Source organism: Crocodylus siamensis, chromosome 5, assembly GCF_052110815.1.
Source record: "Crocodylus siamensis isolate JL-2025a chromosome 5, ASM5211081v1, whole genome shotgun sequence".
Lineage (NCBI taxonomy): Eukaryota > Metazoa > Chordata > Crocodylia > Crocodylidae > Crocodylus > Crocodylus siamensis.
In genome coordinates this window covers 158,441,334-159,018,049 of record NC_143399.1, presented here as the reverse complement: position 1 = coordinate 159,018,049, position 576,716 = coordinate 158,441,334, and the positions used below count along the sequence as shown (strand labels likewise).

At 43.1% G+C, this 576,716-nt stretch overlaps 5 protein-coding genes, 2 long non-coding RNA genes and 1 pseudogene across 26 annotated transcripts; 2 read left to right on the top strand and 6 right to left on the bottom strand.

The window, feature by feature from the left end:
• Positions 1-27,199: 27,199 nt before the first annotated feature.
• Positions 27,200-84,703, bottom strand: LOC149864825 (uncharacterized). The gene is made up of 4 exons (XR_016442288.1): positions 84,583-84,703; positions 36,849-36,920; positions 31,960-32,028; positions 27,200-27,364 (listed from the first exon to the last, which is right to left on the bottom strand). It is a non-coding gene; the product is annotated as an uncharacterized LOC149864825 (long non-coding RNA).
• Positions 37,635-37,755, bottom strand: LOC149864826 (U2 spliceosomal RNA; annotated as a pseudogene).
• Positions 84,704-105,138: 20,435 nt separating the features above from the next.
• CRPPA (CDP-L-ribitol pyrophosphorylase A) lies at positions 105,139-344,540 on the bottom strand. Of its 15 annotated transcripts, none has more exons than XR_016442294.1 (11): positions 344,202-344,533; positions 333,225-333,489; positions 298,769-298,918; positions 266,411-266,515; positions 252,762-252,807; positions 234,334-234,431; positions 221,757-221,849; positions 221,049-221,141; positions 202,919-203,050; positions 157,793-157,874; positions 105,139-119,762 (listed from the first exon to the last, which is right to left on the bottom strand). XR_016442294.1 is itself a non-coding variant. In XM_090046863.1 (11 exons), exons 1-10 carry the CDS (start codon positions 344,378-344,380, stop codon positions 182,463-182,465), a joined length of 1,182 nt encoding a protein of 393 aa, XP_089902989.1. In that variant the 5' UTR covers positions 344,381-344,533; the 3' UTR covers positions 105,139-119,762; positions 182,421-182,462. The 15 variants fall into 15 exon arrangements, 14 of the variants coding, with proteins under 14 accessions (XP_089902989.1, XP_089902985.1, XP_089902986.1 ...); XM_090046863.1 differs by lacking the exon at positions 157,793-157,874 and adding an exon at positions 182,421-182,483; XM_090046859.1 differs by lacking the exon at positions 157,793-157,874.
• A 20,198-nt stretch (positions 344,541-364,738) lies between these two features.
• Positions 364,739-369,062, bottom strand: SOSTDC1 (sclerostin domain containing 1). The gene is made up of 2 exons (XM_090046855.1): positions 368,586-369,062; positions 364,739-366,018 (listed from the first exon to the last, which is right to left on the bottom strand). The coding sequence occupies exons 1-2, from the start codon at positions 368,782-368,784 to the stop codon at positions 365,603-365,605; spliced, it is 615 nt and encodes a 204-aa protein (XP_089902981.1). The 5' UTR covers positions 368,785-369,062; the 3' UTR covers positions 364,739-365,602.
• Positions 369,063-375,709: 6,647 nt separating this feature from the next.
• LOC149864822 (uncharacterized) lies at positions 375,710-418,576 on the bottom strand. The gene is made up of 4 exons (XR_016442293.1): positions 418,507-418,576; positions 407,450-407,572; positions 383,148-383,287; positions 375,710-378,997 (listed from the first exon to the last, which is right to left on the bottom strand). It is a non-coding gene; the product is annotated as an uncharacterized LOC149864822 (long non-coding RNA).
• On the top strand, positions 417,282-452,029 carry LRRC72 (leucine rich repeat containing 72). Of its 2 annotated transcripts, none has more exons than XM_090046854.1 (9): positions 417,282-421,758; positions 423,565-423,638; positions 428,203-428,270; positions 433,247-433,328; positions 435,227-435,340; positions 442,754-442,843; positions 447,677-447,841; positions 449,911-449,938; positions 451,658-452,029. In XM_090046854.1, the coding sequence occupies exons 2-9, from the start codon at positions 423,605-423,607 to the stop codon at positions 451,821-451,823; spliced, it is 747 nt and encodes a 248-aa protein (XP_089902980.1). In that variant the 5' UTR covers positions 417,282-421,758; positions 423,565-423,604; the 3' UTR covers positions 451,824-452,029. The 2 variants fall into 2 exon arrangements, with proteins under 2 accessions (XP_089902980.1, XP_089902979.1); XM_090046853.1 differs by having other exon boundaries at positions 417,285-421,662; positions 428,201-428,270.
• A 5,161-nt stretch (positions 452,030-457,190) lies between these two features.
• Positions 457,191-485,766, bottom strand: ANKMY2 (ankyrin repeat and MYND domain containing 2). The gene is made up of 10 exons (XM_090046847.1): positions 485,616-485,766; positions 481,867-481,931; positions 471,781-471,919; positions 469,363-469,461; positions 466,008-466,168; positions 464,526-464,740; positions 463,718-463,853; positions 460,029-460,157; positions 459,465-459,606; positions 457,191-458,076 (listed from the first exon to the last, which is right to left on the bottom strand). Exons 1-10 carry the CDS (start codon positions 485,758-485,760, stop codon positions 457,859-457,861), a joined length of 1,449 nt encoding a protein of 482 aa, XP_089902973.1. The 5' UTR covers positions 485,761-485,766; the 3' UTR covers positions 457,191-457,858.
• Positions 485,767-485,816: 50 nt separating this feature from the next.
• Positions 485,817-572,080, top strand: BZW2 (basic leucine zipper and W2 domains 2). Of its 5 annotated transcripts, none has more exons than XM_090046851.1 (12): positions 485,817-485,974; positions 524,629-524,693; positions 531,868-532,044; positions 532,993-533,096; positions 534,179-534,244; positions 543,892-544,027; positions 550,785-550,894; positions 555,015-555,185; positions 555,768-555,914; positions 560,888-561,026; positions 569,117-569,239; positions 571,625-572,080. In XM_090046851.1, exons 2-12 carry the CDS (start codon positions 524,636-524,638, stop codon positions 571,651-571,653), a joined length of 1,260 nt encoding a protein of 419 aa, XP_089902977.1. In that variant the 5' UTR covers positions 485,817-485,974; positions 524,629-524,635; the 3' UTR covers positions 571,654-572,080. The 5 variants fall into 5 exon arrangements, with proteins under 5 accessions (XP_089902977.1, XP_089902975.1, XP_089902976.1 ...); XM_090046848.1 differs by having other exon boundaries at positions 485,857-485,943; XM_090046852.1 differs by lacking the exon at positions 485,817-485,974 and adding an exon at positions 486,104-486,125.
• The last annotated feature ends 4,636 nt before the right edge of the window (positions 572,081-576,716 follow it).

Sequence of the window (576,716 nt, the reverse complement as noted above, 5' to 3'; positions counted from 1 at the left end):
ATATTTATATTTTGAAATATTTTTTGCACACATATGTTTTGCATATTCACTGGCACAAATTCTTTAGTATTTATTAGATTTTACTAGCGTCTGAAATGAAGATACCCATTCTCTTGAAACAAGTTGAAAATTCAGTGTTTTTGAAGTGATCTGTGTTTTATAAAACATTCTCTATGGCATATCAATTTTAATGCTGCCCCACAGTTTGAATATGAAAGTTAACTGTAGAGATAGAGTGACATACTGAAAATATGCACTCCAATTTTAGAAGTATTCCAGGTTTCAGATATAATCCCTACACTGCAATTATTACTGTAATCCTAGCAATATCTCTAGACCTGCAGTGAGTTTCTAAAGTGAGCCACTATTTTCTCATTAAAACTGATTTTCAGGAAGAGAGAGTGTTTATGTCTTTTTCATGCTCTGCTTGATTAGAGTGCAAAATTGGAATAGCTAGCTAATTGCCTAACTAGCAATTCATGTGCACACACCCACTAGCACATGTGTGTGCATATGTGAAGTTTTCACAACTGTACAGAGCCTGCAGTGTGCTTAATGCAGAGTGAGACCAAATGTCAGATGAATATCTGTGGCAGTGGTAGTTGCAAGAGGAGGGCTAGAAACAGAGGTCACCTGACAAAGCCAGTCAGCTGTGCCACAACATGTCCCAAGGATAGCTGATCCATTTCATTGGGCAAAACACATGGCACCTGTTGTTTCACCCATTGATGTTACAGAGCAATAGGTGACATTTTCCAGGGCTTGAGGGCCCCAGTTCTGTGTACTCTGGGGTATTGGATAAGACCCCCTCAAACGTTGAGATCACCGTCAGGCTTTCTCCACTTATAGACACGTGTCCCCAGGATCTTCAGGGATGCATCTGGGTTAGTGGGAAAACTCCAATTTTCCCTGCTTACCTGGACATGCTCTTGGAGACCCCAGGGGCATGTTTGGGTAAATGGAAAAAGCCAAGCAAGTGCTCCCAAGATTTGAGGGGCCCAATCCTGCCAAAGAAATCCTGGGGCTCAAAGGTCTCAGCCTCTCAAGCCTTCAAAGCCTCTGCCTGGGGCAGCTGGAGAGTGTGGGCAGGTCTGGGATGCCAGCACTCTCCTGCCATAAACAAACAGACTTCCACCACAATAAAATAGTACAATTTGTAACTATCTTTTGTTATGACCACAAATTTGGTCCAACAAAGAGTCTGGATGTCCATTTACTTTTGCTTTGTGCCACCATAGAGATTTTTATAGTAGCATAAAACCAACAAAAGGTGACGTGTTTCTACCCTAATATTCCCGATCCCTTCAGTCGTTGGTCCGGATAGCAAACAGCACATGCCCACGTTCTCCACGTGGGATTCTTCTAATACAAGAGTTTTTCCACCTTTAGTTTTAGGTTCAGTCTTTAGGCTAGTAGCTATATCCTATGTTTACAGTGACTAATATATACTGGTATAGACCAATGTTCCCTCTAAGGAGTAGCGGTCTGTGCGTGCGCCACTTCAGTCCATGAGCATGCTGCTTCAGTCCATGAGTACACCACTTCGGTCCCGCCTCCCCCTTTCAGCGCGGTGCGGTCCACCGGTAAGTATCCCAAAGTAAGTGTCCAGGTGGGAGTGGGCAGGGTTTGGCCACCACCCTTCTCCATGCTAACTGCTGCCCAGAGCAGTAAAGTGGAGTGCTGTGACCCAGCCATGGGCCAGACACAATCAATTGATAGAACTGAAAGAGAGGCACCGGAGCCAGCATGGGACGCTTACCTAAGGTAAGCTTCTCACTCCTCATGCAGGACAGGCAGCGGTTCCTCCTCAAGGCGAGGTGGGGGTGAGGGTGGGGACAGGGACAGGGACGGGGGGCTGGCACAGGCTCCATTGGCTCAGGGGAACTGCTCCACAGGCTCTGCCAGCTCTGGGGAACTGATTCGCTCCCTCGCATTGCCTCAGGGAGCAAGGAGGCACATGGTGTCAGGGCTGGGGAGTGGAGAAGTTCCCTGGAGCCAGCAGAGAACTGCTTCTCAGGTTCCACCGGCTCCAGGGAACTACTCCACTCCGCAGCCCTGATGCCATGTGCCTCCTTGCTCTCCAGGGTGATGTGGGAGAGTGAAGCAGTTCCCCAGAGCCGATGGAGCCCATGCCAGCCCCCAGCCCCAGCCCTAGCATCCAGCCTCATTCCCTTCTGCATCCCGACTCACCTCGCCTCACTTCAGGGAGGAGCCACTACCTGCCCTGCTTGAGAAGTGAGGAGCTTACCTTTGGTAAGTGGGTAAGTGTCCCACACCGGCCCAGGTGCCTCCCCTGCACTCTGCGCCCAGCTCCTCTCTGGGCGGGTGCGCAGCCTTAAAAAGTTTGTGCATGACAAGGATTTTATTTGTGCGTGGCTGTGCATGCACGCAGCTTAGCGGGAACACTGGTATAGACTCTAATAATTTCTCTTCTTGCATCCAGGCAGCTTTTGTCTCTTTGTTTGAATGAGCCATCAGAACACAAAGAGAGAAGACCAGACATGCTGGCTTGGGGTTATACTTCTCTCTCATTGTTGGTTTGCCATATGCCAGGCAGCTGCAGTCCCCAGGCAGCAAACCAAGAGCTGCCCCCTTCCACCTTGGTACAGCACCAGACTGCAGGGGGGAGCCGGAGCTCTCTCTGCAGCAGAGAGCACCCACAGAAAGCAGCCACCTCCCCCACCCCTCCCAAATGGAGCAGATTGACTATGGGGAGCCAGGAGCCTTCTATTTGACTTCATATTAGAAGTAATATGAAGCATGCAGCATGGTATAAGCTGTGCCTTCCCTCAAACTGATATGGCACCAGCCACCCCTTCTTCTCCTCAAAATTGCAGTAGCACCAGCCCTAGAGAGCTATCCACATACTCCATTCCACAGTGGGACAAGAGCATCTTTCTAATTTAGTGGTCTTTCTAATTTAGTGGCAGACTGAACATGACTTTGCTCACTCTGTCATTTGTGACAAGGTGATCAACCAGTTTGCCTCTGCTAAAACTTGAGAGCCACAATAATTTTTCCTTTTGCTCCTCTCTTTGAGCCTCCTGTCTTTTCCATCTCATATACCATCCAATTCAGTCTCTAAGCTGGTTTTAACTTCTGAGAAATGGATTTGTCCATCATTCCTTGTACCTTAATTTCTGAAAAGCCAATTAAACTTTTACTTCTTCCAATAGGACATATAAGTAACATAATGCAGATTTTCCTGGGACTGCTGTATATTGGTTGAATGTTCTATTATAAACACATTTTTTTTAACATTTAAAGCACATTATTTTGTATGCTCTAGTGTTAAGTGTCAATGTAGTCAAGCATGTGTGCTGAGGTATGAGTGATTTTTTTTTTACCTGATAGAATGGAGAGGAGGGTGCTCAAAAGCGTCTCCACCCTTGGCACCAAAATTGTTAGTTATGCCTCTGCCAGTCCTTTGCTTGATTTTATCAGCACTGAAAAAACAAGATGGTTTTAACTTTTTGGAGAAATGGATAGGTTGTTTTTGAGAAGCACTCGACTCACTGGACACCTTGCATGAACTGGTGATAGTCAGGCCTAAATCTCCATCTAAGCCATGTAATTTAGGATTACATGAATTAGAATTTCCACTTATATTCCAAGGTTCTACAATTTAGATGTTATTTAAGCCCCTTAATACAAATACTGTAATATTATATATAAGAAGAATATATTTTATTTGGGCTAAAAAAACAAAATATATTCTTGATAAATTTACTTCAAACAAGCACAAAACTTTTGAATTATTATTCAGACTAACACTTCAAGCCGTCTTACCTTGATCCTTTATGCATGTAGATTCACACATCTATGATCTATGTATGTACATTTCCATATTATCATTTGACTGCAAACTGTTAGTAAGTTTGTTGTTTTTTCTCATTTCTGATTGGCTGAACTATCATACCGTCATGAGTCCTCAATAGCATTTCAATAATGCTTAGAGTAAAAATAGATAAAAATTCACAAAAACATGTTTACCAGCTCTTGGCTAAAATGGTATCACATAATCAGCAAAAAAAAATCTCATGGAACAATGATAAACTGAAACAAGGAAGCACAAAGTAAAATGAGTAATTACCTGTATACTGTTGAGCCTCTCAGTAGCAGAATCTTATCTTCACTGCTGAGACCAAGAGGGTCACCAGCTTTTACATAAGCCAATATATTTCAACAGCAAAATATGAGTAGGGGCAGACATTATTCTAAATAGAAAAATTTATGGGCACAGAAATACTTTTTATGTAACGGATGTTCTTTCTCTAAGTACAGTATAGAGGATATTGCTGCCTATTCAAATTTAAATGCTTTAAGAAGAAAAACCAACACTCAAATGACAAATCTTGGGCAGGAACATAGAAAATCCTTGTCATGGATATCACATTTCAGCTAAGTAAAATGGACATCTATGCAAGAAGTTCAGGTTGCAAATGAAATGGCGGTTTGGCATACTTAGGTATTTTCAGCCTTCACGCAGAAAAATTGTTTCAGAACTCATAAGCTTTGAAAAAAAAGAGAGACAGAAAACGTTTCCTGTCATTCTGAGTTCATGTTTCCCGCATAAAGTTAAACTATTTTTTTCTTACTGGGCACACCTACACAAGACACTTAATGCCTGCTAATGCTGCACAGTAGCGTGCCAGACAAAAACCGTGTTAATATGCTACTACATGGTAGGATTTGGCTACTGCGGATTAAATATCACAAAAAAAAACCCATGCACTACCGCTACTGCACAGTAACTGTAGTCACTGTGCATTTAGTTTAGTTTAATACTTGCATTAAGCAAGTATTAAACATTTAGTATTAAACTACATGTTCAGTAACTACTCCACATTAATGAACATGTAGACATGCCCACTGAATATTTTGGGGGTTTTAATTGTAATTTTTCCAGTTAATCAACTTATACCAACAAGTACGTGAAGAGAGATTGATATCATATTTGAGATTGGCTTCCTGGAGAGAGGGAAACATTGTGGAAGAAAAAAATATCAGGAGAAAGCGGAAGAAAAAATATTGCTATTTTAAAAGTACTGTATATTAGGGTGAATTGAAGCCAATGTTCAGTTATAATCTGGTCTACTGAATTTTGAACTTCTGAGTGTTAAGTACTTTAAGAGACTGGAAGCAAAAGACTAAATTGGGGTGAATTAAGTGTCTAGAAATAAAAAAATCCACTGGTAGAAATGAGGATATCAGGCAAAAGAAAGGAGGTAAATAGGACCGGGTAGTATCAGGGGGAAATTTCTACCGGAAACTTCGAAAGGAAAGTTCTGATCAAACTTTGTTTCAAATTTTGGATGTCTTTTTTTCAAGATGAAGTATGTCTCTCTGTTTTCCTCCAGCACAAAAACATATGCATTACTTTCAAGCTACTGAATAAATGTAACCAATTCCTTTTTCCACAGGAACTGTTGCTATATACCTATCCTGCCTTGAAAGGTTTTGTTTTACATTTACTCTTCTCAAATCTACATACTCATAAGACTGTTGAGTCCACAAACTAGCTAATTTTACCTTTCAATTTCCAGAATTCTTTCCTAATACAAGACGTATTTTACTAACTAAAATAGTCAGAACTATAGACACGAACAGATTTTCTGCCCTCATTTTTCCCATGTTTATCAGATACCACACTATATCATACACAAATACTGACTCACAAGCTACTTCCCACAAACCTATCACCTCACAAAAGAGAATTGTTAAAAGAGCTAGCAAAATATATTGCATACATGACACATGGCTGGAGACTGAGAAGTAAAACAAACAGCTATCCTAAATATTTCTCTGGTGTTTTTTACATCAAAAGAACAAACCCTTCATTTATCATAAGATTTAAAGGCCGAGATGTTTGGGCAGGTGATGATGTCTACAACTGTGTGGATATTAACATTGTGCTAAAACTATGCAAAATATCAGAAGGACATACTTCAAATGATTGTATATTGAGGGATAAAGGAAGGAAGGAAGAAGAAATCTCCCCAGTCTTTCTGCCACATATACAATAGAACTCATTGAAAAGCTTCTCAGTGTTTTGCAGTACTGGACAGTAAATCAATGTAATCTGCATTTCGGCAGTAGCAGGAAACTTTTCAAATGATCAGTATAAATGGAGCACTTGTTTTACACATAGGTTACTATTTTTTGGCAGTTCATCAAATCCCTTTCATCTGTAGACAGGGAAGTTTTGTCCAGTGAGCAGGGCAGAGACCTAGATTCCCTTTTGTGCTGAGATACAATCCAGGCAGGGTAGGGGGATCCAGTTATGATCCTACAATTTTTTGTTGGAACCAGTGGCATCCAGGGCCCTGGCATAAGTTATGTAAATTAAGGGGTTCTAGGCTGCTCTATTTTTTGTTAGCAAACTGTGCTATATCTATTAGATATATTAGTTAGGAGTCATTTGAGCACAGGCACATTCCATCCTACTCCTAATATACTTCCATTGCCCTCTTACAGGATGAAGTTCAGTGAGGACAAATGCAAAGTGCTATATCTTGGACAGGTTAATCAAAAACACACATGTAAAATGGGTGGCACCTGGCTGGATGGCTGTACTATGGAAAAGTCTTAGGAGATCACAGACTCAGTATGAGTCTGCAGTGTGATGCAGCCACCCAAAAGGCAAATCCAATTTTGGGGTGCATCAATAGAAGCATTAGGTGCAAGACATGAGAGAAAGTGTCTCTCTACTCAGCACTGGTTAGGCCTCACCTGCAGTAGTGTGTGCAATTCTCAGTTCTGCATTTTAAAAATGATGTGGAGAAGTTCGAGAGGGTGCAGACGTGAGCAGCAATGATGCTAAGGGTATTGGCAAGCAAATCATACAAGGACAGGCTGCAAGGGGTAGGCATGTTCATTTTCCAGAAAAAGCACTTCAGAGGGAACATGATAGCAGTCTTCAAATACTTGAAGGGCTGCCATAAAGAAGAAGAAAAGCACCTTTTCCATCTCACTGCATGGACCAATGGCTTGAAGTTGCAGCAAAGTAAGTTTAGATTGGGTATTGGGAAAAACTTCTTCACTGTTAGAACTGAGAAAGTAGAATAGGTTGCCTAGGGAAGTTGTAGACTCTTCATTAGTGGAGGTGCTCAAGAAGAAGTTGGACAGCCACTGGCATGGGTGTCTGGTGCCTCGTGAATCAGGGGGCGCATGTACCCCTCTGACACCAGTCAGCGACCGGGGGGGGCATCCCTTGACACCCAATCCTGTGGGCCGGGATGGGGAGTCCCCCAGCAGCCAATTCCACTGGCTAGGAGTAGGGGTCCCCCAGTGGGAGATCCCACTGACCGGGGAAGGGAGGGGATCTCCTGCAGTCGATCTCACTCACCATAAAAGCGGAAGTGTCAGGGCCGCTTTTGCTGGTGGCCCCGCTTCCCGGCTGGCGCTCGCAAGTGGGGGACTGGTGCTCCCACCTGCCCCCCTCCCCACTGGCTAAACAGGGGGCATGGCTGACAGGGGGTGCACCAACACTTTCAGGGGTTGCACATGCACCCCCTACACGTCACCCTTGGCCATTGGTTAGGGATGATCTAGGTGTAGATCTACTGTGGGTATTTCCCATGCTTCTGGGTTTTGCTGGTTGCCCTGCCCCCCCCCCTTCTGCTGCATGTGTCAAGGTGTTCAGAGGCATCAGGTGTTGCCACAGCTTTAACTGGAGTGTACCAATGCTCCTGTTGGGATCCAAGCTAGAGGTTCTTGGCTAGAGGGTCTTGCCCCTCTACTCAGGGTCAGACTGATCACCACATTTGGGATCAGGAACTAATTTTACTCCCTAGTCAGATTGGTATGGACTCTGGTGGTTTTTGCTTTCATATATAGCAGGTGGCTGGGCCCTCTACCCAGGATCTCTTTAGCATATATGGACAACATTTCATAGAAACAAGACATTGGTTGTCATGGTTCCCGTTTTACCTGTGGTAACTTAAGCTGTGAGGGTTGTTGTGTCAGAGTTGTCAGTAGTCTTATGCAGAGTTCAGATTATGGATTGTATAAAATAGTTTGGATAGGAATGATCCTGCCTCAGGCAGGGGATTGAACTAGATGAACTCTGGAGTTTCCACCCAGCCCTGCTTCTCTATTATGTTATGATTAATTCAAGATACCACAATGGCTTTTGAGCTTGGACAAAGTTGAAGTTAATGATGACCAAGACCACATACTGAGAACCCATCACCCACATATTCTCTACAGTGATTTCTCATCACAGGCGAGGTCAAATTCAAGATTTGGATCTTAATCTTCTAACCCCTGTTGCAGGCTTATGTGTAGCTTTGACTATAATGCTTGTATAAAAGGTGTATTTTGAAGAGAACAATTCTATTTGTCCACATTGAACTTTGGGAGAATACACTGTAAAAGTGAGCATCCATTTTCTGACTCCTATAGATCTTAAATTCACTCTAGTGAATACTAGATAGAAGGAAAACTCTTTTGGCAAAGGGCATTACAAATATTTAACTTACCTGCTAAGAGCTCAGTGTAAAGTCATCTTTTCACTCTGAAATTCATTATTTTTGTGGCATGTTTATAAAATACACTTTCATTAGCCCATCATCAAAGCATTTAGACCCTAAAATTCCTCTGCTGTTCAGAGTGACACATTTCAGCTCAGGAATAAGGCTTGTAGATGTGTCTGGCTGCTGAACATGAAAGTATGGGTGCTGCTGACTGGTTGGCAGCTGGCCCAGCATTTAACCCTGCTGTTTTAGAATGTCGTAAAATAAGCACAATTTAATCTTTTGAAACCTTTTGGTCAGTGACTGTGATTTCCGCAAAAAATGACTTCAAAGGAAAGACAGGCACCTTTGTTGATGCCTTTTTAAGCAGTCATGAGTTCCAAATTATTTTTAAAAAGGGAGGTAGAAACCTCAAAGTATATCACACCTCCTTAGGATTAGATGCTGAAGCTTTATGTAAACTGGGCTGTAAAATAAAATAAAAAAATCAATCCTTGACTAGTGATGTAGTGATAGAGTGATATAATTAAAAATACCATCAGTAGCAAAGAACTTCATTATACAATAATGGGCTCCTCCTACCACATACACGCCAAGGCCAAAGACTTCTTTTTATAAGAAATAATACCAGAAGCCAAAATATTTTTTCAAAGCACGATGCATTAAAAACATCCATTTCAAGTTGCTGTTGTTCTATTTTGCCAAGTCGCTGGTGTAGAAATAACACCTGATTTGCAACATTTTACAGTGGAATAGTTAGACTCACTGTATCACTGAATGCTGGGTGCATTGACTATTAAAAAAACAGCCTGTCAATAAATACACTGTTCCTAGAAAATACTGAGTTTCATTAATAAGCTGCACTTGTAAAAGCAGCTGAATATTTTCTATCTGAGCTTCACTACATGAGCAACTTTCAGTCATTTAATCACTTGATACTTAATCTAAGCTAGTAGAGGGACCATGGAAGTTCCCAGGTATCAGTCTGCTTCAGCATAAAATTACGGTCACTTCCAATAACATGTCAAATAAGAACATATTAATTAACCAACAGTGGACTTTATTCCGCTTTTCTGTCAACTATCAGTTGGCCAGTCATAGCAAAACAAAGCAATATTAACTAGGGATATAGAGAACTGTAACCTTTTTTCCAACACCACACAGAACTTTTTGTATCTCTCCATAGGAAAGGGGGGTTTTTTAAATTTTTTTCCAAACTGTGATCTGCCTCTGGGTCTATGATTCCACTCACTTTGAGCATCTATAACATATGCCTTTAAATTATATCCTCTCTCCTTCTGTTGATGACACTGTTGACAATGACGGACACAGAAAAGTATAGAACATTTAAGCCACATGGCTACTTGAAGAAGCCACCAGGAGGCAGCGTTGGCATAAGTCTCATACAAAAGTGAAATGGGGTTAGCCATGCAGGATAAGTATTTACATCATATTCTGGAGATACAACGTTCACAGATGTAGTTTTACAGAGCAGCTGTGTAAACTGGCATAGCTCCACTGAAATCAATAGATGTATGTCTCTGTGCCAACTGACATTTTGCCTGCCATTTTTAAAAACTTTTCTAATCTTAGAGAAAATGATACCAACAATATCACTCAGATGATAGGTGGTATGTGACCCCTGGGCTGCTGGTAAGCTTTATCCCAGGTTGTGATGAATTATCAGCCACAGGCTGAGTTACCTATTCCTCAATTTTAGAAACAGTTACCCTAAGAGAAGCTGCAGTAAAGGTCTTGTTATTGTAGAAGAGGGTTGATTAATTTGGAAACCTCTCACCCTTCACAAAAAGTGAGCTCAAATAAAGGATTGGGGCACCTATCATGCAGATGTTTTCATTTATAACTTTTAGGTGCTTGGGATCCCAAGTGAAGTCAGAATCCTGCATGAGGCATGTTAGGGACTTCAGAAGGAGACCCAAAGCAGCCAGCAGGCTGAGAAAGGAGCTACCTATCAGGAAATGCTAGGTGCATGCAAGTGTTCAGATGAACTAGTCTGTGCTGTAAGATTTTGTCTGAGTGGTCTAAACCCCTATCAACAGGGCAATGCAAGCATTTGACATTTGGGGGAAGATGTGTGCAGGCAGCCTGCACTGGTGAGCCAGCAGATGCGGGGAGCCCTTGGCACATTCTCCAGTATGCCCTGCAGGCTCCTAGGGCTAGAGTTTGCCAAGCTCAGCTGAACATGCAGGCCAGGGAACATCCACACTCCCCCAGGGAACTCCTGTGACAGTGACCCTCCTCCCTCCGGCCCTGCCCAGAGGCTTCCAAAAGAGATCCAGAGTAAGTCTTCACACTTGCCAGTTGCAAGTGCATCAGTTTCTCTTCCCAGAACCTGCCACAAAGCCCTACCCTCCTACCCTTCACGTACAAGCCCACAGATCCAGGACCTGTAGTGGATCCTTTTTGTCACTTTATCTGATTCTTGCTGGAAGCTGTGGGACACTACACATCCTATCTGCCTAGGACATGCCTTTCTGCCTAGGACCTAGGAGCCTAGTCTGTCACACAGGGCCACTTACCAAATCCTAATACCACCAAGCATCCTGGAATCAGTTGACTACTTCCATCATTGACTCTGAGGTACTGTGGGAGCACCTCCAGATTGTCAAGTAGCAGATTGGGGCCTGTGAGACTAGCAGCAGCAGGTAGGAGCAGATTGTCCTGGGTACCTGGGATGATGAACACCAGCTGCATAATGTCCACATGTGCTGAGTCACCTTTGGACACTGATGTTGAATGGCAGGATATTAGCATAAGGCCGCACACCGAACAGCAGAATAAGACCACTCCTGATTCTAGAGAAACAAACTGTCATTACCACCTGGAAGCTTGCCACCCCCAACAGCCTTGACTCCAACTCCAACCAGTTGGCATGGACAAGTCCAGGGAACAACTAACAACAGGTTGCACAGAATGTTGGAACTGAAGGGTGGCATTGTTTATGATTCCTGCTATAGTTGGGTGAGTGGGGTATAGGAAGGGCCATAGTTCCTGCTAAAGTGGATGGGATGGTGGGGTGGATGTTCTTCCAGCATTTAGGGAAAAATTGGTCAGTTCTTCCCAGAAACAAAAGAAAGTCTTGGGGGATACTCAGGGTTATGCCAGTTTACAGTAACACTTATTGACTGACAGGATGGGAAATGCCCAAGGTCATATATTGGGCCCCTGTGGTCCATCAGAGGAAAGGGAAGAAGTGGAAGTATGATCTGCCCAGTGTTGTGTGAATACTTGAGCAATAGTTCTCTGAGCCAAATACTTTTGTCAGTCAAGCTGGAGGCATAATACTGCCCCCCGCCCCACCTCTCTAAATGCACCTAGTCATTCTATTTGGAGGTTTGTGTTACAGCAGGTAGAAACTCAGTAGTGACCACTTACCACCATGGGAAGGAAGGGGGAAAGGACACCAGAAGCACCTTCAGTTGTCAATCTTGAATGATGTGCTATGGCCAGTGGTGGGTGTAGACCACACTCCAGGTCTGCAGTGGAGGGAGGTGTTCTTCTGCACCTGGGTCCCCATCAAGTCCATGCAGTACAGCATTTAGCCTTATTTTCCCATGCAGTGGGCTCTGCCTCAGGACTTTCAAGATCAGTACCAGGAACGAGACAAGGGATGGACACTAGGGGTGGGCAAAATGGGCCATATTTGATTCAGATTCGGTCTGAACTGGGGATAGTGATTCGATTCATTGATTCGGATCACTGTCCTGATTCGATTCAGTCATATCCAGACCTGAAGTTCTGATGCTGATTCAGAGACACAGCTTTAAATGTTTTTTCTACATACGTCAAGGTACCAGGCACAGCTCATGAATGCTGCGATGCTGGGATGGATGGAGCATCCCACAGGAGCGCAGGGGGGATTGGGAGGAGCTCCCCGTGTGCTCAGTGACAAACCCAGAAATGTACTGCAAGTACTCCCAGTCCACTTCTGGGTCTGCCACCAAGAGCAGAGGGGCCATACGCCCCCACACCCTCCTTGGCTCAGTGATCAGCCACGGGGGGGACCCCGGGTGCTGCCCAAACCCAAGAGGCCAACACTCACCAAGCTGCGGGGGCACAGAGGTGCGCCCCAGTGTGCTCCCCAGCAGACATGGAAGTGGACCACAAGTCTGCTGCTGAGCACACTGGAAATGTGCCCTCCTCCCCCGCCCCATGGGATGCTCCATCAACTCCACCATCTTAATATTCATGAGCCACCTGGTACCTTGAGGTATGTAGAAATAACATTTAAAGCTGGGTCTATGTCTGAATTTCTCCAAGTCAATTCGGAGGGTTCTGATTCGATTTGGAGAGATTAAAGGGTCACCTGATTCAATTTGGATTCAGAGATTTGGCCCCTGAATTGGGCCAAATCTCTGTGAATCAAATAAGTGACTGAATGCTTCACACAGCCGTAATGGACACTGTTAAGGACTGTGAGTTCTTCAGGCCTCAATGCTGGGACCAGGAGTGGGAGTGGGTGCTCTTCAGCTCCCTGCTCCTAGACCAGGAGAACTAGTAAGTGGTCTCTGTGTCAATGGCCAGGGCTCTAAGGGTCTGTCAGAGTAAAGGGACTGGAACACCCTTAGCCCCAACATGGGAAATGGGGTCTCTGGGCATGTGGTTTCCCCATGGATTTAGAGTGGTCAAGATCACTGGAGATCAGATGCTTCTCCTGGAACTACTTGCAATGCTGACAGTATTGTATTTGGGACTACATCCTGTTTTTCAATCACTGTGCTTTCAGAGTTGTCCCTCAAGTCCTGGCCATCAGTGTCTAGGGCCTCACTTCCCTGGAAGAGGTCAAGCTGTAATAAAACGCCAGCTGCATCTTTGTCATGGAAGAACCACACCTGTGCACACAGTCCTTCTGTCTCCCCAGAGTCCTCTTGCAACTCCTGCTGCTGGGGTCCTCCTACCACTGGCTGCAACTCTGGGCAATCAGCATGGGTTCATCAAAGACAGGTCCTGCCTGACCAACCTGATTGCCTTTTATGACCAGGTGACTAAATCCTTGGATGATGGTGTCACCGTGGACGTAGTCTTTCTAGACTTTAAGAAGGCCTTTGACACTGTCGCTCACCCCATCCTCATCAATAAATTAAGCGACTGTGGCATTGATGCCTGCACAGTTGGATGGGTAAAAAATTGGCTGATGGGGCACATCCAGGGAGTAGTGGTGGATGAGTTGTACTCAACCTGGTGAGATGTGAGCAGTGGGATGCCCCAGGGCTCAGTCCTCAGGCCTGCACTGTTTAACATCTTCATCAGCGACTTGGACGAGGAGTTGGAAAGCACGCTGTCCAGGTTTGCTGATAACACTAAGATGTGGGGCAAGGTGAACACATTTGAAGGGAGAGAGAGGCTGCAAATTGATTTAGACAGACTACAAAAGTGGGCAGATGAGACTAGGATGGGGTTCAACATAGACAAATGCAGGGTGCTGCACCTTGGGAGAAGGAATCCACAGCATACATACAGGCTGGGGAGTTCCCCTCTTGAAAGCACAGAGGTAGAAAGGGATCTTGGAATCATTATTGACTCCAAGATGAACATGAGCTGCCAATCCCAGACCACAGCCAGCAAGACCAGCCATACCTTGTCAGGTATCCAAAGATGCATCTCAGGCCAGCCCAGAGAGGTGATACCCCCCTCTGTCCAACACTGGTCAGGCCACAGTTGGAGTACTGCGTCCAGTACTGGGCACTGCACTTCAAAAAGGATGTGGCCAGCCTGGAGAGGGTTCAGAGGAAGACCACCCACTTGGTGAGAGGGCAGCAGGACAGGCCCTATGAGGAGAGACTGAAGGACCTGAACCTAGGCTTAGGTTAGAGACCAGAGGGCAATATTTTACAGTTAGGGTGGCCAAAATTTGGAACCAACTTCCCAGGGAAGCGGTCCTCGCCCCTACCTTGGGCAAATTCAAGAGGAGATTGGATGATCACCTGTCTGGGGTCTTGTGAACCCAGTATTCATTCCTGCCTGTGGCAGGGGGTCAGGCTGAATGATCTGTTCAGTTCCCTGCTGACCCTAGCTACTATGAAACTCCTCCCCAGTGGTGAACTAAGTGCACAGGGTAGCAACACCCCTATTGCTTGAAAGGAAGCAGGAGAATCCCACATAGAAGAACATGGTATGCCTCATGCCCGCAGAGATTTAGTTGGTGGTCATAGAGGTCACAGAGAAAAAGGGCTGGAAGAGCCCTCCAGAGGTCATCTAGTTCAACTCCCTGTCCATATCCAAACCATCTCATACAACCATAATATGAACTCTATATAAGACTACCCTTAACCTTGACACAACATAGGCCTAACGTCCTAAAGTGTTGAGAGTCCATTTGAATTGTGTTTTTAGCCATGTTCTGGTTATGGATCTTCACTCATCTCTTTTGCAATCTGCTGGAACACCTCCTTGTTGTGGTGTGCACTGCAGAGCTGCTCATTCACACCCCAGTTCCCTTATTTCCTAAATGGCCCACTTCTGTCTCCAGTTGTTGGTAGTGGAGGAAGATAGGCCAGGCTCTACCATGGTGTTGGGTGACACCCCTCAGATCTGTCCATGGGTAGATCTGGATTTCATTGAATGGATGAGGATCTGGTCACAAGGGCATAGGTGGGGCATGGGGATCTTGGCAGATGGTTCTCACTCATTCAGATGGAGTTTGGGTCTGCTCAGGTGTGTCACCCACTCCAGAGTGAACCCAGCTTTCCCTCCCCCCCACACACAAACATTCCAGGGACATTTACTTAACAGCACTAACTTGGCTGGCCATGCTCCCACAAGTCGTAAACTCTTCAGGACATCCACCTGCCGCAACACCCAACCATGCCACAAACTCCCACACCTCAGGTATCTGCCAACACTTGCTGGTCTGACCATGCCCCTCAAGCCCTAAATTTGGTGGGATCATCTGCCAGCCCATTCCCATTCATATCCATCCACCCTTCCGTCCTAAAACCAAAATGCCAGTACCAGCTTCTGCAAGCTGTGGGCAGGTCCATGACAGGGTCTGGGAATGAGGAGTTTGGTCTGGATCTTTGGTTGTGGGGTTCCTGGATCTTTGTGTCTGTGTCTGAGCCTTCAGGATCTTTTGGTCTGTGTGCTTGAGTCTTTGTATAGGTCTTGGGATGCTTTCGGATGAGGATACCAAGGGATAGCAGGAATGCTAGTGGACAACAGGATAACTTTGATCAATAGGGTAACTGAACAAGTGTTTGTTAAACTAGTCTAACCCCTATCAGCACAGAGTTAGGATGAGGTCTATCTTTAAACCATATGCATCATTTTAGACTAGATTAAGCACTGTGAACACTTGCACACCTAACATTTCTACCATGCTAAACCAAGTTCTTTCAATCTGAATTGAAAGTACAATGGTACACCTGAAAATCCTGTTATAGGAATACAGGATTCTTCCTCCCAGCTGTGTAGCCACATTGCCAGGCAACAAGAGACAGCCTTGTCCTATGAGAGAAATGATCCTGCTCTGAGCAGGGAGTTGGGCTAGATGGCTTCTTAAGGTCCTTTCCAACCCTGTTTTTTTCTATTATTCTTTGAATTTGAATGTTGGCGGCCCAGTGGCATAGTTTAACAGCAGGAGTTGGTGATGCCCCCTACATGGTCTAATGTATGAACCAATTATTACAGACACCAGTGATGGCAAGCACCTTAGCCACTCAGCTGTTATACAAAAGTCACCAAAACCAAAACATTTTTTAAAAGAAAAAATAAAAGAGGTTTCCAAGTTGAATTTGGTAAGAAACCTTATTCTGTGGATGTTCTCAGAGCCTGCCTAACACACACCTACTAAGAAGGTGATATAGAGGACCTTGGTTTCTGGATCTTCCTCTTTCCTGCACCCCAATCAAGCTTAAAGAGGAAACAATTGCTGAGCTGGTCAGACTGGGGCTGCTTTGGGCACACATACAAGTCATCCTCTAGGTGCCTAGAGAGTTTAAAATTCAAACAGAGGGGCTCATAGTGAGCTCAGGTGTCTTCAGAATTAGGCAGCATCTAACTGGCCTCAGCATCCAGGTGGACTCAGTTCCCCCTAAGTCCTGGTTTAGGCACCTAAGCCCTTTGTTGGATTTAGCCCTTAAGACCCAATCCAATTGCCAATAAAGTCAAGAGAGGGATTTACATTAATTAACATGGGTTAGATCAGGTTAAAAAATGAGAACCATGTGTTCATCTTTATGCAGAACTTGGTCACTAATGTTATTTGCATGGACTTCCAGTAACGGTTCATCATTAGCACCACAATTCCCCAAGTAATATAAAAAATGAAGTTCCACAGAATAACTTCAAGTCCTCAATCTGTAAACTAACTCTCCAAGTAGGAAACTCACCCTGTACGATGGGTCGGTCACACTTACTCCTAATTGTAATCACCTGGAAAGTCAGATTTATTTTGTGAGCTGAAGGGAAAGACAACATAGTAAATTAAAAAAGAAATAGGAACATATACAGTGGAAGGGGGGCTACTGAGGCTTAGCCTCTCCAAATGCCAGGGCAGCCTGGCTGTAGGTTCCTGCAGTGGGGATAGAGGGGAGGGGGGTACACTTAGATATTCTGCACAGGCAGGATCAAAAGCTGGGCCAGCAGGTAGGTAAGTTTCTTTCAACCTACTTTCTTTATGACTGCCCGGACTTGGGGGAGGGGGCAGATAGAGACCACCACAGTGCAGGAAGAAAGTGGGGCATAATTCACACCTGCTCCTGCTGCACTCCCTCCTGAACTGTGGGGATTGTTCCATGACCCATCCCAGCAGGGACAGCCCAGGACCTCGCCCAGAGGTGCAGTGCGGGGCAGCCAGGGGGGGCACATTGCCCCCCCCCCCACTGTGTGAACAGGGTAAGGGTGGGCTGCAGCTATGGGCTGGGCTCTGCTCCCTGCCTCCACACCTTGCTGCCACCATTTCAAAAGTGGCGCAGCATGGTGCCATGTGTGTCCCACCGCTGGGCAAGCAGGGCAGTGTGGTGGGCCAGTCCCAGTGCCACTGTTGCCTGCCCACAGCATGGCCACCCCTTCAGCAACAGCCCCAGCCCATCGTGGCAGCCTGCCCTACCCCATGCTGATCTGGGAGCACATGCCCCCCGTGCCTCTCAGGATGCATTTAATGGCAAGAATTGTCACCCTTCCTTGCACCCCCTGGATGAGCCATGGCTTTGTCCCATGCCCCACTCCAGCTGTGCAGGGCTTGGCAGGTGGGGGCATGGGGGTCCCAGAAGCTCCATCCCCCTGGCTTGGTAGTACAGCCAAGGCTGGCCCTGCTCTGGCCCCTGGCTCCAGGACCCCCTGGGCAGTGTGGAGCCAATGCTGGGGCCAGTGCAGAAAGGGAACTGGGGTTGGTGTGGGGCTGGGGGGTGGTGTATTCATTGCTGTGGGGGGCGCCAGTGCTGGGCAATGACCCTGGGCATGGGAGGCCAGATGGGTGCAGTGGGGCCCAACTCCACTCCACTCCTTCCCAATCCCTGCCCAGCCCCAGCCCAGCTCCCTCCCCCTTTCCCATCCCCCACAGACTTTCCCACCAGGGGGGCGTGGGTGCTCATCCCCCGCCAAATATTTTCTCCCTCTGACAATCAGTAGGAAAGCTAATTAATTAAGAGAATATATTCAGTAGGGTTCTGACAATATTTTTTTTCTCATTCAGTTGAGTTCTGTTGCCATGAACAAAAACAACTGTAATTTTCATTTCACACCTAGGTAACTAATTTCTAAATTTTACTAATAAGCTTTTATAAGTATGATTCAGAAGCAGGGTTGAATAGCAATTTGCTACTGGTTAGAAATCCCTAGCTGATTATATAATTCTCAAAAATATGACAGTGTAGGTATTCTTCCCCTTTCTTTCCTCTTTCTGTTTTACAAAGCAACTACTCTTTATACTAAAAAATGCTGAAATATTCTATATTAACAATGGAAGTTTTACCATCGAGTAGAGGGCCAGTACTGTCGGATTTTGTTTCAAAGTAAATACAATTACTTGTAAACATTTGGACTAGGTAACACATCAGGAAGCACTGATGATGTCAGATAGGCTGATCGCCTCTCTCCCCATGAGAGACTGCTACAGCTGCAGCTGGATCCTCTTCACCATTAAAGGGAGGGGAGAAGCTGGCAAGGCCTCCTCTGTGAGGGCTTTGGGACTCTGGAACTCATCCTCCCTCTCTCCTGCTTCATTCAAAATAGCCTGAATTTGGTGATATGATCATGCTGCAAAAATAAGTTTGCAGGAGTTTCTGGAGAGGGCTGTGGGTGTGCTTCCTGCAGTGATAAAGGGGAGGAAAGGAGTTTATGATGGAACAGTTATTTCAGGTGTTGTTTGGATTTCATTAGATTACATAATTAGTGGAAGCTTGGGGGCACCTAAGGTGTATCTACACTGTGGAAGCAGGCAGCTCACTACTGAGACTCACCCATTCTGCAAATGTCAACCCCAGAAATGAGGCAGTGAGGACATGCAAAGACAGCAGCGGGCAAAATCTGGCCCACCAGGCAATGTCATCCATCCACAATGAATTGTACCCCATCCTGCCCACATGCCTTACGCCCACCCTCATATGCACAAGGGCCTAACCCAACCAGCAGGCAGCTTCTACATGAGGGTGCTGCTGCCACTGCTGCAGCTACAAGGGGACCTGCTCAGCTTCCCCAGCATCCAATGGCTCCTCCTCATCTCCCCACTGCAGCACTTGCTCCAGGCAACAGATAGGAAATTGGCTGGGGTCAGGGGAGAGAGAGCTGTAGCTGAGCAGGGGTGTGGAGCTGGGGCTGGTGAAAGTGTGGAGCCTGCACCCATGGGGGTGGCAGGACCACAGAGCTTTGGTGGGCAGGGTGTGGGGTATGAGGGGGGAATCCCCCCCATACACACTTCCCCCTTATGGTGCACAGCCTCCAGTTCCACCAGCACCAGGCCCTTGGGGCACTCATGGCTCACACAGGCACTTCCACCTGGTGGCACATGGCTCCAGACAGCACTGCACATGGGGGCAAGGAGTGCAGCCAGGCTGGGCTGCCTCTATTGCACAGGGCTCCCCACAACACACGTGCAACTCCTGGGCATGACCCCAGAGGAAGCCCTATGCACTGCAGCCAGCTGCCTTCCCCACCCCCTGCTGCTATGTGCAGGTCCCAGGACTATACTGGAAGTGGAGGGAAGCCCCACCCCCTGCTTCCTGGCGGAGTCCCAGGACCTGCACAGCAGGGGACAGGGAAGGCAGCTGCCTCCAGCACATGGGGCTTCCTCCGGTGGTGCACCCAGGAGCTGTACGTGCACTGCAGGGAGCCCCATGCAATAGGCAGGCTGGCCTGGCTGTGTTTCTTACCACAATGTGCAGCGCTGCCCAGAGCTGTGTGCCAATGACCACGAGCAGCCTGCTGCTGCTGCCAGTGACTCAGGCTGCATGCCATGTGGGGGAGAGGTATAGGGGTTCCCATAGTCCTCCACCCTCCCTCACACCCAACAAACCCCACATACCCATATCCTGCTCCCATGGCCCCTGACATATACACCCCACAAAATGCCCTTACACAGCCACGCCCCCTCAAATGACACATGCACATACCCCCCAAATCCCACCATACACACTTCCACCCACAACAATATACAAGAGTAAGACTTTATTTTTGAGTTATTAGGCAGTCATCTCTACCCACATCACAAACATAAATCATGACAAAAATCTTTTTTGTAATAAAATTAAAATGTTACAGTAGGTCTTTGACGTTTAGTGTATGGTTTGGTTTGTTCTGGTTCCAAGATGGCAACCCCCACCTCCCAAAAGAAGTACTCCTGGGGGAAAGGGGAGGGACTTTCAGTGGCAAAGGTCAGGGTTTAGGACAGGGACTTCAGGTCCCAAGATGGTGACGAGGGGGCAAGGCTACCCTTGGGGCTCTCAACAGCTCACCAAAATTCATTGCATGGCCCTGCAGCCAAAATAATTGCCCACCCCTGCCCTATTGGCTAAGACCCATTCTTATGTACTCTAGCAACCCAAGTCTTGAGCATGCTGTCTGCACCTGCACTACCTCCTTTCTAGGAGTGATGAACATACAGCAAGAGTGGGTAGATGAGCCTTATTGCCTTGGTGTTAAGATTGAGCTCTCTGCTCCCACAGTGTATATATAGCTTCCAAACCTTGATAGAAGCCTTCACAGCTTTAAAACTAAATAACTTTTTAAAAATTAGTCCTAGAGCAGAGGCATTTTGGCCCAATCACTAGAGTAATGGATTGCAACTCAGGCGATTTCTGCCTTTAAACACTTGTCTTCTGGCCTCGGGGAATTCTGCTCCCCTCTCTGGGCTTCATATTCCTAATCTGCAAAATGGGATCATTAATCCTGATTTTATAAACAGATTGGGAAAAGGGATTTGAGTACTGTGAACAGAGATGTAAAAGAACTGGGTAGGAATCAGTTTGCCTAGCTCACAAATGTTTTCCTGTCCAAATAGAGATTAAAATCTCCAAGAAATTTCACACACAAACAAAACACACCCTAAAAAAAAAACTTTTCTAGGCTTTGATAGGGAGGGTTAGTCTTGCCAACTTTTAGTCCTCCATTTAAGGCCATATTTTATCTTATTTTTTCAAAACAAAAATGAGTTTTGAATTCAAAAGCAGCCTCAGCCATCTCAAAAGGGTGGAAAGAAAATTCTGACAATTTTAAAAATACTGCTTCCAAAGAATTTGCAAATCAAATGATTCATCAAACCCCTTTCCTGTGAGGAGTTCTCTTTTCAATGAATTAGCATTTTGATGGATATCATTGAGAAACTCCGAGTTAGCACTAGTAAAGATTATTATTAAACACACAATGCCAATTCCATCTTGGCCTAAAGTCTGATGTACTGAAGTCAATTAAAAAACAAACACACCTCATTCATTTCAATGGGCTTACGATCAGTTCCCTGTTGATAAATACAGTGGCATAGTTCTGCACCATAATTTGTCCACTTGAATTTAGACCAAGGACAGTCCCTTTGGTTAGGCCACTTTAATTTTTAAAACGTTTCTCCTTTATTTTCATGGTAAAAGGTATTTTCAGTATTTTACAAGAAAATACTGAATGCTCTTGCTAGCTTTAGGCCATAAATGCCACAAAACAGATTTAAAAACTGGACTACGACCAACATAAATGCTTACTATTGGTGAATATAAGGGCACACAAAACTGGGTAGTAAAGTCACCATACAATATCAGGAAAACCATTAAAAAAAAATCTGGAAAAGCATCAAAATGGCTGGCCTCTTTGTAGTTTCAACACAAAAATTGAGCCTCATTTCGAAATATTTTCCCTAGTGGGAAATAACAGTTTGAAAATAATCCCAGATGTATTCATTTGTGTAGCATTTTGCTGCTTGCAGCATATAGGCATGGAAAAATTATTTAAGGTTTCAGTTCTGGACTTGTATTTTAAAAATGTCAAGCTTTTGAAAAACAGCATCATTTTTCCTTAAAAGCTATTCATTTACCTGGAATGTTGGCCAGCAGGCCTGCATTATGGACCTGTTTTAGTTAAGACTGAAAAATTACCCAAAGGTAAAAGAGAAGGAGGCAATTTTTGTGGATCAAGCTAAATGCTAACACAAAATGCAGCTGAATAGATTTTTGCACCAGGATATAAAAAGACTCCCATGGGTACAGGAGTTTATAGGAATGACCATACGCTACTTGATCTTTTTTAATGGGTGAAAGGGTGGTTCATTTCTCTTGTCTTATTTAAAATAAAAACCTCCCTTCAGATACAATTAACAAGCTTTATTGAAAGGGGCACTAGGGACAATACAAAGAAAACAATAAGTGCTTATAACATCAATGTGAGAGCTTTTAAAGAGGATCAGATGAAAATATGTCCCTATTTTCTTTAGCAAGTAATACATTTCTTTTTTACATTTCAAATGGTTTGAAAATGCAAGAAAAAAATGCAAAAAGCTGCAGGAAGTTGTCTTGGTAAAGGAATTATATTTTTCATTTGTATCAGGCAATCTGGACTGTGGGGTTGAAAAGCTATTTGGCTGTATGATATTTACAGTTCAGCATTTTCCATGACTCATTTTCTGTGATATACAGTAAGTGGTCTTATCACAATATAGACTATTATAAATCACTTTAACAGGATGGACCTATCAGTTCTTTCCTGCTATGCATGTGAAGTCTTTTCTTTTTTTTTCCTCCTTGCCAAGGGTCCTCACATGCAGAGTCTTTTTAAAAAACATACTATTTAGAGAGTTAGGGACAAATTCTGTCTTCAGGAGCCAGGGGCTTGGAAGGGTAGGCAGCAGCTGTAGTAGCTAAGCTTACACTTGGCAATCCTAAAGGGCACAAAAAGAGTGTGTGCAGCAGTGGCCTTTTCAACTCATTAAGGCCCTGTTTCAGCAGAGCATTTAAGCATGCATTTTTAAATTCATCCCTGTTCAGCAAAGCAAATAGGCTTAACTTTACAGTTATGTTTAATACCTACTGAAGTTATCCACTGAGCTGGTGACCTGTATCTTGAGTCTGCCCCTACTCAGTGCTAAAGCTTCCACTGACTTCAACTAGAGCCTTTAAAAATGCAGTGTGCTTTTTCTTCTGTTTGTCTACCAGGCACGGGGGCAAAATGGCTCTCCCCCGTGGTAGACAGCCATGTTCCCTGTGGGATGGTAATGAGTGTTGTCTCCACTGAAAAGCTTCTCCCAGTTCACTCAAAGAACTAGCACAGGCCTGGGCCCTGAATCAGTTATGAAGAGGGCTCACAGGGGCTAATTACTCCCAGAGTGAGCTAATAGCCACATTCTGCTCCCCCATTATATTACAATATGTAATCTGTGTATGCATGGATTAACAGCTGGGTGTGTACAAAATGACTCCCTGTCTTGTCTGCCCCACAGCATACCTATGCAGAATAGTAACAATTCTCTCTAAGGTTTTTCAAACTGTTTCAGAATTCTTCATGCCCTATGATCTTTGGCTAGCAGAGGGTTGAATACTATAACACTTGCACAGGTGCTTAAAGACGGAAGAAAGGAAGATGGCTTTTTGGTAGAGAAAGTGGAAAGATTGCCTCTAGGGACAATTTTACCTAGTGATCCTGGGTCTGGTGGAATGTCCGACTAGGAAGTTTTTCTCTTTATGCTAAACTATTTCCTCTGCTGATTGGAAGCATCTCCCTCCAACTATCAAGAATAAAATATGATAGCTTCTTTGCTGCTGACCTACTCTGACGGGCTACATTCAATGGGGAAAAGTAACAAGATGAGGTAGAAAATAAGGGCTTGATTTAGTATCCACTGAAGCCAACAAAAAGATTCCTGCTGCCTTCAGTGGGCATTGATCATGCTACAGAACAATCCCTCCCCCCCCCAAATAAATGTGTCGGACTGTAATTAAAAAAAATGGAACTGATATATAAAATATCGTTTTTCAGCTGTCAAACAGTTGCAGATGCCCTGCACTTGCAGGTCAGTTTCTTGGTATAAGAGAAAGTTATTACATAGCATACAGTGAGGTTACAAGTGTATTTTGTTTTACTTGCACATGCACACAAGTCCTGAGACAGGGATGGTGAGACAGCATGCAGGAGATCCTTCTTTCAGGAATCTCAGCTCAGTACTAATACTTTGATTGTAAGGAGCAGTACCAGTCAGAAATTAAGGTAGATAGCAAGCTCTTCTGTGAACACAACTCTATCTGCTCAGAAGCATATATAATCAAAAATAAAAACAAACACACATCCTCCTAAGACTGAATATTTGTACATATTCTAAAAAAGAGAATCAGGAAGTATGCAAGAACATGAACTGGTGACACTTGGTATAACAATAGACATGGCTACACACCAGTGTGAATGTATTTCCACTTGACTTCACGTTGAGTTACTCATGCATGAGATACATTCCCTAACAGAAGAACCTTGGTTAGTTCAGCAGTGTTTTCATCCTGTTAGATTTACTTGCCATGAAAATAGTGAAGATAGTGTGGAATATTCTGCAGATTCGGACTTGATTTAAAAATTACAAGCATAAACAAAGTTATACATGAGACTTACCTTGCTCTAATTTACAGTTCAGTTTAGACCATTGAGTGTGCAAGTGAAATTTATGGGAGAAGAGCAATAAATTAGAATTGGATAGAAACATAATTTCAGTCCTCTGGTTGCTTGTACAGTCAGATTTAACACATAAAAAATGGAGTATAATACTAACTTGTTAATAAAATGAGCAGAGTGCTGACATGTAAAATAGTTTTATAATTGGTTGGTCCAGTCCGTTAGCCTTGTTGACAACACTAAATTTTCAAAATCCTACATTGGTAACATTGAGCTAGCATTATATACAGAAAGCTCATAAATGCATACAACAGAAATTCGTTTGGTCTTTGATTTTTTTTTTTTTTTTGGTGTCTTTAAAGTGAAAACTGTAAAATTACCACATAATAAAAGCCAGTGCACTGAACACTAATTGCCCATTTATAAAAAAGCTCTTTTCCTACACTCATGTAGGTGTGAGGCATAAACTTCTTGGTTTTACGGAGCTGCAATTTATATTTTCAGCTCTCCTTCTCTCTATTGCATTTCATCTTAAGCTTATAAAAGAAGAACTTGATTTTATTAATCTGCATCAGCATTCATTGCACATTAAAGCTATGAAGATCCCTACAGGGCTTTAATTGTAACTGATTTGCCAACAATAATTGGGCCTCCTACTAACCACTGAGACCAGCCCACCCTGACTGCTGGGCACAAATGCTAGTTTTAAAAAGCTAAACCCAGTCACGATAGCCCACTTTGTCAGCTGCCTGAAGGGAAGTTGTCAAGTCTGGGACCCTGCTGCTTTATTCCTATAACTATGTTTTAGAAACACCTCACAAGTGGAATTGTGGTTGCCTCATCCAGAAAATGTGGAATGGATTAATGTGGCATGTAAAACAAATCACTCCTGAGCTCAGCTGAGAAAGTGGGTATTAAAAGCACTCCAGTCAAAAGAGTTTTAGTGAAAGGGTCATGGTGATATACAGTCAGCACATGTTGGGCTGGTAAAACTGCAGGGTGTTTGGAAATGGTAATGGTCCATGGGTGTAAATTCTTTCAAGACCTCTTAAAGGCACATGTGTTTCTTGAGCATGTTCTCCAAACAAGGACCTGTTATAGGTTAAATTCACTGGAGCTTTTAAACTTTATTGATTGGTTTGTGGTATTCCAGGTTCACTTACTGGATTTTTAATGTTGTTGATAAACACAGAAAAGATCCTGGTTTAATCTGAATCTTTTAAATCTATAAACTATGTGGTATGCACCCTTATTGTAACACAGCTCAGCATGTGTTATCTCTTTTCTTTGTGCCAATAATCATTAGCTTCACTAGAATTAAGGTTCTATCAAAGTTTCTTTTATGCAAGCAGGTTGACTGAAGCTTCTTTGCTTTTCAGATGGAAAAAAGAATCGGACCTTAACTTAACATTTAACATTTTAGTGCGTCTTTATATGTGTTTGTAAAACATAATATTTCCTAAATTTATTACAGAGATGTTTTGTGACTCCTTTTTTGAGGTACAGTTTTATTTAATTAATTGTACTATTATCTTGAAAAACTCTGATATTTCTCATTTATTTCTTTAGAACAAATTTCATCATCATGATTTTAAAAAGAATGTCAATAGTATAGAGCTATTCTTTGGGAGGATTTTTTTCCTCCCAAAGAATCCAATATTCATGGTGGGCATGACTCTGAAAAGTACTAAGCAACAGCAGCGCCATTGATTTCTTTGGAATTGTGGGGTTCAATAATTCTATGCATTAGATTCTATGGGTGGAGATCACTTTACCCAAAATTGGAATAGCCATTTCTGAGAATGCCTGTGTCTCATATTTAACAGAGTACAGCAACAGTTTTGTATAGAATGGTTGAAGTGGATGGGAAAAAGAATGAAACATCTAGTTGTTGCGATATTTCCTGTTACATAATGGAATTTACTAGTAACAGCTCTCAACATCTACCATTTATTTAGTGCTGAAAACACATCCTTGTTATAACTGGCCAAACTCTGATTGCATTGATGTCTGAGCTTTGGCAAAGACTTCAAGGGGTTCGGGATGTGGCGTGCAATGTACAGCTTTCGGTCAGCACATTACAGACTGATTTTTTAAGCTTGTCTGAGTCAGTTGTACTGTGTCCATGTCTACATAGTGCACATGATAATATGAGCATGGTTTAATTAACCAGCTAAATAACTAACATCTACATCAAGAAAAATCCTAGGAAACTTGAATTCTTGGGCATGGGCTGCTGTTATATGATGTGTTAGGCCAAAATACTCACTTTGAATAACTGTATTCCATTGAAACTCTACTTAAAAATCATTGATAGGTTGTTTTCCCATAAACCCCAAGGACTGTCATGCATAGAGGCCACGGTTAAATGATCAAAAACCTACTTAGTCAAGTTAAAACAAACAAATAAAATAATGTGTGAACTTTTAAAAGTTTGGCTTCTCCTTAGGTTCTGGTTCAGTTCCTCAGACTTTGGCTCCAGCTACAACCATGACTACAAATATTTTTTCACAAGCTTCAGAATGACACCATTTGTTACCTTTGCTTTACAACAGTGCTGGTATAAGTCGAGATCAATCATTCTTCTGCAACATTTCCATCATGCATTGAAATTTAGCCATAAAGCAAAGAGACACATGGTAGGTATGATGTCACTCTCTGGCATTTATTTAAGAATCATAAACCACTGGAAATGCTGTATTTCAGAATTGAACTTCCTGCCTTTTTCCCCACCAGGAAGATAGGCTACAGACACAGCAGCATTCTATATTGTAATACATATTCTATAACTACCCAGGTAATTGGCAAAGCCAAAATACAATTCAGTGGATTGCAGTGGAGATCTGTCGATGCAGTGGCTGCAAAAGATAAGTGGAAGATTAATAACAGATGTGTTTGGTTATAACAATATTGTTCCACTTCTAAATAATATACAGGATGCTGGACAACGCTGTCTTCTGTAAACCAAATTATTGGTTTTCAGCCCAAGCATTTAAAACCCAAGCACCTGCTAAGACAGCCAGATACGCTAAGCAGAAGTCCAGTGCTTCCATTGTTCTTTCTCTAAAGTTAACTCCCTTAGTTTCATATTGTTTCCATTGTTTAATTGTCCAAACGATACTGCCACTTTCAGGCCCCTCTTGTGCTAAAAGGTAAAAAGGAGTCATAAGGACCAGATCCTATTCCATCTATTGGGCATCTAAGTGGATGTAAGTGCCCAAGTGTGAATCTATTATACTGTATTCAAGTCCCTGAAAATCCATGAATACTCCTACTTTTGTAACACACCATCATCTGACCCTAAAAACTCAGCCACAAAAAACAGCAAGGAGGAGGAAGAGAACTCACCTTTGCTTTTAACAGTTTTTCAGTTACTCAATAGGAACAGCATCATACTTCAGTATCTAAGTCTATTTATGTACCTGATTGGTGGTATCTAGCTCTAGAAAGATGAAGTTTACAGTTTTAATATCTAATAGCAGTCAGTGAAATGACTGACCCTTCGGCTGGAAATGAAACACAGGTACATAGGTCTCATTTTTCTCGGAAGTTTTAAGAAATAGATTAATTGTGGCACCATAAATGCAGAGGCCCAAGGGCAGTGTTGAGTGGGGGAGAACTCATGGGGCCCTGTGTGGAGATGGCTTTTAGGGAGACAAATGAAATGCCCTGTTGGACCTGGTCCTGGCCACAGGCGATGACCTGGTAAGGGGCCTCCAGGTTCTTGACCACCTGGGCGATAGCGATCATCACTTGCTGGAATTCACCATCCAGTGCAGGGTGACAAAGGCCTGCAGCAAGATGGTAGCCCTAGACTTTAGGAGCGCCAGCTTCAACAAGTTGAGGAGACTAGTGCGGGAGGCGCTGGGGTCCTTGAGGGCAGGGGAACTCAGTGTCCAGGACAAGTGGTCGTTCCTTAAGGAAATGATACTCAGGGCCCAAGGGGAGTCCATCCCAACAAGATGCAAGGAGGGAAAGAGTGCCCGAAAGCCCCCCTGGCTCACCAAGAACATCCAGGAATGCCTGCTTGCCAAAAAGACGGCATACACCCAGTGGAAGGGGGGTGCTGCCTCCAAAGAGGAGTATACCTCCTCTGCTCAGGCCTGTAGGGGGGCTGTCAGGAAAGCTAAGGCGGACACAGAGCTAGGACTAGCGTCCAAGATCAAGGATAATAAAAAGTCCTTTTTCAAATACATAAGGAGGATGAAGAAGGCACTGGGTAATGTGGGGCCCCTGCAAAGTATGCTGGGCAATCTGGTGGTTGCGCCAGAGGAGAAAGCAGAACTCTTTAACCAATTCTTCATGTCTGTTTTCTTGTGCAGGGGCCAGGACTTCCCCACTGTGATGCCAGATAGACTTGAGGGGAACGCCTCCAGACCTCAGGTTGGGGAGGACCAGGTTAGACAGCTTCTGGAGGGGCTGGACGTGTTCAAGTCAGCGGGTCCAGATGCTCTCCACCCCAGGGTGTTGAGGGAGCTAGCTGGGGTTATTGCAGGGTCCTTGGCATGGCTTTATGAGCGCTCATGATGCTCGAGCCAGGTGCTGGATGACTGGAAGATAGCCAACGTGGTCCCCATCTTCAAAAAAGGGAAGAGAGAGGACCCGGGCAACTATAGGCCCGTCGGTCTTACCTCTATCCTTGGGAAACTCTTTGAGAAGATCCTCAAGGAGCACATCTGTGATGGGCCGGCTTCAAGGATGATGCTCAAGGGCAACCAGCACAGTTTCATTAGGGGCAGATCACGTCAGACCAACCTGATTGCCTTTTATGATCACGTCACAAAGGCAATGGATGCAGGTGTTGCCGTTGACGTAGTCTTTCTAGACTTCAGCAAGGCCTTTGACATCGCCTCCCACCCCATTCTCATTCAAAAACTAGGCGACTGTGGCATTGATGCCTACACAGTCAGATGGATTGCAGATTGACTGAAGGGTCATACTCAGAGGGTGGTGGTGGACGGGTCATATTCAACCTGGGGAGAAGTGGGCAGCGGGTCCTGGGGCCTGCGCTGTTCAATTTCTTCATCAGCGATTTGGACAACGGGGTGAACTGCAACCTGTTTAAATTCACTGATGATACCAAAATTTGGGGTGAGGTGAGCACGCTAGTAGGGAGAGAAAGACTGCAACAAGACCTGGATAGGTTACAGGAGTGGGCTGACATAAACAGTATGCGTTTCAATACTGACAAGTGCAGGTGCTGCACTTAGGCAGTAGAAACCAGCAGCACACTTATAGAATGGGAATCTCCCTTCTTGAGAGCACGGAGGCAGAAAGGGATCTTGGAGTCATTACTGACTCCAAGATGAACATGGGCCGACAATGCGGGGTCTCGGTTGGTAGGGCTAACCGCACCTTGTCATGCATCCACAGGTGCGTCTCAAGTAGAGCCAGGGAGGTGATCCTCCCCCTCTATGCAACACTGGTCAGGCCACAGCTGGAGTACTGTGTCCAGTTCTGTGCGCCCCATTTCAGTAGGGATGTGAACAACATTGAAAGGGTCCAGAGGAGGGCCACCCGCATGATCCGGGGACTACAGGGCAGACCCTACATTGAAAGACTGCGGGACCTAAACCTGTTCAGCCTTCACAAGAGAAGGCTGAGGGGGGACCTGGTGACTGTCTATAAACTCACTAGGGGGAACCAGAAGGGTTTAGGGGAGACACCGTTTCCCCTAGCGCCCCCTGGCATGACAAGGAACAACGGACACAAGCTATTGGAGAGTAGATTTAGATTAGACATCCGCAAGAACTACTTCACAGTTAGGGCGGCTAGGAGCTGGAACCGACTTCCTAGGGAAGTGGTGCTGGTTCCTACCCTGGGGATCTTTAAGAAGAGGCTTGATGACTACCTGGCTGGACTCATTTGAGTCCAGTCTTTTCTCCCGCCCAGGCGGGGGGTTGGACTTGAAGATCTACAAAGTCCCTTCCGACCCTACTTCTATGATTCTATGAGTCCATGACTATAGACAGAATAGGCTGAAAATACAATTCAAGTTAAAAAAAAAAAAATGTTTTAGTTGATCAGAGAGAAAAGGAAAAGAAGTAGGATCATAGGAATGATCCTGGAATATATATATTCAAAATGAAACATTTTGAATTTATATAGCATACATACATATGTCAACAGTGCATTGTGCATTAATTCCAGCTGCTGTAGCAGATTTGGCATATATCTTCTATAGATATAGATAGTGGGCACCTGTCGATACTTGGATCATAGTGTACACATAAGAGGTCTAGTCAGGTGCCTGATGAATCCACTTGTACAGAGTCCTGCAACCATCATATCATCAATACCCTTGACATGTGCCTAGGCAAGAATATGGAAGAGTAGAGGCTACCCAAGACCTACCACCCCCTTTTTAGACCAGTGAGACAGAATCCAAAGGACAGACTAAGTCTAGACATTCAGTGTCTCAATGATTGTAGCTTCTGCCAGACAGCAACAGATAAGAACTGCTTCTGACTACCTTATGCCTCGGGAAGGGCACATTTCTGTTGGGGGGATGTCCCTTAGCCTTTCTCCAGCCAGAAGTACCCACAAGACAGTGGGGGCTATTGTTTTGAGATGACCTATACTCACCTTACTCTGGAAGTTGCAATGTTGTGGTATTTTTATAGGAGCTACCCCACCATGAGTAGTCCCACCACATTGTGACCTAGCTCTCCAGTGGGTTGCAGTTTATGGTCATACTCAGGACCATATATTTACAAAGCTTTTTTTTATTTATTTATGTATATACACACATACTATGTATTATTTACAAAGCTAAAATTACAAAGCTACATGTGTACGTGCTGTGGCAGGTTTTCTTTTTCTCTGCCATCACATGTACAGTGCTGCCACTACCTACCCACTCTGAACATTTTTACTTGCCACTGCTTTTGCAGCATTCTGCTTACACACGGTTCCCTTCATTTCTTTGCAACAAATGTCTCACAAAAGATATGATCAACATAATTTAATAAAATAAATCACAATTTTACTTGCTTTTCTGTTCTCTCTTGTGACAATGCTGCTCTCTCATTCTTCATACTACCTGATTCTGTATTTGCCTTACAAATCCAAGGTCTCAACAGTCCCAAATGAACAAGACAGATTCAGGGCTAATCTATTTATCATAGCAGTAGGATAATGGGTAGATACTTGGATTGTGATTATTCTGTCTCAATTTTCCATTCTCTACGTTTCATTAGTTATAGAGTTCCCCAATATAAGGCTAAGAAATCATTGAAAACTGAAGGCTCCATCAGGGTCAAAGCAGCAGACAAAAAGGATTGTCTGCTACATAAGGAATTGCTGTCTAAAATGAATAAATCAATTATTTGTAACGTGCAAAGTCACAATTCTTATTCTGCCACTGCTACTCTGATAACTACTTATTGTGGGTAACCCAAATATTAGATCAGTTCTTCAAGGGCAAAACAGTAACTTAATTTAACCAGTTTACCTGACATTATTTGGTCAACTGTATTGTTCTCTCCATATTTCAAAAGCTGCAGTATCAATTCGCAGAAACCTGGTAAGTGTAATTGAAATAAAATGTGATACTTGTACACCTGTACAGCAGATGACCAAGTTAAAAGTGATTAAACAGAAATAGGCACTTAGTTCAGTTTCTTTTGGCTTTGAATCTTACTCCTTTATAGTTTTGCTAGAAAACCAATTTATCAATTTACATATCAATTTACATCAGCTAAAGGCCTAGACCTCAATTTTAAAATTTAGCACAGATAACCATTAAACTCTAAAGAATGCATTTACATTCATAACTGTCAGCATCTTTCAGTTTGTCTAAACAAGATACACAGTGAAAATAATTTTTATAGTTAATATTTAAGTTGCATCCCAATGCAAATTGTGTGGAGGAATGTAAATATCAGTATTAAATGTATACTGAAAATTGAGACTGAATCAGGTTTATAGCCTAGAGGCAAGTTGTGAATCCCATAAAGCATTGTTTAAGGGACCTGGTTAGTGTTCTGTACACCTGCTTAATGCTTTTTTTCATAGTCACAAATGTCAGACTGCTCAGTAACGCGTTTGGCTTTGAATGACAGCCATGCACTAGAGCAGCAGTTATGTTTTTTCACTACCAAATTGGACTATAAATGATGAAAAAGAGGTCAGAAAGGAAGTATGGAAGCATACAAATTTGAAAGGGGAAACTGCTAATAGCCATAAACCCTTTGCAATCAAAGGACTGGCAAGTCATTACGAATTACCTGCCCCATGAATTACTGATCTAACTGCATTATGATATGGAATTTTCTAACTCCTTTCATCTGTGGGGCATGCTTCCTAACAGCTCTCAGATCAAAAGCAAACCTCTGCAGTGAAGCTTTGAAAAAAAAACCTAGTGAGGGACATGAGATCCCTTATTTGTAAAGCTTTTTTAGTATGCAGGATTGATTATTTATTGGTTTGTTGATTGGATGTAATGTAAATACTTATCAATGTTGGGGTTTATCAGTATTGTTGAAATGACAGACAAGAACACTGGTGTTTCATCTACATGAGTCAAAAAATCCCATTTATGCAATATAAGCACCAATGATTTCAATAGCTTCACAAGTGGGAATTGCAAAATAAGCTTTTCGCAATCCAAGTCATTCAAAATATTTAACAAATAAAATCTGGATTGGTAGTTTTACCTTGTAGAAAAAGTTAATGAATCACCATGTGGTGAGTAACAGCTCTGACAGAGTCACTCTTCTTTGGATATATATACAAGATTACAAGACTATTGACTTTCTAGGTGAAGAACATATGCCACTGAAATCAGATGCTGGTCTATAGTTTTGATGGAGCAGCCTTTATATTACTGTTAAATTGAGGGCAGAAAAATGTTGACTCAGGCAACAAAACTTTTAACAGGATTTTTCACCTGGACATAGCATCAGGAAAATCTTTCTGAATGTACACAAAACAGTTAAAAAAAAAGAAAAGAAAAGAAATTCTTACCACCAGCAAAATACTTGATAAAGCTGGTTTTGTGGATTTGTGAAACAAGCTTTATTCTTGCCTCCAGACTTCTGCAAAAAAATTAAGTAGGTCACTTATAAAAGAAATGGAGAAATTCTGTTTGGGAGAAGTTCGTGCTTATGCTCAGAGGTGGAACAGGGAGACTATTTTGTCCCAGTGGCGGTGTGAACAGTTAATATCTGCTTCACTATATCTGTCACACAAAAATAAACAGGTTTCAATGTTTGCTAGTGTAAATAAGGAATATTTTGCCTTAGATGAAACTTGAAAAATATCTGGTACACAACCAGGCACAAAGCGAAGACATAATATCACAGAATCAGTAGAGCTGGTCTAAAAATGGAATCTTCCTCCTATGGAAAATTTCAAATGCTTGAAAACATTTCATTTAAAACTATCCAAAAAATGTAAAGGATTTAATTTTTTATGGAAGGAAAAATTATGTCTAGGAAGAACCACATTTTTCAGCTTACTCCTGGCAGTTCAGTTTCCTGGGTAGCTGCCTCCCAGAGCTACCTGACTCCAGCTTGGGTCTGCTTTGGGTCTCAGAAAGCTGTTGGAAGCAGCTGCCTGAAGGGAGGAGTGGAGCCAGGGCTGGCATGAAATCAGGAAGGCAGACACTCTGGCCAGCATGCCTGCCTGGTTTCTGCTGAAACTTTCAATGGAATCAACATGTTCCTCTGAAACACTTCAATTCCATCAAATCATCATTTTCCAACAGAAAAGTGTTCCATCGGAACATTTTCAACCAGCTCTAATAACCAGCGTATCTTGAGCTTCCCCTGGGCAGTCCACAGAGGTGGAGCTGAAGCACGTAAATGTAAACTTCAATTTGAAAGACAGCGAGCCAAGTTCTCTGCTTCATACTCCATTCCACAGAGATGGGCTGTGTCTAAGAATTTGGGATACTAAGGCTAGGTCTATACAATAAGCTTACTATCCCTGGCTAGGATGCCCTCCCAGTGCACCCTACCCAGGTGAGAAGCCTCCTCCCCCGCAAGCAGTATTGCTTTGAACAGTGCTAACTGGCCCACCCAACACCCTAGCCAGAAGTGACAACACTGCTTCCAGTTTCAATGGCAGTCTGCCTGGAGCAGCAGATGCTTGTGAAACTCTCACCAAGGACACTAGACTTACTGGACAGACACAGAAGGTATCTATCTAGTCAGTCTGAAAAGGAAGGAAGGAACTTTGGTCCTTTTGATACACAGAGTCTTATGAACTGCAGGAAATAGAAATTAATGATATTATGAAAGGAAAGAGAAGAACTCCTGCTTTACTAGCCTTGCTGACTTAGGAAATATAAAGCTTCAAAAATCAAACCCTGCTGAATATCCTCTTGTCCTACTCACTCCCCCTTCAGTTCCATCTTGAAGTTAATGGTAGAACCAATGCTGTGCATTGATTCAAAATATTTATCCTGTTCCAGATGGATTAAAGTATTCATTTTTGTCTGAAATAGTTCAATAATATTGACTACTAGAATTAAAGGAAGGAGACTGACTGCCCCAATTTAAAATCTAATTTCAAGACAGAGGCATCATCTGGCTCCAAAGTCATGCTGACATCAAGCATTTCCCACTTGTGAGAGGCAAAGACCTCCAAGAATGGCCATCATGCCCTGCAGTGGTCACCCTGCTCTTATTGTGCTCCAGTCCCATAGGGCATGTGTAGATGAAACGAGGAGCACGTGTGCACAACACCTTAAAGCGGGTTAAATGCTTTTGCACTGCTTTAATTGTATTTGTGTTTGCACATGTTACCAGCATATTGCACATAAATTCCAGCTGCTGTAGCACACTTGGTGGCATAATGTGCCTTAAATGACTTTGGGGTGCAGGCAACTAAAACACCTCAGAGGAGTTTTAGTTTGCTGCCCTACAATTGCAGAGTGAAGCACTGGGTTCCATGTTGCTCAGGGGCTCTGCAGGCAACCTGGCAGCAGCCCAGGAAGTCAGACTCCACCAAAAATAAAATAAAAAAAAGACAGCAAGCCTGATTCCCGCCTACCCCCCTGGATCTTGCCTGCATGAGCTGCATGGGAACCAGTCCTTCTCTTCGTGACTGCACCATCCTCCCAGGACTGCCCGAGCTGGGTGCCTGCAGGTCGGTGGCACCTGGGAAGGGGAGACGCTGCTGCGGTGGAGGGAAGCACCAGTCCCCCTTCAGCCCCCCTCCCCAGCCCAGGGACCACTCCACCCACCGGCAGCTCGCCCTCCCCTCCCTGCCACCGGAGAGGCAGTTAAGACATGGGTGTACATGACATAGGGGTTTACTTCACCCTAAACTGAAGCAGTGTGTTTAAAAACCCATCACATCAGTTAAGGGTCCCCGTTTCATCTACACCTGCCCTTAGGCACTCTCCTGTTCTCCTCGCCTACCAGGCTTTGTTGTAAATAAGTATTTAGAAAGGGAGGCTACATTTAGGATCGCTGAGCAAGAACTCACATACTTGCTTCATTCTTCTGCTACTTCCCTAGCTTCTGAACAAGCCCTCCTTCTTCCTATTATCACAGCGGATAAGTGCTCCGTGGTCCCTAGGTGATAGCCTTCCTAATTAAGGACCAATGAGAAGCTCCTGCCCCATCTTCTGTCTCCTGCTGTTTGCTGGTCCTGCAGCAATTAAGTGTCCGATCCTGTTTTGTAGCAGGAGCCTCTGGCTCCCTAGTTACCCTACTTATGCACTCAAGAGTGCAACCCACTTAACTACTTTGAGACACTGCAATTCTGCATCAGCATGAAAACAGGAACTCTTTACCATGCACTAACATATGCACCTGGAACACAAATGATCTGGGAGCAGGAGTTATATTCATGGGGAAAATGGCAAAGGAACACAATCAAATTTAAAAAAAAAAAAAAAAAATCACACAAAATGTTTAACAGGGCACCCGTTGGGTAAGTAGAAATAATGGCCACAAACTGGAAGAGAGCAAATTCAGATCGGACATCAGGAAAAAATTCTTTATGGTGAGGGTTGCCAAAATATGGAATAAGCTTCCAAGGGAGGTGGTGCTGTCCCCTTCCTTGGAGGTGTTCAAAAGGAGATTGGACAGACACCTGGCTGGGGTCATTTGACCCCAGTACTCATTCCTGCCCAGGGCAGGGGGTTGGACTTGATGATCTAATAGGTCCCTTCCAACCCTAACATCTATGAAACACCTCTCTGAATTACAGCCATTATTGTGACCAATGTCATCTAGGGTTACTATGCCTGATATAGATTACAAAGAAAAACTCATTTTCCAGTTTGTTTTCTTTGTGCATCTGAGGATTTTTAGACTTAATACTATTTCACCTGACACAGCTAAATGGCCTGCACACTGCCATGTAACTGTAGTTTTAACTACTTACCCACAGTTTGTAATTAAGTTTGGTGAATATGCAAGCGTGGATGTACTTGGAGCCCCTCTTGAACTTTACGCCCTGGACAGGAGAGAGAGAGAGAGAGAGAGAGTGAGCGAGTGAGCGAGTGAGCGAGTGTGTTGGTGGGGGCGGGGCAAAGGAAGCAAACCAGAAGGTGTGTGGCTCTTTAAGATGGATACTGTCCTGGATGGAAAGAACACTTGGGTTTTAGCCTGGACCCTTGGTCTCAATAGGACAGAAATGTTTTTGCTGCTCTCTATCCATTTTTTCTAATAATCTCTGCAGGGAACAGTAGACTGATAGACTCAAATATAGGCCCACTTCACATGTGCTTTTGCCCAACTACAATTTCAGGACTCATGTGCCCACCTGAGTGAGTGTACATCACCTAGCCAGAGTTTCCAGTGAAATAGTATTTAATCTTGTGCATTTGTCTGGTTTGCTTATTTTTTTCTCTTCTATGTATCAGTTTTCACACAAAAGACAATTAAAAACATTCTACTATATTTACTTGAATATAAGATAACATTTTTTCCTCAGTCAGCTTGAGGAAAAAAAATCTTGTTTTATATTAGCATACAGGAAAACCTCATTAAATACACTGTCCATCATTAAACTGCTGCCAAAAGCAACAGGTGCTCAGTAAGGGAAACCAGCTATGAAGTTGATTAAACGTAGGGAACATTGAGCATGACTAAAAAAATACATGGCCCATAATGGACAAACATGGTGGCAACCTCTTTTTTTTGGCCCTTCAGGGTATTCCCTCCACAGGGAAATGGCACCAAACCTGTAGGTACTGCAATACCAGGCCAACACTGGAAAAGCCAGAGCCAGCCCTGACTCCCCTTGGTGCCAAAAATGCTTGATCTTAGCCAAAAGGCCAAGATGCCGTTCGGAACCTTATTTTTATTATTATTATTGTTGTTATTAAACTCAACATTTTATTAAAGAAAAACCTCACAAATATTTACAAAAATCAAACATTATATTATCCAACAAAGCCTCATAACATGTTAACTCCTCCTTATCTCAGTTTACAATATTATCTCATCCCACAATTAGCCTCTCTCGCATCCCACTATCTCCGGCACTCCTCAAGTGAAGATATACTTCCATTTATCTTTCCTCCACATCTCCTTCTTACTCTCATCTTTCTCCTCATCATCCCTTTGCATGTAATATTTGAGGTCAAACAAGGATCGCTGTAAATATCCCATCATAGTAAAATCTATTCCCCTCATGATCAGCAAATTCCTTACTTTCCACAGGGCTGAATTAATACAGATCACCTATGCCCATCTCTTCCCTTCTTCCTATCCTTTCTTAACCAACCCATGCATCATGGTCTCAAAGTGTATCTTATCATTCATTTATAAAATTTGTAAAAATCTCTGTGCCCTCCTCCAAATCTCCTGTGCAAAACTGCATTCCCAAGATGAATGTACCACTGATCCCCCCCTCCCCCACAACAATCTGTTCCATTTTAGCACCCCAGAAGAACATACAACTCAGTCTCTGGATTTTGCTCCTTTGAATCCATGAAGAAGGATATACTACACCTACAACCACCACAACGGGTAGCAACACCTGTTTCACTAGCTTCATGTTTGCTACATATAATAAATCACTTACACTCCAAAACCTTCAAAAATATTCCAAACCCATGACCCTATCTCCTACCATGCTTTTTCCCCTTTCCCTTCTATATAAAGAAGTACCCCCGATATTTTTATCTGATTCTTAACCACCCATATGCCAAACTCCCATAGATCTCCCCAATTTCCAATCCCCAACACCTCGTAACATGCTCTTAGCGTTGTTTACTTTCGCCCCTGCAGCTTCCCCATAGTCTCCCACGTGTTTCAGGATTCTCTCTAATGAGAATATCTCGCACCATCACGTTAATCTCACCCCCCGCCACGCTCAGGAATATTAACTCCACTGATTATTTTGTCTCCCCTTCTCCTCTGTGCCAGAAGTTCCATGGCGCATACAAAGGTCCCCGGTGACAAAGGGCACCCTTGCCTCACCCGTTTGTATCTGAAAAGCCCGATTCAAGTTTCTGTTCACCAAGACCTGACTCGGCCATACAACAATTCCACCCAGCCTACCAACATTTCTGAGAATCCCATTTGCAGCAGCACCTCAAATAAAAACTCACGCTTTACCCTGTCATACTTTCTCAAGAGCAAAATCTCCTAGCACCATATTTCATTTTCTAATTTTCATGTACACCAGCATGTCTCTCAACACCTAGCATGCTTGTGCAACTCTTCTCCTTTCCACTGCATACATTTGGTCCTCTTACATGACCTGATCCAGAACACTTTCATTCGTACCACTATGACTTCCACTAGGATTTTATAATCTGTATTCAATAATGTGATCGGCTTCCTGTTCTTGAGGCATTTTCAGTCTCCCTTCTTATACAGTAGCACCACTACTCCATCTGCAAAGCCCTCCCCAATCTTTCTTTCTTCTGTTATCTCTCTGAAGACTTCCACTAAATCCTTTCCCACCCAAAGCGCAAATTTCATGTAAAATTCGGCTAGGAGTCCATCCTTTCCTGGTGACTTGTTTCCTTTAAAAGTTCTCAAATATTCTTCTACCTCTGTTATCCTTATACTCCTCTCCTGCAACTCATCCTGCCTTTTATCCTCCACCTTCTCCTTGACGTTCACCAATAACCCCCTTCTTCCGCTCACTATCAATTTCCCACTTTCTGTACAAGTCCTCATACAAGTCTGCCACAGCGTTCAGTAACTCCTGGCCTTCCACAGCCTCCATTCTCCTTGTTCATTCTTTCCACCTCTCCCTTTGCTTGTCTGATTTTTGCTATGAAGTATGAGTTTGAGACTTCTCCTTCTGCCACACAAGATGCTTTTGCTAGGAATATCTTTTCAGCAGCTCTCTCTTTAAACCATTCCTCCACCTCCAACTTTGCATCTTCCAGTTTATTCTTCACCTCTCTCCCCCTTCCTGCTTCCATAATCGAATGCTGCACCCTCTCCTGCCTCCTTTTCGGCTCCCTCATCTTGTCCCTCGCCCTTCTCTTCCCAGCACTCATGAAAAATGTGCTTGTCCTTCTCTTAATCATACACCATTTCCACCTGCTTTTATAAACATTCTTTAATGTTCTCCATTCCTTATACTCCTCCATAAACTCCTTACACACTTTTTCTTTGCAAAGCAGCCTAATGTTCAATTTCCAGAGGCCTTCCGCTTTCCTGTTCTGTTCCCCCATTCCCATTTCCACCTGTAGCACTCGATGGTCACTAAAACCTACATCTTGTATCTTTTTCCTGTGCACCACCACTCCTGAACAAAATCAATCCTTGAAGTTTTCCTTCCTCCTGGCTCCACTATCATACTTTCCCTCCTGCCCACACATGCTTGCAACCTTCTTCCTTGATAACTTTCTTTAACATCTTTGAGGAACTGTCTCCCTGCCTCTTTTCTCAATTATGCAGTTGAAGCTGCCAACTATGACTCTGTGTTTCCTCCCACCACGTACATTTCCAATTTCTGAAATAAAGCCACTGCCCGCTTTGTTTCCACAAGTATGTATACGTTAAACAATTCTACCTCCATTTCTTTCATTTCCAATAAGACCTTCTGCATTCTTCCTTCATCGACTTTAACCCCCGGGTTTTTAAGTAAAACCGCCACCCCCTGTGCTGCCTTGTTCACATTTGTTCCCGCTCACCATGACCGTCCCAAACCCCGTCTCTTCTTCAGATATTTATATTCATCTCCACACGGTATTCTATACTCTTATAGACATATCACATCCAGTTCAATAGACCTTAAAGTTGCTGCCATTTGGTCCCACCTCTTCCTTGTCAAAAAACTTATCACATTTAAAGTTGCAACACATAACACTGTGATAAAGAAAAAGTGGAATCCACTGGTCTTCATCTTTCTGGTTTTATCAGTCATCCACATCACTGCTGATGATCAGTGACACTGTCCCTCCCATCTTCCTCATCCCTGTTGCTCTCACTAGGTTCTCCAATGCTTCTATATTGAGAAAGGCTCCTGCTGACCCCTCCCCCCCGACTACTTCCTTCCAGCTCAGCAGACACTTCCATCTCCATTTCTGCCATATTCTCCCCCTTTTCTGTCTTCCCCTGTTTTCTTCTTCAGTGACTGCGGTGGCCTTTGTTCCTTCCTTTTTCCTACCCATAGCTCTGCTCATTTCCCTTTCTCTAAAGAAGAACTTTCTTCTTGGTCAGTCTCCAGGATTTCTTTCTCTACTTCTGTTTCCATGTTTGTGCTTCCACATCCCCACTCCTCCTCCTTTTCCTCTAGTTGTTGTGCTGCTACCACAACACTCAATGTTTCTTCCACCAGGGTTTCCTCCTCCAAATCCATTCCAACCTCTCCCACCTCTTCCTCCTCCTCACTCATCTGACTGAAGTCATCCCCCCTTTTACGTCATGCTCTGTTGGAGAAAGAATCTGAGCATCTGTTTTCCATGTGCCCTTCCTTGTGATATATCCCATATTTCAGCACTTCCTGGAATGCATGGGCTCTGTGTCCTCTCCCACCACACCACAAATGGTTACGCTACAATATGACACCAAATGGCCTTTCTGCCTGCATTTGCCACACTGATGGAACTGCCTGTGGTATATGATGTAGCCCCGGTGCCCTCCTACATGAATAACTGGCGGCAGGTGTTGCACCTCTCCCAGGCTCCCCTCCTCGTCCCTTAGAATCACTTATCCCCAAAATGCCTCAGTCCACATATTATAGTTGTCTCCCAGTTTTTCAGAAACAGTATTCTCTGTACACTCCCCTCCAACCATCTCTCCACATCCATTACCCCAAGGATGTCTGAATACAGTTTGACAATGATCACTAACTCCCTAGACTTTTGTTCAGTGGCAAAAAAATCATTCCTTGCAGTTATTTCTTCTCCTCCATTTCCTTGTCATTTCCCCAGAACTGCTTATAGAATCCTCTGTGCCAGAAAGCAAAATCCCATGACCTCCAATTTGGGTAGGCCATCATGCATTGTAAATACTTGGGGTTCACTTTCAAAATATCAGTCAAAATCTGATCAAAAAAAGTCATCTGTCTCCATGGTCCATCTCTCCTGCGTCTTCTCTCCAGTCATTGTCATGCATAGCCTGAGCCTGAAAGTCTCTCTGGACTCCTTATCCCCATCATCCCAGCTTCGCTCGCCTTCCTCTTTCAGATTCCACAATCTGGCTCCTCCTCTCTGTTCTTCTTAAGCGCTCTAGTTTCTGCTGCTGCTTTCCCCAGTCTGGCTGCTCTCTGTCTTCTTCCCATCGCTCTTCTTCTGACTTACTCTTCCTTGTGCAGTTTCAGCTGCTTTCACTTTCACCTTCACGCAACGCTGCACCAGCTACCAATCAGATCCCAGCTCTCAGTCTGAATCTATATTTGTGACTTCACCCCATCTGGTCTCTTCTCTCTTTCTCTGATCTTTGCTTCTCTCCTCTCAGCGTTCATGGCCACCAGCGTCATGTCACTCTCTGCTCCTGCCTCTCAGGTCATCAACAAAGGCTGCAGAGCAGCAACCAGACTTCTGCCCAGCAACCACACTTGATCTCAGCCCACAAGAGGCCAAATAACAATATGCTGATGGGAACCTTTTTTTTTTTCTTTTTTTTCTTTTGTTTTGGTAACATTTTATTAGAAAACAGGCAATATCAAACAGATTTAAAAAGGACCCCACCTGAGGCCTCACAAAGGGAATACAAATACAATTTCAAGAAATTACATAACACTCACATGATAAACAACGTCTCATTCACTTTGCTTAAAACGCCAGTGTTATTCAGTGAACATTTTTACCCTTGCTTCTTATATAACTACAGGTTCATGCATTGATACTTAACAGAAAGGTACTGACAAAGCCCCCACCCACCCTTTCTGACAACAAAAGCTGTCCCTTAGTCTATCCTATACCTATACAGGGCTGAAACAACCCCCTGAAATCCAGCCCTTGCCAGAGCGCTGTATCCCCTCCTTCCGTTCCATGCTTTTCTCTGCCTCTATAGAAGTGCAGCTCGTGCATTGCTAACTGCAAACACTCTGATGTTGAAAAGCACGAGCCCTTTAGTGCCAACAGGGAACGCACTTTCCATAGCGCTACTTTGGTACATGTAATAAGGACCCTCACACCCCATGACCCATCCATCCCTTCTGTTAACCCATAGAGAACATTTTCGATAGTGATCCCTGTTCCCCTTCCTGTCTCCTTCAAATAGGTGGCTACCTTCTCCCACACCTTTTGTGCATAAAAACAGTCCCACAAGGCATGTGCCACCGACTTGGGCTCAGCACAGATTTCTCTTGGGTACTTGGGGGACCATGAGAGTCTCCACTGATCAGCACCTGTTGCACTGGCAGTGCATTTCGCATGGCCCTCCACACCAGCTCCTCGTGCTCCCTTTTCCATTCCTTCCCCACCAGCCCTTTCCACACCCTTCTGACTTTCTCCGTTCTCAAATCCCTGACATCTGACATCCTCTGCTTCCCCCTCATGAACTTAAGGACTTTTCTGGCATCCACCAGCCCTTCGATCCCTAATCCTGCCAAGCCTTCCCTCACAACAAAGGATCCAAGGCGCGCATAAGGGAGTGACATTTGCCAAGCCCACACTCCCTGCCACCCGCTGCTGAACAGTCCCAGCCTTTGTAGGAGTCTTCCCCTCCAGAAAATAGAAAGTTGGAAACCATTCCCGGTGCACCCCTCACTTCCCTCACAACCATCTTCAAAAAGTGCGCATAAACAAAGACCTCTATGTTGGGGAGACCCCATTCTTATATAACTCTGTCCTGGCCACCTTCTCTGTCTTCCCTCCCCCAAAAGAAGAGGCATAATGCCCACTGGACCTGCTGGGCCTGTAGCCAGGATGGGGGATACACCCTCGCCATGTACAAGTTCATCGGCAACAGGCACTGTTTGATCACTTGCACCTTACCCCATGTGCTCCACAACCCCACCGTCTGGTTTACTCTCCCCTCTAACACTTCCCAAGCCCATTTCCCTTTCCCCTGGGTATCCATCCACAAGCCCAGTATTTTCAGTTCCTCCCTTTCCACCTTCAATCCAAATTTCCCCAAATCCCCCCAATTCCCAACCACCAGGACTACACTCTTGTCCACGTTTACTCTTGCTCCAGATACCTCCCCAAACTCACCTACCACAAGAATAGGTTAGTGTAGCCCATCTGAATAAGATATATGGTAGTGCCCATTATGCTCAGTTCCCCTCATTACTGAGGCACTACACTGAATTTAATTCAACTATTGACTCCCACAGATAAGCTGTGCCTTTCTTTCCCATTTCCAATGAGTCTTATTTCTTCATGGGCCTTAAATGTATGGCAAACATCACTAAACAGGGCTCCAAACAATTCACCCAGAATCCCTGTGCTGTCCTCTCTCTCAGCCTGCTGCATAGTGTGGCTCTACCCTCCATGAGGAAGACCAGGTTGCCCTGCACCTCATCTGCATGTACATTTTTGGATTATCCCAGGACTCATGACAAGAATGCCTGGTTCCAGTCATGAGTAGTGGTGGGGTCTAATTAGGGCATGGATCCACTGGGTGGGGGAAGGGCAGTGTAGCTGGAGTAGAAACATATAATGAGCAGTGCTGGGCTGTGAAGTTACCATGGCTATAAATGCTGTTGATTCTTCTGTGGCCCAGCCCAATGAACAAAATTTTAAATCATGAGCCTTTTGCCTTTAGACTAATGTTATGCATAGTCTATACTATATGTGTAGGTACAGAAGTGCTGCCTACAAGTATGTTTATGGAGTAACTGTGTTAAAACTTGCAGCAGTTTTAAAAGAAGGTGAAATGCATCTGAATGAACCAAGCTTATAGGTACCCATTGTACAAACTCAGTGTTTTCAAATTTTACCCTCACTTTCATGTGCTCAAGAAAAGCAGAATCTGATACTGGGGGCAGGGGGAAGAGGTTGTAGGAGGAAGAAGTTGGGGGAGCAGAAGGCAAGGGGGCAACATGACCCCCCCCCGATTTATTTTCCCTGCTATAGCAGTGGGAAGAGGATAAATTCAAAGCAAACCTCCAAAAACTCAATTCTATACCTGAAAAATTATAACAAACTTACAAATTTTCCATACATGAATCTAATCGTCAGGATCGTTTTATATTTAGGATTGTTTTGTATTCAAGTAAATACAGTATTAAAATATAAGACACTGATTATAAGACTGTAAAGGGAAAGATTTTGGAAAAGAGCTACAAGAATCTTCTGCAAAATATACTTTACTGCCAAAAATTTAACAAGAGAGATGTAGAGAAGAAGCTGATTTTATTTCATTTGTTCAAGAGAAGGTAAAGAGGTGGCTGGATCATGACGTACAAGTTCCTACTTGGGGAAGATATGTCTGAGGGTAGATGCTTCTTTAACTGATTTAATGGATATAAGAATAGTCAATGATTGGAAACTGAAGCTAAACAGATTATAAGTAAGGTCTAAGTGTTCTTCAGTGAAGGTATCACTGGAACATCTTACATGGATGTTGTGGATCTTCTATCCTTTGCAATATATAAATGAAAGCTATTAATCTTTCCAAAAGATATACTATAACTCTAACAGAGTATCTGGGATTGATATAAAATTACTGAGGGAAAGCCATTTGGCTAGTGTCAGCCAGGAAATTGAAATGTTTGATCCTAATGGTCCCTTGTGGTCTTATAATCTATTTATGTCTTTTTTATACTTCAAACTGATGGCTTCCTTCTAACTTCTTGGAAACTATTGAGGTTTCTCATAATCAACATTCAGTAATAACAACAAGTAACTTACTTCATAGGTTCTTTCAATTTCTAATACAAAGATGCTTTCAGGGGAACTGCCCATGGAGTAAATTAAGAGAAAAAATGAACAAGCAGGAGTGTGTTAAATTATTCCTTCAATGTTTCTGTTTATTGCATAGTTAATAAAGGCCAACTTACCTACTGTAGACTGAGAACCAATATTTTATGCATCATCATTACAGAATTACCCTTAATTCAGTGATATTCAACTGGGATGCCACAACACACTGGGGTGCCTTGAAATCCTTTCAAGAGTGCTGCAGGTTGCCACACTATTAGCACTGTAAGGTCCGTAAGCATGATTTACAGACCTAATAGCTGTGGTCTTTCCGAGTTATTTGCAACAGAAGAATTGCTCCATTATTTTTTGTAGTAAAAAAGACTGAAAACTAAGAACTAAACTTTTCTGAGAGATGCTTCAAGTCTGTCTAAGGGTTCCTCATGTCTAAAAAGGTTGAGAACCACTGCCCTAAACAGATGGATGCAGTAAACAGTCTACTAAGAGCTGAAATTCAGTGTCTAAATCTAAGCCATTTCCATAGTCTCCAAAGAATACATTTAGACAAACCCTACTGCTCAGATTCTTCTGCAGCTATGATCACCTACACTCTCAGCCCATTCAGTGGTTGATAACCTGGATGAAGGGAGGAAGGTCTGGTCAGTGACCAGAACATGTAACATATAACTATGACCCTCCCTACATGTGGCTGAAATCAGAGAATGGAGAAAAAACTACCACAAAAAAGATAGATAAATGGAGAGACTGAGGAAAGGAAGAGGAAAAAAATAATGAAAAAAAGGACTGAAGAGAAAGGAACAGGTAGACATAATGAGAGGAAACAGAAAACACCAGTGTAGAAAGACAAAGAACAGAGCACAATCTGTATAATCACAAAGCTGCCTCAACATTGTCTGAAAGACAGATACAGAACTATAGCAGATAACCCTCTCCATCATTACAGGATCGAGGGACTGGCCTGAAACAAAACCACACATTCCCAATGTGTAATATTTGGGGAAGCTGGATCTGGATCTGCAGTTTCCATATGGCACTGCTCTCTAGCAGACTGAGCCAAAACCCCAGATGCAAATACTCTGAAGCTTCATGGCTTAGGACCACTATTGGCAAGAGCACTGGGTGCCTGGCTCACCTCCAATCTATTGCCAGGTCTTCCAAGTGCTTCTCACGCTAAAGAAAAGGATTCTCTTATTTGTTTCATACCATATACATGTGGATATGTATGAGCATGTGCATGTATGCATGTGAGGAAGAAATATTTGAAGTCACACAGTCTGTACTACACGTGTTTTGAAAACATTTTAACACCAAAAAGTCTGTAATACAGCTTAGAATCTTGGTTTCTTTTTTTAATCTGTTTTTTGTCCATCTTCACTTGCCTTTTCTATTTCCTTTTAGTTTACGTCCCTATTCCCCCTCCCCTCTGATTAAATGTTTCTTTCCCACACTTCCATCACTACATTTTAGCTATTTAATTTGTCACTCAAAAATTATTCTACTAAATAGTTTCCCAATAAATATATACAAAATAGATATATGCTGGTAGGACCAAAGAAGAGATCCACAAATATGCGCACACACAAAAAATGAGAAAAAGTGGAAAAATGTGTTTGTCAAGTAAGTCATATTCTCCTTTTTGATTAGAAGTATGTGTAGCTACTTCTTGAGCAAATATTACATTATACACATGTACACTCATGCTATATCTGTATATATATCTAGGTACACGTGTATCTTTCTAGAGGCTTGGTTGTCAGTGAAACAGTCACCTGCAGGGTTAACAATTATTTTCTATATATCAAAAGTTCGCAGGGAAATCATTCTACCATTACACAAAAAAGACTTGTGACAATTTATCCTATTAAATGCATTTTTTATTCAAACATATACAAATTCAAAATGAGCCATCAAGAGAAGGATCTTTTGTAAGGATCTATTTATATTAAGGAACAACAGAAAAACACGGACACTCCTAGAATTAAAAATACATATATAAGAAATTGGCTCCATAAAAAAAAAAATCCACCTGTCAAAAAACATATCCAACTGGAACAGCTCAAGGGAACTGAGAAAGTTACCACCCACCATGCAGAAAGCTGAAGGAACCAAGATGAACTCATCAAAACAGACCTCACCCTGACCTCCCCACCCTAACACTCCCTTTGGCAAACTCCATTTTCACCTGTTTACTAGCTTTCATGCACTTAATTCTCCAAGAGGTCCCCCAAGTATGGTCTCATCAGCTAAATTCCACTTACACAAGCAAAAATTACAGAATAAATATCAGGTGTTATGTTCAAGATTCAGCAGCAAAACAGTCACTCATTTGCATGACTGTTTAATATTTCTTTTATTTAAATCAAAGGCTCTTGAACAAGAATGATGGGCATCTAAGCCCCAGTCCTATTTGCAGCTGCACTGCTCGACATCTTCCTCCATAAAGATAAACCAAGTTTACAACCTTGTGAGTGAGAATGACCAAAATCAAAATTTGTTCCTGCTACGCACAGGATCAAAGTCATTACGACACATTCCAACTGAAAAAAACCTGTGCAGATAAACAAATGGAAATTTTGCACAGTCCTGTAGTCACCACCAACAGTATACACGTGTCTTCTTCATGAGCTAGTAGGTACTAACAAGCTTTGTTTCACTTCAAGTTGAGCCACCCAGTTGCATACAGCTATGTCATCAGTAGAAACCCAGAAAAAGGAAAATCAGAGCAATGAAATTCATATGCTTTGTTTTCAAGCTTATGAAAGTGTTTTCTCACTGCATGCATCACCTAATCAGTTTGTAAGAACAAATCTATTATCTACGTTTTCTTAATTCAAAACATTTTCCACCTGAGAACAGACATAAAACCATTTTTAAAAAGGGGATGCAATAATCAGTGTTCAAAATTTTACCTTAAATTCCAAACAGAACCTGAAATAAATCTTGGGCTAAGTCAGGGGCGGGCAATTATTTTGGGTGGAGGGCCGTTTACCCAGTTTTGGCGAGGTGTCAAGGGCCACATGGGTAGGCCCGCACCTCAACAGGTGCCCCAGCCCTTGACAGGTGCCCCGCCCCCTGGTCACCATCTTGGGACGAATGTCCCAATGTCTTGGGACCAATATCTCAGCACCAGTGGGGTCTAGAGCAGGGGGCAAGCTGGCAGGGGTCTGTGGAGCCAGGCTGGGCTGCACCAGCAGCAAGGGGGGAGCTGGCCAGGCTCCACAGAGTCCCTGCTAGCCAGGACCCTGTACTCCTGCCGCCCTGCTCTAGGCCCTGCCAGTGCTGGCCCGGGACACCAGTGTGGGTTCCACACTCCCGCTCACTCCCAGTGCCCTCCAGCCCTGGAGTACAGGTGGGGCACAGTGTGCAGCCCTGACCCCCTGCTCCCAGCAGGGAATGAGTTGGTGCTGAGTGTGGGGAAAATCAGCCCCTCCCCCACCCTGTGGCCAGTGCTCCCTGCTGCAGCCACTCACAGCCCATGCAGGGCTCTCCTGAGCAGGTCCAGGCAGCCCCACGTGGGCTGTGAGCAGCTGCACTGCAGTGTGCTGGCCACAGGGCAGGCAAGGGACTGCTTTTCCTGTGCTCAGCACCAGCTTGTAACCCGCCCCCACTGCCAGCCTGGGCCCTGTGCTGGCTCCAGGCTCGCCCATCATTTGCCACTCTGGGCAGTGTTTGCCACCACCGCCTCTGTGCTGCCCAGCATGCAAGCTCCAGGTAGGCAGCAGCAGCAGCAAACACTTCCCAGCATAGCAGCTGCTGTGGTGTAGCCCTGATGGGCAAGCCCAGAACTGGCACAGGGCCCAGGCCGGTTACAAGCTGGTGCAGGGAAAAGTGGCCCCTTGCCTGCCCCAGGGCTGGCGCTCCATGCTGCATCTACTTGCAGCCTGCACAGGGCTGCCTGTGCCTGCTCAGGACAGCCCTGCGCAGGCTGCAAGTGGCTAGAGCAGCGAGCGCCAGCCACAGGGTGGGAGAAGGGCCGCTCTTCCCCGGGCTCAGCTTTTCCCTGGGCTCCTTCCCTGCCCAGGGTCCCCCCCACCAACTCTTTACCTGAGTTTCCAGTTACATGGTCCCAGGCTAGAAGCCCTGGCTGGGGCTTCAGGCTGGGGGGGTAGGGCCGGGCGAATGCCTACCAGTCTTCCCCTGGGTCCTACTGCCCCTGGTTCCTGTCATTTTTTACAGGAATCAGAGACATATAAATATTAATTTTCTAAATTTTTTATATCCACATATGGATAGAATGGCCTCTGGGCCAAATCCAGCCCACAAGCTGTATTATGTCCACCCCTGTACTAAGTAATGTGCACCTGCTGCTACCTAAACCAGCCAATGAATGGCACCATTGCCTCATATAAATGCCATAGAAACTAGTTTGTTGGGGGCCGGGGGGCTGTAGAAACAACTATAAGACTAGTAGTTTAATACTGAACTGGATTTGAAAGAAACAAACAAGTTACTTCTTAACTTTCCATTCTCTTCAGATTTATTTAATTTACTTATCTGGAAAAGAAAGCCCATGGGCAGTGGTACTGACCATGCCTCTTGACCATCCCATATTTTTAAGGATGTCATCACTTTAGTCCCAAAATTACCTGTGTTAAAACTGTGTAGAAATATCTGATGTAGTATTCAATGAAAAAGTGCATGTTTAAGCACTATAGCATTATTATTGAACCACTCTGCCTGGGCTAATCAGCCCTTCAGGGAAGCTGTGATATATTAGCATAGTACTAAGACAGTTATATTGCTTCCAGGACCCTAGCTGGCTTTAGTCAGAGTTAGCTTGGCAGTTCATTTTTACCTTGGTGATCACTCATCCTTGATTTTTTTTTGAAATTCAGAAATACAGAATCATTTACACTAAAAGGAAGAAGTCTCATAACTGATTATGTTTCCTACAGGATTATGGTCAACCGTTGCATTTATAACTTGTGCTCAGCAGAGTAAGATATGTACTTATGCCAGAGAAGCACTTAAGGGTAAAAGAAAAAAGAAAAGTTACTTGGTAGAGTGCTACTTTTGGTGTTCCACCTCTGTATATTACCACTTTTGGGGTTCACTCCATACCTTGTCCCTGCTGATCTTTGGGAACCTTCAAGACAAACATGCCCACTCATTCACAAATGTTCTAGAGGTATTTTTCTGATTCCCAGTTAACTCAGCCAATAGTTCTTAAGGGAGAAGATCTCCCATAGTAAGAAGAGGGCATGCAGCTAGTGTAAAAAGAAGAATGGGAAAAATCTTTGAAAAACCATGAATACTTGTGAGCAATTGATCTTCTTTGAATTAGCCTTTGTATAGTCCCATTTGTGGGAGTTTAGCCAGCTGTAGAGGTCTAGCTGGCAATATAATCCCAAAGGTTTGGGAGAGAAGTTCTTATTAAAACAATCTCTTGCATGTAGCAGAGTGGGGCATGTCAAATGTATTTCCAATTCTAATTTTAGACCCTGATCCAGAAAACTCATTTAAGCATGCACTTAACTTTAAGCATGCCATTAGTTCCAAACAAGTTGTGCAAATACTCTCTGTGCATTGCTGAGTTGGAACTTTAAGGCTAATCTACCTAGTGTTATACCTAGTTTAAACAAAACAGCAGAAAAATGATAAGAGAAACATTTTGCTTATCTTAGGTATTCTATGAAAACATCTACACAAGCATTTGATCCAGAATCAGTTTACTTATGAGTAAATGCTCTCGCACAGGCATCTACACATGCTTCCATTAGCAGCAAATCTGCTCCTGCTTCCTGGGACCCTGCAATGGGCCCCTGCTGCCACCAGAGGAAGCTCCCCTTGGGTGCTATCCATCTCCTGGCCAGAGCTGGGACATTATACCCTGCCCCAGGGGGCTGCCTGCTGCCAGGGTGGGATGAGGACAATATGGGGAGCTCTGGGCAGGGACTTGGAAAGAGCTGCAGGGGAGGGACAGGTCTCATCCCCCTTCCCTGATGCACCAGTGGGGCAACTAGCAGCTAGTTCACTGATAGCTGCCCCATTGGGCAAATCAGCAGCGGCCTGGGACCTACCCCATCCAAGCAGCTCTTTCCATGCCCCATCACCTAATTGGAGCACAGGGTTAGGACTTGCCTCTGTCCAGAGCAGTTCCCAGCACCTGCCCCACATATGGGGCAGAGGCTGGGGCTTGTTCGCCACTCAGCTCTGCAAGCATGACTCTGTATGGGAAACAGGCTGGGAAGCCTGGGAACAAGCTCCCCAGCTTGTTCCTTGCCCAGCTCCATGGTCACAGAGCTAAGTGGGGAACAAGCTCCCCAGCCTCCATCAGCAGGGAGCTCCCAGTGCCATCTCCACACTGCGAAGCCAGTACTGCGAGACACTCATCTCCCAGCACTGCCTCCACAACCATGGGGCTGATGCTGGGAGATGAGGATCTCCCAGCTCTTGCTCCCCAATCATAGTCTTGGACCAGAAGGCTTGGAGCTCTCTGCTTCTGGGCCAGGGGGACATAGTACCCACCCGGGCTCTGGTGGTGGAGCCCACCCTGGTAGCAGGCAGCTCCCAGGGGCAGGAAGCAATCTCCAGCCCCTGGTGGATAGCTAACCAGGAGCAGTCATCTACACAAGTGCTAATGTGCTGTTACTAATTGAAAGTACGTTTGCTACTTGCATTTGCAGCTAGCAAATTTACTCATGATTAGTGAGATTTATTGCACAGTAAGCTTGTGGATGTGTAGACATACAAGCTTACTCCTCAATAAACCTAGCCTTGGTTATGTTGCTTATGTTAAAATTAAAGTTGTGCAAGCTATATAGTGTTCAAACCAGTAGGTTTGAGAAGGTCTGAACTTTTGAACTATGTCTCATTTAAGACTTTGAGCATGCCCAGTTGGTGCACAGATGCCAAACAGGTTCTGATGCCAAAATTGCACAAGACCCAAGATTCACCTCCTGAGGTGATTAACATCATGATAGGATTAAGGGGTTTGAAAGGTGTATACATGTGTATCGAGGGAATGATTAACAAAATGTACCCATTGGTTGAAGGAATGATTGGCATAAACCCTAAGAGGATGATTGGTACAGAAAAGTGGTGTGATTAGGGGCTATAAAAGAGCCTGGGTCAAAGGTTTAAACTTGATAAGAGTAGGCTCCTCCACCACTTTCCTTTGCTGGGTGAGTGAGTTAACTAGCTAATTTTCATATCCACAGTCAACACAACACTCCTGTGCAGTTAATTGTCTCTTGTAGACATGTCCTCTATGTCTGTCACTATAAAAATATTCTTACAAAAGGAACAGCATTGCCCCAGACCAGTTTGAGCTCAAGGTGTGTATAAATACATGAATAACCTTATTTGTGATTGATTCTTTTAGACTGAAAACAAGCTACTTAGGAAATAAATGGATGAACAGCTCATCTCATTTATATTCATGATAATTTAAATTAACTTCATGACCATCACCAGAGTTATTGTCCCTGTGTAGCTATGCTATGCCTCCGAGTGTTGTGAAGTTTCTCTGAGCATGTATTCCTTTCATGCTAGACCTGTACTTTTCCAAGCAGAAACCTGAAACTCCTTGAAACTGGGTGCTTTTGCTTCAGTGCTACATTTTCTTGCTGACAGTTCTCCAGAAAGCCCAAAATAACTGAAACCCCTCATTTAAACTTCATCCATTTGGAGCTATGCAAGCAAAAGATGCTTACAGTGACTCAAGACTGCCTTTTCAAACAAGAAGGCTGTTATTAGCCAACTGGAATACAGTATTTTAACAGCCTAGTTTGAAACAGAAAAGCAAAGCTCACATGCACACCTACAGTGGAAACAGGACTTGCCTGTCTCATACAACACACTCGGCATTTCCTATCAAAGCACTGACCACACAACATAGAAGTATAGAATCATAGACAATTACGGTTGGAAGAGACCTCAGGAGGTCAACTAGTCCAACCCCCTTCTCAAAGCAGGACCAGCCCCAAATAGATCATTCCAGCTGGGGCTGGTAAAGCTGGGCCTTAAAAATCTCCAAGGATGCAGATTCCATTACCTCTCTGGGTAACCTGTTCCAGGGTTCACCACTATCTTAGTGAGAAAGTTTTTCATAATACCCAACCTAAACCTGGCTTGCTGAAACTTGAAACGATTGCTCATTGGTCTTTCATCTGCCACCACTGAGAACAGTTTAGCTTCATCCTCTTTGGAATCACCCACTTTTCAGGTTGTTAAAGGCTGCTATCAAATTCCCCCCCGCAGTTTTCTCTTCTGCAGACTAAATAAGACCAGTTCCCTCAGCCTCTCCTCAGAAGTCATGTGCACCAGCCCCTCAACCATTTTTGTTGCCCTCCACTGGACTCTCTCCAGCTCGTATACATTCTTTCTGTGGGGGCCCAAAACCAGCCACAGTACTTCAGATGTGGCCTCGCCAGTGCTGAATAGAGGGGAAGAATCACTTTCCTTGATCTGGGGGCAATGCTCCCTACTAATGCAGCCCAGGATGCTGTTAGCCTTCTTGGCAACAAGGGCACCCTGGTGACCCATATCCAGCTTATTGTCCACTGCAACCCTCAAGGCATTTTCTCCAGAGCTGCTGCTTAGCCAGTTGGTCCCCAGCCTGTACCAGTGACTGGGATTGCAGGACTTTCCACTTGTCCTTGTTGAAACTCACAAGATTTCTTGTGGCCCAATTCTCCACTTTGTCTAGGTCACTCTGAATCCTAGCCTTATCTTCCAGTGTATCTACTACACCCCTCAGCTTGATGTCATCCATGAACTTGCTTGGGGTACAATCCATCTCATCTTCCAGATCATTAATGAAGACATTGAACAAAACCAGTCTCAGGACCAACTCCTGGGGCACTCCACTTGATATTAGCTGCAGCTAGACCAAACCACTGATCATTACCCATTAAGACCAACAATCCAGCCAGCTTTCTATCTACTTTTCAGTCCATATCAATATCCAACCCATATTTCTTCAGCTTACTTGCAAGAATGCTGTGGGAGGCCATATCAAAAGCCTTGCTAAAGTCAAGTATCTAGGTTGTAGCTGTATTAAAGTATCTAGGTTGTAGCACAATTAAAGAAAAATTTTTTACAAAAATCTTGTTGGTCTAATAAAAGATCTCTACTACAAGCCCTCATTGCCTTTTGCTGAAGTGAAGTATTTCACATGTGTCCAGCCACCTCAGCACTTGGTTTCAGACCCACCGTTTTCAAATGTTATGCCTCCCTGTCTGGTGATTGCTATCTGGTACTATCTGGTGATTGTTTGTCCATTGTAGCTCTGAGGTAACTTCATTCTTATACTGTCCTTGATAGAGAATTCAAGGCCTTCTAAATTTTCCTGTTTGAAGTACTCAGTTTCTGGTTTGAGGAAAGGAGTAAAATACTCCTGCCTCAGTGGATAGGCAAGAAAACTAAATGGAGAAACTAAGTTACACTTGTCATAACACTAATGCAAAACTATCCCCTATCGGTGCAGTCCCCAACATTGGAAGCCTTCAAGAGGAGCCTGGACAGACACCATGCTGGGATCATTTGATCTCATTAGTGTTTCTGCCCAGAGCAGGGGTGTTCAGCTCAATCTTTCAAGGTCCCTTCCACCCTTTAATTTCTATGATTCTCCATAGCTTGCAAAAATCAGTACTGAAAATTTTTCACTTTTTGTGCTGTAATTTAGCTAATTATTTTTCATGTGGATCATTATTGAATTTAGGTAACCAAAATATATATTCCAAAAATGTATCTGTTCCTTTAATTTAGTTATCTTGATTATTCTGAAAATATTTATTTCAAAACCCCAGTGAACTGCTTATGCAATTGCCTCAGTGCATGATATGCAAGTAATTTGCATGTATGACTCAGTTACAGTGCAGATTAGAAAGCAAATTTCCATATGTGCATAGCATTGATATCATCAGAACAGGCACCGATTTTACAGTTTCAATAGTGAGGACAAAGACAGAATGTTTTAGAAATGACTGAAGAGTCAAGTTCAAACAGTGAGAATTTGGGGTCAGAAAAGTACACTGAACCTATAAAGCATTGTTTCCACTACATTTCATCATGAGCTCTCCACAAACATAAAGAGTTAACAGGCAGGGCTCAGATTATGACTTAGTATTGATATGATATATGACATATCACTATGGAAGACTCTTTTCAGCTGCTTATAATTTTGCCAAACTGCAAAAATCTGGGCTGAAATTTTCCATTCTGGGTGTCAAAAAAAGTACCTTTTGCCCAAGAGCTTCTTTAAAATCTCTTCCAACTATATAGTTGGTCCAATAAAAAAAATCATCCCCAAAAAATCCTTGCCTCTAACAAAAAAGCAGTTATTTCTGAGAATAAGGCTAGGAGGGATTTGGGGACTTTATGTTTTATCCATGTTCTAATATTCTGCTGACCTTTTATTTTATTTTTTTGAGAAACTCTATTACTCGCGTGTTTTGAAATTTGCCCTGGGAACAGCCAGGATATGTCAAGGATGTGTCTTGGTGCCCCAAGCCTTTGAAACCTTGCCATTTGCACATGCTCAGTAGAGACTTCTTATATTTTAGCAAGTGAATTCTGCAAGGATTTGTTTGACTCTTATCATGCTCCAGCCGGCAGATTAGTAAAACTTTATCTTCAATTGCAATTCTAGGATACTGGGAGTCAGCGCCCTATCCAGATGCAGTTCCAGATGTAGCCTCATGAGCTAAGAGTTGAGAGCCAACCCCCACCAACCAATGCTGGCCCCAGACAGTGTGGAAAAGGAAGCAGGGAGAACAAGAGCCAGCACTGTGAAGGGATAAGACTGGAACAGGAAACTGGGAGAAAGGAACTGAAACTGGGAGTTGGGGGGAAGGGGGAGGGAGATTAGGACTGGCTAGCAAAAAAGACAGACTAAGAACCAAGAACCAGCGTAGTGCTAGGAAGGAGAGACCCATCTGACGATGCCAGGATATGAGGGCCCTGTGACTGGATAATAATTATGGTGAGGGAAAATGGCAGCTAGTGCAGATGGAGAAGAAAGATGCAGAGGGTGTGGAGCCAATAAGTAGGGGACAGGGAATGGCTGGCCTGAGGAAGCCAGCGAACGATGCATCTTTGCAGGGAATTAGACTAGATGACCCTTGAAGTCTCTCCTAACTTTATGGTTCAGTAGCAACAATAAAGAAAATTGGCAATATTTTCCCCTTCCATTATCTTTACAATGAAAATGGACATATAAGGAGCCATTTTACACATCTTAGACAATCTGTTTTTGGGATATGTCCCTTACAATTAGACCTTTACACATTACACCCTATGGAAGACCCTGACCTTTTCAATTTACTGTATTTTGACTGGCTAGACATTTTCAGTCCTTTTCCTAAGCCAGCAATTAAAGTCTCATTTGCAGCTGTGTTAGTGAAGCTGAAGCTTCTATTTTATCATTTTAAAAGCACACAATTTATTTGATCTCTGGAACTGTAAAATTCTACTTTGGAATATATAAAAAAAAAACTCGTTTACTTTTTAAAAATATAAGACATAATTACTATCCTTGGACAGAAGCTGTTGCGCCATGTTGTGATGTTGAATGCAATCAGCAAACTTACATGAAGAAAGGAGAAGCCACAGCTATTTACCCTTCTCTGGAAGGTTTGGCACTTTGGCTCTGAGTGCACAGAACAAGTTGCAGGGGAAAACGAAACTAGAGAAAATATAAAGCTGGGAGATGAGATCATCCCCCAGCAACAATCCTTCAAATTCATAGACACTCCTGGATTCATGAGGTGAGAATAACCAGCACTGAGGGCTGTAAAATTCATTTGTAGCTTTTGAATTTGTTAACATACGTTTGCAAGCTGTCTCCCTTTTCAGAAGGGGAGTGTGAGTTGCTCTGAAAAACAAGGAGTGAGAAAAGTAACCATTTAAAAGGTACTTCTTAAAATGAGCTGGACAATAGCTCATATCCAGGCGGCCCCTTTACTAAAAATGCACCCCAGGCAAGGCAACTGTTATAGTTATAAAGTTTTCACTAGTGTATTGTTTTGTATAGGCCTGATTTTGCAAATGGTTATTCCCATATGAGCAGTTATTCACACATGGAGCGCAGTAAAGACCATGAAATCCAGTGCACCAACAGCCATGCACAGGGCTGAGCCCTGAAATTGCTTCTGCACGTGACTAGGAAGATGCACAAATAAGTTGCTTTTGTTACACAATCACAGATCATTTTGTTCACAAAGCAGAAACTGAAGCAGGACAATACCAATATGCCCATATAGAACTCCCTCAGTTTTGAAAGGGTAAAATCCAATCCCAGAGCAAGACTGAAATTTTGCAAACAAGCTCTTTTTATCATCACCAAAAAAATCCCACCTATTTAAAATTTCAGTCTGAATTTTATAGGTTGATCTCATGCAAACCAAATGCACAACAGGGAAAGGTTCACTACTATAATCTGTAGTGTTCATCTGCAAAAATCTATCATCACACAAACCAACTCCAAGTTTTCAAAACTAAGAGATGTTGACTACCTTAATTTTGGTATCCCAAAATGTAACACATTTAAATTGCCTGATTATCAGAGGGTGGACACGCTGAGTATTCTTAAAAAACAAACAAACAAAAAACCCAGAGCCCTTAAGGAAATCACTGCATATACATCCAGAAGTGGATAATCAGCATCCGTAATCACTAGACACTTCTGAAAAATCTTGCCCTACACAATATTTACATAAAATGTACACAAACAATGGAGCTGATGCCAGCCATTCTTAAAAGAAGAAAAGGGCAAACAACTCCCCTTTTACCACACCCCAAAAACAGAAAACAAAACACCAAATGCAGTCCCAGATAACAAACTGATTTGAACAGAAAAATATGTCTCAAGCCTAAAATAGGTGTATTCTGTGCACATGAAAAACAGGGAGAATGTTTCATAGACGGAACCAATGTGCTAAAAAATCCTCTCCTTGTTTATATCAACTGGAATTACAGGATCAAAAGTTCAGATAATTAACCCAGTTATTCACCTTTGAAAAACAGGGGAGGGAATTGTTTAAGAGCACTTTGGATGTTGTATCAATCACTTACTGAAGACAATTTCAGATACTTTTGTGGTTTAATCTCTTGTTTTCATAAAATAACATTTTAGTTAACATAAACAGCATCTCTAAAATATTCAAAACGTTATTCTTGTTAATTACCAAACATAAAACCAGTTTCTCTAATCAGACTGAACTGTGTTTTCCTGCATGATTTAAGGCAGAGGAGGAAGTGAGGAAAGGAGGAGAAAGGTGGCTTTACCTCAGCTTTTTGTCTTTAATCCTAGGGCTGGCCAGGGGACCATTTTGACTCCTTGAGCAACTCAAGATAGGCCAGGATTGCACAGTGTTGTGCCTGACTGCCTACAGCCCCAAGGAACTGTTCCAGCAGCTGAGTACTTCAGACATGTACTGTACCCTATAGAAATGCAGCTCTAGGTCCTCTTTTTCTCTGAAGCTACCTCTCAAAAGGTTTCTCTGTATGCTGCACAAGTCTTAAATAGGTTGGATAAACCTTTTAAATGGTTCCTTTGTATTATCAGAATACAATTGTCAAAGAATTAATTAAGATGTAGTCATTTGCAGCAGCTCAGTAGTCTGTTTTTCTTCCGTATACTAAGTTGGATCAACACTAAATAGCAAAAAGGTGGAGACCAAGAGTTTTATCCAGAGTCTATGGCACTATGTACAGACAGTCAAAAAGCCTAATGCAGAATTAATTCAGTCTTTTCAGGTTAGTCTAAACTGCGGACATTAAACTGAGAAACAACTGGACTGACATTCACTTTTGATTCAGGAAATGCAGTCACATACCTTCAATGGCTCAGAACAGAAGTTGGGAAGCACTAGAGCACAACTCTCTGGCATGTAGCCAGCATGGGCTGCATGTTCACTTCCTCTTCCTACTGCCCCTGAGGTCTCTAGGATTCACAGTCCAGAATCACAGCAGCAGGATATTGCAAGTTTGCTCATTACTTCCTCATTCAGCTTCCAGATACCTCTGGGATCTGTAGTTCACAGTCATAACCAGCAGTAAGTGTTTAGCAGGGCAGAGCAGCTCCTTGAGGGACAGGAAGTTTAACCTCCCTCCCTGGCTCAGGACCTCAGGTGGGGTTTGCCTGTGGGGGACAGTCCCCACTTCCCCCCACCCATAACCCTTCTCTGCTGGAACAAGACAGCACAGCCCAGCACACAGCTGTAAAGCATGTTGGGAGATTGTGATTTAACTTGAATCAGGAATGAGGTCTGAGACAGAAGTTTCATAAACTGGATTGACTCAAATCGTATGATACCACATTTAACCAGATTTATCTTAAACAAGTTTCAGCCATTTTGAAACTGGTTTATGTGCACTGAATTTCTGTTCTGTTTAAATAGGTTTAAACCCATTTCTGATGCCTTAAACCAATTTATGTGTAACTTCTGTCCCCAGCCTTAAAGTTTAACGAGTCTTCCCAGTGACTTCAAAAGAACTTGAAATCTCAACTGGCTTGTAGCCTTCCCTCTGATACTTCAGTAACCCTTAGCCTTCCTTCCTCTGTTTAAAATTGCTAATATTTCTCTGCTTCAAGGGCAGGGTTAAATTTTGGAGTTATGTTGATTTATATTCTGAGGATTTTGGCTTCATATTCTAAAACAGCATTTCAGACAATACACGAATAATGTGAGCATTATCAATAACCTGTTTCCTTTTCAACAAACACATTGATTAAATATAAGGAAATAAATATGTACTGGGAAATGAAGGGGTATTATCTTTGTCATCTATTATACCTGTGGTATAATTTTGCAAGCAAAAATTCAGGCTTTATCTTTGTCTGCAGTCATGATAAAGTATAAAAGAATGCTGTTTGTGGAACCTCTGAATTCATTCCTATACTGATTGCAGAAGGCTATGTCTACTCAGAAGGTGTGCACTGTATGAGGGAGGGGTTTGTTTGGTTTTATTTTGAAACAAAATCTAAATAGACTTTAATAGAGCAGAATTTGCTTTTACATTTTGGCATTATGCCTACAACTGTTTATAAATCATGCAAGGAAGTAATCTATCTTAACCAATGTGGGCAGGCATATTTTCAATGTTAATTAGATTTGTTTGGTCTTACATTTCAATGACAGTCCTTCATTTTAATCAACTGAGGGATGGTTCTTTAGCTTACACAATGCAGGTATAAGCCCCGCTGAGAGTGACTGTAACAAGTCTGGAAATTATAAAATTGCAGGCACTTGTTCCCTGAGCCCAAGAGAATTAAGATGCTGACTTTCACAAGGAGCTTTTACTTGTAATAAAACACTGGAATTCTACGGAGTAATTATCACTAAATTATAATTGCAATAATGGATGTGCTAGTCACTTTAGCAAGACCAGTCTCCAACATATAATCACCTAAAAAGGATATACAGTTATTTTTGCTATGACCCAGTGGAAATCTTCAAAAATTCTCTGTGATTTTTTAAAACTGTTATATATGCAGTTTTTAGTACTTTACAGGGCACTGATGGTTAACCCTGGAATAACCAACCACTGATTATTCTGTATACACTTGGCATACAGCTACATAGCTCTGTTCACTGTATTCTCAACTCTAAAGTTCTTGGCTGCCTGGTGATCAGATGCACAAAGGTTTTTTGAAAACATATTTTTGGAAATAAATTCCTCAGCATGATGACAGCTGTTCTAAAACATGTTGTGATAAAAATAACCAGGCATAATGCATTTTTAATAAGTTTTCCAGGCAGCGTGGATAAGGCCGAAGTGATGCCTTTTAGACTAGCTGATTTCACATTGTTTAAAAATGTCAGTGTACATTCAAATTTCCCCAGTTCTCATGCACGTTCTAATTCAGTGGAAATTTAAACTTCATAGACTCAAATTAGTAAAAATGATCCTTTGAGCAGTATGCAATGGCATATTCAATTCAGCGGCTGAAACAAATCTTGAAGGCCACTGATATCTATATACACTAGTATATTATTAAATGATGTGCTATCTCAAGTACCCTCCATGTGGAAACCTGGATTGTTTCTCATCCAGCAGTCACTGACTAGGAAGTGTCATCCTGAAATGCTTCCTTCCATGTGTACACTTCTCCTGATCTTTTCAAGGAGGCTGACCGTCAGGCACAACAGTCTTAAAGTAAAAAGTATCATTTAAATTGGAATATATAAAAAATATATTGAGAGAGGAGGAAGAAAAGGAGCTGTTCTCACACCATTCCAGACAGAAAGAGATTGTTTCTGGTTCTTCACATCTTTGTCTGACTCCCTTGACTTTAATTGCTTGCTTCTATTACTTTTACTTCCTTTATTGCTAATTTATACTAGTGCAAGTCAAAAACAGCCAGTGAGGCAGAACATTGTAACCAAGGGTAGAAAGCCCTTCAAACAGATGGGAAAATGATCCTCCTTGGCAAGAGGCAATGTTTTATACTTAAAAGAAGGAAAAAGCTTTTGGATCTGGGCCACCAAATTCAGTCCCCAGTCTGTGGCTGCCCAGAGTAATTCCCAGAGCTAAAAAATATATTACACTGCTGTGGATCATCCATTAAACTGTCTATTGAATAGGTACAATACTAAGCAGACTAAAGAGAGTTTATCATTCAAATGAATGCAGCTCAGGCTCAGTCCTCCTTCCCCGCAAAAAATGGTTTCCATAGGCTGGGCAACCTTGATGATGAATAAGTTTGTTTGCTTTAAGAGCCAAGATCTAAGAGCACCAGAAGCCCAAGGCTATTTCTGAGGGACTGAGTAACACCATAAGTATGGAAACAAAGTAAACAGTAGGAAACAAAGAAAACTACATGAATTTGCATTGCCAAAAATAATACCTTGGCAACAAGATAAAAAGCTGTTGGAAACTTCAACAAGATTCCTGTTCTGGAGAGAATTGCTGCTGAAGTAATAACCATGTATTCCAATCAGTGAGCACCTAAGGTGCAATGAATTCTGTTTGTACAACTCCTTCTGTGCTTGTAAGAAACCTATCATGGGAGTTCACCACCAGAATAAGTCACAGCTGACAAACATGTTACAAGTGTTGCCATTAGATAAACATGTTTGGGATATTTGTGGAAGTATAGGTGCATTTACTAACATTATGTTATTATTAAGATCATGAAAATGACTTGATAGTAGTTCTTAAAGCATCCGTTTGCCTTTCAATATGGAATCTATTAATTTAATAATGGAACTAATGTGTAAATATTAATTCCTAAATTAACCAATGTATTTCTAGATTTTGCATAACTATTCTATCCTCAAGAATAAAACTTGTCATTTTGAAGAGGACACCATATGCTGCACATGGACTGGAGTGATTGATACTCTTCAATCACTATCGGTGCTCTCAGAATAGCACTCCAAAGTCCTGTTGGACTTCACTGTGCACCTGACTTGTAGAACCTAACTGTAATTAGTGTAGTAAGATGCTGAAATGTGGATCTCAAAAAGTTCTACCTATTTTTGTGTGACAGGCTACAAGCCAACATTTGCAATGTTTGTTCTTTGAAGAACAACAAGGAAAAGACTCATGGGACCCTTAGGGTGCATCCGCGTGAGCATGCACATGCCTCTTGCCCCGTCTCAAACCCCTATAAGGCAGGGCAACAGGCATGTGTGGGAACAAAAAAATATTCCCCGCGCTGCAAACTTGCAGCATGGGAAGAAAATTAGATCCCTGGGATCTAAAAAAAATAAGTATAAAAAAGTGGGGCAGGGCAACCAGAGGTTGGGTCCTCCAAAGACATGCTCTGGCTGCCAGAGCGTCTCTATGGTTGCCCTTCACCCTGGTGCTGAAACACACAGCTGGCTAAGCCCCTGCCAGCCCCACCCGAGGCCCCCAAACCCTGCTGGGGATGGCCCGCCCCTCCCCCCACCAGCCCCACTGAGGCCCCTGACCCCTGCCAGGACAGGCCCCTCCCTCTACCAGCCTCCCCTCCCCCTGCCAGGGATGGCCCTTCCCCCTGCCAGCCCTGCTATGCCCCCATCCCCTGCCCTGTCCAGCCCCAGCCCCACAAGCCTCCCCATGCCTGCCCCCCCACCCCATACTTAAAAACTCTCCAAAACTCCAGTACTTATTGGCAATTGAAGCTGCAGCTGGTCTGTGGCTGCCTGGGGCCCCACCCGCACAGTGAGGGCCAGGCTGACAGCCCCAACGGCCCCAGCCCAGGCCCTGCTTCCCCTACGCTGTCCTGTGCTGCCATGGGGGCTCTGCCAGGAGGCTCTGGAGCGCCCCTCCCCCCCCCCCCCCCCCCCGCCCATCCCTGCTTCTCAGGTAAGCAGAGGCTTTTTTTCCTTTTTTTTTTTTTTTTTTTTCTTTTTCTGGGGGGGTTAAGTGATGGTGCCTGGGGTTGTAGGGGTAGCCTTGGGGACCTGGGGGTGCAAGTTGGGGGGTAGGGCTGGGTGGGGAAGCCATTGGGGAGCTGCAACAGCTGGTGGGGGATGGGGCCAGGTGGGATAGCAATCGGGGGGCTGGGGTGGGGCATGTGGGCCTTGCTGAGGGAATGGTAGTCCCTGTGGTGGCCATTTGGCCCCTGTTGGGGGGTTGTACATCTTGTGTGGGGGATGAACCCCCTGTTGGGGGGCCATAACCCTTGTGAGAGTGCTGAACCCCCTGTTGGGGGTCTGAAGCCCCTTTGGGGGGGCTGAACCCTTTGTGTGGGGGATGACTTCCCTTTTGGGAGGCTGAACTTCTGTTTGGGGGTGTAGCCCTTGTGTGGGGGCTGAACCCTCTGTTGGGGGGCTGAACCCCTTGTGTGGGGGCTTAACCCCATGTTGGGGGGGGCCATAGCCCTTGTGTGGGGGCCATCGCCCTGTGAGAGGGCAGCAAAATATGTATTTGTGAATTCATGAACCCTGTATTTAGAGTTCACTTTATTATTATAAGAAACTTGCTTTAACACTGTAGATATATCAATAAAACATTGTCCAACTAATTGCTGTCTCTGTCTCACTTTCCCTCTGTCTCTTTATAGTGGTCTTTTGTTTTACTTGTGGAGGAACATGGATTTGGGGGTATTTTAGAGAGTGATTTTGGGATTTTTTTTTTTATCAGGGATTTTTCAGTTTTCCAATAGGGAACACCAGAATTCCTACTAGGAAGGCCAGTGGCAGGACTCTGCCTGCCCAGAGCTGGCACCTTGGACCCATCTGGCTGTGGCTGACCTCCTGGCCATCTGGGGCCAGGAGGACATGCTTTGACAGTTCAAAGCAGGCCACCACACTGGGAACATCTTCTGAGTGATAGCTGCCCAGATGGCTGGGCAGGGGGCACAAATGGCAGTAGTGCCACACAAAGGCCAACCCTGCAACCGCAGTCCACTGGCAGCTGGCCCAGAGAGGCAGATGCCTCTACTGGCTCTGCAGTCCCCATCCGAGTCTGGCAGGTGTACAGCAGGTCACAGCCAGGCAGCAGTCCCCACTGCCAGACTGCTGCAGTGTGTAAAGGGTACAGGGAACTCTCAGGGCTGCTTCAGCAGTCTAGTTGGCACAAGGAGTAGTGTCCACAGGTACCAATTGGCTGGGCCCCAGAAGCTCCTGAGAGCTAGTTGACCTGAGCTACTTGCCACGGTGTCTTTTTATACTGCTGGGGCCTTGTAAGGGCAGCTTTTTATTCTGCTGGGGACAGCACAGGTGCTAGCCCCGGGCTCTAGCTCCCCCTGGCTGAAGATTCGGGAAAAGCCAGGCAGGGTTATTTTGCCCCTAGTGGCACAATTTGCTCCACAACAAAGTGCATGTCCCAGCACGTGCACTGAGGCAAAAAGCCCCAGCTCAGATTTGCACCACTTCTATTTGAGCTGTTGCAAGTGCACATGCTTGCATGTGTGGGTGTGCCCTAAGATTGCACAAGTTTGTTGCTTATATCACTTGCTAGTATTTTAGAAAGGTAGCTGGACATGGGCATATGTGGTAGTTTAATTAGTCTCATTGAATGTTTTGATTTTCCTACCACTCTAGTACAAACTAAGTTAGCTGCGTGATTAAAAGTGTATGTACAGTGGGGAGCTTAATTCTGTTTCCTCTTGTGTACCCCCTGTAGTTGCATCCTTGAATGTTTCAGCACTTACCGTAACATTGTGGACATGTACCCATGTGTATGTAGGCTGAGCAGGCACACTGGCCAGGTACTTACATATGTCCCTGAGTGAAAATGATAGAGGCAGGAGAGAGGACCATATTTTAGCCCTAATAGCTAAACGGTTATGGCATTCACACAGGAAGTGGGAGATCTGGATTATCAGACAGAGTTTGAATCTATGTTTTTCTGACTTCCCAGCACAGTAATCTAACTACAAGGCCACAGATAAGTAATATTCAGGCCTGACTTTAGCCATCCTTTTGAAACTATCCTCCTAGGCAACCAAAACAGGGAGGTATGTGGAGCAAAGAGGAAAAGAGCAAATTACAGATTATGTGGCTGCTGCCCTAGCTAGGTGAGGGTTCTAGCCTGGGCCTTTGCTTCTAACAAGGCAGAAACTTCTGCACTGATGCTGCCTCTTTTTTTGACTCTTAAATGCCGGGGGCAGTAGTTCAGCCTCAAAAGGGGAGGGGCCTGGGTAACACCTAAGCTGCGGCCTGTTGTCAGAGAAATTTAGGTTTAAACACCCTCTGAGCAAGGGGGAGGGGGTGTAGAACTTGGCTCTTCTGCTTCCTGGGCTTTTGAGGTCACTCAGCTATTGAGGTTAAAGAAGATAGGGTTGTCTTCCTCCTCCACCTAATGCTCAGTCATAGGCTTCTAGCTAACTACATTTTTATGACTTCAAAAGCATTTATATATCCATAGTGAGTGTTCATATACCTTACTTGTACCCACCTGGCCTCCCTGTAGCCTGCTGGACACCCTGCTATCTATGCACACTTGCTTCTGTGTCCAGGGTAGTAGAGTCATAACATGTGCATAAAGCCCCACTTACACAGCCAAAAGACTGCCAATTCAGCTCACAGAAGGAAAAAGAATTGTGCCCTAACTAAGAATTCTGCGCCTAAGGAATCTATACTGTTTCAGCTGCATTCTCCAGCTGTCAAATTTTTCCTTTACAAACTGGAATTGTGGTTCAGGTAACAATTGTTTTTACTGGAAGTGTTCAGACAATGAGAAAAACTTGCACCCCTGCCCTGCTAAAATAGTAAAAATAGACAGACACGGACTTAAGCAGCAGCAACCAGTATTGGAGGTTCACTGTTGAGGTTAGCTATCAAACATGAAGTATAGCTACAGACTATTTTTATGACATATGTCCTTTACTATCATCAAAATCAAAAAGTCTTGGTCAAGTTGCAGAGCAATTTGTTTTAAATTGCAGCTAAACTAGAGAAATCAAGCTTAAAGCATTACATTAAAAATAGAAAGAAAAGGCCCTGCATGTGTGATTTGCAGATTTAGAATAGTGAGGGGTAAACATACAGGCCATTTCTCAACCAGCATATGGAATCACTTATCTGAGGTTCAGTCATCTACTGGAATTGGAAAGCACTATCCCTGCAGTTTCTGAATTACACCCCAACAACAAAAGCATGTGCCCAGAGGAAATGAATGGACAGCAGCAACACTATACCTGCTCCTCTTTCAACACTTTTACATTTACACCTACACCTCCAGCAAAACATAAAGCTTCCACAGTTACACGTCCACACCAGAGATTTAGGTGTTGGAGTAGGAAACACCTACCCACAGTTGTCTCTACATTAGGAAGCAGTAATGAAAAGTGGCCCATTTCTTGTGATGGGCAAAATAGCAAGACATTTAGCAGTCATTTTCTTTTACCTAGCAGTTTTGCTACCAGGCACCTTCTGTCACACTATAATCTTATTGCCTAGTGATAATTTCAGTTGCACTGAGTTCCCAATCATTCAGGATAGTTTGTAAAAATAAGGAGGCCAGTCTTTCACTGGTGGTTTAAAATGGGTTTGTTCTACAACCAACATTAATGTAGAAAAATATTAATATATATGCCTCATGGGTATAGAGTAGGTTCAGGCTAGATACTAGGAGGCACTACTTCACAGTTGAGGTGGCTAGGATCTGGAACCAACCAAGGGAAGTGGTGCTCACTCCTACCTTGGGGGTCTTCAAAAGGAAGCTAGAGAATCGCCTAGCTGGGATCATTTGATCCCAGCATTCATTCCTGCCCATGGCAGGGGGTCAGACTTGATGATCTGCTCAGGTCCCTTCCGACTTTAACAACTATGAAACAACTATTGCTGTTCTTAAATAACAAACTATTTGAAACGTGTCTGGGCTCTAAAGAAAAGTAAGGAAGGATTCACTTCCTTTTGGGAAAAGATATGAATAAAAATACATATTTGAATATGTCTAAGAAGAGAGAATCCATGCTGTTCAGTGTGTACTGTGTAGCCCTGCTATTATGCCTGATCTTTGATTCTCTCATATATGTATATACATGGTAGTGAATGCACAGCCTTTTCTTCTCATGATGCTCTGTCTTAAGATTCTTCCTTATGCAAATTTCTAGATTCTCCTCACAACTTTATTAAAACAAACTTTGCACTTGTAACTCACTAGATTTAGTGTATTCCCTAATAGGCTATTCCAAATAATAAGATAGGTGCCTTTTAATACTTGCAGCTAATCACATTACTACTTTAATTCTAACAGTAGAAGCTTTTCTTCTCAGTGCAAGTTTCAGGATTCCACCTCCACTGATGGAAACACATGCAGCCACATGTACCATCCCACTTTTTATAGACCATTTTTTTTTTTTTTTAGATACTGGGATTTCCCAGTATCCAATTTTGGCTCTGTGCTGCAAATATGCAGTGGAGAGAACCTTTTCACATGTGCCACGTGAGTTTTGCGGCATCTTGCAGGCACTGCAAAGCACGCATGTGCACTCATCTTGACATGCCCATTGTGTCAGAGACACAGTTGAACCAAGAGAAACAATGAAGTTGCAGCTTTCCTCAAAAGCCACTCAAAAAGGATGTCACTTGTTTGAGACTAACACTGCTGATTCAAAAGCACCTACTGTTAAATAGATATATCTTCCTATAAGACCTCTTAAGCACTAAGCAGGCTTTGTTGGGATGCCAACAATGCAATACAAGGAAAAGAAATTAAATGGATTATTTGTTTCCTGAGACCTTTAGTTGAAGCAAGCAGGAAGCCTCAGGCAATTTTAACTTATGCCAAGAGTCTGTGAGGTTAGGACAGTGGAACAATTCTAAAGCAGAATCATATGCCAAGAACTAGTCTCTATAAAATGCATGGTGCTTTAAGCAGAACCCCACCTGGACTTTGACTGTATATTTGAAGGCCAAGTGTTACATGACAGCCATGCTGCCTGACCCCATTGTTTACAAATTTTGCCTTAACCCGTGGGTCTTTTAACATGTCACACAAGGCTAGGACCATAATGGGAGAGTAAATCAGAATAATAAACAAGAACTGTTACAAGTGTTGGTTTGTTTGGGGGGGTTGTTTTTTAAACACCAGCAAGAGCCAAGTAAAACCTATTCTAACCATTTAGAATGATTTATCTATCCTATACTGATAATTAGAATCACAGCAAATTAGAGTTGAAAGGGATCGCAGGACATCTAGTCCAACCTCCTGCTCAAAGCAGGACCATCCCCAACTAGATCATCCCAGCCAAGACTTTGTCTAGCTGGGTCTTCAAAACCATCAAGGATGGAGATTCCACAACCTCTCTGGGTAATTTGCTCCAAGGCTTTTTTACCCTTCTCATGAAAAAAGTCTTGCCTAATAGCTAACCTAAACTTCCCTTGCTGCTACTTGAGACCATTGCTCCTTGTCTGTCATCTGACACTGTTGAGAACAGTTAAGCACCACCCTCTTTGGAACCAACTTTCAGATAGTTGAAGGCTGCTATTAAATCCCCCCTTGGTCTTCTCTTCTCTAGACTAAATTAGCCCAGTTCCCTCAGTCTCAAACCATTTTTGTTGCTCACTGCTGGACTCTCTCCAATTTGTCTGCACCCTTTCTTTAGTGGGCAGCTGTGCCAGGCTGCATGGTGAGCCTGCCACTTGAAGTAGATAGGCAGCTTGGAAAGCACCCTGTAGGTATGACAGGGGGGTGATTACTGAGTCTCCTGACTGAGAGAGGGCTTGGCTTAGCCAGGAGATAATTCTAGATCCCAACTGAGTCAGGCAGTGTAGCCTTGACTGCCAAGAGGTGAGGAGTTTCTGGGAGCAGGGCTGCATCAAAGCTATGCACACCAAGCAAGTTGGGGTAAGTGGTAGAGATCCCAAGAACAGGGCAGAGAATGGGAAAGCAATAGGCCAGGAAGAAGAGGGCTTTGGCATGCACTGGCCTAGGAAGGCCAGGCTCTGCAACAGATGGGCCTGGGGGAGGCCAGGACTTGGAAGCAACAAGGCTGGGGATAGAAGCCAGAGGGCCATAGCCCAGTAGGGGCTGAGAACATAACGTAAGAAGAACAATGAGTGATGACTCCCATGAGACATGGGGCATGGTGTAGGGGGCAGACAACCACACACAGTTGGAACCACACAATTAGGCCATATGGTGAGACCCACAAACACCTGGTGGTTATGATGAGAACAGATTGGAAAGCCCTGCAGTGCCCTCCTTTATATAAATAACAAAAATGTCAAGGCATGGCAGATGAGATGGAAAGGATGCTGCCCAAACTAAGCAGAGGGAGCCAGGGCCAAAGGGACTCCAGGGGCTTCACATCCACCCCTGAAGGTGGAACCTGTTGCAGCAGCCCAAAACTAAACACAGTACTCCAGATCTGGCCTCACCAGTGCCAAATAGAGAAGAATAATCACTTCCCTTGATCTGCTGACAACACTCCTACCAAAGCAGCCCAGTATGTTATTAGCCTTCTTGGCAACAAGGGCATGCTGTTGGCTAATTGTCCAGTGTAACCCCTAGGGGCTGTTGCTAATCACCGTCTTCTCTACCAAGTGTTTAGAAATGGATTTCTTGAGGACCGGCTTCATGTTTTTTCCTGGGACTGATATAAGGCCGACTACTCTGTAATTCCCCAGAGCCTCCTTCTTCCCTTTCTTGAAGATGGGCACTTCATTTGCCTTTTTTCAATCATCCAGGACCTCTCCCAATAACCACAAGTTTTCAAAGATAATGGCCAGTCTGTCTGCAGTCACATCAGCCAACTGCCTTCAGCACCCTAGAGTACATCACATCTGCCCCATAGACTTGTACACATTGAGCTTTTCTAAATAGTCCCTACTCTCTTTGCCATAGTATTGCCTCTTCATTCGGTCACAATGACATTAGATTATAAGTATTCCAAAAAGCTTATGCCCAAAACAATTTCAGATGCTGTAAAATTAAAAGTTAACTGCTTTTACTTTTGTTGTTCAGTTTAACTATTGGTGAATTGATGTCTTTTGTGACTGTTTATTGTACATGTTAGCTGTCATTAGCTTCACTATTTGCTGAGTAGTAACGCTAATTTAATGGTTATTTTTGTGATATGGACTAGTAACTGGAATCATTCCATCACATCAGCCACTGAACAGCAATCAGAGAGTAATGACTTCTGGCTGCTGTTCTTCTGAATTGGTGATGTGGAGGAGAAATGGCTTTGTATCTAGTGCCAATCTCTGAGTCATCAAATTCCCCGCAACTAAAATTTTCATCTAATTTTCCAAAACAAGGACTGTCCTTCCAAATACAATTTCATATTTGCACAATCAGTGTCACAGGACATGCTTCTACTACTAACACAAGCTCTGTGGACAGGCTCAGACAATCCCAAAGAAGAAATCAAAGTTTCATCCTCATGGAGAATTCTCATTTGATCTTAATTGAATATTAATAATTAGTTTAATTTTTGCTATGCATCTTTAAGAAGGAGACAGAGGCTCCCCACTACTTTAAGGGAACCCCAGCAATAGGGAGAGCTCCAGGTGGGGTAGTCTGCCCATTTAAGAGTAGCAGAAGAACAAACTGCCTGGGTACTTTAGGCTGGGACTGCATTCAGAGGTTGCTGGCCTGCAGTACTAGTCCCAAGAAGCAGGGCCATAGGTCCTAGCCCAGCAGCTGTAAACTGGTCTAGAGGTCAGCCACACCTGTGTTATAGAGATCACCACAACAGTGGTGGCTGGGGAGAAGTCACAAGACCCAGAGGGGCTGGACTGAGGCAGCATGTAAGCTCAGGGCTTGAGCCCAGGAGATAGTAGGTCTTTTTCAGGCTGCCAGGGATAAAGTTCCTCCATGATGACTGTGGCTGAGAGACTGCCTGGGGGATCCCAACTACCAAGCAGGCTACGAGTAAAAGGCAGGAGAATTGTGAAAGAGATAAAGGCTGTGATGCAGCCAGAGGACTTTAAATTTCAGTTACCACCTGAGGGCTCACCTGGACTGGGTATGGCTAGCAAAGGAATGATGAGGAAGATGTGGTGGGGTGCCTGACAGGTACACTGCAGTTTAGTGCCAGTGGGGCACATGAAGTCTGGAGGATGCAAGTGGGCAATGGCCAGCCTGAGGTCAAGAAAGCCAAAGCACAAACAAAAGAGGGCTGAGAACCACGGCCAGGTGCCTGAAGCCCAAGAGGTGCTATAATCCTGAGAGTGGCAAAACCAGAGCACAAGCGGTCAAGACTGTGGTTAGAACCTATAAGCCAGGTCCAGGGTAGTGGACCTAGGCAAAAAGGCCCAGCTAGAGAACTGGGGCAGAGGCTGAGAAGGTCATGGGCATAAAAGCCTGAAGTGGCCTAGAACTGTCTTGGGGCAAAGTGCCCCACGTGAGCAGTAACACCTGTGAGGCAAATGCATGGCTGTAAGGGAAGTCAGAGACAATCAATAGCCATTAAGGTGATTAGTGTCCTAGAAGGCATGGATGGGCCAGGGAGGTCAGGCTTAGTGTCTGAGGGCAGGATACAGACAGGTGGGGTTCATAAGGAGCCCATAGAGTAGAAGATGAAGGCTTACTCTGGGATCCTCTTTACTCTCCCAAGCATATGATAATAGCAAGGCATGGCACGCAAGAGTGAGAAAATGGGAGGGAGGCGATGCTTGGAGAACAACAGTAAGGCAAAAGTCCTGAGGCCACCAGGGGTATTTCATTTATCTTCCTCTGTTTTGGGTCCTCAACTGTAAAATGGGAAAATTAGTTCCTTGGGCAACTACAGTATGGGGGGGGGGGGGGAAGGCCACCAGTGATTGTAGGACACACACATCTCAGGGCCATACATGAGTAACTAGATGGATGTATGGGAATGCTCATGTGCCTAAATGCTGTACTGGAGTGAGACTAGAGTGCTTGTTATCCAGAAAGATCAAGTTCTTGGACTTCTTACAAATGATTAAAAGCTTCCCTAAAGGCAGGTAATTAGCTCTTTAAGCCTCTGATTCTGTCTGTCTTTATGTAACTGGATTTCTGTTGAATATTTGCTTCCTTCTGAGTACAACTCATACTCTTCATGTGCTGCAGGTGACTGCCCAGAGGAAGGACAACAGTAAGAGAGAGACAAGGGAGCTCTCTAAACTCCATCCAGAAGAGCCTGACCCCACATTTCTAATCTCTGTGCGTCTTCTCTCTTAGCCTTGCAACATTTCTTCTTCACATGTACTTCTTTAAAGAGTGAAACAGAGAGAACAATGATTCTGCCTCATACAGGAAAGTAGATTTATAAAAACTGTAAAGCTATTTGTACAAGGAAAGTTTCCTGTGATAAAATGATGGCTTTTTCCCTTCAATATTATGTCAAGATATTTTCAGACTTGCTGGATTTTTAAAAAATACAATCATCCTTTTGGGCAGAAGTTACAAAATTAAAGGCCCTCCATAGCTTTGGCAAGTCACGGTGAATAACAGGGGCAGGGAAGGTCCAGCCCCTGGGGCTGGATCAGACCCACAGTGGACTCCATTTCCCAGCAGCCCCTGCCTGCGTCACTGTGGCCAGTTATCATGGAGACTGGAGACCCCAGGAGCAACAGGGCTGTGACAGAGTAGTGCCAGGGTTTTCATGGAGACAGGCCAAGCAGCACTGGTGGGAGCATGTGGCTGGGTGGGGAGCTGCTATGGGGCCAGGGCCAGAATCTTATAGTGGTGACAGCACAGGCCAGAGTCAGGGCAGGGCTGCAATCCACTGCCTGCAGGGACCGGGGCAGAGCTGCGATTTGTGCAGGTAGCAGATTGTGTCTCTGCCCCAGCGGGGTGTGCAGGCAGTGGATCATAGCTCTGCCCTGGCTCTGGACCACACTGTTACAGCTGCAAAATCCCAGCCACATGTCCTACCAGTGCTACTTGTGCTGGTCTCCATGGAAACCTTGGTCCCATGTCATCATGGCCCTGCTGCTCCTGGGGTCTCCATGGAAACTGGCCGTAGCAACGTGGGTAGGGGTTCTGGGAAATGGAATCTGGCTGTTGGCCCACCCCGATCTAAAAGGAGGAGGATCTAGACTAGAGCCAGCATAGACATGTTTTGCAAGAAGCCTAAATCATAATGACAGTCACTATGTATTATGGGAGAAGGAAGTAAATACTGAAGTACATATGTATATAAGTTCCTGCATACAAAGACACAGGCTTCTCCATGATTCTCTGCTCTTTGAAAAAGGGTATTCTACTCCACTGGAAGAGATAAGAAGGAACAGGAAGGAAGGTCCAAGGAAAGTCCAAGGCCTCTAGAATCATGGTTTAAATTCAGCAGGTGTTTTGACTGGCATGTCACTACGAGTGGATTAAAAGCTTCCACTAATGGGACCAGTTGGTGACCAGAAACTAGTTCCTTTAAGTAGAACATAAATGTGGTTGCTCAGAAGGTGAAAGAAATTCCATTGCCATCCTCTGGATAGTGGTATCTGGGGGGCGACCAATGGATTAAGCAGTTTTATTGCCAGTACACAGTATTTCTGGGCCAATAACATCCTCTACCTGAATGATGTTTCCCAAACCCCTATTGGACAGGCTTGAGTAACTAGCAGGATTCTTAAACACCAGCAGAAATTCTCTCGTGACTCCTACTGGCTTGCTTAGCATGAATTCCATGTTACTGACTCTAATGAAAAATATTTACAAGCTAGGAGGTAGGAGGCACCTGGGTGAAATGAAATTCATAGTGGGAATAAAAGACTAAAGCTTAGTTCAGTGAAAAGCTTTTATCCAAAAGGTACAAATGATAAGCCATTCATAGAAACTGTGCTCATGAGATTCCTTCCAGAAGTCTGATACTATAGCAAGGAAATAACATATGTAATGCCAACTGGCAATTGCACAGAAAAACAAAAATCAGTGGGGTATTAGGAATTGATTTTGGAAAAATACTGTATCCAGGTATGAAATATTAGATGAGATTCCTGCCCCTGCTCCAAATCCTTTTTGCCAAGTAAAAGGTCAGAATAGTTTTAAGGAACACAAAAAGCCCAGGTACGACTGTAAAATGTCCTATCCCTCCCTGCCCCCTACCTCCCATGCAGGCACTGCAGTAAAAGCCTCAGGCCGTCCTTCTAAAAAGCCCTTGCAAGCACAGACATAAGGGACATGTAGAAGAGGAAGGGGACTACAGTGGAGTGTTATCTGGAGGCCATCACACCTAGCGTTGCACAGATACTGCGCAATCCAATATCCACCATGGCAAACGGGCCCAGAGCTGTGTAAATTAGACTGAGTACTGCTTTAGTCCTTGAAGTATTCTGGAACTAGGAGGGTGCACAAGTGGATTAAAATTGTGTTAATTATTCTCCCCTGGGCTGTGAGTTTACCTTGCTCATTACTTATTTGTGATAAAGACAAGGACCATCTCTAATTAGACACAATCTGTAGAGCATGTCCTTTACAAATAAATGATATTCTCTTTATGGAAATACTGTGGAAGGTGGTGAGGTTCTTAATGGAGGGCCAGAGTGAAATGCCTTTCCTAAGTGACATACGCTTCAATCATACGCACAGTAATTCCTCTAGATATTAAGGCCTTTGAGGATTTTATGGTTTTCCTTTGGCCCTCAAATAAGAATCAATTTTGCCGAAATGTACATTTTAGACAGAAAAAAGCTTAATGTTCCTTCTGATATCCACAAAATTGTAAAGTTTAAGCCTGCTGGGGAAGAGAAACTCACAAGGAAGAACATTTTTATTCTCTTCTAAATCTAAATACTGACACTTGATAGCACCAATATAATTTTTTGCTCCTACACATGGGCTGCATCCAGACAAGCATGGCTGTGCAATACGCGGTCCCGCAGACATGTCTGTGACACCACATCCTGCACATTCAGCTGTTCTCTGTGCCACAAGGGAGCAGCATGGAGGGGAATATCCGGGGTCAAAAATGCACACACACACAAAAAAGTGGAGTTGCAGGGGCAGCACATGCCACTCAAAACCGGAGCCTGGCTGCCATGCCCCAGCTGCCAGCCAGGCTCAGAGAGGCAGAATTGCTGCTGCTCCAGCCCCAGAAGGCCCCCAGAACCCCTGATAGGCCTGCTGGGGCCAGCCCAGTGCTGGTCCCAGCCTCTCCTACTCCACTTGGGGTAACCTGCCACATGTAAGAGGACACATAGCACAGGTGTTCCCTGGGGACAATTAGTGGCATCACAAAGTGTCCTGCTGCTAGTTGTCTCCAGGGAATCAAATGGCCATGCTCATGCGGACATGGCCATAATGTTAAAAATATTTGGGGAGATGCATTCAGAGGTTTACAAAGCAGAGTTGTAAAAGAGCAGTAAAATTATCGAAGTACAGTATCCAGGTATAAGTCACCTGCCTATTGAATGGCACAAGTTTTACATATAATTATAATTCTGAAAACATTTCTATGTACTCCATTACTAGTCATCACCTATTGTCATCTAGATAGGTCAGTAAATGTCAGACACAAAACTCCACATTGAATGACTTCAGATTTCTATGACAAAAAGCTTTACTCAGAGGTTGCATATCAGTTTGTCCACCATGCATCCATGCCGGTTTCTTTTTACTCTACTTATGCATTTATTACAGTTGTGAGAGGAAGGGAGGTTTGTTTTAAATTACTCTGGTTTCCACAGTCCAGACTCTAGCTAGTACAAGGGAGGCTGCTTCATCAATATGTAAGTAATCTAAGCCAATTTATTCCCCATACTGTGAGGACCAGAGAATTTTTTTCAAAGTGTTACTAGACTAAGGAGAAGCATTTAATTCAGAATGCCCATTTAGCTAAGAATTGCCCATCATGTAACAGTTTTTGCAAGATCCGGTGTGCTATAGTTAGCAAAGTCATAATTCTGATTAACAGCTGGGAAAGATATTTGGATACATTATATAGATTTCTGGATATTACTTACCAACATGAAGAGGGAATGTGTTAGGGACAACAAAAGATAGCTTGTAGGGAGGACAACAAATACTCAGAAGGCTGTTTTATAAATGATTTAGTGATGTAAAGCAGGCCGATAGATAACACTGGGTGAGAACAGAATTTGTAGACTATCATTTTAGAAGCTCTTTGCACATTTTTGCAAGGCATATGTTGTTGGCCTCTGTGGGAACAGCAGTTGTCCTGGAACAGTTAGCTATTGGCTGATTCATAACAGAGCAGCAGTCTGTCAGCCTTAGCCTCCTTGTAGAAAGAGAGGATGACTTTGGGTCAAGCAACACAGTGATATGCCAGCATGTGATGGATGGATCCATGGATAGTTCATAAGAGCAAAATGTCTAAACTGACATTGTATGTTCTCTCAGAGGCTATTTTTTTCTTAATATTTATGGTCATTTTGACCTCTATGAAGAAAGACAATTAGAGAAGATGAATGTGAGGTATGCCACAGAACCAGGTTAGCAGTAGGTAGAAATCTACGATTACAAAGGAGTAAAGGTTGATTAAAAATGGAACAGTTGGTCAGAGCCCTTCAGGAGGCTTTGGATCAGACTTTGAAAAGGTGAGTTCAAGGAACCTGCATGAGAGAGGATATTATCTGCATTATTAATTACTAATTGAATTATTATGGAACCCGGAAGTTCCCATTGATATAAAGGCCTTGTTGTGCTAGGTGCTGTAAAAGATATATGAAGAGATGTGTCCTGCCCTGAAAAATTTAAAATATAACAAAGGAAAGCAAGACCAACTTTAGCTTTGTCTGGTGGTGGCAAAGAGATTTAACTCTTTAATCTCTCGAACAAATGCATATGTAAATTGTTTACCTTTTCATCTAGATATGTTACATTTGGTGCTGGTATAACTTTTTCATATAAGCTAAACCAGCCAATCATATTGAAGAGCAGAGACAAGCAAGTAACATGTGCCAACAGATTGCTCCAGTGATAATCATTACCACATCCACAATATTGTTTATCCTGTGAAGAAAAGCAGATGTCCTCCAGAGTATTTTGTAGGGTTAGTATCACACATAATAAGTACTATAAACTTTATGGATACTGAACTAAGAGAAACATTTTGCAACCTTCAGATTCCAAATTTACTGTTACTATAGTGATCTTGTTTCTCTCAAGTTATCATGTAGTGTGAATATATTGTATTAGCAGTAAGACTGATCTGATTTGATGGGTTCTTGCATTTTGTTGGCTTGGACTTTTTTCCATTCATTTTGTAGAACAGGCTTTGCAACTATTTCATAATAAAAGCACCTTTCCGGTTTCTACAGTTGCAACAGTGTCTCAGACAAAGACCTACAGGACTAAAATAAAAATAGTGAAGGGTTCAAGATGACATAATGTTTTATGCACACGAGACGTGACCACAAATAACCTACAATAACCTTTAAAATTAGTTTTTTCCTGACTTCATAAAACAATATTTTATTTGGCAGGCCCTTATTGGCAAGCACTTTGAACAGTTCTATTTGTTTTCTGTAACCAGGAAGACACAACCAGTGTTTTCACATAGGCTTCCTTCAGCACTGTGGTTTTGCCATTTTCTGCCTCTTTATTACTGCCTGCTGCTGTTGAATATTTTTCTTTGGGATGTTTATTAAGAATAAGGATATGAATAAAAAAATATCCATTCCTATCACAATACCTGAAGGTTCCTCCTGGTATAATATCACTGTACCAAAACACAGGAATGTATCATAGTATCTAGAATGATCTGGTTGCTTTAAGTCTGAAGTTATATAACAACATACAGAGGAGTCCATGTATATTATGAAAAACTGAAGAAAACTGACAGATATATCCTTTGATGCATTAACCAAAACCAAAATTTAGAAATCCACTGTAACTTACAGTAAAAACTAAAATGAGTGAAAGGGTGAGAGAGAACCACTGAACAAAAAAGCAAATGAATTAGAAGGTGAGTTCTATAATTAGGATGCCACAGATGGCATAAAACATGGTTAGTTGTTAATATATTTCATTTTGCAATTAGTTAATATTCTGTATTACCATGAGAAGTTGTCTTTGTAATGAGAACCACAGTTTGAAGGCAGCATGTTGAGTAATGTCTTTTACTAATAAGCAGGAGTGCATGGCATAGAGAGTCTCTGAATTTCATTATTATGAGCTCTGCTGTATCAAGGCTGGGAAGTATTTTACAACTATTTGAAGAAGTTGTCTCATTTCTGTTAGTAGGCTGGGTATTTTCTTCCTTTGTTTCCTTTGTTTTTTCTTTTAATTTTACATACATTGTACTTTACATTTTATTTTTAATTTTAGCTCTGAGGTATAAAATAATCATCCTTTTTCAGGCTGTATTTCATAGCACAGGAAATATTTTCTGCACATTGTACAATATATGAAAAGAGGTGGTATATTCAAGAAAGACAAAAAATAAATATAATAAAATCAGCTACTGTACACACTTCTGACTTCCCAGTATTTATTCTTTCTTATGTACAATATGTTGCTTGACTGTATAAAGAAAGTTCCAATAATTAAACTTGCTCTATTGACCTAACCAAAATTAACTGGTTATACAACAATGTAGCTGTCCATGTAAAAACAGGAAGTCAGATTTCCCCAAGTAACCCTTATTCACCATGAGAAAAACAGCTGGTGCTCTCCCTTTATATGCAAGTCTGTGGGGCATGGATAAAAAATGTATACTTCTGATATCCTCTCTTTTAAAAGGGTGTGTTTTTTTCCAATGGAAGTTTTCCAACAATCAGTTCCTGAGAGGTAGGGCCCCAAGACAGTCTCGTCAAAATAGCTAGAATTGTATCTTTGTAAGGAGAAGGCTGTGTAAATGAACAAAAAAGTCACATTAGGATAAAATGAATTATCCTCTCCGACCTCCAAAAAGAAAAATAATAAAGAGAGCATGCGCTTTTTTTCCCTTAAGAAGGATTAATAAGAAAAATACCTCCTTACAACAATAATAACACCGTTTCAGAATCAGAGCTTTTGTGTCACTGTTTTTCAGTAGTTACGCTACATTTCCCCTAGTGCACTGCTGGGATTTTGTATTTTTTATTTTGCTACGCATGCTCGCACATCTGCTCCACATGTGTGATCAGCAACTGGATTTTCTGAGCTGAATGTCCTGTTAAATGGACAGAGTGGGCAGATCATTCCTGTGAGAGCAGAGAATCTGCCTCTGGTGGATTGCTGCCAAATGCAATGGGGTAATAAAGAAAAGAAAGCTGCTCAATCGAATGGCTCTGAAATGAACTGTGTCCTCCCCTAAAATACCATATGGTTATGATCCCTGGAGACCAGGTCCATAACACCTAGGTCTGGCAGTCTATATTGGATGGTTGTAAATGTCTCTGTGCAGTCAGGTTGCAGGGAAGGCAAGATAATTACAAGAGAATCAGAAGTAAAACAATTGCACTCTCCTTCCTTTAACCAATCTCACGGATTATAGAGGAGACTGTGTTTTGTTGTAGCTGACCACTGATCTTTAAAATAACTGCTGCAAACACTGCACTACAAAATGCTATCTTAGGCCGGATACAGCATTCAGAAAAGTGATGCTGGTTGTACCAGTTAAAGATCTGGCCCTTTGTATTTAAAGCAGCAGCAGTAGGAGGTACTATTTTGCAAAAACATATATAGAAGACTCGAGTGCACCGTATGGCACATGAAAGACCAAATACAGCTTCCAAAATCAAACCACATAAAGGGCTGATAACATATGTACAGAGTAATGGGATAAATTAACAGGCACTTCTCAGTTTTGGCCATCATCACCATTGATTATTATTTCATGTGGTCCACAGGAAATGCTAATGTCTCTACTACAGATGAAGTTGATTACTTTCTATTTTTGATTAAATTAAGGATGCAGTAGCATGACACTATATCTGTCTGACCAACAACACAAAAAGCCCATTTTGGGGAGAACTGGAATGCTGCTACTGGCAGGAATGGAAAGGGGAAAACACATAGGATATGTACAGACCTTCAGGCAGGTTAGGGAGAGGTTAGTCTGCATTAAAAATGGCCAGCTGGTCTAACTTAGTTCACCCATGTGTGCAACTTATATTGTTCCTAGATAGGTCCATCTAAGTGCAAACTGTACAGAATTTCCAAGACGATTAGACTGGTCAAAAAATGGCTGACCTGAGCTAAGTTAAATATATCTCAGAGATACAATAAATTAGATCAGGTACAGGTAAACCAATCTAACTGAACTTCTGTACATTTTTGAGCACAGCCCAGAGGCTGGGAAAGCTCAGCCACAAGGTCCGGCCCTGGGGCTGCACTTTTCCTACCCACCCTGACACTATTTATGGACACTGATTCCCTCCCGACCCACTTGCCCTCCCCCTCCCAAGACTTATCTTAGCACAGGCTCCCAGCATCTATCTAATTACTAAGTTAAATTGGGGAGACATTTTTAAAGAGATCTAACCCCCATAGCTTCTAGCTGTAATAGCTGCATGCAGCCCTAAGGGGAAAACTAAATAATTGGTTTCATAAACAAAAAATATAACATTTATATCAATCACATTAAACCAACAGTCATCTCTCAATATTAATCTTAAAATTCAAATGTCAATAGTACTGGTAAAGTCACAAACATCACTACTCAATTCTCTATTACCCTAGCACTTTAGTTTTCCTTTTAAGCCTTCTGATGGGAGACACTGTTTTGGCTTGATATAGACTCTGAAACAGCTATCCTGGTAGTTTCAGATAAAAATTTATTTCCTCTGCTTTGGAAGGCACCTAGCAAAATGTTTTACCTTCAGCAAAATGGAATGCTTCAGAGATGAATCATTTTGTCAAAAACGTTTCCAGCAGCTCTAAATATAATAGGTGATTCCAGTTTCACAAATAGAAAAGAGAGGGTCTGCGAGCTATCCAGAGCCAAATACAATATTATAGTTCAGAGTCTTCAGACTCCAGCAGCACATTTCTACCTGGCTTTGACCTATCATGATAATATTCATACTACTTTGTATTCTTTACGTTGGCTGTCTGGCAAGTTTCAGATTCCGTTTAAATTGAGTGTTACAAAGCTCTGAAGCTATATTCAATACCTTCAACTTGAGTCTCCGTTTGACAGGATTTTGTGCTTACATCCTGTTCTTTATTTAAGGGGCCTGCCATTTTGCCTCAAGTCGATAGACAGTCAATAGACCTGGCTATAGCTATTCTGGCCTGCATGATGTGGAAGGCCAGGCTCATGAAATCTGGCTCATATCATCCCTCTCCAATTTTAAAATGCACCTACAATCTCATTTGTTTCATACGCATTGTTAAATGGTTACCAAAGCTATTGCTTTGTTTATTTCTATTGTTCTTATTTACCCATCTGTTTGCAATTGTTTTGCGGTTAGAGTAATTCTTTAAATTAATGGGGATTTTTTTTTTTTGGGTTCCTATTCAGCATCCTGAGCAGAGCTAACTAGGATGGAGACTTTCTGTTTTATAAGAATTTTTTTTTAATGTTTGGTTTCAGTCTGGGAAAGAAAAAAAAAATTTTTTTTGTTGAATTAAAGAGATGACAGGATAAACGTGGGGCTCATTGAATCAGCACTTCCTAGCAAAAACTGTCTCATAAAACCACCTGACTGGCTGTAACCCTGATTGCTTTTGTGAGGTAAAGGGGAGGAGTTGATTTATAAAAAGATATTGCGGATGCATCAGATCATGCAGATAGATGTAGAGAACTAGATCAGGTCTCTAACAAAATCCTGTTCCTCAGACTTTTTTATAGAGCTTTTAAAATCTGGGATATTTTTTACATTCATTTCTAGTGAACTGAAAACAGGCTGATCCAAGAGACCTAAACCAAATCATTCCAGTGCTTTCAATGGGTTTTAGATCATGCCAAGATGGGACAGGACTGACTTCTAGATGCATAGCGGTGAAACAATGCTCATTCTTCCTGGCTTCAAAGGAGAATGTGCACATTGGTAATCCTATTAGTAAATGAGCTGGGTATGGTACCGTATATTCTCACATACCACATGACCCCAAACATACACCTTGCTTTGGGAACGCAGAATGAAAAGAAAATATTTTCTAGTGTCATGAATTATGACTGCAGGATATCCTGACCACATGGCTGAATCCCAACTAGCGCTGTTCAGGGAAGAGCTAAAATTCCATCCTTACAACCATGGGTGAGTTGGAGGCAGCTGCTCAGCCAGAAGCTACTACCAGTTCCTCTAAACCCAAAAGGTGAACTCCCCTGAGGATGGCAGGAGCAGGGGAATGGATACAATGTTACCATGCTTCCATTCCTCCATTCCAGTATAAAAAATCAGCTTTCCTGCTTAAGAAATGCACTCCAATTTTGGAAAGCTGATTTTTGGGGCTAAAAAAAAGCAAGTATGCATGTGGTATGCAAGTTAACATGGTAAATATGGCTAATATGAGGAACTCTGAAGAAAACATTTTCAATCTTCATTTGAATCATTATTTTGTTAATTAAACTGTAACTGGGAAATAAGCAGTGATGAGCAAGAGAATCAAAGAATTGCTTCAACTCTAAACTTTCCATTTTAATTAAATGTTTTTTGAAATTCAAATAAGTTCTGTTAATGCTTTCTATTATTTTCTGGTTTTCCTTCTCGCACTTCTGGAGTCCAACTCACACTCAGCCAGCTCAACTATTCTGTACTGAGTACATTTCTGTCACTTAAGAAACAGACTTGTCATTGGAGCTTGTTGTTGACTGGCACATTCTTGGTTTCTGCTGTTATAGGGTATGTCTATGTTGCACAATACTGTGCTATACGGTGACAGCCAAGGTAGTTCTAAATGAGAACAGTGCTCTTCCTAGGTTCCCTCCTTCTTAGCCTGGGAGAAGTGCCACACTAATGTGCCTATGCTGCTTCCAGTCTCTACCCTCTAAAGAGTAGAGAGGGAATTACAAAAACATTTTTCATTTCAAGCTGGGGTACTAGAATATGTTGTTATTTCAGGCAGAAGTATTCTTGCATCTGGATTTCCCAATTTAACACATCATAGTTCGCACTAGGCATGTCTGATCATATCAGTCCATGATGCCAGTAATACAACCCTACCTGACATTTTCAATTCAATAGGAAAAAAGCAAAAATTACTAGAAACCTACAGAGAAAATTTTGCTCATCTCTTTAAGGGTAAGCAGTCTCACAGCTAAAAACTAAATACCATCTCTCCCATCCATTAGTCTGACCTAGTGAACATAAAAAATGATGGCTCCTTCCATCTGCTCAAATGGACAATTGTATTGGACCTCATATTTCAGAGTTTGGGGGCTTACATAGCAGATAGATAAAGCTATGTGCCCCAAACAATCTCTGTTTTTCTATTTCTTGTTCAATACATTTAAAAATGAATATTTAGCCTAGACATGGTACTTCTCATCTTTAGATCTCTCAGTACTTTGCAAACATGATAAAAATAAAAGTTTTCATTTCACAACTGGGAAAACTCAAGAAACTCAAGAACACATGTCCGCTGACTTGATTCTTCTATTGAATTTTACTGTCTTTACATTCTTGTGTAAAGACAAGGCCATGCTGCATAGAGTTTTAAAAAACAAAGGGAACCCAACCCCCAAATATTTTTTTTAACTACCCGGCACATTCTGTACTGGTAAACGATAGTACTTTGACACACCTGGGGAATGAAGTCTTCTGTTCATTCACACTGCTCTAAGTTCCATCTGCAGAGTTACTCTGTCTTGAACTCGGGATCACTTCTTTGAGAAGACTTGGACTCCAAATCTTCTGGATCTTGGCCTCTTTACGTTTGTTCTTGTCTCTCTGAACTCTTGTGTCTGCTCTTTCATGTTCCACATCTGGTTTAATCAGACTTAGGCATTCATTATAGCTTTGAACAGGTCTAGTGAAGCTGTCTCTTTTATTGCTTACCTGAAACCTGGATTTAATGGTTAGTTTTTCATAGCCAGTTTTTACATAGCTGTTTTTTATCCCCCCCAAACAATATGCATATAAAAATACACTATACTTATATACATACTGTAGAGAGATACATACTGTAGTTGTCGATTCCAATATTCCTCTATTTTTACTGGTTTCTACTAATTTATCTATAACTTAAGCTAATACTCAGGATGTTTATCTGGCAACACAGAGGTAGCCCAGACACTCAGAACACCATGTAATACAGACTCTTTCCACATGGATGCTGTAAGTAAGCTGCACCTGACAGATGGTGGAGAGGGAACATACAACAAAGAAAAGAAGTGTCCTTGATATGTCAGCATTGGAGGGAGAAAACTGTGGGGATGCAGATGGCATTGAGAGAGGATCTGGGCACACTATTATTACTGGAATGGATGAGAACTTGGGTTCAAAGAAGCCCATAAATACGAGTAAAGGATGAGAAAGAGTGTTAATGTGGGAAAGAAGATCTGAAACTAGGCAAGGCATTGATGGGAAGAGAACCGTGTCTCTCTGAAATGAGAGGTGCAGGGAAATTTCACAGCTGGAATGACACAAAAGGGTGTGGGTGAGGGAAAAAACATAGGGAAGTATGTAAAACTGAAAGAATATTTGAAAATAGGATCAGCTGACTCATATGCATTGCAGAAGACTTAGATGGTCTTTTCAGTAGACAGCCTCAGTACTGATCTCTCCACTTGTTATCTCTGATTGATCCCAAGTCTTGCCAACACCTGCCCTTTGTAACTCATACTCTATTTTCTCACCTCTGATCTGTGAGCCTGTATACACCAGGGTGGTGGGTGGAATCATAATAGTCTCTAATCCTTCTTTGCCCAGAAATCAGCCCATTCTTCCCTGCTCACACAACCCAGTGCCCCGTTTATTTAGCCAGCAAGAGTGCCCAAAGGCTTTCTCTAGACTTTTCTTAAGATTGTGCTACCAGTTGCTTGTTCAGGGTGTGCCTCCCTTTCTATTCCTTTCTGTTGCCTCTGCTTGTTTTGCTCTCTCTCTCATGTCCTCCACTCCCCCAGTTCAAACAATGCATAGCAAAGCCCTCCACCCTAATAGGTCAAATTCATGAGTGGCCTTGGAAGTGCCTTTGTGTTGGTTTCAAGTCCACTATCACCTCATAAATAAGCTTAACTGTTTCTGCTGTTTTAAAGACAGGCTGTGGTTATACCCACCAGTTTTAACCATAACAATTGGAAATTAACAAAATAAGTTTAGCAATAATTGATTCTTTCTGTAAACACCAAGCACAAAAGGACATGTATGCTGTGCACTGCTAAACCAATTAAATCTGGAGTAACTCCACTGTCAACACAAGAGAAGTCTATACTACAGACTGTATGAAACTATCTAAGCTAGGTTTAAACTAGCTAATGCAGGTACTTAAACCAACCTAGCTATGGCAGTCTACTAGAATTCTGGGTGAGCTAAGTTGCCCTTTGGTTAGACTACTTCTGGAACCAAACTGGTTTCTTTAGTTCCCCCACTAACTCTGGATTTACAGTTTGGATTACAACCTGGTTCTGGATGTTTAAATGTTGACCATTTCTAGTCTAGTTAAGCCAAGGAAGTTAGACTAGTACAAAACCAGCCTATAATCATCACCTCATACCCATGAAAGATAGATGCCAAGCCATTAAAGATGTCTACCACTGCTCCTTTACCTAGCCCAGGTAAAGAGCTATTAAAATCAGATTTTTCTTTTTCATCTGTCTTCAAAATAAGGTTAACTATTACTTCATGAATGTCTGTAAAATGCCTTGGGATCATCAGATGAGGAGCATTACATAAAAACAGTTGATAATTAGATTTATGTGTTTGCTTAAGTCAATGGTAACTGTAAAACTGCAATTTCAGTGTCCCAGAAAGGTCAGTATAACTGGAAAGGGAGGACAGTCTGGATAAAATCAGTGAAATATGATAAAAGTTGTCTGAACAACTGTTGTGCCTCTTGAGGAATGGGTAAGGAGAAGAAATCTTTCTTAGTGTTAGGATATATATTTCTATTTCCCTATAAATGTAAACTGATCAAATAAGAACATGTTCAGTATGATACTGTAAAGCTTACTGACAGTCTTGAGTACCTGTCCAATTTGGCCATCTGACCCAGCCTCAAAATGGCATTTACACATCCACACATACATTTTTTATAAGCAGGGATCCTGTTTTTTTCTGATTTCAAAAATCCCCAATTTTTTAACATCAGTTAAAAAAAAAACCCAAATCCACATTTTTCTGTGATTAAAATGAAACATATATGTGTGTGTGTGTATAATATGTATATTCATAGCATTTCATTTTTAAATATGGAGAAAAGTGGATTACTTTTTTAAAAACAAAAAAAGTTAATTACTTTTTTTTAGGTTACTTTTTTAAAACCAAAAACTGGGGATTTTTTTTTAAATTGGAGAAAACCAGAACCCCTGCTTAAAAGTGCCCATGGAGCACCTTTACCATCCATACGGCTGACTTGATATTCTGTCAGGGCTCCTTCTGAATGTAAATGAGGAATAATTTATTATTAAGGTAATTATAATTTATTTTGCTAACAGTTCCATTTAAAACAAGAGCTAGTTGTAATAACAAACAATTGATGGGAAGAGGGAGAAAAGATATGGACAACAAGATAATGTGAAGCCACAAGCCAGCAATGTGTATACCTTTAGGATCAAGACACTACTTAGAACTGAGAGAGATGTATACATGTTCAATACCTCACACTCAAGTGATGGGGAAACTATCATGGGTCCATGATTCACTGGCTTGCTCAAAAAGTGTTCAGGAAGCTCATACCAAGGCAATCCCCCATGGTGGAAACACAACCAGTTTCTGATCACTTTGTGCTGCCTGAGTAGTGAAAAAAAGGAGGTGAAAACCCATGCCATTAACATACATTGCATTACCCTAACCTTCATGTTATAAAAATAATCTAATTACAGATTGCCTTAACAGTGAGTGGCCTTACTTCTGCAGCCTTCAAGCTGCTGTTTTAAACATCAAGTCTATTGCCACTTACCAGTAAATTCTTTCATTAGAAATACCAATTGGGTACAATTTTAGGACCCTAAATCCTGGATAAAGCTTCACAATTGGACCTGCCTTTATTTCCCCTATCCCTTCCAACAAAATTTAATAAAATATCCTAATTTAATATCATGTGCTCTTTGTAGTCTGAGTTTAACTTCATTAGCTAACTTTCATTAGCTATATACACACATTATAGGCGCACACATTCATACATACATACATACATACATGCACTATAATTTAATTATGTTGTTAAGTGATTTGATAAGATGAAGAAAAGTGAAATAATGTGTGCTAGAGAGATAAATAGAGACTAAAAGGAATATAGTATAAAACATCTTCTGGAGCCCAAAGCTTTTAGGTAGCTAGATTCCTCTTTCAAAGCTGCATCTGCCCTGTATGGATCATTTATAATGTTATACTCCCTCTTCTGTTCAAGGAAGAAATTGAAGTAGGCTTACCAATTGGGAACAGTGATTTTAGATTTTTAATCCTTTCTTTTTCTCTTAAACATTTAAAATGAACAAAGCTGGGACCTACGGCTGCCTAATTGCCAAAGGCAGACATATCGGTAATCCATAAAAGCTGATATTAAAAAAGCTATTCCCTGGAATTTTGTGTTTTTACAATTTCTTCAATCCCTCCATCACACACATTTTCCTCCCTTTCACTGCATTACTCTCTTTTTCTAGTTCTGTCCAGTCCCAAATGCACCATTCCTCGGCTCTGTTTCCTGGTTCAGTGACTGTTCCCACTCTGTTCCCAGCATCAGAATTCGCCATGTCTGTGTGCCTGTCTCCAGGGACACCTTTCTTTGCCCTCTTGCCACCTAGCCAGAACCCTCTAGGAACAGGAACTTCCTTTTTACAGAAAACTCTGACATGTAAACAATAGCTTCCATCCCCAAATAACATGAAAATATAACATTCCGAATTGTATCTGAAAAAAAATTATGAAAAATTTTGAACTAAAAATGTAAAATTTCAATTTGGAAGTGTTAATTTAAAAAAGGGGGGGAAAGGGCAATCATAGTGCCCATATTTAAGAAAGGAAAAAAAGAGGATCCAGGGAACTACAGACCAGTCAGCCTCACCTCAGTCCCTGGAAAAATCATGGAGCAGATCCTCAAAGAATCCATTTCTATGCACTTGGAGAAGAAGGTGATTAGGAACAATCAGCATGTGTTCACCGAGAACAAGTCATGCCTGACCAACCTGATTGTCTTCTATGATGAGGTGAATGGCTCTGTGGATGCAGAAGACCAATGGATGTGGTACACCTTGATTTTAACAAGGTGTCCTGGGGATAGTGAGAAGTGGGATCGGGAAGCCCTGCTCGCAGAACTTGGCATGGTAAGCAACACCAAAATAGAGAAAGAAAGGCAAAACATTTACTTACCTACAGGAGGAGCAATGCCAGAACGCTGAAGGGAAAAGCCCACATGGTTTACAAGCCATGCCTTTATGCAATTAAGGCCAGCAGGTGACATCACAAGGACACACCAGCCAGCAAAGATAAAAGCGGCCGCTGGCAGTAGGGAGGGGAAGGCGAGTGAGGAGGCGGAGGCTCTCTGAGCCGGCAACAGATGAAGCCAGCGTGATCAGGGATTGCCCGGATGGTGAGCAGCAGCAGAGGCTGCAAAGGATCTCCCCACCCAGGGTACTGAGACTGAGCCCCAAAAGCCCCAAACGTGACCTACTCCTAAAACTGCTGGGGAAGCATGATGGTGGAGTTGTCAAACAACAGCACGACGGGTGCAGTGACTCAGAGGGAAAGGGTGAAGCTGACCCTGAGAGAACAGGAGTTTCCCTGCACGGTCGCTCCCAGGTACCAGGTCGGAGAGCCAGGCTGGGGGCAGAAAGAAAAAGGACCAGCATCAAAGCAGCACTGCCAAGCACAGGCAGGAGGGCTTGGAGTGCCAGCCAGTTGGACTGGAAGGCCTTTTGGGCTTTCTCCTATTTTTTTTCCCCTTCTCATCTTCATTTTATTTTCTTTACCCCTGCGCAACAGGGGCACCCCTGCTGGCTCTAGGAATAGAATCGACCCGCTCAAAGGTGTTCCAGACCTAGGGCCCGAGGTGACTGACCATCCTTCGCCAAGGAGAAGGAGGAATATTGCCTAAGGCACTATAAGCGATGATACTACAGAGCATGTGAGAGGAACATCCACACCGGAGGGGTGGCTGTTTCAAGACCAGGCGTCCCACCAGAGGATGGTGTAAGGTTGGGATGTAGGGGAGGTGGAGCCCCATAAACATCCCGCAAGCAGAGTGGTCATCCCTGAGGGGAACTTTGAGGCTGAACCCCACACTGACTTAACATTCAAAGACATGGCAGGAAAGTTCAGGGAAGGCCAGAGGGACAACCGAAGCCCACCTCAGGGAACCCACAAAGCCAGAGAGCATACATCCTCTACTGTCCATGCCAAGGCAGCACACAAGTGGGCATTTGAAACCAGGCGGACGCACAAGGCTTTTGACACGGTCTCCCACAGCACTCTCACAGGCAAGCTAAGGAAGTACGGGCTAGATGAATGGACTGTAAGGCGGACAGGAAACTGCCCAAGCCACACTATTATAGTGTAATATTAGTACAGCTCAAACTGGAAGTCCGGAGTCCCTTATACTTACAATATAATTCCCAACAATATAATTAGTATCAATAATAAACATAAGTTTTCAGTTCAATTTATATTGCTAAGGCAGAATACAAAGGAACTAACTACACCCATTGCATTATACAGTTATGTAAAGAAAGTAAAGAAAAGAAAAAATCTAGAAGCCAAAGCCTGTCAAACAAAGGTACACTACAGAATCATTTCCAGTATCAGGTTTGGCCATCTTCAACTCCTTAGCCCAAAATGACCAAATACCCATTTAAACCTTGGTCAGCTATGGTCTTCGGAATGAGTCCAAAGTGAGGCTCAAACTCTCTCCTTAGATATGTAATAAGAGTCCTTACCTGCTCTGCTGCTGCATTCCAACACCTGAAAGTGCTGGCAAATGTATTCTGTTGACAGGTAAAACACTTTCCTTCCTTGTGGTAAAGCAAGAGCTGTTCTGTTGGGGTGGTTTTCCAAGCTATTGCTTTGTCCTACCACTTTATCCCAGCTTGAAATTCACATTGATAACTAGGACACAATGGCATGAGTCTTTACTCTAAAATGAGAGACAGCCCATGTGATTTATATATAGATCAAACCATAATCCATACCATATATTTTTTGTGGGTTAAAAACAACTATTAAAAAAAGACTAGGGTAACAAAAGAAAGTTAACATCAAGCTTATAGTCTTTGCAATGGCAAAGTTCTGAGGACTGCCTGGATAGGTGGTGGAAGTCTGGGGCTAACCCCTCCCTCATGCAATGGTGGTTCAGATTTTTTTTTTTTTTTGATGTGGTCTGCAGCCATGCTCTTGTGTTTGGTCATGGCTATAGACCAGATCAGGCAAAAACTGTCAATTCTGTCTATGCCCTTAGATCTCCTAGCTCTGTTCTGAACTGGACCATGCTTCCTTGCTTTGGGACAGAAAAATTGCACTTTGCTAGTCCAAGCAGAGAGACCAAATCACTCTGTCAGTGTGCAACAGTGGAGGCTGACTAGTCACTAACTCAATTTTTTTCCAAGGCTTTACACTCTGCCATCCATTAATTTGTTATGCACCATGCTTTATTGATACTATTGCAGACAGAAAGAATGTCTGTTAGTGAAGTCTCTTGCTTCTGTTTCTTGACATGGGTCCTTTTCAGGGCTCCTCCTCCCCTACACACTGGTCCAACACTTACCCAGGTGGCATACTTATGAATCATTGTTCAACTATGAAGAGTTACCTAGATGATTTGTTCTTCGCTCCAATCTCTCAATCTTTCACAGTGTCTATTTCTGGTCAGGTCTGGGTCATTTAAATCACAGTAACAGCTTAAGCACCAAGATAAATGAGCCTCTGTGAGTTGTCTCACCCCTCCTGGCCCAATATCAGTCAGTATTAGGTTCTCTTATATCCCAGATTGCCCTCGTCAAATAACTTCTCACCTCCCAGCCAATCTAGCTCCTACAGTTTCACTTAATACATGTCACATCTTAAGAGACTCCCCTGTCCCGTTTATACCTAGGCTTCCAGTTAATTACAGGAAACCCTTACACCACATAGCACATCTGCACTTCAGTCAGTTTCCTTTGGGTTTTTGTGTTCTATTCTCACTAAAGCTCACAGCCATGCTCAACATGGTCCTGGCTCTGTTTAGGCAATTTCCTCTTCTGATTTGGTCTCACAGTTTTCAAGCTCAGACTTTTCTTGACCTGGTTAAGACTTGCGTCCTGCACCAAGCTGCCCTTCTCAGGCCTTATTTATCCCCAGTCTCCCAGTGCACTATGCCCAGGCTAGGCATCCAACCCTTGCCAGTTCACTCTCTCTTTTCTCTCTTTTGGTTCTGTTTTCCTGCTCCAGAACTCACCGGCCCTCTGTCAAGAAAAATGGTACCCCTTTTGTTTTCTTTAATGAAGTGGCAATATCCCTACTGGCTCACTGAGGTTGGAAGTGGTAGAGATCGTGCGCAACACCTTCTGTCACTTCCAGCCATTGGGAACCACCGTACAACAACCACCAACAGCTCATCTGCACCTTCGTGCTAACTCCAGGTGAGTCTCCTGGCTTTCCCCCTTTCCAGGAGAAGGGAACCACCCTCCTGCTCCCAGAACCTCTTGGGAGAATGTCTCAGCCGTGCTGTGCTACAGCATGGGGAGTTTAACTGTTCTGTTGCTTTCCCAGAGTTCCTCCAGGGCCAGGTTCCCATTTCAGGCTTGCCAAGAGGGGTGAGCATATCATGGCTTGATGTAGACCCCCTGCTACACAGTGGGCCCAGTGTTTGTGGTATGGACTCAAATAATCTATTTTCAGTTTATGGTGCTGTTACTGGCTTACTAGATAATTCCCTTCTTTGTGGCTGTTTCCACCTCCATTTAGATACCAAATCTAGGCAGCTAGGGCATTCTCTTACCCTATGCTTGCTAACCCAGGAGGTGCACAGCCCCACCAGGGGGGACGCCTTGTTGGACCTAGTGCTGGCCACGGGTGATGACCTGGTGAGGGGGCTGCGAGTGCTCAACCACTTGGGCAACAGCGATCATCGCCTGCTGGAATTCACCATCCAGTGCAAGGTGACAAAGGCATGCAGTAAGGCAGCGGCCCTAGATTTTAGGAGGGCAAACTTCAACAAGCTAAGGAGGATAGTTGGAGAAGCTCTGAGGTCCAGGGGGGGAGGGGAGGCAGGTGTCCAAGGAGAGTGGTCGCTTCTTAAGGAGACGATCCTCCAAGCCCAAAGGAAGGTAATCCCAACGAGGATCAAAGGGAGCAGGAGAGCACACAAGCCTCTGTGGCTCACCAAAAGAATCCGGGAATGTCTCCTTGCTAAAAAGGAGGCTTATACCCATTGGAAAGAAGGGGTCATCACCAGGGAGGGCTATTCTGTAGTTGCTTGGGGATGTAGGGGGGCATTTAGGAAGGCCAAGGCAGAGATGGAACTGGGACTAGCTTCCCAGATTAAGGACAATAAGAAGTCTTTTTTTAAATACGTAGGGAGTAAATAGAAGATCCTGGGTAATGTGGGGCCCTTGCAGGACGACATGGGTAACTTGGTCGTCACACCAGATGGCAAAGCTAACATGTTTAACGATTTCTTTGTCTCTGTCTTCTTAAGTAGGGACCAGAACAGCCACCGCCCTGCTGGGCCCCCCTCAGGCCCCGGGGGAGGCACACCTGGGCCACGGGTTAGTGAGGATTTAGTTAGGGAGCTTCTGGAGGGGTTGGACGTATTCAAGTCAGCCGGCCCAGATGATCTCCACCCTAGAGTTCTAAAGGAACTGGCCAGGGTCATTGCAAGTCCCCTGGCACAACTTTATGAGCACTCGTGGTGCTCTGGTGAGGTACCGGAGGACTTGAAGAGGGCCAACGTGGTCCCCATCTTCAAAAAAGGCAGGAAGGAGGACCCGGAAAACTGTAGGCCAGTTAGTCTCACCTCGATCCTAGGCGTTCAAGAAAATTATGCTAGCACACATCCAGGAGGGGCCAGCAGGAGACTGCATGCTTAGGGGCAACCAACATGGGTTCATCAGTGGCAGGTCCTGTCAGACCAACCTGGTGGCCTTTTACGATCAGATCACCTAATCGTTAGACACAGGAGTAGCAGTGGATATAATCTTCCTGGACTTCCGGAAGGCTTTTGACACTGTCTCTCACCCTGTTCTCATTAAGAAACTGGGGGGCTGTGGTGTAGACACCCACACAGTCAAATGGGTCACCAACTGGCTGGAGGGCCGGACCCAGAGGGTGGTAGTAGATGGGTCCTTCTCAACCTGGAAGGACATGGGCAGTGGGGTTCCGCAGGGCTCGGTCCTCGGGCCTGCACTGTTCAACATCTTCATCAGCGATTTGGGTAAGGGGGTAAAAAGCACCCTGTTCAAATTTGCTGATGACACTAAGATGTGGGGGGACGTGGGTACATTGGAAGGATGCAACAGGCTGCAATCAGACCTCGACAGGTTACAAGGGTGGGTGGATGAGAATAGGATGGGTTTCAACACAGACAAGTGCAAGGTGATGCACCTCGGGAGGAATAACCGGCTCCATACCTACAGGTTGGGGAACTCCCCTCTTATCAGCATGGAGGCGGAAAGGGATCTGGGGGTCATCATTGACTCCAAGATGAACATGGGCCGGCAGTGTGGAGAGGCAGTCAGGAAGGCCAACCGCACCTTGGCATGCATCCACAGATGCATCTTGAGCAGGTCCAAGGAGGTGATCCTCCTCCTCTATGCGGCACTGGTCAGGCCGCAGCTGGAGTATTGTGTCCAATTCTGGGCGCCGCACTTCAAGAGGGATGTCGACAGCATGGAGAGGGTCCAGAGGAGGGCCACTCGTATGATCAGGGGACAACAGGGCAGGCCCTATGAGGAGAGGCTGCAGAACCTGAACCTGTTCAGCCTCCAAAAGAGAAGGCTGAGGGGGGATCTTGTGGCCTATTATAAACTAGTCAGGGGGGATCAGCAGGCATTGAGGATGTCACTGTTTCCTCGAGCACCGCCAGGAGTGACCAAGAATAACGGTCACAAGCTGGCAGAGGGTAGATTTAGGTTAGATATCAGGAGGCGCTACTTCACAGTCAGAGTGGCTAGGGTCTGGAACCAGCTTCCAAGAGAAGTGGTGCAGGCTCCTACCCTGGGGGTGTTTAAGAGGAGGTTAGATGAACATCTTGCTGGGGTCATTTGACCCCAGTATTCTTTCCTGCCATGGCAGGGGGTCAGACTAGATGATCTGCTCAGGTCCCTTCCGACCCTACAAACTATGAAACTATGAAACGATGAGTGCCTGGCAGAGTGGGGTTCTGGTCTTGGTTAAGGCCTTCAAACATTACTATAATGCTCATTCTCATAACTTTAACATTTAGTGCTTCAGAGCAGTACCTTGTTCTGGGCATTGAACATATACCTGTAAGAGGCCTAGCTCCAGAAAGCGTCTTTTTCTATCTAAACAAGACTGGCAAAAGGGATAGAAAACCCTGTTGTTATTTCCATTTTGCACATAGGGAGCTGAGGCACAGAAAAACTAAGAATCCAGCTACAGTAACACTGGAAGTCTGTGATAGTCAAGAACTAAGCCCCAGTCTTCCAAAGGTCAATTCAGTTCTTAACTCAGCTCGTTACCATCTTGTCTTCACACTTAACAAATCACTATTTTTGTTTCTAATTTTCTTGGACTTTCTGGGCTAAAAACTTCCTTCATAATCTAACTGTCCATGTCTCTATGGTTTCTTCTTCCTATACAATTGGTGCTCTTGCTGGTCTGATTTGCCATTCATCCATAGAAGGCAATCTAAACCCATTTCCAACAAAGTATTCAAATCCTTTTCTGGATCAGGGCTATAAGAACAGATTTACAACCAATATTTTCACTTGTTGTTCTAGAAGATAATTCTTTCAAGTAAGCCATGATCTTTTAAGCTGCTAAAATGAATAATTCAAGATTTTCCTCCTAATGTAAATTAATTTAGGTTACAATATGAACACAGATCAGGGCTGTCCATCTTCTCAGTGGCTAGGGGCTGCATGCTGCAGGGGGGGCACGTCTATGTAGGCCACATGCTCACCTGACCACACAACGTGCAGGCTCCCCAACCATCTCCACCCCCACCCCACATACACAGGCTCCCCCTGCCACCATCTCGTCAACCCCACATTCTCCCTCTCAAGCTGCTATCATGTGTGCTACCCTGTCCACCATGCCCTCCTGCCCCATGTAGGCTCCCCTGCTGCCATGTAGTCTCCCTGTGCTCCTGCCACCATGCACCCTCCATGGGTTGAGTTGGAACAGGAAGAACAAGCCAGAGGAGGAAGAGGGAGCCTGAAGGGTCAGGCAGCAGGAGCAGCTGGAATGGTGTGGGGGGAATGACACCTGAGAACCCAGGGACTGCAGTTTAGCCCCTCATGGGTTGTCCATGGCTCACAGATCATTGGTTGGACAATCCTGACACAGATGATTCTTGGATTTGTCTAAGCTTTGTGAGATATAGCTGAAGCTGATTCATGTTTTTAAACTGTACACAATTATATCACCCTGGTCACCCGCCTACTTATTTTAAAGTAGTTCAGACATAGTTGTGTATATACAAAGACACAATTTCCTGCCTGAAAATCTTAACTGGAACACAGATAACTATATGTGTGTGTCACAGGAGCACCAAGGTGTCCTGTGCCTTGGAAGCAAAACAAACTGAGCTGCCAATCAGCCGGGCAGTTCAGGTGCCGGTTGCCAGGGCAACCAGGCGGGTCAGGTGGCCAGAAGGGGGCAGGGCCGGGCCTTTATAAACAGCCCAGGCCGGAGCCTGACTAGCAGTTCTCCCCTGGCTGCTGCAAGAGCGGCTGGAGTCAGTGGTTGCTGCCTTGTGCTGGCTGGCTGGCTGCGATAATGCGAGGAACCACTATACTCTAAAGTGAGGTAGGGTTACAAGCCCCAGACGGGCTTGGAGTTTGTTATGAGCAGGAGGCTCTATTGTTTGGGTTGCAGCCATTGGGCTTGAGTTTATGTTACAGTTAAATCGGAGGACCGGGTGAGGCTGTAGGGGAGTGAGGAGGCCTCATGGGAGCTCCCCAGCAGCTTGGGGGGGTTCCCGGTGCCCAGCAGGGGCACAGTGCCAGTGGGGCACAACTGTTTGTGCCGGAGTGGTGCAGTGTATGGGGTTTGGACCCCAGCCCATGAGGGCGACAGTTTGCCCAGTGGGGCAAACGACCCAAGAAAGGGTCAAGGGGCCAGGCACGGCTACAGCCACCTGAGCCCCAAGCGCAGGAAACACGAAGCGCAAGGAGTGCGGTATAGGCCCCAGTGGGCAAGGCCCCAGAGCGGGGCAGAGAGAGCACGAGGCGCACAGTGTTGGCCCCAGAGAGGGCAAGGCCCCAGAGTGGGGCAGAGAAAGAGAGAGGGCGAGCCAGGCCCAAGGGGCGCCGGTAACAGGCGGCGGCGGCGAGCCAGGCCCAAGGGGCGCCGGTAACAGGCGGCGGCGGCGAGCCAGGCCCAAGGGGCGCCGGTAGCGGGCCGGGGGGTAGGAGCCCAGTCCAGGGGCACCAGGCGGGCAATGAGCCCAGGGTGCCCGAGAGAGAGGGAGCACCAGAGGGGTGAGGGACTGCACAACATCCCACGGAACAGCTGCAAGGCTTGGGGTGTGCTGAAGGGGAGGTTTGGAGGCACGCATAGCCCTTAAGGTGGGGTGCATAGAGACTCCCCATTTCGGAGTAGGGGCAGGAACATCGGTACCGTTGACTAAGGGAACAGAGGCAGCCTCCCATACAACTTATTTGTCATCAAAGTCGTGGTGGGCGAGATTCTGAGGGTGCTGAATCCACCCTAACGTGACGGTAGGGGGCGCTAGGGAGTTCACAGCTGCTCCTAGGCCCCACTCCCTCACAGTGTGCAACACAAAGATATTAGATTAGATATGAAATTTCAGTCCTCTGGACTACTTCTAGGAACATAATACTACTTACAGAAACATAATATTCTTTTTCTGTCCTACAGCATTGTTTGTCAGCAGTAGATACGAGTAATATGCCACAATGTAACCAAGAGGCAACAAAATGATGTGACCAACTGCATTTATTCCTCTAATGTCTGGATACTGAACTGAGAAAATAAATAATATTAGCCAGAAAAACACATATTATAGGTTGATTGCACAACTACAAAAATGCTGCAACTGCAGAGGGCATGAAAGAGCTACTTAAATATTGCAGTTACTTAAATAACATTTTTTCAAATGTAGCTGCTTCAACTTGGTACTTGAAATAAGTGTGATTTTCTTCTGTGCTGTGTAATTAACATGTTATATAAGGAAAATCAACCTACCTAATTCTCTGTGCTTGTTTGGGGGTGTAATGAGACCAGATCAGAGCCTTGGGCCAAGCCAGTCCTACTCAGGGATTGGGACAATTCATTCCCTCAAGCTGCAGGGAAATAGGTGCCAGCTGCAGCTAAGCTGGATCAGTGGTTTGGGCCCAGCTGGTCCTAACAGGGCAATCAGGTTTACCCCAGCTTTTGGTTCACCTCAGCTCCAGCTCCCTGGGAACACACCCTTGAACTTTGCCTCATTTTAGGTGATCCATATTGCAAATACGGGGGAAGGAGAAAGAGAAAATACGAAAAATATGAGCCTAAAGAACATAAAGTACCAGGTTTATACAGTCATATTCCAAAAAGTGATTTCTTACTGATGGCAATAGCTAATAATATTATTGCATACATTCTCATCAATGCTTCCAGTCAAAGGTAAAGTCTTGGCTAGAAGCAGATCCATCTTAGAGATCAACACGTGGCTGCAGAGATGGGGTTACAACAATGGCTTTGGCTTCTTCAACAGTGAGGTTGTCTTCCAAGCAGAAGGACTACCAGAAAGATATGGGGTGCACCTGATAAACACAGGGAGTAGTGTCTTCGTTTACAGGCTTGCTAACCTAGTGAGGAGGGATTTAAACTAGGTTCAGTGGAGGTTGAAGACAAAAACACCTTCAAGAGTAAATTGGATGCTTATCTTGCTGGGATCCTATGACCCCAGCTGACCTCCTGCCCTTTGGGCAGGGGGATGGACTCGATGATCTCCCGAGGTCCCTTCCAGCCCTAATGTCTATGAAATCTATCAAAACTGGGAAGTAAGTAAAGAGCCTGTGAACCTGGGTAAAAATTTGGTTAAGGGAAGCAGCAGTGCAAGCTTTAGCAATGTTCTCAGGGTAAAGATAGGACAGTCAATTAGAGACCTGTTTATTATAGTGATGTGAGAATAATGGGGAATAAACAGGAAGAATTGGTGCTTCTAATACAATCAAGGAATTATTATGTAATTGGGATTAAAAAAATATATTGGGATAGCTCACATGACTGGAGTACTGTAATGAATGGAAATAGCTGTAATGAATGAGAGAGGATGGGCAAGGGAAAAAAAGAGGAGGTGTTACCCTATGAAGGACATGCATACTATGATTTACAGTATGAAGTAGAAAGTAGGCCAGTTGAAAGTCTCTGGGTAATGGTCAGAAGGGAAAGCAACATAGGGGTGATGTCATATGGGGCATATACTATAGGCCACCAAGAGAAGGAGGTGGACAAGCCCTTCTTTAAACAACTGATGAAAGCTTTGCTGCTGGACTGCAGGACTTGTTGCTCATGGTGGAATTTAATTATCAGGACATCTGATAGGAGGGAAACACAGCAGTGCATCAGCAGTCCAGCTAATTCTTCAAATGTGTTAAAGATATGTTTCTGATACAGGTACAATAACTTTTTGATACAGTACAGGAACCAACTAGGAGGAAGCTTCTCTTGATTTCCTATTCACAGACAAGGAGGAATTGGTTGGAATGTGAAGGTGGAAGGTACTTTGGGTGGCAGTGATCACAAAATGAAGATCCTAAAGGGAGGCAGGAAGGAGAGCAGCTGAATAAAGACACTGGACTTCAGGAAAGCAGACTTAACAAACTCAGGGACCTGGACGCAGGCCTGAGGGAATAGGAGTCTAGGAGAACCGGCTGTACTTTAAGAAACCCCTCTTAAGGGAGCAGGAACAAGCTATTCTAATGCAATGAAAAAATGAGAAGTGAAACAGGAGACTAGCCTGGCTAGACAGCAATCTAAGTGCAATGGTCATTTGCTATGATTTCCATCCTAAGTGGAACCTTGATCATATTACTAGGGAAGAGTATAGGAGTATTGCATGGGCATATAAAGAGTAAATTAGGAAGGCCAAGGCATGACTTCAGATACAGCTGGCAAGGGATATAAAAGGAATTCTACAAGTATGTCCAGAGTAAAAGGAAGACCAAACAAACTGTAGGCCCCTCATAGAATGCAGAAGGCAATCTAGTTACAGAAGAGGCAGAGAAGGCTGTACTACTGAATGCCTTTTCCAGAGGTACAGCAGTCCCAGAGGAGCTGTGGCCAGGGCAGCTGAAACATGGGGCAATGGCAACTGCAGGTTGCTGCAGTGCCACTAGCACGATCACATGGCTGTGGCAGCAGTATTTTTGTCTGCCTCCTCCATCAAGTTGGTGTCCAGAGCAATCCCACTTGCCCTACGTTAGTTATGCTACTGGCCTTTTTTTACTTCAGTCTTCACAAACAGGGTCAGCTACCAAATGATCAATGCAGTTGGCAGCAAACATAGGGAAGAAAATAATAAAACAGCCCAGAGTAGTTGCAGATCAGGTTAGGGATTATTTAGAAAAAAGAGATGCTTTCAAGTCATCGGGGCCAGATGTGATGAACCCTAGGGTACTTCTTGATACAGATGGTAGAGAGGCCTGAAAGAGTTGCTGGAAGTGATTTCAGAGATACTGGCCATGCCTACGGTAGTGTTGCATGGCAGCAAGCATGATGTGACAGTACTGCACAGTAGTCTTGGGCTACTGCACAGTCAGTTTCACAAAAAAGCCATTTGATGACACTACTGTACAGTAACTTGTTACTGCGCTCTCAGTGTTTTGTGTAGATGTGGCCATTAATGGCAAATTGAAATTCACCGATTTCCAGTAACCTGTAATGTCATTTATAGCATACAGTGCTCCACAGTTTAGCTGTTTTTCTAATGCTTTTCTGCTGCTCAAACTTTTCAGTGAACTTGGGTTCAAATTTAAGAATCCCAGGCTGATTTTTGCATGAACTGCTATTTTAAGGTATGGAATATGAGCCCAATTATGAGTCGGGCATTGTTTGGGCATTTTGGCCAGGTTTGGGAATTTGTTTAAGCCCGCAGCATGTAATATGCAAGACACAAACTCACAAAAACCAGGAGTCTGCATGAAAATGTGAATTGCAGAGAATCTAACTCAAAGCATATACTTGTCAGCAAGGTTACTCCATTGTATCATAGCAAATGACCATTGCACTTATGTCCATCCTCATGGATGGTTTATCAGCTGCAGCTTGTTCCCAGAAAGTGGCCTAGTAATGCTGATAAGCTAATGTTCCATCCTCCTTTGTACGCAAGGATCTCCATTAATTATTGTATTTTTCTTTTTTCATAATTAGTTACTGAAGATTAATTGACCAAGTTGCAGCCTAAAAGATATGCAAGTGTTTAGCAAAGAAAGCTAGGCTGGGATATTTGTTGGGGGTCCTCTTTTATACTGATGTTCAAGTTTCCCTTCTAAACTTTGTTCTCTTGCTCATTCTTTTGTTTTATAAATTATGTCCTCTTTTGTAAACTACTCTGAGCCTTTGTTGGGAAAATCAAATAAAATACATACATACATCCCACCTCTCAGTATTTTCAGGTTTCACAGATTCAGACTTGATCTTCTTGCTTATATCAGTACCCCTATTTCTCACTAACCAGCTGTTAGAGATTGGAAATCAATTAAGTTTGAAATGAAAACAGTTTCTTAGCAGGATTTGTCTTTGAATTGACCTCAGATAGGAATTTTTAAGAAGTCCATCAGGCACCACCAGATGGTGCTTTGCTGCCACTGGAGTTTGTACTCTTAACAGCAGGAAGCAATCATGCCCAGGTATTGTGAAGCTCTGAATAAATCCTGCATCTTCAGTTTCTGTGTAGCTGCTAACACAAAGATGAACATTAAAAAAAGTGGGATTAAATAAGGAAAGCAGTTCTCATTTAAACAAGGAGAGGTAAAATGGCTTTTGTATTGTGCACTCAAGGCATTATGAAGCTTTTGTTTAAATACCCATCATAATAGGACTACTTTGATCTGGTGCTAAGCAGCCACTCCCAAAATGTCTTAGACATTTAGTTTCCTTCCTGCCTTTTCTTTCCCTGATTTACTGTATTTAAATGTAGTTCAGTCTCTGGGCAGTTTTAGAAAGATCTTTTTCACAGAGGCTTATATTTCAGTGCACACAAGGACCTAGGTCATTTTAGTGCATAAGCTATAAACATTGCACATGTTAGGTAAGCTGGAGTTCTGGAGAACTTTTATAATGTATAAGCTTCTTTTCCTTTACTTATGCACATAGCTAGTTCTGAAGAAGGTCTGTATCAGTGTCAGAAATAGTCTTATGCATCAAGTGCCTCCCCACTCAACACTCCAATATTTGTGGTTATAAGCAAACAGCTCAAGATGCAGCACAGTTAACAATATCAATAACATGGTTATATGTAGTGGTAACTAAATGTAGCAGGAGAGCACAGAAGCAATGTATACTTGAGGACCCTGTAAGCAACTTATTCTGTTGATCGTGGTGGGTTTTGGATCAGGCCCTAAATGTGGTTTTGCTTTGGAGTACTGCACTGTGGGGTTCTGTGTGTATTGTCTCTGAATGACTGGCTGTATGCAAGTCAAAACATTTTTTTCCAATCCCCAAAACTGCCTATTTTACCTGAATTCTGAACGTGCTTATGTCCACTCGCCTTTGAAAATCCGTTTATTTAGTCACTGAGATTTACATAAGGCTGAATATTTTAGCCAATCTGACCTAGAAGGAGATTGTGTCCCAGGCAAAGTGGGGCTCCTGATTGAGGCTTCACTCAGTTAATTAGTGATGTTCAGTATTGGTCCCAACAGCTGTCCATGGAGGAGGTCTGTCCCCTCAGGCAGCTGCTACTCATCTGTGTTCAGCTGGCAACGGAAGTGACATCTGCTCTCAGCCCCAGCTGTGAGGAGCACAGAGATGCCAAAGACCAAATGCCTTAGTTCTTGATCCAGGAGCCAAGGAAGGCTTACTTATGCTAGACCACAGCCTGGTTTTGAAGAGAGAGTTGTCTCTTTCAACAATGGTGGGCTGGGAGGACAAGAAGAGTGACAAACAAGGAGAGAAAGAAGTATTAGAGACAGAGAAGTGATGGAGAGAATAGAGGGAGAAACAGAGTGGTAGAGGGAAAGAAAAGAGTGGAAAACTGGTAATAGAGGAAAAGAAAGGAGACTTGAAATGAGTGATTACCAGAGGGATGAAAATCAGGTGATATGAGAGAGTGAAGGAGGACATGTTAAGAAAGAGGAAGGGACTCAGGGTGGTAAAGAAAGGAGACTAACCACCAGACCTACACACCTTGCACAGCTCTACTGAACTAGGTAACTACCCACAACTGCCAGCATATTATAGTCAAACTAAGGCAAAGGCTGAAAAAATTCAACATGAATTAATATTCAAGGGCCTCCACCCCTGCAGCATCTGCCATCTGAAAAAGTTTACTTGTACCTGTCTTACTGCCTTGCCCTCATTTCAAATGTCATAACATTTTGCTTCTTTTTCTTTGTAGTGGATTTAATACTGCAAAGTGTCTTAATGTACTGCATACCTGAAAGAATAAGAGAAAGGTGATGTTTAAGGTAAAGTTGTACTATGTAATTTAATCTACATGGAGATTAATTGTATTACAGAGTACCATGCTATCTGAGGCTGGCACAACTTTATGAACAAGGACCCTATTCAGCCCTGGCACAGAATTGTCAATTCATTTACTATTGTTATTAATTCATGCTTAATATTTATATTGCAGTAGCACCTAGAAGCCAAGCAGGTCAAAATACTGCTAGGCACCATACAAATCTGTTGGAAACAGTACTCCCTGCTTTGAAGACCTCAAACAGTACTTCCTGCTTTGAAGTCTGATAGATAAGGCAGAATAGGTAGATGAGATAAATAAGCAGGATGTGATATGGATTGGGGGGAAATGGGATAAGAGAAAGCTACAAGATGGCAGTTGAATGAACAGTCAATCATTTTCATCGTTGTTGGTCCCTGGATATGTGGTATTAAGTCAGTCCATCTAGGCATCTTGCCCGGAGAGATACTGATCAAATAATTTTAAGCAACATAATGAACACGCATGTCTCACTAGGCAATTTGCATAAAAAAACTTCAGTTACATTCCTTGGCAAAGCCACCTGCAATGCCGAGGCAGATGTCAAGTTGCTTATGTATAACACTGTCTGTGAACTGCAAATTAAAAAAAACTCAAGTCAATTTCTTAATTTCATGTGAAATTCTACTCGTATTGTAGGTGTTAACATTGATGGAAGAAAGCCACTTGAATTTTTTCGGTCACTTGTTAGCATTAATTTCACTCTTTCATTCTTCACTATTCTAGATTTACCATTTTACAGCCTGGTTTAATAGCTCTTCTTTCATAATTGTTACTTTCTACATGCTAGATCTCTAAGGGTCATTTCACCTATTGACATCTAAGTGGAATGCTGTCCAGTGTTGAAAAATCTCTGAATGCATATATTCTTGCAACACACTTCAATCTTTCCATTAAAACCCAGTCAGAAATAAGCAGGAAGGAAGATGAGGATCTGCTCACTTCTTGAATTAACTGTTTCTCAGGGACTCAAGCAGTATTGATCTTATGCACAGAAGTCTATTTATGTATTTAAAAGGTGGAATAGAACTTGGCCTAGGTGTTTAATGGATTGCTTTAAAAGATTATTACAAAGAAAGAACAGCAATCATATAGTGAATTAACAGCACATAGGTGAAGTCTGTTATTTATCCTTTTTTTTTTTTTAGTTTAAATAACTATTCAACCTATACTAATAACTTGAAACTTCATTTATTTTGTGTATGTTTCTTTTTTAAGAGATGTTCCTAACAGCCTGTGTTTAAAAAAAAACAAAACAAAAAAACAAACAAACAACCTCATTTTCCATTATAGCAATTTATTGCATGAGGTATTTTCACTTGCATCAAAACCTGCTTAAATAAGAGTTCAATGAAAAAATACAACTGACTAAACCAGGAGAGGAAACCGGTTTGGTTTTATTATGCAAACAAAAATTATTTTTTGTTCATGAGAGTCAGCTTGTTGACTCCAGGACTGTAATTGAAGGAACATGGATGTAAATACTGTAGAATAAAACAAGATTTTTATTTTCTCCCACATCTGTCTCCGGAGAAACTCATCATGGATTTTGCTTTAGCATTTTTTTTAAATCTTAAAACAGGAACATTCAATTTCTGGACAGTGAGGGACTGCACATCATGTAGGTTGCAGACCCTCGGAGCTGCATACTGCACAGGCCACAAATCCCAGTTCCTCTCTGCCAAGTCATCAGCCAGGATCTCCTTTACCCCCTACTCCCTACCATGCAGGCAGAGCAAGCAGCTCGGGTGTTCTGACCTTGTGTGAAGCATGAGCAGTATAACCTCATAGGTGGATGCGCAGCCTGGACATCCTGGCCTGTCTCTTGCTGGGGGGAAGGGATAGAGGGGGGCATCCTGGCTCTCCCTCCTGTCATGCATAGATGGTGCCTTCCCGCTGACCTGCCCCAGCAAAGCAGGGGAAGGAACCAGAAGGCAGAGGAGGAAGGGGGGAGCCTGGAGACCCTAGCTACCACAGCAGCATGAGCTATGGGGGTGTGGTGGCTCGGCAGGATCCTAGGGGCTACACGGTAACCCCGTAGCAGGCTAAATGCAGCCTATGAGCTGCTAGTTGGCAGCTGCTTTCCGTTAAGGCAGAGCTGTCCAAATAAGAAAAAAAAAAGATCTAACCAGTAACTTTCATGATATCTTTTACAAGCCTAGGAGATAAAATACGGTACTACTCAATTTACTAATGCCAGTAAAATTCAAGAAGCTTATTCATAAGCTACTCTCTTAAAAAAAATAAATAAATAAATTCAAGATAAGGTCCTCAGTTTCTCATTTGTTTGATTAGTCTGCATGTTTTTAGGTGTAAGAGAGGGTCTCTGCTCGGGGCCACTTTCCCTGCAGCCTGCCCACCTGTTCCTGGGCTAACCACCCACGTTCTCACCCACCACACCTTTGTTGTTATTTAGTTAAATAGATGTTAATAAGTGGGAGGCTGCTCATTTTCTACCCCAATGCCAGAGGGCGCTATCTGCGGCTCCTTTCCTCCCCTACACCACAGCCCAAGCCTTGCAGATGGCACCTAGCTATTATCATAATCACCAGCCCCCACACTGGGCCCCAGAATCCTCCTACTGAACCCCACCTGGATTTCTCCCTGCAGGCGGCCTCTTCTACCATCATACCAGGCAGCAGGGCTCCCTGAGTTGGTTCCCCTTCAGGTGTGGTCCCCTCACTGAGACCTTTGGCTACTAGCCCTGGCCCACCTCCAGGCCAATCGGGGACCCCAGGCCCTCAGCTCTTGGGTGTCCCTCACGGTGGGCCCCTGGCCTTTTGACCCTTCCGGTCCTGGACCCAGCATGGGCCAGTCAGGGGAAACTCAGACAGGGCTGCGTCTATGGTCCTTTTCTCTCTCCAAGGATCCATTCTCTGGGTCCTCCAAAATAAGGGTAACCCACCTGGTTGTGGGGGCTAGGGGTTAAGGTGCCCCGACCCACCTTTCACTGGGGTAGTAACTGGCCTGGCATTTCCTGGGGGCTCCCGCACCGCTGAGAACCCCACCAAGACACCCACTCCCAGCCGAGTGCAGTTTTAGGCCGTACCCAGAACCAGGAGTCTCCTATCCATCCCCTACAGCTCCTCCCTTACCTCCACATGATACTAGCAGCCCTCTGGTCAGGCGATGTTGTTGCCTGGCCTCTAGCAGCCAAACTGCCCTGTTTATATGGACAGCCCCTGATTTGAAAATGGCCGCCCTCGTCGGGCACCTGGCGGCTGCCAGCTCCAGGCCCTTAAAGTGGCAGGCACAAACAGTGCCCTGCCACAGTAGGCATATACAGAACAAATGTATATTGAAGGTACAATATTATTAATATATAATACATTATTGATATTTTAATATATTGTTATTACTATGTGATAACTTGAGAGGAGAGAGAAGCAAAGGAAACATAGCATTGACTGAACAAGCGCAGTTAGTCATATTGAGAAGATAATACCTGCACTGAAAGAAAATGTTTTGGATTTACGACAGGCTGTTCATAATTCATTTTGGTAACTTGTAATAGTAGAAATCATGGAATCAACATCTTGAAATAGATATGTATTTCATCCTGTATCTTAAGAGCATCTCCTCACAGACCAAACTCAAAGAGCAAAGATAGAAAATATAAATAGGCAGAAAAGAGAAACAAAAGGTAAAGCAGGAGAGGAAGCGGGAAGAAACCAGGGGAAAAAAGGCCCGAGGGAAAGATTACAGAGGTAATAATACAGGGTAAAAAAGAGGCTCTCCATGAAGAATGAAATACTAGGAAATCAGGGAGATAAAGGGCAGCGTGGTGGCGACTAGCCCCCACAGGTTTTTCAAAGGGGCAGAGGCGAGCTCCACGGGTCCCAAAACCTGGAAACAGACCCCCTGTGGGGAAAACTTACCTCCTGCCGGCCCAGCAGAGCAGGAACTGGCACCGGGGCCACAGCCATGCAAGCTGGTGTTACCTTGGCTCTTTAATCAGCTATTTCCCATGTGGGATGCCACGCAGAAGTTTAAAAGCCCCGACAGACCCTGCAACAGGGTGGGGGGAGCCAGAGAAAGAGAGAGGAGGTGGGCAGCACATCAGATGTGCTGAGGCTCCTGTGGGGAAGAGGAGTGGCACAGCCAGAGCAGCACCGCTGAGCAGGGCAGGGGAAATCTTTGAGCCCCCTACTGGAGACAGAGCAGGGGAAACACTTTGGGCCCCTACAGGAGGCAGAGCAGGGGAAGCACTGCAACTCCCTGCAGAAGACAGACAAGGGGGAGCATTCAAGCTCCCTGTAGGAGGCTGGGGAAAAAGAGGAGGCTCCATGTCCCTCTCCTCCCCAAGAGAATATTTCTTCTAAAGAAAAGAAAAGAAAAGAAAAAAAATATCAAAGAGGCAGAGAGAGAAGGTTGAGGCATCAAGGTCAGAAGAACAAGAGCTGACTAAGCCAACTCGGATGTGAGTTCCCCCACCTGAAGCAGGCGGCGAGCAAGCCCGTGGGGACGAAACCACCATCGCACCATCACCTATCTGGTTGGCGAGTGGATGGGGTGTAGGGGAGGCGGAGCCCCGTGGAACACTGCACCGCATAATTGTGAGTACTGCCATTGTCGGGAAGCCCTCCCAAGAAGATCTCCACTGAACCCCCTCTCTTGATAGCTTAACATCAAAGTCATGGCAGGCGAGTTGAGGGGCGGGACTACATACCCGACAGGCCGTGCTAACCATAAGGCCCCCCAGAGATCACAGGGAGAAAAGTAAGGAGGGAAGAAAAGGTGGGGGGAAAGAAGAATGTAAGAGGTCATGCAAGGCATAGGCACCTGCGTGAATCAGACATCAGGCAGGTTGTAATGTGTCATAAAACTAATGTCTATATTGAGTCCATGAATTTTTGTATCTGGTAGATTTATTAAGTGAAGTTTGTAGGCTCGTCTATGGAAGGTGACTGACTGTCCTGTGAGAAGTGTGCCCCCACAGGTAGCTGGGTATTCTTGTCTTTGATAGATTTTCAGTGTGCATTCATTCTGGTGCACAGTTGTTGTTTGGTTTCTCCAATGTATTTTCCATCAGGGCATTTGGTGCACTGGATGAGATATATAACATTTCCGGAGGTGCAGGTGTAGAATCTAGGAATTGTGATGGTTCTGTTCTGGGGTGTAGTTATAGTGGGGGTGGTTGAGATGTGTTGGCAGGTTTTGCATTTCTTGTGCTGCTGGTATAGTCCGGATTCATTCAATGTGGTTTGGGTCATACAGAGTTTGCTTCTGGTGATGAGGTTAGCAAGGTTCGGTGCTTGTTTGAAGGCTAGGATGGGTGGTTCTGGGAAGATCTCTTTAACAGAGGGGTCTTCTTCCAGTTGTGACGGAATGCCAGGCTTGCAATTCCAGTACCGCTTGGGGAGCCGTGGGCTTTGCAGAGCAGGCGAGCGTGCGGCTTGTGGGGCGGGATTGGAGGTAGTTTTATAGCCGCCCTCGAGGTTCGCTGAGCTGGCACGAGTAGACGACTTAGAGTAAGTTGTTAGTTTCTTTGTAATAAGTCTATAGGATGTCCGTTCGTTCACGAGGTTCTGGAGCTAGCCCTTGCGTTCCAACACTGGAACCAGTCTAATACTTGGTGCGGCTGCCGGCTCCTTAAGTCTCAGAACTGGTCAACGGCTCATTGAGATGCGATGTTAGTAGTAGAAGTTATTACAGAGCAGATATAAGGTAAAACAAAAGGTTTTATTCACTCACCTGGCCTCACTCTTATGAATAAGAGGGGAGACCGGCTGGAATGAAGTTGCAGTAAATATAAGTACAGAAAGCGTAGGTATGCTGTCTAAGCTACGATGAGAGGCAGTCGAGAAGCGGAGTCTCCGATGTTTCTTCAGTTACAGTATGCCGGATACAAAGGGGGGTCTGTTGGTTCACGGGGCTCCAGAGCAAGCCCTTGCATTCCAACACTGGAACTAGTCCAATGCTAGGTGTGGCTGCCTGCTCCTTAAGTCCCAGAACTAGTCAACAGCTCATAAATGGGATGTAAGAATACAAACTGTAATGCGGTGAGTCAATTGTCGATTGTCGGCTTTTCGAGGCCTTTGTTTTCGCTGGGATACGCCCAGACGGGGAGGCTAAGAATTGGTCTGCAGGGTGATCAGGCCTACAGAGTTTTCCAGTTGTCGTCTCTGCTGTTTCCTGCTTCTTTTGCCTTTTTATAGATGTTGGTTGGACTGCCTCTATGACACTAACTATGATATAAGCTAAGCATACAGGGATAGGATAGTTTCTTTTACATAGTAGTTACTAGGCAGATTTTTCTACATAAGTTTCGTTTCTGCAGAACTGACACCTTTAGATAAGAAGTGAAATTTACAGAGTACAGATGTGTGGCTCAGTGCCAGCGGAGAGCAGTACCAGGCACTTATTTTGATTAACGGTTAAGACTTCAAGGTTACGTAAACCTGAGAGTGCCGCGCGGCAGTTATACAGAGAGAAAAAAAAAATAAAACAGTTACATGCTCTCGTGCCGTGGGGCAGTAGAACATTTAAGTAGTGGTTTCATTTATGAATAGGTTAATAGTGAACAGCTCTTTTTCTTCATTGGGTTTGCTGGGAGGTTCAGTGTTACTCTTTTCATTAAGTTCATAAACGACCGGCAAGTGAGTGTATACAAAAGTAGAAAGTGTAGTTATGCGGTTTTTGATTACGTTAAAAAGACAAGAAAAAATGCATACTACTATTATTACCAAAATGAAAGTACCTAGAATAGGTACAAGTATGGGGAAAAACCATTTAGAAATGTCAACGCCGAACCAGTCGAATAAGTTGTCTAACCAACTCTCCTTCTTTGTGGTCATGTCTCGAAGTTGGGTGGAGAGCGTTTCAAGATTATTTAAAACTTGGGTCAAATTACCTCCATCTTGAGGAGTGAATTCAAGGCAACGATGTGAGTCATTTTTAAACATAGCGCATAAGCCTCCGTGCTCCAGTAAAAGGTAATCTAAGCCTAATTGATTATAATATACTGCTGCTTGAATTTTTTGAATGACTCATCAATATTTCAGAATCCTTTGGTAACTAGGTTGGTGAGGTTAGCAACCATTTCAGTTAAAAGGACAATTTTCAACGTATTCATTTTTGACCCATACGTCTAGGGAAAATAGTTGCCTACTTTGTCCTAAGAGTCCATTAAAGTCCAGGCATAATCGACTTGTTCGTGTGTGAGGGAGGCTCATTTCGTATGAAAGAGACTAGACTTTTTATCAACAGCGGTGGTGGGTTTTTTTTCGACCTACCTGGAGTCCTTTTAGGCTCCATAAGGAGTTTACTGGGGTTAGAGTTTCACTAGAAGTAAGAACGGGGTATATACTGGTAACATTGGTTTTGAGGTTAAACCAAACCCAACCGGGGGGTAAGAGTCCATTTGGCACTGGGTAATTACAAGAGGGTGAATCTTTTTTGCTGCTTGCTTTACTGAAATTGTTGGAGTTTCTAAAGTTGCTCCAAAGACAAAGGACGGCTAGGTCTGTATAAAGAACTCCTGGCCGTGGGGCAGGAAACGGACAAGGTTTAGGTTTAAAGCGCTTACATTCACTGTCACGACGTTGGGCATACTTAAGGTGACTTGGTGTCATTAGCCAAATTGGGGTCGAGCTGTTAGTCTTACGACAGTTGGGACTGCTCTTCTCTTTGGGATTTAGTGGGTTATAGGTAGGACATTGAGGCCATAATGCGTGAAGAATACTACATAACATGCGTATATTGTGTTGCATTTTCGGCTCTGCTAGGAAAACTTTTAGACCGGTGGTCCAGTTAGCTTGGAGACGAAAAATACAATTTCCAATTTGAGATGGGAAAGTATTGGTTAGAGTAACGCCAAGCATCTCGAGAACTGTTATTATGGGGGTGGAGCAGTTAATGGTGTTAGCAGGACAATGTGGTCCAATGCAGATGTATGGCCATTTAAGCGTGGGGACAAAGATAGAAGCGCTAATAGTAAAAGGTAACCCTGAAACATCTGCTGAAGGAAAATTACAACGGGAAAGATTAAGATAGTGAGATATATTAAAACTAGACAATGGTCATCTAAGATGGGTGATAATGCCAGTGTCTGTTGTTGCCATGCGTTTTGGGAAGCAGAGTCGGTAGTCTATTGCTGAGTTTTCAGTCTCTTCAAAGTAGTGACACTCTGTGGTAGAAATAGCTAATAGTGTTAAAAATGAGTTTTGTCGAGATATGCTCGAGACGAAACATAGGACACAACATATGACAAGAGTTACAATGGGATTTAGATAAATCATGGTGGATATTAGTTTAGGATTGTAGTTGTTATAAGTGTTCTTTAGGTGGCAGATGGTTTAGTGCAGCGGTTGTGCTGATTATACGCAGGGACAGTGCTGGTAGAGTGATGAACAGGCTCGCTGATGTATCGCGTTGCTAGAGAATATGGCCACTTTTTCGGACAGGTTGTCCTTGTGGAGTTGAGGCGCTTATACGAGGTGGGCGATGTGCTTTTTCCGAACGGCTGTCTCATGTAACACTCACCTGTGGAGGAAATGAGATAGTTAAAGAAAAATATAAAGGCTATATACAATAAAATAGCTAGTCTTTTGTCTCAGAGCGATGACTCAGCTAATTGTGATGGGCTAGTAATGTCTTGTTGGGTACATCGGTTTTAATGTGGTAGGTGTTCGGATATGTTCCTGAAGATTGTATTATTCCTTGGTATAGTAGCTGTTTCCTTTCAATAGGTCCTGGTATGGCTACCCAGATAAGATCTTCCAGCTGGAATCGGGGCTTCCACGGTTCTGATGTTTCTTGCTTTCTGTCAGTCCATAATGTTTTCTTGCTTTCTGTCAGTCTTCATTTAGTTGAATTAGAATTTGTGGCAGACGGCTTGTTCAAATTAGATATGTGCCGTTTCCTATTAGACGGAGCTTTTCCTTGAGGATGCCTATGGAGTGTTCAACGACACCATTTGACTGTGGGTGATATGGGATGTGGGTGTGCCAGATGATGTTGTAGGTACTGCAAAAGGTTGCTAGGGCTTTTGACGTGAAGGGTGGTCTTCCGTCAGGTTGGATCTCATTTGGTACTTGCCAGAGGCTCATGGCCTGGAGCAGCGCAGAGCAGATGGCTTTGGCGGTAGTCTTTGTAAGAGGAATGCATTGTAATTGTCTGGTGCCTAGATCGACAAGGACTAACGCCTTGGCCTGACGTTTGACTCCAGGGAGTGGTCCCATGAGGTCGACTTGCCACGTCTTTCCTGGGGGAAAGTACTTTGGGTCAAATGCTTGTTTGGCTGATGCGGTTGGCGTAGCCTTGACTTTGTTACATATATAACAGGTTTGACTCCGTGCTTTCCAATCTTGAAGTGTGATGGTAAACAGTGGTGTCTCGGCGGTTATTTGTTTCCATTTGAGATGGGCCTTGTTGGGGCTGGGGTGGCTCCAGAATTCATGTAGCCATTGTACTAAGTGCTGGTTATTGACATCTGTCTTAGTGAGGATGGCTGCTGTAACTTGTTGTGGTCGGTTTGCTGTTTTCTTGATGGCTTCTGCATGCTTCTCTGGGTCTTGTAGCATGGCGTCAGTCAATGTGGGCGTGGACTGGGTCAGTATCCGGTCGGTGAGAGCAGGTGTGTTGTAGCAGAGGTATGGTTTTAAATTGAGGCAATATAGTGAAAATTGTATTCCAAAGGGGTTGGTTTTCTGTGGCTTGTGCCTGTCCGGTTAATATTTTGTAGATGTATTGAGAGTCAATAGCTATTATAGGGACAGGTTCACGGACATTATGGGCATCTAAGCAGTGTTGGAGGGCTCCTTTGAATGCGAGGAGTTTTTCGAGTTGTGCATTTGGAGGTGGGGCTGCAGGCTCTACTTCAATGTATTGGCACGGGTTACAGAAGAATCTATGTGCTCCGCCATGGGCTCTACTTCCATCTGATGCTATCCAGGCAGGTAGAATAGTGCTATACATTAGTGAAGGGTTTTGATGATGAAGGGAAGGCATTGAACGTGCTGGCGCCTCTTTCGTCTTCCAATGGTGGAAGTGAAAATGAAAGACTTGTACTAATTCTTGCCAGGTGGTACATAGGCCGTGAAAGGTTGGGTCCAGTCGGTCAGGAGTGAGAAGTGGGAGTAGTGTGACGCCTGATCCGATGAGAGTTCCGGTAGTTGTAGAAATGTTGGGATAGGCAGTTGTGGCAAGCTGGGATGCTAGTAAAAGGATTCCCGTGACTCCATACCGAAATTGGGACGGTTGCATAGCCTTGTAGGTTGAGAATACTAGTTTGTTGGTGCTGGTAGTGCCAGTTGCCCAGAGTATTTGACTCGTATGTCCAAGGGTAACAGTTATGGACTCGTTGGGGCTGATACTGTGGAGGACTGTAGCTGAGGTGGCTTTTAAGAGTTCTTGTAACTTATCATAGTCGTGGATGGGGTCCCATATGCTTCGGGTGTTAGCTTTAGTGCGTAGTTGCTGATGTAGACATGCAATGACTTCTAGATGACTCATTGGGACATGAGCTCTATGCCAATTAAGTTGGCCCAGAAGTTGTTGAATTTCTTTTCTCGTTGGGGTAACACCTTTGACCCAGGGGATGGTTGGAGTTGTGTGCGTTGTCGCTTTGTGAGTTTCATGATCGAATACTTCACCAAGGAAGGAAATGTGTGGCTTTACTGTGAGTTGAGATTTTTGCATATTTACAGTCCATCCATGGGCTTGTAAGTGATGTATTAGTTTTTCTCTAGTTTGGGTTACTGCTTCTGGAGTCCTGCCCATGATAGCGATGTCGTCTACATAACTCCAGATTTGGATGTCACCAGGTGTAGTGAAGGCCTCAGGGGTGCTGTTGATGGCTGCTGTCGCTACTGCTGGTGAATTGCAGTATCCCTGGGGGCAGACGGTCCATTTGAACATTTGTCCATTTACACACGTTGAGTATTCCGACGTCATCAATGATGGGAATGGAAAAGAACATGTTTTTGAGATCTAGGGTACTTCCAAACCAGGGAGTCACCTGATAGGCTATCATCTCACTTAAAGTCTGTGGTAGTGTCTTGGGGCTAGGCTGTGATAGAGGTTCTACTTGTTTGTTGGCACGGCGATAGTCGACCATGAGTCGGGCTTCATTAGGGTCTCTGAGTTTCGCAATACCCCATGCGGGTGACAAAAACTTAGCATGTGAAATTTTAGAAATGCGGCCTGCTGCTTGTAATTCATCGAGAAGTTTCTGAAGCGAGTCCTGGAGATGTGGTTTTGTAGAGATGGGTGTGTAACGCCACGACAGGTGACTGACGATCTTCGGCGTGTGAGGCGTGATGCTTGGTGCTTTGCAGGGGCTAATCAGAAATGCTTGTAAGAGCATGAGTTTGAGGTTGAATTTGAGAATTTCGGGAACGCCAAGTAGATTAACATCTCCCATTGCGGCGGTGAACGATTTTCCTGTTGAATGATGTACACAACGGGCTGTGGAGACGTTGGCGGTGGAGTTTAGGCCTTGTACATGAATTTTGCCGTTGAGTAGAATATGGGGTGTAGACGGTCGAATGACAGAAATTTGTGCATTTGTATCTAGTAAAAACTTGATTTCTTTTGCTTTAGTTGGTGAAGATGGGTCTCTTATGGGTAAGGTGACATAGGGACGCGGATCTTGGAATTGTTGAAGGTTGCCACCGAAGCTCACCGCCTCAGCGGCTGCTACTCATTTTTTGGCTTTGGTTGGCGGTTTGGGGTCCCATCCAAGCTTGATGGCATGGGTTAACTGTTCTTCTTCTGAGAGCTTTCGGAGGGTGCCCTTGTCAAGTCCAGATCGCCCTAATAAAAATCCAAATCTTGTTCGTTCTAGAGGAGTTCAGGTGGGTGGCCCTTGAGCTGGTAGTTGCTGCTGTGCGTCAGGTGGTGCTCATTGTTTTTGGGTTACAAGGACTTGAGAATTTGTATGGTCAAGGGGTACTTCAACTGGAAATGTTTGATAGTCGGTTTCTTGATCTGATGGTGATCTAAATTGTCGTTGCAGGTTTAATGCAGTGCTACTAGGCTTTCCGGCCAAGGCAATCATGATGAGACGTGCTGCTTGTCCAAATGCTGTTCCATATACTTGATATGCTTCTTCTACTCCTTCAAGGGTGATGGGCACTTTACCAGGGTCTACCAAGTGCTTATGTGGCTATTTTTCATCTGGATTTTCAAGTTTGACTCCATCGATGGGGTCTTTCCGGGGGTTCTATTGTAAGAAGGAACAACCAACCATTGCGTAGACTAACTGTAGTGCTCGCGGCTTTCTGAGATTGGTTGGATCCCCTTCGTGTGCTCTGTACGCGCAGTGCAAAATTCCTACCGCTGCTAAAGATGCAGGGGGGAATAGGGGTAATTCTCCTTCATCATTGAGCAGACTTGTATTGACACAGATTCCCCCACTCCATGCGGATTGTAACATTAGGTAGTGCGCCTCTGCTTTGTCTAGGGTCTCTGCTCCGTGCTCTAGGACGAGTCTGCTGAGCCAAATAATGGGTGTTTCCTTCGAGTGTCTTTTGGTGTCTACATAAAGATCCCTTAACTCACTTCGATTTCATGTTTGAAAGACTATGGTGGTCTTTTCAACCTTTTCTACTGTCTTTTGGTTGTCTTCTCCTTCCCCCTCTTCCATAGTAACTTTGCGGGTAGTGACAGGTAAAAAATTTGATGGCGGAGTTACTGGAGGCAATGAAGGATAAATTGCTGATGGCGGTGCGGTGACGACAGCTGGGGGGTTGGGCTTCATGGTGGTGATGATAGCTGGAGGGTTGGGCTCCGAATAAGGGGGTGGTTCTTTTTCTTTGCATTCGGTGGGTGTGTATTCTGGAGCGGTTGGGAGGAGGCATGGACATGACTCTGCCTCCTTTAAGTACTCGGGGCTCTCTTCCGGGTTGGTTAGTATGCTCGATGCCTTCGCTGCTGCTAGTTCTGTGGCTTTGCGGCACACTGTGCGGAGCTGCGACTCCAAGTCTCCTACAGCTCCCACAGCATTTATGAAGTGTCACAACAAAACTTCTACTGCTTTACCGGGTGCAACTTCAGTTTTACTAAAGAGTCTTTTCTTAGTTCCCCTCTCGGTTTCTAGTTCGCAGCGGCAGCGGACTAGACTATCATAGGCTTTTCCGGTTTCGGGTATTTGCTGGGGATTGATTTGGCCAGAGGGGTGTCTTCCTATGAATAGAGGCTTGTTCGTCGCTGGCCGGCAACGCATCTCCTTTAGAAGGAAGAACGCCAGCGAGGGCTCCGTTTCCCCCTGCATTTACTGGGGAAAACATAACTTTGGGGGCGGCCATTATACACCCCAGGGCAGCAGCAGCTAGCGAGCATGTCCAGATTTTACTTTCTGGCTCGTTCACCCAAATGTGACCGGAGATGTGCGTTTTGGGGTCGCTATTGCCTGCCGCATGGTAGGCGAGATGATTCCAAAGATCATCAGAGGTCTGTGGGGGCGAATGGTGTCCCAGTAGCCAGGGACACATGCAGACTAGCATGGCCTGGTCGTCTACTTGGGATCCTGTTCGTGACGCCATGTGGCAGAATGCCGGGCTTGTGATTCTGGCACCGCTTGGGGAGCCGCGGGCTTTGCGGAGCGGGCGAGCGCACAGCTTGTGGGGCGGGATTGGAGGTAGCTTTATAGCCGCCCTCGAAGTTCGCTGAGCTGGCACGAGTAGATGACTTAGAGTAAGTTGTTAGTTTCTTTGTAATAAGTCTATAGGATGTCCGTTGGTTCACGAGGTTCCAGAGCTAGCCCTTGCGTTCCAACACTGGAACCAGCCCAATGCTAGGTGCGGCTGCCGGCTCCTTAAGTCTCAGAACTGGTCAACGGCTCATTGAGATGGGATGTTAGTAGTAGAAGTTATTACAGAACAGATATAAGGTAAAACAAAAGGTTTTATTCACTCACCTGGCCTCACTCTCTTACGAATAAGAGGGGAGACCAGCTGGAACAAAGTTGCAGTAAATATAAGTACAGAAAGCGTAGGTATGCTGGTATGCTGCCTAAGCTACGATGAGAGGCAGTCGAGAAGCGGAGTCTCCGATGTTTCTTCAGTTACAGTATGCCGGATACAAAGGGGGGTCTGTTGGTTCACAGGGTTCCAGAGCAAGCCCTTGCGTTCCAACACTGGAACTAGTCCAATGCTAGGTGCGGCTGCCTGCTCCTTAAGTCCCAGAACTGGTCAACAGCTCATAAATGGGATGTAGAATACAAACTGTAACGTGGTGAGTCAATTGTCGGCTTTTCGAGGCCTTTGTTTTCGCTGGGATACGCCCAGACGGGGAGGCTAAGAACTGGTCTCCAGGGTGATCAGGCCTACAGAGTTTTCCAGTTGTCGTCTCTGCTGTTTCTTGCTTCTTTTGCCTCTTTATAGATGTTGGTTGGAAAGCCTCTTTGACACTAACTATGATATAAGCTAAGCATACAGGGATAGGATAGTTTCTTTTACATAGTAGTTACTAGGCAGATTTTTCTACATAAGTTTCGTTTCTGCAGAACTGACACCTTTAGATAAGAAGTGAAATTTACAGAGTACGGATGTGTGGCTCAGTGCCAGCGGAGAGCAGTACCAGGTGCTTATTTTGATTAACGGTTAAGACTTCAAGGTTACATAAACGTGAGTGCCGCGCGGCAGTTATACAGAGAGAAAAAAAAAAAACAGTTACACCAGTACGGGTTGCAATTGTTTGAGGATTTTTTGTGTAGATTCCAGGGAAGAGTGATATGTCATAACTAATCGTGTGTCGTTTGGGGGGGGGGGGGTTTGTACTGCAGCAAATCTTCATGCGGTATCAAGGTGGCTTGTTCAAAAGTGTGATCTCTCTCTGTGGAGGAGTGTCCTTGTTGGCTGAAGGCCCTTTTGAGATTTGTGAGGTGGCAGTCACAGGTATTCTCCTCACTGCAAATGCAGTGGTATTGGAGAGCTTGGCTGTATATTACAGCTTTGTTGGTGTGTTTAGGGCGATTGCTGGTTCTCTGTAGATATGTATGTTGCTCCATGGGTTTCTTATATATAGTGATTTGAATTTTATCATCTTGGGTATTGATCATGGTGTCCAAAAAGAAAATGCTGGTGTTAGAGTATTCAAGCGATGGTCTGATGGACGGGTGATGAACGTTGAATTTTTGGTGGAAATCAAAGACTACATCCTCTCACACTTTGAGCTTCTCTCATTTCTGTTCTCCTGATCTCCAATTATTCTTTTTCACTGAAAGCCTCTCTTTTCCACCTTGTATTCTATCATGTAATATCCCCCTTTACCCCTTTTTCCCCCCTGCTCTCTTTCCCCTCCCCTACTTTACCTTTTTGTTTTTCTAACTTCTACCTATTTACATTCTCAGTGACATCTTGCCACACTTTGAGCTTCTCTCATTTCTTGGAGTCTCTGAACAGCAGAGACTCCCCATGCCTGATGACGCGTGAATGCGCCCAAAACCTTGCTAAGAACTTTTTTCCAATTACTCAGTTGGTCTAATAAAAGATATCACATCTACTCAAATAACCTTGCCTGGGTAAAATATACTAATTTTCATGTAGAGATCAAGAGCTGTGCTTTAAGATCATATTCACTGACAGAAAACTTTATTAATGCAGGTCTTAAAGCACAACATATACATTATCTAGTCAAAGAAAAACTTGTACTTTGTTTGAATGCTTAGGTGACCCATGTGTACTTTCTGAAACTTTAGAATCTTGCAGGTACCTCAAAACACTATGTCAAAATATAACGCTCAGTATACCACACACAACTTCTGTTTCCTTAAAATGCATTTCTAACATTGAAAATTTAAACTACCAAAATTATGCTGATAATTAATAAAGAAAAGTCTGTTAGCAAACTTTCTATGTCCACTGTTTCATCATGAATAATGTGTTTTGAGAATTTTTGTTAATGCATAATAAAATAGAAATACTTCCAACAGCTACATAGGTTTTATGTATTCATGCTACCAACAACTGGCCCATCAGCTCAGGGTTTCTGTCCTTTATTAATGCAGAGATAATGGTAGCAGCAGAATTTACAGTCTCCTGAAGCTGTGGATCATCCTGAAATAAAAAAGGAAAAACATGTGAGCAAATTTGAAAAAAAACCAAAAACCTATGCTAATCCATTTTTAACAAAACACAATTATATTATGATGTCTGACACAATGGAAGCTATATTGTTTTACTAATACCAAAGCTTTCAGAAAAATCCATGCTTTTTAGAATAGAATTTTCCATACCAGTATAAAACTCCCAATCCATTCAAAACAAAAAACTGTAGGCAGAAACAGAATTTAAGAAATAGATGTGGAATACATTTTAATTATTTCAAGGTACTGACACTGAATACCCTCATTTCAGAAATGACCAAAGCAAAACCCTGTCTTATAACAGAGTCATTCCACTCGCACTGTATTTGAAATCTGAATACCAGTCCAGATCCTACAAGGGGTTTCATAACAAGCAGAATCAAAATCTATGATCTTTACACCCTCAAACTGGCTTTGAGAAATCTGGATTAAAATGTAAGCTGCTCTAAAGGAAAACATTTAAGCATGTATTAATCAAATGTATAAATCCATCCATAGTCAGCAAAGAACTTAGATCAGTTAGACTTCAATGGGCTTTATGTATTAGAGTATTTTACACAAAGACTGGCCCACACCACTAAACAGCAGGTGTACTCTTGCTAGAGAAGTAAAAAAGCCAATTACAGATAAGATATGGTACAAGCTGGTACAATATAAGCATCTTAATGGGCAATTCAGATCAGATTTTCCAAAGGACTGCATGTGAGCTTTTCAATTTCCAGAATGACATGCACATATAAACAAATACTATCTGTGCTATTCATTTTGTTCTGGGAGAGTTGCCACAATCCCAGGAGAAAACGCACATGTACAGATGTAGAGACAACATAGGTGTACAGAGTTTCTACTGGGAAAGCAAATGTTTGTACATGCTGTGGCTTCTCTCAGAAGAGAACATAGTCCTTCAGCATCTCCCCCGGTGCTGGGGACAGACATTCAAAAAACCTAAGCCTGAACTGATTCAATCTTTGCAGGTTAGTCTAACCTAGCTAGGCTGAATCACTTTGAAACTGCACAGACATCCCAGAAATGAGGCACATGTCTACAGTGGCTCAGGCTAGAAGCTGGGGGGTGCTAGAGCACCCCTCCCTTCCCTTGCACAGGTCTGAGCTGAGGGGGCGTGGCCAGGCTCCAGCAGGATTAGGGAGGGGTCCCTCCACCTCCTTGATAACAGAGCATTTATCAGCTCTGTTATCAGCATTTATTATCCCATCAGAAAACAAACAGCTTCTCTCACTGATTCAAACTCTTCTTAAACAAGGAATGAGGGACATTATTAGCTGAACTTTTATTAGCTCCAAAAAGCCCTAAACTGACACTGCTGCCTGCCACAGCATGGACCGTAGTAGACAGTATGTGGTTTGCTAGCTAATGCTGAGCTGTCTGTGTAAGGCAGAGGGGATGCGGGGGCATCCCTGCTTAGTAGGGAGTGGGGAGAGGAGGGGAAAAGCAGGAGGAAACCAGGCAGACATTGCTGTGTTTGCAAGTCTCTGCTGGAGCTGCAGCCAGAGAGCAGAGGGGACAGGCCATCCCTGCTCTGCAGCAGAGAGCCCTGCCCAGCCCAGAGAGCATGCCGGGATGCTGGGGGACTCTGGTTTATCTTAAACCAGCAACGGGTCTGAGACAGACACTGCATAAACCGGTTTGAGCCAAATCAGTTAAGTCCATCCAACCAGGTTTATCTCAAATCAGTTTCAGCCATTTTCAAACCAGTTTATGTGCACCGAACATCTGTTCTGCTACAGGTTTAACCCAGTTTCTGATCATTAAACTACTTTGTGTGTAATGTCTGTCCCTAGCCTGGGAGTCAGTGTGTCACTCACTGGACTCTGCTCCTCCAGTGTGAAGCAGAATTCACCCCTCTCACAATCCCCATATTGTGCTGCAGGAAAACATGGGATGACCATGGGCCCCTAACTGCAGTGTCAGCACTGCAAGCCCTCCACTCTTCAGGGCCTCAATTCTGTACATACAGCAGAGTAAAGGCAAGATTCTTTACCGAGAGAAAAAACTTGAGAGAATTCCCTCAGATTATCTGAATGTGTTTATGTGGCTTCTGCCTCCGCATAGGGTAGATGTTGATAGATACAGCCAGGCACAATTATTTAGTAGGAGCAATTTCTGTGAAGTAACAGAAGAACACTCAGATATGCAAGGCTCCTAATAAGAATCAAAAGAGCAGATGCTGACTGTAAATGTCTAATTAAAGGAACAAATATAGGAGTAAAGGGCAATGTAAAATTTAGTTAAAGATGAAGGTAACATCAAATGTATAAGGAGAAAGCCTACAATCTGGAGTAGAAATAAAGGAGTGAGAGGTTAGGTGCCAGCCTGAGTAATGATGGGGAAAAAATAAGTTATTAGATAAGCAGTGGAGAAGCTTACTAACTTTCTCCTTTAAGAAAATAATGGTAGAGGAGGAGAGGAGCAGAGGAGGTTGGTGCAAATGGAACAGAAGGTTAAAGTATGCTGTTTATGCCCAACCCATTAGTTGTTTTGGAAATACAGATGATTAGATCTAAAATATGCCCTAAAATTCCATTTATGGAGGAACAGTGAGAGCATATACCAAGCAAGCCCTTAGTCATTTTAGGTATTTTTGATATGGAGGAAGATTAGTCAATGGTATTTATTTGTAGCTTGTCTAACATTATAAAGAACAAAGACAATTAACGTATGGTGATTAATGCTTAATTGGTGATTAACACTACTCTTGAAATCCCACAGCAGCAACTTCCCCTCTCCACTGACCACTCTCATTTAATTTGGGGCAGCTGTGTTGAGAAGTCTTTCACAACTACAGATGTTATGTTTTCCAAATGGGCTTCTAGCCATATATGAAGTTGGCTGAAGCTGTATATTTTTTTTCTTCCTTTCAAAAAAAGAAAAAAAAAAGGGGCGAGGGGGAAAAAAAATCCACCTGGCCAGGAATGCTCTTACTGTTTCTCCTAATAAATCTTTCCACATCATTTATACACATTCCTGTGTAGTAATAAATTCTTCAAGTTTTTAAACATGAAAGGAAGCAACACAAGGAAATTTAGCTTCTACTGTTTTAAAGGAAGAGATTTAAAGTGACTCTGTGGGATTCAAATAAGTTGAAAAGTCAGCTTTAGTAAAAAGTTTTCACCAAACCAATTATAAGATTTTAATGATTATTTTCAAATTGTCAAAGAGACTTTTCCAAAAACAAAACCAAAAAACTCTCTGTTACACTACACACACTCTCTCTTATATTTGCTATCCACACATGCTATGGCACTATGCTGAGCAGAGGTTGATAAAATAAAAACTGATTAGAAACTGGCTTGTCTGTTTTCATTTGTCCAAGAGAAGATAAATACAAATAAGTATAATACAGCGTACAGTATAATACATATCGGTATTTAATGTATACATTATGTGTACTTAGGACAGAACAATCCCATGAACCAGTACAGGCTGGGGGCTGACTGGCTGGGCAGCAGCTCTGCAGAGAAGGACCCAGGAGTTACAGTGGACAAAAAGCTGAGTATGAACCAACAATGTGCCCTTGCCACCAAGAAGGCTAACAGCATACTGGGCTGCATTAGTAGAAGTGCTGCCAGCAGATCAAGGGAAGTGATTATTCCTGTCTATTCAGGACTGGTGACTCCACATCTGGAGTACTGTGTTCAGTTGTGGGGCCCCCACTACAGAAAGGATGTGGATAAGTTGGAGAGAGTCTCATGGAGGGCAAGAAAAATGGTTAGGGGGCTGGGGCACATGACCCTTGAAGAGAGGCAGTGGGAACTGGGCTAATTTAGTCCAGAGAAGAGAAGACTTAACAGGGAATTTAATAGCAACCTTCAACTACCTGAAGCGTGGCTCCAAAAAGGATGGAGCTAGACTGTTCTCACTGGTGGCAGACGACAGAACAAGGAACAATGGTCTCAAGTTGCAAAGGAACTGCTTCAAAAGCAAGGGAAGCAAGAGATATTTAGGCTACATATTAGGAAAAACTCTCTCACTGGGAAGGTAATAAAGCACTGGAACAGGTTACGCAGAGCGGTTGTGGAATCTCTGTCCTTTGAGGTTTTTGAGACCCAGCTAGACAAAACCTTGGCTGGGATGATGTAGTGGGGGATGCTCCTGCTTTGATAGATAACCTCCTGAGGTCCCTTCCAACCCTAACTTTCTACAATTCTGTGATACAAATAAAGTTGTCAGTTAATTTATCTTTCTTTTTTTTTTAACTTCTAATAACTTAAACTGTAATTGTTGAGGAAATCTACTGAATCTTTCTAGTATGACATTAGCCTGTTGTCTGGTTTTTTTTTTAAATTACTCTTTAAGGATGACAGGAACAATGATCTGCCATCAGAACATCAGTCTGTCTAGTCTGGTATCCTGTCTTTGACCATAACTAGCTGCATATTTTTTTAAATAACACGTAAGAAATATATTACAGGAAACAGTTATCATTGTTATGGGGAATTTTATTCTAAACCTCAAGAAGTTGATGGTTATCTAGATGGAGCATGTAGTCTGATGTACCTCATAAATATCTGTCTTGTTAAAGGTCACATTACTCATATTGTTGTCCCTTCTTTTGCTGATGGGGTCCCATTTTTATATCTGTGCCTCTTCTCTGTTGAATAATGTATCAAATATCCCAGGCCTTGCAAGTTAGCCACCCTTTTGTGAAGAAAACATTAACACAGACTGCAAAATTTAAATGACAAAAACCTGAAGACCTTCAGAGCCCACCCAATTCTTATATCAGTAAGGGTGGAAACATACTTCATCTAATGTCTCATTTGTGCCAGTATAAAAATGTTTATGGTGACACAGATGCTAAGCAACTAGATGTTGATACCCTTTGTTGCACCACACGAAAGGAAACTCAGTGGTGCAACAAAAGCTGGTAATAGATTCTGCTGCTTTCTTGCAGTGGATGTCTATTATCTTTGTAGCCGGACAGTACAAATAGCTTGAGCTGCTTGCACTCTCCCACCGCCACAGGGAGGTGCTTTGGGAACCCAAGGAGCATCAGTTAAAGTGCCCCCTTCCCTCCCCCATGTGTAAAAATGCCTTAAATGAATAGCTGAAAATCTCAAGTGTACCCTGACAGCACTCATTCTTCTGCTGCTGCAGTGTCATTTCTGGCAGTAATGGTGAATAAAACTGCAAGTGCATACAGAGAGACAGCAGCAAGGATGCCAGGGCCTAGCTAAACTACCTGACACATAAACCCACCCCGTGCTGTCATTAAGTATCCTTTATATTCAATGGAATAGTACTAAATCTTTCAAAAATATCATTATTAGTTGCAGGAAGCCAAATAATCAAGTGGAGCCATGTCTTCACATGCTTAGTTGCTTGAGAAGTTTTTTGGCTTACTGTAGTCACGGTACAAAACAGGGTGTGGGAACAGACTGATTAATAGAGATTCTGAATGCAGCCCCCAACAATTATATTATTGCCCACTCATTATTCAGTCTAGTAAAATCAAAGAAGAAAATGTCTTGTAGCATACTGCTGCTTATGGATTAACACTGGTTCTTTTACCTGTCAGCAAAACCCTTAAAGACAGAGACTGAACTGTCAGATTCAGAGGCAGCAGTGTCTTTTATGGATTAATATGTTCAACATTCCCCAAATTCACCTGAAGTGGTATCACCTAAAAAAGACCTTTTCTTATTCATATTCTATTCATGTCAACCAGTTGAGTTAAATAACCTCTTGTAAAAACCCATTTCTTGGCTATTACTAATAGGATTTTTCTTCTTTAAACAGATGATTAACTACATTTATATACCCAGAACAAAACTTTTACTGCTTTGTATTTATGTACATTGGAAAAGAAAGTACTTAGAAGCATTGCCAATATCATAAATCATAAATCCACATAACAGCATTTGGATTCAAAAATAAAATGTCCGCTCTGTCTGTAATTAAATAATAAAAATATTCAACATAGCATAACCGTATGACGATTTTAGCTCCTATTCACAAAATGCATGTTGTAGAGATTTTTGATAGAAATGTTTTTCTGATCTACAGGCTCAGACTGTGAATAGATGTAGAACAGAGTTATAGCATTTGGAATATACAATATGATCTCTCACAATGGTGTATTATGTAAAAAAAATCTGGGAGGATAGCTGAATATTTATTACATTCTTTGAACTGTTCGTTTCTTTAGTATGTTTTTCCAACTGGAATATTCTCCGATATATAGTTATGTCAACGTTAATATTAAACTAGCTTAATTTACAGATAGTTTAAGGATAATTTATGAAAATTTAAACTACAGTCACTTGCTTGACAACTAAGCCTATTACCCCTAGTTAAAAAAACCCTGTACAAGTGGTCTTTGATTTGTAGACCCACATCCCTTTATATTCAAAGAAAGAAAAACATCACTTATTTTGCAGTTTGCTTAACTATAGCATTTTGTCAATCAACTTTCTAATTAAACAGACTCTTTAAAATATATTTTGCATTCGTATTTTTAAATCCTGCAACTGTGGCACTAGCATTAGCTTTAAGGTCGATAAGGAAGATATAACCTTGTAATCCCAAGATGAGATTGTACCAATTTAAGATGGCTTCAGTATTAATTCCATGTGAAGGAGGTACTGGTGCCCTTTTGCTGAACCACTTAAAAACAAAGGCAAAGTGAATACAGAAAATCTGCTGTGGAGTTAATGGCAGAAATACTGGGTGAATCTACACAAGACACTTTACTGCACAGTAGAGCTAATTACTGCATAGTAAGCATCACTGTCTACATAGATTCATAGATGTTAGGGTTGGAAGGGACCTCAATAGATCATCAAGTCTGAACCCCTGCATAGACAAGAAAGAGTGCTGGGTTCAGATGCCTATCCAACCTCCTCTTGAAGACCCCCAGGGTAGGGGAGAGCACCAACCTCCTTGGGAGCTCATTCCAGACCTTGGCCACTCTAACTGTGAAGAAGTTCCTCCTAATGTCCAGTCTGAATCTGCTGTCTGCTAGCTTATGGCCATTATTTCTTGTGACCCCCAGGGGCGCCTTGGTATGTAGAGCCTCACCAATTCCCTTCTGTGTCCCCATGATGAATTTATAGGCAGTCACAAGGTCGTCTCTCAACTTCTCATTTGTGGAGGCTGAAGAGGTCCAGGTGCCTTAGTCTCTCCTTGCAGTGCTTGGCCTGCAAGCCCTTAACCATATGAGTGGCCCTTCTCTGGACCCTCTCCAGGTTATCCACATCCCTCTTGAAGTGTAGTGCCCAAAACTGCACATGACATTCCAACTGTGGTCTGACCAGTGCCCGATAGAGGGGAAGTATCACCTCCTTGGTTCTGTTTGTCATGCATCTGCTAATGCATGATAAAGTGCAGTTAGCTTTTCTGATGACTTCGTCACACTGATGACTCATGTTCATCTTGGAGTCTGCTAGGACTCCAAAATCCCTTTCTGCTTCCATGCTACCAAGCAAGTCATTTCCTAGGCAGTAGGTGTGCTGGACATTTTTCCTCCCTAGGTGCAGCACTTTGCATTTCTCTTTGTTAAATTGCATTCTATTGTTTTCTGGTGACCCAAATGCAAGTAGCAAATTAACTACTTAACAACTACTGCTGAATAATTACTGTGTAGCATGGCATTTGTAGATGGCAGACCAGGAGCATCAAATTTGGTCCCAGTCAGCCGGGCAGCAGGGGGTGGGAGATTACTCCCTGCCCTCAGGAGCTGCCTGCTGCCAGGGCAGGCTCCACCACTGGAGTCCTGGTAGGGACAATGTCCCCTACCCCAGCAGCGGGGAGCTCCCATCCCCTACTCTGTCACTGCAGGAAAGTCTGAACACGCAGCCTGGACATGGCTGGGGACTGTTCTGTTTCGGGTAGTCCCCAGCTAGCTCTGGGCTGCATGTGCAGATTTCCCTGTGCAGCCCGGGGCTGGCTGGGAACTGTCCTAGTCAGGGGCAGGTCCAAGCCCATGTCCATGCCCCAGCTGGGTGATCAAGGCATGTGGCTTGGAAAGAGCTGCAGGGAAGGGGCAGGTCTCAGCCCCCTGCCCCAATCCGCTGGTGGGGCAGCTAGCAGTGGGCCCCTGGCTGGGCAGGGAATCCCAAACCGGAATCCCCACCCTGCCAGGGGATCACTGCTAAAGCCCTACTGGCTGACCTGCCCCTCCCCTGCAGCTAGTTCCAAGCTCCTGCTTCAAGGGCAGGTGGATATTGTCCTTGCCCAGGATCTGGTGGTGGAACCTACCCTGGCAACAGGCAGCTCCCAGGGGCAGAAAGCAATCTCCCAGCCCCCACCAGGAGACTGCTGTCTTCTGAACCTGTGCTCCCTGCCAGCCCCTGGGCTAGCACCCAGGAAAGCCTACAGCTCCCACCCCCCAAAGTGAGTTTATTCTAGAGTAAACCCACCCTGCAGCTTTTGCATGTGTAGATATGCCTACTTTATCTCTTGTATCTCTGAAAAATGGCAGCAAAGGTGTTTTAACTAAACCTCATTTACTGAACAACCTTTAGTTAAAGCACCCCACCACCATTTTTCAGCATAGGGATGCCACGTTCCGAGCTGTTTAATTACAGCAGCTCTTGAGCCACTCTAATTAAAGCCCCCCACCACACACACACACTCCTGGAGCACGTATATAAGCACCCTTAGATACCGCAGACAACACAGTGAATTAAGCACAAGCAGCCAATGCAGCAAAGAGGGACTGACCTAAATTAATCAAGAGGAAATGTTAAGGGTAAGAATGCATTTTAAATCTTACTTATCTGGGGCTTAGGCATCTTACTCAGTGCTATTTGGAGACAACTCTCTCCACAGCCCAGAACGCTGTCCTGAATGTAGACACTTAAACCCTTTTCTTCAAAAGTCATCCTTTTCTTTCAAAGTGGGGAGGAAATATCGCTGTGTACCCCCTTTATAAAACAGTTCAGTAGTTAAAGCAAACAACTAGGATGTGGGAGACCTGAGTTCTAGTCCTTCATGTGAGGGGGAGGATTCAACACCCACCTGCATTCCCCCTTTCCCCACCCCTGGGTCTCTCAGAACAGGAACCTAACTACGATTGTATAGGCTATTCTTCAGTAGGGGGTAACCTCATTTCTTTTTGTTGAAGGTAGTTTCACTTTACACTGAATTTTAAAAGACTGTAGGGTCAGAAAATAAAAGTATACATACAAGTAAACATATCTCTAGCTTAGTAGGCAAATTACTTACCAGGCTGGGTGAAGACTTGACTTCTACACACTGCACAAGGACTATTTCAGCATATGTCCAATAACTGTTCAATTAAAAATACAGAACAGCCCTTGGAGCAAATGTGAGGCAAGTAGCTCAGCACTATCAAGACTTTGGTACTTCTGAGCAGTCAGAACAGAGGAACTTTCCACAAACTTTAAAGTTGAAAACTTATAGGGAAGGTTAGGAGACTCTGAAGACCTAACTTTTGGATTTAGGTGAACCACTTTTGAGTAAGGCCCCATTCAAGTGCCTAAGACCTTTCTGGATCTCAGCTTGCCTGATTTCCCTACTGTTGCTTCCATATTTTTACACTTCTTATAAAAAAAGAAAAATGTTCTGGTATTTCCTATAATCAATAAAAGATTTTTGACAAAAAAACCTTCAACCACACTATAATGCATGTTCTCATACTCCCCAGACTTTGTTGTTTAGGCACAGGTACCGGGAGTCAGTAGACGTGGGTGTTTTCATTGCTCATATGTACTGCCCTGCAACGTTACACTTCTGGCTAAAATGCCTGTGCTAGCAGTTATCCCCAAAACATCTACTGATAGCCCTCCACTATAAAACTGTTCAATAAAGCTACCTTATGCCTGAATTGGAAGCCAATTCTGCCACCTGCATGAGACTAATATAAAAATACTGGCAAAAATCCATTGCTTAATACTATCGGTGGTTACCTATTAAAGGTGGAGAAATTTTGTGCATAGTACATTTGAGGATTCTTTGGGGTGGTCTCTTGGTACTGTAATTGCCTAAAAAGAGCAGTAGATTCCTAAAAGCATTATGGTAGCACATACAAGCCACATCCCCAGATCAGAGTCTCTGTCGCAGGCACTGTAAAACACACTGTAGGCTTTTGGGGGTCAAGCATTGTTTCTTACGAGAAAAACAGACAAGACAGAGGCTGGGAGAAAGGAAGTATTCCTAGGGCACAGGAGATTAGTTTTCTTCTCCTCATGAGGTGTAAATGTTATTTCAGCAGGACATCAAATCTCTAAGCTCTGGAACTAGGCCAAAGTTCACTGAAGTCAGTGGAGTTTTTTCCACTGACTTCAGCAGGCTTTGGATCTGGACTATAACCACTGACAAATTCGCAGGGGATTTGTATACGGGTCTCCCACAGAGAAGTACATAGCTGAAATTCTGTGTATGTGTATGTGGTGGATCTTTTGCTGCCTGTTGTACTACATAGTCTGTAAATAATTTGAATGACTCGAGTGTTAGGTTTTTCCAGGAGGCTGGGAATGCCTAACAGACCCACCACATACACATATACCACATTCAGAGAAACCTGCAAGGCATTCCTAGCCTCCTACAATACATAACACCCCAGTCATCCAAATCATTTACAGGCTATTGCTGTGCAACTGGCACCAAGAGAAGACTGAATAACTTTAGTCTGGCTCATGTGCAAATGTACTTGCTAGAAGCAGAGAAAACGCTGCTTAGCACAGTAAAAGGCACTTTCTTTCCTTGCATAGAGAAACCCAAGTGTATAGTGCACCAGTGCTTAGTGTTACGGATAATATGGGAATATGCAGGGGTGCATGCGGGTGTCCCTCTATGCAGGCGTGTGGGTGAGTCCATGTGCATGAATACAATGAGTGGGAAGGCAAGATTACCAGAGAAAAAGAATTGGGGAGTAATGAGTGCAGTGCTAACACTGTGTTTCTCAAATATTTTTTATAAAAGGTAAGCAAACCTGTGTTTTGATAGCCTAATAGATTAACTTATCGTTTCCTGCTAACTAACCTAAGGCAATTCTGGACAAAGAAATAGTGCCTGAAGACTGGAAGAAGGTGCTTATCTTCAAGACGGAGGAAAGTGGATCTGGCAAACTATAGGGCCATCAGCCTGACTTCCATCCTGGGGAAGATCTTAGAAAAGTTTATTAAAGAGGTCATCCTTAAGGGACTGGCTGACACCAACATCCTGAGGGATAGCTAGCACAGGCTTGTTGCGGGTACGTCTTGCTTGATCTCATTTCCTTCTATGACCAGGTGACCTATCACCTGGATGAGGGAGAAGAGATTGATGTTGTATATCTTGACTTCAAAAAAGCCTTCAATCTGGCATCACGACTTGGTAAAACTGGCCAACTGTGGACTTGGGTTCACCACGATCCACTGGCTGGGAAATTGGCTCTGTAGTTGGACACAGAGGGTGGTAATTGATGGAAGTCAATTGTCATGGTGCCTTGTGACCAGTGGGGTCCCCCAAGGCTCAGTCCTTGGACCCATATTTTTCAACATCTTCGTTAATGATGTGGACATTCGAGTCAGAAGCAGACTGGCCAAGTTTGCCAATAACACCAAACTCTGGGGCAAAGCATCCACACCTGAGGACAGGAGGGCGATCCAGGTTGACCTTGACAGGCTCAGCAAATGGGCAGACGAGAACCTGATGGTGTTTAATACTGAAAAATGCAAGGTTCTCCACCTTGGGAGGAAAAACCTGCAGCATCCTTATAGGCTCGGCAGTGCTACGCTGGCTAGCACTACGAAAGAAAGAGACTTGGGGGTCATGATTAACCACAAGATGAACATGAGCCTGCAATGTGATGCTGTGGCTAGTACAGCGAGCAAAACGTTGGCTTGCATCCATAGATGCTTCCCAAGCAGATCCCAGGACATCATTCTCCCCTTGTACTTGGCTTTAGTGAGGCCACAGCTGGAGTACTGCGTCCAGTTTTGGGCTCCACAATTCAATAAGGATGTGGAGAAGCTTGAGAGAGTCCAGAGAAGAGCCACAAGCATGATCAGAGGTCAGGAAAACAGACCTTATGATAACAGGCTGAGAGCTACAGGGCTCTTTAGCCTGGAAAAGCGCAGGTTTAGGGGTGATCTGATGGTCACCTATAAGTTTATCAGGGGTGACCACCAGGATCTGGGGAAACGTTTGTTCACCAGAGCGCCCCAAGGGATGACGAGGTCGAACGGTTATAAACTTCTGCAAGACCGTTTCAGGCTGGACATAAGGAAGAATTTCTTTACTGTCTGAGCCCCCAAGGTCTAGAATAGTCTACCATCAGAGGTGGTTCAAGCACCTACATTGAGAAATGTACCTACATTGAGAACACCTTCAAGAGAAATTTGGATGTTTATCTTGCTGGGATCCTATGACCTCAGCTGACTTCCTGCCCTTTGGGCGGGGGGCTGAACTCGATGATCTTCCGAGGTCCCTTCCAGCCCTAATGTCTATGAAATCTATTAAATGAAATCTACGAAATTTTCTTCCTACATATTTTCCAATGCACACGATACTGGTTTCCATGCTTTTTAAATTACATCTGGAAACTGCTGTAGGCAACTGCCAAGCTACCCCATATATATTTTCTAACAGACAATTCAATTTTATATTCACGATCTTTTAGCCTAAAAGATTTACTCCTAAACAATTATTCCTGCTACCAAGACAAAGGAAATACAGATATTATGGTAGTGAGAAGCATCCTCCAGTAACAGAATACTGATGTAAAAGGAATAAAAAGACATATTTCTTAAAAAGCACTGTTCCTGTGGTATCTACTGTAGCACCTTTGGATTTCTTGGGATGCATAGATATTATAACCAGAAGGAACCATTAGTTTACTTAGCCTGACCTGCCTGCATTATATCAAGTGCAATTACTTTAGTTTCTGGCCAAAGCTCTGTCTTCAAAAAAATAAATATCTGCAATGGAGAGTCCAAGTCAATCTGCAATGGCAAAGAACAAAGGAGGTGCAAAATGCCTCAATGATGTTAGTAGGAGGACCATACCAGACTCCACAGAGGAAGGTGAAAAACCCCAAGGTTCCTACCAAACTCTCACCCAGGGAAAATCTTTTTCACACCTCCTGATAAACAGTTTAACTGTGAAGCATATGAACAAAGATATGCCAGCCAGGCACCTGAGAATATTCTCTGTACCTCCCAAGAGCACCAGCCTGCTCGGCTCACAACCCTGTCTATAGCCAGGAGCCACTTCATGCTGGAAGGTACCTAAAGAAGTAAATTTATTCAATGTATATTCATTGTAACATGGAATATCTGCTTTACGGCAGGTTTTAATATATCAAAATTGGATATTTCTTTTCTGTGTTCATACAACCACTGAAAATGTGGGTTATTCTGTTATCTGTTTCAAGGAAAGTTTAATCATTATGAATAGCTAACATATGATCAGGTTGCAACAAATTTTTTAGTTGTCACGGACAATTGAATTTGGCATATAAATAAACAAAGTCCGTTTTATAATGAAATGTGACAGATGCTTGTTTTGTGATTTATATGGTATATGTTCTGTGTAGAAAGTCTGAGCGATATTTAATTACTGTTATTGTAACAAAATGGAAAGGTCTTAGTGGAGAGTGAGCGATGCACTAGATTCTCCTGTGGGACACTGAAAAACAGGGCAGAGGAAGTGTGACTATTTCTTTCCATTCCTTCAGTCCAAAGTACACTTTTCTGGTTTCCTGTGTGTACTAAATTCATGCAAAATAATCTAAATGTTCTACTAGACTCCCCTGCTCCCAAGAATTAGAAAAGAAGACCTGGCTTACAAAACTTTTATTCATTTAAATTATGTTTGATGTCATTAAAATCTTCATTAAACACAACTCCTACAGACTGTGAATAATTTGAAATACTACTATAAGGCGGCCATAATTAATAGTTTGCAAACATTCCCTGTGATAAAGATAATTTGTTTGAAATGGTTTCTAGGAAATGCTATACAGTAAAAAACAAAATGAAAAATGTCTCCAAGGGAGAATAATATCAGATCACAAGAATCTATGAAGGCCAAAAACACATGCACGTTAGACAAGGAGTCACTGATCTTTTAGCAGGGGCAGGCCAAATTAATGGAACTTAGTCTAAGGCAGGTCTGCAACCTTGCCACTTCTGTCACTGGCCTCTGATTTATCTTGAGTGTTCCTGTTGTCCTTACTTTGCAGGCCTGATACAGTCTCTTTCTGGGTTGAATCTAGCCTGCAGCCTGTGAGTTGCTGACTCCTGTGCTAGACTAGAAATTCTCTGTTATACTTCCCAAATTTTTAGCCCAATAGCACTAGTATGGTATGTTAAATAGCACCAGTGGGTGCATCTACACACACAATTAATGTGACATGATGACCTCCAGTGCAGTTTGCATGGGAGTCAGCTGTTCCTGGGCACAGCATCTGCACATGTGCCCAGGACTGTAGCACTTTGAGCCAGGGTGGAGCAGTCCTGGGCTGGCAGAGGCTCCTGGGGATCAGCTCCGAGCTCTGGACAGTGGCATCGGGGGGTGGACGGGCTGCCTAAGGCATGGGGGGGGGTGCTAAAATTCAGGGCTAGGTGGCACCTTAGAACCCTCATGCCCCAGCCAGCCACTGTCACCATCTACACATGTGTTTCAGCAGAGTATATGGTCTGGGGCTGCACTGAGACTTGGGAAAGATTTCCTCAGCAAGAATCAGTTAGTTCAGCAGAATTCCATCAAGGATCTTCCCAGCAATAGAGACAAGGGCAATACCTCAATAATTTCCACAGTCAGAATTACTTCCCTTTTCAAAAACGGTGACAAGATTGGCATTCCTCAGGTCAGTGGGAATTTTCTCAGTGTTCCAGATTTTGAGAAGGCATGTGGAGCTTGTTGGACAGTTTCCCCACAAAATATGAAGACCTCAGTTGGTATGCCATCAGGGCCAGATGCTTTGTGGTTCTTTATCTGTCATATCACTTGGTGGACTTCTTCAGAGGTTGGTAGACTGGCAAGTGCTTCCCTTTCTGGATGCTGCAGGGTGAATTCAATTTTTTCATCAGTCACTGGCAATTCTCAGTTCAGGAGCTTTTGGTAGTGTTGCTCCTAGCGGTGTTGGATAGATTCATCTTTAAGGAGTGTACTGCCATGTTCAGTTCTAAGTGGGGTAAGTCTGCAAGAGCTTAGTCCATACACAGCCTTGATTGCACTGAAGAAGCTCCACATGTCATTATTGCCCATACATTGTTGGATTTTCTTTTGCTTTCTCTTCCCACCACTTGTTTTTGATTTCTCAGGTCTTCTTCTGGTCTTCAGCATTAAGTTACTGAAAAGTTCCCTGCTTGTGACTGGACATAGGATGGTTTTGCCAGCCACAGAAAGCTTTTCTCTTCCAATCAACAAGGGCTTTGATCTCAGTGTTATTTTTCTCAAACCAGCCCTGATGGCACTGAGTGATAAAACAAATTGATTCTAAGCAAAACTCATGGATAGTCTCCTTTAGAGTTTGCCAATCTTCCTCAACATAAGCATTATCACTTTCAATCCCAAGATTCTGCCTGTGAACATGAACCTTCAGGTAAGGGCTCCACTGGGCTAGGGCTGGGGCTAGGGCCAGGGCCTCCCACTGGAGGAAAGGGGCCAGGAGTGAGGAGAGCCATGTGCTGGGCTGGCCTTGCACAATGAAGGAGCACAGGAGCTGTGTGCTATGGGGTTGGGTTGGACTGTCCCCACACACTGCCACCACCTGTGGCCAGGGACTGGGGTGGGAACAAGAAGTGCTGTGGGCCGGGTGGGGCTGGCCCTGATTGCTGCCACCACATGCAGCTCCAGGGACTTGCACACTCCAGGGACTCCAAGGACCCACCCACACCACACACTCAAACACACCCATGCCATCCCACAGCCCCCACATGTACTCTCACTCCCCCATGCCCACATACACACCCTCACACACAATCCAACCACATACCCTTCCCTCACATCCTGCAGCATCCAGAAAGGGAAACACTTGCCAGTCTACCAACCTCTGAAGAAGTCCACCAAGTGATGCAGCCCAAAATGACAGTTGCCTTTTGTGCAGCTGCATCACACTGCAGATGTATATTGAACACTGAGGTGGTCTGTCAAGGCTCCCAGATCATTGTCCGTTTTGCTGCCATCGAGCCAAATGTCCAGCCAGACATTTTGTGGGGGGGGTTTTCTTCCTGAGATGTAGCACCTTGCACTAAACTTCATCCTGTTAGCTCTAGCCCAGTTTTCCAATCTGTCAAAATCATCCTGAATTGCCCTCCTGTCTTCCAATGTGTCTGTGATCTTTCCTGTTTTTGTTCCAACTGTAAACTTGCTCAAGAAGCTCTAAATTCCAACATCCAAGTCGTTAATAAGCATATTGAACAGTACTGGGCTAAAGACACACCTTTGTGGAATTTCACTCGAAACTTCCTACCATTCTGACACGGACCACTTAAAATTACCTTTTGCCTGCAGCTACTGAGCCATTTGTCTATGCACCTTATAGTAGTTTTGCTTAATTCACATTTCTTCAATTGTTTACAAGATCACACGGAATTTTGTCAAAACCCTTGCTCAAGTCCAGTAGTACACTTGATATCCACACCATTCATTTAATCTACCTGTGATAGCAAGAAGCCCCCACAGGCTTTCGAAGGGGATGGGGCAGACCCCATGGGCCCCAAGTCCTATAAGCAGCCCCCGCTCCTGGGGAAACTTATCTCCGGGAGCACAGTTGGAGCCAGAGCAGGAGTTTAATCAGCTGTTCCTGCGGCGGGGAAAAGCAAAGCGAATCACAGTGGCCAGAGCAGCTGCTGCAGGAAGATTTAAAAGCCCCACCAGAACCTGGAAAGTGGGGATAGAAGGAGCATGTCGGCACACAGCATGCCAGGTGTGGTGAGGCTCAGTGCCAGCATCTAGAGCAAGGGAGGGGAACAGAGCTCCTGAGCAAGGCATGGAGGGAGAAGCCAGTCCACTCCCCCCGCTTCCCTTTTGTCCAGCTGCATATATTACAGCAGATCATTGGAGGTGTCTCACCCAGAGGCAGCAAGGAAGACACCAGCCACTGAGAGCCTCATTCATCAGCACCCGCGCCGAAAGCGCTAGTTGCTGTAACAGCCAAGCTAGTGCACCAGTGCCTGCATCAACGCTGGTCCCCTAGAGAAAGGGGTCTGCAGGGCACGGCAGAACAATGCAGGCTACACCATTGGCTGGTGTGTGGGCGGCATGTAGGGGGGTGGAGCCCCGTGGAACATCATGTCAAGACTGTGAATACTATCATCCCTGGGGTCCCCCAGGAAGAGGATCTCCACTGAACCCCTCCTTTCATTCAATAACTAAATCATGGCAGAAGAGTTGAGGGGAGGGGCCCAACACCAGACAGATGGAACAGTACCCAACATACCTCCCCACCTTAGATGCTTCAACACTACCCAAACAGTTACTGTGTCAAAAGATATCACATTTTTTTGGCATGATGTGTTCTTATTAAATCCTTGCTGGCTGGTTGTCCTTCAGATCAGGAGTGGACGGGCCAAGTTCGCCGATGACACCAAACTTTGGGGCAAAGCATCCACGCCAGAAGATAGGCGGGTGATCCAGGCTGACCTGGACAAGCTCAGCAAATGGGCAGATGAGAACCTGATGGTGTTTAATACTGAAAAATGCAAGGTTCTCCATCTTGGGAGGAAAAACCTGCAGCATCCTTATAGGCTCGGCAGTGCTACGTTGGATAGCACTACAGAAGAAAGAGACTTGGGGGTCATCATTGACCACAAGATGAACATGAGCCTGCAATGCGATGCTGCAGCTAATAAAGCGACCAAAACGCTGGCTTGCATCCATAGGTGCTACTCAAGCAAATCCCGGGACGTCATTCTCCCCTTGTACTCGGCCTTGGTGAGGCTGCAGCTGGAGTGCTGCATCCAGTTTTGGGCTCCGCAATTCAAAAAGGATGTGGAGAAGCTTGAGAGAGTCCAGAGGAGAGCCACGCACATGATCAGAGGTCAGGAAAACAGATCTTGGGGGTCAGTGGGCACAACCATTGGAGGCCTCAAATGCCTCTACACGAATGCTCGAAGTATGGGGAAGAAGCAGGAGGAACTCGCCCTCCTCCTAGCTGTCACCAGCCCTGACATAGTGGGGATCACAGAAACGTGGTGGGACTCATCGCATGACTGGGCGGTGAGTGTCAAGGGCTATAGGCTATACAGGAGGGACAGGATAGGAAGGAAAGGTGGAGGAGTAGCACTCTACATCAAGGAGGAATATACTTCCTCGTCAATTAGCAAGGGGGTAGAGGGGGGGCACTCTGAGGTGCTCTGGGTTAGAGTAAAAGGCAGTCCAGGGGATAGAGACTTAACGGTGGGAGTCTACTATAGACCTCCCAACCAGGGAGAAGAGCTCGACCATGAATTCTTAGGTCAGCTCACAGAGGCAGTGAAGGCTAAGGATGTGGTCATCATGGGGGACCTGAACTTCCCAGACATCTGCTGGGAAGAGCAGTCAGCCAAGTCTGACCGCTCACGTCGGTTCTTAGCCAGAGTGCAGGACCTCCATCTAACCCAGGAGGTGCACAGCCCCACCAGGGGAGACGCCTTGTTGGACCTGGTGCTGGCCACGGGTGACGACCTGGTGAGGGGGCTGCGGGTGATGGGCCACCTGGGAGACAGTGATCATCGCTTGCTGGAATTCACCATCCAGCGTAAGGTGGCAAAGGGCTGCAGCAAGGCAACAGCCCTAGACTTTAGGAGGGCTGACTTCAACAAGCTAAGGAGGATCGTTGGGGAAGCACTGAGGACCCAAAGGGGAAGGGAGCCAGATGTCCAAGGTGAGTGGTTGCTCCTTAAGGAGACGATCCTCCATGCTCAAAGGGAGGTAATCCCAACAAGGGTCAAAGGGAGCAGGAGGGCACATAAACCCCCATGGCTCACTAGGAGCATCCGGGAATGTCTCCTTGCTAAAAGGGAGGCATATACCCAATGGAGGGATGGGGTCATCACCAAGAAGGACTATGTTACAGTCGCCCGAGGATGTAGGGGGGCAGTCAGGAAGGCCAAGGCAGAGATGGAGATAGGACTAGCTTCCCGGATTAAGGACAATAAGAAGTCCTTCTTCAAATACATAGGGGGTAAAAAGAGGGTCCCGGGTAATGTGGGGCCCCTGCAGGACACGATGGGCAACTTAGTCGTCATGCCAGATGACAAAGCTAACATATTTAACGATTTCTTTGCCTCTGTCTTCCTAAGTAGGGACCAGTTCAGCCACCTCCCTGCTGGGCCCCCCTTGGGCCCCGGGAGAGACACGCCTGGGCCAGGGGTTAGCGAGGAGTTAGTTAGGGTACTTCTGGAGAGGCTGGACGTGTTCAAGTCCGCTGGTCCGGACGATCTTCACCCTAGGGTTCTACAGGAACTGGCTGAGATCATTGCGGGACCCCTGGTGCGGCTCTATGAGCACTCGTGGTGCTCTGGTGAGGTGCCGGAGGACTGGAAGAGGGCCAATGTGGTCCCTATCTTCAAAAAGGGAAAAAAAGAGGACCCGGGAAATTACAGGCCAGTTAGTCTTACCTCAATCCCGGGTAAGCTCTTTGAAAAAATTATCCTGGCACACATCCAGGAGGGCCTTGCGGGGGAATGCATGCTCAGGGGCAACCAACATGGGTTCATCAGTGGCAGGTCTTGTCAGACCAACCTGGTGGCCTTTTACGATCAGGTCACCAAATCATTAGACGCAGGGGTTGCTGTGGATGTAGTCTTTCTGGACTTCCGGAAGGCTTTCGACACTGTCTCTCACCCTGTCCTCATCAAAAAGCTGGGAGACTGTGGTGTCGATGCCCACACAGTCAAATGGGTCACTAACTGGTTGGAGGGCTGCACCCAGAGGGTGGTAGTGGATGGGTTCTTCTCGACCTGGAAGGACGTGGGCAGTGGGGTTCCGCAGGGTTCGGTCCTCGGGCCCGCACTGTTCAACATCTTCATCAGTGACTTGGATGAGGGGGTAGAAAGCACCCTGTTCAAGTTTGCTGATGACACTAAGATGTGGGGGGATGTGGGTGCACTAGAAGGGTGCAATAGGCTACAAGCTGACCTTGACAGGTTGCAACGGTGGGCGGATGAGAATAGGATGGGGTTTAACACTGATAAGTGCAAGGTGTTGCACATGGGGAGGAAGAACCGGCACCACACTTACAGGTTGGGGAACTCCCCTCTTGCCAGCACGGAGACGGAAAAGGATCTTGGAGTCGTCATTGACTCCACGATGAACATGGGCCAGCAGTGTGGGGAGGCAGTCAAGAAGGCCAACCGTACCCTGTCATGCATCCACAGATGTATCTCGAGCAGGTCCAGGGAGGTGATCCTCCCCCTCTATGCGGTACTGGTCAGGGGGCAGCTGGAGTACTGCGTCCAGTTCTGGGTGCCACACTTCAAGAGGGATGTGGACGATATGGAAAGAGTCCAGAGGAGGGCCACTCGTATGATCAGGGGTCAGCAGGGCAGGCCTTATGAGGAGAGGCTACGGGACCTGAACCTGTTTAGCCTCCACAAGAGAAGGTTAAGGGGGGACCTTGTGGCCTGCTACAAACTGGTCAGGGGGGATCAGCAGGTATTGGGGGAGTCCCTGTTCACCCGTGCGCTCCCAGGAGTGACCAGGAATAACGGTCACAAGCTGGCGGAGGGTAGGTTTAGACTAGATATTAGGAGGCGCTACTTCACAGTCAGGGCGGCTAGGGCCTGGAACTGGCTTCCAGGGGAAGTGGTGCAGGCTCCTAGCCTGGGGATTTTTAAAAGGAAGTTAGATGAGCACCTTTCCGGAGTCATCTGACCCCGGTGCTCTTTCCTGCCAAGGCAGGGGGTCGGACTAGATGATCTACCTAGGTCCCTTCCGACTCTAGCTACTATGAAACTATGAAACTATGATAGGCTGAGACACATGGGACTCTTTAGCCTGGAAAAGCGTAGGCTCAGGGGTGATCTGATGGCCACCTATAAGTTTATCAAGGGTGACCACCAGGATCTGGGGGAACGTTTGTTCACCAGAGCGCCCCAAGGGATGACTAGGTTGAACGGTCACAAACTCCTGTAAGACCGTTTCAGGCTGGACATAACGAAGACCTTCTTTACTGTCCGAGCCCCCAAGGTCTGGAACAGTCTGCCAGCGGAGGTGGTTCAAACACCTACATTGAACACCTTCAAGGGTAAATTGGATGCTTATCTTGCTGGGATCCTATGATCCCAGCTGACTTCCTGCCCTTTGGGCAGGGGGCTGGACTCGATGATCTCCCGAGGTCCCTTCCAGCCCTGATGTCTATGAAATCTATGAAAGACAGGTACTGCGTTGGCCCTTTTGTAGTCTCTGATACCTCACCTGCCCCAACTTTGTAAATATTATTGCCACAGGCTGAGATCTCCTCTGCTAGTTCCTTCAGTATCCTGAGATGGAGTTCATCAGGCCCTGCCGATTTGAATTCATTCAGACCTGTACAAAGCTCTCAGACTATTTCTTTTAGTATATCATCTCTCACTTAGCCCTCTCTAGGGCTCTCTTTAGCCACCCCAACTCCATCCCTCCTGCCCCTCCCCACACCAATGCTTATTTGCTCCCAGCATCTGAATGCTAATAAACCAGTGACACTACAAGCTGCTTTTAGGATTGGTGGGAGTGGCGGGGAGGGGGGCTGGCAACAGCCCAGTGCCAGGTTAGACAAGTACAGCTCTGGGATGGGGGCCGGCAGCTGAGTTCTCCTAGCCCCAGGGCTGCACAGGTCACTATACTGAAGTTTGATGCACCAGTCTAACCTAGATCAATTAAGTTTGAGTGTACATCAATCCAGGTCTTAGACTTGGGTTCTCCATTTTTAGACTGGTCTATATGCATAGAACTAATGTACAGTTAGTTACGAGTTTAGACTGATTTCTGATCACTGAGACCGGGTCTAAGTGTAAGGTCCACACTGCAGCGAACTAAGTTAGATCTGGTGCAGACATTCACTAATTCCTGCAAATGTCTGCACTTAACCTACAAGAAAAATGTTACTGGTGTAGCTCCCTATTCCCTTCAGAATCCAGTTCCAAACATTCACCATCTTCCTTGATTTCCATCTAACATGCCCTTCCACACAATCTGGTATTACTTATGCAAGAGATTACACTATTTTTCTGGCTTGATTCTAAATCTCACTCCAAACTCCATAAGAAAAACTACATTTTCCTTCTTGCCTATATATCACTTATTTCTCTCCTTTTATGATGCTATTTATGACTGCTGTTTCTGAAAGTGCAGGTATTTTTTATAGAAGCTTGATGCATAAAAAATAATTTGTATTTTAAAAATAACTGTTTTCTTCCACTCTCTCTAGGTTTTGGTGTTTTCAAGAAATGGAAGCCTCCTTCTTCCTCTGTCTCTTTAACAATCTGGTAACCATCTTCCCAGCAACAACACATCTGGTAACTCCCTTGTAACTGGGAAAGTCTTAGAACTTGTTTCCCTAAAATAACAACCAAAATTTTTACAGATTTAGATTTTATTAAGTAGAATCAGGCCCTTCAAACAGCAAGTGAAGTGATTCTTACTGGCAGTGCTTATTCGACGTATCACCAAGATTACTAGCCAATCTGACTGCGTAGGATTTCCAGTTATTTTATAACATTTTCCAAGCTGGCAGTCTTTAAAATTACTTGAGCTCCCAACTAAAAAATCCCAATACAGTGAAAATGATCAAACAGCTTCAGTTTTCCATCCTGCTAAACAACAGCAATTATTTATTTTAAGAACATATTATGTCCAGTCCCAGAAGTCTAAGATACAAATACTGAAGCAATTACTTTAAAAATAAGAAAAATAAGAATTTAGTTATATGCCATATCAGGTTTATTTAAAAGTCTCATTAACTACAATTAGGAAAAATATACACTGCCCAGGAATAGACGAGAGCGTAAAAAGCACCCTGTTCAAATTTGTAGATGATGCTAAGATGTTGGGGGAAGTAGACATGCTAGAAGGGAGGAATAGGCTACAATCGGACCTAGAGAAGTTATAGGGGTGGGTGGATGAGAACAGGATGGGTTTCAACACTGACAAGTGCAAGGTATTGCACCTGGGGGGGAAGAACCAGCACCATACCTACAGGCTGGGGAACTCCCATTTTCATTAGTGAAGAGGCAGAAAAGGATCTTGGAGTCATCATTGATGCCAAGATGAACATGGGCCGGCAGTGTGGGGACACAGTCAGGAAGGCCAACCATACCTTGTTATGCATCCACAGATGCATCTCAAGCAGGTCCAAGGAAGTGATCCTCCCTCTCTATGCGACACTGGTCAGGCTGCAGTTGGAATACTGCATCCAGGTCTGGGCGCCGCACTTCAGGAGGGATGTGGACAACGTGAAGAGGATTCAGAGGAGGGCCACTCATATAATTAGGGGGCAGCAGGGCAGGCCCTACGAGAATGAGGCTAAGGGACCTGAACCTGTTCAGCCTCCACAAGAGAAGGCTGAGGAGATATCTAGTGGCCATTTACAAACTAGTCAGAGGGGACCAGGAGGCACTGGGGGAGTCCCTGTTCCCCCAAGCACTACTAGGAGTGACTAGAAATAATGGTCACAAGCTGGGAGAGGGGAGATTCAGACTAGACATCAGGAGGCGCTACTTCACTGTCAGGGCAGCTAGGATCTGGAAACAACTTCTGAGAGAAGTGGTGCTGGCTCCTACCCTGGGGGTTTTTAAGAGGAGGCTGGATGAACACCTTGCCAGGCTAGTTTGTTCCCAGTATTCTTTCCTGCCATGGTAGGGGGTTGGACTTGATGATCTGCTCAGGTCCCTTCCGACCCTACCAACTATGAAACTATGAATGGTTTACCTTTAAACTAATAACACGTGCTTTAAGCCACTTAAAGCTGCCTAAACTTACCATGTAACCAGGCGCTAAGAATAATGCTTCTCTTAACCTACTGTAGAAACAAAAACACATTTCAGCCAAAATACAATTAAAAGATGCTAAGATTTCTTAGCCAATAGGAAAAATAGAGGGACTGCACTGTTGAGAGATACTTTCTGTAGATTATATGTGCTGTAATACCTCTGCTTTCATTGGATACTGTAACCTCCCATGCCTTTCCCCTGGATGTTGCATATGGGGGTTCCTCTCTGACCTCACTGCTGCTTTTGGGATAGAACAGTTCTGTTAGTAAGGTGTTTTTGGGTGGGTTTCCCAGGGGGTCTCACCTGCCACTTCTTTGATGGTAAATAATTCTAATTGGAAGGAAGATGTATGGTCCTGTCTCGCCTGGCAATTCCCTTTGGTCATCCCTGCTGTTCCTCCTGTTTGGGGCTCCACCTCCCCTACACCCTAACACCAACCAAGATGTCATCACCTGTAACTTTTGAGTTGGTAATCCTGTATACTTGTGGTGCTCTGGCTCTCAGAATGTTATGGTCGTAGGATAGGGATGGTGTTCTTATCCCGAGTGCTTCCTACTGCCGCCTCTTCTTTTGTATGTACGTCACCCAGCTTCAGTACTGCTCTGTCCCCCAGCCTGTCACCTTTTCTCCAGGCTTGGTACTTGCCATCAGTCAGCCATGTCTGGATCCCTGCTCCGCTTGGTCCTGCTGGGCTCCAGTCTTCGCTGCAGACTTCTGACATCCATGATGACTCTGTAGGTAAATCCTCGGGCACTCTCTGGCCTTCACTGGGACTGAACTCCTGCCCTGGTCCCTCCGGGCTGGTTGGAGACCTTTCTTTCAGTTCCCCCTGCTGGTCTTTTATCCATGTTCCCGGGGTCTGGCCAACCAACCAGTCCCAGCACACTGTTATAAAGTATGCCCACGCCGATGAGGGAGTCAGTCCTGGTTCCTTCGGTTTCGGCCATTTTTTTTTCTCTTTTATTCTTCACTTTCGCCGTGTTTGGCTGCTGGTGCGGCATCCTGCTGCCTCTGCTCCTCATCTGGTGAGTTTAAGTCTTTTCCACCGATACATAAAGGTGAATTTTTTATCTCTAAATTATTAACTTTAGGCATTCACTGCATGTGTGCGTACCTATGTGATCTAGGAGAATAGGTTGTAGCTGTGTTGATCTAAGGACATAGGCAGACAAGGTTATTTGGGTAAATCCAGTATCTTTTATTAGACCAATTCAAATAAATGGAGAAATTCTGCTTTGCAAGCTTTTGGGTACAAATACCCTTCGTCAGGCTGAGGAAACGTCTGGAGTTAGTCTGTGCTCTTCCTAGATGGAATAGTAAAGAAGCCGGAGACCAGTGTGCATGTGAGCAAGCCAGTCAGTGAAAATGTAAATTGAGGTAGTTAATGGTAGTCAAAGCCAAGAATACCCAATTACCTGTAAGGGCACCTTTCTCACAAGAAAACCACTCTCTTTCCAATCTCTCAGTTCTAATCCTCACTGGGAATTTACAGAACACTTTTCACAGATGAGTCTATGAACTTCGCTTCATCAACCTACTGGATACAAAAAATCATGGACTAAATATAGACATTGGTTTTATGACACATTATATCTCGCCTAACATCCGACTCCCTAGATAATTTCTCCACTATTTACCAGCTGTATTCATTCCCTTTCCCCTCACCCCAACTTGTCTCTCACCTACTGACTACCACAATTTACATTTTCACTGACTGCCTCTCCCATCCATACTGACCTCTGACTTCTTTACTATTCCATCCAGGAATAACATAGAGTGACTGCAGACAATTCCTTAGCCTGATGAAGGGTATTTGTACCTGTCGCAGGGGCACTCTGGTGCCCTGCTCCTATGAAGGGATACAGGTGCCGGTTGCTGGGGCAACCGCAGTTGGTCAGCTGACCAGGAGGGGGTAGGGCCTGGAGTGTATAAACGGCCCAGGCTGAAGCCTAGCAGGCAGTTCCCCTCTGGCAGCCTGAGCAGCGGGAGCTCTGCTGCAGAGCAGAGCGGAGCAGGGCAGGGCAGCCTGACTGTCTGAGAGTCTGCATGATGGTATGGGGTGGAGAGAACCCTGACAGGGAGGTACGAAGGAGACCCAGGGTGGTGCAGTTTATGTTATAGCCAGGAGGCTTATTTTGTGTTACAGCCGGTTGGCTTATGGCTTTGTATTTTCCATTTGGTTGTCTGTGTAACACCGGAGGACCGGGTGAGGCTGTAGGGGTTGGAGGAGGCCTCGTGGGAGCTACCCAGTAGAGTGGGGGTTCCTGGCACCAGAGATGGTGCCGCATTTGGGGTTTTGTACAGACCCCGGCCCCCAGTGGGGCAGCGTCGTGCAGCGCGAGACAGGCCCCAGTGTGGGCATGAGCACGAGTAGAGCCCTAGGGAGGGGCATGCAAGCAAGAAGCCCAGTGAGGGCACAACGTTCAGGGGGCACTGACCCCAGTCCCACGAAAGGGGTCTTGAGGGCCAGGTAAGGCAGAGGCCGCCCGAGCCCGAATGTGAGGTGCCCAAGTCGGGCGTAAGACCCCTGAAGAGGGTCAGGGGGCCAGGAACAGCTACGGCCACCTGAGCCCCGACCGCAGGAAGCGCGGGAGATGAAGCCCCAGTGCGGGCAACCTGGCCACGGGAAGCGCAGGAGACGAAGCCCCAGTGCGGACAACCCAGCCGCGGAAAGCGCGGGAGATGAAGCCCCAGTGCGGACAACCCGGCCGCAGGACGCGCGGGAGACGAAGTCCCAGTGCGGGCAACCCAGCCGCGGAAAGCATGGGAGATGAAGCCCAGTGCGCACAACGTGAGCACAGGGAATACAAAACAGGCCCCTGTGGGGATGAGCGCATGGGGAGCGTGGGACGGCCCTGACAGGGGCGAGTGCTCTGAGGTGAGCACACTAAGATGCCCGGTGAGGGCAAGTGTAGGAATTAGGAGCCCGGTGAGGGCAAGCGTACAAAGAGGAGCCCAGTGAGGGCAAGTACAATATTAGAGAGCCCGGTGAGGGGGAGCGTACGACTAGAGCTCTGGTGAGGGCAAGTACAAGATTAGAGAGTCCGGTGAGGGCGGGCATACAGTTAAAAGGCCTCAGAGAGGGCCACTAAGGAAAGAGCAGAGACGAGATAATGCCCGGGACAACTGAGAGGCTTGGGGCGTGGTATTAGGGGCGGAAGGAGCCACACGACGCCCCTAGAGTTGGGGCACCAGAATCTATTTTGTATGAAGCAGGGACCAGAAGGGTAAGAGCACTGGGTTCAAGGGGTCAAGTAAAGGCAGCCTCCCATTAATACTATAGAACCATCAAAGTCGTGGCGGGCGAGAACGAGGGTGCTAAACTGGCAACTTGGCCTGGTAAGGGCGCCAGGAGAGATCACAGCCGCTCCTAGGGTTCCGTGCCATGACAGTACCTGAAAGCTTGCAAAGAGTTTTTCCAATAATTTGAGTTTACCCAAATAACTTTGTCTGCATATGTATTCTAGCCATCTCAAAATTAAACACCCGAAAGTAGGATATTAAGGAGATGAAATTATTAGACACCAAAAATGGTGCTAATTTATGTAAAGCAATCAGAATTCAAGACATGCACACAATAGGACAGTCCTTGGATTCCTTGGATCTAGAAGATATGTTATTATACACACTGTTTGACACAATTTATGCTTTGTAATTACAGCTTTAAAACATTATTTATGAGACATTCTTAAATTCATTTTGGATTCACTCCCTTCTCTGGTAACAATTATAGAATTTTAGGACCACCAAAATCATTCTGACAGGCCCTTTCAGAATAAGTCAGCTTATTTGGAGCAGTATGTGCAAAAGAACCTAGTAAAATCCCTCATTAACAGAAAATAAAAGTGGCTGTTCGTCACATTCCTTTTAAGCAAAGAGTACTTAATTATCAGGGCAGAACTAGAACATGTTTTCCTCATAAGGAAAAGCAATCAATTAAAACAGTGTTACATATATATTGATATATATGATCTAAGGTCACAACAATGAAATTGTTTTAATTTTAAACGTATGAAGACGATTGACTGGGGTACAGCAAGCCTCTGCAGATATGTTCCAACAAAGCAGTTTCCATTTGGAAAACCACAAATATTTCTGACTTCAGTTGCTAATTTTTCACCCAAAATTATTTCCATGCTTTTTTAAAAATCTGGGTATGGAAATAATTATCAGTTTATCTTTAAAGTCCATGTGCTGTTGGTCAAATGTTTGTATTTATTTTTCTGTTATGATGATTTCTTTATAGATTTCGTATCATTAACTCTCCTGTAAAACAGGTATGATACATCTCCAAATGCTGGGTCAAAGAGAAGCTCAGGTAAGCAAGAGAAATATTGTGCCTACTGAAAATATGTTTTGTTTACTGTTCACTGAATATTTCACTTAGCTGCTTGGCAACTCTGGTTTGTGAGATGAGATGCAAAGTGAATTGCTACAAGCTGAGAGGATAATAGAACAGTGCTGCATAGTTTGGATTTATGAACTGTAGAAACAAAGTAAATTATGCAACAGAATGATCCACAGATTTCATAGGGAATATTTAAAAAGTGAGAAATATCACTAGCTGGCCAATCGGCAGTTTATTTCATACCTTATATATCCTGTCAGAAGCTGAAGGTTATAGTGGAAAAATATTGCATCATGAGATACAAATAACTGCTGACTTTAAATTGAATACAACTATTGATCAACAGGGATCTGAGTACAAGTGTGGCAGTGAATAGTTTATACAGCCTAGTTTTAATATTAAGCATGCAAGATTATTCTTTCATAGATTCATAGATATTAGGGTCAGAAGGATTCTCAGCAGATCGAGTCTGACCCCTTGCCCCGGGCAGGAAAAAGTGCTGGGGTCACATGACCCCAGCCACGTGCTTGTCCAGTCTCCTCTTAAAGACCCCATCTCCCTTGGAAGACTTTCAAAAGAGTCCATTTGCTCCTGATGTTTATTTTGTATCTGCAATTCTAATAGTTTGTCAATAACAATAATTTATGATCAAATAACATTATCATTACAAATGAATTATTAGGATTTTGCGGGGTGGGGCATGAAGAGGACAGGATAGACTCTTAGGGCAGTAAAAACGAGTACAAACTCATTGTAGTATAACAGAAAATAAAAATTACACAATATATGCATAACTACTTCTATACAGAATTTCCTCTCAGACTGTGAGGGTGAAGTAAGTGAATGTGCTACCTATATTACATGTTTAAGGAAAAAAATATTAGGGAATGGCAAAGACTTGTGATAATGGCAATTTTGATGATTTTGCAACATTTATCTATTCACGTGTACACAAGGAATGAGGACTGTGATACTGACAGCTATTGTTCATTACTATGCTCTACCAAAAACAAGACTATGATGTATTTCTGTGTAGTCAACTGTTCATATTTTAAAATTTCCACCAATATGTTTTGCAGGTTCTCTTACTTTGTTCTGTAACATGAACATCTTCCCATTTTTGGAAGCTATTTTTTCTAAGGTTTTCCTACCGATTTATTTTTAAAATTATTTTTATGCTATAAAAATAGCCTATTCTCTTTCAAATAAGGGTGTGCGCCATATGCCTGATAAAGTAAGTACACTTAAGCTAATATTTCTGGAATTGTTTAAGAAACAAAACAATTTTATAAAACTCCAGAAATGCTCGAGACAGGTCCTAAAAAAGTGAGTGGGTATGTGTTGATACCAATAAATCAAAAGAATTTGACAGTTTTATCCATCTCTTGAGGGCATGACCCAGCAGCCATTTGTAGCTCTTAAACTTCACTGTGTTTTCTGAGTTAGGTCCTAGAATTTTTAAACAAATCTGTTTAAATAAGCACCATCATTATAAGGAGATAGAGCTGCAGTGAAGTAGCAACCTTACACGGTTGCAGTGTAGGAGAGGGAGAATCATTTTTGTTCTGTGTTTTATGGTAGCACACAATGGGTGCATCTACATGTGTGTTTTAATGCGCAGTAGTCTATTTTACTGTGCATTAAAGCATCATGTAGAAATGCAATTACATTCATGCACAGTAAAATAGGCTACTGTGCATTAAGCATTACTTAAAAACTGTGAACATCCCTTACTGCACAATAAGGCAGCTTAATGAGAATTTGTTTAGTACCTCACATTGGGAAAAGCACTTTAATTCATGTGTAGACATGCCCAGTGCTAATTATAGACCAAGATTGTACTTTGCACTGTACAAACACAGAGGAAGAAAGAAATTAAATTCCTGTCCCTGAGAGTTTACAGTTTAAGATACAAGAAAGAAGACAGATACAGGGAGATGTGAAACCATGAAGAAATGATGACACAAAAGTGATGAATATGACAGGCAGCAGTCACAGCACATCCGCAGTTTATCTATTATCAAGCTTTTTGCAGGTTTCATGGCAAAGAAGAATTTTAACAAAGATAAAGAAGGAGCAGCATGGGAGACAGCACAAAGTGATAATTTAAATATCTAACAAGCAGGTGATTAAAGATGTCATTGTGGGCCAATTGTAGCCATAATCAATCTTTTGATATTGAATAGAAGATGACAGACACAGCAGGAAGGGCTCAAAGAAACTCAAGTGTTAGCATAAGTGCCATGAAGTACTTAGCAGAGAATTCCCACAGGGAGCCACTAGTATAAAGAGGAGACTGAAAAAGGGAAGAGAAATTGATTTCTTACTTCACACCAGGTGAAAGCAATCTAGGCACTGCTCTAATTTATACCTACTAGCAACAATTCCCTATGCTCCACATATCAGATAAAAATAGTCACTGTATAGAGTCCTCAAGCTACTCTTCCTTTGCCATGAGGCAGAGGTAGACACTTGCAATGGAGGAAATATTTACTGCTGTAATTTGTCTTACAGCAGTACCAAGACCTAGTCATGGACCAAGATTCCATTATCCTGTGTATTGTCTAAACACAGAACAACCTAACACTGGATGCATCTACAATGCAATTAGCACATAGCAATATACTCTGGTTCAGTTCATGACCCAGTGTGTTGCTTCCAGGCACAGCGTTTACATATGTGCCTGGGACTGCAGCATCTTCAGCTGGGGCAGAGCAGCCCCAGCTGGCAGGGATCCAGGGAGGGGTGGGGTCAGCCTGCCAGCATGGAGTTGCTCTGCCCCAGCTCAACATGCTACAGAGGGGATGGGGCACAAGATTGCTAGAGTGCGGAGCTAGCTGGCAGGCAGCTCCTGCACTGTAGCACCTTCATGCCGCAGCCAGCCCTGGTCACTGTCTACACATGCATTTTGGCACACTAAACTCTGCCATAGGATAGTACTTGTCCTAGACAGTACTGGCCTACAACAGAGAGAATTTTTTGCCTAATCAGGGAACATGTGTAGACAGTGATGTTTTACTGAGGAGCTAATTAGTCAACTCTGCAGTAAAATACACGAATTAGTCAACTTTCAGGAAAATGTTAGCATAAGTGCCAGGCAGATGCACCTGCTGTCTCCAAAACATTAATGTTGGCTTGTGGCCCACTAGGGAGTTGTCCACTCTAGGAGAACCAGAACAATTTATTAGTGGGTGGTTCCTACTCCTTTTACACACACTACCAGAGTTCAGCAAGGAAAAAAGAGGGAGAATATGTCCTACACTATTGAATATGACCTCTGAACTTTTTTGAAGTAATGACTGGCTCTCAGGCTGGAAAGAGTGTGGCCTGTGGTACATACAGTCCTCTTACCTAAATGAAGGACCATGTAGAAAGAAAACACAGAATAGAATGCTTAGAAAATAAGCTATCGTCTAATTGTTCCTGCTTCATAGGCCCACTCTACAAGGTGCATGTAAAGGTATGATGGGATTTAATGCATGATTCACACAATTGTGCCTCCTGCTATACCGTACGTGCATAACAGGAGGTATAACTGTGGGATCATTAATTAAATCTCCTTGTGCCTTATTGCCTGGTGCAGGGGGAGCTCCCAGCCATGGGGGTGCCCCATGCACCTCAAGAGCCAGAGGATCCCATCTGCAACAATCCTCTGGTCCCAGGGCTTTCCCTCCACTTCTGGGGTGAAGGGAATCACCTTACCCCCTGCCACAGGGGTTTTCCCTGTACCAAGCCCAAGGGATCATGACTGTTGCAAACCCTAGGGCTCATGGGGGTTTTGCTGGGCATGATGCAGCCCTACAGCTGGGAGCCCCATCAGCTGACCCCACTACATGTGCCAATTACAGCTTGATAGCAACAAGCTATAAAGTTAGTGCATGTTTTTGAGGTCTACCTTTATAGCTGATTGGAGCTTTTTATCATGTGATAGCTACTTTGTATATGTAGCTGGTTTCCAGGTAATTGTGCTATTAACTAGGTAATTGCACAATACCTGCAATGTGTAATATGTAGAGGGAGCCATAGTCTTCTCTGTTTTACTTTTCTGATGCTCGTCCATGAATAACGTGAACTATTATCTGGAACTGCATTTTTGAGCAAAGAAAGAAGAGTAAAGAACAGGATTCTGCATTTTGGGAGTGCTCAAAAGAACAAACAGAGAAAACTAAGACCGTTAAAAAGTTAATAAAATACATGATGTGAGAGAAAAGGTCACAGTAACTCATAAATGTTATTGAAAACAGAATATGCAGATAGATTGGGTCAGACAGAAGTTCTAACATTATTCAGAGAATGCAATTAAAGCAGGAACAATTTTGGATCTGGTTGTTTTAAACACTACAGAAATTGTTCTTTCCAAATCATTTTCTTCATTTAGAGTTGTGTATTGGTACCACACACTGGGCATGGAACTCTATCTGAGAACAGTCAGAAGAATGTGCTATGGTTTGCATTAAAACAGATCTTCATGAAGAAAAGATGTGCATGATGTTTTTTATATCATTATGGTACTTATTCCATTGACATTGTGTGGAATTTTTATTCATGTGGTCTTTACTCACTTCCAATTAAATATATGCTCCATCAAATTAATCCACAACAAACAACACCTATCATTTCATTTTTTGGCTAGTTATTATATAAAACAGGAAAGGGTCAAATTATGTGGTGGCTATTTATGCAGGGAAGAAAGATCAGCAGAGAATAAATATTATAAAGATATGAATAAGATGAGCAACAATATCTAGGAAAAAATTAAACATTTTCCAAACTCATTTAGATATTTTAGTTGTATGCTCTGTTTAAATGAATACGTATAGAAGAACTTCTTTAACTGCATTCCTTACAGAACTCATACTCCTGTTTGCTACACAGTGGGTGTGTCTACATGTGCAAATGTTCCTAGGTGAGTTTACATAAGCCTTAGAGTAAAACCACCCTAGGCAGGTGTCTATACATGTGGGGAAGCAATAGCAGATTTGCTGCTCATGGCAGCAGTCTGCTCCCACCCCTGTTGGCCCTGCATGAGCCACTTGCACCAGGCTCCCTCTGGGTGCTAGCCCAGAGGCTGACAGGAAGCACCTGGGAACAGGAAGTACAGGGAAGCTGGCAAGGGCTGGAAGACTGTTCCTTGCCCCGCAAGGAGCTGCCTGCTGCCAGGGCGGGCTCTGCAAGTGGAACCCAGGTGGGAACAATATCCCCCTGCCCTGGCAGCAGGGAGCTCCCAGCCCCTACTCTGTGATCACAGAGCAGGGGCTAGGAGATTTTTATCTTCCAACCTTGGCTCTCCCAGAGCATGGGCTGGGAGATCCCTGCTGCCAGGGCAGGGAGACATTACTCCGTGCCGCCAGGAGCTACCTGCTATTGGGATAGGCTCTACCACCAGAGCCCAAGTAGAGACAATCTCTTGCCCCCTGCTGCTTGAGAGCAAATTCATTTCCAGTTGGTTTTCTACATATGCCATACTGAGTAGTAATTACTCAAGAGTAAATCTGCTACTTGTATTTACAGGTATCAAACTTACTCATGATTAGAGCAAATTACTGCACAGTACACATCTGCACATGTAGATGGTGACACTTACTGCACAGTAATTTGCTTTAATCTAGAGTAAAGTGTCTTGTGAAGATGTGCTCAATCTGATTTAACTGAGATATGTTAGCCAAAAGGACACATTTTATCTATTTCAATGGGCCAATAAAACATGCATTGGCTCTAAAGAAGCAAAGTACATAACCAAATCTCACTGATTCACTGTTTAGTGAAAACGTACTTACCTATCTGATCTCGGTAATAACGTATGTGTTAGTGTTACTACTTCTTGACCTGCTGTTGAAAATAAATAGCAAAGTATTCCATAAAGTGACACTCCAGTAGGAAATTATATAGAAATTATATACAGAATGTCAGTGTTAGTTGTGTATTGAAGTTTTCTTATGGACAGATAACTGGAGTACAACTTGGAGCTTGCAAAAGCCAAAAAATGGATAGAGAGGCAAGGATTTCTTAGGGTGATATATTTTATGGGACCAACTATGTAGCTGGGATAATGTTATAAATGGAAGACATTTTTTCCCTCAGGTTTTCCTTAGGTCTGAGTAAGAATGTCTTGCATTTGAAACTTTTATATCCCAACTTCATAGTTGGTCCAATAACAGATTTCACTCTAAGAAATAGTTGCCTCTTACATAATTTCTGGATCATCACAGCAACAACATCACTCTTGCAAAACCAAAAAAATGATAAGCACTTATTCAAATGTAAAGGTAGCTTGCAGAAAATCCCTTACACTGGATTTGAATAACTTCTGACCTTGTTTGGTTTGTTTCTGAATTTAGCCATGGTTAAAATGAAACTAGCCATGGTTAAAATGATAAGTGAGAGAGGATTTGAGTAATTATAGGTAAGTGGCACAGATGTTGTCTTAGAGCTCTACAAACAGATCGTCCTTCCATTTAATCTGATGTATGCTAGGTTTATGTGCTCTATAAACATAACTTTATTGGAAACAAGAAGCATATGATGCAGAGACACCAGAAATTAAATATCACTTTTAATAACTTAGACTATATGACTTGTCTATCCCACATGATGAATTAGTGGTAAATAGATAAATAAAAGCTAGGTCTCTTGACCAACTGTTGTGCCTTGTTTATTGGACCATGCTTGCTCTCAATCTGCTGCAGACAATCAAATAAATCAACGTATTTCCTATGTACCTTAGCTCTAGTCATTTCCCACCCAGCCTTACCTCTTTTTACACAGTCTGTAGGTTAAAGTGTGGAATTCATTGTCACTGGTGATTATGGCAGATAATATAACCAGGATCAAAGAAATTAGAACAGGGTTTCAATCATACAGTACACTGAGCCATTATAGCTGGTCCCTGGTACTCAGGCAGACTACTAGAAGTTGAGGGTGTGATCTGTTGTAGAATTCAGGGTCCCTGAACCCTAGTGAACACTGCCATCAGCAGCAGCTTCACCCCCACATGCTTTCTGGCATACTTCCCTATACTTGGGCTTTAATTTTCATTTGTATTTACCTTTATCTAAATAATCAAAGGAAATCTGCATTATTATATTCTTGAAGCAGAAGGAAATGGTTGCAAAGCATCTAATGTCTGCTCTCCCCTATTGTTCATGCCTTAATTAAAAGACTGTAATAAATTTCAGCTTTGACTTGGAGAATGCCATATGCTATTTGTTAAATACTTGGATTAACATAGGGAGGATAAACCATGTGATATGACACAGCACATGACAAAAATAAAATACAAGTGGTAGATGGCATTGCTTAATTCATGAAAAGTGAACAATGGAGCAGTATTTGAATGCCACCCACTGTATTCTGTACACCTGGAAACCACCAGACATATTTACTTGAAAGTTCACTTTAACATAAAGAACAATAGTACTGTAAGCAAAGTTACAGATATATTAGCTGTAACCACATGCATGCTGATTAATTCTGGTCATGAGCCACACCTGTCTCACCCAGGCAATGGCTATATTGTTACTGAAGAAATGTCTTCTTGCTCAGTCTCTAATGAAATCCCTCCACAAAATATCTTGACTCCACCCCACCAAAAAACTGCCCACCCTTCCACTTTGCCCTAACTTAACCATTCAAATATCACATCAACATACTGTATTTTTAGAACTGAAGATAAAAAATGTATCAACTGTACAACTTTAAAAACCATTGTCTCTTTTGGTACTGTTCTACAGGGATTTTCCAGGTTCAAATATTTCAAACATTTCCCAACAAAGAAACTTTTATCAACAGCTTCTTTCTCATTCCCCCTCTTACTCTTCTTGGTTTTCAAAATGTTTCATTTTGTGAGTTGCTTGTTCTTTCACGGACCATGATTTGAGAGCCACTACTATGTCATCTCCCATTTTGTACCAGGTGGAACATTTCAATATGTTTTAGAATGGCATAAACAAGAAAAGTGCTAGGCCCATGCCTCAAATTCACTAAGGCATTTGGAATTTTGTTAAAAAAGCATGTGTGTATTGTTTCCCAATAACACATTTGTTCAGCCAGGATGATAGAGCTCCATGCTGACTGTATCTGGTTACATCCTTATCAAACATTATAACCAAATATAATAAGGCTACAGCTAAAATGCTCATGAGCCTGATGGATCATATCAGTGTTTAAAAGGCAATTAGCCAGTAATGGCTAGAGAATGTCTGAAGTACATTATTTTCAGAATTAGTGTAGTAAGTCGTCTTACTAATAATAAATCACAAGTCCTAGCACTGTTCTAGCATCATTTCCCTCTCTCTAATCACAGATTTAAGTACGCAATATTTCTGATTATCTCAGATCTGAGCTTTAGGCCTCATTTGGGCCCCACTACACATCACCATGGAAATTTTCTGTCTCCATTTATTGAAATTATAGTATGTTTTCCTGGTGAAATCCAAACTGATCAAAATTAAGGAAAGTAACTGTTATTTATATTACAAATAATATGACTACAAAGGGTTTTATCAAATTAACTTGGCAATGAATTAACCCAAAGGCATCATATGCAATTCATTCAAAATGGTTTTCTTCAAGATCATATTTTACATCTAACAATGTTAATACAGTTAATAGTAATAAGTTAAAATATTTAATGACAAAATGCCTTCATACTGAAGAATACAAAATATATTTGAATGGCTCAAGGAGGGATTAAACCTGAAGATTTAGAATAGGTATTTGGGGGGGAAGCAGCAATTTCTAGGGAATGTAGGAACGGCATCATCAACTTGAAAAGCATTAACAGTTGACTAAGGATATGACAGCTCTATTAAATGAAATTAAAATCAGAAGTGTTAAAAAGGGGAGCACCCTAACAACTGATACAAAGTGAAAGATGACATATCTTCTGATAAAGGTGTTGCACAGGTATATGACTATCCTTCTCCCCTGTAAGGACTTCATTTCACTGCAGTTTTAGCCTGAGGTATGGTCCTAACCCAATTCCCATAAACATAAAAGCCTCTAGCCCAAGTTAAACTAACTGGCTTGTCAGGGCAGAGGTTTGAAGCATGAATACTGCTGATACTAGAGCTTGTTAATACAATAAGGAATCCACATGTACAGTAAATATGCTTATCCAGTACAAAACTCTAGGTCATGCTTAGGCAACCTTATTTGCCTACAGGCTGGAATGACCCAGGAACAGAGGTGGGAAAGCAGGTGCTAGGACCCAATTGCCATGGCTGCTCATCTCCATGGCAACACGGGGAGAGTGCTTGCAGCCAGAGTCCCCTACTGCTGAATGCTGATGAAACCCCACATTCATGGGCCAGATCCAAGGGTTTCACAGATTGGATGTGACCCATGGGTCACAGGTTGCCAACCCCTGCTCTGGATAACTTAAATATTGTTTATACAGTGCCTGCAATCACTTGAACTAATGCAAAACTATTTAATTCAATTGTAGATAACTCCATCTTATACTGCTGTGAAGACCATTCCTAAGGAGTAACCCAACATCAAAGACTATTTGCTAAGCAGGGCCATCCTGGTGGGGACACACAAATCAGGGTGACCATGCCAGGCCCCACGCTTTGGGGCGCCCCATGGAGTCGGGTGAAGTGGCACGGCAACTCCGTGCTTCTGCTGGCTTCACATCTGGCTGATTGCCCCCGCTGCCGAATCTGCTGCCGGTTTTCTTGTGTCTGGGGACTGGGCCCCACGCACACTGATTTGCCCTGGGGCTCCACACCCCGCTCGGATCATCTGTTTTTAAGCATAAGAAAGGTAGCATGGATCTGCCAGTTGTACCTTGTTTCTGTGAAATGGTGAATTCCATTGATTGGTAGGACATTTCTGTGTTTCAGCTCCATCATCACCTTGTTCCTATAAACTAACAAAGGTATCTCTTTATTATATAGTACAGTACACCTTGCTAATCTGCTTATGTCCCATGAGTTTCATGCTAAAATGAAATGGATTTTCTGAAGTGTATTTGAAATCCATGTAATGTAAAATGATGGGTAAGACTCTTGTCAAATTAACATTATATGGTCACACTTTATTTACAATCTCTTTGCTTGAGACAAATAGCTAGTGTATCCAGCTGGTAGTAAAGTACAAATTTTCAGAATGGTGCCTCTTAATTTACTGCCAGTTGAAGTATACTGGTGTGAAGTACAAATTAGAACATTTGAGGGATACCAAAGCCTTTTTTCATAGCAAAAGTATATAGATTTAACACCCAAGACAACCAAAGGATATAAATTCTATTACTATTAAGTCTTTGACACTTATGGCAATTTACTTTTCATAGAGCAAAATGTTTCCGAAATCTGTCACTGAATGAAGTACTGAATTAAAAGCCACAACAGACAAAAGGAATAAATAATATAGGGTGTACAAACACAAAAACATTTAAGATTGACATTACCTTGAATAAAATATCCTAACAAGGTCATTTTTACTGCAAAACTTCCAAGAATCCTGGTAAGGAGTAAACACCATGCATCAAGCTTGATTACTTCACATATCACAAAAATGAAGACTTGAACACTGGTGGGGGGGGGGAGGGGTCCTTTCTGGTCATATAAATTGTACATTTTGACATGATATTGAAATACTTTTCACAGACAGTGAGGAAGAATGATTTGGTAAGATGGTGTTAATTTATGCTACAATGTCAGATGGCAGATTCTAATATTCTAACAGCCTAAGTCTGTCTGTCTGTTCATAACACTTTATTCACACTCTGATTAGCTCATGGAAACAGCCAGAGTGCTCCAAGCATGGGAGAGCACTGCCATGATCCCAAAGCCATGCTGAGGACTGGACAGAGGGTGGGGGAGCCAGCAGCTGGCCTCGGCTATCCCGCCCCGCTCTGTGCAAGAGGCAGAACAGCAGCAGCATGGGGCGTTGATGGGCAATCGGCTAGTATTTCTTTTAAAACATATTTTTTTGTAAACAACTGAAATATTTGTCATGATTTACAAGTCGTTCAAACATTTAAAGTCTTTGCGTATAATCACACTGTTTCCTAATGATATTTAGTATACTGGAGAATATTTTTATTAACTTTCATAGTATAAAGTTAATAAAAAGTAATAAAGTAATTATTATGGAGATGATACCTCTTACCTTATCCTCTCCCTCTACACAGCATTGTTATACATTATTATTTTATTAAGGAAGTCCCAAAGACAATAGCAAATTATAATGGTTGAGACTGAACAGATAAGGTAACTGGTACACCAACATGTTTCCTATAGTAAAGTAATTAAAATACAGCAGCACCAATAATAATAAGGATACAAATATTAAAGTGTTGTAAAATAGTATGAAGAGCCAATTATACCTCACCATCATTTGTTACTAGAGCAACATGATCAAACATGGGACTTTATCAAGACATCTGGTGAAATCTTGGTCCCATCAAAATCAATGGCAAAACTGCACTTGACTACACCGAGATCTGGATTTCATCACTAAATTCTTACATTTGTGTACAGCAGTGCATTACTCACTTATTTAACTACTGTCTGGTTCTAAAAGTCATTTAGGTGCGTTCATCCAAAACAATACTGAATTGTTTTAAAGTCAGAGTAGCTAGGAATAAAATTTTTTCAGCAATGTATTTCACATGTAACAATGGAATACATTATGAACAAAGATTCCTAAGACGTTAAGTACATAGGCAGACAATTTCCTGTAATTATATGGAGGCCCATGAAATAAAGAAAATTATGAAATAATGCTGTCAAAACACTAATAATTACATCTTTACTATGGCCAGCTGCTACAATATTAGTAGTGGAGGATGATTCTGAAGAGATGGATTCTCTACTGTAATATAACCATTCTGAGCAGCTCTATCTGGAAACAGCTATATTTCCCTGCTTACTTTCAGCTGGTCACAATAAGAATCTAGTCAATTTGCTTCAGAACAAGACACAACAGTCTGCAATAAGTGTATACAACAGGAGCGCATTAGGAACCTTGAGGGAGGATTTTCTTATTTATTTATATAGTATTTATAGCAGACCTTTAAAGTTATTTTATTTCATTTAGATTTTTTTTTTTGAGATTTTAAAGTAATGAACTACACTGTGAATGTTTCCTTTACTATTATAATGCCAAAATAAGGTGTTTTTATTTTAAATATATAATAATGAACTCTATACCATTGGTGCTCAACCTTTAGCGTGCACATCGATTCCTGCCCATGGGGAACCCTGCAGGCTGGAGGACAGCCTTAAGTTAAGTGTCAGATTGCAATGTCACATGTGGTCTCTTCACAGCTGGATCCTGTGCGTAGGGTCACTCTGTAGCCTAACATGCGAGGCTGAGCTGGTGCACCAGATTGCACCCACAGACCCACCCTGTGCATAGAGGGTGGGTGTTGCTCTCTATGTTATGGAGCAACATATCTCTTCTATAATCGAGATGGGATCAGAGGAGGGCCAAACTGAGGGACTGTGGGTTAGGATACAAAGGTTGTTGGGAAGAAAGGTAGTGGGGCTCCAGGCAGCTCTCAGAGGCTATATGGTCAGGAGATATGGTTGTCATGGGTGACCTAAACTACTATGACATCTTCTGGGAGGATCAGTCAGACAGAACTAATCGCTCACGTAGGTTATTAACCTCCATACAGGACCTCTACCTAATGCAGGAGGTATATGATCCCACTAGGAGGAATGCCTTGTTGGACTTGGCACTGGCTATGGGGGACGACTTGGTGGGGGATCTGCAGGTACAAGGCAACCTAGGGGATAGTGACCATCAACTGATTGAATTCACTATCCAGTGATGGGTGGGAAAAGTAACCAGCAGGGCAGAAGTGCCAGAGTTCAGAAGGGCTGGCTTCAGTGTGCTTAGGAGATTAGTTAGTGGGGCATTAAAGCTCAAGAGTAAAATGACAAAATGGAGGTCCAGGAAGGGTGGTCGTTCCTCAAGGAAGCGATCCTTCAGGTGCAGAAGGAGGCAATCCCATTGTGTAGAAAAGGGGGCAAAGGGGCCAAGAAGCATTCGTGGCTAAACAGGGAAATCTAGGAAACCCTACGTGCAATAAAAGGAGCGTACAGGCTGTGGAAGCATAGCTACCGAGGAGGAGTATACCTCCTTGGCTTGCACTTACAGGTAATCAGTTAGGAAGGCCAAAGCAGCATTAGAACTTAGGCTGGTGACAAAAGTTAAGGACAACAAAAAGTCCTTCTTCAGGTATACAGGGGGCAAAAAGCAGCACAGCGCAGCATAGGACCCCTACAGGATAGACAAGGGCAGTTGGTGACAGATAGGAGGGAAAAAGCAGAGCTCTTCAATGAGTTTTTGCCTCTGTGTTCTTGAACTCAGATCTAGACAAATCTCCCAAATGAATTACTGACAGAAGCAGGAGAAACACCAGCCCACCCACTGTCAGCCCCAACCTAGTAAAGAGACACTTGGAGGGGCTGCATGTGTTCAAATCAACAGGACTGGATAAGCTCTATCCAAAGGTGCTGAACAAATTAGCCAGTTTCATAGCAGAGCCACTGACACGACTGTTTGAGCACTCATGGTGCTCAGGTGAGGTCCCAGAGGACTGGAAAAGAGCCAATGTGGTCCCTATTTTCAAGAAGGGGAGGAAGGAGGATCTGGGTAACTACAGACCAGTTAGTCTCACCTCTATCCTCGGGAAAACCCTTGAAAAAATTATCAAGGATCACATTTGTAGGAGTCCAGCAGGTAATATAATGCTGAAGGGCAACCAGCAGGGGGTCAAAGCAGGTAGATCCAACCTCACTAACCTTTTTTCCTTCTATGACCAGGTCACTAAATACTTAGATGCAGGAGCCAAGGTAGATGTTGTCTACTTGGACTTTAAGAAGGGCTTCAACACTGTATCCCATCCTATTCTTATAGACATATTGAACGGTTGTGCTATAGAAGATTGCACAGTCATGTGGGTGGCAAATTGGCTTAAGAGTCATACCCAGAGAGTGGTGGTGGACAGGTCGGTATCAGCCTCAAAAGATGTGGGCAGTGGGGTCCCCCAAGGCTTGGTCCTTGGGTCGGTGCTGCTCAATAACTTCATCCACAACCTGGATGAGTGCATGGAAAGCACTCAGTCCAAATTTGCAGATGACACCAAACTATGGAGCGAAGCAAACACACTGATGGGAAGAAACTGAATCCAGGTGGACCTGCACAGGTTAGAGAACTGGGCAGAGAACAATAGGGTCCAGTTCAATAAGGACAAGTGCAAGGTGCTGCACCTAGGGAGGAAATCACCAGCACACCTATAGGCTGGGGGATGACATTTTCAGCAGCACAGCAGCAGAAAGAGATTTCGGAGTCATTGTCAACTCCAAGATGAATATGAGTGATCAATGTGACAAAGTAAGTAGCAGAGCAAACTGTACTTTGTCATGCATTGGTAGGTACATCATAAACAGGTCCAAGGAGGTGATGCTTCCCCTCTATGCGGCACTGGTCAGGCCACAGCTGGAGTACTGCATCCAATTTTGAGCACCACAATTCAAGGATGTGGTCAATCTTGAGAGGGTCCGGAAGAGGGCCACTCATATGGTTAGAGGCCTGCAGGGAAAGACCTATGAGGAAAGGCTGAAGGACCTGGACCTTTTCAGCCTCCGCAAGCAAAGGCTGAGGGGGGAATCTTGTGGCTATATACAAATTCATTGTGGAGGGGCAGCACGGAATAGGCTCTGTTTATCAGAGCGCCCCTTGGAATAACCAGAAAAAATGGCCACCAGCTGATAGAGAGTAGATTTAGGTTGGACATCAGAAAGAACTTCTTCACAGTTAGGGTTGCCAGACTCTGGAACAGGCTTCCAAGGGAGGTGGTGCTCTCCCCTTCCTTCAGGGTCTTCAAGAAGAGACTGGGGAAGCAGCTGGCTGGGGTCACATGACCCCAGAACTTTTTCATGGCACTGGCAGGGGGTCAGACTTGACATTCTATTGAGGTCCCCTCCGACCCTTGCATCTCTGAATCTATGATTCCATGTGAGATCTGGCCTGCAGATCAACTTCACAACCAAGATCCAGCCCCTAGACCAGTGGCTCATTACTCATTAGCCCACAAAGCCAGAAATTTGAGTACTACTGCTCTGGTGCTCTTAACAACATTGCTGCTCCAATAAATGAGCTGTTACAGTACCTGTTATTACAGCTGACTTGGGTTTCTGTATCCTGCAGTGCAGTGTGCACTGTAACATACGGCATGGGAGCCTGGCTTGTTTAGCATAGCAAAGGTATATTCTCCTAGTACACAAAACACAGACCTTTCTTTGCTCTTTAAATTGAACATATCTGGACACATTATCCCGTACTATACAATGTTTATTGCCCCACTCAGCTTCCTGCTCTCTGTTAATTTAGTGAATGTATGCTTAACTCTACATATGCACTGTAACTAGAGAGAAATAAAATGGAATTTACTGCTTTAAATTTCAGGTTGATGCTCCCTGAAATGGACAAGCCACTGAATGGACCGCTTAAAAGTAGAACTGATTATATTATAATGAGATTATTAATTAAACTAATGAAGTGAACAACAAATATAATCGACTACTTGTACTTATACAACTGAAGCTTAGCCATGCAAGGCTATTGACCACACTCAGTTTATTATTTGCCTAACATATGGGCTTTGGGCCTTTTTAATTATTGTACCCCTCAGTGGCCAGATGCAGTGCAGTGCAACCCCAGCTGCTAAGCAGCAGGGGGGAAGAGAAGGGCAGGAGGGGATGGTGTGGTGCAGCTGTGCACAGAGCGGCAACAGTTGCCCCATGAGCTCTCCCTGCATCCAGAAGAATAAAAACCAGCATCCACAGAAAAAATGCTCCTAAAAGGATAATAATAATATACAAGTGGAGAAGAGTGTGGTGTTATTCCAAAAGCTTACAAAAATCAAACTACAAGGTTAATATGCAATAAACTACTATGTAGATGGTCTGATTTGCCTAGCACCAATTTACTTTCGCATTAGAGCATCCACACAAGGGTTTAAGGTATATTATCTTCACAGCTTTAGTTAATCCATTTTAATGTTTTGGGGCTACTTCATCTAGACAAGTCACAACAACAAAAATTTTTCCTAAGCCAGGTCTAAACAGTCCCTAGCAGTGGTACCCACAAGCATGTTAGAGTGTTTGGTTAGAATGTAGGCTCCCTTCTAACCCATATGCAGCATAGCCACGTCTGTGCAGTGTGGGAAGGTTAATTAGCATGGGAGCAGGCTAACTGGTCCTGTCATGCCACAGTGACATGAATTAGTGGGACAGCTGCTTTGCTTTTGGGTTAGAAGCAGGCAATGCAGTACAGCATGTTTGATTCTGCCACTGCTGGGCATAGTCAGTTTACAATGCAGACATGACCCTAGAAATTAAATGAAGAAGCTGATGAGTTGTGGAAAGTGCAGGGAGAGAGAGAAAGAAACACCTGGCAAACTATGAAACAGGATAGAAAAATTTAAAGAGAACAAAGAGAAAAGAAAAATTAGTTTATGACTACTTCCTGCAATTTTATTTTTAATTAAGTTTTTTGTGAGCGGCAATGCCAAGATAGAATTTGCCATATGGTCTGTGCACTCCAGTCTCTGAGGTACCAGCTTTTGGTGCCGGACTGTTTGACCCTTAATATGTCCCATTTATGGGGCACTCCCTGCCAAATCACCTGCCACACCTTGATCTTGTGAATTTGAGGGAGGATCCTTGGTCATCTGCAAGTACCCACATGAGCTGCACATACTGATGATGTTTGGGGTTCCTCCTCCCCTTTCACGCTGTCTGCACACCAACTGGGTCTTAATCTGGGATCCACTCTACAGCTCCTTCAAGCAGCACAGTCCCAAGCTTGACTGCCTATCATTGTGCCCACTGCCAGCATCATCGCCATCCCTGCAGGTAAGTGAAATCCAACCCCCACCCTTACCATGCTCCCCTACAGTCCCCTAATGCCACCAGGGATGCCTTCTGGGGTGCTGTCACTCCAGCATCACTTTGCCATGTACTCCCCATTCTCACACCTTCCCTCCCTAATCTTAATTAGAAATACAACACCTTGCCTTGTTTTCCTGAAAGAAAGATCTGGACTGGGAATGTGGTATTATAATCTGTGTAGCATCTTCTATAGTCTTAGGCCCATTATAGACTCTGAGGTTTTGCTGACAGAATGTATCTGACTGTTGCTGAATGTATCTGAATGTTGCTGACAGAATGTATGCTGACTCACAGCACAGCCACTTTGTGATGGCAGAATTCAACACGTTGCCAAGCAGAGTAAGGATTTTGCTGATGTCTGGCAGTTAGCTGAAGGCATGTGAAGACAATCCCATATTTTCAGCTGGCTGTGATGGCCCATTTAGTAGCCTTCCCAGAGTTCACTTCATAGCCTGACAGAAAACATGCTGTAGTGGAGCCATGCAGACCTACCAGGAGCATGCAGGTGCGTATATGCATTGGCAGCAGTAGTAACTGTCTACCACCAGAATGTCTGGTGACAGAAGCAGCTTAATAGTGTAGTCTCAGAGACCTAGCAATAAAGTAGAATTTTATGATTGCACCTAAATTGTATTGAAGTGGTTTACCTTTAAGAGACATGGCTAGTTTAAAAATATTTAAGTATTTTAGTAATTTCAGAAGTGAGAGGTGATTCACTGGTAGAATACACCAACATATCACATTTCTTGAATAAAATGTGTATTCCAAGTCCACAATAGGCCTGTGTGAATCAGCATGCATGAGCATGCATGGGAATGTCTTGTGTCAATGTAAAAGTTAGAATCTCGGGCAATAAATTTATAATTATAATCAGGATAAAATCAGGCCCCGCTGCCTGTTATAGCAATTATACTAATAAAAGCACTGCTGACTGATGATAAATTAAACTATTTATGCTTGAGGGATTAAAAATCAACAGTCTTTTACACTTAAGTAGTGAAGAAATCTGGTCTCTGATAAGCTATTTTACCAGAAAAATGCAGTTATTTTCTTCTGAACTCCAGTGCTTAACCCTTCTGCTCTTTTTACCTTGTCTCTCTTCTTGATATGTCTGAGCAGCATGATGATAATGGTTCATCAATGACCATTCCTAATGTCTGCTGGATCAAACATCTTATCTAAAATACTCATCTACTGTGCTAAATTATATCCTTAAAATATGTGTTAAATGTACTAAAACAAGGCCTCAGTAGATCAAATAAAGTATATATCCAGGGATGTCTACAATGCTCGGTCCTTAGAAATTTTTTATCTATTTTAAAGACATGTATTTAATCTTCTTTTCTTCCCTGTATCCCTGGAGTGAATATTAAAAAGGAAGAAATTTTACTGTCACCAAATGGGAATTCATTATCTGAACTACATATTTTAATTCAGGCATTTTAGACCTTTTAGAAACAGGACTAAAATGGGATTGATATTTTTATCTTCATTTATGAAATAATAGTAGAGACAGAATTTCCTAATTTTACAAGCGAGTCTGTATGTGGGTAAAAGAGCCAAAAAGGAAACCCCAGAATCCAGGTTGAGTATAGGATGAATGCCTTTCCCACGCTCAGTTGCAAAGCTGTAAGAACTGGTCAGCATTTATTTGAGCAAGATCCTCTAGCATTCTGATGGTTATTTTTAATTTAGAATTAATTTTGAAACCTGAAAGACAGGGAGGAAAAATACTGTTTACTTTATCCAAATTACATCCAAAAATTACATTTAAAACATTAAGGTTGCGAAGTCAAGCACTCCAAACTTGGAAAGTATTATAATTAAGGCTGACCATACATACACCTTTCATGCCTTATGTATATGCTTTATAATACACTTTCTAATGATGTGGCCACCCACTCATCTGTCTACAGGACTGAGGTACAGAAGATGGTAGTGTTGGAATGATATTATAGGCATGACGGTCCAGGAAATGCATGAGAGGAAAGGATTTTGTGGGTACTAGCTTTTATTGGAGCAATGGTTGGGGTAGACTTAGATGAGCTTTCAGGTACCAAATACCCTTTTTCAGGTCTCTTAAGAAAAATAGCAGACACAGACAAGGCCATATAGCAGAAAGAACAAAAGCCTGTTCAGAACTTCATATGTAAATAAAAATAGGATATAAGAAATAATGCTGGCTAGCTGACAAAGGAGGAATGCAGCAGAAACCATCACCTAATAAGTGGAAGAGCAAGACCATTTACAGTAGTCAGTTATCACCTGTGGGACACAGGGATGATCAGGCATAAGGAGATTATAATAGGCCATGAAGTCAATATCTGTGTTAACCACCTTGCTTTTAGCATCCAGTAAGATCATTGTTTTCTGTTCACAGCCCATCTTTTGGAGGTGTCTGTTTTTACCCCAGGGTGAAACACAAAGTAAGCATCAGAATGAATCACCAGAATTGATCACAAAAAAAAGAAAGGAAAAAAAAAAAAGATAAAGGATAGAGACTTGGAAAACGTGGGAGAACATTTCTCAAAGAAAAACCACTCCCTTTCTGACCTCACAATCCTTGTCCTCAAGGGAAATTTACAGAACAACTTCTAGAATGAATACATTACACTCTCAAGCCTATTCAGGTTTGTCATCTTCATTATTCTGAGCCACATCCATCATTGTTAAGTTTTTTTTGTCAATTTCAGTATAAAATCACTGTAATCATACAGAGTTGCATATGGTTTCCAACATGCATGTAGTTAGTAGAATATTCCTGATAATAGGTCTTTTTGCCATTCATTCCCTACAGAAAATCATTTATGAATAAACCTAGCCTTTAGAAAAAGTTGCAAGACATTTCTTTTTCCAGATCAGCCCCGATATCGACCTAGTTAAAATTACTAGTAATTAGACAGCGTAGTGTTTAGTCTCTGCTATTAAAATAGCCAGCATCTCAGCTACGTATTAAAGAAATGCCTAGATCATATATTTATAGGCACCCAGGATTCTTTCGTCACAGTTTGTTTGGCAGATGAGCCAGTCAGTATGTGCCTGCATGACTGGCTGTGGATCATTACATCTATTCCATACACAACAGAAGTAGTAGCTCTTTGGCCTTGGACAGAATAGTCCTTGCTGGATAACATTTGGAAAACAAGTTTAATGAGAAAACTTATGGTAACATTTACATTTTCCTTGTAATTATGTGAGGTACAAATAAAGTCAAACCCTAAGAAGGGCATACATGTAGAGTAAATACAGTGTGACTATCTTTCATTCAGAACAGGGCAATACTTCTACCTGATTATAGTGCACCGAAAATCCTTATCACAATGATAATTATGATACTAATAAGGTAATAAAAAGAATGTTTGTAGAGTCATCACAGGATTGTATCATTCTAATCCAACCTGTTTAACATCCAAATACTGACTAATAAAATATATGCTATAAGTACTTTCACTAATTTCCCAACATGTATTTTCTGTAAGAGGCCATATATGGAAAAAATAAGATGTCAAACTTTTAAACACTTGGTTTTTTTGGCTTTGATTTTTATGTTTGGCCTAATCACCCTTTTCTTGAAAGCTCTCATACTCCCCCCCCCCAACACAATGCTACTCTAAATCCCCAGCTACTTCTAACCAACTCTTGCCTGAGATGCAGGAGCTGGTTCTGTACTTTGGGATTTGCTATTGTTGTAGGCCTTGTATTTTGTTTCCTGCTCTGTTCATAGTTGCCATACAGATGAAGCAGTAGTGAATCTGATGTTCTAAGAGAGTCAGAAGAAAGCTCCCAACATTATGAATTCGGGTGATGGGTATGGCTATAACAGATGACTGTAAGGAAAATATGAGACCTGTAAGCAGGCAAAATCTAGAGTAACTTAAAGATATTTGTGTCTGAAATGTCTGCTCATGTCATACAGCCAATGTGGTCAGTTTAACTTGTAGTCACCATGCAAGATGCCTATGAATTGCCTGCTTCTTGATGCTATAGTGCTGACTAAGGTCAAAGGCATGTGCAGTGAAAAGGAGGAGAAACATACCGAAATGGAAATGGAAAGGGTTTAAAGAAAGAAAAATACCCATGCTTAATAAATTGAGCAAATATACTCTACAAAAATAAGAGCTGAAACAGTGATATATTAAGGATTGAAGAAAGGTTTAGTTCAGAAACATTACATCAGCAGCAGCTATGCAAGATAGATTACACCCCTATAATCATAATCGCAAGAGAAGACAAACACAATAAGAGGTGTTGAAAGAAAGAATACTGCCTTAGGAAGGAGACAAAGCAATGACCTACTAAGGTTTTCCACTTCTAACATCTATGACGTCTGTGTATATGGAAGAAAGAGCTTATTAGAGGTTGACTTTGTCCACTGTGGAAATAGCCGTTTCTCTATTCTACAGATAAACATGTCAAGATATAATAAAAGAGAAACTGTGAAACACCCCCACTATAATAACAAGATAGAGTCTGTGAGGGGGTTTAATTTAGTCCTCACAATCAATACATAGGCCATGTCTACCACCCTGGAAGATTTCAGAGCTTTTGCTACTTTACAGCTGGAGTTATCTGACTGGTATATTACTGGAGCATGCACCCACTTGTCTGGCTTAACCAGTGCCACATGTCCTCACTACAAGAGCCTTGCAAAAAACATGTTACTCCATGGGATATGGATACCCCACAGATTACTACTGTTGATAGTGTGGTGCCTCTAGTCTCACCCGCACTGGCATTTTGCTGGTAGCTGTATGCCATCTGAAAGCTTGTGTTATTCAAGTAGGGTGGAATTATTCAGGTGACAAAAGGTTGAGTTTTGCCAGCTTGCATCCATTTTATGTATGGATACATGGTAACTTGTGGCAACAAAAGGCAGCTTCTGTTAACAAAGCTTTATAGTATAGACCAGGCCACACACACAGAATTTAAGAAAAGGAGGAAATACACCAAGGTCACCAGGCTTATTTTTCAAAGACATCAAGTAAAAACATAATGAATGATGGTTGAATGATTTCTAGGTTTGGAATGCACTTTTTATCACTAAGGTAAATAAATATAAGCATTACATCACCTAAAACTTCTCTAGAGACACATGTAAGTTAAGATGCAGCACCTGCAGCCAAAATACTATTTCTAGTTATTGCAAAAGGTAACAATTAACTTATAACATGTCTCCTTTTTCTGAGATGCACTTGTATCAACCATGATTAGCTAAACAGTCAAATTCTGATGCCAAGATACGTTATAGAAATCACACAATAAATTGCTATTTAATTACCTAGTAAGAGATTAAAATTGTTTTGGCTTCACTTTAATAATCACAACCTTGGCATAACCATGTGCCTTTAGTAGAGAACTAGACAGTTTAACGAGACAGTTTTTAACAATGCAAAAAATATAATCTATAATCAATATATTTTGAAACTTTCTACACCAATCTGAAATGAATGTGTTCTTACAGGATTAGGAAGCAAGAAGATGCCGAGTGAGGATCACATCAGCCCTGTGCAAAGTATTTAAAGATTATTCCATCAAAATATATCCTTGGACAGTTTTTTTCATCAGCCTGTGGGTGGTGGGGATAAGTAAAAGCTGTCTAAGTTCATGTGAAGACTCTCAAGGGAAAAACAGGGATTTCACTTTAAATCAGCATCTTAGAGTGACTTCATGAAGAGGGACTTGCATGTTCTCTTAAAAGGATATTTTGTTTCAAGGCATGCCAGGACAAACAGCAAAAATCCTTTTAGGAGGCCCAGACTTGGCATATAAAACATCAAGGAAGTTAAATTTTTAGGAGATAATTCAGAGTCCCTGAATTCCCTCAGTGCAGGCACATTATTAATGTTAATGCTTGTTTGACATTTAAAAGTTTGTAAACTTGCTCTTCTCTTTACACCAATTTTAGTTTTAAACCTCTTCTGTTCCTGGCTTTCACATTTAAAGCCTTTGCACATTTATATTTTATTCTGTAGTAGGCAGATCCTTTTTCAAGCAAATTGCCTTAAATTACTTGAGTGTGTCTATCAAAGTTATAATCTCTGTTAAAGTCTCAGTTACTTTCACTACAATTAAAAAGTTAGTTGTTTCTAACTTGTGCATGATGATTGCTCATTAACTAGACTAAATTATAATTACAAACCTTTGGCCCACCTTAGTATATAACAAGGTTTCTATTGGACTACATAATATGGTTTTATTTTGCTGGGCTGTTACTTGCCACTCGGTCATGTGGTTTCTTGATCCAAGATATAGGTTCCAAATCAGAAAGATCCAATGAGTATACTCTACTTATACTCTTAAATGGAAAGGTGGTCTCAGCCAGAGTGACAGAAGTCTGGTATGGTATGCAAAAGGGTTGCAGAAGGAAAAAAAGAGTGGAGAAGTGCTGCTCTATGAAGTAAGGGCCTTGTCACACCAGATAGAATCATAGAAAATGAGAATTGGAAGGGATCTCAGGAGGTCACATCTAGTCCAACCCCCTGCTCAGAGCATGACCATCCCCAACTAGATCATCCCAGCCAAGGTTTTGTCTAGCTGGGTCTTCAAAACTACCAAGGATAGAGATTCCATCATCTCTCTAAGTAGCCTGTTCCAGTGTTTTACTACCCTGCTAGTGAGAGAGTTTTGCCCAATATCTAACCCATTGGTTCCCAACCTCAGGACGTGACCCATATTAGGGTCACAGCGGGTGGTCCTCAGTAGGGTTGCTAAGAGCCTGAACACACACATGCCCAAGCATACTCACTCATGTGTACGGCCCAGAAGTGGCGGGCGGGACCGCTGCGCACAAAGGGGGCAATGGAGGCTCCCCTGCCCCCATCCCCAGGCTGCTACTGCCTCCGCACTCTGCTCCCAGTAGCCCCTGCAGCATGGGGCCAGGAGGTACTGTTAGTGGCCAACTTAGGGTTGCAGCAAAAATAGGTTGGGAACACGGATCTAACCTAAACTTCCCTTACTGCAACTTAAAGACCGTTACTCCTCATTCTGTCATCTGCCACCACTGAGAACAGGTTAGTTTAGGAGCAGGCAAAGCCCAGCCTATGGGCTGGATCAAGCACACGGTGGAATTCATTTCCCAGCAGCCCCTGCCTGCATAGCTGCAGTTGGTTTCTATGGAGACTCCAGCAGTGGCAGGCCCATGACAGTGTGGGGCAAGAGTTTCCATGGAGATCAGCCCCATCAGCACTGGCAGGGCATGCCACTGGGCAGGGAGTTGCTCCAGGGCTAGGATCTTACAACCATGACAGCGTAGTCCTGAGCCGGGGCACAGCCATGATCCACAGCCCACATGCCTCTGCCCAACAGACCTGGGGCATGCAGGCAGCATATCACAGCTCTGCCCCAGCTCCAAACCATGCCATCACCACTGCAAGATCCCAGCCTTGGCCTTGGAGCAGCTCCCCACCCAGCTGCATGCCCTGCCAGCACCGCTGGGGCTGGTCTCCATGGAACCCCTGGCCCCCTGCTGTCATACAGTCACTGCTACTGGGGTCTTCATGGAAACCAGTCACAGCAATGTGGGCAGGCGTTGCTGGGAAATGGAGTCCAACCACCAGCCAGATTCACCATTTTGTCCACCCCTAGTCTAGCTCCATTCTCTTCAGAACCTCCCTTCAGGTAGCTGAAGACTGCTATCAAATTCCCCGAGTCTTCTCTTTTACAGACTAAAAAAACCCACTTCCCTCAGCCACTCCTCAGAAGTCCCCCAGCCCCCTCACCATTTTTGCTGCCTACTGCTGGACTCTCTCCATTTTGTCCACATGCTTTCTGTAATGTGGGCCCAAAGCTGGACAAAGTACTCCAGACGTGGCCTCACCAGTGCTGAACAGAGGAGAATAATCACTTCCCTTAATCTGCTGGCAATGTTCCTACTAATGCAGCCCAGTATGCTGTTAGCCTGCTTGGCAACAGGCACACTGCTGGCTCATAATTCAGCTTACTGTCCAATGTAACCTCCAGGCCCTTTTCTGCAGAGCTGCTGCTCAGCCAGTCAGCCCCCAGCCTGAAGCAGTGCATTGGACTGTTTTGTCTTCAGTGTAGGACTTTGCATTTGTCCTGACTAAACTTCATGAGATTTCTTTTTGTCCAATCCTCCAACTTGTCTAGGTCTCTCTGAATCCTAACCCTATCCTCCAGCGTTTCTACTCCTCTGCTCAGCTTGGTATCATCCAGAAATTTGCTGAGGGTGTACTCTATGCCATCTTCCAAGTCATTGGTGAAGATATTGAACAAAACTGGCCCTGGGACCAACCCCTGGGGCACTTTGCTTGACACCAGCTGCCAACTAGACATGGAGCAATTGACTTCCAGCCGCAAGGTCGTATGGTGTACCCACAAAGCTTGGGGCTCAGATCAGCTTGCTGATCAAGGTTATATGGCCCATGAGCCCAATGATTTAGCCTGTTTTCTATCTACCTCACAATCCATCCAACCCCTACTTCCTTAAGCTTGCCTGTGAGAATATTGTGGGAGACCATTTCAAAAGCCTTGCTAAAGTCACGGTATACCACATCCACAGAACCAAGTCATCACATCATAGAAAGTAATCAGGATGGTCAGGCATAACATGCCCTTGATGAATCCATGCTGACTGTTCCTAATCGCTTTCTTCTCCAAGTGCTTAGAAATGGATTCCTTGAGGACCTGTTCCATGATTTTTCCAGTGACTGAGGTGAGGCTGACTGGTCTGTAGTTCCCCAGATCTTCTTTTTTCCCTTTCCAGGCAATATATTTGCCCTTTTCCATCATTCGAGACCTCTCCTGATCTCCATGCGTTTTCAAAGATGAGGCCAGTGGTTCTGCAATCTCATTAGCCACTCCTTCAGCACCCTCAGGTGCATCCCATCTGGTCCCATGGATAATACTTGGCATGTATTTTATTTAGATTATCATAAGTATTACTGCAACTTAGAACTTGTTCTGAACAGTTCCATGGTAATGCTTACTACAGTCTGGACAGGGCTGGAGCCAGCTATGCAGTCAACAAACAGCTGTTTGTCAGTCCCAGCCACCACACTACCCTGGAGCCCTTAACTGGTTCTGGTGCAGTCATAACCATGGCACTGCACTAGAATGTGTGAGGACCACTCATGTGTTCTCTGTGGAGCAGTCCCACAATAGCTGAACACATGTCACTTAATACCAGCTGGAGATACTCCTCCTGCAAAAAAGCACCGACTTTGCTATGATACAATGGCATTAAGCATGTTTTACTGTTGAACAAGCACACACTGAAATTTTAAGTGCAGTTTAACATGTCCTAAGTGAAATGTGTGACAAGGCCCCAAGGAAGATTTTCAGTAGCTAGGCTCTCTTGAGTCTGTCATTAAAAAATGGTAGCAGACCTAGAACTCAACTACCATGAGAAAGGGAACATTTATTTGGGGGCAAAGGGCCTGCTAAAGTAGGAAAAGAATCAGAGCCAGGGACTCAGCCTTTACGGTAAAAATAATAATGAGGGCACAGTGACCCTCATTAATGTAAGTCGTTTTACAAATAAAACCTTCATCATTCTTAAGAAAGCTATAGATGAAGATTCCCTTTGCATCGCATGCCTACACCTCTTGCTGCTCTCACATAAATTAGTACATTTACTAGAGTCTGCAAGAGAAATGAGGATACCTGATATGAAAGATCAGATATCCTCTCATCACCATACCTAAACTGGGAAGTGAAAGAATCTGGGCAAATAAAATTAAATTACAAGCCCTCAGTGGCAGATTAAGATTTATTGGGGCCCTGGGCAAACAGAAAATTGGAGGTCCCCACCAGGTGAGGGCAGGTTCCCTCTGTGTGCCCCCAGGGGTCTGCAGCTGGGCCCACCCGGCCTCTCTGGCACATCCAGGGTGAGTCAGGGGACACAAGTGCCACAGAAGTGAAGGCAGCCCCAACCCTGACCCAGCCCAGCCCAGCCACCCCACCCAGCGGGCATCATCCAGCCAGGGCTGCAGTCCTCCAGCACTGCAGGACAGGCCACAGCTGGGCCCTGGGCTGGGGTCAGGGGGACATGGGCTCTGTGCCACCCACAGCTGCTCTGCTGGCCCTGGCAGAGCAGGTCTGTCCTGTCCCATCCTGTCCCAGCAGTGCTGATGCTGGTGGCTGTCTGCAGATGCCTGAGAGTGGGAGCAGGAACAGGGCTGCCCATAGTGCTCCTGGCAACAGATGACCCCGGGATGCTGCTGCCACCTGCACAAAGCCCCATGCCTGCCCCCTAGCTGCTGACCCTGACCCAGCCGGAAGGGAGGAGGCATACACTGCCTGTCCCAGATGCCCACAGCCAGAATGCCTGCCTGGGCCATGCTACCCCTGGCACCCCAGTGAGACCCTGATTGGCAGCCCTCCCCCAAAAGGGCCCATGTATTAACCTGCCCCTCTAAGCCCTTCTATACCACTGCTCACAGACAAATAAATCCACTGATCTCTCTTGCAGGACAAGAGAAATTATGGTTCCCACATCCTACTATAAGTTCCAATTCAAGGAGTACAGGTACATTTAGGCTGACAGATGTACAAGTAAGTGCGCCTGTTGCATGATCCCCTAAAATTATGCCTCCTTCTATGCCACATGTGTATGGCAGGAGAAGCGATTGTAAGATTGAGCATCAGAACCCATTATGCCTTTTTTTCAGTGCAGGGGTAGTAGCAAGCTGATCTGAGCCCCAAGCTTTGTGGGTGCACCATGCTACCTTGAGGCTGGAAGTCACAAGCAGATGAAGCTCCCAGCTCCCCACAACGATTATTTCTAAAGCATAACGTCTGTCAATGACCTCAATTGCATATATCTTAAGCACTGCCTTACTTATATCCTTTGTCACTGCAACATGTGACAATGAAAACTATTTTTAAAAAAGTATCATAGGAATTTTTACACTTTAAAAATAAATACTTCAGATTTACTGTAGTAAATATATTCTCCTTGAAAATATGGTATCGAACCACTTTTTCCTCTTAGTTCTAAATAACTTTCATTTCTTCTTCAGGAAAATCTGTGCAACAATCCCTATCCTTGTGGCAATCATAATAAAAGATGAAAAGGAAAAATCAGTCACTTTTAACTTTCACAGAAGATAATGTCAAAAGTGTAAGCTGTGTAATCATCTGAATTTTTGATTACTAAGTCAGATCCATTCAGTCTCACCTAAATGCCAATGACAGCTGTTCTTTGAGCATGAATGAGCCTCTTGCTGTTCATCTTACTATAACTCTGTGACCTTCACTAGCTCAGGCAAATATATTGGTGTCTGTTAGCAATATAAAGTAGTGTGGTTTTCTACAGCCGCGTTTGATGTGCTTCATAAATCACAGTATAATAATAATAATAATAATAATAAAAAATACACTTTTTCAGAGCCACTAGGCACATTTCTGTAATGTTTGCAGAATAGTTCATTACACAAATCCTGTCAGTGACCCAACAGGAAAATTTACAGTTTTTTTCTTTCTATAAAGGATCTTTTATTAGCATTTTATATTAACAAGATAATCCAGCCTAGCATAGGTATTGTGACAATGCAAACACCGGAAATGAGGAATTTCCGTCTATGCTTTTCAAGCATCAGTTTCTGTTTATGTAAGACATTTTCAAATCGCATTACTTATTTTATTTGCACATATTCTTTTTTTTCTGACTCCCCCAAGCTTATTCAGTACAATAGCTCTATAAACAGGAAGAATGTATATTCATTCTTTTCATTAAAGAGAACAAATATTAGTTGTCATCAGTATCTTGTCAACTTTTTAAAAAGGCTAAAATCCTACTTCCAAAAGATAATATTTAATTTACAGACATGGAATCTAACTTTTACAAGTACACAGAAAAGCTTTTGTTCACTTGGCTGTTAGGAATGGTCTAGGGTTGCGCTCCTTTGTTAACTCAATTTGGAGAGCAGCACAAACAGGTTGGCAGGCTCTTGGGTCCTTTCTATTTTGGTTTGATACAACAATGTACTACCATGGCACAACTTACTCCTTAAAAAAGGCATAAGACTACTCAGTTGTCAACCATTTCTCTTGTGTCTCTTGAGCGGTTATATCACTCTGTCTAGCATGACCACTCATCCAAGCCTGACTTGGCAAGGTTGGTCACCGTCTTCCAGTTTTTAAAAATTTTCCTGTGATAAATCAATCCTTGGGGTAATATCCTCTTTCTTATACCATATTTCAGCCAAAACAAACAAATACTAGGAAGAAAAAGCATTTCCCTGAGCTATTTTTTCCTAATTTCTAATGCAGTTCTCATAAAATTTATAAATCTTCCCACATGATATTTACCTACATCAGAGATTCCTTAAGTAATGTTATCACAAACATTTTTACATAGATGGAGTATAATATGCATTCCTTTCATCACTTTCAAATTATTTACACTGACACATTTCAAGCAATTAAAGTTCTATGAAAATGTTAAGGTAATTAGGAGCTGTAGGAGATTTACTTAACTGAAATATGGGCCGTAAAAGGACACCACCAATTATCAAAATGTATTTGCAGTTGTATGCATTTGCTTAAACATGGTTTTTTAATCTCACCAGGAGAATATGATTATAATAGCTCAGTTTCAGTACTGCACCTATTCCTGATGAATCAAAACATTTGTCACATTTATTAAATCTCTGTATGCATCAGGATCACTCAATATTGCCACATTACATTCATCCTGTTTATATCTTATCTTTCCAAAACAAAATCTCAATTGCCCAAATTTATACTAGCATGTGGTTGATGCAACATGGCACTCTGTTAGGATGGGAGAAGAGGAGGAAAAAGTGTCAATTCAAAAATCTCACACCAATCCATGCCAGCAGAATGAAAAAAAAAAGCAAAAAAAAAAAAAGCTGTTCAGGTCCAGATTAGTCCATGGAACGCAGGCCTGGCAATTGTGCTCGAACAGAGAAAGTTGGTTAAATAACATATTTACCTATGCAAGTAGGATCTGACACCCTTTCTTTCACAAACAGCGAAATCTAAAATGGCTGTTGAGGACAAGGCATACGTTGGCCCCATCTTAGCTGCTCTTAGAGAAGCAATTTAGGTATTTGACATTAAGTTTATAAACCTGTCCTTTGGGTGGATTTGTGATACTAATAGTGTCACAATTCAGTGAATGAATCAACAGTAAGCACTGAAGAGAAACATTTAATTAGAGGACAAGCTCTTAGGAGAACCAGAAATAAACTAAACAAAACCAAATCCTGAGGGTATGTCTACTCCAGCGAAGGACTGCAATAGAAGGTACTGCAGTGAAACATGGCACAGCTACATAATATCCATTCTGTAGTGTGCTGCATTTGTAGAGCAGGCATGCTATGTTTCACTGCAACAATTCTGGGGTGGTTCTTTGAATGTAGACCAGTGGTCTCCAAACTTTTTTGATCGCACGCCCCTATCAGTAAAAAATTTTTGAGCATGTACCCCCAATAAATGTATATTTATTTATTAATTATATACATGTACTACTGTACTAATATATTACGTACATTATAAAACATACACAAAAAGTAGAAATTAAAAAAGGATGAGATAAAATATTAATATAAATAGAAGTTCTAATATTTTCTTCCCGCACCCCAATGGATCGTCTTGTGCACCCCACTTTGGAGACCGCTGTAGACAAATCTTCAATGTCTAGAGCTAGCTTGAGTCAGACAAAGAACAACTCTAGAGCCATCATTTCATCTGGGTGGCTGTGGTGCAGAATCTTGTTATTTTACCCTGTGACTAGTTCTACTGATTTCAGCGATGCTATTTGGAAAGTGTAGCAGAACTTGGCCCAGAAATAGACACCCTCAAGAATGGCAGACTGGGCTGAAGACAAGCATATAGGTTTTTTCTTTTATGAGACAAGACGGCAGTTGGCAACTCACAGAGGATAAAAGTGAGATTAAAAAAGGGTTACATTTTAACAGCTTAAAATATGCAAAGACAAACTGTCCTAATTAAAAGAAGCTGCAAACACATGACACAACCCCCAGAACTAATCTCTCTCTCTCTCTCTCTCTCTCTCTCTCAGAAATGGTAAATTTACTTCTAGACAACTAAGAATCAATTTCATTATATTTCCAAATGCTTCCATTTCAATGTGCAGCCTACTTTCCCCCATGTTTTCAAATACCCAGACACCATGGTGTAATTTGCTCCAAATTAACGTTTCAAACTTTACTCCTCCATGCACATGTCTGCAGCTTGACCTTCAGTTTGGTTGCTGTAACTAGTGTAACTCTGTGTTCATGAAAAAATACAATTACTGGTTCTCCCCCAACCCTTTGTGATTTTCTGTTTATTCTTTAGTTAATTTTTAAAACAAATGAGCCAGATAGGCTCACTATTATGGCAACAGTTGAGCCTGCTGCTTGCAAGTCTGGCAATGGCTTAAATCAGACAGTTTCTGCCATCTGATCAGCCACTGCAAACAGCAGCAGTAATGGATTACTGGGTAGCACAGATGCCTGCTCTGTCACTGCCACAGCTGCCAGAGCCATGGAAAGAGACAGCTGTGGCAGAAGTGGTAGAAAATCCTACAGCATTGCAAAAGCTGCCAGAGTGTAGGGGCTCTTGACAGCAGAGTCCCACATGGCTCTCTGACAGCCAGCTGGATAACTGGGTGGGCCATCAAGGAGGCAGCTACTCCCTTTCTCTCTCTTGGAATGGAGGGGGGAGGGAGAGTGGAGCACTGTGGGATAGTGGGGATCCAAGAGACCAGAACACATGTTAAATATGATACTGAAATACTTTGCATGACAAAAGCTGCTGTTTCAAACAGCAACTTTTTGTGGAGGAGCTGTCTTTTTTTTTTTTTTTTTTAAACATGACAAATAGCATGAACAATAGGCTTGCCAAGCCTCCCAGGCTGGCTGGGAATCTACCGGAATCAGCATCAACCTCCCGCCCAATAATATGATGGCTTGATATTGTGAACGGGTTAAACAGTACAATTAATGACATTATGTTATGTTAGAAAAACAAAATCTCCTGGAATAGCTTCAGTAAGAGCTGGAAACCCTACTGAATGGGTGGACATTTACTTTTTGTCATGCTAATATGGCATATATAACATGACAAATGTAACATCTGTCAACAGCCTTAGAAAACAGTGAAGAATGTCTGATTTAATTATCTTTGGCCACATGTTGAGAGGTGAGATGTCTGCCAAAAATGGAAGAAGCCTCTGTAGCTGCACAGCCCAATGACTCAGCAGACAAGGAAGTTCTTTGTTTTTTTAGCTGAATCAGGCTATAAAATGCACTTGATAGAAAGAAAAACAACCTGAGAACACCATATACATTTTCTCCCTGACTAAGGCTCCAGACACAAAACATGCTTACACAGGTATAACTACCTTTATTCTGCTGTAAATGTAAAATGGACATGCACCATGTAGCCCTGCACCAATAAAGTTACTCTATGGAAGAGTAAAGTTACCTCTGCAAAAATCAAAAGCATGTGAACGCCATTGTACAGGTGATATGCCTGCAGTTCCAATCAATTTTATCCCATGGTAGCCATTTTCTCAACGCATAAAGCTTACTACCTGCTCCCCCAGCACTGGTGGCAAAGCACTTTATGGGGGACAGCTTCTTTGGGTGAGATGGTTGCCTCTCCACTCTGAACACTGGAGAAATATACATTGGTTGTCATAATTAATACAAAAGCTACAGAAGTGTTCATGTGTCATGCATCCACACACTCAGAGATACTTTGCTGGAGTATTACCTGCAGAATTTGGAACTTAGACCTACAAGTATCATGAAATGGACAGTGAAGTAATAGATATTGTATATATGTATGATCAATGGAAAAAATGAATCAATGAGAAAGCCAAAGGAAAAGCCCTGCCAAAAAAATGAATATTCATGCTGTTGCCAGTACCACATAGGTTGAATCTAACTCAAATATAAATATTTCTTTTTTCATATATTCTTCTTGGTGAAAAATTCAGAGATCAAAACACAGGCACAGCTATAAATCACGTGTATTTATTTAGCACATTGTGAAATAATGAGTCCCTGCCTCTTAATGAAAGAAAGTATGACTTTTCTGAACTGGTGGGAAATTACATTGCAAGGAATGGAATATAGTAAACACTATTTAAAATTATGGGTAAAAGTGGCCAAAGCAAATATCATTTCATAGGAATGTTTTAAAATCAAATATAATTCATTCAGACTGCAAATTCTATAAATGATGGTGAAGTTTTCCATTTTTTTCATCCAGGCATAAGATACACTTCTATACACTTGACAAAGGCTCTTGAACGGTAAGATATATTTAATTTAAATAATTTTGTTACAAATGAGATAAAGTACACACTACTCTCTGATAAATTTATCCCCTGTAAGTTTATACAACTTCAAAAGTATAATTCCATGTGTTAAGAGCATTGTAATGTGTAAAGCTGAACCCAGACCAACCAACATGAATCACACAATGTTTTGTCATCTAAATCTAAACACTCAATCACAACAAGGTGGTCTACAAAACACCTGAACCAGAGCCAAAAAAAATGTAGAGAATTGGTATCAACATAAATAAACTCCCATCATTGACTACACATCATTTAACATAGTGAATTTCAAAATAGTAAAGTGGCTTAGGAGCTAGTGAAAAGAAGCAGTCAGAGAAGTTTGTGTAGAACATGTCCCTATTGACAGAGAAGAAGTCCTCGTTCCTCAGAGGTAAGTGTGTGTGTGTATCTTATGTCTGTTGCCTGATGGTTTTTTTGATTACAGTTTATAGTTGTAAAGCCTGTATGGATACTGTGGGCACTATGTGCCCCTGACTGCGCATTTGGTACTGCACAGTCTTGGCAGCACACGGTTATTTTTAAATGCTACTTCACTGTAGCTATGGCAACATAGCATTGGCATCATGGTTTGTGTCTGCCAATGCTACACTGCCATAGCAATGAGCTACATCACCGTAGCTCATCACTACAGTGACATAGAGTCTTGTGTAGACGCGCCCTGTATATAGCAAGTAAGACAGACTTTGCAGCAAAGCAACTGAGGAAAGTTTTCTGCCTTTGATCAAATGAGAGGGAAATCAAAGATGATCCAGGCAAAAACGAAAAGCAAAACAAAAATCCTAAAAACCCAGTAAAACCAGCAGCACCAGGGGAGTTTCTGTGAGTTCTATTCTTCCTCTCACTTTAAAAGTAAGAGCATGGTAGAGAAGAGGATGATGGCAACTAAGGCAGATATTAAAAAAATACCAAAAATGACTGAGTGCAGATACTATAAGGTATATAATTTCAGATAGAGCATGACTAAGTTAGGATAGGGATCACATGGCATGGATGCCTGAAAACAACATGGGCCTGGGAGTGGGCCCAGGAGGCCCTTTTCAGTCCTATATTCCAGTGATATGATCTGTCCTAGCATGGGTTCCTAGAACCCATGAAGATTATATTTCTTTTTTTCAAAAGCATTATTCTTCAACTGTTGCAAAAATGAGTGGTTTGTATTAATATAAAAACTCTATTCTATCTTACTGTATAAAAAAGAATGTACCTCTCTCTGGTTATATTCAAAGGAAAAATCTTCGTGCAGTATTCAAGAAACTGGTCTCTTTTCCTTTCAAAACATAAGAAACATGGGTGGAATCAGTGGGTTTTACTTTTCATCTTAGAGCTACCGTCCTTTTTTGAGTCAAATTGTGATCAACAACATAGCTCATTAAAACACGGAGGGGAAAATGTAGATGATGATAAAGATTGAAGTATTAACATTCAGCAGGTTTAACATTTCCTGTTGTTCTCAACATTTATTCCCTTTTAATTTTTTAGAGAGATGCTGTGAAAAACATTACAATTAATGTCACATGTTCTACGACATTAAAACTTCCATACACATTTGGGCCCTGGCCTTCTTATTGCTTGCAGGTTCCAATGACATCTTAAAATTCACAATAGGGGATATGTAGAAATGTAGGAAGAAAAATATCCAGAGATTATCCTTTTTATTCACTGCAGCCCATAAATTCCAGAATGGACAAGATTCATATGAACAATTCTCCTAAGACAAAGGGTAAGGTTTTGGGATTACCCTCTAACATCACAGAACTTGCAACTGGAGTGCAGGGGTAGGGGATAGGGAGAGAATTGGCACTAAAATGGCTTTTGTGCTGTCCTTTTTCAGGATAGTGGCAAGTGATGTAGCAGATCTATATAGACTACAGGGAGGTAAAAATTATGGCAGCCTGTCTCTGCTCACTCACATGGTGTGTAGGGCCATTCTAGGGCATGTGCTGCATGCAGCACCTGTGTATATTCAGTAAAGTACAACCAAATTGAAATGGGATTAATGAAGGTAACCTAAATCCATATTAAGACATAAAGTGCAGCTTTTAAGGTGACAAAACTGGTACAAAATTTACCAGTTAAATATTAAATGACACAGGGTTGGAAGAGGCCTCCTGGACCTTTAAAATTCAGTCCCCCATTCACAGGCTGTCTTTAACCAAAGAGGCCCCCAAAATCACCACTTTAAATCCTCACCTTCAATTACAAAGAATACCTGAAGAAACAGAAATGTCATACGTGGCAGGCCAGTAGGGGGTGCTCCTACATTGAGCCACCTGCCTCACTGCATCCGACCACCTTCCAGACTCCAAGTGCCTCCCTGGAGGCACCTCATGTCTGGCCAGCCCCCTTCCTGGAGCACAACCGCAAGCCTGGGGGTAACGTGCCACCACCCAGGGTCTGGATGGATCTTGGCCCTGTGCCCCCTGGGAAACACAGGCCTAGTAGTCTTTGAGGGTACTTGACCCACTGCGAGAACTAGGGGTGCTTCCCTCAGTCTGAAGCAGAAACAGTGGTTTCCCTTAGTCAGCCGGACCAAGGGGACCCCAAGGCATAATATAGACCCTCTCCCAATAAGTCTCCCACACTAGGTACAGAGGAGAACTTTATTGGTTACAAGGAGTAGGTTTGGAATAGGATACAGTGTAGAGAAATCAGAGAAATCCCTTAGAGCAACCAATGGCATGGCAGCCTTTGATTACGCATCTGTGTTACTGCAAGCTATATAGCAAGTTAGATCTCAAGTAGCTTACTCACAAGAATCATCCAGAGGCAATCAGAAATTTTCTCTGGAGGCAAGCAGTTCATTAACTATGAGTTCCAACAGAGAGAGGGCGAGAGAGTTTCAGATGGTCCAGCTTCTCTCAGAGTCCTCATTATGGCTGCTGCCTCTCCCCTTGGGCAGTCTTTAACTCATATACATTTTATGATCTCATATACCTGGTCCAATTAAGGCCAGCAGTTGTTGGCTGCCAGCCAACCAATGTGAAATGCATCACTGGTTGCTGGGTAGACTGGCAGCATCTCTAGCCCCCTCCCAGTCACGATGGCATTGCTTAAAACAATAGGGAGTTTAAGCCCCCACCCACCCAGGTGTGTGAGGCCAGTCACGTAGGCAGATGGAACAGGCTTCCCCACACTCAGGAATGTATCCAGCTCAGGTTACAACTCAGGATCACCTGAAACTGATGAGGCCAGGGGTGTCTGCCATCTGCAGTGACCATGATTACCAAATTGTGAGATTGGTCATCACCCTATTAGCAGAGTTTGGGAAGAGACAGATGGCATTCTTCCACACCATATAATTTGATTTGGGTTGTTTTTTTTTATCATGGAAAAATCAGAGCTCCCCCTGTTGCCTTAGCTTACAGAACACAGGTCCAGGACACTCCTCAGCCCTGCTCATGCCCCTCACCCCCCACCCAGCCCCTTGCCCTACCCCAGCCCTGTTGGAGGGTACCCCCAGCTGAAAGGGCTATGGAGCCAGGTACCTAGGTATGCAGCTCCCTGCCCCCTGCAGCAGCATCTGAGCCCTGGCTGCTGCCCGCAGGAGGTAGCAGCTGCTGCAGCGGAGCAGAACACAGAACCCAGCTCCCCCTTCCTGCTGCCTGCTTGCTGCAGGGCTTGGGTTAGAGGGGCTGGCTCCCTGCCACTGCCTGCACTCCCAGGGGGGCAGAGGGACCTGTGTCCATCATATCTGTGCACAGAGCAGGGGCAGGTGGCCTGCTGTGGACTCAGGCTCCCTATCCTGCTGCCCTCCCTTGGGGACTCCGCAGCCCAGCAGGTGTGACCAGGCGCCTGCAGGGCAGAGTGGGGCTGCACAGGGAAGCTGCTTGGCATGGTGAACTCTGTGCTGCCCTGGTGAGGCATCCCCTGCCACCTGTTTTCAGTGCCAAGGGGGAGAGGGGGAAAGGGAAAGGGAAGGAAGAGAAGTCGTACCTGCCCTGGCTCTTCTCACTTGAGTGAATGCTGATACTGCTGCTACTTTAATAGCATAGGCTGAGCTGCTGCTGCTGAGGCACAAGCAGCAGTGCCAGGGGCCACTCCGGGTGACCCAATCCTGAAGACAGGTCTGACCTTCTCCTGGTAAAGTTTCCTAAGGGGAAGGGGCATCATTCTACCTCCATCCTCTCATTAGCTACACCATGGCATTACCGCTGCCTACTCTGCCTGCCTGGCTCCCTATGACCAGGCTGTGCAAAGCTCTGAGTGCTCTGGAGACTCCTGAGTAAGAGGGTGCCATAATAGTGTCCTCCCTAAGTCAGCACCCAGGCTGGTGCCCCTCTTGCAGTGCCCTAGTTACACTATAGATTACAAAAAAATTTAAGAGGATAGATCATTAAGACCAATCCCTGAGGAACATGTCCTGTCCTTCAGTCAGGTAACTTCCCTTTCAGCATAATCTGCTGGAATTTCCCATCAAAACAGCTCCTAATCCAATGCATGGTTGTAGCACTGATCTCCATCATCTCCAGTTTGGCAAATAATTTGCCACGAGGAAAGTTACCAAAATCTTTGTTTATATCTCTATATATTAAATTAATTGCATTACCCTTATCTAAGAAGTCTGTGTTCTTATCATAGAAATATATTAAATTAGTTTGTAATGCAAATCATCCTCTTTACAAACCCATGTTCTGGTTTGCCCCGTCTTTCATTTCATTCAATATCTATTCTTTCCTTAAGTATCTGTTCTAAAATCTTATCTACTGTAAAAGTCAAGCTAGCAGGCCTCTAATTGCTTTGGTCATACATTGTCCACTTATTGAAAATGGGCATTAAAATGTAACATTAATATGATGGTCACTAGAGGGAGACAGAAACTTAGGGGAAATAAAATGCTTTTTCAGGGAGACTGCCAAAAGCACAGAGCCTGTGCTTCTTTGTGGAGCTTTATGAAAAATCACAGTTTCCATGAAAATTGCAAAAAACCAAAAAAAACCCCACAATTTTGAAAGGTCCCTAACCATGCCTAAGCACTGTTATACATCAGGCAGCTAATCCTAAACTTTCTCTTACTGGTGAAGGGAGAAAATTATAAAGAGCCTGCTTGAAGACTAAAAGAAACCCAGAGCAAATCTTTAGTAATAGTATAGAAATAAAAAAGTCAACAACAATAGGAATACCATAACATTATTATTTTTTCATATACAGTTCATATTTAAAGGAAAAATAAAACTGCAGAATAAAAATATGTACCCTTTATAAATTTAAGGTTTTAATTTCAGTTTCTAAGATGATCTTTTATTTTTAAAAAATAGTCTGCCACAACCACATTGTGCTTTTGTAAATGCATTTGTAAATACACAAGAAAATGTGTTTCAATACGGTATTTGAAGGTTAAAACATTCATTTTTCATCGAGATAGGTTGAAAATAGATTCCCATTTTTCCTGCAAATAAATGTTGAAGATGTAGATGTCCTGTCTATTACACATTTCATAACAACAAATTTAAAGATTATATTCTTCAAACAAAACATATATGCTTGTATTTTAGCACCGTCAAAGATAGCCATATTGGATGTAAATAATGCAAGAACATCTTTTGGCAGAAAAAGTTATATCCATAAATATATTAAAGGCATCAAAACTACAGATTTGTATGTAAATAACATAATGGAACATTACTATAGTAATGTTTTCCGCTCATACAGAACACAAGAGTTTCTAAAGATGGAACATGTAAACCTCTGTGGTAAAAAATAGTGTTACTTTGATCTAAATGTAATTTGTTTTTGTTATACACACAACAAGGAATAAACAGTTTAAATAAAAGAAATTAATGGGCTCCAAGAGACAGATTAATGGCATGCATGTCAGCCTGACCATCCTTCAAAAATACAGACCACTAAATTCAAGCTTTAAAATCCCAAACCGTATCTAACACTTGTGTGCTATATGATTACATAAAAATCTAGTTGTGACAGGTGACCCAACGTCATAGAAAAGTGTTCTAAAATCATATATTTGTTGATTACAGTAATGTCATTAATACCACACGCTGTGTCAGCACTTCCATTATAAACTTTTCAGGAACTTACAAATAAGTTGCTTTGAGATAAAATTATTTAGATTATTCACTGAAATTCACTGATTTTTATTTTAACTTGTATTTCAGTCAAAATGCAGAAGAAGGATTTTGAGTATAAAGAAAAAATGGCAAAGTTATTAACATTTTAAAATATGTTTTGAAGTACATGTAGTACACTTAAAACAATTCAAATAGAATATTTCACTCAAGTGAGAAAAAATAAAACCAGGAAATCAGAGGCCTTACATTATTTCAGTCCAGACTTATCTCCATAGGTCAGTGTCAAACATATTACTGGTACATGCTAAGTGATGACTTTTGGGAACAATACGTAAGTTTCATTATCTAGAAAATTAAATTCTGAACCTCCTATGGATCTGGCATTCAGTTGCCTTCAGGACTAGAGGATTCAAATACAGCATTCACACAAAAACGGCAATACTAAGAATTTGAACAGGGAACTAACTGGCCCTAAGCAAATGCAATGAACTTAGCTGGTTTTCATTGCAACTAGGAACAATACAAAAACAGAACATTTTTTTAAAAAGTTAGCAACAGGTGCTCTCATGTTGTTAGTATCATAACTGAACTGTCTATATAATGCTGTTATCAAAAGATAATGGCCCACCAGAAAAACTTTTTGTGATACTGGAAATCTGAGTAACTGGTAACAGAACTGAAGATTAAACAACTCCAATTTGATCCTCCAAGTATTTGTTTTCACAAACTGTTCCAATTCACTGTTTATTTCCTAGTCCATTATAATATCAAACACAAACTATAGTATACAGCATTTTTGCAGCTTGCCATCTTTATGTGCTATATATTTTCCTTTCTCCTACATTTCTTGGTATGTCATCTCACAAAACCAAGTTTCCATACATCCTGCTCTAAAAGTCATACACTTTTGAAAACAAAAAGACCCATGTAAAATAAGCCTGGACCATTTTGATTGACAGGGTGGTGGGAAAACTCTGACCGGGCCAATTAAAAGTGTGCTAGAAGACACATTTCTAAAAAGGGCACATGTAAGGACATATAAAAAGTAATCTCATTTTCTATGCAGCTAACAAACTTCCAGAAGCTCTAACAGCAGAGATAAATTTAAAATTTACTGACCTTTCTTGCTTTGGATCCTAGCAATGCCACTAAGGGTTTTTGATCTGCTTCTATTTTAAAATTCAGGGCAACCAAGTCAGAGCTGAGCCATTCAGAGGCCCAAGTGACTGCCAAGGTTTCTTCTTCCACTTGAGCATAGCACTGCACAGTGTCTGTAAGACATCCTGATATGAATGCAGTAGGCTTCTGGTGTCCTTCTGGTTGTGTTTGAATGCAGACTGATCCTAATCCATATGAAGATACATCTGCTGTGACTACCATAGAGTAATTTATTGAAGACTGTGCTAAAACAGGTGGCAATGCCAGTAGTTCTTTGATTGTAATGAACAGCCTGGTTGTGCATTCCCCTAGACCCATAAATTGCATCAATTAAGTTCTCTTAAGGGTTTTAATAGCTGTGCTAAGTCTGGCAAAAAAATTTCCAAGTTGGTTGGCCATTCCCAACAACTGTCTTGGGGCTGGAATGCCTTGGGGTTCAGGTAGGACACAATGCCTTAAAGAGGGGTTATTCTCACCCCTTTTAGGCTATGGTCCCCTGGCCCTGGTTCTCACCTCTCCCAGGCTGTGATTATGCCTCGCTGGGCTATGAGCCTCTGGCCCTGGTTCTTGCTTCTTGAGAACAGTCCCTCTCTCTCTCTTCTAGACTTATTCCCCTGGGGAGGAACCTATTTTGTATTTTGGGCCCCAGCCCTTGACTCCCTAAACAGCTGCACGCCACTCTGGTACCACTTGGACCTTGTAACTTCCTCTTATTTGTCTCAAACCCAGTCCACCCGTATTCTCCAGACAAGTCCATAATATTCTATCCTGCCCTACTCCTGGGCTTATGTGTATACCTGGTGTGAGTCAGGAGCTCTTTCTTCCATGGCCTCCAGAACAAGACTACCTGCCCCAGTTTAGACTCTGGGTGTATATATTCTCTAAGCCCCCTTCTGGTCACATGTCTTTCCTTGAGTACCACCTGAGCCCTGTCTGCAGCCCTTCTCCTCTTAAAGTAACAGGGGCACAAAGCTTCCTATTGCACCCCCTAGGAAATTTATCTGACCTTTGCAGAGCTCCATTCCACAATTGAGCAAAAGCTTTTGCAGGGATGGCAGTAACTGCAGTTCCAGTGTCTATTTTGAATTTAATTATGCAACCACTGAGATCTATATTAGTATACCAAATTGCTAGTCCTTTTACTGAGGATATAGTTCCTAGTAGCATTGGCTCATTGTCATCTGACGCCATCTCCCTCTCCTGAATTATTTCTGCTAAGCTGGATGATCTACACTCCCTTGAAAACGTCCTTTGTTGTGACATCTCCTGCATTTTGTATTTATTGCTGAACATTGTTGCCAATGGTGGCTTAGTGTTCTGCCACATCTGCCACACTTTTCACTATTCAAGTTTTGTGATGGTTTTTGCCTCATTTTTGCTCTCTTTATATTGTATCTTAGATGTGAGAGTCCCTTCCCCTCTTAGGCCTCATCTACATGTTACACTTAAGACATGATTAACCAGTTAGTCACATCTTAAGTGGTCACCCAGCCACACATTCAATCAATTAATGGTGTGATAAAAGGAGGAATAAGCCACAGTTATTCCACAAAATGTGTAAGAATTTTTTTGTCTCTTTACTATCACGCCATTAAATTGAACATGTGGCCACGGGTCCATGAGGTTGGGAGACCCAACAATTCATCAGGCCCCCACCCAGGGGCCCATATGCTCCCAGAGCCAGAAATCAACTGTTGTCTCCCAGCTCTGTGGGTGTGTGGAGGACCTCTCCAGCAAGAAACCTGTATCAGCTATGATCTTCCAGCTGCAGGGACACTTGGTTGCTCGCCTGCAGCTGGGAGACCCATCAGCTTAGTGAGCTCCCAGCTGCAGGAGTTTCTACTTGCCAGTGCCAGAGGAGCTCAGCAATAAGGTGTGATAAGCTCTAATTTGCAACCCCACAGTCATCCTTCCTGCCATGCACATGTCTTTGGCTACACATTTAGAGGGGCCCTTAGATTTTGTCCCTTTACTATATCAGTGTTAGCTAATGAAGTAGATTAAATTAAGCAACCTAAACCTAAGTCTGGATCGGAGCATGCAAATGTTTGCTAGTTGCCAGGAGGAGTCAAAGGCAGCTGAACGCAAGTCAGTCAGGTGTGGGGGGGTGGAGGTTGCCAGGTAAAGAGGGTGGGGATGGGTGGGTTCAGTTTACCTCTCACCAGAACTAACTTTAGATCAGGTGCACCATTTTTAGGGGCATCTAAGTCCTACAAATGCTTGCACACCCATCCATTAGTGTGATCTAAATGTAGCACATGTACATACCTCTAGGTCCACAAACTAATAAACATTCCTGTGGTGTGAAAAGGTACAATCCTGAATTTGCCTGGGGATGGGCATGAGGATCACATACCAGAATTTAGAACCTTTATCGTCACAGGCATTTACTTGTACCTGCTTTTCATGGTACACAACAGTACTCTCATTAGATTGAGTGTGAAATGTCAAATGTTCCCTTTAAGTAAATTTTCAGCAACTTAAAAAGGAAGCCTGTAAGTGCTCTCTTGAACCAAAGCCTTAAATTTTACCAGAATTTTAGTAAACCTAGAATTTACAGTTCATTTAAAAATGTTCCAGAGCAGTGAAAATTAATTGTTTTACTAATAATGTTGTTAGTTGTTGCTATATTGTTTTACTAATTATATTGAATATTACAGAATGCTGCTTTGTTTGTAACCATTTGCAAGGTTTACTATATTACCTTGAACTCAGTCAATATTCAGTGACTGACCCAATTTGAGAATGGGTCAAAATGAAAAAAAACCCACAAAGATATTCTATACTTTTTGGAAGTTCTCAAAGAGCAGTAAGACTACTTCTTCTAAAAAGAGGAAAAAAAATTCGGAGGGGTGTCACGGAGGCCCTCTATATCATAGACTAAAGTTCTTATTATTCACTGAAAAAACATTTATAAATATTCAATAATTTCACGTGCCATTGTTTAAGCTTTCAATAGGTAAAAAGGATATTTATCACCTTATTTGATTTTACACTAAAGGAAATATTACCTGAAAAAAAACTCATCTCATTTTATGGAGGATATTTTACTATTTTTCCTACAAGAATGAACAAGTCATCATCTTAATATCAGTCACTAGAAGAAAAGAAACCACAACTGGTGCACTGCTACCTTTTTGCTCTCCAAGATGCAACCAAACATTCACACACATACATGTATGTACACACACACACGCACATAGTAGTAAGCACAAAGAAAGGCTGCAAATTACTGCAGTCCTTATTCGGAAAGCCTAACATCAGGATGAACAATCTGGCTTCTTTAGCCATTCACGACCTGATCTATCTGATTTGTTTCATTGAGCTGACAAACACAGGACCATTTCAAAAAAAGAACGTCTTATCAATATATACTCAATAATCATATTTGTAACAACTTCCTGTTGTCACAACTTCTTTTCCATCATTTTCCTTTACCACTGCTAAAAATCACCAACTGCAAATTCCCATCATTTTTCTTTAATTAACAGAAAGCTCTATTTTTAAGACCACCCTCAATGAAGTATTTAAATCCTTTAATTGCACAAAACAGGCTCAAATTAGAAGCTTAAAAAAGGATTAAGAAATAAAACTGTGTAATTCAATATAAATGCTCCTCACTGTACTTTTGTTCTTTTGTACTTTCAGATTCATATAAAAATAATAAACCAAGTGGCTGGCTTTCCATTTTAAACTCAAAGACTATGTTTTTCATTTGTGTCTTTCTTGTATACAATAATAATAAGAATTATACTAAAGAAGCTTAATGAGTGTATATAAAGCTTCAATTTTTAGAAAATTCGTTTGCTACTTTAGTGCCATCAAACATTACAGTACATTTGATACATAACTTCATGCTGTAGCCTCAAACTGCTACACCTTCTAAATGCAGTGGGACAAATTATGAATATACAAAATTCTCCAAAAACGATGAATCTCTGATCTTATACACTTTTTAGATCACAGGCTTCATAGATCTTACACAGGCAACCCAGTGATTTCAACAAGGTTAGTCTTCCAAACAAGTTAAGTTGGATTTAGCCATTTTTTATCTTGCATTTTTCAGCACAAAGTAGGCCTCCTACCATTTCCAACTCATAGAATCACTCATAGAATCCTAGAAAATTAGGGATGGAAGTGACCTCAGGAGGTCATCTAGTCCAACCCCCTGCTCAAAGCAGGACCATCCCCAGCTAGATCATCGCAGCCAAAGCTTTGTTTAGCCGGGTCTTGAAAACCTCCAGGGATGGAGATTCCACCACCTCTCTGGGTAACCGGTTCCAGTGCTTTACTACCCTTCCAGTGAGAAAGCTTTTTTTCCTAATATGATTTGATTCAGCAGAGATTCAGCCTGATTTGGTGGCTGAATCTCTTAATCTGAATTGAAGCAGGGGACCCTTTAATCTCTCCAAACCAAATTGGAACCCTCCGAATCAATTCAGAGAGATTTGGAAAGATTCAGAGATTCGGACATAGACACAGTTTTAAAAAGTTTTCTACATACTTCAAGGTACCAGGCAGCTTGTGAATGTTACGATGGTGGGGTGGATGGCGTCTCCCACAGAAGCTTGGGGTGCTCCCCAGTGTGCTTGACAACAGACTCAGAAGTGAACCAGAAGCACTTCTAGTCCATTTTTGGGTCTGCCAAGTGCATGTGGGGGATGCCCCCATTTCCCCCAGCTTGGCAACTGGTAACTGGGTTTGGGGGAACACCCGGGATCCCCCCACAGCCGAATACCAAGCTGGGGAGGCACAGGAGGGCCCCCCAGCGCGCTCCCTGGTGGGCCTGGACATGAACCGGAAGTACTTCCGGTCCACTTCTGGGTTTGCTGCCGAGCACACGGGGGGCCCCTCATGCTCCTGTGGGGCACTCTATCTGCTACTGCATCACAGTGTTCAGGAGCCGCACCTGGTACCTCAAGGTATCTAGAAAAAACATTTAAAGCTATGTCAATGGCTAAATACCCGATTCTCTGAATCAGTATCAAATCTTCAGATTCGGATTTGGCCGAATCAAATCAGGGACAGTGATCCAAATCAACAAATCAAATCACTGTCCCAGATTCAGGCCGAGTCCAAATCCAAATTAAATACAGCCCACTTCGCACACCCCTATTAGCAATTCAGCTCAATTTTCTGTTATAGCCTTCTTGGCAACAAGGGCACACTCCTGGCTCATATTCAGTTAACTGTCCACTGTAACCCTCAGGTCCTTTTCTGCAGAGCTGCTGCAAAGCCAGTCAATCTGCCAACTGTACTGGTGCATGGGATTGTTCCATCCTAAACGCAGGCCTTTGCATTTGTCCTTGTTGAATATAATGAGATTTTCTTTTGGCCCAATCCTCCATTTTGTCATGGTCTCTCTGAATCCTAGCCCTATACTCCAGCATTTCTGCTACTTCCCCAGCTTGGTGTCATCTGCAAACTTGCTGAGGGTGCACTCTATGCCATCTTCCAGGTTGTTGTTCATGTTCTACATGTTGCCAGTGTTCCACAGAGCTGCTCATCTCATCATAGAAGGAAATCACGTTGGTCAGACATGACTAGTCCTTGGTGAATCCATGCTGACTGCTCCTACTCACCTTCTCCTCCAAGTGCTTAGAAATAGATTCCTTGAGGATCTGCTCCATGATTTTTTCCAGGACTGAGGTAAGGCTGACTGGTCTGTAGTCCCTGGAGTCTCCTTTTTCCTCTTTCTTAAACATGGCAAACTATGTTTGCCCCTTTCCAATCATCCAGATTCTTTCCTGATCACCATGAGTTTTCAAAGATGATGGCCAGTGGCTCTACAGTCCCATCAGCCAACTCCCTCAGCACCCTCGAGTGCATCCTATCCGGCCCCATGGACTTGTATATGTCCAGCTTTTCTAAATAGTCCCTAACCTGTTCTTTTGCCACTATTGTCTGCTTCCCTCCTCCCCAGACTGCTGCCTGGTGTGGTAGTCTAGGAGCTGACCTTATCTGTGAAGACTGAGGTAAAATAGGCATTGAATACTTCATTCAGCCTTTTCTGCATCATCTGTTACTAGGTTCCCCCATTCAGTTGGGGGCCAACACTTCCTGGATCTTCCTCTTGTTGCTGACATACGTATAGAAACCCTTGTTACCCTTTATGTTCCTTGCTAGCTGGATCTCCAACTGTGCTTTGGGTTTCCTGATTTCATCCCTGCATGCCTGAGCAATACTCTTATACTCCTCGCTAGTCATTTGTCCAATTTTCCACTTCCTGTAAGCTTGCTTTTCATGTTTTAGCTCATAGATAAGTTATGTGCTAAGCCAAGCTGGTCTTCTGCCATATTTGCTAGTCTTCCTGCCCATCAGGCTGGTTCATTCCTGAGCCCTCAGTAAGGCTTTTTTGAAATACAACCAGCTCTCCTGGACTCCTTTCCCCCTTAGGCTGGTACCCAGGGGATCCTGCCCATCAGTTCCCTGAGCAAGTCAGTCTGCTTTTCTGAAGTCCAGAGTCCTTACTCTGCTGTTCTCCTTCCTTCCTTTCCTCAGGATCCTGAACCCTATCATCTTGTGGTCGCTGCTACCCAAGTTGCCATCCACTTCCATATTCCCTACCAAGTCTTCCCTCTGTGAGCAGCAGGTCAAGAACAGCACAGTCCCTAGTTGGCCTCTCCAACACTTGCACCAGGAAGTTGTCCCCTACACTCTCCAAAAACTGCCTGGATTGCCTGTGCACTGCTTTATTGTCCTCCCAGCAGATGTCAGGGTGATTGAAGTCTCCCATGAGAACCAGGGTCTGTGACAGGGAGACTTCTGCTAGCTGTTTGAATAAAGCCTCATCCACCTCATCCTCCTGGTTTGGTGCTCTACAGAGACATGCACTACAATGTCACCCTTGTTGGTCTCCCTTTTGACACTAACTCAGACACTTTCAAACAGGACTTCATTCTTGTGGCCCCTCACACACAAGTTCTATCTTCTTAATGTTCAGGTATTTTTGTAAACTTTTGTGGAAAATATCTAATGCTTGATCCTAAATTTTTAACAGAGTCCAGTCATTCTAGACCTTAGCACAGACTACCAGAAGTTCACCTGATTTTTAAAAGACCTATGTTTAAAAAGAAATAAAATATATCATATTTACCTGAATGCAAGATGACTTTGAATTTAAGATAGCCTTCCAATAATTAGATTCTATACATGAAAAATTCATTTTAATTTTACTTGAGATCTAATTATTGCAGAGTCATCTTAAATTTGTCCCCTCCCACCACTGCAATGGGGCAACCAGTGGTAGGGGGCAGGTGGCAGGGGAATCAGGGCCTGCTCACTCTCATATGCCCTAGCATCTGTCCCCCTGCCAGCTGCCCCTTCTCCTGCCTGCCCTAAGCCTGACCCCTCCTGTGGTTCCTATACCCCTTGGTTTCTGCCCCTGCAATACTTTCCCACCTGTCTGCCCAACCTGATCTCTATCATTATCACTGCTCCCCTGCCACCACCTGCTCCTTCCCAATGCCTCTTCCCCTGTCCCCAACCCCCTTGTCTAGTGACAGTTACCCTCTGGCTCCAGCCCAACTCCAGTCTAGGGCCCAGAGCACATCATTGCTCCAGCCCCAGCCTGGCATGGGGCAGCAGTTATGGTGGTGGCAGCTCCAGTCCCAGCCCTGGCCCTGGAGCCCAGCCACAGCTTCTGCCACTGCTGTTGTATGGCTGTAACAGGGAGCCAAAGGCTCCCATTACCTTAAGAAATAAGCAACAGCAGGGAGATCTCCAACTGGAGTGAAAACTGTGCATTACGGTCTAGCTGCAGGGGAGTAGGCAGCCAGGGAGCCATAGATTAAGAGTGCTTATTGCAGGGCTAGCCCTGCAGGCATCAGGGAGAAGAGCTCTGCACCAGGATGGCTACAGGAGATTAAACGACTGATACCTGGGCTGCCCTGGGAACTACCAGTAAGGAACTAACTAAGACCCACTGTGAGAGCATTTTAGTCACAACCAGTGAGCTTGGAATCCAAGACAAGGGGTTTTTACCCGCTGTGCTAAATAAGGGGGACCTCTCTTGGATTCCAGTAAATACAGTAATTAAAAAGACACATCCACATTTGTTTTTGCTCTAACTACTGGCCATGGCCCTACTATATTCCAAGAGCATACAAGCTCCTCAAATGATAATTCTATAAGCTTTGACCAGTGAAATCTTCTGACCATGCCATTTTTTTCCTACTCACATTGGTGATGGGACAATATCTGATCCTAAGAAGCAGATGAACAAAATTACTAAAAACCAAAACAAATTATTTTTAAAGTATTTCCTTGTAAAAATTATTAATTCAAGCTGAATACAGGAAGCTTTATAAATAGGATCTGATTTGTGTTTGTAAAGGTGTCAAGAGATTTTTGTCTTAGGAAATGTTTTGCAAACAGTTAAGAAATACATTTATTTACGCAAAACACAAAATAGATTTGTTGCTAAAAAAATCTAACCCTTGTGTCAATATCATCTTAGAATTCTTTGCATAGTTATTTGATATATATCATCATTTGTTTACAGGCACTAAGTGCAGATGCTTGTTAAGAGACATACTATAACTAGAGAACAGAACGCAGTTAATTTGTAAATGGGATTGAAGTCTTTAGTTCTGCTTTACTTTTTCTAATTAACTCCACACATACCTTTATCCATAAAAATATCTTTCTCCAATCAGTTAAAACATATTTGTCAGTCCTTTATAATTAAAAGAAAAACAGTAAATTTAAAGAAAGTATTTAAGTGGATATAATTTTTTCTTGTCGACCTTCATATCACTTATATCATGCTTATATCACTGTCAATAACTCCATGAGCATTTTATTTTAGCCTCCTCATAAATATCAAGTGACATATACCCTACTTCGCTAAAACTGCACTCTAATGAAAACCCTTAATTTGTAATCCCATATGCTTTTATAATATGATTATATATGCATATTTTTAATAGTTTTATAGATGTTAGGGGCTGGATGGGACCTTACAAGATCACTGGGTCCAGTCCCCCTGCACTTGGGTGGGAAAGACTGCTGGGGACAAAACTCCAGCAAGGTGGACGTCAAGACGCTTTTTGAAGATTGCCAGGGTAGGTGATTGTACCATCTCTGGGGGGCGTCTGTTCCAGACCCTCAGTACTTAAATTGTCATGGGCTACTGGTGCCTCTTGAGCCGGGGGGGTCCCCCTGTGGCCGATTTCACTGACGGGGGGGGTGGTCTGCCTACAGCCAATCTCACTCACCTAAAAGCGGCCACACTGCTTCTGGAAGTCCCACAACCACTTCTGGAAACAACACAGCCACTTTTGCTGGAGGCCCTGCTCCCCAACCAGCGCACAACAGGGGGGACATTGGTGCTCCCACCTGCCTCCCTGCCCATCATCTAAACAGGGAGTGTTGCCTGACATGGGGTGAACTGGCGCTCTCAGAGGGTGCACCCCCTACACATCACCACTGCACACTGTTTTTCCTTATGTCCAATCTAAAGCAATCTTCAATCAGTTTGTGCTCACTGTTTCTTGTCTTCCCCTTGGCCCCTGGGGGGGCCTTGGTAAAGAGATACTACCCCAGGTCCTGATGTACACCCCTTATATGTTTATAAGCTGCCACTAAGTCCCCTCTAAGTCTTCTTTTCTCCAGGCTGAACAGTCCCATGTCTTTCAGCCTCTCTTCATATGACCTGCTCTCCAGACCTCTAATCATACAGGTGGCCCTCCTTTGGACTCTCTCAAGCTTTTCCACATGCTTCCTGAAGTGCGGCACCCAGAACTGGATGCAGTACTCCATCTGTAGTCTCACCAAGGCCGAGTAGAGTGGGAAGATGACATCCTTAGTCTTGTTTGAGATGCATCAGTAGATGCATGCCAGTGTTTGATTCGCTCTGCCAGCTACAGCACTGAATTGGTGGCTCATGTTCATTCCGTGGTCTATCATGACTCCCAGGTCTTCTTCAGTTGTGGTGTTGGTTAAGCATAGCACTGCCAAGCATGTAATTGTGCTGCAGATTATTTCTCCCCAGATGGTGCACTTTATATTTCTCCATGCTAAACGTCATCAGGTTATGATCTGCCCACCTCAGAAGCCTGTCCAGGTCAGCCTCTTTCACCACCTGTCCTTGAGCGTGACTGCACTCCCCCATAATTTGGTGTCATCTGCAAATTTTGCCAGTATGCTTTTAATACTGGATCCAAATAATTGACAAATATGTGGAAAAGCTCTAGTCCAACTACTGAACCCTGAGGGATGCCACTGGTCACCTTCCACCATGTTGTCTCAGTCTCCTATGATGTCCTCATGGTAAATTTGGGAAAATGTGGCCTTGACTACTTTACGGTCTGGTGGCTAGGTAACTGGCTCTGAGGTAGGACTCAAAGACTATTAATAGATGGAGCCAAGGCAAAGGCCTTTTTGAAGTCCAAGTATATAACATCAACCTCATTTCCCTTTCATAGATTGCATAGATTGCATAGACATTAGGGCTGGAAGGGACATTGGAAGATCATTGAGTCCAGCCCCCTGCCCAAAGGGCAGGAAGTCAACTGGGGTCATAGGATCCCAGCAAGATAAGCATCCAATTTACTCCTGAAGGTGTTCAATGTAGGTGCTTGAACAACCTCTGATTGCAAGCTGTTCCAGACCTTGGGGGCTCGGACAGTAAAGAAATTCTTCCTTATGTCCAGCCTGAAACAGTCTTGCAGAAGTTTATAACCATTTGACCTCATTGTCCCTTGGGGCGCTCTGGTGAACAAACGTTCCCCCACATACTAGTGGTCACCCCTGATACACTTATAGGTGGCCATCTGGTCACCCCTGAGCCTGTGCTTTTCCAGGCTAAAGAACGCCATGGCTCTCAGCTTGTCATCATAAGTTCTGGTTTTCTGACCTCTGATCATGCACGTGGCTCTTCTCTGGACTCTCTCAAGCTTCTCCACATCCTTTTTGAATTGTGGAGCCCAAAACTGGATGCAGTACTCCAACTGTGGCCTCACCAAGGCTGAGTACAAGGGGACAATGACATTCCGGGATTTGCTTGAGAAGCATCTATGAATGCAAGCCAGTGTTTTGGTCACTTTACTAGCCACAGCATCACACTGCAGGCTCATGTTCATCTTGTGGTCAATGATGACCCCCAAGTCTCTTTCTTCTGTAGTGCTAGCCAGCGTAGCACTGCCAAGCCTATAAGGATGCTGCAGGTTTTTCCTCCCAAGGTTGAGAACCTTGCATTTTTCATTGTTAAACACCATCAGGTTCTCATCCGCCCATTTGCTAAGCCTGCCCAGGTCAGCCTGGATTGCCTGCCTGTCTTCTGATGTGGATGCCTTGCCTCAAAGTTTGGTGTCATTGGTGAACTTGGCCAGTCTGCTTCTGACTCCAATGTCCACATCATTAATGAAGATTTTGAACAATATGGGTCCAAGGACAGAGCCTTGGGGGACCCCGCTGGTCACAGGGCACCGTGATGATTGACTTCCATCAATTACTACCCTCTGGGTCTGACCACGGAGCCAATTCCCCAGCCAGCGGATCGTGGTGGACCCAAGGCCAGTTTTACCAAGAGGTGCTCATGGGATACCAGATCGAAGGCTTTTTTGAAGTCACCTGGTCATAAAAGGAAATAAGACTGGTCAAGCAAGACCTACCCACAACAAACCTGTGCTGGCTATCCTTCAGGATATTGGAGTCAGCCAGTCCATTAAGGATGGCCTCTTTAATAAACTTTTCTAAGATCTTCGCCAGGACAGAAGTCAGGCTGATGGGCCTGTAGTTTGCTGGATCCACTTTCTCACTATTTGCATGAGGGCCATCATCGCAGCTAACACCAAGGAGTGAACTGATGACTTGCAACTTATATTAAAAAGCAAGACTATCAGGCTAAGCACAGACAACTCTCTGTGGCTTCAGCATGGAGAAGGGATACACAGAACACACAGGCCCCATTGACATTGCTTGAGGACCACATCAGTGTCTGGCAGAATGAAGTGTGGCACATCTAACCTAGCAGAGAGGTCTTATCTAGTGAACCACTTTCACCCACAGCAACTCCCTTACATAGACCAGCAGCAGGATGTGTACTTCTTGTCTTTCAGATCCCTTGTTTAAGGCTTTTTACATTCTGTCACAGGAGTAATTCCTAGATCCTTTTGCCTGTATTGGGAAAATTAAATTTGTAGTGTTTATACTATCTGCTGAATATCTCCAAACTACATTTCAACAGCTGCATTAATATCTTCTTACCTAAGGAACCCAGAACCTTTACAGATAAGAATAAAAGGTAGGATAAAGAAAGCTGTATGATCCCAGATATCTAATCTCTACCTCCCCAACTTAAGTGGTCTTCTGCAACATGTTGTTACTTGAAAGCCACATTCTGTTCTTTTATCCATATTGACCAAAGCCAGACAACTCTAGGAACACACACTGTCCAAAGTTCTCTTCTTTGCTTTCTTGGTGTCCCACTACACTGCAAGAATATGTATGTGCAAACTTCATAGAGTCTGGAACAGATACTTCCATCCAAAGCACCATTTAGCTTCTACTGAGTGAGGAAGACAGAGCACAAAACAGACAAAACACCTCAAACCAGTAATTTCACCGTTACCTGCTCTAAAAAACAGGACAAACTAGAGACCAGGGAGCAAAAAGAAGAATGAAGAGATACTAGAAGAGATATCAAAAGGCTGTTGAAAAACCAGGTGAAGACAGATATGCAGAAGAAGCCACAGAGAACAAGAAAATTACTGGTTTCATAAGGTAGTTTAGAAGTGTGCAACTACCATTATAAATAGTTGTATTTGCTTTTAATTTGGGGTACACAAAGTACCTAAAATACTGAAGGCAATTTCTAAAACTGAGGATAATTTTATTTAACAATCAGTGCATGTATATTTTAATATATCATTTATATCATCACATATGAATTGAATCCTTGCTAAAGAAAAAGCAGATATGGTAGGCTTAAGACTAGTGTTTTAGGAATAACAGAAATCCAGACATCTAACACTGACATAAATTTAGAAATTAATCAGAAAGATGATTATAAATTCTTACAACACACTGTAAGACTGTAAAAGTTGTATCAACTAATACATACCACTATTTTGTAAGATTTAATGAAGGTTTTTCTGGATTTTTTGGTTCCACAAGTGCCATTATGGTCATTCATGTAAATATAGGTTAAGGTTAAAAATATATTTTATAGACAGTCATGGATAACAGTATTAAGTTTGTAAGATGTAAATACACATTTAGGGATTTTTTTAAATAGGGGTATAGTGATTTGAGACACTTTAGAATCTGTCTCGGTAAAGCTGTGTAAATCCTTTTTGCTATGAATTATAGCTCCATTAGCAGGAAAAGCTCATATTGTTCTATCTTGCCAATACAGCTTCCTTGTACAGTCTGAGTGCTGGAAATGTTTACGACATTATAAAATAATCGCTCAAGAGTTGAATCTAGCATTCAAAGTTTTTGATGTGTAAGAAGTATAGCTGATTTATAACACATAAAAGTCAGCACACTCGTATCAAAAGGTAGGATTTAATTTTTATCTCTGTCTGCCAAATAGCTGCAGCTTTTCAGGTAAAACGGAATGCAGTGTACTTACTAAGCAAAATAATTTATGCAATTTATTTTTTATATCCAACCTTATGTAAGAGAAACTTACATATTGAAAAGCGAAGTCCTTTTGAAGCTCTTAAGCATGAAAAACCTGATTCTCCAAAGGTATTGAGTACTCATAACTCCCATTAAAGTCAACTGGATTTGGGGGGGTTAGCATCTTTGGAAAACCAGGACAACATATATTGAATTATAACTGTGATTAGCTGGCTGCATATAATTCTAAAGCCCTACAATAGTCTAAAAATTCAGTAAATAATTCCATTTATTCTACCTTATTAAAGCTTCAGTTGACTATTTAACTTGTTTCTTTCTTAAATGTGGAGGCTCTGAAGCTGTCTACACAACCAACAAGTATTATATGCACACCAGAGGCAACACAACCTACTGTTTTTGTAGGCAGAACATGTCTGCAAACAAAAATGGCCTATTTTAAATAGCTTTTGTGAGTACAAAGGATGCCGTAGGCTAACTCATTTTGCCTCCAGCCTAGGCAATTTGCTGCTATTGGAAACACTGTTTGTTTCACCAGCTATATGTCATGCCCTTTCTGTTACCTGAATACCAAAAGTTGTTTTGAAAGGGAACAGAAAACTTATGAAAACCACAGATTACAAATACTTTCAATAGTTTCCATTTTATAAATGTTGCAAATGGCAAGTATTAAAACTGAACACCAAAGGAAAAAGTCTCTAATATTTTCACTTTCTAACTTAAAACTATTTTTCTCTCTAATAAATCCACATGCATTTTTTCCTGTAACCACAGGCACTGTTCAATATTGAACATGAACAGGCAAGAATCTTTCCAACAAAACTTTTCCAAGTAGTATTTATTTCTCTTTGACTTTAAGATGACGCTTCCTATCATTAATCATATAATTTACAAAAGGGGATAATTTGCAGTTATAAAGTGAATTATATACCTTATTGTAATGGATAAGAAGACCATAAACCAAAATATTTTTCTTTTTCACTTCTCTTGCAAATTCCTTAATCCTAGTTAGGTCTTCCATCTCACTGCTGAAAGATGTGTTTTCTGAAACATTCAAGTGTACCTACATAGGGACACACAAAAAATGCATTTTATTACCAAATATATTCTTCTAGATCTTCACTTAAAAAACCCTGTTAATTATACAAAAGACTGGATTGCAAAGAATTTTTATTGCCTTGTATTAATTCCATGCTCCATAATTTAAATATTTGTGTCATAAAAGTTGGGTTTTTTTCCAAAATCCATAAACCAATATGCTGGAAATAAACACAGCACAATATTACATTTTTAAGTATTTATTAATTTAAAAAAGAACAAACAACAAAATCTTCTCCAATCTCTGTCCATTCATGGAACTGTTTAGTATCAAGGGATTCATAATTGAATCCTCATCTGAGGGAGGAGTACAGATGTTTTCCTTTAACATCTTTTAGCTTTTTAACATGGAATCATTCTCCCTAAATATAGCTCCTGTATTGTTCCCTGTCGGGGACTTTGCATTAGTAACATGCATTATGTACTTGTTGCTTTCAGCATCTTAAAGGAGAGTAACAGAACCCCCAAGTTAGGCCTGACAACCATCTAAGTAGCCTAATACCTTTAGTGTTCATCTTTTCACAAGAGTTTATTTACCATAAAAAACCCAAAGGGAGGATGGACATTTCTTCATGTAACTTTCTTCTTTAAGCATCTAAGCAAAACTGAACATGTTGTGTTTTATAAATTCCATGATGGAGTGTGGTAAAAAACAATAAAAAGTTTGTAACATAACACAGGTATGCTATTAGGTAGTCAAAAAAGTTTCAAGGGAAAAAATGTAACAAATAACTTTGCAGAATATCTAAAATTCTAAAATTACAGTTGGTTTTGTGGTTTTAAAATTGTACAGTTTGAAATCAAGGTTTTATAATCAAGGGCTCCTTGAGCTATTCAATGTATGCCTGGTGAATAAACAAATATCTGCACTATGGAGGAAGGCAAGAGTCACAGCTCTGCCCAAACCTTGCCTCTTGAACCTTTTATCTTCCCTTTAAAAAGGAAAAGACCTTTTATAACCAAAAAGTTATAGCCTGATCTTCCTAGTCAGCATCACATACAAACTCTACAAACATCCTGCAAGAAATGTCGACCTTGAAAGATTCTAAACTTACATGACAACGAGTGGGGTTTAGACCAGGTCAGTCCTGTGCAGGCCAATTTTTAAACCTTACACAGAACGTCAAAGATGGTTTCCAACAGAAGCTGATCACTGATGCAGCATCTGTTGTTCCATCTTCTGCATACAATACTGTCCAATATCACATCATGATCCACAAACTGTACCTCATGACTGACGACATAGACCTAAGCCAGACAATCCGTAGCCTTGTGGGCTAAGTACAGATATTCAAAAAGCCTGAATCAATTCAATCTTTGCAGGTTAGCTGTGTAGACTGAACTGAAAAGCAAGTGAATAGATATTCAATATGATTCCAGAAATGCAGGCTACAAGCCAGGGAGCACTCCTCCTTCACTTCGGCAGGAGTGGCCAGAACACTGGAGGAAAGCTGAACCGGGGGGGTGCGGCAGTAACATAGCTAGGATGAGTATGATTGAGGAGGGGTTTAAACCCCCACCCTGGCCTGCAGGAACCCCAGCCAGGGTCTTCTAGGAGCGGAAGGAGAGAAAGCAGTAGGCCTGTGTGAAGCAGCAAGTATTTGATTCAGATTCGGCCAATTCAGAGGGACAATGATTTGATTCAGTGATTCGAATCACTGTCCCGATTTGATTCGGCCAATTGGGATTTGAGAGATTTGGCTGCCAAATCAGGCCAGGTGACAGCAGCAGTGTCAGCAGCAGGGGCATGGGGGTGGCGAGCAGGGCTCCACCTCACTCCCTGCTTCCACAGCCCCTTGCCATAGCTGCTGTGCCCAGCCTCAGCATCTCAGCACTTAAAGAAAACAAAAACCCAAAAAACCTTGCAATCACTGGCTGCAACAGCAGTGATTGAGGCCTCTGGGGGCTTGTGGCAGATCCCCCCTGTGCAGTGCAGCCCAGTGGGGATTAGCACCCCCGCTCCCTGACCTGGCACCCGCGTGGCAGCTGTCTGGAAGCTGGCGCCACTCACGCTGAGTGCTGCTGGGCTCCAGGTGACTGCTGGCCCCAGCCCAGCTCCGGGACAGTATGTGGCACCCTTCTGAGCTGCACTGCACTGCACCCGCATGATGCGACAGCTGCCATGTGGCTGCCAGGTGTGGAGGAGTAGCCTCCGCCTGAAGCCCCCAATCGCTGCTGCTGGAGCTAGTGAATACAGGGATATTATTTTTCTTTTTTTTCCCCCTCAAAGTCCCAGGATGCTGGGGCCGAGTGGGGCAGCCATGGGGGGGGCTGTGGGAGAGGGTGGGAGGTGGGGCTGGGAGGGGCACTCAGGGAGGCTAGGAGAGCTGGTGGGAGATGATGGAGCCAGGCAGGGGTTCCTGCATGGTCCCCTCCCCCTTCCTCCAGCTCCCCTGCCCCCTACTTATCAGTGCAGAGCCCAGGTCCAGCTCCCTGTGGTGGTGAGTGGGGATCACCCAAATCTCCACATTGATTCAAAGGCTTCCAAATTGATTTGGAGGCTTCTGAATCTATTTGGACCTTTTAATGGGTCTCCCGATTTGATTCAGATTTGGAGATTCAGTCCCCAAATTGGGTTGAATCTCCTCCAAATCAAATCAGTTACTGAAGCTTCGCACAGCCCCAGAAAGCAGCCCTTGCCTGGATTTTGGGGAGCTGGCACTGAAGGGTCGAGCAGTGATAGCTGGGGCATGGCCAGACCCCGGCCTCAGGCCTCAGATGAAGTGGGGGAAGGAGTGGGGAAACACAGAGAAGTAGGGCTGGTAGAGACCTCCAGAGGTCCTCTAGTGTGTGGTCCAGCCCCTGCCTGAGCCCTGGCCAGAAACTCTGGTACAAGCACTAGAATCTAAATAGTGAAGGGTTTGCTCACCATGGGGCCTGTGTACTTCTGGGGACAAAAGCCACCAAGAGTTTCCTGTGACTGTTTTTTGCCCCCTGTCCCAAAGCACAGCCCAGTGCTGCACTCCTCCAGTCCTGAGCCCAGAGGCAGCACTGTACAGCCCTCCCCCAGCCCCACTGTAGTGGAGGCAAAGGAGGGAGAGAGGCCTGCATGCTGCAGTGGCTTTGTAACAGCCCAGCTAGGCCTGGGCATGGGGAGCCAGGAGAAAACCAGGAACACAGCTCCCATGGCCCCAGCCCAAGCTGCAGAGGGGCTGAGAAGGGCTCTGCCCCTGCAGCTCAGCCCAGCCCCTCCATGTGCCCAGGGCTGGGGCTGGACTGGTCTATGAGTCTATGAATTTCAAAGGCCCTGCTTTCCACACCCAAGCTGGGCCAGGGTGTCAAAGAGTCACTGCCCTCGGTGGCTTTTTTCCCCAGCATTACAGAGCCCTCCTGGTAAGCAAACCCTCTGCTATTCAGATTCTAGTGATTATACTGGAGGGTCTGGCCAGGGCTGAGGTCTGGCTGCACTAGACACTAAAGGACCTCTGGAGGTCCCTGCCAGCCCCACTTCTCTGATTCCTCTCTCCCTCCCCCGCTTCACACCAGGCCCAGGGCCGGGGTCTGGCCATGCCCCTGCTCTCACTGCTTGAGCACCAAGCCGGAAAGGGAAGCCAGGCAGACGTCAGCTGGGGTCCCCTATGGGAGGGAGGGGGGATTAACCCCCACTTTCCCCTCAGGCTACTAGTCTCTGGCCACATACCCCGCTTCTGCCGCTGGGGCAGTGAGGGGGGCACTCTGAAGCCTGGTTTCCCACCCCAACCCTTTCTTAGCCAGCCAGAGCAGTGACAGTGCTTCAGCTAGGAAACACAGGGGTGCAGCCAACCCTGCTCTGCTGGAGAAGACAGCACAGCTCAGCCCATCCTGGGATGCTGGAGTCCAGTGTGTTAACTTAAATCAGGAAAAGGGTCTAGGACAGGAGTTCTGTAAAGCGGTTTGACCTAAGTCAGTTAAGTCTGATACTACATTCAACCAGGTTTATCTTAAACTAGTTTCAGCCATTTTGAAACTGGTTTATGTGCACTGAATTTCTGTTCTTTTACAGGTTTAAACCAGATTATGATCACTTAAACTGGTTTATGTGCAACTTCTGCCCCTAGCCTTGGAAAACAGGCACTTCTATGTGGAGCCAAATGGCCAGAAAAATGAATGGCACTCTGAAATGAAGGGCTTACCACAAGGCAGTGTGCTCCCCCCAATGATTAACAATCAGCCCTTCTTACCAAATGTCAGTGTTTCATTTGTGCTGACAAGCTCTGCATTATCACACAGCAGAATAACTTTGAGGACACAGAGAAATTGCTAGAGAGGGCACTGAATCAGATGTCAGATTATTACCTAAACAGTTATCTCAAACCCCAACCCTAGGAAAACTCAAGTCTGTGCTTTTCAACTGAGAAACTGGGATGCGGAATGACACCTAAATCTCATCTGGGGTGACCAGAGTCTTGAACATCAGATATACTCGGTTTACTTAGGAGTAACACTGGACCATACACTTAGTTATAAAAAGCACATATTAAATACCAAAGCCAAGGTCAACAAAACAACGTTCTGCATAAGTTCACAAATTCCAAGTGGGAAGCACATCCATCCACCCTCTGCACTACTGCCTTAGCACTTAGGTCAACTGGTCATAGAAGGAAATGAGATTGGTCAAACAAGACCTACCCGCAACAAACCCGTGCTGGCTGTCCCTTAGAATGTTAGCCTGGGCCAGTCCCTCAAGGATGGCCTCCTTAATAAACTTTTCTAAGATCTTCTCCAGGATAGAAGTCAGGCTAATGGGCCTCTAGTTAGCCAGATCCACTCTCCTCCCTTTCTTGAAGATCGGCACCACATCGGCCTTCTTCCAGTCTTCTGGCACTACACCAGAGCGCCAGGAGTTTTCAAAGATCCGTGCCAGGGGCTGGGCTATGACGCTTGCCAGCTCCTTGAGTACCCTGGGGTGCAGGTTGTCAGGGCAGGCTGACTTGAAGGTATCCAGCTTCCCAAGGTGTTCCTTCACAAGGTCAGCATTGATGGAGGGTAGGGGATTCCCCTCACCCAGATTTCCCTGTCCCATAGCAGGCATGGGCATCCCGTGTGACTGATGACAGACTGACGCAAAGTACCTATTTAATAGGTTGGCTTTTTCCTGGGCATCAGTTGTCAGTTGCCCCATCTGGTTTAGCAGGGGTCCAACATTGCCCTTGCTTTTCCTCCGGCTCCCCACATATCTGAAAAAGGACTTTTTGTTGTCCTTGATGCCTGAAGCTAGTTGGAGTTCAGTTGCAGCCTTGGCTTTCCTGGTTTGGTCCCTGCAGGACCGGACCAGCGCGGAGTAATCCTCCTTGGAGGTGAATCCCATCCTCCATCCTTTGTAGGCTTTCCTTTTTAGCCACAGTAGGTCCGCTAGGTCTCTGAAGGCACAGTCTGCTGTGCCTTCTTGCTGCCTTTCCTCCGTGTTGGAATAGATTTAGCTTGTGCATTGAGGATCGCTTCCTTGAGAAGCAACCACTCTTCTTGAACTCCCATCTCCCTGGGGTCATGGTCCCTGAGGGCCTGACCGACTAGCCTCTTGAGCTTGTCAAAGTTGGCTTTTCTGAAGTCAAGGACTTCTGTGTTGCTGACTGACTTGCCAGCTTTACAGCGGATGGTGAAGGTGATCAGCTCGTGGTCGCTGTCACCCAACTTCCCATCAATCACTAGGTTGCCGACTAGGTCGTCCCCCGTAGCCAGTACCAGGTCAAGCAGCGCTTTGCCTCTCATTGGCCCATAGACTTCTTGAGTCAGGTAGAGGTCATCCACGCACGAGAGAAAGCTTTGCGCCCGCTCAGATTTAGCTGAGTGATCTTCCCACGAGATGTCCGGGTAATTGAAGTCACCCATGACAACCAAGGTCCTGGAGCAAGCGGCCTCAGTCAGTTCCTGGGCGAACTCCTGGTCAAGCTCGGGACTTTGAGTGGGAGGTCTGTAATAGACTCCCACCGTTGTGTGCCCTGTGCCGAATTCCCCAAGAATTTTTACCCAGAGGGTCTCTAGCTGTCCATGCCGGTCGCCAACATCAGCTTGCAGGGACATGTAGCTTTCCTTCACATAGAGAGCTACACCCCCGCCCCTTTTGTCAACACGATCCCTCCTGTACAGGGTATAGCCCTCTATACCCGTGGTCCAGTCATGGGTGGAGTCCCACCAGGTCTCTGTTATCCCAATGACGTCATAATTCTTTGCACTGAGCAGGAGGATGAGCTCCTCCTGCTTGTTGCCCAGGCTCCTGGCATTAGTGTACAGGCAGGCAAGTGTGCCCTTAGGGGCTCTTGCCTTGCCCACAGATTGTGCCAGGGCTGGGGCAGGGGTGGGCTCCCTTAAGTGCCTTGGTCTGCTGGCTTTGCAAGGGTCGCTCAGCGGGCCAGCAGTGGCAGTAGTCCCCCCATCTCCCAGTGGGCTTAGTTTAAAGCCCGGTGGAGCAGGTCAGCCAGCCTGGCTGAGAAGAGCCTCCTCCCCAGGGGGGAGAGGTGGAGGCCATCTCTTCCCAGCAGCTTGCTGCCTCTCTGAATGTCCAAACATCCCTGCTTTGGCTTCTCCAGTAATTGCTGCTAAGGGCTTATTTTTTAATTGGCTTCTCTCTGCAGGTTTTTCTCAAGGTCACAGAGCATGAAGGGAAGGCAGGGGTGAGTAAAAAGGGGGTGTTTAGTTTACAGCCAAGACAAACAAGGTACTCAATATGTTCACTCTGAAGTATTTCATATGACTGAATACAACTCATCAGTAAAATGTGGTGACATGCAGACATAGGCCTGAAAGCTGCCTTAGTAAAATACTTAGCACAAGTAATGCCATTTTGTCTTGACATAACTAACTAAATACCACTAAAAGCAGCGCAAGTAGGTCACAGTTTAGAGTGACCTCTATAACCCAAAGTAGCAAAAAAGTTAAAAGAGGACGTGACAACAGTCCGCGACAGCAGAATACAAATAACAGCCTAAGTCTAACAGGAATGACTACTGTGAACAATAAAGACTTAAGGGAGGTAGGGAAGAGAACAACACAGGGGAAAAAAAACAACTATTCGAACCCCAGTGCAGTGATGGATGTCTGGCCAATTGAATTCACTGTATCTATTGGAAGGCTTGCATAGGAATATCTATATGGACTATTAAGGCTTACTTAAAAGTTAAGTGTTGCATTTAAAACCTCGCTTAAATATTAAACACATACGCAATGTCAATAAATTAGGATTTCAGACCAGAATAATCTGACCAATCATTTCATTTCCACTCACTCCACCCCTTAACTAAATTTAGGACAGCACAGACTTTTTCCAGGACACCATTTCAGTCTGCATGTATTTGCAATACGCAGGATCTGAAAAAAAAAAAACTACTTGCCTTCTCATTTATGTAGATATTCTGTATGTAGATCAAAATTAACAATGTGTGAGGACATGCACTTTTACTTTAAAAAATTCTAGCCCTATAGTTGTGATAATGATTTTTAATTTCCCTTTAGAAAGTTAACACAGGCATCAGGTTTTCTGAGCTTCAACACAGTTTCTGCTTGTCTGTTGCTCCTTAATATTTTATCACATAACAGGCTACAACTTATAAAGCTGCTGTCCAAGCTGTTATCCTACCTCTATTACCAAGCTAAAGCATCTCCCTGGAAAAATTATCAATAGGCAAAAAGCATAGGAGTGGAGATCTCTGTTTCCTCTCCCTTCTCTTATTCTCCTCTCTCTCTCTCTTTCCTCACAGCAGGGAAAAACTTTTCAGGCTTGAGGAGAATACCTTAAATAAAAGTACTAGCACTCTACACCTCACCAGCTAGCAGTCTTTTGTGGACTGGGCTCACCAGTAGGTTTAGCACAGCTAGTTGGTTCCTTTCTTTCAGGCTTGTCTTTCATATTTGCCTCAACCTAATAGTGTGCATAGTAATGTTTAATGCCTTGGCAATTGCTACTACAGTATCTGCCCTTGGCTACTGGGTTCTTGGATGGGGTACTTACTCAGAGCTCCATGCCCCTGGGGTTCTGTCCTCGAGTTGGCATTCAATAGTCTGATAGGATGGTAAGCAGCTTTATCTTTATTAGGAACAGGATTCGGCAACACACACACTCACACGTTGTGGGTAGAACAACAATAACCCACTACCAACAAACCACACCAACAGAGCATCAGAGGGAAAGACTGGAATGTTTCACTGCTGGCCCCTTAAAGGTACAATCCATATACCACATCCCCCTTCTTTACTCTGGGAGCTCCCTCTTCAGTACTTGAATGTTTGTCAGTAGCTACTTTAAATTAAAACATTTTGGGATTGTGAAGCCAGAGGTTGCTAGCACTTGGCTCACTGATGGGGTCTAGCCTTTACTGCTATCCCATTACACAGTCCTTGTACTTTACAGGCAACTTCACTACACGTCCACTCCTAGTTTGCGTGGTGCCACTGTGTGTCCCTGTGGATGCTGGCAGCTGGACAAAGTCAAATCAGAGAAGCAAAAATGCTGTCACCTGGGCAGACCCTGAGCACTGGAGCCCTAAGGACATAGTTACACCTGCTGCCCTGGATCCAGAAGGCATTGGGTGGGGAAGAGTCTTGAACCTTGAGGTGGATTATTAACTCTAAGATGTCCTTGAGCAGTGGAACTTCCAGAGGAAAAGGAGTGGATGTGAACCCAATTGAGACATATAACAATGGGTATGAGTGGGACATTGGAGTAGGGAATCTCATCATTGACCCAAATGCTGACTTGGAGAAGGATCAGTAGAAATTGCAGATGTCAGATTTCAAAGAGGTGGGGCTACCAGCGTGGTGAGGCCCAATGCTGTAGCCATGTTGCCAGATAACATCAAGTTTGTGACCCCAGTATCAGGCCCACAAGCCAAGGAGGGCAAGTTCAAATCTAAGAGTGCCAAGGACAGTGGCAAACCTGTCCCAGTGAGGGGACCAGTAGCAAGAAGGAGGTTCAGGGATGCTCTGGGGATGGCGCAAACTCTGGTAGCTTGGTGGCTGCCATCACGCCAAAGGGCTCAGAGATATCGGCCAAGGCATCTCGTAGAGTGGCCGGCTCCAAGAAGTAAAAGGAGGGCAGCTCATCTAAGAGCAAGAAGGAAAAAAGTGAGGGGGCGGGGGCTCCAATGGAGAAGGAGCCTAGTGTGCTCCAGCCTCTCACTCTGGCTGTGAGGGTGGGACGGTATGATGGGGGCCAGGCGGCAGAACCTGCTGCCGTTGAGCAGCTTGGGAGTATAGCTGTTGACACAGGAGCAGCACTCAATCCCTTGGGAGTTAAACCAGAGACCAGTGGGATGGTAAACAGCTTTATTTATATTAGGAACAGGGTTCAGCAATACACACACTCACAGCTTACGGGGAGAACAACAACAACCCACCACCACCAAACACACCCATGTTACACACATAGACTTTTTGCCTATTGCTTTTAATATTTTGCTTCTTAACACATATCAAAGACGATAAAAAGTCCTTTTTTAGATATGTGGGGAACCAGAGTAAAAGCAAGAATAACACTGGACCCCTGCTAAACCATATGGGACAGCTGACAGCTAGGAAAAAGCCAACCTGCTTAATAGGTATTTTGCATCAGTTTTTCACCAGCCCCAAGGGACAGCCCTGCTCAATACGGTATGGAATGACCAGGGTGAGGGAGAATTGTTACCCTACATCAATGTAAACCATGACACCTTCAAGTCAGCTGGCCCAGACAGGTTCCACCCCAAGGTACTTAAGGAGCTGGCACGCATCATAGCTCAGCCACTGGCATGGATCTTCAAGAACTCATAGCACTCAGGTGAAGTGCCCAAAGACTGGAAGAAGGCCAATATGGTGCCTATCTTCAAGAAAAGGAGGAGAGTAGATCTGGGGACCCACAGGCCTATCAGCCTGACATCTATCCCAGGGAAGATCTTGGAAAAAATTATCAAAGAAATCATTCTTGACAAACTGGCTGATGTCAACATCCTGAGGGATAGCCAGCACAGATTTGTTGAGAGTAGGTTTTGCCTGACCAATCTCGTCTCCTTCTATGACCGGGGGACATATCACCTAGACAAGGAAGAAGAGACTGACATTATATATCTTGATTTTTAAAAAGCCTTTGATCTGGTGTCCCGTGATCCTCTCATGGAAAAACTGGCCAATCGCGGCCTTGGCTGTATCAGAGCCTGATGACTAGGGAATTGGCTCCAAGGTTGGACCCAGAGAGTGGCAGTCAATGGAAGTTCATCATCGTGGTGCACTGTGACCAGTGGGGTCCCCCAAGGCTCCGTCCTTAGGCTTATACTCTTTAACATCTTTATTAATGATGTGGACACTGGTGTCAGAAGCAGACTGGCCAAGTTTGCCAATGACACCAAACCTTGGAGTAAAGCGTCCACACCTAAGGACAGGATGGTGACCCAGGCTGACTTAGATAGGCTCAGAAAATGGGTGGATGAAAAGTTGATTGCGTTCAACACCGAAAAATGCAAGGTACTGCACCTTGGGGAAAAAAATCCCGTAGCACGCTTATAGGCTCGGCAGTGCTATGCTTGCTATGCCAATGCAATGCTGCAGCTGGTAAAGCGAGCAAAACTCTGGCTTGCATCCATAGATGCTTCTCTAGCAAATCCCAGGATGCCATCCTCGTGCTGTACTCGGCTTCGGTGAGGCCACAGCTGGAGTACTGCATCTAATTCTGGGCTCCACAATCTTAAAAAGACATGGAGAAGCTTGAGAGAGTCCAGAGGAGAGCCTCTGATGCACATGATCAGAGGGCAGGATAATAGGCCATGGGACTCTTCAGCCTGGAAAAGCGCAGGCTTAGGGGGAACCCGGTGGCTGTCTGTAAGTACATCAAGGGTGTACAACAGGATCTGGGGGAACACCTGTTCACCAGAGCACCCCAAGTGATGACAAGGTCAAACAGTCACAAACTCCTCCAAGACCATTTGAGGCTGGACATAAGGAAGAACTTCTTTACTGTCCGAGCCCCCAAGGCCTGGAACAGACTGCCTCCAGAGGTAGTGCAAGCGCCTGCTCTGGACTCCGTTAAATGTCCAAATGTCTCTTATCTTGCTGGGATCCTTTTATCCCAGCTGACTTTCTACCCCTTAAGCAGGGAGCTGGACACAATGATCCCTCAAGGTCCCTTCCAGCCCTAATGTCTATGAAATCTTATGCATTTCTTGAGTTTTGCACCGCCTTAAGAAAATCCATTTTGTATTGCTCTGTAGCTTGACATAAGTGTTCGACCTTTGTATGCTGTATGTGTGAAAGAAGGGGTGAGAGTGTGTCTGTGGAAAAGGAAAACATCAGCTGGTGACTGGCTGAAGAATGCAGACAGATAAAAGACCAAAACAAGAAGAATCAGCCCCAGAACAGCAAGAGAACAGCAGCCATCGACCTTCAAGGAAGAACACAGAGATAACACAGCAAAAGCCCAGAGGACTGGGTGAGTTGACAAGGCTATAAAAGATGGAGCAAGATATATCAATTTTGGGTCTTGTTCTGTATGTCATCCTAGAACATTGGTTTGTCTGACAAGATGGATAGGCAGGAGCCCGGCTGGCCACCGAGTTGATCTGAGTATTGATAAGACTGGTAATGTATACCAGTGCAGAACAGAAATTGGGGTATGAATGTGGTATGTATTTGTGTATTAAGCGCTTAATCAATAAACATGGCATCTTGCCTTATCCTCCCTTATAAGGTCTTGCTCGTGATTTGAGCAATTAGCAATTTGTGTAACACCCACAGGTCATCGGAATGTTTCACTGCTGGCCCCTTGAAGGTAGATTCCATATACCACAACTACTGCTTTTTTTTTTTTGAAAGGTCAGTGGAAATAAAAAATATTAACTGGTATCTGCATATGGGGTATGGGCATGGAATGTGAAGGATAACAAGATCCGCCAATTTAAATTGTAGTGCAAACTAGGTTTGTTTGTTTTGTTTTATTTTTATAGACAAAGGTAACTGCATACCCCAAGGTAAGGGCCCAATTAACTGCTGAAAAAAGTTTGAATCATTTGGCATGATCAAAACATGATGCAACTAAATCATCAACTCATTCATAAGTTTCTTCACATAATACTTTAAATATGAAACAACAAAGCAAGATGGCTCAATGGTGTTATAACACTAATGTTGTTTAGGATCATAGGAAAGTAGGGAAATAGAGGACCTCATGAGGTCATCCAGTCCAGCCCCTGCTTAAGGCAAGATCAACCCTGATTAAACAAGCCCAGCCTATTTAACCTGCTTTTGAAAATTTCCAGCGATGGAGACTCCATAAAACATTCTAGGTAGCCTGTTCTAAGGCTTTTACACCTTCATAGAAAGAACATTCTTCCTAACATCCAACCTCAGTTTTCTTTGCTGCAATTTGAGACCATTGGGCCTAGACCCATTGCTACAACCACAAAGAAAAGGTTATCTTTATCCTCTTCTATCATACTTCAGGTATTTCAAAACTGGTAAGCCTCTCTGATGAAGGCTGAAATAAAATTAATACTCATCTACATATAATCTTCTAAGTCCATTAGAATTTAATAAGGATGAAACCCCGACAGTTATATAGAAATTGTTTTAAAGACTACAAAATTTAATAGAAAAATATGCTCGCTCTATAGGCTGTTTAAACCATGCTGTAGAATTCTGTAACACAAGATACAATTTGTCAAATTCTACTGACTTTCCATAAGGCTTTTTCAAAGTAAGTTATGTATTTTTTCTAGCACTCTTCTGACTGAATGAACACAACCATCTAATACATTTTGTTGGAGCCAATGGTCAAAAGATTCTTAAAAAACTGTGCCTAAAAAAAAACCCTTTTGATGCCCTGTGTGCCTGCCAGAAGCTGTCAACATGTGTCCCAACACACGCAATCAAATCAAGTGGAGAGTAAATGCCACTTAGCATAATTTTTTTAAAGCACAGCCTTTCCAGTATTTGTAGGTACATACAGCATAGGTTTGTGGAAAAGCAGTTTACTATTTTTTTTGCTGTGCTTTCTCAGAATACCATTTTCAAACATTTTAAGTGAGTTAAATATACACATATTTTACAAATATTAGCTATGAAAGTACTTACTGACAATTTACAAATACATTTTAAAATTTCTTTTGAGAAACTTGAGTCAAGGTAATGTGCAGCTAAAAAATTTCATCTTGCTTCAACAGAAGTTACATGCAAGTAAAAAGGGTGTTAAAAGAAAGAATGTTTAGCAGCCTTAATATTCAATACTTAATATTTCACACATTTGGCATTTGGTACTGACGGACTACACAGATTGTTGGGTACAAAACAGTAAAATACACTAATGAATTTGGCTTGTTATATTTAGCCCCCAAATACTAAAAGAAAAAAAGAACACACACAAAGCCAATTCCCTCAGTGTTCAGATTATTTTTACATGTCCAAGAAAAAGTGCTGAGAAATCAGTAGTGGGGAGAGGAGAACTTTCTAGTCATACAAAAAGATGAAAAAGCTGGCCTGAGCTGAAAGAAAAACATTAATGCAAATCTTTCTGTATGAGAACTGAGGTGCTGTGCTACTTCTCCTTGTTTACATCTTTCCAGCTCCACTGCAAGGAACAGGTTTACTTTGGAAATCAAAAAAGGAAAATGTTCACCCATTAAACAGCATCTAAAAACAATACTGACCAATTTTGCTATCCTCAACATATTCTGAGTTTTGCGTTTTATAAATGTGAAAAAATTTAAATGTCCTCTTGTAAATGAAAAGACCAGTGTCTTAACAGAATGTTTTTATAACAAGACAGTCAGGTGCTATTTGTTAAATGGTATGATTTTTTAATGAAAATTTAAATGGAGGAGAATCCCACCATAGTAGCCATTATGTGAGAGAACATCCAATGCTGAGTTTAATTAAAGACTGCTGAAAGAAATTTCTATCCCCCAGCTATACCATCTGTAGGGAATTTTAGGAATCGGAAGTTTAAGGAACTTAAATAGTTCCCAGTAATTAATATGAGACAATGATTTGTTTAGCTAACTCTTCTGTCATTTAAAACATACTTTCAGCCCACTTTCTGTTTTATGTTTCTTGTATTTCTGAAAAATAATGTGGAAGTTCCATAAATCCAAATTATTGATTTGTAACAAGATAAAATTCCATACAAAAACTTTTATGCAACCCTGTTTTTGCCTGTATACCAGGTCTTTTGGTTGTTAAGACATTTTGAGAGAACTTTTTTATGTATCAAAAATATATGCTGTGCATAAGTAATGTTTCTTCATTACATTATTAAAGGCCATATTGAAACTATTTAGGCCAGGAATACTTGGAATGCACTGTAAAGATTTGTTTGACAGACAAACCCCTTCTTGCAATATAAAAACATGTGTATTGCTACACATGGGGCACGTCTACATGAGATGCTTAACTTTGCATTAGCACAGTTTACTGCACAGTAAGCATGTAAGTTTATTCATACACATGCTTACTACACATTAAACCTCCCTAATCCTAAGTAAATTTGCTACCTGCAAATGCAAGTAGCAAACTTACTCGAGATTAGTAATGGTGCAGTAGTGCTCATGTTGACGTTTGACCAGGGGCAAAATCTGATCTTGGTCAGCCGTCCACAATGGGGTGGGCAATGGGGCTGGCAATGGGGTGGGAGATAGCTCCTTGACTCTGGGAGCTACCTGGGAGCAGGGAGCTCCAAGAACCCTGCTCTGAGAATACAATAGGGAGCATGGGGCTGGGAGACCCTTATCCCCCAGCACTGGCTCCACAACTACAAGGCCAGTGCTGGGAGATACTTATCTCCCAGCCTGAGCTCCGTGGTCGTGGGGCTTGGTCTGGGAGATAAGGGTTTCCCAGCTCAAGCTCTGTGATTGTGGAGCTCTGGCTGGGAGGTAAGGAACTGCTAGCACAAGACCCACGGTCACAGAGCTGGCACTGGGAGATAAGGGTCTCTTAGCACTGGCCCCATGACCACAAACCTCAGGTTGGGAGACTCTTATCTCTCAGCACCAGCCAGGCAGTCATGGAACCAGTGCTGGGAGCTTCCTGCTGACGGGACAGGGGAGCCTGTTCCCCACCCAGCTCTGCAAGCACAGAACTGGGGGTGGGAAACAGACTGGGGAGCTTGTTCCCTGCTCAGCTTCACAGTCACAGAGTTGGGAGGGGAACAAACCCCCCAGCCAATTCCTCCCACCCCAGTTCTATGCTCATTGCTTATGGAGCCCCCCAGTCTGTTCCTCCTCATCTCTGTGCTTATGGAGCTAAGTGAGGAACAAGCTGTCCAGACTCTGCCCCACATGCAGGGCAGGGGCTGGGAACTGTCCTAGTCAGTAACAGGTCCCAGCCCTATGCCTCAATTGGGTGATCAAGGCACACAGCTTGGAAAGAGCTGCAGAGGTAGGATACGTCCTAGCCCCCTGCTCCTATCTGCTGGTGCAGCAGCTAGCAGCAAGACTGGCTGCTAGTTGCCCCACCGGCAGATCAGGGCAGAAGGCTGGGATCTGTCCCTCCCCTGTAGCTCTTTCCAAGTCCCCTGCCCCTGATTGGGGAGAAAGGGTCAGGAGCTCCATGCTTCCGAGGCAGGGGGACATTGTCCTCACCCTAGCAACAGGAAGTCCCTCAGGGCCAAGAGACAGCTGTCTCCTGGCCTGGTGCTCCCTGCCAGGCCCTGGGCCAGCACCCGGAGCAAGCCTGGAGCTCCCCCACAGTGGCAGCAGGGGCCCATTACAGGGCTGCAGGACACTTGGTGCAAAGAACAGCAAATCTGCTCCCTAATCCCTGCATGTATAGATGCCTACCCAAAACCACTTACTACAGAGTACAGTTAGGCTGAAGTAAATGAATGTGTAGACATAACCATACAGTATTTAATTTACCTTACTCTTCTGATACGATATTAACAGTTCTGTGTTTAGGAATCTGGCATTGGTGGGAAGTACAGAGAAAATTGGGAGATTGGGTTATCAAAGCCAGTGGTGTGCCTCAGGGCAATATTAGGATCCATGGATTTTGAAGAAAAATTTTGATGGAACTTTCCCCAGTGATTTCTTCTAAGGTATTTAGGTATCATGCAACATTAACATGAATGAAGTAATGGAATATTTTATAACAGCTATGATAAGCCTTTAGTCCAGGGGCAGGCAAAGTCCACCAAGCAGGCCAGATCAGGCCCACAGTGGAGTCCATTTTTCAGCAGCCACTGCTGGCGTCATTGCAGCCAGTTGCCACGAAGACCCCTGGAGCAGTGGGGTTGTGAGTGTGTGGGGCCATGGTTTCCATGGAGATGGGCCCGAGCAGTGCTGATAGGGCACACAGCTGGACATGGAGCTGCTCCAGGGCCGGGGGGGGGATCCTGTGGTCATGAGAGTGTGGGCTAGGGCCAAGGCACAGCTGCAATCTGCTATCCACATACCCTGGGCAGAGGTATGCAGGCAATGGATTGTGGTTCTGCTCCAGCTCCAGACCACGCTGTCACCACCACAAAATCTCAGCCCTGGCCCCAGAGCAACTCCCCACCCAAACATACATCCTGCTAGCACTCTCCAGTTGGTCTCCATGGAAACCCTGGCCCTGTGCTGTTATGGCCCCACCACTCCTGGGATCTATGGAAACAAGCCACAGCAACATGGGCAGGGGCTGCTGGAAATGGAATCTGGTCACTGGCCAGATCCACCATTTTGCATTATACATTTGCAAAAAGAAACAATTTAATACACACACCTTCCAACAGAATGCAGGAACTCTTTTCATATCTGATGCAAAAGTACAGTGTTATCTTTTGATTATTTGTTCTATACTTGTCCATCAATCATAGTTCTCCCAGGGTTTTGTGTGTGCAGGAAATGATTAAATTGATTCTTGGAGGAATAATGCAAACAATATTCTTGTTTCACAGAAAAAGTACTTGTTACCACATTTCTAAAAAGTTTGCTAAATCTTCTATGAAAGTCCAGCAATATTGGTTGAGGGAGTAAGGAGGTCTGGATTTCATCTAATGTTCATTAAGCTGAAGAAGCCAGTGTAAGCTTGAGCATAGAACACATGTGGAGTTCCTCAAAAATATACTCAAGCATAGAAAGGCCAACTTCAAATGAAGAGCTAAATTCTCAGTTGGGTACAGTCAGTATTCAGAGTCGTTCAATGCATGCATAGAGCAAGATGGCTCAATTGTGGATGTAATACTTTAGAAATAAAAAAAACCTAATTAATCATCATAGCAACACCTTGGATATTGCCAACAGAGTTTTTTTTAATGACAATCTGCAAGCTTTTTACTGACAAAACGTTTTACTGACATATGTTTTTAGTAATATCATGTTTTTTATAATATATATGTAACCCTTCTACTAGAGCCTGGATAGCAGTAACAAGGGCTGTGTTTAAATGTAGGAGTTTATACCAACCATAGTAAAAGTTTGGTTCTCAGTAAAAAGTTTGCAGATTGTCAGTAAAAAAACAAACAAACAAAAAAAACTATCTTGGGTTGTCAACCCTGCTAAACTACAGCAAAGGTTTTCACTATGCTGCGCATACCTCAGGGATCCCCTACTCACCCCCATACCCTGATACTCCTGACATCATTCCAAACTATGCTTCCCCCACCCCAGTTCACCCCCTAGTTCATCCTGGCAAAGACCCCAACCTGCTGCCTCTCCCCACTCTCAGGCCCGCAACTCCATCTCAGCCACACCACCCTCTCCCTGTCCTGTCTATACATTCCCTCATATCTTTATGGAAGCTGAAGTATCACCAGCATGAATGGAGCATAATAAAACAGAAAGAAATATAAACTGTAATCAGGACTAGAAAGACTGAAACCTTAGAGAAGAGAAAGTAAATTTTCTTTCAACTAATTTGCCTTTTGTCAGCCTCAACTTAATTACTGGCTGCATTCAGCGTGGACTGCTGGATGCAGACTCATCATCAACTCATTTCCAGTTCAGCTTTTGAAAAGTCTGTTCAGATACAAGATTTTCTCACCTGAAATATTTTGTAAAATGCTAAAAACATTTTATTAAATGTTTATTACATTAAGCTTTTAGGAATTATCATACCAAAATGAGAACAACTGGATACAAGGTAGAAATATTTGCATTTTCAAGGATATCCACCAGTTGTTGTGTTTCTTGAAAGGCAGATTTGTTAACCTAAGTGAAAACAAATATCTAAAGTTACCAAAAGAAAATAAAACAATTATTCATTCACTACAATGTAGTATTTTTTTTTATCTTACGAAAAAGGATGCAGTGTGTTCTGTTGAATACTACTTCTTTCTTTTTTGTTACACAAATACAAAATCAGAATCTAAACATATGGTATATATTGTTCAGTGTAAGCCTCCCTGATCCCACAAAGATTCCTAGCTGGATATCTGATGTAATGGATTTGTTAGAACTAGCAAGTGGCAGGTAAGACATGCCAGGTTTGATGCCTTATGAATGCCAAGTTTGATTCAGCCAAGCTCATCTCTCTATATATGAAACCATTGTAGTCCATTGTAATGGACTACAATCTCTGGGAGAAGATGTGTCAAATGGATTTTCAAGAACTCAAGAACCAGGTACTTGTGAACAGAGTGCATGTAAGGATGGGCAAGAGGAGGGCTGACATGCAATTATCAATGTGTGAGAAGTCTAGAAATGGAAATGCCATGAGGTAACCTGTTCAAAGAACTGTTAATTATTCAAATACTTTATTATCATTTACCACAAAAAAAAATCAATGGCAAACCTTAAAGTAATATATTCTTGCATAATACTTACACGTATACAAATAAAATTGAAGCATTGTCCTAAAATGATGTTCTGCATATAATTATCATCTTTGTATAGAGATACTGATATACGTCTAACCTGCTAAAAAAGCATATGGGTATTACATTACTATACATATTCAGAATGGTGTTATTTTCCATGTTCAAAAGCCTCCAAAGCTGTTGTATATATGTTCAAACTACTGGCTTAAAAATAGCAATTAACATTCTAAACACAAGAATCAAAACACTCCCTGCCACTTAAATGAGACAACAGAACAATGTTTGACTATACAGCTACAAAACATGTAGAAGATGAAGAAAACCTGGACCAGGGTTGCCAAATGTCTGAAAATTTATGAACAGTCAGTAAAAAGTCAATCAGAAAATGCTTCTCCATGGAGCAGGGGCAGGCAAAATAGGGCCCATGGGCTGGATTCAGCCTGCCAGGCCATTCTATCTGACCACAGGGCCCCTAAAAAATTTAGAAAATTAGTATTTATCTGGTCCTGGCTGCCTGCCAAAGATGACAAGAGCCAGGGGCAGTAGAACGCAGGGGAAACCAGCAGTAAGACTGAGCAGCCTAGTTCTGCCCCACCCTGGCCATTTTCCTGTATTCCTACCCCTGTGCTGCTCCGGCACCATGTGGCTCTCGGCTGCATTGCTGGACTGTGGGAGCAGGGGAACATGCCGGTGCACGCGCGTGCGTGCGTGTGTAAGGTGAGTCCCACATGCAAACCACACCATACACATGTACCCCCCCTTCACACTGCCATACACGTGGACCCCCACATCCATATCCCTCATACACCCCAGCCACCCTTCCCCCCACATCCCCCACAAACCCCATACACACACACACCTGTCACCCCACACCCATGCCCCCAACTTATTCCACCCCCACAGATATCCACACCCTCCCCCAGACCCACAGTCCCCCACAATATACAAGAGCAAGACTTCATTTTAAGTTATTATATACAATCACCTCTATGTGCGCCATACAAATGCATCTAAGCAAGGACAAAAATATTTTTGAAATCAAATTAGTGAATGTTTTAGATGTTTGCTTTTTAGAATATAAGTTGGTATTTTTCTGCTTCTGAGATGGCAAAACTCCTTGCTGAAAGGAGTACTTCTAGGGGCAAGGGGAGGGACTTCTGGTGGCAAAAGTCAGGGGTTAGGGGGCAGGACTTCCAATCACAAGATGGCAACTAGGGGGCAGGGCACCTGTCAAGGGGCAGGGCTACCCAATGTGGCCCTCAAAGGCTTGCCAAAACTCAGTAATTGGCTCTCCACCTGAAATAACTGCCTGGCCCTGCTATAGAGCCTATTACAAAAAAGTTGAATCATCTGTAAAAACCTCTAAGCAGCAGACCTGATTGAAGCCTTGTGCTGAAGGACAGACAGAGCACAGCAGTACAACACAGTGAGTGAGTGGGAGCACAGCTCACTGCCAGGACCCTTCTCTTGAGGGCTATAGACTTCTCCCCAACTAGGCATGTATCACTGCTGCTAAGTCCTGTCAGCCGCCTATGATATTGCTAGGTTGCAGGTATTCTTTGTCAATCTATGCTATGACAGGGGGAGCAGGGTCATAAGGGTAAGGCTTGGGGTGAGGAGGCATTGGGGGGGAGCATGGTACAGGGTGCAGCTGGGGGGAGCAGTGTGTGGGAGCGATTACAGGACCCCACGAAAGTAGCACAATGTAAACCCGCTGTTGCAGTCATAATTTTTTTTTCTACTACAAACATCCTACTGAACATTTTTTTTACTATGGTTGGAATTAAACACCTAAATTTGAACCCAACCCTTCTAACGGGCCTGACAGCAGAGTAGGGACTAACAGAAAAGTTATATTTACATTACGTAAAACATATGGTAGTGGTAACCCTCAAGGAGCAAGCATGAGAGCTACAGGATGAAGCAGCAAGGCTCTGAAGCATCCTCCACCATAGGGACTTCATCAATTCAATGCTGGAGGAGACCTCAAGGACTGCAGAGAAAGGACTGCCTCAGGCTGCAATGGAGAAGGAAGAGGACATGTCAGAAGGTGGAAGCTAGAAGATTGTGACACTTTCCATTGGTGGAAGAGGTCAGGTCAGGCATCTCTGAGTTTGGAAGGATCAACTTGATTTTGCTCTATGAAGAAATGACAGGCTGTCTGTATGGCGGGGAGCAGTGGACATGATATACCTTGAACTTAGCAAAGCTTTTTATATGCTCTCTCATGACATTCTTGCAAGCAAACTAAGGAAGTAGGGTTTGGATGAATGGACTATAAGGTAGGGAGAAAACTGGCTAGATCATAGGGCTCAATGAGTAGTAATCAATGGCTTGATGTCTAGTTGGCAGACAGTATCCAGTGGAGTGCCCCAGGGGTCAGTCCTGAGGCCATTTTTGTTCAATGTCTTCATCAGCTCAGTGGAAGATGGGAAGAAAGACACCTTCAGCAATTTTGTGGATGACATCAAAGCATGGGAGAGTAGTAGATACACTGGAGGGTAGGGCTAGAATTCAGAGACCTAGACAAATAAAAGGATTGAACTTAAAGAAATCTCAGGAAGTTCAATAAGAAGAAGTGGAAGTCTTGCACTTAGAACAGAATAGTCCCATGCACTGGTACAGATTTAGGACACCCTGGCTAAGCAACAGCTCTGCAGAAAAGGATGTGGGGGTTACAGTGGACAAGTTAAATATGAGCCAACAGTGTGCCTTTGTTGCAAGGAAGGCTATCAGCATACTGAGCTGCATTGCTAAGAGCACTTCCAACAGATCAAGGGAAGTGATTATTCCCCTCTATTTAGCACTGGTGAGGTCACATCTGGAGCCCAGTGTTTAGCTTTGGGCCTACCATTGCAGATGGGATGTGACCAAATTGGACAGACTCCAGTGGAGTGCAATGAAAATGGTTGGGGGCTACAAGTCATGTATCAGGGGGGTGGGAAATGTTCACTTACATTAAATGTTATTTGGAGTAAATAAAAGACCATCAGGAAAAAAACCATCCATGATGATTTTATTTTCTTTGGAAATTATTCTGATAATCTTATTGTTTATTTCAGGTCGGAATACACTACTGTGCATCAATACAAAAAATACAGATAATTCTCTGCTGTCCTCTCCAAAACGTCATTTCCATGCAGAAGTCTAATAAAATCTTGAAGACCACCTTTTAAAAAAGAATTGTATACTGTCTCCTTAAAATATATGCTCATTTTTTCCTGTGAATATTTAACATACTTACTTCTCTTTAAGAAGACTAGATTTGCAAAGTCAACTAAGGAGTCTGGACATACAAAATTTCAAGAATATTTCACCTTTCGCTTGAGTTTTCCAAGAATCGCAGAAGCCCAACACCTCTTAGGATTTATACACATAAGCCACAATATTGTCCTAAATACAGAATGGGTATGGTGGGAATTTCAAAATAAAAGTAACACTATTTGCCTCAAAATTTTAGTGATCTCTATATTTTTTATGCATTTTAATCAACTTTGTGTACCAACACACTGTTTTGTGTGAATAAGTATATTAAGACTTGATTTTACTTGCTTTTATTATCTAGCAAATCAGGGCATGTTCTGTCCAGGCAAGCCTAGTCTCATAGGCCCCCTCTACATGTTAGAGATATGGCACAATTAACAGGTTAATTGCGTAATTACCTTAAAACAAGCTCTATGTGCAAAGTAACTATCACACAATAAAAAGCTTCAGCCAGCTATAACATTAGGCCTTAAAAATGTGTACTAATTTTATAGCTGTTGCTATCGAGCTATAATTTGCACATGTAGCAAGGTCTCCCCTGAGGCCAGGAGCCTCATCAGCTGACAGTGGTCCCAGGCACAAGGGCGTACCACACCCAGTATGAAACCCCTGAAAACTCTGGACCAAGGCAGCTGCTGATCCCCAGGGCTCAGGGGTTTGTGAATCCCTCAGGCCCTGGAGATCATGGCTGCCATAATCTCTAGGGCTCAGAGGTGCATAACACCACTGAGCCCTAGGAAGCAAGGCAGCCACGATCCCTAGGGCTTGGGGGTACACAAAACCCCTGAGCCCTAAGGATCACGGCAGCCACAGTCCCCAGATTCCAGGGGTCTTATGCATCCCTCCACTGAGAGGCTCCCAACCACAGGAGCTTTCTTCTTGCTGGTCAGGGGGAGCCTGGGATCAGGCCAATGATAAGGTGTGATGAGATCTAATACGAGATCCTGCAATCAAACTTCTTGCCATACACATATGGCATGACAGGAGGTGCAACTGGGTTGATTGCACATAAGATCCCATTACACATTTACCTGCACATGTAGAGGGGGCCATATTCTATAAATGGTAGAGACATGAGCTGATAGCCAAGCTATTAAGTTCATTTGCAGTGGTACAAAGTGTTTTCCTCAACCGTTTCAACTGTCCCTGCTGGCTCTCCCTCCCTCCCACTTGGAAGGGAGGCAGGGAGGACAAGAGAGTGGAGCCCTACAGAATGCTGAGAAATGAAGAGGAGTCAGTGGTACCAGAGACAGATCCAGTGCGGGGGTCACTGGTATACTTGGCACCCCACTTTGATTCTTGTTCCACCCAAAGTTTAAAACCAACTAGTCAAGCAGTGCTGAGGGAGCCAATTGATTCACTGATGATTATAATTAGAGACCTACTTAATACATAGTTTTGTGGAAACTGCAAAAATTGGAGGTATCCACAATTGCTGAAAAATATTCCATTGGCCATGATTTCCCACAAAATGAACCCCAAAATAGCCAACTAACTAACAAACTAGTGTATTTTTCATATAAAATGCTGTTTAGAATCTCTGAATCTTTAATATGATATTTAGACAATGCAACAATCCCTGAACCCATGCTCACATGCTTGAGACTTACTGACTGTCTGTGGCAAAGGTGGGGCCCCTCCACCAATCTGCAGTGATGGCAGGGCCTCTCCACCCATCTAGAGAAGGGCAGAACTGCCAGTAAATGCCCAAGAAAAATCAGCCCTTTGTGTCGCAAGTAAGCCACAAAAATGGTTCCCGCTTGCTAATAGTAGGCCCCTAATTATAATGTACCTGATGCCTTCTAAATTCTTCATTCCATGGGTATTAATGATCCTCTTTTTCAATGGTTTTGATGTTCTACCAATCAAGTTATTCTTTTTTCTGTATTTCTGTTTGTGTTAACTGCTCCTGAAAATGAAACTCCTATTTCACAGTCCCGCAAATTGTTTTTGAACTCATTCCAATAAAGTTGTGTGTTTTTTATTTAATCTTAAACTGAATAATACAGCCATAGGTCCCTAGCATATTATTAAAGCTTCCAATTTATTTTTAACTGGTGAAGAATGTGTATTGTGTTACATGTGATGATGCACCTCACCATTTTGCACCCCCTTTTCAAAATTCTAAATCTGCCCAAGCGTAACACTACAGCTGTCTACCCATTACATGTGGTACTACAAAGACGTTCCTGTTTCTACTATCTTTGTGGAGTTACAGATACTCTGAACATGTGCAAATTAGCCTTTTGTAGCACCCTAAGAGGATACAAGTGTAATGTGTGTCCTGAGCCTACAACACGCATTTGTCTTTGTGTAAATTAAGCTTACACTTAAAGCTTATTCTGGGGTCCCTTAAAAATGCAAAAATCTCATTGCCTTCCATAAGCCGAGCCTTCATGTGAAATACAGAGCTTTAACCCTATTTTAGCAAAATGATTAAATATGTGATTTCAGTGGAATTACTCATGTACTTGAAGTTGGCCACATACTGAACTGCTCTGCTGCATCACAACAAGGGTTCTCAGCACCTTACATGTCTTAGTCTTTAGTTTATATTGTGGGCCAGATCCTCAGCTAGTACAAATAAACACAGCTCAGAGAAATCCAGTTTAGACGAGGTAAATATTTGGTCCCCAATGCCTTGTTAGGACTGCCCTACTAAGTCTTTATGCATTCCCCTTATATCATAATGCAAACTACATCATGGAATTTCAATTGCACACTCAGAAGAAAAAGGCGTATCTAATATATTGCAACATAAGGGTAATTATTTGGCAATTTAAACATGAAAATCCTAAATAAGCAAATGACATAAATGTGCTTATAAAATGACTCTACAGTGTTGTTTTATGGTGTCATTTGTTTTCATTCTGCTAAAAAAGTTGAATAAATCTACCAACTGGAACATCCATTCTGCAAGTAATTTACAAAGTAGATCATTTTAAACAAGCAATCTAGTTATCATCCAATATTTTCCTTAAAGAAAGAGTAAATGACTATTATAGCAAACCCAAAAGAAATTAAATTGTTATATATTCATATATATATAAACACACACACACACAAATATATACACACATATAACATATATACATATATTTTAATACTGAATTCTTGTCAGTGTATTTGATAAAATATAGCACTTTAAAATATGTGGGAATGACCATCTGAACACTCCACGAGTGTTCTAGAGAAGACAATGTGTTGTTCCAGAATGCTGTGGCACTGGGAATGACTGCAACAGGCATGTTAAACTTTGTATTTCTCATACAATCCACCATCCCAAATCTACCTTTCTAGACCTTTTCGAACAGTCGCAGCATCTAGTATGCCTAGCATGCTATTTTACAATCTGCAACTCAGATTTTTATCACTGCTTCCATTCTATTTCATCCCACGGTTCTTGCACAATACTCTCTATACTTCTGAAGAAATACTGAACATTCAAAATATATGAAACCAAGACACACTGTAAAAGAATATGGCAGAATTTCAATCTTTCTTTAATTCTGGTTTAAAGTGGCAGAGACAACTTTTAAGCAATAACATGACAATTAGTAGGCTGGTTCTTGGCAGTCTCAAGAGATTTAGCTATCCAAACTAGCAGCCTTTTCAGCCATTATTTCCACATATCTTTTATAAACCATCTTCCCAATTATAAACCAATCTACTCACTTCTTGAACAGCAGACAGGAAACGGGAAATAAACTAACTCTCTAATGTTCAAGAAGTGAGTAGATTGGTTTATAGAACATATGTGGAAATGATGGTTGAAATGCTTGCTAGTTCTTATAGCTAAATCTCTTGAGACTGCCAAGAACCATCCTACTAATTGTCATGTTATTGCTCGAAAGTTGTCTTACTGACTGCAGAGATTCTAAGATGAGAGGCTTCCCTCCCCCATCCATGTTATATGGGGAAAAAATACTCTTTTAATTGACTAAATACAATATGTTACTTCTATGTACAGAATCAGTGAAATCTCTATCAGAATACTATGTCCAATTCCAGTGTCTACACCTTTCTGATAAGGATCAATTTGAGATGGTTCAAAGAAATACCACATGAATTGTCTAATGACTAGAAAGAATACCTTGAAATAAGATTTAATGGGCTCAATTTATTTAGCTTTTTGGAAAGGCTAAAAAGTGGCAATCTGAATCTAAATACTAACACAAGTTATCTGATAAAGAGCATTTCAAACTAGCAGACAAAGACATAACAAGGTCTAGATGTCTCTAAAATATAGGTTCTAGTTCAACAACAAATTATAGTTTCATAGTTGGTAGGGTCGGAAGGCACCTGAGCAGATCATCAAGTCCGACCCCCTGCCACGGGCAGGAAAGAATGCTGCGGTCAAATGAACCAGGCTAGGTGATTATCCAGCCTCCTTTTGAAGACCCCCAGGGTAGGGGCAAGCAACACTTCCCTTGGAAGTTGGTTCCAGATCCTAGCCCCACGTCCTTTTCTTGTGAAGTAGTGCCTCCTGATGTCTAGCCTGAATCTACTCTCCATCAACTTATGGCTGTTATTCCTCCTTACTCCCGGTAGTGCTTGGGGGAACAGGGACTCTCCCATAGCCCGCTGGTCCCCCTTGGCCAGCTTGTAGACAGCCACCAGATCTCCTCTCAGACTTCTCTTGTGGAGGCTGAACAGGTTCAGGTCCCATAGCCTCCTCTCGTAGGGCCTGCCTTGCCGCCCCTGATCAAGCAAGTGGCCCTCCTCTGGACCCTCTCGATGCTGTCCACATCCCTCCTGAAATGCAGTGCCCAGAACTGGATGCCATACTCCAAATAAGTACTCAGTACTTATTGAGCTTGATGTAGGAATTACTGAATTTCTTTGTGGTATACATAGATTGGATTAAATGCAGAAGTCTCTTCTGGAAACTACGTTCAGGATGTTTCTAGTCACTTGCCAGACAAGAAGCAGGAATTCAAGTGTAACAGGGAGCCAGAGACTCCCATTACTAGGAATGAGGAAGGCCAGCCTGCTGTCTGGACAGATAAGCAGCTGACCTAAGCTGCAGCAAGAACAACCAAGCTGCCCATCAGCCCTAATGGTGAATACCTGTGCAAGCAATTGACTCACCTGATTCAGATAAGGAAATGCCCCTGGACAGATGAGTTTAACACGTTGGAGGCAGGGGTGCCTGGCAGAAACCTGAGTTCTCTGGAGACAGCGGCCACCTGAGAAGCCTTTACAGGAGCTGAAGGCAGTTGTGCTGACCCAGGGGTGAGGGCTGATCTGATGTTTGTTTACCCAGAATAAGGGAAAGTTTTGGTTAAAGTAATAGCTTGCCTTTATGTTATAGTTAAATCAGTGGACCAGGTGTGGCTAAAAGAAGAGACAAGGAGGCCACAGTGAGACGCCTGAGAGCACACTGAGGGTTAAGCCATAGGGTGCCTGGGAGGCATGCAGCTGAACCCTGCCAAGGGCAGGGGCATGAGTCATTCGAGTGCCTGAGGACACTACAGTATTTGAGCCCTGCTAAGGCTGGCCACAAGTCTAGCAGGTGGAAACCAAGAGGGCAAAAGCTGGAACCAGCCACGGCAATACAGTGGTGGCCTGAAGCTGGGAGGGCTAGGGCCAGAGTCTGAGAGGGGCAGAACCAAGGCTGGAGCCCAAACGCTGAGGTCCCAGACAGTGGGTCTTGGGCTAGGGGCACCCACTTAGAGAAAAGGGGCCGAGGCTGGGAAGGCTGAAGTCCCAAAAAAGCTGACATAATTGGTAATATTTGCGAGCCATGGGCAAGGCTGTAGGGGTGGTCAGAGGCCGCAAATAAAGCTTTAAAGCACCAGGTGCCCGAATACACCAACAGAGCCAAAAGAGGGCCACAGCGTATTGAGAGTGGTTTGGCAGTGGACTGGACTCCCTCTGGAACTTGGGCAGCCTCTTAACTTTTGTGGGGGGGTAGTTAAACAACATCAGTGTGCAGCAGGTGAGTAAGAAAGAAGAGCCCAAGGGACTGGAGGAGGCAGGAGTCATGTAATCATAAGAGAGCGCTACAGTACAACTCGACACTGGCCCTGCTACACTAAGTATTTGGGTTTTCAGATTTAACTGTGCTGCAAATACACTATTAATCTAGAGTAATAAAGTAACCAACCACAGCTGAGTTAATTACACTGTCAGGTATTTTGAAATAAAATCAAAAACTTGTGACAGACATATGCTGATGTATATGAAAAAGTCAGTTAAACAGAGATAACATGTAGTAAGTAAAGAGCAGCCAGGAATTACACTTGATAAGTAAAGAATCTGAGAATATGTTCTATGTAACTGGATAAGGTATGCTCATCAATCAAATGTGAATTTAGGAGCATTTGGTTTCAGCTACAAGAATTATTATAAACGGACAGTTTTGATTTGTAGAGAGTGAATTATATATATATAAATGTATTTTATTTTAAATATATATTTTACTTGCCACCTTTGTTACAGTTTTGAGTTTGTTCTATTTTAATTTTTATAAGATGAACCATTAATGCTAATGCAATAGGCTTCTATAAAAACTAGTTAAATATTAAACTGTATTCAATATAAACACAATTAATACCACTCCAGAGGACTGGGTAGCACAGTGATTAATTCACAGCTCTTTACCTCTGGTAGACTTATTAGTGAACCTGCCTACCTGCCAAGAGATATGAATTTGTTCAGGATTTAGTGAAACCTGAACATTTAATCAAGCACAACACCTGTGTACAGTTTAGCCCAGTTCATTATAATTTCCAGTGATTTATATGATTTTTAGATACAAGGGGCCCAACACTAAGAACCAAGTGCTGCACAATTCTTAGTCAGAAAAAGCTTACTTGCATCCAGAGGAAATGGGTGAAGTAATATTTGTAAGGAATAGGAAAGGTTGTTTACTGTCTTTCTTTTACAGGAATGGAATCAGTGCATAGTAAAAAGTGCCTTTCAATGACAACATTCATTTACTAGTTGTCATAAAATTTGGTGGGAAAATTACTGTGGGAATAATAGTTTGCATATAATGAAATAACTCTTGGCCTTGGAATTCCTCTCTGATTAGAAAAGTTTTTGTTTGCATTTTCTTCAGTTCACTGCTACAATAGTTCTTTTTTACCCCCTACTATTGGCCTTTGGAGTCTGCACAAACTCTGCTCTTGACAGATAAATTAATTGTGCAACCTGAAAATGTAATCAGGCAAGAATGTAACCAAGGATTCCTCAAACTATGTATGCAGAAGAAAGGAAACATGCTAGCTGACCCTTAATATGACTATAATTATGAAGCAGGATGTAAAAAAAAAAAAAAAAAAAATCTGAAAACCCTTAAGAGTGTGGACTAAATACTAACTGATTGTTAAGGTGCCACTACTGAGGCATCACAGCACTATGTTAGTCCCTTTGACTCATTTTGAACGATCTTGAACAAAAGTCTGGTGCCCAGGCTTCTGTGAATGGAAAGAACTTTCTGCCTTTTAAGGGTGACCTAGATTACCTAGTCACTCCACAGAGGGGTGCCTATAGCTAGGGCTGAGCAAAACAGTACCATTTTCTTTCGACTTCCTTTTCAATAGGACAGTGTTTCATTTAGAGTTTTGTTTCATTTCGAAAGCATCGTTCCATTTCATTTCATCAAAAATGTTTCTCTGTTTTGCCACTGTTTTGATGTTTCGCCCATAGGTTATAATATGGAAGCATGAAACTGCCTGTAACTGTCATTTTTTGGTAGATTTGGATGAAAACAGCAGGGATGGTGTCCCCTGCTGAGGCCATGACACCTGCCAAATTTCAAGGAGATAGGTACAGGGGTTTCTGGGACACTGCACCTCAAGCTGCTGACAAATACAACTTGTGATGTGTGACTGTGTGCATGTGTTAAGGCATACCCACACTGGCACTGGGGCCTCTACATGACACAGTAGTGTGCTGCAGTAAGGCTTCCTCCTTCCTTACAGCCTCAGCTCAGTCCACCACTTTAAATGACAACAGGTAATAACTTAGGTAGCAACACCAACAGCATCTCAGGCAGTCAGTCACCGCCAATATCAGAGCAGTCCTTCCCCTCTCTTCCCCCTCCCTCTCCTTACTTTCTGTTTCTCTGCAGGCAAGCCCAGCTTTGGCTTCAAAACTCGAAAGGTTTTGAAACCTTCAAAACATTTTGAATGCCATTGTTTCATTTCGAGGCTGTTTTGAAGCCCTTTGTTTCATTTAGATTTTGCTGTTTCAAGTTCAAAACGAATCGAAACAGCATCAAAATGAAACAGCCGGTGAAATTTCACACAGCCCTATCTACAGATAGTTAACAGGAACTCTTGACCAGGGTGGTTTCTAAAATTTCTTGTCTGGATCACAACAGGATTTAAATACTTCGCTCCTGCCTAGGTGACTGGTCTAAATTGCTTCTGAGCTTATGTAGCTGTCGAGGTACCCAAAGAACTTCTAAAGATAAAGTGAAGGCATCCAATGAATTTGGGCACCTCCACAGTTTTCTGGATGCTGACTGAAGTCAATTTGTCAATCTTTTATTCTGCAAATTCTTTCATTTTTGTAGCCTTACTGGATTGCTTGTTAAAATTTTACAATTTATCCAACTGCATTTCAGGTTCAAATATCTGAGTAACTCAATCATTTATGTTTTTGTTATAGAAGCCTGGAAACAAATTGTATATTCATTTTATCTTGGTTATTTCATTTTTGTACCTTTGCTATTAGGATTTTTTGTAATTTTATTTATGGCTTTTCAATTTGTACCATGGATCTAAATATCTGACCAACTCTACCATTACGTTTTTTGCAAGGAAAGCTAAAAACTTGCTATGGTGTTTACAGATTCACTGCGAAGTTCAACTCAGTACATTATATTCAATTTTGATGGCAGTCTTAATTAAATCTTTTGGTTTTATCATCACTGAATTCAAAAGTAAGTTACGAATTAAGGTTTACCAAATTACCAGTCATCAAAAAGTGAAATGAAACGGTGAATTCTTTGGCTATGAGATGCAGTGATAAACTCTCATTGGTGTGATACACTAGTGTTTTACAGTGATGCAACTGTATGTGTTAACCAGTGGTATAACATACCTCTTTTCCCCTCAACAGACTGATTAGTCAGGTGTATCACAGCAATCACAAAATCTTTCTCCACACTACAAGCAAGATTATATCTTCTCCATCTCTATTCAAGCCCTGTAAATCTACTCGGTGAGTAGAGTAATATATAATGCCTAAACTATTGTGTTTTTAACATAGTAGTGAAGTTTGGTCCATTTCCTTAAGAACTGGTGGTAACCTGAAACAGGGTATTAATAACATAATTTACTAATATATGACATAGTAATACTTACTTGGATATGGCTTTTCAGAGTTTCATGAAGGAGAAAACCTACTTGCACAGCATCTTCTTTCATATCAGTAATAATACAAACTTGTTGTGATAGGTTATCTGTGATCAAGAGAAAAAAAGAACTGAATATTTCATATAAAATACATGAAAGAAAATTACTGATCTGGTAAACTTTATGTTAAAATTCTTCATTCCTATCTGCAATAAAGCCTCTCCACCAGCTGGAAATCTACTTTTAAGAGGATTCATTGCAAGGCAGCTCAGCACAATTGATATAAATCAGAAAATCAAAAGAAAAATTCTGCTCTATTTCTTACATTCTGACAGAAGTAAAAAGCTCGCATGAAGCCTATTCTAAAGGCTACTGGTGTAAATTAAAAGATTCCTAATTGACTTCCATGTGTGATGGATCAGATCCACAATACTTACCTATTTATTAAATACCAAGAGAAGAATTTCATGGAATACTGATTTCACATGGACTTAACTGCACACTAAATGCATTTTTAAAAATTATGGAAAATTTATTCAACTGTATCAATTTAAAAAAAGCCCCAAAACAAGTGACATTTGGGCAGAACTAAGAATATAGCTGGTTAAATTAAAGTCTGTTTTCTACAATAAGTTCCATGTGTTGCCTTTGCATATGTAAAGCTGTTTTGAAATTAATGGAGCTCTAGCCACAGGTTCTACCCCAGCATAGAATAAGTTGCAAAATTAGGGTCAACAGTCATAATCCATCTGATACTGGGGCACAACTGGAGATGTAAAACATTATTAAATCCATTGGCCTAAGTACAATTAATGCCCAGTCCTTTCCTTGAAAAGAGTAGTTCAAAAATAAATTTCGTCTCTTGGGACTGACTATAATTTTAAGATTCCAAAAGTTTCTTCTTTATTTTTTGTTTTTAAATTCTGGCCTGACAGTCATATTGTTTTTAATGAAAGCATTTATCCTTAGATGTTCAATTAATATGGACACTGAAATAATAGAATGTAAGATTTGTGTTGTCTTACGGGTGCTCATTCTGCAAGCAGCTAAAAGATTTATAAATGTGCAGTATAATTATATTGAAAACAGACCTCTACCACACTTCAAGGATAACAGAAATAAATCAGTTGGGATGGATTTAAAAGAGAATATAAAGATATGCTGTAAATACTCATAAAAGCAAGACTGACTACCAAACTAACTATATAATGACTATGTGGCAAGGTTTTTTAATATTTAAAAACATAATACATTCATTCAGATGTCTTTAACATTGTCCAAATAAACTTCCACCTCACTCTCTCTCATATGTTCATACATACTTTTGTAAAGAGTAACAAACACAGAATAAAAAGAATTTAAGCTGATTATTACTATAGTTTATGGTAAACGGCATGATAATTTTCAAGCAATGTTTTGAGAGATATAAAGTTAATTTAATAACTGAACAGCTGAAATAAAAAGTGAAAGGCAGAGATTCTCATATTTACCATGCCAATAATGCACATGCTTTCTTCAGATTAGACTAGTTAGTGAGACCAGTTAGTCTCACTTTTATCCTTAGGAAAACTCTGGAAAAAATCGTAAAGGATCACATTTGTGGGAGCCCAGCAGGGGAAATAATGCTGAAAGGAGATCAGCACAGATTCACTGCAAGTAGATCCTGCCTGACTAACCTTGTTTCTTTTTATGACCAGATCACAAAATGTTTAGATGCAGGAGTCAAGGTAGATGTCATCTACCTAGGCTTTAAGAAGGCCTTCAATACGGTACCTCATTCTGTTCTCATAAATAAACTGACATGCTGAGATGTAGATGACTGCATGGTCAGGTGGGTGGCGAACTGGCTTAGGGATCGCACCCAGTGACTGATGGTGGGCGGGTTGATATCGACCTGGAAAGATGTGGGCAGTGGAGTCCCACAAGGCTCAGTCCTTGGACCAGTGCTATTCAATGTCTTCATCAGTGACTTGGATGAGGGTATGAAGAGCACCTTGTCCAAGTTTGCAGACGATAGCCAATTATGGGGCAAAATTAACACACCAGAGGGCAGGGAATAGATTCAGGTGGATCTGGATAAGTTGGAAAAATGGGCAGAACAAAATAGGATGCATTTCAACAAAGACAAGTGCAAAGTGCTGCACCTGGGCAAAAAGAACCACCAACACACTTACAGGTTGATCTTCTCAGCAGCACAGCAGCAGAAAGGGATCTTGGAGTCATAGCTGACTCCAAGATAAACACAAGTCATCAATGTGACAAAGTAATCAACAAGCTAGCCACACTTTATCATGCATTAGCAGATGCATGACAAACAGGTCCAGGGAGGTGATACTTACCCTCTATGCTGCACTGATCAGGCCACAGTTGGAGTACTGCATCCAGTTTTGGGCACCACACTTCAAGAGGGATGCAGAGAATCTTGAGAGGGTTCAGAAGAAGGCTACTCATATGGTCAGAGGCCTGCAGGCAAGGCCCTACTAGGAGAGACTGAAGGACCTAGATCTCTTCAGCCTTCACAAGAGAAGGCTGAGAGGTGATCTTGTAGCTGCCTATAAATTCATCAGGGGAAGGCAGCAGGGAATAGGAGATACTATATTTACTACGGCACCCCCTGGAGTAACCAGGAACAATGGCCTCAAATTGACAGACAGTAGATTTAGGTGGGACATTAGAAAAAACTCTTTACATTAAGGGTTGCCAGAATCTGGAATGGGCTTCCAAGGGAGGTGATGCTCTCCCCTGCCTTGGGGGTCTTCAAAAGAAGACTGGACAACCACCTAGCTGAGGTCATCTGATGACCTACTGAGGTCCCTTCTGACCCTAACATCTATGAATCTATGACTACCAAGAAGAAAATGACAAAACAAGAAAAATCTTTTGGCTACATACTACAAGAACTAGATGGAAGGGAAAGTGAAAAATGTGGGTTAGCTTTCATGAGGCTGGAAACCACAGGATACTACAATTTTGGGGAATGTATGAGCATTTATACATGGGAGTGGAGGGATGGCGGGGGCTTTAATTAGAACGGCTCTGAGAGTTACTCTAATTAAAGCACCCAGAGCGTCTCATGCATCGGTGCCCCCGCGCTTCAAAATGGTGACAGGGCACTTTAGATAAAGCACACTCGCCACCATTTTGAAGCATTGGGAATCTAATATACAAGATGCAGGAAGCTGCTGAAGAGTGATAATTGCCACGCTCCAGCAGACTCGATTAATTGAGTCCAGTGCATTGCAGCAGCCTCCCTGCTCATGTATAGGCACCCTATAAGGCCACAGATTCACTGAGTAAAATACATAACCAAACATGCATGACAACTGGCTTCCACGTAATGATTTATTTCTGCAGATTTATGAGCTAAAGAGTAGGCCTTGTATCTACAAGAGAATCAATCTTGGATGGCCAACCTGGTGGCCTATGATCAGATCACCAAATCATTAGATGCAGGGATAGCAGTGGACATAGTCTTTCTGGACTTTTGGAAGGCCTTCGACACTGTCTCTCACCCTGTTCTCATTAAGAAACTGGGGGACTGTGATGTCGACACCCACACAGTCAATTGGATCGCCAACTGGCTGGAGGGCTGCACCCAGAGAGTGGTGGTAGATGGGTCCTTTTCAACCTGGAGGGATGTGGGCAGTGGGGTTCTGCAGGGCTTGGTCCTCGGGCCCACACTGTTCAACATCTTCAACAGTGACTCGGACGAGGGAGTCAGGGCGCAGCTGGAGTACTGCGTCCAGTTCTGGGCGTCTCACTTCAAGAGGGATGTGGACAACACGGAGAGGGTCCAGAGGAGGGCCACTCGCATGATCAGGGGGCAGCAGGGCAGGCCCTACGAGGACAGGCTATGGGACCTGAACCTGTTCAGCCTCCACAAGAGAAGGCTGAGGGGGTATCTAGTGGCCTGTTACAAACTAGTCAGGGGGGATTCAGCAGGCACCAGGGAAGTCCCTGTTCCCCTGAGCACTGCCAGGAGTGACCAGGAATAACGGTCACAAGCTGGCAGAGGGTAGATTTAGGCTAGATATCAGGAGGCGCTACTTCACGGTCAGGGCGGCTAGGATCTGGAACCAACTTCCAAGAGAAGTGGTGCTGGCTCCTACCCTGGGGGTCTTTAAGAGGAGGTTAGATGAACACCTTGCTGGGGTTGTTTGACCCTAGTAATCTTTCCCGCCATGGCAGGGGGTCGGACTAGATGATCTACGCAGGTCCCTTCCAACCCTAGAAACTACGAAACTATGAAACTACTTATCAGAGAAGAACTGATGAAGAAAGGAAGGGAAGTCTGAAACTAGTGACCAACAACCACACAAATTCAACATGTAACTAAACAAGGAGTATGACTATAATAGAGCAGTCCAAGACTATAAGAATTTAAGAAGTCAGTTTTTGAGACGTTAGGAACTTAGCGAGCAAAGCAGGATCAAAACCATTATAAAGCATTATGTGGAATCCTAAAAGCCACCACAAACTTAGAAACAGCATATAATTCTTTTAAACACAAAAACAACAAAGTTGTATTTAATGCAACTCCAGAAGGGACTGCTCAAAGGCTGCAGTTTACAAAGCCAGTAGCACACTTTCCTCCTGGTATTCTAAACAGAAAGAGAAGAATTAGGAAGACAGTTAAGATTTGTAGGTTACATTTATAAAAGAAAACAGAATGCCTTTAATGATATTCAAAGCAGTTAGAAGAAAAAGGAATGTATATTATAAAAATAGCAGAAGATAAGTATTTCACAGTTAGGGCAGCTAGGAGCTGGAACCAACTTCCAAGGGAAGTGGTGCTGGCTCCTACCCTGGGGGTCTTTAAGAAGAGGCTTGATGCCTACCTGGCTGGACTCATTTGAGTCCAGTTTTTCTCCCGCCCAGGCAGGGGATTGGACTTGAAGATCTACAAGGTCCCTTCTGACCCTACTTCTATGATTCTATTATGATTCTATGAAAAAAGTCCCTGACGGCTAGGGATAGACATTCAAAAAGCCTAAGCCTGAATTGATTCAATCTTTGCAGGTTAGTCTAACCTGGCTAGGCTCAATCAGTTTGTAACCATACAGACATCCCCTCTGGAATGCAAAAATGCAGGGAGATATCTGCAGTGGCTAAGGCTAGAAGTTGGGGTGCGCTAGAGCAGCCATCCCATCCCTTCTACAATGCTGAGCTGAGGGGGGGCATGGCCAGGCCCTGGCAGTATGCTCTGATTAGGGAGTGGGTTTAACCCTCACCCTGCCTACACCGTCCCTGGCTTTCCCCTGCTCACTGCTCAAGTACTGCCAGACTCTGCATCTGTTAGCAATGAGCTTTTCAATCTCCATCTCCCTGCCTGTTCAGACTGTCTGCAAACCAGGTCATATCTAACACCTTTCTCGGTCCCCTCTTGAAGACTGACAGATTGCAACCAGCAGGTTGTTTGTCAGAACAAAATTTCAGTCCATTAACCCCTTCAAAAGACAACATCTCTTGTCAGTTTAAAGCTTTTCTTGTCTGCAGATTGCATTTGCATGTGCAAGCCACTAGCCGTCTGCTTTTTTCCCAGTGAAACTGGAGATCCACAGAGACACCTCTCAGCACTGGCTAGTATGGGGGGGCAGGGTGCATGGCCAGATACTCAGTCCCTGCTGTGGGAGAGGGGGAATCCCTGCTTGAGCAGCCAGCGGGGGGGAGGAACAAAGCCTGGCAGTCACTGAAGAAGTCCCTCAGCCGGCTAGAGCTGTGATAGTGCTCTGGCTAAGACACAGAGTGGCAGGGCCAATTTTGCTCTACTCCAGCAGACAGCTCTGCCCAGCCCAGAGAGCATGCCGGGATGCTGGGAAAGTCTAGTTTATCTTAAACCAGCAAGGGGTCTGGAACAGAAACTGCATAAACTGGTTTGACCCGAATCAGTTAAGTCTGATACTACGTTCAACCAGGTTTATCTCAAACTGGTTTCAGCCAGTTTCAAACTGGTTTATGTGCACTGAACATCTGCTCTGTTAAAAGTTTAAACCAGTTTCTGATCACTTCAACCAGTTTGTGTGTAACATCTGTCCCTAGCCTAAGAGAAGAATACTATAATTAATGATAATACAAATATGGATGACATAATGAAATCTCTTAAAACCAAATGTTCAACAAAAAAATAGAAAAGAAATTTGATTAAGCTAAGAACTCCTTTCAGCTGAAGAGTCTACACACACACACACGCACAGATTGAGAGAGAGAGAAACCCCTGAAAGCAGGTATATCAAAGAGCACTAGTCTTGCAATTGTAGGATCATTTGCCATAGTAGTACATGCTTCCCACACCTTGCCCCACACTCATCCCCAGCCCTGTGTGTGTTCATTCTGGTGCGCAGTTTTTGTTTGGTCTCTCCTACATATTTTCCATCAGGGCATTTGGCATATTGGATGAGATGTATTACATATCTGGAGGTGCAGCTATAAGATGCTGATGGTTCTGTTATGAGGTATGCTGATGGTAATAATTATGGGGTGGTAGAGATGTGTTGGCAGGTTTTGCATTTCTTGTCATGTCATGGCCTGGATTCATTCAGTGTGTTCTGGGCTGTAGGAGATCTGCTTCTGGTGATGAGGTTAGCAAGGTTGTAAGGAAAACTTACCAGGAGAAGGGGAGAGGCGGCGGGACACAACATCGCAGCTGTTCGCGACGAAAGTGAAGCTGCAGCGGCAAGACTCATGTCTCTGGAGTCCCAGCAGCACCACAGGAAAAATCCCAGGACACCAGGCTTCTTCTTGCAGTGCTGCCGGGGCTCCAACACCATGGCTATCTAACACTATGCTTTTATTTGCTCACCATTAAACTCAGAAACCCCACCCAGTTCCTACTCCATTTCTGACAATTCTGATAACAACATGGCTCCTGTTCTCCACTAAGCACACTCTACATAATGCAGCAAATACTCCTCTCTCCTTTGTTCCCATACATGTGGGAGACCAAGCAACAAAGACCACTTTCTCATCCCTCCAACACTGTTCCCATCCCAATCATAGTTCTGCCACGTTGCTCCAGTTAATCACGCCATCATCCAATAAAGCTACACGTAACAAAAAATGCAACTGGAATAGCAGACTTGATCTTCCAAATGCTGTTTAGTGTTTAACCTTTATTCAGAGTACAACAATTGATTAGGATACATCAGCTAAAGTTCCCTACATTCTCTATCCCCACCCCAATCATCAAAATATATTAGGATAAACCCTGACTTCCTTAATCAGTAATGACAGATTGCTTGAATAAAGTTTGAGATTGGACTCAAGACTTGCTATGGGCTTTTTTAACCCCTCTCCAACACAGAAACCTTTGTTTTATATCATCAGGCAGCTCAGATGCTGCTTAAAGCTATTTTCTGACTTAAGCCATATTTATAATTGCCATAAAAGTAACCCCCTCATCAGCTTTTATCTTTTGACATTCTGTACACAACAGCCCATAAACTTACTTGCTATATGGGTGGGACTGTCTTCTGTACTAGTGTTAGCACTTCGTTGAGGCTGTCTTTTCCATCACAGTAAAACTTATTAAAATGCATATTTTACATTATCCTCAATTTTTAAGTAGTATCCTTTCTCTTTGGTATGGTTTTCTCACTTAGAGAAATTTCAGAACTTTATTATGAAACTCACAACAAAAATATTGCTGTAAGTGCAAATAAAGCACTATAATTCACTTGTGCTCAATTTTCTAGGGATGGAATTTGATAAAGATAAATGTGTTTTTTACTTAAAAGAAATGGCTGTTGCACTTCCACATTCTTCCAACAGCAACTGTCAGTAAAATAAGAATTTACAGAAAAATACCTCAATTTATACAACAGTATTTATCTACATCAAGAATTAAAATTTCCCCATCCCTAAAACCCCTGCACATATGTTATTAGAGGGCCATGCATTAACAGTGGCTTTTGTCTGCATTACTCAAATCCTGAGAAATTTGAGCTGCAGGCTTCCTGGTTTTACTGCCATAGACATATCAACATTAAGAAAATTCATAGTTCATGCTGAAACACTATGTAATGTTGTATGTAAGGTGTTTAAGATCATTTATTGTTCACATAACTTGAGGCAAACAGATTTTGTACATTTTAAAGTTTCCTATAAAAATAAATGCAATCTCTGTTTTGACTAAAAAGTAATGCTTTGAGCAAATTAACTTGAAAGAACATCTTGTAAAGTGTGCTAAAAAATATGGAAATTATAGCCTGCAAAGTGAAATATTTGAAGTCTTCAAAAAATTAAAGAGAAAGGAAAAGTTAAGTAGAGTACAAGTTTAACTTAATTTACAAAGGCAAGATATCTATAAAAGCAAAAAAAAAATCTAGGTTAAAACTAAAATTTCATTTTTAACCTGACCCCTTCATGCTGAGCTATTGTAACTCAAATCGCCTTAGAGCAGATTATTCAATGACATCTTTCATGGCTTCCTTTCCAGGATTTTATTCAATCTTTTAAATTTAAAGTATATACCTAACACCCAGGGAACCATTTAATTTAGGAAATTCTAAAATACTTACAAATCATGACCTCCTAAATCTATCATTTCCATTCTTGCTCTCTTCAAATGCACATCATTCATCAACCTATTTATACTCAAAAGTCTGAAATGAGTTAAATAAAATGCCTCTGGTGTAGATAAGAACACGGATAAGCTGCTGCGGCTATTTGGTATAGTTTATCCTAAAAACATTTCTGAGGTACGACTATCTCTGACAAGGGTCCCGTCTGTTCAGACAAAAGAAACAAGAAAACAACTGCTATAAAAATGTCTTCAGATTCACAGAACAAGCTTCACTTCTTATTCATATAAGACAATAAACCAAACCTCCCTGTAATTACTCAATGTACAACATTTCCCTGACCCTGTTGTCATTGGCACATACAGAATAGAATATTTGTGGCAACACATAAGAAAAAGGTGTGCTTCCAGTCAGTACTATCTATTATGGGCAATACCTCCACACCTGTAGCCCATCCTACTGCCCCAGAGCAAAAACCAATCAATGGTTACAGGGTGCCATACTCCACCCTGAGGCTTCACCAAATATTCAATCCAATGTTATACCCCCTGATAAACAAATGAATGGCAAAAGTACTTTTGGCAGTATTTTTCACTTATATTCACCACATCACAAAATATAATACTTAGTTCTTGAATGTTATGAACTAAGACTGGATGTCATCCACTACTTTTGTATATGCCTGCAAAACTGGTATATATGCACATACATAGATGGGCAGGTACCTACTTAGCTAAGTCTACAGGCAAAATGCCCAACCAGCAAGTACATGGCAGTGTGCAGAAGTAGTTCCAAAGGCAGGGTTCTCCTTTTTGCCTCTCTCTCTCTTTTTACATCAGACTAAGTTCTATTGAAAAGCTACATTTAAAGTTTACATGTTCAAACTAGAGTTCAAAGATACTTACCTTAGGGGCAGCAGTCCAACTGTAGATTTTTTAAGGATGTTTTGTATTATCCAGATCTTAAGTACATTTCTAGATGAGTCACCCTGACTGCAAGATGAGGTTTCTTTACTTATAGACTATTAAAAATAGGCATGTACAACTCTGCCTACATACTCTGCAAGTTAATACCTGCTGAACTAAAGAAAAGCATTAACATTACTATTTTAAAATGAATGATGCTGGGATTTTGTGATTGTCATAACACAGTTGCAAGAGAAAGACTTACAGGAATAAAAATAGGAAGCAAGTTTTAAGAAAAGAGTTTCAGAAAACAGTGACTCATAGGCTATTTATATTATTTAGATGTAGTACTACTGGTGCGGGTATAACAATGTATGTATATATATGTTTTCATTACCTACATCAGAGTTCAGTTTTGCTGGAATTTGTCTATTATCAAGTCTCATTTAAGCAGCAGTTGAAATCCCAGTTGTGCTTCTTGGAAGCATTTGGTACTCGTTAGCTATACTTGCATAGGTAGAATTACATTTGTAATGGAGATGACTAAGAACCAGCCTTTTAATTACAGGCAGATGACAAATTGTGGCTTCTTTCAAACACCATTCTATAGCTAGGTATTTATTGTTACAATCATTTTTCTTTTATTTAAATTGCAATTAGATTATTAATCAAAGAAGAGCTGACAAAAGCCAGTGCACCTCAAAAATAAGTAGATATTAAAAGCAGTGTTCTTATAAAAAATGAAGTGAAAGCAAAAATGTTCCTTAGTGAAGCTCTTCACTGCTACAAGTATAAATTCAACATTTTGTCTTATGTAAAATAAAGTCTAGATCTGTATATCCAAGACCATAATGCAATCCAAAACAATGAGTAAGGTATCCAGGTTGTAGCCATATTGGTCTGGACGAAAAAGTATTCGGGACTTGTGGTACAGGAGATATGTTTTATTAAACCAACTAGATTTTTGCAAAAAAAAATTCTTTAATTGCAATTGCTTTCGGGCACAAACACCCTTCATCAGGCATCAGAGAAAGTTTATAGAAGTTCTTAACTGGAAACAATGAGTAACGATTTTCATAAAACATATGCCTTTAACTTAGCTTAAAAGGATTTCATTACTGTTAAAACAAAAGTGTTGGCATTATCTTAAGTTGAAGGAACTGTATCATTTGAGTTCTTAGTTAACTTTCATTTAGCTGGGGATAACATGGGATTTAAAACACAAACCACAAAATTAAAGGGACACAGGCAATTTTCTTCATTAGTTTTAAGTGGATCCAGAGATATTGAAGCAACTAATTATTCAAAGCTAGTAAAATAAGCAAAGCATGTGAGCTCTTGCTAATAGAGGGTCAAATTTAACTTACTGGAACTGTAATGGAGATCAGAGGGCAACTCTGTGCATTCTCTCTCATAAGAGAAACATGGGCCTTGCCAGGCATCCATGACTATGAACAGGATGTACTAAGTAGATAGTGTGTGTTTATAGAGTATAACAGGGGTGGGCAATTATTTTGGGTGGAGGGCCGCTTACTGAGTTTTGGCAAGCCATCGAGGGCCACATGACAGGCAGCCCAGGACAGATTAATATTAATTTTCTAAATTTTTAAGGGGTCTCGTGGGCTGGATAGAATGGCGTGGCGGGCCACATCCAGCCCATGGGCCGCATTTTGCCCACCCCTGGAGTATGAATCAGGAGATCATCCTCTCCCATCTGTTGCTTTCCATTAAGAGTGTATATATATATATATACACACACACACACACAATGAGCTAACTGATCAGCTAGCAGAGTTCAAATGTGTTCCAATAAATCTGCACTGATCTACAGCAGCTAGTGATCTAGATTTGCTCTTAGAATGAGCAGAAAATACAAAATGCCCCTCAAACTGTGCCTAGTTGTAGGATATTCAGAACTACATTAAGCACCATGGTATAAACTGTCACAGGGTTATGGCAGTCATGTCAGTTATACAGGGATACCACTCTGTTACACACATAATCTTTCCCTGTGTAATGCAGCAAGCAGGAGGACTAAAACTAAGGAATTAAATTAAAGCTTTAAAATGCTTTCATACAAACAATGAACAGCAGCAACATGAACATCAACGATGTCATGGTACCTAACCTAGGAAGGTAATCCGACGAGGATCAAGGGGAGCAGGAGAGCACACAAGCCTCCATGGTTCACCAAAAGCATCCGGGAATGTCTCCTTGCTAAAAAGGAGGCTTACACCCAATGGAAAGAAGGGGTCATCTCCAGGGAGGACTATTCTGCAGTTGCTCAGGGATGTAGGGGGGTAGTTAGGAAGACAAAGGTGGACATGGAACTGGGACTAGCTTCCCAGATTAAGGACAATAAGAAGTCCTTTTTTAAATACATAGGAGGTAAAAAGAAGGTCCCGGGTAATGTGGGGCCCTTGCAGGACGCATTGGGAAACTTGGTCGTCACACCAGATGACAAAGCTAACATGTTTAACAATTTCTTTGCCTCCGTCTTCCTAAGTAGGGACCAGGACAGCCACCTCCCTGCTGGGCCCCCCTCGGGCCCCGGGGGAGGCACACCTAGGCCAAGGGTTAGCAAGGATTTAGTTAGGGAGCTTCTCAAGGGGCTGAACATTTTCAAGTCAGCCCATCCGGATGATCTCCACCCTAGAGTTCTAAAGGAACTGGCCCAGGTCATTGCAAGTCCCCTGGCATGGCTTTATGAGCACTTGTGGTGCTCTGGAGAGGTACCGGAGGACTGGAAGAGGGCCAATGTGGTTCCTATCTTTAAAAAAGGGAGGAGGGATGACCCGGGAAACTATAAGCCAGTTAGTCTTACCTCGATCCTAGGCAAGCTGTTCGAGAAAATTATTCTGGCACACATCCAGGAGGGGCCAGCAGGGGACTGCATGCTTAGGGGCAACCAACATGGGTTCATCAGTGGCAGGTCCTGTTAGACCAACCTGGTAGCCTTTTACGATCAGATCACCAGATCATTAGATGCAGGGGTAGCAGTGGACATAGTCTTCCTGGACTTCCAGAAGGCTTTTGACACTGTCTCTCACCCCGTTCTCATTAAAAAACTGGAGGGCTGGGGCGTAGACACCCACACAGTCAAATGGGTTACCAACTGGCTGGAGGGCCGCACCCAGAGGGTGGTAGTGGATGGGTCCTTCTCAACCTAGAAGGATGTGGGCAGTGGGGTTCTGCAGGGCTCGGTCCTCGGGCCTGCACTGTTCAACATCTTCATCAGTGATTTGGACGAGGGGGTAAAAAGCACCCTGTTCAAATTTGCTGATGACACGAAGATGTGGGGGGATGTGGGCACACTAGAAGGAAGCAACAGGATACAATCAGACCTAGACAGGTTACAAGGGTGGGTGGATGAGAATAGGATGGGATTCAACACAGACAAGTGCAAGGTGATGCCCCTCGGGAGAAACAACCGGCACCATACCTACAGGTTAGGGAACTCCCCTCTTGTCAGCACGGAGGTAGAAAAGGATCTTGGAGATGAACATGGGTCAGCAGTGTGGGGAGGCAGTTAGGAAGGCCAACCGTACCTTGTCATGCATCCACAGATGCATCTCAAGCAGGTCAAAAGAGGTGATCCTCCCCCTCTATGCGGCACTGGTCAGGCTGCAGTTGGAGTACTGCGTCCAGTCCTGGGCGCCACACTTTAAGAGGGATGTGGACAGCATGGAGAGGATCCAGAGGAGGGCCACTTGCATGATCAGGGGACAGCAGGGCAGGCCCTATGAGGAGAGGCTGCAGGACCTGAACCTGTTCAGTCGCCACAAGAGAAGGCTGAGGGGGGATCTTGTGGCCTGTTATAAACTAGTCAGGGGGGATCATCAGGCATTGGGGGAGTCACTGTTCCCCCGAGCACCGCCGGGAGTGAGCAGGAATAACGGTCACAAGCTGGCAGAGGGTAGGTTTAGGTTAGACATCAGGAAGCACTATTTCACAGTCAGGGCGGCTGGGGCCTGGAACGAACTTCCAAGGGATGTGGTGCAGGCTCCTACCCTGGGGGTTTTTAAGAGGAGGTTAGATGAACACCTTGCTGGGGTTGTTTGACCCCAGTACTCTTTCCTGCCATGGCAGGGGGTCGGACTAGATGATCTGTTCAGGTCCCTTCTGACCCTAGGAACTATGAAACTAACACAGATACACTGCACATTAAGATGATAGCAAAATGTTATATGTATAGAGCACATATATCTTCCCAGCCATTACCACACTGTCCTTTACTTTTACTTTACATTGGCATTCAATTATGATCAGTACCTGAAAAACATTGTATTGGCTTCAGTGAAAACAAGGTAAGTGAGAATACAATGAAATTATACAAAATACGTATATTGTACACAATATGTACATTGTGAAGATGGGCAAGATTAACTAGAGCACAACTGCCCCTCGTATAAACAAAACTAATTAGACAAGTGAACACCCCTTATATTTGTAAAATACTTCTTTGTTAAGTGATTATTGTGACAGGGCACTTAGTGCATGTCTGCTGCTTTAAGAGGAGATGTAGCTGCAGTGAAGGGCTCAGGTGGCAATCAGGGGAGTCACCTGACCACCAAGGGGCCAGGCTACCAGCACATAAGGTCAGGGCCTGAGCTGGTCAGGCATTCTAGCCCTGAGAGCTGCAGAGAAAAGAGCTCCCAGGCAGCAGAGCTGCAGCAGGGCTCCTGGGTAATGGCTGAGGTGGGATAAACAGCACTGAAGCAGCACTGGGGGGTTGTGGATGAGACTGAGGAATGGAAGAGGTTCCAACAGGCCCAGGGGTAGGGCCAAAGGCCTGGGAGTAAGACCAGAGCTCAGGAAAGGGACAGAGAAGGTCAGAGACCTGGGAGCATTGCCAGAGTCCAGGAAAAGGTCTGAGATCAGAGCAGGGGCCCAAAGCCTGGAGAGGGGCAGAGGCAAGGCACAGACACCCAGAGATTGGGGCCAGGGGCCTAAGACCCAGAGGGACAAAGGTAGGGCAAAGAAGCCCAGATATTGGAGGCAGAGTCCCAAAGCCCAGAGAGGGGTATAGACAGGGCAAAAAAGGCCCAGAGATTGGGGCCAAGGACCTAAGGACCAGGAAGGGGCAGGATGCAGCACCTGGGAATAGCCAGGGTAGGCGAAGTGCCAGGGCAGGGAGGCCTAGTCATAGGGACTGAGACCATGACCCAAGAGGGCTATAGATTGAGATGACTGATAGCACCTGTGAGGAATGGGCTTGGTGTAAGGGACAGTTGGAGCCATGTAGTTAGTCCTTAAGGCCCAAAGCAGAGCCTATCTGAGCTAAGAAGCATGCGATCAGGCTTGGAAAGCTTCCCTTTTCGCTAAAAGGCAGCAACATTAAGGCGTGGAAGAAGAGTGAAGGGGAGAGTACCCAAAGAGAGCCAGACCAAACTCAGTGGCCACCCTTGGGACAAGCACTTGTTATAAACATTATATATATATAGTATTAGAACAAATTTGCTAGTTTGGCTCAATGCAAAAAAATTATTAACACTATTGGAGGAAATTCATCTTTGCAGATCTTTGCTTCACAGATGAGCACTACATAGAAGGAAACTAGAACCTATTATATGCTAGTTCAATTAGAAGTTCCCCTATGAAGACCTTGGTTAGATTCTCAGATTACATAAATTAGCTTACCTTTATTCACTCACATCAACTATGAATCTAGGATCTAATGAATATAAAAAACGCTTAAGCTATTTAAAATTAGATTTAAATTTACTTTTCAGTATTTTATTATACGGTTACTGCTTAGATTTCTTTAATTTAGAGATTTCACTTTTAAAGCTAATTTCTATTCTTGTGTACATATAGGAGATTGAATGTATTCACTAAATAAAAAATTAAAAGAAGTACTGTTATCTAATTATGTTATTTGATCTTTTCTCCTTATTTTACTATATAAAAGTACTATTTAATTTCCTTTTACATTTCAAATGCATTAGAACAGAAGATCAATATTTTATCTATAGATTGCATATGTTTTCTTCATTTTGAAGAATAATATTCAAATTTAAACAAAATTCACAGGACTATATCTTCACTATTTTTATAAAACTGCATTTCTGTTAAAATTAGATTTTAATGATAAAAATTGTAAATAAGCAGAGTTTGTGTCTTAATCATGCTTTACTTTTGAAATGTGTGTGCGTGTGTGCACACGCGCATACACATGTGGGACTAAATATTAAAAAATGTATGCCTAAGGCCCCTGACATACATTCACTTAATATTGCAATGGGATCTGACCCCAGTCCCAACAATTGTGCCTCCTACAATGCCATACATGCATGGCAAGATGCATGAATTTGGGATCAGGGATTATTATATCCCAATCACACCAATACTACTTGCCATTGCAGGGGGAGCTTAGGATCATGAGCCCAGGCTCCCTCTGCACCAGCAAGTTGCAAGTTGGGACCCCAGCCCTGCACACTGCACCAACAATCAGCTGAGTGTCAGCCAAGACCAGACAACCTTGGGTCCGGGGCTAACAATCAACTGACTCTCAGCCCTGGCTGAACAATCCCAAGTCCAGTTTGAGACCTATCAGGCTGACAATCAGTTAATTGTCAAAAACCCGTGCCCAGCAATGCCAGCAGTGCTGCCAGGTGTACGGGTTGTTGCTGAAGCCAATAATTTGAGATGCATCTTTGGTACCAAATACAAAGCTATTAAGAGGAAAACTTAAGAAAAAAATCTGAAGAGTGATGTGTACATGTGTGTATTTTATCCTATATAACTCTAAGCTATTATTACCTTTATTAGTGTTGCCATCATTCAAGTTAAATTATCAGTTCCAATGTAATTTCTATTTATCAAGTATATAAATTTGCTGCTCGATTTAGTATCATGTTGAAACATGAAATATTCTATGTGCACAATTATTTCATAAACAATACTTTATTACTTAATCCATTTTATAGAGTAAAAGTCATCAAAGCATTTTTAAATTTGCTTTTTAATTGCTTGTTTCATTCTAGAAAAAGTTCATTTAGAATTAAATGTAGGCCACAATCAATTTGGTCATTTGGTTGTATACACTTAAGGGTCGAAATACCCAATACTTAGCCTTGCCCCAGGAGGTTGATCCAATTGACTCAATCTCCAGAACAGGCAGATATGTTCACTTGTGATCAAATATGCCTTAGTATACTTCCTAGAGTAAGCAGTTATACTGCCTGCTTTTAAGTAACAGCCTGCAGGAAGTTAAAGAACAGGGTTACAGACCCTCTTCAATCACAGATGATTTAAACCCACATTTCTCACTCCCCAAGAGAGCACTCAAACCACCAATTTATATAATAGACTGGATAGAACACCTTCACCCATGTTGTTGAAGCTTAACCAAGGGTACAGAAGTCATAAAGCGAAAAGGGAAAAAAAACAAGAGACAGCATATTTCAGCCTAATGTTTAGGGAATTCAAATGGGAAAGGCAGACTTGGAATTCTCTAGTTAACAAATATGAAGAAAAATAAACACTGAGATTTGCAAATAAAATTGATTGTGTCAATAAAATGCAGGCTCTTAGGAGTCTTATGAAGATCACTGTGTAGCAGATACCTGAGTTATCTCCTTGTTATGGGATGGCTAAATCTTGAAGGGGTTTCTTTTGATTTGGTTTGGGGTTTTTGCTTGTTTGTTTTTACTTTTCTGCCCCCTTTCTTACAGACTGCCTTAGATAACTATAAGTATATAGATACCTGAGCTATGTTTAAATTATCTAACACAGGTATTGGTAGCTGTCTAGCTATTGCAGTCCAGAGCTCTGCATGGGCTAATTTATTCAACTGAGTAGACTGATACTAGATTTTATGCAAACAGCTCAAAGATTTGCCATCCTCCAGGAAACCCGAAACTCTTCAGACACCTTGGCAGATCCTGGCATTAGTTTAGTCTTCTCTAAAAAGATAGCTTATTTTCAACTTAACAGATTTCCTTTCTTTTTGTCAAATTTCTTGGCTTTTGGCCTTCTAGACCAAACTAGTCTAGTACAGGGGTCAGCAATTTCTGGCCCTGCAGGATGGAGCTGGTTTACCAAATTACTTCATTTGGCCTGCGAAGCTGGGACATTAATTACAATTCAACTGCCTGGGGGGAAAGCAGCAGCTGGGTTCGAAGCATACTGCCAGGAATTTGGGTGCAGAAGGAGCAGCAGTGGCTGGGTCATAAGCATCACCCTGCCTTTGGAGCAGGCTGCATTAATTGGCCCAGCCACTCCCAAAAAGGTTGCTGACCCCTGGTCTAGTAAGATCTGCAGATCAAGCCAGATTCCTCAGTGATAATGGCTCTTCCTCTATCCTTTAAAAATCCTCAAGGACTTACCATGGGCCAGCTAAATCTTGAGACAGGGGAGCGGTTGTTTTTGTTTGTTTATTTTAACTTTTGTGCCTCTTTTCTTATAGACTGCCTTTAAATTAACTCAGTAAATTCATACAATAAAGACATCCCAATAGTTAAGCCAATATACATTTATAAATTATCACAAATTAGCTTGTATCTGTCATATCGTCAAAGCACTACAGGGTAACAAGGAATTGTACATTCAGAGACTTAGAAGTAAAGAACTCTGAAGAGTATATATTCTCAATTTTCTGAAGTAAACAGCAACCCAAACAAATCACTGAAAAAACTAAAAGTCATAAGAAATACAAAACTAACAAACTTGTCTGCATTTCATTTACATTTGAATAATAAACTAACCATCTCTTTTCTGTAAAAATAATTACACAATTTTATAACTTTTACCTCTCTAGAGAGTTTTTTTTCAAATATACAACAGTAAGACTATTACCTTTAATCTTTATTAATTGGTATTAATTAAGATAAATTCATTGATGATGAATAATATAAATTGTAATCCCCAAAATCCTAACAAAACCAATGCCTGGTTGTGTGTTCCTGATCATAACACTTCTCTTACAGGCATTTAAAACACTGTCACACTAAATTCTAAGTTACATTTAGGAAAGGGGAATAAGCCGACAGTAACAAGGACAAACACATACCCTTAATAATCGATTCAGCTGCATACAGGTCCCGCTTGTAGGTCACCTAAAGGACAGATAAAGCTCATTAGACTTAGCAGAGCAGGAAGGAATGTAAAACCAATAAAATAGTACCCTGAAGGCAATTCTTTATATTTGAAATACCATAAACAAATGATATTGTCAATTTCTTAATTAAAGTAAATATGCTTGGCAAATCAGGAAAACAAAACTTCCAAAAATCACAAGAGATTCTCTAGAACCATATTCTGTTGTTAAATAGCTAGATCTATTTAGAATTAGTTTGAAACCATAGCACATTTTAAAACTCTTTAGAGAATTGTAACAAGCATATTTTTCTTACGATAAAACACCATGATTTCGTGTCTTTCATCCTTTCTTAGCACAAGGTTTATTTTTCTATGCTAAAATACAAAAATATAGGACTGGAAGTGACCAGCTCTGTCATCAAGTACAATCTCCCTTAAAATTCCTTCCTAACCCTAACCCTGGCAATCAGTTTAACTCTGAGCATATGAACAAGACACCAGCTGGGCACTTGACATGTTTATAACTATTACTGCACCCCACTTAATATCTCATCTGTAACTCCAGCTAATCTTTGATGCATAAGAGGAAAGTAAAAAACCTAAAAGCCCAAGTTATGCCATGCAAAAAAGAAAATTTCTTCTTCCCCTTACAGATCACCATCAAAAACTCTGAAGCATGAGATTCAACGATTATATACAATACATTTCAACAAATATTGTAAGCATAGCGAAAGCTTAAGTGAAAGAATATGAACAAAGGAAAAAAGCTGAATGCAGGGTCTTCACAAGAATCAGCAAATTCCCTTGGTTCTAAACTAAAAGCAGATCCTCAAAGACAAACTTCTCTGAAAAACCCCTCAAAAGTCAAGAACAGACCGACATGCACACCGAGCAACCTCTCAGATTACTGCAGTAAGAACCAGCTTCATGCCAACCCAACCAAGACGCAGGTCACAGCTTTTCACCTATGCCACTGAGAAGAAATTAAAAATCATCTGGGATGGAACACTACTTACAATCACCCAAACCCTGTGTACTTGTGTGTTACATTAGATATACTTTCAAAGCACAAGTAGAGAAGATGAAAGGAAAAGTCATAGCTTACAACAACATATTCCAAAGTCGGTCACCTCAAAGCGGGGAGTGAACACAGCTACATTTCAAACCACTGCTATCATTTTGCGCTACTTCACTGCAGAGTATGCATGCCCAGTATGATCAGAACAATCATTTCATGCCAAGAAAATAGACACAGTTCTAAATGACAGCTGTTGTGAAGTAACACAATGTCTAAAGCCAACACCAAAGGATAGCCTCTACTTACTAGCTGGCACTGTACCACCTGATATCAGAAGGCAGCAAGCCAAAAAGAAAGATCATGGCAGATGGAAGACCCCAGACATCCACTCTATGATCACAGAGACACAAAAGTAATTAAATGGCTTAAAATGTGAAAAAATTTTGTGCCCAGTGTTGCACCTCTGGACACGATGGCTGCCAGGGCCTGACTGAGATTATGGAAGAAAAAATTATGTGCAAGCCGGTGCTCTGAAGTGGACCTGGATCCCCAGGAGGACCATCCAAGAGAGGCAGATCTTGATTGGGCAATCTGGCAATGCCTGAATTGCCTGAACACACAAACTGGAAGGTCAAAAACAAACATGATCAAATGTGCCTACTCCTAATGACATGAATATATGTGAGTACAATGAAGTGCAGACTATGGAGTATGCGCTCATTTGCCTATTTGCCGACTCCTTGGTGAGACCTGTAAGAAGAAGGACCTCACTACAGTGACAGAAAAGCCATCGCTTGTGCACAATTCTGGAAAAACATCTAGTTTATGAGAAGAATACAAGAAGAATAAGATGACTCTAAAATACTGCAATCCACCTACCCTCATGGCAAAAAATGTTTAAATGTTCAACCTCCTCCTATTACCAGGAGGCTGCACTTCACCTTCAGACTACTTTCTTTCGTTTCTGCCACTAGACTGCATCTGTATCAACAGCAAAGTGAAGAGATCTCCCTCATTTGCAAGAAAAATGCCTTGTTCAGAAGGCCACCCCAGGACTGCACTGTTTCTAGTTTTCAGTATAAATTTACTTGTGACTAATTTATATGCATCTGATCATTTATCAGTATTTAGGGTTACCATATGTCTGGGTTTTTCCAGACGTGCCCGCTTTTTTGGCCCCCTACCCTTGTGTCTGAGCAGGTTTTTAAAATGCAAGGAAATGTCCGGGTTTTTGTTTTGCCTCTGCTTTCCCAGGCTGGCTGTTTGGGGCTGGGAGAAGTGGGCAAGGTGACTGGCAGTCGGGAGGGGTCACATGCTCTCTGCACAGGTCCTGGCAGAGAGAGAATAGGTGGGGGTATGGGTGTGGTGGGGAAAGGGGGCAGCAGAGCATATCACTGTTCCCCCCACAATCATATGTCCCTCCCCGCCTTTCCCCACACAGGTTACTCTTTTTTTGATACTGGAAATATGGTAACCTTATACGGTATTATTGTATTTTGTTATGTACAACATGCGCCTTTCCCCACAAAATTAGCCCCCCAAAATAAGGGTGAAAGTTTTAAGGCAGGGGAAGCTGCTTTCTTCACTGGAAAAGCAACGCTCCTGGAGACACTGTGCATGCCAGGTAGCTGCAACATGACTGCTCAGCAAACTGAAGGGAGGGAGTCTTATGTGAACCCTCTCACAGCTGTAGTTATTGGCTGAACATAATAGCTTGTACTCAAAGCAGCAAGTGAACTGTTGGTAATTATCTTGATGAGGCTTGCAATATGGAAACAATGCAACAGGAATTATGATAAAGAATTATTTACATTAAAGAAGTAACAGTCTTGTGACCAAAAATCTAAAGCCCCAAGCTTATGATAAAAGTTCTTGGTATTAGTTCCTAACTGAATACTTTTTCCTCAGTCTCCAATATGTATGAAAGTTTATATAAGGATAATGGCATGGTATAGCTGAAAGCAGAACTTGGACTGCTTACTGCAAAAAAACCCAAAACAAACAAACAAACAAAAAAATCGCAGGGTCCAAATAATCTCTGTTACATAAAACTGAAAGAGCACATATAATTAAAAATCCATTAGCTAGCACTTTCAGTAACTCTATTAACTTGAAGGTAGTTTCTTATGACTAGAGAATATTAAAAGTAGTCCCTGTATTTTTTTAAAAAGAAAGAGAACGACATAATGGGTCTAGTTATCTAGATCCAAGCAAAGCATTCAATATTAAATATAAAGGAGGCAAAACGTGCGTGCACGTGTGCATACCTCAAACTTTCACAGGCTTCTTATGGAAGTCTGAAGCAATATACTGATTTAGAATTAGGGTCATCCTCAATCTCCATCCCGTTCTCAGTATATAGTTTATGCTTCTTCCTTCTTGGTTTTCTTTGTATTTATATAATTAAAGTACCATTTGTTATTTGTTTAAATTTTCTTCTAAGCTTAAGTAGACATTTGAACATTTTCTTTAATTTCCATACTTTGTGACCTCCAAAACATAACACTTTTTATTACTAACTTCTTAGAGTTCCTGTAAGTTTCCCTTCTGGGTGCATCCAGATGAGCATGGAGTGTGGTATGTAGCACCACAGACCCCATCTGTGGTGCCACACACCACTCATGCAGTTGCTCCCCGCACTGCTACTTTGCACGGAAATCCCAGGATCAAAAAAACCCACACCAAAAAAAAAGCAGGGTGCATATATGGTGCCTGTGCAGAATGCCCAAAACCGGAGCCTGGCGGGCCAGAGACACAGCAGCTGCCAGGCTGGCTTCCTGCTGGAGGAGTGCTGCAGCTGCAGCTCCCGAAGGCCCCCAAGACCCAAGGTAAGACTGCTGAGGCCAGCACAGTTGCTGGCCCCAGCTTCTCTTACCCCACCTGGGGTAACCTGCCACATGCCAGTGCACATGTGGCACAGGCATTCCCTAGGGACAAGGAGCAGTGGCCCCCCCTTGTGCCACTGCTACTTGCCCCTGGGGAAACAAATGTTCCTGCCTGTCTGGCTATGCTCCTAAAGTCTAAAACCTTAGTTATACATCTATCCTGCTAATGAACTAAAATAAACCAAATAAACTCAAGATTTTTTTTTTATAATTAGCAGTTCTGTAAGAACTAAAACTACTAAAACAAAATGTAAAATAGTTTCACCTCTCGCTGGTTCATCACCCGTTTGATAGAGAAACCTGCCCGTTCTCATTCAAAACGGCTCATTTACAATTATTAATAACGTTTACTTGCCAATCTCTCTCTGGAAAGATAAGAAGTCTACCATAATCACACAAACCCAACATTATTTCTCCCATCATCTTATAGCCATCTCTACATGGATCTAAGGTTTCAAAAAAGGGGGGGTAGACAGTGTGGCACCTCATCATGTATAGCACAACCCGTTTCTCTAGTTAAAGGCATACTAGAGGCTTTACTAATATGGTAGGGGACTAGCATTATATTATTCAGTTTAAGATAAAAGCAAAGCCAAATATAACTAGTGCAACATGCACTAATTTGCTAGGTTACATATTAAGTTAAAAAAACACAACTAGGCAAAAATATTCAATAGTCAAAGGATATTGTCTCATTAGTTCTGTAATCATTATAGTTAGATATGTGTCTCATTCAGATTCACAGAACAAAATCTAGCACACTAAAGCATCTTGACAGTACTTCTAATATTTTGCTGTCAGTCACCCAAGTTAGTATCGCTACAGCTAAAAACAGTCTGCAGAGCTGTGAAATAGAAACAAGCAATTTCTGGTAATGTCTAATAGACAGCAAAATTGCAGAAGAAAGGACAGTTTGAATAGTGGAACGTTAAGACGGTTTTTAAAGGATAGAGAATCATTAACACCTGGGGACTGGAAACAAATTAACAGGAAACAGGGAGATGACAATAATTCAAGTCAATTTATTCTTGCAGAACTATCTGAACAGAAATACTGCTCCTCCTTCCAGGCATTTGGTTTTAACATTTGGGTGAAGTAGGAAGCAAAGAGGGGTGGAACCGCACCACTGGATCCCCTCTGGATCCATCCCTGCCTATTTCCAAGTCTGAGACTAGAAGTCTACTATAGCAACCTTTGCCTCTCTCAGTACGAGATTTCTACTGTTTGCCCACCTAGAGTGATTTTCATCCAAACAGATTCTGTTTTATTTGTGCCATTGCTTCCTTTACAGTTAGCCAGTTTTACTGTAAGCAAAACTAATTTTTAAAATATTTTTTCACAAAAAGAACAAGCAGGAAGAAATATAATTACATCTGGTATCAATAAAAGTCAATGTCAATATACTTTGAATCAGTTGTGTCGGGGTTGTGCTTGTCCAAGGGCATTCAGAAATAAAAATGATTCCAGCCACACGTGGGTAAAAGAGCTAACAGGCTGACCAGCATGGACTATACTGTGAGCATCTGTTGAAAAGAGATTCAACAAAAAGTAAAAGTAGGTTCTCATGTGGATATTCAATACATCCACTTTCTTGTGCAAATTCAATACATATCTCACAGTAAGTACTGAGTGGTAATCAATGACTCAATGCCTGGTTGGGAGGAGGTATAAAGTGGGGTTCCCCAAAGGTCTGTACAGGGTCCACCATTGTTAAATACCTCCATAGTTTGGATGATGGGATTGAGTGCACATTTTGGCAAATCTGCATGTTACAAGTTGGAAGGAGTTGCAGACACTATGGAGGGTAGGGTTAGGATCCATGACTGGGATAAACTGGAAAAAATGATTTGCAATCAACCAGATGCAATTCATCAAGGTCAAATGCAAAGTTCTGTATTTGGGACAGAATAATTGTATGCACAAATACAAACTGTGGAATGACTGGTTAGGCTGCAGTGCTGCAAAGAAGGACCTTGAACATTGGCCACGGCTTGTTTGCAGTGAACCAACAGTTCTCAGAAAGTGTAAAATAAATCTGGAATTTGGGCTGGCAGATAGATTCTCTTGTTAGACCTGTCAGAAGTTCTACCTGCTGCCCAGCAGAGTGGTAGGTTGACAGGATGGTTGAAGAAGGTAGCTTCCTGTCACAGGGAGTATGGTTATTTTCTCAATAGCTCTGTTTCCCTACACAAGGATGAATATGGCACAAGATAAGCAGGATGCTTTTGAGCTTGGGGCTTATGGGCTTTTTTTTCATGGCAGGCACATATATTCAGAGGGAAAGTTGCCCTATATTGTAATTGTATGTGGGACTTAATCAGTATGAAAGCTAAGCAGTTCTGCCCTCTCCAACGGGATATCCTGAATTGTATTTTTACCTCCTGGAACAAACTGGAGTCAGATTATTATTACCAAGACCACAGCCACAGAACATAATACAAACAGAACACCCTCCACCACCTGTGAAGAAGTCTGGGCCACCAGTCAGCCACAAACACCATCCAAGAGCTTATACCTGAAATAGGATTTTTGAGTCTATATGAGACCATACTATCAGGCTAACAGTGTCTGCTAGTTTGTCTTCCAATGGAAGACTCACTAATAAGTAAGGTTTCCAGCCCAGCAAGCCTCAACCTCTTACCTTCTTGTCTGTGCGATTGCTTCTAAACCATTCGGGTTTTTGTTGGCAGCTATCACACCCCATGATAATGGTGTTGATTGAGTTTAGAAAAACCTCGAAGGAATCTGATAGCACTTGTCTACCTTCCTGGCCACAGAAGCAGAGGTTTCTGGCATCCACCATGACACTTTGGCCAGAAACATCTTGTCTTGCTAACAAGTGGAGCCAACTTCCTGGAAAAGAACTGCTGTAAAATATCCACTAACTCGTGCGTAGACTCCTCAACTATCTCTGGATGAATCTAAATAGCTTGTGCCACACATCTCACAAGGTCCTGAAAGCATCTGAAGTCAGCTAATTAGAGGTATCATGAATGGACCACCACCTCATGCACAAGAAGACAGTGAGTTATAATCAACATATTTCTCTAGGTGGAAAGCCAAGTCAGGGAGGTGTTTCTCCTCTGGTTACATTGAACCTAAAGGCATTAAGAGTGATAGCCTGGGAATCAGCGACTACAGATGTTGACTACAACTTGTCCTTCTGTCCCTGGCTAGGGAGCCCAGGGCCAATAGGGCCACTTCAGTATCCCCAGGTCTAGGCCCTAACCCTCCAAATCTAGATGCTATGGGCCTTGTGATGGTGGTTTTTGTCACCCAGTAACTCTTCCCTTAATTTTGCTGATAAAAAGCACAATCAAATACTATCTTTCTGTAGTATAGGATTTAAGCAACACTGCACTTAAATGCAATTTTAATAAACACTTACAATATTTATTCAGATCTTTTAGATACACATCGGCTTTATGAAAAGAAAAAATATTCTTTTTCCTTCATAACATCTGCTCAGTCTCCATTTACTGTTTTTTCCTCCATGTTGTCCAAGAAACAGAATGATAATATATTGGCAGAAAGTGACTGATGATATACACCAATCTTTTGCCTTCAGTTACCCCATCCCCCAGCTCAATTACCTTATAGCCGAGATGTAAAAATCCCTACTCTATCGGATGCAAGGAAGAACTTCTTTATGGTGAGGGTGACCAGTACCTGAAATGGACTTCCCAAGGAGGTCTTACAGCCCTCAACTCTGGAAGTCTTCAATAGGAGAGTGGGCAGACCCCATACTGGGATCATTTCATCTCAGCAGTATTCCTGCCAAGAGTAGGAAGGGTGGAGTGGACTTGATGATCTTTCGAGGTCCCTTCCAGCCCTTAATTTCTATGATGCTATGACTTTATTATTCTATAACAGGTTGACAGAAGGTTGGTTTTTATAATAAAACTCTAGAGGTAATTAATACAGGAGAAATATTCTCATTGAAAGAGGGAAAATACCCACAAACAGTAACTTTGTGTAAAGCGCATCAAGAATAAATGGATCAAGGGTAGCAAAAAGCCAGTGGGGAGTCTATCTACATTTTCAAGTATTGCTAGAGGTACAAATAACTTTCAAACAGAACACCCTCAAGTAATACCAGGAACACAATGCACTTAATAAAATCATTTTCTCAGATTGGTCCAAGTCAATGAACAGCTAATATTGCTCAAGATGAGACTTGCTCTTCGAACTCTTTGCTCAAGGACAATATTGTATGAGGAAAGCCTTTTATATAGAGGACTTGTATATCTGACCCAGTGATTTTAGACCCCTAAGAAGGTGGAATTTAATAATGAGGGTAATAGTAAACCTCCTAGTTACATCAACATTTCTTCTTTACCATTTATTTGATGCAGTATATTGGTATTCTGTTATACCTGAAGGAAGCTACGTTGATGGGCTGACAATTTATTGAAGGCCCAGATTGTTTGGAGTCCTTTGAGAGAACTTTTGTCTGCATTTCATTGCTTTGTCATATGTAAAACACTTATTGGAAAAATTTGGTTTCAACTTATAACTCCTGGTCATATTTGAATAGAATCCGAAACAGTCTAATTTTAAAAATTCTCCAAGCTAAAGTTGTGATATAGAAATCCAAAAAGAAAAAGGCTAAATGAAGCTAGAAAACTCAGGAAAGATGGGCTGGGAAAAGAATCCTATGTACTTATTTAAAATGTTATTTAAGATGCTGAAAGAAGCACTTAAAAATAAAGTCATGTACCTCCTCTCAATTGTTTTACAGTGTTTCATACAGAGTGTTATATCAAGTTACAAAGTAAGAACAAAGTCCATAATTGATGCAAGATGCAAAACTGGAAGAAGTTACATTTCTTAATAACTTCAAAAATTGTTTCCCAACTTATAAGGGATAATAGGCTGCAGTCATTCTATTACAGATACTGAATGCTCAACAGCCCTTTGAAGCATCATTATTTCAGTTCTTATTCATACGGGTGGAGTCTTTTTTCTATGTTGGAAGTAGAAAGACTGATGTTGATCCCTCTGGGTTCATATCAGTTCTTGGCAAGTATGATATGACTCACTGCAGCACCGAAAAGTTTCATAGGAAAAGCCTATAAACATTATATTAGGTATTCATTGCACGTAATAAGCTAATGTGGAGTTAACATATAGGCTGAGCACAACATTTCCAATTCTGAAAAGTGCTAAGCACTGTGCAGGAAAGGGTCGAAAGACTTCTACTTTTCTGCTAAAAGCCTTAGACATGTCTGAAAATTGCACAGAACATACTACACTTTTTGTTTCTCTTCCATTGAGTAGCACCCTACTTTGCAAATAATCCCATTGAGAACAATGGGACTATTCAAGGAGTAGGATTTTGTTCGGCATTAATAAGCATGACAGAATCTGATTTGTAGGAACAACAAGTAAGAAGAAAAAGATAGACCAGCTGTGATTTTTTATATATATATTTTATATGTATAAGAGAGAGACAAAGACAGAGAGAGAGAGAGAGAGAGAGATTCACCCTAAAGTGATTTAATTTTTTACTTTATGCAACCAGAACAAAGGAGTATTTTAAATTCTGCTGATTTACTAGAGACATTTGTACTCTAAAAATTTCACAGATAGTTCTGAATATTCATTAAATTTGCTTTTTATGTAACATTTACTTTTATCTTACTTAACATAGTGTTGGGTGGGTGGAAACTTACTGTCAAGGACAGGTGAAGTGTTCTGAACTGGCTCCAGACCTAACAATGCACTTACCATAAAATAATAAAAAGATTGATGAAAAACAGCACAACACAACCGCTACTTAGAGGAGAAGAACAGATTGAAGGAATAAATGTCACACAAATCCAAATCCAGCAATGAAAGGAAGTATCTTTAAGTTACAGAAATACAGTCTCTGCCACCTCATTCCACATCAGCCCTTACCAGTAGTTAGGGGACCTAGAGAGTCATTGCCAAACAATATTTCACAATAAAAAGAATGTTTGAGGAAGACTTAATCACCATTTCAGATCTTTCTGAAATGAAAAGCATGCTTGATACATCACTAAAACCAAGATTTTTGCCACCCTGACATCTGGGCAAAAGAGAGAATACACGAGATACTCAAGGAAAAAGTAGGAAAACTAAAATGAAGAATATATTATGAGAAAGAAAATCAAAAGTAACAATTTGCCCTAACATGGAGACCCAAGTTGATGGAACACCATAACCATAAATCAGTGGGGGTGGCAGACAGGGCAACCATCCCAGGTGCTGACCTGGGAAGAGGGGCAGGGGGCTAAAATAAGTGTCTGCTGCTGGTAATTGTTATTGTAGCAGCAACTGGAAGTCACTGCTGCCCCCGTGCTATGGTTGCCCAGGTGCATTCCTACACTGTTGCCATAAACCATAAACAAGAGAATAAGACTCACTGGAGTATCAACAGATAAAATGCCTACTCCTTTTCACTGAAGTACATCTATCAAATGTCAGCCACCTTAGATGTTAAGAAATGCCTGTAAAAATGTGGACTACAAAGGGTAACTACATCTTTTTTAAAGGTATCATCTTGTTCTCAGGGTTCATATTTTTTAAAGTAAAAAAAGCCTTTATGGTTCCAGAGAAAACCTCCAAAAAATGACCGAAGTGCCAGTAACACAGTGTAAACAGCCTAAAACGGATCCTGTTTATGTCAAGGTAATAGTAATTCAAGTGGCTAACAATGATAATTTAAAGTTAAAATTGTGAATTATTTCACTGAGGGGTTATAGCTCACAAGAAAGGAGAGGGATAATTACATGGTGAATACCTACTGTGAGTGAGTTTTCACTTTGGTGCTTGCATTATACAGTGCATCAGAAAATTCCAACTCTTAATTTTTCCCTAACTGAAATAGACCCAAGCTGAAGTCTCACATAAGAGTATCGAACTCCCTCCAACCTGGAGCGAAGCCCAGGAAGCGAGAATGATTTTTTCCTAACAATTTGAATATTTTAGAATCATAAAATAGAAGGACTAGAAGGGATCTGTAAAATCACCAAATCCAGTTCCCTGCCATGAGCAAGAAGTTATTGGGCTCAAACAAGCTCAACAAGGTACTTATCCAGCCTCATCTTAATCGCATCTAAGGATGGTGACTACACCCTCTGCTGGGTGTGTTTCTGGTAACCCTTACAGAAAAAGTTTTTTCTTATGTCCAGCCTAAATTTTCCCTCAATTAGCTTGTGCCCATTGGTCCTCATCCTCCTTTCAGGTTCCTTCTTGAAGAGTTGCTCCCCTGGATTTTGATGTTCACCCCTAACGTACTTGTAGGCAGCTCTGAAGTCCCCCCTCAGTCTTCTCTTACTCAGACTGAACAGGCCCAGTTCCCAGAGTCTCTTCTCAGAAAGCCTATCCTCTAGGCCTCTATTCATATGGGTGGCCCTCCTCTGTACCTTCTCGAGCTTATCCACATCCTTCTTGAAGTGTGGTGCCCAGAACTGGACACAGTACTCCAGCTGTGGTCTCACCAACGCCAAAGTGTGGAAGGAATACCCCTCTGGATCTATTGGCAACACATCAGCTGATGCACATCAGAGCTGTTTGCCCTGCTAGCAAATTCATCGCACTGTTGACTCCTGTTCATCTTCCGGTCGATTGTGACCCCCAGGTCCTGTTCAGATGCTGTGTCAGCCAGTGGGCCACCACCCATCATGTAGTTATGGTGAAGGTTCTTCCTACCCAGGTGAAGAACCCTGTACTTCTCCCTGTTACTCGTCATCTGATTCCATTCTGCCCAAAAACCTGTCTGTCAAAGTCATCCTGGATCTTTACCCTATCCTCTGATGTGCCCACATTTCCCCACAGTTTAGTATCATCTGCAAGCTTAATCACTGAGCTTTCCAACCCCTCATCCAAGTCATTAATAAGTATGTTGAAGAGCACAGGTCCAAGCACAGATCCCTGAGGGACACCACTGCAGACAGCCCTCCAGGAGGAGGCCATCCCATCGATTACAACTCTCTCGGATTGGCCTCTAAGCCACTTGTCCATCCACCACACTGTAGACTGGTCCAGCCCAGGAGCCTCCAACTTAGTCAAGAGGATCTCGTGGGAAACAGAATCAAAGGCTTTACTGAAGTCTAAGTAAATGATATCAACCTCGTGACCCTCGTCCAGCTGGTTAGTTACCTGGTCACAGAAAGGACAGCGGTTCAGGCATGATCTACCTTTGACAAAGCCGTGTTAGTTACTTCTAAATACCCCACCGGCTGCCGGCTTGTAATTGATGACCTCCTTAACAAATTTTTCAAATGTTTTTTCCCAGGACTGAAGTCAGACTGACCGGTCTATAGTTTGCAGGGTCATCCCTCTTCTCTTTCTTGAAGATAGACACCATGTTGGCCCTCTTCCAGTCATCCAGGACAACTCCCAAGTTTCACAACCATTCAAACAGCTTTACCAATGGCCCTGCTATAAGCTCAGCTATAAGCTCAGCCAGTTCCTTCAGGGCTCCTACTTTTCTCAAAGGTAAAAGTATATTAAGGACTCCTAAACTTTCATGAATCTATTCCGTTCGTATTTTCTTGTTGCAAAGCCAGAGACCTTGTATATCTTACATGAATTACTAGAGGTACTGTGAATCACTTCTTCGTGACTTCAAAACTGAATTATATTGCTGTAACTGGGCTGCATTTTAGGTCTATTCAGAAAATAGCAAAATGGAGGCTTAAGCAGAATACCCTGTCGCTAGCCTATTACAGTACAACCTCATTACAATGAACTCCTATGGAACCACTGTAAGAAAATCTAGTTTTGTGGTAATATTTCTGGTTTAAATGCCTTTATGTTGTAATAATGTTGCATGCCTCAGTTTCCCTGACTAGCTCGGGGGAGTGGCAGGGAGAATTTAGAGAGATTGGAACCATGGCTGCTTTTCTAAGGGACAGAAGACATATTGAGTGACAAAGAAGGGAAGTGTCATATTGACAATTCAACAAGGTGAGCTACGTAAACATATTTTCCAGACGACATGCAGGTGGTGTCAAGAGAAGCATAAAACAATGGACAAAGCAGATTGAAGAGCTTAGAATCCCTAAGAGACTGTAGGAGAAAAGCCAGGCTAACTTTGGGGTATTTAGAGGCGGTGTAGGCTGTATTGGGGACAGAGGTGCTGCTTAACCCTTTGGAGGGGAGAAAGGACTTTGCTTTTCATGCTACGGTTGCCCGATAAATGCCTCTGTTGAAGAGAAGCCATCTGCTTGGGAAAGGAGTTCACCCACAAGTCCCCTTTGAAGAGGTAAAGTTCTGGTCTCAGGAGCTGCACTGAGGTTCTGTCATGGCTCTAAAGGACAGCCGTGGGTAACCAGGGAAGGTCAGGGACCAAATGGTTGAGTCTTGAAGTCACATGAATTCAGAAGCTCATGCCACTCTGGAAGCCACACCTCGCCAGGCTGGAGGGGCTACTTAGAGTAAGACTAGACAAAGCTGGGAGTCCCAAGCAAACAGTTCCCTAAGGGAATTTATGACAACCAAGAGAGAAGAGTTGTTTTGTGGTTTTTTTCGAAGAGGATACACAAGCAGCAAGGATTGCTGTGGGTGATGTTTTTTATTGGACTAGCTGCATAACTGAAATAGATTTAGACAAGCTGCTGTAAATTACAACTTTTATACTCATTAAAGAAAAGTGTAATTACTGTAAGTTAAGAAACTGTAATATTTTGTATCTGAAATGTTGACAAATGCGTTGTTTATACTAAAAAAGATCAGTATTGTTCTTACCTTCCAGAGGTCAGGTGATCCTTCAATGAGTTTGGCTTTCGTTTTACAGTACTTTAAAGCTAAGTGCAAACATTCTGTGCCATAATCCAGGTCATAGTCATTGCACTGTAGTAATTAAAAATAAGAAAAAAAAAAAGCTTTTATACTCTTGAAACATAACTGCAACATCACTTTGTATGAGAATATTTTTTATCCTGATTTAAATTAGGGAGGGGGGAGGGTGTGTAAACACCATATATTTCTTCTCAAACGTGTGCACAGAGAACTCTTCAGTAACAAAGTTCCATGTTAGCAACAACCTAGATGGTGAGGACTGTACTGAAGCATACCCATTTCTCAAGTGGCTAGAAGGAACACTTCACAGCTCAAGTAATGAGGATTCTAGCCAATAAGCTGGATGCAGTAACCTCTGAACTGCAGTACAAAAGCTGGTCTTATCATTTGAGGACATCTAAATGTTGAGGGCTTGTACAACAAGAATACTAGGACTGTGAAGCTAACATAGTGTCTCCTTAGCCAAGGTACCCTCAGAGACCCAAAGTAGAAGCTATGGGTTCTTCAAGGAGGTGCTTCTGACTTCTTGAACCTCAGGCTGCTCTGGTCCTGGTATAAACTGAGTGGCCTCTAGTCTACTCCATGATTTGAGGACTATTTATTAGCTGAGAAGGGATCCACATTCTTCTTTTCCAAACCAAGAGGAGGTGGGAGAAAGGATGCCAGTGGAGAGAGCTTCACTTGGGAAATACTTAAGTGTCTCCCTGTGGACAAATAACATCCTGAGGAGAGCAAATTAACGACTGAATTAATTAAATTCCCTCTGTTCCCTCTCTTCCACTCAGGCTAGAAAAGGAAAAAGAAAAACAGCTCAATACAACAAAAATTATTTTTAAGAATTAAGCTGGTCAAATATATAAGCAGAAATTGCAATCCAATTCACTTAGTCTTGTTCTTGTATAGCTAAACTGTTTGAGGAAATGCGTAAGTCAAGAAAATTTCCTTTGCTTCTGCTCAGATTTTGTAATGTCTCAATGAAATAAGTATTATTTCAGAAAAATGCATCCAAACACCTATTAATAAATGGAAACGTCTCATGAAATCCTAATTGTATTTTTTACAATATTTACAATATTTTTTCCCAGTCCGTGTCAGAGGTTGCAACCAACAACAACAACAAAAGATTCTTTAACATACCAAATATAAGGGAAAGAATGAATATAGCAACATATTTCCCAGAGTAGGTTTTAACAGCTTTGAGTAAGTACTTAGGACCATGAAATTAGGAGAATGAAATAAGTTATAATACATGACAAAGAGGGAGGCCATGTTTCAGGAACCTTGTGGCATTAACAGTAGCAATATAAAGGTGTCACAATGTTATTTAAATTCCACAGAATTTACATGTTCAAGAACTAAATAATGCCAACAACAAATGTAATGGAGTGGAGAATTAGGCACCTCAATATGGGGATTTAAGTTTCAAATATACAAAGATTTAGAGGCAAAATGTTAAAAAAAAAAAAAAAAAATCACCAGTAAGACCTGTGATATTCAAGTGGGTCTACATGCCAGAAGTTTGTTACTAGACATTTTCTATCATTAGGAGATTATTTATGTATACTAGTTATTTCCTAGTAATATGCTGAAACGCTACACAATCACAAATCAGAAAGATTCCACTGCCTTAAAATGAATGAACAAGATAAAGTTTTAGGAATTTGTATCTTTAAAATCACTAGCATATAATTAAAATTGTTTTTATTTTTAAATGCATGTGTACCAAATGATACAGGGGCAAGATGGAACAATTTCAGCTTTTTAGCAAAACATTAATTATATATCATTACTAGGGGAAATGTTTCATAAAGAGGATAAACCATCATTAGGGTATGACTGACTTCAAGAAATGAAATTAAATCAGACACAAAGCACAGAAATAACTAAAAACATATTTCACTAACACTTGTACTCTTGTGACATTTACCACTATGAACTAGCTCTAATTGTTTAAACCTAAATGCACTAGTTTTATGGGACAGTCTATGGAAATTATGTCAGCTAAGAAAAGAAGTGAAAAGACAGGACAGTCTCAACTCAAAGTCACTTAGATTCTTATTAACAGACCTGAATACAAGTAAAATTTTAATACTATTTTTAATGTGCTTTCTTTAGAAGCTTTGCTGGTTCTCAGAGAAATTCATAACATGAGATTCAACCTTACCTGCAGAATGTTTGATATAAAAAAGCAGAACATTTATAGGTAATAGTCCCACCAACTCCTGCATCCCAAACACCATCAGCTTAATTCTCTAAAAGGCCTGAGCCTTGGAACTACTTCAGTCTTCAGACAAATCATCATATGGTTCCTTTTTTTATTCTTTCCCTCTCCCCTCACCTTCTCATGAGCTGGTCACATGGTACAGTTTCCTGTAACTATCACAGACACGAGGCTCAATGACACTGGGAGAGTTTAAGCTCTGGAGCAGATATTTGAGACAGCAGATACACAGCTGGAAATCTGGTGCAAACTATCTCCAGAACAAAAGGAGAGCAGATGTCTTCAATAATAAAGAGGAAAATAAGTTATTTAAAGATATGTTTGAGAAGCTGGATATTCAAAATACTAAAATGTGTGCATCTTTGGTTACTGGAGGACTTGAAGATGACCCATGCTTCTTTTAAGACCTAGATGCTTGCATTTTATTATATTCTAACCAAAACTCCTCTCAAGATGCGCAAAAAGCCTCAGCAACAATGAATGGTCATAAATTCACTGAAATGTATGTACTCTGTATTGTATGCTGAGGCTTACCTATAGTTTTGTGGTATTTCACTCCCAGCAGATTTACTTTGGAGTTTATTGCAAAATATCAAAGCCCTGCCCAAAAGCAGCACAAGGTTAGTTTTCAAACATTATTTCATAGAATCATAGAAAATTAGGGTTGGAAAGGACTTCAGGAGGTCAGCTAGTCCAAGCCCCTGCTCAAAGCAGGACCATCCTCAACTATATCATCCTACTCAAGGCTTTATCTAGCTGGGTCTTAAAAACCTTCAAGGATGGAGATTCCACAACCTTTCACCATCAGGTAATTGAAGGTTGCTATTAAACCCCACTCAGTCTTTCTTCTCTTCTTCAGACAAGAATCCAGCTCTTTCAGACTCTCCTTGTAAGTCATGTGCCCTAGCCCCTTAACCATTTTTATTGCCCTCCACTGGCCCCTTTCCAATTTGGCCACATCCCTTCTGTATTGCAGGAAGGGGCAAGACTGGATACAGTATTCGAGATGTTGCCTTAACAGTGCTGAATAGAGGAGGATAATCATTTCCCTTGATCTGCTGGCAATGTTCCTACTAATGCATCCCAGTATACCATTAGCCTCATGGACAACAAGGGAACGTTGTTGGCTCATATTCAGCTTGTTGTCCATTATAAAGGTTCTTTTCTACAGAGCTGCTGCTTAGCCAATAGGCCCCCAGCCTGAACCAGTGTACGGGACTGTCCCATCCTAAGGACTTTGCACTTGCCCTTACTGAGCCTCATGGATACATCCAATGAGTGTGCACGTAAGGTTTGCAGCACCTCAAAGCTGTTGAGGCACTGCAAACCACATTCAGCTGGTGGGAACCTGTTCACAGTGCCACAAACAAAAATTTGACACTGGGCAATTCCAATGTCAAAAAAGAAAAGTGGTATGGTATGTGCAGCAGCAGCAGCATCATGTGTCGCCAGAAACAGAACCTGGCTGGCCAGAGCCATGCTCTGGCTGCTGGCCAGGCTCTGAATGGCTGGATCTGTGCCACTGCTGCCCCAGGAGGCCTCAGGATCCCAGGTAAGGTTGCTAGGGCCAGCACAGGTGCTGGCCCCAGCCTCCCCCACCCCACCCTCAGACAAAAGACAGTAATACAAACATGGTGCTGGTGCTATTGCTATTGCTGTGGGAAGAGCATGCCCCTGCACATGCACACACCCTATGAGATTTGTTTTGATCCAATCCTCCAATTTGTCTAGATCTCTCTGGATCCTAGCCCTACCCTCCAGTGTATCCACTACTCCCCCAGCTTCATGTCATCGACAAACTTGCTGAGGATGTACTCCATTCCATCTTCTATGTCACTGATGAAGGTAATGCACAAAACTGGTCCCAGGAGCAATCCCTAGGGCACTCCACTTGATACCAGCTGCCAACTAGACATTGAGCCATCGACTACTACCCTCTGAGCCCAAAGATCCAGCCAGTTTATCTACCTTACAGTCCATTTATCCAACCCATACTTCCTTAGTTTGCTTGCAAGAATATTGTTGGAAACTGTACCAAAAACTCGCTAAAGTCAAGATATATCACATCCACTGCTCTCCCCGCATCCACAAAGCCAGTCAGCTCATCACTAAAGGCAATCAGGTTGGTTAGGTATGACTTGCCCTTGGTGAATCCATGCTGACTGTTCTCCATTTAATCAAGGTAAATTATATTATTTTGCAATCATTTGATAAGATCCACCCTACTTTTTGAGAAACCCAGGTGAAACGTGGTTTTAACAGACTAGGAAAGGTATTCAAAGTGTAGGCCATACGTGGGTCAGATGCAACATGAGCCATGGGTAACATATACCATGTCATGACCTGACCTGAGCTTGACCTGTGCAGCAATGATCTAAGTTGAGCATGCACTGTAAACAGTGATAAGGTACACTAATATAATACAGCAAAAGCTCTGTTATCAGGCATACATGGGGAATGGGGGGTGCTCGATAAACGAATATGCTGGTTAACTGAGAGGTGTCTTTGCCTGGTCGGACAAAGCGCCACTCCCATCGCACCTGGTGCGTCAGTGTGCCAGGGGACAGGCACCGTGTCATCCCTCCCGTGGCATCAGTGTGCTGGGGGACAGGGAGCGGGGCCCTGCGCAGGCTGCTTTGCCCTGGGCCGTGGTGCAAAGTGGGGCTCAGTGAAACCAGAAGTCGCATTTCCAGTTTTGCTTTTGCTGAATTGACTGGCGTCAACCAGCATGCTGGTTAATAGAGCATGCTGGTTAATGAAGTGCCGGATAACCAGCTTGTACTGTACAAGGAAATGGAAAAGGTATAGCTCTGAAGCATAACCAAATATAGAAAACTGTGTTAGGTATCTAATCACGGTTAAACTGAGACAGCAGATTTCTCCAAAGCTCAGTGACAAAGCAAAACCAAATCATGACAAGTCCTCAAGGAAACTGAGAAACCTGGCCAGTGGACCTGTTTTACCCTTAAATCCAAGGTGACATAAGCACTGTGTTTATTAATGTAAGTCATTGCTATTGTGTATCCTAGTAAGCAGAGACCTACTTAATTCAGGATTTTGTGGAAATCACAAGATCAGGCCTTGTCTGCAAATTTGGGCATTGTTCACAAAAGTAAAAAAAAAAATCTTACTAAAAATAAAGTGCTGGTTCTCCAGTGGGAGCCAGCAGTCCTCATGACCGCTGCCATCTGGCCTCACAGCCCACCAGCAAGAAGACAGCCACCAACGTAAAGGTGACTGCCATCTTGGCTGCTCCCCCACCCCTTCCCCTTGCTGCTGATTGGCTGAGCAGGCTACCCATCACACAGCCCTGCCCTTCTCCTCCAATCAGCATCAAGGGGTGGGGCTACACAACAGACAGCTCTCTTAGGTAATCAGCAGCGAGGGGCAGGGACTCGCAATGGGCAGCCCTCTTGGGCAATCAGCAGTGAGGGGTGGGCTCACCATGAGATGGCCACAAAATCATCTCCACATACCGCAAGCAGGCCACAAAAATCCCTTTCGTTCACTGCAACTTAAGTACATCCCATCTAATAAAGTTTTCAAGCTGTGACTGGAATAGTGTCACTGGTCATCAGTCTTACTCCCAACCCCATTTAAAACTTGGAGTAACAAAAAGTTGCTGATAATGCTCACACTAACATGCAAAGCAAAGATGTTTGACTAAGTTGTGAAAGGCTGAGACACTATAGTATTTAAATCTGTAAATTGGTTTAAAAATATTGTGCAAGTGATAGCTTTACTGAGATTTCCATGTGCAAAAACTGAAGAAACTGGACCTCTCCAAAATAGCAACAGCTAATGCATATCACCTCTCTCCTCTGCCTGTTATGATTTGCAGGAAACCATAATTATGTTGTTTCCAACATAATCCCTTTAGCAACTAAAAACTGTGTTCTTTTTCATTAAGTTAAAAGGCACTAGTTCTTTTGGCCTTCATAATCATTAAAATATATTAAATGCATTTGTGAGATCAAATGGGTAACTTCTGGAATCCATTCCCAGTCCAACCCATTTAATTTGAAATAACAAAAATTCTCAGGGTTTTTTGTTTCATCACTCTTAAAGTAGAGCATTTCGTTTTAATTTTAAAAGTTATTTGTGCTTAAGAGCTGCTCTGATACGTACTTCTATATTCTTATTGCAATGTTCTTGTGTATCTTTTAAAAATAATTATTGATTCTAGAATTCCCATACATATGACGATTATAACATATACCTCCTTCAACTCTGAAAGTAAAAGCCAATTGAAGATCACTCCTATGCTAAGATCATTAAGACATGCAAAATTAACTAAAACTTTCTGATTTTTGTTCCTGTTCCTTGCAAACCAAGCAAGTTTCCACTGCTGATGTGCCAGAGTACATATTCTGAACACAAACAATTAGTCACTGTCAAGAACATTTTATTAAGTTATAAAACAATGTAGACACATAGGATCTAACCAAATCTCTAACTGGTTTGTGTTACTCTTTGTCTCTTCTATTTTGTTTTTTTGTCTGTGCCTTTTTCAAATATGCCTTTAAAAAATGCCTCATGTTCATTATCACAATATTCAGAAAGCAGCGCTGAAGCTGATACCAGCATGGCAAAAACACCAGAATCACAGCTAGCCCTAGAAGACTCAGCCAGCAGCAAGGCCTAAGGGAAAATGGGGAAAACCAGAAGGAGCAAAGAAAACAAAGGAAAACAGATAAAGTAGGAATCAAAGACATTAAGACATTAAGGTAAAAAATAACAAGCTATATTTGAAAGGTTTGTCTGAAATGAGAATCAAATTCATTATTTATCATTCTAAAATGGTACTGCATAAATCCAGCACCTATGTGGTGCTGCTCAAGCAGAGGAGTGACAGAACCCAACAGTAAGACTAAATGGTTTTTTATGTGTAGCTAGTTAGGAATGCAGAACTGGAACAGGACCCCTGACAGAGTACAGTCCTTTGGTATTATAGGTAACCACAACACAATCCTGCTCAGGTACTAGTAAAGCTCCATTTTTAAACTAATTATATTGCTCCCACTATTCCTACTGGGAAGCAGCTAATGCTCTCTGTTGAAACAACTAAAGATGTCAATTAGTGTCACCTATAGCAGTGATTTTATGATGTGAATACCTTCCCTCTACATTCACACTCTCTATTACGTGCAAGTACATAAGAAAACAAAAGAAAAAGCGTAAGTTTGTAGAACTCATTGTCAAAAAATATATAATTTAGGACAAGAACTCAGAAATGTATATGGATGCTAAGAACATATATTTCAATTACAGAATAAGAAAAAATCCATAAAAGATAAAAGCCACTCTGTTTCTGAACATCAGCCAACAAATTAACTTATGATGGCTAGAAAGAAACTTCCTGAAGGGGCAGAATATTCCACAACTGTCTGTCTGTTCTGGCCATTCTCTCAACGATCTTAAACACAAATGCCATGGAAGGAGCATGTAAAATTAAAAGAACCATGAAGACAGTCCTGTAGCAAGGGAGGTGCCAGCGGTGCAGTGGCACTGGGCACTCTTGCACAGGGGGCACCAAATCAAGTGGAAATAATATTACCTAGTAGCACTGGGCAGTGCTCTGCACATGACTTGCACTAGGCACCAAAATGGCCAATTATGGCTTTGCATTAATATGATCTTATATAGAGGAATAACTGCTGAAACAATGGGAAGACCAGAACAGCTCTGCTTCCTTGTAGATGTACAGGAAAATCACAATTGGCCAGAAGATGTCAGTTGTCCAAAATTACAATTTTTTGATCCCTCTTCTCATTAACACTGAAAAACAAAACAAAAACAAAAGAAATCAATACAGATGATTCCTTCACTAAAATCTGTGTGATGGTACTGTGACTGGGGGTGCCATGTGACATGGGTACTGGGGGGGTTCTACCTACACATCTGCTCCCGAGTTCCTGGAAACCTGTTGCTCTCAGGCTGTCAAACCTTTTGTTATTTTAAAGAGCATTTTCCCATAAAACCACTCATCAGTTTTACTCTTGGGCCCCTGCTTCTCCTTCCCCAAGGGGCTGGGTGATCTGTGGGCTGCTCAAAATCTCTGGCTCAGATTACTGCCTTAAAAAGACTTTTCTTAGGGGTGATGAGGTGAAGGGGCCCTTGGACCAGGGTTAAGCATCCCTGCTTTAGGAGGTTTAAACCGTTCTAAATTGGCTTGTACACCTGGACACTTGTAAACAGCATTTAAATTGATATAAGTGTTATATCTGTCCACACCCTTAGGGTGCAAACACAAGACATTCACTCCAGAATATTTTCCATTTACTCTGGGGGAAAAATGGAGCAAGCATGTAACAATTTATTCCAAAGGAAATACTGATCCCCAGCACTAGCTTATTTTTTATTTCCTCAGAAGCAAGTTACACTGATATATGTGTCATAAACCCACTAACATTGTCAGTTTCATTCAGGACTAGCCATTTGCTCAATGTAAACTATTTGCTCCCTGCCACCTTGTGGCTAGCACTGTAATAACACTTAATTCAAGGAGCCAACTGGAAAGCACTGGTCATGTGATCACTCCTTACTAGAGTCATCTTACTGCAGAATAAAATGTGGGGTACATTATTCTGGAGTAAATGAACCATGTGTCCACATTCTTATACCGTTAGAAGAGGTAAACTTTCAAAACTGATAGAATTATACAGTATTTGCTAAGTTTTACTCAGACTAGAGACCAACAAAAAGAAGAGTGTCCATTACCTACAAGAAGTAGGACTCTAATTAAATATAGCTACACAAATTCAATACATCTTCTGTACATAACACATCTAAAAACATTTTTAACAATAACAGTTAACAGCACTCTTCCATTGTCATTTCTCTGTGGTATTACACAGTTACCTTGTGTAACTAGTTTAACGCAGGGTTTACTTTGATGCAGGAAAAGATCTACTCTTACCTATGGATTACCAACCTCATTCCCCTCAGATCTCTACCCAATAACATTTCCAAAGTATATCGTCTTACCTACAGTTCTGGGTATCCATTTTCTAGAAACACTGTCCCTTGCTGAGGATACTTTATTAAAGTATTTATTTACTTTATTTACTCAATCCTAGATGAAGTTTTTTCCCATTTACCACGGGGAAAAAAGTCCCTTGTCTTAGAACAGCATTTCTCAACCCATGGGTCACGACCCAAAAGTGGGTCCCAAGAATATATGAAAGGGACACTAAAAAAAACTTTTAAAATGAACCAACAAACTTTAAAAACGGTTTCTCCTTTGAAAATCCAGGTGCAGCAGAGGATCCAGGAGCATTCCAAGCCTGCCAACCTGAGTGACAATGGAAAGCTAAACCCCATCAGTGAGATGGGTCCCAGTCCTTTTCCCCTCTCACCCCCACCCCCCAGTCACATGGCTTACCCACCCTCACCTCTGTCTCGTCTGGATTCAGTTTTGGTTTACCTGCATCCAGTTCCCAACTGTAGCCAGGCCCTGGAAAAGAACTGAGACTACAGGGTTCTCACACTGCCACGCACTTAATCCCAGCATACAAATCATTAATGAAAGCGTTAAATAATACTAGATCCAGGATAGATCCTTGGGGAACCCCACTTAATACTTCCTTCCAACTAGACACAGAGCCACTGAGGACTACGCATTGAGCACTTACATATCCACCTTACAGTACTATTCTGTAGTCTGTATTTCCTTAGCTTGTTAGTGAGCATGTTGTGGGAGACGACATCAAAAGCCTTGCTAAAGTCAAGGTATACCACATCCACTGGTCTCAGTCCATTCACACAGCCTGTCAACCTTATCTTAGAAGGAAATCAGATTGGTCAACCATAATCTTGGCTGGCTGTTCCTGATCACCAGGGATCCAGGTTTTCCATCTGCAACAGAAAAAACACGGTAAAACCCAGATTTTCTCATTTTAAGGAGAAAAACCTAGATTTTCTCCTTTAAAGGAGAAAAATGCAGGAAATTGAGGGTTTCCCTTTGTAGGCTGCCAGACTTCCAGCCTACAAGGGGCTAGGGGGAGGGAGGAAGGTGGTTAGGCAGGGGGCACCACGTGCATGTGCGCTCTCACATATGCACATGGCTGCCAAGCAGCCTGGAGAGCAGCTCTCACAGGTAAGTGTAGCAGTAGGGGACAGGGTGGGAGGAGTAATTGAGGCCCCCATAGGGAGGGAGTTGGGCAGAGCTGGGGCTGCTGCTGCCCATCCGGGGCAGTGCATGGGGCTTCAGGCCCAGGGCTGGAACACACAGTGGCAGGGCCTGGATCGGGAGTGGAACAGAACCATGGGCAGCTTGTCTGGGGTGCAGGAGGCTCCCCACCACTGCGTACACTCCCAGAAGGGATAATGCCTCCCAGATTCATATGCAGAGTAGACCTGGGCTGCCCACTGCAGGCTCAGAGCTCCCCACCCTGCTGCCCTCCCCCTGGGGCCTCCACAGCTCAGCAGGTGGGACCCGGCCTGGCACAGCAGAGGGGGACCAGGCAGGGAAGCTGACTGTCACTGCTGGAAGCTCTGTGCTGCTATAGTGAAGCACCCCCTGCCCATGTGGTAGCAGCAGGCATGGTGGTATGGAGTTGTGCCCCTCACTGCTGCCAGGTGGGCAGGGGGCACCTTATCATGGCGGTACAGAGCTCCCAGCAGCAGAAACGAGCTTCCCTGACCTACTCTGCCCTGCCATGCTGGACCCTGCCCACTAAACTGCAGAGGCCCCAGGGAGAGGGCAGAAGGGTAGGAGCCTCGAGCCCACAGTAGGCAGCCTGCATCTGCCCCACATCCACAACAGGCTCCACTCTGGCTGTGCCGCTCATGGGGGAGGGGGTGCCGGGCTACATATTCCACTCTGCCACAGCACTCACCACCTCCCACAGGTGGCAGCCAGTGCTCAGGTACTGCTGTGGGGGGCAGGGGACTGCAGACCTGGGTCCCTGGCCCCACAGCCCTGGCAACTTGGGGCTCCCTCTGGCAAGGCTAGAGGGAGGGCTGTGGGTGGAGAATGAGGGGACCAGCAGGGGTTGGGAAACTGCAGGTCCAGAGTGAGGGCTAATGGTATGGGCAAGAAACTAGCATAACAGGGCTGCTCAGCACCATAAAGCAGTGGTAAGGGGGACAGCTGCAGCTAGACCTGCATCCTAGTGAGTTGTGGGGGCAGGGGAAGCTCTGATTTTCCATTGTAAAACAACCCCAAATCAAACACCAACGTGTATAGGTATTTAGAATTTATTTTATTATAGTGATAGAGGCACTGGTAGCCTTCAAATGGCTTTAAAACTGTAAATATATCAATAAAACATTGTGTTGAGCTCATACTTATATATACAGCGAGGCTTCATCTTAAATCACAGAAAAATGTGGATGGGGTGGGATTAAAGAATTTGCCATTTTTATCAGAGAACTTACAATTTTTAAACAGAAAAAAACAGTATCCCTGGTGATCACTTTCTTCTCTAGGTATTTCAAATAGCTTTCTTGAGGACCTGCTTGATGATCTTTCCAGGTATTAAAGTCAGACTGACTGGTATGTAATTCCTCAGATCTTCCTTTTTTGCTTTCTTGAGATGGGCACTTAAAGATGAGCACTATATTTGTTCTTTTCCAAACTAAGACCTCATCTGTCTTCCAAAAGGTTTCAAAGATAATAGCCAATGGCTCTGAAATTACCTCAGCCAGTTACTTTGGTTCCCTAGGGTATATCCCATCTGGCCCTGTTGCTCTTCCACTACTTTAGGCTGTTTATATCCTTCCCTGTGTGCTGACAACTGAGCTCATCTGGTAACTGCTTTTATTCATGAAGACTGAAGTAAAAAAGGCAGTAAATACTTCAGGCTTCCCTGTATCATCCATAACTAGATTACTTTCTGCAATCAGAAAGTGACTTATGCTTTCCTTGGTCGTCTTCTTTCTTGTGAGATACTTGCAGAATCCCTTTTTATAGATTCTTACATTCCTTTTACTCATTTTCTCACCAAGGCACCAGATCTTGCTCCGGACTCAGGTGCTAGCTGTGTCCCCTCATAAACACCTCATCATTGAACCAAATAACATGGATTATAACTTCTGAGGTTCATTTACCTCAGCAGTATACATCATCTGTTTACAGTACCCCTCTGCTGTCTGCACTGGACAGATCCTCACATGTAAGAATGGATGACCATCAATCCAACATCAATACCAGAAAGACAGAAAAACCTGTGGCGGAACACCGTAACCTCCCCTGACATTCCATCACTGACCACAGAGTGACTGTTTTTAGGCAACAACATTTTAAAAACAAAATTGAACAGAAAATCGCAGAACAAGAAATCCCCCATAGACTGGATTACATCAAGTATGGTCTAAACTGCCTGCATCTACATGTACAATTAATATACCTGAATTTTCTGCGCAGAAAATAAAGGCTCATTTAATGCACTCCCAGACACATGTCTACACATGCACCCAGCTCAGGAAAAAATTGTGCCTGGCAGAAACAGCCCAGTACAGTGCTGCTCCTGTCCTGCAGCCAGGGGGAGCTCCAGGCTCTCCCGGGTGCCAACCCCAACGGCTGGCAGAGAACACAGGGTCCAGTCCCAATCCCCGCCAGGTGGGGAGATCTGTGCCAGCTACAGGGTAGCTGTAGCTATCTCTCTGCCATCTGGGGATTGAAACCTGTCTTGATCCTCACATAACTAGGAGAGATGTGCTGGCTGCAGGGTAGCTGTCTCCCTACCACATGGGGAGATGGAGACAGCTGCCCCTGCAGAAACTCCTCATGCTACTCCCCCTGCATCAAGACTTAGCTAGGCAGCAGCAGGCCCCCTGCTACGTGCGAGCAATTGCTCCTGGTCAGCACCTACACATGCAATATGGCACATTAGTTAATGCACCATTTATCTAGTACCTTTATGTGTTGTTACTAGCAAACAACACATTAGAGTAATTTAATACACAGTAAGTCCCGTGCACATGTAGATGGTGATGCATTACTGTGCATTAATCTAATGCGCACTTACATATCTTGTGCAGACGTGCCAACTGAGACTACATTTTCTTATCCCTGGATTAATTTTTATAAGCCCTATGTCCCCCCAGTGGGTTAACTGCTTTATCTCTCTTACCCACCTTGCCTCTCACAGCAGGACCCCCCTCTTTTCTCCTCCTCCTCTTCCCTACCCTTTGTATTCTAATCACTGCTTTTTCATTAGTAGCTCTGTTTCTTAGAGTCCCTTCACAGCATCTGATGAAGTAGACCCTCTTATGAAAGCTCATGCTATATATCTCTGACTTCGCCCATAAAGGTGCAAATCTACCCTGCCTTCAGATTTCAAACTAACAGTTCTCTCTCTCTTTTACATCCTGTGCCAGTTGTATTGCAAATCATGCCCTGGCCAACCTGCTTTCTCCCGGGGTCCCCCCCACACCCTCCCAGAGCGTGGGGGACCCAGAAGTGGACCAGAAGTGATTCTAGTCCACTTCCAGATCCACCACTGAGCAGACGGGGGGTTCCCCACACTCCTGTGGGATGCTCCATCCACCCCATTATCTCAGCATTAACAGGCCGTGCCTCATACCTCGAGGTACGTAGAAAAAACATTTAAAGTTGTGTCTATGGCTGAATCACTGATTCTACGAATTGGAATCGTATCTTCAGATTCAGATTCAGCTGAATCAAATTGGGACAGTGATCCAAATCAGCAAATAGAATCACTGCCCACCAAATCGAGCCAAATCCAAATTGAATACAGCCCACTTTGCACACCCCTAATAGTAATGGAGAGTAGCTTTAGACTATACAAAAAAGGGGATCTCATTCTGGCTGTGACAGGGCTCAAGAAGACTTCTTATAGATTGACTAATTTAGTGAAAGTCAAGATGCAAACTATTTGACATAAGTAGGAGATTTTGCCATATGAAGAAAGTGGCCTTTTACATAACATAAATGGAGAAGTGGGAGTTCCTCATGAGTTTTCCCTGGTAAGGCTCAGAATAATCACAACTGTGGTTACTACAGACCTCAGAGAAAAACTTAGGGTAGACAAAGATATCATTTGACATCTCATCTGTACCTCCATAAAATTTTTTATAGCGGCACAAATGCTGAGCAAAATACGTCAATTCCCTTTGTCACTCTGCATAAAAAGAAAATCAGTAGCGCAATACACAGTGATAAGAGAACTAGCCTGAATTACACCTGTGCTTGGGGCAACTAGCCCCTAGGAAAGATTGCTCATGTCCCAGTGCATAACACCTGGATAATCCACTAGGATTCTGACGGGTCATTCTTGAACTGTGGACATCAAGCTTTCCATGACCAGCGTCTGGTCAGTCCTCCAGGCATCCCACAAAGCACTACTCCATGCCACCATCACCCCTCCCCAAAATGCCATATGGCAACTGGCTACTCTGTCTGCAGCCAAAACTCTATTGCCCCAATGTACATTGCCTGCACTTGACCCAATCCACACTGTTCCAGGCTAATTTGAGCTGTGTGTGGAGTGGTCAGGTAGAGGAGGTATCTCTGCTTCTGGGTTCCCATAATACTGTGTGCTCTGAAGGTGCTGCCCAATGTCTCTACAGCTTAAAAAAAAAAACACTTAAAAACAACACTTTTCCCCAAGTTATTTGTCAATTTCATTCCATTGCTGGTACTGGACTGAGTCAAGGCCTCACTGATTTGGGCTTGCTGGGGTTGCTAAGTGAGTAGAGGTTATACCATTGCTTCTGCATTCCTGGGTAGCTGTCCTAGGTCTCCACAGGTTTTAAACAACACTTTTCCCCCAAGCCTCTGGTCAATTTCATTCATTTCCCAACCACTGACATGGGTCCCTTAGACAACTTCCCAAAGCACCCAGCACCCTGAAAACTCAGAGTAGGAGTTCCACTTCTGGCCACCGCACCATCCTGACCCTTTAACCAGCTGGCCCCTGTTCACACCCAAATTAGCCTGTGATGCACTGAACCCTGATACATTGCCAGAAATTGAAATAAATGGATGAGTGGCTTGAAGCAAGTATTGTTTAAAAGCCATGAAAGATTTGAGAGCCCCACAGCACCCAGCTTCCAGGAACCCCACACATACTTACATCTCGGCACCCCCAATCAAGGTACCACTACGCAGATTTTGGTGAAGTGCAGAAATATTCTTTATTTAACTCAATTAATCTTTACTGAAAACAATGGGAGTGAGGAGGATCAGAAAAACTGCAAAAATCTTTTTCCTTGGAGTGCAGCCTATTGGGGTCTTCTTCTACTCCTTGAGTGGGAACTAAGACACTCAACACTGATGCATGCTGGGCTGGGTATTCACTACCACCTCCTACTGGCAGTTTGTAAGCATGGCAGTGCCTAAAAAAGGTAACTGTTCCATGTGGAGTCCTTGGCAGCATACCTGACAACACATCACAACCAGGACAGATGAGAGCCAGTTTTCTAATCAGTGACAGTCTTGGAGAAGTTCAAATATTGTGTCTCTCTGCATGCTTAGGCTCTGCTTTAAAACAATGAATGTGAGATTAGAGTTGAATGGGGAAAGGTAATTCCATTTTGTACATAAGTTTTAAAGTAAGTTTTCATTTCCATTCAGAAAGAAAAACAAACTTTAACAAAATCTCAGGCAAAGGGAACTGATCCTAAAGTAATCCAAACAGTTTGAACTTCCTTCCATATGAAAATAAAAATAAAAATAAAAAACCCAGAACAGAATAGGACAAGCAGAATGCATGGAATTTTTTTATTTTTTTTTTTTAGATAAAACCAGCAACAACTTAATGTTTATTGTATACAAGGGAATATGTATAGCTCTAAATTAGGACAGCCATGTTTTATCAATCATGAAGACCTAATGGTTCCTGGATAGTTTATCAGCATTTTCTTCCGCCTCCCTTAGGCTGTTTTTTATACTTAGATTACACAGAGCAAAACAATTCATATTCCACAACTGGATACTATCATGCAATTAATTTGTTTGTCAATGAACTGCCATATGTATATTCCTATATAATATAAGGTGTAATGACCCCAACAGCTACAAGCTGAAGTGAACCTACTTGCCTTTACCACACTACCAAGTATATCCCTCCTCTTTACAAGGAAAAAGAGTACTTGCAAGTGCTAGAAGATTTTCTTCTTTTGCAATCCCTCACAGTTGAGACTGATCATCTTCCATGAATGTCTCATCTCTGGGTCAAAAGATGGCTCATGAGGCTGATACAGGATTGACAGACTCTGCTCTAACTCAGGCATGTGTTTCTGTGCGGGGGGAGCGGCTCTGGATTTTCAATTCAGTTCACAACATGCTGTTTCTGAGGCTCCCGTTTTTCTGTCTCCTGTTGTCATCATGAGGTTTCAAAGTACTGAGACCCTTGCAGCAGACTCTTCCTCCATTTGGGGTGATCCTGGGTGATAGTCTCCCACAAGTTGATGTCAATGTTGCATTTTTTCAAGTTGGCCTTGAGGACGTCCTTGAAGCACTTTCCCTGCCCTCTTGAACATATGTCTCAATGGAGCTAGAAGAATACAACTTGCTTTGGGCATCTGCAGTCAGACATCCGGATGATTCGGCCAACCCACCAAAGTTGATGTTGGATGAACATTGCCTCAATGCCCATAGTGCTTTCTTGTGAGACTACGTTAATATCGGTGCATCTGTCTTCCCACTAGATTCAAAGGATATTCTTCAGGCAGCGTTGAGGGCATTTCTCCAACAACTAGAGGTGTCTCCTGTACAGTGTCCATGTCTCAACTCCATACAGTAAAAGCAGGGAATCACAACTGTTTGATGAACCATGAGCTTGGTTTCAGATCTGATGTCATGATCAAACCCTTTTTCCTCAGGCACCTGAAGGCTGTACTTACACATTTGAGGTGATGTTGGATTTCTTTGATGTCAGCCTTCTGCAAGAGGTGGCTTCTGAGGTACAGGAAGTACTCGGCTTTCCCTAGTCTCACTGTGAATCTGAATTACCAGAGCTAGGAACTGCTCATTAAGAGCTTGTTGATGGAGGACCTTAGTCTTCTGAAACTTAATGTCGTAACAGTGTGGTAAGGAATAATCAAGAAGAGAATGTTGGAGCAATGACGCAGCCTTGATTAACTTTGTGCTTAACTCCCATCTGAACCTCAAAGGGATCTGTGATAGTTCTGTTACTGAGAATCACTGCTCACATACCATTATGCAGCAGGCAAAAAATAATGATGAATTTCAGTGGGTATCCGTACTTCATAAGAATCCTCCACAGCATTTCTCAGCTGACAGAGTCAAATGCTTTTGTGAAGTTAAAGAAGGCCATGTAGAAGGGTTTGTGTTATTCCTGGCATTCTTCCAACAGCTGGTATGCTGTGAAGATAATGTCAGTTTTGCCTCTCAATACCCTAAATCCACACTGAGATTTCAACAGAAGCTGTTCAGCAAGCAGAAGGAGATGGTTCAGGAAGGTTCTCACAATGACCTTTCCTGCATTGGACAGCAAACATTCTCTAATTTCTACAATTAAACTTGTCTCCTTTCTTGAAGACTGTCATAATCATGGTGTCCCTGAGGTCATCTGGGACTTCCTCATCATTCCAAATCCTTAATATGAGAGCATGGGACTATAATGAGAGCTCTTCTCCCCCTCTCCTCTCCCCACTACTTGAAGACTTCAACAGGGAAGCCATCAGGTCCAGGTACCTTGTCATTCTTCATCTGCTTGACAGCTTTCCTCACCTCTTCAAGGGTTAGAGGTCTGAGATCTCTGAGTACATGTTGCAGGATGGAGTTGAGAACACTTTCATCAACAACAGTCTTGACTGAGGAGGTCTTCAAAATGCTGCTTCCAACAGACATTGATGTCTTCCTTTTTCTTGATCAGGTCTTCTCTGTGCTTAGGTCTCAAGGGGGTTGGTCCCTCAGTGGTCGGACCACAGACAACTTTGCTGCTATTGAAAAAAAACATGCATATCTACTCTTGGATTTCCCAGTCCTTCTCATCAAACCTGTTTTGATGTTTCCTGGTACAGGATCTAGATGTCTCTTTGCATGTGCTGATGAAGTTGGACTCAAAGGTACTCAGTGCTCTCCGATAGTCTCCCATTATTCTTGACTGGACTTCACCAATTTTTCACTGAGGCACTTGTGGAAAAGGTCTTGCTTGACTGGGTTCTTGATTCCTTCAATGTTAATCTTCCATCAGCATTTCTTCTGCTGCAGCCATCATTTGGGGCCATTTTGAGTGACATAACCAAGCACATGAATCTGATCAGTCCAGCAATTATCAGCTCCTAGCACAGCATGGGTGATGTGGACAATTTTGCAATGCAAGGTGCAGGCAATGATGTAATCAATCAGATGCCAATGTTTTGATTACAGGTGTTGCCATGCTGTCTTGTGCCTATTTTTCTGGTGGAACAGTGTGTTGATAATGTTGATTCCATGTTCCGTGAATTTGGCCAAGAGAAGGATGCCATTGGAGCTAACCTTTCTTACTAGGAAAGACTAAAAGGTACCTTTGAGACAGAAAGAATTAAAATAGTTATTCTGCTTATCCAGTTATAAGCTGTCCTGAGCCTTTGTTGGGAAGGGCAGCATATATAAATCATGTAAATAAAATTCAGTAATTTATTAATTTAAGTTTTATTAAAGTGCCATACACACAACAGGCCTTCTCAAATGTCTCAGAAAGGCCGCCAAAATCTTAACACATAAATTTAAATGGTGCAATAAAGTTTTTCAAAAATATAAAATTATAATTAACAACTACATTTTGAAGACAGGCAGAAGTATGCTACCTCTAGGATTCTAGCTAATAAGACACTAGCACTGGCTTGCAGCGCCAAACACAGTCTATTTATATTAGGTGATTATTTTCTTTTTTTCAAGCTCCCAACCAATCAGTTATCACTTTTTGATGCATAGCATTCCATAACAGACTTGATGAGAGGCAGGAAAGCCCACACACATACATGCACATGCACATCCTTTAAAACGTGTTAATATGCTACACAACTACAAATTTTATGCAACTTAGATTTAGAAGACATAAGAAATTATTACTAAAAATTATATGCAAAATTCAATATTGGCACTTAACAAAGTCCCCCACTCTACCCCTCTCTCTCTCTCTCTCTCACATGCACCCTTTCCAAGGCTGCACATTAGATTCATGTGAAAAAGTTTCAGACATGACTAAAGTACCAGACCACAAAACTGTATATTAATTTCATATACTGGACTGCATCCTACTTTACCTTTATGCAACTAAGTGGCACCAACATAGCTACCTAAACTGAGTTTTTGCTACTTATGCCCAATTATGCCCAATTTAGATTATAATAATATTGTATTATAATAATATTGTAATATTAGGTAATTTCCCAAACTTCAGTAGCAGGAAAACCACAAGTTAGCTAACCACAAAAACTATACCTCTGTTCTTTATCTGTTTTATCTAATGTACATTGAAAGGAAAGTGCAGAAAAGCTGTTCGGATCAGGGACCAGGGCCAGGGCCCACTCGCTTCCTGAGAAGCATCTATCTTACTAAGCCACTTTCCCTCTACTCTACTCACCTCTTTCTAGCCCTATGTCTTCCCCCTGCAGCTGTCCAGTGGATCACCTTCAAGGAGGGCTAGAGTACACTGGGAAGATTTAGCCCATGGTCTGGTGGTTAGAGCACTTTGCAGGAAAATAGGAGTTGTAGGTTCAAATCCCTTCCAGATGAGACAGGCTTGAAACCCTGGTCTCTGTCCCTTAGACAAGTACGACAGCTATCAAGTTATTGAGCTAAAAGCAAGGACCAGCCTCCTCCATTTTATTTCTAGCAAGTAACACATACCTAAGTGATTCCAGTCTGCCACAAGTGGATACAGAACTTAAACTGTACATAAATACAGAAATAAAACCTACACAAGTGCTATTTAAGTATGTAAAAATGATGTAGGATTTAGCCCATGGTGACTAAAATGTGTGCGAAATAATTCATAGAGGCTGATATGACTCCTGTAACATGTCACCATCATATGATAAGGTGATAAAACAACTAAGCAAGCTCTCATTTAAAAATTCAAAAGCTCAGCATCATGAGTCATTATCATCATTGGCAGCCATCAGTCCCAGGAGACCATGGGGATTATGCCTGTGGTGGGCTACTGAATACCACCACAGCTTCTTGATGGCTGAAGAGTCTGATGTCCAACATGCAGACCCTCCAGCAAGTTGCACATACAAACTCAGTTCGCTAGCACTGGCATGCCAAGTACCATTTTGTCTTGATTCATTATAATGTATACTTAAATCTGTCTGCCTACTTCAATTTAACATGTGACCTTTAAAAAGGAAGGTAATGGATCTTCAGTGTTTTCACATCCATCTATTCCCACAGTTAATTCACAACCTAAAAATCTCAGCTAGAACTTTGAATATTGAATATCCCATTTTACCCGAGTGAATAGCAAACTCCAACCTCATCTTATTAAAATAGGAATTAGGTAAATGCATTTAGCTCAAGTTCTCTCTACTTCTGTCTTCTTCCAACTATACAGTTGGTCCAACAAGAGGTAATCGCAAAGAAAAATCTTTGCCAATCATATTTCCTGGACCAGCACATCTACAGCACTAGAACCTGCTACAATTTTGGATGTAGGCACATAATTATGTAGGGTTACCGTACTTCCAGGTCCAAAAAGTGAACACCTGTCACCAGGGGGTAGAGAATATGATGGGGTAGAGGGGTAGTGGCTGCCCCTCACTCCAGACCAACTAATCCCAGCCCTGCTAGTACCCCTCAGTCCCAAACAGCAGTACCCTGCCTTCCACCCCTTGCGGTGCCCCTCACCCCTGACTCACAGCCCCTGACCCCCCCACCAGCACTGGCGATGCTTACTCCAGACCCGCAACCCCCTACCCCGCAACCCTGCCGGTGCCCTTCACTCCTGAACCATAGCCCCCTGCCACCCACCCCACCCCACAGCCCTGCTGCCCGAGCCAAGCAGCTCCCGCATCACGAGCACGCGCACCCACTCTCTTTTATACTCTCACTCTCTTGCAGGAACCCACACAGGGAGCACATGACCCCCAACAACCAATCAGCTTGCCTGCTGCTCCCAGCCCAGAGCAGCCAGACCCAGACAGCAGAAAACCCGAACATTTCCTCTTATTTTAAAAAACCGCCCAAACGCAGCACAGGAGTCCAAAGCAGAGGACATATCTGGGAAAACCCGCATGTATGGTAACCCTAAATTATGCCTATGTCCCAATTCAAGTATACAGCTCTTCTGCATCTGGCCTAACTCCAATACACCAAGCTTTTAGTCAATCATTTGTCCATTATTGTTCTTTTTAGTTCTTAGTTGCTACAGATGATGTCACTTGATGGACACTGATTCATTCAGCAATGCTTGTATCCACAGGAAAGTCCCAAAAACAATCTAGACATTTTTCCTGGAAAGATCAGCCTGACCCATGCCAAAATATGCAGCTGACTTCCCATTACAGAAGATATTAAAATTTTCATATACGTGTAAGAAAATGAATCTTTATATTGCTATTCCCCTTTAAATATTACTACAGCAGATTCCAGAGAGAGCTACTTACTTATTTACCAGCTGAAGGGGCCAACCCTTAGCCACTACTACTGCTACTACAGTGGCCTTAACAGCAGCCTATTCTCTTCCTATTTCCAGACAACTCTTCCCTACCCATTTTCCCTGTGGAGTTCCGACAGACAAGAAAAGTGTGTGCATGTGTTTATGCATGCATACACGCAGGAAGGAGGGGTGGGGGTTAATAAGAATGCTTGAAGTTTTTATTATCTTCTGCTAGAGCCCTGACTGAATAGTTTATAGAATTTCTCTTCTCCCAGTTTCATTCCCAAGTTTTATGGACATTCTAACAACAGTACTTCCATTCCAAAAGAAAATTTCTCCAGGAATTTAACATTACAACATTTACATGAAGCTTCCTACAGCCTACATGTCCATTGCTATGCTTATAATTAGCCACCGTTTCTTATGAAGACAGGAAATGCTGCAGCATCTCCATGCCCAGGTATGACCAGTCAGCCATCGCTGCCCAAACACTGAGAAGTACCACCTGGGCTGGAAAGGAAGCACATTCCTAAAACCTGTGCATGGAGCTTAGAAAAGTGGCAGCATGCCATTACAGCATCCCCTCCCTTGAACTGGATCAAGAAGAGTTTTGTTTTTGATGTTTATGAGGGTCATGTGGACATGCCTGAGGGCAGCACCCCAAATTGGTTCAGAGAGAATTCTTATCTACGTTTCCTCTTCCTCCACTTCTGCTTTCAGTTGCCTATCTACCAAGTAAGACAGATACTAAAAATCAGATATCTAGTTTTTGGGTTTTTTTAAATAAGTAGCCCACCTTAAACATAATCACATGGGTAGATGCCCAGTCTTGACACAGCATGTGGTTTGTAATATGTATTTCAGCTTTCCTATATCAAGCTGTACTAGTCTGCACACTAATACGACACACTACCACAAGATGTATTTTTACTGAATATAAAGGCTTTCTATATATTCTGCGAATCTGTCAGATACAGACTGCATGTTTTAAAATTATCCCAGGACTATTCTGATGAAAGGAAATGGAGTGTATTTGATTTCCTGATACTCCGATTCCTCTTATGACATTGCTCTGGGGAATGCTTGACTTCTACTAAGTGATGTTCCCTGTCATTTTCAGACTGCAGGAAGATGCTTTGGATAGAAGATCCTAGTTTAATTTAAAAATATGTTTGGAAACCCTAAACTTCCTTAGGCAAAAAAGAACATGCCTGGTCTATAAAGCTAGTCTTTTATTGGCTATTCTTGGAAAGGGTGGACTTATAATTGACACTTGTAGTTTTCTGATTTCCCCAGGGACTGACATGGGTAGAATAAAACACATGTCCCAAAATGATGGGTTTTATTTCTGTTAACCTAGTAAGTCTGACTGGCTCTTTGAGCTTCTTATAAACTTTGACAGTAATAAGTTATGGCTTCTCTTTTTTGGAAGGCCTGTTTCAGCAACCTGATATGGAAGGGTTTACTAGGAATATTGCAAAATACTGTACTAAGAAATAACAAGAGCTCTTTAGCACGGAGACATTATTTTAACCAATTGTTTGCCATGTCTTTTGTACAGTTGCTTAATCTACATAGTTAAATGATGTTCACTTTGAAATGCCTGGGTTTGTCAACATGACATTATTTTAAAGGGAAAAATACTTTCCTAGATGTAACAAAACTGCTGCAATATGCTACAAGGTCTGTTTCCCACCAAAAGTAAAGATTAGCTATCTAAAACCCTTGCCAGCATGACCAACAATATCAAATAAGTAACCAGTTCACATACTCTTTTCTGTTAGGATTTTTGCTATTTTTGTAACATATGCTTATTCTCCTAGGGATCTGTGGGTTACAGCCCACCTGCCTAAATAGCTCAATTAATGATCTGGAATGAGACTGCCCATTTTCTCAACAGCTGAGGTCCAACCCCCCCGCGGGCTGTATGCCATGAAGCACAGACCATCTTGATCCTCTCCTCATCATAGGTACCACCCCACAGCAGTCCCACCCTGCATGGGAGCCCAGGCTCCACAACTGCCCCCAGGCTGGAGCTCCATGGGCCCTTCTGGTTGTACTGCCTTGCCCAGTGGGTAAGGGCAGGAAGCAGAGGCTGGAGGAGGGAGGTTGAGCCCAGAGACACAAGCAGTAACAAAAGCAATTGATGAGCCCAAGAACCACTGGTTAATGGCTCCAACCAGGCAACCAGTTGGACAGCCATGATCTGAAAGAACAAACTATTAAATTCAACCTGAGAAAAGATGCAAATGCCTCAGCTGATAGTAGAGTAATACAAACCAAACATAGAGAACTTACTCAAATGAACAAAAATCCAGTGTATACAATGCCATATAATAAAATGCACAGATATTCCACAGGGAAATTTGGAAAACAAAAGTGAAAGCAGTCTAGTGGTAATAGTAGACAAGCAGGGAGTCATGAGGACCAAAAGACTTTCAAAAGGTCAGTATACATACACACACATTACAACCAAAATAAAGTAGTTGCTTCCACTGCTGATGTAACCAAATCCCCTCTCCAGACCTTGCCTCTGACCTGTTGTGTGATCTTGGATAAACCATTTAACTCCTCCCTACTTCTTAATCATCTGTAAAATGGTATAATGACATCTATTTTCTTCATGAAGGTGTAGTGGAGATTAGTTAATAATCGTAAAACAGTTTTCCCCCTTGACTGCTACAGAGTCTCCTACAGTACCCAAGTTATGAACTCCTTGACCCTCTTTTTGGTATTTGTATCCATAGTTCCTAGCAAAACAAGAAGCTAATCCTTGACTGGAGCTAATACAAACAACTAACTAACTGGTCAGAACAGTTCAGAAACTTATAGCATGCCTGCAGTGGGGCCCATCACACTTTTACCTTCAAAGTAGCATAGAAAAATAGTGTACTATATATTTTTGAAAAACAGTATCTGACCATTTAATTACAGGCTGCCATAAAAGATACACATGCAAAGAGAGACGAGGCTATGAATCCACCTAGTTCCACATATATTTGCTAACACGGTGCACACCTGCTGTGTGCACTTAAGCCAGACACATTTGGTCAGCAACCTCCTGAAGGTCCCAAGTTACTAAATAGAGGGTAGAAAGACTTGAGCAGCTGTAACTACTCCTTGGACGCATCTACACAAGACATTTACTGCAGTTGACTAATTAGCTCTGCAAAAAACCATCTTGGCATCTACATGGGCAGCTTTATTAGGCTACAGGAAACTAATAAACTTCACAGCAGGGTAGTACTTGTAAATACAAATACTATCCTGCTATGAGGTTTTTGGTTTTTTTTGTTTTTTGGAGGGGTTTTTTGTTTTTGTTTTACTGTGCAGCACTGCACATGTACACATTGGAAGGGCTGGAAGGGCACCCTGCACTGGAGCACCCTTATGCCCCAGCCAGCCTCTCTGCAAAATGCTAAGCCATGCTTGAGAAGCTCCAGGCTTGCAGACTGACACCCTGGCCCTTGCCAGCTAGAACAGCTCCAACCTGGCTCAATGTGCTGCAGTCTGAGGTGCATGTGTAAAGACAGAGCCTGGGAGCAATAAAGTCCAGTGCAATACACACTGAAGTTTATTGTGTCACATTAACATACACATGTAGATGCATCCCTTGTTTCCTTTGCCGTCATAATAAACTCTGAAGTAGTTGGGATACCAGGAGGGAACATGGGATTTAAAATATAATGTGAACATCATCCCTAAAAGCTACAGTTTTGTAACAGGGCAATTTTTTTCCTTTCCCCCCCCCACCTTCTCTTTTGAGTGCTTGTTTACTCTAGAAAAGAGAAAGCTAAGTGGGAACATGATGGCTAATGCAGTGAAAAACTAATTCCCTTCCAAGTGACAAATGAAGAAATTCTTTGCTCCCAGGGACCAACTTGGGAGATCCCTGGAGGATAGACAATTCTCACAAGCCGATGAGTGAAGAGGAAGTAGAGCAGGAAGACTAAAGCCTGGAGTGCTTCCAATAAACTGTGAATGGAGGGTGCGGCAAACTAAAGCAAACATCAAGAGAAAGAAGGGCAAAGAAGTTAAGGTTTATTAAACTAGCCCAGATTTTTCTTTTGGATAAGGATGATATTAATGCAATACATCAGATTAAAGGAAAATTAAAACTGAGATTGAATTTACAAGTTTATCATGATCAACTATTAATCAAAGTATATCAAAGACTGCATTATAAAACCTGACCATTTACTGTAACATATGGTGTATTTCATACTTCTATATTTGTAAAATGTTTATTTTTCATAATTATATTTTCCACAACAACAGTTTATTATAATGTACACACACAGGATTGACTATGCAAAGTCCTTCAACTAATGCTTTTAGTGAGATACTTAAGCATATACCTAACTTTAAGCATGCTAGTCTGTGGGCACATCTACACAAGATGTTTTACTGCAGTAGTGTAGTTGACTGTGCAGTAAGCATGTCTAAATGTGCACACTTACTGTGCAGTAAAAAATTGCTAATTGTGAGTAATTTTGCTATCTGCCAATGCAAGTAGCAAATATACTCACGAGTACTTAACTGTGCAGAAAAGCTTGTGTACACACCATCCAGGAGCAGATTTGCTCCCAGTCATCCCTGCCACTAGGAGGCCAGCCTGAGCTCAGCCCTAGGAAACCAGGGCTGGAAACCTCTCCTGCCTCAGGACTGAGCAACTTCTGTGGCAGCTCCAGCCACAGCCCCTTTAAAAGCCTGCAGGCATTTTGAGCTCTTGGATACAACAGCACGAAACCTGAATGGGAAATCTTGGCATCCGCTGCCCTTCAACAGGCTGCAGACTACCTGCGCCAGTCTGCCTGCACCCTAGCGCAGCTGCCTGGTATGACAGCCTGCTGCAGGCTCCTGCCAGACCTGCCATCCCCCCAGCCAAGATGCAGCCAGCTCCCAGCTGCCAAGGCCAGTGCCAGCTGCCCACAGCAGCCTGCCTGGAACCTGCCGGTGCTGTGGGGCATCGCCTCTCCATGTGGTTCCCAGTTCTATGTCATGCTCCTGTGTTGGGTGCTGCAGGCAGCTGCCCAGCTCCAACAGTACAGGGACAGTTGGACGGAATCCTGGAGAGTTGGCATGGGAGTCCCGATGGCCTCGTCGCCAACGCCATTCACTGCTGCCACACAGGCCCCCAATTGGTCCATGGAGGAAACTGGTGACTTGTGGTGTGGTGCTGTGGCATGCGAGAGGCTGAAGTGCAGTGGCAGTTCACATGAAGGAGGCGCTTCAACCCACATCTATGAGGGGCTGTCAGGCCAGATGTGGGAACGTGGGCATGACCAGTTGGCACAGCAGTGCTGCACAAAGGTCAAGGCCTTCCGGGCACAGTGGGTCACCATCATCAACCACAACCGTCAGTCAAGGGGTGCCACAAGTCCATGCCCTTTATGAGGAAGTTGACTGAGATCCTTGTGCTCCAAGACACAAGCCACAGCCACACTGTGTACAACAGCATGGGCAGCCTGCCAGAACCCCCACTCCAGCCTGGCACCCATAGTGACATGTCACTGGGGGGAGGGCCTCTTGGGGTGCCAGAAGCCCATTCCACGAAGCTCCCCACCCCTAGCCTCCACCAGCAGCTCAGGGAGCCCAGGCCAGTGCCTGTCCTGACAGCTCCACAGCCTCAGCCCTAGGAACAAGGCATGGCCAGCCAGGTCACCTCCAACTGGCAGCAGCACCAGCTCATCCCCAGAAGGGGCCCCTGACCAGGTACCTGCACACCATGCCCCACCACCCAAGAACACCATTGGGAGCTGCACATCATCACCACCAGTCAGGACCAACTGGAGCTGCTGGGCACGCCAGTCCTACCTACATGGTAAGCCCTACACTGGGGGAAGGGCCATCCCTACCCTTGCCCTTGGCACCCACTTCCTGCCCCTCTCCCTGCCCAAGCCAGTCACACTCCTCTAGCCCCCAGATTCCTCCCCACTACAGCACACAGGAAGGTGGGAGACAATACAGAACTTTATTGAGCAGCCCATGCCTCCACAGCTAGGCAAGCACAGGTCTCTCACATGCCAAAGAATGCACCCATGCTGGTGGTGATCTCTCTCTCTCAGCTGTGCAGGGCAGAGACATGAAGCACAGCTACAAGTGGCCCTGCAGGTGATGGCACTGGTTGCAGGCCAGCCTGGGCTTGTCCCCTGCACAGTTGAAGCTCAGGATCCCATGCCAGGTGTGCAGGTGTGCCCAGGGCACCCTGGCAATCAGCAGCAGCAGGGTATAGAGGGTTGGGCACCCTTTGATCCATGCAAATAATTCCTTGTGCAGCATCCATGACATGTGCAGCAGGAGCATGCATGGGGTGCAACTCAGGCACGGTGTGGTGGGGGGAGCAAGTGTCAGTCCAAGGGTTCCTCCCCAGAGAAGACCCCTGTGGGGAAGGTGGGGGTGCAGGCAGCTCACCCAAGCCCCAGCACCATGTGCCAGGCAGCAGCACAGGAGACAGGCTGGCCTATAGGACGAGAAGGGGATCTGGAGCCACAGCAGCAGCTGCCGATCCAGCCTGCTGCTGGAAGAAGCAGCCAGCACCCAGTGGAGGAAGCAGCCAGCACCCAGTAGCCCACCAGCCCCAGGGGAGCAAGCGGAAACAGGGGTCTCGGCTGGCAGCCACCTGAGCCCAAGCCTGCCCAGCTGACTTAGCATGGTCCCTGGGCATCCATGCACACCTAACCCCCTGATCTGAGGCTGGGCAGTGCATAGCCCCTGGTACAAAGTATCTTATCTCAGAAATCTCTCACAAACAGCTTCTTTCTTGTTGCTCTGCAGGCCCTGCAACTTCACATTAGGAGAGAGGCCACTGTTGGTAGCTGGAATACAGTCTCAGGATCACTGCTGCCCATAGCCTGGGCCCTGGTGATGCACCAGCTCTGCAGGAGGATGGAGGATTGGTGACAGCTGTGGAAAACTGGCAGGTGGATGCGCAGATGTGGTAGTTGAGAACCCTGCATGGCAGGACAGGTAGGAGGGCAGAAGATGTTGCCCACGTGGGATCAGGAACACCAGGAGTACAGGGCACAGCTCCTGGCCCTGGAGCACAAGAACACGGAGGTCCTATAGGAGCAGGGTACACTCATGGCCAGGGCACTGTACGCCATAGAAGAAGACGGTCAAATGCTGGACACCATCCTGATCCTGGCAGCCACCTTCAGGCTGCCTGCTGCTATGCCCCCGACCCTCACCCCACCCGCCTCTAGCAGCCGCCCGCCACCCAGAAGCAGGCCATCTCATGGACCTGGGTAGAGATCCAGCACCACCTCCACAAGCCAGGAGCCCTTGCTGCAGACCCCAGCCTGGGCCCCCTGTCACCCAGGCCTCCTGCCAAGGCCTAGCCCCATCAATCACTACAGCTCCTCACAGGCATGGAGCAGGAGCAACCTGCAGCAGGGCAAGGACTACACGCTGGCCCTGGCTGCTGGGAAGGTCTGCACTGGGGAAATCAGCAGCTACCATCGGCCCTGGGCGAGTCCCCTGCCCGCCAAAATTGCCGTGGCATGCTCACCCACAGGGGCATGACTAGAGGCCAGAGTGTAGGCCACCTGTCCTCAGGCTCCACTGCCTAGGTGCCCCACCCCTACAGCCACCCATCCCAGGAGGGCACACGAACACACCACATTGTAAATAGGTTGCACAGGGAAGAGACTGTTTTATTGTTGGTGGGTGGATGGTGGAGGGGCTCTGGTGTTGGGAAGAAAAGAGGGAGGTGGGGTCTGTTTGTTGTAAGGCCAATAAAGTGTTTTTCTGAGAACTGCCCACAATAAGCATGGTGCTTGGGGAGGGTGGTGAGGTAGGGGTCCATGGGTGGCTGTGCATGTGGGCAATAGCAGAGAGCGCAGGAGGAGATGATCTAGCCAGCACCTCTCACACCCAGTGCCCTGGCCCCAGGGGACAGGTGTGCAGCTTGCACAGGGCCTCTGTGGGGGGAGGGGGAGGGGCCACTGCCTGTGCTGCTGCCACAGGTGGTGCCCTTGCTTGTCAGGCATCCTGTCACCTGTGCTTCCTACGACCAGGTCTCTTAGATGTTATGTAGCACACAGGCTGCAGTTATTACCCAAGTGATGTTGTCCTCAGTGAACTAGAGGTGAGCAGTGAGGGTGCACTAGGGTCCCCTGAGACAGCCAAAGGTGAACTCGACCAGGGCACAGGTCTGGCCCAGGCACTTGCTGAAGTGGGCCTGGGTGGGGGTTCAGTTGGCCGGCATAGGGCTTCAAAAGCAAGGGGAGGAGCAGGTAGACGAGGTCCCCAGTTAGAAGGGGCAGGACTACCATGTAGCCTAGCTACAGGTCTGGCACCTCTGACACAAAGTGCTCACTCTGCACCAGGGCTGACAGGGCAGTTCATGAAGAGGCAGGAATCATTGGCACTGCCCACCCAGCTTACACTCACACTGGTGAAGGCACTGAGGTGGTTGACAACTGCCTAGAGCACAATGGAGTGAAAGCCCCTCTGGTTGTAGTGGGGGTGGTTGAAATGGGGCAGGCAGGTGCCAGGGATGTGGATCCTGTCCAGAGCCCCAATGCACTGGGGGAATCCCAGAGCACAGAACTCCACCACCACCACCAGGAGGTCAGGCATGTGTAGAACAATGTGCCCCAGCATGTCTCAGAGGGTACCACATACCTCCAGGATAACCTGCCTGCTGGTGGCCTTGCCCACACCGAAGAGGTGGCCCACATACCAGAGGCTGATGGTCATGGTAGGGCAATAGCCAACAAACTGTCCACAAGGAAAGGTGGCTGCATATTGGTGCCCTTTCACTCTAGGTGCAGGTGGAGCTGCTCCAGAAGGTCCTGGAAGGGGGCCTGGGTCATCCTGAATACCACAGGCACTGCTAGTCATCCCAGGTGTGCTAAATCAGCGTTTCCCAACCTGTGGGTCGTGACCCAAAAGTGGATCACAAGAATATATGAATGGGCTGCAAACAAACTTTAAGAATGGATTCCCCTTTAAAGGAAAAATAAATGTGGAAAACTGTGTCTTTTCCCTTGCAGGCTGGCAGAGTTCCAACCTGCAAGAGGCTGCTTGTTCCCCTCCGCCCCCACTTTCCCACACTGGGAAAGCTAGAGCCTGGGGGTGGGGGGCAGCAAATTGGGAGTGAGGGGCACTGGGTCAGGACTAGACATCCATGTTTACAAATGGGTCCTGGTACAAAAAGTTTGATAACCACTCAGCTAGATGGCATGTAGTCACCAGTCCTGGCTGGCCTGGAGGAGCTGGAGGCAGTGGGGCTGGAGGGCCAGGAGGGTAAGGGTGGCTCCAGTGGTGGCATCCTGGACCGCATCAAATCGGCATCCCTGCTGGGGTCCAACCAGCAGAACGGGGTCTGATGACAGCTGCACAGTAGCAGTGGCTAGGCCGGTGGGTACTGTGTGTTGAGGAGACAGCAGGGCCCATGCTGCCATGGACCAGCTAGCATGGCAGGCCAGCACGGCAGCCAGCAGGAACCCAGAGCACTGGGCGTCACTGCTAGGGGCTGGAACAGCCATGGCACAGGGATGCAGAGGCTGCAGCACAAGGGCTGCCACATGTGTTCCCATGATGTGCACATTGTTCCTGGCCAGAAACACAGCTGGCCAGGGAGTAGGGAATGGGGCTGCCTTTTAAAGATGGCCTCCAGCTGCAGGCAGCTGTGGCCAGAGAATCTGACTTCCCCTTGGTGGCAGCAGGGCATTATTGCTGGACCCCAGAAAGGAGGAGCAGTTTGCTGATAGAAACAGCAAAGCTACTCCCACATCCCTATACATGTAGATGCCTGTCTGGGAGCATTTACTTGTGGGTTTACCCACAAGTAAACTAGTTCCGCATCAAATGCTTATGTAGATGCACCGTTAGTTTTAAAATACTTTGTTAAAATTATGGACAGGTGATCAGGCTTTTACCACTGGGGTAGAAAAGTACCTTTTCTTGGTCACTTACATTTCATTCATAAAGTGGAAGAGTTAAAAAAGGGTCAAAATAAGAATGGAGAATCAATGAAAAATACTACAGTGGAGACAGAGAAAAAACAACAGGAAGTGAATACTTGCTATAAGTACCATTATTCTAACTTAATTGTGTTGTCTGTACTAATGTGATCTTAAAATCAATGCTAATTTTGCACAATTACAGTTAAAAGATTAAATTATGTACTTATGCTTGAAGGAAGAAACATACAATATTACAGACATTCTTGAGAGTGAAATTCCCTTTTGATATTAATTTATCATTTACTATGAAACCAACAGATAATATGGCTCATAAATCAGTGTGTTTTTTATTATATATCAGTAGGCACAAATAATGTTTTGTCACAAAATCCAAGAATTATCACCACATCTGTGTTTGGCAGCTTGCTAATGGTAAAAATTGAACAAACATGAACCATATAGAAACACCGTCGTCAGAAGACTACAGCAAAAACAACAAACATGTGATTTGATATAATCTGGAATAGGTACATAGAAATCTAAAATTTTCAGAAAAAATCAGAAGAGGTGAATTACTTCCCTTAAAAGTACAGTGAAGGAGTAGAAAGAAAAAAAAAAATCTTCCATTTTGAAAAGCCAAAATTCTTACCTGATGATATGCTTCATAGATTATATCAAATAAGAAAGCCTGGGGCATTTCACTTGCTCTGTACCTGGCACGTTCTAGTGAATGGTCTAAACAACCATCTGCAGAGGAAGCAATAACAGTCGAGACAAGAGGACGGATTGCTCCTGCTGCCTAGGGAACAGAACAAAAAAAAAAAAAAAAAGTCTTCAATATATACTTGAATGTTTAACTTAACTAATTTCTGCTAAAAGTGCAAGCCAAAACAAATGTGAAATATTAACCTCTTTACATATGCTCTGGGGCTTAGAGCTGCCAGGTGTTAAGCACCTTCTGATACATATTGAGTGTCCTTAATTCCCAGTAACTTCAGAGAAAGTGAAAGGAGCACAAACTGCTTACAGTTTTCTCCCCCTCCCCCTACATAATCAAGCACCATTATTCTGTATTGACACTTCTCCTGCTACGTAGCCAAACCTGAGATATGTGGCCACATTAAAATGTGATATTAAAGTAGGCATGTCTACACCTGCATCTGGTCTGAGATCAGTTTACTTACAAGAAAACTACTGGCAAGTAAATACTCCTAGGCAGGCGAGAAACAGGAGCAGATTTGCTGCTAATGGCAGCAAACTGTTCCCACCTGCGGGGGCCCTGCAATGGGCTCCTGCAGCCACCAAGGAGAGCTCTACCAAGGGGCTGGCAGAGAGCAGCAGGTCAGGAGACAACCGTCTCTTAACCAGTGCTGGGACATTGCACCGTGCCCTCAGGAGCTCCCTGCTGCCAGAGTGGGGAACAATGCCCTCTTGCCCTGGCAGCAGTGAGCTCCTGGCCCTGGCTCCTCAATCAGGGCCATGGGACTTGGAAAGAGCTGTGGAGGAAGGGCAGGTCCCAATCCCTTGCCCCTATGGATCAGTGAGGCAGCTAGCCCACTGCTAGCTGCCCTGCTGGCAGATCAGGACAGAGGACTGGGACCTACCCCATCCCTACAGCTCTTTCCAAGCCCCATGCCTAGATTACCTGCCAGGGCATGAGGCTGCAACCTGCCCCTGACTAGAACAGTTCCCAGCCCTGTACATGGGGCTGAGGCTGGGGAGCTTGTTCCCTACTCAGCTCCAAAACCATGGAGCTGGGCAAGGAACAACCTGGGAAACTGAGCAGGAAACAAGCTCCCCACGCCCCACAAGCAGGGAGCTCCCAGCACCAGCTCCACACCATGGGGCCAGAACTGGGATACTCTTATCTCCCAGGCTCAGCTCTGCAGTCATGGGGCTCAAGCTGGCAGACCTTCATCTCCCAGTACCAGCTCCACGACCACAGGGCCCACATAAAGCAATAAGGATCTCCCAGCCCCGACTCCCTGATTGTGATCTCAGAGCAAGGGGCTTAAAGCTGGTACTGGGGCAGGGGTACACAGTCCCTGCCTAGGCTCCGATGGCAGAGTCCACCCTGGCAGCAGGCAACTCCCAGGAGGATTTGCTCCTGGTCAGTCATCTACATATGCACAGGTGTTCCATTAGTAATTGCAAATAAAATTTGCTGCTTGCATTTGCAGGGAGCAAATTTGCTTGCAATTAGCCAGGTTTGCTGTGTAGTAAGCATGTGCATGTGTAAATACACATGCTTACTTCACAGTAAACTATGCTACTGCACAGTTAACATCTTGTGTAGATGCCCCCAATGGGAATCAAGGCTAGCTCAAAACCTCAGGATGAGTCCCAGACACTGAGCCAGTGTTCGAGCTATTTTATAGCTCTGTTTTACAGAGATCAATGTATACATCTTCACAAAAAACTTCCCAGCTCTTTCCAAGTCCAACTTATATTTAAGGAATAAATATTCAAAACAAGAAAAAGAATGGTCTTTTTTTAAAAATGAGATCCTATGTGTTTATATTTATCCAGCCTCTATAGTTCTATTTAAGTGCAAGATCCAACGCAGACTACATACTCTAATTTGCACGAAGTGTACTCAATTGAAAAGGCAGTTTTAAAATGTATAAAAGGTAAATTGCCAGTTGCAAATCTCTTTAAATGTCTTTATGTTAATAGGCTTTTTTTATTAGGTTCCTATTACAAAACAAACTCTTTTTGAACCCTTTGGGCATGTCTACACATGCATTTAGGCATTTCATAGATTTCATAGACATTAGGGCTGGAAGGGACCTCCGAAGATCATCGAGTCCTGCCCCCCATCCAAAGGGCAGGAAGTCAGCTGGGGTCATAGGATCCCAGCAAGATAAGCATCCAATTTGCTCTTGAAGGTGTTCACTGTAGGTGCTTGAACCACCTCTGAGGGCAAGCTGCTCCAGACCTTGGAGGCTTGGACAGTAAAGAAATTCTTCCTTATGTCCAGCTTGAAAAGGTCTCGCAGTAGTTTATGACTGTTGGACCTCATCGTCACTTGGGGCACTCTGGTGAACAAACGTTCCCCCAGATCCTGGTGGTCATCCCTGATAAACTTATAGGTGGCCATCAGATCACCCCGAGCCTGCACTTTTCCAGGCTAAAGAGCCCCGTGGCTCTCAGCCTGTTGTCGTAAGGTCTGTTTTCCTGACTTCTCATCATGCACATGGCTCTTCTCTAGACTCTCTCAAGCTTCTCCACATCCTTTTTGAATTGTAGAGCCCAAAAGTGGACACAGTACTTCAGCTGCGGCCTCAACAAGGCCAAGTACAAGGGGAGAATGACGTCCTGTGAGTTCCTTGAGAAACATCTATGGATGCATGCCAGCATTTTGGTTGCTTTAGTAGATGCAGCATCAGATTGCAGGCTCATGTTCATCTTGTGGTCAACCATGACCCCCAAGTCTCTTTCTTCCGTAGTGCTAGTCAGTATAACACTGCCAAGCCTATAAGGATACTGCAGGTTTTTCCTCCCAAGGTGGAGAACCTTGCATTTTTCGGTGTTAAACACCATCAGGTTCTCGTCCACCCATTTGCTAAGCCTGTCCAGAATTCGGGCCTTCTTCCAATCTTTGGGCACTATACCAGAGCGCAATGAGTTTTCAAAGATCCATGCCACAGGCTAGGCTATGATGCTTGTCAGCTCCTTGAGTACCTTGGATCACCCGCCTGTCTTCTGGCATGGATGCTTTGCCCCAAAGTTTGGTGTCATAGGTGAATTTGGCCAGTCTGCTCCTGACTCCAATGTCCACATCATTAATGAAGATGTTGAACAATATCGGTCCAAGGACAGAGCCTTCAGGGACCCCACTGGTCATAGGAAACCATGATGAGTGACTGCCATCAATTACTACCCTCTGGGTCAAACCACGGAGTCAATTTCCCAGCCAGCAGATCATGGTGGACCCAAGGCCACAACTGGCCAGTTTCGCCAAGAGGTGCTCATGGGATACCAGATCGAAAGCTTTTTTGTAGTCAAGATATATGACATCAATCTTTTCTCCCCTGTCCAGGTGATAGGTCATCTGGTCATAGAAGGAAATGAGATTGGTCAAGCAGGACCTACCCGCAACAAACCCGTGCTGGCTATCCCTTAGGATGTTGGCATTGGCCAGTCCATTAAGGATGGCCTCTTTAATAAACTTTTCTAAGATCTTCCCCAGGATAGAAGTCAGGCTGATGGGCCTATAGTTAGCCAGATCCACTTTCCTCCCTTTCTTGAAGATAGGCACCACAATGGCCTTCTTCCAGTCTTCGGGCACTACACAGAGCGCCAGGAGTTTTCAAAGATCCATGCCAGGGGCATGATGCTCGCCAGCTCCTTGAGTGCCCTGGGGTGCAGATTGTCAGGGCCAGCTGACTTGAAGGTATCCAGCTTCTCAAGGTGTTCCTTCACGAGGTCAGCATTAATGAGGGGCAGGGGATCTCCCTCACCTGGACCTCCCTGTCCCATAGCGGGCATAGGCGACCCAGGGGACTGAAGAAAGACCAAACACAAAGTACCCATTTGATAGGTTGGCTTTTTCCTGGGCAGCAGTTGTCAGTTGTCCCAGCTGGTTCAGCAGGGGTCCAATGTTGCCCTTACTTTTCCTCTGGCTCCCCACATATCTAAAAAAGGACTTTTTATTGTCCTTGATGCCCAAAGCTAGTTGGAGTTCAGTTGCAGCCTTGGTTTTCCTGGTTTGTTCCCTGCAGGACCGGACCAGTGCAGAATAATCCTCCTTGGAGATGAATCCTGTCCTCCATCCTTTGTAGGCTTCCATTTTTAGCCTTAGGAGGTCTGCTAAGTCCCTGGAGAGCCAGGGGGGCTGCTGTGCCCTCTTGCTGCCTTTCCTTTGAGATGGAATAGACTTAGCTTGTGCACTGAGGATTGCTCCCTTGAGGAGCAACCAGTCTTCTTGAACTCCCTTCTTCCTGAGGTCATGATTCCTTAGGGCCTGACTGACAAGTCTCCTGAGCTTGTCAAAGTTGGCTTTCCTGAAGTCAAGGACTTCTGTGTTGCTGACTAACTTGCCAGCTTTATGATGGATGGTGAAGGTGATCAGCTCATAGTCGCTGTCACCCAGCTTCCCATTGATCATTAGGTTGCAGATTAAGTCATCCCCAGTAGCCAGTACCAGGTTGAGCAGCTCTCTGCCTCTTGTTGGCCCATAGACTTCTTGAGTCAGGTAGAGGTCATCCACACACAAGAGGAAGCTTTGCAACCGCTCGGATTTTGCTAAATGATCCTCCCACAAGATGTCCGAGTAATTGAAGTCACCCATGACAACCATGGTCCTGGAAGCATGCGGCCTCAGCCAGTTCCTGGGTGAACTCCTGGTCAAGCTCAGGACTTTGGGTGGGAGGTCTGTAGTAGACTCCCACTATTGTGTCCCCTGTGCCATGTTCCCCACGGATTTTAACCCAGAGGGTCTCCAGTCATCCACCCTGGTTGCCAATATCAGCTCGCAGGGACATGTATCTTTTCTTAACATAGAGAGCTACACCCCCGCCCCTTTTATCTACACGATCCTGTACAGGGTATAGCCATCTATACCGGAGGTCCAGTCATGGGTAGAGTCCCACCAGGTCTCCATTATCCGTACAACGTCATAATTATTTACACTGAGCAGGAGGATGAGCTCCTCCTGCTTATTCCCCAAGCTCCTGGCATTTGTGTACAGGCAGGCAAGTGTCCTCTTGGGGGCTCGTGACTCGCCCAAAGATTGTACCAGGGCTAGGGCAAGGGTGGGCTCCCTTAAATGCTTTCGCATGCTGGCTTTGCAAGGTCTGCTCAGCAGACCAGCAGTGGCAGTAGTCCCCCTGCTCCCCAACAGGCTTAGTTTAAAGCCCGGTGGAGCAGGTCAGCCAGTCTGGCTGAGAAGAGCCTCCTCTCCAGGGGAGAGAGGTGGAGGCCATATCTTCCCAGCAGCTCGCTGCCTCTCTCGCCAAAGAGCTGGCTGTGGCCATGGGAGCCAAAGCCTTCCCAATGACACCAGCGCCGTAATCTTTGGTTGACTACGTGGATCCTCCTCTCCCTCCTCAGCCCATAGCCTGAGACTGGGAGGACCGACGAGAACACCACCTGTGCCTCCAGACCCTTTAGCCCCGCTCCCAAATCCCTGTTGCACCTCATGACCAGGCTAGGAGTGCTCTGAGCCATGCCATTGGTGCCCACATGAATAAGGAGCATAGGATAGTGGTCTGTGGGCTGGAGGAGCTTAGGGATCTTCTCCGCAATGTCCAGGATGCGGGCCCCCAGGAAGCAGCAGACTTCCCGGGCTAAGGTATCAGAGCAGCAGATCGCTCCCTCAGTTCCCCTCAGGATGGACTCTCCCACAACAGACACCTTATGTTTTGTCTTGGGGAGAGTGAGGATGGTAGCTGCAGTTCAGCCTGTGTTGCCTGTGGGAGCTGGCAACTCAGGAGGCTCTGCTGGAGCAGCAAGAGGTGTGTACCTGTTGCTAAACTCCGGTGGGGTGGGGACCTTGGTGCAGTGGGCCTTAGGCCCCTTGACCACCTTGGTCCATGCCCCTGACTGGACAGTGGGAGGTCCCGGAGTTCTCCTGGAGGGAAATGGTGGTCTACCCTCCAGCTCCTGGGGGAGAAGGGCCTGCCAGTAAGAGTCGATCTCCTGCTCACAGTCCCTGATGGCACGCAGTCTCTGGACTGTGGCCTGGAGCTCCTTCAGCTGGCGCGCCAGAGATCCCAGAAGGAAGCAGACCCCACATGGGGAGATGGCCATGCTCCCAGGCCCCAGAGCCTAAAAAAGTGACAGGCAGCTTGCGCAGCCGAGAGCCAGAGGCTCCATCTGCGTGGAGCCTGGAACCATGGGCTCCATCTGGGTGGCGGTCTATGAGGTGCCCGAGGTGGGGGCCGCAGAGCCCAAGGAGACCCTTGGGGTGCAGCGCGTGCCCATCTGTGTCATGCCTCTGGTAGGCTGGCTATGGCTGGAACTGACTACCCTGGGGGGATCACAGGCAGGGTCTTGGGCCCTCACGCGCAAGCTCCGTGCTAACTCACGTGCCAGCAGACAAATGCGCCCGTTTGCACAGCCTGTTCACATGGCTCCCTGGGGGACTGGGCGAAGTGGGAGCCTGGGCAGGGCTTGACCCAGCCCAGCTCCATGCAGCCGCCTCTTCCCCCTCAGTGAGGGGTTAACCCCTCCCCACCACGGGCCCTGCTTGCCTCCAGCTGTGCTGGGGGTAGGCGAGAGGCTCCGCAGCTGCTGGGGGGTGTCTGGGGGGCTTTGGGAGAGCAGGGTCACGGCGGGCTTTCACCCACACGTCTTTCACTGTTCCGGAGCCTAACTGGGGCTTTTTTTGCTGTTGGCGGGCCCTTTTAAAAAACTGCACGCATGCACAGTGGGCCCACCATAGGGGAAAGCTGCTCTCAGGCAAGGGGGGCCCTGCCCTACTGGAGGGGGGCTGGTGAGTACCCCCTCCTACCTTTCTCTCTCTCTGGAGGGGTGGGCCAAGTACGGGCCTGGGCAGGGCTTGACCTGGCCCGGCTCCACACATGCCTAATTTTAATGTACATTAGGGTGATTTAGGCTCATGTCTACACGCACATGCATTAAAGTGCATCAATGCTGTATGTGTGGCCTGACACAGGACTACAATTACCCCCAAGTTAATCTACACACAGCATTAATGTGCCTTAACGTGTCTATACATGCCTTAATGCACTTTAGCTATTTGTGCCTACATTTGATACCTGCTTTTGCGAATGCAAGCACAAGTAACCTAAAATTGCCATTTTTAGGGCACATTAAAATAAGTTGGTCATACTTTACCTTACTTTAACCATTGCCTTTGATATGGAAACCTTGGAATATGCAAGGTTCTCCACCTTGGGAGGAAAAACCTGCAGCATCCTTATAGGCTCAGCAGTTGGATAGCACTACAGAAGAAAGAGACTTGGGGGTCATCATTGACCACAAGATGAACATGAGCCTGCAATGCGATGCTGCGGCTTGCATCCATAGATGCTTCTCGAGCAAATCCTGGGATGTCATTCTCCCCTTGTACTCGGCCTTGGTGAGGCCGCAGCTGGAGTACTGCGTCCAGTTTTGGGCTCCACAATTCAAAAAGGATGTGGAGAAGCTTGAGAGAGTCCAGAGGAGAGCCATGCGCATGATCAGAGGTCAGGAAAACAGATCTTACGATGATAGGCTGAGAGACATGGGGCTCTTTAGCCTGGAAAAGCGTAGGCTCAGGGGTGATCTGATGGCCACCTATAAGTTTATCGGGTTGACCATCAGGATCTGGGGGAACGTTTGTTCACCAGAGCGCCCCAAGGGATGACTAGGTCGAACGGTTATAAACTCCTGCAAGACTGCTTCAGGCTGGACATAAGGAAGAATTTCTTTACTGTTCGAGCCCCCAAGGTCTGGAACAGTCTGCCAGCGGAGGTGGTTCAAGCACCTACATTGAACACCTTCAAGAGTAATTTGGATGCTTATGTTGCTGGGATCCTATGACCCCAGCTGACTTCTTGCCCTTTGGGCAGGGGGCTGGACTCGATCTCCCGAGGTCCCTTCCAGCCCTGATGTCTATGAAATCTATAAATAGCATTTGCTATTGCAAAATAGGGCCATAAATTGTCATAGTCAGCACACCTAGAAAACTTCTTCTGGAAATACCATATAACCAGCAGCAAAAGTCTCTTTAAGTACAGAACTGGTACAGATCTGTAGGGAATGAATTTCCATTGCCAATTCTTTCCTTGGACTGGTGACTATTTAGAACCTCAAATGGGCATTGTGACAAGAGGCCTGTTCAGGGCTGGAGTTGAACGTTGGCCTGCCCTTCTGTCCTATCTCATCTGCCACAGTTTACTGTTTAATAAGTTTGATGTAAATATGCAGGAGGCTACCCATTTAATGCTCTGATGTCTGGGGCATTATACACTGCTCCAGCTTTCCCTACACCATATCCCATGCCTCGCAGCTGACATTGCAAATTAGTAACAGCTCCAACCTGAGGCCAAGCTAAACTCTGCCCCTTGCTGGGCCTCTAGCATTCTACTCTCACACTCCACCACCTCTCACAGGGCTTCATTCATACTGCCCCTCACTGGGCCACTCTCAACACGCTATGGATTCATGCAGCCCCTCCGGGTCCCCCTTGGGCCCTACTCTACACAGCCCTTCAGGCTTTCCTAGTCACACTCTGGCCAGCTTTCACACAGCCCTTCAGATCTTGCAGCCACTGGCCTTATGCCTCACAGTGCACTGAACTCATCCACTAGCCGCTCTCCAGGCAACTTGTTCATGTTGTCACTCTTATGAGGGTTGGCCCATGTGTAGCCCTTCAGGTTGCCTGAGCAACCCTATTCCACACACCCCCTAGTGCAGCCCTTTGGGCTTGTCTGTACAGAACCAATTCTACATCCCACCATCCATAGGCCTTCTGGCGCCACTATGCACCCTACCCTCTGTGGGCCTATCTACACACTCCCGCTTCCTCATCAGGGCCTTTTTCTGACCCCTCACTGGGGCCAACTCTATAACCCCTCACTGGGGCTTGGGGTCTTACACCCTATGGGCACAAGTGTCTGCAAACATGCCTGGCCTTGTCCCTGCTCTAAACTTACCCACTGGGTAGTAGGAGCTGGGATTATAAAGGTGCCCCACCTGCCTTTCACTGGGGAGGCAAGTAGCCTGGCATTACTGGGGAACTACCCCACCACAGGTAGTCCCACCAGGCCATCCTTCCCCAGCAGGGTGTAGTTTTCAGTCATGCCCCAGAAACAGGAGCCTATTGCATTGCCATAGCTACTGCCCTTCCCTCCAAGATGTTCTGAGCAGTTCCAGCCAGGTGGTATTCTTTCCCCAGCTGTTTGCAACAGTCACTGGATCAGCCCCCACAACCTGACCTAAAATAGAGGCTCCTCAGCCCTCTCTCCTCCAATCCCTTGGTCCTTCTGCAGTCATATGGCCACCTCATCAGGGCTAGCCTGCACCTGCCAGCTGCCCTGCTGCCTGCACTCAGCCCTTAAAGTGGAAGGCACCAAAGGTGCTCTGCCACCAGCATCTAAAGACAAAATATTACATCACAGTGTTTTGATAATAGATTTTTTTTTATCTTCTGTAACTTAACATGGCTGCTTTTCTCCAGGTCCAAAACCACTTAGCAATACAAGTCGTATGCATATAAGAGAAAGTTATGTCACAAAGTACAGCCTTTTATGAATGATCATGGAGAACACTAGTTATGTAATTTATCCTTTCACATGCACACAGCAAGGACAGAGATGGGGTGATCACCTGTGCACAAAGGTGCAGAGGGCAGAGAAATTGCAGAGAAGGATAAGGGCAGAGTCAAAGAATCCAAACAACAGAAAAAGGATCTGAATAATTTGTGTAAAATAGTAAAAAGGTCTCCCCTTCTGGATTAAAGGGAAGACAGGGCCCACAAAGCTCCAAAGATCTGGGGGAACATTTGTTCACCAGAGTACCCCAAGGGATGATGAGGCGAATCGTCATAAAACTACCGCGAGATCATTTCAGGCTGGACATAAGGAAGCATTTCTTTACTGTCCGAGCCCCCAAGGTCTGGAACAGCCTGCCATCGGAGGTGGTTCAAGCACCTACATTGAACACCTTCAAGAGCAAATTGGATGCTTATCTTGCTGGGATCCTATGACCCCAGCTGACCTCCTGCCCTTTGGGCGGGGGGCTAGACTCGACAATCTTCTGAGGTCCCTTCCAGCCCTAATGTCTATGAAATCTATGAAATCAAATGGAACAAAAGAAAATCATTTCTCTTATAACCCAGGAGACAATAAAGTATAGGAAGGTCCATTATGTCTCCATTGGTCACATGCACAAGTGATAAAAGGTCCTAGGAAAGACTGAAAAGCAGGTTATTCATAGCTTTTCTATAATTACTTACCCAGTTTAAAGTGTCTAACGTATTTTCTCAGAAACAGCTGCCATACCAGGAGCACATTTTGTAAAAAAGGGGAATAGAATTTCTTATGCTGACAGTTTTTTATTATAATCACTTTGTCAATGATTCTATTATGACCTGAGCAGAACTCCCCCCCCTCCCACCCACACACAAATGTAATACAGTTCAACCTTAGCTATTAATTTAGCACCTAGTAGAGATAACATTTTGGCTAACATTTTCTAGGATGTCATCTTTGATGTAAAAAAAAAAAAAAACCAACACAGTTCTACTAGGTTTTCTCTGTGCTTTCTCCAAAATTTGCACTTTTCTCTCCTTAACACAATTTCTTCCATTATCTTGGGTTTCTTTGAGGCAATCTGGCATAATTTTTAGATTTTGTAATGGATTTTTTTTTTTTTTTTTTACGAGTAGTCGGGCCAGCGATCAACCGTCTTGTGTCCATAGGTTCTTATTCAAGTATTCAAAACAATCCTACATGGAAGAGATATAGGTCACCCCTCTTTACTCTGACAAAAAACAAAGTGTGGAAACAGTACTCTATCACCTGAAGAGGAAGAAACTTGCCTTCCCTATCCAGAATGTAACTATCACTTAAAATTAGATGCTTTGTTTGAGATTTTGTCCTGAAATCAGTTGAGTTAAATCACACACAACAGAAAAATATATTCATTGTGAAAGTCCACTGAAGTCAGCTGAATTATGCTGAAGATGAAATTAGCTCAATACATTTGTGAAACTGAGAATAGTTTAATGCCACAGAGATACAAATACTCCCTTCCAAGTTATTGACTGTAAAAGATGCTGTTCATAAATTTGCTGCTCAACTAAATGACTCTGAATAACATATACTAAGTTAGAATAGCCAGACACATATCCAACTATTTATAAACCTGCCGTCAATTTTTTTAAGTAAAAGATTACTTGCAAGTTATCAAATACTACGGTCTCCTTGGGATTCACACTAAATTAGCTCTGGCTATGAGCCAGCTAAACAGCTCAAAATCACTATGATGAATTTCTTCTTATCCTAATCTATCAAACTGTTTCCACATGTTAATGCATGGAAAATATTCTTTTGCACAAATCAAATGGCTTTCAATGGTGGGCATTCACAACCACATCTACTATCAAAAACAGAAGTAAAGGCAATACCTGTGAATCCATGAATGCAACAGGTAGAAACATGAACATTTGCTCAGACATCTGCACTCAAACCAATTACACCTATAATAATAAACATGCTTCAGCCACATACAGTAATTACCATTTCACTTAGCGGAATTGTTTTTACTGAAAGACTGCTTACTCCAAATTTATAAAATAACATCTTCAAAGCAAAAAGCAAAAACTCAATTATGAGATTAAAATATTTCACATATTTAATGAAATACTTTTTGAAACTGAACTTGAACTAGATCACTTTACTGCACAATGCAAATTCAAGGCTACTTTATAGTCAATTTGAAATATCTATTTTCATTGCATCATATTTTATGTTTCTTTCTTATTAAAAACTTTTCCCCAAGTTTTACCTAACTGTTGTTAAGGACTACCTCCCACCTTTTCTGTACAGGGGCTCCGACCTATAAGAAATGCTTTGATTTCACTGTGAAGGATGTGGGAACCCTACGCCCTCATATCTATACCACAAATTTCTTATCTGTTGAGATCCCTTGTCCCCAGTGCATGGGGAAGGCTAGAGTCTGGGACAGCAGAATGTAGTTTCAGCCACTCTGTGGCAAAGTGCACCAGCTGTACTGGGCTGTGCTATGCAGCGCTGTGCCCTCTACAACTCTAAGGCTGTAAAAGATGCTGTGAAACAAGAGTCCTTTTTCCTACAAAGAGGTCCCACATACAACTTACACATTTCACCTGGTATGTAGTACAAGGATTTCACCTTTTCCAATATTAGGATGAAAAAACCCTACAAACTTTCATTAAAAAAAGCCAAAAAACAATCCCCTCCCCCCAAAAAACCCCGCCAAACAATAACAACACCGGGAAAAGTCTTCAATACCATCTTTGAAAGGTCGTATTTTCTACCAAACTGATGTTAAAATATTATAAACAACTCAGATTAATGAATCACAGACCAACTGCAAACTTGGTGAAACACTGCAGCAGTTTTTATTAATGCATCCAAGTCCAGTTTACATAATATTTGTATGGGGAAATTTCAATCTCTTTATCAGTAACCCATAGCCTACATTGGTAAATGTGACCTAAAACCCAAGTGTATCCGTGTCTGAAATGTTAATTATGTCTGTTCAAAAACAGATACTAAATCAAACCTTCCGTCAGACAAAGAGGGTTAACTAGAACATGTGCAAGAAGTTTTAAACATGGGGAGAGAAGCTTCATGCTAAAATTTACTCCATTTCCTTAAAGGCTGTTTACCCAGCTGGCCAGGGACAATGGTAAAACTCACTGAAATTGGGCATATGTTAACTAACGTCAGGAAGGAAGAAGTTATAATTGTGTTTATTCCCAACTGCAAGAGACGGGATGTTTAATCAGAAACTTAATATATACTTTGATCCAATGTTAATCAGCTGACACCTTTCTGTATACCAAACTGACTTAAAAAAGACAGGATGGCTTAAACAAATTCAATGTATATTTATGACACCATTAAACCAAAAGAAAACACTTTTTTTTAATAAGTTAACTTTATCAGCGTATTGTATCTGTGTAATTGGGGGGACAAAAGATATACCAAGCGATGTCAGAGCTCACATTAGCTCTGACATGTTGAAAGAGATTTTGTAAGACTCTAGAACAGTGGTTCTCAACCCCTTAGACTCAATGCACTCCTAGGAAAATGCCAGCTCTTGGTTTTCACTTGTTATTTTAATATGGAAAATTAATGGAGCACTCTTCTGTTGCAGAGAATTCAGAAAGACCAAAATGGGTCAGAATATTTTTGACATATTTGACGTCTTCGGGGTTTATCCCATGAATACTGCGTAGCCCCACCTCCCTTGCTAAAAAGGATGTCACAGCATACCAGGGAGTCACAGCACCCTGGTTGGGAAATTGCTGCTCTAGAAGAAACTATTGACCAGGATTGCATCTATCTGGGTTTGCTGTTGCAGAGTTATTTTCCTTGTTTATTTCTTAGTTTTTATTCCAAGGCATTTCATATGTACCACCTCTCATTTGTAAACTGCAAGTAATCACACCTGTGGCTTAATTTAAACTATAGATTCGCAATGTTTAAATCTGTAAAATGTTCCAGTAAGTTTTCTTAAAAGACATGGAAATCTACACTCAAAAAGGCAGAGAAAAACAGGATTCACGGACTACATGTGTGTCAATTTTTAAACCGAGCAGTATAAAAAAATTGGACCTAGAAGTACTAGTGTAAGCATAGGACAATCAAAAACCAGGCAATATAAAATAAAGTCCCAGAGAGAAAACACCACATGGAACAATACTGAATCATAGACAGGACTTTAATTAATGTGAAGAACTGTAATTTAGTTCTTTAAAAAAAGAAAAATGTTTATATGACCATTCGTCATAATTTTCTGTTAGGCAATTTTGGAAAAAATAATAAAATCATAATGATATTTATTCTAGTTATATAATGCCAGTATTATGAATCATGGTTCAGAATGGAGTACAGGCTGTTTTTTAATTAAATAACAATTATGAAGTATGAAGATTATGAAATGCAGATTAGCAAGGTATTCTTCTATTTTGATTTTCATAAATAGTAGGGGATATGGAGCATCCTATAGACCCATGGTGGCCAAACCACAGCTCACCACCGTACTCAGGGTTCTCTGGAAATTGGCTGAAGCCCCACCCACTTCTCCCCAAGGTGGCTCTGGAGGACAGCTCAGCCTGGCACCTCTCGCCACTCTGGCTTTCCCCACAGGTAGCGCACCCCAAGCCCACCCTCCTCCCTCCTTCTCTCCCTCCAGGACTGCCAGCTCAAGCACCCTTCTAGCCCCTAACTTCTATGAAACTAAATCAACCAGCTCACTTTTGTTACAGTACTGTAAGTTACCAAATTTAAGATATTCTGTTGTACTTTATTTCTCTGAAACGATCTGAATAAAACACAAAAGAGAAACAAAAACTGATCATTTTAAAAATAAAAGTTACACACAACAACACAAAACAAACCCCAACTGTTATAGCTTTAACTAAATGTCAACATTAGGAGCTATATTGCTTCAAGACTTTCCTATAATCTATTTATTCTTTTGAATAATATGCAATACAGCTACATCTGGACTACACATATGGTTTGTTCTGTAAATTGCTACAAGTGTTTTTGAAATAATTAAGGCATGCATTAATGTAAAAAGGCAAGTTTCCTAGCCTGTTATTAAGAATCTTAATTATTCAAAGGAAAGATGTTGTAAATATGTATTTACAATATTTAAATTTCTGTATTCCAGTCAACATGAGTAACGAGAACAGACATCTAATCTGTATTTTCCGGTTTGGATGCACTGGTACAATGCTGAGATATTTGGGTGGCAAAACCTGAGGTATTTAGCCAACAAAACCTGAGGAGAATGCTACTGCTACTACTACTAATAATAATAATGTTACTTCCCATGTCAACTGGGTCCCTGCCCAATGTTCAGGTAAAGCCAGGATAGGATCTGATGTACAAGCCACATAACTGCACCTTCTGCCATGCCACGTGTATGGCAGGAGGCATGATTGTAGGATCCACCATCAGATCTGATAAAGCCTTACTGCCAGTACAGGGAGAGTCTGTGTCACCTGCTAGACTCCCAGCCATGGCAGCACATGGGGCACTCCCCCAGGTGCAAGCAGCACTGGGACACTCCTCACAGCTGGGAGCCCCATCAGCTTCTGGGGCTCCCAGGCACAGGGGAGTAGCTGGCCACTCGTTCAATGAATGGAACAGGAAAAATCTACAAAAAGTACACAATTTTTGTAGAACAAGTTTGTGGCTTATTCCTAGTTTTATTAGGTCATTAACTGTTTGAAAGTGTAGCTGGACCACAACTTAAGAAGTGGTTAACCAGCTAATCACATCTGAAGTGTAACAAGTGTATGAGGTCTTAGAAATACATTCTTTAAAAAAAAAAACAACACACAACCCAAAAACGTGTGCGTGTGTGCGCGCGCGCGCACCTCCCCCCCTTAAATACAAAAAGGACCACAGGTCTCTTTCAAAGAAATCTACCTTTCAATAACCAATTAGTAATACATATTACAGTACAGTTCCTGTCAGATTTTTGCAACAAAGGATTTTGCAAGTTACAGCAGGACAATGTAAAGGAGAGTTAACATTCGGATTTAACAACATAAGAACTTTAGAGTTAGTATAAACCTACTAGACCTATGGCTAGACAACTGGTACTATACCTGAATATCTGAAGTGCTTGTTGTGCAGCTATAGACATACCTTATACCATAATACACATAATATACATTTACTAAGATTAAAACTGTTGGCTAGATCCTAAAAAGGACTTAGATGCTTATAGTGCAGGGGCAGGCACAGTCCAGCCTGGGGGCCAGATGGGGCCTGCAGCAGACTCCATTTCCCAGCAGCCCCTGCCTTGCCTCCATTGTTCTGATAGGTCTCCCTGGAGACCCCAGGAGCAGCAGGACAATGACAGCGCAGAGACAGCATCTCCATGGAGACCAGCCTGAGCAGCACTGGCAGGGAACTGGCTGGATGGGGAGCTGCTCCAGGACTAGGGCCTGGATTTTGTGGCAGTGACAGCACAAGCGAAAGCCAGGAGAGAATTGCAGTCCATTGCCCCAGGGTTGTGCAGGCAGCAGATCACAGCTGTGCCCTGGCTCCAGCCCACAGTCACCACCACAAAACCCCAGCCCTGACCCTGCCCAGCCATGTGCCCTGCCAGCACGCTGCTTGGGCTGGTCTCTACGGAGACCTTGCCCCCACTGTCACTGCCCCACTGCTCCTGGGGTCTCAATGGAGGCCTGGTGGAGTGACTTAAGTAGAGGCTGCTGGGAAACAGACTCCAGTTCCTGGCTGGATCTGCGACTTCGGTGCTTAAATTGTGCCTTGTTAGCCCTCATCCAGCTAAAATCCATAAAATGCCCTAGCTGATGCCTAGTTTGCACAAGTGCAAATGGCCTCAAATTTGGACACAGCTAAGCAGTTCAGTACACAACACCTGCCCAAGTCACTCCAGGGGTTTCACCTGGTATCTGTGAAAATACTAATCTAACACACCAGTTAAAATTCCTACAAAACAGCAACAACTACAGTGAGAGGAAGAGGTACTGCTTCCCCTGACTATTTAAAATGCCCAGAGATGACAATATTTGAATGAGTCTCCCATTCCTGGGCAATCCATGTTCAGTTTTCTCTTCAGCCTAAGGGGACTCATTCCTGTCATTCCCATGTCCTACAGGAGTACTTAAATCACAAGACTAGAGACTATTCTGGGTTGAAACTGTGCAGAAAGGAATTCAAGGAAATCATGGCAGAAGTGAGCTGCATGGGGCTCCTTTAATCTTCCCACCATGCATCCCCCTCCCACTGCTGATTAGTGGAGGGGCCCCACTGCCTGACACTTCTTCCTGATCATCAGGGAGGCAAAAAACACATTTTTAAATGTGGCACAGTTTTTGCCTCCCGCTGCCGATTGGCTGAGGGCCCCCGGCAGACCCACTGCTTACTGCTGACTGGCAAGGAGGCAAAAAACGCACAGGTTTTGCCTCCCCACCAACCAGGAGCAAGCAGTAAGTGGCGGGAACCCTCCTCCAAATCAGTGGCAGGGGGGGCAAGCAGGGAAAACTTCAAGATTAAAGGAGCAATACAACACTTTTGCCACTATTTTGGTAGGTCCCTATTCATGAGGACAGAGAATACACAGCAAGTGCATGACTAATTGGGTTAAGATACTCCCCCAAGCAGGGGAAGACAGCAATGTAACCTCAGTGTGGCATGGCATCTTTTGGTGCCTGTCACCAAACGTCTACTCCCACAGCCTGCAGGTGGGAGTAGACCCAAGCAGGCAGTCACATGGGAGCCAAGAGGCAGTCTGATGAGTTGCTGGGCAGCCTGAGTATAAGACCGGACCCAAGGAACAGGCTGTTAGTTAAAACTGAGGGTATTGTGAACCGGCCTCAAGACAGCCCTGTGTCATACTCAGTACTCCATCTTATTAATTCTGAGTTCAGAAGCATGAGAAGTTTGACAGTGTACAGTGTACTCCACTTAAGTGCATATTGTAGAGTTGCGTGATTCACTTAACTATGTGATACAGCGTCAGTCTGAAGTTTTTGCCTGTTGCTTACATTATAAAACAGACACCAGTTACCTGCGTATTGGTTAAATGCATGAACTGTTATAGTGTATAATATCTTTCAGCCCCACTGTCTACACTGTTACATGGTTGTATAAAAGTAAACAGATTAAAAAAGGATAAAGCGGAAACAACTGTCAAAGGCTTAAGGTGTACTCATAGCTACCATTCACCCCTGGGGGGGAAAAATATATATATATCAGCCCTCCAAGTTGAGGTACATGTCAAGTCAGAAAGATTAATTTTCTTTACTGGAAAAGAAGCAAGTAGACACTGTACTCTAATGGCTCCCAAGATACCATACCAGGAAGTTCCTGCTGCCCTATCCGAGCTGTCTCCTGGGATACTACACTTCCTAGACATCGTTTCCAGGAGGACTTACTCAATGTTACAGAGTAGATCATGACTGGGAAAAAAAAAAAAAAATTACAACGGGTCAGAATGTTTTGACACCATAAATTCCTCTTTGAAAATCACTGGGTTTATCTTATAAATCATGTTTGCACATCTAACAGTGCAAACGTTGCATGGAACCCCACAGTATCACTGAGAGGATCTCAAGACACTCCAGGATTTCACAGCTGAAAATCACTGGCCTACCCCATCATGGAAGATTCTCTTGGAAACCAGTCTGTACACTTATGCAAAATAGAGTTCCTTACTCAAGAGTCTTGCTCCTGGTTCAGAAGCATCTTTACAAAATAAATGACCTCCCTAAAGCAAGTATGCATCAAGAAAGGGAACAGCAGAAGTATTTCTTTAAAAAACTTTTTAAAAAATGTGGAATTTCCTGCCTAATTGTGGACTTTTTAGTACCTATGTTCAACACACACCCTGAGAGGTGGCTCAAAATAGAAGGGAGGCTCATGCTTTTAAGAATTCTATGAATCCCTTGTACCCAACTCTCAGCCTCTTAAATCTGCGCTTTAGGATTCTTGACTCCCCTTTTTTCAAAGACTCACTCCCTTTCTTCTGCTCAATTTCTTTCTGCCTCAGCCTGCTGCATCATCTCCACTGTAAAAGTTTCATGTTCTTACTCTGCACGTAGAACTGGAGTCACCTCCTTTCCCAAGCCTCCTCAGATCCCTGCATCTTTGAGAACTGGCACCTTAAAATGGACTAGTCATGGGATGGCTCTCTTCTCAGCCATCTGGGCTGACATCAAATAGCCACACTGAGAAACTTGCCATACTTCTGAACTCAGTACTTTTTGTACTATCTAGTGAATACATTCCTATATGCTCCATTCCTCTGAGACAAGACATGGGGGGGGGGGTTTGTTCTAATTATAAAGTAGCTTGAAGGGGAAGCATGCATTTAAAACAGGTTGCTCCTGCTTTCTAAACTCTAAATAACGTACAGCAGTTTGACTCCCAAAATAAAGTATTACCCATTCTTGTGCAAGCACTTATGATGCACAGTAAGCAGCACAGATCTGAAAACTAGATCAAGCCCTGAGGCTGATAAAGACTCTTGAACAGACTCAGATTTGTTAATAAAATGACAACCTCTAATTTTAAAAAAAAGCTTTCAGTGATCTCTGAAGCCACCTTTAATAGTTCCAGGAAGAGAAAGAAATCTGCTCTCTTTAACAAAATAGAATACAATAAAAACTATTTGTACATCTTTAACACACTAAACACATTCTATTGAAAGATATAAGAAAGCTACTATGAATTACTACATTCATTAGTTACCAGCACAACATTTACTACCTGTTGGTCAGGTCTGTGGAGAACAGAGAGATTTAGATGACCAATTTTAATGAGGATTTAAAATACCAAAAAGCACCTTCAATTTTAACCTTATTTTGCATTTATACTTTTTACTTTAAAGAAATGTTGATTCTCATAGGTAGGTAACCATTAAAGTATATCCATTTGTAACCATCATATTTTCTCACATACCACATGCATCTCCTCCAGTCCACATACTCACACAAAACAATTAAAAAAAATAAAATAAAATCAACTCCCAAAAATTGGGGTGCATTTCTTAAGCAGGGAATTTGATTTTCTGCCCAGGGTAGAAGCACCCTGCTTTGGTCCTGCTCCACAGTGCAGCATCTCTAGTGTTACTATTTATCTGAGGGAGACAACTGGACATCTAAGGGAGTCAAATGACTTAATGTTCATTGTCCCTCACTTCATAGGTGTTAACAGTCTTCTCTGCTTTTCAGTTATCTTGTTGTTCCATTAATCCACGTAACTCTTCTTCAGACATTTTTGCTGTCTGCTAGCTGCTTCTGGTTTCTCTCCTCCTATTTCATAGTCCTGAAAACCCTTTATCACCTTTCAAAATCACAGTTCTACCCATGGAGCCCAATCTTCAGTAGCAGTTAGGGTTTCAGCTTTAGTTAAGCAGAAAAGGGAGGGTGCATCACGTGAAAATTAGGCTCTGACCCTGTTCTATACAGCAGTAGCTCTACAAAAATCTTTTGCTTCATTCTGCCTTTCAAAAATAAGGTGCATATTATATTCTGGGGTGTGCTGTATGCAAGAATATGGTACATGTGGCCTTTACTTTGTACAGTAATTCAGTACTCCCTTTTGTTTCTCTCCCCCACTCCCGACCCCTATAACAGGAAGGATACAGTTCTGTACACATATATTTTAAAACTTATAAATTGTAACATACATTTATTCAGATTCTTCATTTTATTAAAAATTGGTGAACAACATTTCGTATTTAATTAGATTAGCTTTTTTACACAGGATGTGCACCAGTCTCTACTTAAGCAGATATTTAAAGTTCATTAACATGCACAAAAAATATTACAGCTGTTTTGATTAGTAAAATAAAATTACCTTAATGGAGGGACAATGAGAAAAAGTTAATCAAAACATGTTTTACATTTAAAACCGAATGATTAAGCATAGAAAGTACCTGTATATACCAAAATGAACTAATTGTTTCTGTTAAAATTTTAAAGTCATTCCATCTTACCCTCAAGCATTTAGTTTTAGGCAAGGATTGAAAGAAGAAAAACAAGTTTTCTTCCTATTTAAACTGCCTATTTGTTTCTCAACCTTTAACAAATCATTTAGTCAAGAGAGCTAGATCAAGCAAACTAAAAGAGAGTCTTTCTGCAACTGTGGAAGAGTCTGCCATCAACAACTGGTTAAACACTTCAACAATGCCTGGTTCAGGGTGCTCGGCCAGTGACTGCCATTAGTTCAGCAGTCTGACTTTCTTTAACGTTCTAGCTTCAGATGTGTATTATTTCAATATATTTTAATTGTAATTTAAAGCAATTCTTACCGATTATAGTAAAGTTAGGCATTAATATAGGTTTTTTTGTTTTGTTTAAACTACCCTAGAAACTACCCAAAGGATTTTAAACCCTGTTATGCCCCGGCAGAATCTCCTTGCACACGTACTTCAAATTACAATGAAAGAAGCAAGGGCTCTGCTCCCAGACACAACTGCCCCATCCACATGAACCAAGCATAGAGGGCAAAGAGCACAGCAGCAAGCCTGTCCCCAAATGCTCCGGCAAACACAGAGGAAGCAACTCAGAAAAATAGTAGTGGCCAACTGGCACAAGCTAAGAGAAATTTGCTTCTTCCCTAACTTCTGGGAGAATGCAGTAAGAAAAGAATCACTCCCACCTGAGGCAGGCTACAGGTAAGGGGCAATAAAACACAATAGCTTTGAGGCACCGCAGTTAGATTACTCTATTCATAATTAGGGGCTAGAAGGGACCTTGTTGATCATCGGGGCCAGTTCCCCTGCACTAGACAGGAACAGACTACTGGGGTCAAGTGACCCCAGCAAGGTGATTGTCCAGTCTCCTTTCGAAGATTTCCAGGGTAGGTGAATGTACCACAACTGGCAGGAGTTTATTCCACAGTCTGGAAACCCCAACTGTGAAGGAGTTTTTCCTGGAATTGAGCCTGAAGCGGCCTTCAAGAACTTTATATCCATTGCTCTTAGTCTTCCCCAGAGGTACCCTGATGAACAGCTGTTCACCAAGTTCTTGATGTACTCCCCTGATGTAGAGGTAAGCTGCTACCAAGTCCCTTCTCAGCCTTTTCTTCTGTAGGCTTAAGAGGCCCAAATCCCTCAGCCTCTCCTTGTATGGCTTGTCTTGCAAGTCCCTGATCATACGGGTGGCTCTTCTCTGGACCCTCTCAAGTTAATCCACATCCTTGTTGAAGTGTGGCACCCAGAACTGGATGCAGTATTCCAGCTGCGGTCTCACCAGTGCAGAGTACAGTGGGAGTATCACTTACTTAGTTTTGCACGAGATGCAATGGTTAATGCATGCCAGCGTGTTGTTTGTCCTGCTGGCCACAGCGTTGCACTGACAGCCATGGTGCAAGCCAAACTGTTACCACCAAGCCTGTAGGTATGTTGGGGATTGTTTGCCCCCAGATAGAGCACCTTACATTTGGAAGCGTTGAACTTCATCTGGTTCCAGCCTACACAACTCTCCAGCCTGTCTAGGTCCGCCTGTATCTGCAACCTATGTTCTAGCATGACCATGCTCCCCCATAATCTGGTGTCATCCGCAGAACTTGGCCAGCGAGCTTTTCACCCCCACATCCAAATCATTAAGATGTTGAAAAGCACCGGTCCAAGCACAGACCCCTGAGGGACACGAGTGGCCACTTCCTCGCCAAGACGACACACAGATCCATTCATGAGAACTGCGTCCTACCATGCAGCCAGTTTTCCGCCCGCTGAACTGTTGAGCAGTTAAGCCCACAACCTTCCAATTTTTTGCAAAGGTATCATGGGATACTAGATCAAAAGCCTTTTGGAAGTCTAGATATATAATGTCAACCTTCTCTCCTGTGTCCAGGTGGCAAGAGACCTGTTCATAGGAGATTAAGACAAGACCTACCTGAAACAAAATCATGCTGGCTGTCATTCAGAATCTTGCCCACAACGAGCGTATCCCCACATAGATTCTTTAATGAGTTTTACCAGAATTTTCCCTGGGATAGAGGTTAGGCTGATTGGCCTATAGTTGCCCAGGTCCTCCCTCTTCACCTTCCTGAAGATGGGCACAATCCAGTCCTCAGGGATCAACCCTGTGTGCCACAATTTCTGAAGGAGTTTAGCCAGGGGTTCCATAATAGCCACAGCCAGCTCCGTTAGCACTCTCAGGTGAAGTCCATCTGGTCCTGCTGACTTAAGTGTCTAGCTGTTCTAGTTGGCTTTGCACCAGCTAAGCATCCACAATGGGAAGGCTATCAGTCCCACCAGACCCCGTGATCCTTATCTCGCTCATCTTTCCCCTTGGTCCGGTAAAATACCGAAGCAAAGTGGGCATTCAGGAGTTCAATTTTTTCCTATAGTAAACGCTCACAATTAGGTCTCTCTCACCTAAGTTATTGCATATACAAACTCTATAGAGATACAGCAGTTTTACCATCAGATTTTTGTACCCCTGTGCAATGTGCAGTGACAATAGTGGTGCAGGGCTGTGCCCCTCAAAGCAGCAGCAGGCGCTAGAGGCACATTACCAGGGTAGCGGAAGCGGGGGCAGAGCTTGCACCAGTGAGGAATCCCCGTGCAGCCCCGTTGTTTCCAGCCACAAAGGGTTGCATCCACTGGCTCTGGAGGCCCCAGGGGAGGGAAACAGGATGGGAGCTTGAGCCTTCAGCCTGCACCTGCCCCAGGTATAGATCTGGTGGGGCACAGGTCTCGCCTGCCCCCTGGAAGTGTGCACGGGAGTGTGGAATTGGCCCTTTCCCTCCAACAGATGAGCCACCCACAGCCATGTTCTGCTCCCACCTGGGGCCCTGGAGCCACACACTGTGGCCCCAGGTCCAAAGCCCCACCCAACTGGGCAGCAGCCTCAGCCTGTGTTTGCCCCAGGTACAGATCTGGGGAGCACAGGTCCCCTCTGCCCTCTGGGGCTGCGTGCAGCAGCAGAGAGCTGCCCTGCTCGAGCCCACAGCAGTGGAGGGGGAGCGGAAGCAAGGGGCTACAGACCTGGGTCCATACCCCTGGCATCTGGGGGCCCTCTCCAGCAAGGCTGAGAGAACAGGGGCTGTGGATGGGCAGGGGGACACTTTAATTTTAATAATGGATTTTGGGGAGGGGGGGAGGTGTTACCAGAGAATTTGTCATTTTTTAAAATCAGGAAAAACCAGGATCCCTGCTAATGAATGTAGTACAATATAGTGTTCCATTTTAAAATGTCACAAGGATATAACTTATTGTTAAAACAAGCTGAATAGTAAAATGAGTTGTCAGCAATTTTTTCCAAGACATAACAATATTAGTTGAAAAAAAAAAAGTGATTTACATCGTAACTTTTACCACCTATATAAAAAAAACTACACATTAATAAAGCATATAAACTACTGCATGAATCAAGTTATCAATTAGTGTGAAGATACTACAGTCCTGTGCACAAGTGCTCACACATTGCTCAGCAACAGAGCTCCTACTCTATGTACTACTTAAGGTATCTTGGAAGGTAGGACAAGATCTCTCCTAAATAATTTAAGTGGTGTTCAGTACATTGTTTGTTTGTTTATTTTTTAAATCAAACAATCATTCTTGATGTCTTCTGAAAAGTAGCAAACTACAAAACAACTAACCCTAGAAATTACTCAAAGGGTTTTAAAATATCCTAGAAACTACCATGCATAACAGGGTAAAAATACACATACAGAGCTTCCCGTCATATGTATATCAGCATAAGATTTGATAAGAAATTTCCTGATCGTATTCATATGACTTACCATTAGACTTGAGAAAAAGGTTTCAGAATTATTGAGAAATGTGTAGCAAAAAATCCACATTTCTGGACACACTGAATGAAAAGCAAGTAAGCACTGCCATACTGTAGGTTAGTACTTGTGACCATTTCTTGTATATACAGTAACAATGGTAATCAAGTATTTTATTCAACATACAGCCTTCCCTTTCAAATTTCAATTCCTCTATTATGGGCAATGGGGAATCCCTCAACATATTTTTTGCTTCATTTGATTTACTATATTCCATTACATTTATACTTGGCTTCTGGTTCCTACTACAGTACAGTCTTGGCAATCCAAACCCCTTTGGAAACTAATTGAAAGGCTGATCCAATAACTGAATTTGTTCAGATAAGTGAAACTACAACATCTTGTGAACAATTGTACATGCTAACATGTGCTGCAGAACGTAAAACCATACCACATTAGAGTTGTTAAATACAGTAAACCTAAAAAAAGAACTGTGCATTATACAATAACAACAGTAGAAGTTAGTAAATATATTCAAAAGTTTTAATAACCAAATGTGTACTGTAACTATGGTCAGAAGGAGCTCTTCTTTGAGTATTATTGAAAACGTTGTTTATTCATTAAATCCAGTCGAGTTAACCATCTAATTGTGAAGTTTGTCTTTTGAGTTAAAGAGATGCTTGAAATCACATTAATAAAAAATCAAATCTGGTTGCAATTTAACTAGAGAGAAAGAGACTCTTTGTCTAATCATAATATTTTTTTCAATAGTAGAACTGACATTTTTTTCTCTTTTTGGGTGAAACTACTTAAAATGTTGGCAAGTGTGAAGTAGCTAGGGGCTTTGGACTCCTGCCTTCTGCAGCTTCCACTTTCCCCAGCTTTTTTCTGGCAATGAAGAATTTGTTTCTAGAAACATATCATCTTAATTATAAATTACCCCAAAAACATAAATGGAATTTAATTGGTTACAAGACTGCATTTTTAACACAATCAAGGGATCATTTCAAGAAATTTAGGCATAATTTATTAGTTCTGGATAAACTGTGCACTTGAATCCTACAGGCAAATAACAAACTGATTAGTAGGTGTAATGAAGTAATTTATTTGTCTGACGAGTGAAAGTGCAATAACCTATTTGATCAATTGCCGTTTTAAAGAACACTAAAACTTCATACAGTTATGCTATCTATGTGGTATGTGCAAGAACGGTGTAGCATTCCATTATTCCTTTTTCTATTTGTGATTTATTGTGAAACTTCCACCCAATTTTGTATTTTTTCTACATAATGCAAAAGAAAAATTACCTTTTGTATTGAAAAACTGAAAAATTGTTCTTCCTTTAATTATGATGAGAATCTGATTACTGAAAAGTTGCAACTTCCCTCCGTCCAGACTTTTCGTATGCAAGAGAACCACAAATACCAATTTTGAGATGGGGATTCTTGGCTACACAATGAATAGGTCTCTCATAATCCTGTGGAGCTCTCACATAAAGACATATGTCCACCCCCTCTCCACGCCCCGTCTGGGGAGTTTGCCAACTTCTGTTACAGAAATATCTATTATCCAACCTGCAGTTCCTTTCAGGTCCTCGTACTCAGCAGCCCTAAAGAGGTACTTGTCATAGCCAAGAGCTCTGGGAGTCAAATAATCTACTGGCATATCTTCACTCCATTCAATGGATCTGTGCCAGTAGAGAACACCATTGTTTATCATCTGTCCCTGACATGGAAACAAGTTTTCAGAAGCATACAAAAGTTGAATGAATGAGTGGAGCCAAACAGCTACTCTTCTGTGCTCCTCCACACAAGGGGGACCACTTGGTAGCTAAAGAACACCTGATAAGGCACCAACAATAAAATAAGAGACATTCAAAAAGGAAGACCACGTTAGACAAGGGAAAACAAAATAGTCACTTGGACAAAACCATAATATAGGAATGTGAACTATAGATCTATACATGGTGAAGTAGTTACTACTGTTGATAACCAGCCATACCATACTGATTGACGGAAAATAAATTGGATGGAGGACAAAGACAAAGTTAATTGACATTTATTGAGGAAGATAATACAGCTGTATTGTGCATCTTAAAGAAAATTAGCAGAAAAGGGCAGGGGGAAAATCCACTGCATCACATACAATCTACACATTTAATCTACTTTATAGGAAGTTACTTTTAGTTTTAAGTATGGGGAGGTGAAGGGAGTGGAGAAAATCCACCCCTCCAAAAAAAATGTTTTTTCTACCAATACATAAACAAAGAGAGTAATAATCCAATTTCAATTTTATATACAAAATAAGTAAATTTATTTTATACACAAAAACCCCCCCACACTATCAAAAGTCTCTCAAAATCAGATTCACAAAAAGGACAGATAGTTGAAAGACCTTGATAGTGAACAAGTTCTGGGCACATATTTCCCAATAAATCAGAAAGAACAAACGGAAGGTCAGGTTTCCAAATACAATTCACCATATAACCAGTGGAAACAAGATATTCTATTTTATTCAATTTTACTATAACAAAGCAGAACTACAAAAGATACAAGACAATCAGTCTTTACTTTAATGTATTTATATATGCAAGTGTTCTGGGAGCCCTAACATTATTTTATTGTAAAAATTAAATTTTCTAACAAATGGCTCATTCCATTCCTACATGTACAAATACCATTATTTCTTAACAGAAGCTGGAAAAATGCCACAACTCACCCTATAGCCCAATACTCTGTTGCCACAACTTAAAATTCATGTACCAGCTCATAGCTTTCTTTCCTAGGAGGAGACCAGCGCCAGTGGAGTTTCCTACCATTTGTAATATCAAAGCACAGCACCATCATTAACAGATTTCCCCTCACAATATTGGGAGAGACAGGAGATTGCCATTTCAATTTATCAAACAAGAAAATGAGGCAGATAACAGATTAAGTGTCTTGCCCAAGAAAGCCTGTGGTTGAGTCAGAATCTGAACTCAACTCCTAAGGCACAGCCCAATGTCCTACACACTAGACCTACTTTCCTACCACTATCAATTCATTATGGTGGTGATGCTGTAAAACCCTTGCCTCAATACCTGAACCAATGCAGCTTTCAGAAACTCCTCCCTTAAGAAACAGGTCTTCAAGAGACATCTCACTGGTACTTGTCTCTTGAAGTCTGGTTGCTGCAAAGACTCCAGAAAATGACCCTGCCCTCACAAGTGGTAAAGGCCTCAGTGTGAAGTACAAGGCTTCTATTTTATGCATTGAAACTAAGCTACTGCTGGGAACTGGAAGAAGAATACCAACAGTGCTGAATTTCTTTAATAGTTATAAAATATGCAACTTGTTCTCTGCAGGGAGCAAGAGCGTTTCATTTCAGTCCCCTGCACAGGAAAGGCTGGTAGCCATATTATTCTCCCTTCCCAAGCTACATGTAGGTAACATGGTCTTTATATGCTCATATCACATACAATGCATGATCCACTAGGGTGACAGTACTTAATCCCAGAAGAAGTGAAACTGAAATAAAATAAAGAATGGGAGCCTAGATTTCTCAAAGGCTTCATTACAAAGTTCTGTTCTTCTCACACAGATTTAGACAAAGTAGATGCATCTGTACATGTGCTTTACTGTGTTGTAGGCTAATTAGTTCTATATGTGAGCCAGTATTAGAGCTCAGTAAATTAATCAACTCTGCCATAAGATAGTGCTGTCAGGAATAGTACTATCTTACAGCAGAGTAATCAACTGTAATGATGGTGTGGATGATGACAGTGGGTGTCAATTGCACATGGTGAGCCCAGGCACCAGGGGATCAGACACCTGCCTGCCACCTAGCCACAAAGCTCCGCACGTTTGGCACCCTTGTGTCCCAGTCAGCCCCAGCACTGCCTGATGCTGCCACCCAGAGCCCAGGGCGGACCACCACCCCCAGCCTACTCCACCCCAGCTCAAGCTGCTGCTGTCCCAGGAATGTAAACGCTGAACCGAGAAGCAGTGTACTCTAGCTTAAACAGATCCAGAGTGTATCCCTTCACATTAACTGCATGTCTCAATGCACCCTGTAAGATTTCAATGTTAGGGTTTTGCTTTACTTTCCTAAACAAGTTATTTGATTTAAACTTATTACAGTGTTCTCATAACAAAATTTAAATAACTTGAAAATTTAAAATAACTAATATTTATTACCTTCTAACTTCTATTTAAAGGGCATTTTTACTGAGAATTCTCTCAGACTAAGATTTTTTTTGCAAACATAACATTTAAAAATCAAGGATCAACACATTTGATCTTGTAACTGAGTGGATTCCTGCACCCAAATGCAGCTCACAGGAGGTCAGTGAGGTTGCATAAGGCTGAAGCAATTTGCCTATGGACACTGACTGGACCCTAAACTTCTAAAGCAAAAGTCCTGAGCCACCCCAACATTTGTAGAAATCAATGACAGTTGAGATCACAAAAAACCTTGCTCAAAATCAGGGAATCACATTCATGGGGGGGGGGGAAATGACACAAGGTGGTAAAATGCAGAAGTATGAAAAAATTGTATTTTGGCTTTTCCCAAGTATGACAAAAATCAAAATCACCATTGAGAGGAAAAGAAAAAAAACCACACCAGTCAGAAGGTAACAAAATGCTAATTCTGTATTAAAGTATAAAGTATGCAAGTAAAAAAAAAAAAAAAAAAAAAATCATCATAGCCATTTTTATAAAAGTGTGGCAACAACATTATTCTTATACTATGTTATGCGGGGGGGGGGGGGGACGACACTTTTCAACTGCATTTTCTACATAAAAGTATTCCACCCTCTAAAAAATAAAGTTGAATAACAATTCAACTGATTAAATCAGTATCAAGGTTGTAACTGTCCATAAATGTATATACAGTCCATTAAAAAAAGTGAAGAATACCCGTCTGTAAATACAGCTGAGCTCTCCATAAAAAAGTAAGAAACCTGTCCTCAGAATAAGATTGAATTCAAGTGTTGATGGACAGAGAGCAGGGCAGTGTCACCTTGTATCTGGATGGAAGCATAGCTTGGCGCCCTGCAGGGAGCTCTCCCTCAGGGCTCTGGGACCCACAGAAGCGTCCACAGCACCCCCCCACCCCGAGCCACATGTTGCTACTGCATCCCGCTCTTCTCTCAGACAGGCAGGGCTGCACGGCAGGGCAGTGTGGCTGAGTTGGAGCCATGGTGCCAGAAGAAGGGGCAAGAGTCGGAGGAGGGGGGTGCCATGAGAGACAGCAAGGCAATTCTGGTGTGGGTTGCAGTCAGGGGTATCCGAGTGCTGGATAAGTGGGGGAGCCCGGGGGGGGGGGGGGAGGGGAAGGGGGGCAGCATGACATAAAACCACTGCTGCAGTCAAGTAAAACCAAAGCTATTAGTGGTTTGGGTTTTACATAGTATTCAATAGTTAAGGTTCTCTAAGGTTATGTGCCTGTTCCCTTTTCATGTTTAATAAAACCCCGTTTTAGTTTAACATTGCTCACAAGTAGGAAGTTCATTTGCTTTAGAACACACACTTAAAATTTGTATCCCAGATTACATGTGCACCATTACAGAGCAGTAATGGAAAATTACTGCACAGTACAGGCACGTGCATCTACATGACAACTTATGCCAAATAGTTACTGTGAAGTAAGGCACATGTAGACACCTTACTGAGCAGTAACCCTGTTTGTGTGGACTCACTTAGGAGTAACATCACTTTAAGTTACTGAGCAGTACAAGTGCACAGTGTAGATAACACCTTCTGAGTAGAGGCTCAAGCCAGATTTAGGAACTTGTTGTCCTGAATATGAACTCAACATCTATTACTGTCACCTAAGGCCTGGCTGAAGGGTTATATTTACATTATGTAGAACATCCAACTTTCAAACGGACGTTTGTCAGTAAGAAGTTTGCACACTGTCAGTAAAAACAAATGGTCTTGGGTTGGCAACTCTGAACTATACATTCAAATCCTGTTTATCTTCTTCCTAAGCAAAGTACAGGTCATCTACTTACATTAATGTTGAAAAAGGCATTTAAGAACTGATGATTTTCTACTTCCATTTAACTAACATCTATAACATGCTTTCTATAAATCCTAATACAGCACTGAGAAACATCCTGTTTTACCATACCAATGGATTCTATGAAAACACTGAAGCTGCCAACATCAGTGGCACCAGACAAAGGTTAAGACACTTGCCTGTCTGTACACAAATGCCAGGAACTTGGGGAATATGCAGGAGGAGCTCGTTCTCCTGCTCAATGCAAAGAATTATGACATAATTGGGATAACGGAGACCTGGTGGGACTCTACCCATGACTGGACCTCCTCAGGTATAGATGGCTATACCCTGTACAGGAGAGGTCATGTAGAGAAAAGGGGTGGGGGTGTAGCTCTCCATGTTAAGGAAAGATACATGTCCCTACAAGCTGATACTGGCAACCAGGGTGGACGACTGGAGATCCTCTGGGTTAATATCTGTGGGGAACATAGCACAGGGGACACAATGGTGGGAGTCCACTACAGACCTCCCACCCAAAGTCCTGAGCTTGACAAGGAGTTCACCTGGGAACTGGCTGAAGCCGCATGCTCCAGGAACATGGTTGTCATGGGCGACTTCAATTACTCGGACATCTCGTGGGAGGATCACTCAGCAAAATCCAAGCAGTCGCAAAGCTTCCTCTCGTGCATGGATGACCTCTACCTGACTCAAGAAGTCTATGGGCCAACAAGAGGCAGAGAGCTGCTCAACTTGGTACTGGCTACTGGGGATGACCTAAAATCAGCAACCTAATGATCAATGGGAAGCTGGGTGACAGTGACCATGAGCTGATCACCTTCACCATCCATCATAAAGCTGGCAAGTCAGTCAGCAACACAGAAGTCCTTGACTTCAGGAAAGCCAACTTTGACAAGCTCAGGAGGTTTGTCAGTCAGGCCTTAAGGGACCATGACCCCAGGGAGAGGGGAGTTCAGGATGAGTGGTTGCTCCTCAAGGGAGCGATCCTCAATTCACAAGCTAAGTCTATTCCATCTCAGAGGAAAGGCAGCAAGAGGGCACAGCAGCACCCCTGGCTCTCCAGGGACTTAGCAGACCTCCTGAGGCTAAAAAGAAAGGCCTACAAAGGATGAAGGATGGGATTCACCTCCAAGGAGGATTATTCTGCACTGGTCCAGTCCTGCAGGGAGCAAACCAGGAAAGCCAAGGCTGCAACTGAACTCCAACTAACTTCTAGCATCAAGGACGATAAAAAGTCCTTTTTCAGATATGTGGGGAGCAGGAGGAAAAGCAAGGGCAACATTGGACCCCTGATGAACCAGATGGGGCAACTGGCAACTGACGCCCAGGAAAAAGCCAACCTATTAAATGAGAACTTTGCATCGGTCTTTCATCAGTCCCATGGGACACCCATGCCCATTACGGGACAGGGAAGTCCAGGTGAGGGAGATCCCCTGCCCTCCATTAACACTGACTTTGTGAAGGAACACCTTGAGAAGCTGGATACCTTCAAGTCAGCCTGCCCTGACAATCTACACCCTAGGGTACTCAAGGACAGGCTCAGCAAACGGGCAGACGAGAACCTGATGATGTTTAACACCGAAAAATGCAAGGTTCTCCACCTTGGGAAGAAAAACCTGCAGCATCCTTATAGGCTCGGCAGTGCTACGCTGGCTAGCACTATGGAAGAAAGAGACTTGGGGGTCCTCACTGACCACTGTAACTGTTTTATTTTTTTTTCCTGTATAACTGCCGCGCGGCACTCTCACATTTATGTAACCTTGACGTCTCGACTGTTAATCAAAATGAACGCTTTGTACTTTTCTCCGCTGGCATTAAGCTACACATGCGCATTCTGTAAATTTCATTTCTTATCTAGAAGTGTCATTTCTGCAGAAACGAAACTTATGTAGAAAATCTGCCTAGCAAATACTGTGTAAAAGAAACTATCCTATCCCTGTATGCTTAGCTTATATCACAGTTAGTGTCACAGAGGCAGTCCAACCAACATTTATAAAAGACGCAAAGAGGCAGGAAGTAGCAGAGACAACTAGACGATCCTGTAGGCCTGATCACCCTGCAGCCAGTTCTCAGCCTCCCCGCCTGGGCATATCCCAGCGAAAACCAAGGCCTCGAAAATCCGACAAATAGACAACGATTCACCGTGTTACAGTTTTGTATTCACCATCCCATTTATGAGCTGTTGACCAGTTCTGGGACTTAAGGAGCAGGCAGCCGCACCTAGCATTGGACTGGTTCCAGTGTTGGAACGCAAGGGCTTGCTCCGGAACCCCGTGAACCAACAGACCCCCTTTGTATCCGGCATACTGTAACTGAAGAAACATCGGAGACTCCACTTCTCGATTGCCTCTCTTCATAGCTTAGACAGCATATCTACGCTCTCTATACTTCTATTTACTGCAACTTTGTTCCAGCTGGCCTCCCCTCTTATTCATAAGAGGGTGAGGCCAGGTGAGTGAATAAAACAAATTTTTACTTCACCTTATATCTGCTCTGTAATAACTTCTACTACTGACATCCCATCTCAATGAGCCGTTGACCAGCTCTGGGACTTAAGGAGCTGGCAGCCACACCTAGCATTGGACTGGTTCCAGTGTTGGAAAGCAAGGGCTAGCTCCGGAACCCCATGAACCAACAGATATCCTATAGACTTATTACAAAGAAAACTAACAACTTACTCTAAGTCGTCTACTTGCGCCAGCTCGGCGAACCTCAAGGGCAGTTATAAAGCTACCTCCAATCCTGCTTCACAAGCCGCGCGCTCGCCCGCTCCGTAAAGCCCACGGCTCCCCAAGCGGTGCCGGAATTGCAAGCCCAGCATTCTGCAACAACCACAAGATGAACATGAGCCTGCAATGTGATGCTGCGGCTACTAAAGCAACCAAAACACTGGCTTGCATCCATAGATGCTTCTCAAACAAATCCCAGGATGTCCTTCTCCCCCTGTACTCGGCCTTGCTGAGGCTGCAGCTGGAGTACTGTGTCCACTTTTGGACTCCACAATTCAAAAAGGATGTGGAGAAGCTTGAGAGAGTCTAGAGAAGAGCCACGCGCATGATCAGAGGTCAGGAAAACAGACCTTATGACAACAGGCTGAGAGTCATGGGGCTCTTTAGCCTGGAAAAGTGCAGGCTCAGGGGTGATCTGACGGCCACCTATAAGTTTATCAGAGGTGACCACCAGGATCTGGGGGAACGTTTGATCACCAGACTGCCCCAAGGGTGACAAGGTCAAAAGGTCATAAACTACTGCAAGATCGTTTCAGGCTGGACATAAGGAAGAATTTCTTTACTGTCCGAGCCCCCAAGGTCTGGAACAGCCTGCCATCGGAGGTGGTTCAAGCACCTACACTGAACACCTTGAAGAGCAAATCGGATGCTTATCTTGCTGGGATCCTATGACCCCAGCTGACTTCCTGCCCTTCGGGCGGGGAGCTGCACTCAATGATCGTCTGAGGTCCCTTCCAGCCCTAGTGTCTATGAAATCTATGAAGACAGTCATAGTCATATAAAAATGATTTTATAAAGGTAACAGAAATAATGACCTCCATATCTGTTACTTCCTGGCATTTAATGACCAGCTGGATTTAGAACTCATGGCTCATTACCTCTTAGAACATAACTGATTTCTCAGCCATTTATTTCTTAATTATACCCATCAACTGAATCTGACAATTTAGTTATATCAAAGCAAAAATACAACATTGCTATATCATATTTATACTTAATGTTACACAAGGTGCTAATGGTTTAGGCCTCTAAAGAAATAGAGCAATATAATAGGAGCAGTGCTTTTACCACTTCTGTAGTATTTGGCTGCTTAGGATGAGATGAACAAGCATGAAAGCTAATCCTTAAAGCTCAAGAGTACAGTTATCATCCATAATTTCTATAAAGCATGAATCTCCGGAATAGCAAGGCATTACATCAGCAGATTTTTACATACAAAAGCCAACAGGATGAAATTTACTTGGTAGATTCTTATTAGGCAGGTTTCTTTGCAGAAATTGCAGATAGAGCAATAATATAACTAGGATATGGAATCTGTCAAGCAGGTTACCCCAAAGCCAACAACTATGATCCAAAAAAAAAAAAAAAAAAAAAAAAAAAAAAAATTGATGGTACCATGGAAGAACATTAAGGAAATTCCTATTTACTTTAAATGACATAAGAGCTTTACAGAGTTTGGTTGCTGTGCAGTACTTACCCCATGGTCTTTAGCAGCCTTAACTACTTTTAATAGAATATCTTCCTCAACGAATGGCCTCACAGCATCATGGATGATCACTACTTCAGGTTTCTGGAGCTTGTTCTCTGCAAAGATTTTTAGTCCATTGAAAATTGACCGGTGACGAGTCACTCCACCTTCTACCACTGTAATCCGTTTGTGACCATATTTCTGAATAATAGACTTCATTGTTTCAATGTGTTCAAGCGACACTACCACAATTATATCCGATATCCAGCTTATTCTGTAAGAAATTGAGAATGGGAAAATATAGTTGTACAAGTCATCTTCTGTTAGAGCACTTGCTTTTAGATTTTAAACTATTTTTGTAACGAGAAATTCACTTTACAGTTAATACATTAACACAGTGAAGCAATCCCCCTGCCACCATTTTCAAGCCGTAGTACTGCTTTGCTGTAGCAAGTGCCTGAACCTGACAAGCCATAGGGGAGGATCTGTAAACCCATTATGACCCTACTCCCTAATCTTTGAGATTCTGTGAAGGGGGATTCCCAAATATTATCATTGGCAGGGATGGGAACTAAGCCTTCAGCAACACCAATAAGCAATCACCTCAACCAACTTAAAAAAGTTCCAATACCCACCTTAACCTGTGCCCCAATGACCTGCCATTTCCATTTACCTATGTATACTAGAACCTTCAGCTCAGTGGAGAAAAGCCAAAAAAAAAAATCCCCCAAAAGTCTCTTCATTGGTTCTGGGCAGAAAAAAATCCATCTTGATCTCAAGTCTAAATTTGGGTTTACCGCTGAGTATACAAGCAAGACCCTCCCCCTCCAGGCACCTGAGAGTTTGTAAGTACCAGGAGGACATAGATGCACTCCAGCCTACGGACCTAAATTTTGATAACAGAAGTACAGAGCATGAAGGTCAGGATTAATAATTGCCTACTATTTTAAAAAAGGAAGAGAAAAATAGTCAAACTTAGGACCTACTTGCTAAAATGACTGAGAAGTAATTCCCAGGGAATCTCTCATACACACAAATGCCATCCAAAAAAAAGTTCAGTAACCTGCCCACAATAAGGGATAATTTCAAGCAGCATGGGAAGTCCGAGCAACTACCTAGGCTCTTTTCTCCTATTATGTCCTGCTACAATTGAGTTATTAACAAGTAAGTTAATACATCTGATTGGGAACATGAGTATTATATTTAGGGGCTAAACTACACGGCCCCTTCCAGCCACACATTTTATGTGAAGTTTTGTCAAATCTGATTCTCTGAAAGGTTAAGCTTTCGCATCAATTTTAACATTGTGACAGGTGGTTTTGCACTAAAACAATCAAACCAAACAACCCAAGGACAGGGCACTCAGCCCTGCTTAAGGCTCACATACGATTCAACAAAGACAAGTACAAAGTACTGCACTTGGGATGGAATAATTGCATGGACAAATACAAACAAGGGAATGAGTGGCTAGGCTGCAGAACTGCAGGGAAGGACCTGAGTGAGCCAACAGTGTGCGCTTGTTGCTAAAAAGTAGAGGTGCATCAATATATTATATTATGGTCCATATTGGATTGGCACCGATAAAAGAAAAATTGCTGTTATCGACAATTGGCTTTTTTTGGCCTGTATAGTTGATTATGTTGCTGATAAATGCTCCGTGCAGGCACACAACCACAGCATACATGCGGACAGGAACGCAGCCTGGCAGCTTGGAGAGCAGTACCTGGATGGTAAGTGAGGGAGAGAATGAGGCTGCAGCAGGGGCTGCCCAGGCAGGATGGGGCAGGACATGGTACGGAGCCACAGGCTGTCCAGGAGGTGTGGGGACAAGGGGGCAGGTCCTTGCCACTGCGTGCCCCCCAGGTGAGGCATGGGACCATGTGCCCCCTGGATTTGTGTGTGGGGCGAGGGTGGGCTGCACCAGCCTCTTCCTGGCGGAGGGGTTGGGCTGGGGCTGCACTCAGTAGAGGCAATGGTGGGGCTGGGAGGGGAGGCTACAGTGTGGGCTACAGCCACCCTAACATTCACCGTAGCCCCCATGACCCCCTCTCCCAGTGCTGCCACTGCCTGCCTCACTGCTGGCCCACCCCAAGCACAGCCCCAGCCCAGCCCCCTGCCAGGAAGAGGTCAGGGGAGCCCCCAGCAGGCAGCCCACCCTCAGGTAGTGCCTGCCGCTGCCCCAGCCGCAGCCCCAGCCCCACTCCCTCCCTCCCTCACTGTGGGAGCCGCAATTTGCTCTCCCTCCCCCCTCCCCCCAGACTTACTGGCCAGACGCCGCTCTCCAAGCTGCCAGGCTGGATGTCAGCTACCAGATCGGTATCGGACAAAAAAAAATCTTTACTAGTGCACCCCTACTAAAAAGCCAACAGCATAGTATTGTATTAATAGGAGTGTCACCTCCAAATCTAGGGAAACAATTATTGGGAAGCACTGGTGAGGCCTCATCTGGAGTGCTATGTCCAGTCTTAGGCCCTGCATTTTAAGGATGGGGACAGATTGGAAAGAGTCTAACACATAACAAGAAATTATTAGGGGCCCAGGAAGCCAGTCTGATGAGGAAAGGTTGAAAGAACTAAGCTTATTTAGTCTGAAGAAGAGAAAACAGGGGCAATTTGATAGCAGTCTTCAAATACCTGAAGGGCAATTACAGAGAAGGCGGAGATCAGCTTTACTCTGTGGCTGTAGAAGACAGGACTAGAAGCAATGGCTTTAGGCTGTAGCAGGGGAAAATATAGGCTGAAGATCAGGAGGAATTTTCTGACTATGAGGGTGGTCAAGCACTGGAACAGCCTACCCAGAAAAAGTTGTGGAATCCCCATCCTTGGTAGTTTTCAAGAGCAGGTTAGACAGACACTTGGCTGGGATGGTCCTGGCTTGAGCAGGGGGCTGGACTAAATGACTTTGGGCTCGCCAACATGAGACATTTACTGTGTAGAAGACTAATCAGCTGTGCAGTTAATGTGCATTGACACATGCACCCTTATTAAGCTGGCATAAACCAAATTATTCTGCAGCAGGATAGTACTTGTTTTTTACTCTGCAGCAGCACGCATGTAGACGCTGCCCTGGCTGGCCGGACACAAGGGTGCTTCAGTACGAGGGCTGCCTGCTGGCTAGCCCCATGCTGAAGCACCCTCGTGCCCCAGCCAGACTCACCACAGTATGTTGAGCTTGGAGGGGAGCAGCCCTGGGCTGGCAGGCTGACCGCCCCCATGTGCCTTGCCAGCCGGGCCTGCTCCAACCCTGCTCAATGTGCTGTGGTCCCAGACACAAATGTAAACAGCGTGCCCAAAGCAATACACTCTGGTACAATAACAATTTTAATGAAAACTTTTAAAACTTACTTTATTTCTTACTTTAAACAGGGAAATAAATAGGAATGCTACTAAAATTCTACAGCAAGTATTTTGACTGTTCTTTAGGAAATGAAAAGCATACACGTATCCTTCTCATGTCTCTGCCACATTTAACTATCTTGTTATGCATGCTTCTGCTCATTTACTGCATTTTGCAAGATCTTTCATTGCACATGTGCCTTCAGGCAGCAGGCATTGCAGCAGGTGTTGCCTAGTCTGAGGCTCTGCGCTGCAGTCACAAGTGGATGAATTAATGGTATAGCCCCACTTCTTTAGTTCCATTAGCGTCCAACTCCGGTATGTTGGCAGTTGAGACATCACCACCTTTGCCATTGTTCATCAGCCCCTGGTAGCAAAGACTTGGCTGCTGCAATGTCTATTCTTTCCACTATCAGGTGTTTTCTTCAGCCTCTTGTTCCACATCTATAGTACAGGTATTCCGAAATGTCTTCATAAACTCCTTAGTGCTAAGGCTGTGCAAACACTTTTACGAACCTTGTAATCATGAGATGCCATGGCTTCAAGTTTTATTCCTAACTTCTCGCTCATTCTAGTTCATCAAAAGGTTAAGGCACCCTTCAAGTAAATGCTGTCATGGACCTACATTCAGCCATAAAAACAACTTGTGCTTTTTTTTTTTAAACTGAAACTAAGGCACACTAATTGGATACACCTCAATTCTTCACATATTGCGATTCATTTAAAACTAAAAATTAAAACACAGGAGTCAGGAAGAGCCAACCCATGCTAAAAGAAATCAAAGAGATATCTATTATTCCTTACAAATCACAACTGAATTACACAAGTTACTGAACAGTGAAAAAACAAAATGTGCTCTGTGCTTGCACTAGTAACAGACTAATATAGAACTACAGGAATTCCTCATTCTGAGGCCAAGTGAAATGGACTACATTGCAACCGTCACGTGTACAGACAGATGGGAATTTGGGGAGAATACTAAACGCCCTCTGTTTCATCATCTCATAGTACAACCCAGGGAAATCACACAAATAACTGTCTCCGTAATTTTGTGCATAAAACTTACAACCAACCACACATAATCACATAAGATTACGTAATTTTCCTCCTGCACCGTATAGATTGTCCCACGACTGTGAATAGGGCCCCAGTCAGGCCAAGTCGTGGGGCAATCAGAGCCCAGCAGGTCATCCAGGGGCATGGTATGGAGAAACCAAGGAGGGGGAACATGCCCCTCCTCCCCCGGCATGCACGCAGCAGTGGGGGCTGCCTACTCACTCCCCTGGAGGAGCTGCTGGGTTCTGACTGCCCCACTACCCAGTCCAGCCTGCCCAGCCCTACTCCCCACCCCACAGCCCTTCCCCCTGTAGGCTTTTCTGCAGGGGGGGTGGGGGTTAGGGTTAGGGTTAATGAATTAATGATATATGGACAGTGGACAGTCAGATTAGCAGCAAAGATACTAAATTTCTATTTTTTTAAACTTAAATTGTATTAAAGAAAATCTTTAAAGTATTTAATATCCCAATTTCCTTTTTTAATATAGAAAAAATGTGTAAGTAGAACTTTCAATCAGATCTGATCACACATACTATTACAAAAAGAATCTGCACAAAGCAGCAAATAGACATACTTCTAGAAATGCATGCCAAAAAGCATCATAATTTACCCCATTAAAACCACTAAACATGCCATCAAAATAATGCACCCCAAGTCTAATTGCAGAGTAAAGCCAGAACAGCTATCCTATGGGTACATTATGTGACTGAATCCCACTAATAAGTGAGCAAGCTACTTCACCCTTTGGGCCCCCCTGGCATTAGTTTGAACTAGCACATGAAGAAGCTCACTAGCTGTGAAGTGATATCAGTCAGCAGGTGAGGGCCCAGAAAAAGCTTAGACATCAATGTACACAGGCAAGGTTCACACCTTAGACAAAACCCTGCCTGAGAATGGGAGAGCTGCTGCCCAGTGCCAGAAAGGCACTGATGTGAAGAGGACATCAAGCATGGACGGGGGTGGGAGGGCAGTACTCAAACCCCCTGTCTGCTAAGTATTTTTGAGGAGCTAGGCATGGTGATGCTCAGAATAGAGCTGTTGGATAAAATAAGCAAACAGTAATAGAAGCAAGACAAGAATCCAGTAGGGCTGTGCAAAATTTTGCCACCAGTTTTGTTTCAACACCATTTCAATGTCGAAACAGCAAAATCGAAATGAAACAGATAGCGTTGAAACAGCCTCGAAATAAAACGAGGCAAGCTGAAATGTGTTGTTTCAATGTTTTGTCCATAGGCCATAATGGGGAAGCTTAAAACAGCCTATAACTTTGTCATTTGTGGCTTGATTTGAATGACACTTGGAAGACTGGTAGTCCCTTAGGAGGGCATGAAGCCTGCCAAGTTGCAAGGAGATAGGTGCAAGGGGTGTGGAGAAACTGCACCCCAAAATCTTGAAAGTAAAACTCATGTCACATATATGTGTTAAGCCACAGCAGTGTCAGAACTGCAGGAATGCTAGCCCCTGCTAAGGCCACAAAGCCTGCCAAGTTTCAAGGCAATAGGTACAGGGGTTTGGGCGAAACTGTACCTCAAGCTGAAGACAAGCAAAACTCGTGACGCTATGTGTGTTAAGGCGCAGCAGGGTGAAAGCTGCAGGCCTGCCACAAAGCCTGCCAGCTTTCAAGGAGATAGGTGCAGGGGTTCTGGGGCCCTGCACCTCTAGCTGCTAACAGGCAAAACTCGTGTCATGGGTGTTTGTGCAGCTGTGTCCATCTTGGGGCACAGTGGGGATGGAAACTACTCCAGGCCTGGCCACAAAGCCTGCCAGCTGGCAATGAGATAAGCACAGGGGGGTTCTGAGGCCCTGCACCCCTAGCTGCTGACAGGCAAAATTTGTGACATGGGTACTTGTGCAACTGCTGCCTCTCATCAGGCAGCAGGACTGACGATCCCCCATCACTTGCCATCAGAGACCTGGGGGTAATAATTGACCACAGTATGAACATGAGCTGGCAGCGCAATGCTGTAGCCAGCATGGCCAACAATATCTTGGCATGCATCAATTGATGCATTTCCAGCAAAACCAACAAAACCATTGCAACGAAGTGATTCTCCTGCTCTACTCAGCATTGGTGAGACTGCAACTGGAGTACTGCCTCCAGGTGTGGCCTCCACACTTTAACAAGGACATGGTAAAGCTTGAGAGACTCCAGAGAAGGGCTACCCATATAATCAGAGACTCGCATGGCAAGCCATATGAGGAAAGGCTGAGGGACCTGGGACTCTTCAGCCTGAAAAAAAAAGAAGGCTGAGAGGGGACTTTGTAGCGGTAAGCTGCAATTATCTGACTTATTAGGAAAACTCACTCTCAAAAGGAGTAGGTGTCCAAGATAAGTGACTTCTTTCTTCAGTTTCAGTTAGAAAGCCTTATTAATACTTGGGGCACCAAGAGCACCCATTGGGGGGCTAAAATGTCTTTACACAAATGCCAGGAGTACGGGGAACAAGCAGGAGGAGCTCACACGTTTAGTTGCTAGCACACAGTATAACCTAGTCGGCTTAACTGAAACGTTGTGGGATTCTACACACAACTGGGCGGTAGGCATTGAGGGTTACAGGTTGTATAGGCGTGACAGAGTGGGGAAAAAAAAGGCAGGGGTGTAGCTCTCTATGTTAAGGAGTAGTACACATCTTCCATCATCAGGGCACGGGAAGAGGAAGGAAATACCAAAGCACTGTGGGTCAGGATCCAGGAGGGGCCAGGGGAAAAGGACTTGGTAGTGGGGGTCTACTACAGACCTCCTCACCAGGATGACGAGCTAGATGAGGTATTCTCCAGGCCGCTCTCAGATGCCATACTGGCAAGGGAGGCAGTGGTCATGGGGGATCTAAATTTCCCGAGCATCTGCTGGGAGGAACAGACAGCCAAAACAAGCCGCTCATGGAGGTTCTTACACTGTGTGCAGGACCTCCACCTAAACCAGGTGGTGTCCAGTCCCACCAGGGGTAGCATCTTGCTAGACCTGGTCTTAACAACAGGGGATGATCTCGTGGGGAACTGTGCGAGTACACAGTAACCTGGGAGATAATGACCAGCACTTGGTAGAGTTCACTATCCAGAGAAGGGTGAGAAAAATACCCAGTGAGGCTAAAGTGTTAAGAATTCAGAAGGGCCAACTTTAGTAAATTTAGAAGGCTAGTTAGTGAGGTGGCAGAACTCAGGAGCATCGAGCAAATGGGGGTGCAAGAGAGTTGGCGGTTTCTCAAGGGAGTGATCCTTGGGGTACAAAAGGAATCCATCCTCTTATGCAGAAAAGGGGCTAAGGGGATTTAAAAAAGCCCCCTTAGCTGAACAGGGAACTCCAGGAAAGACTGGGGGCAAAGAAAGATTTATAGGCAATGGAAGCAGGGGTAAGCCACCAAGGAGGCATACACCTCCCTGGCACACTACTGCAGGGAATCAGATAGGCAGGCCAAGGCAGGACTGGAGCACTCATGGTGCTCCGGCCAGATCCCTGAGGATTGGAAAAGAACCAACGTGGCACCCATATTTAAGATGGCAAGAAGGGATGAGCCAGGTAACTTTAGGCCAGTCAGCCTTATCTCTATCCCTGGGAAAATACTGGAAAAAAAAAAAAAAAAAATCAAAGAGCACATTTGTGAAGGCCCAGCAGGGGAAATGATGCTGAAAGGAAACCAGCATGGGTTCATCACATGTAGATCCTGCCTGACAAACCTTATAGCCTTTTATGACCAGGTCACACACTGCCTTGACACAGGAGCAGAGGCTGATGTCATCTACCTGGATTTTAGGAAGGCCTTCGACACAGTTTCACATCCTATTCTCATCAGGAAGCTAGCAGGCAGTCAGGTGGGTGGCCAACTGGCTTAGAGACTACACCCAGAGAGTGGTGGCAGACGGGTCATTCCCAGCCTGGAAGAAGGTAGGCAGTGGGGGGACTGGTGTTATTTAATATCTTCATCAGCAATTTGGACAAGGGTGTAGAGAGCACCCTCTCCAAGTTCGCAGAAGATACCAAGTTATGGGGCAAAGTTAACACACTGGAGGGCAGGGAGCAGGTACAGACTGACTTGGACAAGTTGGCTCAATGGGCGGAATGAAATAGGTTGCAATCCAACAAAGATAAATGTAAGGAAGGAGGAATCCCCAGCACACCTATAGGTTGGAGGGATGACCTCCTCAGCAGCTCAGAGGCTGAGAGAGATCTTGGAGTCATCGTTGATTCCAAGATGAACATGAGCCACTAGTGTAACAAGGTCATCAACCAGGCCAATCGTACCTTGTCATGCATTAGCAGATGCGTGACCAACCAATCAAGGGAGGTGATGCTCCCTGTCTATGTGACATTGGTCAGGACACAGTTGGAGTACTGTGTCCAGTTTTGGACACCACACTTTGAGGGACACAGAGAATCCGGAGAGGGCTTAGAGGAGGGACACTTGCATGATTAGTGGCCTCCGTGAAAGACCCTATGAGGGGAGGTTGAGAGATCTGGATCTCTTCAGCCTTCACAAGAGATGTCTGAGGGGAGACCTTGTACACACCTCCAAGTTTATCAAGGGAGGACAACAGGGAATTGGCGATGCGCTATTTACCAGAGCGCTCCAGGGAGTAACTAGGAATAATGGGTGCAAACTAGCAAAGAGTAGATTTAGGTTAGATATTAGGAAGAATTTTTTTTTTTTTTTTTTTTTTTTTTTTTTTTTTTTTTTTTTTTACAGTAAGGGTGGCCAGAATCTGGAATGGGCTTCCAAGAGAGGTAGTACTATCACCTAACTTGGAGGTCTTCAAGAAGAGGCCTGACAGTTACCTGGCTGGGGTCATCTGACCTCGGTCCTCTTTCCTGCCAGGAGCAGGAGGTCGGACGCGATGATCCACTGTGGCCCTTCCAACTCTACAATCTATGAATCTATAATACTTACTTCCCAGCTATTACTTAACTGAGTAAACAAAACAAGGTCTTGGATGGGTACATAAAATGATTTAAAGGTTCAGGAAAACATTAAGAAGCTTTCTTCTTCCCCATTAGCCAAACAAAAGGTTAGAAAGCTACAAGGCATTTCATGCCTTGGATAAGCCACACAAAATACACAATTATCAAGGCCAAAGTTCTCAAAAATAAAATCAGTGAACATGTACAGTCAATCTGAAACACCATGAAGTACCTGATTTTCAAGTAAAAAGTTCTCTTGAGTACACGTTTGTATTTAATAGTTAAGGGGTACAGGAGACAAAGGACGGAAGTAAAATTTCTGCTTGTGTGACACTCGTCTAGAAACAAGTTGCTGGGGCAGTTAGTTGGGTGATGCCAAGAGAAGTTATTAAACCAAAATTCAGAGAACTTGGTTTGTTTGTTTGCTTTCACAGGTTTTACAAGTAATATACTGCAAGTTTGAAATTTTTCTAAGCTGGCAGCCCTCTTATAGCCTTGCAGAGGAACAGGAGAAAGCAAGAGATCTCCTTGCATTCCTTAGCAAGCTACCTGCACTACTGAGCCCAAGGAGCTGGGCTGCTATTCCTGCACATTTAGGTAGGAAATTTTGTTTCAAACCCCAACGCCACACAGAGACATACCTTAAGTATGGCATAGATTACTTAACCTGTACAGCAAAACTAAAACAGCAAGTGAATTCAGATCCTGCTCTTGGCTAGGTGGCAGTTTAAAAAAAAATAAAAAATCAGTCCTCTCTCTCTATACACTGTTTTTAGCTTTAGGACAGAAATACAGTATTGCAGCCTGAAAAATAGTGACTTTCCCAAAGCTTACTTGTAACAGAAATAAAGATATTTCTAAATTATGCTTTATTTTTCTAATATTCTTTCCTTCCCAAACCTTAATCCCTCTTTTCTAGGTCTCTAAACACACCCACTGAGGGAAGATACAGACCAAAGGTGAGGTACCTGGGAAGGCCCCAGGGGGCAGCGGCACAGAGAAGCAGGGCCACGTCCAGTTTCATCACCAGCACTTCTGGTTTCACAGCTGCACACAGAGGACCCCTACCCCTGCTCATAGATTGGCCGCAGAGTCCCCCTTTCCCCCCCACTCGTCAACCAGCCACAGGACTCCTTGCTTCTTGACCAGCTGCCAAAGGTACACCAACCAAAAAAGACTGAAAACCTCTGATATGAACTATTATTCTTTTTCTATGCAGACTCCTATGGCATTTGGGCAGATACCACAGGGAACAAGGTGTGTGACAAGCCTGACTGCGATGCAACCCTAGACCAGTGCCACGCTACAGACAGTGCTCCTGCAGCCACTCCCTGCTGGACGTGGCACCACACGTCCCCACTTGCTTCTGCAGTTCACCACCTGCTCCAGGACCCCTGCTTGATCCCACTGACCGCAGCAGACATCGTGTCCTGCACATGAGCTGCTCCAGGCAGGCGGGACCAGCCCGCCCCATACCTACGTCAGCAAAGCACGGAAACCGCCTCACACCAGGCCCCGCCCTGTTCCAGAATTTACAGTACAAACCGAGGGGTAAGGGTCACATGTGACGTCAGTCTCCCCCGCGCATGCTCAATCAACATCCAGTCGCTCACACCTAGCCCCCGCCGCTACCGGACCTAGAGTTGCAGGGAGGGAGCTTGGCAGGGAAGGATGAAACCTTGCGCATGCGCGGGGTGGTACCTCTCGAGCGCGCAAGCAGTGTGACTGACGAGTGGCCTTCCCTGGAGCGCGCAGAACTGCTTCGGCCTGGCGGCCCCCAGGCGCTCCCCGCTGCCGCCCGCCGGCAGCACCGCAGCCACCGACCCCGCGTTCCAGCTGCTGCCGAGCTCCATTTGCGCGGCCCCGCGGCTCTCACACATCTGTCGAGCGGCTCTTTACCCTCCTCCGTGGGGGCGGCCAGACCTCACGGAGCGGTGTCGCTGGCCCTTTAAATCTCGAATGGGGAGAGGGAGGCCAGTGGTGCGGCTGTCCGAGGTGCGCTTGCGCAGCCGCTCTTCTGAGAAGCGGGGGGGGGGGGCCTTCAGCGCCGCCCCCGGATTCCGAAGGGGCGGGGCCGGGCACCTGCTCGCCTTGGGGGGCTGCGGGGAGCTACAGTAGGCCCGGACTGCGGGCCCACCCCGCCGGGGGAGGGGGAGGGAAGGGCAGCCAGAAGCATTTCCTGGGCTGTCCTCTCCATTGAGAGCCTGTTAAAGGTCCCCTAGGAAAGAGCCAAGCATTGGCACGGCCAGTGGAGCCCCCAGGGCATATCTATACTTCATTAATATGCCATAGTTACTGTGCTTCAGTTTAGTGCTTGTATAACTGTACTAAATCAGCATGCAGCAACTGGCAGTACTGTGCAGTAGTGCTGGCACAGAGCTTTTTAGTGCAGTAACTGCATGGAAGCCTAATGGTACTGTGTAGTAGTGTATCAGCACATTTTTTGACATGACACACTGCTGTGCAGTAATACTAGGTCACTGCACAGTTAGCATCTCACATAGTCATGCTCCTACTGTCTTAATGTTTCTATCTGTCCCCTCCTGCTTTGTCACAGCAGAACAGCTCCAGGATTTTTCTGCAGTCCAGACACCTGAAAGCAGCATTTCTGAGGGGAGCCTCCACTCTAATGAGGTTGTGAATTGCTGCCTTGGAAGCTATACAACCCTGGGCGTCACCCTACAGTGCTTTTTGATCATTTCTAGAGTGCTGTGGAGTGGTGCACAATGCTAGCATTGTTAGATATGCAGACATGAGTCACAAGATAAACCCAGAGGTTTCAAATAGAAATCCTGTATTGTTTTACCAAGTCAGAACAGACCAAAAGCTTGAGGGTTCAGGAAAATGTAGAACTGCCACCTAAAAGGAAGACAAGTAACTTTGATTATGTTATGAAAAATTCCATAGTATTCAAAACATTCTGACCCATTGTTGGCTTTCCAAGTTTTTTTGCAACAGGAAAATGCTCTCTGTTATTTTTCCACAGTAAAAAAAAAAGAGCTAAAATTAAGAGTTGGCACTTTCTGAGGGGTGCCTTGAGCCAAAGAGGTTGAGGACCACTGGGTTAGGGCAAGTAGGTTAGCACTGCTCCCGATACAAATGCAGATTCACAATGTTCAAAGGAACAGAAACCCTCTTCACCAACTTTTTGACTCCTCCATAAAAGACCTCTGGTATTCAGTCACTGACTCCAGAAAAGAGAAATGCTAAAATAGCTTCTTCCAGTCGACAGCTGCTCAGACATACTGCTTCATCTTATGATGCACTGGATTATATGTAGTAATGGATTCCATTTATCCTTATGAGTTTACAGGACCAAATTCTGGCTTCCATAAGGGTGCATGAGAAAGGAAAAAAAAAAAAGAGTGAAGCAAAGGGAGATGAGGGAGGCATGCCAGATGTAGAAGTCACACCTACATAGTGGACCAGGTATGGCATAAAGTGATATGGATGTTTTCCTTACACACCTGGCCTGCCATTTGAGTAGCTTAAAATATCAGTGTTAATCTCTCTTCATTTTAAAGATTCTAATACATCTCACTGCAAAGATAACTTTACAAATCTAAAATGACAGGCATGGTGGTGAGTTTTGCTAAAATATTTGTTTACAGTCTATTGTACAGTGTTCTGGAGATTTTGGAATTCGTAGCTCTTCATCTTGTTGAGCATCCATGACCAATTTCTGGCTTGCAGAAGCCTCATACATTACTGTTTGTGGCACTATGTGTGGTTTTTACTACTACCATGTTGAGGAGTTTCAGAGTTACACCCTATATCTCCTCCCCCAACCTGCCTTGAAGACTGGTATCTCTGACTGTCCAGCATCTCTTCTTGTAAGCAGCTGAAATCCAGTGGCATCCTCAGGGTCAGTGACTAAACTCAAAGTTACTCGTCATTCTCTCTCTTTTTAGTAGGCAATTCTACCATTTTCTTTAATCCTAAAGCATGTAGTCTTCTGTTTCAGTCTCTCCTTTTCCTACTAGTAAGTGGCTCAATTTTTCTTTTGCAGTTTTTCTTTCATGTCATTACCATACTTACTCTCCAGCCACCCCCTTCTAACTCTTTCCTTATTCTTTCTTGGTTCATCCAAAAGAGTTGCACAAAAAACATCATAATTTTTGACTGATGTAACCTCTTGATCTTTGCTTTTATTTTTATATCCCATCTCCCATTTGTTTCCAGAAGATGAAGGAACAGTGTATGGCAAAATGAGACATTAACTAATTGGAAGGTAATATTGCATTTTAGTGTAGTCATATATGTTACTACTTTGATACACTGAACTAACGGCCAGATTTTCTAGTCCTGGTAACCACTAGCCTGGAGTTGCTCCAAGTCAGATACGGACCAGAGTGGTCCAAAGCTATTTAGCTACTTAAGTGTTTTTCATGCTTCCGTCTTTGCAACATACCTGCCTTACCTTGATGGTGGGACTTGTAGCACAGCTGCCAAAAAGATTGGTCAGCGCTGCTCTCTCTAGTCTTCCCTGCCTATATTATTAACTGTATTGAACTTAATGTAACTGTGTTTTTTCTCCATCTTATTAAGTACTGAGAGAGAGGAGAAGATGAAGTAAGTTATTATTACTATTAACTTATTGTTCAGTAGGTTTTATGGTAAATTAAACAAAAAGCCAAACCTGTTGAAGAACTTGATAGTCCATACTATATCATTTGCATTGTGAAAAAAAATCTTTGTGGTAAATAATCTGTTTCAGTCATGTCTTCACAAAGTGGCTAGCACCACAATTGAAAGGAACCTAGGGGTAACAATAGACAATAATATGAACATGGGCTATTAGTGCAGCGCAATGCTGTAGCCAGCAAGGCAAACAATATTCTGGCATGCATCAACTGATGCATCTCAAGCAAAACCAAGGAAGCAATTCATCCACTTTACTCAGCATTGGAAAGACCACAGCTGGGAGTACTGCATCCAGTATTGGGCACCACACTTCAACAAGGACATGAAAAAGCTTGAGAGAGTCCAGAGAAGAGCTCTATCCATATGATCAGAGACTTGCAAGGCAAGCCATACAAGGAAAGGCTGAGGGACTTGGGTCTCTTAAGCCTAAAAAAAAAAAAAAAAAGAGAAGGCCCAGAAGGGGCTTGGTAGCAGCTTACTGCTATATCAGGGAAATGTATCAAGGGCTTGGCAAACAACTGTTCACCAGAGCACCCTTAGGGAAAACTAGGAGTAACAGCCACAAACTCCTGGAAGACCATTTCAGGCTCAACATTAGGAAACACTTCTTCACAGTTAGTGTCCAGACAGTTAAATAAGCTCCTTCCAGAGGTAATGTAATCACCTACCCTGGAAATCTTCAAGAGGAAATTGAACTGTCACCTCATTGGGATCACCTGACCCTAGATGCCTTTCCTACTTAGTGCAGCGGGGCTGGACCTGATGATCTTGTGGGGTCCTGTGGCAGGATGACCTCTAGGGGTGCCATGACCTCCCCTAGCACCTCTACCTACCATGCCAAATATGGTCTAAATGCACCCTCTTTATCTCACCCGCCACATCTTTGATGTTGATATGTTCAAGGGGGACTGCCTTTCTACCCTCTTTGGCACGGCCTGGAAGTATCTTGGCTTGGTCTAACCGCCCAGTGCACTCTGACCTTTGGGCTGCATGTGAGTCCTACCGTCACCCGTGCCTATACGGGTCCTCGGACTCGTCCCTATGCCCGCCTGTCTCGACCTCACAGGTGCCCCATCGCTTCCCTCATGGCCCTCGCCCCATGGGACCTGTCGTCCATGCTGTCACCTGCACCAGGGCCTTGCCTCTGTATCACCGCCCTACACCGGGCCTCGTGGCTCTCTCCGTCCACGCTGGGCCTGTCTCCCCCCCCCCCAGCAGGCCTCACAGCCCTCACTGGGGTCTGTCTCCCCCGCAGGCCTCGCAGCCCTCACTGGGGTCTGTTGCCCTGCGTGTCTGCCTCTATCGTTGCCCGCGCCAGGGCCTCTCTCTTATGCTGTTGCTCCCCCAACCGGGGCTTCTCCGTGCGCTCGCGCCACCCGCACTGGGGCCCGTCTCCCGCTGCCTGCACTGGGGCCCGTCTCCCGCTTCTCGTAAATCGGGGCTCAGGTGGCCTCAGCCTTACCTGGCCCCAGACCCGCCTTCTCAGGCCTTATGCCCCACTGGGGCTTCTTGCATGCACCCACACTGAGCTCTTCCCGATAATCACCCACACTGGGGCCAGGACACCCCAAAACGCAACACCCTCTGTGGCACTAGGAACCCCCCACATTACTGGGGAGCTCCTATGAGGCCTCCTCCACCCCTACAGCCTCGCCCGGTCCTCCAGTGTAATATCACAACCAGAACAGAAAACTCCCACTCCTGGGTTACAACATAAACTTCAAGCCAACCTGGCTATCCCTCACGTATCCTTATCAGGGTTCCCTCCACCCAGTATTGTCAAGCAGACACTCTCTGGCCATCAGGCTGCGCTGCTCTGCTCTGCTCTGCTCTGCTCTGCTCTGCTCTGCTCTGCTCTGCTCTGCTCCAACAGAGCTCCCTCTTCCTTAGCAGCCAGAAGAGGAGCTGACCTCTGGCCTTAGCCTTCTCTGTTTATCTAGGCCAGGCCCTGCCCCCTTCTGGTCAGCTGACCAGACTGGTTGCCTTGGCAACTCCCACCTGTGCTGCCCTGGTGAGTGGCAGCTGAGCCCACATTACTATTATCCAGTACCAGACAGCCTAGTGTCCTGCTACAGGTCCCTTCCAGCCCCTTACAATCTATTAATCTATGAACTGGATACAGGACCACCCTGGGTGGTAATTACTCATGGGGCAGTACTGGTGTCTGCTGCTGATGGCACAAGTGGCCAGGCTAGCAGCACAGCTGCTGCTATTTTTGCATCCCTCTACTCACCCCCCCACCCCATTATGCTACTGGCATTGCACATATTAGAATCAGATTACAGAACTGGGTTCAAACAGTTCACAGTTGGAAAAAGTGCATTCTGTTTTGTTGAAAAACACCATTAAAAGAGTTTTTCATAAGGTTATCAGAGTAGTAGAAGTTGTACTAAAAACTGACTTCCCAAAGTTTGGCTTTCCAATCTAAGAGAAGTACACCCACCAGTTTAAAATAGAAAGTGGCCCTTAGTTCCCAAAATTACCATCCAAAAAGACTCTGCAACACTGCAGTGTGATGGCCAGAACCAAAGAAATTAACAAGCAATAAATATGTGCTTCTTAGAAGCATTTGGAACTTTTGTCTAATATAAAGCTTGTATTTTTGTAACCCACAAATGTAACTTGTAACTGTTTGTGGAACTGACTAGGCCTCAAAGACAAAGCTATAGCTGTGAAATTAGCTGACCTAATAGTTGTTTCTTGCTCAGAATTTAGCCTTGATGTTAAAAACTGAATTCAACTGCCTAGCTTGTCCTTTCTTGAAATGTACTGGATCTCTCAAAAAAGCATAGTCAGAGAGTTCTGAAGAGGCTGAATTTAGGCGGGGCTGAAATTAATTTCAAACCTGAAGATGCTGTGTTGCAGTTTGCTTATTGGATAAACCCGAGCTTGGGCAGTAACTTATTATAATGATTTCTAACACCTTTTAACCCCATAGGATAATAGCTATAAAATAAGATTGTGAATGGCCCTAAGGCCAGGAAATTAGCATAAAACTAGATATAAAAAGCGCATGCATCAGGTGACCAACAGGAAAGGGAAAAAGGAGAGAACAGAATGGAAATTGCTGTTCCAAGCCTGGACTCCGGGTATGAGTGAGGATTGGATCCTGACCAAGGGACATTCCCCCATAATCCTTCAGGCAGCGTTGATTGGGAATGCCTGACTTTGCTGGAATCACCTGGCACGCACCTGGCATTGAGGGACTGCCAATAAGTTGCCAACCCATGTCTGTCTATTTGTTGTTTTAAAACAGCCCAGGGGCTGATATTCTCACAGTGCCTAGCTAGCCTGCAACAGATCTATTTATCTGTTGTTATTATTTACTATTAGCTCTTTAATATTGCATTATCTGCTTATTGCATTTATCTTTCTGTTAACTGTTGTGTGTGTATAAGCTATAATAAGTTTGCCATTGTTTGCAGGGTTTTGCTAATGTCTGTAGAATTTCTAGACAGGCATGAGTGTAGGACAAGAACCTAAGACTCCCTCTCCAAGGGAGTGCCCTAAAACCACTGTAAGCAGTTGTTATTCTTCTAACACCACAACTCTTGCATTCCTTTCTGCGCAGAGGGCCAGTTTCAGCAGAAGTAGGAAGTGCCTCCATCAAGGTTAATGGTTAGCCAGATAGACAGGCCTCTCACCCAGAGGATGGGAGGAATGGGTTTTAATCATGCCGAGTACAAAACTGAACCTGCATCTCTACTTCCTGGCCAGGTGTTCTGGGGCACTTGTACACATGACAATGTCACACTGTACACCTGATGAAAGCATCACTTTGTGTGGCCTAATGGTGTCACACATTACATGTGCACCAGTTTTTGCCGTTTTAGATGAGTTTGCATCATTGCAAACTCAACTACATTCTGTTGTAGTTTAGTTTGCAACAACGCATTGCAGCTATCAGCTCTTTCCCTGACCGTGGGAGAAGCGGGTGGTCTCTGCAGGAAAAAAAAACAACAACAAAGGATTGGGCCCCTTGCCACATGCATTTAACAAGTATCTACTGAAGGCAGAAGCAGCAAGGGGCGCAATCTCCTCCCCACCCTGACAGCCTGCCTGCCTCTCCTGTGGTTGGGGGGCAAGCTGCCAGCAGCCTAAATTGAAACAGTGGGTTTCAATTAAAAACCTACCATTTCAATTTAGGGGGCATAGAAGACTAAACCCTCATCACATGTACAAGTGCCCCAGCTGCTAAACTATTTTACAAAAAGTGGGCTTCAATGGCATTTGCGTCACCACCACCACATCCAGCTACATTTCAAGAAGTGAAAGAATGAGTTTTCATTCTTCATTTAAAAGAATGGTTGATTGCTGACCCTTGGGAGGATTCCAGTGTCTGGATGCTGAATAGAGGGACCCAACAGTTTGCAGTCTTAAATCAGTTGTAGACACACACTTTATCGTTGTGTTATTTACCTCAGATTTTACAGTGCCTTGGTGAAAGGGAACCAGTAATTGCTTGTGTGCATTGATAATAGTCTCTCCAAGAACATCTTTACCCTAGATTTGAGCAGCGTCTTAGCAAGGCTATAGGTCCTGTGCCTGCTCTCATTTTATTTCGGAGAAAGTCAATTTACTGTGAAATAAATATGCTTTTATCTCCACTGTCACCTAAATGCTGGAGAAGGGTGAGAGTTCAGACACATCACTGAGCTTAATATTTCCTGTTAGCTAGCCATGGGCAAATTTCCACTCAGCATGTAAAATTCTTCTGATCACCATTCTAGTTCAACTTTCACTTAAAAATCCCCATGCATTACATAGGAAGAGTAAATGCCTCGCTGTGAGGGCCCAAGTGCCTAAAAGTTAATAGTCAAGGTGCTAAAGCTTTACCTGTGCTAGACATTATAAAGAATTTAAAAATTCCTAATGGAAACACAAAATACTGAAGATCTATAATTCTGAAAGCTAAACATGTCTGAATTCTATGTACCGTGATTATGGCTAAACAATAATTTTTTTTTAACCTTTTGCACTATAAAAAAGGCATTTAGCCAAATTCTTATGCGTGTGGGTTTATTCTAAATCTAGATAAAAATCAGCAAAACAGTGACATTTCAGTGATGACAGACCTTAAAATGAACCCCATTGAGATGTAAATTAAGTGTAATATTGTGTACAGTTAGCTTTGAACAAAAATGTTTTTGATCTCATAAGCTAACAGTCTTGCCTTTCTACTAGTCACTAGTACAGCTACTTGGAATTGCAGGTGCCACACTTATCATGCAGCGAGACGCAGACTATGTTGTAATCTGCATATATACATTGCTCAGCACAAACCTGAAAGAGATAGTACTTTGAGCTTATTTATAATGCTTTCCATCAAAAGATCTTAGATTGCTAAGCTTTCATCACTGAATCTACCTCTGCATTTTTAGACCACTCTAAAAACCAGACAGTTCTGGGGCAGGAGCTACTTTTTTCCTGTGCATGTACTGGGCTCCAAAAATTCTGTAAGTAATAGAGGACAACATTTGTTGATCTCAAATCCTGACATTTTTACTGTAACTGAGGCTTCAGCTAGTATTACATTCCCACTTTAGGATGATTTGCTTCAATTTCATTAATAGGTAATTTAGTTCCTTAGTACTAAAAGCTTAGTTTGATTGTGGATAAACTGAGCATTGCTGTGGCCAAATGAGGCTTGAGGCTGTGCAACAAGGTGAATGTTGAACAAGCCAGGAAATTTTGTTCCACAAATTCAGCAAGAAAGCCAGTCTTTCCACCAAATAAGAATTAAGCTTAAGTCCCTATAGAAGCTATTTCATATTAACATAAATATTTACAATTAGCAAATTCTCCTGCACTTTGGTGGAGGGAAAAGACAGCGCCAACCACAAAAGAGCAGGAAGAGAAGGGGGAGGAGAATGGGTTACTTTGGCCTAGATCCTACAGCAAGGCAACGCAGTGCGTTCCTGCTGTGACCAAGGCTCCCCTCTCGGGTCCTTGTCACACTGGACGCTTGGTAGATATTAAATCTGTGCACTATTAAAGTTAGAATAAGTTCTGAGCAATTGCTCTGTAATATTTACTATGATTTCCAACATGCACAGTCTGCCAATTGTTGTACAAGGGTAAGACTTTATTTTGAGCCATGATGCAATTGCCTCTATATACGCTACGCAAACACATAAAAATCAGGGCAAAATTATTTTTTGAAAAAAGTTGTAAACGTTTATAGTAGAAGTTAAATTTTTTTAGTATACGATTTGTGGATTTTTTTTTCCCCTAGACACCGCCCCCCCCCAAAGGACTACTTCTGGAGCAAAGATCAGGAGTTAGGGGCAGGAATTCTGGTCCCAAAATGGTGACCGGGGGCAGGGCACCTGTCAAGGGGTGGGGCTACCCCTGCAGCCCTAGACAGCTCATCATAACTCATTAAGCAGCCCTCCAGCCAAAATAATTGCCCACCCTGATCTACCCCCAACTCAAGTTCCTCAGTTTAAAAGCACAACAATATTAGTCCTGAAGCTGTTAAGTGTTAAGGCTCCTCCATGGCAATATCTTTTGGAGAAACAGCCCAACCTGATCAGAGGGGTAGCTGGTCAGGGCTGAATCTTTTTTCCTTTTTTCTTGCTGCAGTTATCCATGCTGAGCAGCCAAACAAACTCCTGTATTTGGTAAAGCAGCAGGAAGAGGGAAGGTGGGGGAGGAATTTGGAGAATATGACACTTCTCCCTAGGAGCCTCCTGCCACTTGACAAGAGTTGATTTCCTGGAGTCGTCTGCACTCATCCACATATGCTATTTTAAGTTAAACTATTTTGTATAATTACTTTAACATGCATGCTCTGCAAGTGTTAGGATGCAGTCATAGTATAGGTCATTTTTGTCTAAAGGACTGATACAGACTAGTGATCCATTGCATTAATTCACTTAGAATGCAAGAACTGGCATCTGTCAGTACAGCCAAAAATTCTTCCTTGGTACAAGCACTAGCAGCACCAGCACAGTGAGTGCCAATGGATTACATTTGAAATAGGGTAGTTTTCAATTTTATAATCCTGTTATTGAACTAGTAATAGATTTTTGTTATCAAGAGTTAGAGCAAAGTATATTTCAGCTAACTACAGTTTTGTTTATCTCAACACCCCACCTCCAAACCAAATCTCAATATTACAGATAGACAGCCAGGCATGTAGCTATTCATGCTGTTTTCTACAATCCTTCATCATATGTTAAGACACCCCATTCTCTATTTACCCAAGACATCCCCAAAGCATTGGAAAATATATTTGAGTATCAGAAACACTCATGCCTAGAACCTATGGCAGGTCAGATTGTATTTATAAGTACTTAAAAACTTCATTACACAAATGAAAGCTGTTTATTGGTATGGGTGGTTATCCCCAACCTGCAGTGACTGGGGACAGCATTGCAAGTTTTGTTCATTTAGTACTCCAATCTGGAAGCTACTGCAGCCCTAAAATGGACTGCTTCATCCCATGACTTAGTACTCCAGCCAAGTCACCCAGGGCACCTGTACATGAGTGTGGAGGCTGGTGCATCATGCTGGAATTGCAGTAAGTCAGAACAGACTGAGTTAAAATCGAGTCAACTGGAGTGGCAATTACTGTGCTCCAGCAGCCTCATGCATCAGCATCCCCATGCTTAAAAATGGTGATGAGGCACTTAAACTAAAGCTCATTAACTAAAGCTTGAACTAAGGCTTGCTGGAGCCACTCTGAAGCACCACCCATCCACCCTGGGACCATGTGTCAAAGTGCCCCCAGGGGCTAACTGCTTCCAGGATACAGATTCACAGAAGTTTAGGGCTGGAAGGGGCCTTGTGAGATCATCTGGTCCAGGCCCCCCTCCACTAGGCAGGAAAGACTGCTGGGATCAAATAACTCCAGCAAGGTATACATCCAGTCTCCTTTTGAAAATCTCCAGAGTAGGTGCCTGCACCACTCCCACTCTGAGTCTATTCCAGAGTTTAGTCACATGAACCATTAAGAAGTTGTTCCTTATATCCAGTCTGAAACCTAGGAGTTTATGATGGTTGCTCCTAGGTTTTTCCCTGGGGTGCTTTGGTGAATTAGTTATTCACCTAGCCCCTGATGTTCTCCTTTGATATATTTGTAAGCTGCCAAGTCATCTCTTTTCTAGGCTGATGAGTCCCATATGCATCAGCCTTTCTTTGTATGGCTTGCTCTTCAGGCCTCTAATTATGTGAGTGGCTCTTCTCTGGACATGCCCAGAACTGGATAGAGTCCTCCAGCTGTGGCCTCACCAATGCTGAGTAGAGCAGGAGAATAATTCCCTTAGTTTTGCTTGAGATGCATCAGTTGACGCATCCCAACATATTGTTTGCTCTGCTAACTGAGCATCACAATGGTGGCTCATTCATTTTATGGTCAATTATGACCCCCAGGTCCCTTTCAAACAGTGCTAGGTAGTGTAGCACCACTGAGCTTGTAAGTTTGTTGTGAATTTTTCCTTCCCAGATGCACCACTTTACACTTCTGGGTTGAACAGCATCTGGTTCTGGTCCGCCCACATAGCTAACCTGTCTAGGTCCTCCTGGATTGTCAGCCTACCCAGATGCATGGTCGCACTTCCCCAAAGCTTAGTGTCATCAGGAAACTGCCAGTGTGCTTTTCACCCCCACATAGAGATCATTCATGAAGATGTTGAAATGCACTGGTCCAAGTACTGAACTCTGGGGGAACCCATTCACTGCAATCCAACCAGAAAAGAAAAAGAATCAGCAGTTCACAAGTTGGTGGGTCAACAAAAACTCACTCAGGAAAAAGAAAACAGTCATTCAGGCCCGAGAGGGATGACTCGCCTATCATCGCTACATACGAAAAATAAAAATGTTAGCTCTTCGGAGAGAAAAGGCGAGGCCACCTTCTTATTTACAGGACTCAGGTAAACCATACTTACAAGGCTTTCCTCAGCAACCCTCTATCCCACTACTAAACATGCTTATACTCCTCTGCATTAGGTGAGATCCTTCCTTATAAGGCCTTACTCCCAGGTTTAACTAATCCCCCAGGAGCCATGCTTTAGGCTTCATTGCAATTACAATACCTCTTTAACTCATCTTTTACTCTCTTACAGAGAGCAAATTTAGTTATCTTTACACATGTTCTAGAGTACCATAGTCCACAAACAGCTCTATTCAAGTCAATGGACCTAATTCTCAATGACAACAGGATTCTTTCCGCTCCAGTAACATAGAGAGGCTTTAAGATGGGTATAAGTTACATTTATGCATGTTACATTACCTAGTTTGGTTTTGTGCATGTTAACTAGTGTGTTTTTAAAAAAGCAATATTGCATATTCCTGGGGAGGTAATTTACATATTCCTGTGCTTATATAGAGATTATCAGGCATATGGTAGAAACAGTATTATCCAACCAAAGTTAATTAATAATGGAAGGTAGAAGGCTAAGGCTTTTCTGTGATGGGAAGCATTGAGGAAGGAGCTCTCCTGGAGCTCTTCCAGGTTGGCTATATAACTCACACAACCTGCAAGAGGGGAGGGATTAGCGTGTCAGACAGTCCAGGTATACAACTCAGATGTGAAACGATCTGAAAGGCTGGATGTCTTTCAGAAAGATGCTCAGGCAAGTTTCTTGTTTTGAGGGTGATATTCAAGTAAAGTGAACAAATCCAGTGACAGAATGTCTGCTTGACTCATAAATCTGTAGACAAATTTCAGTTTTAACCTGGAGCTATATTTACACGCATGTTGATGAAACTAAAAATCAAAGCCCCTTGCCTGGCCTACGGGAAGGGAAATGCATCATGAAACTAGAAGCTTTCCAACACCGAGGATTCCTTATAATTTTCCATTGAACACCTCCAGGTTAACACTGTAGCAACAAGACTCCCACAGTGGAATGTGTTGAACAGTCCCTTCATGATTAATGCTGTTCTTCAGGAAGGATGTAAAGGTCAAGTTTAGGAGGATGATGGTGATTTACTATCAGGAATTCGCTAGGTATTTCCAAGGGTGTTATTCAAGTCTGCTTTATATCCAAATACAGGGCTGAACTTGGATTTGGCACTTCTTATTTCAAGGCTGCTGGGAAGGAAACAGACTCTTTACTGTTAGTAGCAAGTAAATAAATAAACTTCTCAAAAGCCTTTTCTGTTCTTTATTCTAAGAGCACCATAAATTTCTGACCTCCTCTATTGACAATACTTTAATAACATCCTCTCTCCAGCCTTGCAACTCTTGCATCCTTATGCGTCTCTTCCTTTGAAGATCTACAGCCCTCACAAAACAACTTACATCTAGTTAAGTATGTTTTTAGTGATGCGTGAGAAAAACTGATTTTCATCCATTATAAACCAATTTACATTTAGCTCTGGGCAGTTTTCAGAAATGAAAAAATAACAAAATAACGATATAACTTCCCAGATTATGAATTTGTTCAGCTTTATTTTCAATTTCATCAAATATTATTCTCAGAATCCTAGACCACGAGCACATCTGTACATGCAATTAATTCGAAGAAATAAACTTTGGCACATATCCCACTGGAGTTTATTGCCCCTGGGCTCCATGTTTGAACGTGCACCTGGGGACTACAGCACGTTGAGCCAGGTCAGAGCAGCCTCAGCTGGCAGGGGGCACGGGATCAGCTTGCCAGCCTGGAGCTGCTCCAAACCAGCTCAACGTACTATAGGAGGGCTGGTTGAGGCATGAGGGTGCTGCTTTGCAGCCCTGGGCTGGGCTGTAGTGTCCGCTTCAGAGAGCAGGGCGGGCCCTGCCCCTCTTCTCCCAAGCTGGAGCAGTGAGGGCTGGTTGACAAGGATGGGGGAGGGTAGAGGGGAACAAGCCTGGTTGAGGATGCAGCCCAGTCTGGTGAACAGCCATGTTCTAGCACCCACCAGCTTCTGGCCTCAGCCACTGCAGGCATGTAGCTGCATTTCCTGAATCAAAGGTAGATCAAGTGTGTTTACTTTTATTTCAATTTAATCTGTCCAGTTTAGACTAACCTGCAAAGACTGAATTGATTCAGCCTCAGGCTTTTTAACTGTCTGTACCTAGCCCTAGAGAGTTTTGCCATGTCTGTAGTCAAACATGCAAATCTTGAATTGGCCTCAGTGATTTCAAACTCACCAATTACTCCCTTATTTACTGGAAGAGTATCCTCCTTGCATTGAGGGACTACCAGTGATTTGGAGAGCTGTTTTCTATATAATTTTCACTGTAAGAAAATCCAATTATTAATGTAAAATGATATAACCTGCCTCTCCATTGTATTGATTCGATACATTTCCATGTTGAGTTTTTTTGTCAAGGTATACAACTACTAGTACATTGACTAAAAATTTAGCAAAGCTGTTTTAAACCCCTGTCCTTGTCAACACAGCTGAATTCATCCATGACCACTCGAGGTTATTTTTTATTTAACCATTAAGTTAACTTCAGCATGGCCCTATGAGAGAATTCACAGTGGTCCACATCATACTCCCTGGGTGTGTCTAAATGAGACACTAAGTGCGCAGTAGCCTAATAATACTGTACAGTAACACTGTCTGTGCTGCGATGTGCTAATGCACAACTGTGCAGTATTATTAGGCTACTGTGCAGTAACATCATTTAAAAGGTCTCCACTGGTGCTACTGCACAGTAACACCGGTTACTGCACATTAAATTTAGTACTTCATTATACAAGTAGTAAATTTAATGTACAGTAACCGCTGCACATTGATGAACATGTAGATGCGCCCTGTGACGAAAGGAGCCAGCTCATGGCCTGGTGGGGAGACCAGCCTGCTCCTTTGTACTAGGGCCAGCTGCCCCCCTCTCCCACCTACCACACCTTGATGTAGCATTGTTTTGATGTTAATAGGTGGGAGGCTGCCCTTCAATCCGCCCTGATGTCAAGGGCCTAATGTACACACTCCAACCACCTCTACATGTGTCCCATGCCTCGCAGATAACACTTCCAGCTTGAGGCCAGACCAAACTCGGTGCAGTTAGGCCTCTTGCTTACTGCCCCATTCTGGGCCACACACATAACACACCACTCTCACCGAGGCCTCTTTCATTCCCCCTGCTCTCAACTGGGCTCTCACACCACCCCTCATGGGTCTCTGTCATACCACCCCCTTGGGTCACACGTGCCCTGCCCTTGTTCCCCTTAAGCAACCCTGGAGGGCCGTCAGGCTCATCTCTTCTTGCCTTGGCCAGCAGCTCATCTGAGTGAACACTGGGTGATTTGCAGAATTGTGGGTTGACTTTGCCCCCATACCCTCACTGGGCCACTACTCCACCCCTTCCTCTCTAAGGCCCCACTCTGCCCTCCCCCAGGGCCTCTCAACTCCACCCTCTTCTAGGGCCACACTACTGTGCCCTTTCATTGGGCACATGGTCAAACACTCCCATAGGCTCAGGTGTCACTCTACTTAACATGCCTGGCCCACAACTCCGCTTTTTTCCTAGGGCACAGGGTCAAACACTCCCATAGGCTCAGATGCTCTCACTGGTGAGCCTGGCCTACAACTGGTTAACACACCCGCCCTAACATGAGGGCAGGGGTTTAGCTGCCCCAACCCACCTTATACCAGGATGGTCCTCAAACCTGGCATTTAAGTGGCCCTATCCCACCACAAGCAGGACCACCAGACCTCCATATCCTGGCAGGGTACAGTTTCAGATCATGTCCAAGACCAATGAAGCCTCCTTCTTCCCCATAACCACTGCCACCACCCTCCTTACCTCCACAGTCTTCCAGGAGCAAATGAGCCTGATGTTGCCTCCTTGGGCCCTCTACACAGACTGCTCTGCTCTTATACCAGAGCTCTCCAAAATGGCTGCCCTTGTCAGACACCTGGCGGCTGGCTGCTCCAGCCCTTAAAACGATGGAGCATTGAAGCTGCTCTGTCACATGCCCCTTGTATCTTTTCATAGAGGGGAATTCTAATATTATAAAAGCCTACACCTAAGTCTGTCTGTCTGTAACACTTTATTCAAACTCTGACTGGCTGACAGAAACAGCCAATCAGAGTGCTCCCAGCATGGGGGCGCACCGCCATGATTCCAAAGCTGCACAGAGGACCGGACTGAGGACCCCGCTCCCTTCAGTGGTGGGTGGGGAGGGATGTGGAGGAGAGCAGGCCTGGACCCCAAGCAGCAGAAGATAAAGGGGGAGCCAGCCTGGACAGGGGGGCATGAGGCTCCGTGTCTGCCCTCTCCCCGCCTGCCCCCCCCCCATCATTCTTAACAGGCAGTTGGCTAGTCTACATATAAGGGTAGATATAATCAGATCTCCCTGAACAATTGCGTTTACCTCTCATCTAGATCCCATGGATGGGATCCATGGATTCAATTTCATATGAGAAGAAGGGAAAGTTTATATAGGCCCCTGGAGAATGAGGACATACTGAAGTTTAGAGATAAGTAAGAATAGTACACATTGTCCCCTCTGTAACCTCAGGATGATCTCTTAGATAAATTAATACAAATCAGCCTTTTAATAGATCTTTTCTATTAGAACTCCCCTGCAAACTATCATGGGAAGGCAGTGGTAGAGGGCTGGGATGGGTTCTCTGGAGCCCAAGCTATTGCAGGTGTACAGGCCCTCCAGTAAGAAGGGGTTCCCTCAGGTCCCTTGAGATCTGACAAATTTAGTGATAGATTCTGTGGTCTTTTCTATACCATTCAATAAGGGCAAATGCAGAGTACTTCATCTGGGTAGACAAAGCCAGTGACATGGATATAGGTTAGAAAGAGATGTCCTGGCCAGCACAATAGCTGAAGGGGACCTCGAGGTTATGGTTGATCACAGGATGAACACAAGCCACCGGTGCAATACTATAGTCAGCAAAGCTAATAGAATACTGGGATTCTTCTACTTCCTATCTACTTAATGTTGGTGAGACCCCAGCTGGAGTACTGCATGCAGTTCTGGGCATTGCACTTCAGAAAAGATGTGGAGAATCTTGAAAGGGTCCAGAGAAGGGACACAAGAATGATTAAGGGCCTGGACAAGAAACGTTATGAGGAAAGACTAAGGGATCTGGGACTGTTCAGCCTGGCGAAAAGAAGACTGAGGGGGAACTTGGTGGTCATCTGTAAGTATGTAAGTGGTGACTATTGGGAGCTGGGAGAAAAACTGTTCACTAGGGCACCCCAGAGGAGGACAAGGACCAATGGCCATAAACTGTTAGAGGATGGCTTCAGGTTGGATGTAAGAACTTCTTTATGGTAAGGGTGACCAGAATCTGAAATACACTTCTCAAGGAGGTAGCCCAGTCCCCAAGCTTGGAAGTCTTCAAAAGGAGACTGGACAGACATCTTGCTGGGATCATTTGATCTCAGCAATATTCCTTCCCAGAGCAGGGGGTTGGACTCAATGATTTTTTAAGGTCCCTTCCAGCCCTCAATTTCTATGATTCTATGATACCGTCTGTCACTCTAAGCAAGACACTGTGAAAGGATCTTTATCCCCCTGAAGGAGTGACAACATAACAGAATCACCTGGCACAAAGTTAACAATGTTATACAGAGTCAGATTGCTATTAAGTTGTTGATTTTTTGTAGCGAAGTCTCACTCTGGTCAAGAACAGCCAAGAGCAGGGCACAGTAGTCTCATCTGTCTTCTGGCTTTAATTCCACCAACTAGCTTTTTCTTGGTTTACGACCTGTGGAATCTGTATTGTCAGTTTCTTACACAACATCCGTATGAGATAGGAAAGGCATATAAAATATATTTTGCAAAAGAGGAAATACGAAGGTCAAGATCCTGCAACCTTCACTCACACTGAAGAGTTTCTGAAGAGCCCTATCTACTCCCTTCAGGAGTAAGGTGTTATCCAGCCTGTGGAAGGTGGCAGAATCAAGGTCTAGTGACTTGGCCTAAGTCACACAGGAAGCCTGCAGTAAACCTTTGAATCAGACTAAGATTTTTTGACTCCAGTACCTTTCCCTTAATAGAATTATGACTCAGTGAAGAAGGGAAAAAAAATAGAACACCTCCCATTTGTTTTGGGGTGACATAGAAAGTTTGTGATGGTTCTTTTAGTGGCTTATGTGAAATCTGATGGTGGTCTTAGTTTTGTTCCTCATACCCAATGACCTTCTGGTCCTGTCTTCACAAAGAAGATTACGTATTGCCAACAATAATTGTAAACAATACTTCCCTTCCTTGTACAATTAAACTGATGTGAAAGATTGTTTAGCTTTTAACACAGAATAAAATTCATGTGACATGATGGAACATTGTGCCTGACACTTTATGGAACCATATCAACTGTTTTTTCCTGTCTACATGTTTTAAATATCATTTGGTTATGACCCCAGGGACTCCAGTTGCTTATCATCACTGTCAGCAATGGGTCATTTTCCCTGTGTAATCATTGTAATGAAGATAAAGGCTGAATTGGCATGCTGGCTGAATTAACTTCTGCTGCTAGAACTAGTTTCTTGTTAAAGAGCTGTGACCCTTTAGCAGGAGGAAGCATGATATGCTGCTGCCCATGTCTTGTACTATAGAAAAATGCTGGCAATACCAGGCAAAAAACAGACAACCAGCTTGATGAGAGACATACTGGGTTGGTCTCTGACTCACACCAAAACAGGCCTAGTCCAGCTGTTTACACATAAAGCTTAAATGGCAATTAAGTTGAATGGGCTGTGAAGTTGTTCCAAGGTGAAGTGTTAATTCGAATAATTCACAGGTGCTTAATGTGGGACTGTCTGTAAGATCTGGCTTCAGTGCAGCTCAAAATGCTCTGGTATGAATCAAACTGCTTGTCTGTATGTAGCCCCAGATTCAAATTTACAACAAGCCCCTTTATAGCATTCTTGTAGGGTTAAAGGGCCTTAGAGCGGGCATAAATCAGTGATTCTTAACTGGGGTGCCACAGCAACTTTGGGGTGCCTTGAGATCCTTTTAAGCATGCTGCAAGGTGTTATCAGTGAATGTGATTCACAAGATAAACCCCAAGATTTCAAATAGAAATCTATAGTTCTAAGGTCTTTGCAACAGAAAGCTCTTATTACTTTTCTGTAGGCAAAAAAAGAGTGAAATCTAAGAGCTGACATTTTCCAAGGGGTGCCTCCAATCTGTCCAAGGGTCCCTCAAGTCTATCAAGGGATGCCTCATGTCTAAAAAAGTTAAGAACCAGTGGTGTGAATTTAGGCTCCTTTAAAGTGTCAGCAGTGTAAAAAAAACTGCGGGTATAAATTAAATTTAATCCCTAGGTTCTACACCTGCTTACAGATGTGGCGGGAAAAAAACTTAAAGAGAAAGCATGTCAGTTTGACCTGGTTCGCCCAACATCTATTTAGATCGTGCACTTCAGCAGGACTTTTGTGCATTTTTATCTAAAGTTGACTCAATTCAGCTATTAGAGTGCCAGAAAGCTTCACTGATGCCTGTAGTCTACACAGACATTGAGCAAGCTGCGTCAAATTAACGTGATGCCTCTTCTGGGTGTGCACTGCACTTGGTGCAGGGGCACACCAAGCTGAAAATAAAGTGCTGTTTTGTTTGGTTTGTTTTTTCACAACTGTAAGCAGCCTAGGTGATCAGCCTGACCCCTTTATGATACTGAAGTTAGCTTGAAGGAAACAATCTGGGTCATTAATTTATGTCTATTATCTTACGTGTACACCACTGTATGGTTTTAATCTTTTTCTCTTTCCCATTCAAAAATTAAAGCACACCAGAGGAGGAAAAGGAAAACCCCAAGGACATTTCATCTTCTTTCTCACACACAAAGCTACTTTCCAAAGAGTTCTTTAAGAATCTGCTAAGGATGAAGAAATACTATTGGAAAGAATTTGGCTAGCTGTCATTAAACTTTAGGATCCTAGGAGCCATGCTGTGGCACTGATATTTAAATGGCGAGCTCCATTAGTTATCAGTGAGGTGTTCTGCTTAAAAATGATGTTGCAATATAGCCATTGGGTCTTATTAAATTAAAATGTAAACAAGAATGAATGAAACATTTGATCAAGGACATGCTGGAGGCAGCACATTTTTTAGAATCCAATGTTCTGTCTGTAGCTGTTCACACTAATGTTTGGAGGATATAAAATCCAGTCAACTAAGAATGGTGTGGTACATTGGCGAATCTACTTTTTAGTGTTTTCTTTTGGATAGCTTAACCACTTAGAATGAATATGGATCACCTCAAGCATCATTTGGTTTGAATAATTAAATTACAGATTACTCCTGTTCTGTACATAGAAAAGTTGTCTCTACTATACATTTCATAATACATCCTCTGTGATTAATGTTCAAGACTAAACTGTGTATATGAGAGAGGCTATACTGATTATTGTTATTACTGTAAGTCTTAAGTTTGATGACATTAATGAAATATATAAATAGACTGGGGTGTTTTATTCACAAATACATACTTACTGTCTGCTACATACAATGTGAACATTGTTAAAGTCTGATTTTGACCATAAATGAGCACCAGGTATAAATGGTCACATAAGACTTGTACAAGTCAGACTCCACAGAAAGATTGTTTTTTTAATGCTAAATATTGCTGCCAAATTTTTATGGCATTTGTTTTAAATCAAATAATGTTTTCCCACTGTATGAGATTAAATGCTGTAATTCCTCAAAATGTGTGCAGTTTCATATACGTTAGAGCCAGAGATGATGCATCTTTTTAGCACTGTTTATTTTTGTACAAAAAAACCCACAAATTTGAAAGGAAGTCATAACTTTCATTTGATTGCACATTTTAAACAAAAATAATACAGAGTATAGCATGTACAAGGCATTTTTTTTAAAGTTACTTGCAAAATAACATCCAAAACTGTTGATGTCCAAATGTACCAAGAATACCAAAAACATCTATTTTACATTATCTACAAAATGTGTGGTATATCCTAATCCAGCCACAAATCATAGGAAAATACTTTGATACATGAAAGAGCTATAAAACATAAGATGAACATTTAAAAAAAAAACTATGTAAAAGCTCATTAAATAATTACATTGACAAATAAATAGTTTATTCAGCTTTCCTTTTCAAATGCTGCCATGCATAATTTAAATTTTTGGTATACTGATATACAAGAGCATGCAAGGCATTGTTTTCTTAGAATTAATCTGAAAACAGTTGCTGGCTATCATTAAAAGAATGTGTCAAAGTGTTATAAAATATGAATGAGAAGGCAATGGACAACAATTAACTCTCCTTATGAAAACCTCACAAAGCACCTTTCTAAAAGCCAAATTTAAGTGAATGTTCATGGCAACAATTCTTTGCCTCCATGCCTCCGGTTCAAAGGATAGGATTGGAAGGCTTTTGGTATTCTCCATCTTGAGCATATGAAAATGGCCAAGAAAGTCCTTATGCACAGAATGCCCTTCTGAGTTTGGTCAAGCAAAAAAAAAAAAGAAAAAAAGAGCATGTGTGGTTAAGTGATAACATAGCAATGGCAGACTTGTCTTTTAAGCAGTCATATCAATGAAGAGAATGGTTCCAGGCGAGTTCATTTATGGGGACACGTCTGACTTCTAACTTGTACTATGCTTGCTGCTTTTACTGACTCTTTTTCTCTCTTTGTGATGCTGGATGGGCTTAGCCTGAGAGGCTCCCTCGAAGTTGTGGCTGGACTCATTGTGCTGCCTGGTGTACCTTTTGCACTTGCAGGCTGTGACAACAGTTATTTTGTAGGTTCTTATGCTTCCGTCCTGGCACTGGAGCTGAATCCTCTGGGTGCGAGTTTTGTCATTGACACACCTCCATTCTTGCGAGCTCCTCCTGCTCCAGTACTTGGTTCCATAACCTCCCCCAATCCAGTTGGGGAGCAACGGCAAAGGGAGGCATTCACCAGCACATACCAGCTCTTTCAAGGGGTTTATGCTGGTACACTGGCCATCTGAAATGTACTTGGTGGATCTCAGTTCCCGACAGCCAACTTGAACACGATCTGCAGAATGCATAGAACAAAAACACAGACTCAGAAAAAGAAGATTTCCTAAACCATTCTTCAGGTTGCCAACCGTGTTCAAATGAGCAAGGCCAGTACAGCAATGTGACATGGATTTAGACAAACTGTTGGAGATGGTCTTTCATTATATGTACATGTCTAGCCCACAGTGGGTGTCAATCTGACAGGGCCTTCTGGGTCTTACGAAAGGGCAAAAATAAATAAATTGTGCTAAGCACTGTAGTAGCTATCATTTTGGTGATGCTTCTTAGCCTCTTGAAGGCTCAGATCAAGTGTAGTGGCTTCTTAACCTGGCAGGGGAAATACCATGCATGTCCAAGAAGGTGGTTTTCCTGAACCGCTTTTCAGGAGAACTGCTCTTCTGGCATGGTTTAGTACCCACCAAGGTGCAGTGGCATTAAGCCCAGGTTATGGGAATGGGAGTCTGCTCTATTGCTTGCTCTGAAGGCCTTATGGCTGAGGGCAAGCAAAACTTGGGGGCAGCCAAACCCCAAGCCTCTGGGCTTGGACCTGCACGCAAGATGCCCACCAAAGGTTTCGGAGACCTCCTCCACCCACACCTGGGGCTTCAGAGGCTTGCCAGTTATAGGGCCACTTATGGTTCTGGACTCTTGGATTTGAAATTCGTTTTGGCCAATTTGGCTTTGGATACAAATTAAAATTTAAAAAAAAAGTTAGTATTTTGGTGAAGGAAGGAATTTCATTTTCAGGCCTCATTGGCAGGCTCTTAATCATCTGGAAGGAAGAAATTACCCTTGGGCTGAAATGTCTTTTACTTTTCTTAGCCTGGAGGGAACTTACTTTGGGATGCTTGGAGAAATTCTGATGGATCATTAGCATGAAAAATACTGTTTCTATGTGGTCTGGGGAATTATTCTAATACATTTAAGGAAATCACAAATACATATTTTCTTCAACTTTCCAATTTATGGATTTACTCACCAGTGAAAATGGTTTTTTTTCAAGCCATATTTATATGAGAAATAATAAAATCGAAGGTGATCAAAACTTATATTCTGTACCTGATGTTTGAATTATTAGCAAAATAACAGTGGTGTTTTTGCCTTAAAAACAACTTTATCTTTGTATTTACACTATTCCTTATACTTACCTGTACTTGATACAAGGAATATTGCAAATCCTGAGGCAACATTATTTAGTTCTCCAAGGCAATTGACACAGTATCAAAGTGCAGAGCTGCAAATAAAAGCATGCTTGTGCCTGCTTGTATATGCAGCTCCGCATGCTGCAATAAATACAGATGTTTATTTGTATAATTACCCTTTTGAAATTAACCTGGCACAATGCACTTCATTTTAATGTGTAATCCTTGGCTGGCTGTTCTACCTCTTTTTAATGGAAATTTTACCGTGGGGTTGGAACACGCATATCATTATTTCAGGCTTTTAAAACAACAAGTAATCACTCCAAAAATGTTAGAGCAAGCCACAAGAGGATCTGAAGGTACCTACGCCCATCAGTGTTACAGGATGTTTCTGTTTTCACTTAGATTTTTGGAAGCACACTCTAATCAGAGCCATGGGTTAAAATAGCCTCACTTTGTCCCTCTTCCCCATTGCTTCCAAGCTGTTGCACTTTTGAGACTGCTCCAGAAAGTCTGTTTGCACAAGGACTGGTTTCTGGAGTGCTGCATACGCCTGAAGGATGCAAGCTCGGCTTCCTACAGCTGCGCTCAGGAATGTACCTGGAAGCATCTTGTCATAGCTCTGATTTGTCTTTCCTTCTCTTGTTATGTGTATGCAAAGTCAGCTTTCCTACAGTGACAGTTCACTGACAATTGATACCTACTGGGCTGCAGAAATCTAAGGAGAAAATATTTCCTGCCACCCACCTATAGGAAAGCTGACACATCTCAGCTTTTCTGAGGGAGCCTGCATTCACGGTGTCCTTTTGCTTTCCCTGAGTGCAGTCACTTTTCCCCAAGGCATGTGGGTGTGTGGCATTTCTGGTGTTTTTTACCTTAAGGGAGTGGTGATGGAGAAGATGGATTTGGCTCTTCCTACCTCCAGTTCAGGAAAAAGGAAGGGGGGGCGGGAAGGGAAATCAAAAGGGACAAGTTGGAGCAGAGATGAGAGATGGGGGAACCAAGCAGGTAAGGACGAAGCTAGGAAGCCAAAGGGGAGAGAGCTGGATCCCAAGGCAAAGCTGCTTTGATATTTCCGAGACTCACCTGGCTCCCGGGAGCGCCTGGCAGCGGCACACACCACAAGCCAGGTGATGCTCAGACTTTATTAGTGCAATCCCCTCTATAGGCACTACTCCAAAGCACACCCATCAAGGCAACAATTATAGTTCTTCAAATAAAATTGTCGATGACTTCTTTTCGAATCGAATTTAAAACGATCGCTTCTAAAAAGCTTTTGTGCATGCAACATGGGGGGCGGGGGGCAGACTTCATCGCCCCGGGGCTGCTGCTGCATCCCGCGGGGGTCAGGGGGTCCCGCCGGGCAGGGCTGGGGTAGCTGAGCTCGGGGTCGCGCCGGCAGGGGCAGGGGCAGGGGCAGGGGCAGGGGGGCGATACTCACCGCTGCGATCCAACGCAGGGCGGCTGTAATGCCTGCCTCCATTCCTGGCTTGGTTCAAGGTGCTGTTGGTGCCGGGGCTCGCCGGGACAGGCTTCCCCACGTGCGCATAAAGGATCTCGGTGGCATCGTTCTTGAAAGCCGGGCAGGTCTGGGCGAAGAGGCAGGCGAGGAGGGCGGCCCGGACGGGAGCGGAGAGCATGGCTGGCTCAGCCCCTGCCTAGCAGAGCTCGCGGAGTGCTCTCCCCTGCGCTCCTGCCCAGCAACTCTGCAGCTTGCAGCTTCAAGTTTTCCCTTATATATCCGCAGGCGCTTGGCATTCATTCAGGTGTGAAGTGGATTGATTCAGAATGAAAACACAAGAGAAGGGGTGGGCTGCCTCCCTCCCGGCCCGCACAGACATCTTCCCAATGGCAGAGCGGGCTGCAGGAGAGGCGGAGCCAGCTCTTCTAATTGCAGGATCCCGGGCTGGGGCTTCGGAGGGGGTCAGGAAACTCTGTGAACTATCTGGCAGCAGAGACACAGACTGCACGGGCTCTTCTGCCCTTTCCTATGTCCTGCGCGGCTGGGATGTGCTTGAAGCCAAGTGTCAGCATTGCCCCTGTTATGCGGAGTTACCAGTCCTAGAATGTGCTTTGGAGGAAACTTTGTCAGCTGAGCAAAAAAAAAAAAAAGCGGGGGGGATGCTAGAGGTTGTAGAACTCACAGAAAACTGCAATGTGCACCCAATCCACCTAAAAGACAAATTTTTAAAAAATACCGTCAATAATTTATGGCCTTGCCTCCAGATAGATTTAAATAATGCAGCTTTGATCAACACGGAACATCGCTGGAGAAACCACTTGTGCTAGGGGGTTCGCCTCTTCCCAATGTGCAGAGTTTCAAGCACAGGCTTCTGTGTCACTACTGGTAATAAGCAATTCCTCTAGGCTTCTCAGTCCACCTACATCCATATTCATGTCCCTTCATTAGACTCATTCACCAAACCAATCTTTTTTAAGTTTAATACATTGCTTAAAGTAAAACCTTTTTTTAATTTTAAATGTATTTTTTCATGCAATAAACTATCACAAAGAGCAAAGAAAATACTTAATTTGACACATTTTCTTGTTTCTCATACTGATTTGATTTTCCATGTAATTTGGCGTACAACCTATTGGCTAAACTCAGCTAATGGTGTGAACCTAGATAACTCCATTGACATCAAAACCTGCTGGTGAGTGACTTTGGCCCTACAGGTATTAATTACACAAAGAACTGTGCATGTCTATTTTAAAAAACTAAAATATTTTATCAATAGTAAATTTCTTCTTCTAAAGAAGAACACAATTGTCCAGGAAATCACAACAATATCATACTCCAATGGTCAGAGTCTACTGTCACATACACTAGTGCAACTCAGTTGAAAACTGACGTCACTCAGATTTCAATTGCTGTAATGAAAGGACAACCAGGTCACAATTAAAATTTACCTTTAAGTGCCTGGGACAAAATCCCAATACTTCAGAAGAAATGAGTTTTTCTTATCAAGGACATTTGTCTTCATCACCAAGACTTTGATCCTGTACCATTGAAGTCAATGGACACTACAGTTTTATTTCAACAGGAGCAGAAGCAGATCCACAATCACCGCCCATCTGACAGGCTCTGCCTAAGGCACAGAGGAATAACAGAAGTGTTGCAAGACAGGGCAGAGGTATGCTGGAAGAGCTGTGTGTGAAGAAGCTTGATCAGTACCTGTCTGTATTATAGCAAGCCCAACCCAATTCTGGAATAACAGGAATGTTGCAAGGCAGAATAGAGATGTGTGGAAAAGCTTGATCCATTCTTGGCTATACTTGGACTAATTCCAGCCAAAGCTATCACTTCCTTACTTTAATGAACATCAAATTCACCCACAAAGTTACCGATGGTGTGAAATCCATTTTCCTTTTTATGAGCCAGTTACAAAAGAAAGGGTTTTTTTAAACTAAACTGTTCATGAATGTATGTCTGTTAGAAAACTAGCAATACTAGTAAATAATTTTTCTGTAACACTGGATAACTAAAATTATACTTTTTGAACTGTAGAAGTTGTACCTTCTTTTTTCTGTAACTACAGTTTATACAAGGCTGAATACTTTTCTCCTTCCTCTATAATGTGTTTTGTGAACTGATATGGTCTGAATATAATATAAATCAAATATATTGTTTATTGTGTAATTATCCATCGTACCTAAGGCAGCAGTTCCCAATCTCTGACAGACTGTGTACCACCAATTTAAAACAATAAAACCTTAAGTACCACAAGCACATTTTTGTCATATAAGGTAATTATACAAATCTGTTGGCATGTACCACTGCCGGGTTGTCTGTATACCGCTAGTGGTACCTGTATCACAGGTTGGGAACCATTGACCTAAGGCAAAGTATCTAAAATAAAGGCTGTACTTCCTAAAAAAGTCATAGGGCTGGAAGGGACCTTGAAGGATCATCAGGTCCATGAGCAGGAAAGACATCTGAGGTCAGGTGACCCCAGCCAGGTGACAGTCTAGTCTTCTCTTGAAGACCTCTAGGGCTGATGATTGAACCACCTCTGGGAGGAGCTTGTTCCATAATCTGGACACCCTAGTTGTGAAGAAGTTTTTCCTAATGTTCAGCCTGAAGCTATCTTCCAGGAGTTTGTGCCCATTGTTTCTAGTTTTCCCCCAGGGCACCCTGATGAATAGTTGTTCACCAAGCCCTTGCTGTACGCCTCTGATATAGCAGTAAGCTGCAATGAAATCCCCTCAGCCTTCTCTTCTTTAGACTGAAGAATCCAAGATCCCTCAGCTTCTGCTCGTATGGCTTGCTATGCAAGTCTCTAATCATACAGGTGGCCCTTCTCTGGATCCTCTCGAGTTTTAGCACTTTCTTGTTGAAGTGCAGTGCCCAAAACTGGAAGCAATACTCCAGAGGCAGCCACATCAATGTTGAGTAAAGCAGGAGAATCACTTACTTGGTTTTACTGGAGATGCATCGATTGATACATACCAGAGTTGTATTGGCCGTAGCGGTTACTGCATCGCATTGCCAGCTCATATTCATGCTTGGGTCTATTGTTACCCACAGATCCCTTTCATTTGTAGTGCTGGTCAGGTTGTATTGCCCAGCCTGTAGGTGTGCTGGGGGCAGCACTTTGCATTTCTCTACATTGAACTTCATCTGGTTCCATTCTGCCCAACATGCCAGCCTGTCTAGGTCTGCTTGTATCTGCAGCCTATCTGCATGTGTGTCCACGCAACCCCCCTTATCTTGGTGTCATCTGCAAACTTGGCCAATGGACTTTTCACCCCCTTATCCAGGTCATTGATGAAGATGTTGAACAGCACTGGGTGAAGTACCGATCCCTGGGGTACGCCACTGCCCACATCTCTCCAGGACAACACCAATCCATTCATTTGGACTCTCTGCATCCTACCCCGTGATCAGTTTCGCACCCACTTGACAGTCCCACAATTGAGCCTGATATCTTCCAGTTTTCTGATCAGTACCCCATGGGATACCAGGTCAAAGGCTTTCTGAAAGTCAAGGTATGTGATGTCAACTGCTTTCCCTCATCCAGGTGACAGCACCTGATCATAGAAAGAAATGAGGTTGGTAAAACAAGACATGCCCACAACAAAGCCATGCTGGCTATCATTCAGTATCATGCTTTCTTCAAGGTTGTCACAGATAGCCTCTTTGATGAATGTTTCTAAGATTTTCCCTGGAATAGAAGTTAAGCTAATAGGTCTGTAGTTTCCCAGGTCCTCATGTTTCCCCTTCTTGAAGATGGGCATAACACTGGCCCTCTTCTAGTCCTCTGGGATTTCTCCAGAGGCCCATGATTTTTGAAAGATCTTTGCCAGGGGCTCTGCGATTACTTCGGCCAACTCTTGTAGCACTGTTGGGTGGTGTTCATGTGGTCCTGCTGATTTATATGCATCTAATTTCTTTAATTGATCATACACCAGTTCTATGGCAATGGTGGGAATGGTGTCAATCCCGCTCTGCTCATTCTGTGCCCTTCCTGGCATGTTGTTCCCCTTGGTCTTGTGAAAGACTGAGGCAAAGTAGTCATTTAGGAGTTCTGTTTTTTCCTGAGTGGTAGTGACCAGGTATCCTAAGGCATTGAGCAGCAACCCCACATTCCCATGTTCTCCTTTTACTTCCTTCAGGGTCTCTTCCAGCCCTATGACTTTTTTAGGAAGTACAGCCTTTATTTTAGATACTTTGCCTTAGGTCAATGGTTCCCAACCTGTGGTACAGGTACCACTAGCGGTATACAGACAACCCGGCAGTGGTACATGCCAACAGATTTGTATAATTACCTTATATGACAAAAATGTGCTGGTGGTACTTAAGGTTTTATTGTTTTAAATTGGTGGTACACAGTCTGTCAGAGATTGGGAACTGCTGCCTTAGGTACTTCCTATGTAGCTAAAGAAGGTCTAATGTTGTCCTTGATTCTTGTAGCTAGTTTTAGTTTGGTTTCTGCCTTAGCTTGCCTAATCTGGTTTCTACAAGTACAGGCCATTGTCAAGTAGTCTTCCTTAGAGGCTGTCCCAAGCTTCCATTGTTTATATGCCTCTTTCTTTTTCTGTAGGAGGGCTGCAACTTCCCTGCTTAGCCAAGAGGGTTTTTTGACCCTTCTGCTACTTTTTATCTGTAAGGGAATATCCTAAAGTTAGGTGAAGAACATTGGGGAATTATCTTGTTTGAAATTTTAAACATAAACGCTTTCAAAAATGAGCACAGGGAGTTTTATGGCTATTTGCTAGGGACCTAATCCAGCAAAACATACCCTCAACTCTTATAGACTTCACTGAAGGGAAGTTAGGGGTACAGCCTCTGAATTAGAACTTCCTTGACCTCAAATGCTGGAAGTGTGAAAGGAAAAATGGAAAAAAGTTTGGTCATATCTAGTTCACTTTCCCTTTCAGCATCCACTCTCTGCCACTGTGTGACACAGGATACTAGGCAAGATGGACTTATTGTCTGACACAGTGGATGCGTCTACACAAGATTCTACATCGGCACAGTGACAAGCTACAGCAATGTAGCTCATTGTTATGATGACGTAGAATCGGTGGGCATAAGCGGTGAGCTACTGTGCAGTAGTTTGTTGCTACTATGCAGTAGGGCTGAAAACAACCCATGTGGTGCCAGAACTGCACAGTACCACTGGTTACTGTGTAGTCATTTAGTACTTGCTAAAAGCTAAAGCAAGTACTAAATGACTATGCAGAAACAACTGCGCATTCAGGTGCACATGTAGACGTGCCCAGTAAATGGCAGAACTTGTGTTCTTAAAGTTCATAATTCTTACTTAATACCTTTCAAATTGGGCTACGTAAAAACTCCCACCCCACCATTGCCAACCACTTGCCACCAGCTAGGCTCAATTATTAGAGAAGATTTGAAAACTAGTCCCCCCAAGGAGCTAAAGAAACTGTTCAGTTCATTCCTGAACTTAGTGGTTGTAAGAAAAATATCTGAGATCCCCTGTGAGGGTTTTATTTGCTCAGCATTTCTGCTCAACATGTCAGTGAGGCTCTTCAGATTATGAGATGATTTGGGCTCCAGTGATAGGTAAGTGCTCAACAGTCTGTTTTCTATCAGATTCAGGGGGTGCAATCTCTCAGCATTTTCAGTGCTTGAATGAGACAGGGAGATGGCCAAGAGTCCAGAAATGATAGAAGTTAAATTGACAAATCAAGGGATTTGCTTAGCTTTTGTGAAAAAAGATCACGATGTAGAGGTGTTTCTTTATGATCAATATGCCATGGATTGCCAGATTAAATGTCCTGTGCCAAGTTTAATCAGGTGTCAAAAGCCTAGGATGTAGAGACATTCCTTCCTTCATTTGTGCACTCGGTCTTGGACTACTACAATGTACCCTGCACTGGCTCCTCTTATTCCAGATATCAGCTACAGTTTGTAAAGAACATTGCTCCCAGCTTAGTTAGTGATATTGACTATACACAAGATCTTTGAAGTCTGTGCTAGCTTCCTATTTGCCTCTAGGTGTAACTCAAAATGTTTCTATTGATCTATAAAGCCCTGACATTGTGACAGTTGAGATTAGCCAGGGCACACCCTTAACATTTGAATGTCTGGAAAATTGAAGTGGTCAGTGAAAAGCATTTTGCTCTGTAATCTGCTTCTCTTTCTGGACCATCAGAGCCTAAATCTGTTGCTTAACAGAGCATGGTATCAGCCCATCTGTGTACAGGCTTTTTTTTGAAAGGATGATTTCAGAAAGCTTTATTTGGGGGCAAGGTGGGACTTTATTAGGCAGTTTATTTAGAAATTGTGGAAGAGGTACTTTGCACAATGCTCAAAATAGTTAAATAAAAAGAGTGTGCTGGATCCTACCATTATATGTGCTTTCCTGCCTAACTACTTTTTACACATTTCTGAATGATCCCACAATTTGTTGATAATGTCATTCATCATACTTTTATTTCATCATACCTCCAGAGAAGTTTGTCCGCAGTTATTCACACATTAAATCTTGCTTTCTGCAACTTCTAGGATGGAAAAATATACACCCCCTCATCTCAGTATGTGCAAAATAATACAATGTGTAAATTCTGTAAAGCTCATAAAAGAGAATTTGCATGATAATATATGATTTTATGACCATTTATAGGTCTGTCAAGATCCCAACCTCCATCTGCCTCAGGCATTATAATGACGTCCAAAGTACAAAATTTTTGTGCAGAACAAACACGTGTTTAGCAGCCACAGAATATCCACAGGGAAAAGAAGGATATGCAGAGACAAGTACGAATGACTAGAACAGAGGCTGGTCCTTGCACTCCCCATGATCACTAAACATTTGAAAAACAATAACAAATTCCCAACATATAGTAAAACTTGGGAAGCCGTTAAAAAAAAGTTCTCAGCGAAAAAGACCGCCCCCACATTTTACAGTGATGAAAATTTACAATTAAAGGTTTAAGTTAAAATGACAGCAGAATGGAGCAAAATATTCAGTATTATATCAGTACTCACTTGCAGACTGGTAGTGCATTATCCCTTTTACTGGTTTTGAAACATGGGTACTTGGAGAACAAATAAAAGTCCTGATGCATGACTAAAAAAAAGAGATTGATGTTTATTGTTTTGTGCCTTAAAACAGAACAACGTGCTAGGCTATTTTCTGTTAAGCAATAAGCATGTTAGTAATGTACTTCAAAGCAACAAAAAGTGTGATTTGGAGCATGATAAGATAATTAGTCCAAAAACAACATAAATTGTTGTAAATGTAACAGGTGAGAACTTCAAAGTTATTGTGCAACAAGTTTGCATAGATTGAAAACTCACAAAAATGTGAGAGATGTAAAACAAATAATCAAACCAAGGAGGTATTTCTAAATAAAATAGCATTTTCATTTTCCTGGTACTTTTAGTCTATCCCAATAATTTGGAGAATAACAGAAAGCAGGGACTTATTTTAATTAGGGAGAATGACTGACTGGTTCTAATTTATGTTTTCTTTCTCTCCTTAAGATTTTTGTACATGGAATTTTATTCAATTTTACATACTTTCATGTATGGGCAGAATAATTTAAGTTAATCTTTTACTGTAGCCTCATATTACTGTTAAGGAAGCAGTTTATCATTAAATGGGCGTGTCTACATGAGACACTTTACTGTGCAATAGAGCTAAGTACTACACAGTAGCACCTGCATCTACATGTGCAGCAGCCAGGGGGAGCTCTAGGTTCCCCCTGGGTGCCAGCCCAGCCACTGGCAGGGAGCACGGGGCTCCTGGCAGGGGCTGGGACATTGCTCCCTGCCCCCAAGAGCAGCTTGCTGCTAGGGTAGGCTCTGCCACCAGAGCCTGAGTGGGGACAATGTCCCCCTGCCCCAGCAGCACAGAGCTCCCAGGGGCAGGGAGTAATCTCCTGCCCCCTGCTGCCCAGCTGCCCAGGAACACGTTTACTTCCAGTTGGCTGCCTACACGTACCATACTACACAGTAAGTAATCGAGATAAAATTTGCTACTTGTATTTACAGGTTACAAATTTACGTGTGATTAGAGCAAATTACAGTAAGCATCTGCACGTGTAGACAGTGACGTCTACTGCGTACTAATTAACTCTGATCTCGAGTAAAGCATCTCTTATAGATGTGCCCATTGAAAAGACATTAAAGGCAGACTGGGCAAGTGCAATTATTGCTGTTTATTTTGAAATCCTGTGGGAAAATTTCTGCACAATGAAGCAATCCTTGTACTGATTCCTCTTTTTCTTCCACTGCTGTGAGAAACTTTCAGGACCCTGTTGAAAACCAGGTAAAAGGTTCTTGTTTTTAGTTCATTGCCTTGCCTTTATGTCCTCATCATTCAAAGCACTTATTGTAAACTACAGTTACTTTCTGCATGCATTGAGAAAAACAGAGGAAGTAAAAGATCATAAAGGTGAGCATTTATACAACATTCAGAATAGATCATTTATATAGAAATCATGAACAATGTATGCCTCCGGAGACTGGGGGGGAACGGTGACCACCCGCAGGCAGCCACAGCGATGTTGGCAGTGGGGACGTGGCGACAGAGAGTGGGGACCGCCCGTAGGCTACCGCGGCGGTGTCGGTGGTGAGGCGGGGGTGGGGAGGGGGAGTGGCGAGTGGCAGGCAGTGAGCAGGAACCGCCTGCATTCAGCAGCAGCCAAGTTGGCAGTGAGGGGTGGGGCAGAGACCGCCCACAGAAGCCAGCAGCCACTTTGGTGACAGCACATCTCGGGGTGGCACATACCCCCTGACTCCCCCCTACACCTCACCTATGATAGAAATGGTAATGTAAGAGTAAAGTAGCCATGACGACTCAGAAATTATTCAGGAGGCAAAGGTTTCTTAGAGTGATATCTTTTATTAGACCAACTGTGTAGTTGGGATAGAGCTAAGACAAGCTTTCAAATGCAACATATTTTTCATCAGGTCTGATCAAAGTAAGCCAGCCACAGCACAGTAAAGAACAGTAACAGGAAGGCTTGAAAGAAATTCCCAGCAGTTGCAGACAAAGAATGACTTGCATTTGAAAGCTTGTCTAACTCCAACCCAACTCCACAGTTGGTCCAGTAACAGATACCACCCAAAGAAATACTTGCCTCTCACATTTATGTAGAAAAAGAATTAAAGATCACTTACATACTTACAATTACTCTTTAAAAGAGACTCAGATATTTAAAGTAAGAGGGCTTTTTTTTATGTAGTTAGGCACCTGGAAGCTATCAAAATCAAAGGGAATTAGGCACCGAAGTACTCTTAAAAAACTTGCCTCAGAAATCCTGAGTTCCACTAACTTTGAATAAATCATTAGGGTGCTTTTTTATAATTGCTGGCACTGGGTGCATGCAAACCTTGGGGAAAAGGTGAGGAAGGGTTCGGGGCTGCACTGCCACAGCAAGGATCTGGCCCCTTGCAGCTCCCCCACTATCCACCCTTGGCACGCCAACATTTTATGAAGTGAGGTTTCAGGTGTCTTTGTCATTCTGCCCAAAATGTTGCTGACCCCTGCTCTATAAAATATTTGCTAAAAAAATCCAGCACAGTTGCAGGGCTTTTTAAGCAAATGCTTACCAAGCCTTTTGTTTGATTCACAATATAGTCATAATATTAAAATTAGGTATACAAGGTACCTAGGTTGCAAACACTTCCCACTTCCCTCTTATCCATTCCATTATACTAGTGAGGAAACCACTTTACCTCATCAGAACCAAAAAACTTAATTGCCTTGGGTCCCCTAAAAAAACGAATCTAATCCTGTGTGTTCAAGATTAGGATTCTTCTCATTCCTCTGATATAGAAAATAACATAAGAAGTTTGCACAAAGGATGCAAGACCTTAATGATCAAATTCTTTAGTCAGATGCATAAACACAATTTCCACTGAAATTAATGAAGTATTTGAAAGCAGAATCTGGCCCCAAATTAGAATTTTAATAAGTATAACTGAAAGTAACATATTCCCATATTCTTTACCTCTCAGTGCACTAACTGTTCTTTGGGCATATCCATCTTATTAGAAAACAGGAATGGGAAGATTTTCTCTGGTGAGCTGCAGATTTAATGGCTGGGTGTCAGGAAAAGGAAAAGTTCTTAATGTTCTGGATCTACATTCAGGGACAGTACAATCCTCAAATATCAAGACCCAGCTTCTTAAAAGGTGACTTTAAATATGGTATTCCACATTTCTTTCTTTCTTAGCAAGTTCAAGATAACATTTCCTCAATTAACAAAAAAGAAAAAGTGGGGGAAAAGTTTATTTTTCTTCCTAATTATCTGCACTTATAATACAGCCTTAGATCTGAAAGTCATGCATTAGTCTTTCTGCTTCATGCATCTTCATCTGTAATAATGATTGGGCAATCAGCGATCTAGTTAATGTTTTGGCAGATCAAGTTCCTGGAAAAAAAAGCAAACACAACGTAGAATAAAATTAATGCATTAGTTATTTTATCATAATGTACCTATCCAAAATTCTGCTCACATTATTAATCAATAAATCCAAACGCACTGGATCGATATGAAAACTAAACAGAGCTCTGTAAAACTCATCATTTTTTATCCTACACCATCCTATAATTAGACCTATACCAAAAAAGCAAAATAACCCTTCAAAACCATATAAACTCAGAATTAACATTACACCTGTCACTATATTTAACTCTATCTCTTGTCTAGGAAACACCTAAGGAACAAGTTTATCTTGAAGCATTAACCTGGAATGTAGCCTGGGGAATTGCATTCCAGAGCTGAGCCCTTCATTAAGAATGACCTGACACTAATGCCCTTCTGTTTAAAACAAGAGAGAGGTAACTTGGACTCATTAGCTGAATACAGCCTCCCCAGTTGCACATAGTGAAAGACAGTTTCTCAGCCATGGATAAAACATTTGGGAATGTACAGGTCAAAACCAATGTCTTAGGGTGTGGACAGATGTAGCACTTACAACGTTCTAAATACGCTTTAACCCCCCAGGACTAGGGACAGAAATTACACATAAATCGGTATAGTTGATTAGAAACCAGTTAAATCCATAACACAACAAAAGTTCAGTGCACATAGACTGGTTTCAAAATGGAGGAAACCAGTTCAAGATAGACCTGGATGGATGCAGTATTAGACTTACCGTATTTTTCGGACCATAAGACGCACTTTTTTCCCCCCAAAAGTGGGGGGAAACGAGGGTGCGTCTTATGGTCCGAAGGTGTGTGTCCCGGGGAGACGGGGCAGAGCTTGCCCGCGGAGGCGGCGGAGCCCGAGCGGGACATCCGCCGCTTGTTTACACCGGAAGCCAGCGCCCGTGCCGGTGGCCGGGAGCCGGCAATAAAAATGGCCGGCCACCGGCACACATAGTCTCTCCTGCCATAAAAACTGGGTGCGTCTTATGGTCAGGTGCGTCTTATGGTCTGAAAAATACGGTAACGGCTTTCAGTTAAACTGGTCTATGGAACTCCTGTCCCAGGTCCCCTCCCGACTCAAGTTAACCCCCAGTTCTCCAGCATCCCAGGATGCTTTGAACCTTCCCTGTAAACCCCTCCTCACAGGATGGTCTGCTAGAACATGGCTCACACCTTGCTGCTCCAGGCCGGCACCTATCTGGCCCCACCTCTGGGCTGTAACAGAGCTCCCACAGGTGTGAGTGGGGAGCAGACCTCTGGCTGGTGCCCCCACCCATAGCCAGGCATCTTTCCACATAGGGGGAGCCCCTGCCTCAGGGGGCTTTCCTTGCTCTGGGGTTCCCCAGCCTGGGGGCTACCCAGCCCTAGGGCACTGAGGGGAATCCACCTCTTGCACCTGTGTGGGCAGAGCCAAGAAGTGTCTCACTGAACCAGGGAGGGGAAAGGGTGGGATTACCCTTGGCTCCCTGGGGCAGGGCAGTTGCAGGCTGGGGGACCCCGGGGCAAGGGGTAGCTGCCCCAGGCAGGGACTCCCCTATGCCCCCATACCTGATTTCATGAGCAGGCACCTTGTCCGAGGACTCCTCTCCCCTCCCACTTGTGGGTGTAGAGCCCAGCTGCACCAGTGAAGGGAAGGGGACAGCAGGGGGTTGGTGTCATGTGCTGGACAGCCAATTGGGGATGGCCCTGCTTGGCTGAGCTCCCACTTGCCAGCAGGCTGGGATGCACACTCTAGCACCTCCCAGCTTCTGGCCTGGGCCAGTGCAAGCATCTGGCTGCCTTTCCCAAGTGAAAAGTGAGTGTCAGTTCAGTTTGTTGTTGGTCCAATTTATGCAGCTTAGAGAAACCTGTGAATATTGAATCAATTCCACTTTGGGCTTTTTGACTGTCTGTACTTAGCCAAGAGTCTAGATGTACCGGCCACTTTAGACCAGTTTAAACTTCCTGGAATGTTACAAAACCATACCAGGAAAATCAGGTACTGTTCTAAGCTGTTCCTCCATGAACTGGTTCAGTGTTACGTGCGGACACAGAGCACTCCATACCTGGTGTCCACTCAGTCCTTCAGACATCCCAAACCACACTGCTTCTCACACTTCCACACCCAAGCAATGGGGCTGCTCTGGGATATACCCAGCACTTTATTGTCCAAAAAGTTATTTGTTTCAGAGACCACCATCTGCAGGGGTGGGGAAGTAGAAAGCCTTTTCATCTGTTTTAGTGCCCCGCTAAAATGCTTATTTGAGGGTAGGAGGGTAGCCAGGTTCCAGGAGTGGGAGGTTCTTTGTAGCCTCCTGCTTGTGGCGAGTGCTTGGTTGTGCCTGTAGCAGTAAACACTTGTCAAATGCTGCGTGACTGTGGGGGAAATAGATCCATTGCACAATAGACGGGCACTTAATAGAATAGCTGTCAATTCCATGCTCAGTGGGTGTATCTACATGTCGCCATATCGCAACATTATTACTGTGCCATGTTTTAGTATTTCCTTTAGGAAGTACTAAAACACAGCACAGTACCTGCCCATGTTGTGCCATATCGGCAGTGCACATGAAGATTTCCCAATACGTTGCTGTAGTGGCAGACTATAAACAGGGAGGGCACTGCTACAGTGATGTAGCTAGTGATTATGTGTAGACTCACATGATCGCTTTGTCACCATAGCACGCTGCACGGTGATGTACTGCATCACTACATCGCCATAGGGCACCGTGTAGATGTGCCCAGTGTGAAATAAATTAGTCCATTACCTGTTAACTGCTCCTCTTGCAGCCAGCCCTACAGGACAAATTCCACATTGCACACACATCTCTATGCAATTGCTGACAATGCAAGGTACTTGAGTGCTTGGCAAAGCAGAGGACTTTTTGTAGGGGAGGGACCCAAAGCACCCAGTCCTCAAGGAACCACAAGCAGGGCTCCAGACAACCCAGGCAACCCCTCTACTCCAACCCCTGCCCCACTCCAGGTCGTTCTTCTCCTCTAGAGGAATCCTGGGGAAACTCCAGGCACTGACTCCTGGAAGGCGTGATGTTCTGAGTACTCAATCACCCCTGGTAGCATTCTGGCAGCAACACAATTCTAAAAGGTAAGGGCTCTACTTAGAATCATTAGTACTAGTGTAAAGGTGTTCATTTCTGTGCTGGGACAAATTGTGAACTGGTTCCCAATCAGTGACATTTTGGAATGGTTCATGTTTTACCTCTGTCTTTGCCCTTAAGCTGCATTTGTTAACTAACTGGCAATCAGTGCACGCCATGGATCCATTTACTCTGTGAACAAAGCACAGTTTAAGGAGGTTGCTCTGTGCTTCACTGTGTGGAAATTCCAAATGGCTGTAGCCCCAAGTACAGCACGACAGTCTACAAGTAAGGAAAGTAAGGCTAGTGTGACAAGGTCTGCAGTTGTTGTCAAGCATAACTAAAAAAAGACCTCTTTACAATTCTTACTGTTTGAATATCCAGGAATATCTGGGATCCAACAAAGCCTCCAGGTTGTTGACCTTAGTGGAAATGGGTTCAAAGGAGCTGAAATAGTCTCGGCTGCTTCTTTCAATTACTTCATTTTTACCTACACTTTGTCCCAATGAGTTCTCAACCAAACTCTGATCTATTTTGCACAATAGTGGGTCAGTAAACCACACAAGTGAAATAAATGTATTGCTCTGAGGACTAGTTGCCTACAGAAAACACTGTAATTAACTACAAGCATCGTTCCTGAATATCTCATGGTCACGCTGAAAGAGGGTGACAAAAATAATACCGTGCAGGAGAGACCCCTGATGGAAGAAAAATACTCAATACTGTCCTCTCGGATCATCTTTTAAACAGCAAATTATTACCAAAGGTTGTATTTTCATTAAAATAAAGTATAAGAGCTCTGCTGAACCATCAATGAAACAGCTACAGTTAGAATCAAGCAGCCATAGCTTTCACAGTGTCTGTTAAACAAATGTGCTATTTCATTTATATTTTGTGTGGTACACACTACTTGAACTTTTTTGAGTTATTGTATTCCACCAAAATATGCACATATACACACAGATAATAGTTTCAGACATTTGGTTTAGCTGTCAGCCTGATAAGTGTGATTCCTAGAAGATCTAAAGTTTGGTTTGGATAATGAGTACATTCAACACATTAGTCAGGATTTACCTAAAACGTAGCACCATTACTAAAGCTAGGTAGAGTGTGGGATTTCTCTTTTTGCAGTAGCTGTCAAGATTTCAAGCTTTGTTTTCACTCCATGTTGGAGCCGAACCCCTACATTTCAAAATTCTCAGTGAAAGAAACATCTGAAAAAAAGAATCATTGCAAATTGAGCAAAATGTTCTAATTCAATGTTGACTTTTTTAAAATGTGTATTGCAATACTGTGGCATCTTGCTTGGAGCAGAATTACTTATAACTTGGCTTTGGCATAAGTATTTAAAGGGTTACTCAACAAACAGACTTACAACCTGTCTCTGTATGCCTTTAAGCAAATGTAAATGGTACTTGCTTGGCCACAAGGTTTTAAATAGTCCCACCCGATGCCTGAGGTAGAGTGGAGTTTCAGTCATTAAGTAAATACATCATACATTACCTCACAGTATACCTTCAAAATACATTACCGTTTAGCATTAAAAGATAGTTTAGCTGTATGTGGTTTCAAAACAGCTTAGCAGGCAATTCAGAGGAAAAGCACAGTGTTTCTAACCAAGGCATTCAGTAATAAGGAATTATACTAAATTTTCTTGCATAAAAAGCATTGTTTCTCCCAAAAACATATGAGGGAATTGGGATGCACATTATATGGGAGAAATATGGATCCCAAGGGGTCTGGAGATTTGGCAGGGTAAGGAGCCATGGCAATTAATGATACAACTGCTCCCCTGCCACCAAATCTTCAGGTCCCAGGGCAGCACTGTTGGGGGTGGGTGCTGTAGGGCCATGGTGCCCACCTGCCCAATGCTTTATTGGGATGAGCTGTGAGGAATAATTGAATAGTCGTGTCACTACGCAGCCTTTGATGTTCTTTTCTCACCTGCCACATCTTTATGTCTCTTTTTAATTATCGGGAGTTGGATATAGGCTGAGTGATGATCTTACTTGCTCACCCTGGGGGTTTTCTTCATAGGGCTCCTCGTTCCCTTTAACCCCATCCTTACCACATCCCGGCAGATGATTCATGCCTGCATCTTGATCTTGTATAGACCAGTTCGCTGCTAGCTGTACCTCACTGGCTCACTGAAACGGAGAAGTGCCTAAGTTCAAATCAATCTCTCCAGGCTCTTTAGGGCCATGACATAAGCCAGTTCCTTACAGGTTTATAGAACAAGCCCCTTAGATCAGTCCATGCAAGAGTCTATACCATAGTTAGCTTAATTGAATGTCTCCGGGTATATGGGTCAGTCAATTTGTATCATACCCTTTAAGACCCAGAAAATAATCAACTTAAATCCATTTGTCCCCAGGTGCATGGGTAATCCATTTATATTAGTCCATTCAAGACCTACAGGATGATCTACTCATATCAGCTCATATCATATCATATCATATCATATCATCTACTTCTCCAGGAAGCAAGGGTCAGTCACCTTATATTAATCCATGTAAGATTCAGAGAACTATCAACTTAAATCAATTTCCCCACAGTGCAAGGGGAAACTCAACTCATATGAGTCCATTCTAAGATCCAGAGAATGATCAACTGACATGAATTTCTCCACATTGTATGGCTCAATCAACTTGTATCAGTCCATTTTAAGGTCCCAAGTATGATTAAACGAAATCAGTTTCCACATGGCGTACAGGTCACTCAACTCATTCAGTCCATTTTAAGACCCAGAGAAGGATTAACTGAAATAATTTTTTATGGGGTTGTTACCCTGCCTTAGGGTCCACATGTCTTCCCACTCCCTGGAGAGGAGCTTTTACTCTTGCTGCCTCCTCAATGCATCCATTGGGGAACCTCGCTTCATCAACAACAAAAAAGGTGGGGGGAAAAAAGAAAAAGACAAATTTTGACACCCATGTGGTGGCTGTTTCCTCACTCTCTCTCTCCCCACTGTATCTGGGCTTCTGTTTTCACTGTCTAACTGTCTCGCTCTGCTCCCCAGTGTGTCATGTCCTAAGTTCAGCTGGTGGTCCTCCACCCTGGTCCATGGATCTGGTTACTTCTTCCCCATTGTCTGCAAGGAGATGATGGCTAAAAAAACCTCTGGCTTCCCCTGTACTAGTTGTTCTCCAGTCAGCTGCCCCTCCCTGGGGCTGGAAATACCTGTTTTGGTGCTCCCTCCACCAATCCGGAGGAAGCACATGCTCCAAAACCGTATCTGCACACTCTCCACACTGGGCTGGCTTCTCTCCACACCTAAAGTAAATATTTCCTTCTGTCCCCCTCTCTTCCCCTCACAAACACCCCCTCCAACCAGATGACATAGCCTTACTTGCTGGATGAGGTCAGGCCACAGCTGGACTTGGCACATGGCCCAGACCTGGCATGCCAGATTGGGCAAGCACATGGGCTTGGTTCATGGCTGAACTTGGCGCAATAGCCTAGAGCCAGTGTGTGCATTGGATCAGTTACTTACCCAAACTTCAAAGTATTTTTTTCTTTAAGCTGTCAAAAAAGGGTACGTATTATATTTAGGAGCATGTTATAGTCAAGCAAATAAGGTAATTAGTTGTTTCTGCAAAATTAAACCTTGTAAGTGACCCAAACTTCAATGGCATAATCATGAATAAACTAATTAACATTCATTTCCAACCTACATACCAAACCTTGTCATTTTGTCATTCTCCAGGCTACAGAAACATCTTTTTTACTGAAAATATTTAGCAGTGGGTGACTATGATGTCAGATTCATTCAATCGCTTTAAACAATATATAAAAGCAAATATTTTACGGACATGACAAATCTACTGGTGTAAATTCAGAAGGCAAATGTTAGAATGTTCTGTTTGTTCATTTTGTTTGTTCATTTTTGCCCTTCTTCAGCTCCATCATTTTTCTCATTTTGTCCTCTTAATGCTGGGGGCAAAATTTTGGAATAGTATCAGCATTTTACATGGTTTTTTTAAAAGAAAAAGATATCCTTGCACAAAAATGGCATTGAAATGTGACTTACACAGTTGCCAACATCTGAATGTCATTTTCCACGGCTAACTCTCCAAATAAACTGTGATTTTGGCAAAAATATTGGGCTATTAGGATAGTGTCCCCCTCTCCTGTGTCTCAGCTGCACATCCTCCTGTCTGCCTGAATAGAGTGGGACCATAATATTCAACTTTGACCAGGATGCTGGTATTGGAATCTGCTGAGACAGGGCATCAGTAAGTTAGTTCTGCACACTTCCTACCACCTGCCTTGCTTCTTTCTCTCATTCACTTGCTAGACAAAAGGCTGCATTTGAGTGGGAGCAACTTCCTCTAATAATTCTTCCCCCTCTTACCTTTTTTAATCCACAAATCTGGCAGACTAGATTGACCATTCAGAACTTTGCTATCTCCCCAGCTGGTCTCAACACAGACATTAGTACTTACAGAAAGGGGGAGAGGAAGGTGTTTGAGAGAGGAATCTGGCAGAATTCCACTTTGCACACTGGATTCTTGTGACAGGAAGATAATACGACAAGGGAAAATCTGAGTGCGGCATCTGAGATACTTACCATGACTGTGAATACATGGATGGGATTACTTCTGGTTATGTCAAAAATGTTGGCAGATGTTAAATTGCCATGTGCTCTTTACAATATTTATTAATACTACCTACGGCCATTTCTGTGGTAATGTTTTTCCAGGAGGCATACATTTCACTTTTGTAGATATTACAAAGTCCAGGGTTATTCCTGTTTTAGACGTATAGAGAATATCTCTGAGGCCTGCAATGCCTCTAATACCTAAATAAACTTTTCAAGTGTGTTCATTATGTCCACTGTACAGTCTGCTTTTTTTCTGTACCATATAGTATTCACATATTTGAAACTGTGAATGAAACAAACATGTCGTACTCCTTCTGAAAAAAACCCCATGAGCATCAAACAAAATGTCCTTCTGAGCAAACACAAAAAGCATGACTTTCATTTTGAATAAACCTGCAAGCAATTCATGTTAACTCCCAGTATCATTATAAGATCTGCTAAAAAAAATGAGTTACTGGAATTAATTTATTCAATAAGAATTTAATAATGACTTTTTTGTTCTTAATTACAACAGTGGTCAGTTATTACTGTTAAACTAGTGAAAATTTTAAATGGAAATGAATGAGCATGTCATTTGCACAATAGACATAGAACAGAAGGTGTCGGTGGATATGAAAACACTATTTTTTCTTTTTGCTTGCTGAAAGTCCATGTTGTCAAAACTCTTCAGTAGAATATTTTTTGTGCAGCGATGACTTATTTAACATAGATCATGTATTTCACAGCAAGACAGAATGAAAATGTACTAATCTGTACTTTTTCTAAAATATTTAGTCTCTGGGTATCTAAGGATCTGATTCAGAAGCCATTGAAATAAATAGGAGTCCTCTGATTGACTTCAAGGAGTTCAGTTCAGGTCCACAGTTCTGTAAAAAGGTTTCTCTTGTTCACCATGTGCAAGATAAATGAAGTCTGGCTGGTAGGTGGTATATGAGATTTAAAAGGGCTAAGCATAAATAATGGAGTGGCACATTACCACTGACAAAGGAAAATAATCTTTACCAGTTACAGTATATAACTGTATGTATGCAGAAACCAATGTGGTCTTTTATTAACCTTTACTTAATTAGCATTATTGGAATCAGGTTTCCATGTTAAAAAGAGTTTGACACATTTATGAGTATTATGGTTATAAAATATCTAATTTATCTAGGTTGTTAAAAATAGTTTACATTTTTGGGGTTTTCTACATTACCCGTTGTTTATTGCTCATGTCAGTGCACTTACGTTTTTTATGTGGTAGCAGCTCCTCCTAAGCCTTCATACCAAGTGGGTTTTCTCTCATTACACCTGATAAAAGCCTAACCTACTTAGAGGCATATAGTGCAATTTAGAATCTTCATTCTTTAGAATCCGATTTCCTGTCTAGCAAATGCTCTTTCTTATGGATTTTTATTGCTGATACTATTTTGGGCTGTATAAGAGGGAAAAATGAACATTCTCTAGGATTACATGAAGTCACTGCATCTCAGTTTTAGTGCATGAAGCCTGTGTTGCTGCTGCTGCCTTTGCAAAAGTGCTAGCTTAAAAAATGTAGAGGTTTTCATGGAAGTTAGTGTTGGGGGACCTCCAGCTATATCCCACTCATGTGTAATATTGAATCATACTTTTGCAACAATTTACATAAATGTGTACCAACGTTGCTGTAAAGACCCGGCATCACTTTGTAATGTTATGTCAGAATACCTGAAATAAAGGAAGGATTGAAGAAGGCAAGATCACCCCAGGAAAGTCAGGACTGTTTATTAAAGGCTCCTCAAGGGTACCAGTCTTCCAGGTAATCTAAACCACTCACATTTCCAGATGAAAAACCTTCAGTCTGTATCTTATTGCCTACACCATACACTTGAGGATCAAGTAAACAAAACCTGCTCCCAAAATCTAGTCTTCAGCTTTGTGGCACAAGCAGTCTTTATATTGCACAGTTCCTGCACCTCCTTAGTGACAAGGCTGTGAAAGGTCAGGCCCTGCCTCCGTCTTCCCCACCACCCCGCCCCCTTCTGTGTTTAGTTATGGCTTTGACGTTAGATAGCAATAAAAAAAAAACCAACTTCAAAGTTATTCTTTCTTTAGCTCTCATGATTCTTAAGGCAATCTCATGATTTTGGGGACCTGACTCAGGCCTGTGATGGACATCTATAACCCTGGGTTCTTGCCAAATTACATTTTTTTGGCAACTGACACATAGAGCAGGACCAAAATGGGCAGAGTGTGTTTCCATGTCCCAGTCAGAGGTAGTGCAGATATGCTCTTAAAGGCTTGGACTTAACAACATTGAACATTTTAAAGAAGAAAATAGAGTTCACTGCCCCAAGGTGGATCATTAGTACCCAGTAACACAGGTTACTTCAAATTCAGAAATATGACTGTGGTCAGTCATGCACTCTTCAATGAGGAAAGAAGTTCATCCTTCTAAATCTGCCAGTTATGACTCAGGATAAATAGTTTGAATCTCTAGTGACTCTGGTTTGGAAAAAAAATTAAACTAGTAATAAATTTCCCTAAATTTTCTTTCCAAATGTTCTGCTAAACACAACCCTGTCATGGAGGCAGCTGTAATAATATAATATTTTACATTTATAAAGTGCCTTTCATCCTTAAAAATCCCAACAGGCTTTGCTAACTATATCCATTTGCCATCCATGAAGCGGAGCAACCACTGTGTAAATGGCAGCAGCAAGATCTAGCATACTAACTAGACAGTATTACAGGCAGGTGAAGTTTTTGCCAAAGACAGCTAGGGAGACCTCTACCCTCACAGAAGTAGTATGGGACTGCTAAGAGCTACATAGAACAGACAAGGGGTTTAGGTATCCTGCAAAAGGAGGCTGGATACAATAAACTCTATGGATCAGCCTAACGGGTGCCCTTGAAGTTTGAAATTTTGAATAGAATCTATTGAGATTTAAAGCTTTGTTCAGTATCTAGGTATCTTAAAATTGATGCTTTTCCTTGCCAGATGTATATGGATATAGGCCCAAAACCTGTAATTTGTTGCATGTGGATGAACTATTGCTTTTGGACAGAGCTTCATATACTTATGAAGTGGGGTTCCACATGGGTGAAACAATCTGCTTATGCACAGCAGCACTGAAATCAGCAGCCCGCCCCCCCCCCAGCTCAGCAGGCTGTTCAAATACAATTGGTGGTTTCGACTATATGCTGTTTGAGTACTGGCAAGCATGGAGCTTTTTTTGCCTTAAAAGTATAAAATAAACAGATGAATAAGTGACCTATATAAACAAAAGAACAGTCGTACAAAAGCAAAGTATATCACTTTAGGTAATGTGTTTTTAACGTAAGTTGTGTTGTTATGCTTTTTATTACACTAGACAGAAAGCAAAGAATGGCAATGAATGCTTATTTCTTCAGAGATGCAAGGATTTTTGGGGGGCAATATCTTTTACTGGACCAACTGTATAGATGGGATAAAGTTAGACAAGCTTTCAAATGCAAAGCATTCTTTTTCAGATCACCTGGCCTGAAAGTAACCTGAAGAAGAATATTTTGCATTCAAAAGCTTGTCTAACTTTATCTAAACTGTTGGTCCAATAAAATATATAACCTTGCCTCTTGCATAATTCCTGAACCATTACAGCTATAATATCACTCTAACACTACTGTGCTTATTTCTTTAGCCTACAAAACTATCATGTACAGCAACATATTATGTAGTACCTTTATCTACTCTTGATCTACTGAAATATCCAAAGCACTTGATAAAGACAAAGCTTGATCTTCTAGGCCTTGAGAGAAAAAAATGCCCACAGACTTCAACTGATGTTTTATTAGCATAAATGAGGAAGGATGTTGCCTATTCAGGAATCATATCACCCATCACTGAAGTTGAATGGCATTTCCATCCAACTCGAATAGAAATTGGCAGCTGTTTAAAACTGCATAACAAGCACATTTAGTAAGGAAATTTAGAACACCATATCCAATTGAAACTGCATTTTTATGTGTTGAGACAAGTATTTCAGTAAAGGCATTTTCAATCTAAATATTTGTAAGAGCTGATAATCATTTTTAAGAAGGAAATAGATTACAGTGATTCTAGTTTTATTGACCCCACCTTTGTCAGTAAGCCAGTACCTTTCTCAGTATTGAGGGTAATTAACAAAATAATAGTTATGTTCAAAGCACAGATTATATAAGTAATAGTCTTCAGAAAGTACAGTGCATTCAAATTTGCAAATGGCTCTAATAGAGTTTTAAAAATTAGCTTTTGTCTCATTTTTTCAAGTGTGGTAAATTGTACTCTTAGCAAACCTTGGGGGATTTTTTGTATGATTTTTTTTAAAGTCTATAACAAGAAGTCTATTTCAGTTTTAAAAGGTTATCATGCTAATGATGAATGCCACCCCTGTGGATCCTCTTTCCAAGAAAACCTACTTCTTTCTTTCTGCATAGTACCTTTTGATCAAGCACTGTTTTCTATCGATGTTGTACGTTATTTGATGTAAGCCACATGAAATGTGATAAAAATAGCTTCATTATCTCCACTCCCCTTTTTTTTAATAGGGGAGGTGTGGGGGGGCAAATTTCTCTTCTTCCTGGGACTATAGTTGCAACTGGGATATAAAAAGGAGCCTAAGGGAGTTAGGTGTCCAATTGCTATTGGCTTTCAACAGTCTTGTGTCTAAGAACCTTCAGGTTCTGCTGAAAATCCAAGCCCATTCACAATGCAAGGCACACCTGAACTTCTCCCTTTGGCATTATTTTCAAAATACCATATTTACTCAAATACAAAATGAGTTTCCCACCCACCTACAGTTGGCAAGAGGAAAAACAGCCCCTCATCTTATAATTGCATACAAGGAAATCTCACTAAATACATTGGGCACGTCTACATGTACCTATTCATGCACAGCAATAAGCTCTTATTGCTGCTGGGTGCATGTCTGCATGTACGCCTGGGATCACAGCACGCTGAGTCAGGGTCCCAGCCCAGGGTTGCTTCCCCTGGCTGAACGTGCTGTGGAGGGAGGGGCTGGCTGGGGCATGAGGGTACTTCCGTGTGGGGCTTTTTACTGTGGGGTTTTTTATTCCACAGTACTTGTAAATACTAGTACTATCCTGCTGCAGAGTAGTTTACTCCAACCTAATAGAGGAGCATCTGTAGACACTGAGATGTTTACTGTGAAGTAAACATCTTATGTAGACACGCCCATTGTCTATCATTAAACTGCTGCCAAAGGCAGCATATTTCAAGCAACAGAAACCAACTGTGAAGTTGATTAAATGCAATGAACACCGAACATAGCTATAAAACACAAGGTCTACATTGGGCAAACCCACTGATAAGAACCTTTTTATTTATTTATTTATTTATTTGGTTGACCCATAAAAAGAATGACCAGTTATTCTCTCCACAGAGAACTGGCACTGAGCCCGGAGTACTGCAGTACCAGGCCAGCATCGGAAGGGCCAGAACACCCTCCCTTTGGTGCCAAAAATGCTTGATCTTAGCCAAAATGCTGAGATGTTGATGGGAACTTTTTTTGTGTGGCCCTTAAAAAAATGGGCAGGTGTTCCCTCCACAGTCATAGTGATCTATCAAAGCGCCTTAGGTGAGGTCTACATTGAGTAACATACTATCCATCTGGCATGAGGCCCCTCCCATCAACCTTCCTGCCATGACTTGATGTTATTGAATGAAAGGGAGAGGTTCAGTGGAGATCCTCTTCCTGGGGTCCCCGGGAATGGTGGTACTCACTGTCCAGGCATGATGTTCCACAGGGCTCCGCCTTCCCCACACCCTATCCACTTGCCAACCAGATGGGTGCCACCTGCATGGTTTGATCATGCTCAGTCAACCCCTTTCACCGGGGGAAACCAGAGTCGGCATGGGTCCTGGTGGGATTAGCCTGGCTGTCCCAATGACTAGCATCTCTGCCTTGGACGCTGATAGGCTGGGCTTAGGTAGGTTGGTGTCCTCTTTGATGCCTCTGGACGGATGCTGCTAATTTATTCTTTTACCCCCAAAAAAATGGATTGCTAGAGAGGAGTAGGATTGCATCCTCCCTCCCAGTCTGCTACAGGGGTTTAACTTCCACCTGTTCAGGATGCTGGCACCGAGCCAGCTGCACTGCTCCTGCCTGCTGCAGCAAGAACCTCAGCACTTCTGACATGCTCTACGCCAGTGTACTCCCTCCCTCTCCTCCTCTTGAGTCCCGTTGGGAATTTTAAATCTTCCAGTGGTGGCTGTTTTGGCCGCCTCAATTGATCTGGCTTTTCCCCACCTGGGAAACAGCTCATTAAACGGCCAGTGTAACACCGGCTCACGCAGCTGCTGCTCCTGCTCCGGCTACGCCCTTGGAGGAGAGTTTCCTTGGTGGGGGGGGCTGCCTGTGCATCTTGGGACCCAGGGGAACTGCCCCCTCCCCTTTGGGAGCCTGTGGAGGCGCCTCGCAGCCACTTGATCCATTACATTTAATACATTTTGAGTTCCTCTTCACTCCTACAACTAAGCTGTGCCTTTCATTCCCATTTTCAGTGATTCCTGTTTCTTCACTGACCTTAAATACCTAGCAAACATAGCAAACAGTGCCCCAGACAGTTCACCTAGAATCCCTCCATCACCTCCTCTCTTAGCCTGGAATGTTTGATTAGTGTGGTCCTGCCCTCCATTAGGTGAAGCCAGACCAGGTTGCCATGTGCCTCATCTGCGTATACATTTTTGGAGCATCCCATGACTTGTGACAAGAACACCCAGTTCCAGGCATAAGTACGGCTAGTTAGCACATGGATCCTTTTTGAGGGGCTTCTGAAGTACACACATACTGAGGACTGCTGAGCTGTGCAGTCATCGTGGCTTGAAATGCTGTTAGCTCTGGTCAGCCCCAGCCCATTGAGCTACGTGGCATATCACAAGCTTTTGGCGTGAACTAATATCATGTATAGGTTGTATTACACATATTTACTTGGCAGAGGAGAAACTTGAAAGACTCAGTGTAGTTAGCAGGCCGACCTCTGCAAAAGTGTACAAATGCCTCCAATGCAAGGATCTCAGCTGTACAATTCATGGCAATGGAGGAGGGCTTTCTCTCTAGCTAGCCCTGTTATCCTTTTGGCTAGGGGCAAGTGAAACTAGGGGGCTTAGAGCTTGCATGTGGCATGCCTGCCCTGAATTTGGGAGTATCTGAAGCCCCAGACTGATAAGTCTGGGAGTTAAGATACTTGCTTGTGTTACAACTGTACAGACTTGAACAATTGAGCTCTGCTCGGTGAAAGTTGGAACATGATTCAGAATTGATTTGGCCCTGGAAATGAAAATTTTTAAAAAGTTTGTACTAAATATAAATAAATGCCAAAGTGCTGCTCAAAAGTGTATTTATGGAGTACCTGTGCTAAAACTTGCAGTAGTTTAAAAAAAAGTCACATACATCAAATTTTGATCCACTAAGTGTATGAGTACTATATGCAAACTGCTATAGCTGTATTTAATGTCAAGGTTACTGTTTCAAATTTGCTTCTCATTTCCATGTCCTCAAGGAGAGTGGGGTCTGAGAGTAAGGAGAAGGAGAAGGGGTTGCCAGGGGGAAAAGTTGGGGGGGAAGCAGAAAGCAAAGGGCTACCTGTCCCTCAGATTTATTTTCCCTGCTGTAGCAGTGGGAGGGAGACAAATTCAAGGCATTTCTCCAATAATTAGATTTTATACCTGGAAAATTATAACAAATTTATACATTTTCCATATATAGGATCGATTTTTTTGGGGGGGGGGGAGGTCACCTTTTAACCAGGGTCATCTTTTGTTCAAGTAAATATGGCAAGCTGAGATGCTGGAAACCATAGAATTATTAAAATTGCCATGTCTGAATGGTAAGTGTAAGATGTGGTTCTAGAAATGGCAAAATAAATATTTTCTAGGCTTAACAAATTAGGACTAAAGCTACTATGTTTTACTCCTTTTTTTATACTAGTACACAGAGGATGGGAACCACAGTGTCCCAAATTTCCAAGTTTATTTCCTAGATACTAACATTTAAAAGGACTGTTAGATCATCTAACCTAACTTCCTATACAACATAGGCCTTACAATTCCGTTCAGTATTTTCTGTCTTGAGTCACATAACTCTTTTTCACTGAAGCATATTTTAGAAAGGCACCTAGTTCTGATATAAGACTTTAAGCAAGGGAGAATCCACTTTAATTCATAGTTTAGATAATCACCCCACCATTAAAAATGTGTGCCTAATGAATTTGTCTAGCTTTTACTTCTAGACATTGGTTCTTGTTATGTCTTTCTCAGCTGCATTAAAGAGCCATTTAATACTTGATACTTTATCTCTGTAAAAGTAGTTACATGCTTTCATCAAGTTCTCTCTAAATCTTTTTTATTTCTCTCTCTTATTTCTGGTTCAGTCCTTACCTGCTTACCAAGCAATCCTTTATACACTAGAAGACCCATTTCTATAGACAAGCTGGACAGAATTTCACAAGCAGGGTACTGTATGTAGAATTCCAAATGTCGAGGAGAACATTTTAATTTAGAAACCCTGCTGTCATTCTTTACAGTAAAAAGCAGAATATTTCATGTGATGTGATATTCCAGCTAAATATAAAGACCAAAAAAGGTACATGCGACCTCCATTATCTTGAAATTTTGTCATGTCATACAAAGAATAAAGCTTGATTCTACTGCAATCTACTCAATAGGAAAATGCTTATTGTGACAGGTATACAGGCACAAACAACACAAAAAGACAAAATGCTGCGTTTAAATTCAATTGAGAAATGTGTACCTGGTATCATGCCATTCCCTTCTTGGGATAATTCAATTCTGCATTCTACCATAAGGCAAACCCAAAATCTGCTTTCCTGAAGCAGAAATCTCAACAATCTCTAATTGAATTTCATTGAAGTGTTCATGAACAAGTACTATACCTATTATCATTTCACTCTTGGAATTTTCAAAGTAAAACTCTCAAACTCTAAAAAGCTGAGACATCTAAAGCTAAACAGATGTAATTATGAAAACAAGTGCTTAAGTGGATACCCCAAGGGAATTGATATAGAAATTTAGGACTCAAAGGGACTTCTCTGACCATCAGGCCCAGTTCACAGCAATCATACCTTCTTGTTCAACAAAAGGAATCCCCAAAATTGTTACTTCAGAACTTCACCGACATATTCAAGGAATGATAACCAAAATACTGAGAACACTCAGTATCGTATGATGCCCATTCCACCACCCCAAAGGCTGTTTGCCATATGGGCAGCTCCCACCAGCAGTCCCTTCTTTCCCAGCCATGTCTGCCACTCACCTGTAGTGTGGGCAACTTGGTTCCTCTCTTTGTCATACATGCAGCACAGGCACCTTGACCCCCCCCCTGCTATGTGCACAGGTTGGGCAGCCTGGCCTCTCCCATTGTGCTGCCCCACTCCCAGAAGCAGGGACAAAACACAGAAGCTGGAAGAGGTCGGGGAACCCAAAGAAACACAGCCACCTTGGTAGGAGCAAGAGGGGTGGGGGAGAAGCAGGGATGGGCAGAAGCCCACGGGCTATATGCTAACTCTCTGGGGAGACATGTGGCCCATGGACTGCCAGCTGGACAGCCCTACCCTACAACATAGTGACTGAATGCATATTCACTTGGGGTATGCATTTGATATATAGGTGGCATATTTAGGGCAGTTCAGTAGATATTAGGGGTATGTGAAAGCAGCTGTATTCAATTCGGATTCGGATTCAGATTCAGCCTGATTCGAGGGACATAGATTCAATTCGCTAATTCAGATCACTGTCTCAATTCACTTCAGCCAAATCCAAATCTGAAGATTTGATTCTGATTCGGAGAATCAGTGATTAGACCATAGACAGCTTTATACGTTTTTTCTACATACCTCCAGGTATCAGGTGTGGCTCCTGAATGCTAAAATGATGGGGTGGATGGAGCGTCCAACAGGAGTGCGTGGGGGAACCCCCATGCTCCCATGGGATGCTCCAGCCATCCCACCATCTCAGCATTCACGAGCCACCTGGTACCTTGAGGGATGTAGAAAAAACATATAAAGCTGTGTCTATGTCCAAATTGTCAAATCTCTCCGAATCGAATTGGAGGCTTCCGATTCGATTCAGAGAGAGTAATGTGTCTCTTGATTCAATTTAGAATTGAAGATTCAGACGCTGAATTGGGCCAAATCTCCTGCAAATCGATTCAGCAACTGAAGCTTTGCACAACCCTAGTAGATGTGACCATAAATGTGGAAGTCCTCCAAAAATTTTCATCCTATGCCATTCTCCTATAAGCTGGTCTAAATGGACAGATGTTGCCTTGTAGTTGTGCATCATTCTGTCATGCCAGAACACTAAGCTTGCCCAATGATATCCCAAGAAATGTCACATCTTCCTTCCTTCGTGTTATTTTCTTTCTAATAGGATGCAAGAAGTGGAAATTAATACATTTTTTTCCTTACATCCTTTCCTTTCTTCTTCAGATTTCTTGTCCTGTTGGGAAGGAGATCATTCTTGTTTGCTCTATCTGGGTCACAGGTGGTGTGGACAACATTTTTCCACAATTGAGTCATTAGTCAAAATCAACTGTTTTGTTCCATTTTGGCCAGGCTGTCTCTAGAATCCTGGTCACTGCTGTTACGAATCCGACCAGCCTCTAAATCAGCAAAAGTAAAATGTCCATAGTTCACACATTCTGTATATTACAGAGTACATATTCAGAATAGAGCATACTTTTTCTAAACTGTTTGCAGACTATATTTATTATAATGCCTCTTCCAAGACTCACTGGAAAAAAAGGAAATATACAGAAATGTAAAGAAGTGACGAATATCACTCTGCTCTTCAAGTTTGTTATTTATTTTTGTCTCCAGACAGAAATATAGATGAATTTGAAAAGTAAAGAAACTTGCCTAGAGCACTCAGTTTTGAAATACTCAGAAGATTCAGAAATACTGTGTTTGCAGCTGGTAAATAAAACTGGAGCGATTCATCATTCTGGCAGTCAGCTCCTCGATGACATGTTTGAAGAACACCATCTAGTGGATAAATGTAGTAGAAACAAACAGGTACTTTTTCTGTTCTTTATTTTGTAAGGAATATTTTTGTCTTATGCCACACTTACTGTAGAGTCTCGTGAAGAATCATTCTGTATGAAAGTTAATGAAAGTCTGAACTTTGTCAGAAACCCCACTGTCGTAGAGCTCCCAGGTGCCCTGCGACTGAAAGCAGAAACGGCTCAGGAGAGACCCTTAGTGGTGGGAAGGGGGAAGAGCAGCTGCCAGTCACCAGGATTGCGCAGGTGCTGGTTGCCCAAGCAACCAGGGAAACCTAGAGCCAGGAAGGGGTGGAGCTTAGCCCTTCTTAAGCTCAGGCAGAAGGCCAGGAGGGCAGTTCCCCTCTGGCAGCCGAGGGAGGAGGAACTCAGCCAGAACAAAGGGGAGAACTCTGACGGTCGGAACATCCCTTGGTTCCTGCTAGGGGTTGATGCGCTCTCTCTCTCTCTCTGGTAGGGAGGGATTCGCATCTTGACCAGAATGGTCTAGCTTTTATGTTGTAGTCCGGGGGCTTTGCGTTTTGTGTTTTCTGTTTTACCGGAGGACCGGGCGAGGCTATTAGGGGTGGAGGAGGCCTCATAGGAGCTTCACGGTAGCATGGGGTCTCCTGGTGGTGGAGAGGGCACAGCATTGTTAGGGGGCACATTGGCCCCAGCCCAGAAGCCCTGGAGCGAGAGGGGGCAGCAGGAAGCCCCGGAGTGACAGGGGGCAGTGAGAAGCCCTGGAGCTGGGGGGCAGCAAGAAGCCCCGGAGCTAGGGGGGCAGTGAGAAGCCCCGGAGGTAGGGGGCAGTGAGGAGCCCCAGAGCTAAAGGGAGCAGCAAGGAGCCCTGGAGAAAAAAGGCAGCGAGAAGCCCCGGAGTTAGGGGGCAGCGAGGAGCCTGAGAGTGAGGAGGGGCAGTGAGGAGCCCTGAGTTAGGGGGCAACGAGGCGCCCCGAGAGTGAGGAGGGGAAGTGAGGAGCCCCGAGAGTGAGGAAGGGTGACGAGGAGCCCCGAGAGCAAACGAAGGGCCGAGACATAATAACACGGCCCAAGTTAGATCATACCAGCACCATCTGCGAGGCTTGGGCTGCGGTGTAGGGGAGGAAAAGGAGCCGCAGACAGCGTCCCCCATCATCGGGGTACATAAAAATGGGCAGCCTCTTGCTGATTCCGAACATCTATTAATCACAAGTAAGATCAAGGCATGGCAGGCGAGTAAGCAGGCGGTTGGCTCATTGCAGGAGGGCGGAGCCACACATCCAGAGGGGCTCCGAAGGTAGGACTCCTGGCACACCCTCAAAAATGAAGTCTTGTCTTTTAGCAAAATATCCCACATTGCCAAAGAAAACAGGCTCAGGTGTCCCTTTGTGCAGAAATCCTGTACTATAAAAGACATTAACGGTATCCATGTTGCTCGAAAGGAGGTATCAGTAAACTAGAGAAGCATCTGTGAAGTATAGCTAATCTACTTCAAAACAGAAAAATGGATGTGTCAGGCTTCAAAACTCTTAAAAAATATCTATATTTGTTATATGTACCTAAAGTGTGTAGAATTGTAGAATCTAAGTATAAAATTGTACACATCTTACTTTCCTGTTAGACTGGGCCTTAATTAACCTGGGCATTTAATTAACCTGCAGAGCAGATTGTGATATTCACCTTTTACAGGGAGAAGTGGAAAGAGTTGTTTACAACTGTGCAACTAAGGATGGGCACAAGTGGCACCAGCTGTGGGTGTGCCAGATCTGCCACTGGCCCAGCCACCACTGCTGTCCTGGTTACAGAAACTGCTTACACACTTCTTTACTGACATCCTTAATGTTTGGAAAACAATTTATATTGATATATGAAGATTCGGCAGTATTGGTAATTTTGCTTGAAAATATTTATTTATCTTTTAGCCATCAAATAAATACCTAAGTTAAAGATGGATGCTTATAAAAAGTAAAAAGAAATAAGAAAAAGAAGAATTACATCTGCATGTAATTAACAGTTATCTCTATCTAAAAGAACATCTACTGATCCTTTCTATGCTCATCTCAGCAAGTCTTCACACAATAAGGCCTTTCTTTTTTAAGAAAAATGAATTTTATAGTCACGGTCTTTTTTACATCATAAACATAAAAATAAAGCTTTGTATTATTGATGGGAAATATTATAGCCATCAGATATGAGCTGTAATATATTTGAGTATGCTGGTTTATAGGATAAGCTTAGCCATAAATTGGAAAGAGCATGCAACCATGTGACATGTTCTCATTGTATGTTAGAATATACATCCAAACGAAGACTTTTAGTCTTTTAAAATATACAGCCCCAAATCTACATTTAAAGTAAAATAACTGTAAAGTCTTAACATTTTAGAAGTCAGCCATTTTAATATAAAGGACACTGTTTACTGGAACTGCTTCTACCAGGCAGACTAGATATAACTCAGGTAAACAGAATTTATATTCAGAGAAGACAGTATTAACAACAAGCTTAATCATATAAGTTATACAGCTATATAACTCTGGAAGCTTTATGATGAGTAACACCTCTCAGACTGAGAACTGCACATTCATTGTGCTATGAAAGCTTAATAACATACTAGCACAAAGAAAGCTAAGATCTTTAATTTTCTTTCTGGAAATTTCTCAGAAGATTCTGAGTGGCAAAGAAGGCAAGAGGTAAAATAAATGTTGCCGTTGTTGGATGGAAATGTGGGTCTTGCTTATTTCTTGGGGCTCACAAAATGAATGTTTAGGATTATACTTTGATTTTTTTCTAGTAATTCCATCCTAGTACTTAAATGTATTGTCATACATGAGCAGAGCTTTACGTGTTTCAGAATGTCTTATTTCCGCTTCACAATCTTTGGTAAATTTATCTGTGATTCCATAATATCTATACCTTGCTTTAATTGTTGTCTGTTTTATCCCTTAACCTGTACCTTCCCTTTACAGGTAGTGGTGTTGTTTTTGCTACATTAGGTTCTTGTTGAATGGCTCAAAGACTTTGTGATCCATTTACTCATTAACTTTGCTACAGACAAACACTTCCGCTCCTCTTTACTTTTGAACACTTCTGGGGTTTGTGCAGACCTCTGAGCTTGAGAAAAATCTTTTCATTCTAATTTGGGTGGCATTATTTTAGAGCTTTCACTACCAACTGTAAGGGCCCATTCTCTTAATACGGTCTCCTTTCTTTTCACAGAGCTGATGGCTACAGGTAGCAAAATATGTGTTATCCTGTTTGGTTTTTTTCTCTAGTAGGAAAAGGCTCATGCTGCTAGGATATCAAATTTATACTTCTCTAATGGCTATTTTTCATAGCTAAGATACAATATACATCTTAAGTTTGATCCATTCCCTTGTGTTTCATATCACCAGTTAGTGCCATCGTCCATCACAAAATACACAGAAGACAAAGGGTATGAACAAGTGTTCATTTCTAGCTGTGGAAATTTCTCAAAAATTTCCACCACAAGTATTTCCAGAAGAGGGAGCAGTATAGACATTCAGAGTGCAGCCAGGTTGGAATTAACTCTTCAGTGGGCTCTAGGCAAACAAACTCATGGGCCCCAGGCCTATCGAGACCCTCCTTCCCACTCTGGTGTTGCTGCCCATGGGGAATGGGGCTCAGAGCCACTGCTAGGAAGCAGGCACCGTGGCAGCAAGGCTGGCAGAGGGGAAGGGAAGGGAAGTCAGGTGGATGGGGCCATTCATGCCACTGCTGCAGAGGAAGGACAGGAGCTCCCTGCAGTTCAGGGCCCTAGGCATGTGCCTAGTTTGTCTATGTGTTAATCTGTCCATGACTAAAGCCACCCCCTCCTCCCTGTTCCTTGTGCCTTCCCAGACTGGGAACACCTTGGTCTAGAGAATAAGCAAGGAGCGGAAAACGCCCCGTGCCTTCTCCAGACTGGGATGTCTCTAGTCTCAGGAAGGCTTTGGGCAAAAGCAGCTCAACTCCAAGACTTGGAGGAGTTGAGGTGCAAGACACCTGCCACCCCCTGCAACCATCCCCAGACCAAAGTCCACCAGTCTGAGGAAGGCAGAAGAACCACAGGGAAAGCTGTTGCTCAACTCCTTCCAGTCATGGAGGAGTCAAACATAAATGTACAAACGTTCATTATGGCAAGGGAGATTTTCCAGATGTCATCAAGGAACTATGTTCCTAGTTTTGACCAGGAGAGCAGAGATTCTCCCAGTAGAAACAGAATGGCTATATATGGCCAAAGGCACAGATGTGACTATATGAAACTATATTACTTTCCTATAATATATTTATACTGGAACACAGAAGGCTGCCTTGAAGGAGAAGGCTGTACTACACAAAATATTCTTCTAAGCCCAGCACTATACGGTCTTTTTCATCTATGCTCAGAGTTTGACCAATTGCAAAGTAAGCACTAAGCCAGGGATTCCCAAAGGGTGTGCCATGGTAAACTAGTGTTCTGTGAGATCGTCCTGTGAGAGGAGGTAATTGCTGTTCTTCCCACCCAGCACCCTACGTCTACCCTAGCTACTCCAGTGGTGCCTATGGCTGATCCTCTGTGGACTGATACTGCTGCTGTTGCTGTCTCCTGCCCTTCCCTTCTCCAAGGCTGCCCTGCTCCCCACACTTACAGCAGCACAGGTGGGTGAGCGGGTGCAAAGATGGGACTGTACTTTGCAGCCTGGGTCAACCTTTCCATTCTTCCCAAGCTCCTTGGGCTGGCAGGAGGGGTAATCACCAAAATATGAGACCTTGCAGTAGCAGCCTCAGCAGCAGAAACTGCCCTTGCCCTCGAGATGCAGACCAGGGGGCAGGAGGGGACAGACAGGGTAAAGGGCAGGGGACAGCAGGGTAAAGTCCTGTCCCTACTGCCCTTAAGTGGCACCAGCCAAAGCAGCGACTCATCTTTTTAAGCCTTAAGACCTTCCTCCATATCTTTTTTGGACTACATCTATCTCAGGGACTTTCAACTGAGGTGCTGCAAAATTTGGAAAAGTTATGAAGGGGTCCCTTGAAGCTAAAAATTTTGAAAACCACTGGTATAGAGAGTAAACTTTTGCTTAAAGAAAAATGTATTTGGTGTAATTTTAATAGTACATCTCAGCACTTGTATGATTTCCTCTGGCAAGGGAAGGTTATATATTTATGGGGGAGTGAAGGCAGGGAATCACTCGCATGATCACTTGCATGATCAGGGGACAGCAGGGCAGGCCCTGTGAGGAGAGGCTATGGGACCTGAACCTGTTCAGCCTCCACAAGAGAAGGCTGAGGGGGGATCTTGTGGCCTGTTATAAATTAGCCAGGGGGGGATCAGCAGGAGTGACCAGGAATAACGGTCACAAGCTGGCAGAGGGTAGGTTTAGGTTAGATATCAGGAGGCGCTACTTCACGGTCAGGGTGGCTAGGGTCTGGAACCGACTTCCAAGAGAAGTGGTGCAGGCTCCTACCCTGGGGGTTTTTAAGAGGAGGTTAGATGAACACCTTGCTAGGGTCATTTGACCCCAGTATTATTTCCTGCCATGGCGGGGGGTCAGACTAGATGATCTACTCAGGTCCCTTCCGACCCTAGAAACTATGAAACTATGGAATACACTCACATACACACTCACCCTGCTTTTCAGGTATAAGAGTAAAGTGTGCTGCCAATTTTGATCTCAAATGTTTGGGAAACTCTTGCACTAGGAAATTCTAACAGACAATGCTGACAAAAACCATTAAAGATGCATACAGATATTCATCGAGGTTATGGGGAGGTTAGATCAAGTTAAATAGTCACACAATCTAAGGTAAGTTGGTATAGTGGGGGTTGGGAGGATCAGGGTGCAAGCAGGCTCCAGGGGGATCAGGGAGTCTGTGGGGAGATTGGGAGGGCAAGAGAGGTCTTTGTGAAGAATTGAGGGGATCAGAAGGCAGGTGGAGTCTGCGGGCAGGATCAGAAGGCTCGCAGGTCTGAAGGGGGTTTGAAAGGATAGGGCACTCTCTCTCCCACTTCCCAGGACCAGGGGCTATTTTTAGCTCCCTGACTCCCCCCACCCCCAGACATACAACCCCCATAGCAAACCAACCCTTCCCCCACCCTGACTTCCTTGGTTCCTGACATTGGTGAATGGTGATAAAACTGGGAGTGGCCTATGGGATGAGGGTCTTGGTAGTCTGGGGGAGGACTGGCTGGGAGTCGAGGTTGTCCATCTGATGGGGGGACTAAAAATAGACTGGTGCCAGGGAGGAGTCAGGAAAAGTGCAGCCCCAGGCCTGGAACCAGCAGCTGGGCTTTCCTAGCCCTGGAGATGCACAGGGAACTGTACAGAAGTTCAGTAAGATTGATTTTTACAGACCCAACCTAAAATAGACTACCTTAACTTAGATCAGGTCGGCCATTTTTAGACTGATCTAACTGTCCTGAATTTCTGTGCAGTTCACACTTAGATCTACCTAATTAATGTAAGATCTGCACCTGAGCAAACTAGGATCAAGTGGTCATTTCTAATGTGATCTAACCTCCCCGAATGTCTGTACACAGCTGTAGATAGTAACTGTATGATCTAGAAACTGTATGATTTAATATGCATACCAAAAACATGGTTTTTAGCAAAGATCACATAAAAGTTCTCTGTGCTAAGTTCCACAAAAATGATGAATGTACCATATCTAATAAACTTTGAATTGGATTAAGTAACAAGAATAAAAAAATCCTCCAAACGTCTTCAGGTAACAAAAGAAGTTTTTGGCCATTGTATAGAAGGTATAGCATTGTATAGGTAGCTGAGAGAATAAAGTGAAATCTTTTTACAACTACTTAAAAAAAAGCCCTGTAGGAGATCCCTGCATAGCTTCAAGAAGCTTTCTTGATACTGCTGAGATTCATATGACTAGGTTGGCCAGATTGGCAGGGCGTACACTTTGGCACAATTATCCATTTCTCCTGAAGAGAGGTTCTAGACTAGAATAGCAGGGACAAGAAAGGTCAGGAATGAGTTGTGCTGACAGAACCATTCAGAAAGTTTGCAGAGCACCTGCACACACAACACACTTAATCTTTCACTTGTATGAGTATTAAAAGATCCTCAAAATTTGCTGCAAAAATATTAGTGAGGATCCATGTCCTGTGATGTACACATTAATTAGCAACATGCCATGGTACCATTCCAGACCTTTTCAAGAAGATACAGCTGTGTTTGAAAGCGTGATCTTTTAAAATATTTGGCTAAATTTAACACCTCTTTGATTGATTTACTGAAGAGTAAATATCCCCATGCTAGCTGTGAGTGGAGTGATTATGCATACTAAAATAATTAAACAAACAGAAACAAAGATATATTTCATGTGTTTTTTGAGCTGTACACTATTCACGACTGAACAAGTTTTTCAGTCCCAGTGACAGATTAACCTAGCCAAGAGGAAAAAATTGATTGGTTTTATGCACTATCGCACACAGTCTAAAAGCACTCATACTCTATGGTTGACTGCATTCTGAGCATCGCCAAGATGAATACAATCCTCTTACTGTTAAACAAAATCATAATATTTATATTAACAATTGAGGGCTTTGAATAATACAAAGCCCATAATGCTTTTCTATGAAGTTAATAATCTTTTATGTCCAAAATCAACAAGAGATTCCATAATCTAGACATTGAGGATTCTATTAGTTACATTATCCAAATTCCCCATTTTTATATGTGGTACCATTGTCATCTAACTGTGAACATATGTTCCTAGACTGTAAACTTAGATAATTCAAGTTGGTCTTATATTTTGCCTACTGTTTTACAACATACTTCTTTGTAACAAAACACAGGCCTTTCAAAGTGAGATTCAAAGCAAACTGTCTTTTTGGTTTTTGAAACAAGCGCATGTAACAGTCTAAAATAAAACTTCTCTTTGTCTCAAAATGAAGTTTTAGAAAACCTCTTTAGAGTTAAAGCTAAGATGGCATTCCCATTTTATATACCAGTTTTCAGCCAGTGAAAATTTTTTAAAAAAACTTTTCGGGGCCAAAATTTCTTAGGATAATCTCAACTGAAAAAGATTTTTAAACTTTTTTTTTTTTAATACAGGAGGTACTGTTGTTTGGACCATGGATTGGTGTTATTTTTGGAGCTAACCTTAACCTATTTGTGTGATGTTAGCCAAATCACTTTCTGTGTTTTGGTTTCTCTCTCTGTGGGTACATCTACATGAGACACTTCCTGCGCAGTAGTGTCACATGGCGCAGAAAGCATGACATGATGCTACTGCACAGTAGTCTCTGGCTACTGTGGACTCAGTGTCATGAAAAAGCGATTTGGCAATACTACTAACGCAGTAACTCCAGTATTTAGTACTTGTACAAGGACTAAATGACTGGGCAGTAACGACTGCGCAGCCAGCATCTCCTGAAGACACAACCTGTGATTTGGGACTAATGGTATTTTGCTTTGTAAAATACTATGAGATCTGTGGATGAAAATCCTTCTGCATAATAACAGGTAAGTTTTAGTATCAATCTTTTGAGTTAGAAAAAGCCATGTTTGAGTACATTATTAATGACCAATCATTATACTTGAGACTCTTTCTTGTTATATGTCAAACCTTAATGAAACAGAATAGGATTGGCTGTGTCCCCCAGACCAAGATGTCACTACCACACCCAAATATTTTTTGGGGCAGAACAGGCAAAACATGAATGTAGAACTACTCCAACAGAAGAAACAGTGAGAAATCAGCTGCAGAATATGCAGTAGGATAGCAGTTAGTGCTCCTGCCTTGCTTCTCCCAGTGGCCTGCTGCAGGCCTAGCTGCCTACGTCCTAGCTGAAACCTCACAGCCAATTGTACTTCAAAGACCCATGGTGGTACAGGGGAATGGATCCACCACCAAGGCTGATTTCTGGGGGTGAGATGCTGGCTGCTTTACAGGGGTTACAAACTTAGATTACAGCTCTGCAAGCCCAACATACCTGCTTCTGTGTCCATCAGTGCAGCCACCCTACTTGTCTTACTTTGAATCCTGGATTCCACCACCTGCCAAGGTCAGTGGGGATCCCTGCTGCTTCTAGGGATTCTTTAAGCAGTGTCACCTCTCTTTGCATCTCTGCTCTGAAACCTGCCCTTCAGATATGGCCAAGATGGGATGCCCTGGCCTGGGCTTCCCCACTTCTGGAATCATAAAACTCCCTCCTGGACAAGCGCAAAGATTTTATCTAGGACACGGCCAAGATCTGCAGAGACCCGCACTGGGTCTGCACTGTGGAGTGAGCCCTCCAGACCATCAGGCAGGGATGCCATCTGGTATCAAGTTATGCTGCTGAGTTTAGACAGCTGGTTGCTGACACTGAGTGGAAGGAGGTGACTCAACACTTCCACTTCTGCCAGGGGCTTCTGGGCTCCATTAAAGATGAACTATTGGCTTGTGTGGAGCTCCCAGCTACCTTGGACAGACTTATTGACCTTAATATCCATATTGATGCCTGTCTATCTGAGAAGCAATAGGAATGTGGTGCCCAAGAATATCTCAGCCTCCTGGGCAGCCTAGGACCCCAGAAGAGCCAACACCGCTCTGGGTGCAAGCCATACAGATTGACACAATGAGGTACAGACTTCCCTGGAGGAAAAAGCTGACCGTCGCTCTCAGGGCCTCTGCCTGGGCTGTGGGGAGTCAGGGCATTTTTCCTGGATCTGCCTAAGGAAGAAGGTACCCACCTCTTATTCAGGAAAACTCCCCAGCCCAGCCTTGTTAGAGGGACATGGCCTGAGCCTGCTGCTGACTGTTCAGCCAGCTCCTCCAACCCACATTAGGCGCACAGGTGCCTCAAGACTCACCCTTGCTAGTCACCCTTCACCTACAGCACTGGCCTGGTGCGAATGTCTTCGTTCCAGCCTTCTTAGACGTGGAATCCTCCAGTAATTTCATGGATTTGACCTTTGTGGAATAACATCAGATACCTGTCAGGCCAAAACAGAACACAGTAATAGCAGAAACTATGGACAGATTCCCTATCTCCTTGGACCCCATTACCAGACGGTTCTGGTAGAGATATTGATAGATGACTGCTAGGAGTCTCTTTGTTTTGACCGTATCCATTCCCCTCACTTTTTGGTTATCCTGGGAACCCCTTAGCTATTCCTCCATGGACATTTTGTGGGGGTTAAGGAAACTCTGTTTCATCTCACCTCACTACTCAAACTCTTGTTTGGAGGAGACTCATCGGACTGTTGCCCAGGCCAGAAGGAGCGGCAAAGACACCAAATTCCTTGCTCCAATCATAGAAGATTCATGGCTTGCCTTAGCAGGAAATATTTGTCCAACAGACCCTGACCCATCTTCTTGCTGACAAATATCAAGACTTGGCAGACATGTTCAATAAGAAGGAGTCGATCAGCTTCCCCTGCATCACCCTTATGATTGCCCATTGATTTTTTGCCAAGGACACAGATTCTGTTCAGGTGCATTTATTCACTTTATGAACCAGAACCCAAGGTTCTCAAAAAGTACATTACAGAGATTCTCTGTAAGGGGTTCATAAGGCTTTCTACATCCCCAGCTAGGGCCCCAATATTCTTTGGGAAAGACAGCTCTCTTCACTCCTGTGTTGACTACTCCCAGGACTTAAACAAAGTAATGGTTTGTAACCATTACTCTCTGCCTCTAATGAATGGATTATCTGAAAGTAAGATCTACAAGGGGCCTACAATCTAGTCCATATATGGGATAGGGATGAGTGGAGGATAGGGTTTCAGTCCTGCTGTGGGCACTTTGAATACCTGTTCAGGCCCATCAGTCTCTGCAGTGCCCCTTCCAATATGTTGTTAATGATGTTTCAAGATATGCTGTACTGATGTTATAATTTACCTTGATGATATTATTTTTTTCTGATTATACAACCCAGCATTCATAACATGTGTGCCAGGTTCTGCTCAGGCTCTGAGAGAACTGTCTAGACATTAAAATGTGAGCTTGAGAAGACCTCAATCAAGTTGTTAGGTGATATAATTTCCCCTAGGACCTAACCATGGACCCATCTAAGGTAACCACCATAACCAAATGGACTACTTAATGGGGCATATAGAGTTTCTGGGCTTTACCAATTTTTACAGATGTTTTATTATATGCTTCTCACACTTGGCAACTCTAACTGCCCTTCTTAAGAAAAGGGTACCATTTAAATGGTCTCAAGAGGCCCAAACAGCTTTTGAGATGCTAAAAAGGTCTTTTACTTCTAAGGCTATTCTGGTGCACCCTGACCCCATGAGACCTTTTATAATGGAAGCTGACTCCTCAAGTTGCACAATAGGAGCTATTCTGTCCCAGGCTTCAGAAACCCCAAACAAGTTGCACCCTTGTGCCTTTATTTCCAGGCTTTGACACCCCCCTAAAGGAATTATGATTGTTGCAGGGCACTAAGGTGTGCCTGCTCCTTTAAAGGCAGATACTGCCTAGAGAGAGGGCCCGAGGAGCAGGGCAGAACCCCCACAAGTGCAGGTTGCCGTGGCAGCAAGCTAGTGACGAATTAGCCTGCACCTGGCACCTGGTCAGCTGACTGCAAGAAGGCAGGGCCCTGGGCACATATAAACCCCAGGGCTGGGACTGGAGGCAGTTAGTGCTCTGGTAGTAGCTGAGGGGGTAGGAGCTTGTGCAGAAAACCTCTGCAGCACTGCTTGGCTGCCTGTTCTGCTGCTGGTGAGACCGATGGGCTCTCAGAGCTCCTACAGCACTGGCGACAGGAGGCACGCACTGCTGAGGGAGAAACTGGCTTGCTTAAAGGTACAGAGTGTGTCATTCTTAATGTTAGGTTGTAGCCCAGGGGCTCACATTTATGGTATTGTTTAATCTGGTGGACCAGGATGAGGTTATTGGGGAGGAAGAGGCCTCGTTAGGGCACACTACCGTGTAGAGCCCCAGCACCAGAGAGGGTGTGGAGACAGGAACCAGGGGCCTAGTGATAACAGAAGGCCGAATTAGGCCAAGACCTCATTATAGGGACAACATTGATATGCCATCTGTGAGGTGAAGGGGCGGTTTTGGAGTCACACATCGAGCCCATAAGGCTTGGGGTACCCCACAGGGCACCTACTTAGAGCGGGACCCAGCAAGAGGTCTAAGAACCCACAGGGCTTAATGGGGTCTATCAGGACCATGGCTGCACAGCAACTTGAGGGCACCTCCCTATCTATTATCTAAATCAACAAGATGTAGCAGGCGAGACTAGAAGGTGCCTGCAAGGCGAAGCTAGCACGGTCACAGAGCTCTAAGGGCATCACAGTCATCCCTGGGGACCCTGCACTGTGACAATGACATTTGAGATCGGGAACTTATCTTGATCAAGGTAGCTTTCAAGGAGTGACTACACCTTCTGGAAGGGGCTCATAACTCCATTCAAGTAGTTACAGACATTAAAAACTGAAATATTTCCAAATGAGCTAGAAATTGAATTCATGACAGGTCTGCTGGTAACTTTTTTCTTCTTGTCCCTTTTTTCATTGCATAATCACATATCATCTATAAGTCAAGAACTGGAAAGCAGATGCCCAATCGGTGGCAAAATGTGGCTCCCTAGCCACAGTGCTAGTTTCCCCACCTGCCTCTGGACACACCGCTTACCTGTCTCGTCTGTCATGCCTTGATGGAACATAACTGAGGTGTTAATTAGGCAGGAGGCTGTTCATTCTTGCCCTGATGCCAGGGGGGCACTATCTGCAGCTTTGTTCCTTCCCTACACCACAGCCCAAGCCTCACAGATGGCATCTCAGGCAGTCAACTCAACTGTCTCCTTCGCCCATTAGCTGTGTCCCCTTCCTTGGTACCTTCAGCTTCCCTTTAAGCCCTGGCCCCATCTCAGGCCAGTCAGAACCCTGAGCTTCTTTTCTCTATATGGGCATCCTTTGCGGTGGGCCCCTGGCCCTTTTGACCCTTCCAGTCCTGACATTGACCAGTCAAGGACCTTGGTTGGGTCTACGCCTCCTGCTTGCACTCAGGGATTGGGGTACCCATTCCTGGCTCAGGCGTGTCCTGAAGCTTACCTGGATCAGATGGTTCACATAGCCCACCTGAAGGTGATGGCTGGGGTTAAGGTGCCCCTACTCGCCTTTCACTGGGGTGCTAACTGACTTGGCATTTCCTGGGGGCTCCTGTGCCACTGAGAGCCTGTCACAGAGCACTTAGGTGCCCTGCTCCTTTAAGAGCTGAAACTGCTAGGGAGAGAGCCCTAGAAGTGAGTGGGGAGCCCCCCTGCTGGTTACCAGGACAGCCAGAACGAGCTAGCTGGCCCACACCTGCCAGTGGTCAGCTGACCAGAAGGGGCAGGACCTGGCTTATATATAAACCGCAGAGCTAAAGCCAGGAAGGCAGTTCTTTGCCAGCAGCCAAGGGGGAATGAGCTCTCCCAGAGGAAGCAAAGTGGGGAAGCCTGACTGCAGGTGCAGCATCCAGTACAGTTCAGGGCCAGAGCACGCCCTGTGTGGCTCGAATTATGTTATCGCTGGGCAGCTTGTGTTATGTTGTAGCCCAGGGGCTTATGTTTTGTTTGCCATTTTATAACACCGGTGGTTTGGGTGAGGCTTTTTGGGAGAGGGGGCCTCACAGGGGGCCCACTGCAGCGTGAGGACCCTGGCGCCAGAGAGGGCACGGCATTTGGGGTGCCCAGACCCTGGCGCCAGCAAGGGCGCAACACTAGGGACTGTGGAGAGCCCAGGTGCCAGTGAGGCGCAGAGACAGGGCTACGGAGAGCCCAGAGAGGACAAGGGGGCCAAGTCATACCAAGGCCCAGACTGAACAACATCAATGCCATCTGTGAGGCTTGGGGCATGGTAAAGGGGTGGTTGGAGCCACACATATAGCCCATAAGGCTGGGGTGTCCTGTGACATCTATTTTGAAGCAGGACCCACAAGGGATTTGGGAACCCATGGGGTTCCCAGAGATTCCATCAAACCATGTCCAAGAGAACTTAAAGGCATCCTCCCTATACTATAAATCCATCAAGACATGGCGGATGAGAACTGAGGGTGCTCAGTGAGCCAAATTGGCATACTTGAGAGGTCTTAGGGGTAAACAAGGCCATCCTTAGGGACCCCATCCCATGACAGAGCCCCACCAGGCCACCCATCCCCAGCAGGGTGCAGGTTTAGGTTATGCCCAGGACCAGGAGCCTCCAAACCATCCCCTTAAGCTCCTGCCCTCATCTCCAGGATGTTGCATACTGCCTGGCCTGCCAGCAGCAAATTGCTCTGTTTATATAGGCAGCCAGAGATCTAAAATGGTCGCCACAATGAAGAACCTGGTGGCTGCTTGGCTCAGCTCTTAAAGTGGCAGGCACCAACAGTGCCCTGCCACACTATCCCATAAGGATGAACCATCTACACTAGTCCCATCGCCACCTTCCACCATTCTCTAGCCTACAAACTTCATTCAATGAACCACTAGGCAGAACCTCCTCTCAGCCATCCAAAAAATCTGCACTACCCCAACCTGACTTCCAGTGACGTTCAAGGAGTTCTAGTCTTACTAAGCCCTACACCGTTAAGTTCTTTACAGATCAACACTGAAGTCTGGAAAGGAGACAGGGCATTGGAAGTAGAAAAGGCTAGTTGTGATGTTGAGAAGGCCACACATGCACTTGTCTACACCCACTGTTCTATGAGAGCTGTGAATTCCAGCTATATTGTTTGGTTTGCTAGTGCTGCTTTGAAGTAGTGAAAGGCCATTTTGGAATTTTACTTAGGGATATTTTAAGCTCTGTGGGAACTGCTTTAAATTCTCATTGGGGCTACTTAAACTACTTTGAAGTTCTATAAAAACTGCTTTCTAGCTTTGCTGAAGTTGTTTTTAAAACTTTTTTTCTGAGCCTCAAGGTAGTCTTGGAGCAGGTCAGTGGAAATTTGTTTCGGGTATGCTTTTTAATTTTGATATAATTATTCAATGCTGGAGTTGTTTTTGTGATTTGAACTGTAATAGATAAAACAAAGAAACCAGCTCCAATGTAGTGGTTCTTGGGGTTTTTTTGGTTGGTTTGTTTTTTGCTTGTCTCTTGTCATTTTGATTTCTTTGGGGAAATATGTTATCTTGTGTAGGTTCTGTGTACACTAGAGTCATTTTTTACGACAAATTCCACTTTTAATACTGGTTCAGCTGTATTTTTGGTAGCAATGGTGGGCCTGTGGTGAAGGCAATTTATAGGCAGTTGCTGATATATTTTTAATATTATGTTCTTTAGAACACTCCTTAGAAAACTGAGGTAATACGGTATTCAAAACTAGTCTAAATGCCTTAGACTTATCTTCAGTAAGATTCTCAGTGCAGCTACCAGCTGTGGTGGTGAACTTACATTACTAAGAGTGGGAAATTTTGTAGGAAAAATATCCCACTGTGGACTGATCCATATTGAGTAAGTAAAATTAAATTTCTGAAAGGTTTTAAAATGTTTCTGTTGTCTTTTAAGTACAGACCAAAATCTAGATATTTTAGGTAACTTAGCTATCTAAATATCAAGATAGGTATTTAGTGGCACTTTTAAATGTGTCGAAACATCGCTCATTTGATTTATTCAGTGGAGTAAATGGATGTTAAGTGCCAAATCTAAGGAAATTTTGAATATCCCATTAAGTACCTAACTACCTTTGACATCTGATCCCAGAGTACCAGTAAGGATATGGGTGCTGGAAAATTTTCTTGAATCTAATACTACATTAGAGGGAAAAAGAGGTCCTCAAAAGGAGGAGACTTCCATCCCCTTCATATCAGGGACTCTGATCAATCAGGCCTGGCTGGGCCAAGCATGTGAGTTACCACCTCTGCCCCTGGCTAAGTTGGCTGACCAAGTTCTCTGCATCCATATTGGCTGCTGAAAGTGCCATTCACCCCTTTTAAACATGCTTTCAGTCTCAAGCTATAGACATAGCCTTAGTCTGTTCTAGCAAGCCTCTTGTTCCAAGTTCTCTCTACTTCTCCTGACTTGCCTTTGGTTTTTCCTGCCCCTTATCTTGGATTTCCCCTGAACCTCAGTGCTGGTTCTGCTTTCTCTGGTTTTCCTGGCATCCTGACTTGGTTTGGCTTCTTTGTCCCTGATCTTGGATTTTCCCTGGAACTTGGCACCAGTTCTCTGACCCCTGGCTCCTGACTGGCTTACATCCTGGACAACATCTCGTCTCCCCACTCTTGTTTCGGTAACTTGTGCCCCAACCCTACTAACCTCCTAGTTGCTTCCCAGGGCCTATCCACAGGCCCAGCCACTCACTTTATTTGGGCTAGCGTTACTACAGGCTAGGGGAAGGATTCCATCTCTTTGAATTCTTTCTTCCAGGTGATTAAAAGCCTTGAATTTAAAACTTGCCCTTTTTATGTGTTTATGAAAAGGTATTTAGCAGAAATCACAGATTCATTGGAATCTGACAGCCTACATCATGAGCACTTCTGCTAAGGCCTTGAACATGTGACCTTTAGGCTATTAGCCACATGCCTTAGCATTCATGTTACTCCAGTCCCAAATTTAAAGTTGGACTGCAATGGAACACAAAGTAAAAATGGTGGTACTGTTAGCGTTTGCAATGGCTTGGTCCAGTATGCTCTAGCTAAGGCAGCTAGTCCCAGCTCTTGGCTTACCTCTTGGCCTTAGATCATAGCTTTGTTCAGTGGACTGGACTGCACACATCCTCATCTGTTTACATGTGGATAAACTCTTGGATGCAAAGAATGTTCTGGAAAATGCTAAGACCAACATTTTAAAAAACTTACTATTACTTTTAATTTCTTTAAATTTTTGGTGGGCATTTTGAGACGCATTAGAGAGGTGTGGTTTTTTTTCAAAGAAAGCTTAGCATTTTCTGAACCAGACCTTTTAGGAACTATATTAAGCTGGATACCCACTAATGAGGCACTCAAAATCATTCATCCCTTTAAAACTCCTGGCCAAAGTTTTATAATGTGGCCTTGATTAAATATTAACGTAATATTTACAACTGAAAAAATGAGACCATTTTAAAACTATAAAATAAAAAGCAGTATGCCTTTTCAATTTAATCTCCTGAAATCTTTATGCTCTTTATTTGAATTTAAATTGGGGAAAGAATTGGATCCACCTCCTACACCAGGGGCGGGCAATTATTTTGGGTGGAGGGCCATTTACTGAGTTTTGGCAAGCCGTCGAGGGCTGCAGCCAGGGGAAGATAAATATTAATTTTCTAAATTTTTAAGGGGCCCTGTGGGCTGGGTAGAAAGGCCTGGTGGGCTGCATTCAGCCTGCGGGCCGCATTTTGCTCAACCCTGTCCTACACTGACACATTTCTTGTTGATTTCTGCTGGATAGTTTACTGGATATGCATTATTTGTGAGGTGTATATACTCAAGCTGTACAAATTCTAAACTATGCAATCTTAAATTTAATATTCAATTTTTTGACAACCAATTAAAAGAATCTGGAATAAAAACCAGTAAGAATCTGGAATAAAGGTCAGTAAACCCAAGCACATTCTGAACAACCTGCAAGCAGTGACCAAGTAGGGAAGCTTTAAGAAGACGGAATTATCACTATGAAATCTCACTACGGTGAGATTTTAAAAAAAAAATGCATTTAGGCACCTAAATGTGCACATAGTGCCTGATGGGTTGTCGGGGTTCACTTAAATTTTTCCAATATTCTACATGCCCTATTAAAATTCTAACAATCACTCTTATTCCCAGGCATGTTTATAAGCATGCTTAATCTCACTTAGTTTATACCACCCACCTCATATTTACTCTGTACACATGTAAAAATGGACAAATTATAGATAGCGATCAGGAAGCTTATCAATATTGCTGATTTGCTTTGCAAATAATTAAAAAAACAGTTCAATAAATTCCTGAATTTTGGATTATATTATATGACTAGTAGGGGTGTGCGAAATGAGCCGTATTCAATTCTGATGCTGATTTGACCTGAATCGGGGACAGTAATTTGATTAGTTGGTTCTGGTCACTGTCCCAATTCGATTTGGCTGAATCTGAAGATTCAATGCTGATTGAGAGAATCAGACATTTGGCCATAGACATCACAGCTTTAAATGTTTTTTCTACATACCCTGAGGTACAAGGTATGGCTCATGAATGCTGGGGTGGATGGAGTGTCCCACAGGAGTGTGGGGGCAGAATGGGGAGGCCCGCATGCTTGGTGGTAAACCTGGAAGTGGACCGCAAGTACTTCTGGTCAACTTCTGGGTCCACTGGGGAGTGTACTGGGGGCCCCCTGACACTCCCCAGCTTGGCGATTGGCCACAGGGGGACCCCAGGTGGCCCCCCAGACCAGGAGGCCCCAGTCGCTGAGGCTGGGGGAATGCAGGGGAGGCCCCCAGCATGCTCCCCAGCGAACCTGGAAATGGACCAAAAGTGCTTCTGGTCCATTTCTGGGTCTGCCATCGAGCAAGCTGGGGACCCCGCCGTGCTCCTGTGAGATGCTCCATCCGCCCCAGCATCGCAGTGTTGACGAACCTCATGGTACCTTGAGGTATGTAGAAAAAACACTTAAAGATGTGTCTATGTCCAAATCAGCAAATCTTTCCAAATCTCTCCAAATCTATTTGGAGGGTTCCAATTCGATTCAAAGAGATTAAAGGGTCTCCTGATTTGATTCAGAGATTTGGCCATAGAATCTCTGCCAAATCAAATCAGGGACTGCGCTTCGCACAGCCCTAATAACTAGCCAATTCCCCATCCATGAATGACGAATTTCAAAGATGCATTTACACGGCTGACCCCAAAGGGTGGTCCTGCCCCTGCCCATTCTGTTGTCCCTCCCTGCCAAGCCACAACTCCCCCAATCCTGCTGCTGGCCCTCACTCCCAACGGGCAGACTGACCAGGGCCCCTCTCCCTCCCTGTCCACCCCACTCCCCCGGCAGTGGCTCCTGGCTACTCAGTCACTCCTAACACAGGCACTGGACCCTGCACTGCCACCTGGCCATGGAGTACCCTGCTGCCTCCTACCCCTTTCCCACACTGGACAGGCAGGCAACCCTCTCCCACCCCACACCACTCTGTTGCAGCTGCAGACCCCACTCTCCCTGCCCTGACCAAATGTCCGGGATTTTGCTGTGCTCCGGGAGTGGGAGCAGGGGGAGACAATCGGAGGCAGCAGAGAACACCGCTTGGGTCTGTCACATCCACAGCTGCAGGCAGGTCAGTGTGTGCTCCCACTGCCTCCAATCACCCTCCCCCTGCTCCCACCAACAGAGAAAAAGGGAAATCATGGACATTTAGGCAGATTTATAAAAACCCATTGGAACAGCGATCAGAGGGCTCAAAGAGCAGGGACATGTCTGGGGAAACCCAGATGTATGGTAACCATATCTCAGCAGCACATGCCCACTTGAACAAAAGTGTTACTGACAGACAGATTAAGTTCTTTTTTTATATTAGAATTGCATGCAGTTAGCTACAGAGATTGTACTCAATGGCATAGCCAGTCCCTTGCAGTGCTATGTCTTGTATAAATAAGTGCTGAAACTCATTTCTCTTAAAATGAAAGGCTAGATTCTCTCTCATGATTTGCAGGTTATGAAACAAGGACAGGGTGACCTAACATAAATCTGATCCTGTCTTTGTTGAGTGCAGTGTCATTGTTTCGCCATCTGACATTAGTAAGAACAGTGCTGAGCTCTAAATCTAATTTCCCAGTTATAATGTCACTGTTTCAATGATAGAGAAATTTTAACTTTACTATAAAGAGTGAACTTTGTATGTTAATATAGTATTTTCCTATGAAGGATGACTTTTATCTTTCCAATATTATATTTCCTTTCACAATAATATTGTTAGATATGATGGTATAAAAATGAAAGATATTTTGCTTGAAGAATTATTTTCAAATGTACAACATAGTTATAGCAAAACTTACCAACAACTTCAGAAGTAACTTTATTTCAGTTATTTCTATGCAAGTTGGAATTTCTTACTCGAAGTGAGAGATACCTCTTTATCAAAATATAATTTCAAAAGGCTTCAAGTATTCTCTTTTTGGTAGGTGAAATAGAACAATTCCAAGAGACTGTATTGTAGAAAAAATATGTGATTACCTCAATGGGAATCTTTTTCACACTGATCAGAGTTGTGAGATGCACTTCTACAATTGATTATGACATTTTGAACTATCAATGTATACATGCCAGAGCCGAGAAAAATAGGATGGTCTGCACTTGAAAAAGACAAAAGCAGTAGCATATATGATACTAAAAAGCATTTGGGAGAAAAGGAAAAGGAGTATAAATTTAGTCTAGGATCAGGATACATGACATACTAGAAGCTTCACATTTACCTGGCACTATAAGAGTGAATGAAAGCATGTGACTGAAGCTGGACAATAAAATAATGATACTTGGCAACAAAAGAAACATAACCGTTGTAGAAGCGCTGGATCAAATTCATCCTGGCAATGCTCCACTGACTGCATGCTGACAAGAGACTGTTAAATCAGTCGCAATATTTAATTTATAATGTACCTTCATCCATCTCTTCTGCACCATACACACTAATATATCTTCTAAGAAGAACTTCTAACATTCCAAAATTCTGAGTTATTTCAAAAATCTCCCAAAACTACGTAAGACTGTGAGAGGATGGTAACCTTTAGGCCTATATCAGGTAGACATTATTGATAAAAATGCTTAATTTTGCTAATACCTCAGGAAAATATGTTTGGGATCATCAGATTTTCACTGAGAAAGTAAACAAAAATGTATACAGAATTCATGCTGTTAAATGCAATTGTGTTAGCACACAATCTCTAAGGGATCATTAAAAAGGACACAAAACAAATATTTAAGTCATTTTTATAGATATGATAAAAATTACAGTAGATCCTATTTAGACAAGATTTTGGGGGAACTTCCTGAAAATATATTTACATAAGACTTACCATTTACTGGGTCAGACCATCGGTCCATTTTGCCCAGTATCCCATGTCTTACAGTGGCAGAGACTGAATGCTGAAAGGGAAAGTGAACAGGGTGTGACCAGGGTTTTTTCACTGTTCCTCTCACTTGTAGCTTCCAGCATTTAAAGTCTAGGAAGTTCTGATTCAGAGGCTGTTTCCCTGATGCCTGTTATTACATTGTATAAAACCTCCCCTTCAAACTTCAGTTTTTGATATCTATTAAACCACCCACATTCCTCAAAATAAACCTTGAAAACTCAAATTAATAAATACTAAAAAACAGAAGCCAGAATCATATTATTTCTAAGAAGTGACTGAGTTTAGCAGGAAACATGGCGTTCTACTAACTTAAAATAACTAAAATACTGGACAGCATGTTTCTGAATGTCCTTCATAGTTGCTGAGCAAATAATTCCCCTTTGCCCATGGTTACATTTCAAGGACCACATTATGCCATCAGTTTTTCAGTAGGGCTCCCCACTGAAATCAATGGTGAGATCTACTGAAAAAAAATGACTTTGCAATATGACCCTAAATTAGCAATGGTCTGATTAATGTTAGCTAGACTACTCTGTGTGGAATAAAAGCTAGCAAGATAATAACTGACACAGAGATTCTAGGAATTAATTAAAATAGATAAACAGCATAAACCAAAACAATCTCTCATTAATATAGTATTTGGGGAACATAATTAAGTTTGTGTAGAAGTATAACACACTGGCTTTTTACTGATGGAATTGCTTCCTATCCTGTCTTGCTCAGACATAATAGTAAAATCACTAAATTTTAGATTATATTTAAGCCCTACAGAACATGCATCTTCATTAGTACTTATTAGTATGCAGGGGTGTATGTTGTAGCTGTGCTGGTCTAAGGACATGGGCAGACAAAGTTCTTTGGGTAAATCTGATATCTTGTATCAGACCATTAGTATGCACTGCACATTACAGTTAGAACAATGGGAGATAATATAAACGGAAAATTCCAATAAATTCCAGTTTAGTACAGTGTGGATTAATGCAGAAGAATAGACTGTCCACATAGCAACACATATTTTAAGTTTGCTCATATGATAGAAAATAGGGATAAGTACCTGGGTGACCATATGTCCTGGTTTGGCCAGGATAGGCCCAGATTCCGTAGGCCAAATGTGGGATGAATTCAACAGTTGAAGAAAAGGCATTAATCACAAAGGAATAGGACTAGCAAGTGCACTTGTTTGGGGAATAAGCTTAGTTGTGATCAGTCTAAAATGCTTGTTCATGGTTCAGTTTGTTTCAAAGACATGTATATATAGATTTATTTCAAGGCCAAGTTCCACTGACATTCAGTGGAAGTTGCAGACAAGTAAGGCAATCCTTTATAGATAAGCACCTCTGCATTACAACCAGGCTCATCAGTCCTGCTGCTGAATATGCCATTTTACTATTAAAGAAGTGAAAACATGGGTTCTGTTATTCGAAGGGCCATCTTCCCTTACAAAATTCCAAAGAGGTAGCTTTGTCATTTTTATTAAAAATTGCTATATTGTGAAGATAAACAGTTAGTTAACTGTATTTCCATGCACAAATTCCTTTCAAAGCGCGTTTCATTCATTTCAACTCAAATCCCTAGGGATATTTTAGCTTCTAAAATCAGCGACTGAAGATATTTCTGCTGTCATTTATCATAGAAAATGAGGGTTGGAAGGGACCTCAGGAGCTCATCTAGCCCAGCCCCTTGCTCAAAGCAGGACCATTCCCAGCTAGATCATCCCAGCCAAGTCTTTGTCTACCTGGGTCTTAAAAATCTCTAGGGATGGAGATGACACCACCTCCCTTGGCGCGGGCACAGTTTGGCAGGGAGGTGGAGCTGCCCAGCACACCATCCTGCACTGCCTCCCTGCTGGACTACCCCACATGCCCCAGACTCAGTTTTTTGATTTTCCCCAACAGGCTAGGCCCGGCCTTCAAAATCTGGGACTGTCCCAGTCAAACTGAGACGTATGGTCACCCTATTTACTACCCTCCTAGTGAGAGAGTTTTTTTCCTAATATCTCAACTATGCTTCCCTTGCTGCAACCGGAGACCATTGCTCCTTGTTCTGTCATCTGCCACCAGAACAGCTGAGCTCCATCCTCTTTGTAACCACCCTTCAGGTAGTTGAAGGCTGCTACTAAATTCTCTTTCCCAAACTAAATAAACCCAGTTCCCTCAGCCATACCTCGTAAGCAGGGATTCTGGTTTTCGCTGATTTTTAAAAAACCTCTGATTTTCGGGTTAAAAAAAATAACCCCAAATCCACATTTATCCACGATTAAAATTAAACATCACTATATATAATTAGTGGTGTTTCAATTAAATCACAGAAAAATGTGGATTTGCGGTTACTTTTTTTTAACCAAGAATTGGGGATTTTTTTTTTTAAAGCAGAGAAAACCAGGATCCCGGCTCATAAACCGTGTGCCCCAGCCCCCGCCGCATTTGTCTGCTGTTAAGAAATCTGATGGCCCGTGGCTGCGGTTTCCACTCGTTTAAAGCTATTGAGGTGGCGGAGAAGCACCTGCCTCACTTCTCCGTGGAAATGAAATCCAGGGGACGTTGCGGCAGTCGCTCATCCCTTCCCCATCTTTGAAGAAGTCGAGGCAGGCACGGACGAAATGTCGGAGGACCCGCGGCCGCGCGTTTTCGTGCACAGTTCACGTCCTTCCCGCGGTGGCGTCTCCGTGGCCCGGCTCGCTCCTCGGCCTTGTCATCCAGTGGACACAGGAGCGGGGATCCTGCGTCCCGTGGGCCCCGTTAAGCCCCTGGTGTCGGCGTGATGCTGTTCTCCCGCTTGCTCCACCCCACAGACGTGGTCCGGCAGCCCGCGGGCGAGGCTTACCGGGCCTGGTTGAAAACTTGTACTGAAGCGAAGGGGCAGCGCCGGCCCAAGGGCGGCTGTCACCGGGCCAGGCCGGGCCCTCCCAGCCCTCTTCTAGGTGCCTCGCAACCCCGGCGGGAGGGAGAGGCCTGTGCCCGCGGGGCCGGGGAGAGGCAGGGCTGAGGGGGGCGCCCCGGCTCCGTCACAGACCCGCGGCCCGGCCCGGCCCAGACGGCGGGAGCCCACCCGGTCGCTTAGGAACAGGACGCGGAGATGGCGGCGGGCGCCGGGCAGCGGGTGAGCCGGGGAGGCCGCAACTCTGTGCCGGGCTACAAGTCTCCTCCGCCCCCGCGGGGCCTCCAGGAATTTGATCCGGTCGTTTTGTAACCCGGGGTAAGCGGGGCCGGGGGCAGATTCGCCGCCCGACCCCCAGCCCAGCGAGCGGGTCACAGCCAGGCCATGCCCCCTCAGGGCCGCGACGCGCCTTCCCGCCGCCCGGCCAGGCTGGGGCAGTGCTGCCGGGCGGTCCCTCCCCCCCACGGGCGCCAGAGCAAGGCAGCAGAGGGGGTTTGCTTGGCACGTTTTGTGCCTCGGGTCGGATAGTGAGGAAGGGGCTGGGCCCCTCACGGCTCCTCTGGCACACCAGCACCTCACAAGGGGAGGCTGTGGGTGTTTTTGGCACTGCCCAAAAACGGTGCCACCCCTGCTCCTTCCTGCGAGGCTGCACCTGGGCCAGGGCCCTGTATGACTCCCCTTTCATTGTACAGCCGGACTGGGGCCAGGCAGCCTGGCCACCCAGGCACTGCACATCTGGCCCACCAACCGAGAAAGGCTGAGCACTGCTGTACTACACCATCTGCTCCCCTCTTTTCAATATCGCCCACAAAGAGACATGCTTCTTTCTAGACTAAGATATATTTAATCCTAATAACTCCATGTAAGCTTGTGATACATTCATACATATCTAATATGATATATACAGAGAGAGAAGAGAGAGCACTTGAATTCAAGTCATCAGATGCTGTGGAAGGACAGGACAGAGCAGGGTACAGAGTGGAGGGAGAGGTTCCAATACAACGGGTAGGAAAGCAGGAGGGAGACCGAGGGGGAGCACTGTGAGGGGCACAAACAAAGAACCTCTCTCGGCCCATCTCTAGTCACTCTACGAACAGCAAAGTTCTCCAGCTCCAGAGTGGGATTTTGGCAATACACCAAAGCCCTTGTGTCTCTACAGAATGATCCCAGTCTCTCTCATTCCTCCTCTCTAAAGAGTGATATAATTTAACTTTCTGAGTGATCTCAGACCATACAACATCTGGGGGATGCTGTAGACATCCCACTATATAGTAATCACCATTCAATATTCTCCTGCTTTCTGGCAAGCATTTAATAGTTGAGAGCTATAACAATACTTAGTAATTATGAAAATAATTGCATTGACAAAGCATACTGAACAATCATAACTGACAACAGGTGATGCCTTTTACTGGACCAGCTGCATGGTTGGCATAGTATTAGACAAAGCTTTTTAAATGCAGGGCAGAGAAGAATGCCCTGCATTCAAAAGTTCATCTAAAACTATCCCAACCATGCAGTTGGTCAAATAAAAGATATCACCCACACAAATCTTTGCCTCATGCATATTTCCTTGACCATCAGGGTTATAACATCACTTCAGCACTACCATAAGTAACAGCACAGTTTTTTCAAGTTACATTTTGGGATTTAAGTAGGTTTTTATTTTAAATCATGTTCAGCTGCTTAGACTCTAATTCTGACTTCATTTTTGTATGTCAGTGGAACTGCTGATGCATAAAGTTAAACTCCATGCATATATTTGTATAATAGGCATTTAACCTTCAAGATTTGCTAATCCGCTGCAGGCTTGTTGGTCATGAACAAGAGTTAGCATGGTTTTAGTATCTCAAAGCATTCAATAACATCAGTATGCACCATGTGTGATGTGTTTTTTCCCTGGAATTTGTAAAAATGTCTATATCTAAAGAAAAGGAATACTATGCAGAACACAAAACAGTGGAATAAATATAACATGGTAATTAGATATGAAAAATGACAGTTTTATCAACTGAGGATAGAAACTTCTAATGTCTCTCTGTGTCTACTTTAGATCTCATTGCTGTTGCTTGCAAGATGTTGCACTGTTTATGCTGACATAATGTTTATGTTGTATGTTATCAGGCAATAGAAAAACAGCTAAAGCTCTGTGGTTATAAGAGGGATGCAGATGTCTCAGTATTGTATCTTGCTGGACAGTAAGTACAATGTACAATGCTAATACAGAGGTCTTTAATATTTACTAATACCTGGTGGTATAGCGTGTGATAAGTTTTTGTATTATTGCACCCATCAGATATTCTGCAAAACACATAATGAATGTAATAATGATGTGCATGGACTAGACTTAAGAAAAGAAATAGTGAAGATGGGCTTGACATACATAGAAGGCAGGGTAAATTCACATCTTTATAGACTTAACTAAATCAGAGATGCATAGATTAAGCTTTTGTAAGTAGTAGCTTACATAGACTAATCATATTGAAAGCTAATTACCTCACTCATAGGTTTAAATTAGCTAGCCAGCAGTGGTTGGTATTCAGAGGCATAAAGATATTAATGGGAATTAGGTGCTTTTGAGAATCCTATTAGGTATCTTCTTGCATTTTTAGGTGTCCCAATGCCTTTACAAATCTGTGTCATCCCTTGATTTATACTTAAGAGACTCCACTGCTCCAGAAAGAAAACATACTATATAGGTGCTGACAAAATTATTAAAATATGTAATTTAGAGATGTAATTTAGTTAATGTATCAGAAATGTGAGTCAATGAGAAAATAAAATTAGATTAGCATGAAATAATGAAAACAATACAAGATTCATGTATGATTGTATAAAACCATATGTGATGCATGCAAAACTCAAGGAGAAATACAGTAGAACGTGGATTATTTGTTCAATCCAGGTTTAATTTGTTTAATTTAATTTACAGTGGGTTGTTGAGCGAAGGATGAGCTGTCTAGTTATTTGCTTCAGGTTTTACTTCAAAGAGTTGGAGGACATCAGTGGTCCCATACAGCAGATAGGAGGAGCAGTGCCTTTTGGAATGAAAGCTGCAGCAATCAAATTGCAACAGAATGCTGTTTGCTGTGGCTGGATGCCTGTACTAAACTTTCAGTGGAACAAGCTTGCCAGATGAAGGTATTTAGGTTTTCAAGAAGAGGCAGGATAATGTTTCAAGGATAATGTTTCAAGAAGAGGTAGATAATCACCTAGCTAGTATGGTTTAGGAATGGCACATCTTCCATCTGTTCAGGTAGTTGGACTAGATGACCTTCAAGGTCCCTTTCAGCCCTGTGATTCTATGATTTGAGAAAAAGTGTGTGATCATATAATTAAAGATTATCATAAAGCACACACAAAGACAGAGTTAAGGCTTTTCCTGAAACCATAACATCTGCATTTCCTGATTTTGAAATAGTTAAATCTGTGAATTTATTCATCGTGTAGGAAATTCTGTTACAGAATAAAAAAAGAACAGATCAGATGGTACATACAGTAGTGATCCATTTTTCAGTGAAGCCATCTTGTAAAAGCTGATGTAAATTGGTCTGTTTGATAAATGGAGAAAACAGAATTTCACAGTAAAGGGTGATTTTTTTTAATCCTGGTTTATGTAAATCTTGAAGCTCAGCCAATCTCAGTATCAGATCACGCCCCTTACTGTTGATTGACATGCATTTTGCTAGCTAAACTAAGGAGAAAATGAAATTTTCATTATTAAATTCATTCAGACTAGAGGAGATTAAATTATATTTTTAAACTATTGCTATTAAAGGAGCATGAAAAAATTTACTTTTGGACACTGAAAGCTATCATCATAGGGAAATTGCTTAGCTGTAGGTAAGAAGAATGCTGGAGGCCATGAAGGATCAGTTAGTAGAAGACATGCAAAGGCTGGAAGACATACAAAAAAAGGACAGACTCTCTTAAAATCTTGAATTAATCTCTACCTGGGGCTAATTAAATGCCTTAGTACCAGGAAGAACAGAACAAGCTTGGAGATAGCTGAAACAATGATATTATTAGGGAGGGAGTAAAGGCAATTAAAATGCAGACTGTAAATTAAGAACAGAGTGAAGATGGCAAGATAATTTCTCTGCTAAGAGGCAGTATGAGGGAAACTTTAGTTTTGCAGACTGAGAAATAGTACAGGATTTTATTTATAAACAGTGTAAAAAAATTAAACAACAGCCCTCTAAAACAGATCAGGTCAACACAAAGGACCTGATTCTATAAACACTCTCATGCCTAAATGTATTCCTATCAGTAATGTAGGTACTTATGGTTGTGAAGTGAAGCACATGGATAAGTGTTTGCCAAATCTTTGCCCATGGATTATTTTGAGGAAGCTGAAATCACCAGTTTAACAGAGGACCAGTGTTTTCTGTGTTGGACAATATAGGCTATAAGAGTAAGGGAGCTTAAGTGTATAAACCCACAGCCAAATAAATGGGGTTTAATCCAAGCACATTTATTATCCAAGCACAAAAAAAAGATTAGTTTCTTTAGGCCAGTGGTGCTCTTCCTTTTAGCCTGTGGGCTGGAAGACTGGCATGGGGCTGATATGTGAGCCTGCTCTAGCCTAATATAGCACACAGGGCCATGTTATTCAGCCCACAGGGGTCCCCACAGGTCTGGAAATTTGGCAGCAAGGGAGCAGCTTGGAGGAACCCTATAGGCAGAATGACATGGCTTCCTGGGCCAGGTCTAGCCTGTGAACTGGGGGTTGGCCCACTGGCTAAATGCAGCCCACCGAGCCATCACATCTGACCTGCATGGTTCCCCATGGGTCTAGAAATAATATGGCCAACCTCCGCTCTCCAAATAGCCAAACACCACTCCCTGTGCAGCTGGTTAGACCCAAGCTATGCCCCCCTGTTTCTGGATCAGGGCTGGGCCATGCCCCCTTCCCTCCCTATGGGGCTTGACTGGTGCCTGGCCATGCCCAGCTCCCCTCCCCCCACCCCTTCCTGTTGGGGCTGGACCATGCCTCCTTCTCCTATAGGGCCAGGTTGGGGCTTTGCCACCCCCTTGTCACAGGGCCAGGTCAAGCTCCTTTCCCCTGCAGGCCTGCAGTGGGGCTGTCCTGCCCCACATCCCCATGCAACCAGATGGTGCCTGCCATGTTTGTCAGGGTGCCGAATCAAGTGTACCGTCTGGGTCCTGCCTGTGGACTGGGCATTGCCAATCTGGCCTGCTGGCCAAAAAGGTTGGGCACCACTGCTTTAGGCTGATGATGTGCTGTTAATCATTACTGATCCTATGGCTTCCTTACAAAACACTCAAGTCACTGGAGCAACGTACAAGTCAGCGAAAAATATTATTACATTTATTAAGTCAATTTTCAAGATTCATTTATAATAATATATAGGAAATAAAAATCCTTTATTAAGGTTACTGAAACAAATATTAAAAGAATTACTGGGCATCTCAGCTTAAGTTATCTGGTTAGGAAAACAAGAGTCTTTTGGCAATATCTTTTATTGAACCAAGTAAGTAGTTGAGAGAGATGTTAAGCAAGCTTTCAGGCACAAAATACACTCCCTCAAGTCTAACATCTTTCCCAAATACATAGCTTATCCAATAAAAGATACTGCCAAACAAATTTTGCTTCTTGCATGTTCCCTGGATCATCATAGCTACAACAACACTGCAACACTAGTTAGGAAAAGTTATTATTAATTACAATAGGACCAAAAAGCCCCATCTTATTAGATGAGTAATCAAAGAAGTCCACTCTACAAGGACTTAAGAGGCAGTCTCTGCCCTAGAGAGCTACCAAAGAGCTTAAAATGAGATCTAATAAGTGAGCGTAATAAAATATAGAAATACTGGAGGGAAGAGAAAGTCATCGCAATGTGTTAAAGCAGCTCAGTTGACTACATGACATATAACTGAAACCCCAATCCCTAAATGACAATTTGATTCAAAGAAGTAATATTTAATACTAGAAATTCCAGGCTCTCTCAGGAGTACATCCATGCATTTGGTATGTATTCTTCCATGCAGTCTTCATTTATACTATGCTTGGAAGATCTATGCTATACCTTAAGTAACAATTTTCCCATTAATTTGGTCTTTCCAAAATGTAAGATTTTTTCTATATATTTTAAGTGATATTTCTGGGAACAGTAAAGCAGCTGGGTCTCCCAACAGAAAAATATATATTTTTTAAAGTCAGTTCTTTCAGGGAGAAAAAAAACTCAGTTTAGAAAAAAATTGAGATTTGTTTCCTTTAAAATGAGTTTGTTTCCCTTTCCGCATTGCTTCCGGTATGTGAGTATACTCTCAAGCACCGATCATATTCCCATCTCTGCCATCTTGTTCTGTTCTGTATGTCTCTCCCTGTTACAGTTTATGTAGACTAGTCAGAATCAAAGGCCTAACCTTAGGAGCAAATACTGCACAAATGCAGGATGCACTATTTCTATACTACTTGTTACTTTGCCTGATATCCCCAAAAGCCTGTCCAGCCTCTCCTTGAAAACCTACAGTAAAGGAGGTTCCATAACTTCCCTGGCTCTCATGTTCCACTGTTCTGATAGTAAGGAAGTATTTTTTTTGCCCCTGAGATTTAATCTAAATCTGAATTTTGCATAAATCTACTTCACTGCAGTTTAACCCATTTCTTCATGTCCTGCCCTCTGTGGCAAATGTTGAGGAGTTGCTCTAAAATGTTTGTATAGCATTATTTTACTAAAGATTAAACTATGATTGAGTAATATTAAAGCAAGGTCACTTTCTTTTTTTCCCTTAGAGGACTAAAAGTCATCCCGACTCTGTCACGATTTCGGATGTTAAAGTATTTGTGGCTTAACAACAATAAGGTAATAAAACATGTTATTAGAATGAAGTTACCTTATCACCTCAGACTTTTGCTAATACATAATAGCATATACTACATGGATAAACATTTTTAATTAGAAAAAAATCTTTTCTTTGAAAAATTAATGGAATAAATATGATCAGAAACATATGCTTTGATATGCATGTTACAGTAGCAGCTGATTTTTTTTAAGTGATAAAGAATTATATTTGGACACTTAATTCACCCAAAGGAACAAGTGTTTTACAACTCAAAAGATTTTAGAAAAAATTAAGGCATTTTCCATACTGCGTGCTGCCCAGAATTAAGGCAGTGAAAAAATTGTTTGTTAACACAGCCAAAGACTAGACCAGTGATTCTCAACCAGGGTACCTTGAATTCATTTCAAGGGTGCCATGGATTGTCATGCAATGTTATTGTTATTAGGTGTACAAACATGATTGTGAGTTATGTGGCCTGCTAGCTTCAGCAGGCAGATTTGTTCCTTGAGAATCTCCTCAGCTACTCCTCCTAACTCAAACCAAATTTTTAAACAAGCAGACAAGTAAACAAACAAAAACCAAAACCTGATGTCCTAGCTCAGACACTCAGAGAAGAACCCCTTTGTTTCTAGCCCCCAGCACAGCAGCATGGTCCCTCACTGTAGCAAGCTGTTCTAGTCACAGGTGGATCCTGCTTCCAAACTGGTCCCCCATAGTCCCTCTTTCTTCTTTCCTCTCTGGGTTTTTAAGTTCCTAGTGAGTCATGCCCTTATTCATAGCTCCCTACAGCCTGCAGCTACTCAACAGGGCTAGCTTCACCTTAAGGTGACTGACCACCCTGTTACAGTGATTCACAAAATAAACCCAGACACTTCTAATAGGAACTGTAGCAGGGCACTAAGGTGCCTGCTACCTGAAAAGCAGCAATATGGGCTCAGGTGCTGGTTGCTAGGGGCAACCAGGAGGCGCTAAGGGCCCACACCTGGTGAGTCAGCCGACCAGAAGGGGCAGGGCTGACCACTATGAAACAGACTGGTGGCTATAAGTGCTCTTTTTCTGCTAGCAGCCAGGAAGAAGGAGTACTGCCTGACTAAGGGAAAGAGAAAAAGGCCTGATTGTATAAGCTGCTAGTTATATGGGTGAGAGATGTGGTGTAGTTTGAAGAATGTTTAGCCATGAGGTTTAGCCTTGTGTTATAGCCCAGGGGCTTGTGTTATTGTTTTTATTGTTGTTACACTGGTGGACTGGGTGAGGGGTTAGAGGAGGCCTCATAGGGGCTCCATGGTAGTGTGGGGACCCTGGTGCCAGAGAGGGTGCAACATTCAAGGGTGCACTGACTCCAGCCCTGAGAAGGGGAGCAGAAGATTGGGGGCCAGGTGAAGCTGAGGCTGCCTGAGTCTCACAGGAGGTTTAAGACCCTAGGAGATTTGGGGGCCAGGTATGGCTACAGCCGCCTGAGCCCCAGTGTGAGAACCCCCAGAGTGGGCAGTGTCTCAAGCCCCGGAACAGGGATAAAGATTGACAAGTGCTAGGGAGCATGGTTGTGAGGCAAGCCAGAAGGGCCGGTGGGGTGCAGGAGAGTGAAATCAACCAAACAATGTCCAGTACATCTGCGAGGCTTAGGATGTGGTACAGGGATGGTTGGAGTTGCACATAGCCCATAAGGCTGGGGTGCATTGAGTCACCCAAAATGGAACAGAGACTGAGATGCATCAGAGCACCATGTCAGAGAGGATGAAAGGCAGCCTCCCTTCAACATTGTTGACATCAAAGATGTGGCATGTGAGATGTGAGGGTGCTTTAATACCACATTGGCATGGTAGGGGGTGCTAGGGGAGTTCATGGCTGCCCCTAGGACCCTGCGCTGTTACAGGAATCCATGCTGTTAAAAACATTCTAACCCATTGTGATCTTTCCAAGTTTCTTGTAACGGAAAAAATATTCTATTGTTTGCCCACAGAAAAGAAAAACAAGTGAAAGCTAAGAGAGCATTTTCTGAAGGGTGGTGTGAGTTTAGCTGGGGGTTCCTGGAGTCTATTGGGGGATGCCTTGAGTTAGAAAAGGTTGACAACCACTGGGCTAGACTGTCAATTTATGATCTAATCCATAGCATATCGGGAATAAGATTATCATTCTGGGAGACAATTTCCCTTGTCTCTCTTCTGCTTCTCAGGCAATAAACTACAACATGGAGGTATTGCTGTGAGACTCTGTCACTCTGACGCAGCAAGATAAATTTGCTGTTAGCAACTTCAGCAGTGGTGGTAGAGTTGAGGCTTCATCCTGCCTGTCAACTTTTCAGAGCCTGTTTCCATCTGCATGCAGGAAATGGTGATAAAGAGCATGGAAGTGAGGTGTACCTTATACCAATGAGAAGTACAGGTCGCAAACTCTCCATGAATTACTTGTGGTTAAGACTGTGATCTAAACCCATGGTTAAAGCAAGACAATGGGAATCGGATCCTCAGGTGGCATTAGTTTACTGTATTCCCAGCTCACTGATTCACTCTGTGATCCTCAGTCACTTAGGGCAGAAACAAATGTCACCTTTTGTACTGCCATAAACATTTTTATGAAGGCACAAAGGCTAAGCAAGCAGATGTTCATATCTCCATAAATGCTTCAAATTTGTGACTGCAACATAGCACCAATTCATGCTGGTTTATTACAGCAGACATCTGTTAGGTTTATGGTGGGAGAGCACGGTCAGCCCAGAGCTGCCTGCACTCTTCAGCCTGTCTTGAGAGGCACTCCTGGGGGTTTGGGGGCCCAATCCTGGGTTCCATTGTTTGGGATCCCCTGGGCTGGTTAGTAGTCTCACCAGAGTTGGCTTTCCCCATGTACAGACATGCCCCAGAGATTGCTTTGAATGCATCTCTGCAAGGGGGGAAACGCATCGCCTGCTGTCCTTTGGGACCAACAGGCAGAACAACAGACAAGATGTGCTTTGCTTCATGAAGTAGATCAGCTTGGATGGGTCACATCTTGGCACAGCTGATGACTTCCTTTGGCATCATCTATTTATACTCTTAGCCACTGTACCCTAGTTTATTTGTATAAAGATTATTTTACTTACCATATCCTATACAGATTTTTTTAGACAATGATTTACAAAGTACTCCTGATGCTCATGTGACAGGTGTGATGGAAGTGAAAAGTATTAAGTGCAAAACCTTTTTTCAAATAACAGGTGATGACAAAACTATCTCATTTAGAAAACCAAAGCATATAACCAGAACTTCTTGCCCTTAAACACATGCCTACTCTTTTATTCATTGATCTTTAAAAAAAACATGAAAATAGTATAAATAATAAAACATCATAGGTTCTGAAATACTGTTTTAGTTTTTCTAAGCTGCTGTACCACAGTTTGCACATCTCATTGTTCTCAGTACCTAGGAACACACTGTGTATACAACAGTACTTCCCAAGATAAGTATGCAGTTCTGTGAACAGCAGAGAAACTACTTTACATTCCATTTCATTTGGGAGTGTATAATTTTATTCTGCCTCGGGCCAATGTTAATTATATAGCATCTTATGTCAACTTGGTTGAAAGACCTGAAGTTATATAAATCTAAAAAGACTCTAACATTTGGGAACACGGAGGAGCTGAACTTGATCCATAGATATTAGGCTACTTTATATCTCTGTAAAGGACACAAGTCTGAGAAGATAAGGCTTGATGACCAATATCTATGTCCTTACTTCAGACTTAAGTAGCAGGATGGCATCTGTTAGGGGGTGCAGTTTCAGCTGAGTGCTGTAGAGCAAGTCTGTCTGATTTCAGCACAGCTAGGGCCTGCACACCACATAGGCCATACACTATGGGGACAGACTTCTGAGATCCCCAATCCTCCCTTCACCCTATGCTGTACCAGTGGCACATGATCCCCTGGGATTTCCCATGATGCCTTATGGACAGTGCCAGCAGCATGCAGCTCCATGCCCCACTACAGTACAAGTTGTATGAGTGGTACATGGCCCCTTGCTGCAGGGGGACCACTGGTGGCATGTGGCCCAACCAGGCACTCCCCTGGTGCACAGCATTGGAAGATGTGGTTGCAGGGGACCACAGGCTGCATGCAATCCACAGATCACCAGTTGGACAGCCCTACTCTAGAATACAGGCCCTACTCTCCTTAACTTAAAAGAGAACAGGTGGTTCCCTTTAATAATGTGTTTTTGTGACTTCACCTCAACTGAACTAAGGTTCAAAGGGTCTTACTAAAAACAAAAAGATGTGTTAAACATAGAGAAATGTCAGCATAGCTTAGATTTAAGGTTGTTTTGCATATTTCCAACTTGGCATGTTTGGTCACATGGGTCAAATGAACACTGAAAATGGAATCTTGCTTCCCATTCTTGCTTGTACTTAAACCACTTTACAGTGTCTTCTTTTAATAATGGTCACCATTGGCACTCTCACTTTTTGGTCAGTACAACAGCCAAGTACAGAGGAGGACTGGTCAAGCAGAGGTTTGCTGCTTTGGCAACAGGCCTTAATTAAACTGGTTTGGAATCATGCTCTGTTAGCTTTGTATGATACTGGATGCTTTGCAAAAATATCTAAGATAGCCCTGGATCTCAGCTTCTCATTGTGAGACTGCTTAAGCAGGTTAACGTCAATATACCTGAAGCAGCATGAACATTCCCCTTATGCCCTGAACACTATAGTGTAGCAGACAGACAGGTACAAGGGGAGAAACAGGAAGTCTTTTAGGGAATGAAAACTGACAGGAACTGAAGATAACACAGTTTACTGTGAACATGGCTAGAAGCATAAATTTTGCTGTAATTGTAATTTTTGTGATCTTTGAAACCTAACTAAATTTTGAACATTTTTCATGAAACAGAACAAATTCATTCTTCTTCAAATTAGTTAGTGCTGGTATAATTTCTTAAGGTAAATGTTGAGTTGGATGTATTAATTAATATTTTTCAAAAGTAAAAATTAGATTTACAGGTATTTGTTTTCCTTTTTCTTCTGTTTCAGATCCAAGAGATAACATTCTTGATTAATAATTATTGCTTGACAGAACTCTACCTTAACAACAATGACTTGAGAGATATAGCAGGTATCATCATAAATTATAAATTCCTGAGCAAAGGTTTGAAGTTTTTTTCCATGCATTAGAATGCAGAATGAGTTTGATTTACGTGTTCTGCACTCTTTGACTCACTAATAGTAGCTGAAAATAACTGCCCTCAACTTGTAACAGCATGTACATGTTTTAGGAACTTGACCTATTATTGTAAGCTTGAGTGGTTGTATAGCAATATTTGGGATGAAGTTCAAGCCTGGTTCACTTCTACTGTATCCGCTTATGTCATGGCTGAATTTGGCTTCAGAACTGTTGTTTATTAATTGGCTATTTCAAAATGTATGCAGGAAGTGAACTATAACCAAGATCGCCTTTATATGTTAAAAGTGAACTGAAAATATATTATTTTGATTTTAAAACTGTTTTGAAGCACTAGTGAACTGCTTGTCAAGAATGATGGGGCAGGATGGAGTGCTGCCACCCCACACCACCGCCACCTCCCAGTGGGAGGGGGGGAAGCTTTCACTGCCATCCCCTCCGTCCCCGTCCTCCAGAGCCCTGCACTGCCGCCAACTCTAGTGCTGTTGGCCTTGCCTCTCCCTAGCCCTGCTCCTCAGAGGCAGTGGAGCGCCGCTATGGTGGGGATGGAGCGGGCGGGGGTGAGCCCAGCAACGCTGGCCTCACCCCTCTGCTCCATCCCCTCTGTCTCCACCATCATGGCAGTGCTCCACATTCTGATTGGTTATTCCACTAACCAATCAATCAGAGTGCTCCGAGAGCATTATGGGCAGACAGACAGACAGACTAAGCCCTTTATTATATAAGAATTCTGATGGAGGAAATCATGCCTCCTTTAGAACAGTACCTTTTTTATCTAGTGTGACAAATTCTTTCCTTCAAAATGAACATACAGAATTAATAATTTGAAGCCCGTGGGGGACTGGCACACCGTAATTCAATTAAGATTGCCCTTTGGGTACTATATATATGTATGTGATAATAAACTGATACCAGTGCTGAACTACATGCCATGAAAATAAAGGATATTAAATTTAAAAAATGTTTCATTCATTATGCATTCACAAAGATTCTGCAGTGTCTTTACCAGACATTTAAAACACAGTTATATTCTGTGAAGTAACTGCAAAACTGGCGTCTTATGAAATTTCATCTTTGTTTCTTTAAAATTGCCATTTTACTTTTGCTTCTTTTTACACATTAACAAGGAAGAAAGAATCTGTCCACGCTTTACAAAAATTTTAACACTATCTTTTTATATATGCAGGACCAAGGTACCAAGATGGGATGGAAAAGGAAATTAAAATATGCTAGTTAATGTCTGTGAGATGCATGGGGAACTTATGACTCTTTAAGAGGCAATTGGGAGGATAGGAGACAATACAGAAGGTACCAAGATATCGGAAGAGATAGCAGTAACACTGGCATCACTGACTAAAATATTTGGATGAGAATAGTGTAGAAATTAGAGAGGGAAAACAAAAAGTTTAAATTTAACATGGTAGGCAAATGAGAATTACTTAAGAGGTTAAAGAAAGGAGTGACAGATTCAACAAGAGAGTATCTTGCATTTGACTTTGTGTTAGAATTGATGGTCTAAAATAGATAGCATTGAACTGAAGCTTGTGGGACAGAAAAGTGAAGCAGAGGTAAAGGATGAGGAAGAGGGATCATCTAACGTTAGCTTTGTATGAGACAAAGTAAAAAAGAGGAAAGGAGACAATGCATGTGGAAGCAGATTTGCTGAGGGGAGGATGAGGGAGAGAAATCAGTAAACGGGGACAGGAAAGCAAGAGATAAATGCAGGTGATGTGAGTAGAAAGGAAGAGATAGCAGAGGAAAGAAAACCAAGGCAATCAGATGTGACATACGTTTGTTATGGAAAGAATACTTTGTTATTTATTTTCTTTCAGGTGCTCTGAAACACTTGAGTTCATTACAAGTCCTGCTGCTTCACAACAACCAGTTGAAGCACCTTGACAAAACAGTGAAGGAACTGACAGGAATGATAAGTCTGCAAACCCTAAGTAATGCTTTACTTTTTATTATGCAGTGCAACAATCAATAACATGGACAGAAAGTGTGCTTTTTTTTGTGAGTTGGAATGAATCATTCAGACTTTGAAGGTTTTTTTCCTTTTCTTCTCTCCATACTGAATGGATTCTTATATCCAAGAATTATATTTTTCTTTAAATTAAGCATACCAATATCTGTTTTAACTAGCGTAGGCATTTTGATATACTGTGTGGAGTAAGTGGTAAATGAAAGTAGCTTAGATTGAAATTTCAAATTAAGATAAACAAGACAGTGCTGGCGCCACTACGTTTCACTGTATGAAGTAGCCTCAAGGGAAGTAGGATTATATGTTATTAACCTATTGAAAGTGAAAGTATAAGCAATCTTTCCCCGTCTTTCCTAAAGGAATGTGCTCATAGATCATACCAAGCTCTCAGAACTTTAAGAAACAGGAAACTAATTTTATGACTTGGTAACATAATTAATGGAGGTGTATAATATCATCAAGCCCTAGCTTATACATTCAAAAAGCTGCATGTCTGATGGCAAGAAATAAAAATATGGCTTGAAAAGTACATTTTTTAATTGAAGCTGAAGCTGAGCCAAGAATTTGAAACAAGTCAACTGTTACAAAGACAACATGCCAATCAAATTATTTATAAGTTATTTCATTATGTATAAGGTTTAAAAATAGACCATCTGAAAATGTACTTGTTTGAAATGATTAGACAAAAGTTTGGACAGACATCCTCCTTCTGAATGGTGCTGTCACATGGATTTAGGGTTACAGCCAAAGCAATTAACAGGGAGCTTCAACAAGCACAGGCAGTTTGCTTCACAGTACTGTTGCTGTGGGAGCAAAGAGAAATAGTAGAAAATCAAAGGAGTGCTGAGTTGCTGTGTATGTCAGTCACAATGACATAGGGATAATACAGTTAACACTTGTTCATTCAGATGAATATTTAGGAAAACTAAGAATAAAACAGAAAAGACAGACTGCATTTGGTCTGATGTGACATTTTCTTTTTGCTCATGGATAAAGGAATGAAGTCTAATCCATGGGGAAGAATAAGATAGCACTATAGTAGACTCTTGCTAGATTTTATCCATAAAATTGCCAATCTCCACCTCTCAGACAAGGTTACATATGAAGGTGATAACCAGGGTTCCTGGTTTTCTCTGTTTAAAAATCCCAAATTCTCTGATTTAAAAAACACCTCCCAAAATCTGCTTTTTTCTGTGATTAAAATGAAGCTCCACTTATATATATATAGGTCTCAGATGAACACAGTGCTTTATTGATGTATTTACAGTGTAAACAGGGGTGTAGGCCATAGCTGTGTTGGTCTAAGGACATAGGCAGACAAGTTTCTTTGGGTGAACCTGACATCTTTTATTAGACCAACTTAAATCATTGGGGGGAAAAAATTGGCAAGCTTTCGGGTTTAAAAACCCTTCATCAGGCTGAGGAAGTCTCTGCGATTGGTGTGTGCTCTTCCTGGATGGAATGAATAGTAAAGATTCTGACTTCTTTACTATTCATTCCATCCAGGAAGAGCACACACCAACTGCAGAGACTTCCTCAGCCTGACGAAGGGTTTTTAAATCTGAAAGCTTGCCAAATTTTTTTTTTCCAACTATTTAAATTAGTCTAATAAAAGATGTCAGATTCACCCAAAGAACCTTGTCTTTCTTTACAGTTTTAAAGTACTTTGGAAGCCTACCAGTGCCTCAATCCTTATAATAAAATAAATCCTAAATACCTATATATATTGGCATTCGATTTTGGTTTTTTTATCATAGAAAATCAGAGCTCCCTCTGCCCCCTTTGTTCACCAGGATGCAGGTCCAGCTGGGGCTGTCCCCCCTGCTTTGTGGCACCAAGCAGCCCTGATATGCTGGTGCCCCTCACTCCCACTCAGCCCCCCACAGCCCTGCCAGTGCCCTTCACTCCTGACCCACAGCCCCATGGGTCTTGCCAGTGCTCCTCAGTCCCAACCCACAGCCCTCTGGCTCTGCTGGTGCCATTCACTCCCAACCCACAGTCTGCCACCTCCTCAGCCCTATTGGTACCTTTCACTCCCAACGTGCAGCCCCCTAGGGCCTGCCAGAGCCCCTCACTCCTAACCTGCCACCCCCTAGCCCTGTTGGTGCCCCTCACTCGTGACCTGCAACCCCTTGCCCCTGCCAGCCCTGCCGGAGGCTACAGTGCCCGCAGCCCCCTGCCCTCCCTCAGCAGCACCCAATTTCTAGCTGCCACCTGTGGGAGGTGGCAGCTGCTGTGGCTGGAGTGGAGCCTAGAGCGTAGTTCTCCCTCCCCTACAGGTGGCACAGCTGGACTGGAACCCGTCGCGGGCAGGGGCTCAGGGCTTCCTGCCCTTCTACCCTCCCCTCAGGGACCTCCATAGGCCCAAGAGTAGGACCTGGTTCAGTAGCATGGGAAGGCTCAGTGCTGCTGCCAGGAGCTCCACACCAGCTGCACTTGCATGGCAAGGCGCCCCCTACCCATCTGGCAGCAACAGCAGCAGTGCGGAGTTGTGCATCCCATTGCTACTGGGTGGGCGGTGGGTGCCTTGCTATTGCAGCTTGGCCAGCATGGGGCTCCTGGTGGCAGCACCAAGCCCCCCTGACCTGCCACGCCAGGTGCCACCCACTGGGCTGTGGAGGCCCACAGTGGGAGGGAAGCAGGGCAGGGAGCCCACATCTGCCTCCACCCCATGCACAAACCTGGAAGTGCATGCAGCAGCAGGGAGCCAGACCCCTTGCCTCCTACCAGATGAGCTGCCTGTGGCTCTCTACTGTTTCTGGGCCAGGCCCTACGGCCACATATTCCTGCCCTGACCCTGGATTCCAGGCCCCACACTGCCCCGGCTGGGCAGTGCCCCCAGCGCTGCCTCACTCCTTCACTCCCTCACCATGCGGCCCTCAATCTGCCCTCCCCCACCCCCATGGGCTTACCTGGAGGGAGCTGCAGCAGCTGCTCTCCATACTATCTGGCTGCCACATGCATGTATGGATGCACACATGCATGTGGCATCTTGTCCTCCCTCCCACTCCCACTTCCCTCAGCCCCTTGCAGGCTGAAACTCTGCTAGCCTGCAAGGGGAAGCCTGCAGTTTTCTGCATTTTTCTCCTTTAAAGGAGAAAATCCACGTTTTTCTGTGGCTAACAGAAAACCTGCATCCCTAGGAATAATGTACTATCAAATTATCTTTGTCATTTTAACAAAATATACCGCCATTCACTACCACATTAGAAGTAAATGACTGGCAAATAAATGACCAAAACACATTTTAAAGCTGTAGGCTTTCTTTAGAAATAATGAGTCATTGGCTAATTTGCAGTATTCAGGAATTTGAAATTGATCTCCTACAGTTAGGTTGAATATAGTATTTAGTCATGGGAAGGGAAGAAACGTTTTGCCAATGATTATTCTTATGGAAAAATTCCCTTAGGAATTTTGTGATTCTTGTTCCTTTCCTTGTCCTCCTCCCCACTTTATTTGGACAGCCTAGTTTAAAAATGACTACCCTTCAACATGACATCCAGACATATAATAACAATGTAGAGTTAAATAAGTTTATGTATTATACAGTTTCAAGCCCATCATTGTTTTTTTTGGTAACAACATCCTGCTGCCAAAATATTCCACTTCCTTATGGCATGCTTGTGACTTTTAGGTACTGCCCTTTGTTGGATGTGGTGCACAGCAATAGTGCTGCAGCCAGAATTTGTAAGAACTTTGGAACCTCCAAAGATTCACAGGCTACCTCACCTGGTACTACATTCTTTCAGGGAATACAGCACCTGCAGTGGAAGCAGTTGTCAGAAGGACCCTGCTTTGTCCCCAACGCTTCCTTTTGGGTGTATTTTGCCTGTGCAGAAGACATCCATGATCTGATCCAGACTCAGTGAAAAGACTGGCTTAATAAGCATGCCTTATACTGACTGCGCTTACATGAGACGCTGACTGTGCAGTCATTATTGCACAATCATTTAGTACTTATATAAAGTACTAAATGACTGCACAGTATTTGGAGTTACTGCACAATTGTGCCAAGGAATGGTGCTGACTGCACAATAGCTTGTGACTGCTGCGCAGTAGCATTGCATCATGCTTCCTGCTACATGTTGCTACTACTGTACGGTAGTCATGGGCTACTGTGCAGTCACTATCTCGATTAGACATGGCCACTGTGTGCTGAAGACTGTTAGACTCTGTTTCTTGAAACTACAGGAGGGAGCAAGTTCCATAAATTATAGCTTCAGAATAATTCTGTTTGATATCCTTAAGTGTCTTAACTGAAAGTGCTCTGGTTAGATTCTTCTTGTTCTTCACCATATTTGTATCACAGAAGTGCTTATAGGCCCCAATCAGGATAGGTACCTATCCCATGCTATGGTCTAAATAGACAAGACAGACAAGAAATAGGAAGAAAAAAGTATTACCTGTACTTGACCTGTGGGGAGCTAAGGGCGCTGAAAAAAGTGATACTTGTTGCATGATCAGCCCCTTGCAAGTGCTCTACAGTCCTGCCCTGGCAGAAGTGCACAACTGCAGAGTGTTTTAGAAGTGCCTGATCATGTGACAAATTTACCATCATTTAATGAGGGTTCAGATGAAGGTGTTTCAAACAGAACACCTTCATTAACTTCTTTTTGTCCCTGTTTACAACCAGGGCTGGGCTGATGCAGCTCAGTCCCATCCCCAGTGCTGTCTGCAGGATGGGAGGGAGAGAAGGCATGGAAGGGGAGCTTCTGTCTGGGGTTTGGGCCTCCAATCCACCTGCCCTCTCACCCCCAACGAAGGCTGGGCAAACTCCAGACCTGAGCTCCCTTCTCTGCCTTCTCCACTTCCCATCCTGCAAACAGCACTGCAGTTGGGAGGGTGGGTGCGTGGGGCTAAGGGAGAGACTGTAGACATGCAGCCACTTTCTGCTTGCTCAGCTTCAAAGAGGAGCTCAATCTCTGCTCCTCCCTCCCCCCGCCCCACAGCAAATGTCTGTTGTGTTGGGGGAGGCACCCTAAGACTTAGATTACAAGATTTGCCAGTAGCCAGAAAGTGTTTTGCAGAGCGAAGAACTGATCCCAGATCACAAGGATACTCTGGTGATGGACAGGGCATTTGGATAGATTTATCTTTGGAAGCCAACAGCAAGAAAATCCCATTATCCTAAAACAAAAGGACAGGTCACAGAGAGTATATTTACATGGCAGTGGCTGAAAGCTCAGTCTTGTTACCAGAGCAGTAAGCCTTGAAAGTATAAATGCACTGACTGTACTGCTCAGCAGTAAGAATGGAAGGCTTTCCATTAGTGCCATCTTGTGGTTCTCCTAACACATTTTAAACACAATGATTTTGCTCAAAAATATTTTTATGATCTAAAAATCACTGTTGGTAAAATAAAACAATGGACATGGCCCACAGAAATTCCCTAAATACTATAAACATGGGCATTTCCAGTATGGAAAAGGCCAATCATCTGTTCCTATGTCTTGTACAGTGGCGATGTGTAGGGGGTACATGCAACCCCTGAGAGCACCAGTGCACCCCCTGGCAGCCACCGTTCCCTGGCAGGGGGGGGAAGTGTGACAGCACTGGTGCCGCCCTGAGTGTGCTGGCTGGGGGGTGGGGACACCAGCAGAAGTAGTCCCTGCGGCCGATCACGCCCACCCACTGCCACTTCTGGGTCGGTGTGATCAGCTGTGGAGGACATTGCCGCCTGGTCATTGACTGGCTGCTGAGGGGGCAAGTACCCTCCCTGACTCAGGAGGCACCAGTTGTCCATGATCTTGTATACGTCTAGAGATCCTCCAAAATACACTTGGGTAAGTGAATCGTGCTGTAGAATTCAGGGATTTCTTCTTCCCAAACATATTTGGTGGTTGCCTTTTGTCCTGAAGAACAAGGATTGTCATCCTGTAACTTTTAGCCTATGCAGCTTATCGTTAAATTCTTTTGTCTGTCATTTTAAATACATAATCATCTCTGGAGCCTTACTATACTTTTTACCTCTTTAATATCTTATTTTTCCTTTTTACCTTCTGTAAACAGTAAAGTAGTATAAAGCATATGAGTTGTAGGTCTAGGTATTCAGGGTTAAATCCTGTTTCCCCTTCATGTGGCTAAATGATACTTACATAGCTGCATAACTGCAATTTTTGGCACTTACACAGTTTGGATTCCATATAGCTTTGCTCACCTTGTACTTCCTGACTGAGCATCTTCAGTAGGTGGTAAGGCCTGTAACTTTAGTTATAGAAAAAAGCACAACCTGGGAAGTTTTTACTTTAGAGGAGGAAGGAGGCCCTCCTACCTTTCACTCCAATAGCTACTACACTTGGCCAGAGAGCAAGAAATCTGGCAAGGTACACTAAACCAGTATAAAGAGGAGGGCTGGAGGAAAGTCTTGGCAACATCTAAATTATAACACTTTGCAGGGAATTGAGAGATGCAATTTCAAACCCTTTCCATCTCTGGGGACCTTAGAACCCACATCTCCCACCTTCCAGACAAGCACTCCAGCCACTAGGTTATTGGGCTAAAAGGTGAGAAAGTCCTTCCTCCCCACTTCACAGGCTATCCTATTCTGCTGCAGAAGGAAAGAGAATCTGTATGGTTTGTAAATGCCAGAAAATGCAGTGAAATACTATGTCTGCTTGTTAAATACCCAGGAATGAGCCAATCACTGTTTTAGCATGCATGCTGTATTTCATTACATCGTCTGACTTCATTCCCATGAACCCAACTGATCTGAAATTTGATTTTGGCACTTTTTAACTCTACCTTTAACAAAACAGTAAAGTTGGCTTGATGTACATCTCAAAGAAAAGTACCTTACATTAAATTAGGCTTGTTTATTTTGATAACATACTTTGTGAACTCAACTATAAATATTTGGGTCAGGTTTCCAAAAGGGTGCAAGTCACTTTGTACCACAAGTCCCACTGAAAGTGTGGTTATGTCAGTTTATCAAAGATTTCTTAAGTAAATGGTAAAATATGGACAGGAACTTGCAAGACTTATCATATAAATTGCCACTTTATTTATCAGTATTGTCTGTAGCTTTTTGTATACTGTTCATAGTGGGATAAATGTTATATTCACGATCTGATCCAGACTCAGTGAAAAGACTGGCTTAATAAGCATGCGTTATACTGACTGCACTTACATGAGACACTGACTGTGCAGTCATTATTGCACAATCATTTAGTACTTATATAAAGTACTAAATGACTGCACGGTATTTGGAGTTACTGCACTGTCTAATTCAGGCATGTTGACAGGGTTTAGTTCACAAGGCATACAAATAATTTGGTTTTATTTAATTACTGGTATATTTTCTGGAAAATCTTTGCTAACTACAGATTATTTTCCCTGTCGTTGTTTTGCTGATTTTGCTTTTTTCTTTAAACTTTTTCAGACCTATTCCATAATCCCCTGTCACAAGATCCTATGTACCGTCTTTATGTGATATACTTCCTTCCTTCAGTACAACTTCTTGACAGAAAAAGTAAGAAATGTTTTCAGAATGCATTGATAGTTACTGATAACTTAGACAATTTAGAAAATAGGTGAATTCTCTCTCTGTTCTTTTTCTTCTACTCGGTAATACAGGAAAACCTATAGCGAACTGGATCCAATTTAGCTTGAAATGTGGCTTGCAGATAGAAGTTATTTGCTTGATATCAGAGCTCACATGTTTGCCCTTATCAGAGAAATAAATCAGTGACTTGGTCTGCTAAATTTTTGGACATGCCATTGGAAGAAGCGGGTCTTGAAGACTAAATAACTAAGTTACATGACTAACGCTTAGTTGAACTGTTCTTTCAGTGTGAAAGAAGGGATTGAATATTAGGAAACAGGACTGTTAAAGAACACTGGGTAACATTCTCATTCATGGTCTGGTCTTGGGGGCAAAGGGATCCTGAAAGCTCCCAATCCCACCAAGAGAGAATTTATCAGAGGAACTGAGGACGACAGTTCTGAACAGCACCTTTGGAAGTACTGGCCAATGGAATGTGGCTTGAATCAAAGGGTTAAGTTGAAGAAAAGACCAAAACACAGCGTGTAGGTTATTTCTAAGCAGTGCTGCTACCAATAGAACAGCTGTACAAGCTCCCTTAGACAACTCCCTGGGATTGTCTAAATTCTACCAAGGTCCCTAAAGACCCTGCGGCAGCTCAGAATCACAAAGGTACACTGGGCCAGTATAAAGAGGGGGGCTGGAAGAGAGTCTTGGCAAAAATTATAACACTTTGGGAATTGAGAGATGCAATTTCAAACCCTTTCTTGTCTCAGGGGACCCTAGAACCCACGTCTCCCACCTTCCAGACAAGCATCTCAGCCACTAGGTTATTGAGCTAAAAGGTGAGAAAGTCCTTCCTCCCTACTTTACAGGCTATCCTATTCTGCTGCAGAAGGAAAGTACTTAATGTGACCTGAGCTTCTCTTCTTGGCTTGCATTGAATCTCATCTGTTGGGCTGGAAGCTGAGAATTATTTAGAGAGAAAATTAGTAGGTTTGATTCTAGAGTAGTGGTTCTCAATATTTTTAGACCCTTCATTTTCACTCATTATTGACTACAGAAAAATAATAGAGCAAATTTTGTGTTGCAAAGAACTCAGAAAGATTGCCATGGGTCACAATGTTTTTAATACTGTAGATTCCTATTTGCAATGTCTGGATTTATCTTGTGAATCATGTTTGCACACTAATAGTGATATCATTATGTGGCACCCTTGAAAGAGGAATGGTGGAAATTAAGTTTAAACAATTAAAGTTTAAAGACTGGACATAAGGAAGAACTTCTTTACTGTCCGAGCCCCCAAGGCCTGGAACAGACTGCAAGCCACCTACTCTGGACATTTATCTTGCTGGGATCCCTCGAGTCCAGCTGACTTCCTGCCCCTGGGGCAGGGGGCTGGACTTGATTATCTTCTGAGGTCCCTTCCAGCCCTAATGGCTATGAAATCTATGAATTCTCAGCATAACTCTGTTACTAATCACACCTGTCTATTGTCATTACAGTCCTTGTGTTTGTAAGGCACATCACTTTTCTCTCACCTTTCAACTCTTTTTATATTTTCTATATCAACTCTTCCACACAGCAATCTGCATATTTTTCATGTTTAGAAAGAACAGTACACTTTGGGCTCTACCATAATTTATATATTAAACAAAAAGAATAGTTTTATTAATTTCAGGTTTTTTTCTGAAAGTACTACCCTCCTGGGAGAAAATTTTACAGAATTAGGCCCACACAGCAATTGTAACATGTGCAAACATACAGATTTGCTGGTGAACTTCAAGTCCCTTTCTTGAACATTTGCCCTTGTATAGAATATCTTTTTTCAGTATTCACAGTAGTGCTTCTGTCTACCTGCTGAATTGAGGACCATTACAGAATGAGGGAGAATTAACTGTAGTTTAACCTGGGGACACACTTTTGCAATTTACAAATCTGAAAGTAATTTTGCTAAATTCATGGTTTTAATTTTCCTATAAATGCAACAATACTACAATCAGTATTCCTGGATGAAAATATTTAGGTATTTTCCCCCCAAGTTTACCCTTTACTGTCATTCTGAGAACTATTTCTTTGATTTACAAAGTCCTTTTTACCATCTGTGGAACATTATTGCAGTATACTCCTGTCTTCCTCATTTATACAAGACACTTACACTTCTGTTACCTCCAGGCATGACTACTGCAGTTCTTTTCTAATTGGTCTCCTAGACACCACTATTTAAAAACCTCAGTGAATTGAAAATATTTCTTCCAGTTTCTTATTCTGAACCTTCAGCCTATGTCTATTACCATACAGTTCAGATTCTTAATGTAAAAATCCTCTGTGGATGTGTCTATACAAGATGCTGACTGTGCAGTAGCCAAATAATTCTATACAGTAGTGCATCACAGCACCAAATGTACTGATATGCTACTGAACATTATTATTAGGCTGCTGAACAGTAGCATCACATACAAGGCATTCACCGGTGCAACTGCATGGTAACTCCAGTTGTTATGCATTTATTTTCATAGATTTCATAGACATTAGGGGTGGAAGGGACCTCGGGAGATCATCGAGTCCAGCCCCCTGCCCAAAGGGCAGGAAGTCAGCTGGGGTCATAGGATCCCAGCAAGATAAGCATCCAATTTACTCTTGAAGGTGTTCAATGTAGGTGCTTGAACCACCTCCAATGGCAGACTGTTCCAGACCTTGGGGGCTCAGACAGTAAAGAAATTCTTCCTTATGTCCAGCCTGAAACGGTCTTGCAGGAGTTTGTGACCGTTCGACCTCGTCATCCCATGGGGCGCTCTGGTGAACAGATGTTCCCCCAGATCCTGGTGGTCACCCCTGAATAAACTTATAGGTGGCCATCAGATCACCCCTGAGCCTGCGCTTTTCCAGGCTAAAGAGTCCCGTGGCTCTCAGCCTGTCATCGTAAGATCTGTTTTCCTGACCTCTGATCATGCGCCTGGCTCTCCTCTGGACTCTCTCAAGCTTCTCCACATCCTTTTTGAATTGTGGAGCCCAAAACTGGACACAGTACTTCAGCTGCGGCCTCACCAAGGCCGAGTACAAGGGGAGAATGACGTCCCGGGATTTGCTCGAGAAGCATCTATGGATGCACGCCAGCATTTTGGTCGCTTTACTAGCCGCAGCATCGCATTGGAGGCTCATGTTCATCTTGTGGTCAATGATGACCCCCACGTCTTTTTCTTCTGTAGTGCTAACCAACGTAGCACTGCTAAGCCTATAAGGGTGCTGCAGGTTTTTCCTCCCAAGGTGGAGAACCTTGCATTTTTCGGTGTTAAACACCATCAGGTTCTCGTCTGCCCATTTGCTGAGCTTGTCCAGGTCAGCCTGGATCACCCGCCTATCTTCTGGCGTGGATGCTTTGCCCCAAAGTTTGGTGTCAGCGGCGAACTTGGCCAGTCCACTCCTAACTCCAATGTCCACATCATTAATGAAGATGTTGAACAGTATGGGTCCCAGGACAGAGCCTTGAGGGACCCCACTGGTTACAGGGCACCATGATGATTGACTGCCATCAGTCACAACCCTCTGGGTCCGACCACGAAGCCAATTTCCCAGCCAGCGGATCATGGTGGAGCCAAGGCCACAACTGGCCAGTTTGGCCAAGAGGTGATCATGGGATACCATAGTTTCATAGTAGCTAGAGTCGGAAGGGACCTAGGTAGATCATCTAGTCCGACCCCCTGCCTTGGCAGGAAATAGCACTGGGGTCAGATGACCCCGGCAAGGTGCTCATCTAACTTCCTTTTAAAAATCCCCAGGCTAGGAGCCTGCACCACTTCCCCTGGAAGCCGGTTCCAGGCCCTAGCCGCCCTGACTGTGAAGTAGCGCCTCCTAATATCTAATCTAAACCTACCCTCCGCCAGCTTGTGACCGTTATTCCTGGTCACTCCTGGCGGCACACAGGGGAACAGGGACTCCCCCAATACCTGCTGATCCCCCCTGACCAGTTTGTAGCAGGCCACAAGGTCCCCCCTTAACCTTCTCTTGTGGAGGCTAAACAGGTTCAGGTCCCGTAGCCTCTCCTCATTACCAGATCAAAAGCTTTTTTGAAGTCAAGATATATGACATCAATCTCTTCTCCCTTGTCCAGGTGATAGGTCACCTGGTCATAGAAGGAAATGAGATTGGTCAAACAAGACCTACCCGCAACAAACCCGTGCTGGCTGTCCCTTAGAATGTTAGCCTGGGCCAGTCCCTCAAGGATGGCCTCCTTAATAAACTTTTCTAAGATCTTCCCCAGGATAGAAGTCAGGCTAATGGGCCTGTAGTTAGCCGGATTGATTATATAAGTACTATATAAATGCACAGTAACCATAGTATCGTAGCATCTCGTGTAGATACACCCGGTTTGATTTGCAATTTCCATCCCTTTATTTCCAAATTAGAAATCATCTTTGAAGGAAAGTGCGAAAAAAAAAGAAAAGAAAACAGAACTTTTTTATTGTATTCCTATAGCCTTCTCTGTATTGATTAAAGAATGGGAATTGTTAGAGACCTTGACCTGAAACACTGTTTTACTATGCATATAACAATCTATGAGTCAGGTTTTCATTTAGTTAGATAATGTGCAAATAGAGTATAAGAGTGAAATCCTGCCTTAATAAGACCAGTTGGCCCAGGATTTCACTGTAAATGTAGCTATTTCTGTACTCAAGGCAACAGAATTCTGAAATTCTACATAAGGTGAGGATGTTGTTGTTTGTTCAAGAAAGTGAATTTTCTTCTGATTGCAAGTAGGTAGCTAAAGTTAGGTTGTATTGATTGAGAGAAAGGTAACAGTTTTTATTTCTTTCCTAACAGAAATTACACAAAAAGAAAAAGAATCTGCGTTACATATTTACAACCACAAAAGATCCTGTGTTCTCCAGTCTATAGCTTTTGGAAAGAGAATAGGCAAATCACTGGTGGCTAAGACAGTATCCAGCAGAAGCATTCTAGCTGCCCAAAGTTTGCAGATGCCTCCAGGTATTTATAATGACTAAACTCTGCTTTCAGGTCATTTGAATTTCAAATAGTAGTTTGCACCCATTTGCTGCTAGAGTTAATTAGATTTGATAGTGAAATAGATATGTTTGATGAACTCAACCAAACTGCTTCATTTTGAATTAACAGTATGTAGTTACAATGAAGAGCAAATGGATCCTTTCCATTAACAAGCAGATTATGTTTTAGACAAACCCTGAAACAACTACTCAAAATCAGAAGCTATGTAAAACAGAATTGTATTATTTTTTTTTAAATATCTTTTTTTTTTTTACTAATTTTTCTGTTCAGTAAACAGTCTTTCAAGGAAGCTGTATGCTGACAGACTGATCAAGCAGCTTAGCAATTTGGTGCCCTCTGGTGCTTGTATGGACCACAGTCTTTCTAGTATCCCAAAGAAGTTTCTGTCTTTAATATCTGTGTTCAGATGTGAAATGGCATGTCATTTCTATCACATCTGAATGTACAAAATACTGACTGGTTTCTGTTTAAAATATATTGCAGATATGGACATCAGAGAAATCACTCACAAACACTTGCTTAACATATTTAACATCTGTCATCACACATCTTATTTGTAGGAGTTTAAAATGTGGTTCTCATTTAAAAAACAACGCTTTCAAAATAGCAACATGGCAAGTCATGTTTATTGGGTCTCAAGTAAGTGTAGTTCAAATTTGATCCATTTAAAAATACAAAGATGCTTTTTCTAACAGCAAATTAAGCTGGCTTTTTCTGGCTTGTTAATCATTTCTCATCAAAGATCCCACCAATCAGATTTCAACCTCTGTTGCTTCCATTGCCTGAACACTTGTGAACTGCGGCCCTTCAGTTATGCTCACATTGGCAAACATGCAACTCTGTTACCATCCATAGAGTTTTACAGGTACAAATTGTCTCTGTAGATGTAATTTAGTTAATAATTTTGCTCATGATACACAAACTGAAGTATAATCCATAACATTCACCTTTGTATCTCCATAGTTGTGACAGGAGCAAAATTAGTTAGAAAAAGAAAAAAACAAAACCTTTAATCATTCAAGTAAGCCAAGTAACCAGAGGTGGATCTCAGCACATGCAGTAAGCAGCCCTGCTTTGAAAAAAGTCACATCTTTAGACTGCCACCTTCAGAGCAAGGCACTTCAGGTGCCTGTAGACTTGCCAGGAGCCTGCTTTGACATGCTAATTAGTGCGCTCCAGCCAGCCTCTGCATCTCATGCATCAGTGTTCGTGCACTCCAAAATGGCGGCGGGGTGCTTTAACTAGAGCTTGTTCAACAAGCATTACAGTGCCCCTGCTGCCACTTTGATGCGCAGGGACGCTGATACAGACACACTGCAGACTTAACCTAATTTTTACCTATAACTATCCAAACATGTCTGACTAACAGACACCCAGAGAAAACTATGTTCCAATATGTGGCTTAAACTACCCAGCTCAAAACATAGATAAGGACCCCTGGAACTTTTCCACCATACATACAGTGTCTTTTTAACCAGCTTTTTAGAAATTATTATTTCAACAGTGAATCTTCTGGTTGTTTTTCCTGCATCAAAATTAAACGTGTATAAAATGTTACATTCAGAACACTTGCACTTTGCATGTCTTCAAGTTCAGATTGCTTTTGTATTATTTGTTACAAAATAGTAGCAGCGAGTTAGTTTTCCAAACTAATCAGGAGCAATACTCATTTGTAAAAAGCAAATAGGTTAATGAACATACATAAAATGGGTAATGTACATAATATACAAAACATATACAAACATTTTCACTTCATTGAATATTTAATTTTTCCTCTCAATTGCTCAGTTTCCTGTCGTCTTTTTTTTTTTTTTTACAAAACTTCAGAAAGATGGGTGGTAAATCCTGTGTTCAAACTACTTACTACTTTAGATAATTGACTCTGTCATATTTCATTGACACTAGCTGTAATTTTTACTTTACTTTTTGATGTCAGCAAAACTGAAAAGAAAGTTTTTCCATGGAATGCCAGTACTTAAGTGGTAAAAATGTTCTACAAATATTAACTTCTTATTCTAAACTTGTTACAGATTATGAATTTGCAAATCACGTGAATAAGTAAGTAGCTTGCTCTGACCTCTGTTTTTGCACTTCAAAAATATTTGCTCTCTCACTTCTATCCATACTAAAGAAAAAAGCATTGTTGTTTTTAAAAGTCTGCTTTTTGTGCTAGAGGATAAACAACTGACCATTTTCAATAAGACTCCACTTGTTGCTGCTGTCAGTGCATTTCCATTGTATAAATGGAGTGTGTAAAATGTAGTTAATTTTGTACCATCAAATACTGGTTGATCAAAAAACTCAAGTGTTAGACCATCATAGTAGCTTGTTTTAAAATGATTCAGGCAATTTCCTACTAATTGCCTGTTCTCAAATATGCACCTTTATGGAAACATCGCTGTTGTGTGGGTACAGTTTCTCACAGAATCAGCCTATGGTTGGATTACTTTATATTGTTATATTTTTAAATCATGTACTATAGGGATGATAGTACAGAAATGTATTTCTGCAAAAGTGTACAGAGGTAGGGAAAAAGATCAATTTAAAGCTCTAAAGCATTTTGCATGTCATTTGTTGCATGTCATTTGTTATGAGGCAAACTTACAGATTACTTTAAGAGTCTGGGCTTTTTTTGACTTCATGGTGAGCAATGTCTGTGGCAAGCCAAACTTCAAATATAAAAACTATTGAGAAACATGTTTACAAATGGATTAAAATAGCCAATAGATTTCCTTCAGCAAATTATACAGCACCATCCACACAACACAGCTCTCCACAATCAGGTAAATTCATATTTTAAAGAGGGTTTAATCAAGTTTTCCATACAAAAGGATTATAAACAAGACAATTGACAATAGTCTCAATACAACAAAATATGATTTCTCTTTCACCTGTTGCAGCTATGTGCTTTGAGACTGTAATTTTTAAGCATTAAAAAAATCCTACTGAAGTCATCAGTATTAGTCACATAGTTCAAATATAGTTAAAGATCAGATCTGAAGAAGGTGCTTTGTGCCACAAAAAGCTTGTCAAACTTCTCTTCCTACTATACAGTCGGTATAATAATAGATGCTTAAACAAACAAGCAAGCAAAGAGAAACCTTGCTTCATATTTCTTAAATTATGGTACAATAGTGTAGTTATACCTTTGAGCGAATTCTCTTCTATTCAGGTTCCCATACAGTACCCAATGCCCTGGTATCTGAATGTGTATGTTAGGCCTCTGCCACACATTGTACTTAAGACACGATTAACCAGTTAATCATGACTTGTGACCCAGCCACACGTTACAGCAATTAGTGGTGTCATAAAACAAGGAATAAGCCCCAAAGTTATTCCACAAAAAAAAAAAAAAATTGCTGGGCTGCAGAGGTGGTTCTTGCCTGGAGCTGGTCTGGCCTGGCTGCAGCCCCATACCCCAATGGATGCAGACATCTTGGCAGGGCACGTGCTTCTGCCTTGCCCTCCTGACACATGGCCTGTGCCCCCTCACCCCCATAGACAGATTTACACAGAGGAGTCTGTGAAGAAAAGGAACTCTGCCAGCCTGCACAGGAAAACCTGCAGTGTCCTGGGTTTTCTGCGGCAAACAGAAAACCCAGATCCCTGAACATCACTCCAACACTGCTCAAAGTTCTCAAGCATTTCTCAAGTCAGTACTATCAGTAGCTCCAACACTATTTTCTTCATAGGCTTCTAGCAAATTAATTCCAAAGTGGTTAGAAAAATTTGTTGTTATTATTCAGATAATTTACATTTGTTTTGTTCTTTTTGTAGAGTTCCATTTGAGAACCCTGAAGATGCAGTTTTTGTAAGGGCAATGAAGAGATCTATAATGGAATTTTCCTGTGTAGATTGGAACAAAATACCCACCTGTCAAGAAAAGCATCTTGAAAACAAACTTAAAGAACCCTGTGAGAAATTGACAATTAGATTCAGATAACTGTTTGCTTTCTCAGGAAACATTTATATATATGCTAGATAGGTATTAAAGCTTTCTTTTAAGTTAGCATTTGTAAGGCATACACTGTAACTTACACTTCATTACATTAACTTTCAGCAGAACAACTGTACCACCCTATTACCTGATAATTCAAAACATGTAATGCTTAGAGTCAAGGAATAAAGGTCAAAAACACCAGTCATTAATTGGACGTAACTTTAGCATAGTGTTGTCACTGACAAAACCTGAGTGCCCTGTTGCATTTTATCCTAAAGCAGGGAACAAAACTTTAAGATAGCTTGCCAGCACCAGGAATGAATATATTAATCATTAGTACTTTTTCTTAAGAGACTCAGAGACCTCTTTAAATTAATGAGATCTCTTTTACCTCTTTAATTTTCTCCCATCTGCAGATAGGATTAAAGCCTCCTGTTGCTTATCTGTTTCTTGCATGAAGTCACTGCAATTAGACTTTGCGTCAGCCCTGGTAGAGCTTTCCTTGGCTGGTCTAACAGTAAGCTGCTGTGATGGGTCTCATTTCACTGTGCCACATGCTCTTAAACTACCTTGGGTCTATGTCAATGACTCCCAAATGGTGCAGCAAAAGTGTGCCATAAGAAAATGGGTTGGCCCAGGACCCTGCCAGGCTGGCCCTGCACACAGAGATCTCCACAGACTGGATCCAGCTCATGGACCAGTGAGGGAAATGTGCAATCAATTTTACTCCAGAAAAAGAGTGTTTCCCAGGTCACAAGTCTAGGAAACACTGGTCTAGGTGTTGTTTCTGGCAAGAGCACTTCATCTTTGTGCTCTAAGTCAGCTCACTTCCTTTTGTCTTAGCTAATCCTGCAGTTAACGTAAACAGGAACGAACACATGCCCATTCTCCAAACAAGAGTTCCTCTTTGTCTCTGAGTCTTGACTGTTTAAGCAATTGTTATGAAAACCTTAGTTTCTTTGTACTGCATTTGGAAAGTGTAGCTACATGCTGAATGTTGGAGCATATGAGTTCTCCTAGGTTTCAGCTGATCTGCTGGTCCAACTCACTGCCACTTAAATGTGTGCCCATTAAAATGGTAAAAAAATTATTCTTGTCCACTGTCCAATGAACATGATTTCAACCAAAAGTTGCACATGGTATCCTGAAGTTTTAACCTGCTCCCAGCTCCTGGTGGAACCCACCTTGCCCTTTGAATGGTAGTTTCAAGTGAAAGATATTTGGAACTGGCAGCATGAGAAGGTAGATCACATTTGGATGCTTCAGGTCAAGTTCTTAATTAAGACTGTACTTAAGAACGCAGGACAACAAGCTCCTTCCAAGAGCCCCAGCCTTTCTGTCCCATTGTTCAGAAATCCTTTTAGGCAATGCTGCCCGTAGTAGACAAGGGGGCAGAAACATTCACCATTGGGAGTCTCTCATGGTCGAGGATGAATTGTCTTCTAAGGGTCTAAAGATTGCTGACATAGCCAATCCAGATTCTATTGCAGCTTGGACATGTTTCCTTGCACGGTAGATGGCTCTGGATTCCTAATTCAGTCTGTGATATGCTGTTTCTGCAGTGCCTGCTTTTCCATCTCCTGTTGTCATTGTGAGGTGTCAAAGTACTGAGACCCCTGCAGCAAACTTTTTCCCCCATTTGGGGTGGTCCTCAGTGATTGCTTCTGATGAGCTGATGTTGATGTTGCATTTTTTCAAGTTGGTTTGAAGGCATCCTTGAAGTGCTTTCTCTGCCCTCCCCTTGAGTATGCCTTGACTGAACTGGAAGAATAAAATTTGTTTTGGAAGTCAAGAGGATGTGGCCAGCCCAGCAAAGCTGAAGTTGAATGATCATCACCTTGATGTTCATGGCATTTGCTTGCAAGAAGACCCTAATATTGGTACATTTGTCTTCCCCCTGGATTTGAAGGATTTGATGGTATTTCTCCAGCAACTTGAGTTGTCTCCTGTATATTGTCTACATCTCAGCTGCATACAGTAAGATAGGGATCATGACAGCTTGATAAACTGTAAGTTTGGTTTTGAATCTGATGTCATGATCTTCAAACATGTGTTTCCTTAGGCATCTAAAGGCTACATTTACACATGTGATGTGATATTGGATTTCTTTGTCAATGCCAGCCTTCTGTAAGAGATGGCTTCCGAGGTATGGGGAATACTCAACATTCTTCAGAATCTCACTATAACCTGAATTACTGGAGCCAGGTTGATCAAGATCCCACCCCCACCCCCCGGCTTCTTTAGGGCAGGGGGCCCCAAAAATGGGTGGGCTGGCCCTGTCGAGATGAGTGCTGGAGTGATGACACAGCCTTGCTTAACTCCTATCTGAACCTCAAAGGGATCTGTGACAGATCTGTTAGTGAGAACCAGCACTTGCTCTCACACCATCATAGAGCAGGCAAAGAATTGTGATGAATTTCAGCAGGCATCTGTACCTCATAAGGATCCACCACAGTGCTTCTCAGTTGACACTAGACTTGAGCCAGTCAGAGGTGTTAATCAGTCCATCTTGTAAAAAAAACTGCACAGGAGTCTTTGGGAAATGAAAAGACAAGGATTTGTCAGCTCCCATATACAGGGGAGGAAAAGAATATGGGAAAATCTGGGAACAATGATTGAATCCATAGAGATCAACCCATTTTAAAACCCGTTTACAGTTGCTTAGAATTATGGCAAACTTCAGACAATTTGGGCTGCAATCTTCTGTGGCTTGCATCTCATTTGGATTGAAAATTTCTTGGAAAATTTCAGATAACGATTCAGCTGTAAGAGTATAAAAAGTCTACATACCAAAGGTTTTTACAATTATTGAGTTGAGAAATTCTGGTATTTCCTCTTAAATTTCAAGTTTGCTCCAAATCAGGTGGTTTTATCCCAATTTTACAGATGAGGAAGAGAGAGATTAAAGATGAAACTGTCAAAAACCTACTAGTTCTGGATGCTCAACTTGGTTTCTAGGACCCAATTTTCCAGACTATTGACATTTTTGTTAACAGCTTAAACTTCTGAAATACAGCTCTAATCAGCTTCAGTTGCAGCTCTGAGCACTCACCACTTCTTCAGATCAAATACCAGGTATTTCACTTCAGGCATGTAAAAAATGAGGGGGGACTCTTAGTGGTGTGAATGTTTTGATGTAAATGACATGCCCAGCATCACTTAGGGACAACGACAGAGATGGGAACAGAATCTAATTTTCCCTGAAACCATTCAACCGTCAATCCTTTCTTTTTCCCCTAATCCCCATTACATTCACTATCCAGCTTCCCATTTCTGCAGTAACAGAAGCACAACAATCATAAACAGTCTCCCAATTCATCCTTACAGCAGGTCCATCCTGTGTGCTGAACCACTGAGACATGGGGCCTGTGGAAAAGAAGACCATGCAACTAACAGACTCAAACTGCCTGTGCATATACTGTCTGTATATGTTATGCATATATGCATAAGGGGGCCAAATTGCACAGATAATTTGAGAATCCAGCAGTAAGGGTGAGTGCCTATTGAGAGCTAAAGACAGTACAGTATAACCTTATAAATCTGGCATCCTTGGGCCCTAGCACCTGCCAGAAATCTGAAAATTCTGGATTTTTAACACAAGGAAAGTATGTAGCCTTAGGACAATTTTCTTTTACACTATATGTGTGACTGAGTATTGTTTGAAACAATAGCTGTAGGCTGATGAACAAAAATAATGGCAGTCGGAGAAGCGCTGGACTTCCAAAGAAATTTCTGGATTATTGGGAAGCTATTTTTTAAGGCAATAATGTAGTGTACTGTGTTTTTTAAAAGTTTGGGATTTTTGAGAATTCTGGAATTTTGAAAGCCAGATTTATAAGGTTATACCACATAGTTAAACCAAAGACTGTATGAACTGCTGTTTTATCTGGCTTTCTAAGGCCAGAGCTTGAATCAGACTCTTCAGTGAAAATGAAGAATTCATGGTGTCCATCTGTATACAAATAAGTATTCATTGCAAAATATAAAGGTCATCTCAAGTTTCTTTGATCAAAGATTAATTTACATTAACAGGAAAATTAAGGACCCTAGAATCAACTACCATCAGGGCCGCAAGGTCACTTTAGCATACCTATACTATATCATGACAGAACTTCAATCTGTTTTGTACAGCTGTAGATTACACTGGCATCAGAAGCAAGCAGACAGCTCCTGCAGGGTAGATGCTGTACTATGTGCTCTTATAGCACCTCACTTATAGGTGGCAGGGAAGCCAGTGACAGCTTATTTGAATTGTACTGTGCAACTACCTTAGCGCAAAAGTGGATGTGATGCCTATATTGGTGTAACTTACAATAGCATAGTTGAACCCCCGATTTTTCCTGGTAAGTTATATCTGTCTGTCACACGTCTGCTCCTTTTTAAAACAAAAAAACTGGGGAGATTTGAGGACAGGTTGTGCTGTGTGTCTGAGCTCTCAGTTTATTAAATACATTTAAACATTCATTCAAATACCTGCATATGCTAGTCTAAAGTTAAGTCAGTCAAATTCTTCTTGGTCTAGCACGCTATCAAAAGCGCAAAACAAAACAGCAGCTTAGTCTAAATGGAATTCAGAAGCAAGACCTGCTACATTGTCTCCTTCTGCAGGTGGAGCTGAGAGCCAAACACAACAGCTGGGGGAACCAGAGATGAGGCCATCAGTTTTCATGGAAAGCAGACTGGAGGAACAATAGTCTGATGGCATAGGTCAGGTCTTATCTATGCTTTCCACTTCCCTGCAGGCTTGACAGTATGTCTGTTGATCTTGTACTGTGCAGCTGCATGTCTTCACGGTCAAGCTGAAACCACATGGAGGAAGGTATTGTTGTTCAGGACACTGGTAACTTACCAGATTTAATTCTGCTTCTACTGGCCTGGCAAAGCTCATGCAATGTGAAATCACTTCTGCTTCCAGATCCCAAGGTTAAGTATAACATCAGCTACAGACATTCTTCCAGTGGTCAAGCTGCCACTAGCTCAGGCTAAAGAATGTAGGTCCTCCTAGAGCCATAGAAAAGCTCATAGCCTATGCTCATGCTGCAAAATATTTCCACTCCTAGAACTTCCAGTATATTTAACAGTAATACTTATAAATACTGTGAGTAACACTGTTTCTTCTTGCACACTATTTTCAGAAGCCCATCTTTAGCTAAAAGTACTAACTAAAGCCCAGCCTGGTTGAAATCAGTACAGCACTGTCATCAGTGGAACAAGACTTCTCCGTCTCATATGATACCACGCACCTGTCAATGCTTACTAAATAATTCATAAATAAAATCTAGCATAATAGAAATAACTTTTCCAAACAGGAAAAAGGTGTAAACCATCACCATCCAATCATTTGAAAGTGTTAACTATTTAAAGTACATCCACATCTTGTCTGAGAAAAAAAATCATTTATTTGGAAGATACATTCACAGTCAGTTTGTGACATCTGGAATAACAGTATCATTTAATGAAACTCTCACAACACAGACAAATTCTGCTGTGTATCTACTGCAAACTAACTCATTACAGTAAAGTAGTGAAGTCTTCAAAATCCAATTGAAGGGTGTCAAAAACGTAATGTTACAAAGCTGTCTTTATATGAAGTTGCAGAAATTAGATGCAATTTAACTGCCAACTTCCCATGCAGCTTCCTAAGACTCTCAGCTGCATTTCTATTGCACTTACAGGAAAATCTTTATATTACTACAAAATAGGACTTTTATATTTTGAAAGTAAGAATCAGCCAAATTACTTGGATTTCCCACTTCACTAGTTGGTGGTAGATTTACCTCAGATATTGATTATACTTGTGGTAGGTATAAACACAGATGAATAAATGTCACTGTTGTTTTGACCAGATGATAAATGACTTGTTCTGACCATCTGTGATGGAGTCTCCAGTATCACATGGCAGGCATACTGCCCAATTTCTCAACTCTGGGTACACATCTGTCTTGCACAGGCAGTCTTGCATATGCAGTTCTGTGAGGGCTACAGACATGTCCATGACTTTTGAGGTGCAAGGCATAACTCCTCCTCACCCACATCTCTCACTCTTCGGGTTCTTGACTTTTTTCAACATAAGTATCAGGCAGGCCAGTCTCGCTTTCAGACACACTGTCAGGTGGAGGGGATAACGTTGCAAGATCTTTGTTAAACCCACTTTCCTCTGTTCTGTCAGCTGCGTGATTTGGGTCTTTGGTAGATGGGTCAGGGTCTGACTGCTGCTCTTCACTAACAGAACTAGTATCCGCTCCTTGTGCCTCATCTAATAAAAATGGGAGAGAACAGCTCATACTCGTCTCACAAATCCCATCAACAGACTCTACAACACATGCACAAGCAGATGCTGGTACTAAGGCTGAATATGGCAGTACAACTTCATTTCAATTAAAAAGGGCACTTTTCTAAAAATAATGACTTAACCCCCACTTTATTGACAGGGATGTCAGACTCCACAGTTCTGTCTTGGGTGATGCAAAGTTATACTGGAACCAATCTTAGACCTCTCATTCAGACAAAGCTATCCATTAACGTCCCTTTACATTTAGAGTTTTTCCTTTATTGCGAGGGCAGGTTTATAATCTAACTATTTTTGATCTGATTAGGGCATTAACTAATGGTGTCCTATCACCACAACGCTCATTTCAAACTTAATCTAATCCAGTACTTTCTGCATATTTCAAGGTAGTGTTTCAAGGAAGGAAGGACTGAAAAATGTATGAACACAAAAAATGTCTTAGACTTACAAAGAATTCACGAGGAAGACACAAGAAGTTCTCTGTTAAGAGTGCTAAATGTTGATTGGAGTAAATTATTCTGAACTTCAACTGTTTGACTGGGCTAGGAGGAGCCACATATTATAGTTTTGAGACTGAAGGTTCTGTGGTAAAGGTAAGTACATTTGGTTTCTCCAAATCAAGTTGTAGGTGACTCCAGAAAGCCCATTTGGGCTTAAATGCTGAGAGAGAATCACAGATGGGGTCTATGACAAGCTCTTAATAAATATTAAATGGAGGATTTTAGAAGCCAACTGAAGTGGGGACTACTCCCAAGAGTAAGGCAAGCATAGTATAAAGAGGGGAGGCTAAGGGACAGAAAATTAGAGAATGTTTTCTCATTTTTGATTAACATTTTCAGCAAGGAGTAGAAAAGGGTCATTAGTGTTTTTGCTCTGGCGCTTGGGTTGCTGGAGGGAAAAAAAAAAAAAAAAAAAAAACGCTAATGAACCTGCAGAACCATACCTACACTATACCAGAAAATTAACTCCTGAATTACTACCCTCTTGAACAATGGTTTAGTGTCATTATTCAACTTGTCATCTGGCCTTCTATTTGCAAAGCAACATGAAGCAATACAGCTTTAGTTCTCTTGATGAGTCTTTTAAGATTTTGAAACCATGAAGTTGGAACTCCTCATGCTCTGGTGTTCTCAAAAAATCATTTGCATGTCTACTTTCAAAAAAATATATAAACAATTAAACACTTAAAAGGGATACTGCATTCACAAATACAAAGCTGAGCATTCTAACAAATGCTGGTCCTGTTTTTTTTGCTACAACCAAGACATCACAGAAGTTCACTTTATACATGTATTCACAGATTTTATGGCTGCTGGTGCAGAATTAGTTTCAGTCGGCAAACTATAGATCCGTACCTTTCTTTTGCCTTTTTTCTTGTTTCCTTTTTTCTTTGGCAGCTTCTAGTTCTTGCTTCTCATGGATTTCCTTCAGTGTTTTGCAGACTTTTTTGTGGGTAAACCAATGTATTTTTTGGCAGTTCTGGTCACAATACATTACCTGAAAGTTATTAGAGGCAACTTAATGTAATAAAGCCAGCATAGCATTTTAGTTTGAGGGAGATAAAGTACAGTATTAACCAAACACTGGAAGTAATTTATCATGTGTACTTTTGTACTACTTTTAGATTACATTTTTAAAGCTAGTAGAGGCATACAACATGACTGTCCCATGCATTAGCTCAAAGGAAATTCTTTGAATGAAAATTAATTGAGAAATGACATAACCCCCCAAACACACTAGGTACTCCTGCTCCTTGGATTCAAGGCACCTGCACCGTAAGACAGTATCTCGTACATCTTACATGTGAACCTGCAGGGCACTCCTCAAAAAGCTGCAGTTCAAGGCAAGTAAACTCACTTTCCAGACTGTCAGCAATCAGTGACATTAGATTTTTTTAAACAACAGCTATACACTCTTACCATTTTGCAAACTGAACATCGCTTGTCAGCACCCTTTTCTCCACAAGTGGTACAGAATTCTGCGTCCACAAGCCCCACTTGACCAGTAATGGCTTGTGTAAGTACAGAGAAAGCAGTAGGATCAGAGCCCTGAGGGATAGAAAAGGCATGGTTAACAGAAAAAAACAAACCTGCAAAGATATGATGCATTTACAAGAGTAAAAAGTTTCAGGATTTTTTCTATTTTGGGTGGAGAAGGGAAAGGAAACAAAAAACAAAGATGAAAGGTTCCTAGTGGCAATCTGCATTCTTACTGGAGAAGTCACTGGTGTAGTAAATGCTAATCGCCAACTCAGCTGCAATCTGACCCAGTGCTACTAACATGCATTACATAACATTCATTACATTACATGCTACTAACATTCATTACACATATGCAGTATGTAGTAAATTAGCATTGTCTAGTTCAGCGGGGGCCAACCTTTTTGGCAGGTATACCACAAATTACCCACACAGCCTCCAAGTGCCACTCCCATCCCCTCCCCCCCCCTTCCTGGCCTCTGTGCTTTCTTTTTCTTGCCTGATCTGCTGCTGTCTTCTCCTTCCTTGCCACTGTGTTGCCTGTCCCCAGTCTGCCATGTACCACATTCAAAAGCTCCCCATGCCGCTTGTGGCAACAGGTTGGCCACCCTAGTCTAGTTCTTTGTTTTTAGAGAAAAGAGCTGTAGAAATAAGTACAGTGGTTGTATAGAATCTGTTTGGAAACAATGACAACTGTTTTTGTACCTATAGGTGCTACAGTTAAAATTGATAATTTTTATGTCCACTTTCGTTTGTGGTAACTTAAAGAAACACTTTCCATGTGCGCCAGAGTCAACACCTAACAAGGCAGTCTTTTGTTTAGTTTACAGATGTGCCTGTATATGCTTTGACATTAGTGAGTACACGGAATGCTTTATTGCTGTCATCACTTTGTCATACTTTGAATATCCTTCTAATGTATTTTTAGGTGAAATAACTATTTTTCTGAAATATTCTTTTGATACAGTGTTGGCAACTTGAAAATAGCATGCAGCAAGGTTTTGTAGACAAATGCCAGTGCTAGCACAGAGAAAAAGGTTTCATTTGGCACTGATACACTGGTTGTGTTCAATGGATTCAAAAATATTTTAAAAACTTGACATTTTTGAAATAGTATTATTTGCAGAAATTCTTCTCCCTGATGTATAAACAGTTACCATTGGTACATAATACTTTGGTACATATACAAGTTAAGAATCTGTTCTTAAAACCACAGTAACAGATTTATAGGTACCCATGTTCATAGGTTCTGTGGATAACACACAAGTTGCTCCAGCTCAAAGCAAAACCTCAAACTATTAAATCATCTGAGAATATGTAAGACAGTAATTACTATGCAGAGGTTGCTTTTTTTGCTTATGCTGAATTTGTGTAATTGTGCCTGCCTAAAGTCAAATACTTGTGGTAAAATATAATTGATGGCAGGCTCCAATGTAGACTTCACTACAGGCTCTATTGATTCACTCAGAATCAAACCCTGTGCAACGAATCAGATACTTTAGGGGGAGCGGGAGGACGGTGGGGAGGAGAAAAAAGAGACTGTAAGGAGAAGGGAAAAAAACACAACAATGAAGCAGGAAGACAAATGCTTAGTGTAAGCAAGCCTTATTTATGTTCATGCATTGTATGGAAATGCAAATCTTTGTACACAATGTTGTTCCGATTTTAAACAAATAGTAGGGATTGCTACTGCTGGAATTAGCTGATAAATTAGAATGGCTTGCGATTTAATTTTATGATGGAGGCTCTTCTTAATTTACTAAGTACATTCCAGGTATATAAGAAAATTATAAATCATTCCTTTTACAATACATGTGACTTTCAAAGACAGGACATGATATGCATTCCCCTCAAAAACTTTCTTGCTTAAGTTTATTGTGAGCCAGTTAGGGAGTCATAGATTCATAGATGCTAGGGTTGGAAGGGACCTCAACAGATCATTGGGTCCAACCCCCTGCCTAGGCAGGAAAGAATGCTGGGGTCACATGACCCCAGCCAGGTGCCTATCCAGCCTTCTCTCAAAAACCCCCAAGGTAGGGGATAGCACCACCTCCCTTGGAAGCCCATTCCAATTTTTGGCCACCCTTAGTGACCAGAAGTTTTCCTGCTATCTAGCCTAAATCTGCTCCCTGTCAGTCTGTGACCATTGTTCCTTGTTACCCCAAGAGGCGCCCTGGTGAAGAACATCTCTGATCCCTTTCCGTCTGGCCCCCCCCCCCAATAAATTTATCAGGTACCACGGTGGCAAAATCCAGCCTTCTCTTGTGGAGGCTGAAGAGGTCCAGGTCCCTCAGTCTCTCCTCATAGGGCTTGTCCTGTAAGCCCCTGACCACACAAGTTGCTGTCCTCTGGACCCTCGAGTCTATCAACATCCTTCTTAAAGTATGGTGCCCAAAACAGGATGTAGTACTCCAGCTGTAGTCTGACCAATGTTGCAGAGGGGAAGTATCACCTCCTTGGTTCTACTCCTGCATCTAAGCTTTTTGTGACCCTGTCTTAAAATGAAACCAGATTGGTCAGGCACGATCTACCTGCTACAACTACATGCTGGTTTCCCTGCTGCGTTATTTTTCCTGCTGGACTCCCACAAATACGATCTTCATAATCTTTTCAAAGACCTTTCCAAGGATGGAGGTGAGACTGACTGTCCTACTATAATTACTCGGATCCTCCTTCTTCCCCTTCTTGAAAATAGGGACCATATGGGGCCTTTTCCAGTCCTCCGGGACCTGACCTGAGCACCATGAGCGCTCAACCACTTCCCTAGACTATACAGCCTCTGAGAGCTGCCTCAAGAATTCTAAGTCTAGCTTTTCCTCTTGGTGCGCTGGTCTATAGCAGACCCCTACCACTGAGTCCATTTCCCCCCCGACCTCCATGTATCCTAGCTCACAATGCCTCAACTTTCTCCTCCTCTGATCCCATTTTGATTCGGGTAGATGTATAATGCTCCTTTACATAGAAAGCAACCCCGCCCCCTTCCCTCCCTACTCTGTCCCTTCTGTACAACCTATAGCCCTCAATGTGTAATCAATTGTTAAATACATAACTGGCAAAGTTAGTTTTCCCATCTGCACTTCTGGTGTTTCATACTAGATATCCATTATATCAGCCATCTACCACCAGCGACTGCAGTGGCTTTCCTCTGAAAAAGGCTACTTCAACAAAGTACCTTTTCCCTTCTGAAATTACACATGACCAGCTTTTCTTGGAGCACTGGCAAAAAATATTATAATAAAACTACCCATCATTTTCCTTTCCTCCTAAAAAAGGGAGTCAAGCCCAACAATAAATGATTTCTTAAACAAGGCTTGCAATGAGAAACAGTGAGATATGCTTAAACAGAGAGAAATATAAAGCACTTTCATCATAACCTTCTGCTTTTATTTTCTATAATGATGCATCAGGAAGTGAGAACCAGAGGAAACTCAGTTATGAGGTGTCAGAACTTTAGGGAACTTTTCTCCACCAAACAAAGTAGAAATGAATGCTAGAAATGCCTTGGGATATATAATGCCTTTACATAGTAGCCTTTACATATACAATAATCTGCAGGAGTCAAGGGACAGAAAGGCACCTAAAATTAAACTGACTGTAGCAACAGAATTCGAACTGGATGACAGACTTACAATCTCAACAGGAGCAATACTTCTCACAAGTTGCTGGAGTAGGGTAGCTTCACAATAAGGAAACTTGCGAATGAACTCTCTAATGAGCTTCTCTTGGTAGACTGGGAAACCATCTTGATCTCTACCTTTCAACAGACTAAAATATTCAAAATCAAAGTCAAACAAAAATTCACTACCATATAAATGTTAAATTTTCATTAACATGTACAAGTCCATGCCCTGCTCTCCTCATGCACATGAATCTTAAGGTCAAACCACTTTGCTTTAGGTGCTTAAGATAGAGTTCTTGGTTTGGAAGTTCTGGATGGGGTTTTAAAAAAATGTTCAACTGCTTTAGAAGTAGTGCTTCTCAGGTGCTTGGGTGTTTCTGAAAATCTTTTATGACTACTGGAAAGTGGAGGGGTCATTCACAGATGCCCTTAACACAGATGGAAATATGGCTCATCTCATACTCTCACCACTTCTACAACCTGAAATCTTATGATAGTCTGTAATGTGCGGGACAATTGCCAATCTGTATCTCTCCCTCCAGATCGCTGTCCTTTTGAGATGTATAGGGCTGCTAACAGCACTCTTAGTACTCAAGAACTGCTTCTTGTGCACAAAGACTGGACAATACTAAACTGCCTGGTATTTGAATGATCCTTTGTTTTAGGTGAAAATTATATCAATCAAACAACAAAAAAAACCCACACTGTTTCACTCAGTCAAGCTTGATACATTAATATGATCTTCCTTTGTATACATACAAAGTTGGCTCACATGTACTACTTCAGATTTCACTCCTAAATGCTGTGGAAATGCATACCTTTTGATTAATCCATCCAGTTGATCCTCTCGCTCTTTTAGGAAAATAATGCATTTCTGGAGGATGCAACTGATATAGTGCATTTTCATTGCAAGTACTTCATTCATATCTCTCTGTTTCATGCATTTCTCACAAATCAGATCCAACACTCTGTAACATTTCTGCAGTGCTTCAAGCTCTGCCAATAAAGGGTTCTCTTTTACCAGCAACACAATCTATCAGAAAAAATGAACAAGAAGCTTAGCCAGTGAGGAACTTTCTGTTTTTTAAACATGCAAGGTAATACAGGATGGTAGATGCCTGTTAGTAGTTTACTTTAATAGAATTACTGAGGTTCCTCCATTGCCTCCCCACATTGAGTTCTTTTTTAGTAGATGGCATCAGCAAAGTGAGGCATATACTGTAACCCACACCTCCCACACTAGAGACCTTCAAAAGTAAGCCACTAGCGTAAACGGTGTTAGAGGGTAAAGATGGATCAAAACTTCAAAATCACTTGCGATGCAACTGTTATCATGACTGCTCTGCACTGGCCCAATGTCCCCCATTCTCAATTCCATGAAAGGGGAATTAGCTGTGTGTGGTACAGGTTTAAGGAGCTAACCTAAGTTAAGCCTAGAGTGCAGCAGAATATTAAAACGCTGAAGTGGATCATTTTCAGACAGGTGCCTAACTTATTAATTTAAATGTATGCATAGCACTACTTGTCTGTGCACAATTGTTTTATGTGCAAATATTTGCATGAGCCCTAGCTATCACAGAATTACATTAAATCTAAGTGGAGATGAAAATGACAGCATTCATCTGTTATCTGCTAGTAAGATAACATTATGTGGCAATTATTGCCAAATGTTTACTTTTAATATGTTGAGCTGTGGAACCCCGTTTCTTTAAATTAAGCTCACTTATTTCTCAGCACTACACAACCAGTTATTAGACACCAATTATTTTTAGTGTATATACTAGAAAGAAAAACCTAATTCTGCTGTATGCATATGCAAAATGGCTGCAGCAGAAATTACAACAAGGAAGCAGCAATTAAAGAAAAGTAACAAGGTAACTGGTGAGACAAACATGTTAACTGATTGGTCAATGAGTGTTTGTTAAGATGGGAAATTGCCTTAAACTTCCACTTTAAGCCAGGCTTAAAAAACATGAAAGAAGTGTAAAGCAGCTTTAGTTAGTCTCATTCTTTTAAAAAAGATATGAAGAGATACTAGTGTATTTCAATTTCTGTACCATACTAAGTCTCATGCTGTCTTGCATAAGAATGAAGAATCAGCCAGAGCTCTGCTACGCCACGGTTTTAGATGGATTTTTCAGATTCAGTGGCTGGAAAAAATTCTGCCACCCCTTTTCATGTTGAATAGGCCCCTTCTTAGCAGGTCCCATTAAGATGAAGTATCTAAGGGGTAAGAGGCTTTTTAACATTCTAATCTGGTCCCATGCCAATAAGCAAACAAAACGTACACATTACTGCACCTTAACAGGATGCAAGTTTGTAGTAGTAATAATTTTATGCAGCGGTCCAGCTAACTTTACTGGCAGTTTGGGCTCTTTATCTAAACCTTGCAGTTTGGTGTAGTAATCCAGCCTTTCACGTGGAAAGAAGTTGTTGATGACAGTCACACAGTCATGCTGACCTAAAAAACAAACAAGAAAAAACTGTTATTAAGACTGAAAATGTAAGTTAGTAACTGAAACACTTTCAGAGGTACTCTAACTCAATTATCAACTTTTGGCAGTAAATGACTATATGTAAGTTGGCAGAAGGCTTCTCCCACCACCCCATAAAAAGGGGCTATGAAGTGACACATCAGGGTTTGCCCTGATCAAAACAAGTAGAACAGTCATTTACACAGGTAACTCTTCCATGCTGTGTTGCTGCCCTGTGCCAGTAAGTGGCCAGCGATAACCTCACAGAAGAAATCAGAATCCAACTAGATATTTGCAAAAAAAAATATTTGCAACCTTTTGGGCGCACACACCCTTCCTCAGGCATAGGAGAATGCAAAGGTTGTAAAATTTCTCCTAGGTGGAAATGAAAATTCATATTTCACAGGACAGCTCAAGGTATTGTAAAATCTCCTGGTTGGAATGGTTCGTTTTGTACAAATTTGGCTCAGATAAAAGTTAGAACAGTCTTTTTACCTCAAAGTTGTCTGGTGGCAAGCAGGCTGTAGAATTATGTGTTCTTCTGGTTATGATGTTTCATATTTTACTGGAGAGTAGGGAAATGGAATGCTCTCCAGGGCAAGGAATTTCTTTTGTGTTGAAGTGCCTCCAAGCTCTGTGAGAATGCACATTTAACAACAGGCAGGAGCAAGGTGGCAGCTTTCAGGTTTCCAGATGGTTTCCAGGTGGTAGATTTTGCTTCTTTATTGTAAAATTATAAAATTTTCATTTAAAAATGGCCAAATTCATTTTAGCTTCGTGGTAAAAAGACTGTTCTAACTTTTATCTGAATCATGTTTGCACAAAATGAATAATTTCAACCAGGAGATTTTACAACACCTCCACCTAGAAGAAATTTTACAATCTTTGCAGTCTCCTATGCCTGAAGAAGGGTGAGTGTCCCCAAAAGCTTGCAAATAAAGACTTTTTTTTGCAAATATCTAGTTGATCTAATAACAAATATCACACCTCTGCTGCAAGTTCTGATTCCTTTTGCCTGTAGGCCAATATAGCTACAACCTACATTCCTAATAACCTTACAGATACACACAGCCATATCCTGGGAAAAATCATTAGCACATTTTATTTGCATACTTCAAAAAGACAATGCAGGATGGTGGATTTGTATACATGTAGGATGCCAGGGCAAAAGGCTTTCTCCCAGGACAAATGTGATGTCTATTTAAAGTCGAGAGACCAATTTCTTTATGAGAATTTTTAATAATTTATTAAAGCTTAAGCTCTGAGGGTAGCCTGTATTCCTTTCAGTTATCCTCCCACAATATCTTACAAGTAAACAGCATCTGCCATACTGGTATCAAGAAATTTAAGAGGTGCACTCTCCAGTTTGTCCTTTCAACGATCATTGACGCTTGCTGTTTTCTGTAAGTTTCAAGCTTGGAACAGAGAGTGGTGCATTACCTTTAAGTGGGGGAAAATGAAGAGTGGAAAATGCATAAGGAAGGGAAATAAAAAGGTATAATTAGATAGGCTGAAAAGAAATAATATAGCTGCATTCTTTCATGCAATGTGCCAACAAAATGATGCTTATTTACAAAATTCAGACCCATATTCTCTGAACAGATTGGCTATCCTAGCACCAACCACATTAGACAGGAAGGCAGAACTAATCAAAATTTAGTATTTACATCTCCCCTCTGATTTAGGAGAGAATTTGCTAAGCTTAAAGAGCAAATGGCATGAAAAATGAGACTGAAAAAAAGGTTCACTTCCCCACACAGAAAAATTAATGTTTACTGAGCAGGGAATAGCTCAGGACAGGAATGGATTCCAGAGTGGTAGTTCAGGTCAGAAAGCCCTGATTTTTATAAGCTTGAAGTTATCCACTGGATTTTGGTGGCCTGATGGTTTATGTGTCTTCAAATGACATTGGGAACCAATTTAACTCTTCTGAACACCACCCCGCACCCTGCAGTCCAATACCAGATTTGAAAGCATCCAATTCCAAATTATACTTGCAGGAGTATAACACTTTTTCACTAACTAGAGGGGATAACAATATTAACTGCTTAAACTCCAGATAATCAACATAAATTATTACTTCTTAAAAGGAACAGACTGATCTGTGGTCATGCAGCCAAATGCACCTTCCTGCCACTTTTAAATCTGATCACAAAAAGTAGGTCAGACCATTTTCTACAGGATTTAAGAGGGTCTGAGGAGTGCATGGGAGTGGGTGAGGGTTTGTCAGATCCACAATACAATAGAAGAGTTCAGGAAGGATTGGTTGAGGACAAGAAAAGGGACCCAGTTTGGGCTCTTGGTAACTGAAAGTTTTCTGGACAGTTCAGGAAAGAACTCTTCCAATTCAGAAAGAAAGAATGCTTTAAGGAAAAGAGAATTTATTTTATGGATGATATATAACAGGTACCAGATTGGGAAAGAAGGGTGTTGTTTCTGCCTTTTAACACTTACATGGTACCTTTCACACAAAAATTCAAAAGCTTTTTGCAAAGAGTAAGCCTCCTCCTTTTACAGAAGAAAAGAAACATTGGCCAGTTTTGCTCAATGTCAAAGAGCTACAAATGGCACTTGGATCTTCAGTAGCCTGTTCTGGTGTATAGCTAAATGGTTAGTATTTAATCCTGATCAACCCATCTTAGAGGGCTTCTTTGAGCCTAACTGCCCTTTTACAAATGGGGAAATGGAAGCAGAGAGCTTAAGTGGTTTTCCAAAAGCCATACAGCATGTTAGTGGCAAAGCCCTGTAACTGTTTGGTTTGATTCCCAAACCTGGGTTTATTCTTTCAGAATGAGGGCTGCCTTTGCATACACTCCTTTGAATATGAAGTACATAGCTTTACTTCTAACATCTAAATAGTACCCAATTTGTTTCAGTGGGTGACAACTGACAAGACAATATAACTTTCATACTTCAAGCACAGGAGTAATATATCTGCATTTCTCAGTAGGATGGGTCTTCATAAATGTTATAATATCGGTAGCAACACAATAAAATCTGGCTTTCTGCTGGCTAGGTATAAGAAGAGATCAAAACTCAATTAAAGCAGAATATTAACTTTAAGATAAAAAATATGAGGTAAAGGTCCACAAAAAACAAAGAGGGGTCCCTCTAGCCATCAGATTGTATCACCTCATAATCCCATTGGCAGCCAGGAGATTAGAAATGCGTTTCAATTTACCCACAAAGGCAGCCATCTGTGCTGCTGTTCTTCCCACAGAGTTGACAAAATCAGTCTCTGCTCCAGCCTCTAACATCATCCAGGTGATTTCTTTGTTGCCTGAATTTGGGGAAGAAAGGGGTTGCGAGAAACAGACCCCCAAGAAACAGACCTTTTTTTAACTTACAGATGCACATTTTTTGAGACAAACAAGTAGATAACTACAAATCATATTCTAAGTGCTAATAACAGTGGGGTCTCCTTGGTTTAACAGTAGACTAAGAAGCCAGCACCACACATTTTGCTTATTAGCAAAGCCCAGGAGAATATAAAATTCATTCTCTCAGGGCCAAACGTTGCCTTCAGTTACGCACATTCACCTCCCAGTGGGGTCCATGGGAGTAGCATGCTTTTAACTATGCCAGGATCTGGCCCCAATGGGTAGCAGTACAGAAACAAGTTCTGTTAATCTAGTTTGACAGAACTTCTACAGCATCTGTTCTATGAGAAAAACAAATTCAGTGCTATTATACAGCATAAGTGTAGAAAAGAGAACAGATTGTTCTTTTCTTCCCAGTGGGAATAGGACATTCAGACTGGGCAAAATACCAAAAAAGATAAAGGTATATTTGATGGCAAGATGAGATCCCTTAATTGGTGCCCTTCAGAGACTAATAAAAACACTTGTAACCAATCTTGTTAGTTCCGTTTTCAAAACATACTCTTCTTTTACTTCCTTTTTCTGGGAGTATACTGCTTAGAGAAAGGTGAATACAAAAGAGGAAAACAGAACAGATGTTTCTGTCCACTTGCTTCAAATTAATACTGTTTCAGATATGACCACATTCTTTTTGTACTCACAGATAACATGTTTTAAAAAAACATGAGCATTTAAGATAGAGGCAATGAGGAAAGACTCTCAGTTGGCATATGTCTATTGATTTTAATATAGTTATGTTAACTTGTGCCACCTGAGAATGTATCCCTGTCTGTTTTGTTGGTGGAATATTGCTTGACATAACAAGAGGAAGAAAATCCCCAAACCTTTCCACCAGATCCTTAGGATGAAGATAATGCAATGAGATGGGTAAGGATCTGAGCACATTAAACATATAGGATAGGGGCAGGCAAAATGGCAGATCCAGCCAGTAGCTAGACTCCATTTCCCAGCAGCCCCTGCGCACATGGCTGTGGCCGATTTCCATGGAGATCCCAGCAGTGGTAGCACCATAACAGTGCAGGGCTGGGATTTCCATGGAGACCAGCCCCAGTAACACTAGCAGGGAGTATGGCTGGGTGGGGAGATTCTCTGGGGCCAGGGCTGGGATCTTGCAGTAGGGTCTGGAGCCAGGGCAAAGCTGCAATCCACTGTCTGCAACCCCTGCCTGGGGCATGCAGGCAGCAGATCACAGTTCTGCCCTAGCTCTGTACCGTACTGTCACCGCCACAAGATCCCAGCCCCGGAGCAGCAACTCACCCAGCTGCACACCCTGCCAGTGCTACTTGGACTGGTCTCCACGGAAACCTTGGCCCCGTGCTGTCGTGCTGCCATAGCTGGGGTCTCCATAGAAGCCAGCCACAGCCCTATGGACAGGGGCTACTGGAAAATGGGCCCACTGTGGGCCCAATCCAGGCCGGACTTTGCCTGCCCTCGATCGAGGACTATATGTGTATTTTGTATAAACAGAATGAATAAAATGTAAATTTTAAACTCTATAGTGTATTGTCAAATTTTATGCTAATTTCTCTAAGGATTATACTTTCAGAAAGACCTATGTGACATAGAAAAGAAGAGTTTTTAAATGGTCTAAACTTCCCTAATCTACATCTCCTCCCTCTATCCCAGATAAGCATAGCCCATTTCCTGATTGCAAAGGAATTATTGTTCATTTTATCAGGGAACAGAAAACAGTACCATGTGACTAGTCACAAACCACCAACACAGCTCAAAGTTCAAAATTAGGTATGTGCAGGGAACTGGTAACAATCAATTCTTAGGGAAAAAAAGAACAGAGATGCAGAAAACCTTTTTTGCAAAAGTTTAAGTTCAAGGGGGCTACAATTTGCTTAGGGACATTATACAAGCAGAAAAGGTTAAACTTGACAAATTTCAAATATTAGACCAGGAGGATTTTTTCAAAAATACAGATGTGGAATAAGAAAAAAATCCATTCACTCTTCAATAAGAGAGTGCCTTTTCTAGGAACTCAAACACTGTTCACACTACTGCACAGGAATGGGATTTTAAGGCTCTCAGACTCAATACTGCAGCAATCTTCTGTACACCCAAGTAGCTAAACAAAATCAACTTTTACACAGTCAGAAGCACCTTTCTTATATACTCTGTTGCCCTACCAGTTCCACAGCTCCAAATACATTAATGTTACTTGTATACAGGCCTGCTAGTAACTATCAGCTGTGAACTACATATGCACTTACCCGACAGTCCAGCAAACATCAGGGCAGTATATCCATGCTCGTGTTCATTGCAGTTAACGTCAGCTCCATGCCGCAAGAGCAACCTACACATGTCAACTTTTCCTTTGTATGCTGCATGCATTAGAGGAGTCATGCCGTGCTAATAAAGGAAGAGATATACATAGACACATAAATTACCTCTATTGTTCTTTGTACCACTCACGATTTTCACCAGGCAATTAAACATCTAGGTAGAAGGCCCTATTAGATTAACAAAAGCAAACCAAATCATAAATGCAAGTCTAGATGAATAGAAACGTTTTGTAAATTCAAGTATATTTATTTGCTCCACCACTTTTTTCAATATTCTGTACAATGGCATTCAAAAACAATTCAATGTTCAAAACCAAAATAACTATGTGCGTTTCCTGAAGGTTTCCTGTATATAAACCTGAAGACAGGTTACGTTCCAAGTGAAGGTTATGTTCCCTAAATCATATAGAATCAAAGAAATTAAGGGCTGGAAGGGACCTCAAAAGATAATCGAGTCCCCTGCTCTGGGCAGGAATATTGCTGGAGGAAGGATGTGCTAGAGCAGGGGTTGTCAACCAGGGGTACTTTGAAAGGTCCCAGGGGTATGCGAGTGTAGGTAGGGATGGAGTGCCGCCACCTCACAGGAGTAGGACTGGGGAGGGGCAAGAGCAGGGTCCGTTTCTCACTGCATTTCCCTTTCTCACCACACCCCTGCTCCGCATCTGGCTGCTTGCCACCTGCGTCCCCCACGTTCTGCATCTGGCCACTCGCCACCCCACCTTCTGCATCCCGCATCTGGCTGTGCCCCACTCCCTCCTCCCCCCTTGCTCTGTCTGGCAACTCGCCTCTAGGGGTACACTTATTAAAGAGGGGACTGCTGAGGGTACACTTATTAAAAAAGGTTGAAAGCCCATGCTAAACAAAGGACAAGATAGCGGGAACAAGATGAGGGAACAATACAAGCAGCAGCAACAAATTTGTGCACTAAAAAGACAGAGGCAGATGTGGTTTAAACTAATAGGAGCTGAATTATTCTCTGACTATACTGTGAATGATGTTTAAAAAATGTTATCTTGGCATATGGAACAGACAGACCTAACGACTGTATGAAAGTCAGCTATCCCCTCTCTCCTTTTGAAAAGGTTGAAGTGTATATTTGTCCATGCCCTAGTCTCTTTTTACAGTACAGCCAGGGCCTAAAGATTAATATATTCAAAAAAAATTGGAAAGGAATGGTTTATACACAGCTATCTAATTTGTTATGGTTTTTCTGGTGTCTACATTTATTAAAATATTAATAAGAACTACAGGGGCTTATATAATTTTATATTTGTCCCTTAGGGAAGATACCCAATTAAAATAACTGTACAGTCTTTTTTTTTTTGGTAGTAGAACAAAGACGGTTTCAATACAAGTATCATAGAGGATAAGGAATATTTTCAGCATGTGTAACTACTAGGGGTGCACCAATAAAGATGTTTTGGGCTGATGCCAATAGCTGATTAACGAACCATATCAGCCAATACCAATCCAATTGCCGATATGCAGCCCAGCAGCTTGGAGAGCAGCTTCTGGCTGGTAAGTCTGTGGGAGAAAGTGGGGGGGGGGGGGGGGGCAGATCAAGGCTCCCACAGGGAGGGAGGGAGTGGGACTGGGGAAGGTACTGCACAGCTGGGGTGGGACATGCTATGGAGCCGTGGGCAAATTGTGTGGAGGGTGGCTCCCACAACTGTGCACACCCCAGGGGAGGCACAGGGAACATGCTGCTGGGAGTGGGGACTAGGGTGAATTCTGGGGTGGCTGTAGCCCCTCCCATAGTGCCACTCCCAGTACTGCTGCCACCCGCCCCAAGCACAGCCCTAACCCAAACCCCCACTGGGAAGAGCCCGGTGCTGCCCCCAACAGGAGCCCAACCTTGCCTTGTGCGCAGATCCAGGGGGCACCCCCCCATGCCTCCTCCAGGGGTGCACGCAGCAGCAGGAGCCACCTCCCCTCGCAGCCTGCAGACAAGCCGCTCATTGCTACCTCCCACGCTGCCCTGCCCCAGCTGGGCAGCGCCCCCACCTACTCCTGTCCCAGCCCCACTGCCTCCCTCACTGCGGGGGGTACCATGTCTCACCCCAGCTGTCCCCCCCCATGCCCCTTCCCTCCCCTCCCCTCCACCCCTTCCCCACAATAGACATATCAGATGAACACTGCTCTCCAAGCTGCCAGGCTGGCTGCGCACATGCACGCAGCATTTACTGGCGACATTACTGGCTATATCAGCCCAAAAAAAGCCGAATGCCAATAACATCAATTTTCCTTTTATTGGTGCCGATACAATATGGAACGATGTATCGGTGTACCTCTAGTAGCTAGATCCAGAATAATATCCTTGGGTCACAGAAAGACTGCTACGATATTATCTGAGGTATGATAATAATTGAAAAATCTGGTTGTTATTAATCTGTTTATTTTTGTACAAAATTTTCTCTTTTAAAAAAGACAGATATACCCACCATACACTTCAAACAGATGACCTTCAGTCCCCTCCCCCCCACACACACACACACCAATGTGGACGCTTTTACAAAGCTGAAAAGTAAATCTTAAAAGAGCTAAGTGGTTAATCTGCACAGAAATATATATTAATAAATAATGAAGTGTGTGCACTTTCTTCCTGCTCAAGAAATCTGTGTTTGGACCACTGCATTTCCTATTCTAATCCTAACCTTTCAAATTCACAACAGAGATAAAAGGAATAGGCTAACCACTAGAATCTTCTGAGGAAGCCATAGGAGTTTTGCATCACTCTACATGGAAGCTGAAAGTCAAGGGACTTGTCTAGATGCAGTGTGTTATATACATGAGAGGAAGATGACATTTGGATTACTGACTTGAAATAGATTAAATTAGCAAATAGCTTATTAAGCAAATGAACTAAACAAACTCCTTTGTTTTCCTGATATGGAACTCATTATGATAGAACAAGTACTCTAGAAACTACTAAACTGTATTATTCTCAGCAAAGACTATTATCCAAATCTCTTGATTCCTACTATTTCCTGTTGTTAAAAATGAACACTTCTTAATCTTAACTCTCACAGTATTGTAGGCATTCCCTATAGGCTTAATTCTGCAGTGGGACTACAAAGTGGTGCCTCTGAGATCAACCCAGAACTTTACAGAATTGGACCCTCTACCAGCTGAGAGTGCTTAGCATAAGTGTTTCCTAAATGGCATAGTTAGCCGAAACAGCTCCTGGTTCCTTTCTCCCCAACCTTTCCCCTCCATAATCATTGGTGTTGAAACCACAACTAGAGCAGATGGCTTCTCAAAGAGCCTCAAGGCACAACTGGCCCTCTGCAGTTTTGGAGAAAGCTGTGTGGTTATTCCAATGTACATCAGAGATTAAATCAACCTTGGCCTGCAGGCTCCCAGGCTTTAGGAAAGCACATGAACTATCTTTGTGACTCATTTACTCTCCTCAACTTGGATCCCTTAGTGAGCACAGTCCAACTAAAATGTGAAGTACTCATTCCTCTAGAGATATTATAAAGCCTCTTCTGCGCGACTTTTACTATGGCAAAAGGGACGCAACTTTGTAAGCTATCACCACTGCTGATAGCTTAAGCAAGGGCTGTCCAACAAAGGGTTAGCATGCATGGCCACCACTGCTCTTTCCCAACATGGCCACTACTGCTCTCTTCCTCCCACCACTGCTCCTATCACAGCCAGGTTCTTCAAGCTCCCCCACCCTCCTCTGGCTTCTACTTCTACTTCACCTTCCTCTACTTCTAATAGAGTGGAGGAGTGGGAAGCAGTACAGGTGCCCACACTGTGCACAGGGCAGGGGAAGGGGTTGGGGTGGTTGTGCTGCATATGAGAAATGCAGGAGCTGGGCTGTCCACAGTGCTGGTGGACACATGCTTGGGAGGGGAGGGGGAAACTGGGTTACCTATGTAGCATGCATGGCTAAGAACGGGGTGGGAGCTAGGCTCTGTGCAATATGCATGGCTGGGAAGGGGGGAGCCAGGCTGCCCATGCTGTGCATGTGGTGGGGAGGGTATATGCTAGGCTACCTCTGGGGCAGGAACCCGATGGTAAGCATCCCTCAGTCTGCACCTGCACCTGATATGACCCTTGAAACTGCAGCTCGCATGGCATGTGGCCCCCAGCTGCCTGGAATTTGGACAGTCCTGGCTTAAGCCCACATCCCCATAGGACAGTAGTGACTTATACTCAGTGCAGAAGATAAAATTGCCTCCGCATCCTGCAACTGCACCACGGCTGCTTATTCAGGGTGCTGACAGTTACGTGGGGGGAAAAAAAGCACTTTACCAGAAGCAGCAATGCATTACCTTCACCTTGCTCTGTAGCGTCTATAAGATTGGGAGCTTCAGTTGGACTTCTTGGTGTTTTTATCTAATAGCTGATTCAATCAGCTATTAGATAGAAGAGTCAAAAAAGCCCCACTAAAGCGACTGATCTACAGAGATGTTGAGAAAGCTGGGTTCAGCTAACTTGATGCCTCTTCTAGACATATGCTGGGCTCTATGTGGGAATATGCCAGATTTAAAAGTGCCACTTTTTGCCTCCCATGTCCGCAAGCAACCAAAATCTTAAGCCCTTGTTTGGCCTGAAGGGCTTGGTCGTTAGTTGACACAATACTTAGGGACTAAGGCAAGCAGCAATGGAAGAGAAATGAAACATGGTCAATGCCACAAGCAGTAGCAGAGAGCTCATTTATGAAGAGATCAAATACACTTGCTGTCCAAATAGTCTATATAAATTAATATTTAATATAAATTAATTTACATTCAATTGGGAAAACTATCTGCTCATCTGAAGCTATCTTCAGCTAGATGAATTTTCCAACTGGATTCTAAAAATACCTCTAACTGACCTTTAATAGCAGTGCTAGTTGTCTGGTATAATTTCTTGAATAAAATACCATCAACCTTAAGAAAGTTTTTGTCATATTGCATGTAATAGTTTGAATGCTTGCAATAAATACCCATTAACCAGTTTAGAAAAAAAGGCAAGGTTCATCTTTTTATCTAGGGTCATTGCTTGTTTTTGCCTACATGATGAATGTCTTGATTCTGAATTTTATCTTTAGAGGCCTTGCAGCGAATGTGCTGAATGTCTTGGTTTTTGAATATTATCTCTAGAGGCCTTTAACAAAGTTAACTTAAAAGTGACCCTTAGGTAAACATTCCGAGAGATCGAAACCTAAGGACTTTTGGAAAGAGGTAGGCAAGAGGTCACAGTGGTGATGTGGAAAATTTCCCAAAGACCCAGGAAAGGAATCGGTTGGGTAAAAGATCCGAGCCCAAATCTGGGAGTAGCGACAGGTTTGGGTAGGAGGGGCCCAAGACGGCAACTCACCCAATAAAAACTGTAACCTACAGTCCCAATTTGGAGGTAATCTCACTTGCAGAACACCGAAGGAAGAATTGCGAGTATAGGCCAGATCAGACTGATCACCTGAACCACCCTCTCCATGCACAAGAACTCCCATTCATGCTGAAGCTGTGGAGCACCCGAGTGGGACCAAATGAAGGGGACTTGTTCCTATCACTGCTGAGACCACCCTAAAACCACAACTAAAGAATTAAAGTATATTTGGGGATTTGGTTTCTAGGAATTCTAGGATTGTAAGTATACCATAAGAAATAACCTTTACAGGTGTTACTTACAGCTGTATTTTTGTTACTTCTAATTTTTAGTGCTGATACAGGAAAACAACTTGTTTTCATACTTATACTGTGCTAGATGTCTACAATGACCTGTAATGAAAGTATAGTTATGATCTACAAAGAAACAGAGGGATCCCTTAACATATTATTTGAGATTTCTGGCTGAAGAATATTATTGTTTTTCAAACTGCACGGTGTTATAGCCAGAATGATCTCCACAATAACAGTTAAGAATATGAAAGTTTCTCCCTAGCATGGCAGAAAGTTGATATTGGACTAGCACCAGCAGACTACATGCAAGTTAATTTAGGCAAACTGGGCACTTGGCATAGATTATTGTAAACAAACACACAATAATAAAAAGGCTACTGTAGTGATTGAGGAATTTAGTTACATAATTTATGTATTACAGTGGATTGAATCCAAGAGGCCAAAATATATATGGACTGCAATCTCAGATGCATTAAAATGCTAGTCTAGTGGAAACAGCAATGCACCAACACCAGTGATATTATATTTGTAACAGGATTGCAGAGTGCTTTATAATTACGTTCAGTTTACTCTATTAACAAAGATGAAATATTTGCACTGTCCTGTGCATTCTGGACAGAAGTATCTGGACAAGATTGAGATGTACAAATGAGAACTATAACATACTATCAGCATTACTGGAGAAAATGTCCGGAGCTGGAAAGTGACATGCTTTCTCTAGAACAGTTTAGAATGGTTCCTTACTAATCTAGCATATGGAAAGAGTATGTTAACCTCCAACCTGAAGCCACAGCACAGCAATTGTTGAATGGGTTCTATATTTCCATGAGGAAGAGAGCTATGAATAACTGCTGAACAATTCTCCCCCTAATAAGCTTCTGAATGAGAAATCTCTCTCTACAATTTTATACCCGTTTCCATAAAATACTTTTCATTGACTTTTCATTGGTCTCTAATGATCTTACTGTCCTGGGTGCTGGTTATAGCTGTGTTGGCCTAAGGATATAGACAGACAAGGTTCTTTGAGTAAATGCAAGATCTTTTAGTAGACCAACTGAGTAGTTGGGAAAGTTGTTCTTTGCAAGCTTTCAGGCACAAACACCCTTCTTCAGGCATAGGGAGAGTTTACTGGTGTGTGTGCGCTCTTCTGTGTGGAACAGAAGCCACTATGCAAAATACAGGTCTGTGAAAATGCAACTTCATGGCAATGGAGATCAGAGGGGACACGAGACAGAACAACAGTTGCGAAACAGGTAGGTGGGAGGGGAAGGGGAAAATGTTGACCTGGTGGTAGAAGGTAGCTGGTAAAATATAGAGTGGCTACGTGGGGTTACTGGATGGCAGGCAAGTTATAATGTGCGGTAAATCCAATGTCTAAATTGAGTTTATTATTTTTTGTATCCAGTAGATTTATGAAGTGAAGTTCATATGCTCAACTATGAAAGGAGCTTTGTAAATTCCCTTTGAGGATTAGAACTGAGAGACTGGAGAGAGAATGGCTGTTTTGTGAGAAGCATACACCCACAAGTAATTGCATATTTTGTACAAAAAAATCCCCATAAATCACACACCATTAGTTATGACATACCATCCTCCCCTGGAACCTGTAATGGAAAATCCTCAAACAACTGCAACCCATACTAGAAGAAGACCCAATTCTTAAAGCGATCTTCCAGAATTACCTTCAAACAAGCACCAAATTTCACTAACCTCATCACCAGAAGCAAAATTCCTATGGCCCAAAGCACACTGAATGGATCCACAGCATGCCAGGACAAGAAAAACCTACCAATACATCTCCACCATTCCCACAATAACTACACCTCATAACAGAACCTTCAGTATTCCTGAATTTTACACCTGCACCTCCAGAAATGTAATACATCTCATCCAGTGCCCCAAATGCCCAGATGGAAAATATGCAGGAGAAACCAAACAAGCGTGTACCAGAACGCACACCAAAAATCTATTAAAGACAAATATACACAATGACCTGTAGGTGCATACTTCTCAGAAGACAATCACTCTCTCTCTATTCTAATCCTCAAAGGGAATTTACAAAGCACCTTTCACAGATGAGCCTATGAGCTTTACTTAATAAATCTAATTTAGCCATCTCTAAATTAGTGGACCAATACACAGTTATAATCTCCCTTGAATGTAACGTTTTAGCAGTTGTATTTAACCGCATTTAATTGCCAAAATATGAGAGATGGTAAGAGTTGCGTTCAGCTTGGTTAAGTATCAGTACATTAATGTAAAATATATTACACGGATCTTTATTTTGGGAATAGATTCAGAATATTCAGTTTAATGCAATTATAAAGTTCAAGAAATTCAAAACAAGTTTAAATGATTAAAGGGCAAAAATATAACACTTAAACAACCTTGTCTCCTTTTCTGTGCCACCAGTGGGAGGCAGAAGAATTTTTTTTCCCAAAAGTCAGTTTTACCTTATCTGTACCAGATTAAGATACCTTAATAAAATTATATCACATTGTATGGTAGCACTAACTGGCAAATGTAGACATAAAATGTACCAGCAAACAACTAAAAAACACTAATAACACTACCCAAAAAAAGAATGATCCAAGTGAAGAAACTAATCCCTGGCCTCCAGCCTAGTTATGCTCCCATTTCAGCATTTAGAGCAGCTGATCCTGCCCCCATCCCCAAGTTTCTGAATATGATCCATATTTAGATACTAACATAAATAATAAAATTACTAGTGATAGGAGAAAACACCAGAGGAGGATTAATTTAGTTTGTTAAAAATCATATCTTATTCTTTTAGATCTATATAATGGATTAATTCAAATATCTGATGTTTTATAATACCTTTATTAATTTATAAACTCAAAATATTATTTTAGAGATATCTGACAAATTTCAGTTTCTTTTCATACTATAAATAACCAAAGATAATAGACTGCATTCCTAAACTATCCTTATAATTTTTTTTAATCAAAATCAAGTGCTACGCATCACTTCCTAAAAAGAATATAATAATCCCTTCACATAAGTCCTTCACCCTTATATCATCATATGCAGTTCCAGATGTGTTTAGTGGGTTTAATTTTAATGGACTGTGAAACTAGGCAAAGTGTACATACACATTGCTAACACTATTACAAAAAATACCATGCCTTCACAACATTAATTCTACTCAGTTGCTACAGATTTTCCAGAAATGTGTGTCATGGTTCTCTGTAGTTTTCCAGTGTAGATGCATTTAAAGAGAAGTTGCATCTATGCTGTATCTTAGTCCTAATAATAAAGATTATTTTAATGGTTTGTTAAAAAGGTTTGCCAAAAATCTCAGCCTTAATTCAATCATGTGAAATATCTAATATAATAAATGGTACACAGATATTCCAAAAATAACTACAAATGAACACTTTGGGTCTAACCATATGGATAAGCATTTAGGGAACCTAACCATAAATTCTGAAGAATCACAGGGACACAAACACCCTTCTTAAAGGGCATTACATGTTTGTATTTTTTCTTGAGAAAACTAAGCTGCGAATACCATTATGCACAACTGTGTTGAGAAGATGCCGGTTCTTATAATACTCTCTTTCTGTACATATATTGTTGAAATTGTAGTTTTGCAACTGTGATTTGTAGTTAAAGAGTAGTTTGATTGTTCTTTAAAACATTGATTTCCACAGGTGACAGGAACAGTGCGATACTCTGAACAAAACTTATTGGCTTGGTGGAACTGCATAATATTAATAAATGAGATGAATATAATAAAAAGAGTGATAATTAAAGGTTTGGTTTCATTTGATCTATTTATATCAAAATTGTATTCCATAAGATTAAAACAGTATATTCTTCATCAGTTATATTTACATAAAAGTCCTACCCCAGAGTCTTCTGAACCTCAGCTAACACTCCTTTCCACCTTTCCTGCACTTCTGAGCTAATCAATGTCACTCTCTCCAATTATGCTTTCTGTGCAGCAAAGTTCGGTTGTTTTGATAGTACAAGTTTGTCCAATGATACTGCATCTACTTGAAAAGCTGTGGGTAACTGCAATAGCATAACTTCAAAAATTAAAATGTGGGTGACTGAACACTACTACAAACTGCCAATTAAAAGTCATTTTTGAGCCTCCATGTGCTATCTTCTTGGTTGACAGAACTCAAGCAGAAAGTGTGAGCAAACACATACTGTTATGTAAGCTTGATGACAGCAAACATGAAAATTCTGAAAGACTGAAATATTGTGCAAAAGCTTACAGGTTGGAAAGCTATTTAGAAGCCTGCTGTTTCCCTAGGTTCTAAATAATAAAGCTATGAATGCCCAGAAAACCTGAGCCTTCTGAACAGCTTGCAAACCAACAACTCCTTTTTGATAGATCCAGGAAGATACTTTAAAAGATTTATTGTACCTCATCCAAGCAATTGACACGGACATTCTTGCTACCCAACAGCCTTCCAGCTTCTTCTGTATTTCCTTTAAAAAAAAAAAAAAAAAAGGAAAAAATGGTGTTCCATTAAAAGTAAAGGAGAGAAGAGTTAGAAATTAAGAATCAAGCATTTCAATCAAGAAAATTAAGAGCTTACTTTTTTTCTCTTCTGTTTAACTATTATTTTACAACACCTAGCCCCCCTCCCCCCAACAAGAATATGCCAAAACCCACATCCATAGAAAAAGGGTTTTGATGGCAGTTTTTCCATTAGCTATTCCACAAGCCCCATTCACATTAACAAGGTGGAGAAACAGGTTGCTTTGTTTCACTTCACCTCCTGGAGGCATTCATTCTATTACAGCAATTTTTGTGACCTTCTCTGATACCTGATATGACTGGAGGAAGAAATCATGATTTTTGCTCTTTATTTTAATGTTTCTAACATACTCTTTAATATTTTTCTCATATTTGTATCAATGTGTTAGGATGATTTTCTGAGACTATTATTAAAATGGATTGTATTGACACATCTTTTCTCTCGATCATAATTTTTCGTATATGTTTATATTATACATCAATTTGAATGCATCTATTATAGCTAAACTTACTACTGATGAAGACAGTACAGTGCCCAAACAGTACTCAAAAAGTCCCAAACTACATACATATGCAAGCTATATTAATGTGATTAAGTAATGTGTTACTTTAAAAATGTAAATCCTTAACATTTAAAAAACACCTGTTCTGCATCTGACAGTCATAGCAGCTGCTGTGAGGTCTAACTCCAGTGTCACTTGTGAATCAATGATAGTGTTAAACAATAATAAACTATGTTGGCCTTGATTTCTGGTGGAACTTGTTTCAAAGTCAAATTAGCTGGGGTATTCTGACCTTATATACAGCTTTGCGTATGTTCTTTCACAGCATCTGATTAAGTTACCTGGAGCTCATGAAAGCTTATGCTATAGACTAACTAAATCAGAGAAATATAAGGTGCAAGTTTATCCTACCTTCTTTATTATAGGGCCAGGTCAGAAGTTAATGGATGTGGTAGCTCTACTAGAATTTTTGCGACCAAAAAAAACCCCCATGATATTGCCATTCATAATGAAAATCAAGTATATGACACAGAATAATTAAAGAAGACAGGCCTGCCATCAGCACTTCTGCTCCTGGAACACTGGTTTGGCCTTGTACACTTACAATCCAAAGTGCAGCCAGTTTTCTGTCAACTGTATGCACGTTGATAAAGCGAGTACTTGAATACATTTATGACCTTACCTAAAAAATCCTTTTAGTTGAACTACAATGTGACCATCTGTTTCAAAGCCCACTGAAACCAATGGAAAGACTCCCAAGGACTTTTTCAATGGGCTTTGGATCCAGACATATCTGAACAGTAAATAATGTTACAGGGAAAATGGAAGAGCAAAAAAAATAGGAAGATGGGCCATGAACACTCTCTCCTATGAAGTAGTGCGCCAAACAAAAAAAAAGTTATACAACCCCAGTTTGAAAGGTACTAAGATCTGACCAAGAAAGAGACACAGAAATGTATGTAAGTGTTCTCTAAGCAATATTTCAGTATAACAGTAGTTGTGACTGTTTGATTCCTTTTCCTCCTCCCCACAAAAGCATGACAAGTAATAAGAATTTGTTTTAATAATCATCTATGCATTTTTCCCAGTAAATATGATTTTTTAAATGGTGAATCTGTAAATATTTAATGTACTTCATATGATGAGTGCAAAGAAGGGCTCTAGTTTATTCATTCAGATCCCAAACTAACATAAGAACAAAAGAAAGGCTACGTACTAGGTCAGACCATGGGTCCAGCTAATCCAGTACCAATGGCACTCCCACCACCACCTCAGCAGGCTTGGGAATACTAAGCCAATCTGCTTCTGAACAGCTAATAAACTGCCACCAGCTCATGCTCTGCACACTCTACCATGTCTTACCAAACAACAAGTGGCAGGACACCCTTGGCAAGGGTCCCTGGTGGACCAACCTGTACTCCATCCACCTTGATCTCATAAGTTACCAGAGACCTCAGTTAGAGGCTCCTGCATAGAGCAGTCTCCACCAGCATGTACTTTGCAGACATCTGACACCTGTCCCTTCTGCCAGCACATGGAGATCCTGGCACACACCTATGTTAAATGCACCAGATAACAGCCCCTTCACCACCTCCTTAGAAACCTTCTCCTGAGGTTCTCACTGTCTTCTCCCCACAACTTTCCTTTTATGCACTTCCAATCTGTGGCCCCACTAAGTCCCACGACTTCCTGGTCAACCTCCTCCTGGCTCTGGCCAGGGGAAGCCAGACAACTATAGAGCTATTTTCCTGCCCCTCTTCCATGCACTTCTCTGGGCAGAGTTTCACCAGGCAGCATCCACATGCTCCTTGGACTTAGTCAAGGGGCAAAGGGTATTGGCCAGCAAGCTCTGCTCCATGTCCGCTCCTCAAGTCATCAGTAACTTTGATCCACACTCCCATGCCTGCTTCCTCTTCTTTTTGTCCCAAGAAACATGCTATGTTTCCCACCACACATGGCATAACAAATACGCCTAGTTCTCACACCAGGGCAGCGTGCATGGTGATAGGAAGGGTGAACAGATCCTGTACAGAACCTGGATCCCTCCCTACTGCTGCCCAGAGCCTTGCTGCACACTGGGTCCCGTGCTGACAGCTGGGTCCCTTGTCACTGCAGGCAGGTGTTGGACTGGCCCCTGAAGGCTCCCTCTGTGCCTAGCCAGCCCCTCCCTGCAGTGTGCTGGGTGCCGAGTTATTCCCAACTGCTGCCCGGTCAATTCACAATTCCTCCAAGCAACTTGCATGGGTCCTGGCTGGCCTGTGCCAGGTTGCTCCAAGCTGCCTGGCCAGAAGCGTGCTGAGGCACGCATTGGCCAGGCTCCTTGCATGCAGCTGCAAATGACCTGCCAGGCACTGTCCCCACAGCCTGACAGATACGTGCGGAGTAACCCACCGGCCAAGCAGCAGCTCAGAGCAGCCTGAGGTCCTTTTTTTTTTTTTCCTGGAACATGTTTCATATTCCAGGTTAAATTAGCCAAATAAGTTCCAAATCCAACAGACTGAGCAACACTCTATCAGTCATATGCTTTATGTGGCGCTACAACCGGCAAGCATCCTTCACCTCTGACTTCTCAGCCTGGGCCATTGGCAGGCATCCAACGTGCAGGCCCAAGCTTGGGGTTCAGATGCCCCTGAGTCACACTCGACCTTAACCACAGGAGCAAGCTAGGAAGGAGTCCCCCATTTCCACCAAGCAGGTGGGTAGCCAAGATCCTCCCACTGAGAGCTGGCCAGTGCAAAGCTAATTACAAGACTCAGGGGGCACCCTCCACCACACAACACCACTCAAATCCATCTCCATTTGGGCAACAAACCTTGATTTCAGCCTGAGAGAGAATGGCCTGGGGTCACCCAGGAACTGGGGAGGGCGCCCCGCCCTCCTTGCTGCAGGCAGTTCACCCTCGCTTCCAAGACGAGCCTATGCTTCCCCCACGGGGTGGGGGGGAATACACCACCTCATCTTGGAAGCGAGTAAAGCCAGAGAAAGGTCGCTGCTCGGCGCCATGGCGAGAACGAGAGAAAACCGGCGTTACACCCGCCCCGCCCACGGGCCCCGCAACGGAAGCTTCGGTTGTTGCCTTCCTGGAGCCAGGCCCAGACCCTGCTCCTTTCCCCGCCTGTAGCTCCTCACCCTGAGCGATGAGGGCCAGTAACCGCCACTCCTCGGCGCGCAGCTCGCCCCTCCTGGCCAGCGCCATGGCAGCCCCGCAGCGCCGCGCTCCCGGCAGCCCCCGCGCGCCCCGCCCCTGAACGCGCGGGTGGAGGGGGCAAACCATCTCCCCTCAGCGCCGCTGTAGTGGGGCGGGGCGGAGGGTGTCCCGGTGATCACTGCTCTTGTGCGCCCGCGCGGGAGGGAAGGACCCAGCGGGTTGGGAGCCCCACCCCCGGTGCGGGGCGCGGTGGGGCGGCGCCGAGCGTCCTTCTGGTTCCATTGTCTGCTGCCGCCGCCGTTGCTGCTGGTGTGTTGTACGGCGGAGCCTCTCCGCACGGGTGAGCGGCGGCCCCGGCCCGGGCCGAGCCGAGGGCGCCCCGTGGGACGGCGCAGGGTAGAAACGTGCCGAGGCTTCCCCCGCGGGAGTCCGGGGCCGGTCGCCGCGCGCCTGTTAGCAGCCGCTGCCCCAGCGGAGCCCCCGCGCTCCAGGCAGGAGACGCCGCGTTATCCGCCCTCGCGCTCTTGGGGATCGCGGCTCTTGGCTCGGCTTCCTGAGGGGAGGATGAGCCTGGGTCCTTCTCCCCAGAAGGGTTTCACCCCGTAGCCCGAGCCTCCTCGCCGCTCCTTAGTCGAGGCTGGGCACTTCATGCATGCTGTTAGGTACCGGGTAGTCGGTTGTAGCCGCGCTGGTGTGAGGACATGGGCAGGCAAGGGTCTTTGGGTAGATGGGATCTCTTGTAGTAGCCGGTCTAATAAAAGAGATCCCATCTACCCAGAGACCTTCGCCTGGTATTATTTACATTTTTGTTAGTAAATGTCCATTTCTGATGAAATTGTAACTTTTTAGCATGCCAGGCTCATTGCTAACAACTGTGAGTTGTGTAAAAATGAGCTTGGAAGAAGGAACCGGGAATAATGCACCAACTTCAGCCTCATCTTACTTACAGACTTCGGTTCTTACTAATTATTCCAGTGCTCATGTTTGACAGACTCAAATTCAACTTTTAGATCATTTTTAAAGCGAGAGTTCACTAAAAAAAAAAAAAATTGTTTTTCCAGTGCAAGACCACTTGTTACCATTTTAATCGCGCACGTGTGTACATGTGTGCTTGTGTGTTTAACCCATGTTCTGTGTCTGAAGTGTGAATTGCCTTATTAATTCTCTAAATCAGCTTAGTTTGTACATCTATGATTAATAAATGCCCTAGTAGTTGAATGCCAGCTTCTCTGATGGTTGTAAAATACATGTGTTTGCCAATTTTTTGCCTGGTAATTTATTTCTCAGTTGCCTATTTCTTATCTTTCACTTAATTACCCATAGTTCTCTAAGTATTAATATTTGGATGGTAGTGCTTTGCCATTTTCTTTTCTCTCTTGTAGTTCGGCCAAAAAAAATCATATTTGCTTGATAAACGTTCTCAAACTGTTGATATTGCTAAGTGTTTTATTTGCAGAGGGAAGGCTGATCAGCTGTCTGGTTGTGTGTGTGTAACAGTTTCCATTATAATGAATTCTCATGACATGACTTTTTCCTTCGAGATGATTTCATGTCATGACTTCAGTCTCTGTAACTATTTTTGATATTCAGCAAAGGTAATACTTGCCACATTTTGTTCCTTTGTCCTACCCTTCTCCCAAATGTATCTTTGCTATGACAGTGCTGACACAAATCACTCTAGCAAGAAATGAAATGATTTGCACAGGGGTATGCAGGAAGCCTGGGGTAGAACAGAGTTAAACTTGCATCTCTTCAGTCATGAAGTAATCTTTACATACCACATTATCCTTCCTTTTTATTAAAGAATTTATTTCTAGTCTCTTGTTTCTTAATTATTGCAATTTTGCATGCAAACATGCCTACGTGTCTGTAGTGGTCTTTTTGTCTGACTCTATATTGTTTGGATTTTGAATAATTGTTTTAGTATAAAAAATTCCCCAAATCATCTGTGTTGTTTATTTATAAATAGTAATACTTTAAGAGATGATGTCTGTATACTCCCTCTGTCCAGTTTTTATTTTAAGCCCTGGTCCTGATAGGATAGGTTTTGTTGTAATGCTTATTTCACAAATGTCTCCTGTTAGATGTCTTATAACGTGTGTGTGTGTGGTCTTTTTCTAATGCATTTAATACATACAATTGCACCAAATATTCACTGTTATCAGGAGCTCTAGATACTCAAGGCAATAGCATAGATTCCATGAACTGGATGTTACAAACCGTAGCTCCGTGAATGCAATACAAAACATAGCTTGACATCAGTCAGGCTCCTTTACAAGACATGTTTAACTCATGAGTTTTATTTTTAATTGGTAACTAACAAAATGTGCATATTAAAACAGTTGAATTTAACTAGTGAGATTTTTGACTGTGCCTGTAAACTTGGGTGGATGTAGGATTCCTGAATGTGGGGTACAGCATACTGCCCCTCAGACTACAGGGGGTGGGGAATAGAGGGGTAAGGTATGTCTTAGGCCAGTGGGTGAGAGGCAGGGAGCAGATGCACAAGGAGGGGGATCTGCCACTGTTGCCACGGTCCCTGTCTGACCTGGGCAGAGGAAGCCCTTGAGCCTCTCCTGCCTTGCTCCAGCCGGGGCAGTTGGGAGCAGCGGTGCCAGGCTCACCCTGGAAAAGTGGTGGTAGTGCACTGTTTCCTCTTTCTGGTGCCTGTTCCCTGCCTGCCCTTTTCCCCTCTAGTTGTCTCTTGCTGGTCTTTGCACCTTTCTTACCTTGAGCTGCTTTAATTGTTTGTTTGTCACTGAGGTAACTTGGATGCTTGCCTAAACTTTTAGTAGAGTTGTCCAGACTGTTCTCCTGGTTGCAGCACTACGCAGTAATTCCACAACCTTTCAGATAGGACCTTGTCCTAATTTGCCTCATGCTGGATATGGTAGGCATTGGTAAGCAGATTTACATTGATATCCCCCCTGTCCCTGCCCCAATCCTGTGAACTTGTTTCCAGCTGGAATGAATAGAGCGACTTGCTTAGCATGGGGAGAAAGGGTCAAAACAGTAGCATCCAGTCTCCAGACAAGGATGAGGATCTTCCTCAAGCTGACTGTTGTATAAATCAAGTTCATTCAAATTTGAGGTATCTGCATGATGATAACATGTTCTCAGATTAGAATATGATGGGTTTTTGTTGACTGATACCTTATACTTTGAATGAGATACTGTTTGCAATTGTCCTATGTGCTTTTTCAAACTCCCATTGCAACTGCACGTCAAACAGTATTTCTGCTTTTTTTTCAAACCATCCACCATACTGTGTCAGTAGTGCTAATGTTCCAGAATACAAATTTGATTATCAAAATACACCCTTTTTGAAGACTAAGGGAAGAAGAAAATAAACGTGCCTAATTATGTACAATTCTACCAGAAAACAGGTGGAATTTTCAAGGAGTTAGCACATTAATCCATGACTTGAAAGAACTACAGTCAGGATTGTGTTTTGTTACAGACTTCCTATGTGATCTTGGGTGAAGGAAATGCCTAAATATATGGAGAGTTTGGGTTGACCTTAGTTGCCTTGTGTTTCAATTCCCCATTTGCAAAGTGGGGATTTGGTAGTATCATATTTTAGTTTCCTCTGGTTCCACTATTGTACCCAGTGATCAAATGTATAACATAGGAAAATATTACTTCTTATTCTGCAGGGTGATTTAATGTTTTTTCTTCTTACAGTGTAAATGACACATGTTATATGATAGTTGATCAGATAAATTTATTTAAAAACACAATTTATTATGAAGGTCCTTTGTTCTGGAAGGTTAGTATTATAGATAAGTTGCTTCCTTAGCCCTGTTAAGTAACATCTTAATCAATTTCATGAATATAGACGCTTCAGTTTTCTACTAGTTGAATAGAATAATAGCATTTTAGTAGTCTATGGATGCAGGACAGGAAAGATGTACATGTAATGAATGAGTCTGTACAAGGCAGCCTGCTAAGCAACTCTGTAAAAATATGTTGGTTTTTTTTCCCTATTTAAATTCTAGTAAGTTGGTAACTTTCAATCTTCTATAGTAGTGCAGGAGCATCAAACGTGGCCCATGATGTTGTTCTGTGCACCCCTCCATAACACCCTGGTTGAGAATTGCAAGACTGAAACTGTAGGAATATAAAGAAAATAATCCTAAGAATAAATGTGATTCATCCCTGTACAAACCTAAGTACGGTCACATGACAACCTTAAGAATTTATTCTGATCCTCTGCACAAGATTGTGCTTAACATACAGTGATTTAAAGTCTTAAACTTCCAGAACTAGAAATATGATGGAAAAATAGGACTCTTACTTAAACGGCCAACGTGATCACAAGCTACTGGAGTGTTGGCAATACTTGCTCAGTTGTCCAGGAGTAGACTTCCTGATTTCAGGGTTATTGTACCTTTTTTCATTGGCTGACAAACAGTGCAGATGATTGTCTATAAACACTATTGAACTGGGCTGCAGTAGCTGCTGCTGCTGGACATGGCCCCATGCTCTGTGGTGGTGTATTAGCAACACGTTGTGCTGATTATGTCTTGTGGAACTTGTGAAGAAGCTGGTCTCATGGTACTAAATGGTGGTCTGGGAGCTGCTGGGTGGATAGTACCAGGCATGTTCTGGAAAGGATGAGGTCTGGAACCCTGAGCAGTCCAGTGAGGACTTGGTCTGAGTTGAGCAAGTTGGCTAGTAGGGTAGTATGCAGCATGGTTCTGGGTCTGTGGGATAGCTGCCATGAAATAACCTGAAAGAGGTGCTGGTTGGTAGGGGTTGATTACAGGATTGGGTACTGCTCTTAGACTTGCCTTCTCTGCATATACTGGTTGGTGAGATGAGCCTGTTGCTCAACATAAAGAGGAATGCCAGGCTCATCTCACCAACCAGTATATAACTTAATTACTGAATTTTGGTGTGTGAGTTTGATTCCACTGATTTCATTCGAACCAGGGATGAGCAAAATTAAGCATATGAATGTGCATAAACATGATCTACGGAGAACATTATGTATGAGACTGCCATGTACAGAGCGATTCTGTTACTAAAATAAATTTACCTTTGAGGTGGCCTTTATTTTTAAGGCTAGAATCATAGAAAATTAGGGTTGGAAGGGACCTCAGGAAGTCATCTAGTTCATCCCCCTGCTCAAAGCAGGGCCATCCTCAACTAGATCATCCCAGCCAGATCTTAAAAATGTCCAAGAATCCACCACCTCTCTGGATAACCTGTTCCAGTGTTTTTACTACCCTCCTAGTGATAAAATTCTTCCTAATATCTAACCTAAATTTCCCTTGCTGCAACTTGAGATGGTTGCTCCTTGTTCTGTCATCTGCCACAACTGAGAACAGTCCAGCTCCACCTGGGGCACTCCCCTTGATACTGGCTGTCAACTAGACATTGAGCCATTGATTACTAACCTCTGAGCCCAGTGCTCCAGCCAGTTTTTGGTCTGCCTTCAAGTCTGTTCATCTAGCCCTTGCTTCCTTAGTGTGCCTGCAAGAATGTGGTGGGAGACCATATCAAAAGCCTTGTTGAAATCGAGGTATACTACATCCACTAGTCTCCCCTTGCCAACAGAGCCAGTCATCTCATCATAGAAGGCAATCAATCAGGTTGGTCAGGCATGACTTACCCTTAGTGAATCCATGCTGACTGCTCCTACTCACCTTTTCCTCCTCCTCCAAGTGCTTAGAAATGGATTCCTTGAGGGATCTGCTCCATGTTTTTTTTCTGGGAACTGAGGTGAGGCTGACTGGTTTGCAGTTCCCTAGATCCTCCTTTTTCCCCCCTCTCAAAGATGGGCACTATATTTGCCCTTTTGCAATCAACTGGAACTAATGCTTGCTACAGATTTCAAAACTAATGGTCACTGGCTCTGCAGTCACATCAGCCAACTCCCTCAATGCCCTTGGGTCCCATCAGGCCCCATAGACTTGTACACATCCAGCTTTTCTAAACAGTCCCTAATCTGTTCTTTCACCACTGTTGGCTGATCATTTCCTCCCCCAAACCATGCTGCCTGGTGTAGCAGTCTAGGAGCTGACCTGCCCTGTGAAGACAGGTGAAAAGGGCATTGAATACTTCAGCCTTTTCTGCATCCTCTGTCACTAGGTTGCCTCCCCGTTCAATATGGGTTTTCTCAGTTGCTTTCCTGAATTTCCATTCTGCAGCCAGACTTAAGGCTCCCCTCATTTATACTTTGCTAAAGGTAGGAAACTGTCATATTTGACCCCACAAATAAAAGTAATACATGTCAGGTATCATTACATTTAATTTCAGTGTTTTTCAGTTATCTACTGAAGTGTGAGAGAGGTAATACACCTTTTTCATATAAAACCTTTTTTGTCAATGATGATTTCTTCCCTTAATTTTTTGTAGTTGTCTTTTTTTGATACTCTAGAAATAAGTTACCCTTCCAAAAGCACCTAAAATAACTATCTACATTACCAAGAGATAACAGTGCTTCTCCTTAGAGTGAAAAGCTTGTGGAGTACAATACTATTCTCTGATCCTTAAATCCTCCTAAATTTGTTTGATCATACAGGTGAATGAAAATAACTCTAATCCTGCAATAAATCTGGAATTAGGAGTTACTGATGCATTTTTCCATAGGCAAAAGGAAAGTAAATCAGCAGAAGGCTAGGCTAGATGAAGTGTGTGAGGGGGACTCTCATGTAGATTGTTGCAATTTTCTACTCAGATTTGAAGTCCTGCACAAGATAGGGCTTTATACAGAACTGGTAGTACAAAGTTACTGTGTGGGGAAAAGCCTTTCTGCAAGGTTTAATACTATATATTACTGTTACTTATTAAGAAACAAAAAATCTCTAGAATACAGGAAAGTTCTCTTATAAAGTGAATTAGCAGTTATTTTTACATGATAGAAATTTTGAGTCTAATGCGGTATTTGTTTTTGTGCTTCATAGAGCCTTTGCACCTGGAAATTCCATTTTAGAAAGGGTTGGAGTGTTGTTGGACCATCACGCTTGCAGGAAATCAGGCTTTTTATTTTTATTCTTGCTGGTATTTTTATTGGGCCGCAAGTTGCCAGACAAAGGGTGCTTAGGGCATTTTTACACATGCTCCAGGAAGCACGGGGAGGGTGCTTTAAATAGTGAGCTGCACCAATTAAAAGTGCCCAAGTGTCACATGTATCAGTGTCCTTGTGCTGAAAAATGGTGGCGGAGCACTTTGAACTAAAGCTCATCAAACAACCTTTAGTTTAAAGCACCCCACTGCCATTTTTCAGTGCAGGGTCACTGATGCATGTGATGCTACAGTTTGTTGGAGCGCATTAATTCCCATGCTACAGCAGACTCGATTAACCAAGTCTACTCTGGCACACTGGATTTTTGACACATCGCACCAGGTTCCCTGCACGTGTATAGGAGCCCTTAGTGCTCAAAAGTTTTCTATTTAATATCTCTCCCAGCTATGCAGTTGGTTCAATAAAAACACTTCCCTCGTATTTAGAAATGGCAGTAATAGAATAAATTGCTTGCATATTTTATACGTGGACATAGTTCAGAATTCTCTAGGCAAAAATAGGTCCCTGGCACTATTATCTCTGTCAGGTGCTGGAGCAGGTGTGGGCAAAATACAGCCCACGGGCGGAATCCAGCCCGCAAGGCCATTCTATCCAGCCTGTGGGGCCCCTAATATTTTTTTGAAAATTAAAATTCATCTGTCCTTGGTTCCTATCAAAAATGACAGTAACCAAGGTCAGTAGGACCCAGAGGAATCCTTGGTGGCCTCCTGCAACAGCAGGGCTCTCTGGGCCCTGGCCCCGCAGCCTGGGACCATGTGGCTGTCCTGGCACAGGAAGCTCAGGTAGAAGGGGGGTGGGGGGAGGGCTCATGGAAAAGCAGCCCTTCCCTTGTCCTGTGGCCTGTGCTTCCTGCTGCAGCTGCTCACAGCCCACGCAGGGCTGTCCTGAGTAGGCACAGGTAGCCCCACGCTGGCTGCGAGTGGCTGCAGTGCTGGGCACTGCACAGGGCAGGGAGGGGCCACTTTTCCCCTGCACTTGGCAGCATCTTGTAACCTGGCCCCGCACAGCCCCGATGGCAGCCGCTGCGGCCCCTTTGCTTGCCATGCTGGGCAGTGTTTGCTGCTGCTGCCTGCCCAGAGTTTGCGCTGCGGTGAGGTTGCCACCACTGCCTCTGTGCTGCCCTGCGTGCGAGCTCTGGGCAGGCAGCAGCAGCAGCAAACACTGCTTGGCACAGCAAGCGGTGGGGGCCACAGCTGCCGCCGCCATGCACAGCCCTAATGGGCAAGCCCGGAGCCAGCGTGGGGCCCAGGGTGGCAGCAGGGCCATGTTACAAGCTGGTGCTGAGTGCGCCTGCTTAGGACAGCCCTGCATGGGCTGTGAGTGGCTGCAGCAGGGAGTGCCTGCCACGGGGCAGGGAAGGGGCCGCTTTTTCCCATGCTCTGCACCAGCTCCTTCCCTGCTGGCAAGCAGGGGGTCGGGGCTGGGCGCTGCCCCCTGCCTGTACCATGGGGTGGGGGGCACTGGGAGTGAGTGGGCGCAGAAGCCCGCACTGGTGTCCCAGAGCAGGGCGGCAGGGGTACAGAGTCCTGGTCAGCAGGGGCTCCATGGAGCTGGGCTAGATCCCCCTTCTCCCTGCTGGTGCAGCCCAGCCTGGCTCTACAGACCCCTGCCAGCCTGCACCCTGCTCTGGGCCCCACTGGTGCTGGCCCTGGGACACTGGTCCCAAGATGGTGATCAAGGGGTAGGGCTACCCATGTGGCCTTCGCAGTTTGCTAACACTGGGTAAGTGGCCCTCCGCCCGAAATAATTGCCTGCCCTTGTGCTGGAGTCCCGGATATACAGGTGCATTCTAATTATTGCTTAGTCATGCTTACAGATAGTTATTTTTATCTCCAAGCAGGCTGTTAGGGTGGATTATCTCTGGTTAGAGAGAATTAAGATTAAGGGATAGAGAGGTCATGTAGAGAAAACAGTCTGGGTCAGAGAAGTCACGTAGAGTATTCTTCAGGGAATGGCAAAGATAATGAGTATGGTAGGCCTTATTTTGGTGGTTTTAGTTACCAAACAAGATAAACTCTGGGAACAAAGCAAGAATGGATTACATAAACTAGCTGCTCTTGGAGCAGAGCAAGAGCTACACCTGATTTGGCTCATTTCTTTTTATAAATGTTTCCTCACTCTTCCTGGCAGCTTTACTGTTGAGAATATATCTTTTTCCAAACAGGTTTCTCTCTCTCTTTGTCTTTCAGGGTTACACTGTTCAAAAACCCTTCCTTAACTGCTGCAAATAGAGAAGCTTCAATTTCTTTAAAGAATTAAAACCATGTACAATGGGGGGGGGGAGGTTAGTTTTTCTTACTTGTACCACACTGCAAGGGAATAATTTGTGAAATCTCTCCAGATTTTGCCTTTATTAATCTGGTTTTCTGAATGTGGTACGTGAAATTTTAGAAACTAGTGTATCAGCTGATGCAGCGTGAAATTGAGCAATGACAAGGTTTTATTCATTTTCCCAGTTTTTCCCGATTGATGGTGCTCTGTTTGTTTGGACTGTGGTTTTTATCTTCTGTAATATGTGGTCCTTTCAGTATGCCTTGTTTTGTGCAATCTCCTAGTTTAGAGTAATGAACAAGCTGCCTGAAGGACAAAGAAATGCTAAATAGGGCCTTTTGAGAGCTACACATTTCAGAAATACTAGGTCTTTGGCATAAGCAAGATTCTTTGCTAGGTTGGAATTTTAAAATGCCACTTCTAAAAGTTGATGTTAATATGATGACCTCAGAAACAATGATACAGTAGAACTGTTAATGCTTTCTGAGGCCTATGGTTTGGATGATCCTGGCTTTCTGAAAAAGACTTATGAACTGATTGACAGAGTACATCTCAAAATTGAGATCAATAATTGGCAATTTGTATTGTTCCTTGCTGTAAGTTACTTTTCCATTGCTTTCTTCTTCATTCTATAGATTCATGCCAGACACGTCCATCCATGGCTGCTGTTTCGTTGCCTTACTTTAAGTGAACCTGGGTTCACTTATGACAGATGTCTGCTTAAATTCCAGTTAATATTTAGAAATAGTGTCACAGTTAGGAAATGAAATGCATTCCTACACCTCCTAGGGTAGGAGTTTAATTCATAACTCATCTCAGAAGCATTTAAAAACATAGCCATACCATTGCCTTCCCTAGGTGGCTGAACATTCAGAATTGTTCCTGTGAAAGCCTGGGTAGATGCTGTGCCCCTTCCAATCACATCAGTGTAGTAATGATGTGGATTTTCTCTCTCCCAAACTGATGTTCTGTCCATTCACTCTAATACTCACTTTGGAGATAAAACAGCTTGCAGCCCACAAACAAGTGCAACATATCTCTTTGAAACTGCTTTATTTCCTTCTTTATCTGCAGCCTTTTCAGTGCTAGCTGTTGCTGAAAGGAACTTAGTGTGGATGGGACCTGGTTGCTGTTGTTTTATTTTCTTGCTCCCCTTTGAGGATGTTCCTGAGATCTCCCAAGTCTCCACTACTCTGTTCCAGACTCTGTCTCCCTCAACCTCTGGTAGCAGTCGTTCTAAGCAATCTTCTAAACTCCCCTTCCAATTCCAAAATGTAATTATTTTTCTGGTGCTCAGAGTATCAGTAGATGAACTAAGTATCTTTTTGTTAGCACTTGAGTTTTTAGCTTCCTGTCTTTCTGCAAAACTCTATTAGCTGGTTTCCCTCCCTTCTCTCCTCCCTGCCCCCACAGTTGCTCTAGAATAATCTTCCCTAACTTTTACTCTTCTTTCCCTTTTAAATAATGCGACACATATATTATCTTTTGCTTTTTTCCTACTGCAGTACTTGCTATCGTTAGTTAAAATTGTCAACTGTCACAATTATAATGCAACTGCAACATGTGCCACTTGTTTGTATTACTGTGGTGCTTGGCAGATGCTGTCAGCTTTGGCCATTTTCAAGGGGCCTAGGCCAGGCTGCAAGAGTGTGGCTAAGCAGAAAGTCCCAAAACTTTTTTCTGAGTGACTGTAGTTTGAACCTTTGCAGATGTAACAATGTAACAACTAGTTAAGCCAGTAAAATAAAGGAAGCTATCAGCATAACTGTCTAACTCACTAATGAGATTACAGTTAAACAAAGCACAAGGCCTGAAAGGAGACATAAGGGAAGACCATACATTAAATAATCCAGATATACTATATAATAGCTTTATCTTAAAATATTTGTAGTGGTGATTGATGTAACCAAATGTATTAGACGTTATTTTGCTACAATAGATATATTTTGGTAAGATGCTTAGAAAATCTGTAAAAACAATACAGCTTTGTTGGAGAAGACCATAAACTAAGGTAAAGAAGAAACAGGCCAGTGTTGAACAAGAGGGAAGAAAAGGGGATAAAAAACCCTCTGTAACAGGGTACGTGGCTCATGGTCTACAGCCCAGCTGCAGGTGGTTAGAAGGGGATAGCCTGCCTGCCTAGGAGGACTAGACCAGCTGACAGGGATGATTGGCTGGCCGTAGAAGTCAAAAGCTCCCATGGAGGGGAGTCGAAGGATATGGAAGACTGCAGTTCTGTGGAGGCAGCTTAGAGCTGGAATTGCCTTCTCAGGGTCTGGGAAGGACCACAGAGTTTGATTTAACTGTTTATTGCTTATGCATTTGTTTGTTTTATGGTTTATGTTGCTTCCTGTGGGGACATGTTTGGCCCAGGGAAAATAAAACTGTTCTGTGAAAAGTACCAAGCCACTATACCTTCCCTTTTATTTTTCCAAAGATGTAAATCCCAACTAATTGACACCTTCCAAGTCCACAAGAGAACTGGTTCAGTCCAGGTCCAAAAGTTTCAGAGAAGCAAAGAAATGTAAATGAAATTGATCAGAGATCATTTATTAGAATATTAGAACCAGTCATCTAGAAATACTGGGTATAGGCTGGAGGGAAATTTGGGTAACTTGGTGAATTCAAGAAGACCTGCTGCCAACTACCTGCTGCCATGCTACCTTCCTCCCACCTCTCAAGTCTCTCCAGCCTGTATAGGTGAGAATCTGTGTTGTGCTGTCATGGGGTAGCCATATGGACTTTGGGTTAAATGTTTGTTTATGTGTTTTGAAGTGCAAGAAAATTAAAGGTCAGGCTGCAGATCTGTTTCTGTCTCTTATCAGTAGTCAACCCACAAAGTTACTTGTAATCTGGGTAACAGAGCTCTAGACCTCAGCCCAGAACCTGTAATCCCAGTTCACTACCTTTTGACTTTCCGATCTGAGGGCCCCTTGTTAGGTTTCAAGCCATAGCTTTCGTCTCAAAAAGGAACTGTAAGATTTTCTAACTTTTTGATCAGGCGCTAGGTAACGATCTCCTGTGTCTCAACCCTGATCACTTCAGCAAATATTAGTTGGGCTCAGACTCTGCAATTCTGTTCTCTCTGGGGAAATTAGTGATCAGTCAGCTTTACTTTAAAATAAAAACCATTTCAGAGAAAACCCCTTAAAACAGTAATCCACCTTATATAGAGTTACTGTTTTTTTTCCACAGTGCTTGTTAAAATGGCATTTTCCTTGAGGTGCTGACAAAGGTCCCCTGGCCATAAGAGTCAGAACTCCTTTTTAATGTTTAAATCTTTGATTTAGTATGGCTAAAACACTTTTACAGCATAAGAGAGACAAATTATAGAATTTTTTAAGTTAGCTGTTAGATCCCATTGACTTTAAGGTGTACAGGATATTCTTATCTGGGTAGTTACTGATCTGTTTTCTTTTTTATAGTTATGTTATTCAGACTGAGGTACACCTACACCTTCATACATGTACCACCTAGGATCTTTAGGGCAGTGATACTCAGCCAATGCCACAGATGCTGCACTATGAAATCCTTTTAAAGATGATGCACAGTCTTGGCACTGTTAGTTGCACACACAGGTCACAAGATAAACTTGGATTCTGAACAAGAATCCATAGTGTCAGAAACATTTTGACCTGTTGTTCTTTGCAACAGATGAATTGCTCTATTTTTTATTTTTTTCATATTAAAAAAAAAAAGTGAAAGCCAAAAGCTAGCATTTTCCTTGAGTCTGAGGGGTGGCTTGTGTCTAAAAAGGTTGAGAATCTCTGCTTTAGTGGGTACTTCAGTGATGACTCTCAGAGACAGGAATGGGGAAAAAGGAAAAATGTGAATAGAAGAAAAAGGAAAGAAAACAGATGCATTATGATCCCTTAGGATGCTGGAGAGGTTAGAGTTAGTTTGTAGTGACATGTTACTTTGCTAACCACAACACAGAATCATGGAGATCTACTTCCTAAGACGATTATCAGATGACTAGCACTTCCTGTTGTACTCTTTTATTGTAGATAAAGCAACCGATTTGTTTTTGTTTGGTGTCGAGAACATTTCTTAAATCAAGTGCACATATCTTTTAGTGCTATCCCATTAGCCCTTGTTGAAAGTACCTCTCCAGAAAATTATTTTATGCTTCAAGATATTGTATGAAACCCTCTTTCAAGATGGGACAAATTGACCTCTGCTTCTGAAGGGCTGCATACCTCTTCTGACTGAAGCAGAAAAGGTTTCCCTTTTATAGTTAGCCCAGCAGTGCCTTTCTTGAACTCTTACTGTACCAGGAAAATATACTTGTACAGCAAGTAAAAAATGGAAAGTAAGTAGTTGTTCATTGGCTTCACTGTCTTGTATGATGTAACAGAATGTTTTATCATTTTGTCTGTGAAACTAGATTACTGATGATGATCTCTCCTACTCATAAATTATTGAACATTGTATTCCTTTAAATGTTAACTACTTTACTGATCATGTAGTGTTCTGTGATAGCTGTTAGACTTTTACAAAGCCAAATGATTAAAAATGTATGCTTTCTCTGTGGAATGAGTAGTAGTTAGCCAAGTTAGTCTGAAGTCAGGCAGAAGGCAAGATAGAGGTGCACCCAAGGTTGGAAACAAATGTGATCTGAAGTCCCGTGTGTGGTTGACTATGGTGGTGCACATGCAGAGAAAATAGACACCTAAACCTGTTGTAGTCCCACTTAAAACAAAAATCAGTGGTGCATCAAAAGGTAGTAATAGACTGCCACTTCACTGTGGTGGATGTCTTATCTTTGTGGAGGAGCAGGACAACCAGCCTGAGCTGCTTGCATTCTTCTACCACCCTGCGCAGGTGCTCTGGAGGCTTGAGGGGTCCTGAAACCCTCGGAGCACTTGCCTGCTTTCCTTTCTTACAAGGGGGCACCCTGGGGAATCTTTGGGTACCTCCCCATTTGCATCAAGTTTGACTTCTTCACCCAGCCAGATATGGGGCACAGGTCTGTCTGAGTGGTGAAAATAAGATTTTTCCCTACTTGGCCAGACCTGTCCCCAGTTTATCATTGGAGATGGGTATTGCTAAATAGAGAAAGTGGGGAGATAACATCACCCCTTGGTTTTTCCCCACCCTACCCATGGTATGGGGTGAGGGGCAATTCCTGTTCTGTGATGCATCAAGACAAAACTCCCTTTTCATTCATTAGTGCAGAGCCAGAAAAGGATCTTGGAGTCATCATTGATGCTAGGATGAACATGAGCCGGCAGTGTGGGGATGCGGTCAGGAAGGCCAACCACACCTTGTCATGTATCCACAGATGCATCTCAAGCAGATCCGCGAAGGTGATACTCCCCCTCTATACGACACTGGTCAGGCCGCAGCTGGAGTACTGCGACCAGTTCTGGGCGCCGCACCTCAAGAGGGATGTGGATAACATGGAGAGGGTCCAGAGGAGGGCCACTCGCATGATCAGAGGGCAGCAGGGCAGGCCCTATGAGCAGAGGCTACGGGACCTGAACCTGTTCAGCCCCCTAAAGGGCAGGCTGAGGGGGGATCTAGTGGCTGGTTACAAACTATTCAGAGGGGACCAGCAGGCATTGGGGGAGTCCCTGTAACCCCGAGCACTACCAGGAGTGACTAGAAATAAGTCACAAGCTGGCAGAGGGTAAATTCAGACTAGACATCAGGAGGCACTACTTTACTGTCAGGGTGGTTAGGATCTGGAACTAACTTCCAAGCAAGTGGTGCTGGCTCCTACCCTGGGGGTTGTTAAGAGGAGGTTAGACAGTCACCTTGCTGGGGTCATTTGACCCCAGTACTCTTCCCTGCCATGGCAGGGGGTCGGACTTGGTGATCTGCTCAGGTCCCTTCCGACCCTGCTATGAAACTATGAAAGCCAATTTGCTTCATTCAGCAAAGTCTAAGTCTGTGTCCACATGAGTGCGGACCCTAGTTTCCTTGTGGAAAAGAACCAGCTGAGCACCTTGTGCTGCTGCTAGGTAATTGTCCCCAGGGAATGCCTGTGCCATGCGCCCTCTGGTGTCCGGCAAGTTACCCCAGGTGGAGTAGGTGAGACTGGGAACAGCACTGGGCTGGCCCCAGTAGCCTTATGTGGGGACCTTTGGGGCTGGAGCAGCAGCAGTGCTGCTGCTTGGAGCCTGGCCGGCAGCTGGAATATGGCTCTGACTGGCCAGGCTCCAGTTTTGAGCTTTGCGCACTGCCCCCATATGCAATTTCCTGCTTTTTTTTTGACCCTTGGATATCCCCTTCCTTAAATTTTAAGGAAAAAGAAAAACTCATGTGCACGGGTGTTTGGCGTATGGAATGCACGGTAGCATGCTTTGTTTTATGTTTCTCAGTTTGTTGTTTTGAACCAAGCCTTCCTTGAAAGTGGACATAGGAACTGTGTAATTATGCATTCCCCCCACCTCACTGCTGTAAGAAACCTTGTCTGCAAGAGGTTTTGTTCTTTCCACGTGACACTGACCGAGTCGTAGGTTTGCAATTGTCTGGCCCTACAGGTGTTCTTTGCCTTGTCTCTTTAGAGACATTACTTTCAGACGAGTAGGCTAGTCTCATCCTTATTTCAGTTTTTGGTTTGTCTAATATCCAACTGACAGCTTTATTTTCTGTCTTTTAGAGCTTTCACAGCTTATTTATTTAGCCCTTAAGCATTTAACTGTCTTAGAAAAGCTTCAGTTTTTACCGTCCTATGTTACAAAGTTACAAGTGCTTTAATCAATTTTTTTTATCCAGGCATTATTCAGGCACTTGGTAAGTCCTGCCCCCTCTTTCCGCCCTCCCCATACAATTTTGTTTTCTCTCTTTGAGCCTCTCAGTAAATCGCCACTGGCTATTGATTGATAATTAATAGATCTGGCAACCTTTGGAAGTTATTACCATATTTTTCCTCGTGCGCTATTTATATCTTTTACCTGTATTGAAATGACAGTTTTATGTGCAGAGACACGGCATGGATGTTGTAGCAGAAGAAGGCACCTATGTTAATACTAATCCTCATAGCCAGAAGAAGAAAATATTATTTGGGGGGGCTGAGGAAAACTTGAACTTAAAAGGTACTTCTACTGTGCTACTACACAGACACTGCCCAGCAGGTAAGTGTAGGGTGGAAGGGGCATGAGGGAGGCACAGCTTCAGGCCCCCATTGTGACAGGGTTTTGGGCAGGGGCTGGGGTGAATGGGTCATGGGACGGTTGGGGCCCCAAGCGGCTCATCCAGGGATGCAGGGGGGCTCCTGCCACTCTGTGCACCCTGGGGAAGGCATGGAGGGCACGTGCCCCCCTGATTAGAGTGTGGGGCAGAGGCAGGCTGCTGCTGTAGACTGGGGTTCTGCATCCCATTGCTGTTGCCCCAGGAGTTGCATGATGCCATGTGCCTTCTACTACCAGACGGGCAGGTGACACAGTGCAGCCGATGCACAGCTCCTGGGGCAACAGCGGTGGGATGCAGAGCCCCAGCCCACAGCAGCAACCCACCTCTGCTCCACCCCGCGCACAGAGCCATAATATACAGAATCCCTTTCTCTTTTAAGAATGATTGATTAATCGAAATAAATACCACCTGAAATCAGCCTCATACAAATGCTCTCTCATTTTGCTGATGTCAGATGAAAGCTGACAGATTCTTTATTTTTACGAAAGTATTCCTAAAAATAGGGGTCAAATGATATACCTGTGACAGATAAGCAATGTTATAGCAAAACCATAATTTAAATGTATTCATGTCATAATAATGTTGCATACCTCAGTTCTTGACTTCCCTCTACGGGGAAGAAACTGCTTGAGTGACAGACCAGACAACTGTGGCTTCTATCTGATAAGATACGTCCATCTACAAGAAAATGAATAGTCAGTTTGAGGATGCAGGTGAACTTAGTTATATAACATCTTTTGGACATGACACCCAGTAGGCACGTAGGGAAGAGGCAGAGATAAGCAGTTGTGAAGCGGTCTGTAGTAGGAAAACAGTCATCCTGGGAGCAAAAACATCTGGAGTAAGGGAGCAGCTAAGCTTACTTTGAAATGTCCTGGGAGAGAGATCAGGTGAGCTAACTTTGGAGTGTTCAGGGCTGTGCAAGCTGAACTGGGGACAGAGGGACTAAATCGTCTAGAAGAAAAAAGATCTTATTGGTGTGTAGCCTTTGCTCCCACTTAAGGCCTTTTGTTGAAGAGGAGCAGTAGAGTTCCCCAACTTTCCAATGGCCTGAAAAATGTAGAGAAGACCTGATATTGGGAGCACAATTTTAATCAATCAGACTTAGGAATCTCCCACAACATTCAGTTGCACAGCAATGTGAAGAAGCAGCTACTTGATTTCACCCACCTGCTTCTGTTCCTTCTCTCTTAGCCGTTTCATAACATCAATAGTTAAGAGAGCAGAGAGTCAAATCTTTAAGTTGGTGTGGTGACTTGTGCACCTCATTCAATTTTTATTAATCCCTGTCATGATCAGAATCTTCCATGCCTCTTAGAAACTTTTTGGAAATGGCAAAGAAATGCCAGTAGGTGGTTCCTAGTACTTTTAATATGACTCGTATAACTGAAGACAATTTACTTTCTAGCAGGCATCCCAGAATGCGCAGAATTCATGAGAAAAGTTGAAGTATAGAGCACAGCTGCAGAATTTTATGGTACAATATGTTTGTCCAAAATGCTTAAGAGTTTTGTGGGGCTTTTTATGAAGTTCTACTCTTATTTTTTTAATACAGTACTGGACTACACTGGTTTTGCTTTGGTGTTAATGTGAGTGGAGGCCAAACATATCTGAAACTCAATTTGACTCTTAAACTTGTGTTAAGTAGCCATACTCCAGCCTGCCTTAAGTAGACATACGGGACGTGATACCTATAGAAACTTTTGGTTAACGTTTCTTAGTACACACACTGTGTTTGTGCATACAGTTTGGGAGAATCCTGACCATTATATAGGCTTACATCACACCATGCCATAACTTCAGTTGCATTCATTTTTAAAAATTCAGAATAAATAGGTGCAATTTAGTGAAGAAATATTCTAATCACTTTAACTTCTAGTTATTCAGGTTTATGCTGCCCCTGTATTTCACTTAGGCCATATACAGACATTGCATTTCTACCCAGAGAGAAACAAATGTACAAGCATACTGCTCCTTCTCCTGGAATCCTTTGTAGCAGTGGAAATTTTTCTTGAAAGTGGACCAGAAGTTTTCCACTGCTAGAATAAAAGTTTGCATGTAGGCTTAACATATGAAACTTTCTCACTAATCCAAAAAAAAAAAAAAAGGTTGCTACCTATGGAGAATATCTGATTATAATGACAATAGTTAAAACTGCTCATAAATGTTCTTGAAGAGCTGAGCCATCAAGATGTATGTTTAATTGAAACATTATCTCACTATTACTTTCAGCCTGTTTTTCTTCTTTTTTGCTTTCCCTCTGTCGCTGTCACTACAGAACTCTGTTTAAACTTCTGCTGTTTTCATGTAGGAGTGTGTTTATTTTCTACATTGTTATGGGACTGGATAAATAATTGCCATCACCAGTTTTATAGTAATAGCTTTGCAGGTTTGTTCTTGAGCAAGAAATGAAACACGTTGTGTGGAAGAGGAATATTTAAAAATGGGATCTGGATTATTCAATCCCAAAATATAGAGAAGACTTGATGATTTGAATGGTTTTGTGGTTGTGATGGAAAATTTAACTCCGAGCATCACAGGAAAGAAATTTTAAAAACAGGAAACTTTGACATGCACATCATACTGGAATAAGCAACTGTGTTGTGAATTTAATGTGCTTTGAATCTTCACGTATCCTGCACTGAGATTTTCTTTTTTTGCTTTCCTCTTGAAAATCTCCAGTTTCAACAAATGTTTATAGATAATCTGTGTAAAACATAGACCAGAATCTTACTAAAAGTATTTATACTCTTATGTTGATATATTTCCATGAAGTATTGTATCCTCTTTCTGGAAATATCAAGCTTAAGAGACTGGAAAAATTCACTGTCATTCTTGAAGTTTTGATACTTCATGCTTTTAAACCAGTAGTCACTTCAAAATTTTTCTATGGCTACCTCTGCTTATTTGTTATCTTTTATTACTTACAGGCAGGTGCATGAAAGCTAGGTCATTTTTTTTTCTTTTTATGTACAGTTTGCTCCTGCTGCCTAATACTTGAAGCAGTAGCCCTATCTGAAATCATTTGGTGTGAAAATTCTGATGTTGACTTCCTAGAGTGACTAAGTAGTAGGAGAGGATGAAATGAACACAATTCTGTTTTCATGCAAGTGTCTATAGAAGGAGTAACTAGAAGAATACAGGAAATATATTGCTTGGATATTATTCTAAACAGAATAAACCGAAAGCTGATCAGAGTTGTATGAACTCAGAATGAGATCATGGCCTGCAGTAAATTACTTGAGGTTAATGCTGGTATAACTGAGTGGAATTTGGTCTAGCATTTTTCCCCCTTTCGTAACAGACCAATCTCATATGATATGTTCAATGCCTGTCCTTCTGGATTAATCACAAGACCCGCAGTGCTCCTGTTACCATTCCCAGTTGAAATTCTGTCATAGATCATTAATACACGTTCCCTGTGCATTTATGACTTTGTGGCAACCTTCTAGTTGTAGAGGGAAACTTGAAGAACCTTGTCAAGTGTAAAGCTTGTAACTTTCCTTGTCTCTGAAATGGACAAAGCTTAAATTCTCCGCTTTCCAGGGACTCTTATACCATTGTAATTACATTCTCATCCTTCTTCCTCTTCCCCTCCACCTTCCTGCCACCAATATTAATGGCCTTAAATACAAGCCACGTGTTTTAGTGTAGCATCTGATCTCTGTGTTCTTTGCCACTGTAAAGAGTTGTCATGGTCTTTTTACCTTAAGTTAGTTGCATGGCTTAATTTCCATAGTATTGGAGTTCTTTACAAGTTGTTGATGTGATCACTTAAGACCACAGTGAGAAGTACCCACATTTTATAGATGGGTAGCTAAGTGATTTGTCCCAGGCCACACAGGTCATCCCTGGTAGAACACAGGTGTTAATTTAAATACCCTCTATCCTTTCTAATCATCTTGACGTTCCACTATGGAAACGATCCTTTCTTCTGCAATTTTGCTATCTGTTAGCCGCTCCTGGTAATGTCTGGCTTCTATTCTGCAGCCCTACAGACCGTTTTTAGTTCTAGCTAAAAACCTTAACTTGGATCTGGTAATATTAACTGTCAGTGAAGTAATGGAGGCACTGTCAAGATGCTCAAGAAGGCTAGATTTTGTTTTATGAATCTGAACTAAAAGATGTACATTTAACTATGACTGCAGGACTAATGCTGCAATATCTTTGACTATTATGATTATTTTTGTGTGGTTGGTTGTGTGTTGGGTTTTTTTAAACTTTGAATATAATCTAGCAAATTAGTGTACATTCCAATAGTTATTTGTTTTTGCTGTAATCTTAAACTGAATAATATACTACTAGCCCCAGGTGTTACTCTGAACCATGTGGAATGTTTTCTCTGGTGGTGTTGCTGTTGATGTATAGGCTACTGGGGTCTGTATATTCTGGAAAGCTGACACTAGCAAGCAGTCTTCCAGATTCCCAAGCCAATGCAGGAAAAAACAGCTTGGATCTGTGTATACTGATAAAAGCTTAAAGGTTTATTGTCTTCGGGTAGCACATCAGTTGGTTTGTTTAACAGTCTGTCCAACTTAATGAAGCTTGTCCTTGACAGGTAAAGACACTGTACGTTATTACGGTCCTCCAGGTCTTCTATGAGGCACAAGTCTCCCCATCCGTGTATTTATACTTATGCCCCACCCTTGTCTCATGCCAATTCTTATTCCTCTCTCTGAGATGTTCATTTTTACTTGCTTTGTTTGCAAAGTTTACACACCTAGGCTAAGTACAGACAGTCACAAAACGTAAGACTGAATCAATTCAAACTAGGCAGCTTCCTCTAAGCTGTGTAGGTTGAACTGATAACCAGTTGAACTGACATTCACTTTTCAGTTGGGAAAGGCAGCAGGGGGAGACCTGCACTGACCCAGGCCAGTAGGTGGGGGGTGCTAGAGTACATCTCCCAGCCTGCTTGACATTGCCAGCCCAGCAGAGTTTTCCCAGTTCCCTGCTGTCCCCCCACAGAGAGTTTAGGAGCCCCCTGTCTGGGAGACTCCACCCTCAGGTGGTTCCCCAGCCCTGGGGAGCCAAGGGGAATCCCCTCACCCCGCTTTTCTAGTTGCTGATCGCTTAAGCTACTGCTGCAGGAGCGAGGGAGAAGGAATCCTCCCAGCCAGATGCCTACCCTTACAGCCCAGCATGGGCACTGGGGAGCCCTTGCCTTGGGTGGAAGGACCTCAGGGTCCTACAACCCCAGGAGCTGAGGGGAATTCTTCCTAACCAACCCATTTGCCTTAGCTACTGGAGTCTCAGGGATTGCCCAAGGAGCAGAGGGAGGGGAGAGGGCTTGAAAAACCCCCCGTCACAGGGGTTTTCCTTTTACCCATGTGCTGTGTAGACCCTAGCTAGTGGGGGCTATTCCCCTGTCCCCCGACTCCACTGGAGCAGGGAGCATAGCCTGAGGCTGCAAAGCATCCTGGGATGATGGGGGACTGTGAGTTAACTTGAACCAGGAAGGGATCAGGGACAGAAGTTCCATGAAGTGGTTTGATCTAAATCGGGTAAGTCTGATACTACATCTTAAATCAGTTTTGGTGATTTTGAAAGTGATTTATGTGTGTTTTATAGATTTCATAGACATTACAGCTGGAAGGGACCTCTGAAGATCATAGTGTCCAGCCTCCTGCCCCAGGGGCAGGAAGTCAGCTGTGGTCAAAGGATCCCAGCAAGATAAATGTCCAAACATCTCTTAAGGGAGTCCAGAGTAGGTGCTTGCACCACCTCTGGAGGCAATCTGTTCCAGGCCTTGGGGGCTCAAACAGTAAAGAAGTTCTTCCTTATGTCCAGCCTGAAACAGTCTTGGAGGAGTTTGTGAGCGTTTGACCTTGTCATCCCATGGGGTGCTCTGGTGAACAGGCATTCTCCCAGATCCTGATGTACACCCCTTATATACTTATAGGCAGCCACCAGGTCCCCCCTGAGCCTGTGCTTTTCCAGACTGAAGAGTCCCATAGTTCTCAGCCTCTCACCATAAGGCCTGTATTCCTGCCCTCTGATCATGCGTGCGGCTGTCCTCTGGACTCTCTCATGCTTCTCCACATCCTTTTCGAATTGTGGAGTCCAAAACTGGATGCAGTACTCCAGCTGTGGGCTCACGAAAGCTGAGTATAACAGGGGGATGACATCCTGGGATTTGCTTGAGAAGCATCTATAGATGCAAGTCAGAATTTTGCTCACTTTACCAGCAACATCGCATTGGTGGCTCATATTTATTTTTTGGTCAGTCATGACCCCCAAGTCCCTTTCGGCCATGGTGCTAGGAAGTGTAGCACTGCCAAACATATAAGCGTGCTGCAGGTTTTTCCCCCCACCCTGAAGGTGGAGAACCTTGCATTTTTCAGTGTTGAACACCATCAGGTTTTCATCCGCCCATTTTCTAAGCCTGGATCACCATCCTATCCTCAGGTGTGGACGCTTTACCCCAAAGTTTGGCGTCATCGGCAAACTTGGCCAGTCTGCTTCTGGCACTAATGTCTACACCATTAATAAAGAGGTTAAAGAGTATAGGCCCAAAGACAGAGCCTTGGGGGACCCCACTGGTCACAGCACACCATGATGATTTACTTCCATCTATTACCACTCTCTGGGTCTGACCTCGGAGCCAATTTCCCAGCCATCAGACTGTGATGTAGCTGAGGCCACAGTTGGCCAATTTTTCCATGAGGAGATGGGACAACAGATCAAAGGCTTTTTTAAAATCAAGATACATGACATTAATCTCTTCTCCCTTGTCCAGGTGATATGTCACCTGGTTGTAGAAGATGAGATTGGTCAGGCAAGACCAACCCGCAGCAAACCCGTGTTGGCTATCCCTCAGGATGTTGCCATCCGCCAGTTTGTCAAGAATGGTCTCTATGATAATTTTTTCCAAGATCTTCCCCAGGATAGAGGTCAGGCTGATATGCCTGTAGTTTCCCTGATCTACTTTCCTCCCTTTCTTGAAGGTAGGTACCACATTGCCTCTCTTCCAATCTTTGGGCACTTCACCTGAGTGCCACAAGTTATCAAAGATCCATGCCAGTGGCTAAGCTATGATGCCCACCAGCTCTTTAAGTACCGTGGGGTGTAAACTGTCTGGATCAGCTGACCTGAAGGTGTCCAGCCTCTCAAGGTGCTCCTTCACATGGTCTATATTAATGTAGGGTAACAATTCTCTCTCACCCTGGCCATCCCTTATTGTACTGAGCAGGGCCGTCCCTTGGAGCTGGTAAAAAACCAACACAAAATACCTTTTAAGCAAGTTGGCTTTTTCCTGGACATTGGATGTCAGTTGTCCCATTTGGTCTTGCAGGGGTCCAACGTTACCCTTGCTTTTCCTCCAGCTCCCCACATATCTAAAAAAGGACTTTTTATTGTCTTTGATATATGCAGCCAGTTGGAGTTAAGTCACAGCCTTAGCTTTCCTGGTTTGCTCCCTACAGGTCTGAACCAGTGCAGAATACTCCTCCTTTGAGGTGGTTCCAGTCTTCCATCCTTTATAGGTCTTTCTTTTTAGATGCAGGAGGTCCACTAGTTCCCTGCAGAGCTAAGGGGGTTGCTGTGCCCTTTTGCTGCTTTTCCTCTAAGATGGGATAGACATTGCTTGTGCTTTCGGGATCACTCCCTTGAGGAGTAACTACTCATCCTGAACTCCCCTCCACTTCGGGTCGTGGTCCCTTAGGACCTTGCAACAAACCTCCTGAGCTTGAGTCCTGAAGTCAAGGACTTTGGCATTGCTGACTGACTTGCCAGCTTTACAGTGGATAGTGAAAGTGATCATCTCATGGTCACCAAGATCATTAGCCTCCTGCCAGAACCAGGTTGAGCAGTGCTTCGCCTCTTGTCAGTCTATAGCGTTTGTCAAGTAGGCTTTCCTGAAGTCAAGGACTTCTGCATTGCTTACTGACTTGCCAGCTTTACAGTGGAAAGTGAATGTGATCAGCTCATGGTCACTGTGTCCCAGCTTCCCTTCAATCATTAGGTCACTGACTAGATCATCCCCCATTGCCAGTACCAGGTCAACACAAGTTTTAAAAAAAAGCATTCTGTATCGGACAGAGAGAGACCAATATAAAAACTAAAACCCGTGAATAAACTATCATCCTTGTCTAATTAGAAACACACGCTCTGTGGCATTACAGCAAATAATGGGCATGTTTCTCAATTTACCCAGTACTTGATTTAAACACACAAATTATCTCCCCCAAGAAAGCAAATTTCATAACTTTATTTCGAACCCACAGGACATTGCATTTTAAGAGGCGGACAGAAAACAGGGAAAGATGGGGTGGGGCATGGGTGGGGGGAGACCGTATAAAACACAAAAGGCATTTCTTGACTAGTACTTTCATTACTGAGTAAAAAAGTACTGAAAACTATCTATTGATTTATCTGCATAGAAAATGAGATTCAGAATTACAAAAACCCCACTGATGTCATCGGTCTCCTGGGTTCTAGCGCCTACTAGGCCTCCTGTTTTGCCCTTGTGCCTTCTCCTTGGCACCAGGATATCAAAGATCTCCGGCCAATCGCGGCCCAGGATCATTGGATATAATATCCCTTCAACCCGACCGGGAGTCTTCTTTGGACCTTTCCTATCCGGACCATCAACCAGCAGCGTTCAACATAACCCCTTTCCTTATGAAGGCACAGCATACTGACTCCCTCGCATCGGGGGGCTCGTTCCCACCGGATAAGTGAGGGTCTAACTATGGATTGGGCGCAGCCAGTGTCTACCACTGCCGAAATAGGCGTGCCTTCCACCCAAGCTTGAACCCTAGGTAAAGGTTGAACATGGGCCGGACTGAAGCTGCCTACCCCACAGTCCATTGCTTCTGCCTCTGGCAAGATTTCCGGTGCTGGGCAGTTATCTTGCCAGTACCTGTCTCTAGGGGAACTCTCTCGCATCTCCTGGGGGCAATTCCAAGCGAAATGTCCCATCTTTCTGCACGTAAAGCAGGAGGGTCCCGGTACACTCGCTTTCCTACTTCCCCTACATTCCCCTGCCCGCCTGGGTGTGAGGTCTGCCTTTCATCCCTTTAGCTCTGCGCCGCTCCCCCTGAGCTGCGTCAAATTGTTCAGCCCGCTGGAGGGCCTCTCGGGAGGAGGCAGGGCAGTGGCACCTTACCCACTATTGGGTTTCCTCCTCTAGGTCGTTAATAAACTGTTCCATAAGGATTTGGTCCACTATCTGTTCTTTAGAGGCAACTTCAGGCTTCAGCCATCTGGCTAACAAGTCCGCCAGGGTCCCCCTGCATTTTGTGGCAGACGTGACATTGCTAGCCTTTCTTTCCCTGAAGTCCTGCCTATGCCTCTCTGGGGTGATGTCTAGCCGGTGGAGTATCTCCCCCTTTACCTTATGGTAGTCCATCGCGTCCACTCTAGACATGGCTCTGTAGGCGGCCTGGGCTTGCCCGATTAGCAAGGTGCCCAACTGTCCTGCCCATCTTGCCTTCTCAACCCCTGCCGCCAAGGCTGCTCTCTCGAAGATCTCCAGGAAGGCCTCTGGGTCATCCTCCTGTGTCATCTTCAGCATCTGCCACTCTGCATACTCCCTAGGAGTCCTTGCCTGCTGCTGCATCAGATGCTCCTGCAGGGTGGTCTGTCGCATCGATTGTTGTTGTTGTTGTTGCTGCAATATCTGCACCATCATATTCATTAACTGGTGGATGGGTTCCATCGCCTGCCCACTTGCCTGGTGCTCTATCGTTATAATAAATTGCCCTCGGGATGTCCACTGCCGAATTCCCGGCCAATGCACCAAAAATGTGAACATGTCCGATTATGGCACTGTCTTTTCTCATCTGGTCACCCACCTCCGGCCGGAAGTGTGCCGTTTCCGGAGTGGCGTACGCCAGAACCGCCTGCCACGACTTGGATGGTTACTATGTTCAGTGAATTCTTTCTAGCATGCGCCGGGCCAGAAATGAGACTTCCCGTTACCTCAGAGGGGTGGTCCTTGAGGGCTCCTTCCTCCCCTACACCCTCGCCCGGGCCTCCGTGCCAGTTTGCAATCAGTCTCTCAACTCCCCCCTCCTTCCCTTAGGGCGGGAGTGCAGGCCAACGCCTGAGATACGCGAGTCCCAAAAATCACCCTGGTCCAGGGTTACACTCAGTTCACTCGCAGGCACCAAATCCCGGCTTCCTATGGTCCGCCGGCCCGTGTAGAATTCCTCAAAGTCTGTATCACCAGGAACTCCTTTCGTTCCCCTGAGAGTCCTCTCCTCTCTGGAGAAACTCTTCCCTTGCACAGGTATGCTGGGGTGCTACTAGCCGCTCTGAAGATTAAGCTGCCTGCCGTGCCAAACCGGCCATGGTCAGGCGCTCTCGACCACCAGTCTCCACCACCAACTTCAGGGTCTACAGCCCTCGTCGTCTCACCCCTTCCGGGGCCTTACCCTTGCCCCAGAACGTACGGGACAGCCGTGTGTCGGAGCGTCTTCCCCGCGCTGAGCTTCTGCCGGCAGTCCGCTCCCGCACCGGCACTTCCAGTCCGCCGCTCCTTGGTCCCGGGCTCGCCTTTAAGCCCGCCGGCTTCTCTTCACACCTGCAACAGGTGAGTAAGTGCCCTGCTTCCTGGGGCTGCTGGTAGGCAGTGGCCGCGGCGCCTTCCACCCCGCGGGTCTCGGAGCTCGTCCGCCTTGCCTCCCGGGGTCGTGGGCAGATGGTAGCTGTGGAGCCTTCCGCCCCGCGGGTCTTGGGGCTTGACTGCCCCGCTGCACTCTTACAGTAGTTAAGAGTAATGTTTCTCACTTCATTTCGTTTGTGAGGTCCTCTAATTCAGGTCAAATAAAGGAACACCAAAGTATCTTGAGAGCATGCTAAAAGAGTATCGCTCATTACCCTTGACCACTCGCCCCTCCAGTGTCCTGAAGCTAAAAACTTTCTATTACTGAACTTAAATATTTTATGCATCAGCTGCTGATACACTATTATATGGGGTTTAGTCTCTCCTTGGTTCTATTGTCTCCATCCACTGGGGAATTTGTTTCCCCATTCTTTCCAATGGCTGTATTTTTTTAACTTATTATGATGCATCTTTTGAATATGAAATGTAGTAATTTGTGAACAAGATTGACTATTCAATCCTTTATACCCAATGTTGTAAACTTCATGAGACGTTCTTAGGTTAATTAACAGCTTCTATTGTCATTATCCCAATAATTAACTTCTATACAGATTCTGAGTATAGTACAAGAACATTTTCTACTCTCTACTGAACTTACCTGCTGCTCTTGTGCATCTTTAAAAGTGTGTAGTGCATATTTCTGTTTGTATGTGATGGTGACTTGTCACTTTGGCCAGACACATTTGTATGACCCACTGGAGAACTTGAACCATGTCCTTTGTTTTGCATATGTCATTTGTAGTCCCCTGACCTCAGAAGCAGCAAAAGACTGGATCTTACCTCAGTGTTTTAAGACTTAAAAACAAACGGTCAGTGGACACATCTACATGTTCATTAATGTGCTTTAAATAATATGCATTATATCTAGTACCTCCACTGTGAAGTACTAGAAAAATGCATGTTAGCCTATTTTAATATACATTAGCTAAAGAACACAGTTTTTGTGATTCTTTAATGTACATTAAAATAGGGTAATGCTCATTAAAGTACACATATAGATGCACCCAGTGAATCCCTAAGGAGTGTGGCTGCTACTCTTCCCAACACTGGCTAGCAATGAAACTATGACACAGACTTAAATCTGAAAAGTTCTAGCAAATCGGGAGGATTTCTCAAAGTTATCACACTGAAAATAAAGGAAAGATGTGTGGGGTTTGTTTTTTTTGTTTTTTATTTTGCTGTACTTGTAACTAGGTGACCACTATACAGGTTGTGTACAACCATAGAAAGTGAGGATTGGAAGGAACCTTAGGAAGTCATCTAGTTCATCCCCCTGCTCAAAGCAGGATCATCCTAAACTAGAACATCCTAGCCAGTTTTGTCTAGCCAGGTCTTAAAATTTCCAAGAGACCACAACGTCTCTGGATAACCTGTTGTAGTGTTTTACCACCCTTTTAGTGAGAAAATTCTTTCTAATATCTAATCTAAACTTCCCTTGCTGAAATTTGAGAAGGTTGCTCCTTTTTTTGTCATCTGCCATCACTGAAAACAGTCGAGCTCTATTCTCTTCAAACCCCACTTCAGGTAGTTGAAGGCTGCTATTAATCCCTTTGCAGTCTTCTGTTCTCTAGATTGAATAAGCCCCTGGATATCCAGGGGTCTAAAAAAACCAAAGTGGGGCAGGACAGGACATGGTCTGGGACCATTCTTTGAGACAACTGGAGGCTGTGTCTTCCATGGAGACACTATGTCTGCCAGAGCATCTCTGATTGGCCCCTCTCCCTGGTGCGGAAATGCACGGCCTGCCAGGCAGCATGTTCAGCACCAGGGCTCCAGTGCCTACAAGTAAGTGGTCGGGGGTTGAAGGGGGGGGGGAGGGGACCATGGGGGGAGTCCCCTGCCAGTCTCCCAACCCCCCCAATCACTTCCCTGCCTGGCCCCTTCCCACACCAGCCCCCCAGACCCCCCCCCCCGATCACTTCCCTGCCTGGCTTCTCCCCCCGGCAGCCCCCCCCATCAGTTTACTGCCCAGCCTCACCCCTCCAGGCCCCCAAGCCCCCCTGATCCTTGCCCCCCCACCCCAGCATCGCATAGTTTAAAGAAGAAAAAAACAACCCCCCAGCTTACCAGCAGTCTGGCTGCTGTCTAGCTTGCTGGGGCCCCAACTGTACTGTGACAGGAGTATCGTTATCGGAGCCTTTCCAGGAGTGGCTCCGCCCTCCTGTAATAGGCCAACCACCTGCTTACTCGCCTGCCATGCCTTGATCTTATTATTTGATTAATAGATTGTTGTAATCAGCAGGAGGCTGCCCATTTTATGCACCCCAGTGACAGGGGGCGCTATCTGCGGATCCTTTCCTCCCCTACACCACAGCCCAAGCCTCGTAGATGGTGCTGATGTGGTTTGACCTGGGCCCTGTTATGTCTTGGCCCTCCCCTTCACTCTTGGGGCTCCTCGCTGCCCCCTCTTGCTTGGGGGCTGGGGCCAATGCTCCCCCAAGTTGCTGCACCCTCTGGTACCAGAATCTCTCCCGCACTAGGGCTGGGGTCGATACACCCCTGAACGTTGTGCCCTCTCTGGCACTGGGGTCCCCACTCTACCATGGAGCCCCTATGAGGCCTCCTCCAACCCCTAATAGCCTCACCCGGTCCTCTGGTAAAACAGTAAATGCAAAGCCCCTGGGCTATAATGTAAAACTAAACTGTCCGGTCAAACAACATTTGAACCCTACCGGGAAAAATACTCCAGCCCATGTCAGCAAACCAGGGGATGCTCATGCAGTCAATCCTCGCCCCTCTCTCCACACTGGCCAAGCTCCCCACTCCTTGGCTGCCAGAGGGGAACTGCCACCCTGGCCTCTAGCCTGAACTTAAGAAGGGCTAAGCCCTGCCCCTTCCTGTCAGCAGGTTTCGCTGGTTGCTCCAGCAACCAGCACCTGTACTGCCCTGGTGACTGGCAGCTGCGCCTCCCCCTTCTCCCCTCTGGAGGTCTCTCTTGAGCAGTCTCTGTTCTCAGGCGCAGGGCTCCTAAGTGCTCTGCGACATGTACATTGCAGGGCAGAGGGGCAGCCCCAGCCCAGGCCCTCCTGTCCCCCACTGCCATGTGCTTCCCAGAGGGGGAGGGCTCTTCCAGAAGGCCCTGGAGCCCCTCTACCCCTGCTTCTAGGGTGAATAGAGGTGCTTTTTTTCTTTTTTTTTCTTTAAAGTGACAGTGCCTGGGGTTGTGGGGGCAGCCATGGGAGCCTGGGGGAGCAAGTGTGTGGGGGGCAGCCATTAGGGGGGCTGCAGCAGCTGGTGGGGCAGCTTTTGGGGGGGCTGAGAGGAGCATGTGGGCCTTCTGGGGGGGATAGCCCCTGTATGGGGACTGTACCCCCGTTGGGCCGTAGCCCTTATGTGGGGGTCAGACCCCCTGTTGGGAGGCTGTATCCCCTGTGTGGGGATCACAGCCCCTGTGGGATAGCAGCAAAATATATATTCATGAAACAAGTATTTACAGTTCACTTTATTATTATGACAAGTTACATGCTTTAACACTGTAGAGATATCAATAACACATTGTCAAACTGATCAATGTCTCTGTCTCTGTCTCTCTTTATAGTGGTCTTTTGTTGTACTTGTGGAGGAACGTGGATTTTGGAGTATTTAACAGAGTAACTCTGGGATTTTTTTTATCAGGGATTTTTCACTTTTCCAATAGGGAACACCAGAATTTCTGCTAGGACTCTGCCTGCTCAGAGCTGGCACCTTGGACCCAGTTGGCTGTGGCTGACATCCTGGCCAAGTAGGGCCAGGAGGACATGCTTTGACAGTTTAAAGCAGGCAACCACACCCAGAACATCTTCCCAGCAATAGCTTCCCAGATAGCTGGTTAAACGTGGCAGTAGTGCCGCACAGAGGCCAACTTTGCAGCCACAGCCCATTAGCAGGTGGCCCAGAAGGTCAGATGCCTCTACTGGCTGTGCAGTCTCCATCCGGGTCTGGCAGGTGCTCAGCAGGTCACAGCCAGGCAGCAGGCCCCACCCCACTGCCAGACTGCTGCAGAGGGTAAAGGGTACAGGGAACTCTCAGGGCTACTTCAGCAGTCCAGCTGGCACAAGGGGTAGTGTCCCCAGGTAGCAGTTGGCTGGGCCCCAGAAGCTTCTGAGAGCTAGTAGCCCTGAGCTACTTGCAGGGTGGCTTTTTATACTGCTGGGGACAACACAGGTGCTGGTCCTGGGCTCTAGCTCCCCCTGGCTGGAGATCCAGGAGGAGCCAGGCGGGGTTATTTTGCCCTAAGTGGCACAATTTGCTCCACAACAAAGTGCATGTCTGAGCACGTGTGCTGAGGCAAAAAGTCCCAGCTCAAATTTGCACCACTTCTATTTGAGCTGCTGCAAGCACATGTGCTTGCATGTGTGGATGCGCCCCATGGGATTTCTTTTGGCCCTATTCTCCGATGTGTCTAGGTCACTCTGAATTCTAGCCCTACCTTCCAGGATATCTACTACTCCCCATGCCCCCAGCTTGTTGTCATCTTCAAACTTGCTGAGGTTGCACTTCATTCCATCTTCCAGGTCGTTGATGAAGACCTTGTACAAAACCAGCCCCAGAACCAACACCTGAGGGCACTCCACTTGATACCAGCTGCCAACTAGACATCAAGCCATTGATTACTACCCTCTGAGTCCAGTGCTCCAGCCAGTTTTTCATCCACCTTACAGACCATTCATCCAGCCCCTACTTCCTTAGGCTGCCTGCAAGAACATTGTGGGAGACTATCAAAACCCTTGCTAAAATCAAAGTATACCACATCCACAGGTCTCCCTGCAGCCACAGAGCCAGTCACCTCATCATAGAAGACAATCATCAGGCATGATTTGCCCTTGGTTAATGCATGCTGACTGTTTCTAATCGCCACCTTCTCCAAGTGCTTAGAAATGGATTCCTTGAGGATGTGCTCTATGTTTTTTTCCAGGGACTGAGGTGAAGCTGACTGGTCTGTAGTTTGCTGGATCCTCCTTTTTTCCCTTTCTTAAATATGGGCGCTATTTTTGCCTTTTCCCAGTCATCCAAGGACTTTTCCTAATCACCATGAGTTTTCAAAGATGATGGCAGGTGGCTCTGCAGTCTCATCAGCCAACTTCCTCAGCACCCTCATGTGCATTGCATCAGGCCCCAGGACTTGTACATGTCCATTTTTTCTAACTAGTTCCTAACTGTTCTTCTGCTGCTGTTGGCAAACAGCTCACCTCCTCTCCAAACTGTGCTGCCAGGTGCAGCAATCTGGGAGCTGACCTTACCTGTGAAGACTGAGGTGAAAAAGGCATTGAGCACTTCAGCCTTTTCTGCATCTTCTGTCACAAGGTTGCCTCCCCTATTCAGGAAGCGACCCACACTTTCCCTGATCCTCCTCTTGTTACTGACATACTTGTAGAAACGGTTTTTGTTACTCTTCATGTCCCTTGCTAGCTGCAACTCCAGTTGCACTTTGTTCTTCCTGACTTCATCCCTTTGTAATACATGTTCCTTTTATTTGCTTATCTCATACTGCACTAATCCACTCTTACGACACTGTGACAGTGGATAGAGGGAGTCCCAATACTAGCTAAATATCACAGTGGAAACTTGACAAGAATTTGGCAAGAAATTTACAGCTACATCACATCCAGCTGCATCCTCTGCATCCTGTCATCCAAAAGCTTTGTTCCTGTTTGCTGAAAGTGATGTATGAGTTTTCCACCTACAGCTGCAGCTTTCTTGGACCGTACAGACAGCTGCTTGCTGTAGTTTTGGTGTTTTTTCTTTATTCTATTACGATTGTTCAGGGTATCTCTTCTTTTGTCACTAGAGTCCTTCAGCTTTTCTTAAACCTAGTAGCATGGTTTTAATAAAATACAAATTGAGCCTGTGTCCCCTTCTCCCTGTACACCCCTGTCTCTGTTCCTTCTCCCATTCACTCCACTCTAAAGTCTCAGCCAGGTGTGGGACTTGCAGGCTACTTCCCAGTGCCCACAGCTTCCCTGCCACTGCAACTCCCAGCATGATGGTCTTGGCACCAGTCCCATGCTGAGGTAAGCTGAACTTGGCCTGTATGCAGCGCGTATGACTGTCTTGCCCTGCCCTTGGAAGAGCTGCCTGTGTGAGGAGGCAGGGCTGTACCCACCCTACCTACCTCGGCACTTCTAATCTACCTACTGTATGGGCATTCAGATTATGCACTCACCGTGGCTCATGCAAGCCCCAGGACTCTGTGCCTGCCTTAGTATCACTGTTGCTATTGCTGTTGCAATTGCTTATAACCCCTGGGATCCATACTTGAGCTTGGGGTGGCCAGGGACAGAGGGAAACTTCATTTTATTTTATTTTATTTTTTCCAACAACTTCTTGCCCGTTGTGATGCATAGCCCGGGCATGCAGAGGCTACAGCAACCATGTAGGGATATTTTGCTCACACAAGTGCCTGTCTTCCAAAAAAAAAAAACAGGAAACAATCGTACATGACCCATTTAGTTGCATAGTAATGCATAAGGGAGTGCTCTGCACGTGACCTGCACCAATCACCAACATATCTGCTATGGTATGACTCTATTCCCACATAACTTGCAGGCTCCTTTCTGTTCAAGTAGGTGCTAAAGAATCGGGCATGGTGATCACGTCTGGGGAGGAAGGCATGGGTGTCTGCTGTCTCCCCCCTGCTTTTATTCACTTGAGCCTCTGCAACTCATGACTCTTCTAGCCATCCCTGAACTCCCCCTTGGTCTTGACCTTCCTGGAGATGGCTTGTTTCAGGATGAAGACTTTGTGTAAGAGCTCAAAGGTCTGAGGCTTTCTTGGCTTCTGCAGCCTTGCAGCATGTGATAGGCATAATTTTGGTGCTAGTAATATATTGCATACAGCTTAAATTTGAGATGCTTCTGTGCTGCTGTGCAACATAGGGATTATATTAAAAACCTGGAAGTGTTTCTTTTTGGATTTTTTTTTTCATTTTTTTCTTTTCCTTTTCAAGTCAATTTCAGAACTTTTTACCATTATTCAGGTACATTTTGTTTTATTTGTTAATAGTAGTATTATAAATTTGACTGGCTTTGTCTTCAGTATGGGAGGTCTATGTAGCTCTTTAGATAGCACCAGGTAAGTTTTTTCTTAAGGCTAATGCTGTTGCAATTTCCAAATGGAAATGTTTGTTCCTCCTGGGCTGGTGCATTAAAAGCTAAATATAGAAGAAAGCAGATCCCATGCTGGTAATAACTATGCAAGTCACTCCTGTTGCACTGAACCACTAATCCTTAAATCTGCCACAAGTGGTGAGTCTCTTAGTTATTTGTTCCCAGATTTTAAGAGGGTGCATCTTCAGTTTCTGGAGGAAAAATAGTCGATTCTAAAATCTGTCAAAATGTGTGTATGTGAATATGCTTGGTGTGTCATTCCCCTGCTTCCCCCCTCCCCAAGCCCAGGAACTACGAAAAGACACCCCATGAAAGCAAAAATGTACAGTATTAGAAATAAATGTAAAGATAGAAATCTATACAGCTGTTAGAAAGTTGTTTGGGGGGACGGGGGTTGGGTTTGGGGGTTTTTTGTACTCCATCTTTTTGTCCTAAAAGTAAGCTGATGTCTTCACTAAGGAATGAAGTGATATTGGTACCAGTCTGTTAATACATTTAAGTTCTGAAGGGTTTTGGATTAAATAATGTATGATATGTGACTTGCATAATATTTTCTTTCGTATCTTCCTGCAAGGTGTCTGTTGAAATGAGAAAAGTATTCTTTTCAACCCAACCAGATAACATTCCATGGTGGCTAGCAAAAAATATACTGTAGAGCTATAAATCTGTGGAACTATAGATGACTTTAGTATTAGTGCAATTTTTCTCCAAATAACTGGGCGTTGCAAAGATAATATAGATATGTTAAAACTTCTCAGCTGCTAGAAGTCATGCTACTGCATGCTGCCAGTGTTTTCAGGGTTTATCCTTCATTTTCATTTATAAAACATCTCCCAGTGCTCTAAATAGGAGGCAGGTCTGTGAAGGGATGTCTGGATTTCATCTGATTTATTTTATAATTAAAGTTCCTGAGCACTGCAGATAGGACTGCTAGGCTCCACTGAGTGGAGAGGCTCATCAACTCTTGAGAGTATTTTGTAAGCTCCACTAATGTAATTTATTTTTAAGGTTCAGGTTTCAAAGAGCCTATGGCACTTTCAGAGGGCTAGCCGTGCAGAGTTGTATTTCCCTTTGAATTCTTGTAAAACTATATAGTAATTTTATTTTATTGTGAAATATGTTTTTTTTTTAAAGATAAAAACTGGTTATGCTTTTGGTTCAGGCAGTTTTAACTGCTGACTGGCTCTTTCCTATTTATGACTTGCAAGCTGCACAGCCAGTCATGATTCTTCACTTTCCTGGCCTTTTCTGCTCTTTCTAATATACACTGGTATTTTCTAGCTTCATTTTCTGACTAGCCTTAGATTAAAAATACTGGTTTGCTGAGTTTCACATTTGCAAATGCTGGAATGACTGACATGGGAACCAGTTGATAACATTGTAAATGGAAAAGATAGACATCCCAGATAATAGAAGTAGATTATTACTAGAGTATTATTCAAAGGTTGTTTAAAACAAAACAAAACAACCCCTAATTTACTGGGCTATATAAAAACAATTAACTGGTAATTTCTGTTTCTGCACTCACTGTACATTAACCTGTGATTGATGGTATCTGTCCAGCTGTGAAGTAAAAGGCTAGGAGGAAACACTGACCTTTTGAGACGGGTCCCCACATATGGGGGAGAGGCACAAATTGCAATGATACAAACTGTGGTGCTGCTTTGTGCCTCATCGCACGTCCCTGCATATGCGCTTGAGTTTGCAGCAGATTGTAGGAATTAGAGGTAGGAGAGTCTGGGGACAGCACCTGTGATAGCCTCAGCAGTCTTGCCTGGTGGTGTGCTGGGGCAGCAGGGAGGCCTGGCATTGCTCTGGACAGCCAAGCCTCCTCCATTTGTGCTAGCTCTCACTTGTTTTGTATACATTTGTACTGCTTTTTGTTCAGGGCCTTTTTTTTTTTTTTTTTTTTTACTTTACTATTAGGATTTCCCAGTAGCAAATTTTGCTACCACTCTTGACAAATTGCAGTCCGGTATGCTTTCACATGGCATCACAAATTGCACATCCCTGCATGTTGGGGACCCGCACTTGGTATCTACTTCTAGGCTAGCAGCATGAGAAGGGCCCTAGTGTAAACTTCCTTTACTTAGTTGTCTGATTAATTGGTCCCAAAATGAAGAAATTGCATTTTAAAAATTCTTATTTGTTCTCTGGACTCTTCCATAAAGGTTCTCCTTAAGATTTTGTTCTGAACAGGTAAGACTTTTAAGATGTTTCTGTTAGGGCTGTGCGAAGCTTCGGTAGCTGATTCAATTTGGAGGAGGTTCAGCGTGACTCAGGGACTGAATCTCTGAATCTGAACTGAATCAGGAGACTGAGTAAAAGCTCCAAATTGATTCGAAGCATCTGAATCAATTCGGAAAAGCTTCAGCCGATTTGGAGATTCGGCCATAGACTAAACAGGCAGCTGACAAATCGGTTGGCGTTGCGGTTGGGAGAGGGATTGGGGCTGGGGCTGGGCCAATGGGGGCACTTTACTTGGGGAGGCAGCCGGGGGGCATGAGACACGGGTGCGGTGGCGCTGGGAGTGGGGGCTCTGCCCTGCTGCCACTTGCCCAGCTGGGGCAGGAGGGGTGCAGGATATAAGCGTGGCTTACTCTGAGTGAAAGGGGGAAAGCGGCAGCAGGGCAGAGCCTCCGCTCCTAGCACTGGTGCAGGTGCAGCAATGCTGGGAGTGGGGGCAATGCCGTGCTGCTGCCCAGAGTGAGCCACGCTTACATCCTGCCCGCCCCACACACACAGACTAGTTGGGCAAGAGGCAGCACGGCATAGCCCCCTCAGCTTCCCTTGCCAGGACACAGGCAGGCACAGCTGGAGCAGTCATAGAAACTGATGGCTATGCTGCCTGGTCCAGTCTCCTGGAACTTGGGGGGGGGGAAAAAAAAGCCCCACACTCACTGGCTGCAGGAATGGTGATTGGGGCCTCTGGGGGCTTATGGCACAGCCCCCCGCACAGCATGGGGCAGTGGAGATTGCCCCTACCCTCACTTGGCACCTGCACGGCAGCCCATGGTGCGGGTGCAGCATGGTTCAGCAGGGCACTGTGCACTGTTTGGGAGCTGGGACAGCTCTAGCAGTCAGCTGGAGCCCAGCAGTGCTCAGATCCTTGGGCCCAGCTCCCAGGCAGTGTGCAGTGCCCTGCCGAACTGTGCTGCATCTGTGCCGTGGGGCAGCTGCTGTGCAGGTGGCAAGCAGGGGGGTGTGATCCCCACTGCCCCATGTTGTGCAGGGGGACTCTGCCATGAGTGCCCAGAGGCCCCAATCACCGCTCCTGCAGCTGGGTGAGTACAGGGCTTTTTTTTTTTTTTGATGCCAGGACTAGGCTGAGGCCGGGCAGGGGATGGGGCCAGGCAGGGCAGCCATGGGGGCTTCTCCCACAGCCTGGGAAGAGGCAGTCACAGCTGGAAGACCTGCCCGGCTGTGCCTGCCTCTCCCCAGCCGATCTGAATCACTGAATCTGTCCAAATCAGCACCGAATCTGCTGAATCAATTCAGGACAGTGATCCAAATCTCCAATCTTTTTAGTTTGCCGGTCCGCAGTATATCTAATTTACATATTTAAATGTAATTTTTATGGTGGGGTGGGGTTGTGAGGTTGGGTTGGGGCACCAGGGGACCCTGCAGGGGATTGGGCTGCACAGGCAGTGGCCCAGGGGGTCTCAGCTGGGGCTGCTCACGAAGAAGGGGCTCTGTTGCTTTTCCAAGAGCAAGCAACAGAGCCACCTCCCCACCCTCTGCCCCGGGCATTTCCCGACCCACATTCCCCTGCTCTCAGCTGCGGGCGGAACTGGGGGGGTCCTCCCTGGCCCAGTGTGGGCCCCGGTACCTGGTGCACTGGCAGTGCCTTGCCAGGAGCGGTCATGGTGGCCGGAGTGGGACAGGGCACATAGAGTCAGCTGCCTCCCTCCTGGGGCTGCCGTGCCGCCCAGCTTTAACCCCGCACGTGACTGCTGCTGGTGGAAGCCATGGCCCGGCAGCCAACCCACCACAACCCGGGATCGTGGTTGGGAACCCCTGGGCTATCCAATAGAAACAATTTTACATATGAAAAAGTGGGGGGAGGGTTGAGGAGAGACCAGAAGGAGATGGGAAAGCTTGTAGGTGTAGCAAAATTTTATTATATTCTCAAAAATGTGCATTCAGCTGCCAGTTTAGCATTCAGTTTAACTTTGTGCAAAAATAGCTATGTGATTAAGCCAATTATACTAATGCACTCAAAACAGGACTGAGATACAAGTAGAAAAAAAGTATATTTTTTTACGGAACAGAATATTATTAAATACCTTATTACAAATATGAATTGTATGTACTTACTGACATTTAAAACAGAAATATGAGGAACAACGGCTAGAACTACTTTAATGGTTTTGTGTGGTGGGTATGTGCTAGAGGTATGCTGAGAAATTCACACGTAGTCCAATTCACTGTAGGTATTTCTTTACTGCTTCAACCTGGTAGTATAAGGAGCTGGAATCCTTCCTTACCCAAGGGAGTGAAAATTGGAAAGTAGCATCTCTTGCAGAAGAACAAGCTAAGTTTAGGAACAATCTGAGGGAGTTGATTAGTTATGAGTGTGTTCACTTAAACAGCAATAAAAGCAAACCCCAAGAAAGAAGTGTACCTAGGCACAAACACCCTGTATGTTAAAACTCCCATGTGCTTCTGCCCACTCAATCACATTCTATTCAAATTGTAGTAGTGTAGGTCTCTACATTTAAAAATATGTTAATTAAATATTGTTTTTGCCATTGCAGGATTTCAATGCATTTAATTATTTCTTTGGTCTCCCAGGAGATCCTGTTATCTGTTAATAGTCTGGAAGTTTTTAAACATTTTTTTTCTCTTTTTTGCAGAAATTTTATGAATAAGAACCAGAAGCCAGTGCTAACAGGCCAGCGGTTCAAAACTAGGAAGAGGGGTAGGCTATGCAATTTCTTTTTTATTTACCCTTTATGAAAGCAGGATTATTACTGTTACATAAGATGGGGATGTCCAGTGTCTGAGCAGCCAAGGGCCACATGTTGTGCGGGCTGCACCCTATTTTCCTATTTTCACCCTCCACCCCCCTCCCTCCTGTGTGTCCCCTCTTTCCTGGCGGTGCAGGCTGCACAGGGCAGCCCACCCTGTAACAGGCAGCCCAGCTGTCCTTGCTGCACGCATAGCAACACCTCCTTTTTCCGCTGCACAGTAGGCAGCATGGGCAGCCTGACTTCCTCTGTTACAGACCGCACGGCACCCTGTCCTACCATTTGAGTACCATGGGCATCCTGGCCCCTTTTTCCTGTGCTGCCCTGCCCCAAGAATTTGGGGCAGGAACCAGAAGCCAGAGGAAGGAGAGGAAGCCTGGAAACCTTGTCTGAGAGAAATGGGCAGACTCTGGTCCCCAGGAGCCTGCACTACTTCTTAACCCCTTGCAGGCTGCCAGTTGAGCAATCCTGATATTTGGCATTGCCTGCTATTTTTGCTATATCCTGTAGTTTTAAATGCTTTTGCTTTTAAGATCTAGAAATTGGACAGATGGAGTAAGTGTTGAGTTTGGTAAGATTAAGATGTTTCCCCCTCTCTGTGTTAAAATAGTTACCAGTTTAATTTTAACAGTGGAATTATGCTTTTTAAGAACTTTAGAAAGGACTTTTGGAGCTTAGGCTTGATTTTAATATTAGTGTATAGGAGGGTATAGGGAAGAATAACAATTTAACCAGAACTACAGTAGATATAGGTACTGGAAAAATAGTTGTTGATATTTTTAATAATTCTTCCAGCTGCCACTCTAAAGATACCTTTTTGATAAATATTTTTTGAAGAGAAAAGCAGCATAACAAGTTTTGAAATTTAAATTTGATAGTTTTAGTATCAAATCTGTATCCCAGAAGTTTTGATACAATTTTCCAATATTTATTTCTACTGTGATTTAATTTTAAGTTACTTTTCCATTTAAATTAAAAATACCACAAAATTAATTCCCCTTTTCAGGAAATATCGATAATTTGATATTTTAAATATAACTAGTATCCATTTCTTTCTTTTCAACATTTCACAAATGAAAGTGTATTATCTGTACATAACTGGCATAATTGGCATGAATATGTTTTATGCAGCGGGAAGTAATTCCAGCCAATGAATGCTGGGGTGCAGTTGACTGGTCACTCCAGGTTGTGGGTTTCATCTGGGAATCCGTTAGGAAAGGCCTGATTAACAAAAATGCTGCTCATTCATTTTAAGGGAAACTCCTAATGGTAATAAATTTGGAAACTGCTGTTAGCAAAATGAAACAATGCAAATTTTAACTTTTTGAAATCTAGTTCTTAGATTATCCTGGAATAATTTTGGCCATTTTCAAAATGTTTCAGTTCTGTTCTGATTTTTGTTGGATCCTGGGGGCAGTAACTAATTCTGTCTATAAATTGACCTTGATTTTTAGTACTTTGGTTTGTAGTGAATTTATTAGCATGTTTAGATGGTATTATGCGCTGACAATCTGACTGAAATCTTTAATCTAAGTTTATCGGTTCTGGAGAGTCTCTTAGAGCCATGTTACCCTCTACTTCTTCCTTAACTAAACTGTAGTAGTCTAATATCCTCATGTTACTTTCCTGTACTATTGACTGTGTGCCATTTTAATGAATTCACTGTTTTCTGTTTGTGGATTGTTGCATGAAGAGTTTCGTTGTCTCTCCAGTAAGTAACACCTTCCCTACTTAACTGTCCCAAGAGAAAACTATTGGTTTTCTTCCTTCCTAGCTATATGTTGCCTGTTTGGGGCTTATATTTTCTTCCTTCCTTTGAGTCCTCCAGAAATGAAATATAGGCATATTCACCCTTATTAAATATTACCACACTTACTCATACAACACACACGTTTTCTCATACAACACACATGCCTTTTCCCCCCAAAGTTAACACTCCAGCACTGGAGTGAATGTCACAAGTGGGAAAGATGATTTTTATGCCTGGAATAGAAGCATGGAGATGCTGTAAAATGGATCCTGCTTCTTCTCTCTTATCTCTCTCCCTACCTTTGTGTTTGCAGGAAGGGAGCAGTGGAGACTAGTCTTCAGTAGTAGCTACAGTTTTAACCTTTTCACAGCTGAATTGGAGCAGAGTATAGAGCCAAATCCTTGGAGGTTTTTAAGACCCAGCTAGACTTGCCTGGGATGATCTAGTTGGGGAAGGTCCTACTTTGAGCAGGTGGTTGGACTAGATGACCTTCTGAGGTCCCTTCCACCCCTAAGTTTCTATTATTCTACAAAAAAAAGAAAATCTTCAGCCTTCCTTTCCTCCTACTCATGAGAAAGCAGCCAGTTCAGCTCTGAAAGAGATGTGGATAAGATTACACATTACATTTAGACCATGTTAACTACACTTAAAACTTAAATGATCACACACTGAGGCTTCTTAACAAGAGCAAAGTGCCCCTTACACTGCTTTGAGCAAGGATTATCTTTGAGCTGTGCTATCTAGCTTGAGTTTAATTCAATTTCTGAACATTCACCTGAGAAAATCACCAATTGTGCAGTCCTCCAGTATCAGGAGGCAGTGCTCCCTGGTGGACTAGCTATCATCCATGCTTAATGGGTACTTTGCGTCAGTTTTTTACCAGTCCTATGGGACACCCCTGCCCACTGTGGGTCAGGGAGGCCTAGGTGAGGGAGATTCCTTGCCCTCTATCAAAGCTGATCTCATGAAGGAACACCTTGATAGGATGGATACCTTCAAGTCAGCCAGCCCTGATGGGTTACACCCAAGGGTACTCAAGGAGCTGCCGAGTATCATAGCTCAGTCCCTGGCACGGATTTTTGAGAACTCCTGGTGCTCTGGTGAAGTACCTGAAGATTGGAAGAAGGCCAGTGTGGTGCCTATCTTCAAGAAAGGGAGGAAAGTGGATCTGGCAAACTGTAGGCCCATCAGCCTGACTTCTATCCTGGGGAAGATCTTGGAAAAGATTATCAAGGAGGCCATCCTTACAGACTAGCTGGTGGCAATATCCTGAGGGATACCCAGCATGGGTTTGTTGCAGGTAGGTCTTACTTGACCAATCTCATTTCCTTTTACGACCAGGTGACCTATCACCTGGACAAGGGGGAAGAGATTGATGTCGTATGTCTTGACTTCAAAAAAGCCTTTCGACCTGGTATCCCACAATCACCTCTTGGCAAACTGGCTAACTGTGTCCTCGACCTTGCCACGATCCGTAGGCTGGGGAATTGGCTCTGTGGCAGGACCCAGAGGGTGGTGGTTGATGGAAGCCAATCGTCTTAGTGCGCAGTCACCAGTGGGGTCCCTCAAGGCTCTGTCCTAGGGCCTATACTGTTTAACTTCTTCATCAAGGATGTGGACATTGGTATCAGAAGCGGGCTGGCCAAGTTTTCTGACGACACCAAACTCTGGGGTAAAGCATCCACACCTGAGGACAGGAGGGTGATCCAGGCAGATCTTGACAGGCTCAGGAAATGGGCGGATGAGAACCTGATGGTGTTTAACACCAGAAAATGCAAGGTTCTCCACCTTGGGAGGAAAAACCTGCAGCATGCTTATAGGCTCAGCAGTGCTACGCTGGTTAGCACTACAGATGAAAGGGGCTTGGTTGACCACAAAATGAACATGAGCCTTCAACGTGATGCTGTAGCTAGTAAAGCGAGCAAAACACTGGCTTGCATCCATAGATGCTTCTCAAGCAAATCCTGGGACGTCATTCTCCCCTTGTACTCAGCCTTGGTGAGGCTGCAGCTGGAGCACTGCGTCCAGTTTTGGGCTCCACAATTCAAAAAGGATGCGGAGAAGCTTGAGAGGGTGCAGAGGAGAGCCACGCACATGATCAGAGGTCAGAAAAGCAAACTTATGATGAGATGCTGAGAGCCATGTGACTCTTCAGCCTAGAAAAGCGCAGGCTCAGGGGTTATCTGGTGGCTCTGTATAAGTTTATCAGGGGCGCTCATCAGGATCTGGGGGAATGTCTGTCATCCCAAGGGATGACAAGATCAAACAGTCACAAACTCCACCACAACCGATTCAGGCTGGACATAAGCAAGAACTTCTTTACTGTCCAAGCCCCCAAGGTTTGGAATAGACTGCTGCCAGAGGCGGTTCAAGCACCCATTTGAACGCCTTCAAGACACATTTGGATGCTTATCTTGCTGGGATCCTTTCGGGTCCTTTCCAGCCTGAATGTCTATGAAATCCAGAACTTGATGGCCCTGGACTGCCATCTGGGAACATTTGGGCAACAGGTATGTGGGAAAGGAGGGGGAAAGGGGGAAGGCGGTAGGGTGACTAAGGGGAGGGAGTCAGGAGAATGGGTCAGAGGGCCAGGATAGGAGGGAAGGCAGAATTTGGTGGGGGGCTGTCAGGCTGCTTCCCACTTTATCCCCCCCCAATTGTCCCTTCCACCTCCAGATTGTTTCCCTGCCACCCCAGTCCAAGACTGGCAGAGGTTCATCCTTCCTGCCTGCTCCTGGGATACTGCAGACCATGTTGACCTTGCATTACCTGGATCTAGGCTTGCCAGGCCCCACAACTGAAGAAAGGGCAGGAGAGAGGGGGTTAAGAGGAGCAGAGCACTGAGGCATTTGATGGGGGCTCAATCCAAGTATGTACAGGTGGCACAGGCTGCTGGGAGCCTGGGAGCAGGCAGGGAGAGCAGGGTGATTTTGGGCAGTGGAGGGGATGAACCAAGTGGTTTAGGGTCCCCCTTCGCCCCTGCCCTTCTTGTGGCCTGTGATGTGGCTAGATAGCTGGTGAGCAGGGCAGGAATGGAGCAGACTGGCAGTATATACATATGAGCAGGAAAAGTCATATGGCCATAATTCTGAAAAATAAGTTTTTGTGAAGGCAGAATAAGAAAAAAGCTTGTGTCTTCTTGTTTAGGGACATGTGGTATGCAAGAAAATATGGTAGCAGTCATGGTAGATTTTGAGGATCTCAGTGAAGGAAGCAAGACTTCCATGAATGTAAAGATGGCTACTAGATGCACACCTGATATGTGGACTACTTGTTTGACACCCCTGTTCTATCTCAATTTAGCTTTCAAAAATCGTATTACATTTACTTGAATACAAAATGAGGTTCTCCTCTTCTCTCCCACATCAGCTGGCGTTGGGACCCTTTTGTCTCTCTTACTTGCATATGAAGTGGAGGTGGGGTGTAGGCACCTGCTGTGACTCTGACTCTGGCCCTGAGCCTGGGTCAGGGTCAGAGTCAGCTCCACAGCAGCTGCCTGTACCCTCCCCTGCTTCCCCTCTGCAGCTGTCCACCAGATGTAGTTTGTGAAAGGACAAGATTATAGCTTTCTTAGTGGTCTAATAGCATTGCTTATTTTAGCAGACAATGTTAGCATTCTTCTCTGCGTTACATAAGACCCCCCTCCCCACATACACACACACGTGCACGCACTCTTGTTTGGAAGCAGGAAACGTATTTTAAATTTACACCTGACCTTCAGTTCTGTTGAAGGGTGCTGTAGGTAGAGCTGATTAGGAAGAAGCAACATGTTTTGAGTTTTTCTGAACATCTCAGAAGAAGTACTAATCCCATCATCATTCACCTGATTGATTTATTAAAATCTAAGCAGAACCTACAAGCTGAGAATCACAAAACTTTTGCTGTATTCATGATTTAGTCATGAACTGGTCTGCTTTTATCCTTCCCCCCTTTTCACTCCTTTATATGCTTTCTTACTTTTTTTTTTTAATTTCGGTTGCCGGATTTTATGACAAGTAAGGGTCATTAGCAGGGATCCTGGTTTTCTTTGATTAAAAAAAAATAAGTTCTCTGATTAAACCCCCCCACCTCCCCAATCCACGATATAAAATCAAACACTACTAATATATATAGGTATAGATATAAATAGGTAACAATTGAACACAATGTTTTATTGATTGAAAAATTTAGTATAAGAATGCAAATTCCCTTGCTTAAGAAGGAACAGAATTTGCCTTATTCTCACTTATTCTCTAAAAATCAATAGGAACTCTCATTATAGTAAGGTGAGGTCAGAAGGGGGCTAAGATAAACATAGATATTGGTAGAAAAAGACATTCAAGTCTCTGATTTGGGGGTCTTTTGAAAGGTTATGATTCATTCAAAAAGGAGGAGGATTCTGGTATATATGTACAGATGGGAATGGTGACTTGGAAATGGAGTGAGTGAAACTGCTAGCTGGACATTCTCCAAGTTCTGTAGACAGAATTCTTGCCTTTGACACTGTAGACACTGCATCTGCAAATATACCTGCTACCACCACCATGTGATGGAGACTGTGTGTGTTCACAAATTATGTACTTTACACCTTGATATGCTGTTGTTACTCCATAATAAAGTTTTCCTATTCAGCTTGTGCTGGGTCAAGTTTGCTTCTCAATGCAGTCTTCAAATGAAAGGCTGTTGTGGTGGGTTTCTTGCAATATAGTCCAGATGCCTCTTAAGTACTAAGTGCAGTACAGCCATTGAGTATTTAAATAAACTGTTCCTAAAGCTCTTGGGGACTTTGAATTCACACTGTTCAATAAAGTACCCAAGTATGCGTTTGGTAAACAATTTTGAAAATAGTGTGTATACCTCTTGCTTATTTGTGGCATTCGCAACTGTTTGTGAAGTTGTTGTATGTGCGTGTGTTTACACAAGGCAGAGGGAATAACAGAAGGGATATGTTACTCTCTCCTTAAGCTCATTGGGCTTTGCTAGGGTATCTCTTATGACTAATGGCCTTGACTTGAATGTTGTTTGGAGGTCAAAATCTGTTTGTTAATCAAATTCAGCTGGGGGATTCACCTAGGGCATACATCTCTGGTTGCCACTCTGCTTCAAAGAATGGTTTATTTCTGAGTATAAATGGTAATATTGCAGTTTCCTTCTGTTCTGTCAAAAACAGCAGTTTCCTGAGTTGCAGTTTCTTCTCTAAGATTTACATATGTTAAATGCCACTGACCTTTACCAAGAAAAATAAAAGTTGAAAATTCTTCACATGCATTTTTAATTTTGCACCAGTGTTTTTTCCCCCTTTAATTTCATAAGGGTTGTTTTAGTTTCTTTTGTTTTTTCAGTTGTAGTTTAATATGTGGGTGTAATTGTGTGCATGTCTGACTTGTGTTTCCTAGATGAAAAGGAGAAATTTGAACCCACAGTCTTCAGGGATACCATTGTCCAAGGCCTCAATGAAGCTGGGAATGACCTGGAAGCTGCAGCCAAGTTCTTGGATGCAACAGGCTCAAGGCTGGATTACCGTCGCTATGCTGACACACTCTTTGATATACTGGTAGCTGGCAGCATGTTAGGTAAAATTTGTGCACGTTGCTTAAAGACTTTTCTCACATCAGCATAACATTTCAGAGGGAGTCCTTGTTATCTAGCATAGAAATTGTTCTACAAAAACTAAACTTAATCTGTTTGATCTGTCTAGATACTTATTTGATCCAACCTCACCTAGTTGTTTGTTATTTTTATTATAGTAGATAACATTGGTAAGCAGAAAAAGCTTCTAGTAAGCAATAATCTACTAGCTTTTACATTTAAATTCTTTGTACTTTCCATTTTGCATTTAGTCTGTTTCCTGCAATCATGATGGTCAGTAGCATTCAATGTTAATTTTACCATAAACACTTTTTTTTGCATCTCTTGCTTTCACGTTTTGTCTGGGATGCTTGGTTATAATACTATATCAGTAATCTCATGTACAGTAACTGTATCTCCTCATTCTTACAGTTTATTGTAACTTGAATTGCAGCTGTAGTAGAATACATAACATATTTGATGTCGCTAAACCTCATTTTGTTATGGTCAAATGCCCGGAATTTGTTAGGTACAATAATCAGGGAAGAGTTAAGATACATTTCAGGTACTAAAAAAAGTAACTAGTGTTTATAAGGATGAATAAAAATTAACATAAGAGTGCTAGCAAATTGTTTAGATAGAATCAACCAGTACTCTCAGATGACAACAGGGCGCTGTCCCCAAAACCTGATGAACTTCCTTGTTATGACCCAAATCCCCCAGTTCTTTTGAGGGTAATATGAACTGCAGGATATGGCACACTGAAAATCCTGTTAGTTTCTCTATATGTTCCGAATATAACCACAACCTAGGAATTCTCTGGCTGGGCACTACTTTACTTTTCCCTTGTACCCAATACTAGTTATTAATCTCTTTATCTCAAAGATACAAAAGCTTATGTGTTTATTAGTAAGTATTTATTGTGCTTTCCTTTTTCTTTTCTCCCCCGCCAGCCCCTGGAGGGACACGCATAGATGACAATGACAAGAGCAAAATGACCACCCACTGTGTGTTTTCTGCAGATGAAGATCATGATGCCATCCGAAACAATGCTCAGGTCAGGGTAGAAAAGGGACCCTGTGACTGACAGGCGTTTAAAACCTTTTTATACATTTTAGGGAGGATTATAAGGAGAAATCTGCAACCTGACCTTGCAGGTCACTAGTGACAGAGCAATTAAGTACAGTTAAGTAGTAATCTGCTTTTCTCTACTCTAACCTATAAATATTAGGCAAGGAAAAGGATGTGTAGGAATATCTGGTCACAATTTACAGTGCTTTGTCTAAAAGAGTATTATAGAGCCTGTTCCTTAAAGAGTTTGCCAATATTCTTAGATTCCAACATTTTCTTTAGCTTTATGTTATACTTCTGTACATATGGGCTTATTTAAACAGAGTTGTTATGAGCGTAAGAGTAATGACTCCTCTAATTGTTTTGTGTTCAAGTCTCAGATAAAAGGCCTTTGTTTACCAAAAATATATTCAGTACATTAACTTCATGACACTACTAAAATTTATTGGTTCAGTTCCCCCAGTTTCCTCAGGCTGCTATGTGTAGAGCAGAGATCTCTTATTGCAAATATATCCATAAAGAAATTTTAAAGGCAACAGAGTGATGGAAAGCAGGGTTGACGAGCTGGGAATGAGAACTCTGGAGCCTGGAGCTAGAAAAGCTGCACTAATTGCCTTCTGCTTCAAATATTGATAAGCGGAAATCACAGCATTATTTCTAAGGATCCATTGTCGAACAACATAATAGGCAGGAACACTGAAGAAGGGCACATGTGTGAACAGAGCATTTATTTTATAGTAATTCCATGAGGCTAAGGATGCAGTTGTAGCAGAAATGTGCAAAGCACCCTCCTGATGGTACTTGGTGGGAGCACCACATTTAGTACCATTTAAAAGAAATCTATGTAGAATGTAAAAGTATGAAAAGCCAGTAATCCCAGCTTTCCCCTCTCCTATAGGTAAATAAATCCTCTGTGATAAGACATGGAAAAAAATGTTTGAAGTGCTTTGGGTGTTCTGTATTGACTGGCTGTGGGCAATGCTATTTTCCTGCTCTCCTGAAGAAATTGCTGGCTACATTTTTTTTTTCTTTTTTTTCTTTTTAACTTCAGTCTACTCTTATATTTAGGTCTTTAATAAACTTATCAGGAGATATAAATATTTGGAGAAGGCATTTGAAGAGGAAATCAAAAAGGTAATGTTAGATGATAGTATCTCTTGGAGCTTAATATCACATATCTTATATCTCATGTAATTGCATATTTTTAAATGCTACTTCTGTTTGTTGTTTTGATTTAACTTAGCTGGAAAAGAGGATGGAAACTGGAACTTTGAGGTAGCAGCTGTAGTTTTTAATTGAGTCTTTCTCAAAGTGTTGCCAAAGTAAATTGGGTTTGGAGTATCAAGCTTGATTTGGCAGTCCAGCTCCGGACTGCTGGGCGGCCCACCTCTAGAACTGAACTGTGGGGATTCTCATTATAGCTGCCAGAGCCATTGTGTTGGCAGGGCTGGGAGCTAGGGAGTTAATGCCACTGCACAACCCCTGTTGCCAACTGCCACTGATCTTAGTTGCCAGTGGTGACAGAAAAGGCCAATTTTGGTGGTTTTCACCTCCTAGATACTGGCTACCTGAACACAGGCTCTGGCAGCCAGTGGTGATGCGGGTTGAGCTTGGAAAACTGGGATTGAGTAGTGGTGACATTAATTCCTTTGCTGCTGGCAGTCATGGCTAGAAACTCTGCTGGCCAGATGAATCCCTCTGTGACCCAGATCTGGCTTATGGGCCATATGTTTCATACTACTACTGCGTGGTGTATGCTGGATCAGTGCTACCCTAACCAAATCCATTTCCAGCCTGCTCTTGGTACTGTCCTGGCTATGGAGCACACTGGTAGAACATTCACTGAAATGAATTTACCACCTTCTTGGCTACTAGAACACAGATCCGTATCAAACCTATATGTTTTTAGTTTAGATGCAAATCCACCACCTATGACAATCAGCAAAACTCCTTCTCTGAGGAGTAAATGACTGTGATGTGTCAAAGTAGAAGGATGAGCCCTAAGAATTTAGAAGACATTAAATGTCTGTGAGTTGATAAAAGTAATTAACGAATTGGCAGATGCCACCATTATTATTTAGACTAAAATAAGTGTGGTATGCCACTATGATTTATGAGATAATAGATTGGGTTGAAAGTGTGTGGAGGGGAATCATGGTGGGGAGGCTTTTTTCATTTGAAAGAAATGTTAAAATTCACCCCTAGTAGTGGCCTTTATAGCCAGAACTAATATGCATTGTACAGTAAGTCAGTGATTAAAATAATACACACATGGTCAGTGCTACTCTGGGCACAACCTGTGCTCAGTCTAAAATCCTAAAGAGAGAGAATATGGCAAAGTGTCTAAATATATGCAAAGACTACGTGCAGGAATGCTATGTTTAATATTCGGACTGACCTCATGCACTGTGAATTAGAAATGGCACTTACGCAATTCTTGCTTGTTTAGAAGTTTATTTTTGCAACTTAGGTCAGCCTGTCTCTTAAACTAATGCTGATTGCTCAGTACATCACTCATCAAAGACTTAAATTTACCTCTATTCCCCACACAGATCTGATGTTCTTGATCTTAATTACTATAATCATTGACATGAACTTTGAGTCAGCACATCTCAAGTCGCAGAAAGCTCTCTGCATATTAAATGAATGCTTTGTAAACTCAAATTACCACTGCCTCTCACTTCATTTTGAATACTGCATGTTTTTAAAATTTGTATCACAATTGTGCTACTGTGGGATTCTAACCAGTAGGTTCTTCTACACAAGATGCTTTACTGCACAGCAGACTAATTTGCTTCGCAGTAAGCATCACTGTCTATACATGTGCAGCAATTAGGGTGCAATAGACTAATTTACTGCACTTGCAGATAGTGCTGTCAGATATAAATGGTATCTGGCAGCACAGTATATTACTATTTAAATGCGTGTGTAGATGGTGACATTGGGATTTGTTTACTCTGGCTCAATATGAGCTGCAGTATATTTGGTCATATTAATTACAGGTGTAGATGTACCCCATATGGAGTAAATTTTAGAGGATGCCCCCCCACAACCCCAAGGAAAAAATCACCTTCTGTTCTCTCAGCTAATTGAGTGTTAAGCAACAGCAACAGAGTATCTATCTGGGGACCTCTGCTCTAGAGATTGCAGTACAATGTAGAAATAGCCAAGGTAGTGTTAAATAAGTTAGCTCAGGACAGGAAGCATTCCCCCTCTCCCCTTGCCATGCCTAATGTCATTTAAGGCTAACTTACCATTCTTGGTTTGCACATGTGAAATGAGTTAATGGCCCCAGTTCTGTTTCTAGTACCCAGGTAACCTGAGTTTAAAACGACAAAAAAAGTTTTCTTAGTACTAATTGTCACCCTTGTTGGTAGCGTCAATCAGCAGAAGCTCTGTTTGCCAAATGTGCATGGAAATATTTTTCTTTTGGTAGTGATTGACAATGCTGGTAGGAGTCTTGTATGGTGGATTGTTTAGACTGTGGATTTAGAAGGCAAGTAATGTGTCCAACACTACACATTTGGTGTCTTTACTTCAAAATTCACAGATAAAAAGCTCTTATTTTTCAAAATCTTAGGCTCCAAGCTTGTTGGATCCCACAAGTTATATAGCATGAGTTTGCATTAAGTTGTGGTTGGATCCAGCTTTGCAGTGAAAGTGATGTGGCCCCAGCCCCTCCAGCTCTGCAGTTCGTGCAGTGAAGAGATCTGCCTTAGTATGCACCACACAGCAGAAAGGGGCATGGATGGCTTCATCCCCCTCTGTCCAATCCTGGATACCAGAGAGCCCACTGCATGGGGAGCTCATACAGTGAGCTCTAGGAGATCACCGCTTTGTCAGCACAGCTGCTGCTGGAGCTTTGAGCTTGTCAGCTGATTGGTGTGCCATTTTGCCCCCTTGCTGAATTCAGCAGCAAGAGAATAGAGGATGAGTGGTAGCAGGGCTTAGCTCCAGTTTTCCTGTGATTAGTGGTGGGAAGAAGTTACCTCCCTACCCTGCCCCCCCGCCCCAGTTTCTGGAGCTGTAAGAAAATTGGCCTGGGGGCCTCCAGCCAGGGGCTGTGTTGATAAGATAGAGAGCTGAGTGAGCTTTCTGCTCTCGTAGCACACAGGCAGTGTGACCTCACCACTGCATCCCATGGATCCACTCCTGGGTTAGGCGATAAAGACTTTATGTATATATTCAGAAGAGAGTAGTGTTATAATCATAGAATATTGTGGGGAGCTTGCTGTTCTTTACTGTGGATATAAAAAGTGATTTTTACAGTGCTGACAATCCAGCAACTTTTCCAGATATCCTGAAAACAATGTCATGAATTTTAAAGCAACAACCCCCCTCAAGCAATGATATTGTCAAGGAAAAACTATACTTTCTATATAGGTGGCAGCTTTGTCTTAACCCCTTTGCCTTTGCATCCAAATGATGTGATTCAGAGATGAAGTGGTATTATACAACTTTAAATGATACACACATTGTAAATAAAAATGGTATTTTTCTCTGTACAGAATTGCTTTAAGGGTTAAAAATAATTTTCAAATGTAGCATATTAGACTTGATCTTATGCTCATTATACACTCAAAACTCCCACTGAAATAAGTGGGAGTGCTAGGAATACAGTATTGGAGCCAGAGGCTAGCATTTTACTTTGAGATCTGGATCCAGTCTATATTTGTAATGCACACTGATATTACTGTATCTATCTAACAGCAGATAAAAAAACAACTTAGTACTCAGCAGGAGGTTCAAAGTTATTCTCAAATTGTGGATGGCCATGCGAATCTAATAAGGAGTCCTAGAGAGATTTGTATCAAAGATGGTGAAGGAAGATCTCTTCATGTAACTGGCAACAAAAATCTACAGCAGCAGCTTTAAAAGGAGCATTTTCATGTTTTGATGGCTAAATGGGCTAATTAATTTTCCCCACTAAATTCTAATTGGATTGCAGTTGAAAGAGAATTGTCTAATAATACCTTTTTTAATTAATCTGTATGTAATAGATTTGCTTCTCTATAGATGTTTGTCTTTTTTTTAATATAGGTATTATAGTGCCACTAGTGTGGTAACCATTGACTGTCAGATAGGAAAATGAAGCTCCTGGTATAAAGATACTGTACTGAAATAAACTTCAAGAAAGTTTTCACTGGAACCAATTCCAAAAATCCTGGTGGGAGAAGTATATCTGAGAAAATGTGAGGAGGTTCAGTGTGTGCAGTAACTTTTAAAGACATGAAGACACTCAGTTTATAGGGTTCTTGAATTCAGGTGATAGATGTTGTGGTTTTTTAATACACTGGGTTGTTTTCCCTATTAAGAACAAGAGCATATATACTCAAGTCTCCTGTTTTCCTTATATAAGTGCAAAAGTATTCCTGAATAATAACCATATATTATTAAGATCTGATAATTAAAGAACTTTTGTTCCCTTTTTCTTTTATTCCAGTGTTTCAGGAGTGTAGATCTCTTGCCATGGCTTTGAAAATGGCTTGAATCCAAATATAACACTAATGGGTACAACTCAACTTCTACTGAATTTGTCCTTAGAGCCTTTAATGGATCACATTACATTTCAGATGTAAGCTGGTCAGGATACTAAATTGGTAAAATGAAGGACACTGGTGGTTTTCTAGCAGTTTTTAAAATTTTCCTTTGTTTATTTGATAAAATGGCGAAGGAAGGCATAGGTGATGCATAGGATGGGCACGGGGAGGGGCATGTGCCCACCCCCACAAGATTGGCCTCTAGCAGCTTCTGTAGGCAGTTGCCGTTGCCCCTCCCCCCCGCTGCTGACACAGCTGGTGACATCTGATGGTGGTCCCTGCTCGTTGCCATGAATGCTGGTGGCTGTAGGTGGTGCCCACTCACCACTCGCTGCCGTGGTGCCCTCCCACCCCCAAGTCTCAGGAGGCACCAGTCATACATGAAGGAAGGGATAGGAATTGTAACAAGAAAGCAAATACCTGTTTGGTAAGAAATAAAGCAGTATTTTTCTGCTAATAGCTTTGTTGGCAGTTTCAGTACACAGTTCACAGAGTAACATTCTGAGTTACCATATATTGATACCATGTCAGATCAGAAATTGTCAAACTCTTGTGTAGTATGCAACTTATCGCTGAAAACAGCCTTATTACCAGAGGACTGCAGGGTTACCAATATGACTCCCAAATTATAAAAGGCTACAGAGGGGAGCCAAGGAACTATACACCAGTTAGTAACTTCTGTTCTTGGAAAATTAGAAGCAATAATAAAAGAAATAAATGAATGAATTGTTGACACATGGATGAACATGAGTTGCTGGGGAGGAATCAACATGGTGTTCTTTCAAAGGGAAATCATGTGTAGCCAACCTACTACAGTTTTCTTTTTTTTTTCCTGAGGCTGTCAATAAGCAGGTGGATCAGAGTGATTCATCTGACAGTGCAATCTGGATTTCTGAAAACCCTTAGATTTAAACAGGTTTCCCCATCAGAGGCTTTTAACAAAGTTAGGTAGTCTTGGGATTACAGGGAAGGTCAATTTGTGGATTACACATTGTTTTTTTTAAAGACAGAGAACAGAATGAGTATCAATGGTCAGTTTTCAAGATAAAATGAAGCAAACAGAGGGGTCCCCAGGGATTTTTGTTGAAACCAGTGCTGCTTAACATATTCATAAATGATCTGGAAAACGGTGAGTAGCGAGATGGCCAAAATGGTGGAGGACACAATTCTTCTAAATGGCAATGACCAAGGCCAACTGTGAGAAACTACAGAAGGATCTGGCACTATTGAGCAAATAGGAAGCTAAATGGCTAAATGAAACTCAGTGTAGATAAGTGCAATGTGATGCATATGAGCAAAAATAACCCAGATTATACCTACACTGTGATAGACTCTACGTTTAGCTGTTACCACAGAGGAAAGAGATTTGAATGTCATTGTGGACAGTTTGCTAAAAACATCAGCTCGGTGTTCAGCAGCCACCAAAAAGATAAACAACACGTGAGGAATTATTAAGAGAAGTGTAAACAAACAAAGTATCACTATGCCCCTGTATAAGTCTGTTATGCATTCACATATGAATAGTGTGCCAGTTTTGGTCCCTACACCTCAGAAAGGTTATAGGCAGACTGGGGAAGATACAGAGAAAGGTAATACAAGGATAATTAATGGTCTGGAGGAGTTCCATATGAGGAGAAGCTAAAGAAAAAAATGCTTGAGTGGGGGGACATAATAATGAAGATAAAGTAAATAGGGATTTATTTACCATCTCTTTCAAAACAAAAACTAGGGGTCATAAAATGAAACTAGTAGTCTGTAAGTTTAAAATTAACAGCTAGTTCTTTTACACAGTGGGGGCACCTATGTGTTCATTAATGCAGTTTTGCTAATGCACATTCAATTTAGAACCTCCATTGTGAGGTACTAGAAAAAGGCGCATTAGTGAAAGTGCACAGGTTTTTTATGATGCTTTCATGCATGTTAAAATAAGCTAATGCACATTAAAGCGTATGTGTAGATGCACCCTGTGTATAATTAAAGTATGGAAGTCATTACCACAAGATGCTATAGAAGCTCACTGTTTAGCCTGTTCACAAAGGGATTGGACAAATTCTTGGAGGAAAGGGGCATTAGTAGCTATTGATTATGGGAGTTAGGGTCTGGCCTCTGAATCAGAACTTCCTGGACCTTGAATCCAGGAGACAGCAAGTAAGGGAGGAACAGTGTAAAAAAACCCTGGTCATATCCAGTTCACCTTCTCTTTCAACACTTTACTATCATGTGACACAGGCTTGTTTGATGCATTGGGCTTAATGCCCACAGAACAATGGTTAACTGCCTTCCCCCATGTTGTTAGAGGAGGCTACTGGGTATGCATCAACTGAGTTTGTGGACAACTGAAGAGAAAAACAGGGATGGGAGTGAGGTTGCAGGTTTAAAACAAGTGCTCCAAAGGAGGACACTGAGCAGAGTATGTTGGAGAGTGCCCACTGGCCCTCGAACAAGTTGAGGGACTCTGCTCAGGGAAATTCTTCCTGGAGCCGTGAAAGGAGCAAAGACAGGAAAATGGCCCTGCAGGCCCCAGGGGCCCTTCTGACCAGAAACACCTTCCTGGTCAGGTATATGTACCGACCAACTTGGACCTATGGTCTGACCCAGTAAATGGCAGTCCTTGTTCTTATTTTTTTTGCATTCTTTATGCATCGGACCCTCAAAATTCAGGTGCGTGCATTAAGTAGGAAAGCTGATTGTCTGCCCAAGATGGAACTGCTTTACTATGATTTCTGCTCATTTGGCAGCAGCTCTCGTATAACTATTCAGGCAACTAAGTTAGTTGACTTAATGACCCATTGTTCTTCACTCCAGAAGTGTTAACAATAGTCTCTCCTTTTTAATGGTCTTGATGTTCCACTAATCAAACAATTAGTGTGGCCCTACTATCTGCTAGGGCTCCTGGTCTCTTCTTTTTCACAGCTCTTTTCAGAACCATAAATGCATCCATGAAGACCCTTCTTCAACTGTGGCTAGTGTTTTAGTTCAGCAGGAAAGGGAGAACAATTCAGCTGAAGATTAGGCTCTGTCCCTGCTCTCTGCAGCCAAAAGTTTGGAAAATATTTTTTCTTTATTCTGCCTTTCAAAAACAAGTTGCATATTATATTCACAGGCATGTTAGATGAGAGAAAATATGGTATGTTTTCTTTCTGTAGATCACATTTCAGGTGGGGAAGGTTAGAATAAGGAAACATTTAATCAGGCCATGAATCAAATACTTTTCATTGACTTTAGATTTAAATATCCACTATATATATATCTATATATAAAAAGTTCAAGGACTCTGAATACATATGTATACACACACACACACATATAATGTTTTCAGCCTCCACTGTAAATCTGGCTGTGAGCTTTGACCCATGCCATTATTTTACCAGGTATATGCAGTTTTTGCTAAATAGCATATCCAGGTTTTTCTCATTATTGCATTTATGAATGATCTTCCACTCATCTGTCTCTCTTACTTTTTTTGTTTCTATGTCACAGTTTGGCAGAAGGAACAAAGTTACACCTTCAGGCCCTTGTGCCTTCAATTTTTTAAATTCTTTTAAACTAAAATTGGATGTTTTAAATAGTTGGCAGCAATCTGTTAAAAAGAGAGATGACTTTCTTGGTTTGTACAGTCCAAAATGATTCAGTCAATAGCTTAAAGCCTAGAGAGAGAAAAAAATCTTGTTTATTTCAAGTCACAAATTCAAAGAGGATGTAACTTTTGTGAACACTGTAAAACTCAAGATCATTTAACAAGAAACTTCTTGGATGTCTTCAGTTTAAGTTTTATTGTCATCCGAAAGGAAACAGTTTAGGTATTCTGTCACCATAGAGAGGCAGTTCCCAGTATGTAAGTGGCAATGCCTTTGATCTGGAGAGACAACAGTGAGGAGTCTAGATAGCGGCTCACGCTGGCTTAGTGTTTTAGTGATGATACGTACTGCTCACATGCAAGGGGGCGGGGTGGGGCAGGATGGAAGCAGAATCATTAGCAGTAGAATCTAATAGCTGGAGGTAAAGTGAAAAGATGCAAGTACAAAAACGTTCTTGGTTCTTTATAGCTCAATACTGACACAGTGTGTATGATGAACTCCATGATTTTGCATCTGTATCCCTCTGCAGGAACTTACGATTTCCTCACAAGGAAGAGAAACTCATTTTAGCCATCCCTTTTCCTTCCCCCAAAAATCCTGGCTTTAAAAAAATATATGTTTTTTTTGTTGCTGGGGAAAATTTGTATCATTCTAGTCCATGTAGGGATGAGAGATAATGTATTTTAACCCTTACAGGATTTTTTTGGTGGGAGGGCTGAAGGGGTTGAATCTTGATATGTGTGGATGTTAAAGGAAACTGAAAACAGATTTAATATCCATGTAGGTTTTGAACTTCAGATAAAGGAAAAGATTTTTTTTTGTAGTGACACTTCTGAAGCTAGCTACTTATAAATATTAGTTTCCTAGAAATCCTAAGAGGTTCATGTTTGTTCTGTGTTTTTTCTTATTTTCCCTGAACACACCAAATCATATGATGCTATAGACAGCAGGGAGGCTTGTATTTTCTTCTTAAACTAATTGCTGCTTTCCTGTAATTAGGAATGGGAATCATAAGGTCTCAACAGCAGCTTGTGTACCTGAATGTCCCTCTTTCAGTTTATCAAGATATTAGTATTGTTTAACTCAAAGCATCATTTTAAAATTAAGCCAATAGAAGCATCTGTTGTAATTTTATATTCTGTACTTCTAGCACAAAATGGAAAACTGGAAGCTATCTTATCCCTGTGGTTTTTGCATGCTTGATATTTTTGTTGAATCAAAAAAACTGCAACCATAGGGCCTGATCCAAAGCATGTTGAATACATTAATGGGAAGACTGTTGCCCCCCTTTTAGACTATTATCATCAAAGAAAAAGGCTGCCATTGACTTTAAAGGGCTCTGGATCAGACCCATAATGAAATTACCCTTAATTATAAATATGAAGAGGTCGGTCCTGTTTCCTCTAGTGATATAGAGTAATGCCTAACTCTGATTTCATTTTCATGAGTGAGACAATCTGTGGAAGAAGTGTCACAGAGTATGAAAGTAAATTTTGTCATTCTGCTGTAAGCATGGAGAAAAGCACTTCAAATCCACAAGTATTGCTCTTGACTTTGGTAGGACTTTTTGAGAAATAAAGAGCTAGTAATGAGGCCCTTTATGTTCTTTACTATTCATTGCAGTTTTGTGTGGTAACTGTATGTTGTCTTGTCTGATCCACAGCTGCTGCTGTTCCTTAAAGCCTTTTCTGAAACAGAGCAGACAAAGTTGGCAATGCTCACTGGGATCCTGCTAGCCAATGGAACACTTCCTGCCACTATTTTAACAAGTCTTTTCACTGACAACATAGTCAAAGAAGGTAACTTTTTTGTTCCTTTACTGCCTTTTTGATCTTAGCTTTCATAATAGTAGTGTATTTTAAACTTTGGCATCCTGGAAACAGTACAACAGAAGGTAACACGCTTAGAGTGCAGACAGACGTAACACTTGAACCATTCCAAGAAGGGATACCTGAAACCAGTGACAAAAGTCAGTGGCATTCCCACGTTCATGGCTAGGGGTCCTAAGTAGAACCATCACCTTTCAGGTATAGCAGTGCTCTCAAACCACCACTGAAGGGTGGCAGTGAGTACCCAGCCCAGTGGCAGTTTTCTGCTCTGCTCCCCCTTCTCACTAACATTAAGTTCAGTAAAGACCAGCTCCTGCACTTTACAGAAAACCTTTTGGTGGTTCCTTGACTAGGAGTGTGCACCATGTGTACTCTAGAGCTGCTGGAGTTTTCATAGCTTTTATAGAGCACTCCACCTCCACCCCCAAGCCATTAATCAGTTTACTTCAATTGCTGCAAATACCAGGGTCTGGTGCATCTCAGGATGTTTTAGGGGTGTGAAGGGTGCCTGGTTGAAGATGAAGGGCTGCCTGGATGTTTGCTTTTGTGTGCCTTGGGACTGGGTGCTTAGGGTACAGCTCTCTGCTGCTTTTATAGAGCTAGTCTGTCTCCTTCCATGGATGGCAGTCTTTCCCCAGTCCCCAGATACATAAAAGCAGCACTCTATGCAGCCACCTCCCTGCCACAGGCCCTGGCTAGGCACGCTGTAGTCAGCTGTGGACAAGAGGTTGCAGTGGTTCTGGCAACATACAGGGAAACTAGTTGGTGTGCAAGAGTTGGCAGTCAAGTGGGGAAGGGAGGGGACAGGACAGTGAGGAGCAGTGTGCACGTACAATATAGTCCATACTGATGGTATGTGCTCCAGAATCAGGGCAATTGTTCAGGGCAATTTTATGGTGTATTGAAATATTTTTCCTGCTTTAAAGACTTGGCAGCTTTCCAAATGCTTTTCTTAAAAGTTTCTTTCACTGAAAATATGGACTCCACCTCCACTCCCAACCCAAGCCTTTCTTGGTAATGTAATACTGTTTTTTTAAAAAAAAACTTTTAAGATTCTGTGTTCACTGTGGCGCCTTTAACTGTATATACAAGTTCTTAGTAGACCACATTTTCATTTGCTGCATGCTAACAATCATTAAATTTGTTTTCTAAATGCCACAGCTGCAGGTCTTGCTCTGTCATCACCCACAGCTTTCACAGTATGAATAAAACTAGAAGGAAATCCAAACAAAAGCTCTAATCCATGTTTTAGGGTAATGACCTGTACTGTTCTTTTAAAATGACAGCCTGGTTTAGTTACAACAGCACAGGAGGCAACTGAGAACTTAAGCTTAGGACTTTTTTTTTTTTTAACTTAAACCAGGTTAGTTAAACATCAAATTAATATTTAGAGACAATGTTTGCACTTGTAACTTCAGAGCAAATGAATTTGCACTGTGAAACCATATTTCCTGTGCGTGAATTTTTTGATAGAATTATTTGGTTCTTGTCTAATATTTGCCAAAAAAATTATCTGTGCCAGTGCTGAAGGGTGCTGCAGGTAATTAAAGACCCATTAATCTAACTTAAATAGTATGTACAATTTAAAACATATTTTGAAGGAAAGAATAATTGGAATGGAAGTAAATGGAAAATGAAATAAAATGCCATATGGGTTTACCAAAGGTTAGTGCTAGATCTTGGATTTTTTCTTTACTAACCTGAGTGCCCTGGCACCCTGTGGTGCCTTGATCTTTTCATGGTGCTGTGGAGTGCCACACGAAGTTAGCACTGTTTGGTTTGCAAACATGATTCACAAGATAAAGCCCAAAGATTTCATATAGAAATGCACAGAACTCTTTCTGAGTTCTTTGCAACAGAACTGCTCTGTTTTTTCTATAGTCAAAAAGAGTGAAAACGAAGAACTGGCATTCTCCAAGGGGTGCCTTGAGTCTAAGAAGGTTGAGAGCCACTGTGCTAAGTTCGTCAGACAGCTTTTTATTTCCCTTGCTGAATGCAAGAGTGTGTTTGTCTTTTTTTTCTTTTAAGAAAAAAGGTTAAGAGGGGAGTGTGAGTGTGGTTCAGGAGTGGGGTGTGTGGGACTTCTGTGTGCGTGTGTGTAGGTATGGTGCAGGTGGGGTGTGTTTGGGGTACATACATGGATTTATGGTTGGGGTGTGGGGTGTGTGGGACTTGGATGTGTGTGTGGGTATGATGAGGGGTGGGGGTATGGGTGCATATGTGGGGAGGTGTAGGGATGTGCATGCAGGGTGTGGGTATATGTGTGGGATGTGTGTAAGGGAGTGGGGGGTGTATTGGGGTGTGGTTATGGTGTGGGTGTATGTGTGGGATGTGTATGGTAGGGTGTGTGGGACAGCATTGTGTGTGTGTGGGTATAGAGGGGGGCAGGGTATATGAGGGGTTGTGAGTGCATGTGTGAGGTGTGGGTGGGTTGGGTGTGCATGTGTGGGGGCTTCCCTCCTGCCTGCTCTTTGTGATGTGGCTGAGCCTAGCCCCTCCACAGGTGGGGGAAGGGGATCAGTGCTGACTGCCTGGCTTGCAGCAGTGCTTCAAAGGGCAGGAAAGCAGCTGCTGCTGCCTGCAGCAAGAGGAGCCCCTGTGAGAGGGGAGGGTTTCAGGGGGCTGAGCCTGGTATCACCTGCTCTCTTAGTCTCTATTCCAAACCTGCCCAGCAGGGCTGCAGCCGAGCCTGCGCTGGCTTCTGCTGCTGTTACTTCTCTCTCACCTGCCTGTTTGGCAGGTCTGCATCAAGTGCATGCTGGCTCCTGCTGCTATTCCTCCCCTCCTGTCTGTCCCTGCCTACGTGGCAGGGCTTTGTGAGCAGTCAAGCTCCTCCATGCTTCCCCCCACATGCTCATCTGCCCAGCACAAGCAGGACCAGAGTGAGCTGCAGGCCAAGCCCATCCTGTTCCCCTCAGTCCTGCAGCTTTCCCTTCCTGCTTGCTGGCTGGAGCACTGTAGCAGGGACAGGAGAAGTTGCTGGAGGCTGAGGGAACCCAGCACTTCCCTAGGCAGTGGCAGCAGCAGGAGCCCTGCTCAGGAGCTGTGCCTGCTGGCGGGAGAGGATGGGAGCACAGTGCGCTCTGCTTCCAGCAGGACTCAGCCCCAGGCAGAATGCAGCCAGATATAATTAATTAGTGGGAGCCTGCCTGTGGGCCAGATCCAATCGGCTGGTGGGCTAGACTAGGCTTCTGTGCCATATTTTGCCCACCGGTGAGCTAAAGAGCAGATGGAAATGGAGCATGCTGAAAGGAGAATTAACCAGTTTGAGTGAACTTACTAAGTGAAGAGTGAAGAAATAAAGTTCATCAAGGATTAGTTGTGGGACTACTCTTCCTTTAGTATTTTCATGTAATGACCAAGCACAAAAGGTCTGCTAAGAAGATTTATGGATAAAGTACAGTTGGAAGACCTCACCAATATGGATGTTGATCAGACCATCTGTAACCGTGTTTATGGCCGTCCTGTCCCTGGAGCCCCGTCAGCCTGTGTCAACCTGCTCTCTCCTTAGGTAATCTTGCCTGTTCTTGCCTGCCACACCTTAACGTCATTATCTTATAGTAAAAGAGTGGCTGCCCCAGGGCTACCTAAGCCTGATCTCAACACTCCTGGGCTCAGGTGTCTCTACTCTCTGCCTTACAGACTAATTACGTGGGCTCCATCTTCCCCAGTACCTACATCAATGCCTCGGATGATTCTCATTTTCTCTCCCTTGTTCCCTCAGGCTACAGCCTCCTGGGCTCTGCTGATAGGCACCGTTCCTGGACTTCAGGGTCCCAGCTCCAGTTCTTGCCCCTCCTGAGCTATGGGCTCCCTGGCCCTGCTGACACTTGCCCCTCCTGGATTCAGCTCTCCCTCTGGACACCAAGCCCTCTACCATGTGTTCCCAGGCCTGTTGGGATATCCCCCTCCCCTTAGTCCCTTCTTTATGTCTCAAGATTTGTTTACCCCAGCTTGGATGTTACCAGAAAGTCCTGCTGCAACTCTATTTCCCAGGAGCAACTGTCTCCATGGCTCTCAGAGCTAGATTGCCTCACTAGCTTGGGTGTACTTCAAGCCCAGCTTCCTTCTGGTTGGGTCGGATCTCTCATTAGTTCCTGCCACACCTGCAGGATGCTTCTCATGCTGCTTGCTTTCTCTAAATAGCAGGAGCATCAAGCCTTATGCTATAACATCATAGGAATAACATCATAGGAATAAGTGGATGATCTTGTGGACTAGGGTAATTAAAGTGGGATGAAAGGTCATAGTACAAAACACAGGGTCGTGCGCAGGAGGCCTAATAGGAAGAGAATATGAAGTCTTGCTCATCAGTTGGAAATGACAGGAGGAAGGCTGAGGTGTGTTAGTTTATCATAAAATTACTACGAACCACCAATGTAATGCAGCTGTGGGGAATAAAACAAATGCAGTTCTAGCATGTAATAGATGAGGCATTTCTAGTAGAGAGGGGCATGCCAAAGCCATTCTGCAAGGCATCGGCAAGATATCATGTGGAATATTGAATGAGGTCTTGCTCGCCTAAGTTCCAGAACTGAAACGATTTAAAAATGGAAAGAAAGCAGATGGGGGTGGTTACCAAGATGACTGGGAAAACTGAGTCTGTCTTCTGAGAGGGAGCTAAAAGAATTTGGCTTGTTTAGCTGAACACAAGGAGTCTCAAAGAGAAATGCAGTTACAGTTTCTGAATACATCAAGGAGCGTGCTGTGGAGAGAAGAGCTATTTAGGATAAATGACAATGGATACAGGTGAACAAATGGATATAAACTGGCTATGAATAAATTTAAGGTTGAAATTTAGAACATTTATACACATTGGAAGGGCAAGGTTTTGAAACAGCCTTCCCATAAGTGTCATAGGGACAAAGAACCCAAGATGGACCTTGATTGGCTTAAAAGATAAACTTGTGACACAGTTGTAGAAAACTGGACTTGATGGTAGCTCAGAAGATCCCTTCCAATTCTGTGTTGCACGTTCCTGTGGCTTGGATAGCATAGTTATCCTGGCTTTTGGTTGCTTTTTGTTGTTGTTGTTGTTGTTTTTTGCAGCTGATCAGCTATTTTACTTTTGCACTCTTATGATCTGTTCCACAGAAAGAAGGGCTATATAATCTACCTAACTGCTGTGAGGAATCATACCAGTTTAGTAGAAAAGATCTATTTAAAGCAAAACACTGATGTTTATCTGTGCTGTCATGCATTCAAGTACTATAGTAACAATCATCATAGTAACAAAAAAGGAATGTTTTCATCATGAGGGTACTAAAATATCAGAGACAGTGCATGGCTTGGAACTAAGCAGTTTAATAAACTGCATATAATTGAAGTAGATTTATAATTTGGTAGTTACAAGTTCTTACACATAAAAATTACAGATGTGAATTGTTAGTTTAAAATCCTGTTAGAGACAACTCTATCACTGCTGAATAGTGATACTAACCTTTCAGTTGTGTAACTTTGTCATGTTCACTTTTAAACTTGGAGCCTTACACATAATTAGAAAAGAAAGGAAAGCAAAATTTCTGGGTCTGATTCTGAATTGAATTCATATTCACAACTCCATTTAGCAATTTCTGCAAGTTCACACCTATATTTTGGTTGTTATTAAATTAGGTTGGAAAACCTAACACAGCACATTTGGAACTCTAGAAATCTAGAAAATATAATTCATTTCCATCTGGGATTAAAGTTTATCTATAACGGCTCACATAGACAAAAACTTAAAACAAAAGTTTGTGTATGATTTTTTTTTTCTTTGCAGAGAATAAACTATATTTTCTGGAGCAGAGAACATAAGTATATGTAAATTAGCAAAGAATAACTAAGTCTCACTTATTGACTTCCTAGTTGTGTCCTATTTAGCTTTTAAAGGTTTTAAAGGTTTGAGCTATTTTGAAATGAGAGAGAAAAAGATGAGGTATTGGATACTCTACTGGCTCACAAAATTATTAATATGAGATCTAGGAACTGTGTTATGGACTGGGACTGCTAAGAGCTGTTCAGCAATAAGGTATAAAGTAATATTTCGCTTGCAATTAATCACTGACTTCAGCTAATTCTAGAGCAGTAGGTTTGTTGACCTTAACTTTGGAGCCTTATCCTACAAGTTTCTTATTACTACTGTGAAGTGCTGGGTACCTACAATTGCCACTGACAGTGGAAAGTGGTTTGTCCCTTACCGTTAGGGCCTGTGGATAAAATATTATTCAGAACTTCTTTAAAAGGCACTTTTTGATTCTGGTGGTAGTACTTATAGGCAATGCTCAGTGCGAATCAGGTTTTGTGAAAGGGAAAATGTTGTAATTCCATGATTTTAAATAAACCATGTAAAAGATTTATATAATGGCGATCAAGTTTTTTTGTTTCATTTTCTTTCATGTTTTTAGAAAGACAGGTAAATTTGTCCTTAAACCTATCTCGCTTTGCTTTAATCAGAATTAATTATTTTTTCTTAAGTTGACAAGGTTGGTGGGGGGAGGAGTAGGAAAGATGGAAATGACCAAATCCCCCTTCCCCGCCCCCCATGGGGAAAATTTCAGTAGTTAAATACAGATGGGGAGAACAGGATTTTTAAGGTGATTTGAGCATAGCTAAATGTCAGTGTAAAAAGTGTCAGAACACAACTTAGTGTGTTTAAGAAAAAGTACTTGTAACTAATTCATATCAAAACTGCTGAAGTGTGTGTACAGGAGTTCTTGATCATATTTTTTTTTCTTTTCTTGAATAGGGATTGCAGCATCTTTTGCAGTAAAGCTTTTTAAAGCATGGATGGCAGAGAAAGATGCTAATTCAGTTACCTCTGCTTTAAGAAAAGCCAACCTTGACAAGAGATTGCTCGTAAGTGCCATATGTTTTCTGTTAGCTTCTGTTGTTTGCTTATGGAAAAGGACAGATAATGTATGTGCTAGCTTGTCAAATGTATGTTACCACCCACTCATACTTGTTTTTTTTAAATATTTTGAATCATGGCAACGTTAAAGCTATTCTACCTGTATCAGAGCTAGACTATCGAATGCCATTAACTTTTATTTCATAGATTTCATAGATTTCATAGACATTAGGGCTGGAAGGGACCTCGGGAGATCATCGAGTCCAGCCCCCTCCCCAAAGGGCAGGAAGTCAGCTGGGGTCATAGGATCCCAGCAAGATAAGCATCCAATTTGCTCTTGAAGTTGTTCAATGTAGGTGCTTGAACCACCTCCGCTGGCAGGCTGTTCCAGACCTTGGGGGCTCAGACAGTAAAGAAATTCTTCCTCATGTCCAGCCTGAAACGGTCTTGCAGGAGTTTGTGACCGTTCGACCTTGTCATCCCTTGGGGCGCTCTGGTGAACAGACGTTCCCCCAGATCCTGGTGGTCACCCCGATAAACTTATAGGTGGCCATCTGATCACCCCTGAGCCTACGCTTTTCCAGGCTAAAGAGTCCCATGGCTCTCAGCCTGTCATTGTAAGATCTGTTTTCCTGACCTCTGATCATGTGCGTGGCTCTCCTCTGGACTCTCTCAAGCTTCTCCACATCCTTTTTGAATTGTGGAGCCCAAAACTGGACGCAGTACTCCAGCTGCGGCCTCACCAAGGCCGAGTACAAGGGGAGAATGACGTCTCGGAATTTGCTCGAGAAGCATCTATGGATGCAAGCCAGCGTTTTGGTCGCTTTACTAGCCACAGCATCGCATTGCAGGCTCCTGTTCATCTTGTGGTCAATGATGACCCACAAGTCTCTTTCTTCTGTAGTGCTATCCAACGTAGCACTGCCGAGCCTATAAGGGTGCTGCAGGTTTTTCCTCCCAAGGTGGAGAACCTTGCATTTTTCGGTGTTAAACACCATCAGGTTCTCGTCTGCCCATTTGCTGAGCTTGTCCAGGTCAGTCTGGGTCACCCGCCTATCTTCTGGTGTGGATGCTTTGCCCCAAAGTTTGGTGTCATCGGCGAACTTGGCCTGTCCACTCCTGACTCCAGTGTCCACATCATTAATGAAGATGTTGAACAGTATGGGTCCCAGGACAGAGCCTTGAGGGACCCCACTGGTCACAGGGCACCACGATGAGTGACTGCCATCAATTACAACCCTCTGGGTCTGACCACGGAGCCAGTTTCCCAGCCAGTGGACCGTGGTGGAGCCAAGGCCACAACTGGCCAGTTTGGCCAAGAGGTGATCATGGGATACGAGATCAAAAGCTTTTTTGAAGTCAAGATATATGACATCAATCTCTTCTCCCTCATCCAGGTGATAGGTCACCTGGTCATAGAAGGAAATGAGATTGGTCAAACAAGACCTACCCGCAACAAACCCGTGCTGGCTATCCCTTAGAATGTTAGCCTGGGCCAGTCCCTCAAGGATGGCCTCCTTAATAAACTTTTCTAAGATCTTCTCCAGGATAGAAGTCAGGCTAATGGGCCTGTAGTTAGCCGGATCCACTCTCCTCCCTTTCTTGAAGATCGGCACCACATTGGCCTTCTTCCAGTCTTCGGGCACTACACCAGAGCACCAGGAGTTTTCAAAGATCCGTGCCAGGGGCTGGGCTATGATGTTCGCCAGCTCCTTGAGTACCCTGAGGTGCAGGTTGTCAGGGCCGGCTGACTTGAAGGTATCCAGCTTCTCAAGGTGTTCCTTCATGAGGTCAGCATTGACGGAGGGTAGGGGATCCCCCTCACCCGGATCTCCCTGTCCCATAGCAGGCATGGGCGTCCCATGGGACTGATGAAAGACTGACACAAAGTACCTATTTAATAGGTTGGCTTTTTCCTGGGCGTCAGTTGTCAGTTGCCCCATCTGGTTTAGCAGGGGTCCAACATTGCCCTTGCTTTTCTTCCGGGTCCCCACATATCTGAAAAAGGACTTTTTGTTGTCCTTGATGCTTGAAGCTAGTTGGAGTTCAGTTGCAGCCTTGGCTTTCCTGGTTTGCTCCCTGCAGGACCGGACCAGCTCAGAATAATCCTTGTTGGAAGTGAATCCCGTCCTCCATCCTTTGTAGGCTTTCCTTGTTAGCCGCAGGAGGTCCGCTAGGTCCCTGGAGAGCCAGGAGGGCTGCTGTGCCCTCTTGCTGCCTTTCCTCCGTGTTGGAATAGATTTAGCTTGTGCATTGAGGATCGCTTCCTTGAGAAGCAACCACTCTTCTTGAACTCCCATCTCCCATCTTCTTGGGGTCACGGTCCCTGAGGGCCTGACCGACAAGCCTCTTGAGCTTGTGAAAGTCGGCTTTTCTGAAGTCAAGGACTTCTGTGTTGCTGACTGACTTGCCAGCTTTACGGCGGATGGTGTATTTTATTGACCATAACTTTAATTTCCTCAGACATTCTAGCAGTCTGAGGAATTTGGCTTCAGAACCTCTAGGATAAACCGACTTTATTGTCCACTACTAATAGTGATTGACTAACTAACCAGTCACAGTGCATTTGGTGCGTTCACTTCCTTTATTGAGATAAGTGGGTAGTTTCATGAACTTGAGTGAAGATAGAGTAGTTTGTGTACTCGCTGCATTTCTGAAAACGAATTACAGCTCTGCAATGTCACATATTCTATTTTAATTTGTGTAGAACTTATTAAAATAACAAATGAGTCTTTTGGTAGAATAAATGGACCTATAATACTGATTGCAGAGCCACTAGGGATAATGTGTTTTAAGGTTGGCCTTGTGGTTCGAGCCTGTATTCTGGGTTCCTAGCAATATTCTGAAGCATTCATTCAGCAAGGTGGGCCCATGGGATGGAATAGTAGATTGCATTTCATCTAATGCTCCTGGTTTCTTGCGTTTTCCTAAAGACTTCATTGGATTTATGAGCTGTAAAGCTATAAGGCCCGCTGTAATCATCTACTCTGACTTCCTGTGTAGTAGTAGCCAGAAATTTTCACATAGTAACTTGTGTTTTTAGCCAAGTAGTGTGAGGTTAAATTAGAATGCATCTTCCTAAATGGACATCTGGAAGATTTAAGGAGTCCAAGTGAAAAATAATTTACTACATCCCTGGGCAATCTGTTTGAGTTAATTGTCCTCACCGTTAAAATGTGTCTTAATGCCAGTTGAATTTTGTTGATTTTTTTTTTTTTAAGCTGTTGTATCTTGTACTCTTATTTGCTAAATTAAAGAGCCTTATAGTACTGGGTCATCTCTCCCAGTATGCATACTAACAGTCTATGTCCAGTCTCCTCTTAACCTTCTCTTCAAGTAATAACTTAAGCTGTTTCATTGTCCTTGTTAAGCCTGTCATCCAGACCATGAATCACAGTTTTAGACAGAAATTGGGAATTAAACTGTATTAGTTCATTTGGTCCTTTCCAGTCTGAGATGTTAGTTGTAGTAACCTTTCTGCACCGCCCCCCCTCCCCCCATGAGGCTGTTCTGTGAATTAACTATTACTAATGGTTTACCTTTTTGGATGAGTCCTGTTCTAAGCTTGTGCTAAATAACTTTATGCATTTATTTAGTATTCAGAAATAAGCCTTCATGCGGTATATGGTAAGTAAATTCTTTCAAAATGTAAATATGAAGAAATGCTTTTTGAGGTCTTTTAACTGATATTTGCATGATGCCTTTACTGTCTGTACATTTGTACCAACTCTTCAAGAACAAAGAGAGATGCTTCTTTTTTCATCTGTGTAAGGCTACTTGAGAATTTTGTTTTGAAATGCTTGAAGATGAAGGCATTTTCATTTATTTAACAATATTTACGTGTTTAACAGTAATTAACTGATCCTTTTTTCTTTTCTTCAAAAAAAAAATGAACAAGTTTTCCCCCATTGTGTTCAATGATCTCTAAACACCGGCCAATATAACATTTTAGTATGGAATTTTCAGAGTTAATGTAAACATTGATTTTCTTTGAAGCATGTTACCAGTAATATTATTTCATCTTCAAGTTGAGTCCTGGGTGTGCATTTTCAGCCAGTTCTGCCTCTCTCTCTTTTGCCATTTAAACATACTTGATTATTTACTTAACAGATACCCTCTGTCTTCTAGGAACTTTTTCCAGCCAACCGGCAGACTGTGGAACACTTTGCCAAGTACTTCACTGATGCAGGTCTAAAAGAGCTCTCAGACTTCCTCAGAGTCCAGCAGTCACTAGGAACTCGTAAAGAGCTTCAAAAAGAGCTACAAGAACGTCTCTCTCAGGAATGCCCAATTAAAGAGGTGGAGGGTTTTTTTCCAACTTTTACTTGCATGTTCATGCTATTGCTTTTGTATTCAGGCTTAAATGAACAGTTACTATAGCGAAATATATTTACATCAGTAGGGTTTTCTAGTGTTCTCAGTATTATTTTCAATCTGCATCCCCTTCTCCCCAAAATACGGTTTTGTCCTGTGTTGTAAAGAATTGTGAAAATTGCTTTAGTTTCCCTTATTAAAGACTTTAAAAATGAATGTGTAGTGTGTGTTACTATAAAGAAATTGAGAAGCATTCTGTATCTGATTGCAGTTAATTATACTTTAGTGCTCCAGTATAAATTCCATTTTGTTTAGGATCTGTACATTGTATATTTAGATAGGATAGATAGCAGATAGGAACTGCTCTATTTCTTTGTAACCAAATGACACGGCTAAAACAGCATCTGACAAATCTTTCTTTTCCAATGTGTCTGTTTTTTTTGTTTCATGTTGCTTTGTCTGTACGTCATTGCAATACTGGTAAAGCACTGCAAAATGCTTTTTCATCAGAATGGTTTCTAGGTGATTGGAAATGTTGCGGGAGACATCATTTTCTTTCTCCTCCAGGTAGTGCTTTACGTGAAAGAGGAAATGAAGAGGAATGATCTGCCAGAGCCTGCAGTGATTGGACTCCTGTGGACCTGTATAATGAATGCTGTTGAATGGAACAAGAAAGAAGAACTGGTTGCTGAACAAGCACTTAAACATCTAAAGGTATGTTTGCAGGGAGAAAAGAGGGTTAAGTATAACATGTGTATGTATTTGACAGATATCAAATTTTTTCATGTTTAAGTCTATATCACTGATTCTCAACCATGGTGCTGTGGCACCCTGGGATGTTTGAGATCCTTTAAAGGGTGCCTCAAGGTGCCACACAATGTTAGCACTGTTAGGTGTACATACATGATTCACAAGATGAACTCAGGTACTTTGAACAGGAATCTGTGTTGTTAAAAGTATTCCAGTGGTCATTCTGAATGCTTTGTGATGGAAGAATTGCTCTATTACTTTTTCATAGTCAAAAAATGAGTGAAAAATAAGAGTTGGCATTTTTCAGAGAGTGCCTTGAGTCTAGCTGGTGGGACCGGCGTACTTTGAGTCTAAAAAGGCTGAGAAGGACTGATCTGGAAGAATTTGTCTGAATGTGACACTGTATAACATCCTAGACCAGCTTCCATGCATGAGGAATACTGGCCTGTAGTACCCATATGGTGACAAAATAACGTATTTATGCTAAAATATTGCGATATCAATGAATGTTGGGTCACTTCAAAAGATTACAAGAAACCTATGCTGAAATAAAAAGTATATAGGAGATTTAAAAACAAAACAAAGACACTTTGATATAGCCAGTACTTGCCATTTGGAAGACTCGTAGAAGAGATACTCAGATTAGACAGCCATAATTCCACTGACGACTTGCTAACTGAGAGCGAGACTCCTTCATAGTATTGAGCTGGAAATATAGCTATTTCCCAAAAGAACCTCAGTATAGCGTTATGTTCTGTGATTGGAACCAGTGACACCAGGGCAAGTGAAAAGGCCAGCAAACAGAGAAGTTTGAGTAGGAGTTCAGTGGGGAGTTTGCTCACCCAGTTTCTTACTGTTACTTCATTATAAGCTTGCTAAATAGAAGCAGACAAAGGAGGAATAGGGAATTGCTCTAGGAAGTAGCAGGAAGGAACTAGCAGGAGAATTGATAGGATGGCTGAAAGATGTTTCAGTGCCAAATCCCTTGCTTCTACCAGCTCTTCTTCTTCCTATATCTGTGGGCTTTGTCCAGGCATAGCCCCTGACCACTGAGTCTTCTGTCCAAGATATGGACTAGCCTTGCAAGGACTAGGGTCTGCACGTCCTTGCCAGGGAAATTAAGGTAGTGGGAGTGCTTGCGCTACACAAGGTGCTTTCTGCTGGATTCTCTCAGGAATTGGGTATGGGAACTGCAGGAGGAGATAGATAAGCTCAGAAGCATCTGCAGGCATGAGACCTTCATCAACTTGATGTACAGAGACCTCCAGCATCATGGAAGAAAGACAGTCAGAGAAGGCATTAGAAGACACAGAAAAAGCTTACTTAGGAAGGTGAAAGCTGATAACTTGTCACCCGTGGCAGTAGGCAGTATGCTTCTGAATCTGTGACTGTCCAGGCAAAAATAAGTATGAAGCTCTTGAATCATAGGAGAAAGACCTTACTTGTTTGGCAGGAGAGGCCAAGCCTTGCACCCCTAGGGGTAGGAGGATTGAGATTACTACCGTCAAGAGGGAAGTGATAGGCAGTGACAGTTGGCCTCTCCCTTCTGAGGGGCATGGAGGTAATCATCTGCCAGCCTCACCTTTTGGCTTCGGAGGTTTGCTGCCTGCTGGAAGTCCACATCTGAGTTGTCATGGAAAAGTTGCCAAGGCTCATCTGGCCCTCTGGCTACTATCCCATCTGGCTCATCCATGTGGACACTGAAAATACTGCCAGGAGCAATCTTGAGTAAATCAAAAGTGACTACATGGCTGTGCTGGGTGTAAGGGTAAAGGTGGTTCAAGTGGTATTCTCATCAATCCTTCCAATCAAAAGTAAAGGCCAGCTAGGAGCAGATGCATCCCAGAGATCAACATGTGCCTATATGGATGGTGTCACCAGTGGGGTTTTGGCTGCTTTTGCCACAGGTGGTGCCCCAAGAATAGGAACTACTAGGAAGGGACAGGATCCACCCAAAACAGTGTCTCAAGAAAAAGATAGGATAATTTTAGTGGCACAGAAGGCAAGGAAGCAGGACCGTACCTGTCAAGTCAGCGTGAGGTGGCAGAGCAGCGGCGACAAGAGCAATTGGTAGCACAGATGGGGAAAGAGACAAAGAGCCTAGAGTAATGGCAGAACAGGTTGGGGAAGCTAGGTAAGCTAGAAGCTTTCCAAGTTAGCAGAGTCAGATGGGATGCACCCCATAGTACTGAAGGAATTGGCTGAGGTAATTTCTGAACCATTGGCTATCCTCCTTGAGAACTTGTGGAGATCAGGGGAAGTCATGGATGACTGAAAACAGACAAATATAGTGCCTTTTTTTTCCCTTAAGAAAGAGAAGAAGGATCTAAGGAATTGCAGATTAGAAAGCCTGACAATACCTGAAAAGTTCATGGACCAGGAATCCACTGTAAAGCACCTAGAGGTGAACAAGGAGATCAGGAAGAGCCAGCATGAATTCACCAAGAGCAAGTCATACCTGACCAACCTGATTTCCTTGTACGATAGATGACAGGCTCTAAGGATCAGTGAGGAGCAGTGAATGTGATACACCTTGTCTTCAGCAAAGCTTTTGGCACCATTGCCCACAGCTCTCTCATTATGAAATACAGTACTTTCTTCTGCTCTATAAGTTTGGATCTTCATGCTCAACAAATAGTCATCAGTGGTACGATGCCTACTTGGGAGGCAGTATTGAATAGGGTTCTCCAAGGACAGTCTGGTTCTGTTATTGTCTTAATATCTTCACAAGTGATTTGGATGATGGGATTGCGTATGCACTTAAATTAGTGGATGTTCTAAGTTGTTTAGGGTTGCTGATGCTCTGGAGGGTAGGGCTAGGATCCAGAATGACCTGGATAGTCTGAAGAAATGTTCCATAAACAACTGGATAAAATTCAGCAAGGACAAGTGCAAAGTCCTGTACTTGGGAGAGAATAATTGCATGCACAAATACAGACTGTAGAACGTAGACATTCTTCCTCAGTCTTGTGTTTGAAAGCTTGTCTAATTTTATCCCAACTACATAGTTGCTTCAATAAAACATATTACCCTAAGCAATCCTTGCCTCTTGCACAATTTCTGGATCATCAGAGCTACAGCATCGTTCTTTAAATTATTTCTAGCTCTTTTAGACATTTAGGTTTGTATTGTTTAGGATGGCAGTCCATGTTTGTCAGTGAGCAACTTTCAGAATACTAAGATTTGCAAGAGAGAAATTCGTAGTCAATATATCATGAGTTAGATTTGCTTTCTTGGAGCCCAGTCTTACAAATATTATTCATATAAGTAGTCTTTACATATGAATAGTCCCATTGATTCAGTGGAACTTTCCCCATAAGTAACATTATTTGTCCCTTTAGAGATTTGTGTGTGGTGCATGCATCTAAACCTACTTTCTTGACTCAAAAGATTAGTCAGATATCATACCAACCTGTTGGCAACTTTCATTTAATAAAGTACTTCCAAACCAAATAAAGCATTTGAACTGCAGCAGGACACAATACTTTCACTATCTTCCTTTTCAGTGTAACGTTTCAACAGGTAGAAGTGAATAATCCTTGTGTCTTACACAGAGTTAGTTTGCTGAGCTATGTGAGGCAGTGCCTCAAATAGAGTGTCCGATAATATGATTGTTTCTTGCCTGACTGACTTTTTTAATTAAAAAAGGCAGTATTTTCAAACTTAGTTGTTTAGAGCCCAGATTCCAGAAGACAGTTAGATTCCTAACTTCCCTTGAAGAGTAAGCATCATAGACTTGTTTAAAAGTCACTTTGTCTCAAGCTCCTAAGTGACTTCTGAGAACTGAAACCATAAATCTGTGTCAGTCACTGGGAAAGAGAGAAACATAAATAAAATTGATAGTGCTGACAGGATCAAGGTCTCCCTTTTAATGAGAAAAGAGCCATTTCAAACTAAATACATTCCCTGGTATTTACATATCAGCAAGAGACTCTTCATCTTTGGATGATGTTGGATTTTACCTGACTTCTGTAATGTGTTGCTTATTTTATCTATTTAATAATATTAAATGTAGTGTTGTCCTTCAACATCTGTGCCTGATTAAATGTAGGGAGTTTCTGAATGGTCAGTAAGGGAAGGATTCGAGTGCCTCACGTGATGCACTTGATACCCAACCTGTTACTGAAAGCATGAGTGTGCTCCAGGGAGAAAACAAATATTTTATTTGCTTCCATTAACCAAGTCCTGAGAGTTGTTTTTGTATCATTACAGGGTGAGAGAGAGCCCATCAAATCTTAAAAAAATACTTGGAAAGAACCTTAAAGTACTATAACTCTTACTGTGCTTACTGCATTACTTCTTCCCTCTTCCCCACAGTAAATGACTGATGGATCAATTTTGTGAAAGAAACACTGAACCAAATTTTCAAGTCATTACAATTTTTACTTCTGTTTTTTTATTTATGTAATGACATACAAACAATAGCTCTGAAATGGTTGTAGGCCAAAGGAAACTTGTTTCATGTAGGGCCCTGAACTGCTAGGTGCTGCATACCCATGCCCCAATCCAGAACACCACTTAAATTTAAAACAAATGCTTGAGCTTGTAAGTGGTCCCAGTAGTTTTTATACAGGTTCAAATGCACTTCTCTGTCCCCATCAAATGAAGGGAGAGGAAATGGAGAAAGAAGGGTAAACATGTTGATTAAGAAGGAAAAGGGGAATGCAATTAACTGAGAGAATGGGGGATCAGAGAAAAGGAATGTTTGCATAACAAAATGCAGTCTCTAACTCTTTATGAGCAATTGCTACTTTCTTTGTCTTTAAGTATTACATTAAAGGGAATTAAATCAACTGTTGTTTCTTTGTCAGTGTATTATATTAATTTTCTGTGAAAAAACTGTTCTTCACAAAAGCAAGGGTCATTACACATGCATAATGGCCCCAGTTCTTTTTTTATAAAATAGTTTAGCATTTTCCCTTGTGCTCCTTTTTCAGCAATATGCACCCCTGCTTGCTGTGTTCAGCACTCAAGGCCAGTCAGAACTCATTCTTCTCCAGAAGGTTCAGGAATACTGTTATGACAACATCCATTTCATGAAAGCCTTTCAGAAGATAGTGGTACTCTTTTACAAAGGTAAAAGTCCATATACAGTTTAGCATGATGTACAATGAGTATTGCATCTTGTCTGAATTGGTGCATGTACAGAAGAATTGAATTATTTATATTTGGGTGGTTTACAGTCCACTTAATTTGTAGCTGGTGGCCAAATTAAGGATGAGCTGCTCTGCTCTTTGCTTGGTTTTTACTTCAAGGGCACTGCTCCATTCAGCTGCAGCTTATTAGTAGTCCCACACAGCTCATCAGAGAAGCAGTGCCCTTTAAAATAACCTGCAGCCAGTGGCTAGAGCATGTCAGAAGTCTCAGAAAGCTGTCTGCTTCACGACCCCTCAGTTTCACAATTTATTTCACAAACCCTCAAATATATTGCAGGGATTAGCAACTGATCTGAGTGGTATCCAGGTTGTGTTGTACTAAGATATTATTAAGTGTTACACTGCTAAATAATTGAACTGCTAAAATTGCTCAGGTCTGCTTGAAATTCTCAGTAGGGTGAGTGTTCAGACTCCCCCCCTGCATACCACCTGTTTAAATAGTGTGGTGGTCAGTGTCACCTCAGTATCAGAAAACAGTGTCTTTTTCTTTTCATTTCCTGACAAGTGTTTTGCCATTTCCATTTAAGTAAATGGCCAAATTTGTCTCACTTTTAATGGAAGGAGTGTCAGAACACAGCTAAACATTTTCTAGTTTTTGGGCCCCTGGCACATGTTATTTCTACCACAGTTATTGTGTTAATGGTGACATGCTGCTTTTTATGGCACATTATTTATCAGATTTTTGCTGCTATAAAATGGCAAACCAACTACAAAGATATTACTCCAAAAAGGGAAGCATCTTTGAGACTGGTTTTCTGTGACACCATACTTTGAATGTGTGACATGCTCTATCATCCTGAGGTTGATAGCTGATTGTCAGCATCGAGATCTGGGCACTTCGGCATCTGAAGCCTGGGTCCTGATGCAGACTCACCTGAACCCGGCATCTTGAAAGGCTCTTTAAGGATGCCGGTCCTGGGTATGGGGCATCTCTGGGGTCTGGCACACAGCCCTTCCTTGCCTTATCCTGAGGATTGGACAGGGGATTGAACCAGGACTAGGGCTTCCCAGTGCTGAATCCTGATGCTCAGTTAAGTGTCAGGAGACAGAACTGAGTAACCCTGGGCTCTGAGCCAAAGCTGCCCCCTGCCCAACTGGTGGGATCAAGCTGGAGGCAGTTTACAGGTTTTGAACATGGCTGCCCTCTGCTCTGTCCATGGAGGATGCCAGGCACGCAGCTATGAATGGGGGAGCTTCTCCCATCTTTAGCTGCATGTGCTGGTTTAAGGAGGGATAGGAAAGCTCCCTCATCCCTAGCTGCTACCACCAGGTGGCTCTTTAAATGAGCAAGTAGATTAACTGGGGATGAGGGAGCTTTCCCATCCCTTGGTGTCTGTATGGATGCCTGTCCGTATGAACTCCCTGATCCCTAGCTGCTCGGTGGGGGAAACCATGAGGGTGATACCAGGGAGGCTCCCTAGTGTTGTCCTTACCAGCACCCAGGGAGCTTCAAGTGGGCAGGTGTTCAGCTCCTGCCCACCTGCTTTTTAAAGGTCCAGGGCAGTGACTGATGTCAGGGAAAGGCTCCTTAATGTTTGGCTCACAGCACTCTGGACCTTTAGAAAGCGCAAGTGTAGTTGGGAGCTCCAGCTGCATGCTTGCTTGTTTTGAATTCCTGGGCACTCCTAGAACCCGTGCCTAGGGGTTTGGGACCCGGAGGCTGCCTCTTCCACGTACACAGGTGGAGTGCAGTTGAGGAGGAGGGAGCTTACCCCTCCCTAGCTGCAGGTGCTTCCTCTCCACCCCAAGCGCTGGCAGTTGTGCAGTTGAGGTTTGAGGAATTCTATGCCCCATTGCCAGAATTGAGTGGCCTGCCACACACATGAGGCATAGCAGGTCATGCAGTTTGGGGAATGGGCCCCAATCATGCAACTACTGTAACATCTGCCAGTGGCCTTGGAGAGGCTGTTATTTTCAGAATTTTATTTTTAATATATAGTTGGCCTGCTAGCAGGTTTTTTCAGATCAGGTTGTCATAGAAACTAAAAGACTTGCACTGTATGTGATGGGTGGGTGCCAAGCAGTTTGTTCTGATATTCTTACTATAAATAGTTGGGGGTGGGGGTGGAAAATAAACATGAATAGGAACTCAGGATTGATTTTTCTCATTCATATTCTGCATGCGTGCATATTTTGGAAAATAGGCAAGTGAGGATTATAAGTGCTGCTTATCAGAGAACAGAAATAAGTGGACCAACAATATTTATCCCCATTTTTATATTTGTAGAAGGTAGCTCCAATAATTCAGGTGGTAAATTAAATAAGTACTAGGAAATCTTAGGGCACTTTTACACGTGCTGCAGGGGAGGACACTTTAGAGTAGCTCTGAGAGCTGCTCTAATTGTAGTGCTGCAACGTCTTGTGCATCGGCGCCCCCGTGCTTCAAAATGATGGTGGGGCACTTGAACTAAAGGTCGTCAAACAGGCTTTAGTTCAAGTAGCCCCACTGCCATTTTGAAGTGCAGGGACACTGATGCATAAAACTCTGAGGCTGACTGGGGCGTGGCAATTACCACACTCCAGCAGATTCAATTAATCAAGTCTGCTCCAACACTCTGTAATTACAGCACATCAGAGCAGCCTCGCAACACGTCTACAGGCACCTGTTAAGACTAGAACAATTAAGAGAGAGTTTGACATGCAAATATAGTTTTCTTTAGTACATCTTTTAATTCACACTGTGTATGCTGAATGAACACTACATATTCTGCATGCTGTTTTTATGCAAGTTAAATGCTGCAAATGTGAATAGCTTTACATAACGTTCGTTTTCAACTTGTGTAAATCCATTACACGAACCTTGCCAAAATCTGAATCTGTGAGCAACAGAGTTAATGAGAATTTGGTACAATTGCTTTATGGCTAATGCATTGAATATACGCTCCTTTATAAAAGTAGTGTAAATTCATAAGAAATGAAACTTGCTTACAGGATACTAGTTTGGGTCCATTTCAAAATGTAAGTGGCCACAGCTGGGTACATTAACAATCATGCTGTTAAGTGTGTTTGGTTGGGAATAGACTCCAGGCTGGAGTAACAGGGACTTAATAGTGTCAAAGGCCTCATAGGCCTTTAGGATTTGAAGTGCACATAGCAACCTCTACTTGCATGGGCCACACTGGCTTTCTGGAAGTGATTTAATTCTGTGGTGTTTTTTGCCCACAGAACAGAGGGCCAAGGATAGATTCTGCAAAGCCAGCCATGTGTCCTAGTTCATACTGGAGTCTGGTTCAAATATTTTATATCCTTTGGTCATTTCTTTCGTCTGGTCAGTGTGTCACTTATTTCTGTTTTGGTAGTTGGAGTAGTGCGTACCTGATCTATTCTCAAAAGTAAGTTATTCCATCACAGTCTTGGAGGCTTAAGCCTGTTCATCGTATAGTTTCATTGGTGATAGGGTATGTCTGCTTATTGCTTAATAACTGGATGAATCCACTAGCCTTATCAGCTAAGGTGGATAATTAGGAGAGGGTATTCTGTCTTCTGATATAACTAATTCCCATCAGCTAGAACAGCTGGGCCAGGAATGAAGGAGATTTTTCAGTCTGTGTTCATCTTTTTCTACCAGGGTTGAATTTCTACAGGCATTTTGGAATAACTCCTGGAAGGGGCTAGGAACTGAAAGAAATAATCCAGAAGAACTCTTCTGGTTATTGCACAGCCTGCTACTCTGGAGTTCCTCACTTGAAAAAGTAATATTCAGGATGGGGGGAGGGTTTGAAAAGCCATAAATGGTCAGTAGTCAGTGTAGTTAAGTACTTAACTGCCATTTGCCTCTGAAAATGTCTTTGAAGGCATGTATTGGCATAAAAGGTTTCATAAATTCAAATCCTAATTTTTTATCCTTTCCCCCATGCTTCTATTATAAGATACCCCATAAAGCTGAATGATTTTCTTAGACTGTAACCTGGAAATTTCATTTACAGTGTTACCATACCAGCAAGTTACCATACCAGCAAAAACAGATATCTCCTTACCAATTAGAAGATCAAGTCTAAGGTTCCTAGTCTGATTCACAATGATAGGAAGGGACCTCAGTAGTCATCTAGTCCAACCCCTGCACAGATGGCGGATTTGTTGTTCCTGTAGTTTATTCCATTTTTAACATGAAAAGAGAGAGCCAGATTTTCTCATGCAGTATAGCAGTTCTGTTTCACTGTGAGTATAACCTATAAAAACAATCTTATTATAACATAGCTATGGCCCATAGAAAATGTTACCTCTCACTGCTGCTGTTGTAGTGGAGAAAAAAGGGTAGAGCCAGGATATGCTTTGCCACTCTGTGCCCATGCTTTTTCTTGCCCTGCAGCCACTGCAGTCCAGTATCAATTAGATAAAACACTTAAGCCAGCCCTAAAAATAAAGCTGAATTAGATTCAGGGAACTGTGAAAGTAAGATTTCATCTTGGTTTGTATAATGCCTCCTGAACTCCGCTTTATGCACCTGAGCCTTAGCTGGCCGATCGTTCATTACTAATCCAACAGAGGTTGCATTTAGAAACTATTTGACCTGCTGTGTGGTTTTGAAGAATTTATAAACTGCTGATATACTGTCAGTTGACCAGAAAAAAATATCAACCTCTTCCAGTTTTTAAAAACTGTAAGGAAACCAAAGATAAACAGGGCCCGTTAGAAGTTATGACTCAAGGCATCTAATTACAAGAAATCCTGGCATTGACCTCAATGATGAGAAAAATCCAAACTGTTATCAATGAAAAACATAAAACAGTGTAGAACATGTCTCATTTTCTTTGTATCTTTTAATTGCAAAGGACCCCAAATAAAATTAGTAAATCCAACCAATGAAACCACTGTCTGCCTGTCTTGCTCTTCTCCCCTCCCTGTGCTCATCAGGCATGATACTTAGGATGATATAAGTTTTGAATCTATTCTTGTAAAACCTGTAGTAGGAAAATACAGAGCATTAATAATATTGTATTGCATACTGAACACCCCCTCCCCTCCATAGCAGAATTTCCTTTCCTTTCAAGATTTGTCTATAATAGAGTGCCTGGGTGAAATCCGAGTCTCAGTTAAGTCAGTGGTTACTTTGTTCTTTCTGTCAGAAAATAAAATGCCTGTTTCATTATGTTTGCAGTCTTCACAACTACACGTTCTGAGATCCCTGAAGAGCAGGGGAGAAACTGGAGTGCCTGCAAGAGAAGTATTCATGTTTACTGCATCTGAGCAGGATCACAAAGGATGCTAATGATTTTAATTCCGCTTTTGTCTCAGTTATGGAGCGTTTATAATGAACAGATTAGAACCACCACCCTAGCATTGCAGTCTATTCATCCGTTACTTGAAAGAAACACATCTTGAAAGAATGATTTTTATGAAGTAAAATAGATCATTTCTAATCAATTTTCAGGATCCATCTGCCTCCTCTAGGAAATGGAAGGCAGTTTACAAACTTTTCACAGTAGAGAAGTACACAATAGAGAAATGCAAGTGTTCTGAATTAAACTGTAACATTACTCGTAATAAAAAACAGACACTGCTTAAAGCTTTATCTTCATCACAGAGTCAACTTCAGTTAGCCCAGTTTAGATGAGAGTAGCTACATTACAAAACAACACATCTTGAAAGAATCTTTCAAGATGGGTTTCTTTCAAGTAAAGGATGAATAGATGAGAGTAGCTACATTGCAAAACAACACTCAAACAACACAGAAGGTATACTGCACAGTGTGACTGTGGTGGCAGGTGACAAACTCTGCCATAGACTCTATTCTAACAGGCCAGGCAAGTCATGTTAAAGCACAACCTCCTTGAATTTAGCAAGCAGAGGGTCCATGGGTTAGAACTTCAGACTTGCTCACAACTCTGCAATTAAGACAAACCCTTGCATAGTCTACTTTGGGACCCCTCCTTTTCAGATTTGATGTCACCCTGAGGCTCTGGAAATAGGTGGTTTGAGTGAAAGTCAGCTGCAGGGAAACCAACTCCCTAGATCTTCAGAGTTGACATTACTTGGAGTTGATGTGATACTGAGGTATACCCACACAAACCTAACAGTTTAGCCAAAACAGCTGCAGCATTTAAAATGTTCTTAATCATCTTTTTAAAATCAGAAATCACTTAATATAAAATAAATCACCGTCAGTGTTTTCCATTGCTTCAAAGCCACCTAGAGGCATGATTAAATATACTCTATCCTTCTTTATTGCTTAATTGAACATTTTTGCATTCACAGGAGAATATTATATGTTACAAACACTGCAAGCATGAACACATTACAAGTAATATTTCTCAGTAATGAAAGGAAAGATTTGATTGTCATTTTTGTAGTGAAGGTTTTCTTTCCCAGGGTTCTCTGTCAGTGCAGGAGGCTTTCCTTTGTTTTACAGCTGGCAAATTTTATGCGGATGTAACTCCTATCTCTTGGGCATTTTTTTCTTCTTACAGTTCCTGGATTTAGATCTACCCAGTGGTTGTACTGATGGACTCTTACACTAACCTCTCTTTTTATGGTAATCCTTCTAATATCAACTCAGAACACCATTTGGGCACATGCCTAACTTTAGGCATGTGCTTATGTGGCAAGGTGTAAGCTATAACCCAGGAACTTGCATTGGCAATCTTTTCCATGTTGTTGGTGCTGCCATAAAGCTTTCAGACTCCATCTCTTCCAGTCCTGCACATGCAGAAAGAAACAGAGTATAGTCTCAACCCCTGTGAAATGTTTCTGATTTCCATCCCCTATACCCAAAGGTTACAACCTACAGATCAAGAACATGGCGCATATAGTCAGCTAAGTCTCTTCATGACTGAAGCACTTTACAGTATATTGAAATATACAGTTAGGATACTTTTTTCACATGAAGAAATTAAATTCATAATTTGACTTAAAATTCATCTAAATATTATAGAAAATTGTAATTTTTAATGTGTATGAATTAATAGTATATTGCCTGTAAAAGGCTAGTGCCAGGATAAGGACTGGTCGGTCAACATTTATGTACCATGGAAACATCACTTTTTCATTTTTTTAATTGTATTCAAACCAGTATCTGCTTATATATTTTGTGCCACAGCAAAACCTATGTATGTTTCATACATACATAGAGCCCAAATCACCCAATGGTGATGTTTCAGCAGGAGGATGCCAGCTGTGTGGAAAGTCTCGTCTACCTGTTATTCTAAGAAGTGTTGGAGTTTATATAAGTCATCACCTCCAGAAACATGCTGCTAACAAGGAATGAGTGAGGGGATATTAATTTGACCCAAAATGATTATGGTGATTTAATTTCTGGTGGATAACAGATAGCGGAGTTTGTTCTGGCTCCTCCTGTGTAATGCAGTGGCCTCAAAGACCAGTGTGGATCACAGATTTCTGTCTCTTTGAGATATAAGGCTTGGCTGGATCATCAGAGGTTAAAGAAATGGAGAATTCTGGCAAAATGTTTTTTTCACTTTTGAAAGACAGTTCAGCCTGATGTCTCACTTTTCCCCTCATTTAGTTGTTTTTGACATTTAACAGAAAAAATTTAGGGGCGCTATCTTTTTGAATGGTTCCCAGAATGATGTTCAGTAATAATATTGGCTGTGAATGAGATGAACTTCTTTTTTAGGATAGGAATTTTTTTGGGGGGGGGGGGCAGTCTTTCAAAGTCTAGGAGTTTAATCTGGAACAGTTTCAGTTTCCTATGCATAGTTCTGTAGGTCACTAATCAAGCGTTCAAGATATGCAGATAGATTTCACTAACTATCTTTTATTTGTTTTACATATACTTTTTCATTTACAGTAAAATAATACAAAAGTAAGAATTCTTTAGAGGCACCGCATTAACATAAATTTGTCTGACATTTTAAGTTTTGTGACAACTTGATTCCTTAACAAGCATCAGTATTCTGTAGTTGAAATGTATATACAGGGCTGGCTTGGTGCTCTCTTCACTATGATTGAAGTAACTTGTATTATTTTTTCTGTAAGGTCTTGCATCTTATAAATATATAACTAACCTATAAATATATATGCTAACCTTTCAATCACTGGTCTGAATTATAGCTGATGTCCTGAGTGAAGAAGCTATACTGAAGTGGTACAAAGAAGCACATGTTGCTAAAGGCAAAAGTGTTTTTCTTGACCAGATGAAGAAATTTGTTGAGTGGCTGCAAAATGCTGAAGAAGGTACAGTTTCATTTCAATTAAGATATTTGATAGTCTCCTGGCAGATCAACATAAGCATCTCTTTGTTAGTTCAACCAGCCAGGAACACAACCCTATAGTGCTTGGTATTGTATAAGCTTATAGTAAAAAACTGAGTACAGGCATACCTCGGAGATATTGTGGGTTCGGTTCCAGACCACCGCAATAAAGCGAATATCGCAATAAAGCGAGTCACACGAATTTTTTGGTTTCCCAGTGCATATAAAAGTTATGTTTATACTATATACATAGTCTATTAAGTGTGCAATAGCATTATGTCTAAAAAAACAACGAACATACCTTAATTAAAAAATACTTTATTGCTAAAAAATGCTAACCATCATCTGAGCCTTCAGCGAGTCGTAATCTTTTTGCTGGTGGAGGGTCTTGCCTCGATGTTGATGGCTGCTGACTGATCAGGGTGGTGGTTGCTGAAGTTTGAAATATTGCGAGAATTACCAAAATGTGACACACAGACACGAAGTGAGCAAATGTTGTTGGAAAAATGGTGCCGATAGACTTGCTCGACGCAGGGTTGCCACAAACCTTCAATTTGTAAAAAACGCAATATCTGAGAAGCGCAATAAAGTGAAACGCAATAAAATGAGGTATACCTGTATACCAGTTCCGAACTACCTGGAACTTTAGATGTTAAAAAACAGACACAACTGACTACTCCATCATCATGATGATTGTGTCCATGTGAACTCCTGAGGTCTTTCCTATTTCACTCATTGAATAACACTGTGCCTGCAGGAGGAGAGCAATTCTGGAACTTATTTACACCAGAAAATGAAAATTTAATGTTAGCATCTGAAACGGTATTGGAGTTGCTCCACTGGGCAACAGTAGTAGTGAAGTGGCAGTGGTAGTGTGCTAGACTACATGCTTTAGCATGTGCTAATAACTGGAGTACTTACCCAGAGTCTTTGGAGGGTTTTTACAGCTAAAGTCCATGCTGTTAATGTAGTCCTTACTTTTCTTTAACCATCTAGCTAGATTGTACTAGCACATGCAAAAATCACTCATTTTTTTTAGGTCTATGTGTACCCTTAAACCACAAGGACTTTAGTGATGGTTAAAAATAATAGGGAGCAAAATAAAGGCACAGTCCTATGCATCCAGATTTACTTCTTTAAGGTGGCCTACATAGGGAAAACTCTTTGTTTTCTGATTTCAAATGAGAGATTAAGGTTAATCCAGTAATATTAATCACTGAAGATGAATCCAGTAATAGTGGATTAGTAGGAGTGTAATTCTGCATGTTCAGGTGACCACTGTTTCTTTTGCAGAGTTCAAACTGATAATTTGTTTGGGTTTTCTTCATCCTTGTAAGAGCTATTGATTCTTCCTCAGCACTATACACAGAAGTACCAAGATATCAAATACTACTGACTCCCTGTGTCCCCTCCAGGATCTTATGTAGAAAATATGTTGTATCCTGTAATGCACATGGCATTAGAGCAATTCTGCTAAAAAGACTGAAAGATAGTCCTTTTTAACTTGTATCTTGGAACATTAAACTTGGATCTAACCAAAATTTTGCATTGCAGTCTATAGTCCCACATCCCCCCTCTGTCCTCTTTTACTTCGATAATTGTATGTCTGCCTTAGTATTTTTTTCTTCCCATTATTCCTCGGTATAGTAAGTACAGCAACAGTGGTTTAATTAAATACCATGTACAAGTTCTAAAAGAATAAATAAGGTATGCATGTTCTTAAAGCTTGATCTGAAACTTTATATGCATGAACAACATGCATTTTTCTCCAAGATCAATTAAAGCTAAGAGGACTGTCATAAACTTTCAGTGGATTTAAGGTGACTGGATGTAGATATTGCTTCATATAGATTTTTAGGTAGATGTCTTTAGAGCATGCTATTAACAAGGGTTTCACATTTGATGCATTCTCAGAGTGTAGTAACACTTGTAACTTTGTTAGCACTCAGTAACCATGGTAACGATTCATTTATACCTCATGTTCCAGACTTGGCCTCAATTTATAGATTAGAATAGCAGATCAGTAATTCTGTTCTTAAAACTTATCCATTGCATATTGGAGTTCATTTGTTTTGCATGTCAGGTAGGCCCTATTTACATGCTGGGTTATTTTTTTCCAGGTTAAAACTATTTAAATCTGAAATTGAGGTAGTGTTATTTAGAAGGTGAAATTATACGCTGCAGTATGTTTCTTGCTGATCTGCTTTATACAATCTGACATTTCCCTCCTAGAAAATGTGAAGGCAAATATAGATTCGTATTTTGAGATGGTGTCTTTTTGCTATTTAAAGGCATATCTGTGTAATTTGTCATTTTGAGACCTGTTCATGGAGATGAAGCATTTTACCCTTTTTTCTTTGCTTCCCAGAATCAGAATCTGAAGGTGAGGAAAACTAAGACGGTTCGACAAAGCACAATCTCTAGACTACTGCCGAATGCTCTTTGGAAATGTCGTACTGTTCAAGCAAGAGACTTTACTTCAGTGTCATACAGAAAACTCTAGGCTAGACTGTCCTTTTGTTTAGGGAGAAAAACGGTTTTTAATGGAGCCCTGAGGCATTAGATGCTTTACTTGGGACTCTACCTCTGGCTCATTGTATGCTAACTTAGGCAAAGACGTTCAGCCAGGAGCCATATAAGGAGAGTGGAAATGAATACTTTATGGACTCCTTTTTATTAGCAGTCTTTTCAGGTACTCTGACATGTGAACACTCCAATATCTGTTTATAGAGTTGTTTGGTCTTTGTAGCACAATATTGGCTTATATGTATGTGATTTGACACCACTGCATTTTTTTTTTTAAATAAATGGCTTTTATATATTAGTTTATACGTTCTCAGTGAGCTTCTTTCATCAACTTTCGTTACTGAATATTTTGGGTTTGTTGTTTCTTAAGTGAAAATTGCAGCAGAATATTTTAAGACTCCCTATAAGCATTTTTTTTTTCCCACAAAATCCTAGTCAGTGCATTTCAGGAAGAGTAGACAGTGATCCCAATTTATCCTATCATCTGTGGTCCTGAGCAAGCACCCCCAGAGTGACACTGCACCATTTTAGAAACTAAAATGGGATATAAAAGGATCTCCATGCTACAGGTGGAGATCTCCATATCCCCAGTAAAGGAATACTAATTATGAAGTATGTTAGAAGACTGTTGAGTTTCTAGCAGTCAGGAGGGAAAAAAATTGAAATAAAACCAAAACACATGGTTTTACCTTGCTAGGCCTCAGAACACTTAAACTGACAGTGCCACCCATATTCTCAGTTATGGGTTTTTAATCGCCACCTAGAGTTTATTTACACATTTGTATACCAATTCATCATGAGGAAAAGCAATTCTCACTCGTATCCAATTCAGGTTCTAGTGCATATTCTGATGAAGAGCTTTGAAAGATGATTAAATTGTTGCATTAAATGTGTGCAATACACAAACTTTTTCTCCGGGAAAGAATAATGCATTTTAGGGAAAGGGCCTTGTACACATTTTTCAAGCACGCGTCACATCCTCCTTTGACAATATATATTACACAACTTGTCACATTACACTGGACTGGCATCTTTAAAGTTTAGCTAACTTTTATATTAAACTTTCTTTTGCATATCCTCTAACCTAACTGGTATATTCACTTGGTATATGCCATCTTTCTGCTTCAGCATAAACTTAAAAAGCTTTGAAGTTTGATAGCGGCATTATAGTAGCATAATTAACATTGCATCAGCAGAATTTATGAAAAGTATAATCCCTGACCAGTGACTGTGAGAAACTAATGTTGTTTGTGTGGTCAGTGTATATCACTTCTGGTTCCAGCTGTCTTGTTATTGCATCAATTTTCCATTTTAAATAATGAGATTATCCTGTTGCCTGTCTGTGCTGCTGTAGTTACTGTCGATATCCTTTTATATCCCATTTTAGTCTTTAAAAGGGTGCAGTGTCACTCTGTGGGTGCTTGCTTAGTATCACTGCAGCCTTGTCTGCCCTCTGAGAGTGCCCCAGAAGCCAGGCCAGCCGTGGCTTCTAGAACAGGACGGGCCCCGGGTTCCATTCCACTACTTTTCTGGTTGGGGGGGGGGGGGCGGTGTTGATGCACAGGGGTCCATCTTTTTTCGGTTTTTTACTCTTTTTCACATGTAGGGTACCCATTTCATGAAACAGGGTCAATTTTTCATTGTTGTGCTTTTTGGGGTTTTTTTTTTTACACACATGGTGCCTGTTTTGCAAAACACAATCCATTTTTCGTTTTTTTGGGAGTTTTCTGATGCGCGGGGTGCCCTTCTTGCAAAATAGGGTCCATTTTGGGTTTTTATCGTTTTTTGTTTTTTTGATGTGCGGGGCTCCCATTTCACGAAACAGAGTCCATTTTCCTTTTTTTCTCCTTTTTTTGACACAGATGGTGCCTGTTTCGCGAAACGGCATCAATTTTTCATTTTTGTGCTTTGGGGGGGGTTGACGCACAGGGTGCTTGTTTCACAAAACAGAGTCATTATTTTGGTTGGGGGGGTGGGAATTGACACCTGGGGTTCCTGTTTCGCAAAACACAGTCTGTTTTGGCTTTTTTTTCTGCTTTTTTTTGATGTGCAGGGTGCTTGTTTTGTGAAACGGTATCCACTTTTTTGTTGTTTCACTCTTCGAGAGGGGGTGTTATGCGTGGGGTGCCCAATTCACAAAATGGAGACCCTGGCCTTTCAGTGCCTCCCTGGTTTTTGGCAGCCATGACTTGGGGAGCTAGCATGTAGTTCTGCTCCTGAGGGATTAACTTTACCTCTTGTTGGGGAAAACAAGTGCAACCCAAAGCTCCAAGCAACAGATGGACAGCTCTGCTTTACTACAGACATTTATTGGGGGCAAGGCCCCCTCTAAAGGGTTAAGCCTCTCTCCCCAGTCCCATCTGCACAGCTCAGAACATCCCCAAAGGTTGTTCCCTTTTCTTTTTTTAGTCTGCCCTACTTCTGAGCCCCAAGGCTGCTCTGTCAGGCCCTCTGCAGACTGTCTCCTTCAAACAATAGCCTGCTTGCTCATGCTTCAGTGTCCCTCATCTAGCTTTCCTAAAAGTCTCTTGGGCATCACTAGCATTCCTGACTTCTGTCGGTATATCAACAAAGCTATTCAATTCTCTATAGATGGGAGTGCCTTCTGTCCTGTTTCTGGGTTCATTTTTTCTCTAACCCATTCTTTCCTCCTTCAGAGGTTAGCTAGGGAAAAACTAGGGAAAACTGAGACATGAACAGGGTCAGCACAGAAATATTACAATAAAGCCCATAATCCATCACATGCAGATTTAACTAAATATAGGAAAGCTTTCTTTCATAGTACAGCAAGCGTTAAGATGATGCACCTTATTTTGAAACTATTGTTTGAGCAGTTGGATTAAATTTAAGTCATTAAGGTTAACTGAAATGGGATATATATTTAAAATTATTGTTACTGAATTAACTCTTCTAAAACTCTTGGTTTGTCCTGTCTGTACATGACATTGTTCTAACAGGTTTTTTTCTATATGGCTATTCTCCAAGTGAGCCTGAAACTTTTTTTGTTGTTTCAAGAATGAATTGAATGTTCCACGGCTGTTTCAGTAATTGCTGGGCAAAGTAGCTCATTACTCTATCCAGTGCTCCAAGTCCTCTGAGTTTTTTGTGTCATGCCAATCCTGAGAGCATATAAACACTTACAATTTTGGCTTGGGTGCAACTTATGTCTAAAAACCTAACCGAGAAAAATGCTTAGGTATGTTGCCAACTAACAATGAGAACAGCCTCATGATGTATCCAAACGTAGGTATGAGCTCTTATCTTAAGGACCTATGCTTAAGGCTGCACCCACAATTTTTTTTTCTTTACTAATGACACTGGCACAAATATATATGGCAATTTCTATATATAATAACACATGCAAACCACAATTTCATTTGAATTGCAGGCATCCAAAATGCAGGGATGTTTTGTATCCATATTTTTATTCAGGTCCATTTCTATTTTGACATGTGTACTTTTAATTTTCTACTTCACTTTGATCAGAACTGAAAGATGTTAACATGGATCCTTTCTTGAAACTTCTAACTTATAGTTATAGTAGTGCCTGGCAGTTCAGTCATAGATGGAGCTTTTATTATGCTAGGTACTGTACAAACATTGAACATAACAAAAAAGACAGTGATCCATGCCCCAAGAAACCTAAACTCTATCTAATCCTTCAGTTCAGGATCATATTGCTGCAGAATATGGTGATTGTTACTGTGTGTTATCACAGGGTTCTTGGACCAATGCTGTTCAAAACTTTATCAACAATTTAAATAAGGATGTGGAAAGTACGCTGGCCAAGCTTGCAGACGATACTAAGATATGGCGAAAAGTGGTCACACTAAGGGGTAGGATGCAAATCCAAGTGGACCTGGACAAGTTGGAAAAGTGGGCGGAGCAGAACTGGATGCAGTTCAATAAGGATAAATGCAGAGTGCTTCATCTGGGGAGAAGTAACCAGCAACATGAATATAGGCTAGGAGGAGATGTCCTGGCCAGCACAATAGCTGAAAGGGATTTCGGGGTTATGGTTGATCACAGGATGAACGTGAGCTGCTAGTGCGATGGTGTAGTCAACAAAACTATTAGCATACTGGGATGCATTAGCTGATGCGTTGCGAGCAGGGCTTAGGAAGTGATACCTCCTCTCAGCATTGGTGAGACCCCAACTGGAGTATTGTGTCCCATTCTGGGTGCTGCACTTCAAAGAAGATGGGGAGGATCTTGAAAGGGTCCAGAGAAGGGCCACAAGAATGATTAAGGGCCTGGAGGACAAACCTTATGAGGAAAGACTAAGGGATCTGGGACTGTTCAGCCTGGGAAAGAGAAGACTGAGTGAGGACTTGGTGGCCATCTATAAGTATGTAAGGGGTGAATATTGGGAGCTGAGAGAAAAACTTCACAAGGGTTCCTCAGGGGAGGGCAAGAAGCAATGGCCATAAACTGTTGGAGGATGGTTTCAGGTGGGATGTCAGGAAGAACTTCTTTACGGCAAGGGTGACCAAAATCTGGAATAGACTTCCCAAGGAGGTGGTACAGTCCCCAACCTTGGAAGTCTTCAAGAAGAGACTGGATCTTGCTGGGATCATTTGATCTCAGCAGTATTCCTACTCAGAGTAGGTGGTTGGACTCAATCACCTTGGTGACTTCCAGCCCTTAATTTCTGTGATTATCACACAAAATGCCAAGATAGAACAAGTAGTTAAATGGTGTAACTATATCAGAGATAATAATATTTCGGTAGTAATATAGTTTCTGATGCCCATTCAGTCCTTGTCGTCTTTCTTTTGAAATGAGGATATATCCTCATGTTGCATATTCAAAACATGCACTACTTTGTTTTTTTCATTATAATTTTCTCCTTAATGTGAAGGTAGTTAAAGATTTATTAACACAAAAATTGTGATATCACTTAATTAAGGTTTTCATAAATTGCAATTCTCAAT

Coding starts and splice junctions, on each gene's coding strand:
- ANKMY2 (XM_090046847.1), bottom strand. CDS start 485,760: ATGGTTTGCCCCCTCCACCCGCGCGTTCAGGGGCGGGGCGCGCGGGGG. Junction 481,932..485,615: donor ACTGGCCCTCATCGCTCAGG/GTGAGGAGCTAC, acceptor TTTTTTTTAAAG/GAAATACAGAAGAAGCTGGA. Junction 459,607..460,028: donor GATGTTCAGTTTGCAAAATG/GTAAGAGTGTAT, acceptor AATAACTTTCAG/GTAATGTATTGTGACCAGAA.
- CRPPA (XM_090046856.1), bottom strand. CDS start 114,657: ATGACGTCGGAATACTCAACGTGTGTAAATGGACAAATGTTCAAATGG.
- BZW2 (XM_090046851.1), top strand. CDS start 524,636: ATGAATAAGAACCAGAAGCCAGTGCTAACAGGCCAGCGGTTCAAAACT. Junction 544,028..550,784: donor TGACAACATAGTCAAAGAAG/GTAACTTTTTTG, acceptor TTTCTTGAATAG/GGATTGCAGCATCTTTTGCA. Junction 569,240..571,624: donor GCTGCAAAATGCTGAAGAAG/GTACAGTTTCAT, acceptor TTTGCTTCCCAG/AATCAGAATCTGAAGGTGAG.
- SOSTDC1 (XM_090046855.1), bottom strand. CDS start 368,784: ATGCTCTCCGCTCCCGTCCGGGCCGCCCTCCTCGCCTGCCTCTTCGCC. Junction 366,019..368,585: donor CCCTGCGTTGGATCGCAGCG/GTGAGTATCGCC, acceptor TGCATTCTGCAG/ATCGTGTTCAAGTTGGCTGT.
- LRRC72 (XM_090046853.1), top strand. CDS start 421,639: ATGGCGGCGGGCGCCGGGCAGCGG. Junction 423,639..428,200: donor GTATTGTATCTTGCTGGACA/GTAAGTACAATG, acceptor TTTTTCCCTTAG/AGGACTAAAAGTCATCCCGA. Junction 428,271..433,246: donor TGTGGCTTAACAACAATAAG/GTAATAAAACAT, acceptor CTTCTGTTTCAG/ATCCAAGAGATAACATTCTT.